At 40.8% G+C, this 479,231-nt stretch overlaps 2 protein-coding genes and 1 long non-coding RNA gene across 15 annotated transcripts; 2 read left to right on the forward strand and 1 right to left on the reverse strand.

Moving 5' to 3' along the window:
* Positions 1 to 39,114: 39,114 nt before the first annotated feature.
* Positions 39,115 to 110,828, forward strand: PTCH1 (patched 1). Of its 7 annotated transcripts, none has more exons than XM_053205170.1 (24): positions 39,115 to 39,516; positions 49,517 to 49,709; positions 68,702 to 68,891; positions 71,998 to 72,067; positions 72,162 to 72,253; positions 73,657 to 73,855; positions 74,147 to 74,268; positions 75,043 to 75,190; positions 76,018 to 76,149; positions 76,558 to 76,713; positions 77,368 to 77,466; positions 78,242 to 78,362; positions 84,402 to 84,520; positions 85,163 to 85,597; positions 86,018 to 86,327; positions 90,928 to 91,070; positions 93,127 to 93,310; positions 94,722 to 95,002; positions 96,755 to 96,892; positions 100,843 to 100,985; positions 104,332 to 104,431; positions 104,981 to 105,235; positions 106,821 to 107,376; positions 107,908 to 110,828. In XM_053205170.1, exons 1-23 carry the CDS (start codon positions 39,514 to 39,516, stop codon positions 107,373 to 107,375), a joined length of 4,188 nt encoding a protein of 1,395 aa, XP_053061145.1. In that variant the 5' UTR covers positions 39,115 to 39,513; the 3' UTR covers position 107,376; positions 107,908 to 110,828. The 7 variants fall into 7 exon arrangements, with proteins under 7 accessions (XP_053061145.1, XP_053061143.1, XP_053061144.1 ...); XM_053205168.1 differs by lacking the exon at positions 39,115 to 39,516 and adding an exon at positions 47,538 to 47,871; XM_027048196.2 differs by lacking the exon at positions 39,115 to 39,516 and adding an exon at positions 47,540 to 47,871 and having other exon boundaries at positions 78,237 to 78,362; positions 85,195 to 85,597.
* Positions 110,829 to 201,619: 90,791 nt separating this feature from the next.
* On the forward strand, positions 201,620 to 467,426 carry FANCC (FA complementation group C). 6 transcript variants are annotated; one of them, XM_027048218.2, is made up of 17 exons: positions 201,624 to 201,842; positions 226,779 to 226,839; positions 297,177 to 297,419; positions 299,008 to 299,092; positions 304,581 to 304,675; positions 377,669 to 377,782; positions 378,668 to 378,732; positions 397,922 to 398,086; positions 417,929 to 418,085; positions 429,089 to 429,141; positions 430,414 to 430,513; positions 438,279 to 438,354; positions 440,872 to 440,953; positions 443,417 to 443,591; positions 447,765 to 447,971; positions 463,075 to 463,337; positions 464,404 to 467,426. In XM_027048218.2, the coding sequence occupies exons 3-16, from the start codon at positions 297,255 to 297,257 to the stop codon at positions 463,327 to 463,329; spliced, it is 1,794 nt and encodes a 597-aa protein (XP_026904019.1). In that variant the 5' UTR covers positions 201,624 to 201,842; positions 226,779 to 226,839; positions 297,177 to 297,254; the 3' UTR covers positions 463,330 to 463,337; positions 464,404 to 467,426. The 6 variants fall into 6 exon arrangements, with proteins under 6 accessions (XP_026904022.1, XP_026904019.1, XP_026904018.1 ...); XM_027048217.2 differs by lacking the exon at positions 464,404 to 467,426 and having other exon boundaries at positions 201,625 to 201,842; positions 463,075 to 464,382; XM_053205173.1 differs by lacking the exons at positions 201,624 to 201,842; positions 464,404 to 467,426 and adding an exon at positions 202,081 to 210,918 and having other exon boundaries at positions 463,075 to 464,382.
* A 740-nt stretch (positions 467,427 to 468,166) lies between these two features.
* On the reverse strand, positions 468,167 to 475,551 carry LOC106971482 (uncharacterized). Of its 2 annotated transcripts, XR_001429673.3 has the most exons (4): positions 474,260 to 475,551; positions 473,530 to 473,752; positions 470,879 to 470,993; positions 468,167 to 469,380 (listed from the first exon to the last, which is right to left on the reverse strand). It is a non-coding gene; the product is annotated as an uncharacterized LOC106971482 (long non-coding RNA). The 2 variants fall into 2 exon arrangements; XR_008291204.1 differs by having other exon boundaries at positions 470,879 to 473,752.
* Between the last annotated feature and the right edge of the window lie 3,680 nt (positions 475,552 to 479,231).

Consider the following 479,231-nt stretch of genomic DNA (forward strand, 5'->3'; position numbering starts at 1 on the left):
AGTACTGCTTGAACCACTGCATCACAGCCTCAGCACTGGGGGCTCTGACACAATGGGATACAAGATTTTTTTATTTCTGTCACTGTATTTTTGGTCTCTGACTTATTTTTGTTGTTGTTGCTGTTTCTAAGGATTTCCATCTTTCCACTTCCACCTGTTCTTGCATACTGTCTACTTTATCCATTAGAGCCCTTAGCATAATTTTTTGAAATTCCCAGCTGGATAATTCCAACATCCCTTCCATATGTGGATGCTTGTGGATAAGCATATGTGGATGCTTGCACTATCTCTTCATATTGTGTTTTTTGTCTTTTGCTATGCCTTGTAATTTGTTCTTGATAGCCTGACATGGTGTACTGGATGAAAGGAACTGCCATAAATAGGCCTTTAGTAACATGGTGGTGAGGCACAGGGGGTGGGGTTGGGGGTGGGAGGGAAGCATTCTATAATTTTGTGCTTAGGTCTAAGCCTTTTAGTGACACTATGACCCTGGACTGTGAACTTCACAAGTGTTTCTCAGTTTTTTCTCCTTAGATGGGACAGGATGGCTATAGTGGGCTGGAGTTGGGTATTTTCTTCCCAGGGTCAGGCTCTGGTAAAATAGTTTCCACTGAGTGCAGGCCCTGTTAAGAAGAGCTAAGTGCTCTAGCCTATTTCAGAATGGCTCCTTTTCTTGTCCCCTGCTGGGCAAGGGAATTTTTCCCAGATATTTGATGTTTACTGTGAGGACCTGGTCAAGCTCTGGAGGTAAATCTCACAAAATTGTGGAGAGTTCTCCCCCTGGAGAGTTTTTAACTCTTAGACTTGTCTACTCTGAGCCCCCCACCATTTACCAATTCCAGTTCCTACTCTCCCAGGTGGCACTGGTTCCCATACAGCTTCTACTTGGCTCTGCTCTAGTAAGCCATGATCTCCTATGTCCCCAGCCCTGGGGACAGAGGTTTGCCCTGTGTCCTCACTTCTCTTACAGATCCAAGAAGAGTTGTTGATTTTCCAGTCTGTTCAGGTTTTCACTTGTTTTTAGGATGGAGTGGTGGCCTCAAGCTCCTTCCACGAAGAGCTGGAAGCGGAAAGCCCCAAGAATTTTTTTAAATCCCCTTTGTCTCCACCATTATACCATGAAACAAGACAGGGAGCATGACAACCACCATCCACATTTTATGTTATCTTTGTTTTTAAGATGTACTTATTTGAAATGTATTGGGGAAGTTGCAGCGAGTGGGGAAAGCATGACTTTTAAAATTATAACAGCTTCATTACAAATAATTATCTCCATTACACTCAACATTTTTTTGAGTTTTTTATTTATTTTGAGAGAGAAAGAGACAGCCCAAGTGGGAGAGGAACCGAGACCGAGAGAGAGAGAGAGAGAGAGAAAGAATCCCAAGCAGGTTCCATACTGCCAGCACAAAGCCCAAAGCAGAGCTTGAACTCTCAAAACCATGAGATCATGACCTGAGTTGAAACAAAGAGTTGGATGCTTAACTGACTGAGCCACCCAGGCGCCCCTCCATTACACCCAACATTTTATGTTATCTTGGAGTACATTCTAGAAATATGCTTGAGAAATAAAAAATACCCTCTGATCCATGATCTGACCTAAACCAAAAAACCTAACAGAAATCAGGGAAAATAAAGGCCACTGAGCTAAAAGTAAGTGCTTGACCCTTTGGTGTCCAAGGGCCTTTCATGGAAAGTAGGGATCGTCAAAGTCTACTGGCTTTACATGGATGCTTAACTGTTGTGCTCTGTGCATAGTGACGCGACTGGTTCTGGCAGAGGGAATGCCTGAAAGGACAATGTTTGGGAAATGCAGGCAAGACCCAGGTAAACATTTCTTCTGAATGGAATTAGTGCTGGGAGGAGGAGAACAGTGATCCGAGAAGACCGTTTCTTTTGGTGATTTTGTTAGTTGTCTGCGGCAGATACTGCATATTATTTCAAGCATCATCTCCTACTCTGTCTAGTACAGGTCCCTGCTCTATAGAGTCTTAAAAGGGGGAAATCCATCCTTCCCAGACTCCCTGAAGAAGCACTTGTTGCTCTCCAATTGGATCCGATTATTGTCTGCATTTTTATGGGAGTAAGCAAGCATTCTAGATTATACCAAACAGATGCATCCATGAGAGACTTGGAAAGCGTCAGTGAGTGATGGAAAGCAGCACTCATGAGGGAAGAGGGATCTGTGGCAGCCATGGCCAAGGTCTCTTCTATGGTCCCAGCAGCATGTGGTCTGGTTAGTTGGCAGTGGGGGCAGTGAGGTTTCTGCTGGAAAAGTCTCATTGTGTGGTTGGTGTTTCTTCTGGTTGCTTATTCTTGACTATGTAGTGTCCAAGCTTAGCTCCCTGGTCCTACCAGAAATTCTGTATTAACTCTGTTTGAACTAGCTGGGTGGATTCTGTTGTTTGCTTTTGAGAATACTTGGCCTCCTCATGGTTTCCAGGCAATGAGGTGGCAGGGAATGGCCACACAATCCATTCATATCTTTCTCTCTTTTCCAGTGCTTCCACATGACCAGATAAGGCTCTGAAAGATGAATCGTCTGAAAGATGATTCTGATGGGCCAGCTAAGAGACCTGAACCTAATCTTTAAAAGACACTAGAAAGACCAATGTGAAAAGTTCAGAATTTCCTCACAAACTCTATCCTGAAAACACTGCTGATATCTTTATGTTTGAAGGAACCTATCTTGAAGAAATTAATCATATCCTATATTTTATACAGGAAGCCCACTTCAATGAGCTTCATAATAGTTAAAATTTTTTTAAGAAAAAGAACACTTAAAGGAAAATATGCAGTCCAATTCATTAGTGAAGAGTTTGATAAGTTGTTTTTCTTTCCCCTGTCACTTCTTTTACATCTCTGAATTCAGAACTTTTTATTAGGCTTTAACATAGGGTTTCCATGTTTCATTGAGGTTCTCCTCAAAAGATTTTTTTTAAGCAACTGCATTTATTCTGAGAACATATCTATCTCTGCTACCTTCCCTATTAGGGCAGCTTACCCTTATTTAAAATCTGGAAGTTGACCTAGGGCTATAGGTTTACATAATAAAAAGAACTCATGGGGCATCTGGGTGGCTCGGTCAGTTAAACATCCAACTCTGGATTTTTGGCTCATATCATGATCTCATGGTTCGTGAGATCGAGCCTGTATCAGGCTCTACACTGGCAGTGTGGAGCCTGCTTGGGATTCTCTCTCTCTCCCACTCTCTCTGTCCCTTCCCTGCTTGTTCTCTATATCAAAGTAAATAAATAAACTTAAAAAAAAAATTCATTCACTGAGTCACACGTGAAAACCATGACCCAGAAGCTCTGGGCACAGAGCATATAAATACTCAGGAAATAAATAATAATTATGGAAGAGGGTATGAGTTTGTAAACAAAAACTAGATGCCTCTTATTTTGAGCCTGAGTATAGAATGATGTCAGGAGGATAGGGACGAGAAGGTTTTAAGCACTAGAAAAGGAATTTGATGTCCATAAAAAAGATTTCACCATCTTAGGAAAGGATAGCTCCTCTTGCTCAGTTACCGATGGCAGAAACCTGGTAGTTATTCTCCACTCCCGTCCCTTTCTCACTTCTCATAGATGATCCATCACCCAACTTCTCCGTTCCAGCTCCAACATGTTTCTTGAATTCATCCATGTCTTTCCAAGTCTTCTGGCAATGTCAAAGTCCAGCTGAATATCATCTCTGGCCTGGACAACCGAAGCAGCCTCCTGACCAGCCTGTCTGCTTCCTTGCCAGGCCTTCTACCAGCCATTGTCTTCATAGTAGCCAGAGCCAACGTTAGCCACTGGGCAGCAGGCCACACCTGCCTCCACACCATGCTTGGGTCCTGCCCACCTTGCCAGGTTCATCTGAGTACCATCCACCATGCTTCATCACGTTCCCCTTCCCATTAATTAGAGGCCAACCTCCTTTTTTTCTCAGAGCCCACACAGGAGAACATCTTATCTGCCTGGAATGTCCTTCCCTGACTTTTTGTGGCATTCACTCAGCTCTGAGCTAACTGCCACTTTTCAAGCCAGGCTCTCTCCCACCCCCTCCCCCACACCCCCATACCTCATGGTATGTCCCACCCCACTGCCCCTTATACTCTCCCAGCACCTGTTCTTTTCCCACAAATTGTCTCAGAGTTTGTAATCATATATTTACTCGTATCTTATCCTGCTTATGTCACTTCCCCACTAGACTTTAAGCTTCTCAAAGACTGACCCTTCCCTATTTTATTCACCATTGTGTTCCTAGAACGTAACATTGTTCCTGGCACATAGCAGGTTTTTATGTGTATCCATTTTAACTTCTGGACAGATCAAAAAGCTGCTTAGGATATTAATTCAGAAGGATTTAGCAATAAGCAACAAAGGGGGAATTAAACTTAAATGAAGAAAACTCTGGTTGAAAAATGGATCTGGCCAGTACCTCCAGAAGCTGGGGGGAAGAAATGACAACTAATTACATATACTGCTCACTCTGTGTTGTTTCCACCTGCCAGTCTTCAAAAATATAGATAACGGTCCTTGAAATTGGAGTTGCAATAACCAGTTTGTAAAGCAGCTCACATTATCTACTAATGTTACAGATAAGTGTACCCAGAAATCCACTCTTACTGTATAAGCAACAGACGCATGTGCAGGAATGCAGGAATAATACTTAATTATTCGTAACAGTCCTACACTGGAAACCACCTAGTGACCACCAACAGTAGGCTAGATACATAAATTATGGTTTAGTCATGCAGTATAACACAACTACCACCATAGACGGCAACAAGGATGAATTTCACAAACTCAATGATGAGGAGACAAAAAAAAAAAAAAAAAAGTCAGATGCTCAAGCCACAAACTGTATGATTCCATTTATACAGAACTCAAAAAAACAGACAAAATTAAACTATGGTGTTTAGGGATACAAGCTTAAATGTAAATGTATTGATCCTATTGATCCTAAGAGAGCAAGAAAGTGATTGTCATAAAATTGGGGTACTAGTTACCTTTGGGGAGCAGTGGGGCCATGAGGGGTTCTCTAATTACTGATAAATTTCTATTTCTTGACCAGGGTGGTAGCTAAATAAGTGTTTGCTTTTGGGTAAACATTGAACGGTGTTTTTAAAAACTAAATATGCATAAGAATCACTTATTTTTGTTTTGGAATAGAGAGAATGAGAGAGACAGTGGGGAAGCGGCAGAGAGAGAGGAAGAGAGAGAGAGAGAATCCCAAGCAGCATGGAGCCCGATGCAGGGCTCAAACCCACGAACCCACAAACCGTGACCTGAGCCGAAGTCAGACACTTAACTGAGCCACCCAGGCGCCCCTAAAAATAACAATTCTCAAGCCCGAGACCCAGAGAGTCTGATTCAAAGAGTATACCTCAGGCCCAGGAAGTTACACTTTTTTTTTTAAATTTTTATTTATTTTTGAGAGACAGAGTATGAGCAGGGGAGAAGCAGAGAGAGAGGGAGACACAGAACGCAAAGCAGGCTCTAGGCTCCGAGCTGTCAGCACAGAGCCAGACGCGGGGATCACTCACGAACTATGAGATCATGACCTGAGCCGAAGTCGGACACTCAACCGACTGAGCCACCCAGGTGCCCCCAGGAAGCTATACTTTTAACAAAGGACTTGAGAGATTCTAAGGCAGGTGGTTCTCAGGCCAGACTTGGGAAAATAAAGATTGACAACCTCAAAGTTGGAAAGGACTTTAAGGGACAGTCAGAAAGCTTACCCAGATTCCCAATTTATCGCTTGGCATGAAGGGCTTGGGGGCTTCAAGGTCCTTCCTTCAAGCCCTCCTTTGATCCAGGCATGGAGCCCATTGGTAGGGGACAGAGATACAAAGACCACTTGCAACCCAGCAACGGTTTAAGTAAACTTAGAAACAAAGTGAGGGAGAAGCTCAGAATTGTACTGCAGTGTCTCTAAGGTCACAGCTGTGTGTCTCATGAGAAAATTAACCATTGCAGAGTTTCTTCACTACATTTGATCACTTTTGTAGCTTTTAAAAGAGTGGCCTTATAATCATCACTGGGCTCAGCGTTGCTTATTTGTCAGGTGCGAAGGGCCATGATCTTGCGATGTGCGATATAGAAAACCAGGCCCGTCTTGGTGGAGGTGTTAAATCTGCAAGCACCCATGTCCAGTACAGCTGTGCCCTGCTGGAAAGACTGGTTTCCTAGGGAAATGCAGGCAGATGGAATGCGCAGACCCATTGTTTCCTTGCCTCTCTAACAGAGAACTTCCCAGAGTTTTCTCTCTGGGCAGCAAGCTCCTGGGCCCCAGGCCTCTCCCAGGTGCCCTCCCCACCCCCACCTGCACCCGCAGGGCTCTGTGCCTCACAGAATGGTATGCAAGCAGTGATGATAACAGGGAGGCTGCCGATCAACTCTGCTGGGCTGAAGTCACCATTGAAAACCACTCAGCCAGAACTAGCCAAATATACCCTTCATCAGAACCACTTGCCTCTTAAAGTTAGGTCCTAATCCCTAATGCTACTCACCAAAGAAGCCTGTGTTGTGTTGTGTTGTGCTTCAGTTCCCTGGAGACTTGTGATATCTGCACGCGGTGGGGTCTTCCCTTTATTTTTTGCCTGCTCCTCAACCCCTCTTGGGTTCTATGATTTTTCAAGGACCTGTGCTCAGGATTCCTCCAATGTTGACTGGAGCCAGACATGTCTGGGCACATCTGGAATCCCTATCTTTCCTTTCCTTGGCCGAGCGGACAGCTTTCTCTGAAAACCCTTCTACTCTGATGATCCCACCTGCCACCTGGAGTCCTCTCACAGCCAGTCCCCAACCCCAAGCTTCCCAAGCCTTATTGTTGCCCAGATTGTTTTCCACCAGCCAGAGGAGTGTGTTTTGTGTTTCAACCTCACCCTCCCATCTATAACCCCATAAGCAAAGGGAAGCTGCCGGAAAGGGTGTATTCCTAAGCTGGAGAGTTACAATCAGGGTAAGCTTTGAGGAAAATGATCAGGGGGCAGTAAGCTTCCGTTGCTTTATTGAATTTGGAAAGTCTGTGAAGGAAAAAGTATTATGCATATGCAAGCATAACCTCTTAACGCATTTTCCAAGGATCTCAAATGAAAAAATTTAATACACAAAATGGGAAGAACTGCAACTTTGTGGGTGGTATCCTGGAAAAAGCTTTGGGCCAGGACGAGAGAGAGAAGGATTCTCTTCTCATTTCTGCCAATAAATAGTTTGAGGCCTTACGCAAATTGCTTGGTCTTCGGTTTCCTTATTTCTACAAGGAAGCATTTGGATTTACCAACAATTTCTTCCAGCTCAGAAATTCTATAAATTTATGGGTACACATTATTCGTATTCTATTACATGTAAGGACTATGTGAGCAAAAACTTGACCTCAAGACTTAACTGTGCTACTTGTCTCCACCCATCTTTTCCCTCCCCGTCCCAGGCAATATTAAATTTCCAACAATGCCTGCTGGGCCAGCGTCCCACTTGCACACCACGCATGTATAGTCATTTGTGTCCTCAGTAATTAGCTTATTTCTCTCCCACCTCATCCCTGGATTGCAAAAAAGAACAAGCTATACAGTATAACATAACATAATAGGAGCAATTAGGGTTGGGGCAATGTCAATAAGCCTGGAAACTCCCAACGAGAGAATAAGATATTCAAGTCCCATAAAGTTGTTATCGTTCCATCTCAGATTTGGCCCCAAACTTCCTGGAAGCCAAGGAGAAAAAGGAAGCCCCACAGATAGACAATTAGCACCTTAGAACAGAAAGTTCACAAACATATGAACCAGCGCTTTCAGGGATGTGCGGCTTCCCTATATCCTATTTCCAAAAGATCTCTGGGGCTTTTCATATGGGAACAAAAATCAACAAAGTGGATCCTGCACTCAGCAGCCGGCCCTCAGTGAAATCGGTGGGAGAGAGCATCTGGCTTATTTTTGTAGCATTTCTCATAAAACCTGCAGTAGTCTGACTATAGCTACAAAGTCAGGTGATAACCAGTGCTACACACGAAAAGGAAGAGGCTTAAGGGGGACAATGAGTGATGAAGTTGACCAGAACTGTTTTCATAGAATAGTTAGGCAAGTCCTTTCTGATTTGGTGGCATCTGAGCAGAGATCTGGAGGAAGTAAGGGAGAGAGTCTCCAGAATCCCTGAAAAGAGCATTGCACACACAGAGAGAGCAGCAAGTGTAAAGGCCCTGAGGAAAATACTAGGAGGAGGCCAGGGTGACTAGAGTTGGGTAGGTGCTGGGACTAATGATGGGGAGATGGCATCAGAAAGGAATAAGGTCAGAGGCGGCGTGGAGGACAGATTGTGTGTGGCCAGCAGGGCTTTGGCTTTCACTGTAGGTGAAATGAGAAGACATTGGAGGCTTTCAAGCCCAGTGTGGTTGATGTATGTAGCCAGAAATAACTGCAGCAGGGGCATCTGGGTGGCTCAGTTGCTTAAGCCTCCGACTTGATTTCGGCTCAGGTCATGATCTCCGGGTTCATAGAATCGAGCCCTGTATCAGGCTCTGTGCTGACAGCATGGAGCCCCTGAGGGATTCTATCCCTCTCTCTCTGCCTCTCCCTTGCTCGCACTCTTTCTTTCTCTCTCAAAATAAATAAGTAAACATTTTTTTAAAAGAAATAACTGCTGCAGCTTCTTCCTCCTTCTGAAACCCCAGAAGCTACAGAGAGAGCCAGGACCCCTCCTCTGCCATTGATGGGATCTTCACAATCCAACCGGAAGATTCAAGGTATGCATAGCCCTGAGAGTGAGCAGCTCCTTAAATTTTGCCTCACCCTGGTCCAGAACTTGGCTCCCAAGACCAGAACCCCAAGAGGGCTAAGACAGTAGTTTCCAATTGGTCTTTGTTCCTTGTATCCTGTGGGTTCTTCAGAGAGATAAACACCCACCCCTGCTTGCTTGAACAAGTATGTTCTGTTTCCATCTGTGTCAGAGCTTCTGTTTTTTTGTTTTGTTTCGTTTTTAAGATTTTATTTTTAAGTAGTCTCTACACCCAATGTGGGACTTGAACTCACAGCCCTGAGATCAAGAGTTGCAAACTCTGGGGCGCCTGGGTGGCTTAGTCGGTTAAGCCTCCGACTTCAGCTCAGGTCATAATCTCGCGGTCTGTGAATTCGAGCCCCACGTCGGTCTCTGTGCTGACCGCTCAGAGCCTTGAGCCTGTTTCCGATTCTGTGTCTCCCTCTCTCTGACCCTCTCCCATTCATGCTCTGTCTCTCTCTGTCTCAAAAATAAATAAACGTTAAAAAAAATTAAAAAAAAAAAAGAGTTGCGAGATCTACCAACTGAACCAGCCAGGTGTCCCAGAGCTTACGTTCCCTGTCAGTCAGTTATTGCTTGCAAAAAAATCTGTCTGGGGAAAAAGGATTGCAGGATATTCACCAGACTGTCCTTGGTTATCTGTGGTCATCATAGGTGGGTATGGGAGGGAGGATAGAGGAAGCCAGCAGGCAAAGGTAGAAGTTATTCTAAATTGTTGCAACTATGTACTATAACCAGGCATAAATTTTGTTCCTTTTAAGGGAACATGAGGGGCACCTGGGTAGTTCAGTCAGTTAAGTGTCTGACTCTTGATTTCTGCTCAGGTCATAATCTCACAGTTCATGAGGTCGAGCTCCCGAATAGGGCTCTGCACTGACAGTGGGGAGCGTGCTTGGGATTCTCTCTTCCTCTCTCTCTCTGTGCCCCTCCACTGCTCATGTTCTTTCTCTCTTGCTCTCTCCTCTCTCTCAAAATAAATAAATAAAAATTTAAAAAAAATAAAGGAAACATGGTATGAAAAAACTAAAACCTGTAAAATTATTGGAAGATGCTGGGATATGACCATTCTGAGGTGGTCCTTCGTGGGTGCTGTTCAGCCTGGATAAGGAAGAGAAAACTGGAAGGGAGAGAGGACGGGGAGTGCTTTGTCCTGGTGGACACCCCAAAACTTTCCGGATTTAATAGTAATAAAAGGTTGAACTTGATGATTCCACAGGAAGCGTGTTGAATTGGATGGTTGTCTGCCACAGACAGAACCAAACAAGAAGCAGGGTATTGAGAAAGCAAGCCTCTTTATTGGTATCCTCAGGCTACCTTAACAAACGCTGCAAACTAAGTGGATTAAAATAAGCAAGTTGTATCCTCTCATCTTTTGGAGGCTGGAGGTCTGAAATCAAGGTATTACTAGGGCTGTGTTCCCTCCAAAGACTCATGGGGAAAAGCCTTCCTTGCCTCTTCCAGCTTCCCACAGCTCTGGACATTCCTTGGTTTGTGGTTCCAGTTTCAGCCTCTGGTTTCACATGGCCTCTTCCTCCTTTTTCTCTAAGGTGTCTCTGATAAGGATCTTGTGTTGGACTTAGGGCCCACCCTAAACCTAGGATGATCTCCTCTGGACAGCCTTCATTTAGATATGACATTCCAAGATATGACATATCTTTTTGGGAGCCACAATTCATCCCATCCAAGGGACACTTCTAGAGACAACAGCCCACGATAAATGGTAGATGTTACGGCCTCCACCACCTGGGAGAATCAGGAGTGCAGCCCGAGGGTGTTGCCGAGATAAAGTGAGATGTCGAGCACAAAGTAACTGCACATAGTAAGAATTCAACCCCACACGTGTAAGAAGCAAGGGAGAAGCAGGGGAGAAGCAGGGGAGAAACAGGAAGGGGCACGAAGCCAGAAAGCAAGCAGCTAGATGAAGGCTCTGAAGTCAGGGGAGCAGGTGTGACGGGATCAGCAGGTCAATGAGGTAGCTGGCACAGGGGACAACGTGATGAGTGGGTGTGGCACAGCAGTTTGGGCCCTGGCTGCACTTTAGAATCACCTGGGAACTTCTTTAAAAAAAAAAAATAAAACTCAGTCCCCTCCCTCAAAGATTCTGATTTAATGGGGTTGAATTGGTGCCAGGGCATTCATACTTTTTAATGGTCCCCAGGGGATTCTAACATGTGGCTCAAGTGGAGGAACACTGGTAGCTGAAAGAGCAGTTGAGGGAAGTTGTCCAAGACCTGGGTTCTTCTCCAGGCTCTGATGCTCTCATTGGACCAGTAAATTCACTTCTCCCTGGTGATGTGGTGTCGCTCAGAGAAAATAACCGAGGTTGCTTTTTTTGTGCTTGTTAAACACTCCCTCCACACGATCATCTTAGCTTTGCTCCTGCTGCAGGGCCAGTTTTGAGACCTTTCGTGAATGCATACTGCTCTGATTCTGCTTTCCATAGGCTTCTGCACAACTGGAGTGATTGCACTATGCTTCGGGACTCCAGCATGGCCAGCTGTTCAAATTGTTACAAGATTTTAATGTCCATGTGATGTGCCTATCTAAGGAGACCCGTATTCTTTCAGAGCGTTACCCAAGTGTCAGCCATGGTTATTTAAAGATCCCCTCCCCATCGACGGCACGGCACCATGGCTCACTCCTTTGTCCCTCTATTCTGAGTACTCTTTCCTCTGGGGTCTGAGGAAACGTCTTTTTTTTTTTTTTTTTTTTTTTTTTTTAATGTTTAAAAGAGAGACAGTGTGATCAGGGGAGGGGTAGTGAGAATCCAAAGCAGGTCTATGCTCTGAGATGTTAGCACAGAGCCCATTATGGGGCTCAAACCCACGGACCTTGAGATCATGACCTGAGATGAAGTCAGACACTCAACTGACTGAGCCACCCAGGTGCCCCTAAAAAAAAATCTTTTATTCTCATATCTAGTTTCAGCAAGAAAGAAGACACAAACTCACCAGAGCTCTTTGTATTGCAATACTTACTCATCTCTAGGCCTTAGTGTTTTATTACCTATGTAAAAGTGTTACGGGTGACCATACAATATCTTGAGATACTAAATTAAGTGTATTTTTTTTAACCCTCTCCCCCATGCAAGCAAGTAGCCAGGCCTGTGTTGATCCTCACAATCATGCCCTGGATCCTCAGAGGGCAGCTCAAACAGAGCACAGTCTTGGGTGTGCCCTCTTGGGTGTGTTCCCCACGAGAAGCAAGCCCAATGAGCAACATCCAGCATCCTGGGCTCTGAGATAACCCACTGAGTGTGGCCAAGGAGCTCTTCTATTCAGAAGGGGCCCTGCCATCCTGTTTAGACATTCTAAACACCACACCTGAACTGCAAAACTAAGCTACATTGGGAACAGGATAAATAATCTGTCAGGGATTGAGAACTAACATAAGGCTGAAAATAAAGATTAAATGAGCCCCTCCTGGGACAGAGAAGAGGTAGAGATAGGAGTTTCCTGGGATTGGTATCAGCATAAGATTTGAATGACTTTTTATTTTTTTTTAATGTTCTGAAATTCCACAGTGAAATATCCAGGTTTAAAAATAATGCTAAGCCCTCCTAAGAATGCAAGTAACAGAGACAGGAAACAAACAAATCTCCTAAGTTACTGTGCTGTGGTAGAAGAGCACTGAATTGGGAATTGATATAGTTGGGCCAGCCTTCAGTGCTACCTTGTCATTAACTACTTATGCGACCTTAGGTAAGATTCATAACCTTTCCAGGGCACATGTTTTCTCACCTACAAATGAGGAAGTTGAATTACGAATTATTAAAATGGCCTCCTAGGGCACCTGGGTTGCTCAGTCAGTTGAGCGTCCAACTCTTGGTGTCAACTCAGATCATGAGCTCATGGTTCATGAGTTCAAGCACTGTCAGTGCAGAGCTGGCGTGGAATTCTGTCTCTCCCTCCCTCTCTTTCTGCCCTCCCCCACTCACTCTCTCTTTCAAAACTAAATAAACATTGAAAAAAAACTTTTAAAAAATAAAATAAAATGACTTTATACTGGCGCCTGGCTGGCTCAGTTGAGTACCCAACTCTTGATTTCAGTTCAGGTTATGATCTCATGGTTCATGAGATCAAGCCCCACATTGGGCTATGTGCTGACAGTTTGATGCCAGCTTAAGATTCTCTCTCCCCCTCTCTCTCTGCCCCTCCCCTACTTGCACACATGCACTCTCTCTCAAAATAAATAAATAAACTTTGAAATAAAAAATAAAGTAAAATAGGGGCACCTGGGTACTGAGTCGGTTAAGCGTCCAACTTTGGCTCAGGTCATGGTTTCACAGTTCATGAATTCAAGCCCTCCATTGGGCTCTTTGCTGTCAGCATGGAACCTGGAGCCTGCTTGAGATCCTCTGTCTCCCTCTCTCTCTCTCTCTGCCCCTACCCCACTTGCTCTTGCACACTGTCTCTAAAAAATAAACATTAATAATAATAATAATAGATAAAATAAAATGGGTTTATACATTTAGAGGTACAAACTTACTTTATTTACAAGGTAAATAAGTCATGGGGATGAAAAGTACAGTATAAAGATTATAGTCAGTAAGATGGGAGTGGTGTTGTTTAATGACAGAAGATGACTACACTTATGGTGAGCACTGAGTAATGTATAGAATTGTTGAGTCATTATGTTGTATACCTGAAACTAATATAATAATGTATGTTAATTATACTTCAATAAAAATGAATAAATAAGTAAAAGAATTATGTTAGACTCTTAACAATGATAGGTAGATACACACATACATAGAAAGATACATAGATACATAAATACATAAGTAAATAGATAAAATGGCTTTCTACATACACCATAATCCAAATCCATGGGAGTAAGCTAAAAATTAAAAGGGAATTATTATTTGTTTATAGTGAGGACCAGCATTGAGCTGGGTGTTCAGTGAGATCTGTTACCTCAATAAAATTTTACAAGCTATAATGACACAGGTGGTTGCCCCACTCTATATCCCTTCTACAGCCGAGAAAACTGAGGTTTCTTGGCTTAAGTAATTTTTCCCAAAGTCACACAACTTGTAAGAGGTGAAGTTTGGGATTGCCTAGCTAGGTTTATTTGATTCCACAACTCATTAAAACATGATTCGCTATACTTGCGATTTTGTTTGTGAGTTTTCATTGTTAGTTGGAGCCTAGCACAATCCATGAAACACAATCCAACCAAAAACATGGTTTTTGGGGAACGAATGTTGACTCTATAATCCGTGATCAAACTGGTTCACCAGAAACCCACAGCAGCTAGAATAGTGCCTAGCACACAGTAAATGGTCCATAAATATCTGTTGTTAGTAGACTACTCCCCCAACATATTAGCCCAACATGCTGCTACAGCTAAAAGGACCAACAGGTTCAAATGTTTGGTCTAGAAGGATACCGGAAACCATGAATAAAGCAGAAATAGCATATCCTTAACACAACAGGCTATGTGCTCTTCACCATGCATTGTGGCTGGCCCTGTGAGGCTTTATTTCCGTCCACTCTCTGTACCTGCATAGAGAAGTGAAGGAACTGGAGAAAATTCAGAGTTGAAAGTGCTTTTGTGAGTGAACAACCTTAGACTATGGACTCTTCAGGGATCCTGGGTGGCTCAGGCAGTTAAGCGTCCGACTCCTGATTTCAGCTCAGGTCATGATCTCACGATGATGGAATCAAGCCCTACATCAGGCTCCACGCTGGGCATGGAGCCTGCTTAAGAAACTCTACCTCTCCCTCTGCCCCTCTCCTCATTCACACTCTCCTTCTCTCCCCCCCCCCCAAAAAAAAAGACTATGGACTCTTCAGTCTCCAATGCTCTCTTCTCAGTCATCATTGTCTCAGCCAATCAACAGAGTTGCTACTTTTTCAATCCGTGGTTTGTCTCTAGTCAGAAAGCTACCAGATGATCTCCAAGGCAATGTTTGTGTTCAAACATTCCAAAAAGCTAAGCTGAAAAAAGGCAATTGTGCTTGACATGACACTTACACTGATTCAAAGATACACTGAATTAGATCACCACAATCTAATTTTAGAAAATTTCCAATGTCCCTCAACGAAACCCTATACACATTTGGAGTCTTCCTGGTCCCTGTTTAGCCATCCCCTTCTCCAGGCATGGATTTGTATAGATGATAGATAGCTAGCAAGCTAGATAGAGATTCATTTATTACATATATGTGTTATGTATGTAATGTACTACATGTATATTTTGTTATGTATACACTACCTATATATTATATATTATATATATACACAGTTGACAAACAACATGGGGGTTAGGGGTACTCACCACCCACTCAATAAAAAAATCTGTGTATAACTTTTGACTCCCTCAAAACTTAACCACTGATAGCCTGTTGACCAAAAGCCTTACTGATAACATAAATAACTGATTAACACATATTTTATATATTATATATTATATACTGAATTCTTACACTAAAGTAAGCTAGAGAAAATAAAATGTTATTAGGAAAAGCATAAAGAAGAGAAAGTACATTTAGAGTACTATACTGTATTTATCGGAAAAAAATCCATGTGTGAGTGGATCTGCCCAATTCAATCTTGTGTTCTTCAAGGGTCAACTGTATATTTTCCAGAGAAACAAAGTCAATAGTATATATGGAATGATGTAGAATATATGATATTTACATATATAAGGATATATATTATATGGCATATACAAGGATATATATCCAACATATACATTATATGAAACATATATTAAGATGTAGATGTTTCTCCAACTGATAATATTTCTCTGAAGAACTCTGGCTAATATACCAATCTTTCCCCTGAACTGATTCATTGTCTGATTCCTGTGTCTTAGGCTGGATTTCTCAGGAAAGACTTCTGGGACTCAGATATATGTGGGCAAGTCAAGGAAGCAGCATACCTTGCTCAGGCAGCTTTCTTGGGCTGACATCAATTCCCAGAGAGCGACTTCCCTGTGAGTTATCAGCAACATTCCTGGCAGCTTGGAGAATGAGTGCCCTGTCTTGAAGGGGGAAATTAGGCAGCATACGACAGCATCCACTCTACCTTAAATGTTCCCATGTTCGCCAAATCAATGTGAAATTTGAAGATGTTTTGACTAAATCAATCGAGAGATAAAAGTCATCCTTTGTAGTCTGTGAAGAGGTCTTCCTTAGCTGTCTAAGAGCTTAGCAAGCAAAGCTGAACAAGAAACAAAGAAAATTCATCCTTGCTAAGGGACAAAAGAATTGTACAGCAACTGGCAAGGGCACGGAGAAGCTAGTGTTTAGATATTAAAAGAAAATCTTTACTTACACAAAACACTGGCAGTCAAAATGGAGTCTCACACACAAACACAGGCAGGCTGACAGACTGACAGAAAGACCAGTCGTTCTCAAGGCAAACATCTTAAGTTACAACAGCTCTTGGCTTATTTATTTTCCCCATTAGGTAGTGCATTCAAAGGACCTTCATGTGATACACTGAAGATCAAAGTACATTTTTTCAGAGTAGAGAAAAAAAAAAAACCCAGAAAGGACCAACTATTCCAAATATACATATGTTCTGAGTTGTGAATATTTTCCATCCTTTGTTGTAGGAAAATAAGTTGAAGACAGGAAAGAACTAGGTGATAGAATCAATTGTGTACATATCTTTGTCAAGAGAGGACGACGCCAGATTCATCACAATGTGAGCCTGTCTGGAAGCCGAAGCTTTCAGAATGTAAAATAATCAGTGACTCCCTTGCTGGCTATATTGTCTGCTGCTATTACATTTGAGACATTTGTAAAAGTCAATTTTCTTTTAAAGAAAAACAATAGCGTATTGTGACTTCTAGATACCAAAGCATTTTCATGGTCTCAACCTTTTTTTTTTAGCCACAGACAAGAGCTTTTTCTTGCAGAAAGTCCTATTTCCCCTTCTATTTCAAATATAGTTTAGATTAAAGGGCCTCTTCTACATTACACTCATGCTCCCACGAAAAGAAAAATCACACATTACATTCTTGAAAATTCCCCAATAGAAAAGTATTCTAACGTACATTTAGCAGCACAGTTCAACACATATTGATTATTGGCCTTCTGTGTGTCAGATATTACGGTAGGCACTGAGGCTATACTCATTGGCTAAGACACAGTTCTTTTACATATATATATATATACACACACATACATTTATTTATTTATTTATTTATTTATTTAGAGGGTGGGGAGGGGCAGAGGAAGAGGGAGAAAATCCCAAGAAGTCTCCAAGCTGTCAGCGCAAAGCTCGACGCTGGGCTCAAACTGGTGAACTGTGAGATCATGACCTAAGTCAAAATCAAGAGTCAGGCACTCAACGGACTGAGCCACCCAGGTGCCCCAAGATACAGTTCTTACTTTCAAAACATGAGGAAGACAGCCAGCCCCAATGCTTGGTGGGAAGTTTCAAGATAGCGCATAAAGGACCGCTCTCATGACGCCGTGGAAGCCGCCTGCCCGGTCCTGGGGAGGGAGTTAGAGGACAAGGTAAGGTTTCATGGAAGAAATGACACATGAGCCTAGTCTTAGAGGCTGAGCAGCAGTGATGCATGGGATGCATGAAGCAGGGATGCATGAAGAATCCCGGGAGGGACCTTCTAGGTTTGGGGAATTGTAACTACAGGCCCCTCCTTGTTATTGTCGTTCAAAGAAAGGACAGGGTGTGAGGAGGTGAACTGGAGATGTGGGCAGAAGACAATTGTGGAGGGCTTTGAATGCCACATTAAGGAGCTTAGAGTCATTAAAGAGGATCACAGCCAGATCTGCTTTTAAACCAGTCCTTCAGGCAGCCGCACGGAGGAAGAATTTAAAGGATACAATACAGAATCAGAGAGACCAGCAAGGTAGTTCTTACAGTCCAGGCAAGAGATGGTGAGAGCCAACCAACTTCATTAGGCAGGGGCACTTGGGAGCCAGACAAAAGGGCAAATGTGACAACAATTTTCGAAGCATTAGGAGGACTGGATTACTGACAGGTTTCAGGAGTGAGGGACAGGGAGAAATTAAGGGTGGTTCCCAGGTCTCCGGATTGGGCAACTGGGTGGAAGGATGGATGCACAGGCTGTTGGACAGTCAGAATTCAAGGGAGTAGATAACAGAACAAAAGGATAAGGAGTTTGATTCGAGGTATCTTGAATTTGTGGAATAGTTAGATGTAGATGTGTCTAAATCTTTAAAGAGAAGTCTGAGCTGAGCATGAACTTGGGACTCATTCTCATTTTCAAGCATTTTAAGGGTATGGATTTTTGTCTATTGTTATGTGTTTTATTCACTGCTCTATATCCAGCCCCTGGACCAGTGCACACCATAAGTAACTATCAGGTGAACAGCAGTAAGTTTATGGGAGTGAGGGAATTGTTTAGGTAGAAATGCAGAATAAGAAGTCGCCAGAGGACACACGGTCACATTGAAACAGATACTCATTGGGCATCTCCACTTCTCACACTGCCAACACCAACTTTATATTTCAAGTTTAGTAGAAACTACAAAGGAATTGCCAGTTAAAATTACACATCATAATTTCAGTACTTACTGGGGCACCTGGGTGGCTCAGTCAGTTGGGCATCTGACTCTTGATTTCAGCTCAGGTCATGATCCCAGGGTCATGGGATTCAGCCCCACATTGGGCTCATGGAGCCTGATTAAGATTCTCTCTCTCCCTCTCCTCTGCCCCTCCCCACATGCTCTCCCCTGCCCGCACACGCACACACACTCTCTCTCAAAAGTAAAATTAATAAAAATTTTAAAAAATAATTTCAGTACTTCCCGTCATGCAATTACCTCCAGAGTAATAAAGCACAAGAAAAGCATTTTCTTCATCTACAGTGGGGAGACAAATCCATTTTATGTATTTCAACTGATTTTTATGAGCTAACGTGGATATTACAAATGGATGAGAAACGCACACAAGCCCTTGCAAACACAAACTCCTAGTGTTTCATCTAATTTTTAAAAACTTGGAAAGATCAAATTACATAATAATAAAAATGAACAGTTTGGTCTCCAGATCTATGTATTCGTGCCAGCTCAAGAAATCCACTTAGGTGGCACCTGGGTGGCTCAGTCGGTTAAGCGTCTGATTCTTGGTTTTGATCTCCATTTCGTGAGTTTGAGCCCCGCGTCAGGCTCTGTGCTGGCAGCGTAGGGCCTACTTGGGATTCTCTCTCTCCCTCTCTCTCAGCCCCTCCCCAACTTGTGTGCACACTCTCTCTCTCTCTCTCAAAATAAATAAATAAACTTAAAAAAAAAACCCTCCATTTAGAAGACTCAAATACACTTCAAAATTATTATGTTGGAGAGAGAATTTATGATCTTGCCCCCAACTCCTGGTGAATGGCAACATCGTGCATGCAGAAACACAAGTCAGAAAACTGGGAGCCATCTCCCACACCTCCCTCCCTCCTGCTTGTCATAGCTACACTATCCCCAAGTCCTGTCAGCTTCACATCTTACCTACCTCTAGAACCAAGTCACTTTCTCCCCCTCACTCCACGCTACTCCAAGGAACTGCCATCTGCCCCCTGGACTTCCCCCACAGCCTAGTAATTCTCCATCCCTCCCTGTATTGTCTCTGACCTTCCCTCCCTCCACCCCAATGTATTTGGTGCCAATCTGAGTATTTCTGTTTTTTCAAAACACAAACCTGTCACATTTCCCTCCTATATGAAGCCCTTCATTGGCTTCCCAAGGCTCACCCAATAAGGACAGATCTCCTTAAATGACCTAGAAAGCCTTCAAAACACAGCCTCAGCCTCTCTCTCCAATTTCAACTAGCCCACTGCCCACACTTGCTCTGGGCTCAGACTTTCCTTCAGAATCTAATTACACCATCCCCCTCCTACCCCAGGGTTTTTGCACTTGCTATTCTCTCCATTTGGAACATTCTCAGCCCCCACTCTGTAACCTAACCCATTTGGGCCTTGGTAACCCTACTATCCTTCATGTCTCAGCACAAACATTCCTTCCTCAGCCTAGGTCAGATTCCACTATTAGGGGATTTCACGGAACTCTACTGCTATTCGTCAGAACACGTGTCACTTTGTAACTATACACCTTCTTCACAATATAATTATACATTCATTTGTTTAATTAAATAATATCTGTTTGTTGGACCATAAGTCTTATGTCTGTTTCTATTTTTTTTAATTTTTTTAAATGTTTATTTATTTTTGAGAGAGAGCGAGCACGTGAGCAGGGGAAGGGCAGAGAGAGAGGGAGACACAGAATCTGAAGCAGTCTCCAAGCTCTGAGCTGTCAGCACAGAGCCCCATGCGGGGCTTGAACCCACGGATCATGAGATCATGACCTGAGCCGAAGTCGGACATTTAACCAACTGAGCCACCCAGAAGCCTTCATATCACTTTCTTGAACCCTATTATATACCCAGCTCCTAGATCAGTGCTTGGTACATAGTAGCTGCTAATAAATATCCACTGAAGTAATAAATGCATGAATGAGTAGGTCTGTGCATTTTTCTCTACAATGTCTACTTTGGATATTTGGGAGGATTGGGAATTATTTACCAAAAAATATCTCCCAAAACATAAGTACCACATGTTTTTGCACCTACCTCAGTTATTATACAAGCTATGCCCACACCTACTCCTTGACAAAAACATTTATTTATTGGTGATTCATCTGATTTAACCTTTCAAGTTGAAGTGAAAAACTAGATCAATACTCATGTAAGAATGTCAGAGTCCCTCCCCTTAAACATTCTGTCACTAAAAAGACGGAATCAACGAGAAATGAATGGCAAATCAAAAGCTAATTCATTCCCTCCTTTACCATAATACATAATATGGACACTTTTTAAAGTCAAAATAAAACAAAAATATTTTTTAATGTTGCTTTGAACAATCCATATAACTTTATGGAAAGTTAATCAGGATATTGCTGGTTAAATATAGAATTTTAAAAGTGTTAGGCAAGCTTTGTAAATATGTTTTAAAGAACCCATACCTATATACCTTAGTCAGTGTTTCACATGGTTGTTTTTTCAGCCATAGCGGGAGCAGGACTCACTGATCTTTTTATTGCCAAAGGCTCAGGCCCACATGCTCACCACCCACTAGCAATACATGCTCCTGGAATAAATAACTGCCAGTTTCAAAACTTTCATTAAATGCTTCCTCTTTTTTCAAAAATAAGTAAAAGGCATTCAGTTCAAAATAGTGTCCAGAGATTGAATCTTCAGTGTTTATATTTATTATTTTTCCTATCTTCCTCAAAAAAAAAAAAAAAAGATACTCTGTTTAATCAGAGAGAGAGTTGTGATGTTTTTCGCACCACCTTCATCAAAGCTGCCGGACAACAGATAACTCTGTCGCAAGGTAAGAAGGATGGCAAATCGAACATCAAGAATTACTATGTCAAGAGAACAAATCTGGAAGAGATGGGTAGTCTTTTCACTGCAGCAGCCCCTGGAGAGTTGCCCTTTAGATCAGTTGTGCTAATTAAGAAGAAGAAAAAAAAAACAATTTATGACTCAATTGGTTAAAAGGCCTCAAATCCTGCTGGCAAGAAGGTTTCTTGTAGAAATTTTGGGACCTGGACCTGTATAAATAGGCATGACTGAGTCCAACCTTGACAACGAAAGTCTTTCCTCATGTTCCAGGTGAATGTCTTAATGTATGTTTCCCCAGAAGCAAGTTTGAGGAAGGATTTGGGTACAAATAGCTTATTCAGGAGTGGCAAGTAGAGAAGTGCAGTAGAGAGAAACAGAAGGGAAGACAGCCAGCAAAGGGTCCATTATCAAGAAAGTCATCCCTGTGTATTACTGGAACTCAGTCCCACTCGGGAATTCCAGAGCCAGGCAGAAGCATGGGATTCTAATTTATTCCAGTCACAAGGCAGGAGATCTGGGGTATGTAGACACCAGTCTGACCTTACTAGAAGGCTACCTCCAGAGTTGTTCATTCCTCAGCTTCTCCAGCCTGCTGTGAGGGCAACAGAGCAGGTTTGGTGGCCAGAGAAAGCCCGCTGGCAGAGATAATGCAGCTACCAACAGTTGGATTGGGCTAGCATGTGCTACTGGAGTAGGGGCAGAGGATAGAGCAGGGGCACCCGTTCACAGCATCTGCCACGCTGTTGAATGGTACAGAAATAATTCTTATGCCTTGAGTGCTTGCTCTGGGCAGAGTCCTTTACATTGATGATTTCGTTTTCCAAAGCACAGCAGCCCTGGGAGGTAGATATTATTATGATAATTTTAGAACTAAAGGGAGAGGGTAGGAACGTCTCCAAGGTCATGCACTAATGTACCGCTCCAAAGTCTGAGTTCCGAACCACTACCCTATGCTGGAAGGATTATCCCTGCACCTCAATAAATATACACATACCACCCATTCCTACACCGTGGAATTCACGCAAGACCAGAGTATCCTTCCTAACCGTCGGGCCATTGCACTCTTTGCCTTTACTGGTTCTTTCACGTTGGCATCGAGAGCTGTGCCAATTATTCAACAGTCAGTTGACCAAATACAGGACAACTTTGTGCAGGGTAGCGGAGCTCTATGGGCCTTTCACTGAAACTTCCAAATGAACATTCCGTGTGGCCAAGTGCTCAGTGAGAAAGAAGGTCTAATGAATCTGCATGGCGTATGACTAAAAGCAGCGCCTGAACCACCCGAGCTTGAATACAATTATAAGGGGGTCGTCCCAGTGCTCAGGGCACAAAGTAACTGTTATCTGAAGTTGGAAAGGAATTTCCTGAAATAGCTGGTAATTGTACAATGAATCACATCATAAATGCTTCCTATCCCCCAGTCCCTGATCATGACGACAAAATTGGACCAGTTAGGGCATTGATCTAGACCATGAAATTATTTTCAGAGGCTTTCCCTCCAACAGAGAAAAATCCATGTACCTAAAATAGCTTCCCTTTAATAGACTGTTACAGTAATAAAGGGGTTTATTTGATGGAACTTGCTGTGTATACTCAAAGTGAATTTGAACCAACCAAATTTCCATCCTCCCGAGAAAGTATGATAATAACTTGCTATGCATTTATGCATTAAAGTCATAGCATTTTTATTTTGTTTTGGGAAAAAAGTTGAATTATTCAGAAGTTATACTTCTAACTTCTCAGAATCCTCACTTTTTCTTTTATAATTGCTTAAAGAATCTCCCTAAATTCTTTGACTCTATGGAAAGCCCACTACTAAGAAAAAAATAATAATCTGTCCCATAATCCTTTTTAAAACTACAAAACTATTAAAAAACAACTAAAAAGGTAATCGCATCCAATACAAGATCAAATGTTTAGGAGAAGCAGGAGCTAGGAGCTCAGCTGACACAAGGAATCTTCCAGGTTCTGCCTGATGCTGTTAACTTTCTCTGTCATGCAAAGTTTCTACCACGGTTTGCATTCTCCAGAGGCCAAAAAAAAAAAAAAAAAAAAAAAAGTGTGAACGGACCCCACTGTCTGCAACAATTAATTACTAGAAGTGTTACTGCAGAAAGGCATCTAGAACAACTTGAAAATCAAATTAGATCATGAAACATTAGGGTCTTCTGAATTCCAGCTGATAAGGAGTCCCCTGAGATCACCTCTTCTAGAGGGAATTTGGTTTGTTCTTTTAACATAGACGTTGTAAAAAGGCTAGTGTGTAGTAGCATGAAAGAACATTTTAGCTACCCTTGGGAGGAAACCACCAAAACGTGGCCTTAGGAATGACTGTTTCATAAATGCAGTGGTGGGGACTCCTGAGGTCTCTGTGATGTCCTCTCCCATTTAACCAACGACCATCTCCTTTTCTCCCAGCCACAGCAGGCTTCCTTTAGAGACACACTCTTCTGAATACTAATTCAAACACACTGTGGTTCATGCTCATATGTAAAGGATGCCCTTTCTCTACTAAAATGTTCTCCTCCATAAAGCAGTGGAATAGCTCTAACTTTGAGACGAACTGGCTAGGCTTCACATGAAATAATAACTCCTAACTCATAAAAACTCAATCAGAAAAATAAATGTGGATGAAGAGTTTGTGGTATGGGGAAAATCACGAGGTATTGGCATCGCCATCATCAATGTTGTCGTCTTGATTGTGACTTGTGCCAGCCAAATACATCACCTGTGCATATCAGCACAGATGTGGCCGTAAAAGCACTAGGCTGTGCTAAAAAAGATGCTAAGAAATAAGAGACTCATTTTTTAAAAAATGAGTGAGGGTAAAGCTGCAGTTTATTTCATACCTAAAGAAAAGCAACTCCCTATCTTCAAGCTCAGCAGATAAAAGATAACGCAAAAAATTAGAAACTATGTACATTGATATGGAAAGGAATATTTAAAGTTTTTTTAATGTACAAGATAGAGCAGCAGTTTGATACATTACCTTTTGTATAAAAAAAAAGGGCATATATGTATACAGGCTTAATTATATTTAAAAAAATCCAGAGCCCCTGGGTGGCTCAGTCAGTCACCTGACTTCAGCTCAGGTCGTGATCTCACAGTTCATGGGTTCAAGCCCCACATTGGGCTCTGTGCTGACAGCTCAGAGACTGAAGCCTGCTTCAGATTCTGTGCCTCCCTTTCTCTATGCCCCTCCCCCGCTTGCGCTCTGTCTCTCTCTCTCTCTCTCTAAAAAGTAAGCATTAATAATAATAAAAATAAAAATAAAAAATTTTTAAGAGATAAAATCCTAAAATGACGTCTGCCTCTGCAGGTAATTTGGAGAATTTGAAGTCAAGAGTAGAACAAGGACACTTTTCATTCTCTCTATATACCCTTTCATGCTGCTTGGCTTTTTATCGTGTCCATATATCTCTTCTTTTTAAATACTGAATATTTGGAAATGCACAGCCTGTTTAGAAAGCAAGAGCAGAGGGGTGTCTGGGAGCATCAGTTGGTTAAGCATCCAACTCTTGATGTTGGCTCAGGTCATGATCTCATGGTTCGGTTCTTGAGCTCGAGCACCGAGTCGGGCTCTCTGATGACATCATGGAGACTGCTTGGGAATCTCTCTGCCCCTCCTCCTCCCCCCCAAAATAGATAAACTTAAAAAAAAAGAAATTCCTTATTATAAAAAAAAAAAAGAAAGCAGGAGCAGAGAAGCAGAAAATCCAACCTCACACATGTTAGAGTTCCAAAAATTACACAGATTAGAAAGAATAAGTGGCATGGAATTAGTATTCATCTTAGGGAAAATTAAGACCTTGATAAGACACTAATTTGGGGGGTTTGGTGAGAGGCAGAATACTGGTTCCCCACATCCTAATCCTGAGATTAATAATTGATTAATATGTTACGTTACCTGGAAAAAAGAGACACTGCCAATGTAATTAAGTTAAGGGTCTGGAGATGGCGAGTTTATCTCTTGGGTGGGTGAGTGATGGGAGAATGAAGCTTAACCCTGCAGGGAAACTCTGGGCACAAAACACAAGCCTCGGAATTATCCAACCCAAGCTGAAATAGCGGGGTGTTGATGCACCATCCTCCGGCATTCTGTCTGAAACAGACGCCGCTTTGATCTGCTACGTGGGTGGGGGTGAGGGTGGGGTTTGATTCCTGGGCGCTGTGGGGCAGTGTGGGTTTGGTTCTTGGGAGGGAGAAGAATCTTCAGGCACAGTACTATAATCTGTTTCTATTCACAACACTTCTGACACAAAATGTGTGCGGTTTCCCCGCCAAGCAAGTCTGTCATTCTCCATGGACACTACCTGGGTGTCCTACAAGTTGATTCAATTTTGACCCTAACTACCCAGAATTAGCACAGATCCCACAGGTTAAGGGCTCAGCCCCACAGGATTGCCCCCCACTTCAGAAGCCAACCACAAGTAGTGGGTCCCCAGGTCATGCACACCTTTGTGAGGGGTTCCTACAGCCCTATCCTCAATTTGTTATAATGACTCTCAGGACCCAGGAAACTGTTTTACTTACTGTTTCCAATTTATTATAAAGAATAAAAATGAACAGCCAGGTGAAGAGGTACATATGGAAAGGTCCAGAAGGATCTGGAGTACAGGCATTTCTATTCCCATGGAGTTGGCACATGGATATGTTCACCAACTCAGAAGCTCCCCAAACCCCCACACTTAGGGGTTTTGTAGAGCTTCCATCACATAGGCACATTTGATTACATCACTGACCGTTGGTGAGTGAACTCAGTCCCCAGTCCCTCTCCTCTCCTCGCAGGCTGTAAAAAGCTACTGATACAAATGAAGGCAGGGAGGCGGGTGGTCCAAAACTTCCAGGCTTCTGATCACAGGGTTGGTTCCTCTGGCAACCAGTCCCCTCCCTAATGCCCTCCTGGGGCCCACGGAGAGTCAGCTCATTAGCATAAACTCAGGTGTGACTGAAAGGGGCTTATTATAAGACATTCTTCTCACCACTGTCACTCAGAAAATTCCAAGCGTTCTAAAAGCTCTTGTGCAAAGTCCAAATATGCTCCAGTACAATATCACATGCAGAGATGCAGATTCTAGCAGCTGGAAACTGAAGAACACGCTGATGAGTCATGGAGGTACGACAGAGCACTGCTGGCAACCACTCTTTAAAAAAATTTTTTTTAATGTTTATTTATTTTTGAGAGAGAGAGCGCACATGTGCACTTTTGCGCACGAGCAGGGAGCAACAGAGAGAAAGGGAGACAGAGAATTCGAAGCAGGCTCCATATTGTCAGTACAAAGCTGGATGCGGGCTCGAAACCACAAACCGTGAGATAGTGACCTGAGTGGAAAGCAAGAGTTGAGCACTTAACGGACTGAGCCACCCAGCCTCCCCTCCTGGCATCCATTTCTGAGGTCAATGTAGTGACCTACCAACCATCACTGGGTGTCTCTGGCAGATACCTGTGGATGGTTCCTAACATTTCTGGGGCTGCATCTGACCAGGAGCTTTGTTTATGCTTTTACAAGTTGTGACAGCGGGATCCGTGGAAAGCAACACAGGAAATAAAAGAGTTTAAAAAAAGGGTGAATGTTGAGGCCAGAACAGCAGTGGCAAACACGAGGTCCCTGTGCTGTCATCCCACTCATAGAAAACACTACTGATCAGTTATGTCACTCTCCTCTTTGACCTGAACTGACTCCAAGTACTCTTCAACATCAGATGATTGGAAGCCACTCACAGACTATCAAATTTGGCTCTTAAATTTTTAGCTACAAACTTACCTAAAACAACACACATGTATTATTTTATTGTCTGTAGAAGTCTAACTCAAGTCTCACGGGGCTAAAATTTAGTGTCAGCAGGGTTATGTTTCTTTCTCTAGACTCTGGAGAAAATCTGTTTACCTGCCTTTTCCAGCTCTTGGAAGCTGCCCATAATCCTTGACTTGTGGCCCCTTCCTCCAAAGCCAGCAATGGCAGGTGAGGTCCTTCCCAAATGGCATTTGACCTCTTCTGTCCCCCTCTTCTGCTTTTAAAGACTCCAGTTTGGACCCACACATCCAAAAAATCCAGGATAAACTCCCCATCTCAAGGCCCTAACTTAATTACATTAGCAATGTCTCTTTTTTCCAGGGAATGTAACATATTCACAAGTTCACAGAATTAGTATATGGACCTCTTCGGGGAACCAATATTCTCCCACAAAATCCTCCTCCCCAGTGGTGTTTTATCAGTGTCTTAAGTTTTCTTAAAATGAATCCAGATTCTATGCCATCTCACTTATTCTTTCTAATCTTCATAATTTTTGGAACTCTAACATTCACAAAGTGGCATAAAATTTTTACCAAAGCTGTTCTGGGTGAGTAGGCAGAAATACTCTAAAGGTTTGTTAGCTATACATTGTGAAGACTAATTCAAATCGTAAAGTCATCTAAGTGTTTGAAGTAGACAGAACTCCCTCAAATAATGCAGATTGGATCAGAATCTATCTTCTAAAATCAGCTTTATTATGGGGCGCCTGGGTGGCTCAGTTGGTTAAGCATCCGACTTCAGCTCAGGTCACGATCTTGCGTTTTGCGAGTTCGAGCCCCGTGCTGGGCTCTGGCTGACAGCTAGGAGACTGCAGCTGCTTCAGATTCTGTATCTCCCTGTGTCTCTGCCCCTCCCCTGCTCATGCTCTGTCTCTCTCTACCTCTCAAAAATAGATAAATGTTAAAAAAAAATTTTAAAGAAAATAAAATAAATAAAAAACAAAATTAGCTTTATTATGGAGGAACTGACACCAGCAAACACTGGCTCGACCAAAACTCATATTGATGAACATGTAAATATCTTTGAGCATACAAAGAGATATTCGCACACCCATGTTCATGTAAGTGTGATCAGTAATAGCCCAAAGGTAGAAGCACCCCAAGTGTCCATCAACGGATGCATGGATAAACAAAATGTGGTAAATCCATACAACGGAATACCATTCAACCTTAAAAAGGTATGAAATTATCACAGGTTACAACACAGATGAACCTTGAGGATATTACATTCAGTGAGATAAGCCAGTCACAAAAGAACAAATACCGTTTGATTCCACTTAGATAAGATACCTAGAAGAGCCAAATTCGCAGAGACAAGAAGTCAAATGGTGGTACCCAGGGACTTGGAGGAGAGGGGATAAGGAGTTAGTGTTTCATGGGCACAGAGTTTCTGTTTCACAAGATGAAAAGAGCTCTGGGGATGGATGGTGTGATGGTCGCACGTCAGTGTGAATGTACTTCATGCCACTGAACCAAACACTTAAAAACGGCTAAAATGGCACGTTTTAGGTTATGTGTACTTTACCACACTTTTAACAATGAAGATCTTTAAAAAGTGTTTAAATATCTGTAAGCCTAATTGTTTTAAAAATTGTTTACAAAACGGTTGCAAGGTTTCCCATGATAATATGAGAATACAGAAAAGTTCTTTCCTATGAGCAGATGCTTTTCAGCAACGCAGAAACTGGAGTGAGATTTACATACACTTCCAATGCTTAACAGTCTGGAGAAAAGCTATTACCGCATTGCCTCCACCAACTCCTTTGTCCTTTGCACAGGAAGTTACAAAGCCCCAGAAAGTCCTAGAGTTTTGTTTTATTTTGTTTTGTTTTAACCTACAGGCTCTGTGGTGCAATACCCAGGCAGTGATTATTGGTGTCTGGGCATGAGCACAGGTGAGAAAGTAGGTCACCCAGGGGAAGCACCTGGGGTTAGGGCTTCCAGTCAGTGAGCAGGCACTGAGTGAGACAAGGCTGTGGATGGACATTGATAGGAAGGTGCTGGCAGCTAGGCTGGGCATTCGCCTTCCTTCAGAAAGTGATGGGACCGATTGAAGGTTTTTGGCATAGGGCTTGCTTGAAAAACCTGTGCCTGGGGAATGGGATTTTGTCATCATACATGAGAACCAGCTGGAAGACTATTATAATAGTCTTTGGAGAAGTCCTGAGTGCCGGGGGGCCAAGAAGCACCTATGAGGGAAGAGAATGAGCATGAGCTAAAGGACAGCGGGAGGGGTGGTGGGGTGGAGGGAGCCATGCGACTGCTTGAATGGGGGTAGGGAGTAAGCCGGCCAAGAGAAAAGAATAAAAACAGGAGTGTACATAGAGTGCCAGGCATGGAAGGACATTGATGCCTTTTGGGTGGGGGATGGGAGGAAGAGGAGTGATATTTTGGCTAGAGCATGACAACTGAGATAGAGATTATAAAAGTCCTGAGTTATAAAGGAATTGAAGGACCAGAACGTGTGGCCATACAGCACCCACACCCCTGCGTGACCAAACTCTGTCTGCTGGAGCTCAGTAGCTGCCGGTCCTTCTGGACGGGACGCAGCAGTTTGCAAAACTATCACTCCCTAGTGTTTCCCCTAGAGAAGCTTGTGTTTCTCTGGCCACTTAATTTATTATATTTTTTACCACTCAAAAATATTTAATTTTTTGGGTTAAAATACATCTTTTTTCCCCCCTCTTATTGACTGAATTTCCTACTTCTCTTAAAAGAGCTTCCTTGGGGCGCCTGGGTGGCCCAGTCAGTTAAGCACTGGACTTGAGCTCAGGTCATGATCTCATGGCTCAGGAGTTGAAGCCCGGTGTTTGGCTCTGTGCTACTGTCCCTAGCCACCAGCTCCTGGTAACCACTGTTCTGCTCTGTTTCTAGGAGTTCCACTTTTATTTATTTATTTTTTTAGATTCCACATATAAGTGGTACTATGCAGTTTTTGTCTTTCTTTGTCTATTTTACTTAGCATAATGCCTTCAAGATCTGCCCATGTCCCGCATAGCAAGATTTCTTTCTTCTTAATTTTTTTTCTTTTTCTTTTTTTTTTTTTTTTAGAGAGAGAGCATGAGTGGGGCTGGGGGTAGAAGGATAGAGAGACAGACAGACAGACAGATAGAATCTCAAGCAGGCTCCATGCTCCATGCAGCCCCAGATGCAGGGCTCAATCCCACGACCTTGGGATCATGCATGACCTGAGCAGAAATCAAGAGTAGGACACTCAACGGACTGAAACACCCAGGCACCACTTTTATTTTATTATTTTATTTTATTTTATTTTATGTAGAGAGAGATTTCCTTCTTTTTAAAAGCTGAATAATAATACTCCATTGCTTATATATACACCACATTTTCCTGATACATTCATCCATTAACAGATATTTAGGCTGTTTCCATACTTTGGCTATTGTGAATTATGCTGTAACAAACATGGGGGTAGCACAGATGTCTCTTCAAGATAGTGATTTCATTTCCTTTGGACATATACCTAGAAGTAGGATTGCTGGATTATATGGTAGTTCTACCTTTAATTCCTTGAGGAATCCCCACACTGCTTTCCACAGTGGCTAAACTAGCTTGCATTCCCACCAACAGTGCCCGAAGGTTCCATTTTCTCCCCATCCTCTTCAGCATTTGTTATGTCTTGCCTTTTTGAAAATAGCCATTCCAACCCCTCACACATAGGTGATATCTCATTGTGGTTCTGATTTTCATTTCAACAGGTACAAATTTTACATGCTTAAACAAATTTTTAATGTTTATTTTATTTATTTTGAGAGAGAAAGAGAGTGCACATACACAGGTGAGCGGGGGGGGGGGGGCAGAGAGAGAAGGAGAGAGGACCCCAAGCATGCACAGCACTGTCTGCCATGCACGGCACTGTCTGCCGAGCCCGATGTAGGGCTTAAACTCAAGAACTGTGAGATCGTGACTTGAGTCCAAATCAAGAGTCGGACACTTAACCGACTGAGCTACCTAGGTGCCCCTAAATTTTGCATGCTTAAAAAAATGTTTTTAGGGGTGCCTGGGTGGCTCAGTCGGTTGAACATTCGACTTCGGCTCAGGTCATGATCTTGCGGATCGTGAGTTTGAGCCCCACATCAGGCTCTGTGCTAACAGCTCAGGGTCTGGAACCTGCTTCACATTCTGTGTCTCCCTCTCTGCCTCTCCCCCACTTGCACTCTGTCTCTCTCTTTCTCCAAAATAAATAAACATTAACAAAAAAAATTTTTTAACGGTTTTAAATTTCTGCCACTTGCTCATGCAAAGTTTTAAAACATGGTAACTAGGAAGAATTTTAAGAAATCATCATTTAATCATCTTGAAGAGACCATTATTTAAACCTTACTCAGAGTCATTTTAGGCATAAAAGCTGACATTAAAAGTGGTATTCATGGAAGGCAGTCCAGGTTTCTCAGTCAAACACTTGAAAAGGTTTCATTTGGAAGTTTTATACAAATTTCATATATAATGTTTTCCCTAAATTTTTATTTATTTATCTAGTTACTTATATTTGTTATAATTGCATAACATAAAAAGATGTAAAAATTCCAAGCCCCCCACAGATAGGTGCCTTCACATCTCCGCCAGTTTATTCCATTGTGTTGTACCAATTCTTTCTATGTGCATCATGGCATAAAAACGTTGGAAAGCACTAGAAACACCAGAAGAGAGAGTATCAAGAAGTGATTGGTGGGGCCAGATAGAATTGTATGTCTGCAGAAGAGGTGGGGGGCAGGGATATGACTGGAACACTCAGTGGTGGGTGGGCTGGTAGCCTGTTTCAAATCATGAAGGTTAAACAGAAGTGTTCACCTGTATAAGCAAATAATGAACTGCAATCCATAAGCTGCTTTCTCCTTGGCTTCCTCCAGGCCAATGCTTGTTTGTAACTGAATATTTCTTAAGCAGTCTGTCTGTCATTTTACCCATAGCTAAGTCACTTCTTAATAAAACATCCTATCAACATGCAAATTCACAAGGGAAGAGAGTTGAGGTCGCCATTTTACGGATTTTTACTATTACTCACATTTAGAACCCCTCATAGTGTTTATAGTAAATTAATAACATTGCCTTACATACAAAGAATAACTGAAATGTCATTGTAAGATGATCACATCAAAGAGTTGGTTGACTTATATAATGCAGCGTGTTTTTTTTTAATCCAGGTTTGAGCCCATAAAGTGCCATCAACTACACACATTTCCTGACTTTCAGCTTGTATAGCCTCATTCCCCTGGAAAAGATTGCTCGGGTTTCTAGTCTTTACCTAGGGTATCATGTTGATACAGGAAAAGCATGAAGGTGGTAGCTCAGAGCTTAGCCAAGTCAGGTCCAGAAATAAGGACTTCTAAGAATAGGGTTTTCTTTCAGGTGCCTCTGGCTCTCCCTCTCCCCCACCCCCCAAGAATGCCCTTTTTCTCTTCCTTTGACCCGGTCAATAACCCTCTTCCTTTTCTCAGCATCCCCCTCCCTAGACCCTGCCCTCTCAGGAGACAGGGCTCAGACTCACATTCCCTGTGCTCCTGGGTCCTACACCAGTCATGTTATTCTACAGTTAATTGTTCTTCTTCATACCCTGTTCTGCTATGAGTTTGTCTAGGACCAGGATAATGTCTTTTTTTAATGTTTTTATTATGAAATAGATCATGCATTCGAAAGTATATTTGTCACCTGTATGTACATTTTAAAGAACAATAATAAAATGAATTTTTTTTACAATTTCTTTCAGTAGGCTCCATGCCCAAGGTGGGACTTGAACTCACGACCCTGAGATCAAGAGTCGTGTGCTCTACTGACTGAGGCAGGTAAGCACCCCAAAGTGAATCATTTTTGAAGCTTCCCAATCCCTTTGCCTCCTGCACCCCTAGAGGTAACCACTTCTCTGAGAGGGTTTGTCAAGCTCTTGCTTTTCTAGGTACTACCTGGTTTTGACCTTTGTATAAATGGAATTTATGTATGCATTTTTATGAGAATTGCATCTGACCTAGGTATTTCACCCAAGATAACGTTTGTAAGATTCATCCTTGTTGCTCTAAGGTAGCTAGGTCTCGTTTATTTTCACCTCTTGGTAGAATTCCATTGTGTGATTTCTCCATAGTTTACCTTTTCTACTTTGATGGACATTTTAGTCATGTCCATTTTATGCTATTACAAACGATGATGCTATGAATGTTCTTGAATGCACCTCCAGGGCCTCATCTTTCTCGTAGAGATATATCTAGGAATGGGATTCAACCTTTCTAGGGGATGCCAAATTATTTTCCAAAAGCAATTTTCCAGCCTGCACTCCAACCAGTGGTGCCCCAAAGTTCCCACTACTCACAGTCTTGGTTAAACTTGATATGGTCAGACTTTTAATTTTTTGGCCAATCTGATGGATATGAGATAGTATTTCATGGCGTTTTTAAGGAAGATGGCTTTTTCATTCCCCAATTCCCAGCACCCAACAGAAGACTCTGCAGCAGGAGCTCACAAATCTGTTATCTGATGAATCAACAGCAACAATGCAAGGTGACAAGTGCCAGTAGAAACGAGAATGTTAAGAACATATTTGTAAATCTTTCTGCGTATCAGGATCACCCAGGTATCCTTTTATTTTCTCATTGACATTTTATATGAAAAACTTCAAACGTACAGCAAAATTGGAAGGATTTTACAGTGAATACCCAACCTGGATCCTACCATTAGCATTTTACCACACTTTCTCTAAGGAGTTTCTTTTGAAGAATGTCAGTTCCCCAGGGCTGAGACTCTGATTCTATAGCTCTGGGATGGGAGCAAAGAATCTCATTTTGTTTCTTCGTTTCTGTTTTTAAACTCCCCAGGTGATTCTGATGAGCAGCCAGCCTTAGAAACCACTGCCTGAAGGAACTTGCAGCAATAAATAAAGAAGACAGATTTATAATTAGCCTAACAGGGCTCATTCTTTGTGGGGGGATTAGAGTTCTGCTGCGTGCCTAAAGCCATTTTCCTAGACCACCAGCATTCCTCGGAAATGTGTCACCCCATGTCAGATTGGCGGAGGTGTGCGCAGGTTCCTGGGAAGTGGTGGGTCAGGTCCTCCTCGCCCCAGAAGCCAAGAAGCACCCAGGTCCTGTCCACCCTGTTCCCCACTCTGATAGTTGCAGGAACTTGCCCTTCAGATCCTTTCAACGTTTGGGTGTTTTTAGGGGCTGAACTATATACCCCCCAAATTCCTGTGTTGAAGCTCTAACCAGTACGCCAGAATGCGACTGTGTTTGGAGTTAAGGTCTTTAAAGAGGTAATTAAATTAAAATGAGGTCCCATATGATGGGTCCCAATCCAATATGACTGATGTCTTCACAAGAAGAGGAAATTTGGGCACAGACACGCACAGAGGGAAGACTACGTGATGACCTAAGAAGATGCCAAAGAGAAAGGCCCCAAAGAAACCAACCTGGACAAGACCTTGATATTGGACTTCCAGCCTCTGGGACTGCGAGAAGATAAATCTGTTGTTTAAGCCACCCAGTCTGTGGTGCTTGGTTATGGCAGCCCTAGCAATCTGATACAGGTGTAGATGGGAAGGCTCCAAGTGTGGGGTCAGATGGCAGGGCAGGCAGACCCAGGCTCCCACTCCCTTCTCCCACAAAACAGGCCTCCATCAACAACTGGCCATGGTTGCAGGAGAAGGTGCCACTGGCCCCAGGGCCCTCCCCACGGGGCTGCTGGGAAACAGAACGTACCTTCACTCCAGGCCCTTGTTCCTCAGAGGGGTCTACCCCACAAACACAAGGAGGAGAACTGTCTATACGTAGGAGGGGTCTTCAGAGCTACCAACAGTCCCGCCTGCAGCTGACTGGCCCCCCAGAGAACAGCACCATGACAGGGCTCAAGAACGTTTCACCCCTTACACCTCAACCCTTTCCCCTAAAAGCTCACCCACACGGAGCCTTGATTCACACAAACTCTCTCACTCACAGCGTGAAAAATGAACTGTGGCTCATGCCCCCAGATTTTGAAGCACGTAGCTTAGGTAAATGCATTTCGGTTCTGTGCCTCTTCCCACCGGTCTCAATCATGACAAATGATGAATTCTGAGTAGTAATAATGCCAATTGTGTAAAACAGCCCTTTGTGTCAGACAGAGGCTGTTTGTTTGTTTGTTTGTTTGTTTTGTATATACCACATTTAATATCTCTTTTAGTCTTCCTAGGTACAATTAGAACCTCATGGTAACTTTTCGGACCTGCTTGATTGCAATCACCTGTTTCTCCTGGCCCTGACCCACCAGCCACCACCGTCACCCTCCCCACCAGCCAGCCTGGCCACACCTGCCTCCCACAGTTTAAAAATCTCCTTTGGCAGTTCATTTCTTACCACATTCTCCCTTGGCAAGGCTTGTCCCCTGCAGGTCTTGTACATAAGGGATTGTCATCAGGAGTCCTAAGTGGACTCTCTACATGAGCCCTACATGAGCCTCTCCGCTCAGTAATGGGGTCCCCTGGAGCCTTTGGTTTCACACTTTGCAGATCTCACCCCACCCCTTTTGTTTCTAAACTGTTTGTTTGGATTCTTCTATTCTGCAATCCTGTTTTACTTCTTGTTGCTGTTTAAACAATTCTGCTTTTACTATTTCAGCATACTCAGCACTGCTATTCAATTGCTCACTCGGTCTCCTAATTCTAACCAACCACCTTGAAATATTCCTTACCCCTGCAGGCTTCAAAGCCCCCGCTCTTCAAGTTGGCTTGGCTGTGGGTATCTTCCTGACAGGAAGGAGGCAGAAGGTGGGGGTGGCTCATTTCAGAATTGGGATCCCTACACTGAACAAAATTGCTTTTTATGAGAGCTTGATCTGTCTATCCAGGATCAAAGAATGGCTGCACCTGAGGTGACTGTGTGCAAGAGTGGTGGATAGCTTCTTAGATGTGGACAAATGTTTCTTCTGAACCCTCAATCAATCATCTGAAGCATTCCAGTCGCTGGAGGTTGCTCTGAGGGAGGGATTGAGTGAACATGTTTGGCACCCACTTTTAGCGGGAGCCAGGAAAGAGGGGAACACACAGTGAAGAATGTGTCTGGGAGCACCTGGGTGGCTCAGTCAGTTAAATGTCCGACTCTTGATTTGGGCTCAGGTCATGATCTCAGTTTGTGTGATCGAGCCCTGTGTTGGGCTCTGCGCTGACAGCGTGGAGCCTGCTTGAGATTCTCTCTCTCCCTCTCACCCTGCCCCTCTCCTTCTCTCTCTCTCTCAAAATAAATAAATTTTTAAAAAGTTACAATGCAAGCATTAAAAACTAAAGAATATGTCTGTGTGCATACATATGTGTGTGTGTGTGTGTGTGTGTGTGTGTGTGTGTGTGTGTGTGTAAGTAACAAGGTTAACAACTTAATCTCAAGTAGCGACAGATAGTCACAAAGGCAGAGCCAGGGATGACCTTGCCCATCAACAGATTTGATTACGCCCATGTGATTTGTTTCAGACCTGTTTCAAGAAGTCCCTCTGTTATCTCCTCTTTTGATGTGTCCTTAATGTTCCCTCTGGTCCTGCCTTAATGCCCTCAAATCTCCAACTTTAGAATTACTTCTCTGGATATAGGACCACAAGTCCAAGTTGACTTGCAAAAATATTGCCTAGTAGCCTTGTCAGCCATTAACACTTTGATGCCAATTGGCTTATCAGACTCACAGGCTAGAGCTGAACTCTGTTGCCTGGAAGCCTTGTCAGTCATTGACACCTCCATACCAAGTGGGTTATCAGACTGGACAGTGCTAGAGCTGGTTTTGCAGGAAGGGATGGGGCACAAACAACTTTAGAAGGGTGGAGGCAGCTGTTTGGTGACAAAGAGCCTGCCCTGGTGGGGAGTCTCAGAGAAATGCCAGAAGGTAACAACATATGGGGCTCTGGGCCCTGCAGAACACACATATTTCAGACTTGATGATTTAACATTTTTAGCATCTAGGAGTAGAGGGAAGAGGGGGACAGCACCGAGATTATTTTCAAAGGCTGATTTCAGAGGAAGGAAAAGACGGGCAGGGAGTTCTCCTGCTCTTGGGAGAAAGGATTTCCAGTGAGTTCCCTCCTTGCTGACCTTTTAGGTTCCAACACCACAGGCTTTCTCTCCCTGTTTCTTTACATCACCACTGGCCAATTCGAACTATTTACACTCAAACTGTCTTTGCTCCAATTATAAAGCATTTGACTGAAATAGAACATAATATGAACACATTCAGTATGAACTAATGGATGTAAGACCACAAAATCTGGGTAGCTCTGTAATCTCCCTGTTCTGCACTATAAAGGGGGACAGGAGGCTCACGCAGCTTCAGGGCTCTTCCCTGCACAGACCCCGTCCAAAGCCAAGGACTGTTATTTTGTGTTTGTAATTTTGAGTCCCTAAAGAAGCACCCCCATCCCAAACTGCATAAGCTCAGGCCCCACCAAACGTGGACCCACCCCTGATTATCAGCCTTGGCCACATGCTCAAGGATCATGTGGCCAAGTGTGCTTGCTGAGGGTGGGGAGAGGGGCTCATTTTAATGAGGAAAGGCAAACTTCACAAGGTCTGCTGGAATTTCTCTGCAAAATTAGCATACCTAGTGACTTGATATTGTGGACCTTTTAAATATCCTTTGCTAAGCTGTTTCTCTTTTTTCTTATTCCCCACCCCCCTTTCTCTTTCAAATTCTAGACTACTCTATTTGGAGGCGTATTTATATCTTCCTCTTCCTCACCCCACCCAAGTTTATAGGAGGTTCTGAATAGAGTCTTTTGATATGACACCAAAATGTAGTGTTTCCGAGTGAAACGTTGGTGGGTTTGTTTTTCCAATTATTATGACTCTTAGGATTCCTGCTCAGCTTGGATAAATGGATAATATCTATTTAAGACCATTTTTTACTTAAGTCAATTGGTATGAAGTGACTTTCTGGACCAACCTAATTCACAGGGCTGCCCAGCATTCCAATGCTTAATTACCTAGTGCGTCTCAAACATAAGCACTCTGGAAACTCAAATAACCCTGTTAAAGAATGGAATATCATCTTTGGGACAAGGAGACTTGTCCTAGGGACCTAGGGACCTAGGAGACAACTGTGACTCCTAGGTTGGTTGTATGCTTTTTTTTTTTTAATAACACCACACACACACACACACACACACACACACACACCCCTCCCTAATCACACTGTCGGCCCAGAATGAGGTGAGAAAAGGCTGGTTTTACCTAAAGGGCAGCTAGTTAACTCTTTATATTTTCAAGAAATTATCTTACCGTCCCCCTCATCTGTAATTCATCTATATTCATAATGTGGACCATTTAAAATAGCACCTTTCATCTGTGTGTGAAACACAAGTGTAGCCTGCAGGTTTGAGCAGATGAAATGTTAAACACTGTAGCAGGGTATCTCCGGAATAGGACTTTCCATTTAGGGCAAGAGGCTGAGAGCCCTTCCGCATGGAGGCACTTCCGTCTAACCCCATCACCCAAGCTTGCCTCGTTTGGGAAAGCAGCGTGGGTGGGAGCATTTGGGTGGCATACCCCAAAAACCACAGTAATTGGAAGGGAAAAAAAGCAAATATCAATTAGTAATTCTTCAGCCAGCTACCAATCTTGGTTTCCAAGGGACTCCACCTTGGGCTCTTCAGAAGCAGCAGCTTCCCAGGGACCTCGGACAGAAACGACGCGAATCTACAAACATCTTGGTGCGCTGAACATTTCCCCAAGGGAGGCTCTTGTTATCTGCCCGGCTTCCCTGGCTCTCTGCCTCCCTGTCAGCCTGTGGGCCTGTCAACCAGAATGATCCCAGCTTCTCAGGGCTTCCGTGGGAATGCGAGCAGGAAAGGGCTTTGAGAATTGAGGACAGGCAAGGTGGTGGTGTTCGGCCGCGCTCTGGGCACCCCGCATTTCCCGGAGCGCTGGGGATGCTGCAGTGAGCTTCCCCGCTCCCCTAGCAACCCCCGCCCCCGGGTTCGGGCAAGTGGCTAAAAGTTAGCAAATAAGGTGGGGGTGGGGGCAGAGCACAAGGTGGGGAAGGCGAGGTGGCGAGCCGAGACCCCCCGCCCAGCGGCCCCCCGCAGACAGGGCCGCGGGGGGCGGGGAGGGGGCGGCCGGGGCTCGCAGGAGCTCGCGCGGCTGGGCGCCTCCCAGGAAGGCGGGGAGGGGAGCGCCTGTTTACCCAGGAGGGCTGTGCTGATAGCACGTTCCTCGAGTTTACTTTGCTTTCCTTGAGTTTATTGTAAAGGGGTAAAGTTTTCGGATCTGTCACGTGACCCTGACAGGTCCTGCCTATGGCGCGGCAGACCACCCACGCCGAGGGCCATGGAACTGCTTAATAGAAACAGGCTTGTAATTGTGAGTCCGCGCTGCACTCCGCCGAAAGCCTCCGGCGGCCCAGCGCGCCGGGGTTTTTACACTTTCCGTTCCTTTTGTAAAGACGGAGGAGGAGGAGAAGACGAAGACGAAGACGAAGAAAAAGACGACAGGGAAGACAAAGAGACCCGCAGCGACAAGGCTAGGGGGAGACGAGGGAAGACGGGGAGAAGACGGAGGAGCGGAGGACCAGGAAAGGGGGGCGAGGGGAAAAAAGGAATTGATGTGAAATCCAAGCCCAGCGTCCGCGCCATCGGCACCCGCGCTCCGGGCAGGGCTTGACGGCCGGCTATGGTGAGTGCAGCCGGCGCGGCCGCCGCCGCCGCCACCGCCGCCTTGCCCTCGCGCCGCGTGCGCCCCCGGGGCCGCGGGGTTGCGGGGCCGGGCGCCCAGCGCGGCGGACAGAGGGCCGGGCGCCGGGCGGCCGGGTGGGGGGCGGCGCGCCGGGGCCGCGGGGCTGGGTGGGCTGCGCCGCCGGGGCGCGGGAGCGCCGGTCCGCGTCTCCACGCTCGCTCGCTCGCTCCGGGCCCCCGCCCCCCGAGGCCGGCCCCGCGGAGCGGGGCGGGGGCCGACGGCGGCGGCGGGCCCGGCCGGGGAACGGCTCCGGGGGGAGTTCTCACGGAGGGGGTCGCCTGGGATCCCATTTTCACGCTTGAAAGGGTCGCCACCTTGGCTTCCGCTCCGCAGCCTGCTGGTGGCTCCCGACTCGCCAGCGGAGGCAGAGCTGGGTCGGAAGGGCTGGTGCGGAGAGTGACAGCGCCGGGGGGAGGGTGCGGGCCGGGAGCGCGCGCGCAGCGGACCTAGTCCTCTCGTCTCGGAGGCGCTGGTGGAGACCTGCTGGAGGGCACGGGCGCACGCTCCCGCACCCACACCCGGACGCCTGGAGTGCGACACCCTGGGCTAGGAGAGAAACACCTTAAAATCCCGGAGCTCACACATTCCCCCCTCCTTCCGCCGTAGGTGGGAAAAAGGGCCAGAGGTGCTTTTCTGAGTTCAGGAAGGGGGCACGGGTGGGAGAGAGGTACGTGTTGACTCTTGCGCCCACGGAATCGGGCGTTCTGGTGCCTGCCACCCATTAGAGAGGTCGCCGGCTAGCCGGGTGCTGAGTGTGGCCTCAGGGGAGTCCTGAAGTGGGGTGGGCTGATTCAAACCTCTTTAGACCCGATGCCACACTGGGCCCACAGGACCTCCAGAGACTGTACCTCTGGGATGACATGTGCTATGCCTCCAGGTATTTAAGTTCATGCTAAAAACGACTCCTAGTGTGTGGATGAGCAATCAGTCCAAAGTTTTCAGATGTCAATTTACAACACCTAAGAAGAACCATATGGATTGTTGTCTATGGAAGACACCCAGAGACCAATCTTTTCCTAGACCTGGGAGAGAAGACTACTTTCTTCCGCTTTTATCCTCCCCGGGGAGGGGAAATCTAAAAGGACTAGACAGAAATAAAGACCCACAATGGGTGGCTCTAAATTTTAATAATTGTGTAACTGAGGTGTTGAACTACAATAGTGCTTTTTCAGGACTATTGCATTCTGTGTGTGTTCCGTTTTTGTTTTGTTTTTCCTCCAGTAGTTCAACATGCAATTAATTGCCTCCACAAAGAAAGACAATGCTTTTTGGTGTCATCCTTTGTTACTGTAACTTATTATTTCTGGGTGGTACCTCAGGATAAATTGTTGCCCCAGGTGCATTGTGCACCCATGTTGTAAAACAAGGGGCTTTCAATTGAGAGTTTGTGTGTGTTCAGTTGTCACCCAGCTTCCTTCCACAAGGCTGTAAAATGCCTTTGAGTCCAAGACCTTTTTATATTAAAATGTTGAATCAAGGTGGACACCAATAGACCCATTCTCAATTTGGGGTATTAGCTTCATTTCAAACTCACTGTAAGAAGTGTATCTAATTTCTGGTTATAATCTAGTCCTAATCTAACAAGCTATTTGAATAGGAGTTCACACCATTTGGAATGATTTTGTGGGGGGGGGGGGCTGTTTTTACAAATTGTCTTCAACTTTCTACAGATAGCAAAACAATATGGATTAAAATATCTGTCTTCCCTGTTTTTATCCTCATTCCTCTCTCTCTCTCTCTCTCTCTCTCTCTCCCTCTCTCTCTCTCTCCCTCTCTCTCTCACACACACACACACACACACACCTTTTATTTTCTCCCGCCTCTGCCACAGTGTATAAAGCCCTATTGAGACATGTAGGCGTGATGTGTAAACCGGATTAGCAGTATGAAAGAAAGACACACAATAAGCTGGAATTGTTTTACTTCCCTTTCATTTCTCATGCCTATATCTCTAATAAATTTGTTGCTCCAGCAGTGGGTCAAAGGGATCATGTTGCTCAGCTTCTTTTTCATGCAAGACCCAATGGCAGAGATCACTGAAATGAATGGTGTGCCTTCTGCCAAATGCAAAGCTTGATACAGATATATTAGATGGGGAGATAGAGATGAGGCAAGAGAGAGATGGAGAAAAAAATGTTCAAAGTCTGGGTCTTTCCAGAATACATCTCTATCCACTGGAGCAATGTGGGTAAGAAGATACTTGAGAAGGGGGGAATCAATACAAGGATCAATGCTGTGTTTTCTTTCAAGTTCATTGTAGGCTCTGGACATTTTCTCTGCTGCATAAAGTCTAATTCCCCTTTTCAAACTAGTATTTGAACCTGGAGTAATAAATGTGGATATTTCTGGGATCTTCTCAGGACATCTCCCCTCTGCCACCCCACCCCAGGCTCACTACAGACTCAAAAAATGCCAGTGTTCCTGGGTTTGTGCTGTAGACCCCTCATTTACTCCTTTGTGGAATTGGGAGCAGCTTCCCATTAAAGGAGATCAGGGGTAATTAGCAGCATTATTTTGACAAGTTGGCTAGAGCTGTTCCCTTTCCTCCAGTCCTGGGGAGGGGGGAATAGGGGAGGAAACAGAAGGTAGAAGGGGAAGGGGAGGGGAGTCATACTTAGGGGTTTCACATTCTGTGGCTGCTGAGTCTTTTTTTTCACTCCCACCCCTGAAACCTTTTAGACTCATTTTCTACCATCACCTTTTAAATAAATACAAAAACTGCCAATGAGAAAATAATAAGGCATTCTTAGGGAGCCAAGAAAATGTGGTGGATGGTGGCATACTTGCTCAAATAGAATAGACTAGTTATCCAAGGTACCTGCTTTGAACTGTTCAGGCTCTGGCCCATCACTCACATCTTGCACCCTGGGCTCCCCACCCAGAAACAGACATTACATCAAATCCCCAGTTCCTCTCCCCATCCCAGCCTCTCAACAGGCATACTGTGGGACTTAATATAATACTTGCACTTCTTTGCATTTGAAAAGAATATTAAACTCAGGCAAAATTATAACATGGCCCAGAGATCAATTGACTGGAATACATTTACCCCTTTATTCATTTCTACTCTGCAAAAACTAGCTAAATCACACTAGATTTTAAAGACCCATTTAGTTGCATCTGAGTAACCAGTGAAAAGTCAAATCTCACTATGGTTTCTCATTACTCAGCCAAGTCCACAATTGCTTATCATTGCAATGTCCAGATACAAAGGGCAGATATTTCATTTCCCAGTGTTATCACTTGGATAACTGGATGTCAATTTTGAGATGTGTGTGGTGTGGCCATGGATATTTGAAGTATTGGAATGGAGAAGGGAAAATATATGAAGGATTCAGATTTTAAAAGTTTAAGAATATCTGTTGGAAAACTACAGACTCCTATGAAGTCTTGGATAATGATGGGGAGACCCAAATGACAATTGATAGATTGAGACGACACATTCCCCTTTACTTGGAAAGGGGAAAGACAGCACTCAACTGTTGCTCCAAAGAGGGCCAGCAACTCCTGCTGGTTGAAAAGGCCCCAAGCTCTCACTTATCTGGTAACTCTCAGGAGGGGAGCCACCCTGCAGAAAGGCCAAAAGGGACTGTCTTCCTCGCAGACACCTTCCTAGACCTGGCTGCTTCAGCCAGCCTCATTTCAGGTCTGGAGAATCCTTATGGCTAGTTGAAGTTAACAAACCCGGTGTGGCACAGCAGTCCCCTGCACAGGGCATGCATATTAAAGCCGACAACGCTTACAAATGTAAATAAGGGCAGATTGATTAGGAACAACATTATCGCTGGGAATGTCGCACTCGCATGCATCAGCAATGAGGCAAATTGGGGGCAGCCTCAGCCCTGACCACCCAAGTCGAGCAGGCTTTTACACTGGCTCCTCTTCCCTTTCTTAAAACGTTACAGAAACAAGGCCAATTAGATCCTCAAAGTAATTCATCTCTGTGTATGAAAAAAGCAGACCACAGGGGAAGCGGCGGGTGGGGGTGGGGAGATTAAGATAGCGCTTGTTAGAGCCCAGGCTGGGGACTGCGTCCTAGAACCGATGGGTAGAATTTACAGGCCTGGACTATTGTCTGAGATGCTGAAAAGTTAACCTATCAAACAGCGGGTGAGGAGGCTGAGGGCGCTGAAAACCCGGGAGATCAATGTTCAAAACGTTTAGGAATTAAGTCAAACTGAGGGAAATGAGCCCGAGTGGAAGAGGCTTTACCATTGAAATGGTGCACATGTAGAAGCAGTCAGAACGAGAGGATATGCAGCTGCGTGCAGAGAGTAATAAGTAACCATGATGTGTACATAGCCTATAATTTCAGTTTAGAATTCCATAATCCAAGTGGCTATACTAAAATTGCTATAAATAAAAGATTAGGAGGCACAACTAATGTTCTGGTCTCAAACGCTGTAAAGGAATTTGAAAAGACAAACATAGCAATAGCAACCTATGGCTACATGATTACCTTGCTACATACATACAGCACGACTCAAATATCAAAAGACTGACATGTAAAACTAGGGGCACAACCCCCAACTCTCTGAAAAATAATTTCCAGCAGCAAGCACTTAAGAGTTTGACTTGAAACGTCTGCAGAACCAGTCAGTAAAAAAAGTTAGAATGAATCACCTTTCCTGCTTTATGTTCTTTATCAAACAAAGATCAGGATATCGCTTCAAGATTAAACTTGATATGTGTCGAGCCCAATCTTCCTGCGATATTATATTTTAAGGTAGTGTCATTTTAATTGCACGGTGCTTGCCTTCCCTTCTGGATTTTAGCAGCCCTCCCAGAGCTGCGCACAAAATCACGTGCTCCTTCAGAGTTTTGAGTTTTGAATTTCCGCGCTAGCCGAGTGCTCCGGTCCTCCTGTTGATCTCGAAAACATCCTCAAGACACTTTTACTGTCTTTGTCTCTATTCTACGAGCCACCCTATTCCGCCCAGGGTCCCCCACACGTTCCGCCGGTTTGGGATTCAGGAGACAGGGCCTCCCACTGACACCGGGACGGAGAAAAAGCTAGAAGGAAGGTGGTGAGGCTGGGTAGGGAGGAGAAAGGGTTCACGTGAAAGAGGAAAAAGAAAGGAAAAGGGAAAGGAGGGAGGGGGAAACCGCCAAAGAGGAAGGAAGAGAGCGGGGAGGGCTGCCGACAAGCCCCCCGCAGGAACCGCGTGGGCCGCCCGGGTGGCCGGCGCGCCCCGCTGCAGTCCCCTTCGGGCAGGGGCCGTGGACGCCCGGCAGCTGAATGGGAAGGGAACCCGTGCGCTCGGCCATTGGCCGGCTACAGGGAGGCCGCGCGGACATTGGGCAACGTAAGGGGGCCGGACCGCCTTCAGGAATGTACTACGGCGCGTTCGGCACGTCCGTCCGCGCCGGCGGGGTGCGAGCCTCGTCTGGGCTCCCGGGAGGCCGCGCTGGAGACTTGGAGTCCGCCCGGCTCGAGCCAAGCGCACCGACTTCCCTACCTGCTCCGCCTGGGCCGGGCGGGGAGTCCCGGAGCTCGGGTGCGCGCGCAGGCGGAGGCACGCGCGCGCCTAGGCCTCCCGGCAGCCGAGTGCGCGCCGTGGTGGCCCGGCCCTGAGTCACGTGGCCGCATGGGCTCCGCCTTCTCCCTGCTCCTCCCCCTTTCCCTCCATCTGGGTTTCTTTCTTTCCTTTCCTCTCCTTTCTTTCTTCTTTTTTTTCAATGAACACACACCGTGTGCATCTTAAAGCCACATTGCTCCAATTCACTGCTGCGGTCGGCTTCTAGCTGCCGCGGGGTCCCCCTCTGCAGTTCAACCACGTTTTTAAAAAAGAAAAATACTAAAAGGAAGCAGAATCGAATTTGCGGGGTCTGGTCCCTATCTCAGGGAGGAATTTAATAACTTGCAAACTTAAGAAAAGCAAATTACACTCTTCAAAAATTATATTTTTCAATAAAAAGCGGAACTGTGTAGATAGTTTAATTTGTCCATGTCCCCAGGATCTACTTCAGAGGGTCGCGTGTTTTCCTCCCCAACGGGAAGCGAATCCCCGGGATGTCTCGGTGACACTGGCCGCAGTGTCCTGACAAGTCCTCGCAATCAGCGCACAATTTGTTTCGAATGAATCCAACATCAAAGCCTTTATTCTCCCCAACGTCACGCTATTATTAAATATAACAGGATGCGTACTAATTTTTGAAAAAAATAATAAAACTTTAAAAACAGACTTTAAGTAAACAAAGGCACATGAGTAATAAAAGGGGGGCGTCCAAACGAACCCCAAATAGTCATGAAAACTTTTTTCTCTTAAGGAAACAGTTCCGTTGCTCCGGATTGTTAAAAAGATTCTGTTGTTTCTCTTTTGCATATGTCATATTAAAGATTCAAATAAAAACGCCTCTGCCTCCACAAGACTACTTCGGTGTCTGGATTCCACGTTTTTAAAACACTGACTCCTTCAAACGGCGACTGTGCTGCCGTGGGTTTTGGTGTGGGGTGGGGGGAGGATTTTAAGAAAGGGTGGCTTTCCCCAACGTCCTTACTTTCCTCTTTAACTTTCCATTTTGTTTATCTTAATGCGAGGCGTTGTTCCCTGCGAGAGCCTAAGTCTTCTCTTTAGTTAGAAAAGAAAAGAGAGGAGAAAAAAAAAATCTGGCACACACTGGCGCACTATCCACCACCCTGTCATTATTGGTGCAGGCCTGGGAATTCAAGCCGGACCTCCCAGTATTTGCTGCAGCTTGAGGCCAAGGTGCCTCTGAAAGGGTTTTCTTTGAGGAATTTCAGAAATTGTTTAAGCGCTTAAAAAAATATTACATTTCCCCCCGTGTCTATCGCGAGGCAAATGCTCGTGGATGTGTGTGTGTGAGAGAGTGTGTGTGCGCGCGCAAAAGGCGTCTTACAAAAAGAGGACACTGTTGAAAAGAAAAGAAATAAGAAAGAAAAGGGAGGGGGGAGCATTCCTTAATGGAAGTATTGCATGCGAGAAGGTTGGCGCTCTCGGAGGCTCCCCCCGAAGCCGGGGATGCACACACTGGGGTTGCCTACCTGGGTGGTCTCTCTACTTTGGTGAGCTGTTGCTAAGCAGCTAATAATAGTCATGTTTGCTGAGTAATTTCTGCCCTCCGCGAGCCAATCGCGTCGCAGAAACCCAAGCCATCTGACAGCCCCGGGGGCGGGAGCTCCAGCCTTTTTCTCTTTCGCTCGGTCTCTCCCCCTCCACCCCCTCCCCTCCTCCTCCTCTTTCTCCAAATGGAGAGAGTTCTTTTTTTTCTTCTTCCATCTCATCTATTGAATCAAGGAGCTGCTGCGGCCGCTGCCCGCTGCACACACACAGAGCGGAGTCCCCAGGTCCCGGGAGCGAGAGAGGCGCGCTGCACTGGGGCAGAATGGTCCAGCGGGTCGGCGAGGAGCACAAGAAAGCAGAGTCCGGGACCGAACAGCCACCTCGAACCCAGCAGCCAGAGCCCGAGCAGCCCGAGCAGCAGCTTCAGGAGCCGCCACCGCCAGCAGCAGCCGCCGCGGGAGCAGCGGCGACGGCGGCTGCCCGGGCCCGGCAGCGCTGAGACCCGCCGGGCACCTACGGACCCTGCGGCAGTGGCTCTGCGCTTACCCTCCGCGGCCGCTCGGGCGACCCGGGAGGCGCCGAGGGAGACTGCGAGGCCGGCGGGAGCGGCGGGGATTTGCTGGCGCTTTCTGCAGTGAAGGGGTCGCGGCGCGGGGCGGGGGGCGGGTAGGGGGAGTTGGGGACCGCGAGGAGCTCCGCGCGAGCGCCCGAAGGACAGGCTGGCTCCGCGCGCCGGCTCTCGCCTTCCCGAGAACTGGATGTGGGCAGCGGCGGCCGCAGGGACCTCGGGACCCCCGCGCAATGTGGCAATGGATGGCGCAGGGTCTGACTCCCCGGCAGCGGCTGCGGCCGCAGCGGCAGCAGCGCCCGCCGTGTGAGCAGCAGCGGCAACAGCAGCAGCAGCAGCAGGTCTGTCAACCCCAGCCCGAACAGCCGGCGGCCAGCAGCGTCCTCGCCAGCCGAGCGCCCGGGCGCGCCGGGAGCCCGCAGCGGCGGCGGCAGCAGCGCGCCGGGCCGCCCGGGAAGCCTCGGTTCCCGCGGCGGCGGCGGCGGCGGCGGCGGCGGCGGCAACATGGCCTCGGCTGGTAACGCCGCGGAGCCCCAGGACCGCGGCGGCGGCGGCAGCTGCAGCGGGGCTCCGGGCCGGCCGGCCGGCGGCGGGAGGCGCAGACGGACCGGGGGGCTGCGCCGCAACGCCGCGCTGGACCGGGACTATCTGCACCGGCCCAGCTACTGCGACGCCGCCTTCGCTCTGGAGCAGATTTCCAAGGTGCATTTCAGACTCTCTCCTCTCCTCCCACTCTCTCTTCCCTCCTCTTCCTCTTTGGGATCGCCCCCGACACACACACACACACACACACACACACACACACACACCTCTCCAGGAAAAGAAGCAGACAAGTGGGGATTGAAAAATTCAAACCCTCCCTCCGGTCCTAGGAGGAAAGGGCTGTCTGAGGTCCGCAGGGGGTGGAGGGTGTGTGTGTGTGTGTGTGTGTGTGTGTGTGTGTGTGTGTGTACACGCGCCCTCCCCGGCAAGCCTTTTCCGGAGCACTGGAAAGCGGTCCACAGAGGACCACCTCGAGGGCGGCCTCAGCGCGGCACAGCCCAGTGCCCCCAGCCCCGTAGCCCCCTGCTCCCGCGCCCCTGCCCCTATTTGCAACCTAAACCCCTGTAATGCTGCCACATTTCTTAACATCTTGGAGGGGGAGGCGGAGTGGAGAGAGGCGGAGAGAGGAAGGGGGGGGGAGGGAGCCGAAATAAAGGTGGTTTCCTCTTTTGGCAGCCGGTTTTGCTTTTGTTGAACATGAGATCTCTACCCCCTTAAAAATTATCCTTGGAAGAGGGCATCTCCCCTCTTCCTTTTTAGTTTTTGAGCCACCTCTTCTCAGAGCCTGAGGGGAAAGGGAAAGTTGTAAACAAATTGCCACCTTAAATCCGCGGTAGTTGTCTGCCAAGCGGCCGGGTTCATTGTGTTTACGAGGCTCGCTGAAATGTGTGGAATCCAGGGAAGGCGAGCACCCAGACGGGGGCCCGCCGGGGCAGCGGCCAGCGCCGGGGAAACGCCGCCGCCGGGAGCAGCCAGCGCCCAGCCAGGACCCCCGCCTGCGCCGGCCTGGGCCCTTACCCTGTGCACTTGGCTACTTTTTACGTTTAACCAGATGGGAAGGGAGAGGAGGGAAAGATCCATGTGGCTGCCCTCTTCCGATCACAAATGTTGTCGTAAGTTGCAGATGGCTGCCCCACTTCCTAATTCAGCTCACACAGCGTCTCCCAACGCTATGGAAATGCGTCGCGAGTGAGCTCCGGCGGCCGCGCTCACCACGTGGATCCCCACTTACTACCACGCGGGGCGGGGGTCAGGCTCGGGGAGCCCGCAATACATTGTTCCCAGAGCGCGCTAGTCCCCCAGCCCCCATCCCTGCCGGGGCACCCCGAGAGGGGTAAAAGATGGGGCTTGACTTGCGGGGAAGGGACCCTTGGTTTGCTGGTTCTTAAATGGTGGGCTCCATCGCAGACATTGAGCAGCCCCTCCCTTCCCGGCTCCGGGGTGAATATTGCCTGTGATGAGTGATTTCTCTCCTCTCTGCCTCGGCTTCCCTTCCCCCTGTTCTTGCAGCCTTTCTCCCCAACGCCCCCAAGACACCTTCGGGGATGTTGCGCGGGTCGAGCGGGGGGTTGCCCCTGCTGTCGCCAAGGTGCAGCTCCCACGCTGCAGCCCCACTTTGATTTATGTCCAGGCGCCCCCCACGCCGCTCGCCTTACCCGGGGCCAGCCTGGGTTCCAGTCCCGAGGGCACCCCCCACCCACGGATGTCGCGGGATCCGCGGGCGGGTGCGCGCAAGCGGGCGTGGGCGCGGGCGCGCGGGCCGCGACTCCCCGGCGCTCACTCCTCCCTTCTGCTTCATCCTCAGGGGAAAGCTACTGGCCGGAAAGCGCCGCTGTGGCTGAGAGCGAAGTTTCAGAGACTCTTGTTTAAACTGGGTTGTTACATTCAAAAAAACTGCGGCAAGTTCTTGGTTGTGGGCCTCCTCATATTTGGGGCCTTCGCTGTGGGATTAAAGGCAGCTAATCTCGAGACCAACGTGGAAGAGCTGTGGGTGGAAGGTAAGAGACCTAGCGCCCGCCGCAGCGCCCTCTCGTCCCCCAGCCCAGGACCCCTTCCCGTCCTCCTTCCAACTGATAAAGATATTTGCCAGCGTACACCTAGAGCCTTTCTGTGGCGAGCGAGAACCCCCTGCCCGCACCAGGGGGAATTGTTTATTGTTTGGGCGCCTGGCTGGGAGCCAGGCCCGCCCGACAAAGGCCGCGCTGTAATCTACTCGGGGCGCTGCGCTTTGCTAGGTGTTGTGGGAGAGAGTGGCGAGGGCGGGCCGGCGGGGGCGCCAGGCCCCTCCGCGGGACGGACCACTCCGCGCGGCCGGGGACCCCTGGGGCCTGCCGCCGCCGCTGCTCGCCTCCGCCGCGCCGGAGACGCGGTCGGAGGAAGGCCTCTCGGCTCCTGGCTCTCTTCCTCGGCGTCCTTCCCTCCCCCACCCCCACCCACCACGTCCAAAGAGAAAGAAGGGGGGGGCAGAGAGAGGCCACCCCTCCGGCTGGAGGGAGTGCGCGCGCCCCCGGCGGCCGTGGCCGCCGCGCCGCGGAGGGCGGGGGGCGGGCGCATCGCCGGCCTGCGGAGGCGGCGGCGTGTGTGGTCCTGTTTTTGGACAGCTTTCAACTCTGGGGGAAAAAAACATTTGTCTCAAGGTACAAAAAAAAAGTGGGGGTGGGGAGGAAAGGAGTTGAAAAAAAAACAGTAAAGCATAGACTGGAACGCATGTTTGCAAAGTAGATTACTGTTTCCTCGCGAGTGGGGGCTTTTTAAATGGTATGATTTGGGGGCAAGGCTGCGTTTTGCAGGCTGAAAGAAATGAGTTTTAAGAACGCGGGTTTGGAGGGCGGGGCCACGCGGGAGCTCTCCAAGGCTTTCTGCCAGTGTTTTATACACATTCCTCAATTTGGGGGTTCTCGAAGTGTTTTTTTTTAAGCAGTTGTAAATTTAAAATAGATCTTCTCCCCCCCCCCCCCCCGAAACATTTTACATTCTTTTGGTCGCAGGGCTTTTTTGTTTGGGGTGGGGGGGGATGTTATTGGTGGTTGTTTTTTAATTATTTTCTCGAAAGTAACAGATTTGCTATTTGGAAACATTTAATCCCTAAACACTGCCTTGGATATCTCTGACAATAGGATGGGAAGGAACGATTGAGGTAATTATGCAGATTTTTCAAAACAATATCTTGAGCATTCCTAGGGAAAGCTACCTAACCCAAAATTTGGAAGCCTAAGAGTTATATGTGTAATTACGTGAATGATTCCTTTTAGGATGCTGAGAACTAACCTTGGAGAATATTTTGTTAACTATGCCTTGTTTATGAAGATTCAGCTCTCTGTGTTGCAAGCATATGGTGGAGTCTTTAATTGAGAAGTGACAATTAAAATAATAGTCCAAATAATTAAGGAAAGAAAACATTCTTGCTTTAAGTAGCTTGATAATTAATACAAAAGTATTCTTTGGATTGAATCCATGGGGTAATTTACCTCAGTTGAGCACTTCAGCATCATTGGTAGATAAAAGAAGGGTTTTATTGAACACCTATGATATCTTAACACCAAGCTTACTGAGCACCAATAATGTCCCCAGCACGTGTTAGGTACTGTAAGGGTCACTGAAGTCTGTGAGACACTCTCTGTGCACAAATCCACTCACTTACAAAATACTAGAGTTGAATGGGCTTGCAGTAAATTTGAGCTCACGGTTGAAGTGGGCCATGAAAGTCAAATGGGGAAAAAAAGCTTCTGCGGAAGTGAGGCAAATTAGGGTGACCTGGAGAGAGAGAGAAGGAGAGAGGGAGTTCTGCACAAGAGCTCAGAAAGGGGGTCAAGCAAAGCCCAAGTGAGTGGAGGCCCCTAGTGTAGTGGGAATAGGGTGCCATGGCTCATGTGTGCCCTGGAGCGCAGGGCTGTAGTTCAGAAATGATGTGATTGGCTAGGCTGTGGGGAGCTGGATGAAACAAGGGATGAGCAGAGGGGCCTCCCAGCTCTGTCCATATGTTCACACTGCACCACTAAGACCAATGAATTTGCTAAGTATCAGTGATGATGACAAAAGATAATTTTTTGCTGTTTTGAGCAAGACTTTTAGGTAGACCTTTAATACATGTAAAGAGAAGTGATGCGATTTATTTTCTTAACATTGTATATTTCTGGAAGCAACTGTGTTTCTGCATTACATACTTCATTTCAAGTCCTGAAAGAAGGAGGAACATGATTAGGGGCAGTCTCCCTGAGCTGCCGCTTAGTGAGAGAGTATTAAGGCGTGACACCTCAGACACTCAGGACTCAGTTTGCCAACTTTGGGCCTCTGAGTTTTGGTATTTTCAGCGTGGCTCACAAGTTCTTTAAGCAAATGTTATTTTACTTAATGCTATCACTTGTTGAGCAACTGCCATTACTGTTTATTATCTATTATCACATGCCTTACAACTCAATAAAGTAGCCATCTATTATATTTATTTTTATAACATGATAGTGTATGTGGTATTTCTGCATGTAATAGCTGAATTCTTGTTCCATTTTACAATGGCAAAATGTCCACTTTGCCTACTAATGATTTAAGTCAATTTGGCCTCTTGATTTCTTGATTTGTCATCACTCATTCATTCATTCATTCATTGGGCATTAGATTCTTCCCGGTAGAAGAAGCAATAGTTTCATAAATGCGAGTAAACCCTACCAGGGATCCCATGAGGCCACCATACCATCTTATAATTTTAACATAAATTCAAAGAAGAGGTAACAGTGAGGACGTCTTGTTTATGATGTAGTGAGCTTGGTGTTCATATCAGCAATAAATAGTGTAAGCATTTGTTTTCAGGAGTTGGAATTTCCTGCTGTCCTACACTGTAGCAGATTAAAATGAGCAGCAACTCAGAATTTAGGTTAATTTGTACTTTAATCTCTTTGATAAATTCTTCATCACTATCAGCACAAGAAGTCTGTTAGATGGTTGTTTTCTTAATGGAGACTGTAAATGTTCTGAACATAAACATGGGTGCTTACTACTCTAAATAAACCAAGTGAATAGAGATTGCGTATTTCCCTAGTTAAAAAGCAACAGACTGAGAAAGCATAAGAGATTTTAAGGGGAGGGGAATGCTGAGGGACAGCTTGGAAAAATGCTATTTCCCTTGTGATATTTAAAAATATGACCTACCACACACACTACATAGATAAATATACAAAGGCAACTAGAGATACATATATCTACATACCTACACACGAATACATATTATATACCAGGTGATTCCTGCACAATATGTGGGGTTAGATGCGCCAACCCCTCCACAATTAAAAATCCGTGTATAACTTTGACTCTTCAAAAACTTAACTACTAATAGCCTGTGTTGACTGGAAGCCTTACTAATAACATAAATAGTCAATCAACACATATTTTGAATGTTACACACATCATTTGCTGTATTCTTACAATAAAATAAGTTAGAGAAAAGAAAATGTTATTACAAAAATCAAGAGGAAGAAAATATATAGATACGGTAGAGTATTTATATCCCCAAAAAATCTGCATATAAGTAGACCTGCACAGTTCAAACCTGTGTTGTTCATATATCTCCACTTATATTTGTATTTGTGTGTACACATAGACTTACTACATCTATCTTTGTATCTGCCAAGATAATTGTTATCTTTTTAATATTGCCGGCAAATTAAAGGGATCCACTTGATAGGCTACTTCACTGATTTGACTTTCATGCTTTTAACATGCTGGGGAAATGTGGCTTTATAAGGACAGTTTGAATACATTGGCCACAATGTGCAGACCAATATAAGCTAGATAAGTAAGATTCTGTCCTATTTTTATCTCATTGGTGATAAGAATTTTTTGATTCTCTTGTTAAAATGTTCGTACAACGATTGCTGTCATCATTGTAACAGCAACCAGTTTCTTTTAAGAAACTCAACATACATTAGATGTTAGCTTAGGTCTCAGGGTTAGAGTATTTGCAAGTCAGAAATACCAAATTTAGCTCACTTGTGAATAGAGTCATGAGGTTTAGTAAAAGAATATGTGGAATGATGTTGTGGACATCTGCTGTTACTGAAGCACATGCCAGTGGTGGCAAGGTCCGGGAGAGACTAATTGTTATTTAAAAATAAAAATATTCGGGGCACCTGGGTGGCTCAGACAGTTGAGAGTCTAACTTTGGCTCAGGTCATGATCTCACCGCTTGTGAGTTTGAGCCCTGCATTGGACTCTGTGCTGACAGCTCAGAGCCTGGAGCCTGCCTCAGATTTTGTGTCTCCGTCTTTCTCTCGCTCCTCTCCTCCCCCCCAAATAAACAAACATTTAAAAAAAATTTTTTTAGGGGTGCCTGGGTGGCTCAGTCGGTTGAGTGCCCAACTTCGGCTCAGGTCATGATCTCACAGTCTGTGAGTTCGAGCTCCAAATCAGGCTTTGTGCTGACAACTCAGAGCCTGGAGCCTGTTTCGGATTCTGTGTCTCCCTCTCTCTCTGCCTCTCCCCCGCACATGCTCTGTCTCTCTCTGTCAATATTTATTTTAAAAAAAATTTTTTTAACTTTTTAAATAAATAAAAATATTCAGCACATGTTCTCCATGCCTGCTCTGTGCCACGCATTGCATGAAGCTCCAGAGAGATGTTAGTGAAAGGCCACAGCCCCTGCCCTCAGGACCTCCACCCAGCAGGCACATAGACCACTGGCACTAGGGCAGGGACGCCTCCCAGGACAGCCCTGACAGGGGTCTGAGCCAGGCACAGGGGCTGGAGAGGTGGGGGTGCTACTGGGGCATTCCAGAACAGAGGAACAGCTCCTGCAAAGGCTCAGAGGCTGGGGGTGTGGCCTCCAGGAGAACTCCCAGTGCTTGACTCCAGTTGGGACATCCTGTCTGAGGCGGGGAGCCTTGGGGCCTGGAAGGCCCAGCTGCATGGCAGAATGGTTTCTGCTGTGTGCGGGGCATTCGGCTGAGGGGCTACCAGCTCTTCCTTTTAGTCATTCTTTGCCTGTCTCATTATCTGTACTAGCATATTTGGCCTCTAGTGCCCTCCCCGGGACTGGAGTGCTTCAGCTGGATTTCTCTCTGGGCACAGAAGGGAAATACTTTATTTTTAATCTTGCCCATTTCTCTGTTGGCTTTTCCTTTTTTGCTTAGCACCCATATCTTCCTGTCTCCCTTAATAGCTACTACCCCCCACTCCAACCCTCTCTCAGATGCAAGTTTGTTGTCACAACTCTCCAGTGGCAGAACATTCATTTATCTCTTTGAGATTTGTTTTTCCCCTCAAGCTTTGCCCAGCCCCTGGCATCCTTTACTGCAAAGGGTTATAACAGCCTTGAAATGAATCCATATTGCGTTGTGTTTGGTTATTAACATCAAAGGAAGAAGGCACAAGTTGTGACTCTGATTTTTTTTTGTTGTTAAGGAAAATTTAAAAGATGTTCTTAATGCCTGCTTGATGTTTATAAGTGCTCTCAAGTTTGTTTCTTGCTGGTATGATGGCTTCATTGTTCTTGGCTTGAACTCAGGCAATTGTAGGAGATAAATGAGCTTCACCATCCTTTCTTTAAGTTTAGAGCAAGTTTTCTCTTGACATTTTTCTGGATAATTCTGTGTTATGGGGGCTGCCCTAAGCACCCCAGGATGTTTAGCAGCATCTCTGAACTCTACCCACTAGATGCCAGTAGCAGCCTCCCAGTTGTGACAACCAAAGATGTTTCCAGTCATTGCCAAATGTGGCGGGGGGGGGGGGGGGGGGGGGGGGGAGCTGCACAAAATCACCCCAATTGAGAAGCACTGGTTTAGATAATAGATTCCAATTGGAAGACTCATGCTGTGCAAATGGAGGGCTTTTATTATGATGACATTGTGGCTGCAAATACATTGCCTTACATGCAAAGGAATTTTTTTTTCTTTAAGATAATGTCCCCTCCCCATCTCCATATTTACTGATCTAGGTAACTTTTTTTATGCTAATAATTTAAGTTTTTTGTTTTTCTTAGAATTACATTAAATATCAAATAAAATGCATGACAAGTTGACAGAGGGAGGGAGGCGGGGAAGACGCTGTATGGGTGGGGGCCAGCTATGCAAGGAAGAGAAAGCTTTATATTAGAATAGATTTTCTTCAGGTAACTTAATTTTGAAGACAGACCTTGTTGCATTTCAAGAAGCGTAGGATGAAGGTTTTATTTAGCATGAAGGTGACTTTGTAAAAAGCAGGAAAAGACACCACTAAACTTAGTTCATATTGAAATAAGAGCTCCTTTTGGAAGCCCGCTCAGTACATTAGCTCTTCGGTGGTCTAGCTCTCCTCCAGATGTTCCTATGACAAACCGCTTTTCCCCGGGTGCCCTTTTGCAGCAGAACCAAAGGGATAGTGAGGGGCTGAGACCTTGAGCCCATATGGGCAATATGAGCTCTGATTTTACTGCCAGTTTCTGCTCTGCAGGGCTGTCAGTTTGGGTGCATTTCACAAGGAACAAGGGACACAAGACCTAATGAAATGCAGCGTATTCTCCTTGGTCCCCTAAGCACTTTGAAAAATTAAAGAATATGTTTATTAGCTAGGTATTGATTAGATTGCAATAGCAGGCGCACAAATACAGGTGCAAGGAATTGTGGTTTTTCTTTTACATCAGGAGAGAAATAGCTGAAAAATTTACATCCAACAATAATTGCTTTAAAATACCAAATAGCCTCAGGTGCCTTCTCCCCAGGGCAGCTGACCCTGGGAATCTTCCGTGTCTCTTTACTGCCTGCCACTCTTGACCCTGCCAAGGAGTGTAGAAGCCAGGTTGGGCAATGGGGTGTTTCAGATCCACGGACCGCCGCTTGGAGGCTCCAGAAGATGACAGCTTCCAGATGTACGAACCGCCGGATCCGTTTGTTTGGATTATGCACCACAGCTGATGGCGAGATTAACGCTGGCTGGACAAGCTATGGGAGATTTGTCTGGTTTCCACAATGCTGTGTTTATATTTCATTGGGATTTCTCCTTCAAAGCTGACCTCCCCATGACCCCCAGAGCTCTGTCCACTCAGGCCAAGCTGTAACTTGTCTGCCCTTCTTGTCGTGTTGGGGGGTCACAATTGTGCAGCGGAAGGGGCTGCTTTCATAGTTTACCACCCCCCACCCAGCTCCATGCCAGCTGTTCACCCAGATTTAGCCCCAGAAAAGTACTCTTATTTTATGAGGGTGGGAGGTGGGGAGGTGGAGGGGGGTTTGATTTTAAAAGTCTTTGGCTTTTAAAACAAATATGGAAATGTTTTTAAAATACTTAAAAAAATTTTTAAATGTTTTATTTATTTTTGAGAGACAGAGAGAGAGAGACCGACCAAGTGCAAGTGGGGGAGGGGCAGAGAGAGGGAGGGAGACAATCCTTAGCGATCTCCAAGCTGTCAGCAAAGAGCCTGACATGGGGCTCGAACTCACAAACTGTGACATCATGACCTGAGCTGAAGTTGGCCACTTAACTGACTGAGCCACCCAGGTGCCCCTAAACTTACTTTAAAGGACACCATATCTAATAGGGGCCGTTTTGCAGAAGTATAATATTTGACTCAGCACTAGTGTGATACTATGTTGAAAAAAAGACATCCCTAAATAATCGCCATGCCTGTGTGATTCTGTTATTATAACACTATTTCCTTTGCCCCTCACTGGCTCCCAGAACCTCTTCTCCCAACCCCCCTTTGCTCCCTCCCACCCTTCTTTCCCCCACAGACTCCTAAACTGCCCTAATCATTTCTTCCCAGTAGATCTCTGGAGTTACTAGTGTGAAATCTGAAATGGTAGTAAATCTGGTTAATCACAAACTGACAGGAGGGAATTAGAACATGTATTATTTCAAACCAGCTGTGGGAGATACCAAATCCCAAGCTGCCATTTGCATCCTTGAGGTTCTTGTCTTGGTAACGGGTGGTACCCGGACCTCACTCTCTGATTGGGTCTTGTCAGCAGAAGATGTACTTCCCCTGTTGAAGAGTCATGGCATCCTATGGACTTTTGAAGTGCCTTAGAATTCATTGACAAATGGAGTGTTAAATAAGTCTTGGTCCCATGTGTTTAATGTGTTGTATGGAGTATGAAGAATTGGGCCCCTTAGCATTTCTTGAGATGGTAAGTGAAATGTAAGCCAATACATTCCAACCCAGGCACCATACTTCAGGCTTTGCATGGATGGAACTCTCACCAAAGGCAAAAGGAACATGGTGCTTGGGCATAGATGGAAGAGGACAGATTTCCTTATCCAAACTTTGGCCGACTCTGCAGCATTAGATGGTCCATCCCACATGAGAGGTCCCAGAGAGCAGAGGGTTTTGCTCATGAAGGCACTTCCAGCAGTTCATACAGAGAAAGCTCCCTGGGATTTTCTTAGTGGGAGCTTCCCTGACTACACAGGTACCATCAGGGTCATCAGGATATAAGCACTTTTATTACTTGTTCTTTGCTTTAGAACTTTGAGTTTGGGCCCTTCATCATAAGACCTATTTATTGCATTTGTTTCTCTTAAATTGGATTTAGGATTGTGTTTTTCTTTAAATGGCAGTTTGTTTCCCTACATGTATGCATCTTTAGGTTTGACACAAATAATTTCATCTTCCAAAACAGTAGAATGCTGCATTGGGAAACTGCTTGACTGTCATAGAGATTTTTAGGAAAGATGCATCCTGTCCACAACCTTTCAAGACTCTGAGTATTTTGTTGTATTTGGGTTCAGAGCATAGCTGGAAAAACAACTGTCATGTGTTAGGGAAACTGTGTCGTTTGTGGGCAGTCAGGCACCTGCTCATGAGTGACAAGTTAGTTGTTGGGGAGATTTATAATGTGGATGTAGGGCCCTATTTCTAGAAACCCAGTTATGAGTTGACCCAGATAGTCCACACTGCATGTGGGTCCCAGAACACCACTGGCTATGAAGGTGAGGCTAGTGAGAAGCAAGTCTCCATACCACAGCACAAGCTTGATTTATTCTCGTTAGGATAAATGAAAAGAAGCAGTAGGTTTCCCCAATTTATCAGCCAACATAGTTTTCAGTTATTGATGAAACACGTACAAAAGCAAGCAAAAGGAACTGGAAGTAGGCTTTGTTAAGTCAGTGTGCATGATTTTTTTCCCCTTAAATCATTGCTTAAGGGCTTCTGGCCCCTAGCTCAGGAATCCTGCCCAAAAATGCCAGATGTATTACACAGTCAAGTACTGCAATGTAAACAGTGCTCTGTGCCATGAGGCAGGGTGGTCCATCTCCTATTAAAGAAGAGCGAGAGATTGAGAGGGAAAGAGAGGTAAGCCCTCTGCAGTGGCACAGTTGTGGTCGTGTTGTTTGTGTTTTTGGCTGCAGAGTCAAGATTTGGAAGTACAAAAACCTAGATGAATTAATACTTTTTACTGGCAAAGAAAAGCAGCTTGAATTGGGATGCCAAAGAGAGCACGATGTGGCTTGGATAATGTTGCTTCATTGGGTCAGATAAGTTTATAAAATGTTGAACCGAATGGGGAGGGGCTGATAGGAACGAAGCTGTTGTTTTCATAGCAGCATCTGTGAGCATCACCCTTTTCATCTGCTGTGAGCTCAGTTGAAAGGTGAGTGAAGTAAGGCAGGGAGAGACCAGCTTCTTTCACCCCCCTCTCCCGTGTATAAGAAAGCCTCCTGGCTTGGTGCACCTTCTGTGTGTAAACCTAAGAGGTATCACAAAGTTTCTCTGGTGTTTTGTAGCACTCGGGGGGGGGGGGGGGGGGGGAGAGGGGTAGCCCAAGATCTATGTTGCAGAATAAATGGCCTTCCAGTTTGCTCCCAGTTCCTAGATTTCAGTAAAGCAGCTACTAATGATGTTCATTTGGAGGTAAGAAAGTAACTGGACGCTTTGAGCCACCCCTCCAAGTAGAACTTGTTTTACAGTGCTGCGGGCAACCCAAGGAAATTGGAACGCCTAGGCATTAGCTGTACATCCAAATAATCTAATACTAAGCAGTCCTTAGACTTACTAACTTTGGGATGTTTAAACATTAATATGAAGGTATTTTGGGAGTTAGGAGGAAATGGCGTTTCAGTTTGAATTTGGGGAGTTGTTAAAACAACTTGCAACCTGCGATAATATTATCCTGATTTTAGAAATCCATTCTGTAGAGTGATCTGAGAAAATTGCTTTTAGAAACAGGGATGGGAAACAGGCGTTTTGAGATTCAGGAAAATGTAGGCTTCTTGACTCTGGCTCTCCCCCCACCTCCCTCCAGCACTTTTTTTTTTCTGTTTTGAACTCTCCCATCTCCCCACCCCCATTCCCTGATTTCCTTTGCTCCTTTAGTGGGGAAACCAGGAAATTTCACAAAATAGACATAAATATCACACAATGTCTTTTGAAATAAAAGCATTCTAAGAGAATAACAAAAGAATTTTCCCTAGCTGCCTAAGAAATTATTTCTTCTCTTACCTGACTTTTCTCCATGAGGTTCATACATTGTTGCACTAAGTTTAAAAATGATAAATATGGTGCCATCATTTTAGGCTACACATGATCCAGAAAAAAAAAATTGCACGTTTAATATGTTGCTTAATTGCAAACAAAGCTTGCAATTTGAGAGAATTGGGATTAGGGCTAAATATCTATTAACTGCTCTTTCTAGAGATTTGGGGAATAGGATGACCCTTTTTTTTTCTTTTTTTTTTTTTTTAAATAGGCTACAGTTTCACATGGCTCCCAAAAGAAATCTCTCTCCCTTTTTGTTTCCCACACCAATTGATTTATCATTTTGCTTGCAAGCAGATCCAGAATGTTAGGGCAAGAACACACTCACTTTTTTCTCGTAACTTTTTTGTTGCGGACCGAAACCAGTTGACTTGAATAAATTTTTCTGAGGCCTGAATGTAGCCAGCAACGTGGAAAAATCTTGCCATTCAGGGCCGTCTGAATGTACATTTCAGCCACACAGTAAGCTGCATTGGTAGGCACTGGACTGCTAAATACAACCATTTTTCGCAGCAGCGAGTTAGACAGGTGATTAGCATAATTAGCACCGAGCAGCTATACATATGGTAATGCTGAGTGTGTAAATGCCAGCTGCGGTGTAAAATTTATGTCAGGGGTCGGCAGGGCTGTGCGAAAGTATTGTGTTCCAGCTGCAGGTCAGGGCCGCCAAAGCTTACCTCCTTTTCTCTTGTTGGTGAATACGCCAAACAGAAGAGAAAGACAGAAATATAACAGATACGGCTTTGATGGAACAGCCCAGTTCTGTGCAAGAAGGACTGTTCTATAAAACACACACATACACACACCCTTGCACACACTTGCAGAAATCCCGTTGCTTTCTCTACAAATCGTGTTTACTTCATGCAGGGTGCACGTAAGCGGCAGCCAGGATGCGGGTTTGGGGAGGTACAAGGACCAAGTGATTTTTCTGGGAGGAAAAGTTTCAGTTACTGAATTTTTACAAGGCGTTAAGAGTTGTTCTGTTTCTTTCCATCCTCCTGCTGACCGCCCCCCCCCCACTCCTGCCCACATTGTTTTCCTTCAAATTAAATGGGAACACCCCTACCTCCCCCACCCCCACCCCATGGGATAGGACTGTAATATAAGGTTCCAACAGCAAGACTCTCTTCCCAAATTGCTTGACTGGTTTTAGCAAAGGACTAGAAGTTCCTTTGTGTTGTTTTTCTGAGGCAGCTCTGCTCACCACTTCACTGCCACTATCAGACCCATGACATCCTTTATAGATAAGAAAAGAATCAGTAGGGCTCTTGCTGGAAAGGAGGACAGTCTTGAATGGTTCACACCCTTGGGAATGCATGATGGGGGAATTTATGGCTGTGACGAGTTCATGCATTTTCTCTGCTGTCCCCTCCCCTTTTTTTCAGTTGGTGGCTATAAGGAGCAGTGGTGGTGACAGAATATAGTTCACACCATGCTGACCTGGTGATGAAACTTCCTCGAGGCACCAGGGGGTCCTTATGCATCAGTCCCTAATCCAGCTAATCCTGATGGCAACAAAATCATGAAAGTGGCCCCCAGGGAGGGTGTGGGAGATAAAGCAGGCCAGCGTGATGTTCCTCAGGGCCCTGGGAGCCTGCCTGTGGAGGTGGGGACTCACATTGTCTTCTCCCCTGTGCGTGCTCAAGTAGGAGGCCGGTGCCAAGAGGCCCAGGCCGGATAATGGCAAGAAGACTGTTGAGAGCAGAGAGGTGATGTCAGCCCCACAGAAGCTGAGAGAAGGGAGCTGGGGTTAATGTTATGCAGCAGCCCGAATGCTGGGGTAGAGAGCCCGCAGCCCGGGCAGGCACTTGGCTTTTGTCGTGGTTGTGTTGTGTTCTGTTTTTATTTTTTGAGTGAAGAATTTAGGAGGCCTTAACTAAGGACTTAAAACTTGATAGCAACACTGTCTTTGGTCCCTGGGTTCTGCTTCTTGGTCCAGCTTTGCCTCTGAGCATGCTGCTCTGTGTCGAACCCTCCCAGGCTTGCTCAGCTCCTGCAAAAGGACAGGACTTGAGTTTGCATCTACTTGCTTATAGACTGGAGCACTCAGGTGAATCTTGGTAGCGCCTGGGACAGTTCCCAGTGGGGCAAGTGTGCAGTTAGGGATAGAGCAGATCTCCATCCCGTTCCAGCCTGCCGGAAGCCAGGAACATTCTTGAGTCCACAGGCTGTGGCTTCACTCGGCCTGTCTTTGAGGGGGCGGGGTCGGGGGGGGGGGGTTGACCGCAGCCCTCATTTGCCACAGCAGCAAGTGACCAAAGAAGAATGGGTCTCCTAACAGATGCAGTGTGATCTTGGGAGTGCTGGCCCTGGAGAGAATACCAGGTGGGGGGAGCTGTGGCAGGCAGCAGGTCCGGTGTGGGCACAGTGCTGGGCTGACCTGATCGTGTCCGACAGGGTGAGCGGGCAGCTCCAGGGAAAGCCATTCAGAGAAGCAGCCTGGGCGGTAACAGATGGCACCACAAACAGCTGGTGTGGGGGCTTGTGGTGGGCACATGCTCAGGCCTGCTACCCCTTCTACCACGTTCCACCCTCCTCACCACCACCACCCCCCTCAAGCTGTCTGTCCCCAGGGAGGTGTGGGGATGTGTCCTGCTCTTGTCTTGTTTTTGTGGTTTTCACTCACTGGGCTCACTTCATGAAGGCAAATTCTCTTTGGGCTATCTGATTCTAGCATTTTCCCATGGCAACACCCAAGGGCACAATCCCACGAGGAGAAAAACAGCCCTGAAGCTTAAGCAGCAGTTGGCTAGTCATGAATAAAAGAGATGGCTGGAAGACTGACTAAAACTCACAGCTCAGGAGTTTTCAGCCAATTGCCCAAATTACGGAATCTTCATTTTTTTCAATTTAGAAAACGAGCTGGTGCTAATAATTTTGCAGTTACACCCTTTGGAGATTTGTAGTTTTTCACCCTCACAATAACTAATCGCAACATTGAAAGAAGGACCTGAAGTAACTAAAGGGGAAGAAAAAAAAATCTCTCTAGAGGCTGTTAGATAATTCATGGGATTAATCAAATGCAAATGCTCCGCTTGCATATACACAGACCCCATTTTCCTAATTGGACTCTGAGTGGGTACTTTTCAGGCTGAAAGGGTCATTTGTTTTGACTGATTGACTTTTTGAGGCTTTGGGGAGAATTAATATCTTATACAGATGACTGCCTGTTCCCAAGGCTCTGTATTGAGGCTGTTCATTCATTTATTCCTCTGACACACTGAGTGTGCGCATGCGCCTGATGTGCCGAGATAAGTGGGCAGCGGGCGGTGCCTCCCTGAAAGGACTTGGAATTTACTGGGGAAAATACTTCGTTTGGTCCCTCAGATCACCTTTATGTAGATCACAATAAGCTTTTGCTAAAAAGTTTTGTGCATGAATGCTGCAGCCGTTTATTAAGCTCTGTGCAAGGGCCATGCTGAAGAATTGTACAAGGTGGGAGAGCATCATGAGGGGAACATCTCTTGTCTACCATGGAATGGAACAGCACTGGCCCAGAGGTATGGACCCCTGGGTGGAATGGTTTCTCACCTGTGCTGGCCCTTCTTCACCTTGGAAAACCATAATGGTTTGATTTAGGGAGGAAAGGATCAGCAGAGCTTGAGCAAGAACTTCTTTGGGGAAGTGATGCTTTTTACCCCAGCTGTTTCAAAGAATTGGTTTAAGCCTCAGATTTCTGGAGAATTTGCAGGCAAAGAGGCCTAAAGCTGTGTACCCTAGTCTCTCTAACCCCCTCCTCCAAATCAGGCCCCTCTAGGGACCCCAAGGAAAATGGGGGGGCTGTTACTGCCACCCATGAGGTTCTACTGAAAAAACTGTCTCCTCACAGTGGCAGTAAACACTGTGGGAAGCAATGTTGTCCTTTAAGCAAAAATGCCAATCGTTGTCCTGTGTAATACTCTGGTGCAGGTGCATTCTAAAAGCTCTAGCTATGAGCTTGACACAGTCTGGTATATGGAATTCAGGACTTCTAAACTCATATCCTCAACTAGTGCTCAGAAGCCACAAGGCTCTCTCCAGGCAGTTGGACTAGGGTTGAGGGTCGGTTCCACCTCCTCTCAGCTGGGGGACCTTGGGCAATTGCAGCTACTTTTCCTCTTCTGTAAAATAAGAGTGATGATACATGCCCTGTGATGAATAAGCAACAGAATGAGTGGATGAGTTCAGGGTTTGGGAAATTTCATAACACATTGTTAACACTCACACCAATTTATGAGGTTAGTAGTATCATTTTCATCCCATTTCATAGAGAAGGTTACTGAAGCCCAGTTATGCCACAGGGACTTGTCCCAAATCTCAGTGCTGCCTTTCTGGTCCTGGTTCCCACCACCTGACTGTCCAGTCAGCTTGCCCCAGCTTGATGAGGGAACAGCACCGCACTGAGCAAAATATTTATAAATAGGTAAAGAATGAGTGGGAAATGGGTTTGCAGATGAAAAACATACACAAATGTAAAAGGCTATTTCGTGTCCCAGGATCCTGAGACAACATTTTTCATGAGTCTTGTTCAAAGAGTTTGATTGTTATTTTATTGTTAAAAGTTATTGCATTTGGAAGAAGGAAAAGAATATAAGAGGACTTTAGAATTTAATGAATATGCATGTTTTGTTTTGTTTGCGTTGAGCTTTTTAATTCAGATCCCTACCAAGTACCTTTCTTATTTTTCTCTTTTTGTCACATGGACGTCTTTAATTATATGGGTTCTTTGCAGAAAAATTAAGAAGTAGTGATAACCCTCAAAAAGGGAAATGGGTAAATATTATCCATAAACCACCACACAGCAGTAGTGGCTGTTCACATGGCTGTCAGCATTCATACATCTACATCACAAATACTGGATCGTATGGTTCATTCTGCTCAGTAGTCGGAAGTAATTATGCAGTATTTCATGAACAGATTGTTTTTTAAATAGAAAGGACCTTGACCTTGAACATGGGACAGAGAAGGGAGAAAAACCATCTCCCCCAGACTGCACCTGTAACTTCAGTCGCTTGAAATGGGGTCTGTGGGGCTTCCTGCTGATGGAACATCACGCTGATGTGTAATGAGGAAGACTCACAAGAAAAGGAACAGCTTTGGGCTGTCACCCCGTTGTGATTTAGGATAGGCATTTGCTAGGGTAGCAAAAATCAGAGGAGTCCATAAAGCTGCTCTGTCCAGAGAGGTTTCTGTTTCTGGTAGCTTGTTCCAGAGCACCTTGGGTGAATACTGATGTAAGACCATACGAACGCTGAGCAGCTTATGACACAGGTACACCCGAGAAGGAGCTAAGTCTACCAGTGCAACCAAATGAATGACATAATTATGGTCTCACCAAGCTCCAGCCACACTGGCCTCCTTTCTCTTCCTGCAGCAAGCCAGACATGAGGGCTTAACAGTTGCTGGTTCCTCTGCCCAGACACTGTCCCCCCCAGCTCATCAAAGTCAGCTTAAATGTTACTTCCATTTAGGTCTCCCCGGGCTACTCCATTTGAAGGGGGCTTCCTCCTTCCCCACCACCCAGTAACTATCCTGGCATTACCATCTGTGTTTCCTCCAAGGCACTTGTCATCCCATGAGATTATCCTATTGATTTGTTTGTCTACTGCTTGTGTGCTTCACTGGCCAGCAAGCCTTTTGGAGCAGAGAACGCACCGGTCTCACCCCGCATAGCACCCCGCTGTGTAGCACACAGCAGGCACCTTCATATGCTCGCTGGGTGAGTGTTAGGACTCTTTGTCAAGTAAAGCGGATGTCAATGAAACTTTTTAAAAAGTTACCAAATAGTTTTGCAAAAATAATAGATGGAATGTGAAATAAAATATGGCCATGTCGTATGTAAAACCGAATTGAACGCTGCTGAAAAGTAGGATACAGCATAGGTGCTGGAGGCCATTCAGGATTTTTGAACTCCAGTTGCTCAGTCTACCTATGATGAGAGTCTTGTCTTGGTTGAAAATGATTGTCACATTAGCAAAATATTACATTTATCACTAGAGCAAAGAAATGAAGGAAGAAAAAAATATTTTCAGTTCCAGAGACATGATAGACACCTTTATTAAAAAATATACATCTTTAAATATACATTTCAAAACATCTAAAAAGTGACACTATAAAGCCCTTGAGGTACGTTTTATATCTTGTAGGAAATAGCATCATTTTTGAAAACCCCTGTAATAAAATAATTGCTCGAATGTGAGGTTGGTCTGGAAGATGTAGACAGTTCTTTTCAGGAGCATGAACCTTGCATTTGATCTCTATTTTTGTGTGCACTCGTCTCTTGGATCCTCACCTTATCGGTTATAGTTAGAGGCAGCTGCTATAAAGCAGGAGAGGTGGGAGGGAGTGTCTGTGGTCCCACTCTGTTGATGTTTGTTTTTACCTTATGGTTGAATTCACCTGAAGCTCTAAGCGTCAGGAAAAATAAAGGAAGTAGGACTTTGTAAGCAGAATGAGGGATCGTGTGCTGTGCCAATGCTTCAGGAGCTGGTAGAAATATAAATGATTTATAGGTGTGGGGTATTGATGTCATATAGCCAGGAAAAAGGAAGGAGTTGAGCTTTTTTTCAAAAAGGCTATTTGGAGATCTTGGCATAGCAGTCTGTAGCTTTTCAGAAGTGACCTCTGGACTAATAATTGGCTTTTTAGCCTCAAACAGCCTTTTTATCTCCAGAGAATGTGGATTGAGTCTAATTCAGTTCTCTAGTTAATTGCTTGCAATAATACATTGTGATTCCTGCCAGAAGGAGCCAGACCCTGCCTGCAGGCAGCTTTAGAAGAGCATCCTGAAAAGGCCTAGGACTTCATGTAAATTTATCCTTTGTTGCAAGTTTCCTATGTTTTCCTGTGGTCTTTCTTTAACTTCAAATTGATTGCAGTAGCCTGGGCAATTCCCCAGGGCATTTGTCAAAGTTTTCTGCACGAGGAATCTTAATACTTTCTGTAACTGACTGATAATATCCTTCCCTCTGCCCCTCCCCATTTCTCCTTGCCCCTCCCCGCTCCTTCTTCCTCATCCTCCCCCTCCTCTCTCCTCTTGGACACACCCAACAGTATGTTGGGCCTCACCTCACAGTATTCCGCAGTGGCCTTGGCCATCTGCGTGGACCCACACACATGATCCTGCCAGTCTGTGAATCTGGACTAGCTTTCCTAATGAGGGCATTATTTGCTTTTTAGCCTGCCCCCTTGTTTATAAAATATGCCAAGAGAACTAAACAGCCCGCTGTTCCCAGTACTTTCTTACTTGCCCAAACCAAATGTTTATGTCCTTGAATGCTAAACTTGAAGAAAAAGGATTCCTCCTCGTGGGAAAGCTTACCATGATTGCTGAAGGCTCTTTCTACACTGTAGCTGAAGGCCTGTTTCCCAGTAAACATGCAACTTACCAGTGACTTTAGGAACTCTTCAGACTCACTGTTCAGACTCATCAGCTGGCCTTGGAGTGTGTGTGTGTGTGTGTGTAGGGAGGGGGAGAAGGGTAGGGGGTGCTGCTTGCTCTAGGATTGTCTCTCTCCTGCCCTCCCAGGCCCTTCTGGAACAGCCCCTTCCCTGTGACCATATTGGATCAAAGCATGCTCTCCAGAGCACTCCCAACTGCATCCCCCCACACCTACCCTGTTGGGAAGTGACACTCCCTCCCAACCCCCCCCTCCCCCCATACCTCCCAGCCAGGTCCAGCATTCTGAGCTTGGCTTATTCTAAAGCCATAGTTGAAATATAACCTAAGACCTGAGAAAGAAAACAAAAAGCGTACCTTGTTGCCCTCACCTGTAGCATGCCCCACCGTGGCCAGCCTCCTGGAGAGCCCGGTGCTACTGGGGCAAGGCTTCTGGGCTTGCAGCAGGTTCAGGATCCCTGGGGAGCTTCTGGAACACAGGCTGCCTGCTCACAGGCAACTCAGAACCTGGTACCTTTGTTTCCGGATGCTGACCAGGTGAGTCTGATAGAGCCAGGATCCAGAGACTGGCTGTCCTGGCCACAGCTGAGACATTTGGTTCCTCTCAAGTACATCTGATGTAAATCACATTATTTATCTTCTCCTGGCAAGTTTTCTGCCGAGCACACATTTGCCACCTTTCTTTGTTTCTTTTTCAACAGGGAGAAACATTTCCTTGTTACCTTTACTAGATTATTTAGGAGAAGAGTGTAAATTGAAGCCATTTATCTTGAAATGTGCTGCCGGGGCACATTGTTTACACAAGTGAAAGAAATTGTAACAGGGGTATTTGGTCTGGTCTGCAAGGAAAAGGTGTCTCAAGTTTTCCTTCCCCTTCCCCCTTTATACATATGGCACATTAGTTAGAAGGTGCACAAAGCACGTATGCATTAGGTTTGCATATGCAACAGACAGGACAGTTGTTCATGGCCTTAGTATTTTTTCCGTGTTTTTTTTTTTTAATTGGTGAAATGAACATTGCCAGTAATAATAAAGTGAATGTTATCCCCCAAACATCAGCCCTGCATTTTCATGACCAGAGATAATTTATCCTGTATCCTGTACCTCTTAGTGAGATAACAGAACATGAATTCATGGGGATATTTCTGTTCTAATTGAAACCTGTACATGTTTGTCAGTTGGTGGACGAGTAAGTCGCGAATTAAACTATACTCGCCAGAAGATTGGAGAGGAGGCTATGTTTAATCCTCAGCTCATGATTCAGACCCCGAAAGAAGAAGGTGCTAACGTCCTGACCACGGAAGCTCTCCGACAACACCTGGACTCCGCCCTCCAGGCCAGCAGAGTCCATGTATATATGTACAACAGGTAAGGTGGCGGGAAGAAGCGGCTGGTTTTACTAAATAAGGTTGTGCTGGAAATAAGCTTCCAGTGTTCAAGTAGTTTTCTGATAAGTGGGATTTTCTTAAATCTTGAATTTCATTTCTAGAGTTTGGTAACAGATCAAATATGTTATAATGTATTTTCACTAAGTATCTTGGCACTATATACCCAAATGAGTATGAATTTTCAAGCAGCCATTTGGGTGGCTATACAGCCATTCTGGGGATCTTTCCTGCTTAAGATATTTTTAGAGCAGTTACATTTTGAATTGCCTTTAGTCAAAAAGACTGAGAAAAGAGGGGCATCTGAGTGGGGCTCAGTTGGTTAAGCATCCGACTTCGGCTGAGGTCATGATCTTGTGGTTCGTGGGTTCAAGCCCTGCATCAGGCTCTATGCTGACAGCTCAGAGCCTGGAGCCTGCTTCGGATTCTGTCTCCCTCTCTCTCTGCCCCTATTCCACTCACGCTCTGTCTCTCAAAAATAAATAAACATGAAAAAAAATTGAAAAGAATGAGAAAAATGAAAGACTTTACGTATGGTTACTTTGTATTCACTACAGATATTGACAGCATGTGTCACAAAGCATATAGCGGTTGAGTCACTATGGTGAATTCTTACTGACGGGTAGGCAGATATGGTGGAATTATAATACAGCCTCACAAAATATTTCCCTTTAGCTTCAAAACTAACTTAACAGGGCTGTGGGTATAATAAAAGCATATGAAGAGTTCGGGAACAAAATTGACAGTCCTTCTTCTCTATTTAAACAGTGCGTTATTCAGGGCAGGGACCACATCGTGTCCATTCTTCCACCCCCAGCATTTAGATCAGAATTTGTTGATTGACTAACTGCCTAGATTGTTACATTTGAACTGGATCTTCTCCCTGAACTATTGGGATGACTGTCACTAAACCCTGTTTTCAGGGGACTGCTTACTCAGTTGGCATTTGCCTAACCCCAACCTGTCCCTCACCTCTTAACTGACTGGTTGATGATACAGTTTTTCACAGGAGAGGTGAGGAAGTGCCACTGTATACCTATTCAGAGGCCAGGGAGAATGAGGGGAGAAAATAAAAGGAAAATCTGTACTTGTCCCTGCTACGGTAACCTCCACTCCCCATGGTCTTCACTGGATTGTCCCTAAGACCCATCTAGCTGGAGACAGCACCCTAAGGTCCAGCATGAGTCACATATCTTTGACATGCTCTTGTTTCCTCATCTGTAAAGTCAGTTACTGATCAAGTGTGGTCTGTTATCCTCAGGAGGTTCTGAGAACGAGATATATAATGTATGAAAAGGAAAACATAAGGAGGTATTCTAGCACTCTTGTCAAGCAAACTTGGCTGGTGAACACATCCCCGATCTTATCAGCACATCCCTCCCATTCTGCAGTGGAAGCAACTCCCCAGGGCAGTTTTGCAGAACTTTCAAGTAGAGGCCCTGCTGGGAATTTGGAAATAAATAAGTTCCAGGGCCACTGAAAGCATGCTGTGACCCATTCTTAACACAATGGGACCCTACCTTGAAGGACTTGTCACTTAGACACTTAAGGAGAAGATGTGAGTGTCTGTACAATGAAATTATATTCTTAATCTGAGATGGAACCAGAGAACTTTTATGTGTTGGAATGAGCTTTAAAGAACACCTAGTTAAACCCATCTCATTTTTTAGACGAGAAAACCAGGAATTAGATTAACTGGACCATTTGTCCAAGTTCATACAATTTTTAAACACTAGAGCCAGTTTTCAAACCCTTTCTTCTGGCTCCAAGCCCAGGGGCTTTTTTAAGGCACAGCCATGACCTCTCAAGCAAGGGTAAATGAGTTCACTGATCAAGTGATATTGACAACCTACTCAGGCTAGATGGTCTGTGTTGATGCTATGTGGAGTTCAGTATAAACATACACATAGATACATGAGTAGGCGGGTGGGTGGATGGGTGGGTGAGTGGATGGAAGGATGGATGGATAACTTGGGCCCTGCATTAGGAGCCGATGGTCTAGTTAGAAAGAGGAAAGTATCACACCATAGATGGGCATGTACGAAGCCAAACACAGATACTCCCAAGTCCAGGTGCTCCACGTATCAAACAGATCAGACCAGCAGTGTTCTGTGGTTCATGAGAAAGGAGTCATTTTCAATAGCTCTGGGCAAAAAAAAAAAAGCCTAGTGGGAAGGTGTGGCATTTCAGTGAGGACCCTGAGGGATAGATGCGAAGGTTCCACAGGGAAGAGGGCTAAGTCCAGAACATTCCTTTGGGTGACCAATAAAAAAAAAAGAAAAAGGAGATGAATAAATAAATAAACTAGAGCAATTTAGAGAGACTCAAAAAAATTTTTTTCTCTTGGATTTCCCATCCCTATACTTTCCAAATTTCTTCTTTTTTCAAGTTAAACTCCCTGATACACTTGCAAAGGCATGTGCTTATAGAGCATTTTTCTAGAGATGTCAGAGTTCTTTAGTATTCTATAGATAGATGATAGATAATAGAGATAATTGGTGATCAGTATATTTAATAACATTTCTATAGAACAAGAATAAAAAAACTGTAAAGTAGGAAATCTGTCTACCTGGCAATGCTGTTTACAGCATTCATGGTTCAGAGCAGAATTCGTTTGGAACACTGTCTGTTAATAAGGACGTTAACTGCCAGTAAAAATAAGTCAGTTACGTTTTCCCACCTAAATATATGTTAATACATTATAAACCTTACTAATTAGTCTCCACGTATTTTGAATTTGTGATAATTCAACTGAATTATCTGCCCTGAAGTTGTTCAGTGTATGTAGAAAAGCAGATAATGGCGTAAACAAGATTATTGGGAGAACACTTAAGAAAACAGGACTTTTCAAGTACTTTGGTAGCATTCATTTACATAAACACCCACATGTTAATTACAATTGAGTATTATCTATTCATTAAATTAAGCTTGTTGAGTCTTTACTTGCCAAAAGTTGTGTTCATTTTGACAGATACCTAAAAGTGATCAAAATTGCAGTTCTTTCTATATGTTCTGTTGTCCTGATTTTGCATGGATTTCCATACTTTATTACAGTGAGAAATGTTTGTCTCTCCTTTCTATTTTAATAGGCAGTGGAAATTGGAACATTTGTGTTACAAATCTGGAGAACTTATCACAGAAACAGGTTACATGGATCAGGTATATTTTCTTTTTTTGCATACAATTCTCAAAAATTCCTCAATGCTATGCATTAGCCTAATGTGTGGCCTATTTTTTTTTTTAACTTTGACAGATAATAGAATATCTTTACCCTTGTTTAATTATTACACCTTTGGATTGCTTCTGGGAAGGGGCAAAGTTACAATCTGGGACAGCGTACCTACTGTAAGTGTGTGATATCATTTTCTGATGTCTGATTTCTGAACTTTAGAAGGTTTCTGTGATGTTACTTCATCATTGTTTATTCTGTTTCAGTTTTGAACAAGAAATAAAAACATTGAGATTCCATGGGCATGTTTTGAGTGAATAGTTGGGGGAGAGGGGACTTTAGCAGAATGTTTTTCCTCTTTTCAAAAAAAAAAAGTTCTGAAGGCATCATTAAATTTCATTCACTTTTACCAACCTATTTATATGCAAATAAAATGCAAATTATTTCAGAGTATGTATGATTTTTAACTCTTTAATAAGATATTTGCAGTTTTGCTGACCAAGCCCTTCCATAGGTTTAGTTTATTTTTTAAGCAGAGAATTTATTAGTGCGTGCATGTCAGAATTAAACATATTGAGTTAAAGTTCAAGATCTTCCTGTGAAGTAAAATACTAACCTTTCTTTGGATCACATTAATGGCATTTAAGGGGGAAATCCGCTATCTTTGAAGGCCGTGGCAGGGGATGCTTCACAGTTTAGCAGTTGGATATTATACATACCACGTCATTTAAGGAATAATTGTTAATCAGTGTAGACATTTTCAGTTAATTATGCAAGAGTTCGTGCTTGGGTTATTGTTTCTGTCCTAGCTTGCACGTATCTGCAAAAGCAATTTGCAGTGGCCATACCCTGACCTTCAGTGTACAGTTTTAGATGGGAAATAAGGGGTTTTGTGTTTTCTGGTTGGGAGATTCTGAATAATGACTTCAGCCTGGTTAAGCAGCTACAGTGTGGTTTGAACCACATAACAGGCAGCCAAAAGCCTTTCTGGTCTGTCAACAGCACAAATTCAAAAGTGAGTGTGGGGGGAAGTGGCCTTGATGGTGGTGATGGCAGAGGCAGCGGGGGGCTTTCGGGGTCGACTGCCAGGCTGTCAGAGAGAGCTCATAAGTATGGGATTATTAAAGGTAATGGAGATCAAATATTTTGATTGATGACATTTACAAAGCATTTATTAGGCTGGCAAGTGCTAATTTGACATTGTGATTCCTTCTCCCACCCACCCCCCACCCCCCCTAATTTTGGATCTCAGTCTTTTGCTAGGAAGTGCCCTTTGGCTAATTCTGTAGTAGGTATTAAATATGACATATCAGCCAGTAAAGATTCTTTGATCGCTTCATTAATTTACAAGCTCTCTGCTTGGCATTTTTGTTCATGAATTACTTTCCTGACTCAGGTTTGCATACAGATACACTGGAAAGGAACATTTATTTTGTATGCCAGGGTCCCAGAATTGCAGCACAACCAGAAAGCCTCATGCAATCCAGACACAATATATACAATATACGCCGTCTTGGAGGCTTGGAAAAGAGGCTTGGAAGCCTCCTTTCATGGTCTCGCCTCCTAATTTCTTTCACAGAGGTAAGCCTCCTTTGCAGTGGACAAACTTTGACCCTTTGGAATTCCTAGAAGAGTTAAAGAAAATAAACTATCAAGTGGACAGCTGGGAGGAAATGCTGAATAAGGCCCAAGTTGGTCATGGTTACATGGACCGGCCCTGCCTCAACCCGGCTGATCCAGACTGCCCTGCCACAGCTCCCAACAAAAATGCAACCAAAGTGAGTACAGTCCTCGATTCTTTCCTGAGAGAGAAAAACTTGATGTCTTTCCCCCATTTGGAGTTCTATTATTTTCATTTTTAAGATTTGATTCTTAATGACTTTTTTTGTCTATGGAGCTAAGTTTGTTTATAGAGCTAAATTTTGCTGTAAGATTTGCCATACGCCTCTCATTAGCCTTGTTATTAATGTTCTCTCTGAAACAAACAAGCCCTTAAAGCACTGGATTTTAACAAGGCATGTGACCTGCCTACTGATTCCCGTAATTATGTGGCTGTCTTTTTATTTTAGCCTCTTGATGTGGCCCTTGTTTTGAACGGTGGATGTCATGGATTATCCAGAAAGTATATGCACTGGCAGGAGGAACTGATTGTGGGTGGCACAGTCAAGAATAGCACTGGGAAGCTTGTCAGGTAATCCAACATATGGAGGAAAAATCCAAGCCGTCTATTTTTTGTCCTTTCCTCAGAAACCACTTCCCTTCTGACATCTGCAAGTGTATTTGCATTAATACCTAACTGTTATCCTAGCTAGCCGCCTGGTGTAATAGAATCTTAGGAAATATTACTGGACCAGACCAGCTTGAAAGAACACCTTGTGGGGAATTTTTCAAGAGGAGATTTGTTGTTTTCATTGAGACTCTAGTTAGTGACTACAGGTTTTTAGAAGACCTGTCAGGTAGAAGATCAGGACAAGTGTAAAGTGGGCAGAAAACATTGGTCATAGCCAGTGGGGTGAAATGCTGTGACAGCTAAACAAGAATGATCCTCTATGCACTCGCGGACTCTGCTCCGGCAAGCGTCAGGCTCTCCGTCTGAGATCTGTCCCTTGGGAGAGCCGTCGTCTGGGATTTCTGCACAGGCAAGCACGCAGCGCTGAGCCCAGCATATCTGGTCAAGCTATCTACTCCCCGACCCTTCCTGTTTCACTGAATAGAAACTGAGAAAGGAAATTGCCTATTAATTTAATTTCGGGGTATATCTGTAAAAGGTTTGTAAGGTTACACCTTTAATATGGTACATCAATCTATTAAATAAAATAACCATCAGGTCCTGTTTAATGGAAACATGTGCTCACATAGAAGGAGAGAATGGCCACAAGTGAGTTGGGGGTGCTTGTTTGTGATTGTAAGCTGTGAGAACTACTTCCTGGAAATGCTGATGTTGTGTCTTTACCACCCATCACAGTGCCCATGCCCTGCAGACCATGTTTCAGTTAATGACTCCCAAGCAAATGTACGAACACTTCAAGGGGTATGAGTATGTGTCACACATCAACTGGAACGAGGACAAGGCAGCAGCCATCCTGGAGGCTTGGCAGAGGACGTACGTGGAGGTAAATCGCCAGCATTCCGACGCCTACCTTTGAATCTGGGTACAAACCCCTTAGTTACTAAATACTTCATTGTAGCAATGTTTTAAAAGATTTTTTTTTCATTAGAATTTATTTTCAAAGCAAATTGTCATTTTGGGTACTTGGTGGGTTGGAAACTTTTCTTCCTTTCCTAGATAGACATTGAAAATCTTAATGTCTGGGTGATGCTAATTCTAATTGGGATGCCTGAAATATTCTGAGTAACCAGTTGTGAACTCCAGAACTAGGCATAACAGTGTTTAAAACAACAACAACAACACTTGGTTAGCAAGAAAAGGTGTCTGGAAAACATTAGCAAGGCATAGAATCTATTCACAGCTGCAGTCCCCTTGGTTAGGTCATATGACAGGAGCTGGCCTTTGTTTCCCAAGCAGTGACCTCTGCTGAGTTGCATGTGACCTTTTAAAAATGGCCAGCAAACAAAGTGGGGAGGAGTCACCACAGGAATGAGTTATTTTAGATTAGTGGGGAGCCGAGGGGACCCACAGATCAGTTGTACAGTGGCAGAGAGGTGAATGGGTGGAGTAAATAAAGCTTGGAGTGGGCTTCAAGGATTCTGGCTCACCGCAGCACCAGATTCTCACCTGATTAGCAATGGCCTTCATTGTTCCAGGCCCAGGGTCATTTCATGTTAGTCCAAGTTCAAACCTGGATCATGTAGAACTCTTTAATGCATCAGAAAAAAGTGAGGGTTGAGTGGAGGGGGCATGTCCCCCAAGATCTGTGCTGTCAAAGCCCATTGAAGCTTTAATTCCATGTCGGACTTTATCCTTATGTTGTGACCACAGGTAGTTCATCAAAGTGTCGCCCCGAACTCCACACAGAAGGTGCTTTCCTTTACCACAACGACCCTGGACGACATCCTCAAGTCCTTCTCTGATGTCAGTGTCATCCGAGTGGCCAGTGGCTACTTACTGATGGTAACAGTCAATTCAGTTCTCCTGGGGGATGGGGCGGTTGGTTTGGTTTTTAGTTTTTATCTTTCCATGACCGCTCCTGCTTTTTAACTGCTCTTAACACACACGTGCATCCAAGACAGAGAGAGCTCTGCTTCATAACGGTTTCAAAAGTGGTCGTGTAAAGCGTTTTCTCCTATTTGTAGTTTGCCCATCTCTGACTCATATCATTTCACGTGATGTCTGTAATGTAAATTTTTTGTTGTTGTTGGATTCAATAAGTTCTACTTTTTGATTTGGGGTGATGGGTGGGGGAAAACATTAGAATCCTTACACATTCTAATGTTTGGCTTTTGTTTTGTGTCTCCCCCCACCGCCCCCCATCCCCCCTTGTTCCTTCACCTGCCCCCCACCCTGTGGTTCTGCTCGCAGCTTGCCTATGCCTGTTTAACCATGCTGCGCTGGGACTGCTCCAAGTCCCAGGGTGCCGTGGGGCTGGCTGGCGTCCTGTTGGTTGCACTGTCAGTGGCTGCAGGATTGGGCCTGTGCTCATTGATCGGGATTTCCTTTAATGCTGCAACAACTCAGGTACTAAAGGAGACATCCATCCACTATTTATTGACAAACACCCCTCCCCAGGCTTAGCCCTGCGGCCTCCTATGTGTCCCTGTCACCTAAAGAGTCTTCCGTCCTTTGCCACCAAGATGCCACACTTCGGGGGAGGGGGCTGCTGCCTCAAAGTGGAGCTCTTGGCAGTGGGGGGGGGGGTGGGTCTGAGTGGGCTTGTTGCTTGGTTGAGACACTTCACTTATCAGTGAAATTAAGACCATTTATTAGAGCCGTGGTTCCCAAACTTAGGTGTTTGCTAGAGTCACCTGGAGGGCTTGGACAACTCAGACTGCCCGGCTCCACCCCCAGAGTTTCCAGTCATCACTTCTCAGTGATGCCGGTCCAGGGCTCATGCTCTGAGATCTGCTGCTTTCCATGAGTCAGATTCTTTCTCATTTATTAATTTTAAAAAATATAACGGAGCTTAGAAATAGAAATGCACAAGATCTCCTGTGCGCTAAAACAGCTCGATCTGGGGGATTTAAGCCTCAGAGAAAACTAGATTCAATGGTGTGAGCTGTCCTTTGGGGAGCTTGGTGGGGGGGGCCTCTGGGGGTAATGTTTTCAAGGGCTCGGGAGTGGTCAGAATTGGGCTTCACACATCTAATCTGCTGCCCTTTGTTTTTGCCGCAGGTTTTGCCATTTCTTGCTCTTGGTGTTGGTGTGGATGATGTTTTCCTTCTGGCACATGCATTTAGTGAAACAGGACAGAATAAAAGAATCCCTTTTGAGGTAATAGAAAAGAAAAAGAAGAAAGCTTTGGGGACAGCCAAACTCCCCTCTGTTCTTGAGTTTTTGTCCTCTAATTTTCTGTAATCTGGCCCAATAAATATTTCAGTCCCAAGTCAGTGACGTGGTACTGGCTCTAAATAAGTAAAAGAAGTTAGAAGAATCTCAGAACACTTATTCTAAGGCCCAAATTTGCTTTTCTGTTTTGTGTGTGTGTGTGTGTGTGTGTGTGTGTGTGTGTGTGTGTCACTTTGTCCCCATCACACCCTCCCCCACACCTTTTTTTTTTCAAGTGTATTTATTTTGAGAGAGAGCAATCGAGGGAGGGGCAGAGGGAGAGAAAGAGAGAAAGAATCCCAAGCAGGCTCCACACCTTCAGCACACGGCCCAGTGTGGGGCTCGAACTCATTAACCTTGAGATCATGACCTGAGCTGAAATCAAGTGAGGACATTTAACTGACTGACCCACCCAGGTGCCCCTCCCCCACACCTTTTAAATCTGAAAATTTTACTTAAATCATTATCTTGCAGCTCTGTGCTTTGGATGTCAGAGCCGTGAACAACACATAACCATGTAGATAATCCTGAGAACTTTCTCAATGCCAGTGTTAGGGGGTAAGGCAGAGATCGCCCTTTCTTTCTTACACCCCAATGTCAGCATTATCGACTCTCTGCTGTCTTACTTTGTCATGTATGTGAATTGTTCACACGGTCTGTGCTCTGAGGGCACCCTGTCCTGTGCAGTTTTCAGCACTGTGGTTTCTCGTGCTCAGGACAGGACTGGGGAGTGCCTCAAGCGCACGGGAGCCAGTGTGGCCCTCACATCCATCAGCAACGTCACTGCCTTCTTCATGGCCGCATTGATCCCGATTCCCGCTCTGCGGGCGTTCTCTCTACAGGTGAGTCTCCAGTGATGAAACCTATGGTGAGCACCCCACATTGACTTTTCTCCATTAACACGCTTCCAGTACTACTGTAGCATGTACCATATGGAGCTCGTGTGGGTGGGTGCTTCTTTAAGCCATAACCCTCACAGTCCCCCTGAAATACAGCCCAGGGTTCTTCCCTTCCTTTTAGTCCTGTAGCCCAGATGCCTGTGGCCTGGGTGTCCTCAAGACCTGGTGCCTTAGGACGCGGCTCTTTCCTTTACAGTTAAACTAAAATGACACCAGAGCTGCTCCATATAGGATGCCGGGAAGCCCCTGCTCCAGATATCCAGAAGTCCTCTGGTCTCATCCACAGTGCGGCCAGCTTCTGGCCATCCCTGCTTCGAAATCCCACTCGGTTTCTGTGCTTACCCCAACATGCCACCCTCTGTCTATTTCCCTAAAGCAGCCTCAACACAAGGCAGTTGTACAGAACACAGTTCATTGACTATGAAGACGAGCTTGCAGTATAGACCAGGCTAGGCGATCACTTAGAATTGAACACATGGGGGTTATAATGAGTGCAGATCCTCCCCCACTCCTGCAGTCCAATCTACATATAACATTTTTTTTTTTTCTGAGAGAGAGAGAGAGAGGCAGAAGGAGAGGGGGAGAGAATCTTAAGCAAGCTGCACGTCCAGCGCAGAACCCTTCATGGGGCTCAATCTCACAACCATGCAATCATGACCTGAGTCAAAATCAAGAGTCTGATGCTTAACCTGCTGAGCCACCCAGGCGCCCCTGCATATAATTTTTGACTCTCCCCAAACTTAACTAATAGCGGCTGTTGACTGGAAGCCTTACTGATAACATAAACAGTCAATTAACACATATTTTATGTTCCGTGTGTTATATAGCGTATTCTTACAGTAAAGTAAACTAGGGAAGGAAATGTTATTAAAATCCTAAGGAAGAGAAAGTACTTTTACAGTGCTGTAGTCTATTTATTGAAAATAGCCTCCAAGTGGACCTGTGTAGTTCCAACTTTAGTTGTTCAAGGGCCGGCTGTATTAGCTTCCACTGTGCAGATGTATTGGCCACCCTCTGCCTGCAGGGGGTTCATTGGTGGGCCCTTGCTTGCCACCTCTCTCCTAGTTCCCCCACAGTCTCTTCTGTCCTCTCCTCTGCCTTCTTTTGGTCTCCTCGTCCCCTCTCAGGCTGCACAAAAAGACTCAGAATTCCTTTCCCTTCCTTATGCAGAGCAGTTTGGCTCCTGCATTGTTCTCCTTCCAAACTAGGCCCTTTCAAAGCACCAAGATATTTTTTGAACAAAGAGCCAGCTTATGTGAACGGTAGGAATGGAGAGCTCCCTGGGCTGGGGCCACAGCAATGGTCCATTCTGTGCTTGGCCTGCAGTGCCAGTATCGCCTTTCAGCTGCTTGAAGCCCCCAGGGATCCGGAAATCGATCAGCACAGCAGGTGAAAGCTCACCGCCCAGTTTGAGATGTGGCCTTCCGGAGCCCGAGATGGTTTTGGGTTTTGATGTCTCAAAGACGTTATTGCAGTTTTGTGAATTAAATTCAAATTTTATCTTTCTTTTTCTCTTACAGTGTGATACGTAATTTATGAGATGGCCAGGTTTTTAAAGGAAACTACCTTTGGTGTCACTTTTTAAGCCTTATTACGTCCGTCGTCTTCATGTTGCTTTACTCTTGTAAATCACCAAAAGGTGATTGTGACCAGGAAGAGAAACGGACAGATGATAAATTATGTTTCTCTTTATACTTTGTCAACACGCTTCGCTCTTCTGTAGTCTTCATATTTGAATTTCACTTCACTAATGGCTAATAAAGACCTAAGCAAGTAATGATGCTACTGCATTTGGGATGCTAGACTTACTTAATATTTAGTGTAAGACAAGACATGAAAAAAGATTTTTATACCAGTCACTATGACCACCACCCCCAAAAGAAAAAGGGTTTATTACAAAAATATATATAAAAATAGAAGCAGTAAGTGAATTAATGAATAAAGGTAAGCCTTTAATGACCAAAGCACAGGAAAATGAAAATATAAGTGCTCAGTAATGTGGAAGATGAGTGAACATTGCCACTAAATTATGGGTGCAACCAAAGTTCTAGAATGCCTTTTTGCATGGGCATCTGCACCCCCACATTTTGTCTCCCGTTCTTATTACATATAGAGCAGATTCTAGTATTGAAAAATTGTTATACTCCTTGGGCAGTGGGACACTGTCTCCAACCTCTCTCCTTTTCTGCTTGCCTTTTTCTCACTGTTCTTTATTTCCGCTCTGCCTCACACTCCTTCTTTTCTTCTTGTGTGTGTCTCTCATTTTCTCCTCTCCTCTCTCAGTATGCACTGATGATTCATCAAGACATACTCTCCTTTAATGATATCCTATGGTGTGGTGCTGAAAAGCTACATGAGTTGTCCTTACGTCTTTTAGAAAATCCAGTGCGCTAAATTCTCCCAAGGTAAGCACCTTACCAAGAAGAGAGGAGTACTGTGAATTTTGTATTTCTATTCTGAGCCACTGAGGTACCACTTTAGAAAATTGAAGACTTCAGGAGTCTTCATTTATTAAAGACTGGCTCCGCCATAGCACTGGCTCATGCTCTGTCAAAAAACTAACAAAAGCAAAGAAAAGGAAAGAAAAAAGAAGATAATGTAAAAGGAAAAGAGACAGAATGTGTTTTGCAGTAGCCATCAGAAATTTACATTGGTTTCCTTTTAAATACACTGACATTCAAAATCGACCATTAGGTAGCTTCTTCTCTTTCTTTTAGTGAATAACATTAAGTTGTGCCTCTGGGTATTCATTTGTGTTTATATTTTCAGGATACTACAGATTAAGCCTCAAAAGAGAGAGCTCTACAGTGGTTCGGTCTAATAATAAGTCCATGTTAATTTAGGATTTTTCCCTATGGAAATTTTCCAATTGTCTAACTTTACAAAAATAAATAGAAAAATTTTCCCCAAAGAAACCATCTTAGACTTCCTTGTCAATGTCCATCCATCTGTCCAAATACCACCTCTGTGCCAGAAAGCAGTGGCTTTGGTAACCAGTGCCCCGCACTGGGCTTTGCTGGTAACTGAGTGGTGTTTGTTCTTCAGTGAAAACTCCCAGAACAGAATGTCTTATTGTTCCAGACAGTATGAGGGTTTCAATGAGGGCCCCCCTAGGCAGGGCCCAGTTGTCTCTGTGTCGCAGCAGGGCCACCATGGGTGCGTTGTGGGGGGCAGGGTGGAACACGGAGGATGGGGACATTTCCCTTAAGCACCGGAATTAGAATTGATTGACAGTGCAAATCATCCCCATCATCTTTTCAGATTTTCTACAATTTCTTAAACTCCCCTTTGCTCCAGCGATGACACGTGTCCCTTGCTGAGAGACCTTGCAGTTATTTATTTATTTGTTTGTTTGTTTATTTATTTATTTATTTATTTATTTATTTTTACTATTTTAGTGCACTTGAACAGGGCACTGAAACTGTGTCGTTTTCTTGTCAGAATATGTGCTACCTGTGTATGTAATATGCCACTTGACAGTAAGCATGGGCAAGATGCTACACTTTGGAGTTCTGGGGTTCTTCATTTCCCCCACAGACTCCTCCAGTGGATATGGCTGTTACCAGATGTGTTCCACAGTCACTGTGGAAGCATCGGTGTCATTCGGCCCAGATCACCTGGGCCACTTGCGTTCCTCATCCTCAGGAACTTCTGTCCAGAGTGAGGCCCAGAGTGTTCAATCCGCGTTCCAGCCCTGAATTCTGAACATGCCTATCGTAGAAAGAAAAGCTGAAGGGATTCCACCTCTGGGACTGAATTTTCCTGAAAAATCTCCTTGAGAATCAAATCCGTTCTTCCCAGCACCCCTGTGGTCAGATTGGTCAGGAGTCCTAACCCCGCCTGCATCCATCCCCTCAGGAGGTGACCAGGTGACAAGAACTCCCAGGTCTCAGGCTGAGGGCTTTGACATCAAGCCTGTATTTAAATTCTGTTTACTCCATAACCTGAGGCAGGTGACCATCCTCTGCACCTCGGACTCTCTGTTAGGTAATAGTGTCAACAGCAGTAATAATGGCTGACCTGGTTGCTGTGAAGACCAGATGAATCATGTGTTAATTCCCTGGTCTCTCATTACTCCCCCTTTTACTCCTTTCTCTTTCCCTCCACAGAATTTTACGTGTCCCCCTCAGACACCGCTTGTCAGTTTCCTCCACGTGGTACATCCTTCCTCCTTGCCCCCCAGAGTCCTATTTTTGTCTTCTACACCTCCCAAGTACCTGCCTTGACCACCCTCTGCCTGCCATCCCCACACGCACCCGCACCTGCACGTTCTTTCCTCCTCTGAGCTGCTCTGAAACCCTGTGCAAGCTTTTACTACTGTATATATCAGCCTGAATCATAATTTGTTTAAGGGTCTGGCTGTGTCGGTCCTTGGAGAGCACCAGGATTTTGTTTTATTTCTCTTTTTGTCTTTAGTACCCAGCTCAGTACCTTGCCTTTTCTTTTTAAAGTATTTGCCTCTTGGATGAATCCTCCAGGCAAAATAGTGATTTGCTTATTAAAACAAGTCTGACCTTCCATACATTAGAGTGGTTAAGTCCACAGGTTTCATATGTTTTGAGTTGATGAGGAATCTCAAAGCAGACTAAGAAGAGAGAAGTTATGTAATTTTTAGCAGAAGACTTGATAATTTTTTGGTTTTGTAGACTTGACAGGGAATAAATTATTGAAGGTCCCTTTCCAGAACTTACACTTGCTCTCTCGCCTTGAGCATAAATTCACAATTACTATGAAAAGTTTTTTGCAAAGTTCTCTTCTAATTCTGTTAGGTATCAGTTATAATCAGTCAGGTTTTCTTTTCTCACCTGGAGATTTACCCAGTTGGAGAACGTTTTAGAACTAAGTAGTTCTTCAGAAAGCTTCCTAAGAATTTTTAATTTGCAAAAAATTTTCTGATGATTTCTTGGTTACTTAGCATTCCAGTTGCTTTTTTTCTTTACTGTGCCTCTTCTTTCCACGCTTTTCTGAAGGGGAGAGCCCTTTCAACTGTCCTCTGTTGACTTTCCCCTATTAACAGCCCAATTGTGTAATTTTTACTAGGTCAGCAGGAGATTTGCCAAAGCACTACAGAATCTAGCCCCATGTTTATTCTAGGTTATGGAGTGACTTTTGAATCTGTACTTATTTATTCTGCATACTATAATCACACGCAGGAATTTCTTTCTGCCTTACTCTCCTTGACCTTTTATGTTACTGTGCTCACATACCCCACAGGCTGCTCCAGAGGCTATTTGGAATGTGCCTATTAAAAACCTCAGGGGATGTGTTTGAAATTTTATTTCATGTTTTAAAGGTGACATTTTGATATACCCAATCCACTTTACATATAAATATTCTAAGTATAAAATCAGAGTTGCGTGAAACTCTTAGAAATGTTCTGAAAGGGGAATGTTTGTTTTAAATTAAAACATCTCAAGTATATTCTGTATTCTGCCTTTGTAAATTTGGTTTGGTTAGGTTGCTACCAAGACACTCATTTCATTCCTGTGTTTGTACATCATGGGTTCGTGAAATTCTAAGAGATGGAAAGGATCAGAACGATGGGGCCTGTTCTAGTCAGATGGTCTCTTAATGATGGAAAAGAAGCAAAATGATGAGAAACTCCAACATCTATTTCAACTTTCTTTCATTTCCTTACTGAAGTGTTTATAAAGATGATGTTTAATTTTTTTTAATTTTTTTAATGTTTGTTTTTTTTGGGAGAGAGAGAGACAGAGCATGAGCGGGGGAGGGGCAGAGAGCAAGGGAGACACAGAATCCGAAGCAGGCTCCAGGCTTTGAGCTGTCAGCACAGAGCCCAATGTGGGGCTCGAACTCACAAACCGTGAGATCATGACCTCAGCCGAGGTCGAATGCTTAACTGACTGAGCCACACAGGTCGCCCAGAAAGATGTTGTTTAAAACATCTTTATTTTCAGAGCAGTCCTCTGGCATATTGGTGACCTCTGCTTTTTTTTTTTTTTTTTTTTTCCCTGCTTCTAGGCGGCTGTAGTAGTGGTATTCAATTTTGCTATGGTTCTGCTAATTTTTCCTGCAATTCTCAGCATGGATTTGTATCGACGGGAAGACAGGAGATTGGATATTTTCTGCTGTTTTACAAGGTACAATTTCTGGCTGCTGTGACTTTTATTTGTTGGGTACAAAGTGGTAGGGTTTAGAGAGGTCTTTAGTCTGTGGACTTGGAAGAAAATGTAATCAACAGGGCTTGTACCAGCGTGATGGAGGCAGAGGAGATAATGGACGGAGGATGCTTTTTTAGGTATATCGAAAGACTGGGGCTCTCCCCGCCCCCTCTGCCCCGCCCCTGCCAACAGAAGACACAATCACAGCCCCAGGGTTGTGATGTGCATGGCCATTATTTCTCCTGTGGATCAGTTTTGCTGATTATCAGGAGTGTGTCATATCTGTATGGATTCAGGCAGAACAAAGGTTTGAAAACCAACCATCCAGAAAAAATACACCCCTTTGGGTGTTGTGGGATTGGGGGGGGGTGTTTTGGGGCAGTTTTTAGGAATTATGCTTTGAAGGGGTTCATCAGCGTGTAACTTGATTTTGTCAGCCAAATTCAGGTTCAGCCATCCATTTGGCTTCCTTTGACTTACTAGTGTCTATGTCCAGATGGTTAAATCAGGTGACATGTGTGAAGTTGAGCAGTACGGTATTTTCCTCCTAAATCAGAGCTATGTAAAATGGATCTTGTCAGTCATTGGCAAAAATGAAAGCACTTTGTTTCCCTGTTTCAGTTATACCACTGCAACATATTTTTCCCTCTCAGCCCCTGCGTCAGCAGAGTGATTCAGGTTGAACCTCAGGCCTACACGGAGACTCACGATAACACCCGCTACAGCCCCCCGCCCCCCTACAGCAGCCACAGCTTCACCCACGAAACCCAGATCACCATGCAGTCCACAGTACAGCTTCGCACAGAGTACGACCCCCACACGCATGTGTACTATACCACTGCTGAACCACGCTCTGAGATCTCCGTGCAGCCCGTCACCATGACCCAGGATACCCTCAGTTGCCAGAGCCCCGAGAGCACCAGCTCCACGAGGGATCTGCTTTCCCAGTTCTCGGACTCCAGCCTTCACTGCCTTGAGCCCCCCTGCACCAAGTGGACACTTTCATCTTTTGCCGAGAAACACTATGCTCCTTTTCTCTTGAAACCAAAAGCCAAGGTAATCTACCAAAACAGAAGATTCTTGTCTTCAAGAAATGGCAATACAGTCTCCTTTGGAATTCATCAGGTTGCTTCTTTGGGTGTCGCTTCTTTCAGGCCTTCTAAAGAGTCCATCTATTTAGCATGTGAGGCCATTTTAATGAGCTCATCTTCTACAGCAGTGAATCTCTATGCAGCAAATGCTTCTGTGAATTTAGTTCAACTTCTTACATTATAAACATTTCATTCTTCATGAGCTTATTTTTAAAATGTGCTTACTATGATTACTTGTTTTTCCCTGCGGGAGAATGACCCCTACATGCTGCATCCAGGCCATTGTGGTGATAAAAGTGAGGTCTAAACCAAACAGCTTGCTTTTGTTGAGGGAGAGTCTATCCCATCCTCTGACTCTGATCTTGTGCCTTTTACTGTGTTACAGGTTGTGGTGATCTTCCTTTTCCTGGGCTTGCTGGGGGTCAGCCTTTATGGGACCACCCGAGTGCGCGATGGGCTGGACCTTACAGACATTGTGCCTCGGGAAACCAGAGAATATGACTTTATTGCTGCACAGTTCAAATACTTTTCTTTCTACAACATGTATATAGTCACCCAGAAAGCAGACTACCCAAATATCCAGCACTTACTCTACGACCTTCACAAGAGTTTCAGCAGCGTGAAGTATGTCATGTTGGAAGAAAATAAACAGCTTCCCAAAATGTGGCTGCACTACTTCAGAGACTGGCTTCAAGGTAAAGTACTGCTAGAGGGCGTTCGCCCTTTGTAAACTCACCCTTTGGCCCTTGGTGTGTTCAGCGTCCACAAGTTCCCTTTGTTCGCTTAATTAAAGTGTTAGATTATAATGTAACACTGACGTGTTTCATTGACTCCTAAGTGTTGCTTAAAATTCTTATATAGACTGTTTCTGGGGCAGCCTCCCAAATCTGGCTTTCACCTATTAAATGATGCAAACAGTTCACATGGGTGACTCAGGAACTTCCGTAGGAATTTATGGGTGCACATTAGAAAATGGGAAAGTATGTTATAAAATAGGGAGCTGGGTGCTTCTAGTGCTCTTTTTTGGATGGTGGTCAGTTGGATGACCAAGTGAAATCAGAGTGATGGAATTTCTAGACTGACTTCTTGTCCGATTATGGCTTACTATACCAGCGGATTTTGCATCATTGGTGAATATAATGTAAAATTCCATATTTTGACCGTCTTTTGATTTGGCGTATGAAATAAACTTATCAGTGCTTAACCACATCTCACAATACTTCATACTGTAATAATGAGTCAAATTCTGCTGTAAAATGCCTTTCTTACTTCTTACCTTGTTCTTAGAAACATTTCTAGGAAACGGTAGTCAGCTGAAGAAAAAAAAATGGCTTAAATATGCTCCTAACTGCTGACTGAATATGAATGTATTCAGTGATTCGAAGAACATCTGTTCATTTATTCCGTGTTGACACATGCAAAGTGAAGTGGGGAATCAAGATAATTATCCACACAATTCAAGCAAAAATGCTTTTACTGAAATACCCAAATAATTATGGCCCCCAACATTTTTTGGCTTAAGTTATCCAAATGACTGTCTTAATTTCCCACTTAATTAGGCTTGTTTAAACACAGATTTGAGTGCCTTTTTTGGTCTTAAGTCAATACACTTGTATGTAAAGATTAAGCAGCCAATTTCCCTGTGAGTTTGCATGGAATGGTAAACAACTTGAGTTTGATTGAAAATTCTTCAGTACAGTTTTTCTGGCCTTGACTTCTGTTCTTACAGTTTTGTTCATACGTGTATACCAGATTTGACCTCTTTTTTTGAGGAAGGCAAAGAGAACCACATGATCTTAATACTATTTTTTAACATGCTCTGAGATTAACTCAAATTTGTTCCAAGTCTTATTTTTGACAGTAGTTTGGGAGGTAGTGTTTTTCAGATAATGGGTCAAAACAGGACCAGACAGTTGAGAGATTCCCTGCTTTTCATTTTTCCTCCGTTGGCCAAAGACATGCAAATAGCTTGCCACGAATGACAAAAGAGTGCACTGCCAGTATCTGAGCAAAGGAGGCTTGTTGTAGAATTGATTTCAGTGTCTTCAGCCATTCCTTTGGAAGCTCAATATGGCATGTTAGGCGGAGCTTGGGAAGAGGGCAGAGGGGTATTGTCTGCAGGCAGTGCTGAGGGCTAACCTTTTTATAGCGTATTGTAAATTATCCCTATGCTTTCATCCATTTAAAGACCTAAAGCAGTTGGACTTGATAATCACACTTTTTTAAAGGTGCCATTGAATCATGTTCTGATTGCTAAGTGAACAGCACCCACCTAAACCAAGTGAGACCTGTTCATGTTCCCAAGTCAGGGTCCCAGCCAGCTCTAGAACTCTGCTTGTGACTCTTAGGAGGTCCCGCAGAGAGCACTGGACACAGAATGGCCAGATAATGGGACACTTGGGTTGCCTAGATACTTTTCAGGCCTGTCAAGTGGTTGATTGGGTCTTTGGACACTTCCTGCAAGGAATCAGCTCTCCTTGAATCATTCAGAACCTTGTTGGGAACCTTGTTGGTTTTTAGTGGACTTATCACTAAAAACCATGTCGTGCTGTTAATCTTTATCGACATTCCAGTAGTTTGGGAGGAGTAGTTAACTCATACAAAATACATAATGGTAATACCACATGTTATCTTTAAATGCACGTGCAAGGAAGGCTAAGTTGCAGGTAAAAACCACACTGTACATCATGTCCAAGTGGTGTTCGTTTATATTTCACACTGAATTATGCAGATAAAATTTAAATTAATGTTTTCTTTTTAAGGTTCCATATCAAGGAGAAATTGACAATTGGGATAATTAGCTCAAAACTCTCACTAGAAAATGAAATTTAGTATAAAATTTAAAATGAGACAGGTTCTAGCTGAAACTTTTACGTTTTGCTATAAGATGGCAGTGGAGGCAAAATCCGTGTGCCTCGTTTTGTGTATAGAATCGTATGTTATACGTGCATCTTAGGCCAACTCATTGTTACTCAAGCTTTTTAGTAATTAGTCAGAAAATAAAATAATCTGAGTATACGGACTTAACTTTTCTATGAGGTCAGTGACTAGTTCTCATTGGTGTTTGTACTCCCAAATAGAGTGAATGGCGTAGGGAGGCCGGCAGCATGGATGATGAGTTGAGCTGAGTTGCCGACAGGGTTGACCTCCCCAAATCCAATCTCTCTTACTTTGGTTCACTGTAGGGTGTCCCCAGATCCTTAGTGCATAAGTATCTTAAACTTACACTCAGATTTTTGGAACGCCCTGTTTGCCACTAGACATCATCGGTGCCCACGAGAACTCTGCTGATCTTATTCCTGCCTTCAGCAAATAACTTCCTGAGCACATTACTGTGTTCAGGGCAATTTAGAGCATCCACGGTTCAAGCCAACCCTGGAACTCTGGATCCTGCTGCCTGGATCCAAAGCTTAGCTCCAGCCCTGGCCTGCTAGGTAGCCTTCATCAAGTTGCTTTCCAAGCCTCAGATGAGGAAACTGAGTGGAACCATAATGCTAACAGGGCTGTCTCATGAGGTGGTTGTAAGAATTACATGAGCAGTGATCAGTGTAAAATGTGAGACAGCTCAGTGCTCACTGAGCACGAGTGGCTCCCTAGGATTAAAGGATCAAGAGGGAAAGGGTTAAAGTACCACACAGGCCATGAAGTGATGAAGTTTCTATTAAGGCGAGGAAAACAGACCAGGTCTCTTTTCTGGGGAGAGGAGGGGTTGTTTTTCCTCTCCTGTTTATTTTTTTTCAAAAACAAAAAAAGGCTTTAGGTAATAAAATAACATCTGTTCCATACGGCTTGTTGTGTGCATGCCTCACTGTGAAAAACAGTCTGTGTGAGGGTTGGGAGCGCGGCTGCTCCGGTGGTCCCCCCCCCCCCCCGCCCACCGCTCCTCCACACTGGGCCTTCTTTCACCACCGAGCCCACGGGCCTCATCCCCACATTGTTCATGTAAAAACAATGCCCACAGCAATGTCAGCAGGAAGGTTTAAAGAGAGAGACAGGGAGACAGGGTCCTGTGCCGCCCTCTCACCCTACTTCATACCCCAAGAGCTTAATTATTTTGAGCACTAAGGGAGCCGGTATTTTGGAGGGTGGTGTCTTTGAAGTCACTCGAGGCATGTCATGAAATGAAAGGAACCCTTCTCCCTTCTTACTGGCCATGTCTAACCCGTGCATACGCAGCTTGTTCAAAAGATGTGGTTTCCTGAGCTGCCGGGGCTGGGGAGTTCTACTTGGGAGGGGATTTGGGGGAAGCAGGGCAGTGGGAAGGGGGTGGGGTGTCAGGGGGGTGTGGTGGGGGGAGAGTGTGTGCACACGGGATCACTCAGCCCCTAAGGCCAGGTCACCAGGGCCCTGTTTTCTCTTCCAGCACGCTTATCTCTTTACAGCTGTAGCCAAACCATCAGGTCTGTAATGATGGTTTTGATTACAGAGGCCAAGCACAGCTGTGTGTGGTGGGCTGGTGGGCTCGCCCATCCCCCACCCCCAGAAAGCCCTTTCCTTCCCCTCCCTGTGCTTGCGGTTTGTCATCTGTTCTCACAGAGCCCCCTTGTATTGGCCTGTGGCTTCCTGTTCTCAATCTGATCCAAATTTACCCCGTGAGGCATTTCCCTGCGCACACAGGCGCACCCGAGATCCCTCCCCTCCCCCTCCTCCACACCCCCCCTTCTGAGGAAGGGTGGCAAAGAGGAACAGTCGAGAGTGAATAGGTGTTGGCTGTGATCTTTACACAACCTGGCAGCCGATCCCACAGCTTGTATTAGCTCCACAAGTCGAACAGATGGAACAAATTGACAGAATCGTGTTCACTCACCCTGGGCTCGAGAAGCAGCTGAGTTGCTGTTTGAAGTTGGGAGTTTGAATGCGTTTTTCCTTCTCTGAGTGTACTGAAGAACCCACGGCTTCAGCACCTGACCGTGGCATGAAGTGGCCAATGAGCCCATGTGTCGTCCTCACCCAGCCAGCTGGCTCTCCCAAGCTCTCTCTCTCGCTTTCTTTCCAAATAGCCATGGGGGAGAAGCAGGGGTTTCTTTTTTTATGTAAAGGTAAAACACGTATATTTGATTCCCAGAAATGACTATTCCCCTCTTCCGCCTTTGAAGCAGGGATTGTTAGCAACCTGAAGTTCACTCATGAAAAGTCTAATAGTGTCACTTGAACTTGATATAGGAAAACAAGTAGAACAGAGAGTCTTTGAGGTTGACGTCAAGTACTTCCTTGTCCTGCTCAGCGTCCTCAGCCCATCCCATGGATCGTTTTTGTTAAGAAGTGTAATGTGTTATACACGTTTGCCTTTTCTAGGACTTCAGGATGCATTTGACAGTGACTGGGAAACTGGGAAAATCATGCCAAACAATTACAAAAATGGATCCGATGATGGAGTCCTTGCCTACAAACTCCTGGTGCAAACCGGCAGCCGTGATAAACCCATCGACATCAGTCAGGTACTCTCATGGCCTGACACCCTGGGGGTTTCAGAGGGCATCGTTGAGCAGAGCTTTGGGGAAGCTGCTATACTGAAAACTGTTCGACAGCCTACCATCCCAGCCTGCGCTGTCTGGAGACCCGAGGCATCAGGGGCTGAGAGAATACTGAATTGGCTCTAATTCACTTCATCCCATCAGCTAACTGTGTGACCGCAGGCAGAGTGCCTCGCTCTGCTCCTCTGTCAAGTGGGGACAAGTGTGTTACCCTCCCTCGGGGGCAGTTGTTCTAACCAAGGACCCTCAAGGTAGTGCAGGCTCTTTCGGATCCTAGAAAAGCTGTGTTGTACTGTTCTCTTTTGAAAATAGTACTTGTTACCATGTTGGTCTTTATATTCCCACTTGGAGGGCTGGTAGCAGTCATTTGAATGAGCAGGATTTGGGGCGGATGTGTAAGTTAGGAGACCAGAGAGGTTACTAGAGGGGAGGATTGGTTGCATTCAACTCCTGGGGTCACCCTGGCCCAGCAGGTAGAGGAGGAGGCTAGGCATGTGGCTCTATGGTGAGGCAAACAGAAATGACGGCTGTTGGACCCTGAGCGCACCCACTGCTCTGATCACCCCGCTAGCTAATAGGAGCTGTTTCAATTTGGCGATCGTATTCTGCAACTGCATCTGCACCTTCGGTGATGCCTGCATCCCTGCATATCCCTTTTGATTCCTCGGGCGTGTTGGGAGTGTGTTCGGACCCTTCAGATTTCACATGAGTCCAGCATTACTACCGGCTCTCCCCGGATCCCATTCCCTCTGCTCCTTGCAGCTTACTTGCTTCCCTGAGGCAGAAAACCGTCATGCTAATGATCTTCCCAGCAGCTCTGTTTATTGTCTCCCCTTTTTTGCTGGCATTAAAGGTGACAGATTTACAAAGTACATTGTTCAGAGTTATTATGGAGTGTGAACTTGGTGCTTTATGGCCACATGCAGCAGGCTGTCAGGTTTGACAAGGATGTGGGCAGAGGAGCCTGTCGGAGAGATAGCAGGGGGATGCCCAGGGGCTGGGCCAGGCTTTAGGGACCAGGGACAGGGAGGAGCAAACTTGCTTGGGCCAGGCCCCCGGATATCACTTCCTCTGCCTGGGAGGGAGAAAAGCGTGCTGCGTGCACGGAGGCCACGAGCTGTGCTATGTAATTCCAGAGACGGCTTGAAGACATGCAGTTGTTACATATCCCGGGGATTAATTGAATCCAGACCCCTGAAATTTCGTTTTCTCGCTCTACTCTTTCTTCCTTCACTCTTTCTCTATTAACTGCTGTCACTGGTGTTTTTCATTTTGTTAAGAAGGCCCAAAGCATTGGAATCAGGCCTGCACCTAAAGTAAACAGGAACAATATATTTGTGTGTTTGTGTATGTGTGTCTCTCTCACAGTGTTTTCACCTAAGCAAAGCCCACAGGACCTAGTATTTGCCATGCCCGGGATGGGGCATGCTAAGCGTGACCACATCCCTCAGAAATCAGGTTACCCAGAAAGAGCGGAGCCATGCACAACCCCTTCCACTCTCTGGCGATGGGCATTTTGTGAATACACAGGTCATAGGAGGCTAGTGTTAGCAAAATTTATACAGATGTTGTTTTATTTTTATAGCTCTCCTCCATTTACTGGGTGGCATTTCCTTCAGTGTTAACAGCAGAGGTTAACTGCACACAGACGTGTATGGGGATTCTTGCCAGGTTTTTTTTCCCCTTCCCCTCCTATAAATATGTTTCTCCAGATTGTTCATTCTCTGCCTTGGCTGCAGACAGTCTTTTAGCATTCAGATTTAATTGGTTCAGTCAATTCCTGGACCATCTGCAGAACTGTGTGTGTGTTATAAACACACCGATTACTGCACCCTCTGATAAGTGCGTTTTGAAAGAAAGCAAAGGTGCTCTGATGGGATTTTCTACATGTTCAAAGAAGGGGCATTCTAGTCATTATTGCAAATGCTGGGGCAGGGTTCTGCTCCCCCCACCCCTCCAGGGAGGAGTATGTTTACCTCCAGCCCCATTCTGAAGGACCCCTGTTCTTCCCGTTTCGCAGTTGACCAAACGGCGCCTGGTGGATGCAGACGGCATCATCAACCCCAGTGCTTTCTACATCTATCTGACCGCCTGGGTCAGCAATGACCCCGTGGCTTATGCCGCCTCCCAGGCCAACATCCGGCCTCACCGTCCTGAGTGGGTGCACGACAAAGCTGACTACATGCCGGAAACCAGGCTCAGAAGTAAGTAGTCCTCCAGTGGGGCCCGCCGGCAAAGGGCCTTACCCTGCTCTCCCAAGCTCTGTCATGGCCCTCATCTGCTGACGCTACCCAGGGTTCAAAAGTGTAAACAGAACAATATATTTCTTTGAGTTTAAAACTCTGGGAGACACATGAGGATGTGTAATGGGATACAACCCGTGCTCTGTCACGTTGGGAAGTGAGAGCCCCTAACCTCCGTTTGTAACTTGCACTCTAGGATGTCCACCAGGCAGCTCTCTTTAATGCCAGCTGTTCCATGTGAAAGCTGGGGACGCCTCCAGGTTGAGTGGTATTTTACTATTGCAGAGTTTTATCGCTGGGGATTATATGTTTATCTTTACTTTGTCAACTCTGGCGTTGAAGGGATTTTTGGCAAGTTGGGTCATTCCTATAAGCCACCAAGCACCTGTATTCTGTCAAATCTGTTGAAACTGGAGCAGAATAGTTCTGTACACAGCAGCATCCTCTTCCTTTCCTCTCTCAGCCGCGACCTGGAGAGGTGGTCCCATACGGATTTAATTTGCATTTATGTTTAGAGGCGTTAGTAGCTTATACCTTGGATATGAGGCCAAGGGAGGATGTGACAAAGAAGACCGGTCCCTTTGCAGACATGGCTGGAGAGGAAGCGGGTTGTGCTTCTCTGTATCTAAACCCCAGAGCCTTGTGGCAAGCAGCCAAGGCTTGTGTTAATGAAAATTTATAGTTGAGATTATAATAGGGCAAATCATGTTTAGCAAGTCAACTGAATGACCCCAAAGGGTCTGGAACACACAACGGCAGTAACTAAATGCTTGTTGTGTGAGGATTTCTTCCCCTGCTGCTGAAGACTTAGCATTGCATTAAAAAAGAAGCATGGAAGGTTTAAGTGTGTTAGATCACTAAAAGGATAAGAAAGTTAAGCGTTTTTCTCAGTAAAGCATGACTTTCGAGTTATTTTGTTCTCATAAGTGATTGAGTAAAACAGTTTGAACTTCGTATTTTCTCTTGTGTCAGTTGAACAAAAAAAATGCTCCCGCCATTGAATTCTTACAAAAGTGACTGCTTCTAGAAGATTAAAATCAAAGGTTAAATAAATACACAGATCCTGGGCTCCTCCTCTCCCCAAGCAAATTAAAAAAAAAAAAAAAATCAAATGTTGACTATTAAAACCTTTTTGAACCAAAGATTAAAACTGTAAAGGCCCGAAGACTGCCCTCAGTAGCTCGTTAGGAGAGAAGTGCAGGGAGGGACTCTGTTGCACAGTTCCCTGTCTGTTCGTTGTCGCGGCGGAGAATGCGGGATACAGATCTGGGGATGGCCGCCAGCAGGGTTTGCCACGTCTCTTCCATGCCTGGGGCGTGCCTGTTGACAGAGCCTTCAGCCACAGCCCCTTCCCCCTGTCTTGTCTGTCCAGTCCCAGCAGCGGAGCCCATTGAATACGCTCAGTTCCCTTTCTACCTCAACGGCTTGCGGGACACCTCAGACTTCGTGGAAGCAATCGAAAAGGTCAGAACCATCTGCAACAACTACACGAGCCTGGGGCTCTCCAGCTACCCCAACGGCTACCCCTTCCTCTTCTGGGAGCAGTACATCGGCCTCCGCCACTGGCTCCTGCTATCCATCAGCGTGGTGCTGGCCTGCACGTTCCTCGTGTGCGCCGTCTTCCTCCTGAACCCCTGGACGGCCGGGATCATTGTGAGTTCATTCGGAGGGTTTTTGGGGAAGTCGGATTCCTTTCAGCCTAGCTCTTGCTGCAGCCGGGAAGTTGTGTTTATGTCTGGGCCTCTGGAGGAGGGTATAGATTGCATCATTCTTACTATATTTATTCTGCTGGAGGTGGCAAGGTTCGTGGTTAGGTAGTAGAGCCTTTAATGGCCTTCATCTTGTGTCCCTTCTCCTACAACTTTAAACTTTCCATGTAAAGATAGGGGAGTTTTTAAACACATATTCTATAACAGCTCCTAGCATTTATTAAACACAAACACTCTGAGCATTTATTAAATACAAATGTAATTAAATTTTTTTAATTTTTTTTTTTTTTTTTACTTAAAGGGCCTTTTTGTGACTATATCCCAGACCTAACATAGAGAAGATTCTTCTAAAACAGGGGAGGGGGAGTAATTAGAGAAATTAGGACCAGGGGTACAGAGGTAAAATGGGTTTTGAGATGGTTTTGTGGGTGGTATGTGTTTCAAACATTGAAGGATAATGATGAACTAGTATTGCCGGCCGATTTTTTGGCATCCTTCTTCCAAGTATAATACTCTCAGATTTGAAGTAAGTTTCATAGAGAGTCTAATAAAATCATGGCAGTGTTTAAATTCCATGAACTGTGGTATAGACTTCAAAATGCCAAAATTATAAAAACAGAGACCAGGACTGTTTTCTGTACCATAAGTCTGTGCAGCAGGTATGTTAAAAGGTAAATGTTTAGTCTGCAGGGGTTTTCATGGTACTTAAGCAATTGATGTTGTCCATCTTTCATTAGCTTACTAAAAGAAAGCAAAGGAAACTTTTATCGTACTTGCTCCCCACCCCCACCACCACTGTCCACTGCCCCACCCCCAACAAGGAAAGACCATTCACTCCTTGTCTTCCGCCCGGGGAAAGTTTACCATTTTATTTGGATTTTCTCCCCTTTGACTCAAGAAACTCCAGTGTCTACCTCACAGATTTTCTTTCCATCTCTGCGCAAATTTTTACAAGGCAGATGGAAGGCAAATAAAAGCTTTTCCTTGGATTTAACTGTCTGCTGTGTCCACCCGCCTCTCTCCTCATTTCTTCAAAGTGAAGGCGCCTGTAACCTGACCCATGTCAGCTGACCAAAAGGTCCTCTTTTTCCCTAGCCATCCTCTCTTAACCCATGGGCTCTCCAAACAAAAGCAAGGCTGCCTTTGCGTAAAAGAACTTTTATTCACCCATCCTGTCTGCTTTCTTTAGGATGCAGGGTACAGAAACCCAAAACACTAACGTTTCAACTCTGTTGTAAGTTTGGAAGGACACTTTCTGATGATTAAGATCAAAACAGAAGGAAATACCTTGTTTTAAACTGTATTAGCTTTGTAGCTAGTGACGAGTCCATGTTTGTGTAATTCTTATATGCCTCAAATGGAATAATTGTCCTTTTTTTTTCGTTTTCTAGAGCAGGTGTGTTGGAAAAACAATTCATGGTAGAATACTAAGCGTTGCCTCTATGTACTCCTTGTACAAACTGATGTCCCAAAGCAGCTGTCCCAAAACTGTCCCAAAATCTCCCTTGTCAGCAGGGACACGGTGAATTAGAAAGTAAAGGCAGGTGTCCAAGTTAAAGCAAGTCAGCACCTGCCTTCTGTCTGGGTCCCGGGTGTTTGTCCATGCCCCACCTGCAGCAAGCCCCTCCCTCCTTTGTCTTCAGCACCTCCAGTGTGTGTGTGTGCCCATCCACTCATGCTGTGCATCTTCCTGAAGGTGACGGTCCTGGCTTTAATGACGGTCGAGCTCTTTGGAATGATGGGCCTCATTGGAATCAAGCTGAGTGCTGTGCCTGTGGTCATCCTGATCGCTTCTGTGGGCATCGGAGTGGAGTTCACCGTTCACGTTGCTCTGGTATGGTGGACCTCTTCACTGAGAACTTTATGAAGAGGCAGCGTGTTTCCTCTCGCTCTCGTAGTCTCCCAAGTTGGAAACCTTTCCATTTTCTCCAGTGTCAAGGAACACACATAATGACATGTCCTAGTGAAGAGGCTTCAGAGCACAGGCAGTCCTGTGCCGGGACAGGCTGAAATCTAGGCGGTGTCCTTCCCCACTGGGAAGGGGGGAGGCCCACTAAGGAGAAGGGCACGGAAGGTGAAAGAATACTGGGCCGGGTCAGCGTGGGCCAGGAAGGATTCTGCTTATTTGGTGCCCTTAGTGTCAGGTCCATAAGTTGTCACCTTGGTTCCTAAGTTCCATGCTGAGAGTGTGTGTGTGTGTGCGCGTGCGCACACACGCACACACACACGAATATACATGGGTAAAGTGAGACCACACTCATAGGCCTGGCAGGGATGGCATGACTGAGGGTGAGGCAGGTCAGCAGCCAAGGAGATACCCTGGGGCCGATAAGGCAGAGGAACTCCTTCTCCCAGGTAAGCCCACCCAGTTCCTTCAACATCCCGGCCTCCAAATTCATGAAAGCAGAAAGTAAGAGAACTGGGGTTGTTCTCAATGGCATTTCTCCCCACTCTCTCATTCTGTGCCTAGTCCCGTGAATGGTTTGTTGGAGGAAGTTAAACGTCAGGGTCTTTAATCCAAGAGGCAAACCAATAGTGTATATTTCTCAGAAAATGATTCAAAGGCCTCCTAGCAGTGTGTGAGTTCTGTGCACACTCGCACTTATTACACCCTCATCCTTGGGGTTATTGATAGGTGCTCAATAAATAGTTGCTGACTGAGTAAATACTCATGTTTGGAATGCCCTACCTAGGAAACCTAGCATTGAGCTTGGATCAAAGTCCTTTTGGCCTTGCTTTCTCAGTCACTAGCATTGATTTTCTTTGGGCTCAACACGTGGCGTATGCATGTGTATATGTGTGCACATCTGCACATATGCTGTGTCTTGTACCTTCTTAGTTTCTCCACAGGAGTCTTTCAGGGCCATTTTTATGCACTTTGGAGACTGTAAACTTTTGTGTTTCAAAAAAAATGTTTTGTTGAGGTTGTCCTGTTTTTCCTCAGTGTATAAGGAACAGCTGATAATACAGAAGCAATATTCTCTAAATTTGGAGCCTACCCCAATTTTTTTCCTCCATTGATCTGAGAGGAGGGAGAGGGTATTTTTTTTTATGTAATGTTTATTTATTTATTTTTGAGAGAGAGAGAGAGAGAGAGAGACAGTGACAGAGAATGAACAGGGAAGGGGCAGAGAGAGAGAGGGAGACACAGAATCGGAAGCAGGCTCCAGGCTCTGAGCTGTTAGCACAGAGCCTGACACAGGGCTCGAACCCACAAACCATGAGATCATGACCTGAGCTGAAGTCCGATGCTTAACAGACTGAGCCACCCAGGCACCCCTGAGAGGGGATTTTTTTTAAAAAGAAGAGCCCACTAACCTAGAGCTTAGAATGTAAATAATTCTTAGTATCATTTCTTCAAAAAGGAGAAAACCTTGAGAGTTAAGAATCCACCAGTCATTTTATTCTGTGAATGAAAATTACCTTTTTAAAAAAACTTTGGTAGCTAGCAATGCAAATAAGAGCATTCTAGAACAGGTTGTTACAGTAAAAATGAAAACTGCAGCCTTCAAACTGTTGTGGCGCCCTGGGCCTCACACGTGAGGTAGTGTGAACATAAATGTCCATACCGGTGCTGGGTAAACAATTGAGGAATGCTTCTACCAGTTGTATAGATTTAATTCCAAGAATTTAAGGACTCTCAAGAGCCAACTCAGCTTTGCGAGCAGTAACCCCCCGCTCAGTGCTGGTAGCCCACACTTTCATTGAGACACTCTCTACACTCAGGATATGGTGTTCCTACCTGATCCTGTATGTGAAGATCTATTTAAAGCAGGCAGTTACTGCTTTTCCAAGATGTGTAAAATGATGGAATAAGGTTGGTGAGGAGCACTCGTCAGGGAATCAGTGGTTCCTGTCAGTTAGTTATTCCCACAGCCTAAGTTGTACATGAGATGATAAAACCCTGCTTGACCCCTGTGGCCTCATGGCCCAAGTATGGCACAAAATAACATGGTTCCAAACCATCTTGTTGCTTTTCTCCCAAAAGAAGAAAGGTAATTGTGTTGACCCTAAAGTCAGCCCCACTCTGAAAGAGCAGATACACTTTAGAGAAAGTATGGACACACATAGCACATTTTTGTAAACGTTTCTTTCTCCATCTGCTCAGAAGAACAACCTTAGTGTTCTTCCACAGGCTACCCAAGGGATGGGAATGCCCCCAGTGTGTTATAGACTTTGATTTATTTTTTTTATTTTTTTTTAATTTTTTTTAATGTGCATTTATTTTTGAGACAGAGAGAGACAGAGCGTGAACGGGGGAGAGGCAGAGAGAGAGGGAGACACAGAATCGGAAGCAGGCTCCAGGCTCTGAGCTGTCAGCACAGAGCCCGACATGGGGCTCGAACTCACGGACTGAGCTGAAGTTGGACGCTTAACCAACCGAGCCACCCAGGCGCCCCTAGACCTTGATTTTTAAGGGGCTGTGACCTGCAGTGTGCCCGAGCTGTCTCATCTCAGCATGTCCCAGGGCAGCCCTTAAGTTTCAGGCAAAGAAAGGACTTGTGCCAGCCTCAGTCCTCTCTGTTGGGGCCCCACTGAAAGGCCAGGCAGGGTATAACAGTAACTGACTCACGTTAAAATGGTCCTGGGTCACACTGTCAAGCCAATAGTCTGATTGGTGTCAACAGCATTCTTGACTTAGCAGAGCTTTAGGAAGGTAAAGGAGGTGGGGATATAACCACATGGAGTTAAAATAAGCTTGAATTTCTTTTTTATTTTTTTATTTTTTTAATGTTTATTCATTTTTGAGAGAGAGAGAGAGTATGAGTGGGTGAGGGGCAGAGAGAGAGAGGGAGACACAGAACTTGAAGAAGGCTCCAGGCTCTGAGCTGTCAGCACAGAGCCCGACACAGGGCTCAAACCCACGAACCGCGAGATCATGACCTGAGTTGAAGTCAGATGCTCAACCGACTGAGCCACACAGGCGCCCCAAAATTGGCTTGAATTTCAAGTCCTGTATTTTTCTTGTGATACTTCCAAGGTGTTTAGAGAACACAGCAACAGAAATGCCACGTCATCCACGAGGAAATACGTACTTAGCACCCAGTTGCATGCAACCCTCAACTAAGCCTACTCGGAAGTAAGATCTTGACCTGCCACAAAATCAGAAAGAATGCTGTCATTCTCACACCACAGCTCTCCCATGTGAATGCTGTGTGCTCATTCAGGTTGGGGGGGAGGGGGGAAACAAGGGGAGTAGCAGTGAATAAAGGGACATTTTGCTCCTTTTTGTATAGTTTTGGTTTGGTTTTTAATTTAAAGTAAATATGCTTGGGGCGCCTGGGTGGCGCAGTCGGTTAAGCGTCCGACTTCAGCCAGGTCACGATCTCGCGGTCCATGAGTTTGAGCCCCGCGTCAGGCTCTGGGCTGATGGCTCAGAGCCTGGAGCCTGTTTCCGATTCTGTGTCTCCCTCTCTCTCTGCCCCTCCCCCGTTCATGCTCTGTCTCTCTCTGTCCCAAAAATAAATAAACGTTGAAAAAAAAATTTTTTTAAATAAATAAATAAGGTAAATATGCTTTCTGTCTTTTTTTGTCGTTGTTCAAGATTTGCGTCAATATCAAATATGCAATATCATGAACAGGTCATTTTAGTGTAAGCCTAGATTTAGGTACCTGAGCAGCCCGGATTAAATAGCCCAGGAGCTAAATGGGAAGCTGTGAGGAGGTCCGTACAGGTCCATACAGACCAATTAAAACAGCTTGTATGTAGCATGTTGGACCAAGCTGACCATGGACCAGGCCCCGTCCGGACATCTGCTCACCCCACGTCTTCTCCTTGCACAGGCCTTCCTAACAGCCATTGGTGATAAGAACCGCAGGGCCGTGCTTGCCCTGGAGCACATGTTTGCACCTGTCCTGGACGGCGCTGTCTCCACGCTGCTGGGAGTGCTCATGCTGGCAGGATCTGAGTTTGATTTCATTGTCAGGTAAGCAGAAGGGGAGAGAATCCTTATTTTTAAGAATTGTTACCACTGTTAGGATCTCTGTTGCTTACTTCCTTGTGTGTCTGGTAGACAGCAGCATGTCTTCATTGTGACTCTACTCTCCTTCCCCTAGACTGATGGAGGTATAACTGACAAATCAGAATCATAGTGTGTAAGGTATACAGCATGATGTTTTGACATGCCAACCAGTACATTGTGAAATGATTACCACAGTCTGTGACTCCACTTTCTCTTGCATTTATTAACTCAGAGATATGCTGAGAGGTATAAGGAAAAGGTCTTTTTTAGAGGCCTTTTAGGGAACATCTTGGGGAGAAGAGACGGAGAGTCTGTGGCCAGCAGCAAAGACAGCTCCACAGCTTGAAACCAGAGGGCCACCCAGCACCCCGGTGTTGACCTGGGTTCCCCTCAACTGCCCAGTTTTGACCTTGACTTCTCTTCCGAAACTATAGAAAACTTAAAAATACCTGAAATTGTCACCTACATTTTATTCTTTCAGGAAGCAAAGGTGGCATGCCCAGATTTCACATTCAAGTTCTCACTAAGATTTAGGGAGTCTTAGGTATGTGACTCTGGTGCCATGTGTTTGAAATCCAGGCCTAGTTTGGATACTTCTCCTTGGAACCCAAGGCAGGCAGTTTCTGGTTGATTTATGAAGAATGCGAGTTTGTGAGGTAGAAAAGGAGGGCCAAGGTTTCCTTCTGAAAAAAACTTGACAACTGCAGGGAAAGACCATTTTCTTGTCTGAAGAGCCTCCACAGCATCGTAAAGTAGCTACTCTTGGATGTGACAGTGCTGCTCTGTGGAGGGACAAGGCCAGAATCATCAATAAATGAAAGGCCAGAATTAGAACCGTGGTAAAGCAGAACCAAATGTGAGACATGACTGCATTGTTTGGGATGCTTCAAATAATCTGGAGAGAGAATAGAAAAAGGCTTTCTTGGTGTGCATGCCTGTAATAGGTCTTTGATTTTCAAGTAAAAAGAAGAGGGTTTAAAGTTTCAGCCCAGGTTCCCTTATTACAGAAAAAAGATCTATCCATTGGTCTGTGGCATACCCCATAACCCGTTGGGCAGTTCGGCAACAGAGAGTTAGTCTTCCTTGAAGGAGTGCCGGAGTTTACTGTGTGTAGTTTAGTACAGGGTAAATGAAGAGGTAAAATAGCTCTTGCATCGTGGATCAGTACTTCTCACACCACAGAGTGCTTATGAATCATCCAAGGCTCTCTGCAAATGCAGGTCGGATTGCACTGGGTGCAGGGAGCATGTAGAGTGGGATTGGCATTTCCAGCCAGCTCCCAGGTGATAACCCAGGCTGCCAGTCTTCTCTGCACACACTGTTAATCACCTAACAAGCCAATTAGTACATTCTTGTTTGCCAATACCAGGTAGATAGATGTATGCCTAAATTAGATCAAGGTTTTGGCCTGAGTTTTATTTTCAGCTCTTAACTTCACTTTGGCTTTTCCTTTATTTCCTTAGCACACACATATTCAGGCATTAGTCGATGTTTCTTTATGGTATAAAACCCCTGTGTCAAGCAGAGTTTCTTCTGTGTTTTTCCTCACTCGACACAATGCAGTTACAAGCACCTCAGTGCCATTTTACACAACGAATAATGTGGACCCCAACGGCCTCCATGTAGCTTACAGTCTCTGGGGGGAGAGAGAGTTCATGGCACTTCAGAACCATGGGAAACACTGAGTGTGATGGGGTCTCAGAGGATCTAACTCAGCCCTGTGGGGACACTAAGTGAGACACAGAGGGGAAACGTAGCCAGAATTAGAGCAACCAGCTGGGAACCACGATGGAGGGCAGAATCCCAGCTCTCATCCAACCCATAGCTTCCTGTTCTCTCCCAGAGATATCAGGGTTCTTGTTTCAAGCACTTAAAAGGGCTTCCCATTTTCTAGAACTGGATGGATTAACCTGATAAAGCCCTCATTGAGGTCAACTAAATGAGCAGACATTGTATACGCTAAGCCGTCAGAAATCTAATTGGTCTGTTTATTCTACAGTTAGATGGATGGGATGCAAATGTCTTAATGCCTGCTGCTGATATATGCTTCAGCCTAAAGTTCCAGCAGTTTACATTAGAGCAAGACATTGGCGGCTTGGTTTTTACTAATGCAGTTCAGAAGTTTCTAGTGTTTACAATAGCTGCAAGGTATTTGTGTTTTTATAGGGAATCTCTCTCCTTTCATCTAATGTCGAAACATATATAGTCATGGCAAAGTTTGGTGCCTGTTCTGTTTTATGATCAAGAGGACCCTTAACAGATAGATATCTTGCCCTCCCTCTTCCCAGAACATCCTGAGCTCTCCGCCCCTCACCGCAGCCCCTCCTTGCAGCAAAATCGCCCTACACTCAGTTCCAGAAATGCACGTTTGCGTGGAGCCCACTCCCTCCAGCTGTGTGGAGTGTCCTCCAGCAGCTCTCCCGGGCTGACAGGTTTACCTTGGTATTCATGAAGGATCCCAGACCTTAGCCCTCAATGGTGGGAAAGCAGGGCCACTTGCGCACTCTCCCCTTCTTCATGGTGCTGCGGCCTTTATGTTTGAATTGGCTGACGCAAAACAAGAGTATTCAGAGATGCTAAATTGTTCAACAAAAGCTTGGCCCGCAGAGCAGCCCCCTCATTGTGGACCGCCCTCCCCCACACAGAATGGGCAGCGTTTTCTCTGCAGAAAGCTGGTTCTTGTGTTCTAAAAAGGTTGCAATTGGAGCTGTTTGGTAAAACTGGAACTCACAGAATTCTAGGCAGAAAGTTGTGATTAATGAAAGCCCAGGGAAAGCCTTACCTGATACGCTAGAGACTTAATTAGAGATTCTGCTCTAAGATGCTGAAGCATTTCACAGTGGATTAGCTGCCTGCAGAAGTGGGCTGCTTTTCCTCCTGAGCTAAATTGTTTAAATTCTACACCCTTCACTTCATTTGTTTGCTTCTGCTGGGTTTTCACGGACGGGGCCCCTCTGCATTGTATTTGTGCTTCCAATCTGCTCAGCCATTCAGCTCACATTCCATATTTTTGTGTTTGTGTAACACATTCATAAATAACATTACATGCCAGGAGATTTCAGCAAATTAACAAACTAATTTTTCTCTCTTCCCTTCACGAACTAACACTTTGGGTTGTGGAATGTAGTCCTCGAGAGTCACAAGGTAAAAAGAGAAAAAAAACTAATGTCGTGCTGAACCACAGTCTTTTAAACTGTGTGGGTTTTGTTAATTTGGGGTTTTGATGCGCTGTGTAATATTTGGGCACGTGAAGGCTTGCTGCTCTTACTTTTGCCACAGTGAATGTTCCTGTGTCCCTTTTATCTTCAAGGTATTTCTTTGCTGTCCTGGCAATCCTAACAATCCTGGGTGTTCTCAATGGACTGGTTTTGCTTCCAGTCCTGCTGTCCTTCTTTGGACCGTATCCTGAGGTCAGTAATTATGCCGGGCTGTAATGGACAGTCCCCAGGCCACCTGAATGCTGTTTTTCCTTGTGTCACTGTTCGTTTAGATCTTTAGGCAGACCCACATTGCCGATTGTTTACTTTTTCAAAATATTTCAGTAAATATGAAGTTTTTCATAGAAAAACTATGGCTTTTTTCCTCTTCAATTTAATAGTTTGGGAGATGCAGGACTAGTTTTGTTTGGGTTTTTTAAACCAACTGATTGGCGGCCTGAGTCGTGTAGTTCGGTATCAGTGAAGCATTTTCCACTCAAGATGAATATCTGGGCTTGAATCAAAGGAAGAGGGGCACAGCCTGCCTTTCCAAAGTGTAAAAGCAGAGGGCAGCTCTTTTGCTCCAGCTGTCAGGCCTGATGGTCCTTGAGGTGGCAGAGTGGGGGAGGGGATAGCGGGAGAGGCTGGGGCAGTCGGGGGATGGGTGCAGAGACCCCTGAACAAATACTGTGCTTTGCACTTTAACTATGACCAGCAGGTAAATGGATGATCACACTTTTAACATGGAATCTCCTTCAATAGGTGTCTCCAGCCAATGGGCTGAACCGACTGCCCACCCCTTCCCCTGAGCCGCCCCCCAGCGTGGTCCGGTTTGCCGTGCCCCCTGGTCATGCAAACAATGGGTCCGATTCCTCTGACTCAGAGTACAGTTCTCAGACGACAGTGTCGGGCATCAGCGAAGAGCTTCGGCACTACGAGGCCCAGCAGGGCACCAGGGGCCCTGCCCACCAAGTGATCGTGGAAGCCACAGAAAACCCTGTGTTTGCCCGCTCTACAGTAAGTCACCCTAGAGGCCAGCCCCTGCCTCCTCTATGCAGCAAATCCCAGACAGATAGGATTTAAAAATAAAGTATAGGTTAGGTAGAACCCTATGAAATTGCCAATCTTTGACTCCAACTATAAAAACATGAGTTGCGTGTGGTTCTATCTCACATAGATTGAAAAGGGCAGGGGCCAGTAACAGTAGCTACAAAAAGCATTGGTATGTGTCTTGTTTGGGCTAAGTATAATTTGAGTTTAAGGGCCAGAGGTAAAGCATGCTTTGCTTTTTTTTTTTTTTTTTAAGCCGTATATCATTTTAGAATAATACTTTTTGTTTTTAATGTAGTGGTATTTTTATTGCCAACAGAATGATTTTTTTTTTTCCTCTCACTTCTGTCACTTTTAATTGCCCTTGGTACAAAATTATTTCAAGTATTAATGTCCAAGATTTTACCAGAAGGAGCTGGAGGGAGCAGAGAAGCTTAGCCTTCAGTAATTCAGGACAGCCATAAGCAGCCTCGGAGCCCCTTCTTGGAGGCTCTGAGAGCCGCAGCCATGCTCCCTAGGATGTCCTTAGCCCCCCAGGCCTAGAGCACAGCACACAAAACCCGAGGAAGGTTCTAAGGCGTGTGCTGCTCCAACTCAGGGCCTCCTGCTGTCCCTCCAGGAAATGGGTATTCCAGTCCCAGGCCAGAGCAGCCCTTCCATGAAAGAGAGAGAGGCCAACCAAATAACCTAAATTTTCCTCCTCTTACCCCCCGTGACGATGCCTGCTGAGCTGCAGTGTGAATCTGGTTTTGTTCAGCGGGAGCCTAAAAATAGGTACAAGCTGAACGACTTTGAAGTTGGTCACGGTCCTTTTGATTGATGTGGCCACTGTGTTGCTCCATGCTTTGTATAGAGACCCAGAAACCAGATTCCTAACAACCGGACAGAGCAGCACTGCCCCATGGAACTTTCTGCGATGATGGAAACGCTCCCTCTGTGCTTGCCAGTATAGTAGCCACTCACCACATGTGGCTGTTGAGCACTTGAGATGTGGCTAGTGCCACGAAGGGACTGAATTTGGAATTGTTGTTAATTTAAATGCAAATAGGCATATGCTCCTAATGGCTACCGCCCTCAACAGCATAGGTATAGACAGTCCTGCCGACGTGCTGCATTTGTGCGAGCCGGAGCCAGATGCTCAGCAGTTCACAAAGAGGACGAGCTTGGGATCTGACTGTGCGGCACAGGGTGGAGTGGCAAACCGAGAGGGGGGCAGCCCGGGTGCTCTCCGACCACAGCCCTGCATTTATGGGCAGCAGCTGTATGTGGCCAGCTGTGCTACAGAAAGCCTAGACATAGGGTCCAAATAAGGCCTCTGCCACGTCGTGGAGGTTCTAAAAGAACAAGTTTTTCTTTTGTGGGTGGAAGGCCCAGTTGGCTCCCGGGGGCCTCTCCCAGCCGTTTGTGGGGCTGACTGAGCACTTGGTGAAGAGCTGTGTGTGGGTGGCCGGCGGGAACCGGAGCCAAGAAGGGAAGGCTGGGAGCGGCAGGGGGCGATGCCCCGCCTGGGGTTAGCACCCCGCCTGTTTTAACCTGCCCTCGCCCTCTGCAGGTGGTCCATCCCGAAGCGAGACATCACCCACCCTCAAACCCTCGACAGCAGCCCCACCTGGACTCAGAGTCCCTGCCTCCAGGACGGTCAGGCCAGCAGCCCCGGAGAGAACCCCCCAGAGAAGGCTCACGGCCACCCCCCTACAGACCGCGCAGAGACGCTTTTGAAATTTCTACTGACGGGCATTCTGGCCCTAGCAATAGGGACCGTGCGGGCCCCCGGGGAGCCCGTTCTAACAACCCTCGGCACCCAGCATTCACTGCCATGGGCAGCTCTGCGCCCAGCTACTGCCAGCCCATCACCACTGTGACGGCCTCGGCGTCCGTGACTGTTGCCGTGCACCCGCCGCCTGCCCCCGGGCCCGGGTCCGGTCGGAACCCCCGAGGGGGTCTCTGCCCGGGCTACGGGGACTACTCTGAGACTGACCACGGGCTGTTTGAGGACCCCCATGTGCCTTTTAACGTCCGGTGCGAGAGGAGGGATTCCAAGGTGGAAGTCATAGAGCTGCAGGACGTGGAATGTGAGGAGAGGCCCCGGGGCAGGAGCTCCAACTGAGGTATGTGCGGCTGGTGGGTGGGCCTCGGCAGCAATGGAGGGGCACCCAGGGGCACGGAGGGCAGAGCTCCCTGGGAGTTCTTTAGGCTGCATCCTTGGGGAGCCCCTGGGCATTGGTATGTCCCACACTGAGCCCCAGTGACCTCTCATCTCCCTGGCAAGGATGCCATGTCCAAGCTTTGCCATCCTCAGGGAACCCATGGAGCCCCAAACTGGGTGTCTCACCTCGCTGCTCACCTGTTGAGGGTTAGTGCAAGTTAACAAAGACGCTAACAGCTGCACCTTTCACCTGGTTTTCAGGCTTTATAAAGCCCCACCACAGGTATGTATGCCACACATACAGCTCGATGTGTCGGTTACACAGTGAACACATCCGTGTCGCCAGGCCCCAGATCAGCCTCTCATGCCCTCCACCCAGCACCCCCAGCCTGAGTTCTAATACCACTGAGCAGTTTGCCTACTTCTGTGCTTTCTGAATATACAGACTCGTATACCCATTGCTTAGTTTGACTTCCTTTTTTTTCTTTCAAAGGGTGAGTAAAATCTGAAGCAAAGAGGCCAAAGATTGGAAGCCCCCCCCAACCCCCCCCCGAACTGCTTGAAGAAAACTGCTAAGAGTTATACAGATGTGCGCACCAGGAGAGCAGTTCAGTGTTACTGTAACCGACTGTATTATTTTGTGAAATAGTTCTATAAATATTTAAGAGGTGTACACATATGTAATATACGAAGGAACCGATGTAAAGTAGTGCGATCTGGGCTCTCTCCACTCCTACCCCCCGAGTGGGCGGTGGGGAGGCCACAGCGGGGCCCCTCCTGATTTGTACATTGGTCTCTGTGCCACAACCAAGCTTAACTTAGTCTTAAATTTCAGCATATGTTGCTGCTGCTTAAATATTGTATAATTTACCTGTATAATTCTATGCAAATATTGCTTATGAAATAGGATTATTTTGTAAAGGTTTCTGTTTAAAATATTTTAAATTTGCATATCACAACCCTGTGGTAGTATGAAATGTTACTGTTAACTTTCAAACACGCTATGCGTGATAATTTTGTTGTTTAATGAGCAGATATGAAGAAAGTACGTTAACCCCGGTGGCTTCTCCAGGTGTAGTTGGATGCGATTCTGTTTGGCTGTGCGTGTGAACACGTGTGTGGTTTCCCGATGTACTGTACTGTGATTTTTTTTTTCTTTTTTTGTTTCTTTTTACTGTCTGTAACCCATCGTGGGCTCCGCCCTAGTTAGGCTGGAAGAGTCAGGATATCTTTATTGCTTGGTGCTGGTGGAAAGCTAGCGCTGAATGTCGTCTTATCCCTCTGCCTGACTTGCTTCAGGTACAGGGCGTCTCTTACGATCATTGGCTGCTATCCAGACACTCCTAGTTCATGCCTCAGAGGAGATGGGCTCCGCTGTGTGGGTCATTGTAGTGGACGTTGGAACCTCAGGGTTTAGAGCTAACATCTGTTCATCTTCATTGGTGTTAAAGAGTTCTAGAACGTGCTTAGTGGTGAGCCTCACCTGAGCCATGAATGTTACTCTAGAGTAGGCAGCATCATTGTACCTCTCGTGACACACACACACACACACACACACACACACACACGCCCACACACCCTCAAACGTTCAAGAGCAGATTGGAAATCTTTTGGAGACAATGATCCTGCTATGAGTGGAAAAACCTGTTGATTCTGGGTCCACAATAAACCTGAGGTGATGTTTTGAGTTCCTACAATTTAAACTCCCCTCTTCCTAAATTGCACAGTTGGTGGGGCTTTCTAGATCTCTTTGTATCTTCTTTAAAAATAAGTAGTGAGCATCCAGTGTGGTGGTATGGAGTCGGAAGTTCTACAGGATGAGAGCTTCAGAAGGATCCTTCTCAGTGCGTTAATGTTAACATTATGAGTACACGCTTCCTAAATAAACTGTGTCCCTCCTCTCAACCTTATTAGTGTTCTTTCAATGTGACATTGATCAAAGAGCAGGGAGATGTTAATTGCATACACCCCACTGAAGAATGTATACGGAGGCAGATCTGTCAACCAGGCATTATTTTTAAAGATTTGCTTCTGTATCGATTCTGTTGTCTTGCTTTGAGGTTTGGTCTTCCTCAGCTCTTAGCCAGAGACCAGCAACTGTCGGGGAAGCAGTGGATACCCGGACTAAGCTACTGTAGGAGCACAAAAATGGCAGCTTCCATTGTGCCCTCCTGTTTTACACGGAAAATCTCAGTCAAAAGTCAATGGGCTCCCAGTAGTACCGAGCAGTATAGTGACCTCAGACCCTAAAACTTGCCACAAAACTGTAAGATACTAATTGTAAGCCACCTGTGGCCGCCAGGTGTGTGTGTTAATGTGCCAGGGGCCCCGACGGGCCCACATCTACTGTTTGGTGCCTCTGTCAGCCACACTGTCTGTCCACCTAATAGCCAGCTCTGCTCAGAAAACTTACGTCCTACGTTCAGGAGAGAGATGATGCAAAATTCTGAGGTCTGCTTCCCTCTGGCTCGTGGCATGCCCTCCTCGCTCCTTTCCTGAGCCCAGCTTGTGTGGCGCATGACAGTTTGCACAGCCCTGCTTTCTGCACAGTGTAGAACTTTCTCCCGTAGTCACATTGGCAAAGGGAGAACTCGGGGGCTGGCAGGCAACTAGAATTTCTCTCTCTCTCTCTCTCTCTCTCTCTCTCTCTCTTTCTTTAAAATAGTTTTATTTTGTCTGTCTTGTTTGTTCATTTGGATGTTTTAATTTTTTTTAAATCTTTGCTGATATTTATAATTTTGTATCATAAGAATGTTTTCCTACAGTATTTGTCATGCCAGTTTATAACAAAAAATGCAGGGATTTTATTTCTATTGGAAACACTATTACAGCTATGTTTTACTTTTGAACAGAATTTTTATTTGTATAGAGTGCTTACTAATGTTAAATAGTTCAGAGTATATAACATCTTCATTAAAGACTCATGGTAGGTTTTAGTGTAAGGAGTTTAAAGGAAATAAATATTCAAACTGGGTCTCATTGTCTGCCAATTTTGGCAGAAATGGGTTTGTGTCATTTCAATTACAAAGATAAAAGTATGCCATATAATTTATTTATATGAAAATTTATTTTTGTAGTGTACATAGTAGTCATCAAGTCTTTTGACAGAAGTATATTTTTAAAGAATTTATATGTGATGAATCCATGATGTCTGGAACTTTGCTGAGACATGAGTGGGGCACACTTTTCATTGTAAAGTACAGCAAGGAAAAGAAAATGCTTAACAGTGTTAAGAGAGTGAGATGGAGTAAATATTCATGCAATTGTGAAATGTGTATTAGTTACCATTTGTGACCTAGTGTGGTTCTCATTTTAAACCTTGGAAGGCAAAAATGTACAAACTCTCTAAATATTAATGTTCAAACACTGATAGAAATTCTAACATGAATAAAAAATAATATAACTTGTTGGTTATGTCTTTGTTCATGGAATGTTTTTTATTACAGTGTTTTATGTAGGCAGCACGTCAGGCCATCATAAACTTTGTTGATTTGTCTTAGTAACATTGCTAAAGAATCCTTTCTTGTTCTACCTCATGGAGGCATTGTTGATATATGAAAAGTTCTAGGTTTTTATTTTCTGACACCGAGAAAGTTCCTCAATTACCATTCAAAGGGATCCCCTCCTCATCACTTAACATCTTTGTATGTGATGCCTAATAATTAGAGGGAACATTTATAAAGATAAATTTGATGACTATTAAAATAAATGGAGGTGCCATACTTAAATAGGAGGGCTGATGATACGGGGCTAATTGAACCTGATCTAGAATGTTTTCTTCTGAATGTTTATATGATTACATCCCATCTTTACTAGAGCCATGGAGAAAAATAAGACCAGGAATATCATAGCAATCTGAAAGCAAAGAGCGGTGGGGAAGAACTCAAGACCCAAACTGTTACAAACACATGGTGAGAGGTCGGCAAACTGCAGTCCATGGGCCTCCTCCTGTTTTTGTAAAAATTTATTAGAAGACAGACACACCCATTGACGTACAGATTGTCTGCCTATGGCCTCTTTCCAGCTACAGTAGCAGAGTTGAGTAGTTGTGACACAGTGTACAGCCTACAAAGCCTAAAATAATTTACCGAGTGGCCCTTGGGAAAGAGTTTGCCGATCCATTTTAAGATAGGGTCATCCTAGGCTGATGATACTCAAGAGGGGCTCATGGATCGGCAGCACTGGAGTGTCTTGGAAGTTTTCTAGAAAAGCAGAACTTTCACTGCCACCCCAGACCTACTGAGTCCTGGGAGTGAGGCCAGGAATTGTGCTTTAACCAGCTGTCCATAGTTCTGATGAACGAGCAGAGGCAATCCCTAAATTCCTTCCAGCTGAATGTGACCATGGTTCTATTATTCGACTCAGGCTACACAACCAATGCAGGCCAGATCTGAAAACAGCATAGACATCCCAACTCCTCTGGGTGGTCTTTCCACAAAAACGCATGTTCATCCCCGGGAAACAGTGGAGGAGACCTGTCAACTGCATTTGTGTCTGGGAGGCCAGAGAGAGGAATTCCTTTTTGGTGCTCTACTACTGCTGTGGGCCAGGACGGACCTCAGTGGAGGGTGTAGGCCTCAAACCCTCATCCACCCTTCCTGCTGAGAGGGTTACGGGTGACCAACTCTGACTTGGGCAATTCTCTTGAAACCCTGGAACTTCTTTTTCCTCATCCGTATATAAACTAAAGATAACGCATATCCTTTACAGACATCTGAAGGTCAAAAGCTGTGATGGTTGTGATGAGGTCTGGCCCAGAGGGGACAGTAAGAGTCAACTGAAAGAATTGGAACCTCTGTGGACCCTACACTGAATAAGATGCTTGGGTAATACAATGTCTTCCTTGATAGGTGCTTTATCTTAAAAAAAAAAAAAAAAAAAAAAAGTCAAAGTGTTAAGCAGGATTTTCTATCTTATAACCTCATCTTCCTACCATGGGTCTAATCAGCAATCTGTTCCTAAAGCCCTTCAGTGGTAAATTTCATACATAATGCTCATTTGGTTCATTCAAAAGTCATGAGGAGTTGGTACTCCCTAAAACTGGCATGGAAAATATTAATTGCATTAATTGGAATTCAAATTGAGAGACGCTTTCTTTTAGACATGTTTTATACCACCAAATGCCCATTCATTACCATCCAATTTTATATTCTTTTAAAATTACATATACCTAACTAAGTAAGCTAATTTAGTTTTTCATGTTGGCCTAGGGAGAAGTTTTTAATCAGATTTGTGTCCCAAAATCCACCATATTTATTCAGGACTTAGGTAAACATAAGGCCCCATTATTTTTGGCACGATGGGCATATTTAACAGCTTTGGGAATGCTGCATGCTGCTAAATTTCGGGCAGCAGCCACGTTGATGTAAAGGCAGGTGTTTCATTTTTGGTAACTGGCATCTGACCTCCCAAAAGGAGAAGAGGAGATGGCCTATTAATCATCCAAAAAGAATATTTGCCAAGTTTTAATTACTTTTAATGAAGGTTGCACCTAATGAGAACACGCCTAGAACATGAATCTGTTTAATCGTTCACATTAGAGCCTGTTGGACGCCATTTTCTGCCTCAGTTCCCTGCCGGGAAATTACAACAACTGCCATTACAGGGGTCTTGAAGGGACATTCCAGTGTGTTAGGAACTCGGTAGACCTCAGGAAAACAGAAGGACCCAGGGGTCTCTGTTCCATGAAGAAGTGATCAGTAGAGATGACCCAAATTAAGTTTGGCCTGGCCAAAGCATGGGCGTTCTACATGGCAGGGTGTTTTTTATCATTGATTCCCACCAACTCTTTAGGAATTTCTTTTCTTGGGGCAAAGAGAACAAGCCTTTCAACTGAGAGGGAGCCTGTGCCCTGACAATGAGACCCCCCCCCCCCGCCCCAACCGCATAGGAAGCAGTGTAATCTAGAAGAGGCAACCACAGCCATATCTTTCTCAAAGTCGACCAACCCCTTTACATTCCTTTTTCCTGGAGTGTGTTCTCTTCATTCATCTGCTTCTTATTTACAGGACTCAAGACTGAGGACATAGGAGTGTGATGTAAGTTATCGATGAGGCAAAAAGGAAAAAAAAAAGGCAAAATAAGAGTTCACACTAAAGCAAGCCCAGAAAATACCTCTGTCAATAGTACCATCTTTGTACACAGTGGACAACAGCTTGTGTTCTCATGGAAAAGGGGGTGGGGGTAAGAACCGGTTTTATTTTTATAAAGAGAAAAATCACGTAGATGGAGGAGAAATTGATGAGCAAGTTCTGACTGGTGAGTTATTATAGGAGGATTGCAGCCTGAAGCCCACACTAAGATGCCAAAAGAATAATCTTTGTAATTACAAATTTCAATCAGCAGCAGCAGTGGGTAGACTCCTGGTGAGAGCCTCTTTTGCAGCAAGAGGAGAAGCAAGATGAGGCAGGAATGGAGAAAGGCAGGAGGCCCTCTGCTTCGCAGTGGGAGAGAAAACAGCTATCTATCAGAGGGCACACAGCCAGATGTCCAGAGTGAGGCCAATACCGTGGAAAAGCCCAAAGTGCCACCCAAACTAGGAAAAGACCGTCAAAATGAGGAAGAGGCATGACAAAAGAGAGGAATAGAACACCGAGATACGAAGATCTTCTTCAAAACTTCCACGGGCTGCAAGGGCACTTGCCATCCCATAATACTTCCATTGTGACCAAAGCGTCAATGAACACACCTGGCCCTTCCATCCGATGGATGCTTTTTCTTTTTTTATTCAGCTCCCACCTTACGTGGAATCATGGAAGGTTATCATGAATCATGAGAATTTGTCATGGATCATGGGAGGCTAAAGCCATAGGAGTCCTTACCCTCTGGGACTGGAAAAATCTGGAGAAGTGATATGACATTCTTAACATTAGCCAATGCCTTCAGTAGTCAAGTCAGGCTTCGGCCCTAGATCTGGTGCGGTCTGATGTTCTTATTCTCTCCTATTGCCTTCATTTCCCAGCCATTTGTTTTACGTGTTATTTTCAAAGGTATGGGTGACTGCTACACAACTACACAACTACTACAGCAGAAGAGCTTCTGGACACCTCGGCTCCCATGTGTGTGCCTGATCCTGTGCACAGAGAGTATATGTCTGCACTGAAGGCAAACAGCTGCAATGGACGAAGCAATTAGCAAATCTCTGAATTATCCTTCTGATTACACTTAAATTCCAAAAGCTAATTGGCTAAAATGTTCCTCCTTAATTAGAAGCAATTAATATGTGAAGCTAGGTTTGCATTTCACAAGAGAGTTTGCATTTCATGATTGAAATCTCATAGTTCATTTACTAATGGTCTCTAATGGCTCGTAATCATAAGGCACACACAATTAGGGTGGGATTTTCAAAGTGTAAGTAAGGGAGGATGGCTGGATTTATGACCTATTCTTCCACTGCTCAGGACATAGCCCGCATCCACCTGGGACTACAAAACACACATCATGCCTGCACACGCTAGCCCAAACACACCCACACATGTAACAAGTCCCGACCTGCCAACTTTGACCCCTTCCGAATTTCCTCCCCTCTCTCTTGTCCTCTCTCCCCTGAGAAGGCTTGTCTTGTCTCCCTTACTTGGTCAAGTCAGACTCTCAACAGCAATGCCAAGAGAAGTCTGGATAGAGTACAGATAGATGCTACTGGTGGAGGCCCAGCCTGGGGAGCAGTAATACTGGTATTCTTGCTCGGCATGTGTCAGGCCATTGGTTATTTCACCGAACAAACCCGATACATATGACATTGACAGAGACTCCGAGTGCACAGCGAAATAGGGGAAAGAGAGAAGGAAGAGATAAAGCAGGGAGCTGAGGAGGGAATGAAGCCACAGAGACATGAGGAATGACTGTGGTGAGTTAAGAAAGAGAAGACAGAGGGGCGCCTGGGTGGTTCAGTCATCATCTCACGGTTCCTGAGTTTGAGCCCTGCATCAGGCTCCGTGCTGACAGAGCCTGGAGCCTGCTTCGGATTCCGTGTCTCCCTCTCTCTCCGCCCCTCCCTAGCTTGTACTCTCTCTCTCTCTCTCTCTCTCTCAAAAATAAATAAACATTTAAAAAAAAGAGAGAGAGAGAAAGAGAAGACAGAGGCAAAGCCTGAGTCAGAAGCATCATCTGAGGAGTCAAGGCCATGATAGGAGTCCCTCACCCACACCCAAGTAATTTCCTGAGAATAGTGGTGAATCTGAAACCAAGAGAGAAGACAGAGAATAAAAGAACAGTTCCTTTGTTGTATGTGTTCGTTGTTTCCTCTTCCTTTCACTTTCCAAAATCTTAGAGTGAGAGATGTAGTGTAGGCCAACTACAGCCTATAGGCCAAATGCAGACTGTCACTTGTCTTTGTAAGTAAAGTTTTATTGGAACACAGACATGTTCATTCACTTTTCTATTGTCTATGGCTACTTTCATGCCACAGTGGCAGAGCTAAGCAGTTGTCACGGAGACCACGGAGCCTATGAAGCCTAAAATATTTCCTATGTGGCCATTTAGAAAAAGCTTGCCACTCCTGATTTATAATATAACGCCTCCATATCAAATCAGGTGTCCACTCTGACCACTGGACAGACAACGATGTCAATCCTTGCTATTCCTCAAACAGGCCAGGCACTATTTTGCTTCAGGACATTTGCACTTACTCTTCACCCCACCAGGACTGGACATTTTGTCTCCCAGACAGACACAGGCTCAGTCCCTCATCTAATTCAGTCTTTGTGGAAACGTCACCTTCTCAGGGGGTCCCTGCCATCCACTTTAAAACTGCAAATACACTCCGCACCTCTCCCCCAGCACACCTCTCTCCCTCTTGTGCCTAATTTTCTCCACACCATTTAGTATTTCCTAATATCCTCTATATTTTGCCGACTTATCTGTTTATTGTCTTTCTTACCCTAATAGAATGTTAGCTCTTTGAGGACAGGGATGTTTGGCTCTGGTGTTTCCTACTGTATCCCTGAAGACTAGAACAATGTAAGTACAGTATTTGTTAAGAGAATGAACCCTACAAAGTACCTACTGTAATTACTCCCATTTTATGGATGAGAAAACTAAGTCCCTATGGGGTTACGAGACTTGCTAGAAATTGTAATGCAGGTAATGGATTTCTGAGCCTCCAGGCTTAAGTATGACCAGTGGGAACTCTTTCCATTGCTACTTTTTGCCTCTACTGTGCATTCTTTCCACGACTAGTGACTGAGTCTAGTACCCTATCTAGATCCAGGCGCCATTCCAGATTCTGGGTAGGATAAAAAGAGTAACAGGGCCACAGTCCCTGATACAAAGAACCTTAGACTCTATTTCTATTTCCCTACGAATATATATAAATATAATGACACATATACGTGCATTTTTGTTTTGTTTTACTGTACTTTTTATTACAGAAAATGTCAAGTACACAAATCTATCATAGGATAATGAACCCCCATGTATCCAGTTCCAACAACTGGTAACATCTCCCCAGTTCCGTTTTGTCTGTCCTCCTCCAATTTCTCATTGTTTACTGGAGTACTTTAACACAAATCCCAGACATCATTCCATTTCACCTACAGATACTTCATTACGTATCTCTAACCAAGAAGGATTTGTTTATTATTGAAGTATAGTTGACACGCAAGGTTACATCAATTTCAGGTGTACAAAACAGTGATTTGACAACTGTATATATTATGCTATGCTCACTACTTGCTAGCTACCGTCTGTCACCATACAACTATATTACAATACCATTGACTCTATTCCCTATGGTGTACCTTTCATCCATGTGACTTATTCATTTCATAACTGAAAGCCCATACCTCCCACCCCACCAGTTTTACCCAACCCCCTCCCTCTCTCCTTCTCTGGCAAACTAACCACCCTGCTATTATTACACCAAACAGAATTGCCAATAATTCCTTTAAGTCACAGAATACCCAATTCATACTAGAACCCCCTGATTGTCCCAAAGTTGACTTGTGCATCTGTGTGTGTGTGTATTTATTTTCTCGTATGTTTTCATGCAAACCTTCCCATAATTATTCAAAATAAAACAAAAAAAGGTGGAGTGCCTGGCTGGCTCAGTCAGTAGAGCATGCATATGGCTCTTGATCTTGGGGTCACAAGTTTGAGCTCCATGCTGGGTGTAGAGATTACTTAAATAAATAAACTTTAAAAAAAACAAAAAAAAGGAAACAAATGGTTTTTTTCAATTTTAGAATGAAATATGTTAGATAAATGAAGATAGATATACAACCAAATATAATATATAATATGATACATCATTTTTAAAAAAGGAATAAATCAAGCAAAATGGGACCCAAGGGATGAATAGATCAGGAAAGATGTCATGAAGGAGATGGCATTCAAATTTGCCCTTGAGAGATAGGATTTCAGTAGGTAGAGATTGCGGGAATGACATTATCAATAAAAGAAACAGGCTGAGCTAAGTCCCAGAAGATAAGAAATTGAGGGTGTGTCTGAAAAATGAGAGGTCCATTTTGTTGGAGCAGATGTCATCCATGAGCTATGGTTCTCAGAGTGTTGTCCTAGGACTAGTGGCTTCAACATAACCTGGGAAATTGCTGGAAATGTAAACTCACGGCAAACCCCCACCCCCACCCCAAGCTCCACTAAATCATAATCTTTGGGTTGGAGACCCAGGAATCTGTTTTAAGAAGCTGTCCAGGTGATCCTTTTCTTTCTTTCTTTTTCTTTCTTTTTTTCTTTTTCTTTCTTTCTTCTTTCTTTCTTTCTTTTTTATTTTAAAGTTGTATTTGTTTAAGTAATCTCTATACCCAACCTGGGGCTTGAACTCACAACTCTGAGATCAATGGTTGTGCTCTTTCAACTAAGCCAGACAGGCACCCCTTTCCAGGTGATTCTTAAACTCCCAAAAGTTTAGGAAGGGCACATGTAGGACACATGGGAAGAAAGTGACCTTAAAAGCTAGCCTACAGATAATGGCCTTATCTGTTTGCCCTCTGGAAAAGTGTTAAACAGTTACCTGATTGTGCCTGTGTTTCAAAGCTCTGAAGGATGGGTGAGAGGTACAGAAATAGAACCTTGAAGCAGGAAAAGCAGAGGAAGCTATTGCAGTGGCTGTAAAATGGAATTATAGCAGCAATCCATTGTTTGTGTCTCCCAACATCCATTTACTTGTTGGGTTCCCATAACCCAATTTTCATCTGGAGGAACCATCCCTTTCCTGACCCTCAGCCTACTCACTGCAGGTACAGTTGTCCAGGGTCCAGGGTTTATCATTGACTCAGACTATCCAATAAGTGCATAATTACTTGGCCACAGTGGTTGGTTCAAGGACGGGAGCAGGAACCAATTAGGATCTGTTAGATGTTGTGAGACTTCATCTGAAACTTGTAAGAGTAGATGTGCTTTGAGAAGATGTGCTACCCAATGGGAAACATGCACCCATCTTGTGAGTGGTGTGGAAGACTGCGTTTCTGAGAAAGGAGCCAGTACAGTGGAAGAAGGCACAGTCAAGGAAATAAGACGATGAAGTCAAAACTGCTTCCATCATTTGAACCCTGGATCAAGCTCTACCTAAAGCTCAACATTTTCAGTTCTGAAAGGCTTTGTGGTCTGGCCAACTGGAGGCAGGGTTTTTTGTCCTGAATGACCTAAACTTAGCATGGCATTGGGCTTGATGAAGGGAGCCACAGATTCACAGGACACTGACTTGGGATTGTCACTAAGAGAAGAGATTGAGGAAGCCAAGCGTGATTGACATTGTTGCAGGTTGGATTCCATGAGAAGCAGACTCTGAGAAGGACATGTGTGGGGGGCGGGGGGTGGGGGGGAATGTTCACTGGAGACAGTGAAAGAAGCAAACACTGAGCAGAGGGAGAAGTTGAACTGCCACACAGCTGGTCCTATGGGGACTGAGATGGCCCTTCAGAGTTGGATCAAATTATAGCAAGGAGGCCAGAGCTCTACACTCTCACATTGACCAGTCACTGGATATAGGATGCCTCCAGAAAAGGGGCATAATATTGGGCCAGGTGTCTTTCTTCCACCAAGTGCAACTCCCAAAGAGAGACTGAGCTGAGCCATCAGCCACCAACAACCCCACAGCTGGGGAAGAGTGCTGAATCTGGGTGCGGAAAGAGCAGCCCAGCATTCATGACATCCAGGTTTCCTGCCCTAGTGTGCAGCTGCCCTAGTGTGCAGGACAGGAATGCCTGCAGTTGAAATGAGGGAGGGAGGAGGAGTTGATGCATCTGGGAGAGGGTGGAGGCAGTTTTGAACTGGTTTAAACCTCTGTTTAAACATTTAAGGAGATGTTCCCAGAGGTCCAGACTGACATCCATCTGGGGAGCACTGGAATAGAAAGCAGAGTTGACAAGCACCTGCCAAGAGAGATTGGAGGTTGAAAGGGAGGAGGATGGAGACTGAGGAGTTCCCCATTTAGGGAGAAAGGAGAAGAAAAGGAAACTATGAAGGGAGAAATGAGGAGCAGTTAAAGAGGTAGCAGATTCAGGCAGTGCTGCAAATTCCAAGATAGTCATACTAATAGCAAATACAAATATTCCCTCCGTGCCAGGCTGTGATCATTTGTGGGCAAGGAACTTAAGGTGGTGGCAGACGAGTTGGGTGGGGGTTAATCAGTTGATGAGCGGTTAAATTAAGGAAAGAAACTGGAATCTGGGCATAGGACAAGTGTACTTGAAGCATGTGTATTGGCTGACTAAAACATAAAAGTCATCAGAAACAAGAGTATGTTTTCTGCATAAATTTTCTCTCTACTCTGTTTTCATTTAATAGCTTTATTGGGATAGAATTCACATACCATACAATTCGCTCATTTAAAGTGTACAAGTCAATGGTTTTTAGTGTATTCACAGAGTTGCACAACCATCACCATGGCCAACTTTAGCACATTTTTGCCTCCTTTTAGCTGTGACTCCTCTAGAGCCTTCCCATCCCCCTCAGCCCTGAGTAACCATTAATGTATTGTCTGCTCTGTTTTGAACATTTCGTATGAATGGAATCATATAGCATGTGGTCTTTTGTGGCTGGCTTCTTTCACTTAGCGTAGTGTTTTCAAGGTTCCTCTGGGTATTAGTAATCTTCACTCCTTTTTATGGTCAAATAAGATTCCACTGCATGGCTATACCATGTTTGTTTGTTTGTTTGTTTGTTTGTTTGTTTTTATCATCAGCCAGCTGATGGACATTTGCGTCCTGTTCATTATCTCCTAAAAATATTCATGTACCAATTTTTGTATGGACATCTTTTTTCATTTCTCCTGGGTACTGCTGGGTCATGTGGGATATCTGTTTAATCATTTGAGGAGACATTTATAGGAAGATTGGGAGTGTTTCCCATCCAAAAATGCATGATAATAATAAAACCAAACAAATGACCATCCTAAGGAATGACAACCTCTGAGATTCCAAATCTTCAGTCCTAAAGAGATAACCCCATTTGGTCACAGGGTAGCCATGAATTTAGCTGTTTCCCCACCCTTTCCTGTCACCACCTGTTCTTGGGGGTGGGACGAGTAAAAGAAGAATAGAACAAGTCCTTTGATCCTAATAATGTACATATTTTACTTGCAAAGAGTATTATGCTGCTTATGATAGAGTCTGGAGTTGGAGTCAATCTATCCAGTAGATGCCCTAATCTTTTTAAGTTCCTCTGTGGGAGCTGGGAGGGAGTAAATGATGCATGATACTGTGTATCAGATGAGAAAGGATACTAAATGGCAGGTCAGGTTAAACTTCGGGAAGTAAGCAGAACCTAGAAATTCAGAAGCATGAAGGGTCATTGTGAACTGGCAGGGTCATTTTGGTATTTCTGTGGGAGGCAGGACTGGTTTTTGAGGTCACCGATCTGGCAGAGCTATTGGCACCCTATGAATAAATGTTCGGATCAGATGGGAGTAGAGAGAGTGTCCAAAATAGAGCTGACATATTTGCCAGGTGCTGGGCTTTACATTCCCTCTCTTAGGTAACCCTTAGAGCCAGCCTAGTGTGAAACCGTAAGTCCAATCACGCAATTAATTATACTAAGGCTCAGAGAGTCTGTCAGTTAGGGTCCAACAAGAGAGGCAGAGCCAATAAAAGACATGACAGATAGATGATAGATAGATGGGTAGTTAGATAGGTAGAGACACAGGCGGATTTATTACAAGAAATTGGCTTATGCAGTTGTGGGGACTGGCTAAGCAAGTCCAAGGTCCTCCTTAGGGAGGACAGGAAGGGAAGATAGTGATCAGGCTGGAACCCCAGAGGCACAAGCTGAAGAGAATCTCTAAACTCAAGGAAAGCCTGTACCCTCTGTGGAAGGCCTTACAACTGATGGGTCAGGCCCAGTCATGATAATCTTCTTTTTAATCAACTTAAAGGTGATCAATAAGGCATTGTAATCACAGCTGTAATATTCCTTCACAGCCGCACCCACGTTAGTGTTTCATTAAATACTAAGAGAAGGTGTGTGCATGTTACAAAAAGGCCACTGCTTCCTTTCCAACCCCCCAATTCTCAAAGGAGAATAACCCAAGCAGAAACTAATGAAAGAGAATGCTGGGGACTGTAGTTGAGCCTTTACAAGGAGACACATCAGAAGTCACCACAGAAAGGTTAAGGAACTCTGTTGTCTCCATTATGAAGAACAGAATCCATTCTTACTGGTTTAAGCCAAAAGAGATTTCCTACAAGGTAACAAATGATTGAAAATAGTAACAATTACTTAAAAGGCTGGAGAAAAAAACTGGGAGCTGTGTTTTGAGAAGCACTGCCAAAGCCACAGAGGCAGACTACCAAGAGGGTTTCTGCCTCTTTTAGGATCAAGAAGCTGGGGCACCTGGGTGGCTCAGTAGGTAAGCATCCAATTCTTGATTTCTGCTCAGGTCATGTTCTCACAGGTTCATGAGTTTGAGCCCGCATCTGACTCCTCCCCACGTATGACTGTGCAGAGCCTGCTTGGAATTCTCTCACCCCCTCTCTCTGCCCCTCCTGCACATGATCTCTCTCACAAAATAAACATGTTATGCCCAGAATTCGTGATCCCCAAAGACCACTAGGGAGCCGAGTCCGATGCAAAAGCAAAGAGCCTTTATTCGAGCTAGCTCGAGCTCAATCCCCTACCTGCACCGACGCAGCGGTGAGATACCAGGGAAAGAGAGCGAGTTTCAAAAGGACAAAGGTTTTATTGGGGCCTGGGGGCAGTTGGTGAGGTAATGGCTATGGCCTCAGCCGATTGGCTGGGTAAGGGTCCTGGGGAAGGGTCGAGTCCTGTTAGGCAGGTGAGGGGGGGGGGTTACTCAAGGGGAGGAGGTGTGGTCAAGGTGAAGGACACAGAACAAGATGGAGTCGGCTGGCGTAGGCCCGCCCTTTCATTCCCCCCTTGTCATGTAGCTTAGGGACCCAATCATGGGACCGGCTGCATTTATGGTGACAAGGGGAACAGAGTTTGGAGGTTTACGCAAAGTTCTGGGAACCAAGTGTCCCTGGGGTGGCTCTGGGACGTCTGATTAAGTATTGTCCCCGAGCTGGTGTCCATGATCTGCCAGGTGATGTTTTGGGGGGTGTGGGGACTCCCGGCAGCATGAGCAATGACAAGCAGAGTTAACAGAGTTACCAATATTAGGTAGGTCAAATGCGCTGTAGCTTGAGCTTGAGCGGGTTGTGTTGGTCCCGAATGATGGCCCATCGCGTGACAACGTCCTTCCGGATCGAGGAGGGGTCCGCTGGCTGAGCGTGGGTGTGATGGACCCAGGTCGCGATGCCGTCTACCTTGAGAGCGGTGGGGGTTGTCAACACCACGATGTAGGGTCCCTTCCAGCGCGGCTCGAGAGTCTCTCGGTGGTGCCTCTTGACGTAGACCCAGTCTCCCGGCCTGTACTGATGAGGTGTCGGGATCGGGCCAGCCTTGTAGATGGCACGGAGGCGCGGCCAAATGTCCTCGTGCGCCCTCTGGAGCCCGCTCAAGGAAAGAAAAAGTTCTTGATCTTTAAACTCAGCAATAAGTTCAGCTCGAAGGCTGGGAATAACAGGGGGTGGCCTGCCAAACATGATCTCGTAGGGAGTAAAACCCAGAGTGTAAGGAGTGTTTCTAACCCGGTAAAGGGCGTATGGTAGGAGAGTCACCCAGTCCCCGCCAGTCTCCATGGTTAATTTGGTAAGGGTCTCTTTTAGGGTTCTATTCATTCTTTCTACCTGTCCTGAGCTCTGGGGCCTATAAGCACAATGTAATTTCCAGTTTGCCCCCACCGCCTTGGCTACTGCCTGTGTTACCTGCGAGATAAAAGCTGGTCCCTTGTCTGATCCTACCATGGCAGGAAAACCATACCTGAGTAAGATGTCTTCTAGTAGCTTCTTAGCCACCGTCTGAGCCGTTTCATGCTTGGTTGGGTAGGCCTCCACCCAGCCAGAGAAGGTGTCTGTAAATACCAGGTCCTCGTGTAGAGCCTCGTCGAAGATGGTGGGTGAATTTTTGAATCCCTGAGGTAGCCGTGTCCAGGTGAGTTGCCCACTGGAGCCCTCCTCCGGATCATGCCACTCGAAGGAGAACAAGGGTTGGCTCTGGGGTGCCAGTGGCAGACTGAAGAAGGCGTCCTTTAAATCTAGTACAGTATACCAGACCCTGGAGGGCGCTAAGGAGCTCAAGAGAGTATATGGGTTGGGAACAGTTGGGTGTATGTCCGCGACCCTCTTATTTACTTCCCGGAGGTCTTGTACCGGTCGGTAGTCATTTGTGTGAGGCTTTTTGACCGGCAGTAAGGGGGTGTTCCAGGCAGACTGGCAAGGAACTAGTACCCCTAGGCTTCGTAGTCTCCGGATGTGTGGCTGGATCCCCTTCCAGGCCTCTTGAGACATGGGGTATTGTTTGATCCTTACCGGACTCTCTCCTGGCTTGAGCTCTACCAGGACTGGGGTCCTGTGAGCGGCTAGTCCCATCCCCCCTGTCTCTGCCCAAACCGAGGGGAATTCTCGTAGCCATCTGTCTATATTATCCTCTCTCGGGAGCGCCTCCTGGTGGAGGAGGTATTCATCCTCCAGTTTCATGGTCAGGACCTGGATGGGGTGGCCCTTGCCATCGGTGACCTGAGGCCCCCCTTGTCTGAAAGTTATCTGAGCTCCAATCTTGGTCAGTAAGTCCCGTCCTAACAGTGGGTAGGGGCATTCTGGTATTACCATAAAGGAGTGGGATACCCGGCCCGTTCCCAAATCTACTGTTCTTCGGGTAGTCCATGAATACTGGCTCATACCAGTTGCCCCTTGTACCCAGGACTTCTTGCTGGCTAGTTTTCCTTGTGGGGTGCGGAGGACCGAATGTTGTGCTCCGGTGTCGACAAGGAAGTCAATAGGGGTCCCCTCCACTTTAAGAGTTACCCTGGGTTCGGGGAGAGGGTCCAAACTCTGACTCCCCTAATCACTTAGTTCATCCAGCTCTAGGACTTTTACTCGATCAGTCTTGCTTCCCTTCCCGCCAGCTCTTTTTGGACAATCTCGGGCCCAATGCCCTATCTCCTTGCAGTATGCGCACTGATCCTTCTGCAGCCTCTGCTTCCCCCCCCCTTGGTGCTTTTACCTTTTCTTGTGTCGTCTGCCAGCTGCCGGAGACGGCGGTCTCGTTCCTCGGGGAAGTCAGCAGTGGTAGCTAGTAGTATTCTGGCCAGGTCTCGAGTCTGCTTACTGCTGGCAGCCGCCATGGCGCGAGCCTGCTTGTCCTCAGGAGGCTCCCGGTTATTATATACCTTTTCGGCTACCACCAGTAAGTCCTGCAGACTTTTTTCTCCTAGTCTATCTATTTTCTGTAATTTTTTCCTAATGTCTATGGCCGATTGGTTTACAAAGGCCATGAGAACAGCTGCCTTGCTTTCTTGGAGCCTCTGGATCCATGGGGGTGTAGGTACGGAATGCCTCCATGATCCGTTCTAAAAAGGCAGCCGGAGATTCATCTTTTCCCTGTTGTACATTTCCTACCTTGGCCAAATTGGTTGGCTTTCTAGCAGCCATTCGGAGACCCCCCCATTAGAGTCTGGCGGTAGACCCGGAGCCTCTCCTTACCTTCTGACGTGTTGAAGTCCCACTGGGGCCGAGTTAAGGGGAAGGAGGCATCTATCTGAGCCTGGTTGGTGGTGGGATTCCCATCTGCGCCTGGAACTAGTTTTCGGGCCCCACTGAGGATTCTTTCTCTTTCTTCAGTCGTGAACAGGACCTGCAAAAGCTGCTGGCAATCATCCCACGTGGGCTGATGGGTAAAAAGAACAGAGTCTAATAAATCAATAAGCCCTGCCGGTTTCTCGGAAAACTTAGGATTCTGAGCTTTCCAATTGTAGAGGTCACTAGTGGCGAAAGGCCAATAGTGATGGGGCTGATTCCCCTCCGCGTCTGGGGGTCCGGTGGCTCGCAGGGGCAGAATAGTGGAGTCAGCGGCGGAGGCGGATTGCCCCCTCTGAGCCCTTTTTCTGGTAAAGGGCGGGCTTCCCCCTGGAGCGTTTCCGCCTCCCGCTCTCGGAACAGCGTCTGCCTCCCCCGGAGGGGGAGGATGGTGTTCTTCCGGCATCCTAGAGGGGTTATACGGGGGAGGAAAAATTAATTCTTCTTCAGTACCCCCCTGTAGGACAGGGTAGAGGGGTGCTGAAGGCTGGGTAAAGTGATCAATCATAATACTTAGAGGAGTAGTCTGAGTCTGTCCCATAACGTCCGTCCAGCAAGTCCACAGAACAAAACAGAGAAACACAAAAACAGACAAACAGAGGGCCCCTAGAAAGTCTTCCAACTCCATGGAAGCAAAACTGCAAGCTAGCTTAGACCTTTGAGGGGATTCCACGTCCCTCCAAAACTGATGAGGGGATTCCACGTCCCTCCAAAACCAATGAGGGGATTCCACGTCCCTCCAAAGACGACGGCCTCACGCCGACCAGCGGGAGCGACCCACCTCGTCTCAGACCTTTGAGGGGATTCCACGTCCCTCCAGAAGGGAGAATCGGAACGTCTTCCGAAACTCCCGGCCCGTGGTCCTCCCGTGCGTCCACTTAGACCGCGTCGGGCACTACCAGAATTCCAGAAATGAGCTCACACAGAAAAGACAGAACAAACAGACACTAACTGTGGCCAGTCAGGCTCTCCGGGTCGGGGGTCCCTCAGGGTCTTGGGGATCCCGGGCCGAGCCCCCAAATGTTATGCCCAGAATTCGTGATCCCCAAAGACCACTAGGGAGCCGAGTCCGATGCAAAGGCAAAGAGCCTTTATTCGAGCTAGCTCAAGCTCAATCCCCTACCTGCACCGACGCAGCACGCAGCGGTGAGATACCAGGGAAAGAGAGCGAGTTTCAAAAGGACAAAGGTTTTATTGGGGCCTGGGGGCAGTTGGTGAGGTAATGGCTATGGCCTCAGCTGATTGGCTGGGTAAGGGTCCTGGGGAAGGGTCGAGTCCTGTTAGGCAGGTGAGGGGGGGGGTTACTCAAGGGGAGGAGGTGTGGTCAAGGTGAAGGACACAGAACAAGATGGAGTCGGCTGGCGTAGGCCCGCCCTTTCAAAACACATAAACTTAAAAAAAAAAAAAAAAGATTTTAAATAAGATCAAGAAGCCACCAGTGAAACCGGCCAGTTCTTGACAGCTCTTGACTGAAGCCACCACAACCATGCTGCCCAGGAAAAACACCAGAAGCAACACAAATATGTCCCCAGACTCACTTCTGCTTTCTGTCTTCTTTGCACCAGATGGGTGAGACTAAATCAGATCCTAACTCCTGGCTGCGAGGGGGCCTGGGAAATGCTTTCCGTTCCTCACCTCTGAGATGTAAGATGGATGTTAGGCATCAATCCACCACAATAATATACAAGGTCCTCCAGCCATTAGAGAACAAGGCCAGTATCCATGACAGGCTCTTAACCCCCACAGTACACTTCCCATGATCCAGAATGGTCTTTCCTCCCTTTTCAGATTTGGGACTTTTTTTCTGGGCCTTGTCTAGAGATATTCCTGGTCTTTACTATCTAAATTTGCATTCACCTATTATAAACAGTTTTCATTGTCATTGGCTGCAGACTTCTCTGAAACCACCTATCCAGGAGCAAATAAAAACAACCCACTGTGTTTCTACCTGCTCACATGGCCTCAGTCACTGGGTGAGGCTGCGATTATGTGGAACCCTCTCTTCCTGAGCCAGTCACTCCAAAATCTTCTGTTTATGGAAGCTAGCAAAGGGGTCACTGGGCAATTAAACCTAGTGGTCTTAGTGATACTTGGAATGAGAAGAAGCATTTGGGAAACAAACAAACAAACAAAAACCCTTCTGGCAACTGTGTAAGGAGAATCAGGTCTTCTTGGATCTTCTATTTGTGTCCTTTTTGTGTCCTGGTCATATCACCCCAAAACTCCTGAATAAATCCCAGTGAACACACCTAGGCTAGCTAGGTGGGCAGTTCATGAATGAGGAAAGATTTACACATGGGTCAGTATGAAATTTAGTTCCTTTGTAGCCATGAGGAATTCAAAAATAGACATTTTAAGGTCTCTAGAGAGAACCAAATCAGCATTCCTGGCAAATATCCCCAATATCAAAGTTCTAGGTAAATGATACATAACTCCATAAATCTAAGCAAAGAGATTTTTCTGGCACAATTGTACAACTTCTTTCTGGGGAGGAATCTCCACAGTCTTTGTTTAAGGGAAATAACCTTGCTTCATGTGGCTTGTTCAGTAAATACCACACGTATATAATTTGGCTGTATACATATGAGGACTGATAAGTCACACAGCAAGACCTATGTACATATTTATTTGGAACAAGTTGATTTTCTGTAAGATCAGAAAAATCTTTGTGGGTCTGAAGAGATTATATGTTTACTGACACTGAAAAAAGTTCGTGGTCAGTTAAAAAGCAGATTACTGGGGCGCCTGAGTGACTCGGTTGGTTAAGATCTGACTTTGGCTCAGGTCATGATCCTGAGTTTGAGCCCCTCATTGGACTCCGTGCTGACAGTGTGGAGTCTGCTTGGGATTCTCTCTCTCTCCCTTTCTCCCTGTCCCTGCCACCTGCCCCCCACCCCCCTCCGCTCTCTCAAAATAAACAACAAATAAACTTAAAAAAAAAAAAGGAGATTAAAGGGGCGCCTGGGTGACTCAGTCGGTTGAGCGCCGGACTTCAGCTCAGGTCATGATCTCACCATTCCTGAGTTCAAGCCTTGCGTCGGGCTCTGTGCTGACAGCTCAGAGCCTGGAGCCTGTTCAGATTCTGGGTGTCCCTCTTGCACTTTGCCCCTCCCCCACGCGCTCTCTCTCTCTCTCTCTCAAAAATAATAAAATAAACATTTAAAAAAATTTTAATGAAAAAGATTACAAAAAGTATATACATTATAATCCTTTTTCTGAAAAAAAGTATCTTGACAGTAGAGGCAAAGTCAGAGAGAGAGTACGTTTTCATGATGTGATTCTTACAAATAGTTTTCAATATTATTTGTTGATATTAATGTAATATTATTTAATAATTATTATGTCATTACTTAATGTGTTGCCTTATTCATTGTTTCTTCTGTTATGTCACTTCAGTGTATCATTGTTTCAGGTGATTTTATGTTTTGTGTGAATCTGTATGTCTTAATTACTCTGCAAAAAACAGCTTTCATGTTATGAAGAGAGACTTTATTATTTTCCTTCCTCCCTTGCTTTCCCTCTTCTGTCCCTCTCCCCCACCCACCCATCTTTCCTCTTTTCCCCTTTCAAACTAGCATTTTGAAAACTAGCTTTCTTCAGGGATTGCTCACAAGAACCCATGGATCATCATGGAAGCAAGGAGCCTCCTAGAACTTCGTGATGACCACAGACATGCTCTGGGAGAAACGAAGGCAGCCTGGCCCCTGGGAGATGCTGTGAGGCAGGGCCGGGCTGGGGTCTGCCATCAGACAAAGGGACCGCAGCACATGGGAGGCGAGCAGATGCCAACAGACAGCTTTTGTGAGTCCCTTCATGTTAATTAACTTTTGTGAGAACTTTCATGTTAATTAACTTTGCTTGAGCTTTCCCTGGACTTGAAAGCTTTGGAGTGGTTTGTTTTTGCAAAATGCTTTGACTCCAGGGAGAGCCGCTTCAAGAGAGAAAAAAGGAAAAACAAAAAGAAAGAAAGGGAAAATTTTTAAGTGGGGTTTTACTTACCAGGAAATTTCTACCCTTGGCTCCGTCTCTCCCCTCCCCCTGCAAGGACTGACTCAACCATCAGAGAGAATTTTAATGGCCTTTTTTCTTTCCCTAAAAAATAAACCAGAACCAGACTTCCATGCAGTAAGAACTAGCTTTGCCTCACCCAGGCGAAGACAGGTGTGTGTGTGTGTGTGTGTGTGTGTGTGCACGTGTGTGTGTGTGTCAAAGGAAGCAATTTCAAAGTATGAAGAACTTTGGCCTAATTTATTTCAAGCTAGAGAAAAAGGAAAACAGAGCTAGATTTGTGAAGGCCAGTTCTGTAGGTGAATAACTTGCCCATCCACAAAGTGGCAGGACCCAGGTGAGAGACAGGTGGTAGTTTCATTCTTAGTGTTTCCAAGATTTTATGTGACAGAATGGGACGGTAGAAGCTAACAGGGGCCAAGTAAAAAGAGAAAGTGCTGGAAAGTGGAAGATCTAGTCAGCCGTCTAGTTATTAATAAAGTCTACACAACATCAAACTACTGACTTACTTTTCTTCCTTCCTTTTATTATGAACATGTTCAAACATATAGAAAAACAAAGTTGAAAGAATCAGATACGATCTATATTCTATAATGAAAATTTTGCTCTATTTGCTTTTTTTTTTTTAAGAGAGAGAGGGAGAGGAAAAGAGAATCTCAAGGAGGCTCCAAGCCCAGTGCGGAGTCAGACGTGGGGCTCCACACAGGGCTCGATCTCACAACCCACAGTGACATGGTGAGATCATGACCTGAGCCAAAATCAAGAAGCAGACACTTAATCAACTGAGCCACCCAAATGCCTCTGTTCCATCTGCTTTTATCATGTATGAAATCACCCATCCATCCCTCTCACATGTCCATCAGGCCATCTTATTCTATAAGATTCTGAAGTTGCTGACATTGGTATTCTTTACCTGTAAGCACTTCAGTGTGCACCTATTAATTAGAATTCAATATTTGTTTATGGTTTGTGGAATTTTTTAGATAAAATTTACATACGGAGGAATGAATATATCTTAAGTGGACCTTTTGATGAATTTTAACCAAAGCATACAATTTGTCTTTTTTAAAAAAGTGATTTCAAATTTTTAAAAAAAGTTGCAAGAATAATACAAAGACCTCTCATTTGCCCTTTTCCCAAATTCGCTACTTTATTTTTAACTAGTGACGAGTAAGTTGCATATGTCATGTACCCTTACTTAATAATTTTGTGTACATTTCCTAAGAGCAAGTCTATTCTTTTATTTAGGAAGTTTGACTTTGATATTACACTTTTAATCTAAACTACAGTCCATATTCCAATTTTGACAGTGATCCCAATTCTTCCTAGCATTTTCCCCTCTAATACAGGTTCCATTCCTCTGTGAATTATGGTTTTAAATTTATTGTGCCTTTCTTTATCTTGCTTAATGTTTTTTGGCTTAAATTCTACTTTGTTTTAAATCCTAGTGATGATGCTTGAATTCTTATTGTTTCCATTAGCCTGGTAAATCTTTGTCCATCTTTGTATTTTTACTCTTTTTGATTCACTGTGTTTTAGGTGTGTCTTTTGTTTTTTAAATAATTTTTTAAGTTTATTTGCTTATTTTGAGAGAAAGAGAGAACAACCAGGAGAGGGGCAGAGAGAGAGGGAGAGAAAGAGAATCCCATATAGGCTCCCCTCTGTCAGGGCAGAGCCCTGTGTGGGGCTCAAACCCATGAACCACAAGATCGTGACCTGAGCCAAAATCAAGAGTCAGACACCCAACTGAGCCACCCAGGCGCCCCTAGGTGTGTCTTTTGATCACAGCATGGAGTTGGGTTTTGTTATATAAGCCAATTTGAAGATATTTTCATATATAGACAAGTTAAACCTATTCACATTTAACAAGATGACCTATGTTTGGTCTCAACTTTGTCATATTTTTAAAGTTGTATTTTTAAAGTTGTATTTGCTATGCTTCTTTCTCTATTAAGTCTATGATCTATATTAATTTTAAAGGTTTTTTGGTATTTAAGAATTTTTGTTCTAACCTTTTTTTTTAAGTCAGCTCTATGCGCAATGTGGGGCTTGAACTCACGACTGAGAGTTCCATGCTCTACTGACAGATCCAGACAGGTGCCCCAAAGAATTTTTTATTCTAGTTATTACCTTTGTAGTTATACATTTTATAGTTTCCCTAACTCCATTTTTTTTTTTTTTTGCTTATTCTCTTATTATCTGACTCCTCAGTGGTATCTTCTTACTCCCACTCACCACCATACATAACGATTTTATGCTGCTTTCCCCCTCTTTGACCTGTCTCCTTGCATTTTTAGTTGTTTTCTTTCTACTTTGTCAGAACATATAATATTTATGCTTTCCACCCATATTTGCTCTCTAATTTACTCCCAGATCTGCAATTAACTATATTAAGTGTTCATCATTGGTTACTAGGCTTAAGTTTTCTCTGTTACCACTTAGTTGGATGAAGTTCATTCTCTGCTATATTCTTCAGGAAGGGCATATGCAACAGTATTTATTCCACAGTTTGGATAGTCTAGGTGAGTATAAAATCTTTGTCTAGCATTTTCTGTCCTTGAGCATCATGAAATTGCTGTTTCACTATTGCCTTACTTCGTATGTGGCTCATGAGAAGCCAATACCCTGCCTGATTTTCTAACCTGTAAGTAATTGGATCTTTTTGCCCGGAGGCTCTGAGGATGTCTTCTGTTTTTGTTTTTGTTTGTTTCTTTCTTTTGTTGTTTTAAGTCTAATGGTTTTACTAGGATATGTTTTGGAGATAATTATCTCATATCAGTTTTCAAAGTTACACTGTGGTTGTATATGTAGACTGAAATGTTCTTTTATTTCCAGAAAATTGTCTTGGATGATAAATTTAAATACTAGTTCCATTACAATGTTTTGTTTGTTTCTTCAGAGATCACATTATCCATGCATTGGACCTTTGTTATTTGCCTTCCATTTTAGCCACTTTGTCTCAGGTCTTTTTAACCTCTTTATCTCATTTTAATTCTCTTGATTGTTTATTCCTTTTTGATATTCCTTAATAAGTTTCCACTGAAATTTATTTTCCACTGGGATTGTAATTTATTCTCTTTTTTTTGTAATTTGTTCTTAATTTCTTAATAATTGCATTTTTTTCTTCAGTATCTTTCAATTAATTCATGTTGCCCTTCTTGTTTTACAACCATTTCTATTCTTAGGGGTTTAATTTCTTTAATTTTATGATTCGAGGATTTAAAAAAATCTATCTCTGGGGCACCTGGGTGGTTCAGTCGGTTAAGCTTCTGACTCTTGACTTTAGCTCAGGTCATGATCTCACAGTTGTGAGACTGAGCCTCATGTTGGGCTCTGCTCTGGGTGTGGAGCCTGCTTGGGATTCTCTCTCTCTCCCTCTTCCCTCTGCCCCTCCCCTGTTCACATTCTCTCTTTCTCTGCCTCAAATAAATAGATAAATAAATAAATAAATAAATAAATAAAATTTAAAAATCTATCTCCATGTACGTGTATTTGCTTTAGGATGCTTAATTCAGTTTAGAGAGTAGCGTTAAGTTTTCTTCTGCTTTGTGAATAGTTTTTGTGAGGAGAATTTTCATTAGCTCAAATGTCATGATTAACATGCTCTGTTTTCTTTTTATAACTAACTGTCTCATAGGAAGTCTGCTTGATTTTTTTCAATTTCTAACTACTTGGGGGCAGTTATTTTATTCCAGTTTACTAAAGTGTATCTTCTTTAACAGATGATATTGACAGTTGTGGTGGTGGCGGGGTGGGGTGGAGAACTGACTGGTGCAATAGTGTAGTGATAAATGTTTAACAACCAGATCTCCGTGGAAGAAATAGTCTGAATTCTAACAGTTGCCAGTTTCCGTGGTGCATGTCCTCCCTCCATGGTGGATTTCAAACTACCAAAGGGATGTTGCTGAACACAGACTTGGGAAGAGATGCTGTCACTCTTTGTGAGCCATTATATCTCCTGAACGTCTCGTTTCTCTTTTATTTTTGCGTGATCTTTAACTTCCCCTCTCATTTCCTTCTTGTCCGTCTTGGCAACATCTTCAGGCACAATTCTCATCTTTCTGTTTGATTTTTTCCATGGAAGCAGCGATGTTTCTTCAATGATGCCACTTCTGGTGCTGCTTATCTTAAGTTTCTCTGCTATAGCTGGTGCTTTGAGTTATGAAGTCCCAGACATGTGTTCAGTATTTTGACACTTATTGTTGGACTCCTCGGGAGTGATTTTGCCTATGCTTCAACTGCATTTTTTCCCTCTCTTATTTTTTATGGGTCATTTAAGTCTTCTTTCTAACCACCACAGCAGTGGTGGGAGTATCCCGGAACTTGGTATTTATTTCTTTGTTTACATGTAATTTGAAGGTCAAGGAATTCTCTGTGTGTTAGTAATGCTGAGAGAGTGGGTCATGCATGGTTTTATTTGCACTTCTTAGTAATTTTATGTTTTGGGAAATAGATGTATAAGGATAGAAACAGAGATTTGGATTCAGGCAGCCATCATTACCTCTCAGACATGAAGACTCTCTGGGCTTGACTTTTCATTACCAAATTCATTGACTCTTTCAAAGTCATGTTGATATAAAATGTGGGTTTTTCACTTTACCTCACTTCAGATGAGTTTAGCCCCTTAGACTAAGTCTGTGTGTCCCAGTAAGTAAACCATGATTTTAATAATCAGGCAGAATGTGAGTGGTGGAATCATCCCTACAATTCTGGGTCAGTGGGACTTGAAAATTGATCCAACCAAAACTTCAGATCAAGTCTCATCCAGCTGTTCATGTCAGCCTGACCCCAGTGTGTACCAAGTAGGCAGAAATGCTTGACCTTTGATGGCACTAATAGAGGGGGAGAGAGTGAAATATGTCAAAATAATAGTAATTTAAAGCTATTTTGGGGGCGCCTGGTTGGTTCACTCAGTTGAGCGTCAGACTCTTGATTTCGGCTCAGGTCATGATCTCAAGGTTCATGGGTTCAAGCTCCACATGGGGCTCTGCACTGACAGTACAGAGCCTGCTTCAAATTCTCTCTCTCCTCCTCCCCCTGCATGTACGTGCACATGCATGCACTCTCTCTCTCTCACACACAAAAATAAACATTTTTTAAAAAGCGCTATTTTTAATTTCGGTGTACAATGGAGTAAGGTAAGTCTTCAGTTACAAGCTGTTCAATGTTCCCATGGCTCTCAGTATTCACAAATGCATTTAATGTTCATTTGTTATTTAATCTCATCGCAACGTGTTCCACACATGAAGATTTATCCATCTTTGTGTTTACAATCTCTGTAAAAAAAAAAAAAAAAAAAGTCTGTGTGCACGGATCCATGAGTAAATTTGTTGATTTGTTGACTTTATATTTTAAAAAGTTTTTTTGTTTTTGAGTGAGTGCCACACAGTCATAAAATCAGTGACTCAGCAAAACACATAGGCTACACCAAACAATCTATAGCACAGCCTACAACTCAATGTGCTTGCACACTAATTCACTCATTCATTCATTCAGTCCACCAACAAACATATTCGGAGCACAAGCTCAGGAACGGTTCTAAGGACTATAGGAAGAGGAAGTGACTCTGACATAGGCTCTAACCCGAAATAGCTGGACACTCAGTTCCTTGCTGCCTTTCTGCCTCCAATTTCGATTTCAACTGTGGGTACTTACTGTGTCTATATAGCATTCAAGGACTTGAATAAAAAGATGGAAATTCTGAAACTGAAAGAGGGCAACACAAATCAGATGTCCATCCAAGGGATTTTTAAATGTATATATACATCTCCTTTGGATCTTCAACAATGTGATTTTCTTTGCAGAGATTGTCTTGCACATGATATAGGCCACTCTCAGTAAGCAGCTTGCTCTGAAGCAATCCATCATGCTCAACTCCTTCAATCTTGTAATTTTTCTTGCTCATGATACATTTACCAACAGAGCCCCTTAATTATACATGCCACTGCAGGGTCTTATTATGCAGCTCCAGCTTCCTTCACTGACTGGGTGAGGGAGACCCCATTCGATTTCCTAGTTTCATTGAAGTGGAGAAATGCTTCACTACCCCTCATCTTAAATGTACAGCTACAAAGCTCCCTTGCTTGAGTTGTATTAAAAAGTTTATAAAGAAGCAAAATGATTAAAGCTGGAAGGGGTCCACTGGCTTTTGAGATTACGGATGATTTTTTTATACTTCTCCACATTTTCTAATTTTTTTTTAGTGCATGTGTATTGCTTTGTTCAAAACTGCACAAATTTATTTTAAATGCACACACACTAAAAATTGCAAGGAAATATACCAAAATTATACAGTTGGAGAAATTTTTATATTCTGCATGCTTTTAGTATTTTTTAAATATTATTTTTAAAAATAGAACAATTATATACAAAAAGGAGCCCATGAACTACTTTAAAAATTTTTCTTTATGGAAGTCAATGAGCATTATAAAGCATACAATCTAGCATTTAGATTCCCATTGTTTACATACTCTATTTCAGATAACCCTTCTTGATGAATCTAAAGATTTAATTTAAGACCTTCCCAGCCTTATTGACAGTTTTAATATTTTCAATACACCAGACTATTCACTGCATCCCTGAGGCTTTTGAAAAGCAAGCCTATCTTCCCTTCCCTCCAACACACACAAGCACATGCACACACACACACACACACACACACACACACACAGGCCACAGTGGTGATCTCTAGGTAGTAGAAATAAGATTTTGGTTTGTTTTTGGTTTTTGTTTATCTCTATTTTCTATTTTCTTCAGTGTTGCTTCCATATTAATAAACAGTTAAGAAAATAAATTGATCATGTAAATAACTGCCTCCCAGGCAATTAAATAAAACATTGTTCCATTTTCTTACCAACATTTAATATTATCAGAAGTTTCCATTTCTAGAAATCTGGTGGGTAAGTAGTATTACCCAGAGTGATATTAATTTGCATTTCCTGATTATTAATAAAACAACCATAGGTATATTTGTCTAGCTCTGCACAAAGTTTACACTGTCATAATTACACCACTAAAAAAATAAACTTATGATATATGGTAGAGTAGCGTATCTAACCTTGATCTAAATCTGCACTTAAATACAGTAGCCCTTGGGGCACCTTGGTGGTTTAGTGGGTTAGGCCACCTACTACAGCTCAGGTCATGATCTCGTGGTCTGTGAGTTCAGCCCGCGTCGGGCTTTGTGCTGACAGCTCAGAGCCTGGAGCCTGCTTCGGATTCTGTGTCTCCCTCTCTCTCTGCCCCTTCCCTGCTTGCTCTCTGTCTCTCTCTCTCTGTCTCTCTCTCTCTCTCAAAAATAATAAACATTAAAAAAAAGAACGGTAGCCTTTGAAACGTGGCTGGTTCAAATTGAGATGTGCTTTAAGTCTAAAATACACTTAAGTACAAAAGACTTGGTACCAAAGAAGAATGAAAAACATTTGTTAATAATTGTTATATTGATTACATGTTGAAATGGTAATATTTTGAATATATGGATTAAATAAATTACATTACTAAAATTAATCATACCTGTTTCTTTTTACCTTTTTAAGTGTGACTACTAGAAAATTTCAAATTACACAGATGGCTCACATTCTCTGGCTCATGTTATATTTCTCTTGGACAGCACTATTCTAGAACAGTCAATTTTTTTCTATTTTTTTAATATCAAAATTAATGTTACACATTTTCTAGAAACATTACTACCTTGTAGTTTTCAAATGTATTAATGTAGAGTTGTTCATAATATTCTTTTATAATCTTATTTATTTATTTATTTATTATTTATTTGTTTTTGAGAATGAGAGAGAGAGAGAGCACCTACAGAAGGCACAAATAACAAAAATCAGGAATTTTATGAAGAAACATCTCTACAGATGCTGTAGACATGAAAAAGATTATGAGGGTGCCGGGGGAGGGGCAGAGGGAGAGGGAGAGAGAGAATCTTAAGCAGGCTTCCAACACAGAGCCTGACACGGGGCTCCACACGAGGCTCGATCACATCACTGTGAGATCACAATCTGAGCTGAAGTCAAGAGTTGATGCTTAACCGCCTGGGCCCCCTGGCACCCCTATAATCTTTTTCATGTCTACAGCATCTGTAGAGATGTTTCTTCATAAAATTCCTGATTTTTGTTATTTGTGCCTTCTGTCTTTTTTTCTTGAGCAGTCATGCCAGGGATTTGTAAATTATCAATCTTTTAAAAAAACCAACTTTTGATCTTATTGATCCTCATTTTATTTTTTTTTGATTGATCCTCATTTTATATGTCTGTTTTGCATTTCACTAACTTCTGCTCCTATATTTATGTCTTTCTTCATGCAAGCCTCTTCATGTTTACTTCACTGTTCTTTTTCAACTTCTTGAGAACGTATACTTCAGTTGTTTATTTTTAGACTTTTTTCTATTTTAATGTTTTACATTCCCTATGTTTTAATATGTATTATTTTGTTCAGCTTACATATTTCCTAATTTCCACTGTTGTTTCTTATTTGACTCAATACATTTAGGAGTCTTTATCATCATTTCCAACCAAAGAGAAATTCTTTCTTTTTTTAAAAATTTTTTTAATGTTTATTTATTTTTGACAGAGTGAGACAGAGCATGAGTGGGGGAGGGGCAGAGAGAGAGGGAGACACAGAATCCCAAGCAGGCTCCAGGCTCTGAGTTGTCAGCACAGAGCCCAACTCGGGGCTCGAACTCACAGACTGCAAGATCATGACCTGAGCCGAAGTCGGACATTCAACCAACTGAGCCACCCAGGCACCCCTAGAAATTATTTCTTTTAATTATTGATTTAACTTTTAGTGACAAATCTCCAACATAATTTCATTGTGGTCAAAGAATATTCCTCTGTAAAATTTATTGAGACTTGTTTTTATGCCTTACTAGATTGTCAATTTTTGTATGTCTCCAATTTGCTTGAAAAAGACTGTGTACTCTGCAGTTGCTGGGGACAGATTCCATATATAATTTAGGTTGAGTTTGTTGATCATGCTCAAATCTTATTTTTTTAAGATTTTACTTTTAAGTAATATTTACACCCATCTTGGGGCTCAAACTTACAACCCTGGAATCAAGAGTTGCATGTTCTACTGACTGAGACAGCCCTTTGCTCAAATATTCTATAGCGTGATTTTTTTTCATCTGCTGAGAGATATGTTTTTAAATTTCCTCCCATGATTATGAGTGTGTACATTTCTTATTTCAGTTGCTAAATTTTAGTTAAATATATTGAGTCTATACTATTAAGCATTTATAAATATAAAAGTATTCTTGTAAGTCTAGTCTGTATCATTAGGAACTGGCTCCTCATCTCTCAGAGTGCCCTTTGCCTCAAAGTCCATTTTATCTAATATTCATAAAGCTACACCAGCTTTCTTTGGTTAATACTTGTATGGTATATGTTTTTCCATCCTTTATATGTGTCTCTCTTAAACAGCATATAGTTGAGTGTTTGTTTTAATATATGACAGACTGATAATTTTTTTCTCTTATCTGAAGAATTTAGTTCATTTATATTTATTATAATTATTGGCATATTTTCACTTAAATATACAACCTTATCATGTGTGTTCTGTTTATCCCACTTTTTCCTGCATATTTTACTGAAATTTCTTCCATGTTTTTCTCATGGACTATTTTTACATCCCTCTCATTTTTCTTCTTTTGCTAGCTTAGATGTTATAGATGTTTCTATTTTATAGTTATATAAAAAATTACAATGAGCGTATTTAATTGATGAAAGATAAAGTTAATAAATACTATTCCAAGCTTTCTCCAGTGTTCCTGGTCTCAGTTAATGATAACTTCCATTTTCCAATTGTTCAGGCCTAAAACCTTGATCAGGGTTGGCTTCACAGGCTTGTGACCTATGCAGTCACACAGGGCCCCACAATAAAAGAGCAGTTAGATTGGTTTAGTGCCTGCTGTGGCTGTCTTCAAATTCTTTATAAATTTTGAAGAAGGAGCCCTGAATTTTTATTTTTCCCTGAGCCCTGAAGATTGTGTAACTAGTCATGACTTTAATATGTACTTGACTCTTCTTTTTCTTCATGCTTTACATCTATTCCATTATCAATTCCTATTGGCTTCACCACCTAAATATATCCACAACTTGACAGTTTCTCTCCACCCTCCTTCCCACTACCACCATCCTAGTCCAAGTCACAATCATCTTTTGACTGAACTAAGTAATCCTAAGCAACTAAGTAGTCCTCCTCAAACTCAAGTCAGATCACGTCAAACTCTCTGAAGCCTCCTTCTTACTCAGGGTAAACCTTACCAAGTCTTTATCATGACATAAAAGGCCCTACAGGATCTGATTTCCTATTTCTTTTCTCACTTCATTTCCTACTACTCTCCCTCTCTATTCAGATCCAGCCATGCTAGCATCCTTCTTGATCTTTCAGCACTCTAGGCATGTTCCCAATTCAGAGCTTTTGCAGCTTTTCTTCTTTCTACATGGAATGCTCTATTCCTCTATCCACCATCCTCACGTACTCACCCCACCCCACACCCCAGATATCCACATAGCTTGCTTCTCAATTCTTTCAGATTGACTCAGCAGTCACCTCCTTTGTGCAAATTTACCTAGCTATCCCATCTGTAATTTAAAAGCCAAGACCCAATATTTTACATTCCTCTGTTCTGCTTTAGTTTCTCCTATGCATATCACTTTACAAGATGAATTTTTTGCTTTTATTTCTTTTTCATTTTCTTTGTTCTAACTAGAGTGTAAGTAAGCTCTATAAAGGTAAGGGATTTGTCTGTTGATCATTACATTCCCAGTGCCGAGAACACTGCCAGATACATAAAAGAAGCTCAAAAACTTTTGTTGAACAAATGAATGAATGAATGAATGATAAGACCAAATTTGAACACTCTGACTTCATGAATTACTCCAATATATTATTGTTGCCTTATATTTTATTCTATTTATTCTTTTTAAAAAGTAAACATTATTGTTGTTTCTTTACCATCAGAATCCATTTAAATTTGCCTATATTTTTACCACTTTCTTTGCTCTTCATTCTCTCTTGCATTTTACACCTACCATCTATGATCAATTTCCTTATGCCTGAAATATATCCCTTAGAATTAAAGTTAATAAGTGTGTGCTTGTTATAAGATTTCTCAATTCTTTTCTCTAAAATTGTTTTTTTTCCCTAGGTAATAGTTACCTTCTTTCAGCACATCAAAAGTGTCATTTCTCTGACTTCTGACTTTCATTATTGCAGATGAGCTCTCAGTCTAACTATTAATCCATTGAAAGAAATTGTCTTGATTATTTAGTATGTGTGGTAGGTGGAAAATCACCCCCAAAAACATGTCCATGTCTTAATCTCTGGAATATGCCCTGTTACTTTATTTGGAAAAAGAATATTTGCATATGTAGTTAAATGAAGGATCTTGAGATGAGAAGATTGTCCTGAATTATTGGGTGGGCCCTAAATGCCACCACAAATTTTCTCATAAGAGAATGGCAAAGGGAGACTTGACATACACACAGGAGAGGAGTCAATCTGACTATGGAGACAGAGATTGAACTGATTTGTCTATCAGCCAAAGAACAACGAGTGGTGGTAGCCATCAAAAGCTAGAAAACTCAAGAAATAGCTTCTCCCCCATAGCCTCAAGAGGGAGCAGCCCCACTGACATCTTCATTTCAAACTTTTGGTCTCCAGAATTGTGAGATAATAAATTTTTGTTGTTTTATTATTTTTTAATTATAATTTATTGTCAAATTGACTAATATACAGTGTGTAAAGTGTGCTCTTGGTTTTTGGGGTCGATTCCCATGGTTCATCGCTTACGATACCCAGTGCTCATCCCAACAAGTGCCCTCCTCAATGCCCATCACCCATTTTCCCCTCTCCACCATCCCGCATCAACCCTCAGTTTATTCTGTTTTTAAGAGTTTTTATACTTTGCCTCCCTCCCTCTCTGTTTGTAGCTATTTTTCCCCCTTCTCTTCCCCCATGGTCTTCTGTTAAGTTTCTCAAGATCCACATATGAATGAAAATATAGATCTATCTTTCTCTAACTTATTTCACTCAGCATAATACCTTCCAGTTCCATCCATGTTGCTGCAAATGGCATGATTTTATTCTTTCTCATTGCCAAGTAGTATTCCATTGTATATATAAACCACATCTTCTTTATGCATTCATCAGTTGATGGAGATTTAGGCTCTTTCATTAATTTGGCTATTGTTGAAAGTGCTGCTATAAACATTGGGGTACCTGTGGCCCTATACTTCAGTAATCTTGTATCCTTTGGATAAATTCTTAATAGTTCTACTGCCAGGTCATAGAGTAGTTCTATTTTTAATTTTTTGAGGAACCTCCACACTGCTTTCCAGAGCGGTTGCACCATTTGCATTCCCACCAACAATGCAAAAATTTCCCGTTTCTCCACATCCTCGCCAGCACCTGTTGCTTCCTGATTTGTTCATTTTAGCCACTCTGATCAATGTGAGGTGGTATCTCAGTGTGGTTTTGATTTGTATTTCCATGATGATGAGTGACATTGAGCATCTTTTCATGTGCCTGTTGGCCATCTGGATGTCTTCCTTGGAAAAGTGTCTATTCATGTCTTCTGCTCATCTTCACTGGATTATTTGTTTTTCAGGTATTGAGTTCAGTAAGTTCTTTAGGGATTTTGGATACTAACCCTTTATCCAATATGTCATTTGCAAATATCTCTTCCCAACCCGTCAGTTGCCTTTTAGTTTTGTTGATTGCAGTGAAGAAGCTTTTTATCTTGATAGGTCCCAATAGTTCATTTTTGCTTTTAATTCCCTTGCCTTTGGAGATGTGTCAAGCAAGAAATTGCCTGCTTTCTCCTCTAGGGTTTTGATGGTTTCCTGTCTCACATTTAGGTCTTTCATCCACTTTGAGTTTATTTTGTGTATGGTGTAAGAAAGTGGTCTAGTTTCATTCTTCTGCATGTTGCTGTCCAGTTCTCCCAGAACCATTTGCTAAAGAGGCTGTCTTCTTCCATTGAACACTCTTTTCTGCTTTGTAAAAGATTAGTTGGCCATACTTTTGTGGGTTTAATTCTGGGGTTTCTATTCTATTCCATTGGTCTATGTGTCTGTTTTTTGTGCCAATACCATGCTGTCTTGATGATTACAGCTTTGTAGTAGAGGCTAAAGTCTGGGATTGTGATGCCTCCCACTGTGATTTTCTTCTTCAATATTACTTTGGCTATTTAAGTTCTTTTGTGGTTCCATACAAATTTTAGGATTGTTTGTTCTAGCTTTGAGAAGAATGCCGGTGCAATTTTGATTGGGATTGCATTGAATGTGTAGATTGCTTTGGGTAGTATTGACATTTTAACAATATTTATTCTCCCAATCCATGAGCATGGGGTGTTTTTCCATTTCTTTGTGACTTCTTCAATTTCCTTCATAAGTTTTCTATAGTTTTTAGCATACAGATATTTTATATCTATTCCTAGGTATTTTATGGTTCTTGGTGCAATTATAAGTGGGATCTGTTTATTTTTTTTCTGTTGTTTCATTATTGGTATATAAAAATGAAACCAATTTCTGAACATTGATTTTGTACCCTGTGACTTTGCTGAATTCATTTATCAGTTCTAGCAGCCCTTCAGTGGAGTCTTTATGGTTTTCCATGTAGAGTATCATGTCATCTGCCAAAAATGAAAGTTTGACTTCTTCTTTGACATTTTTTATGTCTTTTACTTCATTTTGTTGTCTGATTGCTGATTCTAGGACTTCCAACACTATGTTAAACAACAGTGGTGAGACTGGACATCCCTGTCATGTTCGTGATCTCGGGGGAAAGCTCTGTTTTTCCCCATTGAGGATAATATTAGCTGTGGGCTCTTTATATATGGTTTTTGTGATGTTTAAGTATGTTCCTTCTACCCCAGCTTTCTTGAGGGTTTTTATTAAGAAAGGATGTTGTACTTTGTCAAATGATTTTTCTGCATCTATTGACAGTTCATACAGTTCTTATCCTTTCTTTTACTCATGTGTTGTATCACATTGATTGATTTGTGAATATTGAACCAGCCTTGCAGCCCAGGAATGAATCCTGCTTGATCATGGGGAATAATTCTTTTTATATGCTGTTGAATTTGATTTGCTAGTATCTTGTTCAGAATATTTGCATCCATGTTCATCAGAGTTTTTGGCCTGTAGTTCTCCTTTTTTGTGGGTCTCTGTCTGGTTTGGGAATCAAGGTAATGCTGGCTTCATAGAATGAGTCCAGAAGTTTCCCTTCCATTTCTATTTTTTGGGGACAGCTTGAGAAGGATAGGTATGAACTCTGCTTTAAATGTCTGATAGAATTCCCCAAGGAAGCCATCTGGTCCAGGACTCTTATTTGTTGGGAGATTTTTGATAACTGATTCAATTTCTTTACTAGTTATGGGTATGTTCAAATTTTCCATTCCTTCTCATCTGAGTTTTGGTAGTGTGTGGATGTTTAGGAATTTGTCCATTTCTTCCAGGTTGTCCAGTTTGTTGGCATATAATTTTTCATAGTATTCCCTGATAATTGCTTGTATTTCTGAGGGCTTGGTTGTATTAAATACAGTTTCATTCATGATTTTATCTATTTGGGTCCTCTCTTTCTTTTTGAGAAGCCTGGCTAGAGGTTTATCAATTTTGTTTATTTTTTCAAAAAACCAACTCTGAGTTTCATTGATCTGCTCTACTGTTTTGTTTTCTTTTTCTTCTTTTTTTTTTTTTTGGATGCTATATTGTTTATTTCTGCTCTGATCTTTATTATTTCTCTTTATTATTCCTTCTGCTGGGTTTGGAGTTTCTTTGCTGTTCTGCTTCTAGTTGCTTTAGGTATGCTGTTAGATTTTATATTTGGGATTTTTCTTATTCTTTGAAATAGGCCTGGATTGCAATGTATTTTCCTCTTAGGACTGCATTTGCTGCATCCCAAAGGGTTTAGACTGTTGTGTTTTCATTTTCATTTGTTTCCATATATTTTTAATTTCTTTAATTGCCTGGTTGACCCATTCGTTCTTTAGTAAGATGTTCTTTAAACCTCCATGAATTTGGAGGTTTTCCAAACTTTTTATTGTGGTTGATTTTAAGTTTCATGGCATTGTGATCTGAAAGTGTGCATGGTATGCTCTCAATTCTTTTATATTTATTGAGGGATGTTTTGTGACCCAGTATGTGATCTATCTTGTAGAATGTTCCATGTGCTCTTGAGAAGAATGTGTATTCTGCTGCTTTAGGATGAAAAGTTCTAAATACATCTGTCAAGTCCATCTGGTCCAGTATATCATTCAGGGCCATTGTTCTTTATTGATTCTCTGTCTAGATGATCTGTTGATTGTTGTAAGTGGAGTATTAAAGTCCCCTGCAGTTACCACATTCTTACCAATAAATTGCTTATGTCTATGATTCCTTGCTTTATATATTTAGGTACTCCTGAATTCGGTGCATAAACATTATAATTGTTAGCTCTTCTTGATGGATAGACCCAATAATTATGATATAATGCCCTTCTTCATCTCTTGCTACAGCCTTTAGTTTAAAATCTAGTTTGTCTGATGTAAGTATGGCTACTCCAGCTTTCTTTTGACTTCCAGTAGCATGATAGTTCTCCATCCCCTCAATTTCAATCTGAAGGTGTCCTCAGGTCTAAAATGGGTCTCTTGTAGAGAGCAAATAGATGGGTCTTTTTTTTATATATATATCCATTTTGATACCCTATGTCTTTTGATTGGAGCATTTAGTCTATTTATATTCAGTGTTATTATTGAAAGATATGGATTTAGAGTCATTGTGTTATCTGTAGGCTTCATGCTTGTAGTGATGTCTCTGGTCCTTTGTGGTCTTTTTGCAACATTCCACTCACAGAGTCTCTTTTAGGATCTCTTGTAGGTCTGCTTTAGTGGTGATGAACTTCTTCAGATTTTGTTTGGGAAAACCTTTATCTCTTCTCCTATTCTGAATGATAGTCTTGCTGGATAAAGGATTCTTGGCTGCATGTTTTTCTTATTCAGCACACTGAAACTTTCCTGCCACTCCTTTCCGGCCTGCCAAGAGAGTCAGTAGATAGGTCTGCTACTACCCTTATGTGTCTACACTTGTAGGTTAAGGCCCCGTTTGCCCCTAGCTACTTTCATAATACACTCATTCTGCCAGTTTCACTATGATATGTCATGTAGATCAATTCAAGTTATGTCTGAAGGGAGTTCTCTGTGCCTCCTAGATTTCAATGTCTGTTTCCTTGCCCAGATTGGGGAAGTTCTCAGCTATGATTTGTTCAAGCACACCTTCAGCCCCTTTCCCTCTCTCTTCTTCTTCTGGAACTCCTATGATACAGATATTATTTCATTTCATTGAGTCAGTTCTCTAATTCTCCCCTTGTGGTCCAGAATTTTTTTATCTCTCTTTTTCTCAGTGTTATCTTTTTCCATAATTTTATCTTCTATTTCACTTATTCTCCTCTCTGCCTCTTCAATCCTCACTGTCACTGCCTCTAGTTTATTCTGAACCTTATTTACAACATTTTAAAATTCATATGACTATTTTTTAGTTCCTTGATCTCTGCAGCAATTGATTCTTTTCTGTCTTCTATGCTTTTTTCAAGCCCAGCGATTAATCTTATGACTATTATTCTAAATTCTTTTTCAGTTATATATTTTTTTATCTGTTTTGATCAATTCTCTAGCTGTCATTTATTCCTGGAATTTCTTTTAAGGAGAATTCTTCTATTTCATCACTTTGGCTAGTTTTCTGTCCCTTAGTGTTTTAAAAGCTTGTTATGTGTCCTGCAACTGTGAGCACTACCATATAAAGGGGGGTCATACACTGTCCAGGGCCTGGCCCTTCAGGATGTGTTTTTTGCAGTGTGTTACTTGCTCTCTGTTGTTGTGTCTTTGGTTGGTTGCTTTATCTCCCTACTTGTAGTGATGTTTTGGACCCTCCACCAGATGTGCTTTGATTTGTTCATTGAAGTAACCCTGGAAAGGAAAACAAACAAGCAAACAAAAACAAAAGCAAACACACAAACAAAAAAACCCAAAAACAAAAAACCAGAAACACCAGCTGCAGCAAAACAACAGGGTGGAGGTGTTGTTGATGGAAGAGGCCTTATATGATACAAAAAGAGAAATGACAGGGGCAGGGAAAAAGAAAAGAAAAGAAAATTGAGCAGGCAAAGAAACTCTATCCAGAGAGTTAATGGCTTAATCCAGAGAAAGAGAGAGAGGAAAATAAAGAAGGAGATATAGAACAGGTATAAAGGGAATAGATTAAATATGTCTGCTTAAACAAACCAACAACCAGAATAACCAGACTAGAGGAGGAAAGAAATATGAAAGAGAAAAGGAAGGGGGAAAAAAAAAAAAAATATATATATATATATATATATATATACACATATATATATATACATATATACACACACATATATATATATATGTATACACATAATATAATAAGAATTGTCCAGGAATTAAATCCAGAAAATGCAAAACCACTGGGTGCCTTGGAACCAGTGACAAAGCTGTTTGGGAGGAGAGGCTGTCTGGTTCATTAGCATCAATTCCTCTCCAGTAGATACCAGGCACAGAGGGGCATGGTTTGGTGTAGGCAAGTCCTGCCTTCCCTGTGGGCCTGCTGTCCATCCCCTGAGGCCCCACCTGGCGACATCCCAGTCTCTCCTCCACTAACCAGGTGTCCCAAACCACTCTGTTCAGGCTGTCCTCACTGTGCCGCAGGCTCGAATGAGTTTTTCCCCGCTCCACTGACTCCCACACCTCCCTAGTGTTTGGCTGGGATTTAAACCCCGATGTCTTTAAGGGTCCTGCTCCATGTGCCCTGGTTGGGGGAAGTGCCACTCCTCGTCCATAAATGGTCTCCAGCTGGTGGGCACAGCAGTCTTTGTCTTTTGAACAGTTACATACCTCTTCCCACAGCACTCCAGTGAGGGGATCGCTTTCTCCCACTGTGGACTGTGTCTCTGAACTACTGAGCCCAGAGCTGGATCCCCTACTCCCCAGATGTGCGAACTGGGCAGCTGGCCCCAGTCCAGAGGAAACCCCACAGAGATTGGATCTTTCTCCATCCTGGTCCGTGGCTTTTCTCTTGTCCAAATACAGTCCTACACTTCCCCAGCCTCTCTTTCTCTTCCTTTTGTCTCTCCGCAGAAGAGGATCCCTCCCCTCCATTCTTACCTGGCCCATTTTATCTCTCCCAGTTCGCACTCACCCAAGGCCTGCCAGCTTGTCCCGGTGAGTCCCTGGAGGCATCTCTGTCACTCTTGGAATTCAAAGTCCTTTGGCCTCAACACTGCTATGTTTGAGAGACAAGGGAACTTTGGGTCCCCCTACTACTCTGCCATGTTGGATCCCCCTCCTTTGTTATTGTTTTAAGCCACTATATTAGTGATAATTTCTTACAGCAGCCACAGAAAATGAATACAGCATGTTTGAGGTTCAGTGTGCCTCTTAAATATGTGAATACATGTCTTTAGTCAGTTCTAGAAAATTATCCGTTATCTTTTCAAATATTGCCTTTGCTATTTCTTTCTTTCTTCCTCTTTTGGAAATTAAATATATGTCAGATTTTTCTCAGTACATTAAGCTCTTACCTTCTTTTCTATATGTTCCATTTTCATATTTTTTCTTTATGCTACATTTTGTTTTTGTTTTTTAATTTTTTTTAACGTTTATTTATTTTTGAGACAGAGACAGAGCACGAACGGGGGAGGGTCAGAGAGAGGGAGACACAGAATCTGAAACAGGCTCCAGGCTCCGAGCTGTCAGCACAGAGACTGACGCGGGGCTCGAACTCACAGACCGCGAGATCGTGACCTTAGCCGAAGTCGGCCGCTCAACCAACTGAGCCACCCAGGCGCCCCTCTTTATGCTACATTTTGGATAATTTGTTCTGTTCTGTACTGCAGTTCATGGATTCTGTCTTCTAAAGCTAGTATTTTATTTACTGATTTTATTAAAGCATTTTTTACTTCAACGAGTTTTGTTAGACTCATTTTTTACCTCAATATTTATTTATTTTTGACAGAGAGAGAGAGAGAGAGAGAGAGAGAAGGAGGGGCAGAGAGAGAGGGAGACAGAGGATTTGAAGCAGGCTCCATGCTGACAGCAGAGAGCCTGATCTGTGGCTTGAACTCACCAACCATGAGATCATGACCTGAGCCAAAGTTGGGCAGTTTAACCAATAGAGCCACCCAGGTGCCCCAACTCATTTTTGTATGTGTAACATGTTTCCCATGTTTTATAACTTCCTGTTCCATGCAGACAAATAAGTTGGCATCTAGAAGACCCTTTAAGCTAGATAACAGAGTTCCTAGGAGCCCAAAGGGTGCATGGTTCCACAACAGTTTGATGTGCCTAATTAACAATAACTCCAGAGAGAAAGATGTACCTCAAAAAGAACTGTGTTGTGACTTTTGCCACGGAGTGGAATGAAATACATAGAAATCTATAGTGCTTTTAAATTCATATTGGTTAAAGTGATGCCAGCTCAGACTAAAAGAGGAGATTGATGTTATGATCCTCATTTTCATAATAGGTTGTAAGATTTTAACTGGTACTGATGGTCCTCTCCCCACACCAATTCCACTATTCAGTCTATGTTTCCTTTTAATGGAGAGCTAACTTTCCAGGGTTATTTATCCAATGGACTGACCCAAATCTTTATTAACAGAAATGTAAGCCTTTTGTCGCACTGCACAGGGTTTCTGTGGTCTTCCGCTAATTTTTTACCATTGAACATGGTCAAACCAGTAGATGGGTCTTCTGACTTCCACTCACACTCTTCCCTATTCCTGTTGTGTGACATAAACCCTATTCCCCTGGAAAATCAGAATAAATCAACCCATCCAATGCTTAATCTAACTTTTTCTTGATTACTTAGTGGTTATAGAAGCCTCAAATGATCAAGATGAAAGTCGTAGCTAACAATTAAGTGGTTGTGTACCCATTGGAAGCATTCCTTTCTTCAATATTAAGATTCTAAATCAAGAGACCCTAAAGTAGCAGAGCCAATAAACAAACTTTGCAAGTGACAATAAGGGAAAAAAATTGAAGTGGGTGATAAATATAATAGTGAGAGGTGTCATGCCTTCTTCAACTCATTAATTCTGGCAATGGGAGAAACCACACTATCGGTCATTGATTCCGAGTATATAATGTATCCCTTAAGATAACATGTCAACCTCATAAGATGTTGGCCACACACTCAATCTTTAATTGGCTATTTTGTTGTAAAGTGAAATGCTTTTGAATATGTGGGAAGTGAAACCTATTTCATTTTTCCATTGCCTTACTCCTTTATGGAGTGAGCTTCTTTGTCAAAAGCACAAAGATCATAAGGAATTCAGTAAGATCATGAATGCAATTGCTAGAAGAAACATGGTAGTTGGGAAGCAAATCCAAACCCAAAGTATGTATCTATTTAGACTCATCAATTGTAACAAATGTACTCCTGTGATGGGGAATGCTATTTATGGGGGAGCTATGCTTCTGTGGAGGCAAGGAATACCTGAGAAATAGCTGTATCTTCTGCTCAATTTTGCTGTGATCCTGAAACTGAGCTAAAAAATAAAGTCTATTTAAAAAAAAAAAGGTATCTACTTCATGATCATGCCCCCTTCTCTGAACCAACTTGCCATGGGTCAGGCTGGCTTGTCCTCCCAGGCATAATTGACTGTTTGTTATTGGGAAGGCTTCTAGTCATCAGCAGGCTATTAGTAGTTACATTTTCTGGAAATCAAAAGGAATGCAACATGGATGAATCTTAAAAAATATTATGCTCAGTGAAAGAAGCCAGATTTCCAAAAACACTTTTTATATAAAATTCTAGAACTGGCAAAACATACTCAATTTATTGTGATTGAAATTAAATCAGTGGTTACTTTGAGAGTGTGGGGTGGGCTAAACTAGGTAGCAGAACAAGGGAGCTTTCTGGTGGATAGAAATTTATTTATTTATTTATATTTATTTTAAGTTTATTTATTTTGAGAGAGAGAAAGCACAAGTGAGGCAGGGGAAGAGAGAGAGGGAGAGAGAATCCCAAGCAGGCCCCCCATTGTCAGTGTGGATCCTGATGTGGGGCTCGAACTCACAAATGTGAGATCATGACCTGAGCCGAATTTAGACACTTAACTGACTGAGCCACCCAGGCGCCCCGGGGATAGATACTTTCTATATCTTACTCAGAGATATTAATTTGTTAAGTCCTGTGGAGAAATAAAGTTAAGATCTGTGCTTTTTACTGGATGTAAGTGACATCTCAATAAACTTAACACATGATATATGTATGTGTATGTATACAAATATATGTGTATACGTATATCTGTTCTTTGTCCCACTCCTTTCCATTCCTCCTTTGAGAAGATATAAGATCTAGGATCTAGATAATACAATCCCAGAGAAAGGAAATTCCAAGGCCCAGATGGAGAATAGAGGTCTGCAGGAGGGAATTCTCTAAATAATGGAACAGATAGATCCCTTCACAAGGAAGCCTTAGGACTTCTTGTGGAAAGTTGTACTGAGAGGCAGGTGTGGGAAAGAAAACTAAGGAAAAGAAAATGAAAGGCAATCATTAACTTCAAAAAGGAAAAGGAAACTACCATGATCAGAGTACTCTATAATACTCAGCTGAGGGTATGGGGCACCTGGGTGACTCAGTCGGTTAAGCGTCCGACTTTGGCTCAGGTCATGATCTTGCGGTTTGTGAGTTCAAGCCCCGCATTGGGCTCTGTGCTGACAGCTTGGAGCCTGGAGCCCGCTTTGGAATCTGTGACTCCCTCTCTCTCTGCCCCTCCCCTGCTAATGCTCTGTCTCTGTCTCTCAAAAAATAAACATTAAAAAAATTTTTTAAAAATACTCAGCTGAGGATAATATTTACATAATCATAATAATGTAAATACAACATATTAACCAATCCTAAAATTTGTAACATAATTATATTGGGGGACAGAGGAGGGAAGGCTGAAGGGATGGATCCGCTACAGTAATGTGAGGTGAGTAGATAAAATGGATGAATGAAAAGTAGGGTATACACATTAGAATTACATACATGTAAATGCCAGGAAAAAGTAGCTTAAAAAGTTGAAAGTAGTTGCTCAGAGGAAAGGAATGGAGCATGAAGAAAGCAGGAAACACTGTGCTTTGGCACAAACTATTGACTATCATTTCTCTTTATGAATATTATACACATGCCACATTGATAAAATAATAATTACCTAAAAACTGTTGTGGACTTTAAATTGTATTTACAAGGTAACATTAGCCTTTTCCAACTATAGAGTTCAACCTCCTAGGGATGTTTCTAGAGCAACTTGAAAACAAATCTGAAGCCATTTACTAAGTAAGGTAGTTTATTAATTCAAGAGGCTCTGGAGACACACACAACAGACACTGCAATTTATCTTCACTCATTTATTTGTTTACTTGTTTCAGAGATTCAAGCTGAAACCATATACACAAACAAACAAACAAAAACATTGAAAGCAGCTCAGCAGGAAGGAAGAAATGGGAACACTTAACCTCCCTGCTGTGAGTGGGAGTAAGGACGCTCTCTCCTTAGGCAATTTGCAGACTGGAAAATCCCTTTACCACCATCAACCAGTCAATTAAATAGGGTACTTCCTCAATTCTAAGATCATGCATTCTGATACCCAATATTAATTTAATAACAACTTTGAGTCAGGCAGGGGAGGGGTGACTGGCAAGCCTACTTTGGCATGAATTGCAAGATGCATGCCAGGTTCAGAAATACTAATATATGAAGACTGTGCATCTTTCAACTGAAGGAAACTTTAAATACCTTGTTTCTTGATTTTCCACATGTCCCATCTGGGGCCTATTGGTTTCAATATATACATATTTTTCAAATTTTATTTGAGAGAGAGAGAGCGAGAGAGAGAGAGCATGTATGAGCAGGGAAGAGGGGCAGGGGGAGAGAGAGAGTCCCAAGCAGCCACCATGCTCAGCATGGAGCTGAATGCAAGGATCCATCCCACGACCTTGGGATCATGACCTGAGCCAAAATCAAAAGTCAGACGTTCAACCAACTGAGCCAGCCAGGCGCCCCTGGTTTCAGTATTTTTATACAGCTGTTTTACTGGAAGCAGTCTCCAGGGTCTAACTGAGGACCTTGCTCCCTCAGCTGTATTGTCAGCTGCCAACAGCTCTTGACAGAGTCCTTTCCTATGATTTGCCTTTGGCTCAGAAGAGACATTTTCCCCAAGCTCATGCCCCCTCCCCAGAACAGCTTGCATTGCAGAATTGTGGGGGAGGGGTGTGAAAGGCCTTTGAGCCCCAGAGCTGCCTGGGAGTTGGCTGAGGCCTTTGTTGAGACTGCCGGGCACCTCAGCTTCTCCCTCTGCCCAATCCTGCCTGGAGGATCCCCTCCATGCATGTAAATCCCGAGAACACTCCCCAACAGAGCACCAGTATGCAAATCCCTCAGAAACAGCTTCCTGGGAAGCCAACCTGGAACAAAGTCGAAGTCTAATTTCAGATTTTGGCCTCCTTTCATGCCGAAGGTAAGATTCTCTTGGCATGTAAGGTTTTTAGGCCTGAGGACATCATCTGTCTCAGTGTGAAAATGAAAGCATCATACCTGAAGCCTTGATTTACTTCCTAAGGCCCAGGGCTGGTGCTTTTCTGGGCCAAAGCCATTCTCTTAAGTTCCTGAAGATGTGACTCAGAGGCAGGCTACCATCCTGCTGTACCACTGAAGTGACAGAATCTGACTTCTGAAAATTACTGTCCCTGAGCCTTCATGTCCTTTTGTGTAAACTGAGGGTAAAAGAAAGAATTGCTGGAAAGCATTTAGCACAGGCCTAGTGTGTGGCAAGGGCTCACAGAGCATTCTTTCCCATTCCCAGTCATCCGCCCTCACCCATGAGGGCGATTTGCTCTCAACATCCTACATAAGGTCAGGGAAATGGGCTCAGCCTGGCTCAGAGAGGTTGCCACTTGGGGCCTTCAGTTAGGGATAGAATCAACCGGACAAGACTTCCAAGGTGCAGCAGGCCACGGAGGGTGCTGCCTGGGGTCTCACCCCAGCCCCAGGGAAAAGGCCACTGCATTCAATGACCCAAGAGGCATTGAGGAGAGAGCTTAGGCTGCCTCTGGTTCCCTTGGGAACTGGAGGGGGTGTCCGGATGTGTCCCCTTTCTGCGTTCAGCTGGGAATGAGCTGGTGGAGTATTTTCCCCTCCAAGCAGAGAATTATCTGTTCCTCCCCCGCCCCTCCCCCACCTCCTGCCCCATCCACTCGTAGCTCACTGGTTCTCTGGGCAACCCCAGTTAGCAGTTTGGGCCTTTCTTCCTGCACACAATTGACATGGAGATCCCGAATCTGGTCCATTCAAACATCACATGGAACACTCCGTTTTTGTCACTGAGCTTCTAGAAACGTGATCTTATCCAACCCAGACAAAATGGAACTGGCTTGTCTTCTCCCAGTGACAGTGTGTTTCCTCCCATGGCATGGCATTTTCTGTAACTTTTAGATTTAACATTTCAAATTATTTTTAATGGGGGCTCCTATAGATGCTAGCTTCTGGTTATTTTTTTTTCCCCAAATGCTGAAAGGTTTGATTCTTCCATCTATCCATCAACAAATCTCATTGAATGACGGTGCTCAGTGACCCAGGATGCCACTGGAGACAAAACAGACCATACATATTTTCTGGTCTCCCTGGAAAATTAGTGCAAACACTTTCATCACTGCAGAGAAGGAAAATATGCACAGGGAGGTGAAGATTTGCTTTTGTTTTGTCTTGTTTTGTTTTCCTAAGAAGAGACTTCCCCCTCATCCAAACAGTGAAATTCATATTGTTCTTATTTGTCTGCAAATTAACCAGTTAACTAGAATCCCTACATTCACTCATTTTTGCAAGCCAAGGCCCTTTTTTCTCTCCACCTCCTAGTCACCCTTATTCTAGGATCACCATCTTTCTCCCCTCCAGGACTGTTTGGAATTCATTCTGGTTTTGCCCTGCCGTGTTAAAAGTAACATTTAAAATATTTTAATTTGATTTCTTATCCCATCTGTCTTCCTTTTTTAACCCCATTTTAAAGAATCCCCTTTACTCTACGAACAGCCTGCTTTTAATTCGGTGGAAAACTGGTTGGATTGCACAGTCCCTTTTCTCTCTCCTGTTAGATTTTCCCTTTTATGAAAGATACAATCTAACCCTCTGGAAATGAAGCAGGAGGAGAAGCAGGGGCTCCTGGCCTTACTGCAGCCCTCACGTTGTGCTGTCTGGGAAGTCGTCCCCTCTGTTGGGTGGAGAGGACAATTAATCTCTTCCTACATGGAAGTGGTGCCTGAATGCTTTAAGATGAAAATGTTTGTGTACAGGGTGGTCTATTTAAAACAGTTCCCATATGATGCAATGCAACTTGAAAAGGAAACCCTTTCAGATGACTCACCCATTTAACAATAATAATTAGCATTGGAGAATCTCGTTTAGAACACTCAGAAGAAGAATAGTTTATGATTTCTTAAGAGTTCACACACTCCCTGGAGCTTCAATCAAGGCAGCGTATTAAAGCCTGACATTCATTTTCATTTGTAAAAATTTGGAGAAGAGGAGACCAGGTTTACTGACAATTCAAGAGAAAAGGACTTAGGGAATTTAGGAGACTTCAAATCCAGCTAAGCCATTAGGGCAACCTAGTTATTCAAACAGCCAATAAGATGTTGGGATGCATTAATAAAAGCATAACGAATGTCTCAAACAACAGAGGTGATGATCCCATTGTACTCTTTAATGGTCAGGCCATATTTGGGGTATCTTTTCAGTTATAGGTGATGAATTTTAAAATAGATATCAATAAACCAGAAAGCAGCCAAAGAGGGCAGCCTGAAAAATGAAAGATCTAGAAACCATACAAAATAATCATTCCTAGATTAGCTAGGAGAACAAGGTTCAGAGTTAAACAGAATTGGGTTACAGGCCCAGCTCTATAAATTACTAGTTGTGACCTTGGACAACTCACTTAACCTTGCCTCTGTATTATCATCTATAAAAATGGGTATAATAATACCCAGGAATAAGATCATTCATGTATACCTGATGCCCAGTGCCTGGCATATAACATGTGCTCAATAAGTATTAGTATTATTGTTAACACTGACAACAAAAATCATCATTATGCTATTACTTTCTAGTTGTGTAACAATTTATATGTAACACATAAATTGACTTTGTATTATCATGTTTTCTAACATACACATGTAATATGAGTTGGGCACTGCTGTTCTCATTTTCAGAAGTAGAGAACCTCCTTGGCCCCAAGGATCCTTTCTTTTATGCTCAGCTGCCAAGCACCAATCTCCTATGCCGCTGCCATAAAGTCCTCACAGCCGGCACCAGCAGCTGACAAAGTGAAGCCACCGTAAGTCTGAGGAGGGGCTGTGGACAGCCCCAGATGGAGAGTCACTGTGATCACAGAGCCTCTAGTCAACCTGGTCCTAAATGTCCACTGATGGATGAGTGGACAAAACAAATGTGGTATATACGTACAGTGGAATATTATTCAGCCTTAAAATTTAAGGAAATCCTGTAATATGTGACAACATTGGATGAACCTAGAACATAATGCTAAGAGAAATAAGCCAGTCACAGACAAATATGCATGATTACCTAAATTAATCAAACTCATGGAAGCAAAGAATAGAACTGTGGTTGCCAGGTGCTGAGGGGGGTGAAAATGGAGTTGCCAATCAATAGGTATAAAATTTCAGTTATGCAAGATGAATGAGTTCTAGAGATGTACCATACAATAATTGTGCCTATAGGTAACAATGCTGTATGGTACACTTAAAAAAAAAACAGGTTAAGAGGGTCCATCTCATCTTAAATATTCTTACCACAAAAAATAGAGAGAGAGGGAGAGGTCTAGCCAGCAAGAAAAGGCAACTTCTTAAAGTGATATGTGTGTGTATGTGTGTGTGCACCCATGCACATATGACAGAAAGAGAAAGAGATGAACTGATGTATCAGTTCAAATTATACCAGCATCCTTTTAGGTTGACCGAGGTCATATCAACACTCTGCCTTAAAATAGAACAAATAGGAGCACTGGGGTGGCTCAGTTGGTTAAACGTCCGACTCTTGATTTTGGCTCAGGTCATGATCTCACGGTTTGTGAGTTCTAGCCCTGAGTCAGGCTCACACTGACAGTGTGAAGCCTGCTTAGGATTCTCTCTCTCTCCCTCTCTCTCTCTTTCTCTTTGCTCCTCCCCTGCTTGCTCTCTCTCTCTCTCTCTCTCTCTCTCTCAAAATAAATAAATAAACTTAAAAAAATAAAGCAAACAGTATGGCAATGCCAGGAATAAAAATAGAGGCATTGAGAGTTAACCAACTGTTTTTTAAAAAAGTATTGTGTATGTGAGTGTGTGTGTTCATGTTTGAAAGGAAAAATATTTTAGGGTTAATATTGGTTCTCTCTACTTAATAGATTAAAGGTGTTTTTTCTGTTTGATCTCAACTGCACTTTCCAATTTTTAATTTTTTTACAACGAATTTGTCTTACTGAATGATAAAGGACAAGTAAGACTTTCATGACGGTCTTGGCTATACTGATTCACAGAAACTAGAAATGCCCCAATTTCCAAAAGATGGCGAGTTGACAGAGCCTACGAGTGTCCATCCAATATCCATTTTCTCCTTGTCCCTTACCATCAGCCTGAGACTTTACATGGGTCAGCACTGGGCCCAGAAATCACTCACTTTCCTTTGCATCCTGGGCTGGTCACACAACCCACTTCTAATAGATAAGATGTGAGCAGAAGTCACTGGGTGGGTTTTAACTTTATTCGCCTGTAGCAATAGGAAGAGTTTGTATGAAACATGAATTCATGCATTTTTCCTACCTAAGAAAACTAAGACAGAACTAAAGATCGTGAAAGCCAGGTGGGCAAACACCTGGAAATAGCATATTGGACAGAATCCTTAATAAGGTACAACCCCCCTTTGCCTTCATTGCAAAAATGTAGAACTGCAGTTAGACTCCACCATTTTGGGGGTCTTTTCAATTGATCTAGACAAAGCAGTGGTAGAAACCAAGGTAAAGGAGGCAGGTGAGGTGTGAGTCTTTTCCTCTCCTAAATTTGGTAATTCTGAATGTCACAAAGGTCCTTTGTTTCAGAACACTGTGTGTTCCAAGCAATTCCCGGAATTTTTTAAATGGCTTCCATTTTCCTGGAGGAGTAGCTTGTAATGATCTGCTTGGCTCTCTGCCTTTAACAGCCCTCTACTGGAGTCACTTAACCCCCAATTTGTAGATTCAGCCCTGCTCCCAACCCTGTCCTCAGGCGGAGGGAAGGTATGTCCACCCAGCCTCTCCTGCCTGTTTTTACTGGTCACCAGCTCATCTATGAAGAGCAAGGATCCCTGTTAGTCTCTGGCAGAGACGGGCATTTACTCCTGGCTAGGAATGAAAAACAAAAGATGTATTTATTTTTAAATGTCTGTTTGTAAATGTAAAACAAAGGTGAAATCTTAGAAAAATAAGTACTCCCAAACACTTGGCAAGTATCAGCCTTCCTAGGTGGTCAAGGCGTTTAGTGCATGGGGACCTTCTGCTTCCAATTGGTCACAGGAGGCTTAGGGGATCCTTTAGGATTTATTCTAATTTTCCAGGAAATATCCCACTTAAAGGGAGAAAAAAATACTAAAAAAATAATCCCATGAAGCCTCCATTATACAAGACTTAACATACAGCCTCTTCCTTTAAAAACTTGCACATTTCCATACTATCCTATTTTTATTCAGCACAGTCAAAACTGTGCTGCTTTTTTTTTTATAATTTAAAGAAAGTAATTTGATGAAATTTAACAGCCCTAATGAATTAAGCTGAGGAAAATGCAGAAGGCTTTAATAACAGCAAACCTATTGAAATGAAAGAGCCTATACATTGTTCTACTGACAGACTTACTAGCAGAGCAAACCAGATGTAGGTTGCCAAGGGAAGTTCAGCTTGTAAATTGTAAGAAAAGAATATATTGCCAGGCTCTGCTGAGCTCTGTTATTTCTTCATTAAAATGCACTGTCAATCAGGTTGAAAAGAAATGTCTAATTAACACCATAGGGCACCAAAAAATTTAGTGTCAGAAACTCAGCTGCTATCCCCCTTTACAACTGTATCTCTCTAAGCAACTCTATTCCTCTCTTTCAACCCTCCCCCAACAACAGAACCCCTCCCCCATATCCTACTTGCTTATGATCAAAAGCGTCAGAGAAATTGCAAAATGCATTGCATTACACAATTCCCTCTTTATAGCTGTGAACCAGCTAGAACTAAAGTTTCCAGCAACTTCTCTTCTTTGTATGCCTGGTATCCATGCAAAGACTCAAATACAATGGAACATAACGAAAACCAATGGTCCATCTTGAGATCTCTCCTTCCAAGATACGGAAGAATTAAAAGAGTTCTAGCCTGGCAGAGTCTAGTCCTGGCTTTACTACGAAGCCACTTGTGGGTCTTGGGGGATGTTCCTTCATAGTACTGAGCCTCAGTTTCACCATTCATAAAACAGAGGTAAGTAATAAAAGGTCTTGTCAGTCCATGTCAAGGATTGCTTCAAGGATCAAATGAGACAAGGTGTATACAAGGGCTTTGTAACATTTAACGCACGATTATTGTTACCCCAGTGTCAGCAGAGTTGTCTGAAGTCCATATGTGTTTGGTTAGTAGGAGGCTTACTGCCTCCAGAAGGGTCATGGTCCCTCAGCTCTCCTCTGCTCACACATTGCTCATGCCCAGTGATGGGCACTCTTAGGGACTGAGTGGAAGCTGAGTTTGGAGGAAGTTCTAGAAAAAGGAAATACAAGATGTTAATTAGAGACTCTGAAGTTTAGACTAGAATCCTCTCCACTCCTTCAACATCCAGGCACCAAATACTGTTGGTTTCTCCATCATAATGCCTCTCTCCCTTCCACACATTCTTTCCATTTTCATCTTTCTTCGGATCACACACTGGCATTCCTGCCATGGACTTGCTGATTGATTTTTGTGCCACCTTCTCCCTCTAGTCTTTTCTGCACATAGCTATCAGATTAGTCCTAGTTAAACCCCACTCAGCATACATCAGTCTCACTTCTGCAGATTTCAGCGATTCAGTTGGGTCTCTATACAAAGGACCATATTCTTCACCTGGCATTTGAAGCTCCCACATATGCCAGTATGTGCATCACAGGCTCACCTCCCATCACTTCCTTTCTAAGTCTGTCTGGTCATTTTTAAGCCTTTTGTTCCTTACTCATACTTTTAATAGCCCTTTTTATTTCTTCAAATATAATCCAACATAGTTATTGTATATTCTGTGTGTGATCATTCTAATGTTTGATGTCTTCTCTGGTCTGGTTCTACTGTTTGCTGTTTTGCAGACTCTCATTCATGGTACCTTGTTTACTTACATGTTTTCTGATTTAAAAAAAAATGAAGCATTATCAATAATAACCAAACTATGGAAAGAGCCCAAATGTCCATTGACTGATGAGTGGGTAAAGAAGATGTGATACACAGACACACACACACTGGAATATTACTTAACCATCAAAAAGACTGAAATCTTGCCATTTGCAACAATGTGGATGGAGCTAGATGTATTATGCTAAGTGAAATAAGTCAGTCAGAGAAAGACAAATACCATATGATTTCACCCATATGTGGAATTTAAGAAACACAACAAATGAACATATGGGAAGGGGACAAAAAGAGAAAGAGAGAGAGAAGAAAACAAACATAAGAGACTCAACAATAGAGAACAAACAGCATTGATGGAGGGAGGGAGGTGGAGGATGGGCTAGATGGGTGATGGGTATTAAAATGGGTACATTTTATGATGAGAACTGGGTGTTATATGTAAGGGATGAATCACTATATTCTGCTCCTGAAACTAATACTGTACTCTATGTTAACTAACTGGAATTAATATAAAAATCTGAAAATAAATTGATTCACATTCTCTATAATTTTATCTAAAAAATTATTTGAGGACTGAATTTAAGGTACATTCTTCCAGAGAGAATTTTAGTTTGCATCTGCCATGCATCTGTGCATTTGGTTCACTTTGAACGAAATTCTTGGCTTCAGGTTTAACTTTCAGCAACTTAGGAATGCTTGGCTGGCTCAGTCAGTAGATCATGTAACTCTTGGTCTCAGGGTTGTGAGTTTAAACCCCACATTGGGCATGGAGTTTAAAGGAAAAAAAAAAGTAATAACGAACCTGCAGCATGTTAGGAATACAGGGAACTTCAATGATTTGGTAAAAATATCTACAAAAAAAGCAACAAATAACATCATATTCTATAGTGAAGTTCATAACAGTTTCCCTCTAAGGTCACAAACAAGACAAAGATGACAGTTCATACCCATCTTATTCAGCATAGTACCATAAGTGCTAGCCACTGCAGTAAGACAAGAAAATGAAATAAAAGGTGTACAGAATGGAAAGGAAGAAATAAACTGTTTCTGTTTGCAGATGATATAACTGGCTATGTATCCCAAGGTATCTATACAAATTTCCTAAAACTGATAAGTGAGTTCAGCAAAGTTGTAAAATGCAAGAGCAATGTATAAATATCAATCATAGGTTAACAATGAACCTATGAAAAATGATATTATGCAGTATCAATTATAATCACTGCAAATAAAGCACAGTATCATTTATAATCATTGAAAATAAAACAAAATACTTAGGTATATGCTTCATAAAGCATGTGCAGAATTTGTATGTTGGAAATTACAAAATGCTGATGAAAGAAATCAAAACAAACCTAAATATATGTAGATACATACTATATTCATGAATTGTTCCCAATTGAAAAATATAGTAAAGATGTCATTTCTCCTTGAATTAATCTATAGGCTTAATGAAATACTATTAAAATCTTCATGAGACTTTTTGTAGACACAGACAAGTTTGTCATAAAAATTAAATGGAAAGGCACAAGCCCTAGAATAACTAAAACAGTCTTGACAAAAGAATAAAGTGGGTAGATTTACTCTATTTGAGGCTTACCATAGTAACTATGGTAAGACCATGTGATATTGGCAGAGGCATAAACACAGAGATGAATAGAACAGAATAGAGAGCTAGACCCACACAAATATGCTCAACTGATTTTTGACAAAGGTACAGAAGCAATTCAATGGAGGGAGGATAGCTTTATCAACAAGGTGCTGAAGCCCTTGCGCATAGACATAAACTTTATAACTGATGCAAAAACCAACCCAAAATGGATCATGGAATTAAATGAAAAATGTAAAACAATAAAACTTTGGGGAAAAATATAGAAAATCTTTAGGATCTAAAGGTAGACATAGAACTCTTAGATTTGATTGTAAAAGCACACTACACTAAAGGTGTACTAAAGTGTACTAAAAAGTACACTAAAGGACAATTTGATCATTTGGACATTATCAAAATCAAAACCTTTTTTTCTGTGAAAGTCCTTGTGAAGAACATGAAAAGACAAGTTACAGACTGGGCGAAAATATTTGCAAATCACCTATCTGACAAAGGACAAGTACCTAGAGTATATAGAAGTCTCAAAACTCAACAATAAAATAAATAAATGAAAAAATAAACAAATAAATAAATCCAATTGAAAATAAGCAAAAGATACAGATATTTTGCCCAAAAAGGATATACAGGGAGCACATGAAATAAGCATATGAAAAGATGCTCAACATCTTTAGTCATCAAGGAAATGCAAACATTTTAAATACAATGAAATATTATTATACACCTATGAGATTTGCTAAAATAAAAAATAATGAGAATACCAAATACTAGTAAGGATGTGGAGAAACTGAATCACCCATACATTTCTGGTAGGAAGGTAAAATTTTACAGCTGCTTTAGAAAACAAATTGGTAGTTTCTTACAAAATTGAACATGCTATCACTGTATGACCCAACAATTGCACTGTTGGACATTTATCACAGAGAAATGAAAACTTATATTTACACACAACTTATACATAAATGTAGGTAACCCCTATATTTGTAAGAGCCAGGGTGTGGATGGTTAAACAAACTTTGCTGCATCTATATCATGAAAAACTGCTCAGCAACAGGAAGGAACTATTGATACAGGCAACATGCAACAAGTTGGATGAATGCCCAGGGAATTGTGCTGAGTGAAAAAAAAACCCACAACAATCCCCAATGGTCAAGGAGGGTGGAGAGGTCACGTGGTGTGCTATGAAAAGGCAACAGAGGAGATCCTTGTGGTGGTAGAACTGTTCTGTATCTTGACTGTATCAACATCAGTATCTTGGCTGTGACACTATACATAGTTTCTAAAGATGTTACCATTGAGGGAAACTGGATAAACACTATACAGATCTCCCTGTATTATTTCTTATAAGTATATGCAAATCTATAATTATCTCAAAATTTAAAAGCTTAATTAAATTTAAAAATAGTTGTGCACACATGGTAATAAGAGACAGAAATGTACGTAGAGGAAGGAATGTAATTCTTCCAGTGTTAAGCAGGGAATTAGGAAAGTTTTCATGGATAATATGGCCTTTGGCTTGATTCTGGCAAGGTGAGTGAATGTTCTCCAGATGGACAAAGAAAGAGAGAAAGAGCATTGAATCAGAGGAAGTATTCCTCCCAGATGGGTAGACAAATTTGTCCACTGTGGGGGAAAAAATATTTCATGATGTATTCCCCCTTTTTTTTTTAGTTTATTTATTTATTTTGAGAAAGAGGCAAAGAATGGAGAGAGAGAATTCTAAGCAGGCTCCACACTGTTAGCACAGAGCCCACTGTGGATCTCAAACTCACAAAACTGAAATCATGACCTGAGCTGAAGTCAAGAGTAGGATGCTTAACCAACTGAGCCACCCAGGTACCTTTGTATTATTTTTTTTAATTGGTATTTCCAGGGATGCGTAAAATCCTCCAAAAGAAATCGTCCAAGAACAGAAGTAATCAGGTCAATTTAGCTTAAATGAAACTGTGTCTCTTCTAATCCATTTTAGTAAAATAAATTAACTTGCTGATAAAGAATTCGAAATTTGGAGGTAACTTCTGAGTTATGATCAATGTAATTATTGTGTTGATTAAATTATTTTTTTAAGTTTATTTATTTTGAAAGAGAGAGAGAGAATGAGTGCACAAGCTTGCACAAGCAAGGGAGGGACAGAGAAAAAGGGAGAAAGACAGAATCCCAAGCACGCTCCACACTGTCAGAGCAGTGCCCAATGCAGGGCTCCAACTCAAAACTGTGAGATCATGACCTGAACCGAAACCAAGAGTCAGACGCTTAACTGACTGAGCCACCCAGGCGCCCCGAAATCATTTTTCCTCAAATATAATTAGGAGAAATAAATGGGTCAATGCTTTCATTTGAGACTCTGTGACATAAGAGATTTCTATAATAATGTATTTGTTATAGAGGTACTTTATTTGTTTTTAGCAAGGTAGCAATGCCTTTGAGGGCGTCTTGCCCCTCTGTTCTGCCTGAACTCTCCATAGGGAGGTCTGAGATTCCAAAACACATCATCATTTTGAAACACAGGTTAATACAAAGATGGGATTAAGATAAACAAATTACCTTAATATCCACTTTGGAATGCAAGTCTTCCAAACAGTGGAATATTTCTCTGCTTACTGTGATCTCATCATCTCATGAATTAATCGGCCTAGAGAAGAGCCTCCCTGACTACCACGTAACTGGAGATAGATTTTAAACCACAAAATCTGATGACACTCCAAAACTAGTTCATGAGACTCCTCTGAGCATATCCGATTATCTACGAATAAAGGAAATATTTGCATTGTTAGGTGGAAAATCTGCAAGTTATTTCATCAGCTCTTAATACATCCATGAGCAAAGCAATGCCAGCAATCCGAAGCTGGCAAGGATGCAGACCTCAGCAGACCGGCAACTGCAATACTTTACCCAGGGCTGGGGTCACCTTTTAAATGTTATTCAGTTATTTTTTTGGTTTTCGGTCATCTAGAATGCTTCATTTATTATCAGACCCCAGACTGAAACTAACTTGTTGAGGTTTATCAGGGCTGACCGGCCCTAGGAAAATGGAGAGAGAGACACAAGCCTCGTGTTTGGCCTCCATCCCCTCTTCCAACTGGTTATTTTTTTCCCTTCACCTTTCTTTAAACTCCCCACGCTCTGGGACACCCCTCCCAATCCACCTGCCTTCTCCTAGAGATCTCCTGGAAATATGGATTTGGAGTGTCACCAGCCTGACCAAGGCAGAGCATCTGCAATACAGTTGAGTTGTAGATGGCCTTTTGTTTTATTCTTAATTTTTTCGTATTTATTTACTTCAAGTAGGCTTCACGCCCCCTAACCTCTGAACTCAAGACCCTGAGAACAAGACCTGCGCTGAGATCAAGAGTCAGGACACTTAACTGATTGAGCCACCCAGGCACCCCAGTGAGCTTTTGTTTTAAATCAGCTTTGAGAAAAGGCACAAAGCAACATGTGTGGGGCCTGGAGAGATCATTGATTTGGTGGCTATATGATGATCCAATGTGGCTGATTCCCAATTGTCAAACAGCGTGGTGGTGTTCTTCCAACACACAAGAAGTCTTTAATAGGCATCTGCCCTGTTCCGGAGGCTCTGCTAGGTACTGGGGACAACAAGAAGATGTAATCCATGCCCTCAGGTGGCTCAAGTTCTACAAAGAACACAGGGACTAACGGAAACAATTAGAACACACAATTAGTTGCTCCACCTTCTAGTTTCCACTGCACTAGGCACAAACGTCTGTTGGCACTTACCTCACACCATGGCTTCTCCAGCTTCTAACAGTGTCAGCCACATAGGCTCTCAGAAGTACCTGATGAAATAATGAATGAATAAACAAATGAACAAGCAAAACATTATTCATGTTACCAACACAGAATGTGGTAGAAGCAATTAACTGGCTGGAGGAAAAGGGAAGTTTTATAAAAGATGGTGATTTGAATTGAGACTTAAAGCACATACACAGTGCCTGACTTTGAATGAGCTTATAAGCAAAGATAGTTTGATCAAGTGGAAGTTCAAGTGGAGAACAGGCATTTGGAGGCAAGTGGAGAAGGTTTCAGGCAGAAGTACCTTCAGTAACTAGCTTAGGACCTGGCACATGGTAGGAACACAAGAAGTATTTACAGAAAGAACGCATGAGTGAATGAATGAATTGATGAACATAACAAATAGCATAGACAAAGTCACCAGTATTGTAAAAAAGTCAGCATATTTAGGGAATGGTATATTTGGAAAATTATATAATCACAGAAGAGAGAAAGAAGACAGGTGGTTAGAACAAAAATAATGGTGGATACAAGAAAAGCATAATGCAAAGAGCTTCTTGGAAAGAGAGGAATTGGACAGGGAGAAAAGAAATTTTTTAAATGAGAGCATGGGAATAGTTCAGGTACTACAGAACCAGAGGTCTGGTTGTTGTGAGAAATGAACTTAACGATTGTATATCACTAGTCAAAAGAGCTTTCAGGCAACAGAACTCTGAAAAGGAATAGAAGTACATAATTAAGAAAAGGCAAAACCTAACAATCATGGTCCAGAAGGAGCTGACCCATAGGAAAATAAAAATAAGAAGAGTCAGGAGAAAATTGATTGTCTTTAAGCCAAGGCAAACCTGAGCGCGCTTTCTTAGACTGTGTATTAGTTATCTGCTGCTGCATAACAAATTAACTCAAAAGTTAGTGGATTTAAACAGAAATAAACATTTACTACCTCACACAGCTTCTGTTCATCAAGAAGTTTAGTTGGTGGTTCTGGCCCAAAGTCTCCCATGAGGTCGCAGTGAAGGTGTTGGCTGGGGCTGATGTCATCTGAAGGCTCTACTGAGGCCAGAGAGTAATCTGCCATGTATTTGTGGGAGTCCTCAGTTTTGCCCTTCAGGGGAGTCTCCACAAAGCTACTGATGTCCTTAGGGCATGAAGCTGGCTTCTCCCCAAGCAAGTATCCCAAGCAAGAGGGCAAAGTGGAAGCTGCAATATCTTTGATGACTGAGTTTTGGAATTCGAATTCCCATTATTTCTGTAATATCTTATTCATTACACAGATCAGCTCTATTCAAAGTAGAGCCTCCACAAGGGTGAATAATCATCCAGGGACTATCTAAGAGACTTTCTTGGAGGCTGGATTGGAGGCTGGTTATCACAAAGTACACTCTATACCTAATCTGATGTTCTCTAGATTTCTCAGACAGGTAGGCTCGATGGCAGGTGACAAAAGTGGCCTTCTACAGATCTGAGATTATGACATCTTTCTCATGGCTGGTAATCCTCTAAAAGCAAAATATTGGTTCCTAATGGTTCTAGCCAGGCTTTCAAAGATGGGACTCATTGGCCTGGCTTGGATCCAATAAGCAACTATGAATCAAATCACCATGATGGGGTGGAGGTGAGGTGTACACACAGGAAATTCCATCTGTACTGCATGTATTGAGCATGAGGGATCTACCAGCAGTGTGGCAGGAGCTAACTCTGGTCAGTTCTGGTTCTGGCCTGGTTCCCCCAAAAAGAAAAGATGCAGAGCAATTAATGAAAAAGGTGGCAGATTCTCTCTATAACCTCAATGTTAAAAAAGACTCACTCTGCTAGGTCTAAGGTCTTCATTGGCTGGCATAACATCACACATGTATCTCCTTGTCTCTTTTTCATCATCATATTTTTACCATCTAAGCATATTGAAAATATAGGTATATCATTTAGCAAAGTTGTGCAAGACTTATACACTGAGAACTATGAAACATGGTTAAGAGAATTAAAGAAAAACTTTAAAAAATACAGAGATATACTATGTTCATAGATTGGAAGACAGAAGATGGTTAAAATGACAGTTATTCCCAAATTGATCTGTAGAGTCAATACAATACAAATCAAAATCCCAGAACATACATTTTGTTGTTCAGATTGATAAGGGGATTATAAAATTCATATGGAAATGCTAAGGACCTAGAATAGCCAAAACAACAGTAAAAAAGAACAAAATAGAGAACTTATATTACCTAACTTCATAAAGCTACAGTAATTTACACAATGTCTTATTAACATTAAGATAGACAAATATATTAATGGAAGAAAATAGAGTCCAGACATAGATAGATAGATAGATAGATAGATATAATCAGATGACTTTCAACAAAAGTACAAAGGTGATTCCATGGATAAGGATTGTCTTGTCAATAAATGGTGCTGTAACAGTTGGCTATGGATATGTTAAAGAAGGAAATTCCATCTATATCTTACACAATATATAAAAATAAACTCAAAATGGATCACACACTGAAATTTAAATCCTAAAACTATAAACGTTCTAGAATAAAATCTTTGAAACTTTGGGTTGATCAAAGCTTTTATAAAACAGCAAAAGAATAACACATTTTTTATTTTATTTTGTTATTTATTTATTTTTACATTTTCAAGATAATTTTTATTAGTTCCTACAAAAAATAGAGAGCACAAGGCAGGGAGGGACAGAGAGAGAGGGAGACACAGAATCCAAAGCAGGCTCCAGGCCCTGAGCTGTCAGCACAGAGCCCGATGCCAGGCTTGAACTCACAAACCATGAGATCATGACCTGAGCCAAAGGCTGACACTCAACCAACTGAGTCACCCAAGAGCATAATACATTTTTTTTTAAATGATGCTAGACTTCATCAAATTAAGATCTTCTACTCTTCAAAAGACAGGTTAAGAAAGTGAAAAGATATGCCACAAAATGGGACAAAGCATTTGCAAATTATATATTGATAAAGGATTTGTATCCAGAATATGAAAAAAAAAACCTCTCAAAACTAAGAAAACAATCCATTCTTCAAAAGTCATCAAAAGATTTGAACAGACTAATGAAAATATTCAGATGGCAAATAAGCCCATGAAAAGATGGTCAACATATTAGTCATTAGGAAAATGCAAATTAAAATCACAACAAGATACTAATACATACCTAATTAGAATGACTAAAATTAAAAGGACTAACTATACCAAGTGTTGGTGAGGAGCAACTGGAATCTCCTACCTTTCTGGTGGGCATATAAAATGCACAGCCAACTTTGGAAGACAGTTTGGCAGTTTCTCACAGAGTTAAGCACATACCTACTGTAAGACCCAGCCATTTGATTTCTAGGGATTAAGATCCAAATTTCTTGGAATTTATTCAGAGGACATAAAAGCATAAAAGGAGTTGTACATGAATATGCATAGCAGCTTTATTTATAATAGTCCCAAACTGAAAACAATGGAAATAAAAATCAATAGATGAATGAATTAAAAAATTGTGATGTTATTTCATGGAATATTTTATATATATATATATATATATATATATATATATATATATAATGCCATGGAATATTATTCAGGGATAAAAAAAAGGCATGAACTATTGATATAATACAACATGGATGAAGTTCAAAATAATTACATTGAGTGTACACCCTCTATGATTCCATTTTTATAAAATTCTAGGAAATTCAAACTAACCTATAGTGTTAAAAATACCATTGGTTACTTGGGAATGGGGGAGAGGCATAGGGAGGACCAGGAGGGAGGAATGACCAAAGGGCAGGAAGACTCTTTTGGGGTGATGTATATGTTCATTGTCTTGATTGTAGTGATGGTTTCACAAGTATATATATGTGTAATTTAAGTCAGTTATAACTCAAGCTGTAAAAAAAATTATGAGATCTTAATTTACCTCCCACTTTTCCCACTTCCACCCTCTGCTTTTGACAACCACTATTCTGTTCTCTGTATCTATGAGGTTGTTTCTTTTCTTTTATTTCTTTTCTTTTCTTTTCTTTTCTTTTCCGCATTGACTTTGTTCATTGTTTATTTAATTTACATTTTTCAAACACATGGTATGCTGCTCTATACTAGAGGACTACAAAGATAGCTGTTAGGGGAAGAAGATAGCAATAGAAACCATCAGAGCTCAGAGGAAAAGTATTGGAGAGCTCGGAAAAAGGTGTTATTAACATTTTCAGGGAAGAAATACCTGAAGAAGGTTGGAAAGACAGTCTTGAACTGATGCTTGAGGAATGAATATGAAGCTTTTTAATGTTATAATCTTTTATCATCTATTAAATTATAAGCAATTCAAGACAAGCACCATGCCTTATATTTCTCAGCTCCCCTTATACCTGCCAGCCTTGCATGGAGTGTGTAATGAATATGTATTTGTGAATTAATAAATTCATATGGATGGACAGATACCCAGACTTCTCAACTTAGAATTTCATTTATACTGAGCAATTCCCACAGTTATCACTAAGCTTTGCAAATTTGTGTTCTTTAACACACACTGAGATAATCTAATTTTTTGAGAATGTGATGGTGACGTTGCCAAAATAAAAATGGGAGCATCTTAGACAATATGGAGATAACAGCTGCCCTTCTGTTATATTAAAATGTTAATCTTGTTTCCTTTAAACATTTTCAATCTGAGGGCAGAAAACATTCATTAAAATGTGAATGGAGTCATATGCCACTAAGGTGTGAAATATTTCAGGTTCACCTTTCAAAACCAAAGTCCACAGTGACCGTGTGGGGCAGGTCATTACTGTTAAAAAATAACTTATGGGTGTCCACCTGCTGTATTCCAGCAGCTACACCTCAACCGGGAACACCATGAGTCTACTAATTACATGCTTGTGATAGCATCAAGTACCAAGTCAATGAAAGAAAAAAGTGTTAGCAAATCTGTTAACAAATCTGTAAGACACAAATCATAAATTCTGCTTTCTTGTGTGGGTGACTGCCTCACATACCTACTTGTTATTTTTACCTCTGGGTGTTTCCTGAATCAAGAGAAAGAGAAAGAAATATAGGGATTGAGGGTGTTGCATGTTTAAATGGTAACACCACACCCCTAAGTGACCCCAGGTGGTGAGTAGGAAAGAAGTTTCTGGCCTGTGGAATAAAAACCAGGTTGATACTGGTTATATAACTCTATTTCAACATGGAGAGACAGTAAATCATATATAAACTATTAGCAATGGTTTGCCCCAGACCATGTGGGTTCTGGGAAGCTAAAACAACGTAAATAACATCTGAAATTTGGAACTGGCATAAAGTGCTCCATGTCATTCAATTCTTTTAAAATTGATACCAATTTTATTTACAAATTGAAGCAGACAAATTCCCTCCCTTGATGTTTAAGAACTTACTGGATTTCAATTTTAAATAACCAATTCTATCTGGCTCCTAGCTACTTGAACCTGTTCCAAGTAAGAATTTTTTCCTTGCTGCTGTCAATGTATGCAAATATATTAAGTACAAAATAATTCTCCAGGCTCATTCTGCCCACACATATTTTGAATTCTCACTCTTCACACAATGAGATGCCAGAAGTACCATAAACAAAATTGGCATGCTGTCAAAACATGGTTATTCAGAAAGGACAAGTGCACTTGTCAGATGGAGACACTGTAAATGTAGTTGGGAAAGATGATTACAAAGTGTTTCCCAGCATTTGTGCCTGGTCATCGAGAAGAGATTCACTCTCAGGCCCTCCGACTCCACTAGCACAACTTTTGCCCCGGTGATTTTCTAGCCGGGTCTCAAAGTGGTGGTGCGCAGGGGGTGGAGTACATGACCTCCAGAGTAGATCTCCACATCTCATGCTGAGTTTCCACAATCAGGAAAGTGACAGAGTGCATCTTGTTGACATAGGATGTGGGCATATTTATGTAGGGCTCCATTAGACCCACAGCTTGCCAGCCTGGCTAACTGCCCAGGCATTTCCTCTCAGAGGAAAATTTCCAGAGGAAGTGGGCAGGGTTGGGCACACTGGGATATAGGTATGGAGAGATTCATGTGGCTCCAGGTGTGAGGAAAGGGATGCCAGAAAACATTATCAAGCCCTGAACTTCTGGAAACACTGGAGTCTGCAGAAGGTGAGGAAAGTAGGTTTTTATTTCATTACTTGTAGAAATATCAAGATATAGCCTCCAAAAGTGTTTTCATAATGAATTCAGGAAACACTTATTGAGTCCAATTGAACCAGAAGCTGTGTGAGGTGCTGGGATCACGAAGATGTTTCTCTTTGGCAAAAGTTAAGCAGATACAAAATTACTCAGGAAACATTGATGGATATACTAGTAACTGATGCAGGTTTATGTATCAGCTAGGATGCTTCTGGCTGGAAATAACAGAAAGCCTGATTCACTGTCAATGATCAGTGAAATATCCTGGCTCAAAGAACTGAAAAGTCTATAAGCAGGGCTATCTTAAGGCTTGATCCAGAAGCTAAGTCATGTTACCAAGGCCTCAGCTTCTTTCTCATTCTCAAAGCTGACCACCCTTCACTGCTTTCCCCTGAGATTTGGTCCTCTCATGGTTCCAAGATGGCTGCCGCCAGATTCTAGGGCTACAGTTTGTCTACATCCAGCAGGAAAAAAAGAGTGGTGTTGTTACACCTTTCCCCTCAATGTCCTGAGCACAATGCTGACTGAACCAACACGGATCGTAAGACCTCCTGCCGCCATGCAACAATTACTGTGGCTAGGAGATGAAATGTATTATCTGAATTAACCTCTAGATCACATGTCAACCACAAGGGTAGGAAAATAGTTCAATTTATCAAACACTTGGTTGGAGATGCTGGTGCAAAGGATGGGGCGGGTGGTGGGGGGGAGAGACGGACTTCTGATTCTGCCTGAGGAAGGGTAGGTGTGAGTGGGAAAGACGAGGTTGGGGAATGCTTCTCCAAAGAGGAGATGACAGATGGGACCAGAATGTGAAGAACCTTGAATGTCAAGCTAAGAAATTTGGACCTTCAAACTATGAGCAAAGAAGTTGGTAAAGCAAATCCATAGCATAAGTCAGATGGACTTACCAGTGTCAAAGCATAATTTTCAGTAAGTTAAAACATGACTCTCACATAGATATAGGATAAGAACATGTCAAAAAGTCTATTCAGTTCATTAATTAATGAGGAATCCACTAATAGTGTAAAGAGTATCAAACTGGTTTAAGAGCATCTGAGGGACAAGGGTTTATATAGCTCATCAGGAGAGGCATTTAAAAAAATAAAAAGGATATTAAAAGAACAGTACTTGATTAGAAATGAAACTTGTTAATGTGTTTTGGGACAATGAAATCATAACCCTTGGGGTTATCTTCTCCACCTGAGAGAAATGACTTGCCTTTCTACTGGACAGGACACAAGTTAATACTTAAGTCTGCATAGAGTCTGAGTCTTTAAAAAAAAAAAAGTAGCAAGCAGGGGCAGCTGGGTGGCTCAGTCAGCTGAGCATCTGATTCTTGATCTCAGCAGAGGTCGTGATCTCAGGGTTGTGAGTTCAAGCCCCGCATTGGGCTCTGTGCTGGGTGTGAAGCCTACTTAAAAAATAAAACAAAACAAAACAGTAGCAAGAAAAGTAAAATAATAGTACAACCTCCTAGACCTAGAGAATTAAATAATCCTTAGGTGGGCCTGTTAAAGAATGCTTTAGTATAATATTAAAAAGATGGCTATCTTCTTGGCTTTCTTTCTAAGTTTTCAATAATGTTTTTCTTAACAATCTATTTAAGACAGTTTGAGATTTCTCTAGGTGGACTTGAACCTTATAGAACTTGCATACCAGTGAATACTGCTAATTACAACCAGTTTTAATTAGTCATTAAAAGAGGTTTGAGGAAATCTATTCAAAGAAAGACATTTTGACTGATTTCTGGAGGGGAAGGTAAATCAATTCAGCCACCCTTCACTGGAAGGGGAGGTCCCCTGCTACTATCAGACAAGAGAAGGAACAAGAGAAGCCAGTAGAAAGCAGAAGTCCTGGGCCTCCAGCACCCACAGAGATGACTTTTCCAGGGGGTTATTCAGAAAGCAGCTGGAGTGGAAATCAGGGCCTATTTCAACACTGCCAGTCAAAGAAACATCACTTCTGAACCCATGTTAGCCTGCAATAATCCCACCTCCTGGTCCCTTTCTCACCCATAATGTGTTTTGGTTAAAAAGGAAAGACATTCTATACATTCAGTAATTAAGTACGGCCAAGCTAAGCCATGTTTAGACCCACATTTTTGAATAACAGATTTATTAATGATCTGGTTGAGAGAATGGAACCATTTGGTGTTTGGAAAAACTGGAAATGTTTAAAATAAATATCTGACATCCTTATTCTCTGACTGCTACAATATGTCCAGTTATTTTTAGGGGTAAAATGTCCATACTGAAGATGAATTTAATAGAAATTACATAGCAGTTTTCCACTAAAAATATGGCACATAGTATTAAAAGGCTAATATCCATTTTTATAAAATGGAAACCATTTATTTCAAAAGCAGTTCACCAGTGCAAAAATAATTTTTTTTTTATTGCTAGAGTCTTTGGTGTAATATTTATCATGCCATAGAAGATACACTCTATCGATATTCCCTAAAAAGAGGGTCGCTACATTTAGCAAATAAAAATACCATATGCCCAGTGAATTTGAATGTCAGAAAAATACTGAATCATTTTTTAGTATAAGTATGTCCCATGAATATTTGGGACATACTTGTGATTGAAAAATGGTCCATGAAGATGTCCACATTCTAATCTCTGGAACCTGTGTGTTACCTTACATAGCAAAAGGGATTTTGCAAATGTGATCAAGATAAGACTCTTCAAATGGGGAGATTATCCTGGATTGTCCTGGAGGGCCCAAGGCAATCATAAAGGTCTTTGTAAGAGAGAGGCAGGAGGGTCAGAGACAGAAAGAGATTGGAAGATGCTACAATGTCAGTTGTGAAGATAGAAGGATTCCCAAGCTGAAGATTGCAAGTGGATGCTAGAAGTTGGAATAGGCAAGGAAACAGTATCTCCTTTAGAGCCTTCAGAAGGAACACAGCTCTGCCAACAGCTTGACCTTAGCCCAGTAAGACCCAGTGGAATCTCTGATGTACAGAATTGTCAGGTAATAAATTTGCTGGGGTGCCTGCGTGGCTCAGTTCGTTAAGTGTCCAACTTCAGCTCAGGTCATGGTCTCACAGCCCAGGAGTTCCAGCCCCGCGTCGGGCTCTGTGCTAACAGCTCAGGGCCTGGAGCTTGCTTTGGACTCTGTTTCCCTCTCTCTCTGCCCCTCCCCCACTCATGCTCTTGTCTCTCAAAAATAAAGGTTAAAAAATTTTAAATAAATATGTTGTGCTTTTAGTCACTGAGTTTGTGGTAATTTGTTACAGGAACAATAGGGAAAGTCATACAAAACTTATACTAGAAAATTATTTGTCATTAATTTGACATTCAAATTTTATTTGAGTGTTCTGTGTTGTATCTGGCAATTTAACTAGACATTGAAGCAGTGGGGTGTGGCAGAAAGCACTCTCAGAGGAGACAGGTGACTACAGGGATAAAATTCTGAACTTTGGGCCTGATTCCTCAGGTATAAAATGAGGGGTTTGACCTAGCTGATCACTGTGGTTCCCTTATAGTCCATGATTCCACTGAAGAAATATTCTATTGCCAATACAAAATAAAACGAACAAATTTTTAAATGTTCATAGTTCAACACCAATAATGAAGAAGCAGAAAGAGAAATCAAGGAATCAATCCCATTTAAAATTGCACCAAAAACCATAAAATAGAATGAATGTAACTGAAGAAGTAAAAGATCTATATGCTGGAAACTATAGAAAACTTATGAAAGAAATTGAAGAAGACACAAAGAAATGAAAAAACATTCCATGTTCATGAATTGGAAGAATATATATTGTTAAAATGTCTACACTATCCAAAGCAATCTACACAATCAACGCAATCCCTATCAAAATAACACTAGCATTCTTCACAGAGCTAGAACAAACAATTCCAAAATTTGTATGCAACAGAAAAGACCCCAAATAGCCATAGCCATGTTGAAAAAGAAAACCAAAGTTGGAGGCATCACAATCCCGGACTTCAAGCTGTATTATAAAGCAGCTTGTAATCATCAAGACAGTATGGTACTGGTCCAAAAACAGACACATACATCAATGGAACAGAATAGAGAACCCAGAAATGGACCCACAAGTGTATGGTCAACTAATCTTTGACAAAGCAGGAGAGAGTATCTAATGGAAAAAAGACAGTCTCTTCAGCAAATGGTGTTGGGAAAACTGGACAGCAACATGCAGAGGAATGAACTTGGGCCACTTTCTTACACCACATACAAAAATAAACTCAAAATGGATGAAAGACCTAAATTTAAGACAGGAAACCATCAAAAAAAAAATCCTAAAGGAAAAAACAGGCAACAACCTCTTTGACCTTGGACATCTTTGACCACAGCAACATCTTACTTGACATGTCTCCAGAGACAAGGGAAACAAAAGCAAAAATGAACTATTGGGACCGCATCAAGATAAACAGCTTCTGCACAGCAAAGGAAACAATCAACAAAACTAAAAGCAGCCCACAGAACAAGAGAAGATATTTGCAAACAACATATTGGATAAAGGGTTAGTATCCAAAATCTATAAAGAACCTATCAAACTCAGAACCCAGAAAAACAAATAATCCTGTGAATAAATGGGCAAAAGAAATGAACAGACATTTCCAAAGAATACATTCTGATGGCTCACAGACACATGGTTCAACATCACTCATCACCAGGAAAATACAAATCAAAACCACAATGAGATACCAACTCACACTTGTCAGAATGGCTAAAATTAACAACTCAGGAAACAACAGATGTTGGCGAAGATGTAGAGAAAGGGAATCCCTTTTGAATTGTTGGTGAGAATGCAAACTGGTGCAGCCACTCTGGAGAACAGTATTGACTTTCCTATACCCCATACCCTATACCCCAGAATTGCACTACTAAGTATTTATCCAAAGGATACAGAAATGTGGATTCGAAGGGGCACATAAACCCCAGTGTTTATAGCAGTACTATCAATAATAGCCGAATTATGAAAAAAGCCCAAATGTTCATCCACTGATGAATGGATAAAGAAGATGTGGCATATATACACAATGAAATATTACTTGGTGATCAAAAAGAATGAAATCTTGCCATTTGCAACAACATGGATGGAACTAGAATGTATTATGCTAACTGCAGTAAGTCAGAGAAAGATAAATACCATATGATTTCACTCATATATGGAATTTAAGAAACAAAACAGATGAACACAGGGGAAGGGAAGGAAAAATAAGATAAAAACAGAGGGAGGCAAACCATAAGAGACTCTTAAATTCAGAGAACAAACAGGGTGGCTAGGGGAAATCAGTGGGGGGGGATGTGCTAAATGGGTGGAGGGCATTAAGGACAGCACTTGTTGGGATGAGCACTGGGTGTTATATGTGAGTGATGAATCACTGAATTTTATTCCTGAAACCATTATTACACTATACATTAACTAACCTGCATTTAAATAAAAAAGTTTTTTTTAATTAAAAGAAATGTTCATAGTTCAGGACGATTGTCTTCAGTTGCTGAATGCATTTGTGTTCTGTCTTCTTGATCTTTAGCCACTCACCCTAAAATGACCTACCCTTTGAGCTGTCTGTGTGTGTTACATGACCAGAGCATGGTCCTTCCACGGCACTATGTTCTCATACATCTTTCTGTCTCCTCACTGCAGCCCTCTTCACCCCTTCTCCTTCTGAGCTCTGTGGCAGACAATACTATTAGATACTGTATTAGTATTCTATGACTGCTATAGCAAATGACTCCAAATTTAGTGGCTTCAAACACCACAAGTTTATGTTATAGTTTTGAAAGTCAGAATTTCAAAGTATGTTTCACTGGGCTGCAATCAAAGTGTCACAAAGCTGCATTCATTCTGGAGACTCTAGAAAATCCATTTCCTTGCCCTTTTCTACTTCCAATAGCTGTCCACTTTCCTTGGCTTGTGGCCCCACCTCACTTGGACTTGTTTCATCCTCACATCTCCTTCTCTGACTCTGACCTTCCTGCCTCCCTCTTCTAAGCACCCCTGTGACTATATTGGGTTCACCCAGATAAACCAGGAAAATTTCCCCATCTGAAAAGCCTCAACTTAATCACATATGCAGAGTTCCTTTAATCATGTAAGGTAACATAATCACAGATTCCAAAAATTAGGACACAGACATCTTTAGGGAGCCATTATTCTGCATACCACATCTACCCAACCTCTATTCTCTCCTAATTCCTTTCTGACAGGTATATATTTGTTCATGGAGATGGTAAGATTGGCTTCAAAATTTATTTCAATCTCTTGAAGCTACATATGTGACATAGTCTGGCCAATGAGATGTTAACAGTCTACTGGCCAATGAGAAGTAACATTCTGGCTTCCAAGAAAGCTGTTATTTTCTTGATTAAAAGAAGGAGATTCAGCTGGTGTGTACCTTTTGCCCTCTGCCATTAACTCTTCATTCCGCTTGGAAAATCAACATGATACCCAGAAGGACAGCCACTATATTTTGAACATGGGAATGAAAATCACACATGAAAGATAGTGAAGCCCAAACAGTCAAAGGATCTGAGATTCCTGATGGCATCGTGGAAATGCTACATTAGCCTGAGCTTGCCAATCTATAGGCTTGTTACCTGAGAAAAAGGCACGCTTAATTGTTGGTGCCAGAATAATCAGTTTATGCAACTGAATCTGGTTCTAATAGACACAAGTTCTATCCAAATAATCACTAATCAAAATGTGCTCCATGGGCCAGCAGCGAGGATATCAACTGCCAGGGTTGGAATGTAGAATCTATGGCCCTTTTGCAGATCAGCTCAACCAGAATCTGCATTTTAACAAGAAAGTTAGGCACTTTCATTTTCTAGGAGTGATATGTATGCACTTTAAAGTTGGAGAAGCACTGCCCTGAAACTCACAGAGGTCAGAGAGGGAAATGGCCCTGAGTTCTTCTGCCCTAGGCTGGAAGATACGGTCTGTCTGGAAACAATGCTACCTTTGGGATTTACTGGGATAAATTTCAAACACTGGAAGGTTGGTGCAAAATTGTATATATACAGTCATTAAGTATGTTTCTCACACACCACCCCCCCCGCCAGTTACCTTGATTACTTTCTTTCCTTGTTTCTACTATAAAGTTGTATTTCATTACTAGTCAACCTAAGACCCTACATGTATTTTATTTAATCAAGACCAAGTTGATAAGGAATTGAAGGCAGGCTGAAATCAGGAAAAGGAGGAAGATTACCTCGTCATTTAAATTTTAATTAGTTTAAATTTTAATTAATATTTAAATTAATCTTTAAATTTTTATTAATTTAACTTTCTTTTAAATTTTAATTAATCTTTAAATTTTAATTAATATTTTAAATAGGTAAATCCAAAAGATACAAACGAGTATACAGTAAAAAATCCCTCCCTTCTTCAATCCTTCTGTCCAGCTGCAAAATTTTTCTCCCTTAAGGCAACCACTATGACCAGTTTCTTGGGAATTCTACCACATGGGACCTTTGCACGTTAGAAGAGGCAAAGAAACGCAGCTAAAAATCAAAAGTGAAGGTAGACTGCTCTGAATTGTACTTGCAAGCATACATTAAGATTAATCTTCCTCATTATCCAACTGCTTTCTGTTAAGATCTTTGCTGGCATTTTAGTTTTCTCTGTCATAAATAAAATATCTGTCAAGGAAAGATCAAGGATCTTAGCACCCACTCATCCCAGAGGATTAAGGAGATAGCATTTATAAAAGCTTTGAGAGTCTCAGAGGAAAGCTGAGTGGTTGTTAAAGCTGTAGCCCCTTTTATCTGATTTGCATTTTATAATTGTCCCCTCATCCCCAAGCCTACCACACACTCCCCTCCACCCTGTCCCCAACACCTTCTAAGGGTGAGAGGTTCATAAGAAAGGATGATTGACATAGGGCAAGGTTACATAGAATGTTTATGTAGAATGAGGACTTTTGTTTTGTTTCCCTAAAGCTTCCCAACTCACTTGTTCTCTAAGAAACCTGGAATTTCTTCCAAAAGAGAGACACCTAATTGCAAACTTCATAGTTTTCTGGCTTTATTTAATAATTCAAATAATTTAAGACTATTTTCTATTCTTTTTAAAAATAGTTTAATAATTCATATTCTTTCTTCTTTCACTTAGTAATATATTATGGGCCTCACTGTTCTGAACAGCTGCATTGCATGGCATTTGAAACTAAGAATGCCTCCTGTGTTCAAAGACACATACAAGGAGACTTGGTTCACGTTTACACAGTCCAATCAATATGTTTTTGAGGGCCTACTGTGTGCTGAAAATAAAGTGTATACTGAAGAGACCCAGGGTGTTTTCCTGTCCCGGTACAATGCCTGTAGTGACAAGTGTGAAATTGAAAGATTCAGGGGGAGTTCTCTGGGACCTGAGAAATGAGAAATGCTTAAATTGCAGTGGTTTGGGAAGACTTCTTGACTTTGTCCCAGATCATTTTGAGTACCCAAGTAGACTTACAGACAGATGGCTAGACTTTTCTAATCATAAACAACTAAAGTAGACAGAAATTAATAGACCTATGTCCTTTTAAAACACAAGACCTTTAATTATAGCACTGTTGGGCAGAATGCTGAATGATGGTTTAAACCATCTGATGGGCCAATGTACAAAACAATAATTGCCATGTACATTCCAAATTAAAGGGCATAGCCCATAAAGATAGTATTAAGAGTTTATATTTCCTTCTCCTTAATCTTGTACTATAGTTAACCTCTTAGACCCAAGACATTTCTAGCAATTAATGATTGGTTGAGGTTAATAGTTCTGACAAAGCTTTGGTTCATTGATCCTCCTCAGATGGTCATTAACCTCTAGAATCTGGTCATTAACCTCTAGAAACAGCTAAGTAGGATGCAAAAAAGCATTTTACCTGTATTCTTTAAAAGGTTGTATAATTGTTTCATACACATAGTTCGAATGCAAGAAAATGTCTCTCTTTTATTGTGTAAGTATATACATGATGGATTGAAGTTTTTCTACATTTTTATTTCTAGGATTTTCTTCCAACACAAAACAATAATTTGACATAAATATACTACCTTATGTAGAGAAAATTATTACCAAGATCTGGCATCCTAAATTGTTTATATTGGCCCAAAGAAAAAAGGGTGTAAAATTCACTTTAAAAAATGGAAGTGATTGTTTTTGTCTTTAATACTGGGAATGATTTTATTAAAAGTTACAGTGAGATGAAAATTGGATTGTATGTGGGTGTCCCTTGAAAATGGTGCCATATGTGTCCCATGTTCTTAAAAGAACAGAGTATAAAGTGTAGTTGAAACATTACAAACATAGGACAGTATATTATTGTAACCACAAATTATATTTTTACAATAATTTGTTCTGATACAGGAATTTTCATAAGGAAAGATACAAAGTCTCAGTGGATCACAATGTTGCTCACTCCCGATTCAACATTTAATAGGCTTTCTGCTGATTTTTACATCCTGAGTCCATAAAGCTTATTAAATGACACTTCAAAATTTCTTTCGATGGTGGAAGCTCTGGTTAAGTGAAAAAGCCTGTTGGGGTTTTCCCCCTGTAGTTTCCTAATTAGGGCTTCCTTATTACATCACGAACATTAATCACCACATTATCCAGTAACAGATCAGACTTACCCTATCTTTCAGATCCTCATTAATCTACCAGTAAAGTTATGAGCTCCATTAATATGGTTACATTTAGAATGTCTCCCTGAAGCACAGTCTATTCATTACTGGGCTGAATAACTCAAAAGCCATACGTATCCTCCAGGCTGAAGATGTTTCTAAAACGTCAGCTCTGGGCAGACCAGCCTTCCCCACACCCTCCACATTAAGATTCCTACAGAATGTTTATTTACTGCTTTGCTTCCTATCTTAGTAGGAGGAAAATTCTCTGAGCAGGGTAAGTGTGCATCTTGCAAAGACCAAACCATGTGTTGCTGTCCAGAGTTTGACTGTTTTCCACTTGGAATGCAGAGCTAGCCCCACTTGAGAAAAAAACGTGAGATCTTCCTACAGTGGGATCACCCCATCAAGCAGAGGGAGCACTGCCAGTTCCTCACAATCCTAAACCGGCCAGAGCTTCCTTAATACAAATTTCCTTGGATGAATGACAGTGCAAATGGCAGAGCATGGAGTTCACCTGGCCACAGTCACATTGCTGAATGTGGCCAGTTCAGATGCAGAGCCTAATGTGGTCCTACAAGAGTGCCAGTCATAGAAATGAAAGACTCTCCAACCATTCACAGTCTGTGGGGCTCCCATAAATGCCTATCATTTTATTGGGAGTGTGGGATTTTCTTTAGGAACATGACAGGAAGAAGTCTCTGAGTCTCTCAGGTTGCCTTAGAGTTCAACTCACTGCATCCATGGCTGGATTCAGCAGTTACTTTTTGCATTTTTATTTTCTGTAGAGCAGTGTATGGATTAAAGCATGCCTTTGCCAACTAGGGGATGTAAAAATGAATAAGTAGTTAAGATATATCCTATATGCGTATGGTGTTTAACATAAGACTCATCCCAGAGAGCTTAAATAAATATAAAGATACTCTCAAGCAATTTTAGAATATTAGAAAATATTTTTCTGAAAAGAAAATAGTGAGGTCAATAAATATTTTGTCCAAAACATCACATGGATAAGACAAAACTCAAAGACAGACAAGGTGAAAGAAGGAAAATATCAGTAAAGGCAGAAGTCTATTAAAACAACTCAGCGATCACTTTTTTAAAGACTACATGTCAGGGGTGCCTGCGTGGCTCAGTCTGTTAAGCATCTGACTTCAGCTCAGGCCATGATATGCTTTGTGGGTTTGAGCCCTGCATCAGGCTCTCTGTTGTCAGCACAGAGCCCGCTTTGGATCCTCTGTCTCCCTCTTTCTCTGCCCCTCCTCTGCTTGTTCTCTCTCTCTCTCTCTCTCTCTCTCTCTCTCTCTCTCTCTCTCTCTCTCACACACACACACACACACACACACACACATTCTCTCAAAAATAAATAAGTAAACTTAAAAAAATCTTTGAGGACTAAATTTCAAAGACCAGAAATTATAGTTTTGTGAGCAGAATAATGTGAATATCAAAAATATCAGCAAAATAATCTAGTCCTGAAATTTGGGGGGCTCATTTCATCCTGGAGATCAAGGAAACTCCTGTATTATTTAGTGAGGTATAATGAAAGGTGAGGAAAAATTAAACAGGTCTGGAAATAAATGAACAGTTTCCGGCTTTCAGACAGGCATTTCTCAAAGTCTGTCACAATTTTCTTGTGGAATATGGGGAAAACTGAGGCCTGGATAATGGTACAGTTTGGCGGACTCATAGCTGATCACACCATAAAGGTCAAAGGAGCAACGTATTAATATTACATGGAAAGGAAGGTCTGTAAAGGAGAGGTCTAGGGTTCTGTATTTGACCTTGCACCAGAGAAGTGTGCCTCTCAGATTTGTAAAGTATGTAAAACTCAGGATTCAAAAAGATCTCTCAAGATTATACAGCTGGTCAGAAATCAACAAAATGAAACGTAATGCAAACAATGAAACTAAACACCTGCATTTAGGCTGAAAAATGCCACTGTAAAGTACACAAACTAGCATAAGAATTTTATATGAAAAAATGTACATGCACATGTGCAAACACACTCTAGATGTTTTAGTTGATTTCAAGGAGAAAATGAGCCAAAAGTGTGAGCTGGCAAATGAACTACCTAATGAGATCTTAATCTATACTAACAGAAGGATGGCGTCCAGATCAAGGGAAATAATCATCCCAATAGGCGGGTCTCTGGTCAGTCCACATCTGGAGTTGCAATTCTGTGTGTCACCCTGGGGAGGCCAGGCTGGGCCGAAGGGTAATGGAGAACAGGCAGAGGTCAGCTATGAGGGAGGTCGAGGGGATGATTAGGGGGGATGCTGAGAGAAGCAGGCTAATGAGAATCTAAGTCTTTGAAAACTTGGGAATTTCCCATAACAGGAGACCAGACTTATTTTTTCCAGAATGAAAGTGGAATGTTAAAGGGGCTAAGAGAAAATTTAAAATAAAGGAAATTCACTATTATATAGTTCTACCACTCCAATGCAAGTTCAACAGCACCCTGATGTAGTAATTAAGAGGCTCCTTCAACAAATAAGTGACCTAAGAAAGAGAAGAGAAATGGATGTTTTAAAAGAGCCTTAAGATGGGGCACCTGGGTGGCTCAGTCCATTAAGCATCTGACTTCGGTTCAGGTTTATGATCTCAAGGTTTGTGGGTTTGAGCCCCGTGTTGGGCTCTGTGCTAACAGCTCAGAGCCTGCTTCAGATTCTGTGTCTCCCTGTCTCTCTGCCCCTCCCCCACGCTCTCTCTTTCTCAAAAATAAAATACTAAAAATAATAATTATTAAATAAATAAATAAATAAATGAGGTTGAAGAGATTTATCAGCCAACCAAATCATGTGGATCTTGTTAGATCTTGATTCCAACAACTACCTGGTAAATCAAAGAATTTTGAGATATTTAGGGAAATTATTATTGTGTTTTAATTTATTTTTTAAGGTTTTTTAAAATTTTGTTTTTTGAGACAGAGAGAGAGAGTATGAGGGTGGTGGGCAGAGAGAGAGGGAGACACAGAATCTGAAGCAGGCTCCAGGCTCAGAGCTGTCAGCCAGAGACTGATGTGGGGCTGGAACTCGTGAATGGGAGATCATGACCTGAGCCAAATTTAGTCACTCAACCGACTGAGCCACCCAGGCACTCCTAGGGAAATTATTTTTCAATAATAGCTCTACTGAGATATAACTCACATGCCAGAAAATTTACACTTTAAAAGTGTAAAATTCAGTGATTTTCAGTATAGTCAGTATATTGTATACCACTCACCACTATTTAATTCCAGAACTTTTTATCACCCCACAAAAAACATCCCATAGTCATTAAGAGTCACTGGGCATTTCCCCATTATCCCAACCCATACTAAGAATTAATCTATTTTCTCTCTCTATGGATTTGCCTTTTCTGGACACTTCATATAAATGGAATCATACAATACGTGGTCTTTTGTGTCTGGCTTCTTTCATTTAACATAGTGCTTTCAAGGTTCATTTATGTAACATGGTATCGGTACTTTATTTGTTTTTTATGGTTGAATAATATTCCTTTGTATGGATTATACCACCTTTGTTCATCCATTCAGCAGTTGACAGACATTTGGGTTGTTTCCACTTTTTGACTATTATGAATAACACTACCATGAACATTCATGTCTAAGTTTTTATATGGCCATATGTTATCAGTTCTTTAAGGTATATACCTAAAAGTGGAATTGCTGGGTCATATGGCACGTTCATTTTAACATTTTGAGGAACTACCAAACTGTCTTTCCAAAGTGGCTGTACATTATACATCCCATCAATAATGTGAAAAGATTCAAATTTCTCCACATACTCACCAACATTTGATGTTATACCTTTTTATTACAGACATCCTAGTAACTATGAAGTGGTATCTTATTGTGGTTTGGATTTGCATTTCCCTAATAATCAATGATATTGAGAATTTTTTCATGCACTCATTGGATGTTTGTATATCTTCTTTAGAGAAATGCCTATTCAAATAATTTGTTGATTTTTATATTACTTTATCTGTTTTTGAGTTGTAACAATTCTTTGTACATTCGAGATACAAGTCCCTTGCAGCTATATCATGTGAAAAGATTTTCTCCCATTCTGTCAGAGTTGATTTTTCTCTTTCTTGATGATATCACTTGGCATAGAGTTTTAATTCTTGATAAAGTCTCATTTATATAATTTTTCTTTCCTCAGTTGTATGTTTCTCTGTGTTTCCATAATTGGATTTTAAAAATAACTTTTCCAGGGGTGCCTGGGTAGCTCAGCAAGTTGAGCATGGGACCCTTGATTTCAGCTCATGTCACGATCCCAGGGTTGTAGGATTGAGCCCCATGTCCAACTCCACACAGAGTGTGGAGCCTGATTAAGATTCTCTCTCTCTCTCTTCCTCTCCACCACTCATGCTGTCTCTCTAAAAACAAGAAAATTTCCCACCAATTAATTTCATGTAGTGAATTAAATAAGTTATTAAAAACATGAAACAACAATTGTGTTGTAGTTGTGGAGATGTTAAATGCAACACATTTGATTTTATAATGGTAACTTATGAGACTGCTTTTCATGATAAAGGCGTATACCTAGTCAACTTCAGTTTTTAAATCCACATTATGTCAGCAGTTCAATTATCACAATGATTTAGTCAAATCTGAAAGGGAACGGACTCCTCTGAAAATCACCATAAATAGAAACACACTCATATCATTTGACAATTGTTTCCCTTGCCCCAAATTTCACAGAACAGTTGTTCATGAATAAGGAGGGGAGGGAACATCACTTCTAAAATTATCCTGAACCTAGTAATATCAACCTGGGAAGGTCACCTGTCCTTCCTCCCGCCCCCAGAAGGGGGAACTAATTAGAATCAGGAAAAGTGAGAAAATGTGATTTGAAGTACTTTATATTCAATACTTTATATTTGAAAATAAAAATAAAATCTTAGTTTTATAATTCAAAATATAAAAGATGCAGTTTAACAAATATCTTCTAGGCTCTTAAGAGAAACATTGCAGAGGGGGATGGATGAAGTAGGAGAAGGGGATTAAGAATGCACAAGGTGATGAGTTCTGAGTAAGGTGTAACATTGGTGAATCATATTGCACATCTGAAACTAATATAACACTGTATGTTAATTATACTCGAATAATAAAAAAGAAAAAGAAATTCATCAGAAATGGCAAGGATGGGGGGAAATGGTGAGTTTTATATTTGTCCAAAAGAGATGTGAGTTTTATAATGTTGGGAAACAGGGGTACCTGGGTGGCTCAGTTGGTTAAGCTTCCGATTTGGACTCAGGTCATGATCTTACAGTTCTGTGAGTTCGAACCCCACAGCAGGCTCTGTGCTGACAGCTCGAAGCCTGGAGCCAGCTTCAGATTCTGTGTCTCCCTCTTTCTCTGCCCCTCCCCTGCCTGTGTTCTGTCTGTCTCTCAAAAATAAAATAAAACATTTTTAAAAAATGTTGGGAAATAGTGACCCAGTGGAATAAAGGATTGTTGTAAAGGGTCAAATCACAATGCTTCCACCCATCATTTAACCATGTTTAAATGTCTTTAAAGAGTAGATACTTAAGATAAACTAAAAGATAGTGTTGTATAAAAAATATATATGGAGTAAAACGGTTCCATTCAATAATCAGTGTCCTCACATTAACTCAATTCCATAATCCCTGGGTCATTATATATAACTATGTGCTAAAAATTACATACCTTAAATACAGATATTAATTTTAATTAAGTCAGTGATTCATCTTCATAAAACGAGCAGTTTTTTTTCCGAGCAGTTTTTTATAATTACTGCAACCAACTGCTCTAGTTTAACCTTGCCCTATGGCTGATTCTTATTTTCACCAAAAACTGAAATTCACATGGGTCATAATCTTATGATTATGTCTGGTGTCCAAACTATACCTATTTTCTAGAAGTCGTGTCAACTGTAAATTTTAATTAGTTTTCAAAGAGATGGGAAATCTGAAAAATGACCCTTCAAAGAAAAATGGAAGTTTTTTTTTACATAAATATTATTTATATGGGACATAATTAAATATGGTGATTAATACATTTTCATTTTTGCCTCCTCTCAAAACCCCACTAAAACAGGGCAAAATAAATTAAGCAGGCATGAACCCCGAAGAATAAAAAAAGCAGCAATAGGTAACAAAGGCGAGATCTCCACAAAACTTCGGAAGCCCGAAAGCAAATCGGTGCATGGCACCTGTCATAGTAAACCAGAAAGTAAAATCTCCGCCTGCTGGGAAGATCAGCAATGAACAAGTTTGCACTGCTAAACCCTGGGATGGCTCGGGAATCGGAGGTGCTAGGTACTTCAGAAGCATGAATGCAGAGCAGTGCATTCCCATAAAAGTGGGAAGAAAGTTGGTGGTGTTTGTGAGAAATAGACCCTCAAGCGGCGCTCCATCCCCTGCCCCCCACGCAGGCAGAGAATCACCCCCGCTCCTTCGCTGGCAAAAGACAAGGAGGGGGTTCACCACATGGACTCTGATATTGGGGACACACCATCCAACCTAGAGCAGGGATAAAGTTTGTCCTGAAAAACGCAAGTGTAAATGTACACACGGAACCGAGAGGCCCCCAGCCCCCTGCCCCTGCTCACGTCCCCTAAAACTGGCAGCCAGGGGTATGCTCCCAGGCAAGAGCTCAGCTTATTACAGTCTGCTGGGAAAATAGCCAGCCCCCTTTTCCCAATTCTGTAGATACTGATATTTGAGGTTCCCCTATGGAAAGGACAGGTTGACACCTATCAGGACCCACTGGGGTCCATTCACTGATAGGTTCCACCCAGGTATGTGGAGTTTCCTATAAGCCCTAGTGCCTCAGTCTTAAATATGAATAGACAAAGTTTGTCATAAATTTGAAACAATCTTTTGGTATGGAAAATAAAAACAAAAACAGAAATGCAGAGAAAACAGCTAATTCAAGAAAACTTCAAAATAAGAAGGTATTACATCCATGATATGAACAGATTATAAACATGGGATGTTTGGAAAACAAGAAAGCATTTGACAGTAATATATGATGGCAGAAATGTAAATTTTAACATAATATTCAAAACTAAAGTTGACGAAGTATCCCAGTAATCAAAAGGAAAAAAGACAATTAGAAAATTAAAAGAAAAATTATAAGACAAGTAGAGCATCACTCATTCATTCAGTCAGTCAGTCAACCAATACTCATTGAATGTCTGCTTTGTGCCAGACACTGGTCCAGATATTCAGGCTACAGCAGTAAACAAACCAGTGGGAAGATCTCTGCCCTCTAAGATTTCACATGTTAGTTGGAGGAGTCATAAAATAAACAATAAACATAATAAATAATTAAATTATATTTTGGGAGCCGGGTAGGGTATTGGGAGCATGGAAGGGTTTTTTGCTGTTTCTTGTTTTCATTTTAAATAAGACAATCAGTGCGTATATAAGAAGGAACATTTGAGCAAAGACAGGAAAGGGGCGAGAGGAACAAGAAGCAACAGCTAGTACAAAGGTTCTATGGTGGGACCTTCCATGGCATGTTGAAGGAAGAGAAAAAGACCAGTGTGCTGGAGTACAGCAAGCTAAGAGGGGTTTAAAAGGGGCTAGTGGCAGAGCAAGAGCAAGAATTCACACCCTAAGGGCCCTTGTGGGCCAAGCTTTGACTCTTTCATTTGAGTCAATATAGGGTACCACTGGAGGAGGTCCGGTAGAGGAATGCCCACTTTGGCTTTTAACATGACTATGTGGGGCACCTGGGTGGCTCAACTGGTTAAATGACAACTTTGGCTCAGGTCATGATCTCAAGGTTTTTGAGTTTGAGCCCCGCAATCAGGCTCTGTGCTGACAGCTCAGAGACTGGAGCCTGCTTCAGATTCTGTGTGTATGTCTCTCTCTCTGCCCTCTTCTGCTGACTCTCTGTTTCTCTCTCTCTCAAAAATAAACATTTAAAAGCTTTTATTAAAATAAATAAATAAATAAATAAATAAATAAATAAATAAATAAAATGACCATGTGGCTGCAGGGCATTTGGGTGGCTCAGTTGGTTAAGCGTCTGACTTCAGCTCAGGTCATGATCACATGGCTCAGCTTGTGAGTTCGAGCCCCGCGTTGGGCTCTGTGCTGACAGCTCAGAGCCTGGAGCCTGCTTTGGATTCTGTGTCTCCCTCTCTTTCCACCCCTCCCGACCCATGCTCTGCCTCTGTCTCTGTCTCTGTCTCTCTCAAAAATAAATAAACATTAAAATTTTTTTTAAATAAAATGACTGTGTAAAAAAATAAAAATAAAATAAAATAAAATAAAATGACTATGTGGCACAGAAATCCAAGAGCAAGGCATCACAGTGATCCAGGTGAGAGACAGTGCTAGCTGGAACCAGACCACTAGCAGTGGAGTGGGCCTCTTAGGGGACAATGCAGATGTCGATAAATTTAAGAAATTAGTAGTGGTAAATAAATACAAGTACAACGGCTGCTGAGAAAAAATATTGTATAACTGAAATAGCAGAAGAAATCTCAGAGCATCCAATGGAAAGCAGGAACAGAGAACAGAGTTCATGGATTCAGGCATATAGAACAGAGCTTTGGGGCATCTGGGTGGCTCAGTCACTTAGGCGTCCGACTTCAGTTCAGGTCACGATCTCACGGTTCATGAGTTCGAGCCCCAGGTCAGGCTCTGTGCTGACAGCTCCGAGCCTGGAGCCTGTTTCAGATTCTGTGTCTCCCTCTCTCTCTGTCCTTTCCCTGCTCATACTGTCTCTCTCCACCTCTCAAAAAATGAAGAAATGCTAAAAAAAAAAAAAAAAAAAAGAACAGAGCTTTGAATTTGTTGAATTTATTTTTATTTATTTCTGACTAGTCTATATTTCCTCAAATAAACCCATATTACTTTTTAAATGTTAAAGAGCTTGCTTTTGCTCTTAGGGTCAGGTCCTGTTGCGAGTCACTTTGGAAAACTGGATGTGAACCTGAGAACTACCTCACCTGCCCAGAGTTCGGCATATAGTAGCAGAACTGGGGTTGAGGGGAGGGAGTGGTTAAAGCGAGAAGGAAGGAGGAGGAGGCCCACCTCTGTGATCTTGCTCATTAACTGGTTCTGCAGACCTTACTCAAAGTTTCCCTCCCCGAGGTGCTCCCAGCACAGAGCTGGCTCAGTGCTTCCCGAAAACAAGGCGGAACGCCCAGAACAGGGGCCACAGACTCAAATACTTTTGGGGTCAGCCAAGTAACAGATGTGGCAAGGTTGAAACTGTTCAGTCATATTATAACTCGGGAGGGTGGAGAAAATGCATGTCTTAGGTTGGTTATCCAGCAACAGGCCTGGTGTGTAAGTGATTTACTAAGGAGGCCCCTCAAGAAACCAGGGAGGGGATGGAGGATGGACAGGAGAGGGGAAGAAACCAAGCAAAGGTTCAACGTCAGAGTCTGCACCTGCAGGTGAGGTAGCTCCTGGAGCCCACGTCCAGTTTCCAAAGCAAATCACTGCAGGGCCTGACCTTTAACACAAAAGCAGGGACGCGAAAAGAGGTAACGGGAGCTCCTGCAATTTCTTTGAGTCTACTTAAAAAGATCTCCTTCATGATTCCCTACCCATTGGTTTGTGGTGGGGGTACAGAGCAGAGAAAGAGTTAAAAAAAAAAAAAAAGGAACTGTTAGTTCTATCTGGCTTAAAGGTTCTCATCTGTTCACTTGGTGTAGTCAGTCTTTTTAGGTGGGCTTGGCCTTCTCAGATAGAAATATTTACTTGTTCACTTGCCCCACCCCTCCCCCCTTGCTTCTCTTCTTAAGGTGGTATCTTGAACTGTAGGGGGTCGAGTATGCTTTCTATAACTCCTATGACAGAGAAGGGCTGGGGGCTCCAGTTGAGGAGTCCTTTGACTTCTCTGGCCTCTGGGATGACGGCTCTTAGTCCCTCTGTAATTCCCCCAGATGTCATTCACCCCTGGTTTGGTCTCTGTCAGTTTGATCACAGTCTGGGGTGATTCCCTCCTGACTTGGTGTCAATCACACTGGCCTCCACCAGCTGTAGATCCTGGGGTCTGTGCCATGTTGTCCTTCCATCCTTCAGGCTCAGCAGCCACAGGCTTATTTACTGCTTACTTACTACCCACTCATTCAAGTCTTAACTCACCCCACACTGGTGTGGGGAGCGCCAGAGGCAAAAAACGTGTTGTGGCAAAAAACAATTTTTATTGTGGTAAAATTATATATAACTTGAAATTTGTTGTTTTAACCATTTTAAGTGTCAAATTCAGTAGCATTAATTCAATTCACTGTATTATACAACCATGACCACTATTTCCAACACTTTTTCAACGTCCCTAATAGAAATTCTGATTACCCCTTTCCCCCAGCCCCTCGTCATCTCCCACCTACTTTCTATCTCTCTGAATAGAGATATTCTAGATATTTCTTGTTAGTAGAGTCATACAATATTTGTTCTTTTGTGTGTCTGGCTTATTTCACTTAGCACAACGTCCTCAAGTTTCATCCATGTTGCAGCATGTGTTGGAACTTTATTCCTTTTTATGATTGGATTATGTTCTGTTATATGTATATACCTCATGTGGTTTATGTATTCATCTCTTGGTGGACACTTGGGTTGTTTCCAAGTGTCTTTGGCTATTGAGAATAATTCTGCAGTGAACACTAGTGTACATGTATCTGATTGAGTCCCCGTTTTCAATTCTCTGGGGTAAGAATTCTTTGGGGTAGTAGCAGATTTTTGGGTCACATGGTCATTCTCTGTTTGAGGAACTAACTGCTAAACTGTTTTCCACAGCAGCTGCATCATTTTATATTCTTTTGTTGTTTTTTTTTTTTTAATTTGAGAGAGAGACCACACACACACATACATGCAGGCAGGGGAGGGGCAGAGAGAGAAGAAGAGGGAGTCCTAAGCAGGCTCAATGCTCAGGGCTAATCCTGATGCGGGACACCATCCCACGACCCTAGGATCATCATTAAAGCTGAAATCAAGAGGTGGACGCTTGAACGACTGAGCCACCCAGGAACCCCAATTCATATTCTTACCAACAATTTATGAGAATTCCAATTTCTCCACATCATCAACACTTGTTATTTTGCTTGTTTGTTTTTGTAATTTTTTTTTAAATAAGAGCCATCTTAGTAGGTATGAAGAGGTTTTGATTTGTATTTCCCTACTGACTGATGAAGTTGAACACCTTCTCAAGTGCTTACTGGCCATTTGTGGATCTTCTTTGGAGAAATGTCTATTCAAGTTCTTTGCCCATTTTTAAATCATGTTGCTTGTCCTTTTGTTACAGGCAGATTTTAAGAGAAGTATGAGGACAAGAGACCCTTGTGCCTTCAGTGAGGGCCTTACAGAGTCCAGACGGCTCACATCCCGGACTGAGTGTCTCTCATGTCTCTGTATTCTTTCCTCAGTTCTTGGTGCTAAAAAAGGTTGTGCTTTTCTATTCCTTTTCCTATAATATACTCTCTTTCTGACATTAAGAGTGATAGGTAAATTCCATAGGTAAATTGGGTTTTCCTGGCCTAAGCCAAGACAAGTTACCGCATTTTTTTCGTTTGGATATTCTTTGCTATTTTAAAACTCTTTCTATCCATGTAGAAGAATGCCTCTGATTCTGCACTTAGACAGGCAAAAGAGAATGACATGTTAATAATGTTCAAAGTATTATTTCCATGATACATAAATGAGTTAGGCCTGGCCTTAGTGGTGTGTGTGTGTGTGTGTGTGTGTGTGTGTGTGTGTGTGTGTGCGCGCGCGTGCGTGCACACGTGTGATGGGAGCTATAAACTCCACCTAAAGCAGTACTTCTCAAATTTTAATATATATTCAAATCACCTGGGTATGATCCTTGGTTCACAAGACCTTTTAACAAGCTTCCAGTTGACAGTAATGCTGCAGGTCTGTGGTTTATCCATTGATTAGCAAGGTTTTAGAGGACAACTTACACATTAGAAACTTTTTGTGAATATGCCCTCAAGTAGTTCATGGGCCAAATATGGGTTTAACAAACAGTTTCCATGCTTGAAAAATGAAGGGATATGCTAGATCACTAAAGATTTCCACAAGGTACCTAGTGCAGGAATCTCAAACTCAAGTGCTTATAGGCATCAGTCTGGGTTCAATGGAGACCATTAGGCTGGAGAATTTCTGCGTGTGGACAGTGCACTCTGCTCTTGAACTCTAGCTGATGGTTCCCAGGCAGAAATGCTGGCACAGAGTGTCCACACTGTCCAATTTCTTAAAGAGAATTGGGATATAGAAATTTTTGTGTGTGAAATCCTCTAACTTCTATATTTTCCATTAATTTTTTTCGAAGCATCCTTCAAGCTAAAATAAGTCTGTTGGCCAGATGCGAACTTCGGGGTGCTTGCTTACTCTCTCTGGTCCAGTATTTTGCCAGACCCTGGAGAGATGTTTTAAAAAAGGACCTGGTTTCAGCTACTAAGATAAGTGTGGCCTTGTTGAGAGCTAAGACGGATGCATATGAGATAGCCAGGAAGCAATGCAAAGATGTGTGTCTGCAAGTGTGAGGAAAAAAAGATGTAAGCCGCTTAAGGAGGCTATGAAACCAAGCCCCAGTCAGAACGCAGAAACTATCCCAGAGCTGAATCTTATGATTTGTAGAAATGTCCTATGGATGGAAAATAGCTATTTATTTGTCTTAATGGGTTAATTAGTGCTGATGGATAGACAGTGGAGCTATTACTGTTCAGTACCAACTTTGATAGTTAAGTAGGTAACAGTGACTTGAGGCAATTCTGGTTTAAGAAATAAGGGGGGCTGCAGGGCAGCTGGGTGGCTCACTCGGTTGGGCATCTGACTTAGGCCTAGGTCATGATCTCGCTGGTCCTGAGTTCTAGCCCCAGGTTGGGTTCTGTGCTGACAGTGTGGAGCCTGGAACCTGTTTCAGATTCTGTGTCTCCCCCTCTCTCTCTGCTCCTCCCTCACTCACACTGTCTCTCTCTCTCTCTCAAAAATAAATAAATATTAAAAAAAGAAAGAAAGAAAGAAAGAAAGAAAGAAAGAAAGAAAGAAAGAAAGAAAGAAAGGGGGCTGGGTGGCTTATTTGGTTAAGTGTCCAACTCTTGGTTTTAGCTCAGGTCATGATCTCATGGGTTTGTGAGTTTGACGCCCACGGTGGGCTCTGTGCTGACAGCTGTGGAGCCTGCTTGGGATTCTCTGTCTGTCTGCCTCTCTCTCTCTGCCCCTTCCCCTCTGACACTCTGTTTCTCTCTCAAAATAAACAAATAAATGTTAAAAAAAATAGATTCATCTGCAAATATTAGTGGAATCTGTCATGAATACTACAAGAAACAGAGTCCTTGCAGAAAGAAAAAGATTTTTTAAATATTGTATGGTTTGCAACTGTCTTCAGTATTATGGAAACATACAAATGGTATTATGATCATTATCTGAAAAATGGAGTCACAAAACTTCATTTGAATAAACAGATGGGGTGTGGTAGGCTGAAAAATGCACCCCCCCCAAAGGTGTCCATGTCCCAGTTCCTGGAAACTGTGAATGTGTTAACTTATATGGTAAGTAGGACTTTGCCGGCATGATTAAGTTAAGGATTTTGAGGTGGGAAGATTATCCTGCATTATCTAGGTGGTACAATGTAGTCATAAAGGTCTTTATAAGAGGGAGGCAGGAGGATCAGAGTCAGAAAGGGAGAACTGGAGGACGAGGCCATGAGCCAAGCAGTGCAGCCAGTCTCCAGAAGCTAGAAAAGACAAGGAAACAGATTTTCCTCTAGGACCCCAAGAAAGGACATACCCTGCTGACACCTTGTTTTTAGTCCATTGAGATTACTTGGGACTTCTGACCTCCAGAAGCCCAACATAATAAATTTGTATTGTTTTGAACCATTAAATTTGTGGTAATTTATTATAGCAGCAGTAGCAAATTAATACAGATGACAAAGAGATACAGAAGACATGAAGTATGAAAGTTTCTGAAATTTTTTAAGTCTCAAACATAAACAGAGGAAAGTGTTTTTCTATTTATGATACTCTTGTCACTTGCTGTCTAGAATATTTTTTATAGTTAAAATGATTTCTTGTGATATACCAAATCTCTATTGACTTGCATGCAAAATAGGAGTGACATTTTTAATACACTGCCATGTGATGAAATTATGTCAGAGAAACTAAATCAAAAGAGACAATAAACGTTAATGTGGTTAGCAAAATGCCTTATAGCAAGTGCTCATTAAATGTTAGTTCCCTTCTATTTGTCCTTACAGAGCTTAGATCTTGAGTAATAAAAGCATAATATTTATACATGTTGTTGTCATGCTTGAAGTTTGTTTTTTTTTAATCATACAGCAGTTTTTTTAGCTTGATTGACATAAAATACTTAAAACATTGTATAAGTTTAAAGTGACAACGTGATGATGTGATACATGTGTATATTGCAAAATGATTACTACACACAATAGGGTTAGTTAACACCTCCATCACCTCACATAATTACCTTTCTCTTTTTTTTTATTTCTTTGGTGAGAATATTTCAGATTTATCCTAGCAGTTTTCAAGTATATAAAACAGTATTGTTAAATATCATCACCAAGCTGTACATTAGATCTCTAGAACTTATTCATCTTACAAGTGGAAGTTTGTACCCTTTGACTAACATCTTCTCATTACCTCTACTCCATGCAATTGTTTTATTGTATGGCATGAATGTACCGAAATCTTAATTTACTACATCAATAAATAGAAAGATGAAGTTAGCTAGACTTGTTGGAAAACACTAGGCAATTAAAGGTTCAGTCTGAAACAGACAAAAGAATGGGATGAAACTTACTTATTTTTGACTTAATAGTTGCCAGAATTAATCGAATCATAAATGTGCATAATTTCTTTTCATTTGGAATTTTAAAGCACCTATTCTTAGCAGTTCTTTAATATTAATTTCATGTTAAATGAATCATTATGAAATATGAGGAAAAATATTTTCAAGCCATGTGCTCATTTAAAAATATAATTTATTACTTTCTGCAGGCAATAAAAATATGCTATATTAGTTACAACATACCATGATGGGTGGGAATGCACATTCCATATAGGAATGCATTTTTACTGAACTAAAGAAAATCAGATTAACACTGCCTTAATATGTGTATACTTTTTGAAACACAATGTATCATTGCTCAATGAAAAAAAGACAGATTTTTGTTTTCTGGGAATTCTGTGTCAGAGATTGTACAATGATAACGTCATTTCCCCATTCTACAATGTTGACAGAATTTAAGCAAGTGGTTATGAGAGTCCCTTGCCTTCCTCTCTCTTGGTGTGGTTTAGGTCCCCTCCCCTACTTTTATTTGAAATGTGTTATTCTCTTGAGTTAATCTCATTTTAACAAACATATGTCTATTGACCTATGCTGCTGGAAAACAAGGTGTTGATTAATTAAAGGCAGACTCCCTTCCCTAGAATGAACTTCACAAGACCAGAGAATATATATATTTTTTCACCATGTTAATCCCAGACCCTGCTATAGTGCCTCAGCTGAGTTCAGCTACAAGCAACAGAGATCTAAAATAATGCTAGTGGAAACAGATTTATTTTTCTTTATTGTAAAAGAGCTCAGTTTTAGGCAAACTAGGTGACTCCCATGATTACTGGGGACCCAGAATACTTCTACTTTTGCTCTGTCATCCCTACTCCATGACTATCACCCTTGAGGATACCTTATGTTCCAACACTGCTGGAACTCCAGCCATCTTGCCTGACATTAGTTAGGAAACAGCTGAAAGGGGGAAAGGGCTAAAATAATAAAGCTCTTTGCCCTTTTCTTTCTACCTTTCAAGAAGCCTTTCTGAACGTCTCCTCCAACAGTTTCCCTGTATCTTTCACTGGCTACAATGTAGTTACATGGCCTCCTAATAGCAAGGGCGTCTGGGAAATGTAGTTTTGTTTTGTTTTTAAACTGGGCACATTGCCTTGCTAAGTAGTGTTCTCATACCAACAAGGGGAGGAAGTGGTAAAATGAGATCAATAAGGACAATGTAATAATTTTTCTGTGAAGCAAATTTATTGAATTAACAAGAATATTCCTTGATACTTGTACCCCCCTTTTCTTAAATTTAAAAATGTTTTTTTTAAAACTGAAATGATGGTAATTTTCTTTTTCCCTCCTAAAGTCTTTACTTGACCAGATAAAAAGTTGTTAACTGTTAGTCTTCTAATATTATTGACATTTTACTGGTCCAAGAAATTAAAAATCTACGGAATTCCTGGGACTGTATAGGTGACCTAGATTTCTGGGTTCCAAGATACTCAGATGGATCTGTCTTCAACATAGCCTATGTGCTTCATGCCTTCTGCTTAGAAGTTCTCACTAGTGCTTAATTTATGAAGTAGCCTCAGCCAGTGCTAATGCTTAGAGACAAAGGAGCTGCCACCTCCAGGTCCTTAGGGATTTCTTTTGTGAAACTGAATAAATGTCATTTAAAATGGAGTCGGGGGTGCCTGGGTGGCTCAGTTGGTTAGACGTCATGATCTTGCCATCCATGAGTTCAAGCCCCATGTAGGACTCTGTGCTGACAGCTCAGAGCCTGGAACCTACTTCAAATTGTGTCTCCCTCTCTCTCTGCCCCTTCCCTGCTTGCACTTTGTCTCCCTCTCAAAAATAAACATTAAAAAAAAAAAGGACTTAAAATGGAATCAGTAGGTTAGAAGGGGGAGCTCTCACCCTACCATTTGTCCTCTATTGCAGACCCCAACAGAACTAAGCCTATAGTTTCTTACCTCAACAGGAGGAAGATTTTCTCCTGTCCCAGCAACAGTCCAGCCAATGAGAGACTGTCGCAACTCAACCAATGAAAACTGACTACACTTGGAACTCTCACTTTGGACTTTTTATTCATAACAGCACCTCCTAACTCCCCCTGCCTCCTTTCTTCTATGAAAGAGTCTTTCTCTCCTTTGTTCTTCAGATTTGCCTATAGTTTTGCAGAAGCTTGCATGTTTCAAATTGCAGTTCTCTGCTGTTTCCAAATAAACTTTTTTTTTCTGGTCAAATAACTGACAGTTTTATTTTTAACGTTAACACTTTGCAGCAAGTGAGAGAAACTCTTTGAAAAATTAAAGGTGTAATTGTTGTGAGGATATGGGGGAATCTCGTGGAGAGCTATGAACAGAAAAATAGTTCGCCTTACAATTGGGCTTTAAAAAAGCTAGGAATGGAAGCTACCTGTATTTCTCATGGCATGACGTGGCCTTTCAACTTTTTTTGCTTTTCTTGGTGAACCAACTTTCTTTACTCCTTACATATTTTTTCTTCCCCCAGTAAGTTTGGTTGGCATGGGGGTTTGGCTCCTGTGGTATAGAAGAGGTGCAGTCTCTCAGTTCTGCCATTCCAAATTCCCCAGCAATAGCTTCATTGAATCAGTGTGGGTCAGGTTAGCATTCCATTGCAAGGAGTGAGGCAATTAGTACCAATGTGTCCTCCTAAGGTGCAGTCTTTCAGCAGCCCCTAGAGAGTGAGCATGTGAGGGGAGGGAGATGTACCTGCAACAGTTAAAATACATTTCCATTTTTCCATTAATTTCCACCTCTGGCTGCCCTCTGTTTCCTGATCTCAGGTGTTTTCCCCTATCAGGGTGGGAGATCAAAGACCTTCACTATTACTTGCACCATTTCTTAAAGCATTTTGTGCACATTCTTATTGTTTTCTTCTAATTCCATGTACATTTCCGAAGACAGAATGCTTTAAGAGGAAAGCAATGTGGTGATTACCATATATAAGCCTCCAGGGTCACATCATCTCCTCCCCCACTTCTGCTCCACCAAGAACTTAGAAAGTGCTCTAGTTCTCAGCCTGGGGCATGAGCAAGAACACAGCAAGTGGTAATAAGCAAAGCACCAGAGTAAATCTATCTGGATTTGAAGGTGCAACACCTGCTAGTAGAGTAGCAGGAAGTAGAGCTCTGCATCAGGGAAATTGGAATACTACCTACCGCATAAGATCACGGTAATAAGAAAATAATCACCCTAAGGAATCAGCCCAGTGCCTGGGACTTAATAAACACTCATTAAATATTCACAGTTGAAATACCAGAGGCAAGTATCAGAGCAGGGGACAATACAGTGTTGAGGCATCAAATGAAAGTTGAAAACTAGGTGCGTGTCTGGACTAACCCTGGAAATAGGAGTCTTACTACAATAGCTAGAATCCAAGACAGTTGATTCTATTTGTTGTTGAATTTTAAAGATTTGATATCAAGAACTTTATTTCTTTAAAGTTTATTTATTTTGAGAGAGAGAGAGCGCGAACACACGTGGGGGAGGGGGACAGAGGGGGAGAGGATCCCAAGCAGGCTCTATGCTGTCAGCAGGGCTCACTCACAAACCATGAGAGTATGAACTGAGCAGAAATCAAGAGTCGGGTGTTTAACCAACTGAGCCACCAGGTGCCTCTGATATAAGGAACTTTGCAGCACTCAGCTGTGATGTTTTCCCCTCCAGAATATAAAGATTCTAATGGATAGATCCCATTAGAATAAATTCTAATTATTTCTAGGAATGAAGTAATTTTCACCTACACATGATATTTTTCATTTTTGCCACATTATTTATGATTAGACTCTGTACTAATTGTTTCTAGACCCAAACAATTGGGTCTAAACCCAAAATTGTTTCTAGAGGTACGCACACTCAATTTTGTGTGCCAATTAAAACTAGGACTTCTATTTAGGTATTTGTTTCTCAGGAAACTTTTCAGGCATTTTACAAAAAGTTCATTTCATTACTGCTTAAAGTATTTGGATAGTTCTATGCATACGGATGCCAAATAAAATGAGTATTTATAAGTCTCCATAAATTTACATTTATGTATTTATACATGTTACTAATTTAGGTCGTTTTAAACTAGGCCTAAACATGACATCTTTTCATCTACTGTAAAGTTGAATTAGTCTAGCAACGCTTTATTAACCACTGAATCAAAACCACATATAACTGCAATATGGCAAGACTTCAATTATTAATACTACAAATACTAGAAAAGGACCTGAATACCACAATAGATATTTTCTCTAAAGAAATAAATGGCTTGTTTCCTTTGCCAGTAGAAGCAAGTCTTTAAACATTAACTTGCTCACATTTGTCCCTACAAACACAATGACTTTCTTCTTATCGTCAAGGTACCATGATTAGTGTCATTCAAGCATGTATCTAACACAGGCTCTGCTTTGGATTTACCCACAAAGAACTATGCACATTAGTATAGCACAGACCTCTTTAGCGGGAAGGGTATATTTTCAAGAATGAATTCCTTAATACAGTTGCAGATCCTGCCAATTTTGTCTCAAATTCCCAATTGGGCTCCTTTTGGATCTCCCTTTATGGGAGGGAAAAAAAAAGATTGTTGCTACTGATGAGGCTTTTGGGGTGATAGTGGGGTTCATGGGGTCTGGAGCTGATGGCCAAGAAGGAATTCTTGAGACGTCTTTGGTGCAAAAATGGTGATTTTACTAAAGTACAGGGACAGGACCCATGGGCAGGAAGAGCTGCCCTGGACCCTGCAAAGAGACAGGTTATATTTAGGAGTTGGGGAGGTAAAGTCAAGGGGAACTTTCCAATGAGATTTTCATATGCTAAAGAGGACTCACAGGATACTGGAGGCCTAGCTTATTGCCAAGCCAAGGTTGTTCTTCCCTCTAGCAAAGCATTAAGAGAGTAGGGAGTTCCTGGAGAAACACTTCGCTCTGCCTGCCTCAAGTATTTGTCAGAGCTGCAGGTTATAAATAAATTTAATTTTATCTACCATTTCCTTCTGCTTTTGTTTCCCACATCACTACCACTAACCTACAGGCTAACTTTGTCACTTACAATTTGTGTAAACTTGATAAATTACCTAATCCCTGTATTCAATTTATTCTTAGGTAAAATGGGTATTCCTTCATCATAGAAGGCTAGAAGTGCTTGAGTATTTTCATTACATGCATACACTGCTTTGCAGTAAGTTATTTTGAAAGCAACTATTAAATTGTAGTTTTAAGATTAGAAAGCACTGATTTAAAAAAAATATATAAAGCTTAAGGTTAGATCCCTGATTATTTTTTACAATTTAAACACCTATGAGAAACCTCCATACACTGCTAAGTTAAAGAATAAAAAGAAAAAAATTCACCAAGACGAGGTAACATTAAGAGGAATGGAAGTTTACCGAAAATGTTTTTATTTAAGTGGTTTCGTTGAACTGATCTGAAACCGAAACACACTGTATGGAATTGATTGGGAGGGGATGGGTAAGATTATTAACGCCCCCCAGAGATTCCTTAGTTCTGTATGACCACAGCTAGCAAACCATATTCTAGTCCGTGTTTAGAGGTTTTATCCCTGGACAAAGACTCAGTTTTTCTTTTAAAAAAACGATTCCCATTTTACGTCTTCCGCATTTTGGGCTGAGTCTTGCAATACCTGGGCAGCAACCTGATTAATAACACCAAGATTTTCCTCCCCGGGTCCTTCCTGCCGTCTGGTTCTCGGCCGTGAACCCAGCAGCGACCCCGCAAAAACTAAGACATCCGCTGCTTCCCCCACAGGTCCTGCAGAGCGCCCGGCTAACTTCCGGCCGAGCCGGGGCTGCCCCCGCCCCGCCCCCACAAGCGCGAGATTCGTTGCAATTTTCCCGCGATGCCGCGGGGGCGCGCGGCACCGCTCGCCAGGCCCCAGAGTGCACTGCGGTGAAGGGCGCGTGCGCGCGGCTCCACTGCCGAGCGACCGCGGGAAAATTCCAAAAAAGTCAAACAAAACAAAAAACCAGTACGGGGCAAAGCCAAACTTGCAAGCCACAGAACCCGGGCGGAGGCGTCCTTTCTGCCACTGCCCAAACTGCTGAAGCAGCTCTGGCTGGCGCAGACCACCCGGTAAGCGAGAGGCCGCAGAACGAGAGCAAAGACGGCTGATTCCCTCGGGGGTCTGGCCGACACGTCAGCCGAAGGGTGGAGGTAGGGTAGGGGGAGGGTAGGGAGGGAAGACTCGCGAGAACGTTCGCCGCGCTTTGCGCATCTAGTTAGGTAAGCTGCGCCCCGGCCGTGTACAGGGGCTGAGGGGAGGAGGTGGGTAGGGGCTTGATGTGGCGCGAGCCCGCGGAGGGGCGGAGCGGCGGGCGAGGGGCGTGGCCAAAGAGTGGGCAGGCCTGGGGGTGGGCCCGGCGTAGGGGTCACGCGGAAGAGAGCCCCCCGGAACGGTGAGAGCTGGGAATTGGCGCTTTGGTTCTTTTGGTTCATTGAGTGCTGGCAGCTATGTCTACTTAAAAGGAGAGGAGCAAAGGCGAATTTCTTCGCCCTGGATCCGTGGGAGCTGTGAAAAGCTCTCGTCTTCTACCCCATCACCCTCTATAGCTGGCCGCTTGCTCTCCGTCGCCCTGCCTCTAGGGCGTTGGGAGGGGGCGAGCCTGTTACCCCTCTTGCCTTCCAGGTCTTTTGTCGCTGAAGGGCAGAAAGGTTCTCATGGGTGATTGTCTCCTTGCAACTTTCTTTCTTTGACCGCCAGGCCAAATCACGTCCAAAGCCCTGATATTTTGGGGGGTTGTTGTTTGTTGGCTTGCTTTTTTGCATTAACGTGGGCGCTTTTACAACCGTGAACCCTCTGTGGTCATCGTGTATGGGCTAAAGGTTTGGATGGCAAAAGATTAGGAGTTTTTGAAACATGACAAATTTGGGACCAGAATTTTGAAAGAGGCCGAGGAATTTTCCAGCAGAGACCTCCATGTGCCAGTGATTTTGTCCTAATCTGAAACTCTCGTGCTCCAGCTTTCACTTGTAACTTCTGTCCCATTTAGTGCATCTTAACTGTGATATGATTGACTTACCATTTATCACATGAGCAGGGCACTTTTGGGCCACCCAACTTCAGCTATTTATGGATGTCACTCACCCTCAGTGATGTGCAGCTCAGAACCTTTTCTCACTATCCTCTTCAGGAGGGGAGGAAAGGTTGTTACAAATGGTAGAATTCATACCATGTGTTGGGATCATTTATTACATAAACATATAGAAAACATGTTCATTGTGACTTTATCCATTAAACTTAAATTGATGTTTCAAAATAATGGGCTGTGCCAGATTCACATGGAAATAAGCATTCATATGCGTATACAAGAAAGACCACTTCAAAACAATTTGCTTTTCCTAGTTTTATCAGAGGCCTTTTCCTGTAAAAGTTAGGTCCTGCTTCTTTAGAATTGGACTAATTATACTTTAGTATATATTACACTTTAATTCATTTTTTCATTATTCAGTCCTATTCTTGTTTTCTTGAAAAACATTTACCAGAAGTCCAGAAAAGAAAGGCAAACTCTATATTGGAATTTTTTGTTCTCTAATAAAAAGCATTAACTTGATTGATTGGCTGGGTGTGGAAGATGTGTTGCTGCATGTATGTGAAACTGTGCATGTACATTTTAAAATAAATGGTATTTTAAACCAGTTCCATATTTCAGCAAGTAGTTCCAGTAACAATTATACAAATTTTGTATTTATGAAAACCAGCTACAAGGAGGCCAGCCTGGCCAGTAGAAAGTTGGATTGATTACCTAGGCCACAGAGAGCGCCAGAGAAATCTCACATGGCGTGGCAGTTCCAAGTTGGTAGTGGTGGAGCTTCAAATCAGGCTGGAAATCAGTACCAAATGGATTTGTAAAATTTTAGTCTGGGGTATGAATATTCTCTGTTCTTGTTTATGGATCCTGACTGACTGACTTTTTCTTTTTCAATTTTATTTATTTTGAGAGAAAGAGAGTGCAAATAAGGAAGGGACTGAGAGAGAGGGAGATAGAATGCCAAGCACTGGCAGCATGGAGCTGGATGTGGGCTTGAACTCACAAACCCTGATATCATGTGAGCCGAAACTTAGAGTGGGACACTTAACCAACTGAACCACCCAGGCGCCCCTGAATGACTGATTTTAATATGAAAGAACACCTATGGGAGAAGTACATTGAGTTTGCAGTGTTTTAATAAAAATGTAGTAGAAATTGAGAAGAAAAAAACTTAAAAATTCATCAGAAAAGTTAGATAACTCTACAAGTCTTGAGCATTTTATTTTCTAAATATCAATTATTATTATTTTTTTGTGCTCTGGAAGAGACCTTGCAAGTTTTCTGGTCCATTCTCTTAGACTCTTCATAAGTCCTGCTGAGCGTGTAGAAATTTCTCTGTTAAGATCAGTGATACAGGAACATCTATAATCTTGGTACCTTTCTCTAGTTATAGGAAGGCAGAGTTTTAAAGGACATTACCTTTTTTGAAACTGTATACTATGTATACTCTGTTTTCTAAAGAATTCAGTGGTTTTTGGTAAATTTAGTAGATTTTTAGAATTGTGCAGTAATTAGTACAGTTCATTTTTAGAACATTTGCATCACCCTAACAGCTTTGCATGTGCAAATTCATAGTCAATCCTAACTCTGGCTTTCAGCCTCAGGCAACCATTGATTTGCTTTCTTGTCTCTATAGATTAGCCTTTTGGGGGCATTTCATATAAATAGATTCATAAAAGTGCTGTCTTTTGGTTTCTTTCACTTAGCATGATGTTTTTGAGATTCATTCATTTTGTAGCATGTATCGATAGTTTGCTCCTGTTTATTGCTGAATAATATCCCATTGTATGTCTCTACCACATTTTGTTTATCTGTTCATCAGTTGATGGACACTTGAGTTGCTTCTACTTTTTGGTTATGAATAATGCGCTGTCAGTATTCATATGTAAGTCTTTGGACGTATGCTTTTATTATTTTTGGGGGGTGTTTATGAGTGGAATTGCTGAGTTGTATAATAAGTTCATGTTTAACTTTTTAAGAAAGTGTCAGACTTTTCCAATGTGGCTATACCATATTATATTCCCACCAGCAGTGTATGGGGGTTTTAATTTTTCCACGACTTCATTTGTTAATTGTGTCTCTTTAAATAGCCATCCCAGTGGGTGTGAAAGTAGTATCATTGTGGTTTTAATTTGCACTTCCCTATTGGCAAACGATGTTGACTATATTTTCATGTACTTATTAGCAATTTCTAGGTCACTTTTGAAATGTCGAAACATTTTGTCCATTTTTTAATTGGGTATGTCAGCCTTTTAAAAGTAAAAGGTTTAAGAAGTAAAAGGTGATTCAGGCAGCAAAATCAGGTTTACTCAGGAACAGCAGAGGAATTGCAATTCTGGACAAGCAAACTATGGTGAACCTTAGGTGAGTCCTGAGAACAAAGCAGGAGAGTGTCCTTTTATAAAGGAAAGGAGTTTGAGAGGGTCTGTTTTGAACAAAAGTTCATTGGAAGAAAATGAGAATTTGAAGTGGTGGTGGCTTCTAATTGGTTGTAGGTGAGGGCAGCTTGCTGTTGCTGGGCAGAAAGGAAACCTTCCTTCTTCCTGCTGGGAGTATGCAAGTTGGGATGAATGATATGTGTATTAGTCATCTCTTCATGGTTTCCAAACTCCAGTTTTCAGTTAGGGTTCCTTATCATATTTTCACACTTTTCTTCCAATCAACTCTTCACCAATCAAGAGTTGGGTCATCTGTTCCTCGTTAGAATTGTTTTTGTCTTTCAGTGTCAGGAAGGACACTTCCTGAATGTCATGTCCCACATCAGAGGGAAGTGCACAGATTGGAAATCATGGAAGCCACGTTTGAGTAACAAACAGTGGGAGGGGGAACTCTCAGGTATTTTACATCCGAAATCTGTAACCATTCAAGGTTATAAGCTAAAAGGAGCAAAGGACCCTACCTAGATCTTCAGGTGGAATTTATTGTAGTCAGTGTGCTTGTTCCCTAATTTTATGTGATTGGGTTTCTACTTTGGAGGGTTTGTCCATGTGCAACAGGTGGTGTTTGCTATTGTATAAATGCTTCGTTTGGCAAGTAGGTAATCAAAGGCTATATGCATATCTTGAAGATATTGTGGGTTCAGTTCCAGAACACTGCAATAAAGTGAATATTACAGTAAAATAAATATTGCAATAAGGTGAGTCAGATGGATGTTTTGGTTTCCCAGTGCATATAAATATGTTTATATTGTACTGTAGTCTATTACGTGTACGATAGCATTATGTCTAAAAAAATATATATCTTAATTAAAAAGTACTTTATTGCTAAAAAACAGCTAACCATCTGAACTTTCAGCAAGTTGTAATAACTGATCACAGATCATTGTAACAAATATAATAATGAAAGAGCATGAAGTAGCATATTACTAGAATGTGACACAGAGACGCAAAATGAGCAAATGCTGTTGAAAAAAATGGCACTGATTGACTTGTTTGACAAAGGGTTGCCACAGACCTTCAGTTTGTAATAAAAGAATATAATATTTGTGAAGCACATTAATAGTGAAGCACAATTAAATGAGGTATACTTGTACTTTAGCCAGTGAGTTAAGTGTTGTTGGGCTGCTATTGCCTTAGGGCTGGGGTTGGCAAGTTTTCCCAATTCCAGAGGGAGATTTCTAATCATTTGTTCGTTGTGGTGAAAGTCCACAAAACGGGTAACAGCCGTTCTGATGGAGGCAAATCCAGAGTCACATATGCCTCCTGGGAATTATCTTTTAATGTGGTGATGAAGTTTTAATGGGGAAAACCTGAAAGACTTTAGATTTATTGTGGATGTCGCTGGGGACAGTTAGAACCACCCCCCCCCCCCCCCCAGTATGCATTGTCTTACAATCCCCCAGTGGTCTAAACATTCACAGGCCCAGTGATTCACCACAGAGAAAGATAAAACCAGGTAGTGCATACGTAATGTATGTACACACATACATACATGATAATCCTGCTAGGGTTTGATCACTAATAATGATGTTAATTGGGATTATTTAATTGGCCCTTTTGAACCAAGGGTCAGAGGTGTTTAGGGAATAATTAGGGAGAAACCATCTTGTTCTGTGGACTTGGTTCTTGAAGGCTGTACAAAGGGGGGTTATTTTGCTGCAGCAGGTAGACCTAAGGTAGTAGTAAGAATGAGGAACTGTGTAGATGGAATGGGTATGATTAGTTGCATTGAGAGTTAGGACAGGTCAAAAGCAAGGTACAGGAAAACCTGGTTGTAGAAGTTTGACTCAGAAATCTCCCAAGGGGTGGTGGCATTGGAGATGAGGGAGAAGTTTGCTACAGGGAAGACTAAAGGTTCACAGCTGTCAGGGACAGATCAGGGTTTCTGAGGACAGATCTAACAGAAATGTTTCTTCCTTTGGCCAAGGATTGGGAAATTTGTGGTGTGTCTCACATGATCGGATGGGGCCCCTAAAATGTGGGGCCACCCGATGGGGTGGAAGCTGGCTGTGTAGGCAATGGAAAGATTCACCTGAGGCATAACAAAGGAGACATTTATTGAATACATTGCAAGGGAGCATCGGGCAGGCAGGATAGCAAAGGAGAGATTGTCTGCTATGAGGTAGTGGATGCAGGCTGTTTTTAAAGGGGGGTGGTGAGGAGGTATGAGCAGATGGAATTTTCCCAAATTTATTACCTGTGCCTTATTGTAAGTATCCCATTGGTCAGTAAGGGCTTATGGGTATTATGGATATTATGTTGGCCTAAAGGGCCTGTCTGTATTTAGCCAGGTGGTTGCTGTGGGCCCTTGTGCCTTGATTAAGTTTCCATTGTTCAAGTCTGTTGTCTAAAAGTGACCTCTACAAAATGCAAACAAGGTCATTGTCTCTCCAGCATAGAGAAGAAGAAAATAAATTGAGAAAAAAGCAGAAAGGGGAGAATATACAGGTCTAACCTCATCATCTTGGGAAAACTGTTTCAGCTGTTGTTTGATTCAGTTCCTGGAAATCTTTAATTTTAGGTCACTGTTGGTGTGCAGGTTTAGTCAGCATTTGGGCCTTCCTTTAGATGAGACACATGGGTCCAGGAGTCAACTCTGGAGTTTTGATGGCACAAGAATTGGTCAGGAATATGCCTTTCCAGTGTGGTCGAAGAGAGTCTTTTTGAAGACGTCCTTTCCAATGGATGAAATCTTCAGGTTACAGGGTGTGGTGCTTGGAGTCTTCATTTCCTGGGAATGTGCCATGAAAACATTGCCCTATAAGCGCATGATTACTTTCAAGGGATGTAATGAGACCTTTGCAATACTGAAATATACCTTTTTTTTTTTTTAAGTTTATTTATTTATTTTGAGAGAAAGAGAGAGAGAGCATGAGCAGGACAGGGGCAGAGAGAAAGGGAGAGAAAGAGAATACCAAGCAGGCTCTGCACTGTCTGCACGGAGCCCGATGCTGGGCTCCAGCCCACGAACTGCAAGATCATGACCTGAGCCAAAACCAAGAGTCAGATGCTGAACTGACTGAGCCACCCAGGCGCCCCTGAAATATACCTTCTTTTATTAGCTGTAGGTCAAAAAAGAATGAAGTTGGATGCATGGGGTACTCAATAATTATATCAAAGGTGCAAACTTGTGGGTTCCAAAGGGGGTGGATCTGAGATTAGGATGGACCAAGGCAGTTCTTTTGGCCAGGGTGTTTGGAGGTTTTCAACAAATTTTGCCAATTGAGTTTTGATAGTGCTGTTGATTTGTTCAGCTAGTCTTGAAGACCGAGGATGAGTGAAGGATGATAAGTGACAGTGAAAATGCTACAGAACTGGTCATACAGCAAAGACTCACCATAATAATCCGCCAATAAAATGAATTTCTTGGTCACTATGGAGCTAAGAAGGGTTTCTCCAGTAGGTATGATTTTTTTTTTCCCCAAGCAGGATTTTAGCTACTGAAGAGGCAAGTAGCTTGTCTACAAGGAAAGGCTTTGACCCAGTGGGAAGAAGTGAATCACTGCCAGGACATATTTGTATCCATGAGATGGGGGTAGCTGAATAAAGCCAATTTTCCAAATCTCGAATGGTCCATTAGGCAATTTAAAGTACCCAGTAGCGGTGAGGATAGGTTTCCTTGGATTGTATTTTGGGCAGGTGGGATGATCAGAGTAGACATTTTTTGTGGTTTTCTTACTATTTTGCCCACTAGTATTCAGAAACCTTATCGTTTTATCCATAGACCAGTTGTTTAATGCATGTACAGTGGTCAATAATGGGAACTTTAAAAATAAACTAAAAAAATTGAGGGCACCTGGGTAGCTCATTTGGTTAAATATCTGACTGTTGATTTTGGCTCAGGTCATGGTCACAGGGTTGTGGGATTGGAGCCTCACATTTGTGTTGTCATCGCAGAGCCTGCTTGGGATTCTCTTGCTGTCTCTGCCCCTCTCCTGCTTGTGTGTGCCCATGCACATGCACTCTCTCAAAATAAATAAACATTAAAAAAGTCAAACTCAAAATGGATTAAAGACCTAAATGTGAGACCTGAAACCATAAAATTCCTAGAAGAAAACAGGCAGTAATTTCTTTGACATTGGCCATAGAAACATTTTTCTAGGTATGTCTCCTGAGGCAAGGGAAACAAAAAAGTAAACTATTGGGACTACGCCAAAATAAACAGCTTTTGTACAGCGAAGGAAAGCATCAACAAAACAAAAGGTACCCTACTGAATGGGAGAACATATTTGCAAATGGCATATCCAGTAAGGGGTTAATATCCAAAATATATACAGAACTTACACAACTCGACACCAAAAATAATCCAATAAAAAATGAGCAGAGGACTTGAATAGACATTCCTCCAAAGAAGACCTACAGATGGACAACAGATACATGAAAAGATGCTCAACCATCAAGGAAATGCAAGTCAAAACCACCATGTGATAGCACCTCAAACCTGTCAGAATGGCTGAAATCAAAAAGACGAGAAATAACGAGTGTTGATGAGGATGTGGAGAAAAAGGAACCCTTATGCACTGTTGATGGGAATGTAAATTGGTGTAACCATTGTGGAAAACAGTATGGAGTTTCCTCAAAGTATTAAAAATAGAATTATCACTTGATCCAGTAATCCCACCACTGTTATTTACCTAAAGAAAATGAGAATACTAATTTGAAAAGATATATGCACCCTATGTTTATTGCAGCATTATTTACAATAGTCAAGATATGGAAGCAGCCCTGTGTCCACTGATAGATGAATGGATGAAGACGATGTATTTGTGTGCATACATACACACAGAGAATGGAATATTACTCAGCCATAAAAAAGAAGAGATCTTGCCATTTGCAACAACATGGACGTACCTAGAGGGTACCTAGAGGGTATAATGCTAAGTGAAATAAGTCAGGCAGAGAAAAGACATACCATATAATTTTACTCTTATGTGGAGTTTAAGAAGCAAAAACAAATGAACAAAGAAAAAAAGACAAACAGACTCCTAAGTACAGAGAACAAACTGGTGGTTTCCAGAGGGAGGTGGATGGAGGGTGGGTGAAATAAAGAGCGAGATTAAGAGTATGTTTTAAACTTGTGGTGCTTGGGTGACTCTGTTGAGTGTCATACTTCAGCTCAGGTTATGATCTTGCAATTCATGAGTTTGAGCCCCGCATTGGGCTCACTGCTGTCAGTGATCCTTGGTCCCTCCCTCTCTCTCTCTCCACCTTCCCCACTTGTGCTCTGTCTCAAAAATAAACATTTAAAAAGGAGTAAACTTCTCTTGATGAATACTTAATAATGTCTAGAAGTGTTGAAGTATTATATTGTACCTGAAACTAATAAAACACTGTATGTTAATTGTACTTTAAAAAGGGGAATAAAAAATGAGAGTTAAAGAATTTCTGGTGGAACTGGGTTTTTATTTGGTCCTGAACATGTTTCTCTTTTTATCATATCAACAACCATTTGTTTGTCAATATTGTTTTTCCTTTTCTGGTGGAGATTGTTGTGTGTCTCTAGTTAGTTTCTCCAGACTACTATCTGGAGGTGAGTTCCTGTGGACTGTAACAGAGGTTTGACTTTTGGACCTTTTGAAGGCAGCATTTTTTTTGTGGAAATGTCAGTGAAGCAATTTCCTTTACCTTCCAATGAATGAAGCTTAGAATGCTCCTGGACTTTAATAATAGCCAAAGCAGCAGGTAAGAATATGGCATCCAATAATTACTGAAAGTAAGGGCTGTTTTTAATGTTATTTCTGCTGGAAGTAAAAAAAAGCCAGGTTGTTTATGTAACATTCCAAAATCATGAGCCACTCCAAAGGCATGGCAGTGCAAATGTTGCAATTTTGCCCTTGGCTAGGATATAGGCCGGTAAGAGTGCATATAATTTGGTCTGTTGGGCTGAAGTAACCAAAAGCAAAGGTGCTGCTTCAATTATTTCAGAGGTCAATATTGCATATCCAGCACAATATTTACTATTTTCATCTTTCCAATATGAACCATCAGTGAACTATGAAAAATCAACATCTGAAGTTTTATGTAAATAAATAATCACATGGATCAGAAGGTGATCTGTCAGTATTTAGCAGTTGTGGGGGCTTTCATAAGTAGAGGAGGGGAGAAGAGTAGCAAGTTAAGGTTATTACAACAAGCAAGAGTGACATAAGGGGCATTTAACAGGGCAATGTCCTAGGAAGTGAAATGGCTTAATGAAAGATACTGAGTATGATGAGAGTTAAGAAGGGCTTTGGCAGCATGTGGCACAGAGATGGTTAAAGGGGATCCCATGATCATTCTTTCAGTGGCTTTACAGGAAGGACAGTAGCAGGTATAGCTATAAGGGGAGGGGGAGATATCTCTGGGCTATGGGATTTAGTTGTTGTCTCTAATATCCTGCGGGTCGGTGGTGATCTCCATGCTCTTGGGTGAGTACCTCAAGGGCATTCCCTTTTCCATATACAAAAAAGAAAGGGCGTTGATAATTGGGGTGTCTAAGGGTGGGGGGGTTGTTATTAAACCAGATCTTTTAAGATTTGAAAAGCCATGTCATTTCAATCTTCATTGATTAATACATTTTTAACAAGGTCTATTAAGGTTAGGCCATAAGGGGAAAGTTTGGGATCCAGCTGCAACAATATCCTGCCACTGTGAGAAAACCTCAGGGGACATTGGTTTTGTTTGGGCTTTGAGAAGTTTAGGATGCCATGAAGCCTGTCTGGATCTAGATGCAGTCTTTGTTGTAAGATTAGATACCCTAAGTATCAAACTTGAGTTTGAACAAATTGTAATTTTTTTTTGTTTTTATTCATTTTGGAGAGAGAAAGCGAGCACACGTAAGTGGGGAAGGGGCAGAGAGCAAGGGGGACAGAGGATCCAAAGTGGGATCTGTATGGACAGCAGAGAGCCCAATGTGGGGCTCAGACCCACAAACCATGAGATCATGACATGAGCTGAAGGCAGACTCTTAACCGATTGAGTCACCCAGGTGCCCCTGAACAAACTAATTTTTTAAAGAGATTTCATATCCCTTTTTGGCTTGGAATTATAGCAAATGGATGCTATCTTGTGAGGAGGCTTGGGAAGTGGAGCAGAGAAGTCATCTGCATATTATATTAAAGTGGAGCATCCAGGGAACTTGATATCATCTGGATCAGCCTTTAAAGTTTGTGAGGAAATAAGGGCTTTCTGTTAGGATGTCCTTGGAACACAGTTGCCAGTGTAACCCAATGAAAAGCCCCTAGCGGCGCAACAGAATGAATTGAAGGTCAACCAATCACCCAGCGCCAGCGCAACCCAACGGGAAAGCCCCGAATAGTGCGCCAGAATGAATTGGAGGTCAACCAATCACCCAGCGACAGCACGACCTGACGCGAAAAAGGCCCACCCGGACCTAAACCCGGAACCGCTGCAGCTTAAAAACCCCACCCCACCACACGGGGCGCGACTCCCCCTCTGAGTCAGGGAACCTCGCCCCAGACCTTAGTTCCCAATAAAGCCTTTGACTGCTAAAATTTTAGTTCTTGACTCTTACATTTACCCTAGCCTACGCCTGACCCTAACACTTTCCATGAAACCCTGGGGCATTACTGTCCAGGTTAATTGCTGTTCTTTCCAAGTAAAGGCAAAAAGATACTAGTTTTAATCTACTGGGATACTGAAGAAAACACTACATGAATCAGTCATGAAAGAAAATTTGTTCTCAGTACGGATGAAGGTTACTAAGGTGAATTGGGGACAACAGAGTGGCAAAGCAATGACAATATTGTTTATGACTGAGAGGTCTGATGAGCCTCCATCTGTGGCCATTTGGTTTCTTCACAGGTAAAATGGTGTTGCAGGGGATAATGAGGCCCTGGGTCTTAAAATCTACTATTGACTTAATGACATGAAGGGCCTCTTTATTTACAGGGTACTGGTTAATTCTGGGGAGAATTTTTGAGGAATCTGTTTGGATCTTTAACAGGTGGGGCACTGTGGATTCTGCAAGTTATCAGTTGAGGGTTTTGCCCACAGGGACGGTGATAGCTGATCCATCAGGGACAAATGATTAGTGTCCTTGGAATTAGCTATATTGGTGTCAGAGACAGAGCAAATAAGATGTTGAAGCATCATTTGACTTATCTAGTTGGCTATTTTGGTTGCTGTTATCAAATTCTAGAATTATTTCCCCCTTTTGGGAGAGAACTCCCAGCATGATATTTTTCTAAGAAATGTTGGCCCAATAAATGAATAGGGTCAGAGAAACTTCAAGGAGAAAAGGGTGGGTATCTTGAAATGCCTAAGCAAAAAGGGATAGGGTTAGAGATAGGAACCCATTGAGATTTATTAGAGACTCCCACTATTTGAACTGTTTTAGTACTCTGAGGTAGAGGATGTTTAATGGTAGTGGAGTTGAGCACTGGGAATGTAGCTCTAGAATCAGTAAGGACAGAGAGAGATCGGTTCCTAATCTGGAGAGTGGTTTCACCAGGTCAACTAAAGGAAAGGACTGGGTAAAGTCTTGAAGTTCATTGGAGTTCCTTCACTGGGGTTAGGAGGACATTGGAAAGGCTCGTTAGAGGGCTGAATGAAGGTGCCTGGAGCACTTGAGCTTATAGCAGTCTTTCTTCCAATGTTTTGGCTTTTTGCAATAATGGCAGAGACCAGGAGGATTTTAGTTTTGTTTAGGAGACTTCATTTGTTGGGGTTCAAATGAAAGGTTTTTGTGCTTTTCCTTTTATTTGAATCATCTAGGATGTAGGTGACCTTGTTTACTAAATTAATTCAATCTGGAGTAGACATACTTTTTCATTCCATCCTGATCCTTTTAATTAGAATAAAAAGATCCCAGTTCAGCCTGTTAACGAACATAGCGTTAAAGGCTATCCAGGTGAACTCAACATCCAAAGGAAGACCAGAATTTTCTTTAAAGATAATTTGGAGCTGGCATAATATATAATAGTCATGCATGGGCTCATTGGGCTTCTGGGTACAAGCCTGAGTCTTACTCCAGTCAGCTCACTTTGGGAAAGTTCCTGAGAATTACCAAAAGGAGTCACTTGGCAGTTCCTCAAGTCTGATTATATAATAAGGCAGCAAGGATTTCTTTGTCCCCATGTTGTAATTGTAGACTTCTTGGAATCATTCCATTTGGTAGTTTTCATCCAGTGTTGGGCCTTGCCTTCGCTAACAAGCATATGGACTAGCTGATACAAACCAGAGAAACCAGGTTGATAAGTTTGAAAAACTGCACTAAATTCCTCAGCAAATCTATGGGGATCCTCAGTTACTTTGGGAAAATCTTTGACTATGGCTTGTAGTTCAACTTTAGCCCAGGCAACATAAGAAATTAAGGGTTTAGCATTTGGATTGGCACAAGATCTGATTTTAAAGGGGCAGGTTTTAATAGGTTCAGGGCAGAAGGTTGTGGGGAGAGGTTTGGAGAAAAAGGAAAGTTCAGTGAGGGGATCAGAATGAGAAAGCCGAGGATATAAAGGAGGTGGGGATAGTGCAGAAGGGAAAGAAGCTGTCACCAGAGACAAAGAGCACAAGGGAGGGGGAAAAAGAGGCCTTAGAAACTTTTTTGACTTTTCTTTCAGTTGTGTGCTTACCTTAGTTAATTTGGAAATGGTATTTTGTAAAAAGGTGATTTTAGAATCTTGGATACATTTGGAAGCCTCCAGGTATCAATTAAAATAGGCACCCCATTCAGTCTGTTTAATTTCAAAGCTATGGTCTTCTAATTTGGTTCTGAAAAATACAAGTTTGGGTGGTTGAAGATTCCCCATGATGACGTTTGGAGTTCTAAGTTATCTTTGGGCAAGTTGTTACACTTAGTTAAGGATGCACAAGAGGAGGGACTGTAGTTTTTTTTAACATAAAACTGGCCAGGGTCCCAGAAGGAGGACCGTCTTGAGAGAATTTAGAGGATTGAATCTCAGAGAAGACTTATCAAACTGAAAGGGAGAAGACAACTCACAGAAGCACAAATTGGTGCCACACATAGTACTAGGGGTTGTTAGTTCCTTGCGGGTTCATTGCCTTTGAATCCCACTTCTGACACCATGAAATGTCAGTTTTTTAAAAGGAAAAATATAAACGATAACCAGCAAAATCAAGTTTATTTGGTAATGGCAGAGGAATTGAAACTCAAGAAAACTATGTTCATGAACCATAGGCAAATCTTGAGAACAAAGGAGGAGAGCATCCTTTTATAGAGGGAAAGAGGTTGGAGGGGTTGTTTTGAACAATGTCCATTGGAAGAAAATGAGAGTTCAAAATGTTGATGGCCTCTAATTGGCTATAGGTGAGTGAAGTGGTGACAGCCTCTCATTGGCCACAGGGGAGAATGGTTGCTGTTGGGTGCCTGCAGCTTATTGCTATGCAGAGAGGAAATCTTCATTTTTCTTGCTGGACTAAGCAAGCTGTAATGAATGATATGTATGTGAGAGCCCTCCCTTCATGACTTCCCAGTTCCGATTTTGACTTGCGTTTCCTTAACACATTTTCACAGTAGTTTGCCTTATTATTGGATTGTAAACATTCTTTGTATATTTTGAATAGAAGCCCATTATCAGACATGTGTTTTGCAAATAATTCTTTCCGCTTGTCTTCATTTTCTTCATGGTATTTTTTGAAGTACATAAATTTTAATTTTGAGAAAGTCCAATGTATCAATTTTTTTTCCTTTTTTTTGATCTTAGGTTTATGATCAGTTTCCATGAACTTTTGTGTGCGGTATGAGATACGGATCCAAATTCATCTTCTTTCTTGTATGTGTATATGCAGTTGTGCCAGCTTTGTTGGGAAAAAAAAATACTGACTTTTCCCTGCTTTTGTCAAAACTCAATTGGCCATAAATTATTCCTAGACTCATTTTTGTTTCAGTGATCTGAACACCTATTCTTATACCAGCACCACACTGTCTTAATTATGGTAGCTTTATAGTAAAGTTTGAAATTGAGTAGAAGCTGTCTAGTATTCTTATTCTTTTTCAAATTGTTTTGGCTATTCCGATTTCCTTACATTTCCATGCAAGTTTTAGTATCATCTTGTCATTTTTTTTTTTTGAAAAAAGCCTGCCGTGATGGATTTTAGTAGAAATTGCATTGACTCAGTAGGTCTCTTTTGAGGGAGAAATAAAATTGTAATGTGAACATGGAATGTCTTTTCATTTGTTTAGATCTTTAATTTATTTGAGCATTGTTTTGTAATTTTCATTGTACAAGTCTTGTCCTTTTGTTATCTTTATTTTATAGTGTTTCCTTTTTGATGCTTTTGTGTATAAAATTTTTTTCATATCCCATTTTTAGGTTTCTCATTGCCAGTATATGAAAATAAAATTGTTTTTTATATATTGGTCTTGTACCATGCAACTTTGATTATTACTTCAATCAGGGTTTTTTGTGAATTGCTTAGAATTTTCTACATATACTGTCATGTTATCTGTCAATATAAGCAATTCTATTTTTTCCTTTACGTTTGGATGCTTTTTTTGCCCCTTAAAACTTACAGTACATTGCTGAATGGAAGTGGGGAGAGTAGACATTCTTGACTTGTTTCTGATCTTAAAGGGGAAAGCATCTAATCTTTTACCAATAGGTCTGATGTTAGATGTAAATTTTTCATTAATGGTCTTTATCAAGTTGAAGAACTTTCCTTCCTATACTGTTGAGAGTTCTTATTATGATTAAATGTTGGATACACAAAATAAAGAGACGTAAAAAAGGATATCAAAATATAAAATGTTGGAAGAGGTAGTAAAAATGAGAGTTTTAAAAAGCATTTACACTTAAGTTGCTACCAACATAAAATATACTATCAATATATGTACATAGAGAGGCTGTTAATGTGAACTTCATGGTAACCAGAAAGCAAAAACTTGTAGTATATGTACAAAAGATAATGAGAAATGAATGTAAATATGATACTATGAATAAAGTCATCAAACCACAAGGGAAGAGAGCAAGAGAAGAAGGAAGGAAGAGAGAGGAATTACAAAACAGCCAGAAAGCAGTTAACAAAATGGCAATAAGTGCATACTTATTGATAGTTACCTTAAATATAGGTGGATTAAATTCTCCAATCAAAAGGCATAGAGTGGCTGAATGGATTAAAAAAACCAACAAGACTCATCTATGTATATTGCTTACAAAAGACTCCACATCTAAACAAATGTACAGACTGAAAGTAGAGGGATGGACAAAGATATTCCATGTAAATGCAAACAAAAAGAAACTATTTTACCTAAACTCCTATCACACAAAGTAGATTTTAAAAACAAACTGTAATAAAAACAGAGAGGGGCATTGCATAGTGATGAAGGAGTCAATTTAAGAAGAAGATTTGGGGTGCCTGGTGGTGGCTCAGTTGGTGAAGCATCTGACTTCCACTCAGGTCATGATCTCATGAGTTTGTGAGTTTGAGCCCCACATCTGCCTCACTGCTGTCAGCACAGAGCCTGCTTGTGATCCTCAGTCCCCCTCCCTCTCTGCCCCTCCCTTGCCCTCAAAAATAAATAAATAAAACATTAAGAAAGAAAAGAAGATATAACATTTATAAATATTTGTGTACTCAACATAGGAGTTGAGCTGAGCAAATATTAATAGACTTCAGGGGAGAAATGGACAGCAATGCATTAATAGTAGGGAACTTTAATGGCCTACTTATATCCATGCATAGATTATCCAGCTCCCCTAAAAAAACCAGGAAGAAAACATTGGGCTTAAATGACCCATTAGATCAGATGAACATAATACATATATACAGAACATTCTATCCAAAGCAACAGAAAACACATTTTTCTCCAGTGCACATGGAACATTCTCAAGATAGGTCACATTTTAGGCCACAAAACAAATCTCAAAATTTAGGAAGATTGGAATCCTGTCAAGCATCTTTTCTGACCACGGTAGTATAAAACTAGAAATAAGTTACAAGAAAAAAATTGGAAACCATACCAAAATGTGAAGATTAAACAGTCTGCTACTGAACAACCATTAGCTCAACAAAGAAATCTAAAGGGAAATTAGAAAATACCTTGGAACAAATAAAAACAGAAATAGAACATTGCAAAATCTATGGGATGCAGCAAAAGCAGTTTTATTTATTTTTTAACTTTTATTTATTTTTGAGAGCGAGCGAGCAAACACATACAAGCAGGGAGGGGCAGAAAGAGAGGGAGAGAGAGGATCTGAAGCAGGCTCCATGCTGTCAGCAGAGAACCCAATGTGTGGCTCGAACCCACGAACCATGAGATCATGACCTAAGCTGAAGGTGGATGCTTAACTGACTGAGCCACCCAGGTGCCCCACAAAAGTGGTTTAAAAAGGGAAACTTATTTACAGGCCTACCTCAAGAAACAGAAAAATATCAAACAATCTAACTTTTCACTTAAAGGAATTTGAGAAAGAAGAGTAAAAGTTAAGCCCTAACAACACCCAAAGTTAGTTGAAAGGATGAAATAATAAAGATCAGAGCAGAGATAAATGAAATAGAGACTAAAGAAAAAAATAGAAAATATCAGTGAGACTAAGAACTAGTTCTTTTTTTTTTTAAAGACGAGTTAAACCACTTGAGTTCATTTTTTAAAAGTTTATTTATATTGAGAGAAAGAGTGAGGAGGGGAGGGACAGAGAGACAGAAAAAGAGAGAATCCCAAGCAGGCTTTGTGTTGTCAGCACAGAGCCTGATGAGGGGCTTGATCGCATGAACCATGAGTTCATGACCTAAGCTAAGATCAAGAGTCAGATGCTTAATCAACTGAGCCACCCAGGCGCTCCTAGGTTGTTTGTTTTTTTTTTTAAGTTTATTTGAGAGAGAGTGTGCACACACATGCAAATGAGGGAGGGGCAGAGAGAGAGAGAGGGAGAGAGAGAATCCCAAGCAGGCTTTGTGTTGTCAGCACAGATCCTGATGAGGGGCTTGATCGCATGAACCATGAGTTCATGACCTAAGCTAAGATCAAGAGTCAGATGCTTAATCAACTGAGCCACCCAGGTGCTCCTAGGTTGTTTTTTTTTTTTTTTTTTTAAGTTTGAGAGAGTGTGCACACACATGCAAATGGGGGAGGGGCAGAGAAAGAGAGGGAGAGAGAGAATCCCAAGCAGGCTTCACACTGTCAGCCTGGAACCTGACAACGTGGAGCTTGATCCCATGACCATGAGTTCATAACCTGAGCTGATATTAAGAGTCGGACACTTGACTGAGCTACCCAGGTGCCCCAAGAACTAGTTCTTTGAAAAGATAAACCAAATCGCCAAACCCTAGCTAGACTCACCAAGAAAAAATGGAGGGCTCAAATAGATAAAATCAGAAATGAAAGAGAAGTTACAGTTAATACCACAGAAATACAAAGGATCATAAAAGACTGCTGTGAACAATTATGTACCAATAACCTGGACAACCTAGAAGAAATGGATAAATTCCTAGCAACATAATTTTCCAAGACTGAATCATGAAAAAATTAAAAATCTGAATAAATTTATTATTAGTAAGGAGATTGAATCTCTAAACAAAGCACTCCCAACAAAGGCCCAGGACCAGATAGCTTCACTGGTGAATTACCAAATATTCAGAGTAGATTTAATACCTGTCCTTCTCAGACTCAAAAAATTGAAGATTTGGAAAAATGTTTCCAATCTCATGAGGGGAGGAGTTAGATGGTGGAGTAATAGGGCGACCCTGGGCTTGCCTCATCCATTGAAAATAGCTAGATCAACATCAAATCATTTTGAACATCTAGGAAGTTGGTTGAAGGATTAAGAGAACAATCTGCATGTTTTGAGGGAGAAAACTTGGCAGGTACAGGTATGGAGACTTGAATTGGGAGAAAGAAAAGCCTCAGTACTGCAGAAGGGAGGGAGCCTTTTTTCTGGAGAGGAAAAGGAAGAGGGGAGAAGAGAGCAGGATGTTGGGTTCACACAAGAGAAGCACTCCCCCAAAACCATTGACTGGGGAATCAGAAGGAACTATCACAAGTTTTTGCAAATGGTGGAGCTCAAATTTGGAGGTTTTGAAAGTCTGTACCATTAGCTGAAGTCAATCTGGGTGGAGAGCTGTGCTTCTCGGGAGAAGGGCAGAGCCCTGGGAGTGGACAGCAGATAGCATGGTGTTGGGGTCCCCTGGGTTGCACTGGGAGAGAATGTTCCCCTTCCCAGAGTGCATTTGGAAGAGGATGTATTTCCTCTCCAATGATTACAGACCCAGCTGGTGCCTTTGAGCAGCCGTTCAACAGCAAGGGACAGAGGCACATGTAGAGGGCAGATAATCTGGTTGCAGCTTTCTGTTGTCATTCACCGTAAACTCCAGGCAGCTCTGTGGCTGTGTGACTACTTTTCTGGGACAGAATGGTGCTAAGCACAGTGCTGCAAGGCTCTCTTCTGGAGGGGGGCAGCAGTCTGCCTTTAACTCCTTTAAGATTTGGAGTTTTGAATCCTGGCTGCACACCAGAGATAAAACACAGGAGAGCTGTGGCTGTGTGTGTGTCAGTGGCTCAGGCACAGAAGGGTTGAGGGCAGGGTTCTGATGGAAGTCTGGGACACAGAAGGAGAGATCATTTGCTTGTCTGGACTCCCTGAACAGTGGCAGGTGCAAGCTACCCTCCCTAAGGATAAGAGAGTGGGGTGATGCCATCTTCCCTTCCTGCACCAGCGCAGCTGGACTTCAGTGAGCAACATAGTGCCCCCAGTGGAGGCTGCAGCCTCTTACACCAAACCCCACCCTCCTGCACCCTGCTAGGGCAAGTCTGACTGTGTGAGCCAGTGCAGCTGGCCTCTGCCCCAGAGGACCAACACAGCCCCCACTGCTGACATGCACCAAGTCTACTGATCATAGAGTGCTTAGTTCTGGTGGAAATAAGACCAAACTCATTTTATAAGGCCATCACTACGTTGATATTAAAACCAGACAAAAACAAGATAAAAAGAAAATCCTAGGTTAATATTTGTGATGAACTTACATTAAAAATTCTCAACAAATGTTAGCAAACCAAATTGAAAAAGGATCATACACCATGATCAAAGGAGCTTTATTCCAGGGGTGCAAGGGTGGTTCAGTGGCCATAAGTCAATCAATTTGATACACCGTGTTAACAAAATGAAGGATAAAAATCAGATGATCATTTCAATACATGCAGAAAAAGGACTTGACAAAATTCAACGTCCATTTATGATAAACTCTCAACAAAGTGGGAATAGAAGGTGGTATGTACCTCAACATAAATAATGCCATATATGACAAACTCACAGCTAACGTCATACTCAACAGTGAAAAGCTGAAAGTTTTTCCTCTAAGATCAGGAGCAAAGACAAAGATTCCCACTCTTGCCACTTTTATTCAACATAGAATAGAAGTCATAGCCACAGCAATTAGGCAAGAAAAAGAACTAAAAGACATCTAAGTTGGAAAGAAGTTAAGTAAAATGTCACTGTTTGCAGGTGCTGTGACACTGTATAGAAAACCCTAAAGGTTCACCAAAAAAACCTGTTAGAACCAGTAAATGAATTCAGTAAAATTTCACAGTACAAAATTAAAATGCAGAAATCTGTTGTTTTTATACACTAATAATGAAGTAGCAGAAAGAAGAAATCCCATTTACAATTGCAAATAAAAGAAATACCTGTGAAAAAATTCAATAAGGTGAAATATCTGTACAATGTAGACTATAAGATATCAATGAAAGAAATTGAAGAACATACAAATAATGGGAAGATATTCCATGATCATGCATTGGAAGAATTAATATTGTTAAAAGTGTTCATACAACCCAAAGTAATCTACAGATTTAGTGCAGTCCCTATCAAAATTTCCATGGCATTTTTCACAGAAATAGAACAAATAATTTAAAGATGTGTATGGGCCTCAAAAGACCCTGAATAGCTAAATCAATCTTAGAAGAACAAAGTTAGAGGTATCATGCTTTCTGATTTCAAACTATACTACAAAGCTATAGTAATTAAAACAGTATGTTATTAGCATAAAATCAGTCATTGATGGGATAGAATATAAATTTACACATATATGGTGAATTAATTTCTGAAAAGGAGCCAAGAGTTGCAACTGGGTAAGTCTTTTCAGTAAATTGTTTTGGAAATGGACAGCCACATGCAAAAGAATGAAACTAGACCCCTATCCTGTACCATACATAAAAATGAACTCAAAATAGTTTAAAGACTTGAATGTAAGATCTGAAACCATAAAACTCCTAGAAGAAAACATAGGTGGTAAGATCCTTGACATTGGTCTTAACATTTAATTTTTAGATTTGATTTCAAAAACAAAAATAAACAAATGGGACTACATCAAACTAAAAGAGCTTCTGCACAGCAAAGAAAACCATCAACAAAATGAAAAGACAGTCTACTGAATGGGAGAAAATATTTGCAAATCATCCATCTGATAAGGGGATAACATTTAAAATAAATAACTCAAGCAAGTCAATAGCAAAAAAGCCATACATTCTGATTAAAAAATGCGTAGAGTATCTGAATAGACATATTTCCAAAGAAGACCAGCAGGCACGTGAAAAGATGTTCTACATCACTAATCAGTGAAATGCAGATCAAAACCACAGTGATATATTACTTCACACTTGTTAGAATGGCTACTATCAAAAAAAGTTTTTGAGGATGTGGAGAAAGAGAACCCTTATGCACTGCTGTTGGGAATATACATTGGTGCATCCACTAAGGAAAATAGTATGGAAGTTCCTTACAAAATTGGAAATAGAACTGCCATATGATCTATTATCTGAAGAAAATGAAAACACTATCAGAAATATATTGTACCCCTGTGTTCATTGTAGTTCTTATTTACAGTAGTCAAAATATGGAAACAACTAAAATATTCATCAATAGGTAAATGAATAAAGAATATGTGGTATATATACAATGGAATACTACTTGGCCATAAAAAAGAATGAAATTGTGCCATTTGCAGCAACATCGATGGATCTGAGGGTATTATGCTAAGTGAAATAAGTCAGAGAAAGACAAGTACATGATTCCATTTATATATGGAATCCAAAAAAATGAAACAAAAACCTCATAGATATGGAAAATTGGTGGTTATTAGAGGGGAAGACGGTGGTGGGGTGGATGAAATGGGTGAACAGGGCAATTTTATGGTGGTGGATGGTAGCTAGATTTACTGTGGTGATCACTTTGTAGTGTATACAAATAGCAAATCATGTTGTATAACTGAAGCTAATATAACATTACATACCAATTTTACTTCAAGGAAAAAAAAAAGCGAACCTTGTGGAATATATTAACATAAGTCATAGTATGATTGAAGCATTAAAAAAAAAGTCACCAGGGGTGCCTGGGTGGCTCTGTCAGTTTAGCATCTGACTCTTGATTTCATCTCAGGTCATGATCCAGGTGGTGGGATCGAGCACCGTGTCAAGTCCTGTGCTGAGCATGGAGCCTGCTTGAGATTTTCTCTCTCTCCCTCTGCCTCTCTTGCACATGCTGCTCATAAAAATAATAATAATAAAAAAAAAAGTCACCAAAGTTCGTGTCTACCTTGTAATGGTATTTTAAGTAAATCCATATAAAACATGGTGGAGATGATAAGGCAGAGAGCGTATCTGCTTTGCATTTAAGTTTTATGTGGCTTGCTTGATGTTTAAGATTTTTTGAGTCATTTACAAACACTTAAACACTAAGCAATTTCACCTTTAAAATCCGTATTTTCTGGGTTTCTATTAAGGCAGTCTGGCAACTACATCTGACTTCTCTTGGCAGCAGCTGGTAGGAGCTAAGTTCTGGCTATCTTCTTTGGATGGTGCTCTTGTCTTCCAGTAGCCTCAAGCCCATCTGATTGCTATACTCATTTAACTTACCCATTCTGGTTATTTTAATTTATGACCTTTGTCTGAAGTAATTTAGTAACACTTGAATCATTTTGAAATGCATTCAGTTGTCAAAGTAATACCTAGGGGGGGAAATGGGTAATTCTGAACAAATTTATCATACTTACTGTGGAAATTGCTACAATAATCTTTGTTCTCTGGTAAGTTCAAAGTTCATACTGTAGAAACTTTATTATTCCTGAACAATAATATGCTATATATCCTTCAGAAATCAGAGCTTTTGCCCTATTGGTTTTTAAAAAAATTAATTGATTTTATAAGCATGGATTTTTTTTTAAAATTTCTTTTGGTTTCTTGGTTCATTTGTAGTAGTACTTTGGTCATAAGCCCTGTTCAATGTGTTTTGCACTTTCCAAATTATTCTCATACAGATTGTATTTGATTCTGATAGTAACCACATGTGCCAAGGTAAGAGAAGCATTAAAAAAAGAAGAAAATAGAGTGGAGGCTTTTCAAAAAAATTAATTTGGACCAGGATTAGAAGTTCCTGAGAGAAGGCCCAAAAAGAGGATAGTGCTGAAGAACTTCTGGGGTTACTTCTGTTTTTGTAATTTTTGAATATGTCTTAGTTATTACAGCATGATAACCTTTTCAGTTTCTAAAGGAGCCGAGCATTTCTGGTTACCCATACTCAACTTATTTTAGCAGAAAACATTCACCTTCAATAATAACTTCTCTTTGAAATGTTTACAGAGAAGGAAACTGAGGTTAGTGGTAAAGCTGTTGATCATTACCCCCAGAAACTGACTCTGGTCTGGTGCTCTTCTCATTGCATCAGCAGCCCCATGGCCAAGGATTGCTGATGCACCCTATTGGAATATTCTTGAGCCAAGTCTTTGGCAGACTTTTTTTGTTGCATCTTTCTACTGTGTAAATAAAGGTATTAGAAGAAATGTAGTTTTTTGAATACTGCCCAACCAGTTTCTGCTTGGTAACTTGCCCTGAGACCCTGTGAATACCAGCAAGTAAATTAGATCCACAGTGTGTTTGATATGCATATTTTCTCCCCAAACAAAATTTGAATTCCACAAACACAAATTGAATCATTTTCTAAATGTTTGTATATGAATGGAAGTTTCTGTCCTATCCTTCTGTAACCAATACCATAAAACTTCTTAAGGTCTATGATGCATTTGTTGTACAATGTTAATCCAAAACAAAACTTTATTCTGACTAAATTTGTAGCTATAGAGAGATACCAAACTCATTTCCATTGATCAGTACAACATGTTTGTACCAACCAGATCTAAAAAATGTGTAAAGGAGTGCCATGCTGTAAAGATCTTATTATAGTTGTAAACACAAGTGCAGCTGTTACAAATCTAGCAAAACCTCAGATTAAACAATTTAAAATTTACTGAAGATGACATTCCAGAGCCATTTTTCATAATATAAACACTCTGGGACATGCCTTTGAAATGAGTGGGATTGTCATTAATATTAATGCCACTGAATTCAAGGCTGGGAAGTCATTTCTTTTTTAGCTTTATTTTCACTCCTAATTTTGGAATAGAATATGTTTTTAACCTGAAGTGTGGCATGTTTATTCACACCCTGAAAAAACTTGATCCTATTGCTTTTGAATTGTAGGAATGCATAAATACGGTATAAGTATTTTATTCTTTATTTAAGGTCTCTTAAATTAGTTTGTTAGAATTAAGTTTGGCAAAAATTAGCTGTTAATGGAATCCAATTGCCTTAGTCAATTAAAAAAAGTAGAAGGAGTTGATATTTTAGAATTATATCAGTTTGACAATTTAGAATGCTGTATTTAAGGGAAGAATTTTATTCTAAATGATTTTGAGCATGTTTCTTGTGGTCTTGTCTTTCAGCTAGACTGCGGTAGGACAAGTTTTCAAAATCTGCACTGCTCTAATTTGTTTTTCTCCTTATTTTCCACTTAAGTGCGGTTACTGGTGGGGTATCAGTTGAGCAATATAGTATTTTCTAGAGCTACGTTCTGTGCTTTGATTTCTTATGAAATCTGGTATGATTTTTTTGTGTCAAATTTAAGAGTATACAAGAGTCCACTGGAAGCTCTTTGAATGAACTGGGTCAAATAGTTCTGGGAGTGTGTGTGATTGTTTTGCTTTTGTTTGCTTATTTATTGATGACTGCGTTTTAAAATGCCATTTGCCTTTACTGAATTACTCTACTGGACTGTTGAGGAAGCCTCTAATTTGGGTAATAGAAGAGTTAAATGATTATTACTAAACTATCCTTAGTCCTTGATTAAAAAGAGGCAACATTTTTATCAAGAGGAGGCAGTTGACTCTCCCTTATTTACACTAGTTCTTCAATTTTTGTTAAACATTTTCTGATCTGAAGAATTGAAGCCAACCATTGTCAAATACCATGTTGTAACCTAAAGTTGGTAACTGTGGAAGCTCAGAGCTGGTCAGAAGAACTGGCTTTTTCTATCAGTATAGAAGACTGGTGTATACCTCAATGATTGCTGTTGCTTTTGTCTCCTCCTTTCTTTTTTCTTTCCTTTTTTTTTTCTTTTTAATTTAAGAGTTTGTGGAGGTTTCTTTGAATTCTTTCAGCGTTTACATAAAATTCTGCATTTTGGGAAGGAAATCTGGGCAGATACAAAAGCTTCTTTTCCTGTTTTAAAACTTTTCTCAGTAATTCTAGGATTTTCCTTTATTATCATCTATTCTTCTATCCTTTCTCTGATACCACATCTTCTTGTTTCTCTTTCTAGGCTTATTCCCTGCTTTTGGTGATGGATATCCTCTAGTATCTTCTTAAAGGGTGTGTGAAAGGTGAGTTATTTACTGGTCACTGCCTATTGAATGTATCATTATTCTAGTCACGATTGATAGTTTGATGAATATAGAATTCCATGTTGGAAACGATTTTCCTTCAAAATTGTGAAGGCATTGTTGCATTTCCATTTACCTTCCAATGTTTTTACAATTTTATGTGGTGTGCTATGGTGTGCTATGATGTTCTTTTCATCCAATGTATTGGGTACTTGGTTTGCCCTTTAAATCTGGAGACTCTTGTCTTTTAGTTCTGAGAAAATTTGTTTTCACTGTATCCTCTCCTCCATTTTCTTTGGAGCTCCTTTGTTTGGAATTTGACCTCCAGGGCTGATCCTCTGATTTTCTTATCTTTCTCCTGTTTTCTCTCACATTGTCTTTTTGCTCTACTTATGAGAAATTTTTTCAAATTTAAATTCTTTCTTTTCTTTTAACAAAATTTTTTTAATGTGTATTCCTTTTTTTTAAAGAGAGAGTGCGCATATGCATGTGTGCCAGTTGGGGGGTGGGGGGTGGGGCAGAGAGAGAGGGAGACATAGAATCTGAAGCTGGCTCCAGGCTCTGAGCTGTTAGCACAGAGCCTGACGCAGGGCTCGAACTCATGAACCATGAGATCATGACTTGGCCGAAGCCAGACACTTAACCGCCTGAGCCACCCAGGCTCCCCTAAATTCTTTTTTTTTATTGAGTTTTTCATTTCTACTATGGTATGTTTAATTTCCAGAATCATTCTCTGAATGTTCTTTTGTTAATATTCTGTCCTTATGTCATGGGTATAGTGTTATTTCTTCTGTATTCTGAAAATGTTAACGTTAAGACTTTTGGAAAAAGATTTTAAAGTCTCTTTCCTTCCCCCCACCCCCGCTTGTGACTTCCATGTTGCTTTTTATGTGTATATTTTGGTTTCCTCTTTTATGTTAGAGGTTTCTTCAGATGTCTGGTAATCAGTCCTTGGTTGTATGCTTATATTTGCAACAGGGAGCTAAAAATCTCATTCTGAGTGCATGGGAGACGCTTAACTGACTTAGATTCCCATTGAGATGGTCAGGTTTGGCCAAGTTTTGGGGAACTCTCACATATCAGTAGGCATATCAGAGTTGTTTGTCAACTGTAAGTCAGATTGAGTGGGGTAGGAAATTTGGGGAGGGGGCAGATTTCAGCATTCAGTATCCCAGTTTACATGTTTTTATGTAACTCCTAACCCTGTACCTCTACCCCACCCCATTCACTGCCCCCATTTGTTGAATTGTAGCTCTGCTCTCAACTGTGGCTATTGACTCCTGGTCCAGAGACCATGCATTTTATAATCTCCAGAAAATAAATCACCTCTTTTTGGTCAGGTTGGGGCTGGACTGCCAAGAGTTGGAATGATGTGGAAATGTGGATATCTAACTGCCTCTTAGATAGACTTTAAACCAGTTGACTTTATTTTTGGTCTCCTTCATCCCTATTTCCAGATGTCCCAGATTTCTTTATTTCCTGATCTTGTTAGTGGTCCAGCAGTATAAAATGGGATGTACAATGAGCTGGTTTTAGCTTTCTTGTTGTCCCTCTGGGATTCTGTTTTTCCAGTCTAATAAGTCAGTCACCACTTGTCTATCTGCTTTCTAGCTTGTGAAATTCTATTACTGTTTTCTCCTTTTCTATTTTCCTCATCCATGTAAGTTCATGCCTTAAAAAAAAAAAAGAAAGAAAGAAAAAGAAAAGTAAATTTCTTTATTGTCATCTTTATAGGGTTTCAGGAAGGATTGAAACCTGTGTTTATTAGTCTGGCCATCTATATCTGGACGTTCCTCCAGCAAACACCTCTCTTTTTTCTTAAATATATGTTTTCTATATATATTTTCTCCCTAAAATGGCTTGCTTGTTATTCCAAACTGTGTTTTGAAAATTCTAATTCATATATAACTAATAAATTGGGATTACTGGTAGTGACATTTCTATATGCAGCCATGCTACCATTCTGTTTGCTGCAGGTCTGATAGATGGATGATGATATTAATTTATTGAATGAATATTTATTAAATATCTGGTCTGTGCATAGCTTTGCACCAGGCTCTACTATAATAGTGAACTACTAAATAAGAACAGGGTAGGCTGTAATACCAAAAAGACATGTTAAAGAAAGAATTCAGAGTCTTCTAGAACTTAGGATTGCTGTGATATAGTAGCTGTAGACATATCAATTGAACTGTAAAGCAAACAGACCTAGATGATCTTTTTGAACACACATGTTAAGAAGAATATCAGTCTGAGTGATTGGTAGGCTCCATAGATATATTTGTCCTCTAAGTGGTTGGAAGTAAGATTCTGGGGCTTAGGACAGGTGATAGAGCTGAACTTAAAGGTGGATGGATCATCAGTAGAAGCTCATGTTATGAAAGTAAATGGAGGGGCGCCTGGGTGGCGCAGTCGGTTAAGCGTCCGACTTCAGCCAGGTCACGATCTCGCGGTCCGTGAGTTCGAGCCCCGCGTCAGGCTCTGGGCTGATGGCTCGGAGCCTGGAGCCTGTTTCCGATTCTGTGTCTCCCTCTCTCTCTGCCCCTCCCCCGTTCATGCTCTGTCTCTCTCTGTCCCAAAAATAAATAAAAAACGTTGGAAAAAAAAAAAAAAGTAAATGGAATGGTTTGTGGAAAGTGAGATGAAAGAGGCCAGAAGATGGAACCCCCTGGATCACTAACATTTATGGGTATTTGGAGGAAGAAGAAGTTTACAGGCAGATAGAGTGCTCTGTAGCTTCTTCCCTTGTAGAAAGATCAAGTAAAATGAGGCTGAACATGGAGAAGTGCTTGGGAACACTATTTTTACTAAAAGATTTAGGAAACAAACAGTTTTATATTAAAAAAACCCCACCCCTATCTCTTAGAGAATATTCACCCCAGTTATAGAAGCCCTGATATATAGAGAGGTGATGGTCATCTTAGCCTGATTGTGATAATTGTAGAAAATGGACTGGATAAGGCCAGGGCTGAAAGAATTATGGGTTGGAGTGGAACCTGGGAAGATTAAAATATAGGTATATGGAGTTCTTTTAGTAGGGATAGATGTTTGGTGATGTGAGTTAAGAAAGTGCATTGATTGAAGTGTTAGAGGTCTTCCAGACTACTCCAGCTTTGATGATTCACTAGGAAGACTTCACAGAATTCAGCATGTAGTTGTCCTCATGATTATGATTGATTACAGGGAAAGGACACCAAGCAAGATCAGTGATGGGAAAAGATGCATGGGATGAAGTCCGGAGGAAACCAAGCACAAGCTTCTAAAGAGTCTTTTCCCTTTGTAGTCACACAGGACATATTTCCTCCAGCAGAATTGTGACAATGTGTATAATGTCATCCCTCAGGGAAGCTCATTAGAGAGAATCAGTGCCCAAGGTTCTTACTGGGGGCTGATCACATAGTCATCCTCTGCCTAGCAGGTACCAAATTCCAGACCCTTAGTAGGAAAGTAGATGTTCAGCATAAATCACATTGTCTGTACAGCTTAGGCACTGTGAGTCCCTCTTAATAGGGAGGTGGGAACTCTTCCAGTATCCAAGTTCCCAGAGTCTAGCCGAGTACCAGTGTTACAAACACCCCTTTCTGAGGAGATGAGTTTTAGGCCTGCTGTGTTAATTCTTTTTTGCATAGTCATTTTAGGAGTTAAGCCATTTTGAGGGTCCAAGTTAAGTTTTAACCTTGGTAAATTGCAAAGGTGTCTGATGGCAGGGTTAGAGTCCTGCACAGTGTAAACTGGTGGTGTGGTAAGTGCAGGCAAACGACTAATAACTTTCTAGAAGATTATGAATTCAGGGTGAGAAATATATTCCATGGAATATTAGAACTCATGATAAAAAAGGTAATTATGGGTGAGTGGAAGGTTATGCTACAGACTGAATTTTGCGTCCATCTATTCCCTGCTGATTCATATGTTGAAGCCCTGATGTGACTGTGTTTGGAGATCAGGCCTTTAGAAGCAGTAATTAAGCTTAAATGAGGTCATAAGGGTGGGGTCAGAATCTGGATTAGTGCTTTAAAGGAAGGGGAAGGGAGATCTCTTTCTCTGCATGTGCACAAACTAGAGGTCATGTGAGCATACAGAGACGGTGGCCATCCACAAGCCAGGAAGGGAACCTCACCAGGAGCCGAGTCATCCAGAACCTTGATCATGGGCTTGCCAGCTTCTAAAACTAAGAAAATAAACGGTGTTGCCACGCTGTTTTTGTTATGGTAGCCTGAGCAGCGTAAGGCAGATTGGGATCAGATGAGGACCTCAGCTTTATCAAGGTGAACTCTGTGTGGAGCAGGAGAATATTAACATGGCACTGGGTTTCTGTTTCTGTTGATTTTTGGTGATTTGCTGGATACTTTTTTTGTCTGTTTGCTTTTTACTTAGCTAACTCATCCCCATACCACCCTTTTTGAATTAGCATAAGTTATTAAACCAGGGTTCTGGATCTGTGCCTTCCATTATCCTAGTCAGTAGCCACATTTGCTTCTGTAAATTTAAATTCATTGGAATAAAATAAAATAAAAAATTCATTCCTTCACTTGTACCTGCCACATTTCATGTGTTCAGTAGCCACATGTGGCTAGTGGCTATCTCAGTGGATAACATAGATATGGATAGAATATTACCATCATTGCATACAGTCTTGCTGGGCAGCACTTTTCTAGATTGTTGCTTCACAACAATTCTCTCTTCTTTATTTTCTGTCTTGGTGGTTCTGAGCTTTTCCAGGTTCAAGGCATACTTCTGACTACTAAGATTTTTGATGGGCTTCTGAAAGATTTTAAAACAACACTAAGAAATGAACAATAGTTGCAGTGCAAATTCGGCTAAAGCACAGTATGTCAAGCAGAGTCTGTAACAGTATCTGTGATTATCATGCTATTCATTTGGTCACTTTTCTGCAGTATGTGCCTTTAAAAGAGATGTTTTCTATCCTTAATGGGTTTGCTTATATATCCATAGGACAAAGAACTTGGATAAGCACACATTTGTTCTCTGATACCTGTTTTCCTGTTTTATTCTCCTGGAAGTGATAAACAGGAAGCATCAGTAACCAGGCTGTGAGCACCGGTTAGTCTGAGGAATCCTAGGCCAAGGGTAGGTCAGTGAAAGCTACAAATGATCTGGCATTGTTTGGAACAGATTGTTTCATGAGACAGTAAGTAAAATAATGGTCAGAAGCCTCTTAATTCTCCATGGTACCCCATTCTACCAGTCCATGTCGTATGTGGGAGCTGTTCTTGAGAATCCTCAGAACAACCCTGTGAGGTAGGTATTATTTCATTTCTGAAGCCAAGTGAAGGCAGCATTCAGAAATTTCATATAATTTGCCCTGGGTCACCAAGCTAGTAAACAGAGATGCTGGATTCAAACCTTTCCGTTGGTCTTCACAGCTTGTGTTTTTTCCACCATAATGCAGCTGGACTTGGCCAGGGGCCCCATCTCCCCACTGGGTGGGAAATAGCTCTCTCAAAGCTGTGTTCTTTATAAAAGGGGTTCTTTGTAAATTCCAAACGCATTTAACTCCAGGTAAAGACTGAATGACCTAGAAAGGGATATTTATCCTTTTATTTTAAGGGATCATTGTTTCTATTTTAATTACATTGAAAACAGAGAAACTTTTTTTTTTTTAAAGGAGAAGAATCACTCATTATACCAGCACTTATTTTGGAATCATTTTCCCCTGCTTATACAGACACATATCATGTATTATACATATTTGTCTGCAGCTTCCTTATTTGACTTAGGAAGTTAGGATGAACATCTCTAAGTCAGTCGGGAATAGTCATTTTGTAGTTAACTGCTCTGTTACTTGAAAAATGTATTTTGTTTTTTAAATGGTTATTGTTATACCCACTTTAACTTCTCTTCTTCATTTTAGCCTCTAGGTCTGTTTTTTCTTTGTATGGGGTTAGTGAGAAACAATTGCAAGACAGGAACAAAGTCTTAAATTTGGTGGCACTCAGCACCAAATAATTCCAGATGTTTGCTTTTCCCTGCATATAGAAAGAACTCAGTCTGATGCCGTGTTTGTTCTTCTCATCCTCCCTTGTCTTTATTTCTCTTCCATTTCATTTAATTTTAACCTCAATACCAGACTTGTTTTGTGCAGTCCTTGGCCTGCTGCTGTGCTGTCTTTGCCACTGGCTCTCCCTCCAGCCCCCAGTCACTGATGTGTTTCTTGGCAGGGAACGGAAATGATGGTGGTCCTCTCGGTTGACTCCAGAGCACCCCAAGTCAGCAGTAATACTTGGCATAACAAGTACCAGGGTGGGATAACCACACATCCCTGGCCTGGGATTTAAAAGTTGTTAGTCGTCCTGTGAGCTGTGGTTTAGCGATCTACTTAAGGGAGAGATTGAATTTATTTCTTACAGGCTTCTTTTTCTTGGTCATCGTCTGATATTATTGCCTTATTATTATTTTATTCCTTTTTATTATCTTTGGCTCAAATTTTCCTTTTAGCCATTTTTCTTTGATCATTTTTTCTTATCTTCCCCTTTGTGACTCTTTAGACTTCTCTATTTTATTTATTTTATTAAAAAAATTTTTTTTAATGTTTATTTATTTTTGAGACAGAGACAGAGCATGAGCTGGGGAGGGGCAGAGAGAGAGGGAGACACAGAATTCAAAGCAGGCTCCAGGCTCTGAGCTGTCAGCACAGAGCCCAATGCAGGGGTCAAACTCATGAACGGCGAGATCATGACCTGAGCCCAACTTGGATATTTAGTTGATGGAACCACCCAGGCGCCCCTGGACTTCTCTTTTTTAAATCAGCCTTATGCTAATCTGATTTTCCTTCTGCTTGAATCTAACCTGATTTTTCATTGGCTCGGGACAGGGAGGGTAAGGTGAAGAAGGTGGAGGTAAATACTCCACATGAGAATTATTTAATACAACACAAAGTATTTGATTCCTTGTGTTTGAGAGACCATAGAATAAGCTAGCCACTAATATCAAATGGTTTTTGAATGCAGTCTTACAAAAAGAAGACTGATAAGTCCCTACCTCCTAGGAGTTCAGGATGCATTGTGGGAGAGAGGAGCAGGCCACGTAGGAAGTGTAAGAAAAATATGTCAGCAAAGGTAAACCAACATGTGAGGGAGAAACTGTACTAGGAGATGCATTGTGAATGGCTGATAGAGAAAAATGGAAAGGCTTTCAGAAGCAGATAAGTTTTCAGCATATAGAGATGTTTTATGTTGGTGATAAATAGAGCTATACTGTTAACTTTTATTTGAAGAAAGGTTAAATATTGACTACGGGAAAGAACCTATTCTGGGGCTTGGAAAACAAGGTTTTGTACTCAGAAGACAATTAAATATAGCTAACAACTTTAGTACTGAACTGCATAAATTTTTACTTTTTTTTATTTTTAAAATGTGGCTGGAATATTGTTATTTATTATATGTAACATATCTAGCAATAGAATAATTGTTAGTGAAGCATTTAAAGAGATATGCAGATGAATCAGAATTTCTTAAAATAACATATTTTTCTTCTTTGGGGAAATCCTAGTTAAAACTGGAAAAACTTCAAGCTTTATTATACCTCATTACAAATTTTGGGAATTTTGATATTGTCCAGCAAAAACTTCAGTAGATTTTAGAAACTAGTTATTAATTGACCTCAGTTCTGCACATTTTTGTTGTTTTGCAAGAGTACCCTTAAGGTTTAAATCAAGTTAAAAGTAGGGTAAATGGTGTGTGCCTGTAAGGTCAGACTAAAACTATATTTTTTCCTGTCAGCACCTGAGTAGAAAAAAACTAGTTTAAGAACTTGACTATAGTTTAGAATCTTACACAAAACCACATATACTATAGTACTTTTAAAACCTGGATCCAAAATGTAGAATCATTTTGTTTTATAGAACTTAAAACTACATCTGATATTACTATGTCTGTGCTGTCCTGATACAGTTTTGGATTGCATTAGTGGTACAAGAATGATTCCTGTATTTAAGTAACATACACTGCACAGATGGTATCAGTTTTGAATCTACTAAGTAAAAGAAAACTAGAACAACAATGATTTGCCAGTTCATTTTTACTGATTTTTATTTATTTTGGATGACTGTAGTCACTGTAAAGGTGGCAGACTGAACCTGGAAACTAGAGCCAAGAACAGAGTGGGTGGGCGCCCCTCCTGTTCTCTACCACATGTCTGCTAATTTTTCCCGGGAGAACTAGCGTGAGTTCTCTCGGGGTCTAAGACTTTGCTCCTTAACATAATACTGCCATGATTAACCCCCTCTCCCCTCCTTGTTTCTTCAATTAAGTGTCTACAGGTCAATTAAACCCTCCGTAGTTCTTACATCCCTATTGTCCTTTGCCTAGTCTTTTTTTCTTATCATCCCTGGATTATGTCATCCATTTCCATGGCTTTCATTACTTTCTATGTGTGGATGGTTCCCACATCTATGTCTTTAGCTCAGATCTGTCTCCTATAGCCCATTGCTTGTTGGACATTTTCGTTTGGAGGTCCCAAGTATCTTGTACTCAATATGTCCTAAACTGAACTCATCTTTCTATCCAAGCAAATCCTTACTCCTCTGTTCCCTCCTTCAGTACATGATGGTACTGTACACCTAGTTCTCTAATCAGAAACCTGAGCACCATCCTTAACTCCTCCCTATACTTTTTTTGCTGTGTTCAGTCAGACACTAAATATCGCGTTACCCTACATCTTAAGTGTTTCTTGGGGTGCCTGGGTGGCTCAGTCGGTTAAGTGTCTGACTTCAACTCAGGTCATGATCTCGTGGTCCGTGAGTTCAAGCCCCACATTGGGCTCTGTGCGGACAGCTCAGAGTCTGGAGCCCGCTTCGGATTCTGGGTCTCCCTCTCTCTCTGCCCCTCTCCCGCTTGCACTCTGTCTCTCCCTCTCAAAAATAAATAAACATTTAAAAAATGTTTTTATAAGTGTCTCTCATATCTAGGCACTTTTCTCCATTTTTTCATGCCATTCAACTAGGCCTTGGGTAACTAGAAGATAGGTCTTTCTGTTTCCCCTTCTAGCCCATTTTCTATACTGCTTCTGTGTGATCTTTCTAAAACACAAATCTGATTATATCACTTTGGTGCTAAACATTCTTCAGTTGCTCTTACAGGAGCATTCCTATTGCGCTTACAGGAAAATCCAAGGTCCTTACCACATCTTATAAGGTCCTTTCAAATTCATCTGCTTACCTGAGCAAGGTGACAACCTTGGTTAGATTTGCTTTTCAGACACTTGGGTGGCTCTGTTGAATGTCAAACTCTTGATTTCAGCCCAGGTCATGATCCCAGGGTCGTGGGATGGAGTCCCTCATCAGGTTCCATGCTGAGGTTAGGGTCTGCTTCGGATTCTCTCTCTCTCTTTCTCTTTCTCTCTCTGCTCCTCTCTCTTGCTTGCAATCTCTCTCTCCCTCTCTCTCTCTCAAGTTAAAAAAAAATTGCTTTTATAGTCCGAAGTCCCCCTAACACCATTCATGAAATTTTATTGTGATCTATTGTCCCTTAGTAAGCCCCTGTCAGATCTGTGCACCCTTCTTCCTAAAGATAAATCATGCATATTGCAGCAGGTAGTTGTAATGGTTGGCAGATTCCTCTGAGAAGTCTCCATCTAGAAGTTATGCTTGATATGCTGTTTTTATTACAAACTATAGAGAATCTATCTGCTGATCATGACAGATAAAGTAATGGAGGTGATTAGATGTCACCACAGCCTGTCATTTTTCCCCAGAAGTAATAAAAGAGTTAACCATCTGCTACTTGTGAAGCAGGTTTTCAAACAGGCCAACAGAGGTTGACTGTAGGAAAGGTACATTATTTCTCGCCCAAGAGAATGGGATTCCTGAAAGTCTTGGGAAGAAAAGAAGGAAGGAACAAAGGAATGAATGTCACCAGTAGAGGGATAAAAATGGTGAGGTCATAGTACAAAAGCATTAATAGAGTAGTCCTTCTGCTGGTCTCTATCTTGAGATGCCCTAAAATGTTTGTTTTCATTATTAAAAAAGAAGTCAGTGTAGGCATCTCCCAGAGAAGGGGGCAATCTCTGATTTTGGCAAGACTGTAAAACAACTGCATTATGTCTTATTAATCTATGCTTTGTCTGAAGACAGGTCCTCTTACCTCAGTCTTTTACAAATGCTCTTCCCTCTGCTTGGAACATTCTACCTACTGTTTGAACACCTGTATATGGTTAAGGTCTCTTTCCCTGTAAACCTTGCTTCACACCCCAAGTTTAGGTTAAGTGCTCTGCTGAGTGTCCTGTGCCATAGAATGCTTCTTATACTGCAGCTTTAGTTTATGGTTTAAGTTCACTGATATGACTGATTTTATTATTTGAAATGAAAGGGGTTTCAGGAATGTTTTCCAGAGGATTGACTAGAGTCATGAGACATTTTTCCACTCCACCACTAAAGCCATGAATTTTCTTTAAACTTAATTACAATTTTGAAATATTTGTGATATACCATACTATAAGATATTCTGTGAATGAGAGCCAGCCAATCTGAGTCCAGTTGTGAATGTCTTGAATGTGAATGCCAGTATTCACATTTGATATTCTTTTTTTCTTACGTTTATGTATTTATTTTTGAGATGGGGGGAGGAGCAGAGAGAGAGGGAGAGAGAATCCCAACAGGCTTCGTGCTGTCAAAGCAGAGCCTGTCACTGGGTCAAACCCATGAACGGTGAGATTGTGACCTGAGCCGAAATCAAGAGTTGAATGCTTAACCACCTGAGCCACCCAGGAGCCCAAATAGTTCTTTCAAATGTGATTTTCTTTTCCACTTACTTTACCAAAGCCATCTTTGTCATCCAAAGGACATCTGGCTCTTTGTTATTTTCCTAGAAATGAAGCCTCCTCATACATTAAATCAGTATATTTTTATTGTTGTATCATTTTAAATAGGAATTAATATAGAGAGGTTTTAATATACAGCAGACTCTTGATATTTTCAGATTTACCTCGTGCGGTTTTGACGGTTTGCAATTGATCTAAAACATTGATGACATACACTAAGTTGTGATTTTGCTAAGTCTCATATTTGAGTAGTAGGTATGATAAGACAGATTTGGGGGCGTGGGACATTGAGATAGTCAGTAAGCCTACCATACCCCTCAGAGTCTGCCTCTCGGGGTACCTTTGCTATATACACATAATCAGAGCTTATACATTACTTCTTATGAAACAATAAAGCATTTTTTCATGGTTTCATAAAGCCAACTGCTAGTCCTTTGATGAAAGAGAAGAAATAATATTAAGATCTAAGGAAATGTTGGTTCTTGGTGTGAACAGTAAAGTTTTGGGTAAATTGAAGACTAGGATGTCTAATTAAGTTGTGGTTGTGAACTAAAATGAGAGTGAGTCCATGATAGTCATCAAGTTGGTGAAGCTGTTTCAGTGAGTACCCTAACCAGTGTGAAAATTGCTCAAGTGAGTGGGAGAATGTGGAAGTTGGGTAGGTGATTCATTTGTGCTCTGAGGATATGAAAAATTTCATTATTCTTTATGGAAATATGTTTCTGTAGAAAGTCAGGTCTGGATAACAGATATAAAATATCCAGTATTGAAGGTACTTGTCAGTTCCTGAAATAAATTTTAATGTGAGTACAGTTTGATTTCATTATTTTAACATGATTTGATTTTCTTTTTGTAACACAGATTTAATGTGAAGCATCAACCCATCATAGTGCTAGGGACAATTTTCCTTTTGCATTCTAGAAGATGAAGATGTTATAGTCTGGAAATGTGCTCCACACAGATGACAAAGGTGGAGACAAAGACAGTGATGAAGAATATGAAGCTATGTGTGATGTCCATAACTCTAGTGAAGTAGTCTAATATTAGAAGTTGCTAACTGACATGTTCATCACTTGTGATATATTAATGAAGTGGAGTTTTAAGAATGCCTGAGTGGGGGTGCCTGGGTGGCTCAGTTGGTTAAGCATCCGATTGTTGATTTCAGTTGAACAGTTTGTGAGTTCCAGCCCCATGCACTGACAGTATGGAGCTGCTTGAGATTCCTTCTCTCTCCCTCTCTGTCTGCCCCTTCCCTGCTCACTTGATCTCTCTCTCTCAAAGTAAATAAACTTAGGTTTAGAACATGCATCAATAAAAGAAAGGACAAGAACCATATGATCCTCTCAATAGATGCAGAGAAAGCATTTGACAAAATACAGCATCCTTTCTTGATAAAAACCCTCAAGAAGGTAGGGATAGAAGGATCATACCTCGGGATCATAAAAGCCATATATGAATGACCCAATGCTAATATCATCCTCAATGGGGAAAAACTGAGAGCTTTCCCCCTAAGGTCAGGAACAAGACAGGGGTGTCCACTCTCGCCACTGTTATTCAACATAGTATTGGAAATCTTAGCCTCTGTAATCAGACAACACAAAGAAATAAAAGGCATCCGTATTGACCAGGAGGAGGTCAAACTTTCACTCTTCGCAGATGACATGATACTCTATATGGAAAACCTAAAAGATTCCACCAGAAAACTGCTAGAACTTAACGATTGCACCAAAAACCATAATATAACCTAGGAATATAACCAAATCTAACCAAAGAGGTGAAAAATCTATACACTGAAAGCTACAGAAAGCTTATGAAAGAAATTGAAGAAGACACAAAAAATTGGAAAAAAGATTCCATGCTCCTGGATAGGAAGAACGAATATTGTTAAAATGTTGATACTACCCAAAGCAATCTACATATTCAGTGCAATCCCTATCAAAATAACACCAGCATTCTTCACAGAGCTAGAACAAATAATCCTAAAATTGATATGGAGTCAGGAAAGGCCCCAAATAGCCAAAGCAATCTTGACAAAGAAAACCAAAGCAGGAGGCATCACAATCCCAGACTTCAAGCTATACTGCAAAGCTGTAATCATCAAAACAGTATGGTACTGGCACAAGAACAGACACTCAGATCAATGGAACAGAATAGAGAACCCAGAAATGGACCCAAAACTTATGGCCAACTAATCTTTGACAAAGCAGGAAAGAATATCCAATGGAATAATATCCAATGGAATATCCAGTGGTGCTGGAAAAACTGGACAGCAACATGCAGAAGAATGATCCTGGACCTCTTTCTTACACCATACACAAAAATAAACTCAAAATGGATGAAAGACCTAAGTGTACAACAAGAAGCCATTAAAATCCTTGAGGAGAAAGCAGGCAAAAACCTCTTTGATCTTGGCCGCAGCAACTTCTTACTCAACACCTCTCCGGAGGCAAGGGAAACAAAAGCAAAAATAAACTACTGGGACCTCATCAAAATAAAACGCTTCTGCACAGCGAAGGAAACAATCAGCAAAACTAAAAGGCAACCGACAGAATGGGAGAAGATATTTGCAAATGACATATCAGATAAAGGGTTAGTAACCAAAATCTGCCAAGAACTTATCAAGCTCAACACCCAAAAAACAAATAATCCAGTGAAGAAATGGGCAAAAGACATGAGCAGACACTTCTCCACATGAGAAAATGCTCCACATCAGTCATCATCAAGGAAGTACAAATCAAAACCACAATGAGACACCACCTTATACCTGTCAAAATGGCTAACATGAACAACTCAGGCAACAACAGATGTTGGCGAGGATGCGGAGAAAGAGGATCTCTTTTGCATTGTTGGTGGGAATGCAAGCTGGTGCAGCCACTCTGGAAAACAGTATGGAGGTTCCTTAAAAAAACTAAAAATAGAAGTACCCTAGGACCCAGCAATTGCACTACTAGGCATTTATTCAAGGGATACAGGTGTGCTGTTTTGAAGGGACACATGCACCACCATGTTTATAGCAGCACTATCAACAATAGCCAAAGTATGGAAAGAGCCCAAATGTCCATCGATGGATGAATGGACAAAGAAAATGTGGTGTGTATATATATATATATATATATATATATATATATATATATATATATATATATATACATACAATGGAGTATTACTGGGCAATCAAAAAGAATGAAATCTTGCCATTTGCAACTACATGGATGGAACTGGAGGGTATTATGCTAAATGAAATTAGTCAGAGAAAGACAAAAATCCTATGACTTCACTCATATGAGGACTTTAAGAGACAAAACAGATGAAGGGAAGGGAAACAAAATAATATAAAAACAGGGAAGGGGACAAAACAGAAGAGACTCATAAATATGGAGAACAAACTGAAGGTTACGGGAGGGGTTGGGAGGGGGGGATGGGCTAAATGCGTGAGGGGCACTAAGGAATCTACTCCTGAAATCATTGTTGCACTAGATGCTAACTAATTTGGATATAAATTTAAAAAAATAAAAAATAAAACAAGTTAAAATATAAATAAATAAATAAATAAATAAATAATAAAATTACATTGCCATCAACTTAAAATAGACTGTTATTTACACAGGCTATTTTAAGTGAATCTCAGAGTAACCACAGGAAAAAAATTTAAAGTAAATACAAAAAGAAAAATGAGAAAGGAATCTAAACATAACATCAAAGCCATCAAAACACAAAGAAAAGAAGAAAGGGAACAGAGAGGAATTTTTTTAAAAAAGGCCAGAAAACAATTAACAAAATAGTAATAAGTACATGCTTACTAATAAAAGTAAATGGACTAAATTCACCAATCAAAAGACATTAGAAAGGCTGAATGGATTAAAAAAAAGATCCACCATATGCCACCTGTAAGAGACTCACATCAGAAGTAGGAACAAACATAGACTGAAAGTGAAGGGATAGGAAAAAATATTCTGTGCAAGTAAAACTGAAAGAGAGCTATAATCACATCAGACAAAATAGACTATTTTTTTTAAGTTTATTTATTTATTTTGAAAAAGAGAATCCCAAGGAGTCTCCACACCATCAGCAAGGAGCCCAGTGTGGAGCTCAAACTCCTCGAACTGCAAGATCACGACCTGAGCCAAAACCAAGAGTCAGCTGCTTAACCAACTGAGCTACCCAGGTGGCCCCACAAAATAGACTTTAAAACAAATATTGTAGTAAAAGAAAAAGGAGGGCATTACTTAGTGATAAAGAGATCAATCCAGCAAGAAGACACAATACTTACACATGTACCCAGCAGGGATGCACCTAAAAATAGGAAGTGTATATTAACAGACCTAACAGGAGGAACTGAAAGCAACAGAGAAGACCTTAATACCCTGCGTTTATTGATGGATAGATCATTCAGACAAAAAAAAAAAAATCAATATGGAAAAGTGGGCCTTAAACAACATATTAGACCAGACGGACTTATGAGATATATTTAGAACAATCCATCCAAAGCAACAAAATACACATTCTTCTCAAATGAATGTGAAACATTCTGCAAGACAGATCACATTATGGGCCACAAAACAAGTCTCAATAAATTCAAGAAAACTGAAATCATATCAAGTATCTTTCCTGATCACAATGGTATGAAACTGGAATTACAAGCAAAAAATGGGAAAAACCAAAAAACATGGATATTAACACACTACTCAACAACCAATGGGTCACTGAAGAAATCAAAGGAAAAGTAAAAAATGCCTAGAGACAAATGAAAATAGAAATATGACATAACAAATATGACAAAAATGAAAACAAATATGATATCTATGGAATACAACAAATGTGATTCTAAGAGGGAAGTTAGCAGCAATAACAGGCCTACCTCAAGAAACAAGAAAAATCTCATGGTACCTGGGTGGCTCAGTCAGTTAAATATCCGACTTTGGCTCAGGTCATGATCTCACAGTTTTTTAGCTCAAGCCACACATGGGGCTCTGAGCTGATAGTGCAGATCCTCTGTCTCCCTCTCTCTCTGCCCCTCTCCAGTTTGCGTGTTCTCTCTCTCTCTCTCTCTCTCTCTCTCTCTCCCCCCCCTCCCCCCCTCTCCCCCCCCTCCCTCTCCCTCTCCCTCTCCCTCTCTCTCAAAACTAAATAAACATTAAAAAAATTTTTTAAACAAGAAAAATCTCAACTTTATGCCAAAGAGAAGAACAAAACCCAAAATTACTAGAAGAAAGGAAATTAAATAAAGATCAGAGTGAAAAATGAAATAGAGACAAAAAAAAAAAAAAACCCAGAAAAGTTCAATGAAACTAACAGTTTGTTTTCTGAGAAGATAAACAAAATTGCCAAACTCTATGCTAGAGTTACCAAGAAAAATAGAACTCAAATAAGGAAAATCATAGAATGAAAGAGAAATTACAACTGATACCACAAAAATACAAAGGATCATAAAAGACTACTATGAACAATTACATGCCAACAAGCTCGACAATCTATAAGGAATGGATAAATTCCTAGAAACATATAATCTTCCATGACTAATCATGAAGGAATAGAAAATCTGAATAGACTGTAAGGAGACTGAAACAATATCAAAGAATTCCCAACAAACAAAACTCCAGAACCTGTTTCACTCAGGTGAAACATTTTAACAAACATTCAAGGCAGATTTAATACCTGTCCTTCTCAAACTCTTCCAAAAACCTGAAGAGGAGAGAAAATTTCTGAACACATTTTAGGCCAGAATTACCCTGATACTAAAACCACAGTCAGACACCACAGAAAAAGAAAATTATAGCCAATATCCTTAATGAATACAGATGCAAAAACCCTCAACAAAATATTAGCAAACCCAGTGCAACAATATATTTGAAGGATCATCATCACAATCATGTTGGAATTTATGCCAGGAATGAAAGGATGGCACAACAGTCACAAATCAATCAACATGATACATCACATTACAAAATTAAAGATGAAAATTATATGATCATTTAATAGGTGAAAAAAACCCACTTGACAAAATTCAACATCCATTTGTGATAAAAACTCTCTACAAAGTGGGGATAGAGGGAACACACCTCAACATAATATAGGCCACATATGACAAACCCACAGCTAACATCATACTCAATAATGAAAAGTTGAAAATGTCTCCTCTAAGAATAAGAGCAAAACAAGGATGCCCTTACTCTTACCACTTTTATTAAGCATAGTATTCAAAGTCCAAGCCACAGTAATTAGGCAAGGAAAAGAAATAAAAAGCATCCAAATTGGAAAGGACTAAGTAAAATGTCACTGTTTGCAGATGAGATGAGATGATATATACAGAAAACCTTGAATATTCCACCAAAAAAACTGTTAGAACAAATAAATGAATTCAGTAAAGTTGCAGGATGAAAAATCAATATACATGGGCACCTGGGTGGTTCAGTTGGTTAAGTGTCTGACTTTGGCGCAGGTCATGATCTTGCAATTTGTGAGTTCAGGTCCCGCATCAGGCTCTGTGCTGACAACTCAGAGACTGCAGCCTGCTTCAGATTCTGTGTGTCCCTCTCTCCCTGCCCCTCCCCTACTCGAGATCTGTCTCTCTCTGTCTCTCAAAAACAAATAAAAACATTTTAAAAAGTTAAAAATGAGTCAATATACAGACATCAATCCCATTTACAGTTGCATCAACAAAATGAAATATCTATGAATAAATTAAACAAAAAGCCAAATGACCTATATACTAGAAGACCTAAAACTATACAAACTACACAAAAGACCTAAAACTATAAGACAATGAAGAAAGAAACTGAAAAAGATACAAATAAACAAATATATTTCATGCTCATGGGTTAGAATACTATTAAAATGTCCACAACCACCCAAAACAATCTATAGATTCAATGCAATCCCTATCACAATTCAAATGGCATACTTCACAGAACTAGCACAAATAATTCTAAAATTCGTATAGAATAAGAGATTCTGAATAATCAAGTAATCTTGAAAAAGAACAAAGTTGGAGGTACCATGCTCCCTGATTTCAAACTATACTACAGAGCTCCAGTAATCAAAATTGTATGGTATTGAAACAAAAACAAACATAGAAATCAATGAAACAGAATTGAGAATCCAGAAATAAACACACACATATATCGACAATTAATCAATGACAAAGAAGCCAAGAACATATGATGGAGAAAGGACAGTCTCTTCAATAACTGGTTCAGGGAAAACTGGAGAGAATGTGCAAAATAATGAAACTCAACCACTGTCTTATACTATACATAAAAGTTAACTCAAAATTTATTAAAAACGTGAATGTAAGAGCTGAAACTATAAAATTCCTAGAAGAAAATGTAGGCAATAAGCTCTTTGACATCAGTCTGAGTGATATATCTGACTCCAAAGGCAAGGGAAACAAAAGCAAAAATAAACAGATGAGACTACATCAAACTAAAAAGCTTCTGCACAGCCAAGGAAACCATCACCAAGACAAAAAGGCAACCTACTGAATGGGAGAAAATATTTGCAAACCATATAACCAATAAGGAGTTAATATGCAAAATATGTAAATAACTCATATAATTCAACGAGAAAAAAACCTGATTTTAAAAATGGGCAGAGGATCTGAATAGACATTTCCCCAAAGACAACATACAGATGGGCAATGGGCACATGAAAATATGCTCAACATGACTAATTGTTAAGAAAATGCAAATCAGGGGCACCTGGGTGGCTTAGTTGGTTAGGCATCCGACTTCGGCTCAGGTCATGACCTCACGGTTCATGGGTTCCAGCCCCGCATTGGGCTCTGTGGTAACAGCTCAGAGCCTGGAGCCTGTTTCAGATTCTGTATCTCCCTCTCTCTCTGCCCCTCCCCTGCTCGTGTTCTGTCTCCCTCTGTCTCAAAAATAAACATTAAAAAAAATTTTTTTTAAGGAAAATGCAAATCAAAACCATAGTGAGATATCACTAACATCTGTTAAAATGACTATGATCAAAAACAAAACAACAACAACAACAAAAAAACCAATAACCAGTGGTGACAAGGATTTGGAGAAAAGGGAAGCCTGATACACTATTGGTGTGACTGTAAATTGGTGCAGCCACTATGTAAAACATTCCTACAAAAATTTAGAACTGCCATATGACCCAGGTATTCTACTTCTGCATACTTTTCCAAAGAATAAAAAACACTAATTCAAAAAGTTATACTCTCTCCTATGTTCATTGTAGCATTATTTATAATAGCCAAGATATGAAAGCAACGTTAAGTGTCCACTGATACATGAATGGATAAGGAAGATGGGGCATATTTATACAATGGAATACTACTCAGCCATAAAAAAAAATGAAATCTTGCCATATGTGACAATTTGACCCCAAGGGTATTATTACACTAAGCCAAGTAAGTCAGACGAAGAAAGATAAATACCATATGATTTCACTCATATGTGAAATCTAAAACATCTAAGAAACAAAACAAGACAAAAACTCATAGATACAGAGAATAGACTAATGGTTACCAGAAGGGAAGACAGTAGGCAAAATGGGTGAAGGGGGTCAACTGTATGGTGATGGATGGTACTAGACTTTCAGTGATCATTTTGTAGTGTACACAATGTTGAATTATATAGCTGTGTATCTGAAACCTATTTAAATTTTTTAAAAATGATTTCTCTCCAGAATGTTTGGTTACTGAGTAAATACCTATCACTCATTCTCACATTTTTTTTTATCTTTGGCCAACAAGTCTTTCCATTTATTTCGCTTTCTCCTAGATATCAAAATATTTTTTTCCTCTCTGTAAGAGTTATTCTATTTTTTTGCTTTTTGCTCCCCCCACCCTGCCTTGCTCCTTGGCTTAGACTCTTTAGTTTCTTTCATTGTACTTGTAGATGGGAGAGAAGAGGGAGTCTTAAAACTCAGAGAAATGACCATCACTGTGACATCAAATTGGACACTGGTCTGTGAACCTGGGTTATCATTAATTGCAAACATTAGTTCCCTAACAAAATGTCATCCACAATCACCAGCTAAATATGTGGCATACCAAGAGCAAATGGAAAAAAAAGAGAATCTGTCAGCATTTCTTATATATAAGGAATATAACTTTTAATATCTTGAGAGATGACCTTTTTACCAATATATTTTAAGAACAGACTCCAGAGTTCAAACAATCAAATAATAATTTTCAACATATCATCGTATAGAAGGCAAAAACTAACCAGATATACATTTCATTAAAAAAAGGAACCTGGGTGGCTCAGTTGGTTAAGCGGCCGACTTGGGCTCAGGTCATGATCTCATGGTTTGCGAGCTCAAGCCCTGCATCGGGCTCTGTGCTGACAGCTCAGAGCCTGGAGCCTGCTTTAGATTCTGTCTCCTTCTCTCTCTGCCCCTCCTTATGTGTGCTCTGTTTCTCGGTCTCTCAAAAATAAATAAAAGTAAAAAAAAAAAAGAAAAAGAAAGGAGGGGTGCCTGGGGGCTCAGTCGATTAAGTGGCCGACTTCAGCTCAGGTCATGATCTCCCAGTTTGTGAGTTTGAACCCATGTTGGGCTCTGTGCTGACAGCTCAGAGCCTGGACCCTGCTTTAGACTCCATGTCTCCTCCTCTCTCTGCCCTCCCATGTCATGCTCTCTCTCTCAGTCTCTCAATAAATAAACATTAAAAAAAATAATAAAAAAATTTAAAAAAGGAAAGAAGATGAAACTGTCTCAATCTTTATGTATTACCAAATTCAAGGGTGGCCTATACAAATAATTAGGTCATAAAATCATAGTTTTTGAACTGGAAGCAACTTTAGGGATTGACTAAACTCAAATTCCCAGGTTCACAAATGAGAAGACTCGGACCCTGTATCAACTAAACCTAAGAATGATCAACTAAACCTAGAATGATTTAAGGACAGTCAAAAGCCAGGTATTATAGGGGCACCTGGGTGGCTCAGTAAGTTGTGTTTAACTTCGGCTCAGGTCATGATCTTGTGGTTCATGAGTTTGAGCCCCGCATCAGGCTCTGTGCTGACAGCTCAGAGCCTGAAGCCTGCTTCGGATTCTGTATCTCCCTCGCTCTCTGCCCCTCCCCCACTTGTGTTCTGTCTCTTTTCTCTCTAAGATAAATAAACGTTAAGAAAAAAAATTTTTTTTAATGCCACGTATTATAGAGCAATAAAAACACACTGAAGAGAGGGAGATGACCTTGACCCAGCCCTGTCATTGCCACACTTCCAGTCTTTATTCTATGCTACTGCCTTAAATTTGAGGTACACCTCCACTGGGATCTACAGAGATTTTCTAAGGAATACACAGGCACAATTAGTTTTAAGATCAACTTCTAGTTTTTCACCTTTCTTATGTACTGTTACTCTGTTCAGGTGACTGTTAAAAAAAATACTGCAAATGGGGTGGCTTATAAATAACAGAAATGTATTTCTTACAGTTCTGAAGGCTGAGAAGTCCAAGTTCAAGACACCATAGATTCAGTGTCTAGTATGGGCTTACTTCCTAGTTCACAGACAGCCATCTTTTTGCTGTGGACTCACACATTAGAAGGGATTATGTGGCTCTCTGGGTCCTCTTTTATAAGGGAGTAATTCTACTCATAAATGCTCCATCTTCATGACCTAATCACCTCTCAAAACCTTACCTCCAGATACCATCACTTTGGGGATAAAGTTTCATAATATGAATTTGGCATCATTCTCTTTCCTAAAAACTCTGCAAGAACAAGTGAAGTCTAAGCCCCTGTTTTCCTCCCTCTCCTGTCATAATCATTTCTCTCCCACTTTGCAGAAGAAAGTTGTGATGCTATACTGTGAAGTAAGAAATATGTTTTTTGGTCTTTATCCAATGTTCCTGGCTCACAACTCCCAAACCCTTGGAATTTCCTAAGTGATAAGAGTAATGGGAACATCTTCTGTTCTATTTGGTCTCTAGTTCTTGGTTACTGAAATAGCTTCACAGACATAAAGGTGAAATGGGCGTCTTGTTATTTATAATAAGCCACACTCAACCATACTTGAGTTTATGTTAATGCTTTTGGAAAGCTCCTGAGGATAGAGGCTGGTTGCCAGGGGAACCAATCATGATTCACGGGTTGGAACTTTCAGCCTCACCCCTCCACACATACCTCCAAGGAGGAGAGAGGGGCTGGAGGATGAATCAATCACCAATGGCCAATGATTTCATCAATCATGCCTCCATAACAAAGCCTCCATAAAAATCCCTGAACTTTGGGGTTTAGGAGAGCTTCCGTGTTGGTAAAAAAGAATGCATCCACGTGCCGGAGGGTGGTATACACCAAACTCCACAGAGACTGAAGCTCCTGTACTAGGCACCCTCTGGACCCTGCTTGTCTCTTCATCTGGCTATTCATCTGTTTCTTGTTATATACTTTGTAATAAACTAGTAATATGGCAAGTAAACTTGTTTTCCTGAGTCCTATGATCTGCTCTAGCAAATGAATCAAACCCAAGGAGGGGGTGATGGGAACCTTCAATTTACAGCTGGTAGGTCAGAAGTGTAGGTGACAACCTGGACTTGTAATCTGTCCGAAGGGTGAGGAGGAAGGGCAATCTTGTAGGAGCCAGCTCTTAACCTGTGCAATCTAACACTGTCTCCAGCTGGTGTCTGAGAATTGCTTGGTGTGGGGAAACCCCTACACCTTTGGTGCCCAGAGTGTGAGAAGTGAAATAAAGTATTATGTGAGTACAGTATTAACAGCAGAGGAGAGGCAAAGGAAGGGAAATGTGTTTTCCCTTTACAGAAGCCATTCCTGACTATTACTCCACCTGACTCTCCCTGAGGTACATAATAGTGCTAAGATGTCAAAACCAGGGCTCCAAACAGGGACCACTCAAAAGATTAGCACTGACACATTGCTCAAGGAAAATATCACCACCATCCCATCCATCAAGAGCTGCCGTTCACATAAAATCTACTTTTACGTTTAACAGATTATTTTCAAAATTTGTAAAATGTTTACATCATTTTAATCAACTGTGTATTAGGAATAATTAAAAAGATAATTCAGAAGAAACTTTAAATGTATAATCTTAAATTCCATGCATTTTTATTGCAGAATCTTTTGAAACCCTATTATGTGTATTTTTTTTTTAACGTTTATTTATTTTTGAGACAGAGACGGAGCATGAACGGGGGAGGGTCAGAGAGAGAGGAAGACACAGAATGTGAAACAAGCTCCAGGCTCTGAGCTGTCAGCACAGAGCCTGACATGGGGCTCGAACTCCTGGATCGCGAGATCATGACCTGAGCTGAAGTCGGACGCTTAACCGACTGAGCCACCCAGGCTCCCCAGTTACGTGTATTTTTGTATTCACTGTATTCTACTCAGTCAGAGGCAGTTTCTCCACCCTTTGAACTGTCTAGAATGTCAACTTCCCCACACTTGCCTCATTGTCAGCTGAAATTGCACCCTTCCCTGAGGGCTCTGAGACCCCTGTCTTTTCCCACCCATGTTCTACTACCCCTATCTTTTCCTTCCCATCTCTTTTAAGACTTTTCTCCCTATCCATCATCTCCTTTTCTCTTGGCCTATTATAAACTTTTCTTTCCCCATCCTAAAAAGAATAAAGCGAAAACCTTTTCTTTGATCATGTCATCCTACTTCCTACTTCCTTCTTTTCCTTCACAGTCAAGCTTCTTGAAAGAACAGTCTACACTCACTCACTGCTGTCTCCATTTCCTCAGTAATTGTTCCTCAGTTTCCAGAAATGACTTCTGCTCCCACCATCATGTTGAAGATTTGTGAACAAAGATCAACAGCAACTCTGTGTTACTAAACCTCCTGGGACAAGTCCGGTAGTAACTGTTCAGGCCTTACCTTGTTTGCCTTCTCTGCAGCAACAAAGAGCTTAGTACTTGCCCTACACGGGCCCTCCTCCCTCGGTTTCATGAACACCACTCTTCCTTTCTCCAACAGCTCCTTCTAAGTCAGTCCTTCTGAGGGCTCTTCTTCCTCTGGCCATCACACAAAACATGTTTGTCAGGACTGATTCTCTGTCCTTGCAGATCTTCAACTGTGTAAAACATCCCACCTCTACACACACAACATACCACAAAAGCCTATCCCCATGCCATTTTAAAAACTTAGGCTGACATTCTCTCCATGTCCTTGCCCTGGAAGAATGACCTTAACCATTACCAAAGCAAAAGCTCTAATTCTAAGACCAAAAGGGATATTAAGAGAGGCCTCTGCAAAAGACAAAGAATAGGGAGAGATTTATGTCTCTGGATCCCTCTACCCTCTATGTGTTACTTATGATCCTAACTCCATATTCTCCCCCAGGCCTGCTAGTGACACCTGATTGCACCACACACTACTGCCTTGGGAACAAATGGAGAATCAATTGTACCACACCCAAACTGACCAATTATTATCTGACCAAGGACCACTTTAAGCAACAGACTGGCAAACTGGCAAAACTGCACAATCTGCTATTTTCAAAAACTGGGTTGGAATTTTCAGTTTAATCTAACTCATTTACCTCAGTAGTTTTGATGACAATGAGGAGGACTGGTACAGGACACAGGGTAATATTAAATGCCCAAAGATGATAAACTACCCACTAGATTTCAACCATGGGAAGAAGGGGAAAGTGAGATCAAAACAGTGGTCTATAATGAATCACTTCCAATCATTCACCATTATCATTATTAGCATGTCACTGGTGGTAAGTTGGGCCAAGATTCCTCTTTCTTGGAACTAGACTTGGCAAGAGAACAAGACAGACTGATGACAGACAGACAAGGATGAGAAGGAAAAATCTCCTGAGCTTCAGGAAGGAGTGAAGAAGCAAATCTCAAAAGTAACCCTATAGCCTGGCCTTTGATTTTTTTTGTTAAATGTAAATGCCCTAAGAAAGGGCATCCCATACTTTTAAACATTAATGTGAATGTCTTAGAAGGGACTTACTGACAGTGAGTAAAGATGGCGGGGTACCCTACCCAGTAATGGGAAAGGCAGAACAGACCAACGTGCCAGTGGTGGGTGAAATGAGAAGGTGTCAAAGACAAATTCTGCCTATAGCCAGCCTGGGCAATTTCAAAATATTCAGCCTGCCATTTCTGAAATACTCAGTGATAAGGATGGAGTGCAAGACCAATAAGGCATGGTCTACACTACTTGATCATTCTGTGACTATTACTATGATTCTGAATCCACTTTTCAAAATTTTGTTTTAAACACTATCTTTCTAGAAAGTCATTTTGTTTACTGGAAATGCAAGCTTACCTAAATTTATATAAACACAAAAAATATGATTTACTCATTATGTTCCACCGTAAGATTAGATACAAGACAACTCATCCTATATGAGTTAAGAATTTAATGAATGGTAATTACTTAACTATTTTGAGCTGCTACTAGGCATAAAGTCAAACCTTTCCAAAAACATGAACAGCTATTTATGAGTCACCTATGCCTCCTTCTTTCCATCTAATAAATGCCAGTATAACAGAATGATGAAGGAGGCTGACTCTGGAGGTAGACGGCCAAGGTCTGAATCCCCACTCTGCCATATACTAGCCCTGTGACCTTGAGAAGTTATTTAACCTGTCTGTTCTTTAGTTTTGGGATCTGAAAGATAGGAAAAAACCTAATATGACTACTGTGAATTTTTTTTAATGTTTATTTATTTTTGAGACAGAGACAGAGTGCAAACAGGGGAAGGGCACAGAGAGAAGGAGACACAGACTCTGAAGCAGGGTCCAGGGTCCGAGCTGTCAGTGCAGAGCCCAACATGGGGCTCATGCTCACAAACCGTGAGATCATGACCTGAGCCAAAGTCAGATGCTTAACCAACTAAGCCACCCAGGCTCCCCAGGGCTACTGTGAATTTTAAAATGGGTCAATATAGAGAAGGACTTGGATCTGTGCCTGGCACACTGTAAACATTCAAGCAATGTTAGATATTATCATTTCTAATAAAAAGCAGCTGATGGTTTCTCCAAAATTTCTCCACTAGGTAGAAATAATATCTCGTCAAGCCTAAATGTCAGCGAAACTGCTCATGAAAGCAAGGGAGTCAACAATGAACATAAGTGTCAATATCCTGGACAGGCTGTGCGCCATACAAACCTGAATGCCCCAAAATTGTTTATTTTATTGTACCACAAATATTAGAGTCAGAGGTTTCAAGACTTTGCTAAGCCAGTTCCTGCTGCATTCAAAATATGGAAATATAAGATGGTTTGGTCAGCTGTCAAGTCATGGGTTGTATAAACATTAGTTTACAACAAAAATTACTACAAAAGTGCTATGGTTCTTACTGGTTTATTAAATTATATTTGAGGTCTTTTATTTTTCTAGCTGCAAATAATAGGGAGAAGAGTCTACTTGAGAACAAGAACCAAATTTAAATAAATTATAAATTTCAACATAACTTGGAAACCTCAGCTCACCTTCTTTCTACATGCAAGACCAAACACAGTACAGTTTATAATGTGAAATCCAAACACATCACTAACAAACTAGGTTCCAATCTCAACTCAACCACTATTAGCTTGTGGCCCAAAATATTTCATCTCTGTATGAAAGAAAGGGGTATTGATACTAATCTCATAGAACCAAAAGAGATTAAATGAGAAAAATGTTAACAGTAAATAGTAATTATTACCATTAATAAACAGGAAAATGTCATTTAGTCAATCACACACACACACACACACACGATTACAGTAAAAAAGAAAAAAATCTAAGCCAAGAAGTAAAAAAATAGTTTTAAATTCTTTCTATATAGATTTTGATACCTGGAAGAATGTGAAGATCAATAAAATGTTATGTTGCCAAAGCAAAGAAGTATGGGTAGGAGTCACATACGTGAACTAAAGAAGATGAAGGAATCTGGAAAGAATTTATTTCTCATTCAATATCAAAGGTGAAATCTATAGCCAGTAGGATGTTATGATGGAATAACTTGTCACAAAAAGAAATGAAGGTTCAACATGAAGAGTAACTTTTGTTTGTTTTTATTTGTGTCAAAAGCAGAATTCTTCAGAATATTTGGCTTCTTTTCTTGCTTGAGAAGGAACTATCATTTTATTATGAGCATTTGCATTCCTCACTTGTGTCCACATTGCTTAATTCCTCCCTTAAGTCTCTCTAACAGCCCCATCCCACCCCATCCCACCCCATCCCATCCCCCCTCCTCAGTGCAGTCTCCTGCTAAGATCTCATTGGGACCTTCCAACAGTCAGAGGCTATCTCTCTGTCTTCTGTTTCTGTTTACACATCCCAAGTTTACCCACCCAAACTTCAATAGGGAAACCACAACGTCTGCCTCTGCCAAAGGATAAAGGGAGCAAAGTGTTTTCCACACAGTTTAAAAGAATTCCATTTGTCAAATCAATCCAATGATGCTAGATGAACAGAACACTTCCATCTCACTACCTTACCATTGCATAATTTCCAAAATGGAAATCATTCAAATTTTCAAGGAGTTAAACTAGACTTTTTTTTCTTTTTTGTTGACAACAAAAAACCAGGCGATTGTAAATAAGAGACACATATCTACAATATGCTTTTTTTTTCCCTGAATAAGAATTTGTTTCTATTCCCCTTGTATAAAAATTCAAGACAGATATCCAAAATAAGGGTTTGGCATAGATTTTTTTCTACCATTGCCATATAGTAGTAAAATCAGTTTTTCCAGCTGATTAAGTTTCCCTCATTCACCCAAGTTCAATTCAAAATTTCAAGACCTCTGAAATTTTAATTCTCAGCTGAAAAGATTCATGTTCCAAATTCTTAATAATCTATATATTAGAAAAGGGATATCAAACAATATCAATGCTTAGCATTTAATATTAATAGATGGGATAAAGGGGCGCCTGGTGGCTCAGTCGGTTGAGCGTCCAACTCTGGCTCAGGACATGATCTCATGGTCTGTGGGTTCAAGCTCCACATCGGGCCCTGTGCTGACAGCTTGGAACCTGGCGCCTGCTTCTGATTATGTGTCTCCCTCTCTCTCTGCCCCTCTACCACTCGTGCTTTGTCTCTCTCTCTCAAAAACTAAATAAACATAAAAAATAAATGGGATAAGAAATTATTTTTTTGAGAGAGATAAAGAGTGTACATAAGCATGCACGCAAGCAGGGGGAGGGGAGGGGCAGAGAGAGAATCCTAAGTAGGCTCACACCCAGCACGGAGCCCAGCATGGGGCTTGAACCCATGACCATGGCAAATTCAAGAGTCAGAGGCTTAACCGACTGAGCCACCCAGGCACCCCATTTCTTTTTCTCTAAAAACATTCTTGCTTTCTCTAAAACACAGACTAATGCTCCAGCAAAAAAGTACAATTTGTAAAGTAGTGTTTTGTTTACAATTTCATTGTCCATGCTGATCATGTCTTCTTTACATAAGATAATCTGTCTTTACTAAGACCATATATAGAAGAAAATTCAACTTACTATGGCTAGGGTAATTTTGTTCCAGAAGTATTTTATCTGCCCACGTACTTGAAAACCACTGGACCATTTCAAGGTGGTGACTTAATCTTAGCATGCAGTGATCCAAACTCCACTGGCAAGTTGTACTTTCATGCAGGCATTTACGGTTTTGTGTTTTCCATAAATTTCCTTTTGCATGTTCTCATAATAGGTAATAGTTACAGTATTTAGCACATGGATTCAACGTGTTTAAGTCTGGTCCCTGATAGCTTGAATTACCAAGCTCTTGCCATGACATACATTTCTATGCTCTTCCACCCTGAGTACAGTTTGTTGAGTATTTACATCTCCTGCCTCCATCTGATTAGTCCTATAACTTTTCATTCTTTTTCTTATTTCCTGTTGTACTTCTCTTCACTGTTCTCTGTTCATCTAAAAGTTTTATTTCAATCTATGGTTTCTCCTTTTATATGTTATCAGTGTGTCTCCTAAAGTTTCTCGCAGGTACTTCAGCTCTTCTTTTTTTAAATTTCCTGAACCTTTAAAATATCTGGCGAGGTATATGCTCAGAAGCGTATGTAATTCTTACATATAGCATTATCTGTCTACTGACGGTGAAGTATACATAAATTAACAAGTAAGGTTTTCACATCATCACTATATATCTGCATATCCACTGGGTTAGGAGTGGGAACTGAAAAACTACCCAATGGAACCTTGAAGAAATACTCATGAGTATACTATAAAAACAGCACTCTACAGAAAGGCAGTTGTTTTTCAGAGGGGAATAATAATTTCATGCATTAACACCGATAAGTTAACTTAAAGCTTATGATCATGCTAAAATTCATAAATCATTCCTCTCTACAAAACTCATATAAACCCCCAATATTCATAAATTCTCTGTTCTTTCAAATTAAAAATTTTTTTTTTCATTTTAACCTTAACTGTAGGATAATCCATATTTCAGAATGGAGCCTGAACATGCCTGAAAGTTAGGCCTGCTAAGACACTGCTCCCAGAAAACTAGTCTTCATGTGTATCCAGTCTTACAGTAAACTCCGAAGAATGTCTGGGGATTGCTGTTCATCAGTTACTCCAACCGCCTGGGTGGGCAGGCATATTACTGGGTTCCAGAGCACTAACACTCAAGCAAGGGGTGGGGAGGATGGCCAAAAATGTGTAAAACCTCATGAGAACAGCTGGGGATGGGGGCAGCGCTTCTCATGCATGGTAGATCCACCATTTGGGAAACTCTGGGGGAACTGAGAAACCTACATATCTGTCTGGGATCAAGTATGCTCTGTCTTGATCCACAGGTTTCCAAATCTTTCACCATTAAGGAAACTGAACATCTCCCAAGTATATCTTTGTGTCACCTAATACACACACTAATGCACAGATCCTGGAAGCTTAATTAATCCCTAGAAAGATAAATGACTTATTTTGGGTTCCCTCGAAGCAGATGTTGAGAAAAAGATTTCAGTAGAGGTCATTTATTTGGAAGGTGACAACTGTTAGGGAAGTAGAGAAGTGATGGAAGAAAAAGGGAGCTAATAAAGAGTTATTAAGCCAACACCAGGGTGGGTAACTTGGTCTCAGTCTAAGAGCATTCTGTGGGAAATGGTACCAAACACACTCCTTAGAAACAAAATATATAGTAAAACTGCAGAAAACTAAAGGCAAAGAGGAAATCCTAAAAGCAGGAAGTTTCAATATTCTGGATGAAACTGGTGACCTACAATTCTATACACAGCAAAAATATTTTTTAAGGATAAAGATGCAATGAAGACATTATCAGGTAGATTTTTAAAGTGGGAAAGTTCATTCCTGCAAAGAAAATTCTGAGGAATGTTCTTTAGGTAGAAGGAAAATTACCCCAGGAGGAAGGCAGAAGGCAGAAGATGTAACAAAGAAGAAAGCGATCATGTATACAATGTAGAAAACTGACAACAGCAATAGCACATAAGCTAGCAGGTGAATTGCTATAAAGTGTTTATATGGTCTGAGAGAAAAGGAAAGGTAAACTTCGGTAAATTACACATGCATGCTGCAATTTCTAGGATAACCATGAAGGCGAACATAGCATAGGGGTGCCTGGGTGGCTCAGTTGATTGAGCACCCACTTTGGCTCAGGTCATGATCTCACAGTTCGTGGGTTCAAGCTCCATGTGGGGCTCTGTGCTGACAGCCCAGAGCCTGGAGCCTGCTTCAGATGCTGTGTTTTCCTCTCTCTATGCCCCTACCCTGCTCTCACTCTTGTCTCTCAAAAATAAACTTTTAAAAAATTAAAAATAAAAAAGAGTATATAATTTTGAAACTAAGAAATACACTATGGAATGGCTTTTTAAAATCATCAAAAGATACAAGAAAGGAAAGAAAATGAAATGTAGAATAGTGGGAGTTAAAGAAAAAAGGAAATAAAAAGCACGGTTAAATCCAATGGTATCACCAGTCATATTAAATACAAATAGACTAATGGAGAGGTGCTTGGGTGGCTCAGTCGGTTGGGCTCCCTCTTCAGCTCAGGTCATGATCTCACAGTTTGTGGGGTCATGCCCCATGTTGGGCTCTGTGCTGACAGCTCAGAGCCTGAAGCCTGCTTCAGATTCTGTGACTTCTCCTTTCTCTGCCCCTCCCCTGCTCACACTCTGTCTCAATCTCTCTCAAAAATAAACATTTAAAACTATTAATAAAAAAATTAATTCAAAATGGATCAAAACCTTAATATAAGGACAAAAACTATAAAACTCTTAGAAGAAAACATAGGGGAAAAGCTGCATGACACTGGATTTGGCAAACAATTTTCTTAGCTCTAACATCAAATATACAGGTAACAAAACAAAAAGAAACTGGGCTTCATAGAAATTAAAAACGTTTGTGCATCAAAGGACACTATGTAGTGAAAAAACAAACAGAATGAGAAAAATATTTGGAAATAATGTATCTGATGAGTTAATAACCAGAATATATTTTTAAAAACTCCTATGACTCAAGCAACAACAATAAACAATTTAAAAATGGGTAAAAGTCTTGAATAGATATAACCCCAACAAGATATACAAGTGGCAAATAAGCACATGAAAAATGCTCAGCAACACTAATTAGAGAAATGAAAATCAAAACACAACGAGATACTACTGCACACCCATTAGGATGGCTACCATCAAAACAAATAAAACAAAAAATAACAAGTGCTGGCAGTTTTACAGAAATTGGAACCTGTAGGCACCGCTGGAGGTAATGTAAAATGGTGCAGCCACTGTGGAAACTGGAAATACCTCTGAATGTATATCCAAAAGAACTGACAGCAGGGACTGAAACATGTACACCCATGCTCACAGCAGCATTATTCACAAAACCCAAAAGGTGGAAACAATACAAATGTCCATCAACGAATGAACTGACACACATAGTGAACACACACACACACGAAAATTATTCAGTTTTAAAAAGAAAGGAAATTCTGATTCATGCTACCACAGGGATGGACCTTGAAGATAAGATATGCTAAGTGAAATAAACCAGACACAAAAGGACAAGTATATTTTGATTCCACTTCTTAGAGGTAGCTAGAATAGTCAAATTCATACAGTAGAATGGTGGTTGCCAGGGGCTGGGCAGGGGGATGAGGTAAAGAAGAGCTGTTATTTAATGCGTTCAGTTTCACTAGGGGAAGATGAAAGTTTCTGAAAATGGATGGTAGTGATGGTTATATAGCAATGCGAATGTACCTAATACCAATGAAAGGTACACTTAAAAATGATTAAAATGGTAACTTCTGTGTTTATGTATATTTTATAATAATATCTTAAAATTAATCAGTTAGGTATCCATCTCAAGAAGGTTTTTTTTTTGATTGTTTTTTCAGGGGCACCTGGGTGACTCAGTTGGTTAGCCTACGACTTCAGTTCAGGTCATGGTCTCAAGGTTCGTTTGTTTGGGGCCCGCCTCGGGCTCGAACTGAACCAGAGCCTAGAGCTTGCTTCAGATTCTGTGTCTCCCTCTCTCTCTGACCCTCTCCTGCTCACACTCTCTCCCTCTCTCAAAATTAAATAAACATTAAAAAAAAAGCCAAGTCATATAAAATTCTGCCATTAAAATCAACTGAATGTTACATAACATCATTACTACAGAAGCATGGAGCATCCATTTACTGAACTAAGAGGTATCAAAGTGATTCTAAATGATGAATGACAGTGCTTTATATTACTATTCATGCTTTATGGCTGCACCCAAGATGAAACATCCAAAAGAGCATGTTATAAACTCTTAATTTTATTTTTTTAAATTTACATCCAAATTAGTTAGCATCTAGTGCAACAATGATTTCAGGAGTAGATTCCTTAATGCTCCTCACCCATTTACCCACCCCCCCCAAAACCCCTCCATTAACCCTCAGTTTGTTCTCCATATTTATGAGTCTCTTCTGTTTTGTCCCCTTCCCTGTTTTTATATTATTTTGTTTCCCTTCCTTAGGTTCATCTGTTTTGTCTCTTAAAGTCCTCATATGAGTGAAGTCATATGATTTTTGTCTTTCTCTGACTACTTTCCTTAGCATAATACCCTCCAGTTCCATCCACACAGTTGCAAATGGCAAGATTTCATTCTTTTTGATTGCCCAGTAATACTCCATTGTATATATATATACCACATTTTCTTTGTCCATTCATCCATCGATGGACATTTGGGCTCTTTCCATACTTTGGCTATTGTTGATAGTGCTGCTATAAACATGGTGGTGCATGTGTCCCTTCAAAACAGCACACCTGTATCCCTTGAATAAGTGCCTAGTAGTGCAATTGCTGGGTCCTAGGGTATTTTTAGTTTTTTTAAGGAACCTCCATACTGTTTTCCAGAGTGGCTGCACCAGCTTGCATTCCCACCAACAATGCAAAAGAGATCCTCTTTCTCCGCATCCTCGCCAACATCTGTTGTTGCCTGAGTTGTTCATGTTAGCCATTTTGACAGGTATAAGGTGGTGTCTCATTGTGGTTTTGATTTGTACTTCCTTGATGATGACTGATGTGGAGCATTTTCTCATGTGGAGAAGTGTCTGCTCATGTCTTTTGCCCATTTCTTCACTGGATTATTTGTTTTTTGGGTGTTGAGCTTGATAAGTTCTTGGCAGATTTTGGTTACTAACCCTTTATCTGATATGTCATTTGCAAATATCTTCTCCCATTCTGTCGGTTGCCTTTTAGTTTTGCTGATTGTTTCCTTCGCTGTGCAGAAGCGTTTTATTTTGATGAGGTCCCAGTAGTTTATTTTTGCTTTTGTTTCCCTTGCCTCCGGAGAGGTGTTGAGTAAGAAGTTGCTGCGGCCAAGATCAAAGAGGTTTTTGCCTGCTTTCTCCTCAAGGATTTTAATGGCTTCTTGTTGTACACTTAGGTCTTTCATCCATTTTGAGTTTATTTTTGTGTATGGTGTAAGAAAGAGGTCCAGGATCATTCTTCTGCATGTTGCTGTCCAGTTTTTCCAGCACCACTGGATATTCCATTGGATATTATTCCATTGGATATTCTTTCCTGCTTTGTCAAAGATTAGTTGGCCATAAGTTTTGGGTCCATTTCTGGGTTCTCTATTCTGTTCCATTGATCTGAGTGTCTGTTCTTGTGCCAGTACCATACTGTTTTGATGATTACAGCTTTGCAGTATAGCTTGAAGTCTGGGATTGTGATGCCTCCTGCTTTGGTTTTCTTTGTCAAGATTGCTTTGGCTATTTGGGGCCTTTCCTGACTCCATATCAATTTTAGGATTATTTGTTCTAGCTCTGTGAAGAATGCTGGTGTTATTTTGATAGGGATTGCACTGAATATGTAGATTGCTTTGGGTAGTATCAACATTTTAACAATATTCGTTCTTCCTATCCAGGAGCATGGAATCTTTTTTCCAATTTTTTGTGTCTCTTCAATTTCTTTCATAAGCTTTTTTTTTTTTGTTAAAATTTTTTTTTAACGTTTATTTATTTTTGAGACAGAGACAGAGCATGAATGGGGGAGGGGCAGAGAGAGAGGGAGACACAGAATCGGAAGCAGGCTCCAGGCTCTGAGCCATCAGCCCAGAGCCCGACGTGGGGCTCAAACTCACGGACGGCGAGATCGTGACCTGAGCTGAAGTCGGACGCTTAACTGACTGAGCCACCCAGGCGCCCCTTTCATAAGCTTTCTGTAGCTTTCAGTGTATAGATTTTTCACCTCTTTGGTTAGATTTGGTTATATTCCTAGGTTATATTATGGTTTTTGGTGCAATTGTAAGTGGGATCGATTCTTTGATTTCTCTTTCTGTGGCTTCATTCCTGGTGTATAGGAATGCAAGTGATTTCTGTGCATTGATTTTATATCCTGCAACTTTGCTGAATTCATGAATCAGTTCTAGCAGTTTTTTGGTGGAATCTTTTAGGTTTTCCATATAGAGTATCATGTCATCTGCGAAGAGTGAAAGTTTGACCTCCTCCTGGCCAGTATGGATGCCTTTTATTTCTTTGTGTTGTCTGATTGCAGAGGCTAAGACTTCCAATACTATGTTGAATAACAGTGGTGAGAGTGGACATCCCTGTCTTGTTCCTGACCTTAGGGGGAAAGCTCTCAGTTTTTCCCCATTGAGGATGATATTAGCATTGGGTCGTTCATATATGGCTTTTATGATCCCGAGGTATGATCCTTCTATCCCTACCTTCTTGAGGGTTTTTATCAAGAAAGGATGCTGTATTTTGTCAAATGCTTTCTCTGCATCTATTGAGAGGATCATATGGTTCTTGTCCTTTCTTTTATTGATGTGATGAATCACATTAAGTGTTTTGCAGATATTGAATGAGCCCTGCATCTCAGGTATAAATCCCACTTGGTTGTGGTGAATAATTTTTTTTAATGTGTTGTTGGATCCAGTTGTCTAGTATCCTGTTGAGGATTTTTGCGTCCATGTTCATCAGGGAAATTGGTCTATAGATCTCCTTTTTAGTGGGATCTCCGTTTGGTTTTGGAGTCAAGGTAATGCTGGCTTCATAGAAAGAGTTTGGAAGTTTTCCTTCCATTTCTATTTTTTGGAACAGTTTCAAGAGGATAGGTGTTAACTCTTCCTTAAATATTTAGTAGAATTCCCCTGGAAAGCCATCTGGCCCTCGACTCTTGTTTTATGGCAGATTTTTGATTACTAATTCGATTTTCTTACTGGTTATGGGTATGTTCAAATTTTCTATTTCTTCCTGTTTCAGTTTTGGTAATGTATATGTTGCTAGGAATTTGTCCATTTCTTCCAGATTGCCCATTTTATTGGCATATAATTGCTCATAATATTCTCTTACTGTTTTTATTTCTGCTGTGTTGGTTGTGATCTCTCCTCTTTCATTCTTGATTTTATTTATTTGGGTCCTTTCCTTTTTCGTTTTGATCAAACTGGCTAGTGGTTTATCAATTTTGTTAATTCTTTCAAAGAACCAGCTTCTGGTTTCATTGATCTGTTCTACTGTTTTTTTTTTGTTTTTGTTTTTGTTTTTTTGGTTTTGATAGCATTAATTTCTGCTCTAATCTTTATCATTTCCTGTCTTCTGCTGGTTTTGGGTTGTATTTGCTATTCTTTTTCCAGCTCCTTAAGGCGTAAGGTTAGGTTGTGTATCTGAGGTCTTTCTTCCTTTAGGAAGGCCTGGATTGCTATATACTTTCCTCTTATGACCGCCTTTGCTGCATCCCAGAGGTTTTGTGTTGTGGTGTTATCATTTTCATTGGCTTCCATATATTTTTTAATTTCCTCTTTAACTTCTTGGTTAGCCCATTCATTCTTTAGTAGGATGTTCTCCAGTCTCCAAGTATTTGTTACCTTTCCAAATTTTTTCTTGTGGGTGAATTTGAGTTTCATAGCATTGTGGTCTGAAAATATGCACGGTATGATCTCAATCTTTTTGTACTTAGGGCTGATTTGTGTCCCAGTATATGGTCTATTCTAGAGAACGTTCCGTGTGCACTGGAGAAGAATGTATATTCTGGTGCTTTAGGATGAAATGTTCTGAATATATCTGTTAAGTCCATTTGGTCCAGTGTCATTCAAAGCCATTGTTTCCTTGTTGATTTTTTTATTAGATGATCTGTCCATTGCTGAGTGGGGTGTTGAAGTCTCCTACTATTATGGTATTACTGTCGATGAGTTTCTTTATGTTTGTGATTAATTGATTTATATATTTTGGTGCCTCCACATAAGTGTTTACAATTGTTAGGTCTTCTTGGTGGATAGACCCCTTGATAATGATATAATTCCCTTCTCCATCTCTTGATACAGTCTTTATTTTAAAGTCTAGATTGTCTGATATAAGTATGGCTACTCTGGCTTTCTTTTGTTGACCATTGGCATGATACATGGTTCTCCATCCCCTTATTTTCAATCTGAAGGTGTCTTAGGTCTAAAATGGGTCTCTTATAAACAGCTTATAGATGGATCTTTTTTTCTTATCTATTCTGTTACCCTATGTCTTTTGATTGGAGCATTGAGTCCATTGACATTTAGAGTGAGTACTGAGAGATATGAATTTATTGCCATTATGATGCTTGTAGAGTTGGAGTTTCTGGTGGTGTTCTCTGGTCCTTTCTAATCTTTGTTGCTTTTGGTGTGTGTGTATATATATGTGTATATACATATATAGGGCTGGTTTAGTGGTCACAAACTCCTTTAATTTTTGTTTGGAAAACTTTTTCTCTCTCCTTCTATTTTGAATGACAGCCTTGCTGGATAAATAATTCTTGGCTGCATATTTTTCTGATTCAGCACATTGAACATATCCTGCCACTCCTTCCTGGCCTGCCAAGTTTCTGTGGATAGGTCTGCTGTAAACCTGATATGTCTTCCCTTGGAGGTTAGGAACTTATTTTCCCTTGCTGCTTTCATGATTCTCTCCTTGCCTGAGTATTTTGTGCATTTGACTATGATGTGCCTTGTTGATCGTCGGTTTTTGTTGAATCTTACGGAGTCCTCTGTGCTTCCCGGATTTTGATGTCTGTGTCTTTCCACAAGTGAGGAAAGTTTTCCGCTATGATTTGCTTACATAACTCTTCTACACCTATTTCTCTCTCTTCCTCTCCTGGGACCCCTATAATTCTGATGTTGTTCCTTTTTAATGAGTCACTGATTTCTCTCATTCTTAAATCGTGCTCTTTTGCCTTAATCTCCCTCTTTTTTTATGCTTTATTATTCTCCATAAGTTTGTCCTCAATATCACTGATTCTCTGTTCTGCGTCATCCATCCTTACTGCTGCAGCATCCATTGGAAATTGCAGCTCAGTTACAGCATTTTTTATTTCATCCTGACTAGCTTTTACTTCTTTTATCTCTGCAGAAAGGGGTTCTAATCTATTTTGGGGGCGCCTGGGTGGCTCAGTCGGTTAAGCAGCCGACTTCGGCTCAGGTCATGATCTCTCGGTCCGTGAGTTCTAGCCCTGTGTTGGGCTCTGTGCTGACAGCTCAGAGCCTGGAGCCTGTTTCAGATTCTGTGTCTCCCTCTCTCTGACCCTCCCCTGTTCATGCTCTGTCTCTCCCTGTCTCAAAAATAAATAAAATGTTAAAAAAAAATCTTTTTGGACTCCAGCTAGTATTTTTTTTTAATTTTTTTAATGTTTATTTATTTCTGAGACAGAGAGAGACAGAGCATGAGTGGGGTAGAGGCAGAGAGAGAGGGAGACACAGAATCAGAAGCAGGCTTCAGGCTCTGAGCTGTCAGCACAGAGCCCGATGCGGGGCTCGAACTCAAACCGTGAGATCATGACCTGAGCTGAAGTTGGTTGCTCAACTGACTGAGCCACCCAGGTGCCCCCTTTGTTTTTTTTAATTTTTTTAATGTTTATTTCTGAGACAGAGACAGCACGAGTGGGGGAGGGGCAGAGAGAGAGGGAGACACAGAATAAGTAGCAGGCTAGACTCTACCTAGTATTCTTATCATGGTTCTAAATTCTGGTTCAGACATCTTGCTTGTATCTGTGTTGGTTAAGTCCTTGGCTGTCGTTTCTTCCTGCTCTTTCTTTTGGGATGAATTCCTTCATTTTGTCATTTTGAAGGGAGAAAGGAATTAATGAGGTAGAAAAATTAAAATTAAAAAAATATTAAAATTAAAAAATTAAAAACAAACACACACACACAAAATTGAATAAATGATGCTAGATCCTAGGTGTGTTTTTGTCTGGGTGTTGAAGGTTGCTTGATAGATTAGAGGAAAAAGGGGGGGGGAAGAAAAAGGGAAATTGTTTGAAAATTTGAAAAAAAATACTGAAGTAGACTAAAATGAAATGATGGAAGTAAAATAGAATTTGAAAAAAGTTACACAAAAGTAAAAAGTATAGTAGAAAAGATAAAGAAAATATTTTTAATAAAAATTGAAAATAAAAATGAATTTTTCTTTCTTTATTTAAGAAAAAAGAAACAAAAAAGAGAGAAAGAAAGAAAGAAAGAAAGAAAGAAAGAAAGAAAGAAAGAAAAAATAGAATAGTTGGACCAGCTAACATTCTGAAATACGACTGAAATTACTTCGATTTCCCCTAGAAGTCAAACTATTAAGTGCTTTATAGTCTATAAACTAAGCAGGCAGTGAGACTTGTGTTCTTGAAGAGCGAGGTTGACACACTTGGGCAGGTTTTAGTGTAACGGCTCTGTTCTCCACCAGATGGCGCTGCTACCCTACTGGGGTGGATTGTTGTGGCACTTGTAGGTGCCTATGTGCATGCGCAGGAACAGTGAAAATGGCGTCACCCAGCTACCCAGTCTGTAGTAATGGAACTCTGTTGTCCCCTATCAGCAATTGCACACCCGTCCTTCATCTTTGGCTTCTGCCCACTCCCCACTTCCACACTGTCTGTGACCATGCCCCAGGCAGCACCCCCCTCCCAAGTTTTGTCTCAGATGCAGCTGCCTTCCCTTGCCCCCCACTTCTGAGGGACTGTGGCTTTGACCCACTCTGCCCCTCACTGAGCAATGGACAGGTACCAGCTGCACCCAAAAATGCTTGTGGGACCGCACTGCTGTGGGTGCCCAGAGACTGCGGCCAGGTGCCAGCCCGCCCCAGAAAAAGTTCATGAGATAGTGTAGCAGCAGCCCTCAGGGATTATGGAAAATCACAGCACACATCTGGCACCAGGCTTCACCCCCAACGACCTTGTTCCAGCACCAGTGACTGTGGCTGTTCTTTGGGGTCTGCTGGGCCCAGGTGGCCTCAAAGCCTCTACCAAATGTCCTTACAACAGTGGAACCACTTCTCCCTGTGTGGCCCGAGAACCTCCCGGACCCCACTCTGCTCCTGGGGATTCGCCCTTCCCACCAGAGCACCAGGAGGTATAGAGCTGAGGAGATTCCAGACTCTGTGCTCCCCCTGTTTACAGTCTTTATGGAATTTAAACCCTCTGCTTTCTCCTTTCTCCCTTTTTAGTTTAGTCCCTGTGGCTGCTTCCACTTTTCCACTTTCTTTGCAGCTGCTTTTGGCAGGGGGGTGCTTTTCCTGAACTCTCTCCCCATCTCTGTCGTCTGTCCACAAGCAAAACATCTCCCTGTCCTCAGTGACTTCTCTTTCCCCAAGTTCACCTCTCCAAGCTGTGTACCTGCTGAATTCTGTGGTTCAGGTTGTGCAGATTGTTGTGTTAATCCTCAGATCAGTTTTCTAGGTGTTCAGAATGGTTTAGTGTTGGTCTGGTTGTATATCATGGACGCGCGACACACAAAATACTTCCATGTTGTTCCACCATCTTAGCTCCTCCTCCCCTCATTGTTTTTAATATAGGCATTTACAGCTATAAATATTCCTCTGAATTCTGCTTTAGCTGCATCCCATAGATTTTGGTATATTGTGTCTTCATTTTCATTATCTCAAATCATTTTCTAATTTCCCTTTTGATTTTTTTGACCCATTGGTTATTTACCATTGTGTTAATTTCCACGTATTTTTGATTACTCCAAATTTTTCCTGCTACTGATTTCTTATTTCTTTGTGGTCACAGAACATTCTTTATATTATCTATCCATTTATAAATATATTAAGGTGTGTGTGTGTGTGTGTGTGTGTGTGTGTGTGTGTGTGTGTCTTTTGTTAGCGAGGTATATTCCCTAGCATGTGGTCTGTCCTGGAGAATGTTCCATGTGACCTTCAGAAGTATATATCCTTTGGGTGGGTGAAGTGCTCTATAATTGGCTCTTAGTCTAGTTGGTTTATAGTGTTATTTTAGTGTTTCCTTAATGATCTTCTGTCTAGTTATTCTATGTATTACTGAATGTGAAGCTTTGAAGTCTTCAACTATTAACATTAAAGTATCTATTTCTCCCTTCATATCTGTCAGTTTTTGCTTTATGAGCTTTGGTGCTCTGTTAGCTGCACATGTTTATACTTGTTATATATTTCTCATGAATTGATACATTAATCATTATAAATATCTTTTTTTATCTCTATTAACATTTTTAAATTTTAAAGTCTGTTTTGTAGGGTGCCTGTCTGGCTTAGTTGTTAGCACATGCAACTCTTGATCTCAGGATTGTACGTTTGAGCCCCACAGTGGATGCATAGATTACTTAAAAAATAGAATCTTAAAAAAAAAAGTCTATTTTCTTTAATATCAGTGTGGTCATGCCACCTTTCTTGTTTTTGCATGTTTTCATGATACATCTTTTCCATTTTTTTTTTTTACTCCCAATCTACTTGTATTTTGAATCTATAAATTATGTCTTCTGTAGGCTGCATATAGATTTTTTATGTGTTTTTGTACAGTCTGATAATCTCAGACTTTTGGTTGGATTGTTTATTCCATCACATTCAGTGATGTTACCCATATATAGTTGACCTTGAATTACAATGGGTCCACTTATAGGTGTGTTTTTTATAAATACAGTACAATACTGTAAATGTATTCTCTCTTATGATTTTTAATAACCTTTTTTCTTGCTTTATTATAAGAATACAGTACATAACACATATAGCGTATAAAATATGTGTTAATCAACTGTTTATGCTATCTATCTGGTCAATGGTAGTTTTTGGGGAGTCAGAAGTTATATGCAGATTTTCAACTGCATGTGTTATCCCTTCTCCCCCTATGTTGTTCATGGGTCAACCATAGTTGGATTTATTTTTGACACGTTTACTTTGTATTCTCTGTATGTCTCTTGTCCTTTTTATTTGTCCTTTATTGCATTTTTTTTTACCTTAAGTGAATATTTTTAAATATAGCCTTTTAACTTTTTTAAATGGTGTTTTCACTATACTTTTTGAGTATTTTTATTAGTGGTTTTCTAGGGCTTACCATATATATCTTATCAAAATCAGCTTCCAATTTATACCAGATTAATTCCTATTCAGCAGTATATAGACGCATTATTCCTATATAGCGCTGTTCCCTTCTCCTCCAACACAAAAAGTTATACACATTGCATCTTTTAATGTTATAAACCCAAAAATGTATTGTTATAGATACTACTTTACCATATGTAGTAATTTCTTTGGCCTCATACAACTGTGTTCCTATATACCTCATTTGCACTGGTATTGGCAAATATATCACATATATCTTATTTTTGTATGTTACTGGCCTAATGACATGTACATAGTGTTTCATACAGTTGATACTTATGTCAGTTATGATATCCAGGAAGAATATGCATTTATAATGAATTTTACTGGTGTTCTTGTTTTATTATGTGGATTCATATTACCTTCTGTGGTTACTTGCTTTCAGTCTTAAGAACTTACTTTCGTATTTTTTGTAAGGTACGTCTTTTAGGAGCAAGTTATCTCAGTTTTTGTTTATCTAGGAAAGTCTTTTTTTCATATAAAGTTTTGAAAGATAATTTGGCTGGATATGAAATTTTTGGTTGACAGATTTTCCTTCGAATATTTTAAATGTGTTATCCCATTCTCTTTTGACTTGTATCATTTCTGCTGAGAAGTCTGTTGTTAATCTTACTGGGGTTCCCTTGTAAGTAATGGGTTATATTTCTCTTGCTCCTTTTAAGATTTTTTTTTTGCCCTTGACTTTCAGAGTTTTTATTATGACATGTCCATTTGTAGATCTCTTTGCATTTATAATGCTTGGAGTTTGTTGATCTTCTTGGATTTTTTTATTCAGTACATTTGATAAGGTTTAACCATTTCTTTGAATGATTTTTTTTTCCTCTTCTTTCTATCCGCTCCTTGTGGTACTCATTACAAGTATGTTGGTGCACTTAATGATGTCATACATTCTTCTGAGGCTTTCTTCATCTTTCTTCATTCTTTTTACTCTGTTATCTCTCTCTTGATTTCTATATCTTGAAATTTGCTTATTCTTCTGTCAATTCAAATCTGTTGAAGCACTCTAATGAGATTTTTTTTGTTTTTTTCTGTTACTGTATTTTTCAACCCCACAATTTCCATTTGGCGCTTTTTTGTAACTTCTATCTGTTTATTGATATAATTTATTTGATGCAATATTGTCATCATACCTTCCTTCTTTAACTATTGTTTTCTGTAGTTTTGAGAATATGTTCATAATCATTGTTTTGAAATCTTTTTCTGATAAATCAACATCTTATTATTCTCACAAGCTGTTTCTGTTGCTTGCTTTTTTTCCCCTGGGTATGGGTCATGCTTTCTTGTTTGTTTGCATGCCTCATAATTTTTTGGTGGGAAATTGGACATTTCATGTAATATACTGTACCAGTCCTGGGCACTGGTTGTCCTTTACTGCTCCCTTTCAGGACTTGTTATGTTATTTGTTTGTTTATTTATTTATTAACTGGCTAGTCTATTTCACTTCCTACAGTGTTAAGTCTCTTATGTTGCTCCTCAGCCGCTTTGGATATGTCCATAGTTGCCCTGGGATGATAGTGATAATGGTAGGGCTTTCCTAAACTCTTTCTCTGACTTCACCCACCTGTTGCGCTCCACTGATAGCTGGATAATTACCCTATTGTTTTTAATAATGCTTGGAGATATAAATTGCTCTATAAATGAATCCTGTCAAATTGTGTCTTCTTTGAAGGAATCATTTCTAAGGTCAGTGTTTGATATTTGTTCCAACCCCAGGAGGGCTTCTCAACTTATTTCCAGTTCTTTCCTGCAAACTAGCTGGCCTGCAGTTTAGCGTGTATCTTGAATCTCCTCCCAGTTGCCTTTCACCACAGTCTTTATGTTTTGCAAACACACTTAGGCTTGAACTTCTCTACACTTTGTTGCAAATGAAATAAGTTCCTTTGGTTAGGGATTAGAAGCTATCTGTTATGGCCTGCTTCCCCCTTCTGGCAAAGTCTCTGAGCCAGGGCTCTGGAGCTGGGGTGGTGATAATGAAAAGCTTCTCTCTGAGTGAACTTCTTGCTCCAGGAGGTGAATGCTTAGTGTAGGTGCAGCAGCCTGAGGTCTAGTCAGCTGCCAGTCCTGGTGTGGAACCACGGGGGCAGGAGTGTTTAGGGCCTCATTATTTTCAGTGTGACACACTCAAGTTAGAGCTGTCATTTCACAAGTGGGGTCTGGGTGGAAGAAGGGAGCCTCCACCTAATAGTCATTCTCCTTTGGGACTTAGCCTCAGTAACAGGTGGCTGGCAGTAGTTCCCCTGAAAGAAAGCCCTTCTGGCTAGTAGCTGGAGGGAGAGGGAGCTGTTCTGGCTGTTGTAGTGTGGAGTGTCTTCTTGCTGAACTGAGAGGAGAGAGGAAGTGTTCTTGGTTCAAATATCACAGACTCTTTCTTACCAAATTTTCATTGATTTTCTTGAATACATTTTTTTCATTTGCTGTTTGTCCTTGGACCATTTCCAGAAACTTTAAATAGTTGTTGTTTTAACAGTTTTCATCAGTTTCGGGGGGAGCAGATCAGCAGAACTCCTCACACTGTCATGCTGGAAGTAGATCCTTTTTTCCATAGGTTTTTAACAAGTGTGAAGTGATAATGGGTTTAGGCTCAAAAAAGTTTGGGGAATGTTCTTTGATGTTCCCATAGTATCCTCTACTTACTCTTTTATAAAATACATTATATTATCATTTCTTGTGTAATATAGTTCTTCTGCTAGAGCAGAGTTTTTAAAAATTTTTCAATTATGTTCCATAAGAAATATACATATATCCTATCTTGAACACATACATATATGTATTATTTTTTTTTTACAAAAGTTTCACCAAGCACACTTGCTGTTTCTATGGATGATATACTGTAGTATTTTCTATTCTGTCTTTTACTTCATTAAAAAAAATTGCTTGGTTGCTATTAATTGATCTCACAACTTGCAATTTAAAAAACACTCTCTAGACTAAGACTCCTTGAGGCAAAGGACTATGCTTGGGATTGAGATTTTATCACTAATTTCTGGCACAGTGCCTGGCACATGGTATGCACTTAACAAATGTTTCTTGAATGACCGTGTGAATGCTGGACTTCTCAGAGTTAAGTTATGGTGTACTGAGATGCCCTAAGAGAGGTTACAGCATAGAATTAGAACCCTCGCGTGACCCCTGAACCTCTTGACTAAGGAGTCCCTATAAATATCTCTCAGAAATGGTGCTTGGGAATTGTTTTAGCTGACTGAGAGTATGGTTTGGTAAATTTCTTTTTCCAATGCAAATAAAGGGTAAAACCCAGGAAAATACCATGTAAACATTTTGTACTTTCATTGGATCTTTTCTTCCCAGATACTTAAAGGAGGAAATCTGTACTATATGGAAGGAAGCATAGAAACAAGAAAATGTAGACAAAATTATGTGTGGACTAGTTTATTCTCAAAACTTAACTTTAGTTAACCAAATGTTACAATTATGCTTTTTTAGCTAGTGGACATTTGTCAAGATCTTTCCTCACAGTTGGTAGGCAAAGTAACTCATACTGTTTCTTGACTTAGTTATTTTTTTGAAATCCCCCCCAAGTGGATATAGTTAAACCTTTTGAAGATTGCCAGACCAAGTATAGTTCTTGGGGTATAACAAGGAATGAGCAGTAGAACTTTATTAAGACTTAGGCTATGTACATACATACATACATAATCAAGCTGTTACTTAAGATTACCTTGCCCCTAAATGAGTGGTCTTGAAGATGATGCAGGGTAGGGTAAGAGAAAGACCAGGTTCCCTGTGACAGAAAGAGAAGCATCTATTAGAGGAAAAGTTTAAAGAAAAGTCAGCTTGTGGAATTAATAATGCCGGAGGCCATATGGTACTGTTAGATTATCTCATAGTCTAAGTCAAGATGAGAACTTCTTTAAGAACAAACAAAGCAACAAAAAAAACTTCATATGTTAGATGTGAGAGGAGATCTCCGCTCTGAAATTCTTAGTTGACATTGAAAATGCATATTACCTTGGGGGTAGAGTTAGGGGGAGAACCAATAAAAACTTTTGTATTTAATTTCCTGGTGGTTGAAGAGTTCACATTCTAGACTTGGAAGCAGATAATACCTCACAGTGCAACCTCTGTGAATTATCCTGTCTAGAGAAACCAAGCATCTGGCTGTATGAAATTGGAACTCAGAGAACTGATTAATTTTATTATATAGGGTGTGAGGGCTGTGGCTCCTGCCAGATGTAGTTGAGATCTTTCTCAGTCTCCTCTGATATTTCTGTTCTTTATGCCCACAGAGTTTAGAGTAGTTTTGAATTTTGTTGGTCCAGAGTATCCCTGCCACCATGGCCTTTTTAAGTACCCTTTTCTTACAGATGGGAGTGAGTGTGGTGGGTTTAGGTTTACAACCAAATTAAGCAGGAAGTACAGAGTTCCTATATATCCTGTCCCCCTCACATGTATAACTTCCCCCACTATTGACATCCTGTACCAGAGTAGTACATTTGTTGCAATTGATGAATCTACATTGACACATCATAATTATCCAAAGTGCATCGTTTGCCTTAAGGTTCACTCTTGAGGTGGTAACTCTATAGGTTTAGATAAATGAATAATGACATGTACCTATCATTATAGAATACAGATTGGTTTCACTGTCCTAAATATCCTCTGTACTCTTCCTGTTCATCCTCCCTTCCCCTTCACCTCTGTGAGCCTTTTGCTTTTATTTTTAAAATTACTTATGGAACCAGTTCTGTTATAATTTCACTCCTGTGTTGAACTGTTGAACTATATGTACTTTGACCATAATGTAGTTCAAAGAGTTTCTCCTTAACTAAAGTTTCTCCTTAACTAACTGCTGATATCTTCCTTTTATTCCTTTCTCTCCATTCTTTCTCCAAATGGTAGCATGTCAGCATATATTGTATGAAAGAGATATGCTTTTATTTCCTGAGATTTCCTTGATGGTCTGCTAGTTAGAGGTACTTCTGGACAAGTGATAAAGTCTGATAATACAGCCCTAAGTAGCAAGGTTTTGCTCTAGGCCCATAGAGCTAGAAGAAAATTTAAAAATGGTTCCTGTTCTCTGTTTACAGGTTGCAGTCACTTCTTGTACAGATCTCAAATACAGAAATGGTATGTTCTTCCTACATAGCCTTACCTAAAAGAGCTATATATTTCTTGGGTACCTTAATGTACATGCTTATCATTTCCTTCCTGCTGCACCCTTTTTTGAAGAATCTGCCCAGACTTTACTACCCATTGATCACCAATCTTTGCCAGATGAGCAAGTGATCTGGTGGAAACCAATCTAGAGATTCCATTGGCTGAATTGAGCCCACTAGATTCTCTTCCCTGAAAATGGGGACCTTGAGATACTGAGTTAATGAAATGATGATGAATCTTTGTGCTGAAAGATCACCTAGAGCTGTGACCAGGCTCCAAACTATACCATAAACTTACATAACTTAACAACATGTGCAAGCCAGGCGGATCAAAAGTCATGAGTCAGTAGAGGAAGGTGGTCTACACAGAGGAGCTGACAGTGGAGGACACATATGGAGACCCATGAGCAATGGTGACAAGAGTTTCTAGTCCCAGTTTTCATTTGGTCCAGCTTAACTTTGTTTTCTTTCCTTGAGTATCCTTGAGATCTTTTGTTGTAGCATTTTCATAACATTTCCCTTCCCCATTTGACTCAATCTAGTTGTGTGGGTTTTTGTTTTACAACTGAGATGTAGTGCCAGTAGTAAAACAGATTCTTATAGAATTAAAATCTTGAAGACTCTGGATTGTAAGACACAAAGAGAGATAGAAAACCAAGGTTTGATTATCAGTGCAAAGTAAGTGTATATGGAGTAGCCTTTTGTCAATGTTTTCTTTACTTGCTGGCATTTATTAGCTCATTCACTACTCTTCCATTTTCTAGGCTAAAGAATGCCTATATCATTTCATCTTTTCTCAAAACAGTAAACATTTCTGTCCTTTTCTGCCTCTTTAGTTATCACAGTTTACTTCAGTTTCTTTATATAACCTCAGGGAGATTGCTGAAGTAGGTGCTAGGAGACCTGGATTCTGTTCTTGCTGGGACTCCAACCAAATGGAGATAGTCTTAAGAAAGTACTTCAACTCTCTGCACCCTATTACCTCTTCTATGAAATGAAAGGGTTGGGCTGGATCACTGATTTCTACCTGTAGCTCCCGGACTTCTTAAGGGTAATATTCATAGGCTGTGGGGCTTAGGACAGGGACATAAATTTTGGGCATCACTATTTAGCCTACTACAAATGAGATGGCATAGTTAAAACCAGTTTTTAAACCTTTCTGTTCCATAGGACCACAAGAATACTTCCATTCTTTATCTGAAACATAATGTGGAAATACTATCTTATAGTGATTTAGTGTGCTGTAGCATGAATCACTGCTTTAACCCAATCAGAACCCATTTTTGTCTCCCCAAAATCTGCTGGCTAGAAAATTACAAGTCTTGTTAGGAAGCAAGAAGGTAGATAATGGGTGCTAGACAGGTAACCACAAATGTCTACTACACCTAAAATTCTAATAAGGACCAAAAATGGGTCAAATCTGGAAGGCTTGCTAAATTTTGCTAGATCTCTGTTAGTGTATTCTAATATTATGGTCTTTTACCCAATATTATGCTTTAAAAAAAAAAATCCTATGGGGCCATGAATCCCAAGTTGTTGGTTTTGTTGTTGTTGTTTGCTATATTAATGCCAACTTACCAGTTGCTCCTTATCTTAGAATTTTTGTCCCTGCATAACTTCATTCTTTTTCAATAGGTCTCTTCCCTGAGATTTTCACATTCAGTAGATTTATCCTCCTTGCAACGCTCTTGGTTGCCCCTTGCCATGGGGCATTAGCAAACACACAGAGCAGTACAAACTGCATTTAGCATCGCTGTTTATGCACTAGAGAACTGTGACTGGAGTTTTTATAAGTGTTTTTACCCCCTTGTGAGGTAATTGAAATAGAATACAGACATTTATTTTGTTTCGAAGTTTCTGTGATTTACATATGAACAAATCTATACTTCTGTAGGTATCAGATGACTGGTATTTTGGGGGGTATATGTTTTTTTTCGTTGACTGTGCTGTGTAGAGATCTTTTCCCTATTTTCATGAGAGTGCTCTGGATCTAGGACTGGATGAGAGGGTGTGCAACATGATTGGGAATAAACACAAGCTGCTGCTTTTTTATTACAGCTAAGGCATAGTAGAGGTCATGCATATAATGGCTCATAAATAGAGTGCCCTCCAGCAGATCGATAAAGTATAACAAAGCGAATGACATACAGGCTAGAATTTATACTAATTGTTCAAGTCAGGCTATGTCAGCGTTTTTGTAATTGGCAATACCTTGGTGTTTCACACAAGCCATAAAGGGCTCTAGAAGGAACTCTTGTTTTTGTTTGTTTGTTTGTTTGTTTGCCATGGTTTTAGTTGTATTCTATATGTGTACAGCATAGCAGAAATAATCCACTCTACCCTGAGTGTTACTTATCCCATAAATCATCTTCCCTACATACTATTTCCTGTTTACTAATAGATTATTTGGCTTCCAGCTTTGCTGGTGTAGAATCTTTATGTTCATCTTAAACTCCTTCAGGGTGGGTGGGGGGTACTATATTATAACCATCTTTGAGTGAATTGAAAAAGCACAATTCCCCATTTGGGCTTAAAATGAAAGACTTAACTGAGGGACTTGACTTTACATATATCCTTCCCAGATCTGTTAGAACTACTGCAGCTTCTCCCCTTGAGTTTTTCTCAGCTTCTTGGAAAACTAGTAGGGGATGAGATCTAGAAGTAGCAGTATTCACTAAGATAACTGAAGATGCATAGGAGGGAAAAGAGGAAAGATTTGTTTTACTATGGTTATTAAAGCAAAAATGGGAGGAGCAAGGAGAAGGCATACTGTTTCTTTCTGAGGAGGTTAAAGTTTTAAGAGAAAGAGACAGCCAGTTGTGTTGAAATAATTTGACATCCATCCCTCCATGGTCATATTTTTTTGAAGCCAGGGTAGACAGTTGGGTAGAGATAGGTATATATAACCCTTTTTTTAAACAAATGGACTAACCCTTTTAACCCTTGGAACTATTTCAGTAGGTGGTGCTCTTGTGCCATAACGTAACATAGGTTTTAGAGAGGTTCTGAGACCACGGTGGGTAGTTCTAGGGCCCTTGTCCCTGTTGATCCTGTGGGTCACTGTCAAGTGCATCACTTGGATAGCAGCGTATGGGTGCTTTTTTGTGAGAGATTTTTTCCTTTGTCTGGAAATGAGGTGAATTCAGGTCTGTACCTTCTCTAAAGCTACCTGAGCTCTGCTTTCCAGGAGAACCTAACTGAGGGGTTTACTAAACTTTCAAAAATGTTGTGGCTCTAGTTTTTATTCAAACAGCCATGATATGTGTTGTGTTACCAGTTTCCTATGACCATTTTTTTTTTAATTGTAAATCATTGGTGACCTCCACATCAAGTTCCTTTCCAGATAACTCAGGCATTCTTGTTTCTTTGTTTTCCTTTCCTTTAGCTTCAGTAAAGGAAGTTTATTAAATTTAAATAGTTAAATTTAAATGTAAAATTAAATGCAATAAAATTAAATATGTGGTAGAGAGATTTGTAAATGATGAAGAAATATGGATGAAAAACTTTGAGTTCAAATAGCAGCCAGTGATAACTATAGCTGACAGTGAACCTGGTTGGCATCAGTCCTTTGCCTCACTTCTTTTGCTATATATTGAGATCTTTTGTTCGGAGTTGGTTGCAATATCATGATGGTGAGCAAGGTATCCAGTGAAGTCCACATTTGGTGCTGCTGGCAGAAGTGTAGTGGGCAAGGAAGAGAAATTTAAATCCAGCTATCCAAGCAGGACAAATCTCTTATTGCCAGTAGTTGCCAAAAATATTTAGGGTTCTGCTTTTTCAGGAAGTTTCTTGGGGTTGTCTCTAAAAGTGAAAAACAGTTGCTTCACCTTGTGTTTACCAGCCATTAAGTAAGAGGCAAATGCTTGCTGGGTGTGCTCACCTGAGCTGCCGATTCCTGTTGTCTCCCCATTGAACTTGGCTGGCCCTGACTGCAGTGCTGGCAGCCAGCCTGTTGAGATTCATGACCCAGCAGATCCAATGGTTGTTCAGGACACTCTCTTGTAGCTTTTGAGATTTTCTTTTTATAATTAATACTTTAACTTGTGTAGATTTGTTATTGACTTATTTAGTTATCTGCTTGTTTTTTAAAATTATCTTAGTATTCAGAATGTGCTTTTAATCTGAGAACTCAGGTATTTCTTGAACATTCTTAGCTTTTATCTCTAAATATTGCTTCTCTTCTGAACTCTCTTCACTTTCTTTTTCTGTGACACCTCTTAGGTGTTTGTGGAGCTATCACTCAGGTTTCTTAACTGCTTTTCATTTTTTCTCTTTTTTTTTTCTGGGCTGCATTCTGAGTGAATTCCTTAATATTATCTTCAGATTGACCAAGTCTTTCTTCAATTCTGTTCAGTCTGAGGTATCTTGTTTACTGAGTTTTTAAACTTTTATGACTATATCCTTCACATAATTTCTAATTGATTCTTTTTAACCATCTCTTATTTTAATTCTGCCTTTTTGTTTTATAATTTTTAATTATTTTTCAATTAGCTTTCTAAAAGCATCTTAAATATACTTATTTTATTGGACTGTTTTGTAATATGAATTTCATCTGAAGTGAATTAGTGCCCTGATGACTGATTTTGTTAGTTGCCTTTATTAGCATTAGATTTCTTCATGTACTTTAGAACTTTGGTTGAAGGGCATGATTTGTTTGAGATCTATTTTGTATTGTTTTTATTCATTTACTCATTTTCCACTTCTTTCCTCTTTGCTCACTCTTTGTAGCTATTTTGGAGTTGTCTTGGGTGGCTTCCACAGAGCCCCACTCTAGACCTGCAGTGGTGGTTTATACTTGGGCAATCACAGGCTGTTTCATTGGGCTCCTGATCGCTGGTTGGCCTGTGTCCTCCTTCCTCCTTATGTCACTGCTCCATATGAAACAAGGAGCTGCCAACCTTCTTTCAGGAATGGAGGGGTCTCCTCCTCCAGTTATCACCTTGACTGTGCTGTCACACAGCTTTGCTAGGTCTGACTCTTTGTGGATTATGTTTAGCCCCAGAACCGTGTAGGATTCATATTTCCAGTTTTAGTGCCTGAATCGTGATCTTAGAAGGCTCAAGGCTTTCAGTTCGAGGACTTTCCTCTTTGAGCTTCTGCCCCATGTCTATTTTACAGCAATAGTTATATTGTTTGTTAGTTTGCCTGCATCCTTTTGGTTTTCTCTTCTTATGTTTCCCCTCTCTGTGCTGTATGTTTGGAGTAGAGAGGATCCATCAGAGTAAATTTACTGTGCCATCTTAACTGGAAGTCATGTGGGCTGAGGGATTAAAGGAAATAAAGTGAGATATTTGGTTTTACATAGCACTAAAAGCTAACCACAAAAATGCTTTTTTGTGTGAGTTCAGTGACCCATAGCATACGGTTATTTAAACTTCTCCTTCAGAGCCTTGTAGACCCCAAAAGATGAGTAGGATTAAGCAGGTGGGATTTATTAGGATTCTATGGTTCTCTGCAAGGATTTCACCTTTTATTTTTCATTTGGATGGTAATTTAAAAATCCACTTGTTCCCAAACACCTAAATGCCCACAATTCTAACTAAATAGTGTCTTAAGATGTCAGTGCCTGCAGCTGTGTTTGTAGTGGCACTAAATAGCACTACTTTTAGATATTGAAAACAAACAGAGGTAAAAAGGTAAATAATACGTTTGAGCTGGGTGAGAGATTGCTGTTTCACAGTAGTTCAAAAAGAGAAAAGGATGAATTTAGGCATCCCCACATATGGTAGGACCAGCAAATAACAGAAGCTGCTGGTAGCTTTTGGTAGCCAGTACCAAGTTTACATGACCAGTCCAAGTGAGATTCAGTAACCTGAATCATTGATCACATTGGATTCATTTTGTTGATTGAAATTTTATTCATTTTGTAGATTTGTTGGTATTTGTGCATGTAAAGATTTTGTAGATGTATAAGAGCTATATAAGCATAATGGTTTTACTAGTTTTGTACTTATTAGTACAGGATAAAAATTCTTTTTCAGTTAGCTTTTTAAAAGTATCTTTAAATTAGCTTTTAAAAAGCATCTTTTAAAAGCCGTCTAAAACAGCTCTGAGAGCCCCCAGCAGTTTTTTTCTTCAAGTTTGAGAAACAGGGATCAGGGGTAACTTAACTCTTCCTATGCAGTGTAGGAACATCCTGTTTGGTTTTTATGTTTTTGCCTGGCTCACCCCTGCTCATACTTCATGGTTTTACTTAGCTTAGGCATCCTTTCTACCTGGAAGCGTCTGACACCCCCGTGCGAGGTGAAATGCCCCTACTCAATGTTCCTTGTAGCACCCTGTTTCCTTTTTCCCAGCCCTTCCCGTAAGGGATTATGTTTTTTTCTGTTTATAGATCCTGATTTTCTCATTAGCAACAGGTTGCTTGAGAGCAAGGAATTATACTGCCATCTCTTTTTACTTTCAACGTTTTTGAGAGTTTCTGTCATAAAGTTGTCTCCCAATAAATTTGTGGGATTTTTTGTTTTTGTTTATTTAGTAATAAATTATGAGTACAACCAAGGGTGGGAAGAGGCAGAGTAACTTAGAGCTGAGTCACCAGTGACAAAGGTAAGAAGATTTCTAATATTTTAATATCTAATGTGCCCCTCAGCCCATTTGTTAAACTTGTGGTCTCATTGAACACCACAGTCTTGCTGTAAGATAAGACAGTTGAGGACAAGAATGCAAGGAAAGGAAGTAACCACTATTTATTCCTAACAGAATGTATGTGGGAAGACTGGCATTTAAAAAAAATTTTTTTTAATGTTTTTTGTTTTATTTTTGAGAGAGCGAGACAGAGCACAAGTGGGAAGGGGCACAGAGAGAGGGAGACATAGAAGCAGGCTCCAGGCTCTGAGCTGTCAGAACAGAGACCGACATGAGGCTTGAACTCATGAACTGCGTGATCATGACCTAAGCTGAAGTTGGACGCTTAACTGACTGAGCCCCTCAGGTGCCCCAAGACTGGTATTTTTTTGAGTCCCATTCGTTGCTCTTTGGTGCTCTGATGGAGAACAAAGTCAGGGGTCTCTGTCTTAGTAGATCCAAAAAACACACACTATCATGAAGGGCTGTTTCTCCTTGGAAGCTAGGTCTGGAGAGCAAGCTCTTTTCTTCACATGACTGGGGACATGGGCTGGAGAATGGACCTCCATAAATCCCTAGACAGTTATCTGCTAGATTAAATTTCCTTAATTCTTTGCAAAGTCATCTGAGGAGTGTGTACACTCTGCACCTGGATTGCAGTTGACTCCTCTGATTCCTTAGACCTAGATTTTGTTCATGATTGAGGTTTGTTTGAAATTATCTGCAAATTTCACATCTGTGTTTTTGATTAGACCATCTCGAGGAGAAACACAGCTGACTCAACAGAGAAAAAGCCAGCTCCTCCTAGTGGAACTTTTCTTAAAACTTCATCGTTTTTAGAGAGAAAATATCATTTCTTAAGCCCTTCATGTGGAAACAAGAATATATTATTGTGATTTTTTAAAAATTACAAACAAACGGGCAAATTGATCACTCTTACTTAGTGAAGCAAAGAAACATTACTTTTTAGTAAATTAAAAATACTGGTATCAGGCTTTCAGTAAGGCAGAGGAAGAATGTTGTCAACCTTAAGCATAGTTGAACATAAATTTCTTAATTTTAGATTTGATTATATTCCTGGAGGTTTTAAATATTTCCTGATAAGGGCACTGTGCCCCTAGTTGATGACATTAATTGAAGGCTAGGTATTTAATTTGTCTTTTTCTTCTTTCATAAAGTGTATTTTGTAGCATTCTGTCCTTAAATCTGTTTGGTGCTTACTTCATGGGAGAAGTGACTTCAGTTGATTCATGCTCAGAGGAAATGGAAAAAAAAGTAGTGTTTTTTTTTTGTTTTTATCAGTTTGCCACTTTGGTTATGGGCCATATTTGGCATGTATAGACTTAACCTCTCATACCTCTGGCTTGGAGATGGGACAGACCATAGGAAAGCAATTTCTAACTTTTTTGGCCTCTGACAGGTACACATCCATTTTGATACCACGAGGTTTTAAATGAGCTTTGTTTGAAATGTTGACAATCTGGGAGCTACACGGGCTTCCATCAACACAAAATCAGTTCAAATTTTATCTTTGTCTCTCCTCTGCAGTAGCCTTAGTGGGTTTATATTCACACATTTGTTCAAATATTTATTGAGTTTCTGTGTGCCAGGTACTGTGTACAGCAGTGCTTTTCAGAACTCCTAGGTTCTGAGGAGATGTACCAGTTAAGATGTGTTTGACCGCAAGTAACAGAAAACCCAACAAAATGTGGCTTAAACCAAAAGGAAAATAACATTCCAAGGTTGACTACTTTATTGCCTCAGCTGTGCTCTCAGGCTTACTTACTGCTGGGTCCTAAGGCGACTACTGCCATTCTAAGTGTCACATGGAGACCACAGTGTCTAATACAAAAAAAATGTGAATTTATTCTAGGTTGAGAAAGACTCTGTCAGAAACCTTCCAGCCCGAAGCTCAGTTCTCATTGTTCTATGTAGACTAACATTGGCTGTTCCTGCATTGGTAGGAGGGCAAATGGAAATGCCATGACTGGTCTGCATACACCAGCCATTCTCAAAATGTGACTCAGGAAACCTTGGGTATCCCTGATTCCCTTTCACGAGGATCATAGGACGAAACTATTTTCATAATAATGCTAAGACATTTTTTGCATTATCCACTCTCATTTTCTCACTAATCGACCGTGGAGTCAAAGGTTACATGACGTATGATGATCTCATTGCTCTAGCAGCTAATGGAATGTATGTGTGTATAGTTTTGGGTCTTAAATTTTTTTTTCAGGTTTAATTTCTAATGTGGTAAATATTGATAAATATAACCCACATTAACAAAAGCCTCTCAGTAATGTCCTTAGTAATGTTTAAGGATATAAAAGGATCCTGAAAATGTTTTTGATTTACTGGTCTACATTAATCAAGATGTTCACCCACGGCATTGGGGCACATCCCAGCTTCCCCAAGACTCATGCTGTGAGATTCCTCGATAAACTGATTCTGTTAACAAAGAAGCAGTTGGAAGGGTTAGGGCTGTCAGGTAGACAACCAGCATTGTGTGCAGGACTATTCTGAGGAGGGGCTTGGAGAAGAGGACATGGCAGGGACATAGGATATACTCCAGGCCCTGCTTTGACCAGAGCCACTCCTCCAAGTCTGTGTTTATTTTTGTAATTGTAGCACAATATACATGACATAAAATTTACCCTTTAACTGTTTTTTAAATATATAGCTTAGCGGCATTAATTATATTCATAGTGTTCTGAAACTATCACCACCATCCATCTCCAGAACCTTTTCATCTTCCCAAACAGAAACTCTGTATCCATTAAATAATAATTCCCCACCCAGCGCCTGACAGCCACCATTCTGTTTTCTGCTTCTGTGAGTTTGACTACTCTGGGTATCTCCTATAAGTGAAATGATATAATACTTGTCCTTTCATGTCTGGGTTATTTCTCTTAGCATAATGTTTTCAAGGCTCATGCATGTATGTATCAGAATTTTCTTCCTTTTAAGGCTGAATAATATTCCATTGTATTTATTTTGTGTATTTATTCATCTCTTAATGGACATTTGTGTTGTTTCCACCTTTTGGCTGTTGTGAATAATGCCAATATGAACATGGGTATACAAATACCCATTTGAGTTCCTATTTTCAAATCTTTTGTGTGTGTGTGTGTGTGTGTGTGTGTGTGTATAAAGAGAAAGAGAGAGATGGAATTGCTGAGTCATTTGGTAATTCAATGTTTAACTGTTTAGGATCCGCCATACTGTTTTCCACAGCAGCTACACTATTTAGTATTCCCACCAGCAATGTGCAGGGGTTTGGTTTTTCTATACTCTCACCATTACTTGCTATTTTTTGTATTTTCTAAGTAAGTCACCCTAATGGGTGTAAAATAGTATCTCATTGTGGTTTCGATTTGCATTTCTATAATGATTAATGATTTGAACATCTTTTCATATGTTTCCTGGCCATTTTATCTTCGAGAGATACCTATTTAAGTCCTTAGTCCAGTTTTTTAAAACTGGGGGTTTCTTTTTTCCTTTGTTTCTTTCTGTCTTTGAATTGTGGGAGTTCTTCATATATTCTGGATATTGATCTCTTCTTTCATATATGATTTCCAGAGGTCTGTCCATTTTATATGTTGACCTTTTATGGAAGGTTTCATTTTAGGGGTGCCTGGGTGGCTCAGTTGGTTAGGCATCTGACTGTTGATCTCAGCTTAGGTCTTCATAGCAGGGTCATGAGTTCAACCCCTGCATTGGGCTCCACACTGGGTATGGAGCATACTTAAAACAAAAAGAAAACAAAAAAAACCCAAGGTTTCATTTTACTAAAGATTTTTTAAAAAGCTTTAAAGCTCTGTGCCATTGTTGCCATTTTCACTTTTGTGACCTCATCCTAGATGTTTACCTGCTATACTGGTTTAGAAGACATGGATGGTAGGACCTGGGTAATTACCTCATATTATAAATTACTTGGTAATTTATAAGAACTACTTTTGAATTTCTCACACTATTCAAAATGTAGCCCTGGCTACTCTTATTTGTGTACATGGCTTTATAGGTTACCAACTATTTGCCATGGAAGAAAACAATGATGATTCAGACTAAATGATTTTTAAAATATTTTTCCTTTACATCTGTGGCAATCGTAGCCGTTGACAGGACTTCACAGGCACCAGATTCCTCACCATATCAGCTGATTAAGGAGTCTTTTTAGACTCTTCATAAAATCTAAAAACAGTTGAATTCTAAGTTGTCTCTAGATGGGACAGCCCTTTGAGACACAGAAGTGCCTTCAATAGCAGTGCTAATGGAGGATCAGAAAATTGCAGGTTAAATTGTGGAAGGGATTTTTCCATCCTGAAACTTCGTAAGTTAGGAGAGGATAATAATGTCACATAATGTTAAATGAGAGGCTGGAGTTGCTGGCTCATGTATTACTGGTCACTTCCAGTGCTGTGGTAGACTGGACATCTTGCATGGGCCTGCCTGGGCCTGCAGGGTTTACTCTTTGAAGTCAGGGCTGCTTAAATGCTCTGTGTCAACATGGAACTTTGGGAACCCACCTTGCTTTCTGAAAGTTAATTTGAGAACCACTGGTCTAGGGGCTGTCCCTTGCTAGGGGCTGTTGTCTTAACAGTTGATTTCTAAAGTAAGGGAAATGGGGGGCTCATGGGTGGCTCAGTCAGTTAAGCGTCCGACTTCAGCTCGGGTCATGATCTCACAGCTTGTGAGTTTGAGCCGCGCATCGGGCTCTGTGCTGACAGCTCAGGCCCTGGAGCCTGCTTTGGATTCTGTGTCTCCTTCTCTTTCTCCCCCTCCCCTGCTCGCTCTCTCTCTCTCTCTCTCAAAAGTAAATAAACATTAAAAAAATTTAAAAAAAAATTAAGAGAAATGGTGTTGTTTTGTTTTTCAGTGAATTCGGATACTTTGCCCCAGTTTGTAATGACAGGCTTGTTTCTTTCTTCTTAATTATTTTCTTCAGACACTGCTCAAGTATTGTTGTGATACTTTTATTTCCTTTATCACCTCTCAGGAATTGTGCTTGGTAAACTCCATGTTCTTTGTGAAGCACATTTCCATGAAGTTTTTGAATATCCTTTTCCCAAAGAATGTAAATCACCAAAATGGGGAACCTTTTAGCACTGAAGCATTACCTTTTTCACTTGCTGTACTATGAATCCAAGCCATGCTATCCTAGCAACTCAGACTGTGAACTCTCATGGGCAGTGGTGTATCTTTGTGCCATGGTGATTTGAGTTCATAAAACAGTACTTGCAAGCAGTAGAGTAACTTTCAAGCAATTTAAAAATGAGAGAAGAGGGGAGAGACAGTGATTCTAAGCAGACACCATTTTGAACCAGCCCTGTTTCAGTGTCTCTGATTGCTGGCTCTCCTTGCCACTTCATCCCCCTTCCTTCTGCCTCCTTCTGTAGGATCTCCTCTAATAGCGGGAAACAAGGATGTGAACAAGCACATGGGCATCCTTCACTGGATAGTGGTTTGCACGCAGGTTTAGGACATTTTTTATCTTTTCTCTATGGCAATTTCTGAAGCCCATTTTATTTTCTCCTGGAAATATACAGTGAGGGGACTAAGACCTTTTGTTATTTTTAGTCTGTATATGTGGAGAAGGTGAAATCCTGGTTTTGATTCCTTGGGACTGGGTAAATGTGCCAAAAGAGAAATAACTCAAGAAATGGAAAATGGGGATTTCCTTCCAACTTTCCATGCCATTTGCTTTTGCTACATTAATATATACAGTTTGTGTACAAAAAATGCTTGTTAAAATCCCAAGTTTTAAGGAAATAATGTGATTGACATCCACCTTTTTTTAAATGCTCTTAAAAGATGCTTAAACAGTATTTCTCTAGTTGCTCCTCTGAAATGGATATGGGCATAGACATCCATGTGAGGGCATGCACACTAAGCAGAGTCCTAAGAAAGTCAAGGATTTACATTGGGGCTAGATGAAGGATTTGGTATCAATCAAAAAATGTATAGTCAGATCTCAGTTGTCTAATAAGTGTGCAGATGAACTAGGATAAAAAAATTAATGCATTTGTGAAAAAAGTTAAAATCGCCATCAATCTGAAGAATCCTGTCTTTTTTATGAGGCATGCTTTTTTTTTTTTTTTTAAGCTGCCTGGACACCGCCTTATTTTATCTGCTTGAGTACAGACCTCTCACTAGTTATCCTTCCCTGAGTGATGAATTGGATGTCTCTTCCTCCTTCTGACAATAGCCCTCTCAGGGCAAAGCAGTAGCCACATAGCTTGGGGAAAGTGGGAGCAGATAGAGAAGCCTGTGGATTTACTTCTCCTAGGAGTGGGGCTAGGAAGATGGAGCTGTTATTTGAGGATGGGAAGGAAGAAGAGAAAACAAACCCTAGGTTTGTATCGCTGGCCAGTTCTGATAGTTGTAATATTTTCAGAGACTCAGCTAGAAAATAGAAAATACTTACAGAATCTTTTGGTAATTAAAATTTTTAATTGTATTCGTCAAGTATTTTATGTATTGATTAGCATTTATACGCTATGACAGCTTTTATTTTTTCTTTTGAGGTAATATGTGTGTGGTAAATGTATATCTAGAAGTTAGAGAATTTGTGTGTGTGTGTGTGTAATGGAAAATAATACATACAGGAAAGCACATAAACATGACTTACAGTTTTTTAATTATTGAAATGTTAACACACACGTTAGTGGCATCCAGGTCAAGAAATAGAATATTGCCAGCATCTTGAGAGCCCTTCATGTATACCTTCCCCATAGTACTTCTTCTCTTCTTCTAAAGGTAATACATTTCCTGACTTTTCAGAGTAATCACTACAGTTTAGTTTTACCTGATTTTGAACTTTATGTAAATGAATCACATCTTATATATTCTTATGGGTTGGTTTCTTTTTCTCAACATTATGATTGAAAATTCATCTCTATGCCTGTGGTAGGTCCTGCATTGTCATTGCTGCATAGAGTTCCCTTATATGAATATATCACATTTAGTTTATTCATTCTACTCTTGACTGGCCTATGGGTTCTTTTCAATTTGGGTCTGTTATGAATAATGCCGCAGTGAACATTCTGCTAGTGTTCATAAACACTTAACAAGCTTGGAGTGTTCTTTGAGGGAGAGTTTGTAATTTGTGGATTTTTGTATGATTATGATTTACTGAGAGAGATGTGTGAAAATTCCCAGTATGAATGTAATACTTTATTTTTATAGTTACATCACTTTCTGTGTTATATTTTGATTTTTATAGTTTGTTTTGTATTTCCATATTACTGGAGCATATAAATTTACAATTGTTTAATCTTCCTGGTGAATTGAACACTTTATCATTATGAAGTGACCCTCTTTACCTCTGGTAATTCTTTTTGCCCCAAAGTGTATTTGAATTGATACTGTTTTTTTATTTGATTCCTTTGGTTAGGTTTGTATGTTGTTGTTGTTGTTGTTGTTTTCCTATTTTCCTTTTAGCTTCTCTGAATCACTATATTCTTATGTTTTAGATGTGTGTTTTATAACATGTAGTTGTTTCTTTTTTTAATTCAAAACTGATATTGTTGTCTATAATGGCCCAGTTATGGAAACAGCCCAAGTGTCCATCAATTGATGAATGGATAAAGAAGATGTGATACACACACACACACACACACACGCGCGCGCGCGTGCGTGTGCGCACACACTGGAATATTACTCAGCCATGAAAAAGAATGAACTCTTGCCATTTGCAGGCTAGAGAGTGTTATGCTAAGCAAAATAAGTCAGAGAAAGATAAATACCATATGATTTCACTCATATGTGGAATCTCAAAAACAAAACAAATGAGCAAAGGGGAAAAAAACAGAGACACAAACTGAGAAACATACTCTTAACTACAGGGAACAAACGGATGGTTACTAGAGGGGAGGTGGGTTGGGGATGGGTTAAATAGGTGACGGTGATTAAGGAGTACACTTATGCTGAGCACCAGCTGATGTACAGAAGTGTTGAATCACTGTATTGGACACCTGAAACTAATTATTACCCTGTATGTTAACTGACTAGAATTTAAATAAAAGCTTAAATAAAATAAAAAATAAATAAAAAATAAATTTAAAAAGTGAAAAACCTGATAATCTTTGGGATGTACTTGGGAGTTTAAGTCATTGGCATATTGTATAATTACTGATGTATTTTAGTTTAAATCAACCATCTTACTGTGCGCTTTTTTAAAATTCTTTCTAAAGTTTATTTACTTATTTTTTCAGAGAACACGCGAGTGGGGAGGGGCAGAGACAAAGTGAGAGAGAGAATCCCAAGCAGGCTCTGCACAGACAGCCCCAGTGTGGGTCTCTAACCCACCAACTGTGAGATCATGACATGAGCCAAAATCAGGAGTCAGATGCTTAACCAACTGAGCCACCCAGGCACCCTTGTGGTTTTTTAAATCTTGTCCATTCTGTATTCCTTTTTCTCTCCAATCTTGCCATTTTTTTATTATAAATTTTTCTCCTTTGATAATTTGGAAATTATATACTACCTGTTGATATTCTATTAGTGGATATCCTAGAAATTACGGTATGCATACTTGAATTATTTAACACTTTTATCTTCCTTTTCCTGGAAAATGCAGGGACTTTAGAACTCTGACTCTATTTTTCTCCAGGTATGCTATTGTTTTTATATATTTTAATTTCTATATATATTTAAAAACCCCAATGACACTATTCTTATTTTATATCATAAATGTTAATTTAAATTTTTTCATGTATCTACCATTTTTGTTGTTTTCATTTGTTCTTATGCCTGCAGAATTCTGTCTGGGATCATTTTCCAATTTTCTGAAGAGCATCCTTTAGTTAGATTAGGCTTACTGGCATCAGACTCTCTCAATGTGTCAAAAGATTTTATTTCACTTTATCTTGAAGAATATTTTAGTTAGGTATAGTATTCTAGGTTGGCCATTTTTTTTTTCCCCTTTGACTGTATTGAAGGTATGTTTTCTGGTCATCTTGCTGTATTTTTATGTATCTTACCCATTCTTCTGTGTTTTCCATTGTTTTTACTTTCCATGTGAATTCTGGGTAGTTTCTTCTGATGTATGTTCCCAGTTCACTAATTCTATTTCCAATTGGGTCTGATCAGCTGTTAAACCCATGTGTTGAATTCTTTTTTTAAAGTTTATTCATCTATTTTTAAGAGAAAGAGTGAGCGGGAGAGGGGCAGAGAGAGAGGGAAAGAGAGAATCCCAAGCAGGCTCCATGCTGTCAGTGTGGAAACTGATGTGGAGCTCAAACCCATGAACCATGAGATCATGACCTGAGCTGAAATCAAGAGTCAGTCGCTTAACTGACCAAGCCACCCAGGCGCCTCTTCATCTGTTGAATTCTTAATTTCAGTTCCTTTTTTCTTTTCTTCCGGTTTTAGAATTTCTACTGTATTCTTTGTTTTGTTTTGTTATCCTCCATTGGGGTTCTTTCTTGTGTGTTCTTTTCTTCCTGTGTGCCTGACTGTCTTTCATTATATAATTTTTGTTGTATTTGAAACATTATTTTTGGGGAGCACCTGGGTGGCTCAGTGGGTTATGCATCTGACTCTTGGTTTCAGCTCAGGTCATGATCTCAAGGTTTTGTGGGTTTGAGCCCCGCATAGGACTCTGTGCTGGCAGCATGGAGCCTGCTTGAGATTCTCTGTCTCCTCTCTCTGACGCTCCCCCACATCTGCCGTTTCTGTCTCTCTCAAAACAAGTAAATAAAACTTGAAAAATTATTTTTAGAAATAGTTAGAAACCTTGAAGTTATTTTCCTTCAGAGAGGATTTTTGTTTGCATCTTACAGGCACCTGGCAGCAGACCTAGAAACCAGGGACCACCTTAGTTTAGCTTTAGTTTCATAGTTAGACTGTAGTATACGCAGGTTGGTTCATTTCTGGTTTCACCTATCCTTCCAGGGTGTACCCTCATAGGCACCAACTCTAAGTGTGGGGTGGTTTACCAGGACCTCACTTTGGTAGGCCTGGGCTCCTACTTTTACTTTCTGGCAAGGCTGCAAAAAAAGCTTTTTAACTTTTGCCTTTAACCACCTCTTCAGGATCAGAAATGCCTTCCTAGGCCTGTATAACCCCATGTGTCAAGATCTTTCTCAAATAATTTAACACTGTCTTTCTGATTCTTTGTTGATCTTTTAAAATTTTTTTAAATGTTTATTAATTTTTGAGAGAGAGAGAGAGAGATGCAGAATCTGAAGCAGGCTCCAGGCTGTGAGTTGTCAGCATAGAGCCCGACGTGGAATTTGAACTCATGAATTGTGAGATTATGACCTGAGCCGAAGTCAGATGCTTAACTGACTGAGCCACCTAGGTGCCTCTTGATGATTTTTTTATTGCACTTCCATACTTTATGTAACCATATAAAATAGTGTTCATCAGGAAGGTTGGTTTCAATTACAGAGTCTACTGTTGTCTGAAGTAGAACTGAAATTGGATGCAATTTTACTAAGTGTGTTTACATTTAAATATATTCTGTACTTTTGTTTACCTCATCCATCCTGGTTAATCAAGAAAACTTACATAGACTTTTACTTCCAGCTTTTTAGAGTGGCTAGAAGAACCAGATAAAACATCTTTTGAAGCCATGGGAAAACTGCAGAGATGCCCAGTACTCAAGGGGTTAAGACCCTGGCAGTGAAGGGAAGTGCAGAGCACTGAGTAGACATTCTTTAGCAGCTTTTCACCCTTAGGGCAGTTTGCCGTTTCTGGAGAAGCTAGGGGAGACCCAAGAACCTGCAAGAGGGCCTATGCTACTGAGTCAGTGAAGTTAGCAACTCTTTTGGCAGTTTCACGGGGTTGGACAGACATACATTGGATTGTCCAATGTAGGAAGATTGTTATTCTTACTACCTACAACTGTAAGGGTTCTATACATCTAGAAATATCATAAAAATAAGCCAATGGATAAAATTAGAAAATCACTATTTTTCAACCCCTAATGGATCTAAAATGATCATCAGTGGATCCTAAGACCATTCAGGAAAGAGTTGATAGTGAAAGGAAAGTATAATGGATGGATTGGGTTGACAGTACCTGAAACAGCTGATCTGTTTAATTCAAAGGACACACCACTACAAATGAAGTATTCTTGGAAAAAGATTGACCCTGAATCTAAAAAAAACCTCTAAATTGTGCTCTCAGTTTGTATGCAGTACAGGGGAGAGCAAAACAAGCTACCACCACAGGAATGCAATCAGCCAAATACACAAGTATGAAACGTTCTATTAGTCAATACATTGGATTCTATTAGCCTTTTCGATTGGTTGTTTTTTTTTTTTCAGGGGATAAATAATATGAAAAGATTAAAAAATAAAAGAGGGGCAATTGTTACAGATTAAGGGAGACTTTACATTATTTTGTTACAGATTAAAGGAGAAATATCAATATTGGCCATATGTAATGTGTGGATCTTGTTTGGATTGTAATATAAACAACCCATTATGAAGGAAAATTTTAAAGAAATTTGAACATAGATGGGCCATTAGATGATACTTATTGTGTTTATTTGGCTGGATTTATTAGGTGTGAAAGAGTGTACTCAGGTTTCTTTTTTTTTTTTTAAATCCTTAGAAAAAAAGAGAAATCAAAGTATTTTGGATAAAGTGGTGTGATGTCTGTGATGTGCTTTAAAATGGAAATTTTTGATAATTGTTTGGACTAGTTAATGGATACATAGGAGTTCATTTGGCTGTTTTGTCTACTTTTTTGGTAAATTTAAAAATACTCATTAAATAGTTATGAGAAAGAAACATCATAAACAAAATTCACTTATAGCCTGTGCTTTAAGTGAGACCATCATAAGCTGTTCTCTCTATTGGGTAAAAGTCTGTTGTGTATGAGTGGTGTCAGAAAAAGAGACAAACTTCATTTTATTTGCACAGCATTCTTTCCTGTTAGTCTTATCTGTTAGACCTGTGTGGACACCTTGATCCATAGTCTCAGACTATATGGAAAGGAAGAAGGAAAAGGAAGAAGCAAAAGTAGGGTGAGCTCATATTGAAGGAACAGGAAAAGGGTGCTAGGTGGGCAAAAACCACAGAACTCCACTACCTTTCACTTGTTGGTTACTCAGTACACTCAGACCTACTGCTTTCTACGCAAAGAATTTTTAAAACACTTCCAACTAACATAATTCAGCTTTTCCTTCGAAAAGGGAGATAATCTGAAGTAATGCCTGGTTGATGCTTCTGACTTCAGGTCCAGGAATTCTGGATAATGTCAGTTCCTCTTCCTATCTCTGTTATAGTCTGTCAATTATAGACTTTGGAAAATTTATCTACTAATGATATACTCTCTAGGTTCACTAGTAGCAGAGGGAAAAATGAAAGGGAAGGGAATTTTAAAAAAAGTATATGACACAGAAAGCAAGACATACACACAGATAGCATCCAAAAACCTCACTTGTGCATTTTGCCCAAGCAGGCATAATTTGCACATTATGATGGAGTGCTGCTGGGCACACCTGGCTTTGTGGCTTGAGCGATCAGTCCAAGTCACTGAGGCCTGCTCTAGGCTCTTCACAGAATCCAGATCTTCACACACACTTGAAGCAGCATTGGATCTGCTGGGTCATATGTGCTTAGTGGCAGAGTGCTTCAGCATGGACAGTGATTCTTGCTCTGGGCCCTTCCCATATTTTCTCATTGCCTGACAAGTAGGTAAAAGCAGATAAACAGTCTAAAGCCCAGACAGTTTATGTTCAGAATCCCAAATATATCAGCCAAATGTTTTGCCTCTTAGCGGGTGTGAGGTATAGCAATTATTCACTTTCTTTGTTGTTTGCTCATTGTTACAATTTTGAGTCAGTAATTAGTATACATAGAATTAAACTGAAAAGGTGCAAAAAGGTGTATGGTAAAACCCAAGTTTCTTTTCTGCACCTGTCTTTCAGCTACCCAGGTCTCCACATCGGAGGCAACCACTGGCACTAGTCAGGGCATATCCTGACTTGGCACGGACCATTGGATCACAGGAGACTTCCTGAAATGGCAGGCCCTGTATGTTTATGGGATTTATATCCCACCATCTGGAATACATGCAAGGTACCTATGTCTCCTTAGTTTCCAGGTTCTGTTAGCAGCTAACTTCACTGTGGTAGACCAGTGTAGTAACACCATGTCCTGAGTTGATACCTCCAAGGGAGGTAAAAGTGAACTGCTTTCTCATATCTTCTGGTTATCTTTATGGAGAAATACATTTACTGCCAGCTTCATAACTGCATTCTAGGTGACTAGGGTGGTTTTAATTTGATCCAGTTGGGATCCATATCTGAAAGTGCAGTTTGAGCTGGAGTCACCATTTGAGTATGTTTATGATAGCCTAATATGGTTGACTAAGACTCACTGGTCCCTTGGTTGGAGAAGTGGGGTTTTCTGCAAACCACCAGACATTGTTTTTTGATAATCCAGTGGCTTTCGCTTGGCTTCACTTTATACTAGAAGAGTATAATGAGGTAGTGGCCCTGATCATAGGCAATACCTCATTGATCTACATTACCTTCTTGTTCCATGGACTTCTGGTTTCCAATACCCTAATATGAACAGAAGTTTTCCTGCCATTTTCCATGATTTGGGCCAGTAACCAGTTCTAAATTCTCCTTCTTTCTTCAAAGTTTTGCTGCCTGCAGCCTGCTATCTGGTTTGTATTAGATATTGTATCAGTATGTATTTGACGATATTAGTTTGTGAGTTTTTTTTTTTAAATCACAGAAGTCAATGGTGGTTAATTTAAGAAAAAATAAAAAAAGGATTTTGTGGCAAGCCCCTGGGTAGTGGACAGAATTAAAGAGAGGGCTGAAGGGTGCCTGGCTGGTTCAGTTGGTGGAGCAGGTGACTCTTGATCTCGGGGTCATGAGTTGGAGCCCCCTGTTGGGTGTAGAGATTACTTAAAAATAAAATCTCAAAAAAAAAAAAAGAGAGCTTAAAACTATACCTTGTTAAGGACGTGATGTAGGGTAGCCTTAGGGATCTAGACTAAGAGAGTCTTTGGAATGACTTAGTTCCATCCTTATGTCCATATATTCAAGACTCAGATTCCCAGCACAGAGTCTGGTTTGCCTAACTTGAATCACTGCCTCACCTCTTAGCTGATGCCACAACGTGCCTTGATTAATAGACTCACCAAGACTTGTAGAAGGGAGGAGAGGTTCTTTCCTCAAGGGAAAGAAGGAGGAGGAATACGCAACCAGCCAATCAACAGATGCCCCATTCCAGAGTGTTCAGATTAGGTCAGCAGCAGTAGGGTTGTCATTGGCCTTTGGGGGAAGACCATTTCTCTTCGCGAGCTGCTGTCCCAGAGTATTGCAAGTATGTTCAGCATCCCTGGCTTCTGGGCACTAAATGTCAGCAGCACCCCCACTGCTAGCCTTCACAATCAGGGCACCACTTGTTTCCCAGCTATCACCATCTCCCCCCTAGACATGCTGTGGAACAGCCCATCAGGACCACTGCACTACATGATCCCTAAAACTGTTTGCATTTAAAACAACCAGATGCATCCCCATTGCTAGGCAAAATGGTGTTTGTAATTTGGCTATAATAAAATAATGTTTCCTGTCACCTCTACCAAAAAGGTCTTCAGTTTAGTGTCCCCAAATATCTAAACAGACCTGCATCTAGAACTGTATGAAATATATAAGAAATTCATTAATTTGTTTCTTCAGTTTATTTCTTTGATTAAGGGCACAGACTTTAGAGCCAGATTCTCTGAATTCAAATCCCACAACCTGTAGCTCTGCTATTTACTAGCAGTTACTTCCTTTGGGCTTTTACATAATCTTACTTTGAGCAATTACATAATCTCTCTGTGCCTCTGTAAAATGAGGACAATAATAGTACCCATTTCATAGGGTTGCTATGAGGATTAACATAGCTAATGTGCATAAAGCATTTAATATATTGTCAAGAGCATAGTAAGTATATGTATGTATAAGCTATTACTATATTTATAAAATGGGATATTAGTAATTAAGTTTCCCATAGATATGCCTTTAAATTTTTTTTCTGGGGAAGTTATCTTTTAAAAAGTTAATTGCTCTATCTGGAAAAGCATTTTGTTATTTTGTTACAGCAGTTTAGAACTATACTTTGAAAAATATCCGTGAATTATTCATTTCTTTACTCAGTATTTATTGTTTGCCAGGCATGTGTTAAATCTTTTTTTTTTTGTAAGTTTTTTTATTTTGAGGTGGTCGGGGGGGGGGGTGAGGGAGAGAAGGGAGAGAAGAGGGAGAAGGGAGAGAAGATCCCAATCAAGCTCCTAGCTGGATGCGAGGCTTGAACTCATGAACTGTGAGATCATGACTAGAGCTGAAACTAAGAGTTGGACGCTTAATTGACTGAGCCACCCAGGTGCCCCAGGCCCGTGTTAAATTCTAAGAGACAGGGAATTTATATACTGGTGGAAGAAGCAGTAACTAAATGAGCAAATAAATGTCCAGGATAATTACTGATGTGATAAGAGCTGTGGAGGAATCAACAGAAAGCCCCGGAAACAGGGAAGGATTCCCTGTGTTGGTGGAACAGAGGAGAGGCCTGGACTGGACAGTGAGCAGCAGAGGAGAGGCAGCATGGGAAATGGGAGGGTGTGGGCCATGTTTTTGCAGGACTTTAGAGACTCCAACAAGGAGCTGGGGTGTTTTCTACAGGGAGTTGGGATTTCTTTCAAAGAGCTATTGAAGTTGGGGTGGGAAGGTTTTAAGCAGGAGCGTGCTGGGTCTGATTTCCTTTTGGGAAAGTTGGTTTTGTTGACTGTAGACAATAAATTACAGAGGGCCAGGTGGGACCAGGTAGAAGCCTCTAGGGAAGAAATGAATGGGGATGGAGATGGGGATGGGATGGGATAGGATAGGATGGCAGCAGTGGAGCTGGAAAGAAGTGGATGAAGCTGAGTGAGATCATGTATTTATTTTGGAGGTAGAATTGACAGGTGTTGATGGCTTAGATCAGGAAGTCAGTGAGAGAAAGGGAGGAATCAGGGAGAAGGCCTAGATTCATGGCTATTATGTGCCGTTTGTCACTATTGCTAAACCTTTTTTTTTTTTTTTTTTTTTTACCTCATGGTCCTTTATAAAACTAAATTTTTAGTACCATTTAGTACAATTTTTAGTACCTGGTCTCAAATTTTTTGCACTGCAACCAAATTTTATGATCTCTTTAAATTTTTTTGCTTTCTTATTTAATAATGAAACTCCCTTTGTTGATGTTTTTGGCACTTAATTGGGACCATTTTATCTGTTAATTACTGCTGCTGAGAATTTGAACTCACTCACCATTTGCAGAGCTGTCTTTTGAAATCAGATAACTGAGTATCACCCCTGCCCCTAGAAAGTAGGAGAACTTGCAAAAGCCTGCACCTGATGAGAAGCAGCCCTCCCTTCTCTGCCGGGTGTGGTTCTTCTAGGTGAGGACGGTGAGGAGCTGGGATGGTGGTGGGGCACCTGCGGTTTATTTACCTAGCTCTGCCTGAGGTGCCTGCTTACTTCACAACTCCACTCTTCTTTTTAACATGTACTTCCCATGTGGTAGGTCAAGTTTATGAGCTATTTTCTGTCATGTAGGACTAGTACACCTCCTCAATAATTGCAATTTTTCATATTTCACTAAAGTATTTCTTCTCGTGAAAGAATTGAGATCAAGCATAAACACTAGTCTTTAATGAAATAGATTGTTCAAATTGATCCATATGGAATGAATTATTTTACTCTTTTCTAAAAAATGAAGAGAAACTGGAAGAAATGTCAGTAATGCATAGAGATTTTCTTTAACACGTAAATGAGAAGCCAGAAATGCATATAAAACATGGGAACTTCAAAAACATTTTTTAGACATAGACTATTAACACACATGGATGTTTTTGATTTCCCATTATATTAAAATATCCAAATGAACTTCATGTTCAGAACATTTAAAAATAGCTCTATCTTGAAAAGAAGATATAAAGTATTATCAGCTGTGCTTTTTGTGCATAATTAGCATGTGTCTGTGAAAGTATAATGACTTCTAGTGTAATATTACTCTGATAAAAAATTCAGATGGTAAAAATTGGAGCTACAGCTGGGTGACACATTTTAAAATAATTCAAAGGTGACTCCATAAAATCACGCTACTTTAGTCCCTTGTACTCCCGCTTTCACTTGTCAGTAGAATATGAAGTCACCAATAAAAATCCCTTAAATAATGTTTCATTTTTCCCCTCTCTTATAGATTTGATGTGTGCCCACTGTTTCCTTCAGTGCTTGGTGGGCTGCTGTGAAGATACATCACCTTTTCCCTTTTTCCAAGATGGCTCAAGATTCAGTAGGCTTTTCTTCTGATTACCAATTTTGGATGCAGAAACTTTCATTGTGGGACCAGGCCTCCACTTTGGAAACCCAGAAAGACACCTGCCTTCATCTGCCTCGATTTCAGGAATTCCTGAGGCAGATGTATGAAGTCTTGAAAGAGATGGTAGGTAGTAGACCAAAATAATGAATCTCTACTACATTTCACCAAGCTTGAATGTTATCTAGGGTCAGGAACTTGTGGTATTGACCTGATGGATTAGAAAGACAAATTACCTGTAAGTGATATGGACGGGATGGTTTCCTTATCTCTGATTTCTTATGATTTCAGTCTTTTCTTCTTGATTAATTACATTGTCACATGAGACTTCCTGACCAGTAAAGTTTTTTGTTTTTTTTTTTAAAACAAGACTGTGACAATCGTTGTCAGGTAAGAATTGGGATTCTTTTAAAGACCTTTGCATCTATTAAATATTGAAAAGTTTTCTGAAATGCTTCTTTATTGTTGTTCTTTAATGCTGTCCTAGATAAAGTTCTACTAAGAGGTAATAGGTATTAAGATCTCTTCTTATGAATATTTTAAGTGGTCTTTTCTGGTGAATATTAAGATTTTGAGTATCTTCACTATTGTTGTATAATGTATTGTTCAAAATTTGATATATTTTCATTTTGACATGATTTCTTATTTTTACTTCAGTGGATATTTTTATGAATTAACCTGCTTTCATATTATGAAAATATTATTTGTTTTACACCTACTTTGTAATTTCAAAATGAGAAGCAAAATTGTCATTTAATGTAAGTGTTCTTGTGTTACGTTTTTCTTCTCTTAATCTAAGAAGTAAGTCAGAAATTTGAAGAATTATTCATGTTGATGATATGAGTTCATATGTCTTTAGCAACTAGAAGGAAAGATATGGTCTGTGTGATCAACCAAAGCTAACTTTTAAAATTGTTTCTCTATAATTCGACTTCTGCAGCTTGGCTTTAAATTGGTCCCAGAAAGTCTAGGGCTGGCCTTGATGCTAAGACAAATGTGAAGAATTTATTGGTACAGCAGCTTACATTTCAGCTTATGTACATGTTACCTCATTTAGGTCTTATTTTTGAACTTTCTTGAGAGGTAAAGAAGTGGGGAGAGGGCCAGTTGTGTAACAGCATGTACATTTTTTAATCTTAAGCTGTTTTCTATTTGGTTGATCTTTTTCATCTCAGGTTTTAGGTTGTTGTAGATTAAGTATGATGTCATTAAGCATGTAGCAACTGAAATAGTAATGAACAGAGATATATATCTTTATGCTTGGGCTGCTTTTATTTCTTTTTACAAGTTCCAGAGTTCTTGTCCTCCCAAACCTTCTTTGAAATAGCCCTAGTGAAGCTGAGTTAGGAATCTCTCTTATGTTAGAGTGAAAAACCAGGTTGAAAACATGGGATCATAGAACTATTAATTGCTCACAATATTTTGTTCACTGTTATGCAATCTTTGTTATTTTTAAACAAATTGACCTTTCCTAAGTATGAGTAAAATAAAGTTAATTTGTTTCAAGATTTTACATAAATGTGCTGTACATTTTAGTTTTGGTGATGTGGTTTAAGGATGAAATAAGATGGTTACTTGTTAAATTTTATTTGAATCTCCTACTTTTCCGAAATACATACTAAACATTCAAACTCCCTCAACCTGTAGTGTCAGTTCAACCTTTCTAAGTTGCATATTGTCTTTTTATTGACCAAAACGTAACTTTCTTTTACAGGATTCAAATATGATCATTGAAAGATTTCCCACAATAGGTCAACTGTTGGCAAAAACTTGTTGGAATCCTTTTATTTTAGCATTTGGTAAGAATCCAAAGCCTGTTCTCTCAAAATATAAACTTCTAATGATAATTTTAATCTTTGCATTGTTTAACAAAATACAGAGTTTCAAATTATAAATTTTCTCCTATTTTTTATGAAACAGCTATTCAAATGTATTCATTGTTCCATTAGAAAGATAGCATCCTTTTCTTGTCCATATATGTTTGGATAGATAATCACACACACACACACACACACACACACACACACACACACAGATCTGTAAGAAAATAGGACTCCTTATATTATAGACTCTTCGAGATGATTATCATAACTTCATTTTTAATTCAGTATAAAATGATTATAATAATGAAATAATTTCTTGTTTCACAATTTCACATTAACTTGCACACTACTGTTTTCCATGTGTAAAGTCATTCTTTAGTATCTGAATCCTCCTATGGCCCTGACATTATTTAGGGGTAACATTTTGGTTTTACCTATGGTGAAGAGGAACCTGGGGACACATTGGGGGAGGTGTTCTTTCCCTGACCTCCTGTCTACCTGTCCAGCCTCATTTCCTATATAATCCTCTGCAACCACACCACACACATGGTAGCCAGGTCAAGTTACTAACAGTGCCTTGAAAGCACATGATATCAGGGCCTGCAACATGTGATTCCTTTGTTTGGAGCTCTGTTCTCATCTCCTGTCCTCTTAAACTTTCCTTGAAATAGTTTTGCTTGGGGCTGCTTTAGGAGCTTCTTTAAGTCTCTTCGTAGCTGATAGCATCCCCCTTAACCATAAAACTTACTATACTGTTTTGTAATTATTGGTTTGCCTGTCTGATGTCCTGGAAGACTGAATGCCTCTCAAGAGCAGGAACTGTGGTTTTAGTTCTTTTTGTCATCCTAGGGCCTAGAATAGGGTGGAGGAGGCACATCTGAAGGTGTACAGTTGAGGTTTATTGCCTTGACTTGGCTAGTTTAATATTTACTTTTCATATTGTTTAAAGTCAAAGACTAATTGCATAATATAATGAGATGAGAATAAAAAAACAAAGTCAGTATTACCCTATGATATTTTAAAGAATTGTACAATTTCTCTTTCCTAGCCTATCATAAATAATTACAAGAAGCATGAACTCAGGGGGGAAGAGACAGGGCTGCATTAGGTCCCGGGAGCATACATACATGGATGCCCTACACAGACAAACTCACTCACTCTGTCCCAACCCTCATCTGTCCCTCTTCCTCTCCACTTAGTCCTCTTGCTTCCCTTCCCCTTTGAGTGGACTCTTCCTCCCCTACCCTTCCCCAGCTTGTTGAAGTTCTTGATCTAATATGGCCAAGTCATCACTGTATTTGCCCACCAGGGCCATACCTACCTGCCCTAAGTTCATATATTTTAACTAGGCCAGTGTTTCTCAAATATCCTTGACCAGAAATACATTTTCTGTACATGTATACATGTATATACGCATACATACATACACACAGACGTGTATACACACACACATTTCATGAAAGGATGCTTGTTTTGATTTTGTGTAGCCACATTCACTATACTATTTTAAAAATAGTTTTCATGACCCCAAATTATTTTTACAACCCCCCGGATGGGTCATGACCAAAAATGTGAAAAACACTGAGCTAGACCAATGATACTAATGGCAGGAGAAAGGAAAAGAAGTTGTTGACTTTCCTCCATTTAAAGGCACCATCCATTGTGAGATACTTCACACATTGAATAGTCACTTTTTAGAAAAATAAATACTACATCCTTTAAGTGTATATGGTGAATGTAGAATACAACTCTAATTCAGAAATGTTAAGATGTGGGAAAGTTTGTGCTATATAATAAAGAAGTGGAATGAGAGGCATTGCTGATGTTGTGCTAGGCACTGTTCTCTGTGGATTGCAGAGTGGATCTGAGTCCTTGATAGTTTTGTGTATTTATTTTGAGACAGAGTGTGAGGTGGGGAGGGGCAGAGAGAGACAGACAGACAGACAGACAGACACAGAGAATTTCAAGCAGGCTCTGCAGAGTCAGCGCAGAGCTGAATGTGGCTCTCGAACTCAGGAAACCATGGGATCATGACCTGAACCGAAATCAAGAGTCAGATGCTTAACCGACTGAGCCACCCAGGTGCCCCGAGTCCTTGATAGTTTTGCAGGATAGGCAATTATGGGTTAGAGTAAGTAAATCACTTTCCCCATAATGTAAAACTGATAAAAGCCAGGATCCCACCCCTCTAAAGCCTGCATTGTTGTGATGATCTGGCCTGTGGATCACACCATTGTGGTTGAAGTAGTCTAGTTCTGGCTTTAACACTAGCCAGCCTCACATGAAGTATATATTCACTGGGCAGATATTTGCTAAGCTTTTTTTTTTTGTTCCCCAATATGCCAGGCCTAGGAAAACATGGCTCATAATTTCTGCCCACTGGAAGCATCCAGTCAGAAAAGAGACCTCAGCGAATCAGCCTGACTCAGGCATGGCTTGTGTTGTGGAGCCATGAACAAAGAGCTAAAAGAAAAAGGAGTTTGAGTTGGGGCCAACTCTTAGGGGACAGTAAATGAGATGGGATTTTTCTGAGACAAGCTGCCAGACTTGCTAGGTTTCAGATTCCTTATTTGTAAAAGTGGGAGGCTAGACTGATTTATCCCTATGGCCTTAAACTTGTAAGTGTCTGTGGTCTTTCCTTAGCACCTATCCTCATTACATTGGGCCCCTCTGACAACCAGAAACAAATTCTCCATCTCTTTTTGTTTCAAAGCTTGTGTTACGTTTTGAACTTTGAGCTTCCTGTTTGAGGTGTGCCTTTGGTTCTGAGCTTAGTGGAGACTGACAGGCAACAGAACTCCATGATGAATCAAGTCTTGCCTATGTTGCTACTTTTGTTTTGCTAGTTGGACATTGTCCAGGAAAGGATCTTTTCTTATGGTTTTAAATTTTATCAAAATCACTTTTTAAATACAGGAAATGTGACAGTTTCTATCAAAGAAAGAAGTAAACCTCTGGTAATGTTAAATGAGAATTGGATCAGAGATAAAGACAATAAGGAAGGAGGAAATTTGGAAATATAAAGACACCACAAAGAGACCAGAAAAAACATAATAGAAAGGGAGGGTACACCTTTTATTCAGGGTTGTTCTCTGCATAAAATTACAGATTTCACCTTCTTGGAATTCTGGCCGGTTGTTTCTAGTCCTGCCCTCATGATTAAGCATGTAACAGTTATAACCTCACTATTTGCTATTTATTGCTATATAACAATTTGCACCCAAGCTTGGCAGCTTAAAATAATAAATATTTGTCTTAAAAATGCTACCTTCACACTTTTAAATTACAGATATAAAGTTTACAGAATTAATTTAGCTTTTCATTTGGAATTTTAATTCAAGATATCAAAAAATAGGGGCGCCTGGGTGGCTCAGTCGGGATAAGCATCCAACTCTCTGTTTTGGCTCAGGTCATGATCAGGTCACGGTTTTGTGAGGTCAAGCCCTGCATGGGCTCTGTGCTGAGAGCATGGAGCCTACTTGGGATTCTCTCTCTGCCCCTCCCCCACTCATGCTGTCTCTGTGTCTCTCAAAATAAATAAACTTAAGTAAAATAAAATATTAGGTGGCAAATGTATGTTGGTATATTGTTTTCCCTTCCACTCTTTTAGAATCCAAATTTGCACGAAGATCTGCTGTCAGTGACTGCTTGCGTGATGAATCCCAGGCATTTTCCCATCTCATTTAACTGCCCTGCAGGATGTCCACTCTGGATCTAGGGGAGGAGCCTGACAGATGCCTTCTCCCCTGTAGTGAGTGTTGGAGGCGCTCAGGAATAGCAAGTGATGGCTTGCACCTACCTGTAAATACCTAAAGCAAAGTAAACTCATTAGCAGTACATTTCAGTGAATTTCAGTACTTTGAGCAAAGTAAGACACCTCCTAAAGATTGGGTGAACATTTCTCTGGCTGCTCTCTCTCTTTCTTTTTTGTTTTTGTGTTTTTTTGAGAGAAAAATTAAAAAATGATACATTTGTTGAACTAAATGTGCAGACTCACTCAACACCTAGGGAAAACTTCCATTTTTAGATTCTATTAGATTTAAGGTCCATAAAATAACATTTTCTTTCTTTGTCTTCTCCTTCTCCTCTCTCTCCTCCTCCTCTCTTAGAGGTGAGTGTCTGCTTTTTGGAAATGCTCCCCACTGGGTTGCATTTTTTCTAACAGGGGAAGCCTTATGTAGTAAGCATATCATGGGATCTGCCCAATACCCTGTGACATGAATATAATTAGAATTTATTCTGATATTTAAAGCATTGGAAGTACAACAGTCACAGTTTTAATCAGTGACATTGGTTCAACCTCAAGAATCCTAGGACCTTCAAAAGTTAAATTACATGATTTGTGAGATAAACTTAAAATAGGCAAGCCAGTGATGTATTTGAGCTAATAAAAACTAGGAAAAAGAAAAATGTCCCTCAGAATAATGCCTGATAAAGTTTGTTCAGAGGTATTACCAGGAGAGCACAAACTTATGATGTTCATGGCGAAAAAAATGGGTTTAAAAATTACTTTTAGTGTCCTTTGGTGTGTGGTTGAAAGTACAGAGGTAGCTTGCTGTAGTTTGTATTTTCCTTATTTCTTGTTAATGTAACCCTTACAAATGCTGTGTTTATGAGATTGCAGAAGGTAAGAAGGTCAAGGGCAGCAGGTGATTCTGCAGCGGATTGAGTCCAGGTGCTTGGTTTCCTCAGCTTCTTCTACTCAATGGCTGTCCTATAAAGGCCATAGTTTCTTGGCTCTAGTTTAGGTACTGACATCTTCCATTTGAGGCATCATTCTTGCTTCCCAGTTGTGTTGTGAAATCTCCAATTGGAATGGACTCAGTTACCAAAAGAGGAAAAAGAAAATGGCTCACTGAGTAGATATTCTTGCCAAGTATAAGATTTCCAAGTTCAGTGTTTTCAATACATATTTGGTAAATTTTCAATTTTAGAGTAAAGAATGAGGAACATGTAAGAGGCTTCTATTTTATCCAAGCCATTTAGTGCTAAACAGAATATATTTTAAAATGATCATTTTGTTAAATTTTTTTCTAACAAGTGAGGGTATTTTGGGAAATTAGAAAATTAAAAGAGTAAGACAGAAATGTAGACTACTATCTGTAACAGTTGTATTGCCTTAAAAAGGTTGAAATTACTAATGGTTTGAAATATGCTTTGAAAGAAATGATCTTGAGAAAAGCCCAGTTCTTTTAGTTGTTTCCATCATTCTTTTCTGACTTTATCAGAAAGGGATTGACCACACAAGGGCTAAGCATAAGTGATCCCAAAACCACAAGAATAAAAAACCCCTGCAAAGTAAAGTTTCACACATGGTCCTGGATGCTTGTTCAGTAACTTTAGTAGTTTGATATTTTCATAAAATATGATAAATATATTTCCTTTAGTATAATGTTTAAAAATTTTTTATACTGATTATCTTTTTGTATTTGCTAAAACCTAATTTTAGTTTTTCTTTTTGCAGATGAAAGCCAAAAAATTCTATTATGGTGCTTATGTTGTCTGATTAATAAAGAACCACAGAATTCTGAAGAACTGAAACTGAACTCCTGGACACGGGTAAGAGTAACTCTTGTCCTGCACTGCTTTGCATTAAATTGATTGTTTAAATGTGCTGCTTTAGGGGCGCCTGGGTGACGCAGTCGGTTAAGCGTCCGACTTCAGCCAGGTCACGATCTCGCGGTCCGTGAGTTCGAGCCCCGCGTTGGGCTCTGGGCTGATGGCTCAGAGCCTGGAGCCTGTTTCCGATTCTGTGTCTCCCTCTCTCTCTGCCCCTCCCCCGTTCATGCTCTGTCTCTCTCTGTCCCAAAAATAAATAAAAAACGTTGAAAAAAAAAATTAAAAAAAAAATGTGCTGCTTTAGTAGTGCAGTTCTGTGACATTTTAGAAAATTTTTCAAATACAGGCTTCACTGTCCCATTATCTTGCTGGGTGTAAAGTTATTCAAGAGATTTCATTTTTGCTTGATTGTTAATTCCAGAAGATAGTGGACTTTAAGGTGAACTTTCCCTTGCCTGGAAGACCTAACTAATGTGTGATTTTGTAAAGTTACTTTCAGGTAATTAAAAGAATGTTCTCTCTTTCCTTTAAGCAACTGGTATACTTCAAAAATTGTTTTTCCCTACTAACCTAGTTGATTTATTTATTTATTTTTTCTACTAACCTAGTTTAAATACTTACATAATTTCTAAGTACTTCTCTGCGTCTCTTGGAATCTAATCTGTAGTAAAACAAAAATTCAGAAAATTCAGTTGCTGCCTTTATTTTATGTCCCGAAGTTGGTATCCAGGCTAGGGTGCTCAGACTAGCACCTGGTGCTTGTTGGCTACCGCTCCTTACACCTTCAAATCGGTCAGTCAAATGTGCTAGTGCATGTAGCTGACAGCTTCCTGCACCCCCCTGTCTGTTTCCGCTGTCTCTTGAAGGGCAGGCACAAGTTGGCGAATGTTGTAGGGCTGGGCTGTGGCTGCCCTCACCACTAGCAAGTTGCCTGATTTTTTTCTCATGCCCCCCACTGTCCTGCTGTAACAACCCTAAGGACTTGCTGATGCCTGTCAGACTCCACTTAGTATGCATATGGTTCAGATTAGCTGCTTAGTATTATGAAATCACCCACCCAGGTGCATATGGTTTTGTCTATCAGTCTGACTGGTGATATCATTCCATTCACTGCTTTTTACTCTTCCTTTGTTTTATACAAAATTGCCGACTCAGCTGACAAAGACAGTGTTTGTATTTTACTGTTAGATTGAAAGAAGAATTGAAGGGACAGAAGTGAAAAGGTTTGGATCAGGGAAGGAAAGGGTGCAGACTTTAACTGGAAGGTAAGTTACTGTAAAGAACTGAAGAAAGGTGATTTAAGTAGAATTAGGGAAGAAAAGCTATGGAAAACAAGGCTGTATCAACAGAATAACGTATTTAGTCTTTAATCTTTTTAATTGTTGCTTTTATAGTTGATGTTTCAATGATTATTTAGAATATATGTTTGTATTCGCTAGCTTATGAAGTTCTGAAATAGGCCATCTAATAAAGTGTTTTTAGGGTGATCGGACTAACTTTCTTCATTTAAACTCATGACTTTATTAGCCTATTTTAAAATTTTTACCTTATATTTTATTCTGTGGATTTCCTTTAATACTGCATCCATTTATCAATAGGTACATATCAAAGTATAGCAGAGGAAGGTTAAATGAGACTTAATTCCTGCTGCATCAGGGAATTCATAGACTGGTAACCAGAGTTATATATAGGTGTGATGGTGACACAGAGGACACTTGCTCAGACTTGGGGGTTTGGAGATGTGTCCTGCAGGAGGTAATATATCAACTGAATTTTGAAGGATGACTAGGAGAGCAGGAATAGAGCTTTAGGAAAGGATATTCTTGTCAGCAGAAAGAGCATGCACAAAGATGGTGGCAAGAAAGCCAAAGTCATATTCAGGGAACTACAGGTACTTAGATGTGCTTGAGCTTGGGATTTTGTAAGGCTGGTGATGAAGCATGAAACCTTATGTATAATAATAAGTTTTTCTTTTATTTTGAGTCAGTGGGGAAACCAAAGTATTTTAAACAGAGAAATCATCTGGCCAGGTGTGAATTTTAGAAGCTTAACAGCAAAGGCAAGTTGATTTGGAAGGAGCAGGGATAGCATTTTGGAAGCTATAGTAGTGATCAAGTGAGAAATCATGCAGCCCTGAATGAAATGGAGAAGAGGGGCCAGATTTATAATATGAATGAGGTAAATATTCAAAAGGTGTAATGGCAGGCTAAGTGCAGATTGCTTAAGTGTAGGTGGAGTCGAGCATACCCTTCTTAGGAGAAGAGCTGATTTATACTTAGAGGGTTGACAGTCTTCAGGGTATGGGAACAGTGGAGCCTTGGGTGAGGGTGAGGTTGCCCAGGGCAGTTGGAAAGGGAAAAGGCCTGGGACAACCCTGGGAGACACTGGCATTCAGGGAGTGAGTGGAAGAATAAGCTACCCTGTAGGTTAAAAACAGGGAGTCAAAGAAGTAGAGGAGAGAAGCAGCAGTGTTTTGAGAAGGAATGAGTGGTCATTCATATCTGATGCTATGGTGCAGCAATGTCCAATGCAAATAAAATACATACTACATGGATAATTTAAATTTTCCAGTAGCTGCTTTAAGAAACAAAAAGAAATAAATGAAATTAATTTTAATAATATTTTATGCAACTCAGTATTTCCAAAATACTATCATTTCAACATATAATCTATAAAAATTATTAACGAGATTATTTTATAATCTTTTTGCACTAAGTCATGGAAATCCAGTGTGTGCGTTACACTTATATTTTACATCTACATGTTACATCCTAATTTTCACTGGAAGTTTTTTTAATGTTTATTTATTTTGCAAGAGACAGTGTACCAGTATGAGTACTGGTACTCATGAGGGAGAGGCAGAGAGAGAGAGAGGGAGAGAGAGAGAATCCCATGTAGGCTCTGAGCTCTCAGCACAGAGCCCAACACGGGGCTTGATCCCACCACTGTGAGATCATGACCTGAGCTGAAATCAAGAGTTGGACACTTAACCTACTGAGCCACCAGGTGCCCCTCCCTGGAAATTCTTGATCTGTATTTCAGTTTCACAAAATTTACAGTTGAAAGAGTAGGTTCATATACCTAAATTGTTACAGAGAAACTTATGACTGAACCAAGTGTCAGTTTTTAAAGTTAAATTTAATTAAAATTTTAAAAATTAAAAACCTCCTTCCTTCCTTGTACTTACTACATTTGAAGTGTTCAGTAGCTACGTATGGCTAGTGGTCACTGTATTGGACAGGGCAGCTTAGAGCATAAAGCAAGGTAAGGATTGAAAAGCAGTGCTTGGATTTAGCCTCTAGGAGGAATGACCTGGGTGGGAATGGGTTGAGTGGGAGGTGCAAGGAAGTTGCCAGATTGCTATAGTTTGAGGAATGAAGGTAGTAAGGTAAGGAAGTGGAGATGATAAACTTTGGTTACTTTTTGAAGAAACTTAGCCCTGAAGGAGGGAGATAGGAGGTGGTAGCCAGACCAGATCATACAGTTGACTTTATTGAAATTGAGAAGTCCTGAATATGCTTTACCCTGAAGAGAAAATGCTAGTAGGGAGGGGTCGAGGGCATATGAAACTGGGAAAACAGTTTCCCTCCTCAATGTATTAGGCATGCCTGTAATATTACCTGATAAAAACATGTATAAGAATAATACTGTTTAACTTTTAACAGTCTAAAGCTAATTGCATATACCTATCACAAATCAGTACCCACACAGTTGTATATTTTTTGGCCATAATTGCAGTAAGACAGAAGATGTTTGTTGGTTTATGAATCAGTTGTACTTGTCTTGGATATACATTTATCTTAGAAGTGACATTTTCTTCCTAAAAGTTTTAGAAGGACATATTATACATTAAGTATATGTAACTTGTCATCCAATATCCTTCTGAAAATTATACAAGTCATATATATTTTTTTGATTTTCTATACCTTTATTTGCTTTCTTTTTTTAATATGAAATTTATTGTCAAATTGGTTTCCATACAACATCCAGTGCAGGAGCACCCAACAGGTGCCCTCCTCAATGCCCATCACCCACCCCCCCACTCCCCATCAACCCTCAGTTAATTCTCAGTTTTTAAGTCATATTTTAATAATATTTGTTAGTTCACTCAGTGAGCATTTATCTCATGCCCGCTACATGTGCTAAGCAGTTCTAATTGTGGTAATAAAATCTTGGGTCATTCTGTATTCCTGGAGCATCACAAGTGTGATTGAAACAGCCTAAGTCAAAAAGTAAGAATTTCTTCCGTAAACTCTAAACTTTAGTAAAATTCAGATTATTAAATTTGAAAATGTTAGATTGAGTTGTATAAGTTGTATTTTTAGAGCAGAGATGAAATAAGGGGTGCCTGGCTGGCTTAGCTGGTAGAGCGTGTGACTCTTATCTTGGGGTTGTCCTTTCAAGCCCCATATTGTACTTACAACAATAAAATCTTAAAAAAAAAAAAAAGAACAGATGAAATTAAAATTACTTGCTGGCCATATGCTAGCATATGTTAACATGTTATGTTGGAAATACATTAATACAATGTGGGGTGTTTTTTTTTTGAAGTTTTACTGGTAACCTCAAATGTACCATCAAATAACTACCTCAGTGGCTATTCTTAAAATTTAGAGATTTGTTGAAGTCACAGGACTCTTTTACATCTTTTCAGAATACTTGATTCTTGTAAAACTTAGTTTTACTGGTGAATCAATTGAACAGATATTTTTTGAGCACCTACTGTTTGTCAGGCACTATAACAGAAGCTGAGGATACAGTAGTGGATTTAAAGATAGTCTGTTCTGAGAGTTTATAACCCAAGGGGCAGATCTCCAGGCCTGCCACATTTAGGAGATACCTGTCCTTTCTGGGCAAGACCATACCTCTGTAATTTTTATTTTGAAGAGAAGAAAACAACAATACCAGGGGTAAGGTCAGTTAAAAGGGTTTTACTTTGTCTTTTTTCCCTTTCAAAATGTAATGCTAAGCAGTATCCAGATGCTACATGTATTGCTTTAGTCTTCTACTTCATCCCTTTTAAAACAAACAAACAAACAAACAAAAAAAACAACCCACATAACTTTTAATTTTTTTTTTAACATTTATTTATTTTTGAGAGACAGAGAGGGACAGAGCATGAGCAGGGGAGGGGCATAAAGAGGGAGACACAGAATCTGAAGTAGGCTCCAGGCTCCAAGCTGTCAGCACAGAGCCCAGCGTGGGGCTCGAACTGATGAATGGGGAGATCATGACCCAGGCCGAAGTCGGACACTCAACCAACTGAGCCACCCAGGTGCCCCCACATAACTTTTGAATTTTGAAATCTAACACATGTGCAGAAAAGTGCATCAAGCATAAATGCCAAGCTTAAAAATCATTGCAGAATAAATACCTTTATAACTACCGCCTAGGTCAGGAAATAGAGCATTACCTGCCTTTTATAAGCTCCCTGCTCCCAGGTGCTCCTTCCTGCTTCTGTGCTCCTCTCTCCCCCTCTGGTGGTAACCACTAGTCTAGCTTTTATTTACATTGCTTTATGGTTTTACCACTTAATTATGGAGTTTGGCTTAAGATTTTAACTTGATATAAATGAAATAATATGTAATATATTGTTCTGTGCTTAACTTACTTTGTTCAGTATGATGTTTGTAGGGTTCACCCATGATCTTGGATGTATTTGTCACTTGTTCATTTTCACTACTGTAGAGTATTCCATTTTATTAATGTACTATAGTGTGTTTATCCATTCTGCCTTTGATGGGAATTTGTTTCTGGTTGGGGAGAATTAGGAACAGAGTTGCTGTAATATTCTCTCCTGTATATCCAAGTTTCAAAGCATGTATTTTTTTTAAATGTTTATTTATTTTTGAGAGAGAGACACACACACAGAGAGCACAAGCCTGGGGTGGGCGGGGGGGAAGCAGAGAGAGAAGGAGACACAGAATCTGAAGCAGGCTCCAGGCTCTGAGCTCTCAGCACAGAGCCTGATGCAGTGCTCAAACCCATGAACCATGAGATCATGATCTGAGCCAAAGTCGGCGCTTACCCAAGTGAGCCACCCAGGTGCCCCTGTTTTTTGTTTTGTTTTGTTTTTTAGAGAGAGAGAGAGAGAGAGAGAGAGAGCATGCACAAGCAGGGGGAGGGGCAGAGGGACAGGCAGAGAGAGAGAATCTTAAGCAGACTCCACACTCAACATGGAGCCCAATGTGGACTTTGATCTCACAACTGTGAGATTATGATCATGAGATCATGACCTGAGCTGAAATCAAGAGCCAGATGTTTAACCGACTGAGCCTCCTAGGCACCCCACAAAGCATGTATTTTATAAAAAACTACAGAGGAAAAGAAGAGCAGCTGGAGAAGGAAAGGATGTGTTTTGTACATAACTTCAAACAAATACTGGTGAACATGCCTTGCACATGCCCTGTTGTGTCAAAATAAAGAGCATGCAAAAAAAAAATGGAATTGTAGGTTATTTAATATGTATATCTTTAATTGTATTAGCTCATACTAAGTTGTTTTCCACAGTGGTGATACCAGTTTAAATTCCTATGATGAATGTGTAAGAGTTCCGTAGCTTCCTGGTCACTTGGCATTGTCAGACTGTTAAAGTTCAGTTATTCTAGTAGATGCATGTGGTAGTGTCTGTTATGGTTTTAATATTTCCCTGAAGTATTTCCCTGAAGTTGAGCACATGTTTGTGGAATTCCTGTTCCGATTTCTTAATAACTTTTCTACTTGGTTGTCTTTCTTACTGATTTGTAGAAATTCCTGTAGGTGTACTGAATCTAAGCACTTTTTTAATTTATATATATTGTGGCTATTTTTTTCCACCTTGTGGTTTGTGTTTACATTTCTTTATTTTCTTTTAAGGAAGACATTTTAAATTTTATTGTAGTCAAATTTATCAATCTTTCCCTTTGTGGTTAATAATTTTGTATTTTGCTTAAGAAAATTTTCCCCACTGCAAGGTCATGAAGACCTTCCATATTATTTTCTAAAAGTGTATTGATTTGCCTTTCCCATTTAGGTCTGTGGTCCACCTGTAACTGTTCCTTTGTATGGTCTAAATAGGCATCCATTTTCACTTTGCTTCCACACAGATACCCACTGTCCCAACACCATTATTGAGTTCTTTCCTTGCCGGTCGATGGTGCTACCTTTGTCATAAGTCAAGCATCTTTGTATTTGCACATATTCTAAATCTCTCCATTGGTCTCATTGATCTGTGATGATTAATTTTGTGTCAACGTGACTGGGCCATGGGGTACCCAGATATTTCATCAGACATTATTCTGGGTTTTTCTGTGATGTATTTTTGAATGTGATTAACATTTAAATAGATTGAGTAAAGTAGATCATTCTCCCTAATGTGTGTGGGTATCTCATCCAATTAGCCAAAAAGGCTAAACCCTCCTCTGAGGGTTTTCTCTGTATTGGAATCTAATAAACAGTGGTTTTTGAGTGAACCCCAAATTGTATGTTTTGTTATTTTTGGTGTAACACATCATTGTCAAGGCATTCTACAGTCCTGACTTTTTAGAAAACTAGTGGTTTCAGAGATGTTGGTATTGTATATAGCAAGTTGCAAGACAGGTAAGGGGCTTAGAGGAGAAAGTAGGTTTGGAACAAGTGCACTTGGGACTGGCCAGCCAGGGGACAGACACTGGTACTTGGGAAACGTGATTGTGTCTACACTGTAGATAATTTCTATTATTATTCATTTTCGTGTTGTTTGGGATTTGAAAATGCTAGCCTGGCTCAGTTCAGATGTTGAAACCTAGGGAAAGAATTATTGCCCAAGTTTTAAATGGTAATTTAAAAGGGAAAATATCGTATTTCTTGAGGGCAGTTAGTAAGACAATAGAGGCAAGGTAAAATTCAGGGACAAGGCTGGAGATGCTGGAGATTTCTCTTCCACACCTCTACTCTGGAAAAACATTGGCAATCTGTATGACTGTGATCTCTTTTGTTTTGGTTTTACTTTCAAAGTAACAAACACAGAACTAGTATCTTTTTCTTTGAATTTTTGTATTCACACATACAGTGGACAGTAATTAATTGCTTTCCCAGTATCTATCTCTGTCCTTTCTTACCTTCTTTTTTTTTTTAATGTTTTTATTTATTTTTTTTTTAATTTTTTTTTCAACGTTTATTTATTTTTGGGACAGAGAGAGATAGAGCATGAACGGGGGAGGGGCAGAGAGAGAGGGAGACACAGAATCGGAAACAGGCTCCAGGCTCTGAGCCATCAGCCCAGAGCCCGACGCGGGGCTCGAACTCACGGACCGCGAGATCGTGACCTGACCGCGAGATCGTGACCTGGCTGCAGTCGGACGCTTAACCGACTGCGCCACCCAGGCGCCCCTGTTTTTATTTATTTTTGAGACAGAGAGAGACAGAGCATGAGCAGGGGAGGGGCAGAGAGAGAGGGAGACACAAAATCTGAAACAGGCTCCAGGCTCCGAGCTGTCAGCACAGAGCCTGACGCAGGGCTTGAACTCACGGACTGTGAGATCATGACCTGAGCTAAAGTCAGACGCCCAACCAACTGAGCCACCCAGGCGCCCCTCCTTTCTTACCTTCTTATAGTACCCTGCATTTCTCAGCTGTGCACTGTGCATCTGAGGTGAGACTTACTGCACCAAGGTCTTAAGGTTAGTCTTACCTTGCTTAACCAAGACCACCCTTCCCCTTTCCCTGGCCACAGTGATTGATCAAGATGGACTTATAGCCCACATTGGAAAGTCAGTCCTACACCTTTTGTTTCAGTGGTTGGGGAAGTAGATTTTATCTTTCCTGTTGAACATGAATTAGGTAGCACATAGTCCCTGAAGTTGCTGTCAGTCATTGTGGGACCATGAGGACAGAGCCTGCCTAGGAAAAGAGTTAGTCCTGAGGAAACACAGCTGAAAAAAGGAGAAAGAGGGTCACGTTCGGGTTGGTTTTGTTTGGGCCCAGGACCAAGCCACTCCTGGACTTCAGTGCTCTAATACATTCCCTTTCCTGTCGAAGCCAGTTTGGTTTAGAGGTTTGTTTTGTTTTGTTTTTCTCTAGCAGCCAACAACATCCTAATGTAGAAAACAGACTTGTTTGGGGTCTTCATAAACTATTTTTTTGAAGGGTTTCGAAACTCAGGTATATGTGTACGCAGTTGTAAAAGAAAAAAAAATCTTATTTCCTCAAAGGATACTATGAATAAATAGTGAATTTGACAAAATATTTACAGTTGCTTAAAAGTTGCTTTAATTCATACTTGGCTCAGAGTTGTTTTCCACCACCACTGATTATGAAGATGTGTGTTAAAGAAGTCATCCTGGGAGAAGATGGCAGCATCATGGCAGCATAAGATGTTCTCATTTTTGTTCCTGCTAATCATTTAAAATTCGACATTTTTCCGTGAACAGAAATGCCTGTGTGGGAGCTGTGAGATCCAGTAGCATATGCCAAGGGACCCAAGTGGACTCTCATCCACTTTTGTATCAGATAATAGGACAGACAGACCCCAGTTTGGGCTGTGGAACACCTGGCTGGAGCCTGTGAACTGGCTTCAGCCCCACAGCAGAGGCACCTGGAAAACGCTGACTTAAGCAGATACCCACAGATGCCAGAGCCTTGTACAAGTCCAGGTTTCTCTCCCAACTAGGTTACAAGGCCCATGTGAGTAGAGACTTTGTTCTAAAATTGTAGAACAGTATCTGCCACATAGTAAATATTCAGTGATTATTTGCTGAATAAGTGAATAAATGAGTATGATTTTAGATGGTAAATGCTAGTGGTGGTGGGGTTCCACTTGGAAAGAAGATAGTGAACAGACAGAAGGTTGGGTATAGTAAAAAAAGAATGATTATTCCATTTAAGCTTGGGAAGAAAAAAAAGCTTAGGGAGAAAAGCAGAAATTAAGGTTAGAAAAAAAACAGTTTGGGAAAAATTTTGGAAGGCCATGAATGCCAGTTTGTGAGCTCGTTCATAAATTAGCATAGGGCAATGGAAGGAGCTACTGAAAGTATTTTAACTGTGGCATTGGGAGAGGGGCATTTGTTGTGATTCATATGCTTCCCTGTTTTCTCCCTTGCTCTCCTCTAGTCTTTGCAATCCTTCATTCATTTATTCCATAAATATATCCTGAGTGCCTACTGTGTACAAGCAGATATTGGGGGATATGAAGGCCTTGCCTTGAAAGATCATGTGGTTTTGTTGTAATGTAACAAGTGAAGGAGTAGACGAACAGCATATAGAAGGTACTGTGGTAGCCCAGAGCAAAGGGGAAAAAGCCTTGTTGGGAGTTAGGGAGGTTTATAGGGCTGGCCAGGAAGGCTTTCAGAAGAAGACAGTTGAGGCCAGGGGCATACACGGAACTGGAAGAACTGAAAGTGATATGAGATGCATGTAGGAGAGGCGGCAAAGAAAAAGCTAGAAAAGGTCTTCCTGGTAATGATAAGAACGGGCTATCCCATGTGTCATATACTGACTAGGCATGAGAGGGCTAGATCCTGAGGGCTCAAGTGGCCCACAGTAAAGAATGTCTGTCCTTAATCTGGGAAGCAAGGATTTTAATTGGAGGGGTTTAAATTGGGAGTGAGGGACACTTATATGAATATGAATTAGATAGTGACTTAAATGCTGAAAATACATTTGAGAGTATAGGAGGGCAGGACTTGGTACTGATTGGTTGTTAAGGAATGGATAGAGGAGCAATTAAGGATAATGTTGAGATTTTAGGGGAGTAATAAATAACACTTCCATCTTCTGAGTTAGGAACTAGTTGAGATACATCAGAGTTAGGTAGTTGGTTATGAAACATTAGTCCCTTAACTCTTAAAACAGATTTAAGAATGTAGCTTATGTCTATGGTTCAGTCGGGCCCATCTACCTATGGTAGCCAAGTCAGCTAGTCACAGCTAAGATGGACCACAATAGGGCAGCAGTAGACCAGAACACATACTTTTTGCAGGTAAGGCAAGTTGGAAGGACAGAGTCGGGAGAGGAATGTGTGGTGCTGGGCATTTTTAGTTTCTTCTCCCAAATTGACCAACTAGTTCAGTTCTTTTGGGGAGAAGAGAGTGACAGGACTGAGAGATGATGTCATAGGTTGGGCTTTCTGGAAATCTGGCCTTGAGATGGAGAGTGCAGGGGGTAATAGCTGTGGAGGGGAAAGGAGGGATGCAGGATTGTGCAGAGGAAAAAAATTCAGCTATAGTGCAGTCTCAGTGGAGACCTCTCCTGTGCCTACAGGGACAGAGATAGGAGACCCTTCAGAGCTTGCCTGCTTTTGGGACAGGAGGGCTGGGCCTTAATGCCTCTGCTTCCATCAATCATTCGAATATGGCCATTGTGGGAAGGAGGTGTGACCTTGGGCAAGGCAGAGATGGCTAAGAATGATATGGATGTGATATCACAACATCCTTCGCAGATACCCAAACTGTTCCTAAAGCTTTTTGCACCTAAGGAGTGAGGTGGACATTCTTTCTTCTCTGGAAACATGAGGATGGGCAATTTGTTTCCCTCTAATCTAACAGAGAACTCCTAGGTTTTTGACTTGAACATCATGGTGGATGGTATGACCATTCACTGAGAAATATAAGGGAAAGATGTGGCAGAATCCCTAAAATAAGCCAACTAAGAATGTACAAGGGGAGGAGGAGGAGATCTGGTAGCCCAGCAGCTGTTGCATATTCCTGTCCTGCACCATCTTCCAGGACCATGGCATGCAGAGACCCTGTTTTCTCTCTTGCCTTCCTCACTGTCATTTGGTTTCCCTTTACCTCTTGGGACTTACATAGTGCAGAGACTGTAATACAAATTGAGTCCTCTTCCTTTTCCTGTCTGTTATTCAATAGAACTGGCTGGGAACATGCAACTGAAAAAGGGAAAGCGTGGAAAATTTCTTTACAGCTTTGTAAGTGTGTTTTCCCCAAGGCTTTTGGAAACCACTGAAGCTGTCTGCCATACTGTGTTAGGGCAGTGATATCTAGTAGTAGGTACTAGCAGCAGGTACTTCAGTAACTCCATGAAATAGCATCTGCCTTATTAAATATCATGTTCTTATTTAGTCTGATAAAGTTTCCTCAGCATTCCATGGTTTTGCAATATAAATATGGTATTTAGCATCTTGCAGCATTCTGGAAAATGTGCAAACCCTGCTATTGTTATTCCCAAGTATTTTACATCCATTCGATGTGATCAGCTGTTCATTCCACACACACACGAAGTTGAATTGTCAATGTTTATCTTTGTGTGTTTTAGGGAGTGGTAACTGTCTCCTGAATCATTAATGTGAAGACACTGAACTTCCTGGAATAAAAATTTGCTTCCTCTGAGAGGGCAAAATGAGATACCATTTGTGTTCTTGGCTAGGTTTTTCTTTCTCATTTCATTTAGGTGGATTTCTAATTCTAAATTGTAGCAGATTGTTTTTTAGTAAGTTGCTGCTGCTCAAATAGGCCAGATCAAGACATTTATTGCCAATTAGGAACAGGATGTTTGAGATGTTTGGTGATGTTCTCCGGATGACCTGTTTTATGTTTTCTGTTTATTTTGTTTTATTTTTGTTTTATGATCATGTTGGCTTTTCCATTAAACTATAACTTTAATTGACTGGCTTGGTTAATAGAACATTGACCAGATCCCCTTCTGTAACTCCCAGCCTTCTCCCTATTACAACCCCCTCACCCAGTTCTCCTGTTGTGCCCCAACCTCAGTCTGGAGGAAAAGGGGAATTTTTAGGTCTGTGTGTTACAGGTGTAATATATGTTTCTAAGACATAGGCTCACTGTGTTTCAATCTAAATTTTCTGGATAGTGCTCCTTGGACTGTTTTGGGATAAATCCCTATGAAAAGTAAATTTAAACAGTAATGTCTATAGTAGAGTTATTTCTTAGTGAATAGCCACCATTGAGGGCCATGTGGATGTCTGTACTACATGTGGCGACATGATCTGTACATCTGTTTTGAAGTTCAGTTGTTTCCCAGACCACATGTGCATTTCTTTAGGAGGCTGACATCTATCCCTCCCAAGATCCAGGCATTGTAAGCTGGTAACTATAACTGGCTTACTCTCTTTGACCTAGAGATTGTTACACTTTATCTTAGTTTGACTGTTGTTCCTATCAGATCTGGTTCTGTTTAATATTGACAACATTGGAGTTTCTATAAATTAGCAGCATAGCAAAAGAACCAGGCATATTTAAATCCATAAATCTTGATTTCCAGGTATTTTAAAGGCTTTGTGGTTTAAGTAGTCCTTCACTCAATGGTAGACATAAGCAGGACTTATAAAAATGCTGGCTATCAGGCAGCTTTTGTAGCTCAACTGGAACTAAAAAATAACCTCACATGAGTCACTCTTTTAAGAATCAGGAAATCCAGATCTCTTCTGGCTCTGCTAGTGAAATATTACATAAATTATATACCTTGTTTCCATATCTTAAAAAAGGAGAATACTACATGATTCTACTTACATGGGGGTATATCTAAAGTAGTCAAATGGATGGAAACAGAGTAGAACATGGGAGTTTCTAACGTAGTCAAATTCATGGAAACGGGATGGAGGAAAAGGGAAAAGGGATTTGCTTAATGGGTATAGAATTTAGTTTTGCAAGAAGAAAAGTTCTGGAGATCTGTTGCACAATAATGTGAATATACTTAACACTGTTGAACTACATATTTGAAAATGGTTAAGATGGTAAATTTCATGTTACGTGTTTTTTATCACAATTTAAAATTTTTTTAAGAAACTTTAATGGATAGTGTTACTGTTAATTGAGTGTTTAGTATGTGTTTTAGATGCATTATGTTACTAAATGTTCACAACTCCATGAAGACCGGTATCATTACCCTTTGTTATAGACAAGACAGTTTAGATTTAGAGAAGTAACTTACTGGCTAATGAGTGGCAGACCATTTTGGAGCTAGGTCTGACTCTAAAGCCACTCAAAAAATATATTGCCGCCACCTAAACTTAAGCCAGCCTATCTCTAAGGCTTTTTAGCTCTGGAATCTATGATTCTATGATTCTGAGATGTCTTAGGGACCCTGCAGAGATCCTTCAAGTGAGAAAAAAGAAAGTTCAAATGTTTAGGTGTTCAAAAATCACCCGTTTACCATTTATAGTGAACTAAAATTTCATGCTGGGGGGTGCCTGGGTGGCTCAGTCAGTTAAGTGTCTGACTTCAGCTCAGGTCATGATCTCACAGTTTGTGAGTTCAAGCCCCATGTCGGGCTCTGTGCTGATAGCTTGGAGCCTGAAGCCAGCTTCTGATTCTGTGTCTCTCTCTCTCCCTCTCTCCCCATCCATCATTCGTGCTCTGTCTCTCTTAGAAATAAGTAAACATTAAAAAAAAATATAAAAAAAAATTCATGCTGGATTTAGTCTTTGGTACATCAGTAACACCAAATGCTGTTTATGAGAGGCCAAGTTGGTCTTCAAATGTTTGAATAGTTAAGGGGTTAATAGCGATTACTCATGTGGAAAGTAGAGACTGAGAAGAGCCTTTACTGTTTTGTTATATTTTTTTCTGCTTTTTGAGTTTTTAGTAACAAGTATAACTTCTGTTTTGGGTTGAATTGTGTTCCCCCAAAATTCATGTACATTCAAGTCTTAAATCTCAGAACCTTAGAATGTGATCTTTGTAAATAAGATCTTTGCAGGTGAATTGATTAGTTAAGATGAAGTCAGCTGAAGTAGGGTGGGCCCCTAATCCAGTGTGACTGGTGTCCTTATAAGAAGGGAAAATTTGGACACAGACATGCACAAAGGCAGAATGCCATGTGATATGAAAACAGAGATTGGGGTGCCAGCCAAGGAATGCCAAAAATTGTCAGGAAACTACCAACATTGATGTCACCTTGATCTCAGAACTCTAGCATCCAGAACTGTGAGACAATAAATTTCTGTGGTTTAAGCCACTCAGTTTGTGGTATTTTGTTACAGCAGCCCTAGCCAAGTAATACAAAATTTGACAAGTGAAAAAGAAAAAAAAGTTAGCCATGACTCCTGGGAGTTTATCCCAAACAGTATGCAAATTAAGAAAAGAAGTTTATACATGATGTTCATTTTAATAATTTTTATATTTGGAAAAAAATGAGAAGCAATGTACATGTCTAAAGATTAGTGGATAACTAAATTATAGCATATCTTTTGAAGAAATACTATGTTGTCATTTTGTATAGCCTAAGAAATAATGTGAAAAATGTGTATTGTAAAATTAAATGTTGGATGTCAAATTATTTATACAAAACAATAATAGCTGTGCAAAATATATATGCATTGACTAAGATTACAAGCAGAAATGAAAAAGCTTTGTAAGGATAGTGGGATATGGGTGGATTTTTCCTTTTAATATTTCTTTTAATTTGTTGCTTTTATTTCATTGAATTATGATAATGTATTATTGTGGTTATAATATTATCTTAAAAATTGACATTGTGGCAAACTTTACATACAATAAAATGTATCCTTTTAAAATATACAGTTTGGTAGTTTTTATAAATGTATATACATCCCTCTGACCACCACCACAATCAAGAAATAAAACATTTCTGTCATCACAAAAAATTCTCTATTGCCCATTTACAATCAAACACTCTTCAACCCTGGCCTTAGTCAATTACTGATCTTTTTTCTATCACCACAGATTTGCTTTTTTCCTATTATTTCATATAAACAGAGTAATACAGTATTTATTCTTTTGTCTGGCTTCTTTCATTCAGCATAATGTTTTTCAGATTTTTTCCATGTTGTAGTTTATCTGAGTAGTTGATTCCTTTTTATTGTCTAGTATTCCCTCGTATCAGTACACCATTTTGTTTATCCATTTATGTGTTGATAGCAGTTTGGATTGTTTCTAATTTTTGGCTATTATGAATAAGGTGCTATGAACATACTTGTATAAGTGTTGCATAGTCATGTTTTAATTTCTCATGGATAAATGCTTAGGATTGGAATTGCTGGATTGTGTGTGATACACATATATATAATGGCATAAGAAACTGCCACATGGTTCACATTCTTTTTCCAGCACTGCATGAGAGTTCCAATAGCTCCACATATTCAACATACACTTAGTATATGTATACTTAATATACTCAGCAACACAGTATACTCCGTTTGTGTTTGTTTTAGTCATTGTCATGGTTGTATAGTGGTCTCCTTTTGTGCTTGTAATATGCATTTCCCTGATGACTTGATGTTAAAACATCTTTTCATGTGCACATGATTCTTTTGTGAAGCGTCTATTCAAATATTTTGCCTAAGAAAAAATTGCCTTAAGTGTAAGCATGCTTTAAAAAAATGTTTGTTTGTTTTGTTTGTTCAGAGAAAATGAAACTCAAGCAGGCTCTACATTCAGTGTGGAGCCCAATGCGAGGCTCATCTCACAACCGCAAGATCATGACCTGAGCCTAAAAGAGTTGGTTGTTTAACTGACTGAGCCACCCAGGCACCTCAGCGTGCTTTTATTTATTTATTTTTTTAATGTTTATTTTAATTTATTTTGAGAGAGAGAGAAAGAGTGAGAGAGAGAGAGTGCACCAGCATGGGGAGAGGCAGAGAAAGAGAGGGGGGAGAGAGAGAGAGAAAATCCCAAGCAGGCTGTGCACCATCAGCATGAAGACCGACTCAGGGCTTGATCCCACGAACCTGTAAGATCATGATCTGAACCGAAATCAAAGAGCTGGGGGCCCAAATGACTGAGCTTTTGAAAAAATATTTTAGATACTGTTTCTTTGTCAGATATATATATAGGCATATCTATGTGTGTATATATATGTATAGACATATCTATGTGTATAAACATATACATATGTATATATATGTATAGACATATATGTCTCATATATATATAGATATATACACGAGAGAAAAAGAATATTCACTTCATCTGTGGCTTGCCTTTTCATTTTCTTATTAATACACTACAAAGTCCATAAGTTTTAAATCTTGGTGAAATCTATATTTGTCTATTTTTTTTATGAATCTTAACTTTTTGTGTCCTCAGAAATTTTAGCCTGTACTAAGTTTATAAAGATTTTTCTCTTGTTTTCTTCCAAAAGTTTTATAGTGTTAGCTTTTATTTATATTTAGATATATAATCTACTTTGAGTTAACTTAAAAAATTTTTTTTAATGTTTTATTTATTTTTTTGAGAGAAACAGAGCATGAGCAAGGGAAAGGCAGAGAGAGAGTGAAACAGGATCTGAAGCAGGGTCCAGACTCTGAGCTGTCAGCATAGAGCCCAATGTGGGGCTCAAACTCATGAACTGTGAGATCATGACCTGAACTGAAGTTGTATGCTTAACCAACTGAGCCACCCAGGTGCCCCAAGTTAACTTTTTCATATGGATGTGAGGTAGGGGTAGAGATTTGTTTTCTAAATTGATATCTAGTTATTTCAGATATATTTATTAACAATTTTTTCAAAAATGCTTCAGAAGATTCTGATTGGAATCTATAAATCAATTTGAGGAGAATTGACATCTTAATATTAAGTGTTTCAACAGAGGAGCATACTATAGCTGTCTATTTGTCTTTCTTTAATTTCTCTCATCAGTATTTTGTAGCTTATAGTATGTCTTTTTTAATTAAAAAAATGTATTATTATTTTCTAATTTCAGTGTAGTTAACATACAGTGTTCTATTAGTGTCAAGTGTACAATATAGTGATTCAACAATTATATGCATTACTCAGTGCTCATCATAAGTATATTCTTTTTTTTTTTTAAGTGTTTATTTTGAGGGAAAAGGAGAGCCACCAGCATGGGGAGAGAGAGGGGAGAGAGAATCCCAAGCAGGCCCATTGTCAGCATGGAGCGCAATGCAGGCTCGATCCCATGAACCTGTGAGATCGTGACCTGAGCCCAAATCAAGAGTCGGACACTTAACTCACTGAGCCACCTAGGTGGCTATATATATTTTCTGTCTCTGTCTCTGTCTCTATCTCTCTATCTCTATCTCTATCTCTATCTCTATCTCTATCTCTATCTCTAATCTTGTCTATCCCCTTGCTTTCAATCTGTATGTGTCTTTAAGTCTGAAAGGAGTCTCTTATAAAGACAGTGTAGAGGTGCCTGGGTAGCTCAGTTGATTAAGCGTCCAACTTCAGCTCAGATCATGATCTTGCAGTTTGTGAGTTCGAGCCCGTGTTGGGCTCTGTGCTGACGCTCAGCTGGAGCCTGCTTCGGATTCTTTGTCTCCCGCTCTCTCTGCCCTTCCCCCACTATACTCTCTCTGTCTCTATCAAAAATAAACATTAAATTTTTTTTTAAGTATTAGAAAAAAATAAAGGGAGTATATAGACATGTCTTGATTTTTATCCATTCTGTCAGTCTGTGTCTTTTGATTGGAGCATTTAATCCATTTACATTCAAGTAATTATTGATAGGTATGTAGCTATTGACATTTTGTTACTTGTTTAGGGGTTTTTTTGTTTTTGTTTTTGTTTTGTAGTTCTTCTCTGTACCTTTCTTCTCTTGCTCTCTTCTCTCATGGTTTGCTGGCTATTACCAGTGTTTGATTTGTGGTTACCATTAAGTTTTTATATCAAAACCTCTTATGCAAATAACAGTTTATATTAAGTTGATGGTAGCTTAAGTTTGAATCTATTCTTTGCTCCTCCCACACTCCACGTTTTAGGTATATGGTGTCATATTTTACATCTTTTTATTATGTGAATCCTTTCACTGATTTTTATATACATACTTGATTTTACTGGTTTTGTGCTTTCTATTCTTCTTACTCCTACTTATGGTCTTTTTTCCCCACTCAAAGAGTCCCTTTTAACATTTCTGTAGGGCTAGTTTAATGGTCATGAATTTCTTTAACAATTTTTGTCCGGTGAACTCTTTATCACTCCTTTTCTGAATGACAGGCTTGCCGGATAGAGTATTCTTAGTTGCAGGGGTTTTTTTTCAGGATTTTGAATAAATCATGTCACTTTGTTCTGTCTTGCAACATTTCTGCTGAAGAACCAGCTGATGGTCTTATGGAGTTTCTCTTGTATGTAACTTTCTTTATGCTTCTTTTAAAATTCTCTTTGTCACTACTTTTTGCCATTTTAATTACTGTGTGTCTTGATATGGACCTTCTTTGGTTGATTTTGTTAGGGGTTCTCTGTGTATCCAGATCTAGATTTCTTTTTCTTTCCCCAGATTTGAGAAGTCTTTAGCTATTATTTCTTGAAATATATTTTATGCACCCTTTCTCTCTTTTCTCCTTTAAGGATCCCTGTAATTGAAATGTTAATACATTTGGTGGTATCTCTGAATTCTCCTTGTCTGTTGTTATTTATTATTATTTTTTTCTAGCTCCTATTCAGCTTGATTGCTTTCCAGTTTTCCGTCCTCCATGTGACAGATTTGTTCCTCTGCTTCATTTAGTCTACTATTTATTCTATCCAGTCTATGTTTAATTTCAGTTATTTAGTTCTTCATCTATGATTGGTTCTTTTTCATGTTTTTAGTCTCTTTGTTAAAGGTCTTCCTTAGGTCCTCCACTCTTTTGTCAAATCCAGTGAGTATCTTTATGACTATTTGTTTAAATTCTCTATCAGGCATTTTTCCATCTCAGGCACTTATTTCCATTTCATTTAGGTTTCTTACGATTTTTGTCTTTTTTTTTTCATTTGTGACATATTCCTCTGTCTCCTCTTTCTGTTTAACTCTCTGTTTCTATGTCTTCTGTTCTTGAAAGTAGCAACCTTATGATGAAGAAGAGGTCCTGTAATGCCCTGCAATGCATTGTTCCCTGTTTACCAGAACCTGGCGTTTCAGGGGTATATGCTATGTGTGTTGCATGCACCCTATTGTTTTGGCTGAGCTGCATTTATTTGCCTTCATTCCAGTCATCTGCAGCAGCTCTCTTTGCCTGTTGTGGGCAGGGTTTGATCCTTGTGTTAATGGCCAGTCTGGGGTTGCCTTGGGCTTGAGTTTAATCATACTATGTATTTGTCAGAGATGCAAACTGCAGGGTGCTCTCCCTGTGTTGTCCTTATTTTCTTTTTTCAAATGTTTATTTATTTATTTTTGAGAAAGAGAGTGCAAGCAGGGGAGGGCAGAGAGAGGGGTGGGGGGGAGACAGAGAAACCGAAGCAGACTCCAGGCTCTGATCTGTCAGCACAGAGCCCGATGCAGGGCTGGAACCCACGAACTGTCAGATCATGACGTGAGCTGGAGTCTGATGCTTAACTGAATGAACCACACAGGTGCCCCCCTGTGTTGTCCTTTGAAAAGCTTTCATTGGCAGGCAGAGCCTACAGTCAGATCTGATACCTGCCTCCAGCCCACTCCTGGACTGCAGTTGGACTGGTGTGTGTTATTATTTTCCCCTCTTCTTGGAACAGGAGTCACTTTGTGGTGGTGCTGGCCACTGCTTGATCACTGCCAGGCTTGTGTCACTGCCTTGGATAGGCTCTGGCCAAGGGTATATTGGTGCAGGTTCATAGGAAAACACAGGGACAGAATATTAGGTGCCAGCAAGGTCAGTCTGGTTTATTGCGGGAGGGGACCTACAGCTGCCTGGGAAAGATCCTGCCAAGGCCTGGCAGGTTGGAGTGAGTGGGTTCATAGGAGAATGTGGTGGTGGGGGTGGGGGAGGGGGGTGGTATCAACAAGGTCGTGATGGTCCACTGTGGGGGTAGGGGACCTGCAGTCACTAAGAAAAACTCTTGCTATGGCCACAATGGAAAAAGTCCAAAGAGGAGTATGGGGACTGGGCTCACTGTTAGCAAGCTAGGTAGAGAGTGTTGGTGCTGTGCTGGTTCTCACAGGTTTCCATATATCTAGACTGGGGGCAGGCCAGGGAAATGGTACCCACTAGCTCTTTTATTCTTGCACAGGTCTTTCAAAGATCCCTGCCCTCCAGTACACACTTCAAGATTGGTAAATAAATCTCCTTCCTGTATACTCCATGTATTTTTCAAACTGCTGCTTCTATGCCGTATTTCAGTGGGGATGTTTGTTGTACTATCTCTTTAAGCAAGAACTCTGCCCTCCTGGATCTCCCAGAGTCAAACCTAGTGAATTTTAAAGTTCAGCTGTTAAGTCCCACTGCTTGTTAAGCCCCTCTGGTTTTCAAAGCCAAATGATACAGGGATTCGTCTTTCCCGTGTGGGACCCCTTTGCCTGCTATTCTTGGCATGGGGATCTGCTCCTCTCCCCACTCTGTGCCCATTGTGTCCCTCCTGCAGACATCCCATGTGTATCTTTGTCTCCTAACCTAACTGCTTCTCTGCTCTTCCTACCCTCTTCAATATGGCTTCTTCACTACATTTAGCTGTGGAGAGTGTTCTGCCAGTCTTTGGGTTGCCTTCTGGGTTAATTACACAGACATGGGTGTTATCTAGGTGCCATCTTTCCTGGAAGTCTATACTGTACATTTCTTGCACATATTTTGTTAAATTTATATCTAAGTGTTTTATATTTTTGGATGCTTATTTATTTTATTTTACAGTTTTCTGTGGCCAGTACATAGAAATATACTTTTGTTTATTGATTTAGTATCCTGGGGCCTGGCTAAACTTACCAGCTTTTCATAGACTTTTCAAGATTTTGTACATAGATAGTCATATTTTAATTTTTACTTCCCCGTCTATATGCCCTTAATTTTTTTCTTAAGTAATTGAACTTGAAAAATCCTTCGGTATGATGTTGAATACATACTTTGAGAGTAGACACCTGGCCTGTTTCCTGATCTTAGGGGGAAGCATTCAGCCTTTTAGCATTAACATGACCTTAACAGTGAGTTTTTCATAGATGTTCTTCATCAACTTGAGAGAATTCCCTTGTATTTATAACTTATTGAAAGTTTTATGATAAATGAATGTTGAATGTTTTTTATTTTTTCTTTTACTTAATTTGCAAAAATTGTAGTAAAATACACATAACAAAGTTTACCATTTTAACAAGTGTACATTTCAGTTGCATAAATATGCTTACAGTGTGCAACCATCACTACCATTCCTCTTCAGAAAATTTTTTATCTTGCAAAACTGAAACTTTATATCCGTTGAATAATAACAGCACGTTCCCCACCCACCCAGCTCCAGGTAACCACCATTCTACTTTCTGTCTTTATGAATTTGACTACTCTAGGTTTCTCATAGAAGTGGAATCATACAGTGTTTTTTTGTGACTGGTTTATTTCATTCAGCATGATGTCTTTAAGGTTGTGTCATATGTTAGAATTTCCTTCCTTTTTAAGGGTGAATAATATTCCTTTGTATGTATATATCACATTTTGTTTATCCTCTGATCTGTCAAGAGGAATTTGGGTTGCTTTTACCTTTGTATTTTGTGAATAACGCTGCTGTGAACATGGGTGTAGAAATATTTGTGAATCTGATTTCAACTCTTTTGTATATATACCCAGAAATGGAACTGTTGGATCATGTAGTAACACTCTAATATTTTTGAGGAACTGCCATACTGCTTTTTATATTGACTGGAATAATTTATATTTGCATTGTATGAGGATTCCACTTTCTCTAGAGCCTCCCCAACACTTATTTTCTGTTTGCTTCTTTTTAATAATAACCATCCTAGTAGGTAAAATGTCATTTCTCATTGTGGTTTTGATTTTCAGTTCCCTAATAATTAGTGATGTTGAAGACCTTTTCATGTGCTTATTGGCCATCTATAAATCTTTAAACAAATGTCTGTTCAAATTCTTTGCCCACTTTTTTAACTTGGTTGTTTGTATTGTTGTTACTGAGTTGTAAGAATTTTTTATATATTCTGAATGTTAACCCTTTTTCAGATATATGATTTCCAGATATTTTCTCCTATTATGTGGTTGCATTTTACTATATTGATAGTGTCATTTGACACACATAAGCTTTAAATTTTTTAGTGAGGTACACGTCATGTATTTTGTTGTTGTCTGTGTTTTTAGTGTCATACTAAGAAATCATTGCCAAATGCAATGTCATGAAACTTTTCCTCAGCGTTTTCTTCTAATAGTTTTGTAGTTTTGGTTCTTAAATTTAGAATTTTGATCATTTTCAGTAAACTTATGTTATGGTATAAGGGTCTAGCTTCAGTTTTTGTGGGTTTGGTTTTGTTTTGTTTTGTTTTGTTTTGTTTTGTTGTTTTTGCATGTGGATATCCAATTTTCCCAGCACCATTTGTGGAAAAGATTGCCCTTTCCCCATCGAATGTACTTCACACTCCTCTTGAAAATCATTTGAACATATATGTGAGAGTTTATTTCTGGGCTTTCTAGTCTGTGCCATTAGTCTGTTCCATAGCACCATAGTTTGATTAATGCACAGTTGTAGTAGCTTTTGTAATCAGGAAGCAGGAGACCTCTACTTTGTTCTTCATTTTCAAGATTATGTTGGATATTTAGAGACCTTTGAGAGTCCATTTGAACTGTGAGTAGATTTTCTAGTTTTGTGAAAACTAGATTGGGATTTTGATAGAGATTACATTGAATTTGTAGATTGCTCTGGGTAGTATTGACAATAATATTAAATCTTCCAACTCATGAATAAAGGATGCCTTTTCATTTATTGGAAGCTTTAATTTCTTCCAGCACTGTCTTGTAGTTTTCAGTTTAGAAGTCTTTCTTCTTTTTGGCTAAGGTTATTCCTAAATATTTTATTCTTTTTGATGCTATTGTAAATGGCATTGTTTTCTTAATTCCTTTTTGGGTGATTATTGTTCATGTCATGAGAAACACAATTGATTTTGTGTGTTGACTTTGTATCCTGCAACTTTGCTGAATTCATTTATTCTAACAGGGTTTGTTTTTTTTTCTTTTTTTCTTTTTCTTTCTTTCTATCTTTTTTTTTGTGGAATCTTTAGGGTTTTCTATATATTACATCATGTCATCTGTGAACAGAAATAACTTTACTACTCCAAGTTTGGATTGCTTTTATTTCTCTCTATTGCCTAATTGCCCTGGCTACAGCTTTCAGTTCTATGTTGAATAGAGGTGGCAAAAGAGGACATTTTTGCTTTTTTCCTGAGGTTAGAGGGAAAGCTTTCAGTTTTTCATCTTTGAGTATGATGCTAGTTGTGGACTTTTCACATATGGTCTTTATTATGAGATAGTATTCTTGTATTTCTAGTTTGTTGAGTGTTTTTATCATTCAGAGATACTGAATTTTATCATATAGGTTTCCTCTATAAATTCACATGATCATGGGTTTTTTTTTCCCCCTTCATTCTGTTAATATGGTTTATTTCATTAATTGATTTTTGTATGATGAATCATCTTTGCATTTGAGGAGTAAATTCTACTTGGTCTTGGTGTGTAATCTTTTAATGTGTTGCAGTTTGGTTTGCTAGTATTTTGTTGAAGATCATTGCATCAGTGTTCATCAGAGATGTTGATCTGTAGTTTTCAAATTTCTACTTTTTTTTTTTTTTTGCTTATTTAAAAAATGTTTTTTTTTTTTTTTTTTAACATTTATTGTTGAGAGACAGAGAGAGACAGAGCACGAGCAGGGGAGGGGCAGAGAAAGAGGGAGACAGAATCAGAAGCAGACTCCAGGCTCTGAGCTGTGAACACAGATCCTGGCGAGGGGCTTGAATCCACGAACTGCAAGATCATGACCTGAGCTAAAGTTGGACACTTAACTGACTGAGCCACCCAGTCGCCCCATTTGTTTGCTTGTTTTTAAGTAGGCTTCATGGTTAGCACAGAGTGTAAGGTGGGGTTTAAACTCCTGACCCTGAGATCAAGACCTGAGCTGAGATCAAGAGTCAGACACGCAACTGACTAAGCCACCCAGGTGCCCCAAAGATTTTATTTATTTATTTTTTAAGCAATTGCTACACCCAGCATGAGGCTAAGCTCACAACCCTAAGATCAAGAGTCACATGCTCTACTGACAGAGCCAGCCAGGCACCCCTATAGTTTGTTGTTGTTGTTGTTGTTGTTGTTTTATAGTGTCTTTATCTGGATTTGGTGTCAAGATAATACTGGTCCTCATAGAATGAAGTTGATAGGTTTTGTTGTTGTAGGGATTTGTTTATATTATCAAAATGATCCAATTTGTTGGTATACAGTTGTTTAGAGCACTCTTTTATAATCCTATTTATATAAAATGTCTTCTGTTTCATATCTGATTGTGTGGAGTCTTCTCTCCGTCTCTGTATCTGTCTCTTTCTTATTCAAGCAGGGTAAACATTTGTCAGATTTTGTTCTTTTTGTGTTCTTTTCATAGAGCAAACTCTAGATTTCATTGATTTTTGTCTGTTGTTTTTCTATTTTTTGTTTATCTCTACTCTAATGTTTATTGTTTACTTCCTTCTGGCAACTTTGAGTTAATTCCTCTTTTTCTGGTTTCTTAAAGTTTAAAGTTAGGTTGTTAATATCCTTCCCTTTTTAAAATATAAACACATCTATAAATTTCCCTCTTACCACTTATTTTGCTATATCCTGTACGTTTTCATATGTTTTGTTTTTATTTTCATCTGTCTCAAAATGTTTTCTAATTTCCTTGTGATTTCTTCTTTGAACTAATGATTGTATGAGAGTGTTGTTAAAAAAAAAGAGTATGTTGTTTAATTTCCACATTATTTGTGGATTTTCTAGTTTTTCTTCTACCATTATCATCTAATTTTGTCTCATTGTGATTGGAAAAAATAGTATGATCTCAGTCTTTTAAAACTTACTAAGATTTGTTTTGTAGTCTAACAGGTGGTCTATCCTGGAAAATATTGTATGAACATTTGAGAAAAAGTGTATTCTATTACTGGGAAGAATGTTTTGTATATGTCTCTTAGGTCCAATTAGTCTATAGTGTTTTTTTAAGTCCTGTGTTTCCTTATTGCTTTTCTGTTTGGTTATTCTGTACATTATTGGAAGTAGGATATTGGGGTCTCCTACTCTTATTTTAAGCTATTTTTCCCTTAAATTCTGTCAGTGTTTGCTTGCTTTATAATTTTAGGAGCTTTGATGTTTGGTGCATCAAACATCATATTTATAGTTGTTATATGTTTTTGGTGAATTGGCACATTCATCATTATATCATGTCTTTTGACTCTTGTATTAGTTTTTGACTTAAAGTCTTTATTGTCTAATGTGGTATTTCTACTTTTCCTTATTGTTTGCATGAAATTATTTTTTTCATTCTTTTGCTTTCAATCTATGCCTGTCCTTAGGTCTAAAGTGAGTCCCTTTTAGACAGCATATAGTTGGATCCCATTGTTTTTGTTTCTGTTTTTTAACCCATTCTGCCAATCTATGTCTTTAGACATAGTTTAACCCATTTACATTTATAGTAATTACAGGAAGGACTTACTGTTGTCATTATGTTTTTGTTGTATGTCATAAGTTTTTGTTCCTTATTTCCTTCCTTACTTCCTCTTTTGTGTTTACTTGATTTTTTATAGTGATGTGTTTTGATTCCCCTCTTATCTCTTTGGTTCAGATTCTATATGTATTTTCTTTGTTGAGTCTTTTGTAAACTGATACCAGCTTAACTTCAGTCACATACAAAAATTCCTTTATAACTCTGCCTCTTCACTTTATGATATAGATATCACAAATTACATTTTTATACATTGTGTGCCCATTAACTTTGATTTATTTTCTATGCTTCTTTCAAATTTTCTGAAAGAATTAAAGTGGATATACATATCTAAATTTCAATAATACATGATTTCATGCTTGTCAATGTATTTAACTTTATTGTAGAACTTTGTATTTTCATATGGTTTTCAGTTTCTGTCTAGCATCTTTTCGTTTTAACTTGTAGTACTCTCTGTAGCATTTCTTGTATGGTAGGTCTCGAAACGAATTCCCCTCACTTGTTTATCTGGAAAGGTCTTAATTTCTCCTTTGTTTTTGAAGGATATTTGTGCCAGATATAGTAATCTTTGTTAGCAGCTTTTTCTTCAGCACTTTGAATATATCACCCACTCCCTTCTGGCATATAATATTTCTGCTGAGTATCCCATTGATAATTTTATGGGAGCTTCCTTATTTGTGGTTAGTTCCTTTTTCCCCTGCTGCTGTCAAGATTCTCTGTGTTTAACTTTCAACAAGTTGATTATATGTCTCACTATGGACCTCTTTTGGTTCATCCTAGCTGGAGTCCTTTATGTTTCTTGAATTTGGATCCAATTCCTTCCGCTGGGAAATTTTTGACCTTTATATATATTATCTGTGCCTGTTTCTCTCTCTCATCTCCTTCTGGGACTCCCCTAACACATATATTGGTTTACTTGATGGTATTCCATAGGCTTTCTTTACTTTCTTCATTCTTTTGTTGTTATTGTTCCTCGGACTCAATAATTTCAAATGACCTCTCCTTAAATTCATGATTTTTTATTCTGCTTGTTTCATCTGCTATTGAATCCCTTCAGCAAATTTTTCAATTCTGTTCTGTTTTTCATGTCTAGAGCTTCTACTTTGTGGTTTTTAATGAGATATTTATCTCTATAGTGATATTCTCATTTTGTTCATTTGCAATTTTTCTGATTTTCTTTAGTTTTCTTGTTTTTCCTTAACTTCTTGAGCACAGTTTTTATGTCTTCTTTTAGGAAGTCCAAAGTCTGTGTTTTCTTAGGATCAGTCTGGAGATTTATATTGTTCCTTTAAATAGGCCATATTTCCCTTTTTCTTTGCATGCATGGTTATATTTGTTGGAGCTTTGTCATTTCAAAAAGCCAATTTTCTTAATCTTAACAGATTTGCTGTATGTGAGAGAAAACCTTCACTAGTTAGCCTGGCATGAAGGCTTAAGGTTTTCTTAGGCCTTTTCTGGATGCATTTTTTCTGGGCCTGTACATTTCCTTTTTCCAAGTTTTCTGTATACATGGCTTCTTTAAAATGTCTTAGTATGTTTATGAGTCTCATTCCTGCTTCAGTATAGGATGTTGGGCATTCTACTGTTTTTCTTTTCCTACAATCTTACCTCTAGGTGTCTGTAGGTCTCCCATCTTATGTAGTTTTTACAGGTTGTAGTAAAAACTGCCTTCTATGATTTTAAACCTGAAATCAAACTGTACCACCATTTGCATCTGAGCTCTGAGTGAGGCAATAGAGAAAGCAGTCCCTTGGACAGGCCACAGGCAGGCCTTAATATTACGAACAAGTTTCACTCTTTTTCTGTTGTTGTGAAGGAGGAAACTAGAAATTGGATCACTTCCTTGTCAGCTGCATCAGGGAGAGGGTGGGACAAGGGCAAGCAAAAACACCATGGAATTTCCTACTGTTTTGAGTGTGGCTTTTCCTTGATTGTGTATTTGTTTGGTGCTGCAAATCCTTGACTGCTTTTCAAGAGTTCCCACAAAGTTGTTTTAGTCAGTCGGTAACTATTTTCTTGATATTAACATTGGGGGAGATGAGGGCCTGGAACTTTCTAGTCTGCTGTTTTGATGACATTACTCCATCAAATCTTGAATATTATAAAAAATGCTTTTTATGTATCAATTGAGATAATCATATGACTTTTCTTCTTTATACTATCAATGCTAATATAGCAAATATTGCATTATTGCAATTTATTTTTTTCTTGTTTTTTAAAGTTTATTTATTTTGAGAGTGAGTAAGTGGGGGAGGGGCAGAGAGAGAGGGAGACAAAATCCCAAGGAGGGTCCCTGCCATTAGCACAGAGCCCGAGGTAGGGCTTGAACCCAGGAGCCACAAGATCATGACCTGAGCCAAAACCAAGAGTTGGATGTTCAACTGACTGAACCACCCAGGCACCTCGCATCATTGCAGTTTAGATTAACTTCACCTCTCATTACTGGGATAAACCCCATTTAGTGATGTAATGTTTTCCTTTTTATATATTGTTGCTTTCTACTGCTAAAATTTTGCTAAAGATTTTTGCATCTATGTTCACATGCATTATTTGTCTCTCATTTTCCAATAATGTGTTTATTGGCTTTGATATCACAGAAATTCACCTTTATTTTCTAAGTGAATGTAGAATTTTTTCTTAAATGTTTGCTTAATATCAGTATTGAAATTATCTGGTCCTGAGATATTTTTTTCTGGGAAGTTTTTATTTATCTTTTTAAAGTTTATTTATTTTGAGAGAGAGTGAGCGAGTGGGGGAGGGACAGAGAGAGAGGGAGAAAGATAATTCCAAGCAGGATCTATGCTGTCAGCACAGAGCCCAGCATGGAACTTGAACTTATGAACCATGACATCATGACCTGAGCCAAAATCAAGAGTTGGAGACTTAACCAACTGAGCCACCCAGGCACCCCTTTTCTGGGTGGGAAGTTTTTAAATTTTGAGTTCAGTTTCTTTACTAGGTAAATTCTGTTAAGGTTTTCAATTTCATCTTGAGTCAGTAACTTTTGTCTTTTAAAGAATTTATCCATTGCACCTTTCCTGACATGATGTTTTTTTTATATATAATGTTTTTTCAATATCTATAGGATATGCAGTGGTCTTCTCTCACTTTCACTTCTGACATTAGAACTTGCATCATCTTTTTTTGTTTGTATTGTTTTACAACTTGCAACCTCTCCCTTTTTTTTCCCATGACTAGAGTTTAACAAATTTACTAAGTTTTTAAAAAGAACCAGTCTTAGGCCTCACTGATTTCTATCTCTTGTTTGTACATTTCTTAAATTTCTTCATTTGAAACCTAAATCTTAAAGCTATAAATTACCCTGTAATCACTGCTTTACATCTCTTGAGTTTGGGGGCATTGTTTTCATTTTAATTTTCCTCAAAATATGTACTAATTTTCTCTCATAACTTTCCTTGACTCTGGTTATTTTGAAATGTTTTGTTTAATTTGCAAATATATGAGCATATTTCAGATTTCTTTCTTTTTAAAAAAGTTTCTTAAACTTTATTTAAGAGAAAGATAGAGTGTGTGTGAGTAGAGCAGGGGCAGGGAGGAAGGGCGACACAGAATCCGAAGCAGGCTTCAGGCTCTGAGCTGTCAGCACAGAACCCATTGCGGGGCTCAAAGCCGTGAACCATGAGATCATGACCTGAGCTGAAGTTGAATGCTTAACTAACTGAGCCACGCAGGCGCCCCCAGATTTCTTTCTTTTAGTAATATATAATTTAATTCTGTTGTGTCTGAGAAGATATTGGTATTATTTTAGTTATTTTTAATGCTCTGGGATGTGTTTTATGGTTCTGAATTTGGTGTGTTGTGGTTACTTCTATGTAAAGTTCATAGTAACATTGGATGGAGTATTCTGTAGATGTCAGTTGGGTCAAGGTGGTTGACAGTTGTTGAAGACTGAAGGTCTGAGATTTTTTTTCCTCCTTGAATCCTAAGAAGTTAGTCTGTCACTTTTTAAAAAAAAAATTTTTTTAATGTCTGTTTATTCTTGAGAGATAGAGACAGCATGAGCAGAGGAGGACAGAGAGAGAGGGAGGAGACACAGAATCAGAAGCAGGCTCCAGGCTCTGAGCTGTCAGCACAGAGCCTCGACACGGGGCTCAAACCCACAAACTGCGAGATCATGTCCTGAGCTGAAGTCAGATGCTCAATCGACTGAGCCACCCAGGCGCCCCAGTCTGTCACTTTTTAATGACTGTTGGTGGAAACAAAGGGCTATATTACTCCTAACAAAGAGTATGACTTTGATGTATGTGTCTTTTCTCTTTGTCCCCTGTGTTCTCTGATGGGGGGGATGCAGAGTTCCAGGTACATACTGTTCATATATATGGATATGAGTCACAGATGAGAAACCTTCAGCTTGGAGTAGTGAAATCTTCTGTAATAGGCTGCACATAAACTTCCTTTTACCCTGGAGGGAGATATTATTTTAGAAGTAAACAAACCTGCCCTTTGCTTCTGATTAAGACCCTACCTCTTTTCTTGCAAAGCTGTTTGCTTTCTTGAAAGGATTGTATAGCACAAAGGCAGTCACTGCTTTGGCTTACAAAATGTGCAGAGATGCAAGAGACTTAAGGAGCATTGTCTCCCAATGACACTGTTATTCAAATCTTTTGTAGCCTTACTGATTTTCTGTTTTCTGCCAGTTACTAAGAGATGATGTTGAAGTCTCCAGTTACAGTTGTGAGTTATTTCTATTTTCAGGTTTGTCATTTTTTTGGTTTCATTTATTTTGAAGCTTTGTGATTGGGTGTAAGCACATTTAGAATTGTGACATCTTTGATGAATCAACCCTTTTATTATAATGAAATGTCTTTTTTCTGGTAATAATTTTTGTTCTGAAGTATACTTTGATTTTAGAGAGAAAAACAGAAAACACACTTTGTTTCTTTTGATTGGTGTTTGCATGGTATATCCTTTTCCATCATATTATTTTTAGCCTATTTGTGCCTTTATAAAGTGGGGTTTTTGTAGGTAACATATAGTTGGTTCTTGGTTTTTATCCAGTCTGACAATTGGTGCCTTTTCATGGAATGTTTAAATATTTCTCCTGATTATTGGTGTGCTGGGCTTAAATCTTTTGTATTTGTTGTTGTTGTTAAGTCCCAAACCATCCCAAAATTAATAGCAAAAAATAGTAATCATTTTAATTCCTTTTTGTTTTCTATCAGTCAGGAACTCAGGACACAGTGGGGGTGGCTTTCTCCACTTCTCAATGTCAGGGGCCTCAGGTGGGGAGATTTGAATGCTGCTAGTAACTGAGTTGAATGACTTGGGGTGGAATCATCTCAAAGCTTACCCTGTTAATTAATGGTGGTTGATGATGGCTGTTAGCTAGTACTCAACTGGGGCTATTGGCTGGAAACCATCTACACACAGCCACTGTGTAGGGCATCTTGGCTTCCGCACAGCATGGTGACTGGGTTTCAAGAAAATATCTCCAAAAGAACCATGTAGAAGCTGCCTGTTCTCTGTAACTTCCTCTCAAAAATCACAGAATGGCACTTTCACTTCAATCTCTTAGTAGCAGGTACAAGCCCCTACCAGATTCGAGGGAAGAAGACAGAAACCCCACTTCTCAACGTGAAGAGTATCAAAGATGTTTAGGGCTGTGTTTGAAGACTGCCATGTCTAGTATCTAGCTTCTTGTTTTCTCTTTTTCTCATTTGATCTTCATCACTTTTTCCTATACTCCTAACTTTAAAAAATATTATTTTTGCTATTCCATTTTATCTCTACTATTAGCTTAATGGCTATACCTTTTTATTTTATCTTGTAGTGGTTGCTCTAACACAGCACTGTTTATTAGAAATATAATGTGAATCACAATTATGTACTCTCTATGTAAATTTAATTTTTCAATAGCCACATTAAAAATTAGAGACAAAATTAATTATAAAAATATTATATTTAACATAATACAACCAGATTATTATTTCAACATGTAATCAATATTTACAAACAAGATATTTCATTTTTTTCTCTATACTAATTCATGAAAATTCAGAATGTAACTTATTTGTAACAAATCTCAATTCAGACAAGTCATGTTTTAAGTTTCAATTTGCTACAGGTGGCTAGTAGCTACTGTATTGGGCAGCACAGCTCCAGGATTTATAATATTTTGTATCATATAAGTATTTATTTTATTTGAAAGTATAATATATACATATAGTATATATGTGTATATTAGAACCTTACAGCAATTTACATCCATTTCTTCTAGATTTTGTTGATTGTTATGGTAGATTTTACTTATGAAAATTTTATGAACCCAGAATACATTGTCATTAATTTTGCTTTAAGCAGTCAATTATTTTTTTAACAAAAGTGAAAAGTAAAGAAAAAATCTTTTAGGAGTGCCTGGGTGGTTCAGTTGGTTAAGCAACCTGACTCTTGATTTCCGCTTAGGTCATGATCTCACAGTTAGTGAGTTTGAGCCCCACATCGGGCTCTACACTGACAGTGAGGAGCCTGCTTGGGATTCTCTCTCTCCCTCTCTCTCTGCCCCTCCTGTGTGTGTGCTCTGTCTCTCTCTCTCAAAATAAGTAAATAAACTTAAAAAAAATCTTTTCTATTAATACACATATTTGCCGTTTTCAGCACTCTGTTTCTTTGTGTAGATGCTCATTTTCATTTGATAACATTTTTTTTTTTTTTTAAAACTTAATGTTGCTTGGAGCATATGTCTGCTATTGAGAATTCTCTCCATTTTTGTTTGTCTGAAAAAGATGTCATTTCATCTTCATTCTTGAATGACATTTTCACTGAATATACAATTCTGTTTTGGTAGGTTGTTTGTCCTTTTATTTTAAAGATGTAATTTGATTGACTTCTGTCTTGCATAGTTTCTGAGAAAGCTATTGACATTCTTATCTTTTTGTTTATCTATGTCTTTTTCTCTCCTGGCTGCTTTTAAGATTTTTTTTTTATCACAGGTTTTCAGAAAGTTTGTGATGTATCATGGTGTGGTTTTCTTTGTGTTTATCCTAGTTGGGATGTTTTGAGCTTCCTGTATTTGTGCATTTATAGTTTTTATCAAATTTGAAAGAAGTTCAGCCATCATTTCTTTAAATGCTTACTGTATCTTTTCCTTCTTTTCTAGGACTCTAGATACATTATACATTAATGTACTTGATATTTTCCCAAAGGTCATTGAGATTCTTGTCATGAGTTATCCTATCTTCTCTCTGTGTCTACTTCATTTTGGATAGTTCCAGTTGCTGTGTCTTTTAGTTTAGTGATCTCCCTTTTGCAATATTTAATCTGCTTTAATTCAATTCAGTGTATTTTTCAGTTCAGGTATTGAAGCTCTAGAAGTTCAGTTTGGTTACAAGAATACCTCATTTTGCTGCATTTTACTTTGTTATGCTTCACAGATACTGCATTTAAAAAAAAACAAACAAATTAAAGGTTTGTGGCAACTCTGCATCAAACAAGTCTATCAGCACCATTTTTTCAGTAATATTTGCTTACTTTGTGGGTTTTTTGGGCCACATTTGGTAATTCTTGCAAGATTGTATACATTTTCATTGTTACTGTATTTGTTATGGAGATCTGTGATCATTAACCTTTGAACCATGCCCATATAATATACTGAACTTCCACTGGTGCTGGTGCTCCGCTAACCAGCCGTTCCTCATCTTTCCTCCTCACCTTAGACCTCCCAACAACACAACAATATTGAAATTAGGCCAGTTGATAACCCTACTTACAGGCTTGTAAGTGCGCAAGTGAAGAGTCACAGGTCTTTCACTTTAAGTCAAAACCCAGAAATAATTAAGCTTAGTGAGGAAAACATGTCAAAACCTGAGATAAACCAAGAGCTATGCCTTTTGCACCTGACAGTTAGCCAAGTTGTGAATGCAAGGTAAAAATTGTTGAAGGAAATTAAAAGTGCCAGTCCAGTGACCAACACACAAATGATAAGAAAGTGAAACAGCCTTATTGTTGATATGGAGAAAGTTTTACTGGTCTGGATAGAAGATCAAACTAGCCACAACATTTCCTTAAGCCAAAGCCCAATACCGAGCAAGGAAGGCCCTAACTCTCTTTAATTCTATGAAGGCTGAGAGAGGTGAGGAAGCAAAAGGAGGAAAGTTTGAAACTAACAGAGGTTGGTTGGTTCGTGAGGTTTAAAGAAAGATGCCATAGCCATAACTTAAAAGTATAAGCTAAAGCAGCAAGGGCTGATATAGAAGCTGCAGCAAGTTATCTAGAAGATCCAGCAAAGATAAAATATCAAAGGTAGCTACATTTAACGGATTTTCAGTGTAGACAGAACGGCTTTCTATTGGATGCAAATGTTATCTAGGACTTTCATAACTAGAGAGAAGTCCTGGCTTCAAAGGACAGGCTTGAAACTCTTGTTAAGGGCAGCTGGTGACTTGAAGTTGAAGCCAATGCTCATTTAGCATTCCAAAAAAGTCATAAGCCCTTAAGAATTATGCTAAATCTACTCTGTGCTCTAAATGGAACAACAAAGCCTGGTGATAGCACATCTGTTTATAGTATGGTTTACTAAATATTTTAAGCCCACTGTTGAGAACTACTCCTTAGGAAAAAAAATCCTTTCAAAATATTACTGATCATTAAAAATGCACCTGTTCACCCAAGAGCCCTGATGGAGATGTACAGTGAGATTAATGTTTTTTCTTAATGCCTGCTAACATAATATCCATTCTGTAGCCATGGATCAAGGAGTAATTCCAATTTTCAAGTCTTCCTCAGATGGATCTGGACAAAGTCCATTGAAAACCTTCTGGAAAGAATTCACCATTCTAGATGTCATTACGAATATTCATGATTTATGAGAAGAGATCAAAATATCAACATTAACAGGAATTTGGAAGAAGTTGATTCCAACCCTCATGGATGATTTTGAGGGGTTCAGGCCTTCAGTGGAGGAATTAACAACAGATGTGATAGAAGTAGCAAGAGAACTAGAATTAGAAGTGGAGGATGAAGGGGGGCCTGGGTGGCTCAGTTGGTTACGTGTGTGACTTTGGCTCAGGTCATGATCTCGCAGTTTGTGAGTTCAAGCCCTGCGTCAGGCTCTGTGCTGACAGCTCAGAGCCTGGAGCCTGCTTCAGATTCTGTGTCTCCCTCTCTCTCTGCCCCTCCCTCCCCACTTGGCTCTGTCTCTCTCTCTCAAAAACAAATAAACATCAAAAAAAAATTTTTTTTAAGTGGAGTCTGAAGATGTGACTGAATGGCTGCAATTTCATGATAAAATTTGAAGGGAAGAGGGGGTGCACCTTACAGAGGGGGAGCAAAGAAAGTCGTTTCTTGAGATCTAATCTGCTCCTGGTGAACATGCTGTGAAGATTGTTGAAGTGACCACAAAGGATTTTGAATATTATATAAACTTGCTTGATAAAGCAGAGGATTGACTCCAATTTTGAAAATTCTTCTGTGGGCAAAATGCTATCAAGCAGCATCACATGCTACAGAGAAATTGTTCATGAAATCAATAGTCCATTGATGCGACAAACTTTATTGCTGTCTCTTTTAAGAAATTGGAATAGCCACCCCTGCCTTCCGCATCTGCCACCCTGATCAGTCAGCAGCCGTCAACATCATCAAGGCAAAACCTTACACTAGCAAAAAGATTCCAGCTTGGTGAAAACTCAGATGGTGGTTAGCATTTTTTGGCAATAAGGTGTTTTAAAATTAAGGTATGTACATTATTTTTTTAGACATAATGGTATTGCACATTTAATAGACTACAGCATAGTATAAACATAATTTTTATAGGCACTTGGAAATCAGAAAATTAATTTGACACACTATATTGTGGTATTTTCTTTATTGCACTGGTCTGGAACCAAACCCACAATATCTCCAAGATATGTCTGTGGTTTTGTTGTTGTTGTTTTTAAAGTAAGCTCTGTGCCCAATGTGGGGCTCAAACTCACTACCCCAACATCAAGAGTTGCATGCTCTACTTGACTGAGCCAGTCAGGCGTCCTGGTATGCCTGTGTTTTTTAACCACCCATTTCTCCCTTTATGATGTTCATAATTTTCTTTAACATCTATAATTGTAATATATGCAAATACCTGCTAAGGTCTTTGCTTGCTAATTGCATCATCTCTGCATTTTCAACCTCTTTATTTAGACTGATTTTCTTCTTGGTTATGTGTCATACTTTGTTGCTTCTAGGCATATCTAGTAACCTCTTATTTGATGCCAGATATTGTGAATGTTACATTGTTGCATGTTTTGATTATGTTGTCTTCTTTATAGTTTAGTTTTGTTTTGTTTTGACAGACATTTATGTTCCTTGAAGATTAGGTCAGTCCTTCCCAGGCTTCATTTTATTTAAACTGTATTGAGGCGGATCTGTAGTAGCCTTCCTCCAGGGCTAATTTTAGCCTACTATTAAGATGTGACCCTTTCTGAGTGTCTAATGATTGCCTGAACACAGAATTCCAATGTCTCCCAGTCTTGTGTGATATCTGGGAATTGTTTATCTTTTTGTTATGGAACCTGGTTTGGATCACCTGGTGGAAGAACCCAGGGGCACTCAGAGATCTTGGAAGGCAGGAGGTTTATTTCACACTGGCGGTCTCATAGGAGATCACTCTCCAAAGGTCTGAGTTCCGAACTCGAGCATGGGGGACAATTTATAGTCTGTGACTTCCATATTAGTAGTAGTTTGGCGTGCGCTGGGCAAGCCGGGTAGGAAGAGGAACCTGGAAGGGGGAGTCTTTGGGCGGGGACTGGAATCCCCTGATCAGTCCTGTCAGCCACCTTATAACATAATTTTTCCCTATCATTATCACTCCCTGGCAGTTTTTTGTTTGCCCTTATGGATTTTCACCTGTATATACATGAATTATTGTTCAACCAAAGGTACAACTTCCATGTTGATTTCTGGAGGTTTTTCTCTGTCTGGCTCCCTTCTTTGGAAACACAAAGGCAGCTGGAATTTTAGGGCAAAGTCCATTATCAGTCTCCTTAACTTAGTGAGGCTTCTGTGCTCTGCTTGAAATGGCTCTCCCTGCTCCATGCTTCAGAAAGTGCATCCAGGCAGAAAGCCAGCCAATCATAGGACTTACCTCATTGGTTTTTCTACTTTCAGGGATCAGGCAGCCTGGTGCTTCCTCTTGTCAAATGTCTGAAAACATTTTGTCCAGTTTCCTGTCCAGGAAGAGAATAAATGCAATAGCTGCCTAGGATTAGAAGTACGGAAGATAACTGGAGTACTTTAAAAACCTTGAACAAATTTGTAAGAGTTTAGGAAATTGACAAGTCAGTTTTACAGATTAGCGTATGTATTAATATGCTACTTGCTGTCTGTGTAGTTAACATTTTCAGGTTACAAAGCTCTATTGTAACCTGTTCATTAGCATATGAATTGTAAGAGTTTACAGAATGTCCAGGAAATACTTTAAGAGTCTTTGTTTTTGTTCTGTAATCATTGTCCTTCCTTAAGGTTGTAAAATTAAAAAAAAAAAATTGTTGGGCCTCTAGATCAGATCAAACAGGAATTACAACGTTTTGCGACTGTGTAATGCGGAATGATTATGCACAGGCACTCTGCAACAGACTCCCTGGGTTTAAATCCTGGATCTACCACTTAATAGTTTGGTATTACCTGAGACAAGTCACAGAACTTCTCAGAAATACAATTTCCCATCTGCATGCAAAAACAATTTTGCTACCTTATAATATTGTTAGGAGGATTAAATTATTATATATGGTGAGTGTATGTGTGTAAAGTTTTAAGAGCAATGCTTGACTTTAAGTGCTCAACAAATGTGAGTTATTATTTCATTGTTGTAATTGTCGTACTAAGTTTCTGATTAGATTAAGATTTATTCCTTTAAAGCTCAGAATTTTTTTCACCATTTCAATTGGAACATCCCTTGTTTTTTTTTAACATGTACATTGTAGAATTTAAAGAATAATGAATACTTGTCTCTGCCATTCAGCATTAGCAAAAGAATATTATTATGTTCAGAGTCATCCATACAATTCAACTCCCATTATCTCTTACCTTGAATTTTCTTTTTATGATTGCCTTGCTTTATAAAACATAATTTGACTACATATTGAGTCATAAAGAACATATAATTTTTCATGCTTTTTTAATTTTATGTAAATATAATGACATGTATTCTTCCACTAGTTTCGCTCAGTGTTTTTTCATTTTTGTTTTTTGAGAGTCATCTGTACTGGTGTACATCAAGCTATAGTGCCTTCATTTTCACTGCTGTATAGTATTTTCCTTATTTCTAGGTTTTTGCTGTAACCCGCAGTTAGCTCTGAGTATGTCTGTACAGGCCTCCTGAGTTAGAGTTTCTTTAAGTACATGTCTAGAAACAGAAATTTCAGGTTGTAATCTTCAGCTGGCTGCCTGTGGGAGCAGATCAGAGTGGAAGTAAGTTGTTGCAGTATTCTAGGCAAAGGATTATAGGGGCTTGAACCAGAATGGTTGTTAAGTGATGGAGGAAAGCAGGTGTATTTCAGATTCATTTTGGAAATATAATCAACAGGTGTTGACATTTCATTTCACAAAAGTGGGAGCAGGGTGAAGAAGAGGGAACATCAAGGATGACTCCCAGAATTTTTTAAAAAGTTTTATTTATTTGAGAGAGAGAGAGAGATAGTGGGAGTGGGGGGAGGGGCAGAGAGCAGAAGAGAGAGAATCCCAAGCAGAGGTTGGGAGAGAGAGTATCCCAAGCAGGCTCTGCACTGCCAGCACAGAGCCAGACTTGGGGCTCAAACTCACAAGACTGTGAGATCATGACCTGAGCCAAAACCAAGAGCTGGATGCTTAACTCACTGAGCCACCCAGGTGCCCCGACTCCCAAAATTTTAAGTGGAGGTGCATTTACTGAAATGGGTACTGCTCCCAACAGATAAGGCATTTTATTTTGTTTTAATTCATACATGGGTATTTCTTTTTTCCTTTTTTTATGGTTATCTCATTAGCTGCCATTCCTAACGTCATGGTGCTTGCCTGTAGAATGCATTATTCTGTTTCCAATATGCTGCTTTAGATCTGATCTAAACATAGTAAGAACTAAGTAGTTTGCAGTTATATGTAATGACACTGAATAAAGACTCAAAAGGCTCTCAGGAATATCCTAACATTTGGACTTGTTATCTCTTGAATACATCTAGTACTGAGCTGTGTTGGTGGAAGTTGTTAATAGTTAGCTAAGTTTCAGATAGGTGAAGTATGATCCCATTAAGGTCTTTTATTCATACTTAAGTAATTTTAAATGCATTGACACTTAGCGGTACCTGGGTGGCTCAGTAAGTCAAGTGTCTGACTTTGGCTCAGGTCATAATCTCATGGTTTGTGGGTTCGAGCCCCGTGTCCAGCTCTGCACTGACAGGTCAGAGCCTGGAGCCTGTCTCCTCTCTCTCTCTCTGCCCCTCCCCGTCTCATACTCTGTCTCTCAAAAATAAATAAACATAAATTTTTTTTTTAAGTTTTAAATGCATTGACATTTAGAGGTAGAAAACAGTAATTTATATGCCAAGGGACATGGTAAGTACCAAGTCTGAAGCTGTGGACTTGAATCTTGGTCCTGGTGCAAATGAGCTACATAGTAGTTTCCTATTGCTTCTTTAGCAAATTACTGCAAATTTAGTGGCTTAAATGATACATTTTCATCTTGCAGTTCAGAAATCCAGGTAAGTCTCGCTGGACTAAATTCAGGTGTGGGCAGAGCTATGTTTCTTTTGCAGGCTCTAGGAAAGACTCCATTTCCTTGCCTTTTCTACCTTCTAAAGGCTACCCCACTTTCTTTGGCTTATGGCCCCTTCTTCCACCTTCATAGCCAACAAGTCCTTCTCAGACTGCCGTCTCTCTGATTCTCCCGCTTCTGCCTCCTATTTCTACTTTTAAGGACCCTTATGATTATACAGAGCCCATCTGGTAATTCAGGATAATCTTATCATTAGCACCTTAAATTCCATCTGCAACCTCAGTTCCCTTTTGCCTTGTACAGAAACGTGTTATAGGGGCGCCTGGGTGGCTCAGTCGGTTGAGCGTCCGACTTCAGCTCAGGTCACTATCTTGCGGTCTGTGAGTTCGAGCCCCGCGTCAGGCTCTGGGCTGATGGCTCGGAGCCTGGAGCCTGCTTCCGATTCTGTGTCTCCCTCTCTCTCTGCCCCTCCCCCGTTCATGCTCTGTCTCTCTCTGTCTCAAGAATAAATAAACATTAAAAAAAAAAAAAAAAAGAAACGTATTATAGACTCCAAGGAATAGGACACATGTGTGCATGTACACACATACCTGCCACAAACTTGGTGCTCACAGGTCAGACACAGGCAACTTGAGTAGCTTTCTTATCTATGAAACAACAACAACAGTAATGATGATGAGATGATGATGATAATGATGATAATGCCACCAGTATCACCTCCAGAATTAAGTGTACAGGTGGGGTTTTTTTGGGGGGCAGTACTTGTTTAAAAAGTAAACAATTTGCAAATGTAGCAGGTATTATTTATGTTGTAGTTTATACTGAAGCCAGTATATAATTCAAGAAAACACTTAAAGGCTCATAATACACTTTAATCTTTTATCTCTGTGTCCATAAATCAGGCACTTTAAAATTCAGGAGATATGTATGGATTTTAGTGTGTTCTGTACAATGTGTATAAATGACATATTTAAAGTATGCATAAGCTCTAATCCCCATTTTATTTATTTAAAAAAATTTTTTTTAAGTTTATTTATTTTGAGAGACAGAGTGCAAGTGGGGGAGGGGCAGAGAAAGAGGGAGAATCTCAAGCAGGCTCCACACTGTCAGCACAGAGTCCATGCAGGGCTTGAACTCCTGAAACTATAAGATCATGTCCTGAGCTGAAATCAAGAGTCAGATGCTTAACAGACAGAGCCATCCAGGTGCCCCCCCCATTTTATTTTTGTTTTTTAAGCTAAGTAGGTGGGAACAATAACTTTATGAGCCCAGGACCAATGGCTCTATTGCAAACTTCTTAAATTTGAAATTGTATCAGATTTATCAAAAGGAAAGAAAACAGCTTCCATATTAGAAGGCATGTAGTAAAGAATATATATGGATGATTTTTATCTTAAAATGCTTGTGGGTTAGCACGAGTCATTTAAAGAGTTTAATGCTTTACTCCTCTCTGAATCCCTTCCCTCTTCCCTGAAAAGTTTAGTAGAAGGTGGAGACGAAGAGCCTGACTGCAATCAGAGCTGTTTGTGTCCTACTTATAAATGTAGTCTAATCTATTAGTAAAGTTCTAAAATAACATTGAAAAGGAACTGTGAATCAGCCTGAGGCATTTAACTCAAGTGCATAATTTTATGAACATATATATGTATATTTTTTTCTCCATTCATTGGAACAGGGTAAATTTTGTTACATTAAGCCTCTAAGCATAAACTGCTTTATGGTTGTTAAGGTCAATGCATAGCTCACACAGCTTTGTGTCATTTTTTACTTTGTAGCATTTTGCCAAAGATAAAGCATGTAATGAAGTAAGTAGGGGAAGGTTGTAACACTGTGAAAGAGATACTTGGGACCATCCCTTCTTGTCCCTGCCCCAGCACTGAGTAATGGAGCCATCTGCAATCCACAGGAGCATACGTCCAGGAGAGAGATGGAAATGTTAAGGCTCCTGGAGGCCAGCACAGTTCAAAGTTGGTTTTCTCAGTCTCGGGCTTGTGGTTTTGGGAGATTTTATGGCTTTCTGAGGTATGTTTGGGAAAGAAGGATCCTCATTCCTTGCTTAACCTATGCAAATAATCTTCAAGGACTTTGATCACTAGGAAGAGGGAGACTGTCATCTGTCTTCCAGATGAAAGGCTTGTCTTGGCAGGAACGTTACAGAGATGGGTCACAATTTTTTGGTTGTTTTGATTTTATGCTTCTAGAAAGGATCTTTAAAAAAATTCTTATGGTTGTTTTGTTTTCTTTAATTCTTCTTGGTTTCTTTCCTATTTAGTGATGGAAGCCACTGCTAGCTCTCTTTGTGAGCTCACTCACACACCCCTTCCTTCCAAGGGCCAGGGCCCTGACGTAGATGAGTTTAGGTGGAGGTTTGGAGGTCTTACCCGCCTTTGGGGCAGGCCTACCTGCCAGTTTCTGGTGGAGCCGACTTGTCCTTTTTAAAAAAAGACTTTTAGGAAAAACTTTGTATTGCCTTACTCCTACAGAGAAGACCTGCCATTCCTAGGTGACAGCTCCTTCAGTGAGGGTGGGAGGGTGGGGTCAGGTAGGTTGGTGAGCCAGGATTTGGGTGTGCTCCCATCCTTTTCTGAATGCCTGTTCTTGGGTGTCCTGACTGATTTAAGCACCACCTGGGAATAACACTCCTCGAAAAGCATGTGTTTAAAGCCATATTACTGTCGTAAACACAGTTACACAGAAAGGAAAGCAAATTTTTGATAGAAAACAAAAGTTTGGGGTAAATAGAGTTTTATACCTGTATCCCTTAGTATTCTTTTGTGTGTTTAATCATTGGACAGAAGTAAGGATAAGTTGTTCCTTAGTATATGTTTAACCTACATCTTAGCTACTTATTAAGGAATTTAACTTGGGCTGTTTATCTTCTTTAAGAGGATTGAAAGGGAATTTGGCGTGGCATATCTGTTTTCATGGTAGTGTTAGATGTATGGTTAGTTGAACCATTTTTGTGAAAGTTGAAATTGTAATATTAAAAGTATCCAGTTTTCTAGCCGTTTGTGCACATTAAAAATAGCTTGCTATTCATGTTCAGTGGTTTTCTTGTTAGACAATGTAGGGGACTTGCCACAACACATGCAACAGATTATAAAAAGACTGCAAATTTAATAATTACAACATGGCGCAGACTGTTCTGGCAGATACTGGAGTACAGCACTCTCTTTAATCACAGTGCTTCCCATAGTGTGGGTGGTCACGGTCCGCAGACCTTTCAGGCAGCGCAGTCCCCTTTGGAGAGGGATTGTGAGGCAGAGCTCAAGTAAACAGCATTCCACAGGCTTTTCAGGATTTTCTTTTTGAGAGAGGATAGCATTTCTTTTTAGCTTGCTTTTTCCTCTCTCTTCTCCTTTTCTAGACTCCTCCTCTAAATGTTTGTTGCTTAAATTGTTTGCTTTTATCAGAGGAAGCAGATGCTATTGCTTTCCTTGTCCAGTGACTTAAATATTTTTTTTCAAAATTATGTTTTACACTTCAAAATTTTCTTTCAGCACAAAAGCTGAAAATGACCTGTAGGATATGGTGATCATTACAAGTTAGCAACTTCTACTAGAAAGCCTTGGTAAATGAATTTAATCAGTTTATTTCCTTATTTTATTTTTAAAACATTCAGTATCTTTCCCTTGTTTCCTTTGATGTTTGTTTGAATGAAAATCGGAATCATTTGCAAAGTTTTTTCTTCCTTATTAAAACATGTTGTCCTTGCTGGCCTGTTTTGATATTTAGTAATCCATTTTCCCCTTTTATAAGCTTTTATTACCCTAGCCTTTAGTGTTTATGAATTATTAACAAAAGAAGCAAGTGATGGAAATGCAAAGTCATTAGTTTTTGTCCATGAGAATTAGGAGTTTATTAAAGCTTTGGTCAGTTTTCCTGGGGAAGAGTTATTTTTAATGATAAAGTGTATAAATGGTAATGTATTATATGAAGCTTTAACATTTTCTTCCTAAAAGAGTGATTTTTAAAAGAAAGCCTTGGAAAAATAGATATGTTAATAGGAGACCAGTTAATATTACAAATGTATACCCTTACCTCCTCACCCCTATTGATTTCCTTAAGGGGATAATGTCTTATGGCTTAAAATTATAAACAGCTGTTCCTAGTCTTCAATTTGTTTTTTATAAAACAATACTTTATACTATTTTATATTAGCATACATAATTAAGTAATATAAAGGAGATTTTTAAAAAACCAGAAAATAGTTTGCAATTGTATTTCATAAGATACAGTCCCTAATAAAGTCATATTATACTGTACTTTTTTCCATAAACTGATTATAAATAAATTGCCTACAATTACAATTGTTAATGACATTGTCAAAACCAGCTTAAAGAGAAAGCAGAATGATTATATACTTTAGAAGGAATATCTTCCTTTTAAAGTCTTACCTGTAAAAAATCCATTGCTATAGTAGTTTTTTGGAGAATTTAATTGTTTTTCATGAAAGCACTTACAAAATACTTCAGTCATTTTCATTTATGATAAAGCTAATCTAATTCTCTGTTCTGATGCTACTAGCCAAGCTTTAGATCACCACGGCTTAATTTAAGAAAAAAATTGCTGGCTAATCCCCTTTGGTATTTTGAAGCTATTTTGGGCACCCTTTGTTCTGTGGTAGTTACTGTCTGTATATGGGGAGCCATCCTGTGTTTGATGTGGGACCCTCTGGCAGAGGGGATTGGAACTTGAGAGTCTGGGTGCAACTGGGACAAGTTAACGATGCTGAATTTAACTTTCTTTTGGAATTGTCTTTCATCTATAAATTGAAGGATTACATTTAATTTTAAATGGAGTACGGGTGAGGCAGGTTGGTTTTGGTTTGAGAAATTACCATTTGGAGCTTAGTAACCATATCAAAAGCAGGGATGTTGACATTTTTTATTTTAATAGTACTGGTTAACATATACTTAAGACTGAGTGTTCAGTCTCCCTTTCCCTGAGCTTCCTGATGGGTCTCAGAATTTGCCTTAGGACACCAGGGTAAACCCTCCTCCACAGAAAATGTGCTGTAGAGTTCTTAATGCCTCATTTCAGGCACATGTTGTGGTTCCCATGGAGTGGCCTGTTTGAGACCCAATGAAGGTTCAGCAGGTTTCTATTCATAGATGTGCTTTCAGAACATTTCCCTAGTTACCAGTATGTAATTAAGCTGATAATGTCCTCATAGCAGAGATTCATGGGTATATATAGATGTACCCCTTGAATGCCTTTCATAAAAAAGATGCTTAGCAATATGAGAGACAGAAGTAATATGAAGACTAAAAGACTGGATGTACTATATACTTTTTGGGGTTTCTTGAATGAAATTAAAGTGAATATATTACATGAATTTAGATTACTATTCTTGAAATTAATTTCCTTTCCTGGTCTTTGGTCTATAAAGAACATACTGACATAGTACAACATGGTGTTTAATATGTTCCCAGTGATGTTTGCAGTTCTGTATTACCCTTACTCCACCATAAGTGTTAAGTATTCATCATTGTGTTTTGTGTTATTGATTAGTGTCTCTCAAAGTGTGGTCCAATGATGCTTTGGTCTCTAAGAGATCTGCCATATCAGTCCTTTTCTAGCTATGTATCTTTGTGATGCTGAATTTTTTTCAAATATTGAGCCAAAGGAACGTATCACAACAGATTGAATGCGGCAGCAGATATGAGAATACAGGTGTTGTCTTTAAGCTAGACATTAAAAAGATTTGCAAAAAATGTGAAACTGTGTCACTCTACTCAGAATTATTTTGTTTTGGAAAATATAGTATTTTCATAAACAATATTGTTACATGTAAAGGGTTTTATTATCTCTAATGAATAGATAACATTGTAAATATTTCTGAGATTTATTTTCCAATAGGGTAAATATTAATAGATAAAACCTATGTAAACAAAATCTCTTTGGGGATCATAGGACCAAAAAATTTAAGAGCTGCTATTATAGATATTGGGACTATTGGTGTGGTTCTCAAATTAATACTCTGTTGGTTTTTCTGAGAGTCTGATCCAAGTGAGCCTGTAAAGCATATGAAATTAGCCCATAGCCATGAGGTATTAACTGTCCACTGTACACTTTTAGGACATTTTCATGATGTGTCTTTTTATAAATGAAATATCTATCAAGTAAAACTTCCAGCGTCCTCTTATAAATTTAAGAAGGAGCTATAGGTAACATAGTTATGATCCCTTTCACTTATTTAATGGATAATTCATTCTAGTTTGACGTCATCTGTACCCATTTGTATTTTAATACATGGCTTTTATTTTAACAAACATAGATTGCCATCTTTCATGACAATTCTTTGGCAATCATAGAATCTATAGCAATTGAAATAAGTGTAGACTACATCAGTCTTAGATGTAGTTGGGATATTTCTAACCACATTTGTCTCAGTTACCTAAATTTTTAAAAATTTTTCTATTGATTTCCAGTTTAGGGATGTAAAAGAAAAAGAAAGTAACTGGCAAAATAGCCATTATTTTTGCTTTTATTCTTACTTTAAACCTTCTATTTTTAGTTTATCTTGCTTTGTAAATGAATCCTTTAGAATGTGATTACTTTTGACTTGGGAGGGGCTAACTGCCCCATGGAGCAAACTTCTGTATTGAAAATGGAGATAGATAAGATTTCGAATGGTTCCATTGCCTCTATTTAGAATTGCCATAAATCTTTAGAACAAGTGATTGCTTATCTTCCAAGTATCTTCCAGAAACAGACTATGCCTTGGAAAATTATGGCAGTGTGGATTCACTATTTGTGTAGGAAGTTGTGAAACTTCTGACCCATACCGGGAGAGCTGGCTCTTTCTTCAGACCAGCCTTTCTCCAATTAACCCCCTGTCCTCTGTGCTTAGAAATCCCCACTTCTGCTGGGTAGATTTCCCCAATTCTCCTCATAGCCAGCAGCACCCCTGAAGTCTTCCACTGAGTCTCCAGTCACATGGTTGGGGAGGAAGTTTTCCTCTTTCTCTGAGCTTAATACAGCAATTTTGTATATGTGGCATTTTAGGTGATTTGCATGATAATGAGCTTACTATGCTGTATATTGAGTTCTGCCAAATATCTAATTAATTTTTTCAGTTTTCTTCCAAGATTATAGTAGTCAAGAGCCATCTGTCTTCTGTATTACATAGTGCAGCTGCAAATGCTTCTTTAAGCAGAATGTAGGTGTGTATCTTATAGAAAGCAGTGCAACATCGCTAATCTGAGGTTTGGAGTATATTAAGGGACTTGGTTTCTGGAAATCTTTTTAAGCTTGGAAACCTTTAAACCTGCTATTACCTATCATTTAAAAAGGAATCTACAACTGTCTAAGCAGGTGGCCTTCTGTGTCTTGACTGGTATTAGAGTGTGGTGTTTCTTAGGCAAAGGGAACAAATTTAAATCACTAGGTGCTAAACCAACAGATTTCAGTGTGGATTAGTTAAGAACTATTGTAGTTCTTGTTATGTGGTGGCATAAATGTGGTTTTGTTCCACATTTAATTTATATAGAATCTGTCTTTGTTCCTTCTTCCTTCCTCCTTTCCTTTCCTTTCCTTTCCTCCTTTTTTTTTTTTTTAACTGAAAACAGAAATAGCAATTTTGTTAGTGGATTGCTTTGAAGGAAAATGCAGAAGGAAGGACAGAACTGACTGGGCCTGTGATTACATTTTGTGAGTGTGGATAAGCACAGGCTTTAGGGCTTGCCAGGCCTCCAGTTATTTGGCTTGGTTTTTTTTTTTTTTTTTCCCTAACATTTCCAAAGGTTTTGTTAGTGACTTTCAAATGGAACTTCAGGCCTTGGAACAGTTCCATTAAAAAGTTGTGTGGTCTCAGCCACAGTAGCAGCACAGTTTATTTTTCCTGTACTAGTTTCACAGAGGTTAACTGAGCTGGAATTGATGAGAGACTAGCAGCGCAGGGGGGACGAATGTGTTATATGTAGCTTTTTCCCTCTTGACTTATTTAAAAAAATGCATTAGCAGAGTTAACATTTGCCTCTTTCTGAAAAAGGAAACAAATCAAACAATTCTAAAATGCTTAATACTATACTTATGCTACTAAAGTTTAAAGCTTTCAAAAATGACCTCTCTTTTGCTAATTGTATTTAAAAATTTTTTTAACCTTTATTTATTTTTGAGACAGAGAGAGACAGAGCTGAATGGGGGAGGGTCAGAGAGAGAGGGAGACACAGAATCTGAAACAGGTTCCAGGCTCTGAGCTGTCAGCACACAGGGCTTGAACTCATGGACTGTGAGATCATGACCTGAGCCGAAGTTGGACACTTAACCGACTGAGCCACCCAGGCGCCCCAACTAATTTTATTTTTATATTACAGAGTACTAGATTGCATTATATGGATTTGCTTTCTTGTTGGGAGAAGTACTATGCTTTACAATTTGGCATCATCTCAGGTACTTGTTCTAGAGAGTACATTTTGATTGTCTAAATCCAGAAGAACACTTGACTATTACATTCATGATTGAAGCAGGCTTATTCTTCAGGTGCCTTTTATTCCTTAGATTGTTATATGTTTTAAGAAAAAGTTATCTTGGGGCACCTGGGTGGCTCACTTAAGCATCTGACTCTTGATTTCGGCTCAGGTCATGATCTCACGGTTTGTGGGATTGAGCCCTGAATTGGGTTCTGTGCTGACAGCATGGAGCCTGCTTGGGATTCTCTCACTCCATCTCTCTGCACCTTCCCCACTTGTGCACTTGCTCTATTTCTCAAAATAAATAAGTAAAAACTTATAAAAATGACACAATAATCTGCTATTTATATGTGATCTGCTTATTATACATGTATGTTACTTGAGAAATCACTAGATTCTAATAAAAATAACAATTATATTAATACTTTAGATTTTGATGCTGTTTTGTAGATTTCAAAGCAAATCCACATCTCATTTAATTCTCAGGACGACCCTATGATACCTGCAGGACATGTAAAATTATCTCCATATTTTAGATGAGATGAGACATGTAAGGAATTTGCCTGAACTCCTCCCCTTCCCCCCATTTGGTATGTGAAAGTACTCCACTAAACATCTTACTGTGCTTCTATGAAAGTGAAACAGCCAGTCTGGCTTCTGGGTACACCTCCTTTGTATTTTATAAGATGTCATGTGGATGAACAACAGGGCTATTTTTTATAATGCACATTTTTTGACTGTTTACAAAGTGACACACACTTTGAGATAATGTCTAAGATTCAGGATTCCTAACCGCTGTACTACATTAGCTCTCAATAGTGACTCATTTGCACAGGTATTCAAATACCAAATATTCACTGATATTTCTGATAGCATCTGTTTGCATTTGTCTGTAATTTTGAAGATTTGACAATGAAAATTTAGAAATAAGAGATTTTATCCTTTAGATTTATACCAAAATAAAGAAAAACAGTTTTAAATGCTATTATCAGTAGCTATACTACATGGAGTAGATAGATGGCAACTAGTATAAACCATCCTAAAAATAAAACAGGTGTTTCCTAAGGAAAAAAGAAAGCTGATATGAGCTGTGAGAACTTTTCACCTAATAGATGACCATTTTCTTGTATAGAAGGTTCTTATAATATAAAACTTTGCAGGGAAAGTAAAATATGGAAAGATCTCATCTAAACAAGAGTCATTGTACCAAGGTGGATGTGCACCTTTCAAAACCTGGAAGTAAATGCTCATTCTTTTTTTCTTTTTCTTTTTTCTTTAAGTAGGCTACATGCCCAATGTGGGGCTCAAACTCATGACCCTGAGATCAAAAGTCAGACGCTCTACCCACTGAACCATAGCAAGGCACCCCTATAAATGCCCATTCTTAGAATGGAAACCAAGGACCAGTGTTTTTCCCCTCCTTCATTCTCCAAATGGTATGCCTATGGACACTAGGCCCTACCTGTGCTATGCTGAACACACAGTGGCACTCAAACTGACCCAGGCACTGCCCTGTGGAGCATATTGTCCAGGGCACAGATTGCCATCAGTTAGTGCTGACTCAGACCCAGCAACCCTGTAATCTAGCATAGTAGCAAGCAAAGGAAGGGGTGGCGCCCGGCTGGCCCAGTAGATGAAGTATGTGACTCTTGATCTCAGGGTTGTAGGTTCAAGCCCCATGTTGGGTGTAGAGATTACTTAAAAAATAAAATCTTTTGGAGAGCCTGGGTGGCTCAGTCAGTTGAGCGTCCAACTTTGGGTCAGGTCATGATCTCACACTTTATGAGTTCAAGCCCTGCATTGGCCTCTGTGCTGACAGCTTAGAGCCTGGAGCCTGCTTCAGATTCTGTGTCTCCCTCCCTCTCTGCCCCTCCCCTGCTCACATTCTGTGTCTCTCTCTCTCTCTCTCTCTTTCTCTCTCTCTCTCTCTTTCTCAAAAATAAGCATTAAAAAACATAAAATAAAATATTTTAAGAAAAAACAAGGAAAAATCATATTATCATATGGTAAATCATTATTATGTCCATTAACACAGCAAAAAGCAGTTGATTAAATCTAACACCCATTCATTACAAAAATTTCTCGATGAGTTAAAAATAGAGGGAAATTACCTTAACTTGATAAAGAGCATCTACCAGATATCTATACTAAGAGCGTCATATTTAATGGTGGAAAGTTGAATGTTTTCCCCCTTTTTTCTCATAGCACTGGAAGTTCTAGCCACTGTTATCAGGCAAGAAAAAGAAATAAAAACCCTACATACTGGAAAGGATGTATTTTTTTTAATGTTTATTTTATTTTTGAGAGAGGGAGAGAGCACGTGCTAGCGGGGGAGGGGTAGAGAGAGAGGGAGACAGATGATCCGAAGCTGCTCTGCTCTGACAGCAGAGAGCCTGATGCCAGGCTCGAACCCATGAACTGTGAGATCATGATCAGAGAGGAAGTCAGACGCTTAATTTACTAAGCCAACCAGGCACCCCACTGGAAAGGGATCTTAAGGACTGTGGGGACTTTGAAAGTGTGGCCTGAATGAAGTATTGTTTTAAGGACGGTGGTACATAGCAGAATTCTCAACACTTTTAGACTCAATGCCAGTTTTTTAGAAGACATTTTATAATGTCTCCTTAGCTATCCTGAAGTGAAATTCATACTCTTCCAAAACAAAGCAAAACAAAACAAAAACAAAAAAAAACCCACACAGTATGTCACCTTTACTATAAAATGCATGAAATAATATACATTTCAAAATGTAAGTGCTTTGACATGACCTTAGAAGACATAATAAATAATCTGAGGTATGTATCTACACACACACATATGAGAATGTAACCACCACAAACGTAGACTGATATAAGAGAGTGATGTGGCAGTGGGGAAAATACAACGAGTAGTCTTGCCTTCTGCAGGGTGACTTTCCAAAATGACAGACAACTCCTGACAAAGCTCTGACTAAAATGCACTAAAACCTCCCCTGATAGACATTGGAAGTTACATTTTTTGAGAAGTAAGAGGATGTCAAAACATGCAAAAAATGATTTGTGTTTATATGTAAAATAAATTCAGGCTCTAAGGGTAGGTATTACATACCTGAAAGTACAGTGGGACATATGAAAGTTGTGTCTGACAGTTCACTGTTACAAAACATATTTCTAATCCTCCTTGACTAGTAAATACCAGTAGAGCCACAAATTTGGGAGGGGAAAAAAGGTGGGTTTTGATTGGCCCCATTGAGAACCACTGTTCTGGTCTACAGCCCTTTTCTGCCTAATATCTACAGTATTTAATGCCAGTCAAGTGTGGTAGCGTTTTAGAAATTCCATCATCCCTAGCTCCTGCTGGGTCATGAAGCATGTCTTACTGCTGTGAGTGCCGGCTTTGGGTGCCTTTAGTCCATCTCTAGACCTACAAAGCTATGGCTATTGCATCTGGCCTGAAGCCTTGTGCCCATTCTAGGGGTCTGAGTCTCAAACCTCTGATTATATTTTTGCTTGTAGGCCATCTACCTTCCTGAGGTTGGCCTCTCCTTTAGGGACTCCGGAAATTGGTCATTGTTGCCCACTTCACTATAGTTTTGGGGTCCTATGGCAACCTGTGCTGTTTTGTTCCACCTACCAGGAAGGTCTCTTTGGATGGCTCCAATCAGTTTATTTATTTATTTTTTTTAATGTTTATTTTTGAGAGAGAGAGTCAGAGAGCAAGTGGGAGAAGGAACAGAAAGAGAGGGAGGCACAGAACCTGAAGCAGGTTCCAGGTTCTGAGCTGTTAGTACAGAGCACAACGAGGGGCTTGAATTCATGAACCGTGAGATCATGACCTGAGCTGAAGTCGGACACTTAACCGACTGAGCCACCCAGGCGCCCCATGGATGGCTCCATCAGTTTAAAATGTGCCCAGATTTACACATTGTTTTCTGGCCTCTGCATAGTAGCTCCTTTATGTTGACTCAGGGTTCAGCGTTACAGCAGCAGTGGTAGCAGTAGAAAGTTCTCCTGTCCATGCACCACTGGTTTTCCTAAGGAGCCAGCCCAGCACTTTCAGTACCAACAAGCCATGCTTCCTGCAGAGACTATGAGTGTGTGCAAAAATAAGCACGATTGTAGGGCTGTTAGCATAATGCCTAACACAAAATGGTCAGTACCTGTGGACTCTGATTAGCATGCAGTTCCTTTTTCTTTTTACTATATTTGGCTTTTTAACTTGAGAACTTTGAACCTGGGAGTTCATAGATGGGCTTCAGAGGGTCAGCAAATTCCATGAAATTGTATTAAAAGGTTATTGGTATGGATAGCTTTCCTGGAAGTGTGTTCACAACTTTCATCAGATATTCAGAATAGGTCATATGGAACTTCTGTTTCTAGCTATTGCAAACTCAAAAACTCTCCTCCTGAGAATGAGAAAGCCTGGACAATATATTAAAAACATGCCTGAAGGCATGGAAAAGCCCATAAAATAGTAAAGGCTTACCATATCAGGATCCAAGTAAGGACAGAGGCCAAGGGAGGTGAACCCATTGTTTGGGGCTGAAGGTGTCCACAAATTCCGGAGGAATCAACTTAATAAGGAGCAAGGTGCTTTTAACAGCATTGTGGGGCGAGGAGGATACGAATTAGAGTCCATGGGCTACCAGTGAGGAAGCCCTGTGGAGCCCTTCACTTTAGGTTGGGACCTTGAGAGTAAATATGAACTGAAGTAGACGGGTCCTCACAAGGAATGCAGCTTTGCTTCAGATCATCTTAGTTTGCTGAAATTGGATTAAGATGGTCCTGAATTGCTCGTGCTTCAGGTCTAATAGAAGCCTCCTTGGAAGAAGCTCATATCATCTTGGTACCTCACATTATTTCTACCAAGATTTAGTAAATGTAATATTGGCACAAAATAAAAATAACTAGGCACACAAAGAGTCACAACAGCAAAATTGAATCCATAGATACAACAAGACAGCAACACGGACACATAGGAATTTTAGATACTGGCATTATAAGTCTCAGACTTTAAAATACCTATACTAGGGGTACCTGGGTGGCTCAGTTGGTTGAGCATCCGACTTCAGCTCAGATCATGATCTCACTTATGTGTTTGAGCCCCACATCAGGCCCTGTGCTGACAGCTCAGAGCTTGGAGCCTGCTTTGGATTCTGTGTCTCCCTCTCTCTCTGCCCCTCCCCTACTCACACTCTGTCTCTCTCTCAAAAATAAATAAACATTAAAAAATTTTTTTAAATGCTTATACTAAATCAATGTGCTATACCATTTTAATAAGCAAAAGAAGACAAATCATGTTTTCATATCAATTGATGCAAGTTAAAAACACTTGAGGAGATCTAGTACCCTTTTATGACAGAAATCTCTCAGTGGGTTAGGAATAGAGGGGAATTAACTTAATACAGAGCATCTACCAGACACCTACAACTAATAACATCATACTTGATGGTGAAAAATTGAATGCTTTCCCCCTCTGATCAGTGACAAAGCAAGGGTGTTTATTTTCATAGCACTGGAAGTTTTAACCACTATTATAAGGCAAGAGAAAGAAATAAAAGGCCTATATTGAAAAGGAGAAATAAAACTATCCCTATTTGCAAATGATATTACTGTCAATATAGAAAATCCCAAGGAACCTACCAAAACAAAAAAAAAAGGAAAAGAAAAAAGGAAACAACTCTTAGAACTGATAAGTAAGTTCAGCAGAATTGCCAAATAAAAGATCAACACACAAAAGTCAACTACCTATCCATATACTAACAATGAACATGTGGGAACTGAAATTAAAAACAATATCACTTATAGTCACCCCTAAAGAAAATGAAATGCTTAGTTATATACTTAACAAAAACAGGGCTGTATAATCTAAAAATGATAAAAATAATACAATGCTGATTAAATTAATTTAAAAAGACCTAAATCCACAGAAAGACATATAGTATTCATGCAGTGAAAGACTCAACATAAGAAAGATGTCAGTTTTCTTCAAATTGTTCTGTAAGTTTAAAGCACTTCCCAGCAAGGTTTTTTGTACACATAGACTTATCCTAAAACTTATATGGAAAGGCCCAGGCCCTAGAATAGGTATAACCATCTTGACAAAGAAGAATAAAGTGGGAGTAATCACTCTTTTCAATCACAAGGCTTCCTATAATAGCTACAGTAATTATATCAGGTGTTATTGGCAGAGGCATAAACACATAGATGATTGAAACAGGATAGACTCCAGAAATACAGCCGCGCAAATAGGCTCAACTGATTTTTGACAAATACAGAAGCAACTCAGTGGAGGAATTTCAACAAGTGGTGCTGGTGTACTTGGACATCAGCCTAAACATGACAACTTATACAAAAATTAATTCAAAATGGATCAGGAACCTAAACACAAAATGTAAAATTATAAAACTTTTGGGAAAAAATAGAAGATCCTTAGAAACTGGAGCTAGGCAAGGAGTTCTTAGACTTACTACCAAAAGTACAGTACATGAAGGGAACAAAAGTCTCAAAACTCAACAGTAAAACCACAAGCAATTCAATTAGAAAATGGGCGGAAGACATGAACAGACATTTTACAAAAAGGAAGTACAGATGGTAAATTAAACACATGAAAAGATGTTCAAATCATTAGCCATCAGAGAAATGCAAAAAATAAAATCACAATGAGATATCACCACACACCTGTCAAAATGACTCCAAAATAGAGCAGTTAATGCTCGTGAGGATGACGAGGAAGTGGATCACTCATATGTTGCTGGGTAGGAACATGGCAGTGGATCCAGTTTCACACTAAAAGCAAGTGCCTTACCTCTGTCACTGTGGTACCGGCTTTGACAATTAGACTGACTACTGACTTCTCAGAGAAGTCATGAAGGCTAGAAGACGGTGTAATGAGATTTTCATATGCTGAGGGGTGGGGGTGAAAAGGCTGTCATTCTTTTCAGAATTAGATATTTTCAGACAAAAAGCAAGAGAATTTATCATCAGCTGACCCACAGTAAAGGAAATGCTAGTGTTGTTCTTCCAGAAGGAACATGACCAAAATAATCTTCCACCCAAAAAACAAACAGAATCAATTCTGGTTTTATACTCTGTTTGGGCCAGTGAGTTTCAGCCTTGGCTGCACATCAGAATCACTGGTGGGATTTTTAAAAAATAACTTCCGTGTCCTTCTTCAGGGGGTTTGATGTGTGGCCTGGGGTCTGATGATACTGATGCCCAGCCTTGGGTAAGAAACAACTAGAGTGTTGTTGGGCTGGAATAATACAGTGAGGTAGCAGAGTGGTAACTGTAGCATGAGAAGCAAGTGGTATCATGGCTAAAATTGAATCTTTCCTTTGCCTGGGCCTCTGCCTTTATACTTCGCGTGTCTTGGTTGAAAACTTCCCCACAGTTCCTCCTCTTCTCTTTCATTCAAACCAAGTCCTGTGCATCCCACCTGTGTGGTATGTCTCCCTTTCATCCTTTCTTTTCAGTCCTTTGTTATCAGGGCACTTCAGGCACTTGCTGCCTTTTGACTTTACGTGATAGTTGGCTGTTAATGGCAACCTCCAATGTCTTCTTCCTCTTCTAGTATGCCTTGCACAGTGTTGCCAACCCAGTCTTCGTAAAGCATTGCTTATGCCAATACCCTCCTCAGAAACATTTTCATTGCTCTTCATTAGCTGCAAAATAAAGCTTAAATTTAATAGTTTTAAAAATATAAATCAGATCATTTTCATTCTAAATACCCTTTAGTTTCATCCTGTTATGCTTGAAATGACATCCCCAGTTCCTGTTACCACAGCCTTCAGGATCCTATGTGATTGGAACCCTGTTTTACCTCCATCCTGTAGCATCCCATTCTACTCCCTGCTCACACGGCCTAGCAACACTGGCCTTCTTGGGGGTTCTGCAGTGTACTTTCTTATTTGCCGTTGCTCTGAACTTGCTGATTACTGGCCTGAAATGCTATTTCTTCCTTTTCTTTAAGGCCTTGGTCTCATGCTCAGCCTTCAGAGTTGCCTCCCTTCCTTATATACAGTAAGCCTACTCTTTCTTCCCTTTTTTCTAGTCACAGCATCCTGATCATCATCTCTTATCATTGTGTATTTTATTTATCCATTCCTTCCTACTTCTTTCCTCACTGGAAGGTAAACTCCATGAGTGCAGCAACTTAAACTGGCTTGTTGACTGTTACATCTCCAAAGTGAGGTACATATTAGGTGCTCAGTGCCCTCTAACTTATTTTGAATATGGATACATTATGGTAGAGTTTTAATAGTAAAGCAACTCTCTCACAAGAGACTCTTGTTTTTCCACTGGTGTTAACAATATATGAATTTATGGTTACTGACTGAAATCCATTCTCACATGTAACCTTTGGATGAAGAGAGGCCAGGGAGTGTGGTGGAAAATGAAACTGTGTAGGAAAAGACTGACAATCTGGGGGGAAACAAGCTGGGAATAGAATTCTGTATTTAGGCCAGTTCCAAGAATCTTCACTTTGTGTGCATAGTTGTGTATCTCTGAAATTTCCATAATGATCTTTACTCTGTCGCTTCTATAATTGTTAGTAATAAAAAGTTCAGTTGCATCAAAAGTATTTTTTGCTTAAAGGGCATGTCAAAGGGGGTTATGTTAAAAACTCAAATTTGTGTGGTGTTCTACAGTTTGTTCATACATAAATGCATTTAACAATCCCTTGTGAAAAATATATATTCATTTTGAAAATGAGAAAGCAAGGCTCTAAATGTTAAGAAACATTTAGAAAGCTGACTGGGTTGGAAACCAGGACTTGGGTCTTTGGACGTGTAGTCCACTTTCTGTTTTATTACTGGGTTTCCCATTATTGGATGTCAAGTTTCAACTGAAAATATCTATGGCAGGAACTAGAGAGTGAACAGACTTTCTTGTCCTTGAATCCTGGAGTAAGTGAAGGTGACTACTGCCAGGTCAATGCTCTGAACCACGTGATGGCTACCTAGTGATTTCCTCCTGTTGTTAGCTCCAGGAAACGAACTGTTTACCTAGGTTTAGCTGAACCACAGTGGTAACTGAGCTTCTGATTTTCACATTCTGGGGGCTGATCTCATTGTTCCCTGGATCTCCATTCCATTAGGAAATCAGTCTCATCAAAACTGTTACTGCACTCAAAACTCACAGAATTTCTCGCTATAATATTGTTTTGCCCCTGAGAAGACTATATCCTGACACCCCTTCTTGTTGCCTTATGGAAAATGGATCTGGGTGGAGGAGGCAAGAATAAAAAGAGGGAAAGCAGGTAGCAGGCTATGACAGCATCTAGATGAGAGATCATAGTGGAAGGGATCAGAGTGAAAGCAGTGGTACTAGATGGGGCGCCTGGGTGGCTCAGTCAGTTGAGGTCCGACTCTGGGTTTCAGCTCAGGTCGTGATTCTACGGTTTTTGTGAGTCTGAGCCCCACATCAGGCTCCATGCTGACAGTGTGGAGTCTGCTTGGGATTCTCTCTTTCTTCCTCTGTGTCTCACTGTCCCTCCCTGGCTTGTGTTCTCTCTCTCTCTCTCTCTCTCTCTCTCTCTCTCTCTCTGTCTCTTGAAAAATAAATAAACATTAAAAGAAAGGAAGGAAGGAAGGAAGGAAGGAAGGAAGGAAGGAAGGAAGGAATGGTACTAGAGAGAAGGACACCAGGATAGCTGATAGATCAGATATGGAGGATGAGGGAAAGGGTATGAAGGATGAATCAAAGGTAACAGCTAAAATTTTGACTTGAACAACCATGTGGATGGTGACATTTACTCAGATGACAAAGACGAAAAAGTGGTTTGGGGAAGGTTGGAATAATAGTAGTCTTAGACTTGTTAAATTTGAGAGATCTGTTCCACATTCAAAGACATCAAGTAAGCCAGTTGCATATATGAATCTGGAGCATAGGAGAGGGAGCAGGGCTGGAGCTAGAATTTTGGAATGTGTTGCAGTCACCCAACAAGAATGAGATGGACCTCCTGACGCCCTCCCTAAATTTGGTTCTGATGTAGAGATCAGTGGCTCACACTTAAACCAAGAGGGCACTGCACACATACTAAGAGGGTATGAAAAGATTTAGTACTCATATAATGGGGCTTTCTAAGGAGATGAGAGCTGGCTCCCCAGCTGTTCCAGAAATGACTTGAGAGAGGAAGAAAGGAGACTGGTTTGACTTTTATGGTGGTTAGAGGATGGACTTGGGCAGGAGTTGCCATGTGTAAGCCACAGGAAAGAGCACCGAGGCTTTCTTATCAGCTTCCTTGTTAGCTGTTGAGATATAGAGCAGAAGGGGAAAGGGAGCAGTGGGACTTGAAAGCTCATAGCAATCTGATATCAAAAGTGGATTTAAACTCTTTATAACAGAAGACTTCAGTAGTAAACGGTGTCTAAAATGATAGAACTAGAAAAGATCTCCTGGAGGTTCACAATGAGCTCTGAGGGCTCCAAAACTTAAAAATCAGGTTGAGGAAAAAGTACCAGCATATTAGACTGGATGAAGAGAGAAACGTGTATAGTGTAGTATGCCACCAGCTAAAACAAAAATGTTTCAAGCGAATGGAAGCCGGGGACACAGTGTGCCCCACCCCACTGTGGCATGTGCTGAGTGTGTGTAGAAGGTGGTGGCTCTGGGAGAAGAGCCAACACCTAGGATGCTGCTGAGGAGGTGAGCAGTCTAAGGATAGAGGCGGGTCCGTTGGTTTGCATCATGGAGTTTAGATAAGTGAAATGGTGGAAGCCAGATTGGAGAAGACCGGGGAATGAATGTGAGGTGGGGAAATAGAGAAGGCAAGTTTAGACAGCTTCCTCAGGAGACTGCTAAACAAGGAGCAAGAAATAGGCAGTAATTAGGAGGGAGATGTTGGATTAAGGAGAACTTTTTTTTTTAAGTTAGATCTTAGAGCATGTTATGAACTGATGTGAACAGTCCAGTGATGATTCCAGAGAGCATGAGGATCACTGCTATAGAGAGTCCTGGCGAAGAAGGTAGTAGGGGGTCAGAGTCCACTTGGACACCTGTACTTTGTAGGAGCAGAGACACACTTCTCCCCTTCAGAATAGGGGGAAAGACAGAAAACGGGGCTGTTCGTATAGGTAAGTTTATGAACTGGTTGGTGACGATATGAGAGAGTTCCAGGCTAATTGCTGTTTTCTCAACTATGAGACGAGGTCCTTAGCCAGGAGTTGTGGGAAGGGGGCAGTGGTGTGATGAGAGAGGAGGAGATATGAAATAATTGCTCAGAAAGTTGTGGAGCAAATTGACCACAAGCATAGGAGGGTTGTGAGGCAATGCTGAGCCCATTCATGGGGTGTGGTGATGAAATCAGAGCCAGAGCAGGCGGCTCAGGTGTCTGATGTTCTCACCAGTGTCAGGTGTGTGGGGTCTGGTGGAGACAAGGTAGAGATGGGTTCACAGGGTTGGGATTTTACAAGGCAAGTACTTCAGCACGTCAGGGTGAGGGTGGCAAGCAGGGAACTGAGGGTGCTTGCAAAGGAGTGATCATTTAAGCTTGGCAACATGGTTATTAAACACGTGACCTGCTTACAGTAAGTATAAAGCGTACGTTTCTATGTCTCCCTACCTATGTCTTTCTATAGTATGTGATTATAGATATATTTCAATGCCATTGTTTGAATCATTCATACCGCTATTTTAGTTCAGGCTTTTTGATTTAGTTCAGGCCTTTTGATTTTGGTTTTTGGAAAACCAACTGTATTTCTCCCCCTGCCTCCCCTCCCCCCGCAGTGAGCAAGCAAGAGGTTCTGTAAGCAAAAGTAAAAGTTGAAGACTTTGTTATGATTGGACCTGTGTTTGGAAATTCTGTGAATTGTGTTATGTCAGCATCCTGCTCATGGAATAGGCTATGTAAACAATGGGTGTTGGGCGGTTCTATGAATGAGCAGCCTTCCTTCTCACTTAACACACTTAACCACTGCAATTCTCCAGATTTCTGAGTGTTTATTTCATAGTAAAAAGGGCTCTAAAAATACCAGGCCAGTTAGGTTTTTATTGTAGATCATTTCATTGAAACTGCAGTGGGACGTATAAATTTTAAAAAGAAAAAAAAAAAACCCTGAAAGCAGGATTTTGAAGGAAAAGCTACAGAAATCTGTCTGTAGTAATTTGTTTTGGCTATGGATGTGAAAGTGTAAAAGAGATGTGAGTAACTTTGCTTCATCTTATTGAGATCAATTAGTACGTTTAATTGATCTACAAAGGATTTGAATAATAGCACACCAGAATGTCCAAATACTATGCAATCATGACAGTATTGCATATACCAAGTTTTAAATTAAAAGAAATTCTCTTTTAGAAGTTGATTTTCAATTTATTTATAACATTATTTTTTTAATTGTAGAGGCATGTCAGACCATAATTTGAGTGTTCAGAATGAAATGAGAAAAGGATTAGGGTGGATTAAGCATTAGGAAAGGGACCAGGACCACAAGTCATACCAGGAAAGATTATTAGTTGGGGTATGCAAGCTAGACATGAGACCCGGGAGCACCGCAGGGAGTAGAAGTTAGTGGGAAACAAAGAGATAACCTTAGAGAAAACAGACTCAAACATTTCATTGTTTCAGACTGCCAGATAACAACAGGGATAATAAGTTGTATTGATTATGAAGATTAAAAGTATGGACAGGAATACAAAATACAAAGAAAACTAACATTTTCCTTTCACTGGGCAGGAATTTTTGCCTTCCAGGAACCCTGACCTTCTTCACTGGCCCTGTGGACTCTCTGACAATGTCCTCTCCCCAGAAGCAAGGACAGATGAGGTGGGAGGGAGGGTATTTTGAAAATGAAGTCATGATAGGAGGGAGGTGGGACAAGAGCCAATGAGAATTTTTTATGGAGAGGCCTGCATGAAAAATACCAGCTTGCGTGTATCCTGAAGCTGTGGCCACAGTGACACCACACTTGCTTTCCTGGGAACCCCAGAAGACAGAACTTAGGGAGAGAGAGTGCAAATCATGTCTCTAATTTGGAGACATTGAAAATATTTAAGTTCGATAGAAGCAATTGTTAATGTTTGATTTGTGGGCAGATTATGAAACAGAATGCATCAAAGACTCTTCTCTCTCTCAGTCTCTGTCTCTGTCTCTTCCTAAAATGGGCAACTTGTAGATATTTGGCCTGTCTCAAAGAAATTGGGTCAGCCCTGGCACTGAACCATGAGAATTAACATTTATTTAGCACCTACTATGAGCCAGATCTCTAGCCGGGTGATTTTCCTACCTGATTTCTTTCAGTCCTCCTAACCTTGAGAGGTATTATTTTCTCCATTTCAAAGATATCTTAGAAACTGAAGCTTAGTGACAGTAAATGATTTTCTCCATTGAGCAACAGAGCTGCTAGGTGAACCTAAGTGTGTCTGATTCCAAGTTCCGCTCTGGGATATTTCCACTCTGAACGTATTCTCATTCAGCTGCTTGAGTAATCTTACTACATGGGATGGTGTAAGGCTTATTTGGATCATTGTTAGAATAGATTTTGGATCAGAGAAGGATTAACTCCAGCAAAGGTAGGGAGGTGATAGGAAGATGTGGGCTTCTCTCTATTGTCTCAATTTTCCCGCCAGTGCATAAAAGATAAATACACAGGTGTTCAGGTTGTGGTCAGCTGCTAGAGTGGTGATCCTTAAACTTCACAGTGCAGTGAGGTGGGTAGTGGTCCTCTTGGAGAAGCTCTATACCCAGAGGTTTTGATTCAGTGGAATGTCTGCATGGTATTGAGAACCAGATGATTCTGATTGAAGTGTCTCCACATCACACCAGGAGAAACACTGAGGTAGGCGACTTCATTTTCACTGGTTCTTCCTCGGTCTCTTCATCTGTTTCTTACTTGATTATGAGATGATAAACCTGAAGATGATAGCCCCACTGTCAGATGAATATATGCAAGACCCAGCATTGTGATGATTCAGAGGGCAAAAGGTAGACCTTGACCATGATAATGAAGACAGAGAAGGTTAAAGATACCCCAAACCCAAGAACTGAGTTACTTGGCTGTCTGTTATATTCCATCCTAACTCAAACTGAGATTTACAACAGAGCAGCTACCAATGATCAGGGACGTGCTATGAGCCAACACTCTGTGCTGGCTACTTCCCATGCATGTACCTATCTTAATTTTGTAACAAATGTATACAATCAACTTTATCATCTGCATTTAATAGAAATGGGAACTGGGGAGGCTATTTAAAAAAAAAAATTACCCCAAGATCATATAGCTAGAATCAAAATCAAAGTCTTCCTTTTTCCTTCCTTTCCTTTTTAAATTATACAAATAATACATCAATATAAATGTCTCACAGACCAAAAAAAAACAAAAAACAAAAAAACAGAAAACAATTCAAACATAGGAGCCTTCATATCCCTCCACAGAAGAAATATCTGGTATCAACTGACTGTACAGATAGTCCCCAACTTACAAGGGTTCAACTGACAATTTTTTGACTTTACGATGGTATAAAAATGACCGCATTCAGGAGAGATCATACTTTGAATTTTGAACTTTAATCTTTTCCCAGGGTATCAGTGGGTGATCAATCCTCGTGATGCTGGGCAGTGGCAGCTCCCAGTCAGCCAGCGATTGTGAGGGTGAACAACCCCGTACACTGACCAACATTCTCTACCCACATGGACAACCATTCTGTTTTTTTCCTTTCAGTACAGCACTCCATAAATTATATAAGATAGTCAACTTTGTATTATAAAATAGGTTTTGGGTTAGGTGATTTACCCCAACTGGGGGCTAATGTAAGTGTTCTGAACACATTTAAGGTAGCTCTGGCTAAGCTGTGATGTTGGGTAGGTTAGGGATATTACATGCGCTTTCCGTCTTATGATATACTTAATGGGACATAATGCTATTGTAAGTCATGGAAGATCTATAGATCCTTCTAGTCTTTACATTTATATATGAAAATACATTATTTTTTTATGTTTCTTTTCATATAAATGGAAGTATGCTGCATGTGTTACTCTGCAACTTACTTTCTTCACATAATACTAACTTCTGTAATTCTTCCATATCAATTACAAAGTCTTCTTTATATTGCCAATACTCATCTTTATACCAGAAACAACAGGAATATGCAAAACCCCTAATCCAAACTAATTTTAAAAAGCAGGTGTATGTTTAAACCAGAGCTTCTTAGCTGGGACTGTTTTGCTCTTGAGGGGATTCAGCAGTATCTGGAGACAGTTTGGGTTGTCACAACTTGGAGCGGGCATGGCTACTGGTGTTTAGTGGGTAGAAGCTAGGAATACACAGGACAGCTCCCAACAACAAAGAATTAGGCCCAAAACGTCAATAGTGCAGAGACTGAGAAAAATCTAATCATCTTAAGGGTATTTCAATAGCCCCATGAAGGGGCTAGATCAGTACATAGTTTCTCAGCACTAACCTTTACTTAAAAGAGTGCTGAGTAATAAATCCATTTGTTTTAAATGGTAGGATTTCAAGTTTTCTCAGGAAAAAAGCAATTGTACTCTGTCCTCTTCCCTGATTTGGAGTCATATTTGAACTTTAATACCTCACAGTGTATGGTTTATGAGAATGGCAAAATAATCAATGACTACTTATTGAATCTTGCTTCCTAGTTTCTTGAACCATACTTCCCCATGTAATAGGGAAAGGTGTTTCTCAGTACATGTTTTGTATGATTAATTTTCTTTCATAGTAAATTGCTCACTAAATTAGACTTTGTCCACTTTGGCTTAAGTAGATACTCATTCTAGAAAATTAAAAATCATTTAATAGTTTCAATATTGAATTGAAATAAAAGGAACTATGGTAATTGCAGATCTATTAGATTGAACCTATCATACCCAAATGAGACTAATAAGACTGTTAACTGTTGGAAACAAATTGTCGTGTTCCAAGTTGGATACTGGCATTGTTTAGGTTAATTTATTCAGACTAGTGTTTTGGGTTGAAAGAAATAATGTAGTAAGTTCTTTATTTTTAAAACTTTACTTTTATTCTAAAGGAATAGTTTTGTGTGTGTGTGTGTGTGTGTGCGTGTGTGTGTTGAAGTTTATTTATTTATTTTGAGAGAGAGAGAGTGCACATGTGGAGGAGAGGCAGAAAGAAAGGAGTGAGAGAGAATCCCAAGCAGGCTCCACACTGTCAGCTGGGAGCCTGATATGGGGCTCAATCCCACGAACTGTGAGATCAGACCTCAGCCAAAACCAAGTCACGAGCCTAACCAACTGAAGCACCCAGGTGCCCCTCAAAATTATGTTAAATTAAACATCTGATTTTTAGAAAGAACATACTAGAAATAAATCCATATCTTTAACTTAGGACTCATTTCTTCTTGATTTGGATTATAAATTATGCTAGTATCTGATGGTATGCCAGTTACATGTGCCAGTTGCATTTTGAAATATTTTTTAATTCTTAATTTATAGAAATAACAAAAAAATACTGTGGAAGCTTGGAAAGTGTTTTTAATTTACAGGATTCTAAATAACTTCAAGCATTTGTATCTTATTTCTTTCTAGTTTTATCAACAACAGTGGGTATTGCATTATATCATAATATGAAAACAGTCTGCCTTATAATTTTAGATAAGGATTTCAGATTTTAGAAGAGTTAGCAGTGAAACTACATCACCACAATGATATTTTTTCCTTGAGAAATCTCAGTATTATGGGTGCTTCAGACAAACAGGCACAGAATCATTGCGATGGTGTAAAATATTTAATTCGCTTTATCTCACTCTGTCTCTTAGAACCTTTATCCAGAAGTAATTTGCAGAATTTGTAGTTCTGCCCCTTGTGTATGTGTCCCTGAATAGCACCTTGTTTAGTGTACCTGCTTTTAAACTTCATGGAAATGGAGTCATGCTGTGTGTTTCTGTAATTTTATTCTTTTCCTTAGCATATGTTTGAGTACTTGCTTTTCTCTGTGAGTTTTAGACAAGCTTCAGAAGTCCCACCAAACAAAAACCTATTTAGGATTGTTAATGGCACTCCATTGAGTTTGTATGAGAATTTACTTCTTCATGACATTGAATTTTTCTTGCTGAGGCTATAGTATATCTTTCCATTTAGGCAGGTCTTTAATATATGCTTTTTAAAGTTTTGTAACATTTATCTTCTTTGTTGTTTTGTTGCGTAGTACTATGCACAGAGCACTGCTGGTCCATTTTACTTTATAGAGGATTTTTCTTCTTTTTCAGTAAAGTAATATATTTAGGTGGTGCTTAGATGTTAGTCTAGATTCTAGACTGTGTTTCTTGTCAGGGGGCAATGATAATTTAAGATTGTGTTATTAAGAAAATTAGCCAATTTTCACTATGGTATCTAATTTAGGAAACTAAATCACTTGCAATGATATAATTAATTGGGTATTTTAATATTACTTAAGTATAACAAAAAGGATAATAACATAAATGTTTTACTAGATATTTACATAAAATGCCATGGGAATATAAAACAAAGTGACTAATTCAGTATTTGGGCACATGTATTTTTATACAATAAAGGAACCTGCCAAGTATTCAAAATGGTAGCAGTTCTATTGGCCGACAACTGATAGACCAGATGCTTTGGTAAAGGCTTGAGAGAAGATAAGATTAAACATGTTGTGTTATACCTTGAGGATTAAATTTTTTGGTCAAAATTTATTATTTTATCCTGTAATGAGGTCACAGAGGAATCCTGCAGTGATTATATTGTTCAGTAACTGTAAATGAGCAATTCATTCTATTTATTTTTATTAAGCTAGTGTTTATTTTTATTTTTTTTCTTAATTTTTTTTATGTCTTTATTTTATTTTGAGAGAGAGACAAAGTGCAAGCAGAGAAGGGGCAGAAGGAGAGGGAGACAGAATCTGAAGCAGGCTCCAGGCTCTGAGCTGTCAGCACAGAGCCCAAGGTGGTGAACCCACAGAAGTCTGGCGCTTAACCTACTGAGCCACCCAGGCGCCCCAGGCTAGTGTTTATTGACTGCCTATTATGTGCAGTGTAGTGGGCTAGCTTTTGCTCTAAGGAATATAAAGATAGTAAGACTGTCCCTTTCTTGGGGAGCCAGTGGGCTAATGAGTAGAAGAGGAAACAGGTAACTACAGTGCAAGGCAGAACTTGGTAGGCACTGTCAGAGAACTACAGATAGGGTACCATGGAGATTTCAGGAGAGTACAATTTCATCCTGTCAGGCACTGGAACAGGAGTTTGGAGAAAGATGGATTTTTGAAAAATATTTGTAATTTTGGCAGCTAGAAATGTGTGGAGGTTGTTGGATTTCTCAGGATAAGGAAATGGTATGGAGGTGGGAAAGGGGAGGATGAATGTGGTGACCAGCAGGGAGCCTGCTGTCACCAGATTGCAGAGATCAAAGAGAAAGACCAGGAGAAGTAAGTTTGACCAGGTGGGCTGAAGCCCTGTGTGGTGCAGGGGTGGGAGAGGTAGTGGGTGAGCTGTGCTGAGGCATCCAGCAAGGGCTGGGAGCAGGAGGATTGACAGGAGTATTTGCCATGTATCTTTGCTCTGCCTACTATGGCCTTTCCCATAGTTCTTTCCCACCAGTTCTCTCTCTCCTTCCCTAGTTGTTTTCTCTGTCCGTCCCATTACACAGCCTATCTTCTCTCTTTCCCTGCCTCCTTCCCCTCACTCTTGCTGTCCTTACCCAGCTATCAGAATCAGCTCAGAAGTCATCATCTCTGGGAGCACTCTGAAACCCTACAGTTGGAATTAATCATTACTTCCTCTGTTCCCACAGTGATTGTCTTACCCCCTCGTTGTAGCACTTACTGCATTCTGTCTTCTATTACGGCTGTTTCCATCTCCATCTCCCTTCCATGGGCTGCAGGGGCTTCATATCCCAATACCGTAGGAGAGTGGCTTGAATACAGATCACACTCAAAATGTTTGTTGAATGAATAAGGGATCTTTGTTTAAACAGTTTTTTATTTATAGTATGTATAAAGAGCTAGATGCAATAGAGACCAAAGTGATGGAAATTCTAAAAGACTTTAATGATCAGATGAAGAAATTGTTTGGAGAAGCATGAAATATGTGCTCTGTCTCAGTTCAAGAAGATTGACCACAGTTTGGCTTTCCTAACCCTCTGCCTGAGCAGAAACCACAGCCCTTCTTCCACAACCCAACAGTGAGCCAAACCACAGCCTCATTGGTCCAACTTTCCTAACCCGCTTGTGAATGTGCTGCCTGTTCAAGATAGAGCAGATACAGTGAGGTGAGGACAAAAAGAGCACCTGAAAACAAGGGCAGTGGATTTTCCTCTGGTTTATTTAAAATGTCTCTCCTTAATGAAAGTTCATCATAAATGGTATAAGCATTTTTAAAATGGCTTTTTAAATACTAGCAGAGTTCCTAAAACTCCTGCATGAATCAAAATTGGACTTCAGATGTTTTGCCCACAGCTGTGTTCATTACTGCACCTTCCACCCTTGAAGGATCTTAGACCACAGCCAGGATGATTGAATGATTTGCACTTTTTCTTTAAGCCCTTCAAGTCAGAGCCTGTTTGTTTACATTCATGTCCTTTTTGTTGATATTGATTCCTGTATTCAGAAAACTAGTTCTTCATCAGTTCATTAGTAAAATGAGAAGATTGAAATAGAGAATCTCCAAGACTGCTCTGTTGGCATTTACAAAAGAATCAATTATCATACGACTGTAGGAATGAATTTTTGTCCAGGTGTTAGATGCCTACAGAATCTTGAATGGTTTTGTGTTTAATGGTTTTCTGGTAGCCACTAGGTGGCAGTAAAAAAAAATTCTTAACAATGAGAACTGCTTGTCAGTTTTTAAGTTTACTTTAAAAAAGAGATTTGAAGGTCTAAAGTTTGAGATGTCTGGAAGTTATGTAACCATAGCCAGACCTCAATATGCTGTTTCTCAGGACCTATGCTTATTTTATCCAGGAATAAAACTCTCTTGGCCCTCATAGCAGTTTGTATTAGGGAATTATGGGAAAAACAGACATAAGTTAAAGCATGTAATTTTATTTTATTTTTAAAATTTTTTTTACATTTATTTATTTTTGAGAGACAGAGTGAGACAAAGTGAGAGTGGGGGAGAGGCAGAGAGAGAGGGAGACACAGAATCTGAAACAGGCTCCAGGCTCTGAGCTGTCAGCACAGAGCCCGACGCTGGCCTTGAACCCACAGACCGTGAGATCATGACCTGAGTCGAAGTTGGATGCTCAACAGACTGAGCCACCCAGGCGCCCCGCATGTAATTTTATTTTACAAAACATTTTTTTTTTAATGGTTATTTATTTCTGAGACAGAGAGAGAGCATGAGTGGGGAGGGGCAGAGAGAGAGGGAGACACAGAATGTGAAGCAGGCTCCAGGCTCTGAGCTGTCAGCACAGAGCCTGATGCGGGGCTTGAACCCACAAACCATGAGATCATGACCTGAGCCGAAGTCAGTTGCTCAACTGACTGAGCCACCCAGGCACCCCTACAAAACATTTTTTATGATAAAAAGTAAGCCGTAGAGGATCTTAAGCTGAAGACCAATCAGATTTGCATTGTTATGATAAAAAAAAATTATTCAAGCTGCCTCATGTAGAGTGGATATAGGGAGGTTCCTTATAAGTTTTGGCCATAGAGTAAGTAACCCCAGCTTTGGTAATAGTAGAAACTTTGGAAATGCAGATAGTTTAAAGAAGAAATTTTAAATCACTACTAGAAAAAAATCCGTTTTAACTATTGGTTACATTTCTCCCTAGCATTTTTTTTCCATACAAAATTAAAATCACATCAAACACAGTTTGACACCTTGCTTTTTAAATTGTTGCATTGTCATTAAATATCTTTTTACAACATAATTCACACTGTTGGATAAACCATGATGAATTCAGCCAGTTCAGTGTTGTGTGGAGTACTTTTGTTGCTTGCAGTTTTTCACTGTTATAAGTAATGCTGCTTATGAGCCTAAAACATTCATTAAGATATATTCTTGGAAATTAAATAACTGGGTAAAAGGATATGAATTTTAAGGTTTCGGCTACATAACATCAAGTGACTTCCCAGAAAGGCTTTATAAATTTGTGCTCCCAACAACAGCAGAGTACCCCTCTCACCACATCCTTGCCAACACTGAATATTACAGTGTGGGGTTTTTTGTTTGTTTGTTTTTGTTTTTTAAACAGGTCAAGAGGTGGGGTGGGGAACTAATATTTATAGCATTTGATTTTTTAAAAATCAGTTTATACCCATATCATTTTGGGAATTTAGGCCAGGACAGGTCTGACAATTAGGTTGTTTTCATTTTTCCAAGACCTTAGGTGTTATAGTCAGCTTGCATAATACAGGCATTGTGAATACTGTCTAGGGAACTGTTTATGGCTACTTTAAATATTTCTCAGGAATTAGTTACAATTCCTGGTCACCCCCTCTGAATCTATTGAATGTCCTAGATTTTTTTTTTTTTAACTTTCATTGGCTCAGCTACCAAAGTAACTCCTGCACTTTTGGGAAGCCAGCCTCCACTCACTGGTCCAAGGCCCAGGATGTGAGTGCTTCTGGGAGGCACTGGATTTATAGGGGAAAGCCTTGGCACGGTTTTCCTTAGGATCTACAGTCGTAACTGATTCTTAACTGTTGCAGCCTTGAAATCAGTTTCCTTCTATTGTACATACACTGCATTACTTTTTATACCAACTAGGTCTGTAGTACTTTGTGCTTTAACTTTTTAAGGGTCAATCGTGTGAATTATAATGATAGTAGCCACCTGTTTATAGGTGGCTTAATTGAAACTTGCTTAATTGAATTTTTATTAAAAATTTGATTTATGGGATTTTAACTGAGATGCCATACTTAGAGAACTTAGCACAACATTTCACACATGGAAAGCAGTCAGTAAATTTTAGTTGTCTTAACTGTTAGAATTCCCTCAAGAAGTGACATTTAAACAGGTCTGGAAGAACCTTCATGGCAGAGAGAGTAGGACATCGTAAAGTCCTGAGGGGCCAAAGAGCCTACAGCCCTATGTAGCTTCAAACAAGCCAGTGAGGGAGAGTCAGCCTTTGGTGTTTTTAATGCTTATTAAGTGTGATGGTAGGTGAAATTTATTATATTATTTTATTTCCCTAGGTTTAGTCCTATCTAAGTATATGTGTATGGACTCACAAATTTAGATGCACATACACAAGTTTATTTTATCTTGTAATGTGTACTTACAGAATGCAGTGCAGGAGTTAAAAAAATAAAGTGGCTTATTTCCCTGTGAATATATGAAAAACCACTGAGTTGCATACTTTAAAGAGTAGACTTAATAGTATATGAATTATATCTCAATAAAGCTACTACTAAAAAACAAAATGTTTCCAAGTATAACACTTTTTCAAAAAGTAAATTTTTTTTTCCTGAGTATAAAAATAGTACACATACATGCATAGGAAACTGGAAAATATACCAAAGTAGAAAGAAGGAAAAATATAGGGGCGCCTGGGTGGCTCAGTCGGTTGAGCGTCAGACTCTTGGTTTTGGCTCAGACTGTGATCCCAGGGTTGTGGGATCAAGCCCTGTGTCGGGCTCTGTGCTGACCGTGAAGCCTGCTTGAGATATTCTCTCTCTTTCTCTCTCTCTCTCTGTCTCTGTCTCTGTGTCTCTCTGTTTCCCTCCATCCCTCTGTCCCTCTTCCTGCTTGCACTCTCTCCCTCTCTTAAAGGAACAAAAAAAAAAAAAAAAAAAAAAGAAAGAAAAAATATATATCCATAATAGCACCATCACAGAGACTATTAATATTTGGTGATAGTTTCTTCATTATTTTTTCATTTCCATGTATGGTGTGGATTATTTTTAAATTGATGAGATTGTTTCTGTGTATTAAAATTTGCATCTTCCTTTCTTCATTTAAAATTGTAATATAACCATTTAAAATGCTCTCATAAATTCTTTATAAACATTTTATGGTTTACAATGAGCCACTGAATGAGGGTATGATAAATTAGTCTCTGCTGTTAGACATTTTTCACTGAGAAAGAACATTGTAGTGAACACCTTTTGAGTATAATCCCCATCATCATATTTAGGTTTATTTCCTTAAATGTGTGCCAGGTACATTAAAACTTCTGAATGCTTTTAAAAAACCTTTAATATATATTTTCAAGTTGATCTCTATAAGGCAGGCCTCTAATCTATAAGGTGCCTTTGTTCAGGTTATAAACCTCTGGGCAGACATAGCCCTGGCAGTCCAAGCTTGGGGTGGGTTATAGGCTGTGTTATACCCACTCACACTCTCTGGGGGTGCCTCAGTGTGGTTCACAGCAGCAGGATATATGGATACCCATTTATATTTTAATAGCTCACACAGAGTACCTGTTTCAGAGAACCCAGATGAGCATTTGGTATTTAGGTCTGTAAAAATCTTTAATTCATTAAGTGAAAAATGGTATGTTGATGCTTAAATTTACCCTTTGAGTTTATGAGGGTGAAGAATTTATCCATGTGTTTCTTGCACGTTTGTATTTTGTCTTATGAATTATCTGTTCATACTCATTTTTTATGTATGTTCTTAGTTTTTGTCATATGATATTTTGCACAAGAATTTGACTACTTATGGTTATATGTTATTGTTAAAATTCTTCCTAGGTTTTGCTTATATTATTTTCTGAAGACACAAGATTTTATTTCTATTTAGAACAGCCAATGATTTGCTCTCTTAATTTTCAGTTTACAAAGTTCTTCCCCATTCATTTAAAAAAATTTTTTTTTGATGTTTATTTATTTTTGAGACAGTGGGACACAGCATGAGCAGGGGAGGGGCAGAGAGAGAGGGAGACACAGAATCTGAAGCAGGCTCCAGGCTCTGAGCTGTCAGCACAGAGCCTGACGCGGGGCTCAAACTCACAAACCATGAGATCATGACCTGAGCCAAAGTCAGACCCTTACTGACTGAAGGCTGAACCACCCAGGCACCCCTTACTTAATTTTTACATTGATCCCTTTAATTTACATTAAGTTCAGGTATATTTTAATGAATGACATAAGGTACAAATCTAATTTTTTAAAATATTTTTCCCAGAGCACCATTTATTAATTCATAACCTTTCCCTAGTAATTTGTGGTGTGTTCCTTGTCATGTGTTAAATTATTGTATCTACTTTGATAAAAATATTTTGCTGAGTTAAAAACAATAAAGATCACATTCTTAATATGGGTAAGCATTGTTCATTCATTATTTTTGCTTCACTGTTAACATTTGTTTAAAATGATCTATTTTGGGGACACCTGAGTGGCTCAGTTGGTTGATCATCCAACTCTTGATCTCTTGATCTTGAGCCCGTGTTGGGCTCTGCCCTGAGCATGGAGCCTGCTTGAGGTTCTCCCTCTCCCTCTCTGGCTCTCCCTCTCTCTGGCTGTCTCTCTCTCTCCTTCCATCCCCCCCTCTCCTTCTCTCTTTCTCTCCCTCTTTCCCCACCCCCCCAGATGTTCTCCCCCACCTGTGTGCTCTCTCTTGCTCTCTATAAAAATAAAGAGAAAAAATAGAATAGTAAAATAAATGACCTATTTTAATATGATAATTGTAAGGCCAACTTATTTCTTTATATCTTGAATCCACATGAACTGGGTATTTGGACAAACTAAGGTTACTCCTTTCATAGAGATCACCGCATTTACAGAGGACATGGGTTCTAGGCATTATATGTAATAGGCACATGCCACTTGCACTCACTTTTAATAACTTTTTCTGTTCATTTTTTTAAGGGCTTGCTATCTCATGTACTGTCAGCATTCAAATTTGATACAAAAGAAGTTGGTCTTTTTATTCAAGGTCTTGGATATGCACCTGCAGATTACTATCCTGGTTTGCTTAAAAATGTGAGTATTTTTAATGTATTGAAATTTTTGTTGTTTAATGTACCATCAGCAAAAAGGGTAAATGGAAATATTTCACTCTTCCAGGAGAGATGTTTAACTTTTCTCTGTTTATCTCTTCTTACCTTGGGCAGACTTATAGCCATATAAGGAAGAAACCTGAGGCGGGAGATTCTGAGAAAAAAGAGGGAAACCAGGAGAGGTTATTCTAAATCACCCAACCCCTTTCTTCTCTTAACAGATCTCATTTATTCTCTCAAAGATTTTTGGAAGAAGAGATTTCCTTAAACAATGTAAACACACCCTTTTACTGTTGGACACATTTTGTATTTAAAATTCCTGATAGGAATTTATGTTAAAGCAAAAAATTCAATAAATGACAGTGTTGTAAATAGTGTTATATATTCTCATCTTGTTATTAAAGCTATGTTTTCTTCTGCCTTGAATTTTAGCCAAATTCAAGAAATTTTAATTTATGATCTTAACATAACTCTTCTAAATAATGTTTGTTAACTTTTCTGGTCTTTTGGAAACTTTATACATAAATAGAATTTTTAAAAGATAAAGTACTAAATTAGGCAAGAAAAAATAAGCTAACTTTAATGTGGTTTTTTTTTAACAGGTTTGGTTTTCTTAGGAAATTAATGATCTATTGTTCATTTGCTTACATTGGAATGCAGAATAACAGAAATTAAAAATAAAATCCAAGTTATTTGTAAATGTGACTTGGCACTGCTTTCTTTTCATTTTGACAAAGTAAAACAAGGAGAGGACGGGTAGGGGAGAGTAGGGAATCTCAACGGAAATATCACTCACACCAAGAAAAATAGAACTGATGTAATCCTGTTTTGCAGTGTGAGTTAACCTGCAACTGATTTTGTTTTACAGATGGTTTTATCGTTAGTGTCTGAACTCCGAGAGAATCATCTTAATGGATTTAACACTCAAAGGCGGTAGGTGTTAAACTAAACATCCCCCTTCTCAAGTTTCAAAATGTATCAGTTTGGTTATGAGAGAAAAATTTTATAATTCTTAGGAAATTCATGTTCATAGTTACAGTTATATTCTGTGTGAAGAGATTATTTATACATGGCAAATTTGTGAATTTTATGAAACTTTCTTTTTAAATCACTATTCTTTCAGCTTTTTAGGGCAGTAAATCATGCAACGTCCCTTGTGACCCTGAGTAAAAATCCCTACACATACAGTAAGGGATACACAAACAAAGGAAGGACTCAGTTCAGAGAGTGTGTATGTGTTTGTGTTATACATACAGTATACATACACATACAAACAGTATTTCCAAGGCCACAGATAGTTGATGTGCATATATGACTTAATACAGCATCCTTTCTTAATAAAAACCCTCAAGAAAGTTGGGATAGAAGGAACATACTTAAGCATCATAAAAGCCATTTATGAAAAGCTGACAGCTAATATCATCCTCAATGGGGAAAAACTGAGAGCTTTGCCCCTGAGATCAGGAACAGGACAGGGATATCCTCTCTCATCACTGTTGTTTACCAGAGTGTTGGAAGTCCTAACATCAGCAATCAGCCAACAAAATGAAATAAAAGGCATCAAAATTGGCAAAGAAGAAGTCAAACTTTCACTTTTCACAGATGACATGATACTCTATATAGAAAACCCGACAGACTCCACCAAAAGTCTGCTAGAACTGATACATGAATTCAGCAAAGTCACAGGGTACAAATTCAATGTACAGAAATCAATTGCATTTTTATACACCAATAATGAAGCAACAGAGAAATAAAGAAACTGATCCCATTTACAATTACACCAAGAACCATAAAATACCTAGGAATAAACCTAACCAAAGATGTAAAAGATCTGTATTCTGAAAACTACAGAAAGCTTATGAAGGAAACTGAAGAAGACACAAATGGAAAAACATTCAATTCTCATGGATTGGAAGAATAAATATTGTTAAAATGTCAATACTACCCAAAGCAATCTACACATTCAATGCAATCCCAATCAAAATTGCACCAGCATTTTTCTCAAAGCTAGAACAAACAACCCTAAAATTTGTATGGAACCACAAAAGATCCTGAAAAGCCAAAGTAATATTGAAAAAGAAAACCAAAGTGGGAGGCATCACAATCCCAGACGTTAGCCTCTACTACAAAGCTGTAATCCTCAAGACAGTATGGTATTGGCACAAAAACAGACACATAGACCAATGGAATAGAATAGAGAACCCAGAATTGAGCCCACAAATGTATGGCCAACTAATCTTTGACAAAACAGGAAAGAATATCCAGTGAAAAGAAGACAGTCTCTTTAACAAATGGTGCTAGGAGAACTGGACAGCAACATGCAGAAGAATGAAACTAGACCAGTTTCTTATAGCGTACACAAAAATAAACTCAAAATGGATGAAGGACCTGAATGTGAGATAGAAAATCATGAAAACCCTAGAGGAGAAAGGCAACAACCTCTTTCACCTCAGCCGTAGCAATTTCTTTACTCGACACATCTCCAAAGGCAAGGGAATTAAAAGCAAAAATGAACTGTTGGGACCTCATCAAGATAAAAACCTTCTGCACTGCAAAGGAAACAATCAACAAAACTAAAAGGCAACCGATGGAGTGGGAAAAGATATTTGCAAATGACATACTGGATAAAGGGCCAATATCCAAAATCTATAAAGAACTCACCAAACTCCACACCCGAAAAACAAATAATCCAGTGAAGAAATGGGCAGAAGGCATGAATAGACACTTTTCCAGAGACGATATCCAGATGGCCAACAGGCACATGAAATGATGCGCAATGTCACTCATCAGCCAGGAAACAGAAATCAAAGCCACGCTGAGATATCACCTCACGCCTGCCAGAGTGGCTACAATGAACAAATCAGGAGACTATAGATGCTGGTGATGATGCGGAGAAATGGGAACCCTCTTGCATTGTTGGTGGGAATGCAAACTGGTGCAGCTGCTCTGGAAAACAGTGTGGAGGTTCTTCAGAAAATTAAAAATAGAACTACCCTGTGACCCAGCAATAGCACTGCTAGGAATTTACCCAAGGGATACAGGAGTGCTGATGCATAGGGGCACATGTACCCCAATGTTTATAGCAGCACTTTCAACAATAGCCAAATTATGGAAAGATCCTAAATGTCCATCAACTGACAAATGGATAAAGAAGATGTGGTTTATATATACAATGGAATACTACTTGGCAATGAGAAAGAATGAAATCTGGCCATTTACAGCAATGTGGATGGAACTAGAGGGTATTACGCTAAGTGAAATAAGCCAGGCAGAGAAAGACAGACACCATATGTTTTCATTCATATGTGGATCTTGAGAAACTTAACAGAAGACCATGGGGGGAGGGGAAGGGAAAAAAAGTTACAAACAGGGAAGAAGGCAAGCCATAAGAGAATCATAAAACTGAGAACAAACTGAGGGTTGATAAGCGGTGGGGGAGAGGGGAAAGTGGGTGATGGGCATTGAGGAGGGCACTTGTTGGGATGAGCACTGGGTGTTGTATGGAAGCCAATTTGACAATAAATTATATTTAAAAAAAAGAAACATAATATTCCAAAATCTAGACTAAACAAATCAAATAGATTCAAACAAATTAAAAGGCAACTAATCACATTACAAAATGTTCTTCACTGTGTAAGAGAATTCAAAGTTGTCTTCATTGGTGAGCATTTCATTTTTAACGAATTATTAACTAACAGAAGCTGGGAACAAGGGACTTTTGTCCCTTTTTGTTTTTGTAAAGCTATTGCCAATTAAAGCTATATCACAAATTGTCTTTGCCTTCAGCTTATAGGATCCTTTGGATCTGAACTTTAAAGTAAACTATAAAACTCTTAAACAAAAACACTGGAGAAAATCTTAATGACATTAGGTTTGGCAGTGATTTTTTTTTTTTTTTTTTTTTTTGGATAATGACCCCATAAGCATAAGCAACCAAGAAAAAGTAGATAAATTGGACTTCATTAAAATTAAGAATTTTTATGAATTTACAGGATACTATCAAGAATGCAAAAAGGCAACCTAGTGAATGAGTGAAAACTTTTGTCATGTATCCAATAAAGGATTAAAATCTAGAGTATATCGAACTGAAACTCAACAATAACAAAAAGCTCAATTCAAAAATGGGCAATAATTTGACAATAAAATATATTATAAAAAGCAAAACAAAACAAAAACCCCAAATGGTCAGTAGAGTTGTTTAAACATGTCTCAAAAGATGATATAGAGCTGGCCAATAAGCACATGAAATAATGTTCAACATAACTAGTTATTAGGGAAATGCAAATCAAAGGCACAATGGGTACCACATCACATGTACCAGCGTGGTCTGTCATTTAAAAAACAAACAAACAAAAAAGAAAAATAATAAATGTTGGCAAGTAAGTTAAAAATGTAGAGCCCTGTGCATTGTTGGTGAGAATGTAACAAACTATAAAGATGATTCCTGAAAGAATAGTCTTGCTGATGGGAATGTAAAATGGTACAGCCACTGTGGAAAAGCTTGGCAGTTCCTCAAAAAATTAAACATAGACTTAAAATAGGACCCAACAATTCCACTCTTAGGCATATATTCAAAAGAAATGGAAGAAGGGACTTGAACAGATATCTCTCCATACACCAGTGTTCATGGCACCATTATTCACAATAGCCAAAAGGTGGGAACACTTCAAGTTCCCATCAATGAAACATGAAGTGGAGAAACAAAACAAGGTATATAAGTACAATAGAAAATACTGTTCAGCTATAAAAGGGAATAAAATTTTTATATATATAAGAATATGGATGGACATTGAAAACACCATGCTTAGTGAAATAAGCCAGACACAGAGGGGCAAATATTGTGTAATTCTATTTATATGAAGTACCTAGAAGAGGCAAACTCAATAGAGACAGAAAGCAGAACAGAGGTTATCAGGGGCTGGAAGGAACGGAGTTACTGTTTAATGGCTCTATAGTTTATGTTAAGGATACTGAAAAGCTTTGGGTATGGATTGTGGTGACAGGTACACAGCATGTGAGTGTATTTAATGGCACTGAATGGTTACCAAATACAAATGATTAAAATGATAACAATTATGTATGTTTTACTACAATCAAATAATTAAGCAAGAAAAAAACCCAAAAATGATACCAAGTGTATCTCCCTCAAATGACTAAAATTGGGAACACTTACATCAATATGTGTTGGAGAAGATCTAGAACCACTGGATCTCTCATCTGCTGTCTGTGAGAATGTGAAGTGGTATGACCACTTGGTAAACAGTGTAGCAGTTTATTATAAAGTTAAATATACACTTGTCCTATGACCCACCAACTCTATTCTTGAGTATTTACTCACTACAAATGAAAACATAGGTGGTCACAAATATTGCTATACAAATATTTCTTTAAAAAAAATTTTTTTAACGTTTATTTATTTTTGAGGGAGCGAGAGAGAGTGCGAGCAGGGAAGGGGCAGAGAGAGAGGGAGACACAGAATCCCAAGCAGGCTTCAGGCTCTGAGCTGTCAGCACAGAGCCTGACACAGGGCTTGAACTCATGAACGGTGAGATCATGACCTGAGCCGAAGTCAGGCACTTAACCACCTTAAGCACCCCTCTATACAAATGTTTGTATACAAATGTTCATACAAATATTAATTTTGTAATAGTTCAAAACCAGAAATGATCCAAAGGTCCACCTTAACTGGATGGATTAAACAAATAAGTATTGTCTGTTACCACCATTTAAAAAATGAAAAGGCAAGTCATAAACTGTGAGAAAATAATTTCAAATTATGCATCTGATAAAGGGTTCCTATCCGGAATATATGAAGAACTCAGTAATAAGACAACCCAGTTAAAACAATAGGAAGGGGCACCTGGGTGTCTCAGTCAGTTGAGCATCTGACTTTGGCTCAGGTCATGATCTCCCTGTTTGTGAGTTCAAGCCCCGCACTGGGCTCTGTGCTGACAACTCAGAGCCTGGAGCCTGCTTTAGATTCTGTGTCTCCCTCTTTCTCTGCCCCTCCCCGGCTCTCACTCTGCCTCTCTCTCTCTCTCTCTCAAAAATAAGTAAACATTAAAAATTTTTTTTAAATAGGCAAAAGATTGGAATACATGTCATCAGAAAATATGTACAAATGGCTAATAAGCATGTGAACACTTGTATACAGATATTCATATCATTATTCATAATAAACAAAAAGTGGAAGCAACCCAAATACCCATCAACTCATGAATGGATAAACAAAATATGTTATGTCCACACAGTAGAATACCATTCCTAAGTAAGAAAGGAACAATCTACTGATTCACACTGCAACATGTGTGAACCTCAAAACATTATGCTTAGTGAAAGAAGCCGGTCACAGAAGACCATATATTATATGATTTCATTTTTACCAAGTGTCCAGAATAGGTAAATCTATAGAGACAGAGTAGATTAGTTGTTGCCTGGGGCTAAAGATAGGAACAGAGATTTACTGCAGATGAGCCCAAAAGATCTTGAAGTGATGGAAAAGTCCTAAAAGTGGATCATTAGTGGTAATAGTTGTCCATATATAAATTATACCTAAAAAGTAATAAGAAGAATTCCAAGGGGGACATAGAAAACATTTACAGTCATTTGTTTACATGTCGGGTGCAGACTTTGTTTTTACCTTGAGATGAATGTTGAATAATAGAAATTTATTAAGAGGGGTACCTAGGTGGCTCAATCAGTTAAGCGTCTGACTTCGGCTTAGATCATGGTCTCACAAGTGGGTTTGAGCCCCATGTCAGGCTCTGCACTGACAGCTCAGAGCCTGGAGCCTGCTTTAGATTCTGTGTCTCCCTCTCTCTCTGTCCCTCCCCTGCTTGTGCTCTCTCTCTCTCTCTCAAAAATAAAATAAAATAAACATTGAAAAAAATAATTAAAAAATTGAAAAATTTTCTTTAAAAACAAATTTAGTAAGAGACTTAAAACATCAGTAAGAGGCAATGTGTATGTACTCTACACCATCCTCCCAAAATATGTCAAGTTGACAATTTTTTAAAAAACTCAACTAAGAACAAACAAACAATAAAACAAAAACACTGTTAAGTGGAAAACATCAGCCACAGAATTGGGAGATAATTTGCAACCTGTAAAACAGATAAAGGATTAGTATACAAAGTATAATAATCCTCCTGCAAATCAGTCATAAAGAGGCAAACACTCCAGTATAGAGATAGACGAGAAGGATGCCTGAGTGGCTCAGTGAGTTAAGCATCTGACATGGTCATGATGTCACAGTTCGTGAGTTCGAGCCCTTCATCTCTGTGCTGACAGCTCAGAGCTTGGAGCCTGCTTTTAAAATTGTTTTTTAATGTTTATTTTTGACAGAGAGAGAGAGACAGAGCATGAGGGGGGAGGGGAAGACAGAGGGGGAGACACAGAATCCAAAGCAGGCTCCAGGCTCTAAGCTGTCAGCACAGAGCCCCACACGGGGCCCAAACTCATGGACCGCGAGATCATGACCTGAGCCAAAGTCGGACGCTTAACCGACTGAGCCACCCAGGTGCCCCAATAAAAAAAATGTTTTTAAAGGAATGGACAAGAAATATAAGCAAGTTATTACCAAAAGAGGAAAACTAAACAAATAAACATTTAAAAAATTCAAGAGTGAGGTCAGCAAGACAGAATAGGAAGCTCCAGTCCTTGTTTCCCTATAGAAACACTGACTCAACAATAGTATATGACCCAAAGAGCCTTTATTTGAAAACTCCAGAAACCAATTAAGAAGTTAACAATACTCCAGGCAAGCTCAAAGTCAAAAATGGCCATATTGAAATGGGTAAGAAAGCCATTTTATACCAACCACTGTAGCCCTTCCCCTAAGCTGACTCAGCTTGGTGGGACTGGGAGGAAAATTCTAGCTTTCAGCTTGTCCCTTGAGGGAGAAAGAAAAGAATGGAATATGTTCAATGTTCTTGCTTTTGGGGGGGCTGCCTGAGGGACTGCCTCAGGTAGCTTACCTGACTCTGACAACTGATGGGGAATGAGCAGACTTTCAATACCTGGAGAGCATGAATGTTAGAGAGCCCTACACTGCTTTTTGTAGCCCCAGGGAGCTGGCAGTGCTGCAGATGGAGGTTGGTGTAAGGAGAAAACACCCAACTCACAGCTTCTGTCTGGGTGGGTTGGGGGGTGGGAAAGAAGAGTAGAATGTGTATCTAATGTTCCAGCTTCTGAAGGGGCTACCCTAGGGATTGGTTTTTGTCTCCCCTGACTTGAAGCAGCCCACTTTGAAGGTCAGAGGCACTGCAGAGAACAAAAACTTAGTGGCTTGTTGTAGCACCAGAGAACCTGCAGTACCACAGACAAACACCAGAGGGAGGAAGAGATTGCAAACTCCTGAAAAACTGGCAAGCTCTCTGGGAAATTACATAAGCCCAGAGAAGACACATCCCCAGAAAAGATTCAAAGAACCCCCAGATTCTCTCACCAGGTTGATTAGTGAAAGTTCCCCTGTACAAAGCCAGTGCATAAAGACTAGAAGAAGTGGCTTTCTTCAATTGCATAAAACACAACAAAAAATAAGGCACACAAAGAAACAGGTAAACATGGCCCAAAGGAACAAAATTAATTTGCACAAACCTACCCTAAAGAAATGGAGAGCTATGAATGAACCACCTGACAATTAAAAATAATCGTCCTAAAGGAACTCAATGCACTACAGTAGAATACAGATAAACAACTAAATGAAATCAGAAAAATGTGTAAACAAAATGAGAATATCAACAGATACAAATTATTAAAAACAACCAAACAGATATTCTGGAGCTGAAGAAAAAAATAACTGAATTGAAAAATTCACTAGAGAGGTTCAACAATAGACTGATCAAGCAGTTAACTTGAAGACATGTCACTTGAAATTATCAAATCAAGGAATAAAAAGAAAAAAGAATGAAACGTTAATTAAACCATAGAGCTTATGAAACATCATCAAGTGAACCAATTGTATGTTTTGTGGGAGTCACAGAGGAAGTGAGAGAGAAAAAGACAGAGAACTATCAAATCTGAAGAAGGAATTAGACATCCAAATTCAAGAAGCTCAAACTCCCAACTAAAATAAACCCAAAAAGACCCATGGCAAGTTATGTTGTAATTAAACTGTCAAGAGACAGAGAATGTTGACAGTAGCAAGAATACAAGGAATGTAACACATATAAGGAAACTCCAGATTGTCAGTGGATTACTCAGCAGAAACATTAAGGCCAGAAGGGAGTGAGATGACATAGCAAAGTGCTAAAACAAAAACCTGCCAATCAAGATTATTATATGCTGCAAAGTATCCTTCACAAATGAAGGAGAGGGGTGCCTGGGTGGCTAAGTCGGTTGGGTGTCTGACTTCAGCCCAGGTCATGATCTCACAGTTTGTGGGTTTGAGCCCCGCATCAGGCTCTGTGCTGACAGCTAAGAGCCAGGAGCCTACTTCAAATTCTGTCTCTCCCTCTCTGCCCCTCCCGCTCTCACTCTGTCTCTCTCTCTGTGTCTCAAAAATGAATAAACATTAAAAAACTTGAAAAAAAATAAAAGGAAAGTGGAAAATTCACAAATATGTGCAAATTATACAACACATTTTTGAACAATGAGTCAAAGAAGAAATCACAAGGGAAATTAGAAAATATGTTCAGACAAATGAAAACACAGTATACCAAAATGTATAAGATGAGGGAAAAGCAGTACTAAGAGGAAAGTACATAGCAGTAAACATCTTGTTTAAAAAAGATGATCTTGGGGCATCTGGGTGGCTCAGTTGGTTAAGCGCCTGACTTTGGCTCAGGTCATGATCTCAGGGTTTGTGAATTTGAGCCCCGCATAGGGCGGCTTCAGTTCCTCTGTCTTCCTCTCTCTCTGTCCCTCCCCCGCTTGTGCGTGTGTCCTCTCTCTCTCTTTCTCTCTCTCTCTCTCTCTCTCTCTCTCAAAAATAAACGTTTAAAAAAATAAAAATAAAAGATCTCAAATCAGCAACCTAACTTTATACTTCAAGGAAGTAGAAAAAGGAGAATAAACTAAACCCACAGATAGCAAAAACAATGAAATAGTAAAGGTTACAGGAGAAATAAACTAAAGAGAGAATGGGAAAAAAACAAAGAATTCGATTTTTTAAAAGATCGAGAAAACTGTCAAACCCTTAACTAGACTAAGAAAATCAGCAAGAAGACTAAAGTAACAAATATCAAATGAAAGAGAAGACATTACAACTCATTGCAGAAAAATAAAAAGAGACTACTATGAACAATTATATTGCAACAAATTGGATAATCTAGAAGAAATGGATAAATTTTTTATAAACATACAGCCTCCAAGAGTGACTCATAAATTTAAAAATCTGAACAGATCTACAACAGGAAGGAGAAAGCCCAGAAAAGCCCAGAACTGGATGGTTTCACTAGAGAATTCTACCAAATATTTAAAGAATTAATACCAGTCCTTCTCAAACTCTTTCAAGAAATTGAAGAGGAGGGAACACTTCAAAACTCATTTTATGAGGCCAGCATTACCCTTGATACCAAAATCAGATAAATACACTACAAGAAAAAAAAAACTGCAGCAATATTCCTGATGAATATTCATGTGTAAAAATCCTCAGCAATATACAAGTCAACCAAAGTCAGCAATTAGAAAGATTCTGCATCATGGTCAAGTGGGATTTATTCCTAGCATGCAAAGTTGGTTCAACATTCAAAAACCAATTGGTGTAATACACCATATTAACAGAATGATGGACAAAACCAAGTGATAATTTCAATTAAAGCAGAAAAAACTATTTGATAAAATTCAACATCCTTTGATGATAAGAACATTCAGTAGAGTAGGAATACAGGGAACATACTTCGACAAAATAAAGACAATGTGTGAAAAGCCCACAGCTAACATCACACTTCATGGTGAAAGACTGAAATTTTTTCCTTCTAAAATCATGAACAAAGCAAGGATACCCTCTCTCACCACTTCTTTTTAACACAGTACTAGAAGCACTGGAGCCATTAGGCAAGACAAAGAAACAAAAGGCATCCAAATTTTAAAGGACCGCTTATTCTGCTTATACATGACATGATGTTATATGCAGAAGACCCTAAAGATTCCACAGAAAAACTATTAAAACTAGTACATTAATTCAGTAAAGTTACAGGATACAAAATAAATACTCAAATATCAATTGTGTTTTATACACTAGCAGTGAGCAGTTTTACAAAGAGATTTTTTTTTATATAAAAAACCCATTTACAGTAGCATCAGAAAGAATAAAATGTTGAGGAATAAACTTAAGGAAATGAAAGACTTATATACCGGAAGCTACAAAATGTTGCTGAAAGAAATTAAACATGACACAAATACATAAGAGGCATTCCGTGTTGAGGGACTGGAAGACTTAATATTGTTAAAATGTCCATACTACCCCAAGCTGCCCATAGATACAATGCAGTCCTATTAAAATCCAAATGGCATTTTTCTTTTGCAGAAATAGATTTTTTAAAAAGTCCTAAAATTCATATAGAATCTCAGAAGACCCCAAATAGTCAACAACCTTGAAAAGAGAAACAAAACTAGAGGCCTCACCCTTCCTGATTTCAAAACATATTACAAAGCTAGTCATTAAGCCACTTTGGTACTTATATAAAGCCAGACACAAAGACCCACAGAACAGAATAGCAAGGAAGTAGCAAAAAGATACCTGTAATGTCATCATTACATAAAGTTTTAAAACACTCAAAACAATACACACATATAAAGTAAAAGTGTTAAAACTAGACAGAAAGAGGGCGCCTGGGTGGCTAAGTCTGTTGAGTGACTCTTGATTTAAGCTCAGGTCATGATCTCATAGTTCCTGAGATCAAGCTCCACATCACGCTCTGAACTGACAGCTCAGAACCTGCTGGAGATTCATTCTCTCTCTCTCTCTCTCTCTCTCTCTCTCAAAAATAAATAAACATTAAAAAAAAAAAAAAACTAGACAGAGAGGACTCCCATCGTTAGGGGAGTGCTAACTCCTGGGAAGGGGAAGAGAAAATGAGACAGGAGAGGGTGTTCCAACTGTAACTGAAACATTTTTATTTCTTTAAAACGTCAACTAGAAATATCACTAAAATGTTAGCATTGTGAAATCATGGCAATGAGTGCATAGTTGATGTTATAGTAATTCCCTATGTTCTTCTAAACATCATAATTTTATAATTAGACTTTTTAAAAATGAAAATACAGTGCTAGCTGGCAAAATACCAAAAATTAAAAGATAACATTCATAATAAAGGAATAATTTCCTGCCACAGGGTCTTATTTCCAAAATGGCAGTTGTAGTTCATGAAAAAAAAATCATTTTTAATCAGCCTTAGATTGCTTAATATTGATTCCTCTCTGCACTCTGCAGTATTTTTTCTCCTTTACAGTGTCTTTCTGCACTGTACCCATTATTTGACTATACTGGTCTTTCAGATTCTTTCTTCAGAATGTGTACTTTTCATTTTCTCACCCTCAGGACAGAAGAGGACAGCAGTTCAGAAAGGCATCTAAACTCCATTGACCACAATTAGGAAAGCCTGCTGGAAACTATTAGCTAATATACTCTTTACATCTGAGAAATTTCCATTTGTGCCAGATTGGGTCATTTTGTGGGGCAGGTTAATTCCCGAGTTTATGATTGCTTCTTCAGTAAGGATGTATGTTTTTAAAAAAAATAATATGCACATTCCCTGGCACAGAGCAGTTTTCTGAAGGATGCCCATGCTGGCACCCCAGCTGGCAGTAGCATCAAGGATAACATGGTGATTAATTTGGTAATAGTTTAAAAACATTTTTAGTCAAAGCAAATCATTGATGTAATTAGTAGAACTCTTAGCTGAATTTACCAAGAATATGAGATGCATATGCTAGTAGAATGTCCTTTGGACACTGATACATCTGATACATTCCTAATTTGCTCTTTTGAATGGTGTTTACTATGGAGTCTTAATTTTTAGAATTCAACAAGAAATTTTTACAGGTATTTTTTTGAATGTGTTGGATTTTTAGAGAAATTCAATTAAGTTCATTTATAATTATCAGAAGATTGAATTTAAAAAAGCAATTTGATGCTCAGCATTCTTTTTGAGTCTCTTTATGAGCGTTTAAAGTTCTACTTTTAAGACCTCAAGCCAGGAAGTTCTGTTCTCCATCCATAAAAGAACCTGGATCCTTTAAAGCTTATGTGAGACTCAGAACTCCACATCTACAGCTCTCTAGTGAATTATAAATCCAACCAAGTGTGTTCTCTTGTCTCAGTTAGAAACTGGTTTCATGAAATCAGGTAGTGAAATGCCATCATGATAACATTTGAAAGAGCTGCCAAACATGCTGGAGCCATTATATTTGATGCTGTCATAAGTTATAATAATAACTAAAATATGCATCATAACAATATAAATTTGCTATATATATATGAAGTTATCTGTGCATTTCTAAGATTTAAAAATCAAAAAAGTTGAATAAGAATATAGCATAGTGGGCAAACTACTTTCCAGTACACTTGAATGCAGATATTCCCATTATTTATGAAACTTGAATTTTATCATTACTTACCTTCTGCTTGGAAGACTTGAAATGTTCAAGTCGCCAAGGGCCTCTCAAACTTAAACACCATACAAACAATGCTATTCTGTTTTTCTCTGTTGTTTTTTTTTTTTTAAAGAGGGCATCTGTACATTTTTTTCACTTTTTGCTACTTGAATGTTTCAAGTTCATTTCAAAAGACTCAAAAGTCTCTTAGAAAATATAAAAGTTAATCTCATAACTTTGATGCATAAAATGTCAGAGGAACAAAAAAAATAGGAAAATCTGTTTGGTTTCCTTTTGCATTCTTTTTAGACGCCTGATAAATGGCCTTGTCATAGCATTTTAAATAGAATTTCACTTGCCACCAACTAAAATCAACAATTCGATGACAGAATGTTTAAATTCTCTCCTGTTCTTTGCTATAAACCGTCTAGAAGGAATGACATTCTGGACTTTCTGAGCATCATCAGTTTATCTTGTAGTTAGTTCTGTGGTTTGCTGCAGATGGTTTGGAAACTTCAACATAGCCACATGAGAATGATGTTTCTAGCAGTATATGGTTACTGTTGAACCTTCTGCAGTTGAATTCTTGTGCAAAAATCATTTGGAAGTGTTGCTCTGGCAATTAATCAAGACATAATGCTTAGTGTACTCCAGTCTGGAAAGTGTTGCCTAACTCTAGTTGAAGTTGGATCTCCACACTCTGGCAAGCTCAAGACCAAAAGAGGGAGCCATGAAGGCTGTGAGCACCTTGAAGCCCTTCAGAACATTATCAGTTGACCTGCATTTAGGTAGGTCAACTGAAAAGCTACTGAAATTTATATGAAACTTTAGGGTTTTTTTTTAAAGTAGGCTCATGCCCAGCATGGAGCCTAATGCAGGGCTTGAACTCACGACCCTGAGATCAAAACCTGAGCGAGATCAAGAGTCAGATGCTTAACCAACTAAGCCACCGAAGCACCCCAAAAGACTTTAGAAATTTTCACAAAATTCTCTTGGACCTTTTCAGCCTGATTGGGAGATACAGTCTGCATCCCATAAATTTCAGTGCTTGATAAATGCCCTTGTTGCCAGGATTGTCTTTTCCATACACCTAGTAGCCAGTGATAGTCTCTGAGCCCTCTCTTCTAAGGTAATGAGAGAATGGTAAAAATTTTAAGATAATGAGGGAAAAGTTGGACTTAACAGGTTCTTCCAGAGAGGATTGCTGAAGGGCAAGATCACCACCTCCCTGCTTCATTCAGAGTTCTAGATTTATTGAGTACATGTAACTATTTTTCCATTTCTCAGATACACATCAGGCCCTTAATACTCTCTGCAAAATATTCTGCTAGATTCTGTGCAAAATATACCTGAAAAACAGTCCACATTACAGACATACACACAACAACTCTTCCCTTCTCCAATCCCACCCAGTAAGTTCATATATTCCAAAACTTTATGGTATTTACAACTCAAGCTAAATATGTCTTTTCATTAAACTTAGATAATGGACTCAAAAACATAATTATTTTTGAATCTAAAACCACCTTGGTGGTTAGAGAAAGACAGTAAAGCATAGTGGAAGATACCTGTGGTTGAAGAGACCTCAGTCATTTAGGAAAGTGGTAAAGAACAAGAAGTGGATTTTGCAAAAGGTAATTATTTGAGGAGAAAAGACAAACTGTTTGCACATAAGAAATCATTAGTATAGTTTGACAAAAAATTTATCTCTGAGAATTTTATTGTTGATTATCAAGAAAATATAGCTAAACTAAAACAAAAAAGACAAAACAAAAAATCTTAAACATAGTTCTATCATGTCTATTAAAGTATTCAGATTGTTACTAGAGATTGATAATCATCTAGTTCTCGGGACTGCTACTGAAGAAGTAGTGTGGAGCAATGTTTCTCAAATTACAGTAGGCATAAGAATCACCTGATGTTAAGATGTTAAGGAACAGATTTCTTGGCCCCATTCATAGGGGTGCTGTTGCTGGTGATTCTGAGGACCATATTTTGAGTAGCTCTAATGTAGAGAACTTAGCCAGATCCTAAAGATTAAAGTGCAAGAGAGTAAGATGAAAATGTAATATGAGACAAAATCAAGTGGTGAACTAAACTCATGCATGGCCTAGCATTCACTTTATCCTCCCAACTCTTAGCGTTGATGGAGAAATTTTAACAAATATATAATACTAATAAATAAGGGAGCATTTGATGACCCACAAGTTACAAGAAAGACTTCAAGTGGCAGGTTATGGGATATTTTTGAAGGAAAATATCACAGCCCAAAAAGCTTGCAAGAGAAAACTACTGCAAAAGGTAAAAGTAACATTGGAGTGGATTCATGGAGCAGGAGGTACCTGGCAGCCGACAAGACCGCCTGTTGCACTGCCTCAATTTACAGAAGCCAGCTAAGGGCTAGGCCCTCATGCAGTCCTTATCTGCTGCCTTCAAACAAGAGACAACAGAAGTGTCCTGTTTCCAGCAGGAAGGAGGGAGAAGATTTGGAGGAGGAATGAGCATCAAATGGCTATTAATTCCCAGCCATTCTGGGGGTGCTCCAATGCCCAGAGTGCAATTTATTGGCAACCCCAACCAGGAATACATCCTGACCCTCTCCACAAGTACCAGAGGAGGCTGTGGTAAAAAGCAGTCATGGAGAGGCTAGTGGGAAATCCCAAATTCCAGAGAGGGGAAACAAAAATCCTTAGATATTGATGGAAAACCAACACCATAAGGAAAGATGAACTAAATGCCACAAAACGGAAGATACATTACCTAAGACAAGCAAGTGGTTTAAAGAAACGGGGGGATGATAATTAATGTCTTAAAAATAATAAGAGAAACTGTCAAATCCTTGAAATAGAAATAAATTGGTTATGTTTTTAAAAGAGGGGACTCATAAACGAAAAAAAAAAAGTAAAAGACTGAATAGGGGGGCGCCTGGGTGGCTCAGTCGGTTAAGTGTCCGACTTCAACTCAGGTCATGATCTCGCGGTCTGTGAGTTCGAGCCCCGCGTCGGGCTCTGGGCTGATGGCTCAGAGCCTGGAGCCTGCTTCCGATTCTGTGTCTCCCTCTCTCTCTGCCCCTCCCCCGTTCATGCTCTGTCTCTGTCTCAAAAATAAATAAACGTTAAAAAAAAAAAAGAGTGAATAGGAAATACAGCTGAATAGTAAGTAATGACTTCAAAGATTGAGCCAAATAGTTCTCCTAGGATAAAGTATAAAAGGGCAGAGTAGTAAAAAGTAAGAAGGTGAGGGGTTGTTTTTGTTTTTCTTTTTCTTAATACAAGAGATCAGAAGGGGATGTCAGGGAAGATGATGGAGGAGGAAGTACCAGGAATCCATCCTTTACTTAGACAAAAATTTTACTGACAGACTGTGTCTGATGTAACTGTTCTGGAACTCTGAAGTCTGTTTGAAGGCTTACAGCTTTTGGGGGAAGGCTTGGCCAGTAAATTGTTCATTTCAGCTATTACCATGGTAGAGACTACCCATAACCAATCCCCTAGACCCGTGGTGGACAGTTGTACCTGCATTTCTAGACAGCCTTTAGCAGCCGGGGTGGACAGTGCTTGAGTTTTGATCTTGTATCAAAAGATAATACACACATATGAAGCAGCCATTATAACACTCCTGCCTTGTGGGGCAACTGTGTGGTTCAGTCAGTTAAGTGTCTGATTCTTGATTTCGTCTCAGGTCATGATCTCATGGTTTGTGAGTTTGAGCCATGTTGGGCTCCATGTTGACAGTGTGGAGACTGCTTGGGATTCTCTGTCTCTCCCTCTCTCCCTGCCCCTTCTGAACTCACTCTCGTATGCTCTCACTCAAAAAAAATAAACTTAAAAAAAATTTTTTTAATGTTCTTGTAAATTAATCATGAGAGATTGGTCATGAAAAACTTAATAAAAGGATTGGAAGATAAAATAAAAGGATTGGAAGATAAATTTGAAAAGTTCTTTTAAATCTAGAGTAAAAAGACCAAGAGATGAAAAATAAGAAAGAAAAGACAGCAAAGTGTCCAGGAAATTCAATATCCAGAATCATTGGAGTTCTCATAGAAAACAGATTGAAAAATGGATAGGAAATTGTCAAAGAAACAATCTAATAGAACTTTCCTTATTTAAGATCCACTGAGTGCTGACCACAATGAATAAAAATAAATCCATACCAAAACATATCAGTGTAAAATTTCAAAGAGGATTTCCAAAAGCCTCCAGGGAGTGAAAACAGGACTTATATAAAGGATGAAAATTCATAATAGCATGGAGCTTCTCAGAAACAACACTGGAGGAAGCTAGAAGGCATTAGAACCACACCCTCACAATTTTGTTGGAAAATTACAAGATTTCTATACTCAGCCAAAGTGTTAATCAAGTGTGAGAGTAAAATAAAGATATTTCCAGACATGCAAGGTCTCAAGTACTTTATCACTCATGTACCTTTTTCCACATAAGAAGAATGAACCAAGAAAGAAAAAGATATGGGGTTCAGGAGAGAAGTGAAGGAAATCCCCATGACAGAGACCAAGATGTTAACTGTACAGAGGGAATAAAAAGCAATCTGCCTGGATTGGAACAGGTCAGAGGGTTCTAGGAAAAATTTCTTTAATATGATGAAAATGGTAGTAGGTCAGATGTATTTGAATGTATTGCAAGGAGATGATGCACTTGGGTTGGAGTTTGGGGAAAAGTAAACTGGTAGTCTCTTGGAATGCAGTTAATATGCAAATACTCACACAGGGTCACTGATAGACATATGCATAGACACCACTGCAGCAGTGTTTTTAGTAATAAACTATAGCAGTAATAGTAACAGTAATTCTCAGCAGTAATATTGAAAAATTAGAAATAACGTAAATGCCTATAAATAGAGGCTTTGTTAAATCATAGAACACACATTTAAAAAAAATTTTTTTTAATTTTTTTTTAACGTTTATTTATTTTTGAGACAGAGAGAGACAGAGCATGAATGGGGGAGGGGCAGAGAGAGAGGGAGGCACAGAATCCAAAGCAGGCTCCAGGCTCTGAGCTGTCAGCACAGAGCCTGATGCGGGCTCGAACTCAGGAATCATGAGATCATGACCTGAGCTAAGTTGGACATTTAACCTGAGCCATCCAGGCGCCCCTAGAACATACATTTTTTAATATGAGGCAGCAAGTAAAAAAAAAAAGTGAGGAACAGCTTTATGTTCTCTGCTATGGTTCCATTTGTGTTTCGAAAAGCACATGCTAAATTTCTAGATTTATATATGAATATAGCTAGGAAAAGCTCTAATAGTGTACATCTCAAACTTTCATTTTATTGATCTCTAGTTGATTTATTCATGTAACATCTATTTCTTGAGCATATATGTGTATGCGTAAGGAATCATTTCCTGTATGCTAGAAATGGAGCAGAGATCAAAATAGAAAACGTATCTGTCCTTATAAAGCTGATATCCTAACAGGAAGAAACAGATGATGAACAATAAATAAATAAATACATTATAGGTCAGGTGATGAAAAGTACTCTGAAGAAAAGTAAAACAGGGTAAGTGAGATCAGAGATACACAGTGGGGTGAGATGGCATTTTCTCTATTAAGCTCTGCTGTCCACTGGGGCTTCCTGGAGTTATGGGCAAGTTCTGGAAATTTGCAGTGTTCAGTACTGTAAGCCACTAGCCTCATGTACCTGTTGAACATTTGTTATGTGGCTGGTGCAACTGAGAACAGGAATTTTGAATTTTCTTTCATTTAAATTAAATTGCCACATGTAGCTGATTGCTACCATATTGGTAAGTACATTTAAATGGGATGGTCAGGGATGCCGTCACATAAAGCAGCATTTGAGCTGAGATTGATATGGAATGAAGGAGCTAGCTAGCCATGAGTTCTGGGCAGAATGAACAACAGGACCCACCTGGAGTAGTTAGAGGCCTAGAGGACTGGAGTAGGATGAGCAAGGGAAAAAGTGGAAGGAGATGAAGCCAGAGAAACAGAAGGGGCCCTGTCATGGAAGGCCTCAGCAGCCAGTATAAGACTTTGCTAGTTCTCTGAGGTGGGAAGCCATTGCAAAGCTTTGAGCAGACAAGTGAAGTGATCTGAATTTTTAAAGAGTTGCTGGAATTGTTTTAATGATAAACAGTGGGAGTGAAGACAGAAGCAGGGAGACCTTAGAAGGCTCCTACGGTAACCTAGGCTGGAGGTGATGGTGAATTAGGGGGTAGTGAAGCGCATGTAGGGAAGTTGTCAGATAAATTGATGGTATTTACTGTTGGATTAGGTAAGGGGCATGAGAAAGGGGGGAGTCAAGGATGGCCTTCAAAGCCTGAGGAAATGAGATTGTCAGGACTGGGGAAAGAATGTTTGGGGAAGGAATTCAAGAGTTCTGTTTTGGGCATGGTAAATTGGAGGTGCCTCTAGATAGTTATGCCAAAGTCTTGAGAATAAGTGGTGTTAAAATGGGACTAAAGGATTTCTTCTAGAGAATGGAGTAAGAGAAGAATTCATAGATGGTGTTAGGGTAGCCCCCTTTATGTGAGGGACAAAGCAAGTAACTTGTCAATCTTAGCATGAAGATTTTCTAAGATTTGGATAATTATTTGTTATTCATTCCATAGAATGGCTCCTGAAAAGATAAGGTTCCTGTCGCGAGTTTGTGTACCACTTGTAACTCTGCCAGATATCCAACCACTGGTGGAGGCTCTGCTCACCTACCATGGACATGAACCTCAGGAAGTGCTCTGGCCTGAATTCTTTGATGCTGTGAATGAGGCCTTCTTGCTGTAAGTGATACCATTTACTCTCTCATCCAGCATTGTTTTTCCTTTTCTTAGAATACTTCAGCATAGGGGCGCCTGGGTGGCGCAGTCGGTTAAGCGTCCGACTTCAGCCGGGTCACGATCTCGCGGTCTGTGAGTTCGAGCCCCGCGTCAGGCTCTGGGCTGATGGCTCAGAGCCTGGAGCCTGTTTCCGATTCTGAGTCTCCCTCTCTCTCTGCCCCTCCCCCGTTCATGCTCTGTCTCTCTCTGTCCCAAAAATAAATAAACGTTGAAAAAAAAAAACTTAAAAAAAAAAAAAAAGAATACGTCAGCATATTGGAAATGCGGTTTTCAAACTTTGGTTCCAGTACCACTCTATGATCGTAGAGATTATTGAGGATTCCAGTGAGTTCTTTTTTTAAAAAGTGTGCATTGTATTTATCAATATTTTATCATATTTGAAAATAAAACGATATTCTAAAAGTATTCATTTTCAAATAATAAATTGATTACATGTTCACATAAATAGCTTATTTTTATTAAAAAGTGATCTTTTCCAAGAAAATATGTATACCAGAAGCAGCATTATTTTACATTTTTGCAAATCTCTTTATTGTCTGATGGAAGACAGCTGGGCTCTCATACATGTTTCTGTGTGCAGCCTGGTACAGCCTGGTATGTTGTTTCCATTGAAGTGTAGAAAATTCAGCCTCATAGAGATATATTGGAACAGACAGGAATACTGCAGTAGCCATCTCAGATAATTGTAGATTTTCAAAATGTTTTGAAAATGGTAGTGTTGTAAGGTTAGTTGCTATGCTGAATCTGAAATTATAACAATGAGCTTTTCATACTGTTACATTGAAACCCATTGGATGTCTGTGGTATACTTTTAAAAGCTCTTTTGCCCAAGCAGGATCTTGTAGCCTTATGCATGGTTCATTTGGAAAATACTGGTTTATTAAGTTATGTAGACCTTTTCAACCTTGACATATTTCATTTTATAGTATCAAAACTTACATTCATTCTTGTCAGCACCAAGCCCATCAGAAATGTCTTCAGGTGTTGGGGAGCTGTCAAGCTCCCACTGACAGGAGTGAATTTTCCAGGATTCAAAGTCTGCTTAAACACTCACATTTATCATTGGCTACAAAATACTGTCATTTGTTTTCCTTGAAGTACAAGGGTCATTTCACTAATTTTTGAGAAAATGTGTGCCAAATACTCAACTCTGAGCAGCCACTGTTTGCCATTCTTCCATGTAAATTTCCATGACAAAAAGGTGGCCAGTTGATCTTGCAGCTCTTACACTTGCAAGTGCTTTTCCTCGGGACAACCACCCGGATTTGTCATGCAGCAGAAGGGCATTATGCATGCTTTCCTTTTCACCACACACAATGTTTTTTTTAATCAAAAGTATTCGCCAGTGTAAAATTCAGTAAGATTAATATTTTACGCTGCTTCATCAAACACATTTTTGTGTGAAACCGGCAGTGTTACTACTGTACACAGAGTGAAGAACACGGTGACCGTTTCCCTGCTTGACTCGTGCTGGGCACAGTGGTTTTGCTCACTAGTGCTGCTGCACTTCGAGTGCAAATGTCAACACGGCTGTCCCAGGAAAAACCTTGAGCTTCGGAATAGTTATTCAACACGTTGATATTTCTCTACGACATGTGCATACTGCCCAGTTCTCTTAACAGAACTCCTGTTGACACCTGTTGTTGTTGATACCAGATGAATACGAGCAACACAGCAAGTTCATCCACCTCTAGAGATTCAGTTTTAAGGCAGCAGTGTAATCCTCTTGATGAAATATTAATGTATTACATCTATGTTTGAATTATTTAATTCCTTTTTGTTTAGACTCTGAATGATTGGTCTCAAGTTGGTGCCACAGTTAACTAGTACTACAACAGTAATTTGGAAACATTCTGTTGAATATGGCACAATGAGGTAAATTATTAACATCTCTGAAGCCAGGGGAAAAATCGCTTTCCTCATATTTGCTTTCATTTATAGTTTAGTCCAGTTCCTTTGGAGTAGTTTTCTCCCTGTCATGAGTCAAAAGAAATACCTGATGTATTGGTTTCATCTTTTCACAAACAGCTGGAGATGAGAAAGCAAACACTTTAATTCTCCTTCATAAAGTCAATGATCCATTCTTAAGTGTAAGAAAATATATTATAGGGGTGCCTGGATGGCTCAGTCGGTTAAGCATCCGACTTCAACTCAGGTCATGATCTCACAGTTTTCTGAGTTCGAGCCCCGCATCAGGTTCTGTGCTGACAGCTTAGAGCCTGGGGCCTGCCTCAGATTCTGTGTCTCCCTCTCCCCCACTCATGCTCTGTCTCTCTCTCTCTCTCAAGAATAAATAAATGTTTAAAAATAAAAAGAAAATATATTATAAATGAATTTTATTTTTGAATAAGATAACAAATTATGAGAAAATCTATAAATGTCATATTTATATATTTCTGAAGAATATCTAAGTATATGTACACCTAAAATAATTTAGATAAAATTTAGAAGAGTTAAACTTAAAAATGTTTAAGTATTATTGCAAAACTAGACAATAAAGTGTACTTGCTTCCTGTTATGTTTCCATGTAGGTACAAGAGGAAATATCAGTTTGTTTAGTTATTTATCTACTTAATTATTTACCTACTTACATCCCCTCCACCTCCCCCCCCCCCGCTTTATTGAAATATAATTGACATATAACATTGTGTAAACTTAAGATGTACAAGTTAATTTGATACACTTTTTATGTTATAAAATCATTACCACCATAGCTGAGCTAACACGTTCATCATGTCACATAATCACCATTTCTTTTTGGTGGCAAGAACATTTAAGATCTTCTCTCTTAGCAACTTTAAATATTGTTTCAACTAAAATTATATCAACTATAATCACTATAATGTACATTAGATCCCCAGAATTTATTCATCTTCTAACTGGAAGTTTATACTCTTTGACCAACATGTCCCCATTTCACCACACCCTAGTTCCTGGTAACCATCTTTCTAGTCTCTGTTTCTGTGAGTTCAGCTCTTTTAGATTCTGCATAAAGTGATATCATACAGTATTTGTGTTTCTCTGTCTTATTTCACTTTACTTAATACCTTCAGGTCCATCCGTGTCACAAATTGCAGGATTTCTGTCTTTCTCATGGCCGAATAATATTCCACTACATAAATATACCACATCTTCTTTATTAATTCATCTACTGATAGACACAGGTTGTTTCCATATCTTGACTAATGTGAATGCTGCAGTACACATGGGAGTACAGATATCTTTTTGAGATACATTTTCATTTCCTTTGGATATATTCCCACTAATGGGATTGCTGGATCATAGAGTCATTTTAATTTTAATTTTTTGAGGTATATCTGTTCTGTTTTCCATAGTAGCTGCACCAATATACATTCCCACCAATTGTGCACAAGGGCTCCCTTTTCTTCACATTCTAACCAACACATTGTTATTTGTTGTCTTTCTGATTCTAGCCGTTTGGACAGGTGTGATGTGATGTTTCGTTGTGGTTTGATTTGTATTTCCCTGATGATTAGTGATGTTGAGCATCTTTTCATGTGTCTGTTGGCCATCTATATGTCTTTTTTGGAAAAATGTTTATTCAGGTCATCTGCCTATTTTTTAATTAGACCATTTGTGGGTTGTTTGTTGTTTTTTTGTGATGAGTTGTAGAAATTCTTTATATATTTTGAATATTAGCCCCTTCTCAGATATATCATTTGCAAGTATCTTCTATTCAGCAGGTTGTGTTTTCATTTTGCTGTGCAAAAGCTTTTTATTTTGGTATAGTCTCAATAGCTTATTTTTGCTTTTGTTTCCCTTGCCCAATGGAACATACCCATAAAAATGTGCCTAAGGCTAATGTCCAAGAAATGACTGCCTATGTTTTCTTTTAGGAGTTTTGTGGTTTTTGGTCTCACAGTTAGATCTTTAGTTCATTTTGAGTTTATTTTCGTGTATGGTATAATAAAGTGATCCAGTTTCATTCTTTTGCATGCAGCTGTTCAGTTTTCCCAGCACCATTTGTTGAAGGGGGACTGTCTTTTCTTATTGTATATTCTTGTCTCCTTTGTCAGATTAAAGGACCATATAAGCATAGGTTTATTTCTGGTCTCTCTATTCTATTCCATTGATCTATGTCTCTGTTTATGTGCCAGTACTGTAGTGTTTTGATTACTACAGCTTTATAGTATATCTTGAAATCTGGGATTGTGATACCTCTAGCTTTGGTGTTCTTTCTCATGATTGCTTTGGCTGTTCAGGTTCTTTTGTGGTTCCATACAAATTTTAGTATTATTTTTCGTGTTCTTTCCCAGCTTCATTTATTGATGAGACTGTCCTTTCTCCATTTTATATTTTTGGCTCCTTTGTCATAAAATGCATATATGCATAGACTTATTTTTCAGTTCTCTGTTCTATCACATTAATCTGTATGCCTGTTTTTATGCTAATACCATACTGTTTTAATCACTATAGCTTTGTAAAATAGTTTGAAATCAGGGAGCATGATGTCTCCAGCTTTGCTCTTTCTCGAGATTGCTATGGCTATTTGGGGACTTTCAGAGATACATATAAATTTTAGGATTGTTTGTTCTGTTTCTAGAAACTACCATTGGAATTTTGATAGTTGATGCATTGAATTTGTAGATTGCTTTGGGTATATGGACATTTTAACAGTATTAATTCTTGTTAGGTTTTTATAGATATTCTTTATCAGTTTGTGAAAATTGTCCTCTGTTCCTAGTTTACTGAGTTTTTGTATTGAATGGGTTTGGATTTTAGCAAATACTTTTTCTGCATCTATTGATATGATCACATGATTTGTCTTTTTTAGCCTGTTGATGTGATTGATTACATTAATTCATTCTCAAAAGTTAAAACAGCCATGCATACCTGTGACAAATTCCACTTGGTTGTGATGCAGAATTCTTTTTGCACTGTTAGATTAAGTTTGCTAATATTTAGTTGAGGATTTTTGTTTCTATGTTAAGGAGAGATATTGGTCTCTAAGTTTATCAAATTTATCCCCATAGAGTTGCTCATAGAGTTCCTTTATTATTCTCTTAATGCCCATAGTGATGTAGTGATGTCTTCTCTTTCATGTCTGACATTAGCAATTTATGTTCTCTTTTTCTTTTTTTTTTTTTTTCAGCTTAGCCTGGATGGAGACTTAAATTGATTGTATTGATCTATTCCAAAAACCAAGAAAATCATTGATTTTCTCTATTGATTTCCTGTTTTCCGTGTTGTTATTATTTCTTCTGTTTACTTTGCTCTTCTTTATCTTAATTAAGAGCTTAATTTGCTCTTCTTTATCTATATAGCTCCCTGAGGTAGAAACTTAGGTTGTTGATCTTAGATATTGCTTATTTTCTGAATATGCATTTAGTGCTATAAATTTTCCTCTAACCACTACTTTTGTTGGATACCACAAATTTTGATGAATTGTGTTTTCATTTTCACTTAGTTCAAGATAATTTTAAATTTCTCTTGAGGTTTCTTGAGCCATGGGTTACTTAGAAGTGTGTTGTTGAATCTCTACATAATTTGGGATTTTCAAGTTGTTTCTGTTACTGATTTCTGGTTTATAATTCCTTTTTGGTCTTAGAGCAGATACTGTATGATTTCTATTAATTTAAATTTGGAAGGGGGTGTTTTATAGCCAGAATGTGGTGTATCTTGGTGAACGTTCCTTGTGAACTTAAGAAGGATGTGTGTTCTGCTCTGGTTGGATGAAGTAGACTACAAATGGCAATATATATAGTTGATTGATGGTTTTTTTAGTTCAACTATGTCCTTACAGATTTTCTGTCAACTGGATCAGTCCATTTCTGATAGAGTGATGTTGACATGTCTTCAGCTATGATAGTAGATTCATCTCCTTGCAATTCTGTTATTTTTTACTCATATAATTTTATACTCCATTATTAGGCACACACCAGTTAAAGATTGTTATATCTTCTTGGAGAATTTATGCCTTTATCTATATGTAATGAACTTCTATATTCTAGAGCTTGCTTTGAAGCCAGCTCTAAAATTAGTATACCTACTCCTGCTTTCTTTTGACTAGTGTTAGTTATATTTTTCTCCATCCATTAGTTTTAATCTGTCTGTTTCTTTATATTTAAAGCTGGTTTCTTGTAGACAAGGTATATATAGTTGAGTCTTGTTTTTTGATCCACTCTGTCAGTCTGTATCTTTAAATTGGTGCAGTTAGACCACTGAGGTTCAACGTGATTATTGACATAGTTGGATTAATATCAATTATATTCCTTACTGCTTTATATTTGTTGCTTTTGTTATTTGTTCCTCTTTTTGTCTTCCACTCTTTTACTGCCTTTTGTGTTTGAAATATACATTTATAGCTAATCTAAATCCACTTTCACATAACACTACACCACTTCACAGATAGTGTGAGTACTATTCAATAATAAAATAATCCTAATTCCCCCTTTTTGTTTCTTGTATCATTATCATACATTTCACTTATACATAGCATACATAAGTGCACACACACACACATAATTGAGTATCTTGTTCCTATTTAATATTATTTGAACAATTTGTTTTCTGTTACATCAGCTAAGAATAGGAAAAATAGGGTTACCCATGTGGCTCAGTTAAGCGTCTGACCCTGGATTGCGGCTCAGGTCATGATCACACGGCTGTGAGATCAAGCCCTGCATCATGCTCTGTGCTGGGTGTGAAGTGTGCTTGGGATTCTCTCTCTCCCTCTTTCTCTGTCCCTACCCTGCTCACGATCTCTCTAACTAGATAGATAGATAGATAGATAAAATAAATTCAATAAATAAATAAATAAATAAATAAAATATTGAAAATAGGAAAATAAGTTTTTATTTTGCCTTTATTATTTTTTCTTTGATGCTCTTTATGTAGATCTGAATATCTGATCTATATTATTTTTCTTCTCTCTTTTTTATGTCTTTATTTATTTAATTTTTTTTTAATTTACATCCAAGTTAGTTAGCATATGGTGCAACAATGATTTCAGGAGTAGATTCCTTAATGCCCCTTACCCATTTAGCCCATCCCCCCTCCCACAACCCCTCCAGTAACCCTCTGTTTGTTCTCCATATTTAAGAGTCTCTTATGTTTTGACCCCCTCCCTGTTTTTATATTATTTTTGCTTCCCTTCCCTATGTTCATCTGTTTTGTATCTTACAAAACATATGTCTTCATATGAGTGAAATCATATGGTATTTGTCTTTCTCTGACTAATTTCGCTTAGCATGATACCTTCTAGTTCCATCCACATAGTTGCAAATGGCAAGATTTCATTCTCTTTGATTTCTGGGTAATACTCCATTGTGTGTGTGTGTGTGTGTGTGTGTGTGTATGTGTGTGTATATATATATATATATATATATATACACACACACACATACACACACACACACTATATACACACCACATCTTCTTTATCCATTCATCCATGGATGGACATTTGGGCTCTTTCCACACTTTGGCTATTGTTGATAGTGCTGCTATAAACATTGGGATGCATGTGTCCCTTCGAAGCAGCATACCTGTATCCCTTGGATAAATACTTAGTAGTGCAATTGCTGGGTCTTAGGGTAGTTCTATTTTTAATTTTTTGAGGAACCTCCATAGTGTTTTCCAGAGTGGCTGCACCAGTTTGCATTCCCACCAGCAGTGCAAAAGAGATCCTCTTTCTCCACATCCTCGTCAAGATCTCTTGTTGCCTGAGTTGTTAATGTTAGCCATTCTGACAGGTGTGAGGTGGTATCTCATTGTGGTTTTGATTTGTATTTCCCTGATGATACGTAATGTTGAGCATTTTTTCATGTATCTGTTGGCCATCTGGATGTCTTCTTTGGAGAAGAGTCTGTTCATGTCTTTTGCCCATTTCTTCACTGGATTATTTGTTTCATTGGATTATTATGTGTTGAGTTTGATAAGTCCTTTGTAGATTTTGGATACTGACCCTTTATCTGATACATCGTTTGCAAATATCTTCTCCCATTCTGTCGGTTGCCTTTTAGTTTTGCTGGTTGTTTCCTTCGCTGTGCAAAACTTTTTATTTTGATGAGGTCCCAGTAGTTCATTTTTGCTTTTGGTTCCCTTGCCTCTGGAGATGTGTTGAGTAAGAAGTTGCTGCGGGCAAGATCAAAGAGTTTTTGCCTGTTTTTTCCTCAAGGATTTTGATGGCTTCCTGTCTTACATTGAGGTCTTTCATCCATTTTGAATTTATTTTTGTGTATGGTTTAAGAAAGTGGTCCAGGTTCATTCTTCTTCATGTCTCTGTCCAGTTTTCCCAGTACCACTTGCTGAAGAGACTGTCTTTATTCCATTGATAGTCTTTCTGCTTTGTCAAAAATTAGTTGGCCATATGTTTGTGGGTCCATTTCTGGATTTTCTATTCTGTTCCATTGATCTGAGCATCTGTTTTTGTGTCATGTCATTCATTCACTCATTCATTCATTTATTATTTTGAGAGAGACAGAGGGAGAGGGTGGGAGCAGGGGAGGGGTGGAGAGGGAGAGGGAGACAGAGAGAGAGAATGAATCCCAAGCAGGCTCTACACTGTCAGTACAGAGCCCGATGTGAGGTTTGAACTCACAAACCACAAGATCATGACCTGAGCCAAAATCAACAGTTGGTCACTCAACCAACTGAGCCACCCAGGTGCCCCTCTCCTTCACTTTTAAAGAATAATTTCACAGGGTACAGAATTTTAGATTGTGTATTTTTTTTTTCTCACAACCCTTTTAATATTTCAGTCTACTCTTCTTGCTTGCATGGTTTCTGAGAAGTTGGATATAATCCTATCTGTTTTCCCTATAGTTAAGATGTATTTTCCCTATGGCTTCTTTCAGGACGTTTTATCTTTGATTTTTTTTTTCTTTTTTTCTTTTTTTTTTTTTTTTTTTGTAGTTTCAAAGTGATATGCTTAGGAGCAGTTTTTGGCATTTATCCCACTTGGTATTCTCTGGGCTTCCTGGAATGGTGATTTGGTATCTGACATTAATTTGGGAAATTTCTCCGTCATTTTTCAAAATTTTTTTGTTTTTCTCTCTCCCTCTTTTCCTTCTAGTACATCAATTACACATATATTTTTTGTAGTTGTCCCACATTCCTTGAATATTCTGTTCTGTTTTTTTCAATCTTTGTTTCTTGTTTTTTTGGGTATTTTTGTTGTTGTTTTTTGTTTTTTTGGGTTTTTTTGTTTTTAAGATTCCCATGGATATATCCTCTAGCTCAGACATTTTTTCCTCAGCCAGTCCACTATTTAGCCCACCAAAAGCATTCTTCATCTCTGTTAGTGTTTTCATTTCTGTTAGTGATCTCTAATACTACTTTTTTTTAAAGATTCCCTTCTCTCTGCTTACATTGCCCATCTGTTCTTACATGCTGTCTATACATTAGTGCTCTTAGCATATTAATCATAGTTGCTTTTAATTCCCAGTCTAATAATTCTAACATCTCTGCATGTCTGGTTATAATTATTGCCTTGTCTCTTAAACTGTGTTGTTGTTGTTGTTGTTGTTTTCCTTTTGCTATGCCTTGTAATTGTTTTCTTGATAGCTAGATATGCTGTACTAGATAACAGCAACTGCTGTGAATAGGCTTTTGTATTTTGGTGGTGAGATATGAGAGGAGGGGAAGTGTTCTATAGTCTTTTAATTAGGTCTCAGTCTTTTAGTGAGCTTATGCCTCTGGACTGTGAACTTCATGAGATTCCTCAGGTTTTTTCCTCCGCCTAACTTAGTTGTCCAGAGCTGACTGGAATTGGTTATTTGCCTTCCCCTAGGTCTGTTAGGTTCTGATAATACCATATGAGGTTAGGCTCTGATTAACTAGTTTCCCTTGAAGGCAGGCCTTGTTAAGAACGGAGTGCTCTAGGGGTGCCCGGGTTGCTCAGTCAGTTGAGCGTCCGACTTCAGCTCAGGTCATGATCTCACAGTTCGTGGGTTCAAGCCCCACATTGGGCTCTGTGCTAACACTCAGAGCCTGGAACCTGCTTCAGATTATGTGTCTCCCTCTCTCTGCCCCTTCCCCACTCATGCTCTGTCTCTCTCTGTCTCTCAAAAATGAATAAACGTTAAAAGAAAACAATTTAAGAATGGAGTGCTCTATTGTATTCAAAACCTAAAGTAGAAGTGGAATTACTCCCACTGTTTACTCTGAGGACCTGGTTAAGCTCCTAAGTTTCATAATTTTGTGGGACCCTTCCATAACTGGATCCCACTGGAATTTTTAACTCTCAAGAGTTATCCACACTGGGCCTCCAACCACTCACTAATTACAACTCAGGTTTTCCTACCTGGGCACTGGTTCCCATGGCAGTTACCACTTGTGGATCTCTACTCCAGTAAGTCACAATTTCCTGTATTTGCTTGTCTGTCTTTCCAGTCTTGGGGGCCAAGATTTGTCCTGTGTCCTGACCCTCTCTTAAGGATGCAAGAAGAGTTGTTGATTTTTCAGTCTGTTTTGCTTTGTACTTGTTGTTAAGACAGAGCGGTCACTTCCAAGGTCCTTTCATGCACAACAGGAGACTGGAAGTCTCCATATGCCATATATGAAAATCTATATAACTACAATACCATTATTATATTTAAAAATTGATACTAATTCCATAGCACCGTTATGTATTTATTTAAAATTTTTTTTAACATTTATTCATTTTTTGAGAGAGGGAGGGAGGGAGACAGAAAGAGAGAGAGAGAGAGAGAATGTGAGTGGGGGAGGGACAGAGAGAGGAGACACAGAATCTGAAGCAGGCTCCAGGCTCTGAGCTGTCAGCACAGAGTCCGACTCAGGGCTCCAACTCACAAACCATGAGATCATGACCTGAATTAAGTCGGGTGCTTAACTGGCTGAGCCAACCAGGCGCCCCTAGCACCATCATGTATTTAGTCAGACAGTAAATTCTCTTGATTGTCCCCCATTTTTTTTTTACAGTTGATTCTTTTGGAATCAGAGGTCAAAGCTGAATTTGGCTGATAGGTTCAAAAATCTCTTTCAATCTGTAGGTTCCCAATTTCTCTTTGTTTTTGTTTTGTAAAGTATTTGTTGAAATAATATGGTTACTTTTCCCCACCATCAGATTATAGAGCATTCTGCCATCTCCAGTGTAATAAAAGATGCAAACTCCTCTCTCCCTTAATCATACATTCAATTTCTGTGTGCATTTGGGCCTATTTTGTTATTTTCTATCCTCTCCCTCTTTTTTTTTTTTTTTTGACCTGTTGTATATTCACACACCAGTACCACTTTGTTTTAATGGTGGAGCCTTTCTAATATACCTAATATAAAATAGGGCTAGTTCTCCATTTCTTTTACTTTTCAGGATTTTTCTGACAATTCTTGCTTGTTTTATATTTTAAATAAACTTTGAAACCAGTGTGCCTAGCTTTAGGAGAGATAGCTATTGTTATTTGGGGGAGGCTTATGTTAAATATATAGGTTAACTGAGGGACAACTGACATCTTTCTGACATTAAGGCTTTCGTCTACCTATCCAGGAACACTTATGTCTTTTGGTTTGTTCAGATTTACTTTTTGATCTTAAAAGAGTGTTTTAAATATTTTCCACATATATAGGTGTTAGGCATTTTTTACTCCCAAGGTTTTATTGAGTTTTGGGGCTTGGGGGGATTTTTTTGCTCTATATAAGTGTATCTTCTTTCCAACTTTAAATTGATTTTTATTATATCATCGTATTTGGAAAATAACACCTCAAAACCATCATCATTCTTTCAGTTAACCCAAAGGAAGTAGTTACCAGTGGAGTATATGCTGCTTTTCATGTATCACTCTTAAAAATTAATGTAAGAATATAAGTTTTAATTTCATTTTACATGAAATGTTATAGTACAGGAATTTTTTAAGGTAATATCTTAGAAAAAGAGATAGAAGGTTAAATTATTTGATGTTGAAAAAGAAGTCAAAACATAATTCTCATGGTTAAAATATGCAGTCTTTTTTTCTATCTACTCTAAACTTCTGTCAAAATGTACCCAAAAAGTGAGTTTCCTTAAGGAGTCTGATCAGTTATCTTTGTTATTTATGTAAAAGACTGAGTAATAATCAGTTTAAAAGCTTGTATAATGTGATAAATGTGCTCCACATGTGTGTGCCCTTCATACCATTTCATACTTCAGTCTCCAATGGCTTACCCCACCAGCTTTCATTTTCCAAAGCAGTTTTTCAAAGTATTTATTTTTAAGTAAAATGCTCTTTGTCTTTCACCATGGCAGCTCTATTTGTGATTTATTTAGTAATACATTTCATCAAATTATAGGGTCTTAGCAACCTATACTTTCAGCCTTTTTCAGCAAGAATTTAATTAAAGGGAAATGGGAGGAGAATGCCCCTAGGTATTCCCTGTGAAATCTCTCAAAGCTGTTTCAGAAATTACTGGTGAGGAAGAGACGTGCTCAGAAAATAGCTACTTTTGCTCCACCCACAGTGCTCAGATGGAAAGCTGAGGGCAGTGGCTTCATGAGTGGGCCTGAACTCCTTTGCTGTTTATTTTACTTCTGATAGCATGTTCTCCCTCAGCAACTAATAAAATTTATTTGGTTTGGAAAATTGTGTCTGCTAATCCAAAGGGGACAGACAGTCCAGAAATGCTGGGTGGCCTTCAACTTGTCCAATTCCTATGGCTTCAGCTCAGCAAGTTCCCCAAGCAGTGGCGTAAGGGCTGGAGCCTTTCCATGGACACTTTCCCATGGACTGAGCATCCCAGCCACATGTTGACATGGGGAGGCTGATTCAATCAGTCAGTGCAGATTACCACCCCCACACCCAACTCTTCTCCGCACCCCCCCCCCCCCCGCCCCTTGAACAGTTCCTCACATGTGCTGTGTGGTCATTTAGAAACTACATACTTTCTTTGACCAGTGCACCCTGCCCTATGTTTAGACTTCCAACTATTTGCCTACCACAGTACACCAGTGGAATTTCATGTTTTACCATTGGCCGGGTGTCTTTGGCCTTGGCTTCCAAATACAGTCATGTATTTTCAGAAATGGGCTGCCTGTGTTCTTTTAAACAGCAGATGGTTGTCCCTCTCTGTGGTTTAGATAACCTAGAAGAAATTTTTTATTCTTGGCCTAAAAATCAAACCTAACTTCTCAAGTCTATCCCTGGTGTTGCTATCACAGCCCCCTGCAGGCTGCAGGTTGCAAAAAACCTTTCTGGGATTGCTGCTGAAATCCTTCCATAAGTCTGTGGAGTGTAAGTAATTCAGCATGACCTGACGTCTCAGGTAAATCTAAATCCATTGCTTCAAAAATATTGAGAAGTTTGATGACTGGATGGAGAGCTTTTTCCTACATACTAGAATGAATGAATCAATTGAACAAATCAAAGGAAGAATGGATGCAGGACTGACGAACCAACTGGCCTCACAGTGCGACTGTGAATGTGCTTTTTTAGCTCAGATAAGAAAACTCAGGCTTTCAGTGTTGTTGAATAATATAGGCGAATGTATATAAATGAAAGGCTAGTGTAATACCATGGACAGAAAGGTAGCAAACAAGTATAGTAGTAACTAAAACTCCCATTTCTATTTATTTATTTGAGACTCCCTGAGAGCCTCTTTTTTTTTTTTACATTAATAGGATAACAAAATTAGTCATTGAAAAAGTTGACTTTTCAACTAAAAACCTGCTGATACTGATTTGTAATAGACATTACAGTGTGTTTGGGTTTGTGTTTGCTTGGTGTTGCTGCTGTTTGCTTTGAAAAGTAATCTCTCTGCACATGTAAGTGGTGATAATGGCACAGTCCTCAAATTTGGCATGCTTCTTAGATCAAGTTTTCATGGAAATACACCTTTGGGAAAGAATACATTCTAGTGCCTTGGAATTAAGTAGTTATCCAGAAAAGCTGACCCCAATTTTTGTGGGCTTCTCTGGCAACCCAAATGGCCCTGATCTCTTTCTGGTTTGGAAAGGTGAATACTGCCTGTGTTTGTCTTGAGTGAGGAAGCTTCTTCCTTCCCTTTGCCTCTCTGGCATTCCCTACCAACAGGCACTGCCCTCATTAGGAACTGTTCTTGCAGAGAATTGAATTCCGCGTTCTATTTTTATTACAGCTATTAAAAAACATTTGGAGCCAAAATTATTTAATAAGCACCTGAACTAATTTCTTTATTATACTGCCTCTTTTTGGAAAAGATGGGGCAAACAACAGTCTCAGTATTTTGGAGAGACAAAGTACAGTTTTCTAAATGCCAAGGAGCCATCTATCTAGAAGACTCTAATAGCAGAAGATGTTGGACACAGCAGAGTGCCCTGTCAGGCTTCCCTGCTTTGTGTCAGAAGTTGTTACTAAGGCTCAGATGTTCTACATGAAAGCACTGACTGGGAGCGTCTTCCTCGTATTTTAAATGAGAAAATTATAATGTACCACACATAAGTCCCAAACACCCAATCTCATTTTCCTAAAACATAGCTATAATGCAGAAAACCTCCCCTGATTAGCTAGAAGTCTGAGAGAGCCAAGTTTTTAGCTTATCATGTTTTTCTTGAATCCATTATTTTGATCAGTATCCAGGCTAGATACTGATAATTGGCTTTTTAAATTTCCATAGAAATGTATATTCATTTTATCTGGTCAGACAATACAGTACAGATGTGTATGCAGAAAACTTTAGTTATCCCCTCATTATCACCCTCTAGTACTTCTGATAACCATACCTTATACTCTTGGAGACATAGACATCTGTATAAAACAATTTTTCTCTTTTTTTAAGTAGTTATATAAACAAAAAACAAAAACAGCATCACACCCTACACATGACTCTGGAACCTGTTTTTTAACCAATATATCTTGGATAACCTTCAAGGGATATAGATCCAGCTCATTTTTATAAAATAGGAACATATTCCCTGATATGAATGGACCTTAATTTATTCAGCTGCTTGTCAACGGATGCATTCAAACTGTTTTTAATTTTGTTTTTATAGTACTGCTGCAGTGAATATCCTCCCAGTGATGCTTTTATTTCTGGCAGGCAGAGTCACAAAAGTATGGTTATGAAGGCCAGGAAGATGTCTGTTTCACAGTTCATTATGTGGTATGACACAACCAAATGAACAAAACCGTTCCCTGTCTCACCTCTGAGAACATATGTCCCCTGTACCTACTTCAGCATGGATGTCATTCTTTGAAACTTTACTGATGTGTGAGGATGAAAATGATAGCTATGTTAGTTTACCTTGCTTTACTATTAACAAGGTTGAAATCTCCATATTTTTATTGGCCTTTTGCATTTCTTCTTTGGTAATTTGCCTTCCCCCCCTGGTTTTATTGAGATACAATTGACATATAATGTAATTTGCCTTTTTTATTTCAAAACCAACCTGGTACACTTTTAGAACATTTTATATAATCTGAATATGTTGGTCCAGTCAAATTCTGTTATGCAAATATATTAAGATCATATTGACTTGGTGATTTCTGCAACCAGTATTGATTATAAAAAGTTATTTTCTGGTGTTTGGGGGGCAAAATAGATTGTTTTCATTCAAATATTAAACATGGGTCCATAAATTTAATAATTCACAGCAAATAATCGAGTGTAGTCTGAATCAGAGGCAATAAAAGATAATTGTTAACATACACATTTTTTAAACTGTGAGAATAGAACAAAAGCATTATGTATTTGCTGACTTGAATGTGTAATTTTGCAGATCTTATATAAATTTTTAAGCAATATCTTTTATTTCAGATATTTGGTGGAACTACCATTTTACCCTAGTTTCCTTGTTACATGTGTTCATGTTTATCTACTGCTCATTCCCAACAGCTCCTACCTTTGTGCTGCCAGGCATCACTTAGCCACTGTGACCTGATGGTAAAAATCACATTTAATGCACACAGCTGCTCTGAGAGCCTAGGAATGGTGCTGCCTGAAAACTGTCACTGAAGTGAGAAACTTCTCTAATGATGTACATAATTATTTCATATGGATCCTGAAAAAAGATAACATGTGGTGAATGCAGGTCAAAAGACATCCCTGCTGTTTGGGAAGGGAGGAGCCACTGAGCAGCCATGTTCCCTCTGCACCTCAGAGTTTCCTGCCTCTTGGGGGCTTCCTGGCTCCATGACAGAGGCTACAGATCCCCTTAGCCCCTGCCCAGTAGTGTTCTACTTTAGAAAGCTGGATGGAAACCGCTCCCAAGGGTCTACTAATGTGACTAAAACTGGCTGACAGCCTAGACTTTGGAAAGACTTCCCTAAATACTGGAGGGAGTGAACACAGGGTCCAGGCATCTGGGCATCTGGCTTACATGGGAAGTCCATCTGCTTGCTCCCCCGGGGCCCGGGCCCCTGTTCCAAGCAGCACCTCCACTCTTCAGTCTGCAGAGTGGAGAGGCTCGTGTATAACCTTAGGTAGATAACCAGCTCCAGCATCAGACCTCCTGGGTTCAGATTGTAGCTGTGAGTCCTTGGTCTCTCTCCAACTTCAGTAGCCTTTTCTGTAAAATAAGGATAATAATGGTACCTGTTTTGTAGGATTAAACTACAGTTAACATGCTTAGCATGGTTTCAGGTGAATGCTTAATAAATGGTGGCTACCAGTCTTTAAGCCTCTCCTGTCCCTCTGCATTTGGCTTACCAGTCAGCTCTGCTGTCCCACACACTACACCTCTGTGCAGCCTCCTGGTGTTGCTTCTGTCACAGCTGTCCCTCTGAAGACCTGTCACCAGTAATGGCTGCACTTCCATCCTCTCTCATTGACTGCTCTTGGCTTCTATCAAAACCATGACCTTGGGGAAGTCAGAGGGGGCCTGTCCAGTGCAATGCATGTGGTTCCCTCCCCTCCCATGTCCTCAGTCTCAGCAGTGCTGATCAGAGTCAGACCTTCCTTCTCTTCCTGGATGACATTATTCTCTGCTTGTGTATGTCCTACCTCCTCCGTCTGCAACTCCTCCTTATCTACCTGTTGTCACTGCTCAGGGCACAGACCTGGGCCCTCTTCTTCCCTGATGGAGTTCCCCACTCTTGTGTCACTCCATGCTGGCTGACGGTTCCTTAATATGTATCTTCAGCCCAGATGGCTCCCCAGAACTTTGAACTTGGATATTCAAGGGCCTACTTTATCCCTCTTTTTTGAGCGCTCCTCAGATATTCTAAATTCTATTAAAAAATAAATTAAAAAAAATGGGGCACCTGGGTGGCTCAGTCAGTTAAGCATCCGACTTTAGCTCAGGTCATGATCTCCCAGTTGGTGAGTTCAAGCCCCATGTCGGGTTCTGTGCTGACAGCTTGGACCCTGGAGCCTGCCTCAGATTCTGTGTCTCCCTCTCTTTCAGCCCCTCCCCTGCTCATGCTCTCTCTCTCTCTCTCTCCCTCAAAAATAAACATTTAAAAAACAAGCAAATTCGTACACCCCAAACTGAGCTCTTAGTAAATCTTCACAAATCTTCTCTTTCCTTCTTTCCATTGGAGTAATGCTAGATCATCCAGCTCGTTGCTCAAGAAACCTGGGACAACTTTGATTCCTACCTCACCTTCACCACCTCTCATCAAATTCATTGCCAGTTCCTCTTGATGTTACTGCTAAAATACATTCCAGATACTCTTAACTTCTCCACTGCCACCTGGGTCACGCCAGCTACCAGCTCCCCCTGGGCTCCCTGCACCCATTCTAGTCCCGCACTCTGTTCTCTGTGCTGCAGCTGGAGTGATCTTTGACTGTAACTCACATCCTGGCACTCCTCTGTGTAAAGTCCTTCAGGCCAGAATAATCACTGAATAGAATCCCAGAGCCTTCCTTCCTTTGGTACCGCCTCATCACAGGCCACCTCACCTTTGCACTCTGGGGTTTCTCTCTTCTTCTGACCTTGCTCTTCCCTGTCTCGGGACCATCACAGCTGCCATTCCCCCAGCTGGAATGCCCTTCTGGCTACTCTTCACCTAGCTAATCTCAGCTCAGCTGGAGAGGCGGTCCCTGACCACCCAATCTAAATTGGGACACTTCTCTTATTCTGTTTTACCTCAGCCTGTCCTTTTCTTTAATGCCTTTTTCTCAGTTTTGGTGTGTGTATGTGATGTGTACCTCCCACCGGGCCCCAAAACAGACCTAGTCTGTTTTGTTCCCAGTTTTCTGGCCTGTACCTGGCACACAGAAGTGTTCCGTCATCTTCCTTGAGTGAATGACCACCAGCTCCTTGCCATTGATTATAACAGGGGAGGTGGCATGGGAATTGCAGCCTAGAGCACCGGTGGCATCCATGGTGTGGCCCCCAGATGTGCCAGGTGATGCAGGGGTGGGGGCACCATGGCAGTTGTTCTTTGCCAGGCGTGGGGAGATGGGGGAAAGGGGTCCAGCAGGACTTCCCAGAAGAGTTGAAGCTCAGGGTGAGAATGTGAGATCAGAGAGTCAGAGGGGGGCCTTTATCCTGCCCTCTGTTTGCTTCTGTGAGACTCATTCCAACTCATCAGCTTTGTCTAGCCTTGCCCCAGAGTTAATCCAGGACAGAGGTCTGCAGGAGTTATGCTGAGGGAGAAGAAAAAAGAGAAATCACGAGAAATTGCACCGTGACTCCGCCTATTCATTTCCTGCTCCTGCACCCATTCCCTGGGCTTCACGCCAGCTCCTGCAGAGAAATGGCCCAGAAGCCATGGTGAAGGGAAAGCCCTGAAGGGGTTTTTGGGTAATAGGGAGGCTTTGTGCCCTCAGCTTTTGTTTTTCTTACTAAAGGCAGTAAACATTTTTGGCAGAACCTGGAAAGCACTCTGCTGTCTGTGGTGCTGCAGGTGAAGAGGCAGGAGGCCTTCCTTGGGAAAGTAGGGCTGAAAGAAGAAAGAGAAGTCTCACCAGGCCAGAACAGGCCACTGTTCACAGGGTGGGCCCTGTGGGGACGGCCACCAGTGGCTCAGAGTTAGACAGGTGTCTCCTCACTCTACCTCCCAGGAGGTAGAACCCCTGATTCACCGACCTGACACAGGAGGAACCTCCACATACCTTCTTCTATGGGAACACAGCTCCACAAAATGTTTGGGGCCCAGAGTACCATGGTAGGGATCAACTCTGGATCTACCAGGTCATAACCACCATATATGAAATTGTTACTAAAGGAAAAAAAAATTTTTTAACTTTCAAGCAACGGATTTGCAAATACAGTTACTGAACGTTTACTAGATGTCAAGCATTTTGCTAATCTTTGTACATGTATAATTACTGCATTTGATACTTCTGAGAACACTATGAGGGAGATAGGCCCATTTTACAGATGAGTAAGCTGAGGTTTGGAGGTTAAATAATTTTCTCAAAAGCCATCCAGTTAGTCGGTGGTAGCTCTGGGACTCAAACCCAGGTCTGATTACACATATTAAATCTTTATGATGTACTTTAAAACATAATTTTTTTTTTAATTTACATCCAAGTTCATTGGCATATAGTGCAATAATGATTTCAGGAGTAGAATCCAGTGATTCATCCCCTATGTATAACACCCAGTGCTCATCCCAATAAATGTCTTCCAAACATAACTTTTTTTTAAATTAGGGATGTATACCTCAAGGCCTTTTTCCATCTTATTTTTTATCACTTTCTTCCTTCACTGATATTTGTTTATCCTTTTTGAAAGCATTTTTTTTCCTTTGAGCATTTCTCTGATTTCTTGAGTTGAATTGGAAGCAAATTCACATTATTTTGCAAATGGACACTTGGTGAATTTCATGGATACTATAAATATTAACTGCTGCTGACCATGATGAAAAGATTCACAAGCTGGATTCGTGACTGCATTTTGATCTCTCTCAGTCTTGTTTTCTCAGTAACCCTCTTCTGTTTAAAATTTTGTTTGTTTTTTGCTGAAAGGAAGAAGATTTCTCTCCCCACATCAGCTGTCATCTGCCTCTGGCTTCGGCACCTTCCCAGCCTTGAAAAAGCAACACTGCATCTTTTTGAAAAGCTAATCTCCAGTGAGAGAAATTTCCTGAGAAGGATCGAATGCTTTTTGAAAGATTCATTGCTGGTACGTGCTGGGCTTTGATTAGGAGAAAACTCCTTAAAGAGGATGCTGGGTATCATCTCTTTTTCTCAAAGCAAGGGGAAATGTAAACAGAGAATTTTAATGTATCTGCATTTTGTTGTAGAAATACCAGTGGCCGGGCTTTTCTGCATACTTGGAGCGTGTATTGAAAATGGGGGCTTCTAGATTTACTTGACTGATGCACCTTCTATTGCATATTCACAAGAATTGATATTAGAGCACACCGTTTTCAAACAATATTTCTTATTTCCATATGAAAAGTTAGTTTTAAAAAATGAAGATCTTATGAATGAGAGGAGGAATAAAACAAAACCCTAGAAGAAATATTAAAGCAACAAAAACAAGGAAGAATTCTGTAAGTTTTCTTTTGGTATAAGCCTTCCAGCCTTGAACCCTCCTCCCCCGATGTGGCTCGCCTATCCTCCCTTGTACTTGGGACTTCTTGGGCCTGGGAATTTGGGGGCTCAGTGGGCCAAATGGAATGGCCTCATTGCCTAATCCAGTGTTAGGTGGCAGGGTTCACAGGCAGCCCCCAGAACCTGAGGGGTGGGGCTGTTTTCCTTTTGTAGGAGGCAACTCTGTGGAATTTATGTGCATTTTTGTAAGAGCAGGAATAAAGACCAATGCTGCCTGAAAAAACCAGTCAAAAACTAAGGGAGGTGCCTTGCTCCCTGTGCCTCTGTTTTACCAGAACCCCTGTGGTTTCTAACATGCTTTCTCATTAGCTGTCATAACCTGGGGAAGATAGGGCGCACAGATTTTCTTCCTGCTGTGCAGACGGAGAAAATTAGTTCAGAGATGGGGAAGTCAGATCTTCAGTTGGGGGCAAGGAAACTGGCAGGAGAGTGTATTCACCTCCCCACTTGAGCTGAGACTTTGGAAGGGGGAAGCTCTGAGGTTGGCTCAGTTTCCACAATGCCCACCTCCCAGACACCTTCTATTTTTTATAATTCAGTTGGAACATCCTGTTTTCTTTCTCTTTCAAATTGGAGGCTGTGTTAGGGAATCCTAATTGAAACAGTTGCCTTCTTCCTATGTCCATTGTTCCTTGTAGGTACCCCCCAGCTCTCATATGTAACTGTCCAGGCTTTCTCTCTTACTCCATAGGCTTCTTTCTGCCTTCACGGTCTGGGGTCTCCCAGGTGACTGTGGATGGTGCTATAGTCACCGTTGGCCATGGACCTGTAAGTTAAGTGGCACAAACTGAACCCAGCTGATTTGAAGTTTGCAATGTTTGACAGGAAAAAAAAAGTAAGGAAGGGAGGAAGGAAGGAAGATAGGGACAGAAGACTGAGAGAGCAGCAGAGAGGTTTTTTGTTTTTAGGAAAATGACTGCTTGACCTCACCATTCAAAAGAGTTGCATAGTACCTTACTAGGTGAGAAATAAGAATGCACCTTACATAATAATAATTATAGTAAAATTCAAAATGAACAAAGGTGTTTGTTTACATAGCCCATTTCAAACATTACTTTTATTATCAGGTAAATCTCTATTTCTATTTTTAACGTAAATGTGATGGTATAATTTAATTTTCTCTAGTCCTTTTTCCGTGGCAAAATATAGTACCTGAGTTATTTCCTTGCTGTCAGGGTCCTTATTAAATTGTCTTTAGATCCTCTCCCTGTAGATAAATTCCAGTTCTATCGACATTCTGAGTTGGTTTGATTCTGCGGCCCTTCATTGGTCCTGTGGTTCTTCTCTGAACCTCCCCCATGTCCTTTTTACCTGGGCCCTCGGGCTTGAGAGCCAGGAAGCAGGCACCCCCACGGAACAGTGCCCTTACACAGCCTTCAAGTCTCCAGCTTTTATAGTTTGATCTCCCCTAGGCAGACAGCTTCGAAGGCCGTTGATCTACAAAAGTATTTATCAGGATCATGTGTGTAGATTTCAGAGCTTCCATTATGGTCAGAGGAGGATTCCAGAGGGTGTTATTTGGTTTAATTTATTGTGGCATTGGCAGGATGTGACCTCTCTATGCCTTATCGTTCAAGGAGGTAATTACAGTGCAGAGTTGCGAGTCCCTGGTTGGCGTGGGCTGTTCTCCTCAGGCATCCTGGGGCTGCAGTGCTAGAAAACCAGGCAGGCTGGAAGATGGCTATGACGTGACTGAGTGATTAGAAGGGTAACCTGAAGAACCTGCTTCCTAATTGCATCATCTCATTCGTTTATCACAGCATGTATCTCCGTGCAGTGACAAGGCCATGCAGAAGTATCAGAGAGATCTCCTAGACTCTGCTAGCAGGGTCCTGCTGTGTTTGCCTCCAGAAGAAACTTGATGCCTATTACATTAGGGTTGGATTCTGAGAGTAATTAAAGTGTGATGGTCTACATAACTTGTATTTTATATGGAGCACTGTTAATTATGTTTCCATCTTTTGGGACTGTCCAGAAATAGCCCTGGAAATTCTATAGTTACAAGATGTTGCAAAAACAAAAGATAAAAGTGTGGTACAGGTTGTACAAAGGGAAATGATCTCCCCAAATGTTCTTTGGCCTCTCGGTGACTTGAAAGCTTGGTATTTTCTTTTCTCCTTTTTTTTTTTTTTTTTGGTAGTTCATTTTTTATTATTTTAAGTTTTTATTAAAACATTTTTTTTTAATGTTTGTTTATTTCCGAGAGAGAGAGAGAGACAGAGCACAAGTGAGGGAGGGGCAGAGAGAGGGGAAGACACAGAATCCAAAGCAGGCTCCAGGCCCAGAGCTGTCAGCCCAGAGCCCGATGTGGAGCTCAAACCCACGAACTGCGAGATCACGACCTGTGCCAAAGCTGGAGGCTTAACCAACTGAGCCACCCAGGTGCTCCTTAAGTTTCTATTTTAATTCCAGGTAGTTAACAGACAGTATTAATATTAGTTTCAGGTGTACAATATAATGATTCAACACTTCCATATATCACCCTGTGCTTATCACAAGTATACTCCTTAATCCCCATCACCTCTTTAACTCATCCCCCACCCACCTCCCCTCTGGTAATCATCAGTTCTCTAGAATTAAGAGTCTGTTTTTTAATTTTTTTTCTCATTCTCTCATTTTTTTCCCTCTTTGCTTGTTTGGTTTCTGAAATCCACATATGAGTGCAATTATATGTTATTTGTCTTTCTCTGACATTATACATTAAGCATTATTCTATCTCCATCCATGCCATTGCAAATGGCAAGATTTCATTCTTTTTTATGGCTGAATAATATTCCATTGTGTGTGTGTGTGTGTGTGTGTGTGTGTGTGTGTGTGTGTAATTGTGTGTATATATGTATATACATATATTTTTTTTTCTTTTTTTTTTAATTGGTGTTCTTGTATTCTTTGGGTAAATACCCAGTAGTGTGATTGCTGGATCATAAGGTAGTTCTATTTTTAACTTTTTGAGGAATCTCTATACTGTTTTCCATAGTGGCTGTACCAGTTTGCATACCCCCCAACAATGCCCAAGGCTTCCTTTTTCTCTGCATTCTTACCAACACCTGTTGTTTCTTATGTTGCTGAGTTTAGCCATTCTGACAGGTGTGAGGTGTTTGATTTGTTTTTCTCTGATGAGTACCTTTTCATGTGTCTGTTGGCCATCTGTATTTCTTTAGAGAAATGTCAGTTCATGTCGTCAGCCCATTTTTTAATTGGATTATTCATTTTGGAGTATTGACTTTTATATGTTCTTTATAAATTGGATACTAACTCTTTATCAGTTATGTCATTTGCAAATATCTTCTCCCATTCCATAGGCTGCCTTTTAGTTTTGTTGATTGTTTCCTTTGCTGTTCAAAAGCCTTTTATTTTGATGTAGTCCAAGTAGTTTATTTTTGCTTTTATTTCCCTTGCCTCAGGAGACATCTAGAAAGAAGTTGCATGTCTAGAAGTTGCTGTAGTCAATGTCAAAGAAGTTACTGCCTGTACTCTCTCCTAGAATTTTTATTTTTCAGGTTTCAGATTTGATTATTTAATCCATTTTGAATTTATTTTTGTGTGTGGTGTAAGAAAGCGGTCCAGTTTCATTCTTCTGCATGTAGCTGTCCAGTTTTCCCAACACCATTTATAGAAGAGACCATCTTTTTCCCATTGGTTTTATTCTTTACTTCTTTGTCAAAGATTAATTGACCATATAATTGTGGGTTTGTTTCTGAATTTTCTGTTCTGTTCCATTGACCTATGTGTCTATTTTTGTGCCAGTACCATACTGTTTTGATCACTACAGCTTTGTAATATAATGTGAAGTCCAGAATTGTGATACCTCTAGCTTTGCTTTGCTGCTTTGCTTTGCTTTTTCAAGATTGCTTTGACTATTCAGGATCTTTTGTGGATCTATACACGTTTTAGAATTGTTTGTTCTAGTACTGTGAAAAATGCTATTGGTATTTTGATAGGGATTGCATTAAGTTTGTATATTGGAAAGCCTGCTATTTTCCGTTAAGACAGGCACCAACCTAATAGTACCTGAATTCTAAATGCATATATATCTTTTTGACTTCCAAAACAAAAACAAGTTTTCAAAACCTGCTTACTTTTGAGACTCACCCTTTGGCTTCCATGGGCTGGGCTGGCCCCAAGTTCATGGCTACCTGCTGCATGTGGTGGCTCCTAAATAAATTGCAGTATTAACCTCAGTTTGTCATTTACTGTGCAGACTGACACCTTTCAAAGCAGATGGTCTTGTGTTTTCCTTGACAGAATACACACTTCAAGACCATAATCTGTAGCTTCAGACCTACCTTAAAAACTAATGTCACCAAAAGCAGTGAAAACTACTTGCTAATTATACAGGGGGTTTTTTTGACACTGGTTTCCCAAGGCTGACCCAAATCAGAAGGATGTTATGTTTTCTAGTTACAGTTCTGTCTGTGGAGCCCAGAAAGCTATTGTTTATATTCCACATTTGAATGAAAAGTGCTGGCTGGGTGGCACAGTGGTGCTGTGCTTGGCTGCCCTGCTGCATGCCAGGGCCGGGATGTACCCTCGTTCCCATGCCCTTTCATTCTACTCCTCTGTTGGCTGACCCCACATGCCGCCTGCCCCTCCAGCTGGGTCCAGAGGAGCTGGTCCCTCATCTTCACAGATAGATTTGCCCATGAAAGAAAGGGAGGAGAGGGGGAAGGGAGACTGGGTTCATTTTGTTTTTGTTTATTCGGATTTTAAATCTAAAAATACTCCTCATATTCTCTCCTACCCAAAAGTCTTCACAGCTCAGTTAAAATTCTTTATCTTGTCAAGTATGCCTCAATAAAGCTGGGGGGGAAATTAATTCTTAATCTAATAACAACTTAAGAATAAAAAACATGAAGGTATCTCAGTGTCCTTGTTAACCTCCCTGATGTGAGATAGAATGTGTTCTTGTCTTCGTCCTCCAAAGAGCAGTTGTGGCCACTTCAAAAAGAAAAACTTCCTTTACACAAAATTCCAAGCACAGTTCCCCATTAATAAAAGATTATACTAAAGAATTAACTCCAGATCCCAGATGATGTCAGTTTTCTGTACTTGAATAACTTCTTACCAATGTTCTAGGGTTTTCTTTTCCATATTTTTCATTAGCAGTTTTTTAAGCATTTCTTTTTTGAGTGCTTTAATGTGGCTCATGAATTTAGCAGTGATCGAATTGAAAGTGTGGTGGCTTATGCTTGTAACAGAAATGTAAAGAATCTGCATCTCGTACAGTAGTTGCACTTCCCATCATTGACCTCTGGGGGGCACCAGACCCCGCTCCCACCCACCCCCACCCCCCGCCCCAGCATTGTCTCTGCAAAGGAGGCCCAGATTGCAAGTGCTGCTTTACTGTTGCGGGGTTCAGGACTTTACAATGGACCAGTCAAATGAAGGGAGAGAAAAAACAAAAAAAGCACAGTGTTCGACCTGGGGTTTTAGTGCCACTTAGTCACTGAGCCAAGAAGCAGCTCTCAGGTTGAGGGGACCATCTTCCTGCTCAAGCTGCACAAGCTAACTATATAGAGTCCACTGGGCGAGGCTAGAAAGAACTTTAGGTTTTAGGGATCTTGTTCAACATCCAGAGCTGGCATCCCTTTGTCTTAACGCCCTTGGAGAGCATGGGTAAATTTAAAATTTTAAAAACTTAAGTTTTTCTTTAAGCCCAGAAATGATACATTTATCACTAACTAAACAATAATTACATTATGGAATATGGAAAAAAATTGCTTGTAGTATAAACAACATCTGGTAAAGATTTAAAAGAAAGAAAAATTTTTCCAAGCTCAAATTTATTGAAAGAAACTTGAGTGTTTTGAAACAAAATGGGTCCTGAAATGTAAAAGGGATATTTACAGTCTTCTTTTTTAGCATTTTGGAAGTAGAAAAGAAGAAAATGGCATCATAAAACATACATATTTATAAAGGTGCCTTATTTTACACAATAGATATGAAGATTTTATATAAGTAGATATTTTAAAAACCAAATTGTTTTTCAACTCAATAAAGGAGCTTACTATTGAAATGAATCTTATGAAGAATCCCCTTTTTAAAAGAGCAAAGCTATTTTTTGATAAATACAGTCACCCTTTAATTATATTACAAGACAATATATTATATATTATTATAATATATAATATTATATATTATATATAATATATAATTATATATAATATATAATTATATATAATATATAATTATATATAATATATAATTATATATAATATATAATATATTAATATATAATATATAATTATATATAATATATTAATATGTTATATAATTATATATAATATATTATATTATATATTATAATATATTAATATATGTATATAATATATTATATATAATATATTATAATATATTAATATATTATATTAAATTAATTATATACATATATTAACACAAGGGTTCCCACCTGTCAGGGTTTGGAGGCTGCTGGGTCAGCTCAAGGGGGAGCTTCTAATCAGCCACTTCTTTTTAAAAGAATGACCATTCCTAACTAAAAATAGTTAACTATATTAAAATAGACCATGAAAGAGAATCTGTTCCAGGCTTCCTGTACCTCATTTTACCTCTCACCTCTCAAATCATATTATAATATCCCTTTTTGGTTTATATTCTCTTTTTCCCCTCCTCCCCATACTCTATCTTACACACACAAGGAATCAGAAAATGATAGAAAAGAGGAAAGATTTCTTCCATGAGAGTTATGTTCTTCCATGTTCTCAGGCCTCTCTTAAGTGACAAGTGGCTTGTAATAATCCTTGATAAATTGGGATGGAAATAACAGATTGGACGTCAAGGACAGTTGGCCTCTCCCTCACCTTCCCCCCGCAACACAGGACTAGAGCACACCGCCGCCACACATTTCTTCTGTGTGGACTTTGTCATCCCTTGTTTTGTTGAGGGATGGGAATGGGCTGTCCTAGGCAGAGAGGAGATACACAGGGCGTTTTGGAATCGCTGTGGGAGATCGGAAGGGGATACACTCCCAACAGAACAATCTGGTCCGTAGGAAGAGGAAGTCAGAGTCTGGAGCCCTCCATCATCATCCTCTGTTAGTCCTCTGACATTCACTGAAAGGATTGGGGTGGTATGAGGGGAAGAGAGAAGGGCAAAACACGTGTTATTGATGGCCTCTTGGTGACATAGTTTCCCTAGATTTGAAATAATCTGAACATGGAAATCATTAGGCCAGTTGGAGAAGAGCAAGCAGAGCTTGAGAAGGAACAGATTTTGGCAGGATGGAGAAAAACAGATAAACAGATGGAACCCAAGAAAGTTTTTCTTGCCCTCATTTTTACAGGAAAGATAATCCCCTGGATTGTAGGGCTTCAGAGCTAGGGTTCGAGGTAGGTTGCAGAGTGGCCTATGGTGTGTTTACTGTAGGGTCCCCTTCCACAAATAAGCCAGGACACAGAGGGGTTAAATGTTCGCCTCTTCCCTCACAAGGATGCTGTAAAGATTCAGAAGGGAAATTTATGGCTTCCAAAGAAGCATAAATTAAGACTTTAATTCTATTTGGAGGATTCTCTTGATAGGAAAAGCAGCTTAAGTTTGCTTTTGTGATTTGATGTCACTGGGACACATGCCTGGCCTGTGAGCACTCCAGGCCTCATGAGGGGACTCACTGACCCTGAAATTATGTGCTCGGGAAGTGTAAAGAGTCTTGTTTTAAAAACCATCCGTAAGGGCTGAGGATGAGAAAGAGCTGTTCACGGCTCTGGAACAGCAAGGAAGACTGCTTTTTAAATCAAAATCTCTGCCACTGCTGTTTCAGCAAGGCTTCCCTGCCTCCTGGCATCTTACCTGTTGTAAAAGCTGAAATGGGTTGTAGAAGCAGGTTGAGAGCAACCAAAATCTGACATATTTAGACAGAAGGAACTCTAAGAGAGTCCATTGGCATGGAGAGAGCAGGCAGCTCCACACATTCTGGAGACATTTAAAACATTGGATTGAGCGGTTTTGATAGAAAACACTGCATAAAATAGAAGTATGTCCAAACTCGAATTCTCTTTTAATAAATTGAGTTACAGCGTCCTTTCTTCTCCCCCTTGAGTTTCATAGTAGCCCTGTTCTACACAGTGGATCATCCTCTCCTTTGCCATTTAGAAATCTGTGATCAGTGTTGAATGATTTTCTAGCATCAAATGTATAGAGTGGCTCTAGATTCGTTAGACCATTCTCAAAAGGAATGGTTCTGTTTACCATTTCTAGTTTTGGTTTTCTATCAGTGCATTTTCAGGCTCTGTGTATCTGTCTGCCTGTGGGCATTTGACAGTATTTGGTCTTAAACACTTAAGAGGCATACTGTCCATCTACGAAAGCTTGAAAAATTTTTGGCGAATTTGATGAATCACTTTAAGACATACAGTGTGCTGGGGTGCCTGGGTGGTTCAGTTGGTTAAGCATCCGACTTCAGCCCAGGTCATGATCTCATGGTTCGTGAGTTTGAGCCCCACATCAGGCTCTGTGCTGAGAGCTCAGAGCATGGAGCCTGCTTCAGATTCTGTGTCTCCCTCTCTCTCTGCACCTCCCCCACTCTCTCTCTCTCTCTCTCTCTCTCTCTCTCAAAAATAAATAAACATTTAAAAAAAAAGACATACAGTGTGCTTTTCCCTTCTTGTTTGATTTTTCCATTATGAATACGTAGAAACTTTTATGGTATTTTCTGGGCATTTATCCAGTGACCTGTTCATAACTGTTATTATTTACAGTGGGTCTGAGACTCCAGGAGATTAACAGACTTGCCTGAGATCAAAGCCAAGAAATAACTTGCATCTCTTCTGTTGAACTGTGGCCCTGCCAGATTATTTCTTGAGTACATAATGATTTTACCTATGAGAATTTTTAGTTGGTCTCTTTTAGATAAAAATTCACATCAGTGAAGGATGAGGGAGCATGGGTTACTCTACCTAGAGAGTAGAGATTTGTAACTTACAAATCACAAATCTCTCTCTTCCAATAATTAAAAGGAAGTTATCCCATCATTTTAATAAGTGGTGGTGCTCTTGCCTGGAGCCTTCTGTGGCAGGCTGTAGTGACGGTGTATGAACACTAGATGGCAAACGTTCAATGTTACAACTCAAAATGCCCAGCTCAAACCAGAGAGTAGAAAAGAAAATCTGTGGAGATAGGTTCCTTCTTTCTTCAGCGTGGTCCGGACAACTTGAGAGGCAAAGCATATCCTTTCTTCTTTTTTTGTTGAGGGGCTTTGAAAAAATGTTTGCCAAAGCTGGTCATATCAAGTACGGTATGACTCAAAGAAATTCCTTAACCCACTCACATTTGGATGCTACTGTAAAATATGTGTTTGTTTCACAAATGGCATTTTCATCTGGCTAACTCTCATGCTTTGAGCTCTGGCTGAAAAGACAGGGAACCTGAGTCAGACCCATTAAAGCCCTACCTAAGCTATGGTGGGTCAACTTCTGCAGGCTTGAACCATCAGAACCATCACAAAAATATTCATAGAATAAATTAGATCACTTCCCTTGTTCAAGATGATGGTATCTATATTTTGTGTTCGTTAACCCCTTTTCCATTGTAAATAATAGAAGCTGCTAAATTCTTTTCTTTTTAATTTTTTTTTTTGTTTTATTTATTTTTGAGAGACAGAATGTGAGCAGGGCAGGGGCAGAGAGAGAGGGAGACACAGAATGTGAAGCAGGCTCCAGGCTCTGAGCTGTCAGCACAGAGCCCAACGCATGGCTCGAACCCATGGACTGTGAGATCGTGACCTGAACTGAAGTTAGACGCTCAACTGACTGAGCCACCCAGGCACCCCACTAAATTCATATATAGTTCCAGATGGTGGTAGTCCCTGCTTTCCTTACTAATAATCGTCAATTACTATGTTGCCACTGCTCAGTAAGGAGGAATGAAAAGATAGCAGGCCCAGACCTGACCTTGAGGCACTTCTAGGCCATGGGAGATGGTCAGGTCCATGGGCACTTTGTGTAAAACTGGCAACGCACACAAGCTCTGCCTTCACTACAACATGCTGGTGAAAGGCATTTTTAAATTTCCCATGATACTTATTGACCATGATACTTACTTTCCCATGATACTTATTGACTCTTTTTTTGGATCGTATGGGCTTATTGTGGAAAATGTGGAACATACAGGAGTATAACGAGGAAATAAAGTTTGTCCATGATCTCTTTGCCTCAAGAGAACCCATTTGCTCCATGCACTTGGATTTTTTTTTCTAACCCAAAGAAATATGCCCATTTTCTAGACACTAGCAGTTCTAGACAACTCATCTCCCCGATAATAACCAGTCATTATGTTATCAGTGAAATGCTTTTTTTTTTTTTTTTTTTTTTAACGCTTTATCTATTTTTGAGACAGAGAGAGACAGAGCATGAACGGGGGAGGGGCAGAGAGAGAGGGAGACACAGAATTGAAAACAGGCTCCAGGCTCCGAGCCATCAGCCCAGAGCCTGACGCGGGGCTGGAACTCACGGACCGCGAGATCGTGACCTGGCTGAAGTCGGCCACTTAACCGACTGAGCCACCCAGGCGCCCCTCAGTGAAATGCTTCTGATATTTTACTTTTGGTCTCTTTTACAGCCTGAAGCAGCCTGCTACCCTGCCATATTCAGAATTGTTGATGAAATGTTCAGGTAAATGGTGTGCTATTTCTGCTAATAATTGGCCTAGAAATGCTCAGTTTCCAAATATGAATAAAAGAATTTGTGGTAGTCTCTGGCTATACCATGGGGAAGTTAGTTTCTGATTCTGTCTTACCCATCCAAGCTATTTGGTAAAACCCAAATGCCTAGTGTATATTTAAAAGCCAATGCCTAAGAATTAAGATAACTTTCTTTTTTTTAACAATTTAAAATTCTAGTAATGGTAGAAAGGCAGAATTGAATTCAATATTAAATCATTAAATATTCATGTAGGATTTTTCTCAGCTCAAAATAAAGTGTAGCAGTGTACTCCCTTCACCACATGAGGGCTGACCAATCTTTTTAAAAGATTTTAAAGCTAAGAAAAACCAAGAAAAATAAGTAAGGCAATTCTTAAGAGAGCTCTTCTGAAAGGCAAAATCAACTATGCGTGCTATCCTCTGACACATTAATTTTGCAAATGTGAATACTTCTTGGGAAGTACGTTGGATTTATAGATGATGAGAGGTGAGAGCCCAGTGGATACCAGGCAGTGGATACCATGGCTGGCAGTTAGTGGGAGCTTGTTACCCAGAGAGGGTTTCTGTCCTCTTTTGTGGGTACTGGTGCAGCCCTGGTACTCACCCTCCCCCACCCGTCCCCCTTGGCATTCACCAGTAGAGCCTCCAGGGCAGACAGTAGCCCTGGGGAAAGGAATTTTTACAGCAGCCCTTAAGTTGGTCTTGAAACGTACCAGCTTCAAGCTAAATGAGCATAGGAATAAGTCACAATGCGGTTTTTAGTTTAAAGCGGGCAAGGTTTGAGTTGATTTCTTTTGTTTCAATATAAAGTTAGTTGTGTGAAAATGCGCAGAAACCAATCCAGGTACACACAGATTCTTCCACCGTTTACTGGGTAGATTTGACCCTGACAGTTTACCCCCTTGGAACTCTTTCTCCACTTGAAAAAGAAAACGGTCTGTTGATTTTGCATGCCTGGGCATACAGTGTACAAATACTTCTAGAGAGCACTCAGGCCTATATGGAAGGGATATGCAGTGCTTCATAATTTAAAAACCAAGCAAGGAAGCTTTGCAGATTGCTACTTTAAAGAAAGTATTTCGGAAAGGAGTGACGCACAAGGACCGAAATCTAATGAGCTAGGATACTGCTGAAGTTTATGGCACACACAAAAAATGTTTCCACTCTTCCCTTTTACAGTTCAGAGTCACATGTTTGCCAGATTAATCATTAAACGTGTGTAATCTGGCTTTGTATTGCTCAGGTATGCACTCCTGGAAACCGATGGAGCCCCAGAAGTACTAGCCGCTATTCAAGTGTTTACATGGTGCTTTGTGGAAGCTCTGGAAAAACAAAACAAGCAGGTTTGTTATATTGCACATATTAGTCATTTCCCCCAAGCGGGCGTGGGGGGGGAAGGCTGTTAAGAGTATCTGGCTAATCACCAGAAAGGAGCACTTAATTTTTAGTGATTTTGATAGACTGTTTTGCTTATGAAGAAAGCTTCCAAATGAATGCCCCAGCAAAGGTAAAACCATTTTAATTGAAAATAAATCCAGATAGTTCTTGTCTGCCCTGCGCCCTGGTACCCGGAAGCATTTATCTACTGTTGTGTAAGAAAACTGGCATGCCAGCATGTGCCACCCTGGAGGACACATTTTCCAGGCCCTGTGTTGTATGCTCTCTGCTGAGCGGGACTCTGCCCTTATCAGGCCAGCAGTAGTGTATGTAGTATGTGCTAAGAAGGAAATGCCACAGAGTACAGAGCAGTGCTGGACATTCTTAATCATCAGAGTTTCCCTGCCTGGGAGGAACCCAAATGTGAACTGGGTTCCAGGAGAGAAAGGAGCCAGTGAGAATGATGAGGAGAGATTTGAATGATTATAGAGAAGCAGCTAGGAATGACAATGACCAAGAGGTGTGAGGTGGTCACAGTCAGTAAGAAACCACGCGTGGGGGGCTGCAGGAAGGCTTGTACTGTAGGGCCCCCTCAGCAGACACCAGGCAGCTGCTGCCAAGGGCCAGTGACCGACTAGAGGGACCTTGTGAAACAGGAAGCATTTCTACCAGAGCTTTCGCTTTGGGATATTTTAACTGACCTTTACTGTGTGTGGGGTCCACTGCAGCTCCCCAGGAGGTGGGCCATGGTCCCCTCGTGGTGGCTTTCTACAGCCTCACATAGGAGAGCAGTGCTGTGCGATGCTTGGCCCTGCTGCAATCCCACACATCCCTACACCAAAGAAATCTCTCAGGTTTTAGCAGATGTTCTGCTTTTTAAGACAATCATAAATATTTATGATTTTCTCTCATCCTTTTTCCCTAGAGAAGTTAACTAGACTGTAGCAAACCGCATTTCAATACCCAGCCTAGAATTTGGGAGGAGAGCTCTGCTGAAAAGCACTTGTTGGCCCTCACACCTATTTTGAGGCATAACTATAAACATCTTTTATCCTCCCTATACATTCTCTGTATTCCCAGTTAGGAACCAACCTCTAAAAAACCTGCCCCTTTGAGTCCTGAAGACACCTAGGTTAGGGCAGATGACACTGGTTAAAGCATTAGCTTAAGGGTGTTTTTCTTATCAGCCTTGCTCCTGACTGTTGGCCTTGGGCACTGTGGATTTGGACTAGAGTTACAGTTGCTTTTAATTAATTTGTTAAAATTATTATTTTTTTAATGCTTACTTATTTATTTTGAGGGAGAGAGTGCACGGGTAAGCAGAGAGAGGAGTAGGGGCAGAGAGAGAGGGAGAGAGAGAATCCTAAGCAGGCTCTACACTGTAAACACAGAACCTGATGCAGGACTCCATCTCATGACCACAAGATCATGAGTCATATGCTTACCTGACTGACCCATCCAGGCACCCCTTAATTGATTTGTTTGTTCTTGTTTTTTTTAGTCTTTTTTTTTATTGAGGTATGATTAACAAACACTAGTTTCAGGTGTACAACATAATGATTTGATATTTATATATATTGTGAAATGATCACAAGAAGTCCAGTTAACATCTGTAACTAGAGTTACAAAACTTCTTGTGATGAGAACTATTAAGATACAATCTCTTAGCAGCATTTCAATATGCAATACAGTATTATTAACTGTATACCATACCATACATTACAGCCCCAAGACTTACTTATTTGTTAACTAGAGGTTTATACCTTTTGATCACCTTCATCCATTTCACCCACTCCCCAGCCTGCCTCTGGCAACCACCAATCTGTTCTCTGTATCTGTGAGCTCAAGTGGTGTATTGCTCTGTTTTGTTTTTTTGATTCTACATGTAAGTGAGATTATATGGTATTTATCTTTCTCCGTCTGACTTATTTCATTTAGTAATGAAATAAGTTCTCAAGTTCTATCCATGTTACAAATGGCAAGATAGCACTTTTTTTTTTTTAAGGCTGAATGTGTAGAACACATTTTCTTTATCCATTCATCCGTCCGTGGACACTTAGGTTGTTTTCATGTCTTTGCTGTTGTAAACAATGCTACAGTGAATGTGGGGGATGCAGATACCTTTTTGAATTAATGTTTTCATTTTTCCTGGGTAGATACCTAGTAGTGGGATTATTGGATCATATGGTATTTCTGATTTTTTTGAGGAACCTCCATACTGTTTTCCACAGTGGCTACACCAGTTTACATTTTCACTAACAGTGCACAAGCGTTCCATTTTCTCCACATCCTTCCCAGCTTGTCTTTTTGAAAATAGCCACTCTAACAGGTGTGAGGTGATATCTCATGGTGGTTTTGATTTGCATTTCCCTGATGATTAGTGACGCTGAACACCCTTTCATGTACTTGTTGGCCACCTGTATGCCTTCTTTGGAAGAATGTCTATTCATATCTTCTGCCCATTTTTTGATCAGATTGGGGTGTTTTTTTTTTTTGCTATTGAATTTTATGAATTCTTTATATATTTTGGATATTAACCTCTGATCAGATATATGATTTGCAAATATTTTCTCCCATTTAATAGGTTGCCTTTTCATTCTGTTGGTGATTTCCTTTGCTGCACAGAAGTTTGGTTTTTCTTTAAGTTTATTTATTTATTTAGAGAGAATGCACATGTGTGAGTAGGAGAAGGGACAGAGAGAGAGGAAGAGAGAGAATCCCAAACAGGCTCAGCACTGTTAACACAGAGCCCTACACGGAGCTCAATTCCACAAACCGTGAGATTATAACCTGAGCCAAAGTCAAGAGTCGAACGCTCAAGTGACTGAGCCACCCAGGCTCCCCTGTGCAGAAGTTTTTTTAGTTTGATATAGTTCACTTACTTAGTTTTTCTTTTGTTCCCTTTGTTTTTGTGGAGTCAGAACCAAAAGTCATCGCCAAGACCATTGTTGAGGAACTTACCACCTGTGTTTTCTTCTAGGAGCTTTATGGTTCCAGGTCCTAACATTCCAGTTTCTAATCCATTTTGAGTTTAGTTTTTGTATATGTTGTTAAGATAGTGGCCCAGTTTCATTCTTTTGCATGTGGCAATCCAGTGTTCCCAGCACCATTTATTAAAGAGACTGTCCTTTCCCCTTTGTATATTCTTGGCTCCTTGACCATATATGTGTGGGTTTATTTCTGGGCTCTATTCTGTTCTATTGATCTGTGGGTCTGTTTTTATGCCAGTACTATACTGTTTTGATTACTGTAGGTTTGTAATAAAGTTTGAAATCAGACAGTATGCTGACTCCAGCTTTGTTCTTTCTCAAGATTGCTTTGGCTATTCAAGGTCTTTTGTGGTTCCATACAAATTCTAAGATTATTTCCTCTGTTTCTGTTGCTTTTCTGTTTCCCTTTCCTTTCCTTTCCTTTCCTTTCCTTTCCTTTCCTTTCCTTTCCTCTCCTCTCCTCTCCTCTCCTCTCCTCTCCTCTCCTCTCCTCTCCTCTCCTCTCCTCTCCTCTCCTCTCCTCTCCTCTTTTGCTTTTTCTCTTCTATGTTGCTTTTCATTTAGAATATTACCCTGCTCAGGGTACATGGGTTTAGTGGTGTGGAGGGGCACATACTGAGTCCCAGTGGAAAGCAGGGCAGAGATCAAAAAAAAGAATTCATTGCCCTGACTTTGGACTCAGAATAAGAGGGCAATAACCTCTTACCTTTGCACAGGGCTTCATATACGTATATTATATCACTTCCCTTTCTAGGGCTGTTCCTAATTGTCTGCGTTTTTAATTGATGGCCATTTCTCATCACTGATCCCCTGCCTTCTCAAGTGCCCATTTTAGATTAGTCATAATCCTTGATGCATAACACCCTGTGTCCTGTGTGATCCATGCATAACGCTCTTTCCTTTCTGTGTTTTATTCATTCATTCATGTATTTATTCTTAATAAAATGAATATGAATCCAATATCCAAACAAGACCTGGACTGGTAATAACAACTTAATATGTATCCATGTAGCCCATCTCTGTTTTATAGCCCTGCCTTTCTCCTCCACTTTAGCCATAAATGTTTTGAATTTATGTCTGTCATTCCTTTGCTTTTTCTGAAAATAGTATGATCACATATATATGATTTCCCAAACCATGCTTTCTTTGCTTTTTTGCACTTGAGAAAACAAACAACAAACAAGAGTAGTATACTGTATGCAGTCTTTTGAATCTTGCTTATTCCACTCCTTGTGATCACTCTGTGTTGTGTGTGGCCATGGTGGGGTGGTGCCATGTAATAATTTGTTGGGAAAGTGGTGGTAAGCATCCAGATTTTGTTTTCCTTTAGAAATGGTGTCGTTCTGGACATTCTGGAATATGTTTAGGAGTGGAAGTGCTGGTTATTAGGTATGCGAAGATTCAGCTTCTGTAGATGGTGCCAAATTGTTTTCAGATGTGGTTGTGTCAGTTTATAATCCCCCCAGCAGTTCGTGAGAAATCCCCTTCATCCACGTTCTTTCCCATTGTCAGAAATGTTTATCTTCAGTCCTTCTCATTCTCTTTTTGTCCCTTCCTCGTGCCTGTCGTATTTGATGAGTGCGGTGCAGCTCCGTCAATGTGCCCAGTTGAACTAGTGTTGCCACGACAAACCACTTTTTTGTAAACTTGCAAAATGGCTCAGTACAAACAGCAAATCACTTCAGGTTCTGGTTCCAGCAGTGGCCGAGTCTGATAATGTATTAGACTAAATTTCCAAAAAAAAATTGTAGAGTCTGATCAAGATATATTTAAAAACTATTTGAAGGTACTAGAGAACAACCAAAAAAGCAGATGGAAACTACAGGAGATTTAAGCTTTGAAAAAGGAAACCACATTGGGGTCTCTATTAACTGTCTCCTTAGGTTGCTTGTGTGAGGAGTGGGAGGGGGTTGTGTGGGGCCAGGGGTGCCCGGAACTGAAGGCACAATCTGATTGACTTGAGGTGTCAACAGACAGGGCCGTGAGCTGCCAGAGGAACAAAAACAAAAACAAAACAAAACAAAAAGGACTAACATCAAAAAAAGAAAACTAACGTCAAAAGATAGACTTAAACGCAAACATACTAACAGTATGTTAATGGCAAAAATTAAATAAAAATTAGCTAAATGTGCTAGTACAAAGGTGCAGATGTCAGAGTAGATAAAAATCAAGATCCAACTGTATGTTATTTTCAAGAGACTCATTCTAATGGTAAAATCGTAGATTGAAGTAAAAGAAAGGAGAGCTAGGTTGTGCAAATAATAAGCTGGATGGCACTACTAGCAGCCAATGGCATAGACTTCACAACAAGGGGTATGACCAGAGACAGAGAGGGACGTTTTCTAATGCCACAGAATGGTCAGGTCATCAGGAGAAATACCAATTAACGATGGATATGTGCTTAATAACAGTTTCAAAATACATGAAGCAAAAACTGACAGAAGTAAGAAGAGAAAGACAAATGCACAGTGACCTGTAAAATACTAAGAAGTAAATTTAACGACAGATGCATAAGACCTCTACATTGCGAACTATAAAACATTGCTTAAAGAAACTTGAATATGTAAGGAGAGAACCCATATAATTCCAGAACAACGGAACAACTTTGAAAAACAAATGCAATAAAAAAAAAAAGAAAGAAAAGAGCAAAATCAGAGGACTCACACTACCTGATTTCAAGACTTTAAGCTACAAGACAGTGAGGTATTGGCAAAAGGATAGATTGGTGGAACTGAAAAGTCCAGAGAGATATATCCATAAAAAGTTTATACGTGTGTGTGTGTGTGTGTGTGTGTGTGTGTGTGTGTAGTAAATTGATCTTTGAGAGTGACACCAAGGCAATTCAATAGGGAAAGTTTTGAATAGTTGTGCTGAAACAGCCAATTATCTAAATGAGAAAAAAATGAACCTCTTAACTCACCAACACAAAAATTAATTTGAGGTGGATCATGGACTTCAGCGTAATGCTAAAACTATAAAGCTCCTAGAAGAAAACATAGGAGAGTATCTTTTTTATATTGGAACAATCTAGGATTTCTTAGGAGGGATGCAAAAAGAGCACAAACCATCCAAAAAAAAACGGGTAAATTATAGATTTCATCAGAATTAAAATCTTCTGTTCTCTGATAGACATTGTTAAGAAAGTGAAGAGGCAAGCCACTAACTGAGAGAAATTCTTTTCTTTTTTTTTTTTTAATGTTTATTTTTGAGAGAGAGAGAGCGCACATGAGCACGTGAGTGGGGGAGGGGTAGTGAGAGAGGGACAGAGGATCTGAAGCCAGCTCTGCACTGACAGGCTGACAGCAGTGAGTTTGACCTGGGGCTCAAACTCACAAACTCTGAGATCATGACCCGAGCTGAAGTTGGACACTCAACCGACTGAGCCATCCAGGCTCCCCAAGAAATTATTTTTAATACATATATTTGACAGAGAATTTGTGTCCAGAATAAAAATCTCTTAGTCCCTAAGAAACAACTCAGTTTTGTGAAATGGACAAAAGAGATGAATACACACTTCAAAAAACATATATAAGTTGGCAATAAACACATGAAAATTGTTCTACATCATTTGCCATCAAGTAAATGCATAGTAAACCCATAAAGTGGTGACAGTTCATACCCACTGGAATAGCTGAAGTTAGTAAGATTGAAAATATCAAATGTTTGCAGTGTGTGGAGCAACTGGAATTCTCATAAATTGCTGGTAGGGGTGTGAGATGGTACAAGCCGTTCTAGAAAACTGCATGGCAGTTTCTTATAAAGTTAAACAGCGTGTGCTCCATGATCCAGTAATTCCATTCCTGTGGTATTTACCCAAGAAAAAGCACATGTCCACAAAAAGACATAAATATGAATGTTAATTTGCAGCTTTATTCATAATAACCCCGTACTGGAAACAACCCAGGTACCCATCAATAGGAGAATGAATAAACATTATGGTATATTCATACAATGATTATGTCAACAATAAAAAAAGAATGAACTACTTATGCACATTAACATGGATGAATCTTAAAAAAAAAAAAAAAGTTTGAGCCAAACCAGACACAAAAGAATACATACTCTATGATTCTATTCATATGAAATCCAAGAATAAGCAAAACAAATCTCTTTTGTGGAAATCACAGTATTGGTTGCCAGGGAGTGGTGGGACCACAAAGGAACTTTTTGGGGTGATAGAAATGTTCTCTATTTTGACTGGGGTGATGGTCACATGGATTTACAGATTTACCAAAACTCAGCAAAGCCTATGCACTTCACTGTTTCTAGATTTTCCCTCAATTTCATACAAAGTACTTCAAAGCCTCTGTGCCTTCTGAAGGCGTAAATAACTATAGCACTTTGGCCCTCAAAGTATAGCGAGCACCATTGTTGTTTCATGCTTATTTTTGTTGTTAAAAAATCATGCTGGAATATCTAATATCACAACTGCCTTGGAAACTCTCACTTAAATGGATTTATGTGCATAATCTGGTTCATTTGAGGTAAAGACCTGCTGTGAAGACATCAGGAGGATAACTCTATTTTTCTTAAGCTCCAGAAGGTGATTTCAAAAAGGTTCATTTTTCTAGAACATATTTACAAGTTTATTGGAAAAAAAATTTTTTTTAAATAAATGTTTAAGAAAACATTCTGACCATGTTAGTACTAAGCAGTCATTTTGGGGCAGATGATGCAAGATTTTGTTCTTTCTTAATACCCCTTTCAACCCTAACATTCATTTGGTTTTGAATTATTGTAGCTGAAGTTTACACTCAAGACCTACTTTCCTTATGCTTCTCCATCTCTTGTTATGGTACTGCTTCAACACCCAAAAGGTATGTGAAAGTTGATTCTGCCTATATTAAAATAATTTCTGAGAAAGAGGGCTGACAAATCATAACCCTTCCCTACCAGTTCCTTCTCTGTAAAACAAGGGAGATGGAATCAGTCATCTCTAACATCCTTTTAAGCTCCCAGGGTCTCACATCTGTGGGATTTTGATATGAGAATTTGCTGGACTTCCCAGTTACCATTACTTACAAAAAGAAAGAAAAAAAAATGTCCTCTTGTTAGGTTTTGATAGCCTGCTCAGGATAACCCAGGCTTATGCTGGTGCCAGCTAGATCCACCTGAATGCCAAGAACAGGCTAAGACTTGGCTGAGGTAGGTTAGAACAGTACATTTATTTGTATTTCATTCTTTCCGCTCTGTGCCCCTTGTTACAGAAGAAAAGATAAAACGATGAACAAAGCCAAGGAAATTTAGGGGAAATTTCTCCTAACCAAGCCAAGGGAAAAAGACTTTTGAAAGAATTCAGTAAGTGTATTAAATCATGGCCTTCTCTGGTCTCATTTGCCAGCCTTCCATTGGCCACATCCAGTTGGGAAATTGATGATCCCATCTTTAATCCAACTGGCATTGGTCTGTTAACATGTCTGAGAACTTGTGTTTAGGAAACATTTCAGGCATAGAGAATAAAGGTGTCCTTCCCCTTCCACTAAAGCCTAGAATCTGAAGGAAAGGCAGCACTGACACAGCACTGGCTCTGTGCCAGAGAAGAAGGCATTTTAACTGTCTGTGGAAGGAAAGAGGGAAAGAGCCAGTGATATTTCCTTTTTCATGCCATTTTTACTTGCCTTTTTCCTGAGTAGATTGATTCATTTGAGAAAAGTTTCAAGAGTATTTTACAAGAGTATTTCAAGTTTCAGAGTATTCTACAAAATTCAAATTCCTCTTCATTTTCCTTTAAATATTTATTTTATTTTATTTTATTTTATTTTATTTTATTTTATTTTAGAGAGAGAGCAAGCAGGGAGAGGGGCAGAGAGAGAGAGAATCTTAAGCAGGCTTTAGTCTTCAGCTTGGAGCCCGATGTGGGGCTCGATCCCACAACCCCAGGATCATGACTTGACCTGAAATCAAGAGTTGGACGCTCAACTGACTGAGCCACTCAGGCACCCCTTCTCTTTGTTTTTCTGAAAGATGTAGGTTTTTACCCAGAATGACCCATCTGACACTGTCCTCTCAGATGCTAGTGGTGGAGGTGGTAGTGAGGCTGCTGGGACCTCTGATCAACAGTTTGGTGAAATTTAACCTGTGGAACACAGTGGGAAAACTTGGATAACAAATTTCTCTTTCTAGAAGTACACTTTACAGCTTAGGTCAGATTAGAGAAGCCTGAGGTCAGCCTATGAGCTCCAGAAGAAATATTGGAGTTATTATTTTGTAAGTTGGGAAACCTATAAACACAAGACTAAGGGGGTACCTTGGGCATGGAACTCACCTATTTACCTTTTCCTTTGTGTGATGGTCTTAGATTTGTGTCCAAAAATAAATAAGTAAATTTAAGCAGAAGTTGCTCCTATGCTACTTTTCAGCCTATTCTTTTTGGAAAAAATGAATGTTTAATTCACAAATTGAAGTATTTTTTAATAGTAGAATCTTCTATTCATCAGAAATTGATTTGGGGCCCTGTGGGACATAAAAGTAAAGTCCTGTGGGGCGTAAAAGATAGATCACTTACAAGTCCTGACTATCCAAGAGCTACAAGTGGGGGGACATGAAATAAGTATCTAAATAATTAATACAAAGAAGAAAATGAAAAATGCTTTCAAAGGCTACAAATCAAGAGTAATGGGCATTCAGAGGAGGGAAAGATGATCTTTTCATCTGTTACACTTACGGGGTAGTTACAGTGGCTGCCTTATCACTTACATTATCGTGTATTTAATTATAGAACCTATCACTGTATGGATATGTGGTAACTTTTTCAGATATTACTTAGAACTGCAGATACGTGCGTATCTAAAACCTTGGGATAATTATGAAACCAGAAAAACTAAGAAAAGACATTTGTTCACATGATACCCATGTATTATTTTTCTGGCCCATTCTTCCCTATAAACCTGTAATCATATTCTGAATTCAGCACAGTCATAGAAAAACAATTGAGCAGCCTATCCTTAGTTCCTTGTTGACTTTTATTACCATCTCCATGTACTTTGAAATCACAAATTGTCAGTGATAAGGAGTGAGGGGTTGGGTAGAAAAGAAAAAACGTGAGGTATCTGCAACGTAACATTTTCAGCCCTAGGGTGGGCTGCTTATGGAGTTTGTCTACTTCTGTGTACCTGAGTTAAAGAGCCTTTGAAGTTTAGTTCTGTGTAACACTGAGGATCTTCCCAGGCCTAAGGGATGGATGCTGGCTGGGAACAGCAGGAGACCAGTGGTATGGGTCCCATGGGCCAGGAAAAATATAGCCTTTTTCCAAAGCTCTTTTGGTCTTAGCTGCAGACAATCCTAATAGGTTTGACTTTTCTTCAGCTCCCTCTGGTTTGTCTTTCCACCCACAGATATCCCACAAAAACTGTGGCACCAGCCACTGAAACATATTTCTGAAATGCTCAGAGAAATAGTTGAAGACCAGACTCATGGGTAAGCAAATCCTAATGACGCGTAGGTCCATCTTACAGTGGTTTCTCTTGATCCTTATCATCTGTTTGAGGAGGGCCAAGGGGAAGGCATTACTGGTCTGTGACCACGCCCAAACAGGTAAGCACCTTGCTGAGTGAGAAGTGGAAGAAGCACATAGCTGCACGTGTGTCACTCTGAGCAGCTCAGCAGCAGTGCATATGTAAATACCTTGTATAGAAACTGTCCTGAGTAGTATTGGTATTGGATCTTGAGATGTACAAGCATAACGAGAAGAGCAGACCCTAGGAAAACAGCAGAGTCCGCATGCTGCCGCCACCTCCAGCCATGCAGAGGACCGTGCTCTCTGGGCCCCTTGGTCTTCTCCCTTTCTCTGTGATCTCTAGGGAAGGAAATTCTAAACTTCTCCTGTACAATAGGGTAAAATGTCCCTTTTTCCTCCTCTTTTTAATAAATATTTGTTTAGGGGCGCCTGGGTGGCTCAGTGGGTTGAGCGTCTGACTTTGGCTCAGGTCATGATCTCGTGGTCCGTGAGTTGGAGCCCTGCATCGTGCGCTGTGCTGAGAGCCTGGAGCCTGCTTTGGATTCTGTGTCTCCCTCTCTCTGCCTCTCCCCGACTGATGTTCTGTCTCTCTCTCCCTGTCAAAAATAAACTTTAAAAAAAATTTTTAAATAGATATTTGTCTAAAATTAGAATTATATTCTAACATAAATTAGTTTCTAACATGATATTAAGTACTCTCATGCGTTAATTTTCCTAAAAGCAATCCCATTTAGGCTTTACTAACTTCTTTGTGACATAACACCCTGCACCTTCCTCTTGATTTACTTTTTTTTTTAGAGTACAAATATTTTATTTGTTGTCTGTACTAACTTACTAAGACCGTCTCTATTTGTTCCTTTTGCCACTATTCCCTCTTGAAATTCTCTGTAATCTGCTCGCTGAGCCATCACATATTACGGTTGGTGCTCCTTATGTTTATGATCACTGATGCACATTTGGTGCCGGTTACTCACCACCCCGCACTCAAGATTCTTACCAATAAAGGAGACAAAAAGAACTGGCAGACAAGTGGGGTTCAGAGTATCAGCATGGTAATGGCCTGTAACACCTGTCAGTCCCATGTGCATGCTTTCAGGTTGTCTCTGGTGAAGAGCAGGACCTCAACGCAAAGCCTCATGGGACTCTTACCTAACTTAGATCTGCCTTAACTAGATTTCTGGGTCCACCTGCAGGGAGGGGCAGTGAACAGGTTCCGGTGCTTTCTTAGCCAGCCACTAGGACTGCCTCACATGCTCAGTTACTGGTAGAAAAGAGGAAAAAGAACCCGGCCCATTTCTGCAAGGCAGGCCCTGTAGCCCCTGTCCAGGGAGTGTGAGAGAGTCCTGCTGCTCAGCTTATAGTGAGGTCTGTAGGGAAGATCCTCTGTGGAACCCATTCCTGGCTTTTCAGCCATCATAACCCAGCAGACCGCTAATGTGGCCCACAGAGCACCAGTTCTTCCTCTTGTGGGACAAGTAAGATTAATACTCACTCCCCTTTCTTCTTCTCTCCACTGTTCCACAAGCTAGGTGTTAAAACATTTAGTCACTTGCTCTCAGAACAGACATAGCAGACCCAGATCCAACCAAGAGGGGCCCAGAGCTCTCCTGTTCCAGGAACCTCCCCGGTTCAGAAGAGAAGTTCTGATCTTAGGCCAGTCCCACTCCATTTTCCCCAGGGGAGATGTTAAGCTGCTGACACTGTCACTGTGCATATTAATAGGTCCTTTCCTTGAACAGAGTCTATCTTTTAAATAGCCAGTGTGCCTGTCCATTCCCAGCATGGCAAAAGGATAGCTTCATAAAAGCTTCTAACTTTTCAGCTTCCCATACATGACAGGAAAGAATATACAGTATGCAGCCCGTTCAAAGTTCATCATTGCCAAAATACTGGCCAGAACCTTGTGTTTTGTCAGAAAGGAAATAACATATGTTTTTGTCTGCATCCCTTCCTCGTCTCCATCTGGACCCCAGGGAGCCCTCTCATTTCTTGCTCTGGAGCTACCTGGGTGGCTGCCTCAGGGCTGGGAGGCCCCCTCTTCACAGCAGCCCAGCTGTACAGGCCTTGCAGAAAGCAGAGGGGGCCTTAAAGCTCTCATCTTGTAGCATTCCTGTTGGTCATGGCCCAGAACCTTTCTTTGTCGAAGCCTGTAGCCACTCATGGTCCTTGGATATAAAGATTTAAGTGTCTAAAGTCCTCGGGACACATGGGATTTTGAAAGACCTGCCTTTGAAGGTCCTGTGATGGGTTCAGAATGGCATTGTGAGCTATTTTTTAAATCTAACTTGTATTCCTTGCAAGATGTACCTCAGTGGATAAGAACAATTTAAGCCAACCATTCGCAGACATTACAGCTGCTCTAAGAACCAAAAAGAGAAAGAAGTCAAGTTGCCCAGCTGCCATGTGTTTTGGTTCTGTTCCAGGTCCTACGGAGGCCCCTTTGAGTGCTGGTTTTTGTTCATTCACTTTGGAGGATGGGCTGACATCGCGGCTGAGCAGTTAGTGATGTCAGAAGCTGAACCCCCGGAAGCCCTGCTGTGGCTCTTGGCCTTCAGCCACAGTCCACGTGACAGGAGTCAGCAGCGAGCACAGACCATGGTGGGTGGCAGGACGTGCTGTGTGTGGTGCTCTGGGTTCGTCTCTTGGGATCAGAAAAGATGCTGCAGGAAGGGGCCTGTGGTGGGTTTGGCCTCCAGTAACCCCCAGGCACCTAAGCACTGGCTGTTCACTGTGCTCACGTGTGGTAGCATGTACACATCCACCCAGATGGGTAAGTGCACGCATGCTAGGTTTGTGGTTGGAGACATCTTCTTGCCTCACAGAGTTGACTAGACATGGGAAACTGCCACTCTGCTTTCCTGGGAAGCACCACGGAGATGAGGCATAGCCCTTCTGTCCCCTACATTGTTTTATCTGTTCTTGCTCAGCTGCCACCAATGCCCTTGTTTACAGTCAGCCCTGGCCCAGGGGCCAAGTCCTCTAGCATTTGCCGTGCAGAATCTGACCGCTCCTCTAAGGAGCACTGTCCTCTCTCTGATCAGCAGCCTGTCCCTGTCTGCTTCCGTCTTGACTTACTGCTTTCTTGGATCAGACAACAAATCCTCACATTACAGGCTTTGTTTAGCACTCTTACTAAAGTAATCTGATATTAACCCCTTAGCTTCTGAAAAAAGACATGGGCATTCCCTAAATAACAGAGCAGCTAATACAGGACTGGCTGTCTATGGCAAATCGAGTTTTTATTTTATGCAGAGTATAATGACTACAGGAAGCAGTGCTTTGATTAAAGGCATTGGCACCTCCCTTGCAAATGTTTATTTGCTGGTTTTTAAAACTTTAGCTGCTAACACTTTTTGCTAATTTTAATAATTAAAGGGAGCAAGTTTCTTTATGTAGAGAGTAAGTTTCCTATTTGCTTCATGTTTTCTGTTTGAAAAAAGCAGAGACTAGTACAGATATGTCTGTATATTTTTTTTATTTAAAGACTCGCATGGCATGGGGTGCCTGGGTGGCTCGGTTGGTTAAGTGTCCGACTCTTGATTTCGGCTCAGGTCTTGATCTCACAGTTTGTGGTTTCGAGCCCCATGTCATGCTTGAAATTCTCTGTCTCCATCTCTCTCTCTGGCCCTCCCCTGCATACACTGTCTGTCTCTCTCTGTCTCTGTCTCTGTCTCTCTCTCTCTCTCTCCCAGAAATGGATAAACATTTAAAAAAATGAACGAATACTTGCATGGCAAAGGAAAGAAAGAGTTTTAGATTTTAAAAAGTTGAAATTTGGTGATAATTTATTTTGGATCAAAAATACGTTTTTAAGAAATTATCATAATCCACATATGTGTTTGAGGGTTGCTTTATGACTAAGAAGAAAGCTTTCTATCTCCCTTTTAAAATATCACATTAAACTTAAACTTATTAAGAGAAATCCTAATTATGTTTTCATTATCTTATTTTTAGTGATAATAGTTAAAATATATATAGCACTAATGATTTTCAAAGCCCTGTTATATATACTTTATATTTGATTCCTTATAAGCTAAGTTGGTAAGTTATATGTTAAATTCCTGATCAATCATTGAAACGGACAGAGATTCACTTTTGAAAGGTAGAGAAATAAATTGTCCAAAAGAAAGGTAATTTCTAGAAAGTTCTGCATTGGCATGTCTAATACTTACCTTGGCTTTTTTTTTTTTTTTTTTTAATCTGTACATAGTTCTTACTGCAGGGATGCTGTAGCATACTGGATAAAAATAGATTAGTTCACTTAGAGTAGTTTAGCACCAGCATGTTCGCTTCCTTCTTAGCTATCCTGTGAGAGGGGCTATCTGTCTTGTGACTGAAGACACGTTTCATGTTTGTGAGCCTAAAGCCTCTTCGTCCTTGGTGCCCAACCTGAGGCACTGGTGTGTGTGACATCCTGGGGAGCAAGTGAGCCCAGTTTTCCTAGTTTAGTAATACATACCTCTTTCTCTCCTGGGTTTTGTGAACTTTAAATCCCTTTGATGGTCTGTTGGGTGACTTGAGAAACAAACTGTGAGCTGCCTTTGAATGCATGTTTATTGTGAGATTTGAATGAGCCTGACAACACCTGTGCCCTTTCCTCAAAAGGTGTCATTAAATCCTAGTTAATCGCTCAGCCCTGACAGCGTATTGTGGGCCAGCCTCCACTGGCCATCCTTGAGGTTCAGTAACGGGGAAGCAAGGGCAACTGCCGCACAAAGACGCGCCCTTCTCTCTGCAGACCCTGTTTGCTGCCAGCCAGTGTTCATCTTCTTTTGCTAACTTTGAATTTAATCATGATAAAAACACAAAATGCCAGGGGAGGGTGGGTGATGGGTATTAAGGAGGGTACCTTTTGGGATGAGCACTGGGTGTTGTATGGAAACCAATTTGACAATAAGTTTCATATATTGAAAAAAAAAAGAAAAGCACACAAAATGCCTGTGTTTGAATACCCATAAGAATTAAGCCAGGGTTCATACTCTGACTTTGTTATTCCACCTCTAGGAATTATCCTAGGGAAGGAATTAGAGATCCATACAAAGATTTATGTATAAGAATATCATTACAGCATTGTTGTAATTGCAGATGTTAGAAATGGCCTAAACTTTCAATAGTATGGAACTGACTAAATAAGTTGTGACATATTCTAACCATGGACTAACATTCTGCCATGAAAAATCATGTTCTCAAAGACTTTATGTCATAGATACGTGAAATTACTTACAGTGCATTGTGAGAAGTGTAAGCAAACATGCCACATAGTGAGCTCTGGGTTCACAAGTCCTGGGGAAAGATGAGAAGGTTGTGAACCTGGTTTCCTCCATCTCCCCTGGAGAAAATGGAGCAAGACCAGCCTGAGATTAAGTTAGATCAGATCTTTCATTTGGATGGTGGAGGTACATCATACCTTGTTGTTCAGACTTTCTAGTGAACATATGTAAATTTTCATAATGCAGGATAAAAAGTAATCCTTAGAAAAGAAAGCTTATCTCTTTTACTAAAAACAAATTAAAAAGCATTTAAAGTTTTGGCATGTCAGGTGAAAGCTTATGGATGTGGAAGGCATTTGAAGGGAAAGATGGTCTGGGATGAAGACAACCAGTACTGAACAAGGGTAGAAAATCAAATGCCAGTCAAGAAGAAAATGGATATGAAGGCATAGCTTCCTTAAGCCCTGACATTTTTGCAGACCTTTTAGATGGTAAGATGGTCTTGGGCTCCCATAGACGCCATCAGATGAGGGCAGGCTGGGCCCAGCTGACAGAGGAGGTGGTGAGAGAGTAGCCCTCTCCTGTTGGAATGCTGCCATTCTCCGTGGAAGAGCCCCATGGTACAGTTTCTCACGGTCTTGGATTGTGGTCAGAATAGCTCACACAGCACTCCTAGTGTATTGGAGTTTATGACAGACTTCATTGAATGAGGCTTTAACTTCCAGGGGAAAAAAAAGACGACTCACACAAAATCCATAAAATTGGTCATGGGAATTCTCAGAATAGGCCTAAGTACTCTTTCGAAAATGATGGAACATAGCTGTTCATGAGTTCCATGTGGCATTTTGGATCTATGGCTTTCAGTTTTTCTTTGTTTTCCACGTCACATCTTGATGTACTATTCTTATAGCAAGCAGAAGTCTCAGCATGAAATAAGTATTTTTTATGCAAAAACAACCCACAGACCTATAACGATCACATTATGTGAATTCTACAGACTTGTGACCTCTGCTTATGCTTTCAACATGTATGAACACTGTCCCAGTGTCTAAAACAAAACAAATGTGGTGTGTGTGTGTATGTGTGTGTTTCCTCCCCTTAGAGATAACAAAAGGCAAAAGGCAAACCTCATTCTTATCAGAACATTGGCTCAGTGGAGGTCCAGTTGCATGGGGCTTTAATTGATTTGTGGCTATGATAGAGAGCAAGTCTTCAAGGAGCCTTTTGTTCCTTTTCCCACAATATAAAAATCTGACTACATTCTGCTGAGGATTTTTCTTCGTCTCTTTTCTTACAAAAAAAAAAAAAAAAAAGGTCAATTCCTGGCGTGGTGCCTTGGCTGCTTAGCAAGACGAAAGAAAGTCAAGAAATTTCCATTACGCCCATTTGGGTTTGTGTGGAACAGAGTATAAGCTCAGACATGAGTCGCCTCTGTCTGTCTTCCCTAGGTCACCAGTCCTCTCCTCTTTCTAGGGCTTACTTCAAAGTCCCAAATAAATCCTAGAACCATACAGGTCCTGACTCTTCCCTAATCTCTCACCTTTGAAATTATACTTCCCAGGTAGAGGTAAAGGCAGTGCTCAGCCACCTCAAGAAGCTGCTCAGAAGTCCAACTCTCTCAGCCAGGGATCTACAGGCAGCAGCTGCAGAGAGCCAAGACAGAGACCCCAGACCACCTTCATGTCAACAGCTGATCAGGCACCTCCTCCTGAACTTCCTGCTCTGGGCTCCTGGAGGCCATGCGATTGCTCGAGAAGTCATCACCCTTGTAAGTCTCCCCTTTAATAGTGTGCTAATTCTCATTTGCATTCCAGGTATGAGGATTGCCTGGCCTTTGACAAGTATGTGTACCAGGGTGCTGTCCAAACATGGATGGACAGGCAATGAAGTTGAAAGTTGGGATGGACACCAGAGCCTGCCCCTTGTGCCACCTTCATAATAAGGAAGACAATGGAGGCTCTGAAAAAAGAGGTCACAATTACTGTCAGAGTCCATAGTAAAGCCAGGTCTTCTGTCTTCCCATGTACTTACTCTTTCAGTTACATTCGTCATGAAGACAGACAAGACTTCAGTGAGAAGTGTTCACTATAGCAATCCAAAAAAATTTGTTAATTAAAAAAACAGTGTTTGCTAATTACAAAGAATTCTTTCTGAAACCCAGCTGACATGAGGGATAAAGAATGGTCCAAGTCAAAAGTGAGTATCATTCATGGCACTGGGTTAGGCAATGACTTCTTGGATAATGTCCCCAAAGGCACAGGCACCACCAACAAAAAATAGATAAACTGAAATTCATCAAAATTAAAACATGTTGTTCATCAAAGATACAAGCAAGACAGTGAAAAGACAAACTCAGGAATGGGAAGAAAATATTTGGAAATCACGTATCTGACAAAGGGGTTAGTATCCAGAATATATTGGGAATTCTTACAACTCAACAACAGCAAAAACCCAATTCAAAAATGGACAACAGATCATAAATAGCTAATAACCACCTGAAAAAATGCTCAACATTATTAGCCATTAGGGAGGTGCAAATTAAAACCCATGATAAGGTAACATTCCACACCCTCTAGGATGGCTATTACAAACAAAATGGAAAAAACAAGTGTTGGTGAGGATGTAGAGAAATTGGAACACTCCTATATTTCCAGTTGGGAATGCTAAAATGGTACAGCCACTGTGGAAGAGTTTGATAGTTCCTGAAAAAGTTAAACATAGAATTACTATATGATCTGGCAATTCTACTTCTGTGTAAAAGAATTAATAGAATTAAACACTTGGCCACCCTGTTCATAAAAGCATTGTTCACAATAGCCAAAAGGTAGAAACAACCCAAGTGTCCATCAACAGATAAATGGATAAATAAAATATGGTCTGTATATACAATGGGGTATTTTTGAGCCTTAAAAAAGAATGAAATTCTGATATATGCTACCACATGGATGAACCTTGAGGACATTATTCTAAGTAAACTAAGCCAGACACAAAAGGACACATGCTATATGATTCACTTTTATGAGGTACCTAGAATATGCAAATTTATAGAGACAAAATGTAGAATAGAGGTTACCAGGAGCTGGGCAGGGGAGAGGAATGGAGAGTTGTTTTGGATAATGAAAAAAAGTTCTAGAAATGGATAGTAGTGATGGTTGTACAATATTGTGAATTTACTTCATGCCAATGAACTGTCCACTTCAAAAGGGTTAAAAGACCAAATTTAAAAAGCGTCCACATGCTAGCTTTTGGAATTTTTATTTGCTTTTGTTTTTATTTTTTACTGACATATAATATACATACAGAAAACATACAGCTTGATTAATGTTCATAAACCAAAAATAACCATGCAGCCAGCAACCAAATCAGGAATGTTCTCAGCATCCAGAGAGCCCCTTCTTGCCCCTTTCCCTGGGCAGGTTCTGTTTGAATGTGAATATGAAGAGAGTCCCAGTGATAAGTAGGACTGCCAAGAACCTCAGAAACCAGCACCCAGGAGGTTCTCAGTCCTGGTAAAACAGTCAGCATGGAGCAGGCAGGCCACAGCAGCCAGCCTGTTAGTTCTGCCTCTCATGTTCAGACAGAAGGCTAAGAGCTAAAAAAATGTCCATGTGTCCATTGGTTGATATCAACCAACATTACCTCTGGCCAGCTATAAGTAATAATAGTCACTTTTCAGCCACTATCTCAGCCAAGTGATCAAGGTCAACATGACAGTCATAAGACATGTTGACTATAAGTACCCTTAATATAATGTGATGAAAATGGCACTTCTGTGATCTTCCTCCCCTAAACTTTTATAATCCCAGTCTAATAATGAGAAAAACAAATGAAAAAAATACCTATGTAGCACACTTCAAAACTGTCCAGGCCATCATCAAAAGGAAAGTGTTAGAAACTGTCAAAGCCAAGAGGAGCATAAGGAGACATGAAAACTAAATATAATGTAGTATTTTAGATATTATCCTGGAACAGAAAAAGGACATTATGGAAAAACTAGGGAGATGAGAAAAAGTCTGTCCTTTGGTTAATAAAATGTATCCATATCAGTTTATTAATTGTGATAAATGTACTATACTAATTTAAAATGTTAATGGAAAACCAGATGTCGGAGATATGGGATCTTTCTGTATTATCTTTTCAGTAAACTAGAAGTCTAAAACTGTTCTAAAATTAAAAGCTATTTCAAAAAGTCAACAGCAGGTGCTTTTGAATCATGAAGGTATTAGAGCCATTTTTGTCACCTGAAACAAATGAAATACGATGAGACAAATGAAAATGGAAATAACTTTCCAGAATTTATGACACACAGCAAAAGCAGTTGTAATAGGGAAGTTCGTAGCAATACAGCTCCTAAGATCCAGGAACAAGGCAAGGATGCCTACTCTCACCACTTTTATTCAGCGTAGCACTAGAGGCCCTGCCCACAGCAATCAGACAAGATAAAGAAAAGACATCGAAATTGGTAAGGAAGAAATAAAACTGTCACTATTTGCAGATGACATGATACTATATTTAAGAAACCATAAAGACTCCACCAAAAAACTATTAAGACTAATAAATGAATTCAGTAAAGTCACAGGATACAAAATTACCCTACAGAAATGAAACATCAAAAAGTGAACAGTCCCATTTACAATTGCATCAAAAAGACTAAAATACATAGGAATAAATTTAACCAAAGAGATGAAAGGCCTGTACTCTGAAAACTATAACATACTGATGAAAGAAATTGAAGACAGTACAAATAAATGGAAAGATATTCCATGTTCATTGATTGGAAGAATTAATATTGTTACAGTTTTTACCCAAAGCAATCTGCGGATTCATTGCAATCCCCATTAAAATACCAATGGCATTTTTCACAGAACTAGAACAAACAATCCTAAATTTTGTATGGAACCACAAAAGATCCCAAATAGCCAAAGTAGTTTTGAGAAAGAACAAAACTAGAGGTATCACATGTCCTGATTTCAAACTATACTACAAAGCTTTAGTAATTAAAATAGTATGGAACTGGCACAAACAGACATATAGATCAATGGAATAGAGAGTTCAGAAATAAATCCACATATATACAGTTAATCTACAAAAATGGAGGCAAGAATATACAATGGGGAAAAGACAATAAATGGTGTTGGGAATACTGGACCACTATCTTATACCATATGTAAAAATAAATTCAAAATGGATTAAAGACTTGAATGTAAGACCTGAAACCATATAACTCCTAGAAGAAAAAACATAGGCAGTAAGCTCTTTGACATCATTCTTAGTGGTGTTTTTTTGGACCAGTTTCCTCAGGCAAGGGCAACAAAAGCTAAAATAAAACAAATGGGATTATGTCAAACTAAAAAAGCCTTTTCGTGGTGAGGGAAACCATCAACAAAATGAAAAAGTAACCTACTGAATGGGAGAAGATATTTGCAAATCATACATCTGCTAAGGGGTTAATATCCAAAATATATAAAGAACTTTCACAACTTTAAAAAAATTGATTAAAGTTGGGCAGAGGACTTAAAAAGGCATTTTTCCAAAGAAATACAGATGGCCAAGAGACACTTGAAAAGATGCTCATCATCACTAGCCCTCAGGGAAATGCAAATCAAAACTACAATGGGATATCACCTCACACCTATCAGATAGGCTGTCATCAAAAGGACAAAAAGGAAGAGTTGACAGGGATATGGAGAAAAGAGAACCTTATATACCCTGTAGGTAAGAATGTAAATTGGTGCAGCCACTATAGAAAACAATATGGAAGTCACTCAGAAATTTAAAAATACAACTACCGTACCATCAAGGAATTCTACTTCCAGGTATTTATCTGAAGAAAATGAAAACATCTATTCGAAGAGATAACACGTTGCACCCCTATGTTCATTGTAGCGTTATTTACAATAGCCCAGATATGGAAGCAACCTAAGTTGATAGATGTCAATAGATGAATGTATAAAAAGGTTATATATGGTATGTATATGGACTGTTATTACTCAGCCATAAAAAAATGAAAAAAAATGAAATCTTGCCATTTGCAAACACATGGGTAGACCTTGAGGGTATTGTGCTAAGTGAAATAATAAAGAGAAAGACTAAAAAATAATAATAAAAGAGAAAGATAAATACCAGATGATTTCACTTATATGTGGAGCCTAAAAAACAAAACGGGCGCCTGGATGGCTCAGCTGATAGAGCATGTAACTCTTGATCTCAGGGTCATGAGTTCAAGCCCTACAAGATAGGGCTTACCTTAGATAGATAGATAGATAGATAGATCAATAGATAGATAGATAAAATGTCTTTAACTATTTAAGAAAAAAGTAAAAATTAAAAACAAAACAAATGAATAAGAAAAAGTGGAAACAGACTCATAGATACAAAGAACAAACTGATAGTTACCAGAATGGTGGTTAGGGAGTGCGGGGGGGGGGGGGGGGGGAGGGGGGCAAAGTAGATGAAGGGGATTAAGAAGTACAAATTTACAGTTATAAAATAAGTAAGTCATAAATTCTGGTTCAAGATGGCAATGTAGGAAGACACCTATTCCACAGACATACCAAACCTATGCCTATTTATAGAGCAATTCCTCCTGAAAAACTGAAGGCTGACTGAAAAGCTTCTGCACAACAAAAGATAGGCCATAGAGAATGGCAAGAGAGATGGAGACATGGTAATATTAAGGGAACACACACTGCAAACTACAGTGGAGAGGGTCCCTCAGTACCATAAGTAGATTCATCTGCCCTGGGGCACAGAAAAAAAAAGTCATGGTTTAAAAGGCTAACTAAAATATAGAGGAATTAGCCCTAGACCCCTGCCAAATGGTGGGGGAGCTGCTGGAATTCTTTGGGTTTGAGAGGCTGGTGAGCACCATGATTTACGTTCTCCCTTCATCTTCATAGCATAGACTGGCCAGTATTTAGGCACCACAGCCAACCTGCCACCTCAGCAAGCCCCATGCCTCTAGCCCACACAGCACCAGACACCTGTGAAATAGGAAAAAACAAAAACAAAAAACAAAAACCTGTGGTTTAAAAGAACAATTAGAACATAAAGGCTCCAGCTCTAGAACCCTGCCAGTGTGTGTGTTTTGGGGGGTAAGGGGTGAGGGGTGGTCTGGTGGAACTCTCTGGATTAAAGGGCCTGTCAAGTGCCATGGTTTACAATCCCCCTCCACCTCGGTAGCATGGATGGGAGCAGGGTCCAGGTGCCCCAGCCAGCCTATCACCACAGTGAGCCTGGGTCCCTAGCCCATACTAACCCAAGCCTTCCCACCAAGGTGGCCTCAGCACAGTGCCGACAAGGGTACCCCTGGTCAGCATTCACTGTAGCTCTAGCCATCTCACCAAGGTGACACAGATGCAGGACAGCACTACTTTGGTTCCAGACAATTTGCTAAGATACCCCCAGTGCAGGACATCCTGGGCCCTCCCAGCCTATTCCCACCTTGGCCTCTGCTGCCCCATCAGGAGCCCCTTGTACTGAGCATCTTGGGACTGCAACCTACCTAGACACAGATCTAAGCAGCCAGCCAAAGTCACCAGGCCTACATTGTCTACACAGAAGATGGCCATTCTTTCAGGTTGAGGAGAATTAACTGTTTAACTGAATTCATCAAAATACAGGCCAGGCAAAATGAAGAGATGGAAAAATATGCTCCAAACAAAATAACAAGCACAAAACTCAGGAAAAATCTAAATGAAATGGAGATTACCATTCTTCCTTATAAGGAGTTCAAAGTAATGATCCTAGAGATACTCACCAGAATGGAGAGAAAATTCAGTTAATTTACTGAGAACTTTAACAAAGACATAGATAATATAAAAAAGAATGAATCAGAGGCACCTGAGTGACTTAGTTGTTTAAGTGTCCAACTCTTGGTTTTAGGTCAGGTCACAATCTCACAGTTCATGGGTTAGGGCTCCATGCTGACATTGCAGAGCCTGCTTGGGATTCTCTCTCTGTCTCTCAAAAATAAATAAATAAACTTAAAGAATGAATCAATGAAAAATAAATAAATGAAAAATACATTAGAGGAAATCAACAGTAGATTAGAAGAATGGATCAGTGATCTGGAAGACAGGGTAATAGAACAACACCCAAGATGAACAGAAGACTTTTTTTAAATGAGGTTAAGGGCTGTCTTGGACAACATCAAGTGAACAAACAGAAGAAGAGAGAAAGGGGCAGAAAATTTATCTGAAGAAATGATAGCTGAAAACTTCCCTAAAGTGGGGAAAGAAACAGACATCCAGGTTAAGGAAGCACAAAGAATTTCAAACAAGATGAACCAAAGGAAGTCCACACCATGACCATACTAATTTAAAATGTTAAAGATTAAAGATGAAGAGAGAATTTTAAAAGAAGAGAGAGACAACTAGTAACATAAAGGGAAACTCCATAAGGCTTTCAACTGACTTTTCAGCAGAGACTTTGCCAGGTCAGAAGGGAGTGGCAGCATGATAGATTCAAAAGGATGAAAGGGTAAAAAAAACATACAAGCAAGAATACTCTCTTGGAAGATTATCATTCAGAATTGAAAGAGAGTTTCCCAGAGAAAAGTCAAAGTAGTTCATCATCACTAAACCAGCCTTACAAAAAAAACGTTAAAGGGAATTCTTTAAGTGGAAAATAAAAGGCCATAATCAGAAATAAGAAAATTATAAAAGGAAAAAATTTCATGAGTAAAAGGAAACACATAGTAAAGATAGTAGAACAATAACTTATAACTTGAAGGTTATGAGACAAAAGTAGCAAAAAGTAGTAGTACATATATAACCTTGGATGGGATGGTAAAAAGGAAGTTCTTTTAGAATGTGTGCAAACTAAATGACTATCAATTTAATATAGATTGCTATATAACTAGAATGTTATGCATGAACCTCATCGTAGTCATTAACTAAAAACCTATAGTAGATACACAAAAAATAAAGAGAAAGAAAGCCAAGCATAACACTAAAGAAAGCTGTCAATCATAAGGAAAGAGAAGGAGAGATGAAAGAATAGAGAAGAACTACAAAAACAACAGAAAACAATGAACAAAATGGCAATATATACATACCTATCAATAATTACTTTAAATGTAAATGGTCTAAATGCTCCAATTAAAAGACAATAGGTGATGAAGTGGATTTAAAAATACTCAAGACCCTCATCTACATGCTGCCTACAAGAGACTCATTTCAGACCTAAAGACACAGACTGAAAGTGAAGGAATGGAAAAATATATTTCATGCAAATGGAAACAAAAAAAAGAAGAAAAGTGAGGTAATAATACTCATATGAGACAAAATAGGTTTTAAAACAAAGACTGTAACAAGAGACAACGGCATTATGTAATGGTAAAGGGATTAATGTACCAAGAGGGTATAATAATTATAAATATCTATGTACCCAACACTGAAGCATCTAAATACATAAAGCAAATATTAACAGACATAAAGGGAGAAATTGCTAATAATAGTAGGGGACTTTAATATCCCACTTATTCCAATAACTAGATCATCCAGGCAGAAAGTCAATAAGGAAACAGTGTCTTTGAATGACCCTCTAGACCAGATGGACTTACATATATACAGAACATCACACCCCAAAATACCAGAATACACAGTCTTTTCAAGTGCACACAGAACATTATCCAAGATAAATCACTCGTTAGGCCACAAAACGGGTCTCAGTAAATTTAAGATTGAAATCATACCATGCATCTTTCCCAACAACCATGGTATGAAACTAGAAATCAATAACAAGAAAAAATGAAAAGAAAAATAAGAAACAAACATGTGGAGGCTAAACAACCGGCTGTTAAACAACCAATGGGTCAATGAAGAAAATCAGAGAGGCTATCAGAAAAATACACAGAGACAAAATGCAAACACAATGGTCCAAAATCTTTCAGATGCCGTGAAAGTAGTTCTAACAGGGAAGTTTATATCAATACAGATCTACTGTAGGAAACAAAAAAAAAAAAATCTCAAACCATCTAAACTTACACCTAAAGGAACTTGAAAGAGAACAAAGCCCAAAGTTAGTGTAAGGAAAAAAAAAAACAAAAAAGGAAAGGAAAGGAAAAAAAAAGATCAGTGAACCCAAGAGCTAGTTCTTTGAAAAGTTAGACAAAATTGGTAAACCTTTAGGCAGAAAAAGAAAAAACTGAAATAAAAAAAAAATCAGAAATGAAAGAGGACAGGGCAACTGGGTGGCTCAGTTGGTTAAGCACCCAACTTTGGCCCAGGTCATGATCTCGGGTTTGTGAGTTTGAGCCCCTGTCAGGCTCTATGCTGACAGAACCTGCTTTTGATTCTGTGTCTCCCTCTCTCAATGCCCCTGCCCCGCTCATGCTCTGTCTCTCTCTCAGAAATAAAAAAATAAACATTAGAAATGAAAGAGGAGAAGTAACAATCAGAACCACCAAAATACAAAGGATTATAAGAGACTATTATGAAAAATTACATGCCAACAAATTGAACAATCTAGAATAAATAAATTCCCAGAAACATAATCTTCCCAAATTGAATCAGGAAGAAATAGAAAATATGAACATACTAATTACTATAATGAAATTGAATCAGTTTTCAGAAAACTTTCAGCAAACAAAAATCTATGACCAAATGGATTCACTGGTGAATTCTTCCAAACATTTAAAGAAAAGTTAATACCTATTCTCTTCAAACCATTCCAAAAATATGGAAGAGGAAGGAAAACTTCCAAATACATTCTATGAGGCCATTACCCTCATACCAAAACCAAAGGCACAAAAAAAAGAAAATTACAGGCCAATATTATTGATGAACATAGATTCAAAATTCCTCAGCAAAATATTAGCAAATTGAATTGAATTTTCAGTTTCACATGGAACATTGTCCAGATCACACATTAGGCCATAAAACAGAATTAAAAGTACAGTTTCCCATGGGGTGCCTGGGTGGGTCAGTCATGGCAAACGCAGTCAAAGCCATGACTTTGGCTCAGGTCATGATCTTGAGTGGTTTGTGAGTTTGAGCCCCGCGTCAGGCTCTGTGCTGACAGCTTGGAGCCTGGAGCCTGCTCCAGATTCTTTATCTCTCTCTTTGCCCCTCTCCCCCTCATTCTCTCTCTCTCTCCCTCTCTCTCTCTCTCTCTCTCTCTCTCCCCCTCTCCCCCTCTCCCCCTCTCCCTCTCTCCCTCTCTCCCTCTCTCCCTCTCCCTCTCTCCCTCTCCCTCTCTCCCTCTCCCTCTCTCCCTCCCTCCCTCTCCCTCTCCCTCTCCCTCCCCCTTCCCCTCCCTCTCCCTCTCTCAAAAATAAAAACAAATTTTTTAAAGTACAATCCCCATGATCAAGTGGGATATATGCCACGGATGCAAGCATAGTTCAATACTTGTAAATCAATCGATGTGATATACCACATTAACAGAATAAAGCATAATAATCATAGTCATTTTAATGTTTGCAGAAAAAGCACCTGACAAAATTAAGCACCCATTTATGATAAAAACTCTCAACAGAATAGGTTTAAATGGAAGGTATCTCAATAAATGACAAACCCACAACTAACATCATACTCAATAGAGAAAGTTAAACTGAGAGCTTTTCCTCTAAGATTGGGAACAAAACAAGGACATCTACTGTTGGCCAGTTTTATTCAAAATAGTACTGGAAGTCCTATCTACAGCAGTCAGACAAGAAAAAGAAATAAAATTTATCCAAATTGATAAGGAAGAAGTAAACTGTCACAGTTTGCACATATGACATGATGCCATACATAGAAAACCATGGACTCTACCAGCAAAACTATTAGAATTAATAAATGAGGGGTGCCTGGGTGGTGCAGTCTGTTAAGTATCAGGTCAGATCATGATCTCATGGTTTGTGAGTTTGAGCCCTCCATCAATCAGGCTGTCTGCTGTCAGCACAGAGCCCATTTTGGATCCTCTGTCCTCCTCTCTCTCTGCCACTCCACTGCTCGTGCTCTCTGTCTCAAAAATAAATAAACATTTTTTAAAAAGTAAAATTAAAGAATAAATGAATTCCATAAAGTTTCAGGATACAAAATTAATATGCAGAAATCTGTTGCATTTCTATATACTAACAAGAAAGTAGCAGAAAGAAAAAGAAGACAACTCCATTTACAGTTGCACAAAAAAGATTAAATACCCAGGAATAAACTTAACCAAGAAGTTGAAAGACCTATACTCTGAAAACTACTTTCATCAATGAAAGATCTCAAACAATCTAACAGTACTACTTTGATGAAAGAAATTGAAGATGACACAAACTGAAAAATACACCATGCTCATAGCTTGGAAGAATTAATGTCCATATTACCCAAAGAAGTCTGTAGATTCAGTGCTATTCCTATCAAAATACCAATAGTATTTTTCACAGAACTACAACAAATAAACTGAACGTTTGTATGGAACCACAAAAGACACTGAATAACCAAAGTAATCTTGCGAAAGAACAAAGCCCAGTCCCAGATTTCAAGATATACTACAAAGCTATAATAATCAAAACACTATGGTACTGGCTCAAAAATAGACACACAGATAATTGGAACAGAGCAGAGATCCCAGAAATAAACCCATACTTATATGGTCAACTAATCTATGACAAAGGCAAGAATCTACAATGGGGAAAAGTCTCTTCACTAAATAGTGCTGGAAAAACTGGACAACTACATGCAAAAGAATGAAACTGTACCACTGTCTTACACCATACACACAAAAAAAAGACCCAAAATGGATCAAAAACAAATATGAGGCCTACAACCATAAAACTCCCAGAAGAAAACATAGGTAGTAATTCCTTTGACATTGATCTCAGCAACATTTTTCTAGATATGTCTCCTCAGGCAAGGGAAACAAAAGCAAAAATAGACAATTGGGATTATACCAAAGTAAAAAGCTTTCAGAGTGAAGGAAACCATTAACAAAATGAAAAGGTAATCTACTAAATGGAAGAAGATATTTGCAAATGATATCTGATAAAAAGCTAATATCCACAATATATAAAGAACTTACACAAGTCAACACCAAAAATGCAAATTATCCAATTAAAATGGGTAGAGGACCTGAATAGACATTTTTCCTAAGAAGGACATACAGATGGCCAACAGACATGAGGAGATGCTCAGTATCCCTAATCATCAGGGAAGTGTGAATCCAAATCACGGTGAGATGCCACCTTAGACCTTGTATGAATGGCTAAAATTAAGACAACACCAAGTGTTAGTGAGGATGTGGAGAAAAAGGAAACCTCGTGCACTGTTTGTGGGAATATAGATTGGTGCAGCCACTGTGGAAAACAGTATGAAGGTTCCTCAAAAATTTCAAAATAGAATTATTTTACAATCCAGTAATTCCATTACTGGTTGTTTGCCTAAAGAAAACAAAAACACTAATTTGAAAAGATACATGCACCCGTATGTTTTTTGCAGCATTATGTACAATAGCCAAGATATGGAAATACCCTAAGAATCCATCAGTAGATAAATGGATAAAGAAGTGATATATGTACACAATGGAATATTATTCAGTCATAGAAAAGAATGAGATCTTGCCATTTGTGGCAACATGTGTAGACCTAGAGGGTATAACGCTAAGTGAAATATGTCACACAGAGAAAGACAAATATCATACAACTTCACTTATATGTGGAATCTAAAAAATAAAACAAATGAATAAAGTCCATGAGGCTGTCATGTACAGCATGGGAAATATAGTCAATATTATTGTATTAACTTTGTGTGATGACAGATGATAACTAGATATCACATCATTTCATAATGTATAAAAATATTAAATCACTATGATGTAAACCTGAAACTGATAGGATATTAGTTTTTCAACTAATTATTTTTCAACATTATAAGTCAACAGCAGGCACTTTTGAATCATGAAAGCATTGGTGGCATTTTTTGTCCCCTGATCTCTGACCTTCTGTCCTTGTCCTCAGTACCTGTGGATGGAACCACAGCCCTGAGGGGAGCCTTCTCAAGCCTGGCAGCTGGGACTCAAACCCTTCCTCCTGGAGCCTGTGCCCTCCTTCTCCCTGGGGAACTCCTGTTCTGCTGGTCTCCAATTCTGTCACCTTGGGAATGGAGAAGCAGACCCTTGCTGGAGTTTGCCTTGCTTTACAGGCCAGAGAGATGATGGTGGGCCTGGCCTTGCTCATGGGGTGTGAAAGGAAGAAAGTGGCCCAGAGAATGCTCCTCAGAGACACCCAGTTATTCCAGTCACATATTCACCCATTCTGGGGAAACAGTCACATTCAGAATGGACCACCTTTAAGTCTCTCCCACAGAGAAGCTGCCGTGAATAAGGAGCTAGAGTATTCCACAAATTCAGGTTGTGCCGTGCATTCTCACAAAATAGTCCAGCTGCGGACCTGTTCGTGAGGCTGAGGGAAGTTTGAAAACCCGGTGAATCTTCATAAAGTATCGTTAAGTCCGCTCAGCTGCAAAAAAAAAAAAAAAAAATCATTGAAGGAAAAGCACCAATGTTCTTCTTTACACATTGGCCTCTTAGCAGGTGCTAGCTGTCTGGGCACCTTGGAGCCCATCATGGCCGAGAGAGCCTCCTAGACACTGTCCTTGCAGGTGTTTTGAAACTATTTTTAGTAACATACCACACTTCTTAACTGGAAGGCTTCCTGCAGTGGCCCCATGACAGGTTGAAGACAGCCTGGCTAATGCAGCTACAAACAGAACAGAGGGCAGGAGTCCTCCACATGGTGCCAGCTTCTCATGGGTTTCTCCTCGTCCCCCCATCTCATCAGTTCCTCTCTCTGGAAGCACCCTGGCAGGAGCGCTGGGCCAGGCTGCTTGGCCGGGAGCAGGCAGTGGCCAGATGGTAGAAGTGTTGGCTTTGGTAGGATGGCCTTTCTCTTCCAGCTGCCCTGAGGACCCCAGCCCTGACCCAGCTTTGATGTGAACTCAGGCCCGAGCAGAGCAGTTCCTGGGCCTGTGCCCTATCTTATCCCTCTTCTCCCAGCACCAGCTTTGGGGAGCACTCTATGCTGTGGACAGAGGGGGCTGCGTGTCTGAACCCTGTCTCTTGAGGCCTCCCTATGTTCCTGTGCCCCAGCCTTTGCCGTAGGACACTCCCTACGAACCACTTCCTTTGGCTCCTGCACAGGCCCCAGCGATCAGCTTCTGCCTGTCCTGGGCTTCTGAGAATTTCCACTGAACTCATTCTTCAGAAGCCCTGTCTCTTCTAGTGCAGTCTTCTCCTCCTCTGGCTCCTACGTTTCTTGCCCCACTCACTTGTTTGCCATCTTCACGTGCTCCCTTCCTCTGCACCTCTTTGACCCGGATGAGGCACAAGCAGCTCAGGCGGTGTTCGGTTTCCTCCTGCCCCTGAGGCTTGCTCTCTCTGCCTTCTGTCCTGCTCTGAGCTCATGTTTCTCCCTCCTTCTCCTTCTGTCTTTGTTGCTGGACCACAGCAGTCACAGGTAAAAAGTTAGCTAGCATCTGAAACGCAGAGTTAAGTTCTGTTGTTGTTGAACTCAAATGAACTTAAATTCAGCCAACAATGCAGATTGCCTACTTCAGCTGCAGGGAGGTGGACACGTGTGACTAGAGACCGTGAGTGGAACAGTGTGGAGGTTGAGCTGTCTCATAAAGATGACACGAGGTCCAAGTGGCCAGCCTCCACAGTCAGCTGTCATGGCTGTGCCACTGCGGTGCTTCCAGCCCAATGGAGGCCCTGGGATCAATGGCAGTCTCTCTGCACTTGGGGTCTAGGAAGTATGTTAACTCTTTTAAGGTGTCTCAGGTAGGCTTATGCAGTTTCATCCACAGAGACAGACTGTGTCTGACAGAGGTTACCCACAGCATCTGTGATTCTGAGTAAAAACCATGCAGTGGTGATATGGACACCAAGAGCCACAGTGAACCCCACCTAGGCTGGTGGCCTGCCCCCCACCCCCCAGCAGAGCCCCTCCCAGCTGAGGTTGAAGAGAGCTAATGCCATCAAAGTATGCCCCACGGTATCCTGTGCTGCCTGAGCATGTGCCTTGACTGCCGGTCAGAGGTGGTGGCCCTGGATTGAAGGGTATCCAGGGCCACGCGATAGTCCGAGGGCGGTCGGTCACCCTACCAGAAGGCCCTCTGTGGCGATGGAGAGGAAGCTGACCTTTGGCTGCTGTGGCTAATCAAATATTTGAGTGGTCTATAGAAACTGCCACACACAAAATGAATATGTAGATTACTGTCAAAATCAGGGCTTCTTAATGTGCTTGTGTCTAAAAAAAATCACAGCAAACTCAACACAATTCAGTTGTGAGATTCCCACCCTTCCCTTTTTGCTGAGCTGAAATTCTTAGGAAAATACACCTAAGAATGCCTTGAGGCTGTATTTAGCAGAACTAACAATTCCTGTGTTTCCTGCTTCCCTTGAGAATCAGGTGTTAAAACCTTAGATGTCTATTAAAAAGCAAGTGGGCCCAGGTTGCTAGCCCAAGAATGCCATTTATAAAGCTGTTTGTGTGAAAACAGGTGGCATTTTCCTTTCAGCACTTTCCAGTTCTCATATTTGTGTGAGCCTTTTGCAGACAGGCTGCAGCACGGCTTGCCTCTGCTTCCCCACAGCAAATACTCGCACAGCCTGTGACTGGCATTCCAGGAAATGTGGGGCTTATTTGTAGCCTTTGTGAGTCTGGGGCCATTCTGTCAGAAGAGGGTGATCATTAGGAAATGACTCTGCTCCCTGGATGGCCAACCTCTGAGAACAGACTGTCTTTGCTCATCACCTTGAAAACAAAACGAGAGTCATTGAAAGCTAACAGGAATGCAGCTGCTTTTCGGGGAAGGACGGGTCCGGTTGGTCCACTGGACAAAGAGATGAATCTGTCTAGTTAGTGTTTTAGTTTTCTTTCTCCTCTGTACTCATTGCAGATGGCTCCAACCGATGAGCTAAGCCACGAGATTGCTGGCTTTCTTGACCAGACCTTGTACAGATGGGATCGCCTCTGCCTGGAAGCACCTAGGTCAAGAAAACTGGCCCGAGAGCTCCTGGCTGAGCTGCACGCTCACATCCAGCATCGGCCGGCTGCACATGGAGCTGCCGTGCATGCAACAGGCTCCCCGAGATCTCGTGACGAAACAATGAGACTGATTCATCGTGGAACGAGTAGTGAGGATGAGCCATAGACATCTTGGTGAGAGCTGCTAGAACATATTTTATGAAGTCAGAAGACAAATTCCTTAGCCCAAACTCAGTCTGGCTTATTAGTTCATGACTAGATTGTGCCTTGAGCATTCCCTACCTGCTCAGCCCAGCTGCCAGAGAATCACTGAAGACAAGCCTTGAATAGGAGAACACTTTCATTTCCCTTTTTCCTTATATCAAATGAAGATACACAACTATTACTTGAGTGGTTCAAAGTCTTTGGACCGAGAAATTGGTCATGAACCACTGATCAGTTTAGAAGTAACTTAGTCCTTTTCCACAGATCTCTTTTTTCAGAAATCAGACTACTGTTATTGGTGTTTCTTTTAATCCACAGGGCTTTGAGATAAAGCCACACTCTTGCTTCCCTAAGAAATTCTTCACTAAGGAGTCTCTTGGGCACCTCCGAGGGGAAGCAGAGGCCATCAGGCCCAGTAGCAAGTGGTAGTGACTGGGGCCACTGCTGTGGTGGGCAGTCAAGCCAGCTCGGCTGTGGAGAACAGTACTGCTTAGCAATGAAATAAAGCCGGTTCCAATGCTAACTCTTTTTGCTTTCTGTTTGCTAAACACTCCCACCAAGGGAGCTCACATTGCCTCAGAGAGGACTGATGTGAGAATATAGGATATGTTCTGGAAGGAGACATTATATTTCAGTTGTCTAATTAACTGAGGTGGGAATTAGAAATTCCTAATAAAGAATAGGTAACCCCAGGGGCGCCTGGGTGGCTCATTTGGTTGAGCATCCGACTTCAGCTTGGGTCATGATCTCACGGTTTGTGGGTTCGAGCCCCACGTTGGGCTCTGTGCTGACAGCTTGGAGCCTGGAGCCTGCTTCTGATTCTGTGACTCCCTCTCTCTCTGCCCCTCCCCTGCACATGCTCTGTCTTTCTCTGTCTCTCAAAAATAAATAAATATTTAAAAAAATTTTAAAAAAAATAAGTAACCCTAATATTTATTTCACATCAGTTGAAAATTTTTTCCCTTCCAAGTTTGTTTTTTTTCTTACATGAGCTAAAATCCTCCCAGGACCTCACTTTTTTCTTTTTTTTTTTAAGTTTAATCTTCGAGTGAGCAAGCAGGAGAGGGGCAGAGGGAGAGGGAGAGAATCCCAAGCAGGCACTATCAGTGCAGAGTCCGATGTGGGGCTCAAACTCAACAAACCATGAGATCATGACCTGAGCTGAGATCAAGACACCCAGGTGCTCTTCAAGTTTATTCTTCATATGCATTGATTGTGTACTCTTTTGTGTGTACACACTCTTGTGTGTGGGTCGAATCAGTCAGGACTTTTATGGCTACTTTGTTAGTGTTAATCTCTGAGTCTCCTGCAATTTGAGCTCCTATTTGAGATGTGAGTAGCGTTTTGTTGTATTAGAGGTCGTGGTTTTAGGGGAGTTTCCGTTTCGGTATATGGATCTACCTAAAGATCTGAAAAATTCAAGAACTTTTAGCTTTTGAGAAATACTGCAGTTTGAACAGTGCACTGATAAAATACTTTAGTCATGACTACCAGCATTCTTACTTTCATAGAAAAAGTCTTCCTCAAAATGTGTAGTAGTTTTGATAAAGGAGTTTTAGGCTTCATTTAGAGTCAAGGATATCTCTCCTATGTTGTTTGCCATGGAAGCTGTGACCAGCCTCTGTGGGCATGAAGAAGGGAATCTGCTTAGTGGCTGTGAATAGTCCCTAAAGCTTGATTCCCACCAGGAATCAAATTCCCTTGTGGGTGTGCTCCCACTAGAAATCCAGTCATGCTGTATTCCACAGCAAACAATATAAACAAGACTGTTACCCACCTCAGACTGTTGAAACTGCATTTCTGGAAGGTTCCTTCCTGTCCTGACCTTACCTCAGCCTGTTTGTAGTATCTTCAGTTCCTTTACAAAGCCTCTAAGTTCTCTCAAGCCTTGGACATGTGAGTCAGCACCTGACCAGACTATCTGATCTGGCAGCCAAGCGGTTCTTGGGTCTCAAGTGAACCTTCATTGTCTGTGAAGGCTTTCATGAAGGGAATAGGAGGCACTGGTTTGTGTACTGATTTTGTTTTCTCTCCTTGCCCTTTCCCACTAACGAGGGAGAATGCTCCACGGGGGAAACCAAGGAAAATAGGACTGCTCCGCAAACTGGAGGGGCAGCTGCAAAGCCTCACAGGCAGTCAGGCCCTGGTCATCACTTTAGAAGGGGTTACCCCATCATTCCATTCACTTCTCTGAGGGGCAGGGAACCTCCCAAAGGGCAGATGGAGGGGGGCACAGGGCAGAAAGGTGGGAAGCGACACCCTCCACTTGACAACCCCAGAAGACAGACACCTTGTGCACCCTCCACTCCCGAGCAAGCCCATACCCAGCTACCAGTAAGGAAACCCAGTCAGGGCAGAGAAAGCCAGGGGCAGGCTGGAAACTCCACCTCCTCATTCAGTTGCCTTGGATTTGGGGGGGAAAGTCTGGAGACATGGGTGTTTTTCAGTTTCTTGAAAGAAGATCTCGCTAGAAAAGGGCTCTGGTGAGAATACACATCAAGGCAGGTGGCATGAGCAAAGCGAAGGCCCTGTAGGCCACTGAGCCTTGTCCCCCCTCCCCCCGTTGGAGAGCCAGGAGCACGGAGGCCTACAGCGTGCATTAAGCAGCAGGGCTGAGGCCCAGAGGCTGTATGTGGGGTTGACCAGACTGGGTTTCTTTCCAGCACAGGGTCTGTGCCAGGCACGTGCCTTTGGCTTCCGCCAGCAGAATATCCAGTGAAGAGTGGCTTAAACAGGCAAGACACCTGATGGTGTCAGACACACAAAACCCAGAGAGGTGGCTAATTCAGCCACTCAACAATGTCATGGCTGCAGATCAGCTTCACTGGAGTTCTGGCTTTTCTCTCCAAGTTCAAGAAAGCTGCCAAGCCCAGGCCTGACAGCCTCCAAGAAGGCTCTCGTGTCTCTGCTTGCAAGCCCACACCAGACCCTCATGTCATTGGCAGACCCAGCCGCCTCAGAATGGGGCTTGCTGCCACCCTGTTGCTAAGATTTATTGGGACACTAATGAGGCTTGAGCTTCAGGGCCTTGCACCACCTGGCCCCTCCCCAGGCCCCGGGAGAGGCCCCGGCATTGTGCTCCCATGGTCGTCTGTTGTGTAAAATCTGTAAAGAAACGTTAACTGCAACTGGCAAAAATGCCTCCGTGTGCTCCTACTGTCCCCCCTGCCCCTGGGCAGTGTGCACCTTCTGCGATCCAGCTGAGAGAAGCCAAGTTGGTTCAGCACCACTTCGAGGCACAGTGAAGTTACTGTGGAGGACCAGCTTCCAAGAATGCCGGCACCAGCCCGACCAGTTCAGCTGGTGCTGGCCCAGGGGCTATGGCACAGCAGAAGGGTGGCCTGTGCCACCACAGGCCCGCAGGTGCACAGGAGCAACAATGAGGAAGTGTGAAGAGTCCTTCCAAGACCTCTGGCTTGGGTCTGGGGTGAACTTGATAGAGGTTTTTGGAGACCTGACAACAGCTCTACAATTCTGTGTTCCCCACAGCAAGCCGGGAAGCTGAGTAGAGCTTTCTAAAGTCTTAGTAATGAAGTTTTAGGTAAGCGTGCTGGAGAGACTGTGGGAATGTATAAAATCACTGTGCCAACAAGAGGTGATCAGAGGACAGAGCTGCCAAAAACTGGAGAGGAAAGGCATGACTGGCCACATATTAATGCAAAGAGCACCCACTGGTACTTCATGGCGTGTGGCATGTTAGCTCTTTTAAATCTGGAATTTATTTTTTCATTATAAATAAGTCACAATACATGTGAGTTTGTATTCACTAAAGAGTACAGTCTTTCTCAGAAAAAAACTTCCCTTCTCTCCTCAATTATGGGAGCTCAGGCCACACAAAACCTGTATAGACCTGCCCCTAGAAAAGACCAATTTGGCGTAGCCTTTGGGCCTGAGAATCTTGCTGTCAGATACCTACAAACTGGGGTCCCACAGCCAGGGAAGAAGGGAGGGGGCTGCAGGGAGGCGGTTGGCAGGGGCTGCTGGAACAAAACGACGTGCATCGTACAGGTCTTTCTCTTCTGTAAGCCAGCCTCCCATACTACCACCCAGTGTAAATGGAACTGGCCTGTATACATTGTTCTTCCCGATTCTAAAGATGGAGCTCGTCTGACAAAGCACAGCCCACACCCGCTGTGCACACCACTGTTCCCCAGACTTGTGACCCTCATGCTGCAGCCTCCACAGGGTCCCCTAGGAGTCATGGGATGGAATCCCCCCGCCCCTCCCCCCCCCCATTCAGTGGCATCTGCCGGACCCAGCCCACCCTGGTTCTGCAGTCAGACAGCTGGCATGGGTTTCCTGGATGGTCGCTCTGCTTCCTGATGTGCCACCCCACACCTCTCCGTTGGCCAGAGGCACCTGAGCAAGCAGGGGGCAGGTGGCCAAGATGTGTCTCTGAAGAAGCCCCTTGCTGAACTGTCCTGGGCTGTTCATGTCATTGTGCATTTTTAGCACTTCTTGGCCCCGTTGCTCACTGGTGGGACAAGGATGCTGGGACAAAAATGGAAACATGTCTACAGGGCAGGAGGAAACCATACCTTCTGTCACGGTGGAGAAGTCACGAGCAGAGGCTTGAAAGGGGGGACCACCGCGGTGGCCAGAGATGTGAAGGAGATCAGAACGGAGCCTGTCCTGTTACCCAGAGGGGCAGGGGGCGAATGTGAGGAACGCTGGTCCTTGTTTGACAAGGAATGCGAATTGATTTTGCTTCCAGGGAAGCAGAGACATGAATTTTCTGTGCTTCTCTCCCTTCTTTTACTCTCTTCCCTCCTGTCCCCCTCCCTCCCGCCCCGCCCCGTCAGCAGTGCTGGCAATAGCCTTTTCCTTGCCTGACACTGGTTTTCACATGGATTCCACAGACTGTCAAAACACTTGTCACTTATTACTCCACACCAAGCCACTTTACTCCTAAAGAACCAAAAGCAAGGCAAAATAAGTATGTGTGTGGTAAGGCCTTCTTCTTAAATCCAATTCCACAATTTTATACCATGAGTCCAAATCCTATCCCTCATACACAGACTGGTAATGAAGTCTACAATGTCAGCCTTTCTTTTCCCCAGTCGCAACATAATCATGATGATAACTTCCTGTATTTGGGGTTTTGGGTAGGGCACTCGGATTCTTTTATGCGGAAAGTTTCACATTTAACTTTTCTGTAGAAAAGCAGAGTTAAATCAGTGTTGAACATCTCACTGGCCTCTGGTGTTTCCCTCACTATGACGAATCCACGGATATCAGCTGGGATTCTTGGTGGCAAGCCACAGGATTGGACACAATGTTAAAAGTAAAAGGGAACTGATCAAAAGTATCTAAAAGCCTACAGAATTGTCAGGCAGACAGGACTTGGTGCCAGGCAGCTAACAACAGTGCCCAGACCTGGCTTCAGAATGACCTGTGAGGAACCTGCTGTCGCCACCAAATCCTGCCACATAGAACCTTTGTGGCTTGTTTGTGCGAGGCCCACCACCCCCACAGGGACACAGTCCCTGTCCCCACTGTGGGGCACCAGTGCATCTGACAACCTGTACGTTGGCTGGAAGGGCACCTGGAAAAGCACGTGTCTGGCTTATTTTGCTTCCATGACATTACTGGACACCTTGGATACCAGTGGTCTCCTACTTACAGGAAGGGGTCAGGGCCTAGGCAGCTAGAGAGAATAAAAACTCCACAATATGTATCACCTACTCTTTAGCATTCGAGAAGGTTGAGTACCATGAAACAGCCCGACTACTAATCCAGAAGAGGTAGAGAAGGGCCCTTGGCAGAGAGCCAGTGCGCAGACACCTGAGGCCGAGTTTCTCCAGTGTGGCGCGATTGACAGTGTAGAGCAGGTGCATCCATGTGGGGGTGTCATGTGCGCTGGAGGGTGTTAGCAGCATCCCTGGCCTCTCCCCACTACGTGCCAGCCCAGCGGCGACAAGACTCTCTCCAGAATGTCTGGGGGGAGCCCCCCTCACCCTCCGGTGGAGAACCATTGCTCTAGCTGGGGGTTTGTTGTTTCCGGAAAGACATCCTGGAGAGAAACACAAACAGTTTCAGACATGTAAATTAGACTTAATCGGATCCTAATAGAACTAGATAATCTGAATCCAAAATTCTTAGGGAAAAAATAAGCAATCAGGAACAGGCAGGAAAAATCTGACAGTAAAGTGTAATGCGGTATAAAGAGATGGAACAAGCACTGGCATGCGCTTTAAGGCTGCAGTGTGACCACAGTGTGGTAGCACCAAGGGAGCTGCACACAGAGACCCCCACCTGGGTGGCGAGCCCCTCCTCATGGACCCAGCCAGAAGTCCTCAGGTCCCGCACCTTAGAGGCCTGGGCAGCCTCTAATCCCGTCAGTCCCTGTTTCCTCCCTGCCAGTTTTCCCTTGGCTGGCAGAACATTCTAGGGCTTCCCCTCAGCTGGAGAGCTGGTCCCTGCTTGTCCCCTGACCTTTTCCCGGGGAGCGCTCCCAGGCTTCATCTTTGCACCTCTGCCCTGTGTACTTTCCCTGCACTGGGCCTTCACGTAGTATCTTTGTGCAGAGGGGCCACACCCTCTCCTGGACCACAGGCCTGGACGTCCCACTACCCACTGGACATCCCCTGGAGGTCGGTTGACCATCTCAAATTAACACGTGCAAAGCCGATGCCACCAGTTCCATGCCACCCCACTAAACCCACGATCTTCCCACGTCAGTGGATGGTAACTCCATCTTTCCAGTGACTGAGACCCAATTCTGTAGTTACTCTTGATTCTTCTCTCTCTCACTCCCACATCCAAGCCATTAGAATATTCTGACCATTTCTTGCCCTCCACTCTTAGACACCGTCATCTGCCTGGCCTCCCTGCTCCTGCCCACCTTGCTGCAAGCAGCCTTAGGGCTCTCTCTCCAGTGCAACGTGGCATGCCGCTGTTCCAGGCATTCCAAGTGCTCCGCACTTCACGCTGGGTAAAACCCAACATTCTTAAAATGGCTTTAAGGCCCCACACAACCTGGACCCCTTTTACTCTCTGACTTCTCCTAATTTTCTCTGCAACTCCTTCACCCACCTACCACCACCACCACATGGGCCCCCAACAGTGACTGCACACATGGCATACTCCAACACCGGGGCCTTTGAACGGGCTGTCCTGAACCTCCTAGACATGCAGGCCAGTTCCCTTGTCTGCTCACAGGTCACCGTCTCCATGAGGCCTCCCTGACATTGACAACTGCACTCCACTCTCCTCCACTTCTCACCCTGCACTACCTTGGCTCTTGTCCCCGACACACCACTCCTAGACACCAGGTAATCTACTTACACCTTTTGTCTATTCTTGTCTCCACTACAGGTGCCTGAGATAGTTGCAGGCATATCAAAGATGCCCAATAATTATTGTTTGAATTGATCTGTAAAGGGATTTAGTATATGATAAAAGCATTTTGATCAACAGGGAAAAGATGATGACGGGAAATCCAGTTGGATCTCCACTTCTTTGATGAAAAGACACATTCCAAAATAAAACGTCCAACCCTCTTTCTTTACCAAATGTCAGCATCTTGAAGTCTGGGCTGGGGTTCTCTCCACAGAAGGCTCTGGCAGTTCTGCTTGGAACTGGGTGGTAGGAAGGCTGCGGTTACTCTGGGAAGAGAGCCTATTACTAAGATAAATAAAAAGCCGTTTATAGAAGCAGAACCTCCCTGATGTAGAAAGAATGTTTTTCTATCTCATTTAGAATTCCTTGCTTCCCCCTCCCCCACACCCACGTCCCTGCCTGGGTCTGCAAGTCGAAGTCCCAGGGCCACAGCTTCCAAGAAGGCCTCTTAGTCCTTTGTGGGGAGGCCAGGGAGGAGGGAAGGGGGTCTTTCCCTGCCCGAGGTGGGGAGGGCCTGAGGTCCCACCCATATCACATGGAAACTTCCACAAATTCTCCATTTGGGGCCCTTCAGCCAAATGGGAGCACTTTCTATGTAAGATAGAAAACCCACGGGCACCTGGGTAGCTCAGTCAGTTAAGTGTCCAATTCTTGATTTCACCTAGGGTCATGACCTTACAGTTTATGAGATTGAGCCGAGCTGGGCTCTGTGCTCACAGCATAGAGCCTGCTTAGGATTCTCTCTCTCTCTCTCTCTCTCTCTCTCTCTGTCTCTGCTCCTCCCCTGCTCACATTCTCTCTCCCTCAAAATAAATAAACATTAAAAAAGAAAACCCAGAAACCAGGACACCTGGGTGGCTCAGTCAGTCTTGGTTTCAGCTCAGGGCATGATCTCACAGTTTGTGGGTTTGAGCCCTGCATCGGATTCTGTGCTGTAAGTGCAGCCTTGCTTGCAATTCTTTCTCTCCCTCTCTCTCTGCTCCTCCCCTGCTGGCTCTGTCTCTCTCTCAAAAATAAACATTTTTTTTTTTTAAAAGAAACCCCAGAAACCACAGAAGACAAATAAAATTGACCATACAGAAACTTTAGCCAAAAATCCAGGGCACCTGCATGGCTTAGTTGGTTGTCTGACTCTTGATCTTGGTTTTGGCTCAGATCATGATCTCATGGTTTGTGAGATAGAGCCACATGTCAGGTTCCACACCTAGCATGGGATTCTCTCTCTCCCTCTTTCTCTGCACCCCCCAAATAAATAAAAAAATAAAAATTTAAAAACAAAATAACCAAGTTTCTAACTGTAAAAGCTCTTCTACATCAATAGAAGGCCTCCCAACCCAGAGACTGATGGGCCAGTGATACAAACACTGCACACAATTAACAGGAGAAATACAAAGGACTCTGGCAAGACTTTTAAAAAATATTTAACACGGCTATGAGAAACTCAATTTTTTGTCCCATATCGATATGGTTGGAAAAGCCAAAAGGACTGACACAGCCAGATGGGTGAGGGGTGGGACACAGGCAGTGTCCCACATACAGAGAGAAGGACAAGTGGTCATGTTGTAATATTTAAAATGTATACATCCCTGGGGCACCTGGGTGGCTCAGTCAGTTAAGCATCTGACTTCAGCTCAGGTTGTGATCTTGTGGTTCGTGAGTTCAAGCCCCACATCAGGCTCTGTGCTGACAGCCTGGAGCCTGCTTCAGATTCTGTGTCTCCCTCTCTCTCTGCCCCTCCCCAACTCGACCTCTGCCTCTCTCTCTCAAAAATAAAATTAAAAAAAAATTTTTAAGTAAAATTTAAAAAATAAAATGTATACATCCCCAAAACAGTGTGGTAACAGAATCGCCATATGATCCAGCAATTCCACTTTTAGGTGTATCCCTGAAAGAACTGAAAGCAGGAACCCAGGGGAGTATTTGTCCACCATGTTCCCTGTGGCTCTACACAGCAGCCAAAGATGGAAACGATCCAAGGGTCCATCGACAGATCAGTGGATCAACACAGGGGTCTATCCGGACAGAGGAATATTACCAGGAATGAGGCTCTGACACCTGCTATAGCATGGACAAAACTTGAGAATATTTTGTTAAGTGAACAAAGCCAGACACAAAAAGACAAATACTGTGTGATTACACACAATATTTATAAGAGGTGCCCAGAGTAGACAAATTTATAGAGACAGAATGGAGGTTGCCAGGGGCAGGGAGGGGGCGGTCTGGGGATGGAAGTTAGTGTTTATTGGGGACAGAGTTTCACCCTGGGGAGATGAAAAAGTTCTGTGGACAGGCGGTGGTGATGGTCGCACAACACTGGGAAGGTACTTAATGCCACTGCACTGTATGCTTGAAAATGGTTAAGACAGTAAATTTTCTTATGTAAATTTTCCAAAATTAAAATATTAAATAAAAAAATTTTACATATCCTGTTCTCCATTAACCAATATCCAGTTCTTCAGAGCCACCGTTTTCCATTTCGGGTTGCACGGACCCCGCCGGAACCCACCCACAGACACACTGGTGCCGTGAATACCCAGAATGCCCAGGGAGACTTCCTGCAGCACTGTTTCAAATAGGCGCTCACTGAAACAGCTCGAAGGCCCCGCGGTAAAGGGACGGTTAAACAGACCAACAAATGAACAAAGAGGAACACACACCCTAACAGTTGATGCTAGGCCCTGTTATCAGGGTTTTACATCAATTCATTCATCAAATTCTCACAACCACCTAACAGAGTTATCCAGTTTACAGATGAGGAAACAAACCCAGGGAGATGCACAGACGACGTCTGGCAGGCCGGGCTCTGAGCAAAGGAGCCCACCAGCTATGTGCCACTACTGCCTCCTGAAGGGTGTGATGTTCAGACCACAGGAACGTCCAAACAGAAGTCAAGCTCCTCCTGCGAGCCAATCTTGAAAGTCTGTCACGTGGAAAGATCGGTGTGCGCTCTGCTCCCATGTGGGCACAGAGCCGGGGCCGTGGACGTGCGCTTACCAGAGTGCATCTGTGGAGTCAGTCTGTGCGGGGCCAGGCCCGTCAAGCTCCTAATGGTGAAGGTTTTGGAGAAGGGACCAGGTGAACATGTGGCGGGAAACCTACTTTTTGCTCTGCATATTGTTTCTATTTGTTTGCATCTTTGATGTATACCAAGAAAAAAAAAATTGTATTCAGCAACACATACAGGTGGATTCAGGTTTGCCTGTTGCAAGACAGGCTTATGTCAACCGGTGCTAGGAGGGAACGGGGGTTCAGGGCCACCTGGAGCTGCACAAGGGGACACCCTCCCTGGTATTTCCCGCACTTTGCTCAGCACCATGCCATTTTACAGCTTATTTAAGGGACTTATGTTCTAGCCTTGAACATTGAGTCTTCTACTAAAAGACAACCTGGTTGCATCCAGATGCCAGACTTACAGGGAAGATGGCCTGAGGACTGGGGTTTCCCGAGCATCCCCGGTGGGAGCAGGGTGTGGGCCATGACCCAACATCCCAATTATCCTCTCATTTATCCCCATGACACACACTTACTTTGAGAGCCTCTCCTTACCGTACCTGATGTTCAAGTCCTGGGAGACTGAAATCAGGCGGTCGGGTGGTGGAGCCTGAAGCATCAGGCTGAGGAGCGCTGAGGTCTTAGCCCAGAGGGCTTCCTTTCCTTCTGCCTTTCCCATCTCCGGGAGTATCCTCTCCAGTCCTAGGACACTTCCTGCCCCCGAGGCCTGTTCTGCCAGACCCGGTGCAACAAGGGAAGACTGTTAGAACGGAAAAGAACTTTCTGGAACACGGGGCTCTTGGCAGTACTGCCAGGGCCCAACCACATGCGGTTCCGGCAACCTCCCGCACCGCCCACAGACAGGAACGCTTTCTGGGCTGGGCTCTGGCAGAGGAGCCACCGCCATAGGCCGGCAGAAGAAGCACAAGGAGGCTTAAGAAAAGAGAAACCGCGGCATCCTGCACCCCCTCAGTGTGACAGCGGAGTAAAGTGGCAGAGCCATCGGAAGTGACTCAGGGAGCTGGAGCAGGTGGCGGGACGAGCCTTTTGAGAGTTCTCCGTCCCTTCCCAGTCCTGGGGGCTGAGGAGCCAAAGCCCTGGGCTCATTTTATCTCCACCAGGGCAGTTTCACGTGCGCTGTGTGGGACAGATGGAAACCTGCGGCCGGAGAGGCTTTTACCTGCATTTCTGCGTTCTGCTTTGCATCACGCATGCGCGCGCGCGCGCGCACACGCACACGCACACACACGCCGGTCTTGTTGCTATCACCAGCCCTTCCCAGGCCCGGCTCCCAAGCGTGGGCTGCTCCGGCAGGTCCTCTGCACCCGTGCTCCGACACCAGGGTGCCCGATCCCCACCCGCCATCCTGGCAGGAGGCTCTCAGCTACCAGTGCTGGTCCTGGGAACGTCTAGTTTTACAGGAGTTTCCTTCCGCCCCCGGGCTCGGCTGATGGCCGCCTCCTTCTTTTTTCACACCCTCTGGACTGGAACAGAAATGCCTTATTAGCCGATCAATCTCCCAGACAGCACCAAAGGGTGGGAAAAGATCTATAAAACCCCCGCCTATGAATAGCCCGGATCCGCCTCTCCTCCCATTCCACCCTGTAAACCCCCAGGGCCCAGCCAGGGAAGGCCCAGGTCATTGTCCTCAGGACAGTGGCCTGGGGCGGGGGCCATGAGTTCATGCCCTCCCCGCTGAGCTTGGCCTCGGGCACCACCCTGGGAGGTCCAGACAGCCCTTTAAACCCACACCTCCCTCAGGCTTCTCTCTACCCCCCCAGCCCCGACCTTGGGCTGAAGGGGCTCCAGAAGTCTAGGGTCCCTTAGGTACCATAGCTGGGCACCCCGCCCCCACCCCGCACTGAAGCCCCCCCACCTCCCCTCTGTAGCAGGAGCCGGTTCAGCCCAAGGTGTCCTGAGGAGAGGGCACTCCAATGGACCATCTAACCCCAAAGCAGCTGCACTTTGTCACCTGCCTGTGACAGCTGCAGCAGCCCCTCTCTTACTTCTCAGGAATGGGGTGCGGTGGGCCCTGTCACCCCAGGCAGGCTGGCTAGCAGAGGCCACAGGCCTGGGGTGCCCAGAGATCTGTCAAGCAGGAGGCCCGTTGGGACAGACTACTCACTCACCAGTGTAGGTCTGCCCTGCTGAAGGGGTGGGCAGACCCCCTTCATGCCCCTCCTTCTCCTACCCGGCCGCTCATCTACTGAATGAGCAAGTGGTTGGCCCAGAACATAGAGCTCTAAAAGCACTGGCCCTTGATCACAGCTCACTCAGCTTTTGCTTTCCAGCTGCCCGGTGGGTTTCAGGTGTCTTCGGTGAGGCCGACTGAGGCCGAGGCAGGCACTGTGAGATGGGCGGCCCCACGCGGCTCCCCACAGCTCCAACCCAGGCCGAGGCACAGCCTGCACTCACCCTTTGCCAAGTGTCCACACTGAACCAGGCAGGCCAGGGAAGAAAACCAGAACGCACTGGAAACATCTGTCTGAAGCCTCTCTTTTGGAGCTCTGCTCTTCATTTTAAAGGGATGGTGGAAGGTTAGGGATGCAGTTTACTGTTTCTGGTTCCTATACTTGGGGTACCGGGTTCTTCTTGCTATTGTGACATGTCTGTACCTCATTTGGGATGGAGACTATTACTTCGATGTTTTGATTTGAAATTCCAATGAAAATAAATGCTCTGAAACCCTGTAATCCTAAAATAGAGGCCAAGAGGGAGAACTGAAACATCTTCCCTTGTATTTCTTCCCTGCCTCCTCCCCCACCTCCATTTCCAGTCCTGGTACAGACAGAGCTCCCAGCACTTGGGCCCTGGCTGAGGCCCAAAAGCCGGGTGGTGGGAGCCGGACAGGCAGCGGGGGCTCCTGGGGTGGGGTGGGGGCTCCCACACCTCCTCCTTCTGAAGCTCGGCCCCTCAGCCTAACTGCAGAAGAGGGGGCACAGGACCACCTCAGGCTGGCCAGGGGGTGGCAGCCAGGGCCCAGCCAGGCCAAGCACAGGGTGGAGGACCCAGGGGACACCAGAGGCCTGGCCGCTGCCAAATATGCTGGAAGCCAAGGTGAACCGGGGAGATGGGCTCCTGTCCCCAGCCTGACTTGCTCTTGGAAGACACAGCGTCTGCTCACTGAGGGGTGGAGGCCCCTGGTTCTAGAGAGGTGGACGGTGTTTGGCAGTGCACCAGTCAACTCAGAGGACAAGACTGCTTCTTGGATAATTTCTGGTAGAACACCACCCGTCCTGTGCTTGACCGCCTGGCTGGGGTGGTGGCAGGCTCCCGCAGTGTCCCCCACATCCCTTGCAAGGGCTCGGCGGGCCTGGGCTCCTCCCAAGAAGGGAGACTGCTTACAGACTCCACTCCTGGTGGGGATCCCCCGACAGCCCCCGTGAAGCGACTGGTTCCTGACAGCCAGTAAAGGCTGAGTGTTTCGGGGTCAGAGTTACCACTTAAGGAAGCCGTAAGGGGCAGGCACCACGGTTGCTAGGTGTTTCTTTGCTTTGCTAGACCAGGGAACCCACGGGGATTTGTGGGACCCTCTGTTGGGGACGTGCGATCTTGCTGGTAAGAGGCTTGTTCCTCTTGGTTTACTTCCCACGCTCATTCTGGGGATGGTTCATCCCGTCACATCTGCTTCACATGGGAATCGTGGCAGGGGTCAGGGGAACCACCAAGGCCAGAAACGGGGTCCGGGGGAGCAGACAGCAGAAACTGTGGCACCGAGAAAGTGTGCCAGACTGCCATGCAGACAGGTTTTTTGTGACTCCTCCATGGTGACTTGAGTGCATCTGACTCAAGTTGCCATTTTCCCAAAGCAGGTCACCTGGGGTCACCTGACCCCACCCTGGCCCAGGCCCATTCTGACAGCGAATGGGATGAAGAGTGAGGCCTGTCAACCTTCAGCCCGTTGGTGAAGAGGTGGGCCGTCCCTGACAAGTACAGCACTGAGTGCACAGGCCACAGCATGTGGTGCAGTCCCAGGGAGGAAAATCCTGAGACATGTGGACCCATATTCATACGCTGCCTGTCACTTAGTAGGACACCTCGGGGATCTGGCCTGTTAAACCCATCGAGGCGAGATCCACAGTGGGAACCAGGATAGGGCAGGCTCACACCCAGATCCTGGTCTCCACCACAGCCCATCTTCTGTCCCCAGGGCTCCTGGGTCTTCTGCGAATTCTCCGGCCTAGACCGAGGCCACTCTTGGGAGGTGCCACGTGGTCATGTGAAGAAAAGCAGCCCAGGGAGGGCAGGGTGCTTTCTAACTCAAATCCTACTACACGCCCTAGGTGACCCGCCACGGTTACCAGCGTGAAGCTTTTTTCTGCAAGCAGATGAAACATTTAAAAAAGTAGCATGCCGGCCTTAGAGACCTGCCTCCTGGCTGACGGCGGCCACTCTGCAATCCAGCAGCCCCGCCAGGCTCTGGCCGCGGGCTCCTCCTCCGCACCCTCGCTGCTGTCCTCTTAGGAGATGCTGAGGTGCAAGCTAGGAAAACCTGTTCGAGATTCTGAAGAAACTCGGAAGGGGTGGATAACAGGGTGTGGTCGGAGCACCAACAGGAGGTCTCCGTGCAGGCCCACTCACTCTTCCTCCCTCACCTTCCCTGTGGTCCCTGTGGGGACCACATCCGACACAGGTAAGGATGCCCACGTCTGCAAGCCGAGAAGGCAAACAACCCACGGGACTCAGCTGAAGCCGTGACCGGGGGCGTCAGTTCAGATGACCCCAGAGGACTTGGGATCACGGGAGCAAGGCAATTAGCTGTCTTGGTGCAAAATCCCGTGCGTGCGGTAGCTCAGCTCTGCCTCAGTGGTTTCTAAGGACAAAGGAGGCTTTCACAAGAAGAGGCTAAGCACTGGGCCGGCTGGTTGCCCACAGCCCATGAGGAGGTAGTGAGTGGCTGTTGTGCACACAGCCAGGTGGGCAAGCGCTGTTGGTGCCTCTGGGTCCCTTCCCGCTCCACCTGAGACAGCCGAACACTCACACAGACCAGAGGGAGACAGTGTCATTTATCCCAGTGCTTCCCAGGAAGCAGCATTCTTGCATTTATTCAAATTCACAAATAAAAATCTTTTTTGAGGGAGAGAACATGCAAGCCAGGGGGGGAGAGAGAGAATCTTAAGCAGGCTCCACCCTCAGCGTGAAGCCCAACAAGGGGCTCGATCCTATGGCCCCGGGATCCTGAGCTAAACTCAAGAGCCAGGTGCTCAATTGAGTGAGCCACCCAGAGGGCCCCCAAAATTTGAGTCTTGTACCACTATGGCTAACAAAGCACATACAATCATATGCAACGCATGTAACAGAGAAGAGCAAACGCCTAGGAAACCTTCTAGAGTAACAGTCACCGTTAAAAGAATTCTGGAGACCAAGAGCTTTTAATGAAGGAATGTGTTAAAACCACGCTTCCTCCCACAAGCCCGATGCAGAGCCGGGTGAACACAGCCTGGAGCCGCACTTGAGGCTGCTCTCGTCCAGCTCGGGCTCTGGCACAATCTCGGGATGGTACCAACCACTAGGGCTTCCCGCGGTTTCACA

Source organism: Acinonyx jubatus, chromosome D4, assembly GCF_027475565.1.
Source record: "Acinonyx jubatus isolate Ajub_Pintada_27869175 chromosome D4, VMU_Ajub_asm_v1.0, whole genome shotgun sequence".
Classification (NCBI taxonomy): Eukaryota; Metazoa; Chordata; class Mammalia; order Carnivora; family Felidae; genus Acinonyx; species Acinonyx jubatus.

Bases quoted from the DNA above. Each gene is read 5' to 3' on its own strand.
- PTCH1 (XM_053205168.1), top strand. From the start codon at position 47,674: ATGGCCTCGGCTGGTAACGCCGCGGAGCCCCAGGACCGCGGCGGCGGC. The intron at 76,150-76,557 runs GTAACAGTCAAT...TTCTGCTCGCAG, and splicing joins CCAGTGGCTACTTACTGATG to CTTGCCTATGCCTGTTTAAC. The intron at 95,003-96,754 runs GTGAGTTCATTC...ATCTTCCTGAAG, and splicing joins CCTGGACGGCCGGGATCATT to GTGACGGTCCTGGCTTTAAT.
- FANCC (XM_027048218.2), top strand. From the start codon at position 297,255: ATGGCTCAAGATTCAGTAGGCTTTTCTTCTGATTACCAATTTTGGATG. The intron at 378,733-397,921 runs GTAGGTGTTAAA...TTCATTCCATAG, and splicing joins GGATTTAACACTCAAAGGCG to AATGGCTCCTGAAAAGATAA. The intron at 418,086-429,088 runs GTACGTGCTGGG...TCTCTTTTACAG, and splicing joins TTTTGAAAGATTCATTGCTG to CCTGAAGCAGCCTGCTACCC.